General features: G+C 45.3%; 2 protein-coding genes and 1 long non-coding RNA gene across 3 annotated transcripts in view; 1 reads left to right on the forward strand and 2 right to left on the reverse strand.

Moving 5' to 3' along the window:
* The window catches only part of mocs1 (molybdenum cofactor synthesis 1), a 42,911-nt gene extending 17,542 nt beyond the window's left edge, over window positions 1-25,369 (forward strand). The window contains 7 exon segments of the mRNA XM_078542713.1: window positions 5,738-5,799; window positions 7,551-7,662; window positions 9,888-10,000; window positions 16,190-16,300; window positions 19,556-19,676; window positions 20,632-20,694; window positions 24,398-25,369. Coding sequence (XP_078398839.1) covers window positions 5,738-5,799; window positions 7,551-7,662; window positions 9,888-10,000; window positions 16,190-16,300; window positions 19,556-19,676; window positions 20,632-20,687 — 575 coding nt within the window. The 3' untranslated portion in view covers window positions 20,688-20,694; window positions 24,398-25,369.
* A 12,996-nt stretch (window positions 25,370-38,365) lies between these two features.
* Window positions 38,366-45,287, reverse strand: LOC144680378 (uncharacterized). The gene is made up of 3 exons (XR_013576556.1): window positions 45,254-45,287; window positions 39,764-39,913; window positions 38,366-39,575 (listed from the first exon to the last, which is right to left on the reverse strand). It is a non-coding gene; the product is annotated as an uncharacterized LOC144680378 (long non-coding RNA).
* Window positions 45,288-119,611: 74,324 nt separating this feature from the next.
* Window positions 119,612-467,974, reverse strand: daam2 (dishevelled associated activator of morphogenesis 2). The gene is made up of 25 exons (XM_078542715.1): window positions 467,734-467,974; window positions 342,884-343,089; window positions 307,198-307,287; window positions 289,775-289,849; window positions 283,701-283,795; window positions 256,519-256,852; window positions 250,705-250,815; window positions 247,987-248,090; window positions 245,706-245,772; window positions 241,712-241,829; window positions 238,090-238,228; window positions 236,376-236,434; window positions 234,279-234,469; window positions 228,976-229,278; window positions 214,202-214,309; window positions 210,608-210,714; window positions 206,931-207,015; window positions 204,244-204,350; window positions 201,075-201,163; window positions 196,381-196,549; window positions 189,644-189,751; window positions 187,566-187,626; window positions 181,276-181,407; window positions 139,362-139,532; window positions 119,612-125,956 (listed from the first exon to the last, which is right to left on the reverse strand). The coding sequence occupies exons 2-25, from the start codon at window positions 343,061-343,063 to the stop codon at window positions 125,741-125,743; spliced, it is 3,219 nt and encodes a 1,072-aa protein (XP_078398841.1). The 5' UTR covers window positions 343,064-343,089; window positions 467,734-467,974; the 3' UTR covers window positions 119,612-125,740.
* Window positions 467,975-476,293: the final 8,319 nt, after the last annotated feature.

Here is a 476,293-nt window from a genome sequence, read left to right on the forward strand (position 1 = left end):
CCCTCTTTCTCTCTCCCTCTTTCTCTCTCCCTCTTTCTCTCTCCCTCTTTCTCTCTCCCTCTTTCTCTCTCCCTCTTTCTCTCTCCCTCCCTCTTTCTTTCTGTCTCTCTCTCTCTTTCTGTCTCTTTCTCTGTCTCTCTCTTTCTCTGTCTCTCTCTCTCTTTCTCTGTCTCTCTCTTTCTCTGTCTCTCTCTCTCTTTCTCTGTCTCTCTCTCTGTGTGTCTCTCTCTCTGTGTCTCCCTCTCTCTCTCTCTCTGTCTCTCTCTCTCTCTCTATATCTCTCTGTCTGTCTCTCTGTATCTTTCTCTCTCTCTCTGTGTGTGTCTCTCTCTCTCTGTGTCTCTCTCGCTGTCTCTCTCTTTTCTCTCTCCCTCTCTGCCTAATGTGCCGTGTTCTCACTAGGCTTTGGACTATGGAGGTTTCCCCCAAATAATTGTCCCCAAGTGGCTGTTGTTTTTTTGTGACTGAGCCCAGACAGTGACCACAGGCCGGCAGTTCACCGTCACGAAGGAGGGAACCTGATTCTGCCGTCCTCCAGTGTGGGCTGGTCAGCCATGTGTCGCCGTCCAGAAACTCGAACCCCCGCCAGCCATTTATCCCCACTTGTGCTTCCCAGCTGCTTACAATTATCCAACTTGGCCCAGAATAGATGAGGGACCACCCTGCCGGTGCTTTTACTTTCTCAGATCATTTTATTTCCAAGCGAGCGCAAATGGATATCAATGCCGAAATATGAAATGGGATGGTTTTGGAAGATTTTTAAAAAATATTTAAAGACATTCCTCTTCCCTCCTGTTGATCACCGGCAGCTGGTTGGACAACCTGATCAAAGGACCCAAGCAATGCTCCTGTAGAGTATGTTGCTAGGAGATGATGTCCGCCTCTGATTTTCTTCCCCCGACACCCCCCCCCGGCTCCTCTTCCACCTCTAGTGGGAACCTGGTTCTTGCCGTGGCCCCATGTCCTCTCTTTTAAAAAAAATCATCCCCAGGATGTGGGCTTCGCTGGCTGGGCCAGCATTTATTGCCCATCCCTAGTTGCCTTTGAGAAGGTGGTGGTGAGCTGCCATCTTGAACCACTGCAGCCCATGTGGTGTAGGTACATCCATAGTGCTGTTAGGGAGGAAGTTCTAGGATTTTGACGCAGCGACAGTGAAGGAACGGCGATATATTTCCAAGTCAGGATGGTGTACAGATTTGAGGGGAACTTGCAGGTGGTGGTGACCCCAGGCATCTGCTGCCCTTGTTCTTCTGGGGCTCAGTGTGGGAGGGGTGAGTGGGTGAGGGGCCAGGCACATTCTTACTGGCTCCGATGTTGGGTTCCGACAAAGATTTTAACCAGTCTCCTGTCTCTGCTGAGTTAGTTGATCCTGTGTGGAATTCTTCAAATGACTATTGTGCCCTAGTGTTAGAGAGAGGGTTTCCACTCTTGATCTCTCCCCAGCGATCTTAAGTGTGTGCACTGGGTTGAAAGCACTGTTGGTCTGCTCAGCAGCCGATGGCATCTCGCACGATTGAGGTATTTATTGGGGCACGACAGCAGAACTGACCTCTAGGAAGGAGGAGAGAGAAGGGTCGTGGATATTGCCAGGGAAAGGTGCAGCCAGCACCTCGAGTCACAGATCCAGCCCTGGGCTTCATTATCACCACTCCTCCGACCTTGGCTTCAGCCGTGGCTCAGTTGGGTAGCACACTCAACTTCTGAGTCAGAAGGTTGTGGGTCCAAGTCCCAGCCCAGAGCCTGAGCACATAACTCAGCCGGGCATTACAATGCAGAACTGAGGAAGCTCTTCAATGTCGAATTTACTGCATGTAAAAGACACAGCACGATCCTGAAGAGGAGCAGGGCAGTTTCCCCCGACGTGTTGGCCAATATTTATCCCTCAGTTACTCGGACAAATTAGCTGGTCAATTCCTCGTTGCTGTTTATGGGATCTTGCTCTGCGCAAATTGCATTTCCTGCGCCACGGCTATGAATACACTTGCGAAAAGACTCTCGTGGCTGTGAAGTGCCCCGGGACTTCCTGAGATTGTGAAAAGCGCAGTGCCATCAGAAGCCCTTTTGTTGCTTTTGGATACACTAGCTACGCTCTCTGAGAGTAAGTTAGTGGCAAAACCAAAGCACCTCCGGCGTCAAAGCAAGGCTAAACGAGTGTAAACCGGGGAGGTAAGGCCCAAAGCTACTCGCAAAGTAAAAAAAGGGATGAAGCTGTTTCCTTCAGTGCGTCTTGAGTCCCTCTCCAGGCTGCACTCAACATCATAACTGGATAGGAAACACTTCACCCTGCCACGACACTGACTATTCCAGCCTGGCACTTTGGCACATTGTTTCTCGTATTATTCACTCCCTCGGTTAGGTTCCAGATTCGCAAGTTCCCATTATCCAATAGCTAAACTAGCCTTGCATTCATAAGTGGTTCGTGATGAATCATGTTGATGATTAAACTTGGTTATTTGCGTCATCCTTACTCCACAGCTTCGATTTGGCCTCCTCAATTTTTCACAGTTTTCCCGCAGCCCTTTTCCCAGCAACTGCCTTTTCCCACTGGGAAAAGGGCTGCGAAAAAGCTTTGAAAAATTGAAGGGACCAAATCGAGACTAGAGCAAGGATGACGCAAATAATCAAGTTGCAAGCAGTTCCAAGCTGAAGTTACAAGCAGCTGCCACATGATGGTGCTATAAACCCAACAATGACATTCTGAACAAAAACAGAATTACCTGGAAAAACTCAGCAAGTCTGGCAGCATCGGCGGAGAAGAAATCAGTTAACGTTTCGAGCCTTCATGGCCCTTCGGCAGAACTGGAGCATAGTTAGAAGAAGGGAGAAATATAAATTGGTTTAAGGTGGGTGGGGGGGGGGGAGAGAGACACATTGAGAGTGTGGTGTGGTGATTGTGGAGATGAGCAGATAATCAAAAGATGTCACAGACAAAAGGGTCAAAGAGGTGTTGAAGGTGGTGGTCTTTGTCTGAGAAAAGTGCTAATTAAGAATGCAAGACAGGATATTCAAAGTACAGCTCTAGTGGGGTTGGGGTGGAAAGACTAAAGGTTTTAGTTTTAGATTTAAAAATAATGGAAATAGGTGGGGAAAGAAGAATCTATATAAATTATTGAAAAAAAAAAGCGGGGGGGGGGGGAAGAAACGGGGTGGGGATGGGGGGAGGGGGAGTTTAAGATCTAAAGTTGTTGAATTCAATATTCAGCCCGGAGGGCTGTAAAGTGCCTAGTCGGAAGATGAGGTGCTGTTCCTCCAGTTTGCGTTGGGCTTCACTGGAACAATGCAGCAAGCCAAGGACAGACATGTGGGCAAGAGAGCAGGGTGGAGTGTTAAAATGGCAAGCGACAGGGAGGTTTGGGTCTTTCTTGCGGACAGACCGCAGGTGTTCCGCAAAACGGTCGCCCAGTTTGCGTTTGGTCTCTCCAATGTAGAGGAGACCGCATTGGGAGCAACGAATGCAGTAGACTAAGTTAGGGGAAATGCAAGTGAAATGCTGCTTCACTTGAAAGGAGTGTTTGGGCACTTGGACGGTGAGGAGAGAGGAAGTGAAGGGGCAGGTGTTGCATCTTCTGCGTGGGCATGGGGAGGTGCCATAAGTGGGGGTTGAGGAGTAGGGGGTGATGGAGGAGTGGACCAGGGTGTCCCGGAGGGAACGATCCCTACGGAATGCCGTCAGGGGGGGTGAAGGGAAGATGTGTTTGGTGGTGGCATCATGCTGGAGTTGGCGGAAATGGCGGAGGATGATCCTTTGGATGCGGAGGCTGGTGGGGTGATAAGTGAGGACAAGGGGGACCCTATCATGTTTCTGGGAGGGAGGAGAAGGCATGAGGGGGGATGCGCGGGATATGGGCCGGACACGGTTGAGGGCCCTGTCAACGACCGTGGATGGAAAACCTCGGTTAAGGAAGAAGGAGGACATGTCAGAGGAGCTGTTTTTGAAGGTAGTGTCATCAGAACAGATGTGACATTCTGAGTACAGCCGGCCTTCTCGGTGCCTGTAAAACTTGTACCGGCCCCTAACCCTCAGTCTGTTTCTTTTCTCCAATGTCTACCTCTCCCTTTTGACAGCGTAGGGTTAAAGCACAGCCTTTGTGTAAGTCGTGGTGCAGTTGGTAGTACTCTCATCTCTGGGATCAGGAGGTCGTTGGTTCAAGCCCCTCTGCAGTGATGTGAGGACATGATGCAGGCTTGACGCTCCCAGTGCAGTACCGAAGGAGTGCTGCACTGTCGGAGGGTGCCTTGTGTCGGATGAGATGTTAGGCTGTCCTCTCGGGGGTTTCACAGAGGAGCAGGAGATTTCTCCCGTCTCCCACTCGGACAGGTGTCCGTGCGGCCCTCCACCCCGGTGCCTGTTGCTCAGCTGAGCAGGGCTGGGCCTTCTATCGTTCCACATCTACTCAAACGCAACTGGCAAAGCTGTCATCAAGGGCTTCCCTTCCCTTTCTCTGCCACTCCCCCCCTCTCCCCACCAGCCCCTCATCACTGGGGTCCCTAAAACTGTGGGTTACCCTCAGCGACATTGCTTAGAGGGCTCTCAGTCTCCACCTCTCCACTACCTCCTGTGCAGTCAACTGCTCACCTGACACATGATTGAGCCTTGGCCAAGTCACAAAACCTCTTGCAGCTCGATGTCAGGGAGAGTGAAGCAAACCTGCCCCTTGCCACTGAACCCATTTCACTCTTGTCAGACTGGACCAGGTTGTGTTTGCATTTGTTGTGCCCTGTTGGACCCTGAATTTGTGCTTTGACGCTGCCCATTGCCGAGATGGCAGGTTTCCATCCGCTTCCAGCCTGACCTCTGCTCCTCTGCCACTGAGACCAAGACTCGACTACTCCAACTCTTCCCCTGCTTCCCCCTTGGCCTCCCAGCTTTCGTAAACTCTCAGCTTGTCCCAAACTCTCCCACATGGATTCATCAACCCTGTCTTACACTGTCTCCCTCCTCTCCTCTCAATCCACTTGTGTCCTCTCCTATCTTATACCCACGAGCTTCTCTCTCTTTCCCCTTCCTCTGGCTGTAGCCTTCTGTGCATCTGCCTCTGACTCTCCCACCTCACCACAAACGTGCAGCCTTCAGACTAACGTGCACCTTGGGTCTGGTCCCTGGAATTCCCACGCTAAACCCTTCTGCCAACCAGATTCTCTTTCCTCTTCTCGTTCTTTAAAATAGCACTTATTAATTTATTTGTAGGATGTGGGCGTCGCAGGCCAGGCCAGGCCAGGCCATCCCTGATTGCCCCTTGAGAAGGTGGTGATAGACATAACTGAGTCGCTTGCTCAGAGGGTGGTTGTGGCTCTGGAGTCTCAGGCAGGTGTGGACGCCCTTCCCTAAAGGGTGGTGGTGGTGAAGCAGGTGTTTTTATTTTTGACAGTCCAGTAGCTTCGTGGTCACTGATAGTAGATTTTCATTCCAGATTTATTTAATTAACTGTTATTTAAGTGCCACAGCCACCTTGGTGGGATTTGAACTCGTGTCTCTGTATCATTAGTCTAGGCCTCTGGGTTACAAGCCCAGTAACATAGCCACTGTGCCACCATGCTCCGTATCTCAAAGCCCATCTCTCGGAACAAACTTCTGGATAGCCCTCCTAATCGCTCGCTACCCCGTGTCAGTTGCCGCCCACCTAGGAGCACTCTACCCTGGGATCTCTCTTGCTGTTTAATGCACTGTGAAGATGCAAGTTGTCCTTGCTGGGTTCCATTAACTTCTTTGTTATCTCTTTTTTTTTTTAAAACTCAGGCTTTCACAAGGTGATGGAGGGTATTAACAAAGCTATCGACCTGGGCTACAATCCAGTTAAGGCAAGTGTTTCCAACTTTTACCTCACACGTTCCTGTTCTCTTATCAGCATTGATGGGGATGTGCACTATGGACTTTGCCCTTTCATTTCACTTGAAAGTATGCGATAAATTAATTGGCACGAATTCAGTTGCATGCACCACTGAGCTGGTAATTATCACCTTTGCTTTCCCAGTGTGAGGCCAAATGGGGCAGTACGGCTTTTCTTGCAGTTTGATATGAATGTTTGGTGTATGGATTGGACTTTGTGTAGCACACTCAATATTTATAGTTTACGCTAATTTCAGTACAATATAAGGATCCCAGACAAGGCAACAGGCGTTTTATTGCAGCAGCATCAATGATATCATCATGGTAAAGGTTATTTCGCTTTGTCGTTCTCTGGCCTCTCTTTTGACCTCCCATTTCTCAAAAGACCCAGGTTAATGCGTCCTTCTCCCAGTTTGATCGAGTTCCTTCTACCCTCACCAGCAAACCAACTCTCCCAGTGCCAAGTGATGATGACAGGCCATCGACCTGAAACAATAGCTTTGGTTCTCCCTCCACAGTTGCTGCTTCACCTGCTGAATGTTGCCCGATATTTGCTGTTTTCAGCTCAGGCCTCCAGCATCCGCAATATCTTTCTTTTTCTGCTAATCCTAACGTGTGACCGCCTAGGATCTCTCTCTCTTCTCTCCCCACCGGAGCCCCCGACGCGCCCTCGAGCTGTGGGCGGTGAAGGGCACTTGGGTACCTGAAAAAGGCATTTGTTTAAATCCTTATCTGACGTTCAGAGATTAGGCAAAGGGGGAGGTCACAGTGCCAGGGCCCAGTTAGAGTCCTTGGCCCAAAATCTGACCCAGGCATTCAGGCAGCCGATTGGATCAGTCCAGTTTGGGTAGACGTTCCCAATCTGCCAAGTCAAAACAACCAAAGCCAAGCCTTGGAGACGAGTTTGGGTTTTACTCTTCCAATTGGTTTGGATGTTGCTGTAGCCGCACGGCCTGCATTCCGGATTCAGTAGCTGATGATTAAGGCTCGGGATTATTTTAGCTAATGGACTGGGACCAACTTGAACCTGATCTCTGAAGCATGAGAGTCAGGCTACTTACCGGTTAAATAACCAATCTCGAGGTGTGCTCTGTCGTGGCATTAACCAAAAAAAAAACCTCGGTGCATCCCAAAACACCCAACACCAAAACACTCAGCTACAAGTAGGCCAGACCAAGTAAGGACAGCAGATTTCCTTCCCTAAAGGACATTAGTGAACCAGATGGGTTTTTACAACAATCGGCAATAGTTCGATGTTCATCGTTGGACTTAATTCCAGATTTTTATTGAATTCAGATTCCACCACCTGCCCTGGTGGGATTTGAACCCGGGCCCCCAGAGCATTACCCTGGGTCTCTAGCTCACTAGTCCAGCAACAATACCACTGCGCCATCGCTTAGCAATATTGGAGATACTGCATTCCACTTGTTGCACTAAGCTCCCAGTAATTGAAATGAGGTAGTGACCAGATAACCTGTGTTCAGTGACGTTGCCTGAGGGATAAATATTGGTCTAGACCCTGGAGAGAGCTCCCTCGCTCTTAGAATGGTGTCATGGGACTTGTTGCCACATGAGAGGGCAGACCAGGCCTCAGTTTATTGTTGCATCCAAAAACGGTGTTAAAAGCAAAGGCGGCCACCAAATGACCCTCTTTCCCCCTCACCCCCTATCCCGGCCACCCAACCAGCAACTAATGACCTCTCCTCTCTAACCTTTTGCTCAGGTAAACTGTGTAGTAATGAGAGGCCTGAACGAGGATGAGCTATTGGACTTTGTGAAGCTGACTGAGAAGAAGCCTTTGGACGTGCGGTTTATTGAGTACATGCCGTTTGATGGTATGTATATGTCAGATTGAATGTTATTGAAGAGTGGGTCAGAGCACTGAACCTTGACTAACCCTATCCACATTGCTGGGACTGGCGCAGCATTCCCGGTTAAAGTGCCACCCGTGCTGCGGCTGAGATTCATGATAGGGCAAGCCTCCCTAACCCTCTCCCGTGAACTATGAGCCTTAATTCTTCCCAGAGCCTGGGAAACGTTTGTTATCCCATTGTGACAAAAACGTTCTTGCCATTGTGTTTAGAGCTGTTCTTTGTTACTCTAAATTCTCAGCTCTTCCTCACCTTTCCCCCCCACCCCCCATCTCTCAAATTTGGAATTATACACGCTTCCCAACAGGAATAATTGATAAGTGAGTGGAGCCAAGGAACGTGTTTCCCTCCCTGGCATTGAGGCTTATTGAACACCTCAGGCTGCTGTCACTCTGGCCAGCCCAGACCTTCCAGGGAACTCCTGTAAGACTTGAGGGTCTCGGGCAATGCCTTGGCCACTAGACCACCCTAGGACGGCTAACATGTCTCCCCCAACTTTCTGAGGTAAGGCCACAGCTCCTCGCTGGCGTCTGAGTTCAGAGGGCACCTGGAGTCTAAGAATGCCTGCCAATTGCGAGGATGCTTCTACACACGCAGTCCCCCTACTCACTGGGTGGTACCACTTGATGGAGCTATACAACCTTGAATGGTGAACTTTTTATTAATGGTTTGTAAGTTTAATCATGCGGAAAGACTACCTCCCACCCCTTCCCCAATAAAGCCCACCAGATGGTAGTTGGCAGTAAAGTAAGCCATTGCCACGGGGTGTTGGGGAGCTGAGGCAGTGGGATGGGTGCACTCGGAGAAGCTGGTGCCCATCTAGGCCTGCTCGAGCCACCAGTTAGCGGAGAGGTTTAGGGAGGGAATTCCAGTGCTTGGGGCCTAGGCAAGCTTAAGGCTGAAACACCACAAGCCTTTGAAAGAGGCAGGATAAGCTGATGAGGCTTTTTGTTTTAATTATATATAAAGGAAAAGCATACATGATGTTTGGGTTTCGAAACAGATGCATAGAGTACACAAACAAGGAAGTTATACTAAACCTTTAAACCATGAGTTAGGCCCCAGCTCCCTTCCAAACCACATCCCTTCACACTCATGCACGTTGAATTTCATCCTCCATCCAAAGTGTAAGAATTATCCAGTTCTGTGCATCACACTTTGGGAAGGTCAGCATTTTTTACCCATCCCTAGTTGCCCTTGAGAAGGCGGGAGTGAGCTGCCTTCTTGAACCGCTGCACTCCCTGTGGTGTAGGAACACCCACAGTGCTGTTAGGGAGGGAGTTCCAGAATTTTGACCCAGCGACAGTGAAGGAACGGCGATATATTTCCAAGTCAGGATGGTGAGTGACTTGGAGGGGAAATTCCAGGTGGTGGTGTTCCCATGTATCTGCTGCCCTTGTCCTTCTAGATGGTAGAGGTCGAGGGTTTGGAAGGTGCTGTCTAAGGAAGCTTAACGAGTTACTGCAGTGCATCTTGTAAATGGTACACACTGCGGTTCGTGTGCCTGTGTGAGTGAACGTTGAAGGTGGTGGATGGGGTGCCAATTAAGTGGGCTATTTTTGTCCTGGTCGGTGTCGAGCTTCTTGGAGCTACAGTCATCCAGGCAAGCGAGGAGTATTCCATCACACTCCTGACTTGTGCCTTGTAGATGTGGACAGGCTTTGAGGAGTCAGGAGGTGAGATGCTCACTGCACAGTTTCCAGCCTTTGACCTGTTCCTGTGGCCACAGTATTTATATGGCCAGTCCAGTTCAGTTTCTGGTCAATGGTAACCCCATGGTGGGAGAATCCAGTGATGGTAATGCCATTGAACATCAAAGGGTGATGGTTAAATTCTCTCTTGTTGGAGATGGTCATTGCCTGGCACTTGTGTGTTGCGAATGTCACTTGTCAGCCCAAGCCTGGATATTGTCCAGGTCTCGCTGCATTTGGACATGGACTGCTTCAGTATCTGAGGAAGTTGCTGCCTGCAGAGCCCAGGACAAGGTAAAAGGCCAACATGACATGTACACAAACTGGTCAGGTGTGACCTGGGCCCTAACAGAGAGCCCCCACCACGAGCACCAGCTCTACCTCTAGGTTTCTCAGGTGTTTGCATTGTGGATTCTTGTGCATCTTGCTAAACCAAAAAATAGATTGCCTGGGATCATTGCCTTACTTTCCTGTCCTTTTTGACACACGTTGCGCTAGGTAACAAGTGGAATTTTAAGAAGCTCGTGAGCTACCAGGAGATGCTGGGCACCATTAAGCAGAGGTGGCCTGACGTGGAGAAGCTGCCTTCAGGAGCCTCCGACACTGCAAAGGTAATTCCTCAACTTCCGGGGGAAGCTGTTGGGAAGGCGGGTCAGCTGGTGCTCAAGTTGGGCAGGCCCTAAATTTTTATAAAATGACTGAGAGATCTGCAAGCTTGATTTCCTCCCTGCAATATCTAATTTGCATTAATTCCTTAATTAATCCCTCGTTCACTCATATATCACCATGCCTCAGTGGTAACCTTAGGGTAAGAGATGGTGGATTCAAGTCCGACTACTCGAGTGCAGCACTGAAGGAGTGCTGCAATGCCGGAGGAACAAACTTCTGGGCAGGATGTTAAGGCCTCTCGGGATGGACCAGATCCCATGGCATTAGTTTGAAGAGGTGCAGGTGGGGTTCTCCCTGACATCTTCACCGATATTTAGCCCTTAACCAGCTTAAATGACCAGATAATCTCTTTTTTCTTCGATCACATTGCTGTTTCTGGGATCTTGCTGTGCACAAATTTGCTGCCTTGTTTCCTAAATAATAGCTGCGCCTACACCCCCGAGGATAGACTCTGTAGAATCTCAGAGGGGTAACAGCACAGAAGGAAGCTATTCGGCCCGTTGTCAGTGCCAGCCCTCTGGAGGAGCAGTTCACCTCGTGCCACACACCCACCTTTTCCTGATACCCCTGCACATTCTTTCTTTTCAGATAATCCAATTTGAAAGCCGCAGTTGAACCTGCCTCCACCACACTGTCAGGCACTGCATTCCAGGCTCCAACCACTCACAGAAACGTAGAAACTAGGAGCAGGAGTAGGCCATTCGGCCCTTTGAGCCTGCTCCACCATTCATCATGATCATGGCAGATCATCCACCTCAATAGCCTGCTCCCGCTTTCTCCCCATACTCTTTGATCCCTTTCGCCCCAAGAGCTACATCTAACTCCTTGAAAACATACAATGTTTTGGCCTCAACTACTTTCTGTGGTAGCGAATTCCACAGGCTCATCACTCTCTGGTTGAAGAAATTTCTCCTCATCTCAGTCCTAAATGGTCTACCCCATATCCTCAGACTGTGACCCCTGGTTCTGGACTCCCCCACCATCGGGAACATCCTTCCTGCATCTACCCTGTCTAGTCCTGTTAGAATTTTATAGGTTTCTATGAGATCACCCCTCATTCTTCTGAACTCCAGCGAATATAATCCTAACCGACTCAATCTCTCCTCATATGTCAGTCCCGCCATCCCAGGAATCAGTCTAATAAACCTTCGCTGCACTCCCTCTATAGCAAGAACATCCTTCCTCAGGTAAGGAGACCAAAACTGCACACAATATTCCAGGTGTGGTCTCACCAAGGCCCTGTATAATTGCAGCAAGACATCCCTGCTCCTGTACTCGAATCCTCTGGCTATGAAGGCCAACATACCATTTGCCACCTTTACCGCCTGCTGCACCTGCATGCTTACCTTCAGCGACTGGTGTACAAGGACACCCAGGTCTCGTTGCACATTCCCCTCTCTCAATTTATAGCCATTCAGATAATAATCTGCCTTCCTGTTTTTGCTACCAAAGTGGATAACCTCACGTTTATCCACATTATACTGCATCTGCCATGCATTTGCCGACTCACTCAGCTTGTCTAAATTACACCGAAGCATCTTTGCATCCCGCTCACAGCTCACCCACCCACCCAGCTTTGTGACACTGGTTGCGTGAAAAATTCTTTCCTCCTGTCTCCAGTGCTTCTTTTGCCAATTACCTTAAACCTGCACCCTCCAGTTCTCGACCTTCCACCAGTGGAAACAGTTTCTCCCCATTCACTCTCTCCTGACCCCTCATGATTTTGAACACCTCTGTCAAATCTCCTCTCAACTGTCTCTTCTCCAAGGAAAAAGCCCCAACTTCTCCAGTCGACCTACATCACTGAAGGAAAAAGTAGTTAATTGGCTGGAAAGCATTTTGGGGCAGGAAAGGCACTATATAAATGCAACGCTCTCTTTTTCACTTTTCAATTTATTTAACATCAACTGAGAGTAAATAGTGTGAGCATATTAACTGGCAGGCAGTAACTGCTGTGCTGAGAATATTGCAGTGCACTCCTGAGAGGCAAGGCCCAACAGCCTGCCCCATCCTCGCATCCACGTTCGATTCTTCCACCCTCACCCTGTCAGCAGGCTGCGTGAAGACCCTGAGCCAGTTCCATACTCTCCATTCGACACCCGCCCACACTTGAGGCAGGACCAAGAACCAGTTCTGGCTTTTGAAATCCTCCCTGCAGAGCAGTGTTCTGATTCCACGCGTTTTCGAAAGAGGGTCACTCTAACCCATAAATGTGTCGAACGAATTTTCATCCCACTCTAATTTTTCTTTTAAACAAGTTAAGAGGCCCAATTATTATTAATGAGGGGAGACTTTATCTCAAGGACACCGGTAATTCATTTGTACAATAAAACTCTTATACAGAATCCTCTGGCGTCCACTTTCAGATTCAGAACAGGCTGATGGACCTGTAGTCCCAGAATTTCCTGAATCTATCAGTGCCTGAAAAGGGAAAAGATCCTTTATGCTCAATTAAAAGGTCTCTTGATGCCAAGACTTCAGCCTGTCTATTTTTGCTGGCCAAGGGCATAAAAGGATATGGAGCCAAGGATTTAAAGTACACATCAGCCGTGTTCACGTTGAATGGTAGAACAGGTTTGTAGGGCTGATTGGCCTGCTCCTGTTCCTGTGGTGTTTTTCTCTTGCGTGAGTCATAGTGCGCATTTCCAGAATTTTCTGCGTTAGCTACAAGAAAATTACTCCTTTAACCCCGGAGTAACCATCAGAAGACCCCTTTCCTTACATCCTTACAAATAATGACCAAAGTGACCTTGGGAAGATCCTAACCCCCTTCACTCCTCATCCAGTTGTGGTGGGCTTGACGTCAAGTCTGCCTTGATCAGATAGACTGTCCGGAGCTGTAGGAGTGCCAAATTAAATGCTGCTGCGCTTTCCTGAGATGGTTTTCCAGGTTGTTTCGGGGCCTGCTTCTGTTGCAGTAGTCTTGTGGCTATAGATTGCGAGTTCGAGTCCCACCATGGTATATTGTGAAATCGAATTCAATAAATGTAGTCACTCGTGGACTGACACGGGATAAACCGACCACAGGGGGGGAAAAAAAAAATACCCACCTGCTTCAAGGAAGGATCCCTGCCACCCCCTTCAGTCCCCAGACAATTTGCTTGAGTCTTCGTGTTCTCAGATATCTTAATATCTTCACTTAGAGGGTGGTGAACCTCTGGAATCCTCTACCCCAGACGGCTCTGGAAGTTCAATCACTGAGCATGTTCAAGACAGAAATCAGCAGATTTCTGGAGACCAATGACATAAAGGGGGATACGGGGATAGTGCGGGGGGGGACGTGGTTTTGAGGTAGAAGATCAGTCGCGATCAAATTGAATGGCAGAGCAGGCTCGACAGGCCGAATGGCCTCCTCCTGGTTCCTATGTTCTCAGGGCAACTAAGGGAAGGCAGTAAATACCAGCGGCTGCATCCCATCAACAAAATAAAGAGCTGCTTTTTTTTTTCTGTACTGCTAATGAAGTTCCTGATTTGGAAGCACACCTTACAGATATAATTATATCCAGTTCCCATACTGGTGTCATCGTATCCTGAAAAATATTTGTAAAAATAGCTTTTCCTGCTAGGTTTGCAGTTTTTTTCCCCACAGTTGAGTGGACGGGTGAAAACTGGATTGCTCCAGGCTCTCGCTGGAGATGTGTGTGGGCTGGCGATGTTGCCACTACCACTCGCACGTCAACACGCAGCGGGTACAGGGGGCCTGGTGATGTCACTGCACATTGCAGGCTCTCAATTCCAGCCAGCCAACAACTTGAGGTGATTATTTCAGCAGTTTGAAATGGAATTCATTGCATCCCATTGGACATCACAAAGCACTTCACAGCCCATGAGTAATTCAGTTCGGTGGACAGACAAACGTGGCGGTCAGTTTCCACACGGCAGTTAGATCTATTTTAGTGGGGTTTTTTTCAAATTTATGCTTTCATGGGATGTGGGTATCGCTGGCAAGGCCAGCATTGTTGCCCACCCCTAATTGCCCATGAACTGAGTGGGTTGCCAGGCCATTTCAGAGGGGAGTTAGGGGTCGATCACATTGCTGTGGGTCTGGAGTCACATGTAGGCCAGACCAGGTAAGGACAGCAGATTTCCTTCCCTAAAGAGCATTGGTGAACCAGATGGGTTTTTACGACAATCGATGATGGTTTAATGGTCATCATTAGACTTTTAATTCCACCTCCAATTTGAATTCAGTTTTCACCATCTGCCGTGATGGGATTTGAACCCAGGTTCCCAGAGCATTACCCTGGGTCTCTGGATTACGAATCCAGTGATAATACCACTACGTCACCACCTACCCTGAAGATTGAAAAGTATCAAATAAAAATTTGGGTTTTAAAATCTTCTTTTCATTAATCAAACTTAGAAATGTGCTGATCCCAGCTGATGTTACTACTGGGCAAGTCAGAATCCAGGGTAGAACCCAGCTTGAAAGAGCCTCACTTTTATTTTTAGTTTAGAAACATGGAGAGTGGCAACTGAACAGATTTACAGGAGTCAGCTGATGAACTTTTAATGAAAGAATAAAACATTTATTAAACAAGAAAAGACGAACTATACAACACTCCTTCACCCACAACTATACCTTTACATATGTACACTGATTTGTAAGGATAACGCAAGTTACATAAGCTATCTTATACTCTCGTGTTCACATAAGTACACAGTTCACCTAAAGCAGTAGGCGTGGTCAGACAGACCATACTTTGTAATGAAGTGAAAGATGCCACCCCAAACCAATGCTGTGAACCCCTCATCAACTCCCCCCGTGAGGCAACCAGTCTTACTGAACTCCGTTTTTCACACGAGGGTTTCCAATCTCCACTCTCGAAGAACCAGCTTTGGAATCTTCTCCCAACCTATGCTTTCTCTCAGCGTCCTTCCACAAGGGTCCAGGGTTTCAAACTCTCCTTCCGATGTTCCTCTCCCCTGGATCACCACGTGCATTCAAGCTTTGCCTTCCACACACCCTCTCTCAAATGCTCAGCGTGCCAACAGAATACCACTGCTTCACATGCTCATAGTAAGGAGGTACAGACCCTCACCTGTCTCCTTGGATCTTCTGGCTTCTCGAAGCCTATTTTGCTTAAAGTCTGTGTCCAGCAGTTTTCTCCCTTTTAAGCTTGGAGTCTTCCTCTGCTCATCACTCTTAATTTCACTTAACAGGACCTTTTCAAGATTCCTGTCCTTGTCCTTTGACTTAACTGTCCTCTTGAAACCTTTCCTGTTCCACTGCCTGGTTTTGGGGACTTTCTTCTTTAGTTTTTGGAACCTGCTTCCTGCAGTTCCCTCTCTCGTGTTCCACTTTTCCTGGCAGCTGCTTCCACCTGAACTAAAATTGCTTTCTGTTTCTCCCTGTCTTTGTGTGGACCTCTAGTTGCTAGACAACAGCCCAGTTTTTTCTACCTTGCGTTTGTTTTAATTCCCCTTCAAGAGTCGTAAAATCTCATTTGAATGCACGCATCTTTTAAAGTGAAACTAAAACTCAAGTCCCCCTTTCTTAACACGCAAATAAAGAAGTACAAATTAAACTCAAACTTAAAGCTAAAACTTATTCCTAACACCCACAAATACAAATATAACTTACCTAAACTATTTCTAGTTCCTAACAGAAATGAGGGTTTCCACTCTCATGTCACACTAGCCTGACATTGTACAGCTACTATACTGGGGTTTGAAGTCAGAACGCGGTAGATCATGCATGTGTGGGGGGGTTCCCAATTTTTAAAATTCCCATCCTTGCTTTCAAACCTGCCCCTGAACCCACCCCCCCCCCCTCCCCCCAATGGCCTCACCTCTCCTCCACCTCGATTTTTAATTGCTGCTGCTGATCCCGGTGCCTCGTGTCGGACGGTTTACATCGCCACTTGTTCAGGTAAGGGCAGGATAGGGCTCCTCTGTGAGACTCCCTGCCCCTGCCCTGTGGTGGAATAGCCCACTCTCCAGGCAATCAACCTGAAGCTGCCCTTCCATGACTCTGACCCACAACATACCTGGTGTGTTTTTTTACCCCTTCCCCAAGGGTGAACTGGAGGGAAGGACGAGCCTTGAAAGCAAAATAAAAGAGGGAAGCTGACACTCGGGAATGTTGTTGGATGTTCATTGAGAATTCACCTCCAGGTCTTTTCCTTTAGGCTTATAAGGTCCCTGACTTCCAGGGCCGGATCGGATTCATCACCTCTATGTCCGAACATTTCTGTGGCTCTTGCAATCGACTAAGGATCACCGCTGATGGCAATCTGAAGGTAAGGGGGCTGGACACACTGGGCCTTTTGAGTTTGGCCTCCCTTTGCAGGCCCATATCTGAGATGGATCTGCACCTACCACCACCTGCCCCCCTGCCATTCCCCATCTGGAGGTGTTGCTCCAAGTGAAGTGTTTTGATAATGAGGAATAGTGACCTCTCTACACAACAGGCATCAGGGGGGTTAATGGTAGTTATTCAGTCTGGAAATGGGTGGAATGTTGTGTTCCACTAGGATCGTTGCTGAGTCCAGTGTTGTTCAACATTTTTATAAATGTTAGCAAGCGTTCTTCCAGTCTCCAGACTCTAAGCCTGTAGCCAGTGAGGATTGGAAAATGACGGTCTAAGCCTCCACTATTTTACCCCCACCACACCCTCTAACCCCACCCCGCCTTCTCTTGCAGCCAGGGATGCATTTCTGGTCTGGCAATTTATCCACTTTCAAAGGTGCTAAACCCCTTTATATTACCTCCCACGCATTGTTCAGTCCACCCAATATTTCACACTCCTCCTCCTTAACGACAAGGCCTGCATTCTTCCCCCTCTTTTGTGAAGACTTACACAAAATATTCATTAAGAACCATACCCACGTCTTCCACCTCCAAAACCTTGAAAAGACCGTGCTGTGAATACTGTGAACAGTTCTGGTCTCTCATCTCGTAGAAAAGATATCAAGGCACTGGTCAAGGTGCAGATTTACTAGAACTGAGAGGTTATGCCTCTCTGAACAAAGTGAACAGGCTGGGACTCTCTACCCTGTCAGAGAAGGCTAAGGGGTGATAGCGGCTTCAAGGTAATGGTGAGGTAATGATAAGGTAGACATAAAGCTGTTTCCACATGCAGGTAAGAACAGAACCAGGAGTCATAAATATGAGTTAGTTACTAGTAAATCCAATACGGAACTCAGGAGAAACTTCCAGAGTAAATAGAAAGCGGAATTTGCTACAGTTTAGATAAATTGCATATATGTATTTAAGGCCACAGGAGGGAGAAAGGAACAGAAGGATTAGCAGAATTAGCACAAGAAGGGCTGGCGAAAGTTTGTGTCGAGCATAAACACCGGCATAGACCTGTTGGGCCAAATAGCCTTTTTCTGTAATATAATATAGATATTTAAATAAGAAAAAGAGTTAACAAAGTGAGTGTTGGTCCTGTAGAGAGTGCGTCTGGGGAATTGATAATTGAAAGTAGGGAGATGGTGGACAAATTAAATAGGTATTTTGCTTTGGTCTTGACTATAGAGAACACAAGTAACATCCTAGAAATAGCTGCAAATCAGGAAATGGAAGGGAGGGAGGAACTCGGGGAAAATTACAATCCCCAGGGAAGTGGTGCTGAGCAAATTGTCGGGCCTGTGGGTTGACTAATCTCTGGATGGGCTTCCCCCAAAGGTCTTGCCAGAAGTGGTTAGTGTGATAGTTGATGCACTGGTTTTAATTTTCCAAAATTCCCTAGATTTGGGGAAGGTTCCATTAGATTGGAAAATAGCAAATATAACTCCTTTATTCCAAAAGGGAGGGAGACAGAAAGCAGGAACCTAAAGGCCAGTTAGCCTAGCCTCTGTCATAGGGAAAATGTTAGAAGCTATTATTAAAGATGCTATAGCAGAGCACTTAGAAAAATTCAAGGCAAACAGACAGAGTCAACATGGTTTTGTAAAAGGGAAATCATGTTTAACCAAGTTATTGGAGTTCTTTGAAGGAGTTACATGTGCTGTCGATAAAGGGGAACCGGTAGATGTACTGTAATTAGATTTCCAAAAGGCATTTGATAAAGTGCCACACCAAAGGTTATTGCAGAAAATAAAAGCTCATGGTGTAGTGGGTAATATATTTACAGGAAGCAGAGTTGGCATAATTGGGTCTTTTTCTGGTTGGCAGGATGTGATGAGTGGTGTGCCACAGGGATCAGTGATGGGACTTCAACTTTTTACAATTTATATAAATAACTTGGATGAAGGGACCGAAGGAATGGTTGCTAAACTTGTTGACAAAAAGATAGGTAGGAAAATAAATTGTGAAGAGGACATAAGGAGGCTCCAACGTGACATGGATAGGTTAAGTGAGTGGGCAAAGATCTGGCAAATGGAGTATAATGTGGGCAAATGTGAAATTGTTCATTTTGGCTGGAAGAATAAAAAAGAAGCTTATTATCTAAATGGTGAGAGATTGCACAGCCCTGAGGTTCAGAGGGATCTGGGTGTCCTAGTGTATGAATCTCAAAAAGTTAGTATGCAGGTACAGCAGGTAATTAGGAAAGCGGATAGAATGCTATCATTTATTGTGAGGGGAATTGATTACAGAAATAGCTATGCTTCAGTTGTACAGGGCATTGGTGAGACCACATCTGGCGTATATGTACAGTACTGGTCTCGTTATATAAAGAAAAATGTAAATATGTTAGAAACAGTTCACAGAAGGTTACGAGACTAATACCAGGAATGGGCGGGTTGTCTCATGAGGAAACGCTGGACAGGTTAGGCTTGTATCCACTGAAATTTGGAAGAGCAAGAGGTAACTTAATTGGAACCTTTAAGATCCTGAGGGGTAATGACAGGCTGGATGTGGAGACGATGTTTCCTCTTGTGGGAGAATGTGGAACTAAGGGTCACTGTTTAAAAATAACGGGTTGCCCATTTAAGGCAGAGATGAGGAGAAATTCTTTCTCCGAGGGTTGAGTGTCTTTGGAACTCTCTTCCTCAAAAGGAGGTGGAGGCAGAGTCTTTGAATATTTTTAAGGCAGAGCTAGATAGATTTTTAATTAACAAGGGGGTGAAAGGTTATTGTGTAGATGGGAATGTGGAGTTGAGGTTCCAGTCACATCAGCCATGATCATATGGAACGGCAGAGCAGGCTCAAGGGGCCGAGTGGCCTACTCCTGCTCCTAATTCGTATGCTCGTAAACACTTTATAGCATTGCACTTGGTGAAGGCAGCCGTAAGTGTTTATTATTTGTGTGATATAATTATTTCCTTCTTTCCAAAGCTGTTGCATTTAATTTGAGGACCCTGAGCTTCCTGACTCCGGACTTCCCATTTCTGTTTTAACCGGAGTTTGTAGCTAGCTCCGTTTCTGCCATCCTTCCCGCCTCCCCCCCCCCACCCCCATCTCCGGAATTAGAATTTTTAAAAAGTCGGTCGTTCAGGAGAGGGAGACGACCCAAAACTGTAACGCCTCCTCCAACTGAGCCTCCGGGGAATTGTCTTGACTTCTGCAGTCACGCAAGTTCAGCTGCCGGTTCTGCTTTTAATGTGCAGGTTTGTCTCTTCGGGAATACTGAAGTGTCCCTGAGGGATGTGCTGCGGTCTGGAGCCACAGAGGAGGACGTACTGGAGATTATTGGTGCCGCAGTGGGCAGGAAGAAAAAGCAGCACGCGGGTAAGGTTACGAACACTATATTGTTCCAAAGGGAGAGATTTAAAAGAGGGGGTTCAAATTTATGGAGCGTAAATAAGGGAGAAACTATTTCCAGTGACAGGAAGTCAGTAACAAGAGGACACGGATTTGAGGCTATTGGCTAAAAGAACCAGTGGGAGGAGTTAAGTGGGGTTTTTTAACGCAGCTTGTTATGATCTGGAACGCATTGACTGAAAGGCTGATTGAATTAGAACAGGACTGGATTAACTTCTAAAGGAACTTGGATTAAATATTTGAAGAGGGGTGGCGGAGTTTGCAGGGCTTTGATGAAAGAGCAGAGCGTTGGGTTTGATTGGACAGCTCTGTCAGAGAGCTGGCGGAGGCATATAACCAATAGGGGACCATAATCGCCTATCTCCCACACGTCTGGCCACCAACCCAAGCTCACGGGGTGGGGGTGGTGGAGGGGTGGTGGGTGGGAGCAACGGAGCTGTTGTATCGAAAGAAACAATTGGCTGATCTGTCATTTCGGAGGTTTAGATCTGAGTGTTGAACTCTCGATAGGTGACCCTCAGGTTTTGGAAAACAGGACCAAGTGCAGGGAGTGGGCCTGTCGGCTGCTCCATACACGGCTGTTAGGGAAAAGGACACAATTGGGGCTGTCTCTGTGGTCATATAGCCCACCGACACTTTCCAGGCTTACTGTTGAAGACTTGGATGAGGAACTATGAGGGGAAAGGGCAGCAGTGTGGGACTAACTGGATAGCCCTTTCAACAAGCTAACACAGGCAGTACCGACCGAATGGTCTCTTGTCATGTATGATTCTTAAATGAGAAATGATGCACTCTCGTTTATAAACTGCTAATTTATGATAGTTTTTTCTATCGATAATTGAGCTGGTGGTAAGGATAAAAAATTTTCAGATCAATTACTGGAAGAGAGGCTATTTTAATTACTCTGCTGGTTCCTTTCCAGGGATGTTTAACATATCACAGATGAAGAACAGGCCCATGATCCTGATTGGTGGGTGACTGAGCAGTACGTACTATTGACATTTTCATTTGCGATTTAACACGGTCTCCCTCCTGGTGGTCCCTTCATTCTGTGCACGTTTCTTCACGTGAGAGGGTCTTCCTGAGCCTTTCTGATTTGGAAGCCACTTCCTGACTGTGATAAATCCTAGATAATTCGCATCCTTTCTCCCTCCCACTGCCAACCGCCGCCCAACACGCGAGGCAAAATCCCATTTGGGTTTATGTTAGCAGTTTGAATGTAAGAGTTTTACCTGGTCACTATCACATTGTTGTTTGTGGGAGCTTGCTTTGTGCGAATTGGCTGCTATGTTTCCTACTTTGCAATAGTGACTATACTTCAAATGTACTTCACTGGCTGTAAAGCACTTTGAGGCATCCTGTGGTCAGGAAAAGCGCTTATATAAATGCAAGTCACCGTCATCTTCTAGAACAAAACCCACTGCCCAACGCGTAACACAAACCACCTCCAAGCCAATAACAACTTCTGTTTATATTGTGCCTTAAAGCTATACCAACATGTGTTACCAGTCACAATTTGACCCCCGAACCATGTAAGGTGATGTGGGCAGATGACCAAAAGCTTGGTCAGAGATGGGTTTGCAGGAGCATCTTCAAGGAGGAGAGAGAGAGAGAGCTTTAGGGAGGAATTTGCAGGTTTAGGATGGGAATTCCAGAGCTTGGAGCCCAGGCAGCTGAAGGCACGGCCGCCAATGGCGGAGCAGTTAAACTCGGGGATGCTCAAGAGGCCAGAATTGGAGGAGCGCAGAGATCTGGGAGGGTTATAAGGCCGAAGGAAATTACTGAGACAAGGAGAGGTGAGGCCACGTAGGAATTTGGACGCAAAGAGGAGAATTATATTCTCCAGCCTGTTCCTAACCTCCCCAGTCACCAAAGGCTATGTTGCAGTCATAATTTTTAACCAGATTCACACAGAGCGGCGGCAAGATCTAATGAAGCTGAACACTAAGAACTGGGCAGATGAAACCTCTGGCAATGATCGCTTTTCGCAGGAGATAGCGGTGATATACAGAAGCCCGTAGCCAGATGAACGAGGAGGGGGTTGCAGCAATGGGGGGGTGGGCAAAGTCTGCTTGAGTATTATTAGGCGAGGACCAAGCTCCGAACCGAATGATTTTGGTGATATGGGGAGCCAGTGTAAGTCAGTGAGGACTGGGGTGATGAGCAAGAGGAGCTTAGTGCAAATGTACATACCACTCTTGCCCCCCGCCCCCCCCAACCCGGTACAATTGCTCTGAGGCAAAGATAGGGTAATGGAGTCAAGGCAAGGATCAGCCGTGATCTCGTGGGATGGCAGAGCAGCCCCCTGAGGAGCTGAATGGCCTCACTCCTGTCCCACCCGCCCCTCCATGGCCCTCCGTTAACAGCCGAGGCAGGCCCAAGGACTGAGTAGCCCCCCCCCCCCGAGAAAGGGATAAATGTAATTTGGAGTGAAATGGTGTGCAGCCGCCCATCGGGGAGCATGGTTGCTAATGCTTTTGGCGCTCCTCTCCGGCATCTCAGCAGGTGAACCTTGGCGCGGGTCCCGGGAATTTGCTGCCTGTTTGCTGAGGCAGTAAATAATTTTGGGATGTAACGCAAATTTGTCCATATGTCTAATTCCCAGGTGGATGCCCTGCTCCAGGCTCAGCAGTATCCGGCCAAGTGTTTTTATTTATTATTTTTACCTAAGAGGATGTGAGGAGGGAATGCGATGTACTGGCTTGGCTGGGTTATCATTTTTTAAAAAATTTTGTTTTCAAGTTTCTTTGCGCAAAAGGAAGAAAATGAACACACGTCTTCAATAGCATCTGCTCGTGCGGTTCTTTAACTTTACATCCAGTTGCTCCATCCCCCATGCTACCCCCACAACCTGTTTGGGCCGTGTTATAGGGGCAAGAGGCCTTGGAGAGCTTGAATCAGTAATCGTTCACTAATCCTACGGACGTCTGGCCCATCGCGCCTGTGCCGGCCCTTTAAAATCAGTTCAACTGCCTTTCGGAGGGACCTTATCAAAACCTGCCAAGTCCGGAAGGGACTCGACAGTGTGGAGGCTGAGAGATTGTTTCCGCTGGTTGGCGAGTCTAAAACAGCGGGGGGGGAGGGATGCGCAGTCTCGGGATAAGGGGCCGATTTGTTTAGAGCTGAGATGAGGCGAAATTTCTTCACCCAACGGGGTTGAGAGTCTTTTGGAGTCCTCCACGCCAGAGGGTTGTGGATGCTCCATGGTTGAACCGTTGAGGGCCGGGATAGACAGATTTTTCTCTCAGGGAATTAAGGGATATGGGGAGCGGGCAGGGAAATGGAGTTGAAGCCCAAGACCAGCCATGATCGTATTGAATGGCGGAGCAGGCTCGATGTGGTCTACACCTGCTCCTATTTCTTATGTTTTTGTGTTCAGGCAGTGTATTCAGGATTCGGAACCTAAAGGATAAACCCCCTCATCTCCTCCCTGGTTCTTTTGCCAATTATCTTTACTTATTGAGTGCCTGAGTGTGTTTGGTTTAGCTGGTAGCTTGCTCACTCACTCACTGAGTTAGAAAGTTGCGGATTCACATGGATTAGAAGCAGGAGTAGTCCACTCGGCCCCTCGAGCCTTCTCTACCATTCAAATACATCATGGCTGATCTAATTTGAACCTCAACCCCACATTCCCGCCTACCCCCGATAACCTATCACCCCTTTATCATAAATATCTACCTCTGCCTTAAAAATATTCAAAGATTTGCTTCCTCAAAGGGGGTCGAGACAGAGTTCCAAAGTGTCTCAACCCTCGGAGAGGAAAAAAAATTTCACCTCGTCTCTGTTTTAAACGGGCGATCCCATATTTTTGAACAGTGACCCCTAGTTCTAGATTCTCCCACAAGAGGAAACATCCTTTCCACATCCACACTGTCAAGACCTCTCAGGATCTTACACGTTTCAATTAAGTCACTTCTTACTCTTCTAAACTCCAGTGGATGCAAGCCTCACCTGTCCAGCCTTTCCTCATAGGGACAACCTCCCCATTCCTGGTATTAGTCTAGTAAACCTTCTCTGAACTGCTTAACACATTTATGTTCTTCCTTAAATAAGGAAACCAATACTGTACACAACTCATATCGGTTTCTCACCCTAATGTAGTTGTTAAAGCTACTTTTGTTTTGATACTACCACGATTGCATGTCATCTTCTGTTCCAAAAATTTATCTTGTTACTCTGCTGGCTGCCATTGTCTCCCTCAGTTGCATGTGATATTTGCTCCTGCTCTCCTGCGAGTGTGTAGAATGCCTTCTGCCTCGATCTAACTTGACTGTGCGCATTTGTCTTCTGGAGATGAGTGTAAGTTAAAGTGAGCAGGGGCCTCAAAAGAATAGAAAGAACTTTCATTTCTACAGCACCTAACCATTGAGGTACTTGCGAAGTGTAGTCACTGTGGGGGATTCACCCAGGCGGCTAGCACATAGCAAGTTCCTGCAGGCAGCAGCGAGTGTCTTGAGCACATGATGAGGCCTCGGTTTGAGGCCTGCTCTGAAAGACAGCACCTCCAACAACGCAGCACTCTCGAGGCTTCTTCGCACACCCCCTCAGCTGCTGAGGGTGACGGGAGGCCCCGAAGCCTTCCACTGCGCGGCGCAATCGAGATTGAGGGCGGTAAATGCTCTCTCCCAGTTAACGGTGCTTCACTTTGCTTTTCTGTTCTCCTCTCTCAATCCTGTTTCTCCTTTCAGGGGAAGATCCTGTTCCTTCCACTGCAGCTCAGGGAGTCGTAAATTTGATCCAACCGGACCGACGGCCAATTTGGAACAGCTCGCCGCCTGCTCCGATGGGAAGAACATTCTGGAATGATGTGTTTACAAGTGAGGGAGGCCTGCCAACTTTTCATGGAGGAGTGGGATCCACAGCCAACACTGCCTGGCCTATGCTAAGAACATACTGCACTGACAGTGGCAGACCGGCCAAGAGGGGCTCTGAGGGCCTCAGCACTGCTGCTGGGCCTGACACCCAGGGGATTGCGGCCCGCCAACACGCGCAGCCTTGCTCAGGCACGGAAAAGAGCGCGGCGGACTTGAAGGACTGTGGGCTGGGTCTGACTGCCGGTGGACCTGCCGGCGAAGGCAGGGCAAGAGACTACGAGGAGGCTGAGCACTTGACTCACACTGATGCACAGGGCCGGGCCGTCATGGTGGACGTCGGCGGCAAGCCCGACTCGCGGCGCACGGCCTCGGCGCAGGCCGTAGTCCGGCTGGGGGAGCGGGCCTACCGGCTGCTCCAGGCCAACCAGCTGCGGAAGGGCGACGCGCTGGTGACGGCCCAGCTCGCCGGCATCGGCGGGGCCAAGCTGACCGCCCAGCTCATCCCGCTGTGCCACGCCGTCCAGCTGCACCGCATCGACATCTCACTGGAGCTGGACGAGGGCCGGCTGGCGGCCGTCGTCACGGCGACCTGCGGCGCCGCCGGCAAGACGGGGGTGGAGATGGAGGCCCTGGTGGCGGCCAGCGTGGCGGCCTTGACCGTTTACGACATGTGCAAGGCGGTCACGCGTGACATCGTGATCGAGGAGGTGAAGCTGATCAGCAAGACTGGCGGGCAGCGGGGTGACTTCCATCGCGCTTAGGGCAACTCGTCGACATACCACATTCCAAAGCCCTGCCAAAATTCACATCTCTCACCTCTGAAATCCCGTTAAAGGGGTTGAATTGACGGTGCCGAGCCTCGTTGCTGTTTTTTTAAGTATTATGCAAAACTCAAAAGTCAACCCACCTGCCTTCTTCACCTGACCGTGTCTCTCGCTCGCCTCGGCAATGTTGTCACTCAGTGTTTGGGTGGGTGGGTGGGTGCGTGGGAGAAAAAAATGTGACCGGATGGCTCATCGGCCCAACGTATCCAGCAGTTGACAACCCGACAGCCCCCCTTTAAACACGCACACAATATCCTGAGGCGCTTTCAACAGAGGAATAGCAGAACAAATAGGCATCAAGCCAAGTGTGAGAACTGTCAGAAAGTAAAGTCAAACAGATGGTTTTTTGGAGAGGTTTTTAAAAAGGAAGAGAAGGAGAAAGATCACTGACGGAGAAAGACTTGTACCCCACCTTCCATGGCCGCAACATGTCCCAGAGCACTTAACAGCCAATAAAGTGCTTCTTTGAAGCATAGCCACTGGTTTAATCTCGGGAATGCTTACCCAAGGATTCCAGCACCTAGCGGAGAGGCAGCAGGAAAACCGGTTACTGGTAGTGAGGAAAAAGTGGACAGGGGCCTGCAGAAGAAGCTGGAGTTGGAGGACAGGTGTGGGAGGGGTTGCTGCGCTGAGAGGAAGAGTAGGGTGAGGAAGTGCAACTTGCAGGCCGGTGGGACGATGGTGATGACGTGTGGGATAGGAAACAAGGAACTGCCCATCCGGATGAGTTGAAAGTTTGGCAGGGTGGATAATGGAAGGAGTGTGTGGGAGTAATCGAGGTGAGAAAAGTCAGAGGTTCAGTGGAATGGAGTAGGGAGGTGGGGTGATGGGGGCAGTGAAATGGAAGAGCCGACCAACATTGTACAGATGAGTGAGCAGCCTTGGCAAGGAGCTGGGGATTTGAAGATCAATGGAATGATGATGCTGAGAATGTATGACCTCGGTGAATAGCTGGAGAGGAGAGTAGCAGGGGCAGCCCAGGGGAACTTTTGGTGTTACTGAATGGATTAATCCCAACTGCATAGTTTCTCTATACGTTGCTTCTCTCACCTCTAATTGTGCGTGCTATTTAAGTGTTGAGGGTCACAGTTTAAAAATAAGGGGTCGCTCATTTAAGACCGATGAGAATTTTTTTCTGAGGGCCGTGAGTCTGTGGGACACTCTTTCCTCAAAAGGCAGTGGAAGTAGGATGTTTGAATGTTTTTAAGACCGCGCTGGATAGATTCGTTCTTGATTAACAAGTGTGTGAAAGGTTATCGGGAGGCAGGCGGGAGGTTACAATCAGATCAGCCATGATCTTATGGAATGGCGGAGTAGGCTTGAGGGGCCGAGTGGCCTATACCTGCTCCATGTCTGCATGCTCGTTGCTGTTCCGCAAGTGCTTGGTCTCTTGAGTTTAGCGGAGTCACAAGATCACTTTAGCCTTGCCTTCACCAAGCCAATTCCACACCATTCAGTGAACCGTTGGAGCAGCCATTTTTCCCTTTAAGTCTGTCCACTTCCATATTGTACCCAATCACATTTGCAGTTTGTTTCATTTGGCTTGGGAAGGTCAACATATATCAGCGCATGATTGGGCACCTTGCAATTCGGCACTAATTTTGCACAGCCACGATTATCCTGAAAATCTGTTGGGGGTGGAGGGACAGGGTGGGGGGTGGGGAGAATCCCAACACGTGGATATTCCGGATCCCCACTATGACCCCATCCTGAGTGAAATTCGACTTCAATATTGAAAATGAAGAAGCTATATATCCACAATGAATTTCCGGATGGACAATAACGTTTGAATTGGATTGAATTGAGTATTGTTTGAGTTGTCTGTCAAACATGTAGGCGTGACCAGGATCGTAAATCCCCAATCAGCACGGAGCTGTCACTCATACGTCCAGAGCTTGACTGACAGCGTAGAAGCACAAAATGATCAGAATGGAATTGTACATTTAAGATCGGCTTTAATTAAATAAAAGTAATTTAAAGGCGATTGTCTTATTGTTTGGCCATAAGAATGAGGCCTCTAAGGAATTGCAGTGAAAATCAGGACTGAATAACAATCACATCTTTGGTTAAGTATTTTTTTTAAAACCTTTCCTTCATGTTCTCATTCTATTATCATTAGACACTTAAGCGAATTCCCGTTTGCCATCCTTCCATTCTGTTCTGAAAACATTGACCTACACAGGTAAAGGGCCCATGCAAAGCCTTTCCCCACCATATGCAATTGCCCATTTTACTTTGAGACAGGGGCGAGAGGCTATTTAACTTGGGAGCTATCTCTCAGCCAAGCCCCATCCTTGCCTGCAGCAGACCTCCACAGCAGTTAGTTTCTAACAGAGGGTTGGTTATTGTGGGAGTCCTTGCCCAGGCTGGTTTGTATGTAACTCCAGCCCCACACCAATGTTTATTGCTGAGAAGCCATTCAGTTGTGTCAAATTGCAGTGGTTTGGTGAAACAGCCCATCACCACTTCCTGAGAGCAACCAGGGAGGGGCGATAAATGCCATCAGCCCCTACATCCTAGAACCAGTTCTTGAAATGAGAAGGTTGGTTGTGTATTTTTAACTTGTGAATGTTGTGGGTCATGTGAGTGAGTGTCGTGGTTCTGATGTGGCACCAGTCAAGATGCTTTGGAGCCATCATCGGTCTCATCCGACCTTAATTACTCAGTCTTGCACGCTGCCAATGTAAAGGCAGCAAATTCAAATACTGGTGCAAGTGTGCCAATGTAAACTGTAATGTATCTGAAATACTGGTGCACATGCAGGCCAACGCTAGTCTGATCCGAGCTGAGAGATCTTCCGCTGTATGCCCAAGGCTTCTCTTATGTCAGGAACACAAACAGTATTTGAAAACAGCGGACCCTGTCCACACGAACCACTGAGGAAAACATTTGCATTGATATTTCCCTTATTCAAGAAACTATTCAATTCCCTCTCAAAAAATTACCATTCAGTACTCTGTGTCAATAGTGTGACAGAGAACACATTCTAACTCTGCTCTGTAGATTTTATCCTAACCACCCTTTAGTTCTTAACAGTTTGCAAGTTTTAAGTCGTGTAATTATTTTACCAACCTGTGGGAAAGAATCCACCGCTGTCGACCTCAACCCAAAACTTTGTAATCTTAGAAAGACCTCACTCAAATCAGGCTGCAACCCTCTCATTTCTAAGGAAGGATGTGCTAACTTCATAACTTTGATTCCTCAGTCCTGGTAGCCTCCTAGTGAAGCGACGTAGCCCCTCTTCCCTACCTACCTGAAAACTTTGACAGAATTCTGTGCGCAGCAGTGTTAACTTGCACTGGGCTGCAAAACTCCTATTCACCAGCGATTTTTAAATCATCATTTGATATCTGAAAGTAATCAAGTTGAAGAACTGACTTGAAATATCATCAGTTGCGATCATTCATTTGCTTGCAACAGTACAAACCACATCAACTGCAAACAGCAACTGTTCACCTGACATTGTTAAACCCTCATGGATCAGTGATCGGTTAGCTCCAAAGTGTGCTCCGAGCAATTCATTTCACACCCTTCCTGTAAAGGGGTGTCCACTGCTCCATCAAATTGCACATATATAAATTGCTGGAAATATGCAGCAGGTTGGGCAGCATCTGTGGAAAGAGAAACAGAGTTTGAGGTCGTTTCCGGTCAATCTTTCATCAGAACTGGGGATAGGTAGATTACAATAGGTTTTCAGCAAGTGGGGGTGGAATAAAGAACTGGGTTGAAGATGGAAGAGGTTAAATGGCAAAGGAGCTGATGATGAAAGGCCAAAGGGAGTGAAAGTGAGACAAGTAAAGAAACAAATTGTGTGTCCAGAGCATGTGTGAATGGCAGGATCACAAAGTGTTGCTGTCGGAAAGCGAAACCAAAAAAAAAAATCAAGGGGTAAAGTACGGATAGAGATTACAATCTGAATTCCGGAAGGCTGTGAAGTGCACAATCAATAAATTGAGCTTCTGATCCTCAGGCTTGTGTTAAACTTCATTGGAACATGGGTGGAATTTAAATCCAATTAATAAAACGTGGAATTGGAAGCTAGCATCAGTGATGGTGACCATGGTATCAGTGAATGTGATAAAAGCCCATCTGGCTCAGTAATGTCCTTTAGGGAAGGAAATCTGCTGTCCTTACCTGGTCTGGCCTACATCTCACAGACCCACAGCAATGTGGTCGACTCTTAACTGCCCTCTGAAATGGCCTAGCAAGCCACTCAGTTCAAGAGCAATTGGGGATGGGCAACAAATGCTGGCTTTGCCAGTGACGCCCACATCCCACGACAGAATAAATTTTTAATAAGGAGGAAAACCAGGAATCACTTTTACCCCAGAAATGCCTGTAGAAACCTAGACCTGTCTCCCCACAAGTCTGTGGATCCTGGAACAATAGGAGCTTCCAAAAATGCAATTGGTGAATCAACCATGATCTAATTGAATGACAGACCAGACCTAAGGGGCTGAATGGCCTATTCCAATGGCAACATGAGAGGAAACCTATAGGCAGCGAGTGGTTAGAATCTGAAATGTCCTGCTGGGCGCAGACTCAATCGTGGCTTTCAAAAGGAAACTGGATGAGCGCTTAAAGAGAAAATTTACAGGACTACTGGGAGCGGGCAGGGGAGTGAGTCTCGCTGGGTCGCTCATGCAGAGAGCTGGCACGGAAATGACAGGCCAAATGGTCTCCTTTGCTGCAACCATTCTACGATTCCTGTCTGTAATGTTCCTAAACATTGTTCCACTGGCTGGTGAATAAATAGTGAGGGACATAGACCGAGGAGCACATTGAGGAATGAGGGAGGAGGTTAGAAGAAATATCCTCACACACAATGTTATTAGAATATGGCATATTTTCGCAGTGACACTACTGAGGCAAAAAAGTTAACCTCTGAAAGGAAATTAGGTAAGCATTTGAAAGGAAGGATTATAAAAGGATATGAGGAAAGGATAAGATTAGAGCAGACAGCTCCAGTTGGAGCTAGGATTGGCTGGATGAAGCGAATAGCCTCCCTGTGCTACGAGTGGATCTAATTTGCAGTCTCCTATTTGGGATTGAAGTGGACTGGTATTGGTGGGTCAAACATCGGGACAGTTTGGAGGAATGCCAGAATCCTGCTGTCAGAAAGGACAAGGGATAGTTGCGTGCGGCAAAGTCTCTGAGGAGGTTCATTGGAAAATCTTGTAAAGGTCAACTAATTCAAAAATGTGCTTCACAATAGGAAGCATGAAAAATATGACACAAAGGATGGCATTTGTCGACTCCTTTGGTCATTAGTTAATTCATAAATTTTAACCGAATCTCCACTGGGAGAAACCCTGACAGCAGTGGTTTGGTCCAGTGTCTCTATAGCTTAGTGGATGCTCAGGTTTGATAGATGAGATGGGTTGGTGAGAAGGGTGGTGTGGAAAGGGGGAGGAGTGAGGAAACTAGATGAATGAGCATGAGCCTGGGATTGAGGTAGAGGAACTATTCTGGTAGCCATCTGCTGATTCCGTAGTCAACCCCATTTTGTCACTGAACAAAGGCTACCAGTTAGAAAAGAGTCATTTGTGAAAACGCCGAGTCTTTTTGAAAATCATCATTGGGGGAAGAAGGAACTAGCATTTATATAGCACCTACCATCATCTCAGGGCACCCAAAGCTCTCTACAGCCATTGAAGTATCTTTTGAAGTGCAGTCACTGTTGTAGTGAATCGTGACAGCCATATTGTGCATTGTAAACTCCCACAAATGGCAATCATAACTAGATAATGGCCAAGATTTTGTGGATGCAGGGCACCTCGCCTGTGCGTCTTTAATTAGGCGTTTAACCTCAGCCTAGGAGCCAGTTAGTTCATTTGGCTAAGAGTGCAGTGCAGAATAACAGCAATACCATGGGTTCAATCCCCATACTGTTTACGGTTTATTAGCTGTGGGAATGAGACTCCGTAGTTTAAATTGCTGCTTTGCTGTGCCAAAGAGGTTGAGTGACAGTGCTGGGCCTTTAATTATGTCATTAAAAAACAAGCTTGCGATGTTAAGTGGTAGCTTTCAGTGACAAGCTTAATTGACAATTAATGTGAAAATGCAGCAACTTCATAAAACTGCAGGAAGGTTAAAGGTGAGTTGCCATTTTGGGAGGCAAATGGTGGAAGGCACAATTTGTCCACCGACTTTTGGCACTTCATAGTTCACAGGATATCACCCCAAATTATTGGGCGAGAAGTAGAGAATTTCAATAGTGGCTTGTTGTCAAGTTTTGTCTGATTATGTTTTTTTTGGGAGGATTTGCTATGTTAAAGATGTTATTTATTATAGATCCAAGTTCTCTAATGTACCATGCCTTTCATGTTATAATGCGTCTGTAACTGGAAATCAGTCCATCCTTCAAATCTCCATCAGTATTTTCGGAGGACAGCCTCTGATAGACAAGTAAAGGCATTTCACAAGTCCTGTATAAGCCACACGGACAGCCAGCAGTGTAAGCTGCGCTTCACTAATATTCTAAATCTTTCATGTACATGTAGATCAAATGCTGTTACTCTGAATCAAGTCGACTTTAAACAGAGGGGTCAATGAGTTCAGGTTCCTTCGCTTCAATGTAAAGTAAAAAAAAGTAGGGAAATTCCCAAGATATTCTATAAGTATATCAATGGGAAGAGGATAACCAGGGAAAGAGTAGGGCCCATAAGGCAATCTATGGGTGGAGCCAGAGGACATCGCTAGAGTGTTGAATGAATACTTCACGTCCGTCTTCACCCAAGAGAATGAGGATGAAGGTATCGAAGTTGTGGAGAGAGACTGCGAGGTTCTTAAGCAAATTGATATAGGGAATGACAAGGTATTGGAGGTGTTGGCGGGCTTAAAAGTGGACAAATGTCCAGGTCCGGATGATTTGTGTCCCAGACTGCTGAGGGAGGCAAGGGAGGAGATCGCAGGGGCTCTGAGCCGAATTTTTAATTCCTCTCTGGCCACGGGGGAGGTGCCAGAGGACTGGAGAACAGCTAATGTGGTTCCGCTATTTAAGAAGCGTTGTAGAGATAAGCCAGGGAACTACAGGCCAGTGAGTCTCACGTCAGTGGTAGGGAAACTTGGAGAAATTTCTGAAGGAGAGTATCTATATCTGCTTGGACAGGCAAGGTTTGATCAGGGATAGTCAGCATGGCTTTGTCAGAGGGAGGTTGTGCCTAACAAATTTGATTGAATTTTTTGAGGAGGTGACCAGGTGTGTAGATGAGGATAGTGCAGTTGATGTAGTTTATATGGATTTCAGCAAAGCCTTTGACAAGGTCCCACATGGGAGACTTATAAAGAAGGCAAAGGCACATGGGATACAGGATAATTTGATAAGGTGGATTCAAAATTGGCTTAGCTGTAGGAGGCAAAGGGTGATGACAGAAGGATGCTTTATGACTGGTAGCCAGTGTCCAGTGGCGTACCACAGGGATCTGTGCTGGGTCCCCTATTATTTGTCATTTATATAAACGACATAGATGACTATGTGGGGGGTAGGATTAGTAAGTTTGTGGATGACACAAAGATTGGCCGGGTGGTTAACAGTGAGGTTGAGTGTCTTGGGCTACAGGAAATATAGACAGGATGGTCAAATGGGCAGTTAAGTGGCAGATGGAATTTAACCCTGAAAAGTGTGAGGTGATACACTTTGGAAGGAGTAATTTGACAAGGAAGTATTCAATGAACGGCATGGCACTAGGAAGTTCTGAGGAACAAAGGGACTTTGGCGTGTCCATAGATCTCTGAAGGCAGAGGGGCATGTTAGTGGGGTGGCGAAAAAGGCATATGGGACACTTGCCTTTATCAATCAAGGCATAGATTACAAAAGTAGGGAGGTCATGTTGGAGTTGTATAGAACCTTGGTGATGCCTCAGCCGGAGTACTGTGTGCAGTTCTGATCGCCACATTATAGGAAGGATGTGATTGCACTGGAGGGGGTACAGAGGAGATTCACCAGGATGTTGCCTGGGATGAAACATTTAAGTTATGAAGACAGGTTGGATAGACTTGGGTCGTTTTCGTTGGAGCAGAGAAGACTGAGGGGCGACCTGATCGAGGTGTACAAGATTATGAGGGGCATGGACAGGGTGGATAGGGAGCAGCTGTTCCCCTTAGTTGAAGGATCACTCACAAGGGGGCATAAGTTCAAGGTGAGGGGCGGGAGGTTTAGGGGGGATGTGAGGAAAAACTTTTTTACCCAGAGGGTGGTGACGGTCTGGAATGTGCTGCCTGGGAGGGTGGTGGAGGCGGGTTGCCTCACATCCTTTAAAAAGTACCTGGATGAGCACTTGGCACGTCATAACATTCAAGGCTATGGGCCAAGTGCTGGTAAATGGGCTTAGGTAGGTAGGTCAGATGTTTCTCACGTGTCGGTGCAGACTTGATGGGCTGAAGGACCTCTTCTGCACTGTGTGATTCTGTGATTCTGATTCTGTGAATGTAGTCCAGTGTTCACTATTTAAGTAAATGAGTAGCAGTGTTAACATGATTTTGTTTTGTCAGTTTTTTGTTATTGGAAATGACATGTCCAAAAGGAATAAGGCTTCCCACACATCTCATGCTTTGTGAATTAAGCCAAATAGAACCCTGACATTCTGAACACATTGCTGTGGAGGAGTTAGCTCTAGGGTAAATTACCAGAGCTTGCCAGGGCTGTGAGGCTCTTGTATCCTTCATAAGGATTATTTGCATGTGTATGAGCAGGAAAAGGTTAACTGAGGTGGTCTGCCACAGTATTAAGCTTTCCTGATCCTGCATTGGAACTGTCCTGAATGGTACTGGGTGTGCACAGTGCTTTAGTGGCTATGTCCGGTGCTATAGTGGCCCTGCCTGGTGCGATACTGTGTGTTTCAGTGCTGTAATGGCTCTGTCCTGTGCGGTACTCGGTCTGAACAGTGCTGTAATGGTTCTGTCTGGAGCAGCATTGGGTGTTTCTCAGTGCTGTAATGGCTTTGTCGAGTGTCAGGTTTGCTGGGTGCTGATTTGGGTCTGTGCAGTGCTGTCCTGGGATTGCAGGATGCAAGGCCTAAACCTGTGTGCTGGTATATTGAACCCTGCCTGGTCCCATTTTGCAGTTGTTCAGTATGTACCATACTCACTGCTTTAATGAGACTGCACTATTTCATCATGTGATGCCAGGGTCAGGTGTCTGGTTAAAAAACTGGGGCCTAAGCTTCCTCTCATTCTCCAAAATTGGACTGCATAGTTGGCACTCAATGCTATCATAACACTTACAACGGATATGAAAAGGCCTGTTCTGGGTTGTTTGCTTTTAGCATCTTGTCTCATTTTTCTTTTGCTTTTCTACATGTCCTGGAACAATTTAAAGAGCTGCTCTCATTGGAATTCAGGCAATGCTTTTTTGGAGTTGACCTAAATCTCTGAAGCAACCCTCATCACTTTGGGGATGAGTAGCTGTTGACCATCAGTTCCCATTGTCTCATCAAACTACTTACATATATTTCTGTCCTGTACTCTGGACAACCAATGGTCTAATGTGCGTCAAATGTTTTGTGTTTTTTTTTAATGATATAAAGGCACTCATAACGGATTAGGTAAACACATTGTGGATTCGTTTATTTAGACGAGGCACATGAGTACAAATATGTATGGATAGAAAGCTTGAATACATCAGAGCTGTGCTGTGTTCTGTTCATAGGTAAAAGTGAAATTGAAACTGGATTACATGACACATTTCCCTTCTACTAATGTCCTGCTGCTATCCCATAAAGGCATATTACAACATCACCCTTTCTTTTTTAAAGATACTTTTCCCCCTAAACTCTGAACTGTAGAGGTAATCTGCTGGTAGCCCAGATCTAACCTTGTCTGGAGGTGTCTTTAATTGCTCACAGTGGGGCTGTTATTCTTGGACATTGTTCCTGGTTGTATTTGGGATCTTGTCCTCGATGTAATAGGACTGCACAGTGGTTGAGGAGCTGGAATGGACCTGATTTGTCCTCAGTTACGCCTCACCATTGCACCATTGTTTGTTATGATTCACTGGACCTTGGCTCCCAAAAAACTCCTTGTCACTTCGGCTGGCTGCTGTGTACCTTCTGTGGGATCCTGGATGCAAACTTATTGCCCCAACTGTAAACTTAGCAATCCTGTACCTGCATTTTCATCGTGCACATTGGTCATCTTCTCTTGTAGTTTTAAAAGTTGCTCATTAGTTTCTGAGAGAGTAGAATGGGTAAGAGTAGGTAGATTGGTACGCACTGGTCTGCTTAACATGAGCTCTGCTGGTGATGGAATAGTTGCACTTGAAGGTGTCGCTCTCAGGTGTAGCATTGCAGTATGTGGATCTTGCTTGGTCCATCAACATTTGAGAATTAAGGATTTCACCATGTGAATTATTTGTCCAGCTAAGTCATGAGATCTAGGGTAATGAGGAGAAGAAGTAGTGTGATCAATATTCCACTTCTCACACATATTATGAAATAGCTTACCCATAAATTGCAGGCCCTTATCTTAATGGTCTCTCTAGGCACACCAAATAAAAGGAAAATAGCATTCAGAGTGAGCGCAACAGTTGTGCTTGATGTATTGTGCAATTGTCGAATAGTGGGGTACTTGGTAAAATAGTCCACGATAACAATGAAATCAATGCCATGGACATAAAAGAGGTTGGATGAGATTTTGGACCAAGGATAGGTAGGAACTTCATGTGGAATCAATGGTTCTTTGTGCTGACTTGGCATAGGCTCTTGGCATGCCTCGCACTTCTTGACGATGACATCAATGTCATTGTTCATATCCGGCCAATAAATTGTTCCTCTTGTGAGTCTTCTTGTCTGATCCTTGCCCACATGTGAGTGATGAAGTGGTTGAAGAATATCAGGTTGCAAAGATTCCGGTATGATGAACTGCCAGCCTTTAAAAATGACTCCCTGGGAGATGTCTAGCTGGTCCTGGTAAGGCCAAAATGGTCCACATTGTCATGGACATGCTAAATTGAATCAGGCCATCCTTCAGTGATGGTTTTCCACAGTTTCTGTAGTGTTGAATCTTCCATTGTTTCTTCTTGTAGCTGTTGGTAATTGCATTGCACAAAATATGCCAGATCAATTGACGAACTTGCATTCTCCTGCAAGTGTAATGTTGCAGCTCCCTTGAAACCACCAATTTGATCAAAACATTCTGGATATTTTGATGTTAGTTTGTGAACTTAGGTGATAGGAGTAGTTTCTGAGGTTAACCTGTGTGATGCCTGACTGATTCCAGGGATTGTCACTACTGCAACGTCGTGGCATGCTGGTAAATCCACAATCGCTGGGCCTTTATTCTCCATGATGTAGAATATCTCTGGCACCCAGGAGGATTGATTGTACTTGCAATCCAGGACTATGGATCCTGCACATAGAATTAGTGAACGATTATATGCTGAACATCTCGCAGTAGTAGGTTTCGTAATGGCCTTCCATGTCTGTGAATATATCTTTTAGAATTTGCAGGGGTAGTATGTTGGCACTTTCCCAGTAGTCAATCTTGGCCAATAACAAATAATTACCAACTTTTATAGGCCAGATAATTTGAACATTGGCAAACACTTCGGATGGTGAGATGGCATCTATGTTTTCCTCGGGATTGACGGTGTGAAACATGTTCGCTTCTCCGCATCTCATCGTGCACATCATTATCATTTCTGGTTTGTCAATCACGTTATCTATGTGTTTCTTATGGGACACCGGATGGTCATTCTTATTGCTTGAAGGTACCTGTTGTGTACGGTCTGTTTGGATCAGTGCACGGCTCTTTATGGCTGCATCAGCCTTTGCTCTAGTGAACTGTTACTTCCACTGGTCCTTCCAGCCACATGCCTTGCAGAATTGATGAAAAGCTGGGCATTTCCAAGGTGCATGCAGAAGGCCACACCCTCCACATATCTTGCTAGGTTCGGGTGCTCTAGTGAGTGCATCAACAAGCGGAGTTGTGTTCAGAACCTGGAGGCTTTGTCGACTTGTGAGGATTGCTTCACACTTATATCAATCCTTGTGCAGCTCTTCGATGCTATATGTTTTTGGCTTGTCTAGCAGACCTTTCTGGAATTTGGTGTGACCTCTCGATGCGGTCAGCAACTCAACAATTCTGTCTGCTAGCTCGGCATTTGAAAAATCACAGTACATACCCTTTTCTCTACATTTGCTGACAAAGTGGTCTCTGGATTCTGTAGGCTGTTGTCAAAATGACAAGAACTCTAATTGATGAATATGCAAGGTTAACTTGATGCTGACCTGGTCTTCCAATGTAGCCCATATCTTTTGAGGATCCCTTAGCTTTTCTGCTGTTAATCCTGACGTATTCAGCCTGTGTCGACCCTCATTCCCAATTGCTAAGAGAATTTTTATGGGCTACTTGTCTGGATCAGACACACCTGAATCAAGAAACTATGGCCAGGATGTTTCCTATGGCAGGCGGACTGGGCGGGAGCAGGCGGGGGGGCAGACGCAGAGCTGATCGCCGCCCGCGATCGGCTCCGCACCGCAATTTTACGTGGGTGGGCCTATTAAGGCCCACCCAGCATTATACACGGCCAGTAGCACTCAGCACTACCTGTACGGGCGGGGGGGAGGCGGGGAGAGTCAGGGCCAGCGCTCTTTCGCGTATGTACACCAAAGAGCACAGCAATCTTCCTGAGGCTTGGATCTGCCTCAGGGAGATTGAATGGATATTAAAATAATGAAAGAAATGACTTAAAAATGTATTTAAACATGTCCCCACTCATGTGACTGTGTCACATGAGTGGGGACATGTTTTTATATTTGTGGAAATTAATTCATTTAATAAAAGCTTCAGGAAACGTCATCCTGCTCGTGGATGAGGTTTCCCGAAAGACTTTAAGGTTGGACGGGCAGTGTTCTCAAGTGGCTCAATTGATTTCTTAATGGCCTTAAGAGGCCGTTTACATTTCTGCGGGCGCGCAGCCGACTCTGGTGCGCGCCCACCAAATAAAATATCGCAATGACGTCTGGACGCATGCCTGACATCATCGCGAGTCATTTTATACGTCGGCGTGTCGGGCCCGCCCCCTGCACGCCGACCGGAAAATTCTGCCCTGTAACTCTGTACGCTGTTTAAACATTTTGAATTTGTTTAGTAGGGCAGACGCATCCGAATTCAAACTGGGAAATTTCATGGACGTTTTGACGATATCCCTTTGACCTGCCTTCTCCTATAAGTGCCTGGGATGAGTGTCGATGTTGCCGCTTTCACGCACTTTTCTGAAGCTCCGCCCGTTATAATCGAACCTTCTCTGGCCTGGTTTTTATGATGGCTTTCTTTTGGTTTTTTTTTGTTTGGCTCTCCCTCGCTCGCTATTGATCCGGCCCACACCCTGGTCACTCACCTGTCCTGAATAAGCTAACCTGGTGGTGTTCCTCTCGATGCATTGTCCCACTCACGGAACTGACAGGTTAGGCGCTGCAATCTCACCACAAGGGACCAACCTGCATACCAGCTCTTTACATGAGTACTATCCTGGCACTGTGTCTTCAAAGCTCTGCTGTGCAGTCGCCACGCTGCGATTTCAACACTCTCTGATGCTGTGGTTTGTAGCAGTCTGAGAAAAACGCCGAGGGTCATCTCATGCCATGTAGCATGATCTCAGACTGTTCACCATATCGTACCTGTAACTAATCTTGCTGCCAGGCTGTTTGACCACTGCTGAACACCATGTTGTGTTTCTATCATGATATAAAGGCACCAATCACTGGTATACAGTTGGGAGGGAGTTGCCCTGGGAGTCCTCAACATCAACCTGGACCCCATGAAGACTTATGGCATCGGGTCAAACATGGGCAAGGAAACCTCCTGCTGGTTACCATGTATCGCCCCCCTCCGCTGATGAATCAGTAATATAAAGGCACCGATCATTCATAAGGGATTGGGTAAACATGTTGTGGGTTCATTTCTTTAGACTAGGCACATAAGAACACACGCACAAGGATAGAAAGCTTGAAGACACATCAGTAGCAGAGCTGTGTGCTGTGCTCACAGGCAAAAGTGAAACTGAGACTGGATCACATGACACACTTCCCTTCTAGTGATGGCATGCTGCTGCCCCTTAAAGGCATATTACAGCAAAACGAGGGGCATGGCCAAGCTGTTTCAACTGTTCCATCCATATATCGCGCTGTGTGAGGGAGACAGGAATTGAAGACAAACCGTGTTGAGAGATGGAGGAGAAAATGGTGACTGGGACCCTGCCCATTCCAGCATTTGAAACTTCCCAGTGCCTAAAAGAAAGAAATTTCATTTATTTAGCACCTTATCCTTGGGACATCTCACAGCTAAAATGAATTACGTTCGAGGCCTAGTCACTGTGCAGGTATAGGCAAACAATTTTCTCCACACCAAATAGGACCAGTGAATCTGTCATTGGTTGATTGATTTTTACTTTGTAAAGAAATTAGACTATACAAACCAGGACAAGCTGTCTCACTTTGTCCAGAACAGCAGAACCAGCTCCCGCGCGCCAAGGGGAGTTAGATTCAAAACTAAAGCGCGGAAACAATATTCCAGTCAGCAAGTGGTAAACCAATGGAAAAAGCAAAATTCTGTGGATACTGGAAACCTGAAATAAAAACAAAAAGAAAAAATGCTGGAAAGATTCAGCAGGTCGGGCAGCATCTGTGGAGAGAAACAGAGTTAATGTTTCAGGGTCGAGATGACCTTTCATCGGAGTTGAAGGAAGGTGGAAACATAAGAGTTTTTAAGCCAGTGGGAGCGGGGAGGGGGCAGGTAGAATAAATAGGAAGCTCTGTGATAGGGCGGGGGCTGGGGTAGATTAAATATTAAAGGTTTCATGATGCAACGGCCAAAGAGAGTGGTAATGGATATAGTAAAGAAACAAAGGTTGTGTCCAAATGAGGTGTGAATGGCTACATAGAAACATCTAAATGCGACATGAAAGGGATGAAGACAGAAAAAAGAGAAAACCAACCCAGCAAAACAAATAAAAGGAAAAAAAAAACACATAGAACTATAGAGGATACAAGTAACATCCAGGAAGCAGCTATAAACCAGGAATGGAAGGGGGAAGGAGGTCAGGAAAATTACAATCACCAGAGAAGTGGTACTGAGTAAATTGTTGGAGCTGCAGGTTGACAAGAGTCCGGATCCTAATGGACTTCATCCTCAGGTCTTAAAAGAAGTGGCTAGTGAGATAGTTGATGCACTGGTTTTAATTTTCCAAAACTCCCTAGATTTGGGGAAGGTCCCATTAGATTGGAAGAAAGCAAATGTAACTCCATTATTCAGAAAGAGAGGGAGGCAGAAAGCGGGAAACTAAAGACCAGTTAGCTTAACATCTGTCACAGGGAGAATATTAGAAGCTATTGTTAAATAAGTCATAGCAGGTCACTTGGATAAGCTCAAGGTCATCAGGCAGAGTCAACATAGTTTTGGAAAGGGAAATTGTGTTTAGCCAACTTATTGGAGTTGTTTGAAGAAGTAACGCGTTGTGGAAAAAAGGGGAAGCAGTAGATGTTCTGTACTTAGATTTCCAGAAGGCATTTGATAAAGTGCCACATTAAAGGTTATTGCAGAAAATAAGAGCTCATGGTATAGGGGGTAACATATTGGCATGGATAGAAAATTGGCTGGCTAACAGGAAGCAGAGGGTAGGCATAATGGGTCTTTTTCAGGTTGCCAAATGTAACAAGTGGTGTGCCACAGGGATCAGTGCTGGGACCACAACTGTTTGCAATTTATATAAATGACTCAGATGAAGGGATTGAAGGGATGGTTGCCAAATTTGCTGATGACACAAAGACAGGTAGGAAAGTAATGTGTGAAGAGGACAAAAGGAGGCTACAAAAAGATATAGATAGATTAAGTGAGTGGGCAAAGATCTGGCAGATGGAGTATAATGGTGGGAAAATGTGAAATTGTCCATTTTGGAAGGAAGAATAAAAGAGAAGCATATTATCTAAATGGTGAGAGATTGCAGAGCTCTGAGGTGCAGAGGGATCTGGGTGTCTTAGTGCATGAATCGCAAAAGGCTAGTATGCAAGTACTAATTAGGAAAACTAATAGAATGTTATTATTTATTGGGAGGGGAATTGAATACAAAAGTAGGGAGGTTATGCTTCAGTTATACAGGGCACTAGTGAGACCACATTTGGAGGACAGTGTACAGTATTGGTTACTTTATTTAAGGAAGGATGTAAATGCATCAGAAACAATTTAGAAAAGGTTTACCAGGCAAATACCTGGAATGGGTGGGTTGTTTTATGATGAAAGGTTGGATAGACTAGGCTTGTATTCGATGGAGTTTAGAAGAGTAAGAGGCAACTTGATTGAAACATATAAGATCCTGAGGAGTCTTGACAGGGTGGATGTGGAAAGGGTGTTTCCTCCTGTGGAAAAATCTAGACCAAGGGTTGTTGATTAAAAATAAGGAGTCGACCATTTAAAACTTTGGAACTCTCTTCCTGAAAAGGTGGAAGAAGCAGAGTCCTTGAATATTTTTAAGGCAGAGGTGGATAGATCCTTGGTAAGCAATGAGGTGATAGGTTATGGGGGATAGGTGTGATGCAGATTTGAAGTTACTATCAGATCAGCCATAATCTTATTAGCTGGCGGACCAGGCTCGAGGGGCTGAATGGCCTACTGTTCTTTGTTCGTATGTTATGATCTAAAGTTGTTGAACTCGCCATTGAGTCCAGAAGGCTGTAGAGTGCTGAGTCGAAAGACTAGGCGCTGTTCCCCAAACTTGCATTGAACTTCATTGGAACACTCAGCAGGCCGAGGATAGGAAGGTCAGAGTGGGAGCAAGATGGAGAATTAAAATGACAGGCAGCTGGAAGCTCGGGGTCATCCTTGCTGACTGAATGGAAGTGTTCTGCATTCGGTCACCCAGCCTGCATTTGGTCTCCATGATGTAGAGAAGACCACATCGTGAACAGCAAATACAGTATACCAAGTTTAAAGCAGCACAAATCAAGGCTCCTTCAACGGCACCTTCCAAACCCGGGAACCTCTACCTACTAGAAGGACAAGGGGAGCAGCTACATGGGAACACTGCTACCACCTGCAAGTTACCCTGCAAGTCACACACCATCCTGACTTGGAACTACATTTGCCATTCCTTCACTGTCGCTAGGTCAAAGTCCTGGGTCAGAAACCCTCTCTAACAGCACTGTGGGTGTACCTATACCACATAGACTGCAACAGTTCAAGAAGGCAGCTCACCACCACCTCCTCACAGGCAATTAGGGATGGGCAATAAATGCTGGCTTAACCAATGACACCCGCATCCCATGAAAGAATTTTTTTTAAATCGCTGTTTCATTTGGAAGGAGTGTTTGGGCCTCTTACAGTGAGAAGGAAGGAGGTGAAAGGACAAATGTTGCATCCCCTGCACTTGCACAGAAGATGTGGTAGGGAAGGGAGGGGGTGTTAGGGGTGATTGAGGAGTGGTCCAGGATGTTGCAGAGGGAACAGTCCCTTCGGGCTGCTGAAGAGGGAGAGCAGGGGAAGATGTATTTGGTGGTGGCATCACACTGGAGCTGGCAGTAGATGATCCATTGTACCCCAAGACAAGGTGGGGTAGAAGGTGAGGACAAGGGGAACTCTGTTGTGGTTCTGGGAGACAGGGGAAGGGGGAGAGAGAGCAGGAATGTGTGAGCTGGATCAGACACGGTGGAGGACCCTGTCAACCTGCTGAGATTTGGCAGGAATTTTTTTTCATTTCTGGTAAACCTATGGCGTGGGCTTTCCAGGCAGATGATGGGAACAGATAATGTTATTTTATTCAAATACAAGTTAGGCAAATTTCTTTCAGAAAATGGTATTTTGGGATACAGTATGTGAGTAATTTGAGAGATGACATGGTGAGTGTAAGATGCTTGGGAGGAACAGGTAACTTTGGAAAAATGGTTCCCAAAGCTTTCCACTACAAGTGCTTTACCTTGGCCCAAGTCTGTGTTTAGATTAGTAAGTAGCAATTGCTTACCATGAATTGCCAACATACAACTGGTTGTATCATGTGGTTATCAGATTGGTGGAAGCCAAGATAGCTGGACCTTGCTCCTTTTTTTTTGCCTATTGCCAATTCCTTTGTAGCAGCAACCCTTGTCAAAAAGCCTGACACTTCTTCAAATAATGCCCTGGCACCTTTCCTGTCACTAGAACAGGCAGTGAAGGCCAGAATCCAGCACTCCTTGTTATATAGGCTAAATTTATCAGCTTAGATTATGTGATTAAGTCCTGGAGTGAGGTTTGAACACATAATCTTTGGACTCAGGACTGCTAAGTGGTTATCAGGATGTCATTATCAGAAGTCTGGGAGCAGTCCATGCAATAATAGAAAATGAAAGTGCTGGAAAAACTCAGCAGGTCTGGCAGCATCTGGCCAGAGAGAAACAAAGTTAATGTTTTGAGTCCAACATGACTGTTCTTCGGAACCGAGTTGAGGACTGAATACGAGTCTTACAGATTCGAAACGTTTACTCTGTTTCTCTCTCACAAATGCTGCCAGACCTACTGAGTTTTTCCAGCACTTTCTGTTTCTATTTCAGGTTTGCAGCGTCTGTAGCATTTTGCTTTTATTTGAGCAGTCTATGCTGGTCCTCTTTACTGGGCACAATAGTGGGCAGACAGCTAGTCCTTGATCTTGTAATGGTAGGTAAAAGATTGAAAATATTTGCATTCATACAGTACCTTTCACAACCTCAGGACGTTCCAAAGCATTTGACAACCAACAAAAGATTTTATCAAGTGTGCTCGTTGCTGTAATGCAGGGAAACATGGCAGGCAGTTTGCACACAGCAAGCTCCCACAAACAGCAACCTGATTGCAGAGATTGTGTTTTGTTGTGATGTTGTCTGAGGGGTTGCCCAGCGCACCAGGGAATACTCACCTGTTCCTTTTCAAAATAATGCTATGGGACCTCTTACATATGCCGGCAAGTGAAGATGGTAGTTCATCCAAAATACAATCCCACACGAGCTCTGTGTGCATGTGTGTGTGTGTGTGTGTGTGTTTGTGTTTGTGTGTCTGTTTGAGCTCCGTGTGCATGTACCTGTGTGTGTGTGTGTGTGTGTGTATGTGTGTGTGTGAGTCTATGGGCAGAATATTGCGCTTGTAAGCCAGGCATGCACCCAACCCAAATGAGCGTAAAACGACACGCGCTGACATGGGGCGAGCCTCCCAATGTCATTGCGCACGCGTGCGATATTTCATCTGGCGGGCGCACGTGGGAGTTGGCAGCACGCCCGCCGACAATTAGCAGGCCTATTGAAGTTCTAATTACATGAAAACTTTCACTGCCTGTCCAACCTTTCACGGGCAGGTGAAAAGGCCAAACGGGCCTTTGGATATTTTTTTGCGAAACCACACCCACGGGCGGGATGAAGTTCCGATCAGCGATTTTTTAAAAATGAAAAAATTTTTCAAACTAATTTGTAACATGTCCCTGCTCGCATCAAGGGACGTTATTCAACATTTTTAAATTCTTTATTTCTTATGTTTCTAAAAGCTTCAGCTCCCTGACGCAGAGAGCTTCACGCACCCGCACGCATGCGCAAACTCCTGCGCTCACCCTCCTGCCACCCCCCCCCCAAACACAGGCAGCGCTGAGCGCTGTAGCATGCAATTCACGCTGGCTGGCCGTTAATTGGATAGCCAGTGTGAAATGGCGGCCGTGGCCCAATTGCGGGCGGTGGCACGATTCGCAGCTGCTCCTGCTCGCCCCTGCCGAGCCCGCCCAACTTGGGAAAACCCTGGCATGTGTGTGTGTGTTTGTGCTTGCGTGCGTCTGTACGTGTGTGTGTGTGCCCCTGTGCAAATGTGTGTGTGTGTCCGTGTATCTCAGTGTTAACTGAGGACAGGATTGATCTCAGCTCCGATGCTGCCACAGTCAAATAGCTTGCCAGCACTTGAGGATCACGCATGTAGAATAGCCACTTACCACTTTGCAGCAGCTGGTGCCCATAACTCTGTTTTTATTCATTCACGGAAAGTGGGCTTCACTGGCTGGGCCAGCATTTATTGCCCATCCCTAGTTGCCCTTGAGAAGGTGGTGGTGAGCTGCCTTCTTGAACCGTTGCAGTCCATGTGGTGTAGGTACACCCACAGTGCTGTGAGGGAGGGAGTTCCAGGAATTTGACCCAGCGACAGTGAAGGAACAGCGATATATTTCCAAGCTGGGATGGTAAGTGACTTGGAGGGAAACTTTCAGGTGGTGGTGTTCCCAGTGAGATATATCCCAGTATCAGTGCCTTTGAGAATGAGCGAGAAGGACAGAAATAGAAAGCAAAAAACAAAGCAACGGAAGCACATCAAGGAGCAGCCACCTCCAGTGTGGGACTCTGACCCTTGGCTGAGCTGATCGCAGACATACCACGCCCAAGCGGAGACAACAAAGGCAAAGGCATCAGGCTGGCTCACACCCAATGGTTTGGGCCAGAAGTTTGCGTTCCGAGGTTGGGCGTGTGGCCGACTCGAACGGGTGTAAGATTGCGTGAGATGAGGTGGGGGCGAGTGTCCCGACGTCATCGCACACACGCAACATTTCGCTCAGTCGGCGTGCGCACAAGTCGGAAGCGCGCCCACTGACAATTAAGCCCGTTGACGGCCTAACCAAACGCAATTTCCCATGACCCGTCCAACCTTCCGGTTGGTGGACGGGCCAATTGGCCAGGCGGCCTTTTCATTTTTGATGATCCGAGGGCTGGATGAAATCTGCGTTCGGATTTAAAATAAAAAAGAAATATCCGGGGACCGTTTTTTTTTGTGAGGTACGCTTTCGGGGGGCTTGATAGTGCCGCACGGACATTCTTTTCAGCATTTTTGTGCTTGCTTTTATTATTTGCAGGCCTGCAGGTCCCTGAGGTGGCTTGTCTGCCTGCAGGGAGCTCAGTGGAAGCGCCCACCAGCACCCGCGGTGATGTCGCCGCCCACCCTCTTCCCACCCCCACCCCGGCGGGTGCTGAGCCTTTCTCCAGGCACACCGATCTCGGGCGCGCCCTGGGGGTTAGAATCCAGGCCTCGGCGTCATTCCCAGGCTCAAAGGGCCGCAGGCACTGGGAGGAAACAGCGTCCCACGCTTGCCCAGCAAGTTCAGTCCGCGTGGTGCATTATCGCCTGAGCAGCTCAGCCTGCGGCAGGAGGGCTTATCCACTCCGGCAGCATGTTCAGCTCAGCTGGAGCGACTGACTGACTGACTGGTGCAAGCAGTCCTTTCAAATTCAGGGACCGTCCGTCAGTGCATACCTACGTTCAACCAGGAGGGGGCAGCAGCCTTCAACTGAACCAACAGCAGCACCAGATCTAAAATTACATTTAGCCCAACAGGAATACGTAGAACTTACAGCAGAAAACAGACCAACTGGAGCATGCCAGAGTTTATGTTCCACACAAGCCTCCTGCTACACCTCTGCATCTAACCCTGTCAACATAACATTCTATTTCTTTCTCCCTCATGTGTTTATCCAGCTTCCCGTATTGGGAGTAATTATTGTGTAAATCTTTTGTGTGTGTGTGTGTGTGTGTGTGAGTGAGAGAGAGAGAAGCGTGGGGTGTATTACATTAGCCCCGGGCTGCGTTTGATGTTGGCCACTGTCAGTTGAAGCACATTAAAGCTCCCTTTGCTCTGGTGCAACAATGTGCCGTTAAAGAGTTCTGCTGCCTGGTGGTTAAAAGCATCTTATGTGCTCTGTTCAGTCCACTAACAACAACTTGTATTTATATAGCACCTTTAATGTGGAAAAACATCCCAAGGTACTTCACAGGAGCATTATCAACCAAAATTTGCTACTGAGCCACACAAGGCGATATTGGGACACATGACCATTGGGTGAGTTATAAAGAACAATTTAAAGGAGAAAAGCAAGGCAGAGAGGCTCAGAGAGGTGGGACAATTGAAATCGGGGATGCTCAAGAGGCCCAGAATTGGATGAGTGCAGATATCTCGGAGGATTGTAGGGCTGAAGGAGGTTACAGAGATCATGCAGGGGTTTGAAAACAAGGATGAGGATTTTAAAGTTGAGGCATTGCTCAGCTGGGACCCAATGTTGGTCAGTTAAGGACAGGGGCGATAGGCGATTGGGACTTGGGACTGGGATACGGGTATCAGAGTTTTGGGGTAGTACCCATGATACTGGGCGAGTGAAGTACAGATGAAGGACCACTATGTGTTATTTTTCAAAGGCGTTAATATTTAACAAAAATAACCTCTGAGGCAGCACAACCCCCCACCGCAGCCAAAATTTAGGGCCCTCAATCGGATCACTGTTTAGTTGTTGGCTAATTGGTTGCTCTGCTCGTCCAGTTCCCTGATGATTGTCACCAGGGTGAGGTTGACACTGCGGAGCTTGTAATGCTGGGGCAGTGAGGAGCCTGGTCGAGGATGTGATCCAGGAATTGGCAGATGCTGATGAATGACAGCCGCATTCTTATAGAGCTACCCCCTAATACTGGACACCACCTAGAGCGAGCAAATCTCGGCTGTACCAACACATCCAGGAAAAGCAGTCCTCATTATCGATAGAGTGTCTATAGCCTTTAGCAGTGGTCCACTCCATATTTCCAGGATTCTTCGTGCAAAAGGTATCTTTTTCTGGAATCGCTTGATTTGTGTTAACTTTGTAAAAAAAAAACAAATTCTTTAAGGGAAAAGAACCCTTGTATACATCTTGTGAGAACGCTGCATGATTCAATACAGGGTGCATACAAGAGAATGTGTGAGCACATTTGGAGCTGTCTACTGTGGCTCAGTAGGTAGCACTCTTGACTCTGAGTCAGAACGTTTGTGGGATCAAATCCCACTTGAAGGCAAATCACAGTAGAATTCTCCCTCTTGGCTCAGCTGAGTGCAGACACTCCACATCACAAAGGTGGCAACATGGGCTTGGTCTCCTCTATGTAGTTATTGGGTTTGCCTGTAATCCGACGCCCTGCTGATCAGAATGAATTGTAGCCTTGGGACTGACTGTTCCCCTCCGTTCCCCCTCGAGGGTGCTAGAAGTCCAGCTGGGCTAGGCTGGGCAGCTTGCAGGCCGGTTCCCGCCTCATGAACATCGCAAGGGTTCCGGCGGACTTCCACCAGAGCTGCTATAGGACTGTCACCTTGGAGGAGCCAAGGGTAGGGATATGGCAGGATAGTGATTCTGATAATGAACTAGTAATCCAGAGGCTTGGTGTAATGACCCGCTGACAAGACTTCAAATCTCCCCCACGACAGCTGGGAAATTTCAAATTAAATAGGTGCCGGAATAAAAGGTTAGTGTCAATAATGGTGACCACGAAGCTGTGGATTCTTAAAAAAAAACCCATCTGGCTCGCTAATGCCCTTCAGAAAAGGAAATCTGCCGTCCTTATCCGGTCTGGCCTACATCTGACTCCAGATCCACAGCAATGCGTTTGACTCTTAAATGCCGTCTGAAGTGGTCTAGCAAGCCATTCAGTTGTATTCAAGGAGGCAGTTCCTCATCACCGCCTTCTCAGTGGCAACTAGGGATGGACAAATACATGCTGGCCCTACCTGCAATGCCCATTTCCTGTGAATGAATTGAAAATAGCGAAACAACTTTGAAGACAGGCTTTATAGGTTGCGAGGGTGTCAGCTGTGCCTCGGTTGGTCACTATCTTGGAGTCAGAAGGTCTGAATTCCTTTTTAATCGTAGGACATGAGCACAAAATCTAGACGAGCACTCCAGTACTGCGCTGTTGGCAGTGCCACCTTTCGAATGCGACGTTATAATGAGGTTTGTCTGCTCTCAGGTGAATGTAAAAGATCCCACAGTGCAATCCTGACAAAAGGCAATTGGCATGAAACTGTTTCTCAGTGTTTCCAGCATTTTCTGGTTTTTATTATGAGTTGATGATTGCGTGATAAATGAATTCAAGAGAATTATTGTTTCACTCAGTAAATTAATCATCCTGTATCATATTTGGCACTGGGCTCTGCACTGTCTTTTCATTGTAGCTCCTGCAATGTCAGTAGATCATTGATATAAAGTTGGCTGAATGGTTTCAATGTTCTTTAATGCAGGATTAAGGGAGCGGTGAAAGGGGAGGGGGGGAGGGGACTGGTAACAGGGGCTCTCTGTGACATTTCAAGAGAGGTGAAATGAACAGCTTAGCGAACGTGATATTCAAACAACTGATGTCTGTCCCTTCAGGCTGCATTGTAGTTAAGCTCTCCCTCATTCTGCTTCTCCTTCAGCTCTTTCTTCCTCATCAGAAGGTGACTCTTCCCATTGCCCTGACTCCTCAAACTGCAACCCTCCTTGGATTGCCATGTTGTGTAACATGCAGAGACTGGAGTGCAATATCTAGGCTGATACTCCCAATGCAGCACTGAGGGAGTGCTGCACTGTTGGAGGGCTGTCTTTCAGATGAGGCATTAAGTTAAGGCCCCGGCTGCCCTCTTAGATGTGAGTAAAAGATCCCATGGCACGGTTTTGAAGAGTAGGAAATTTCACTCCAGTGTCCTGATCTCTCATCAACAGCATTAAAACAGACAATCTGGTCATTATCACATTGTTGTTTATGGGAGCTTGCTGAGTGCAGATCATAAACACAGAATCATCAAAATTTATAGCATGGAAGGAGGCCATTTGGCCCATCCTGTCCATGCTGGCTGACAAGGAGGCATCCAGTTTAATCCCACTTTCCAGCTCTTGGTCTGTGGCCTTGTAGGTTCCAGCACGTCAAAGGCATATCCAAGTACTGTTTAAATACCCTGAGAGTTTTTGCCTCTACCACCCTTCCAGGCAGTGAGTGGTTTCCCCTCAAATTCCATCGAAATCTCGTACACCTTAACCTAAATCTTATACCACTCGTCATGAACCCCTCAATCAGGAAGATTGGGATTTCCTATCCTCGCTCATCATTTACACACTCCAATTAAGTTAGCCCTCAGCCTCCCCTGTTCCAAAGAATACATCCCTAGCCTATCCAACCTTTCCTCATAGCTAAATTCTCCAATTCAAGAAATATCCTTGCAATTCTCCTCAGTGTCCTCTCTAGTGTAATTACTTCTTTCCCACAGTATGGTGACCAGAACTGCACGCGGTACTCCAGCCATGGCCTAACTAGTATTTTATACAGTTCCAGTGTAACCTCCCAGGTTTATATTCTATGCCTCAGCTAACAAAGGCAAGTATCCCATATGCCTTCTTGATCATACAGACGTATATTCCTAGGCCCCTCTGTTCATCTACACTTCTCAGTATCCTACCATTTCTTGTGAATTCCTTTGCCTTGTTAGCCTTCCCCAAATGCAGTACCTCACACTCCCAGAATCACACAGTGCAGAAGAGGCCCTTGGGCCCATCGAGTCTGCACCAGATTGAACTCCACTTTCCACTCTTTCGTCCACGTGACTGGTCCATTATATGCAGTCTGCAGCTTTTTTCTTTTTCATTATCAACCACACGGCCAATTTTTGTATCATTGCAAACTCCTGAACCACATCCCCTACCTTCTAATCCAAATCATTCATACCACAAGAAGCAAGGGACCCAGTACTGAGCCTTGCGGAACCCCACTGGAGACAGCCTTCCTGTCACGAAAACAGCCATCGAAATTGGCTACCAGTAATATAACGTGTGTAAATGTGAGCTTGTTCACATAAGAATAGAAAATTGAAATAGAAAAACAGTATAGCATTTAAATGGAGAAAGATTGCAGAACCTGGTCATACAGAGAGTTCTAGGTGTCCTCATACATGAATCACATAAGGTTAGTGTGCAGGTACAGCAAGTGATTAGGAAGGCAAATGGGATGTAGGTGTTTATTGTAAGAGGAATGGAATATAAAAGTAGGGAAGTTTTGCTACAGCTGTGCTGGGCCTTGGTGAGACCACATTTTTTTTACTATTCATTCAAGGGATGTGGACTTCATTGTCCAGGCCAGCATTTATTGCCCTTCCCTAATTGCCCTTGAGAAGGTGGTGGTGCGCTGCCTTCTTGAACCGCTGCAGTCCATGTGTTGTAGGTATACCCACAGTGCTGTTAGGGAGGGAGTTCCAGTGACAGTGAAGGAGCGGCAGTATATTTCCAATTCAGGATGGTGAGTGGCTTGGAGGGGAACTTCCAGGTGGTGATGTTCCCTTCTATCTGCTGCCCTTGTCCTTCTAGATGGTAGTGCTCGTGGGTTTGGAAGGTGCTGTCTAAGGAGCCTTGCTGAGTCGCTGCACTTCATCTTGTAGATGGTACACACTGCTGCTACTGTGCATTGGTGGTGAAGGGAGTGAGTATTTATGAGTGAGTTGCTTTTTTCTGGATGGTGTTGCGCTCCTTTAGTGCTGTTGGAGTTGCACTCATCCAGGCAAGTGCGGAGTGTTCCATCACACTCCTGACTTGTGCCTTGTAGATGGTGGACAGGCTTTGGGGAGTCAGGAGGCGAGTTACTCGTTGCAGGATTCCTGGAGTACTGTGTGCAGATTTGGTCTGCCTATTTAAAAAAAAAACAATAATTGCTTTAGAAGCAGTTCAGAGAAGGTTCACTGGACTCATTCCTGGGATGAAGGGGTTGTCTAATGAAGAAAGGTTGAGCAGGTTAGGCCCATACCCATTGGAGTTTAGAAGAATGAGCGGTGATCTTATTGAAACATATAAGATCCTGAAGGGACTTGATAGGATAGATACCAGGAGGATGTTTCATCTTGTGGGGCGACTAAAACTAGGGGACATTGATTAAAACTAAGAGGTCTCTCTTTGAAGACAGAGATGAGGGGAAACTTTCTCTCCCAAAGGGCCATTTGTGTGTGGAATTCTCTTCCCCTGAAAGCAGTGGAAGCTGTGTCTTTGAATTTATTCAGGGCAGAATTAGACAGATTTTTGTTTTGTTAGGAGTTGAGGGTCATAGGAGGTACAGACAGGAAAGTGGAGCTAAGACCATAACCAGATCAGCCATGACCTTATTGAATAGTGGAGCTGGCTCAAAGGACCAAATGGCCTGCTCCTGCTCCTATGTTCCTATGCTCTTGGAAAGGTGGAAATAGTAAGGGGGTGGATGAGTGTCGTAGGACGAAGGCGTTGTCACAGATACTTCTGAAAGAGGTTGCGCACCACTTGGACATTAATTGAGTGAAGCTGCTTCCTGGTGATGAAGGAAGATGGAGGGAAGATGGCTACTGCTGCACATCCCAAAACACCCTTCTCTTGAGTGTTGGGGTCATTGGCCTTAGCTAAGAGAGCATTGGTGTGCTATCCAATGCAACTGGGGCACTGAAGACTGGGAGACCCAGGGAATGTCTTCTGTAACAGCTTAGAAGGAGCCTGAGGCCAATGAAGCTAAACATGATGGTGACTTTGGCAGCCATGAACACCTGCAACCTCCCTACCCTGACTTCCCACTCCCCACAATACCCTCTCACCCCCAGGTCCAGCAGTGGGTCCTTTTACAGGAGGCTGCATGAATGAGCGACAACCTAACTGGTGAAACATAGAATCTTGTCCAGTCCTCCTCAATGATTTCTAGTGAGTCCTGCCTCATTGACTCTGTAGACTGGATAATAGGAACATAGGAGCAGGAGTAGGCCATTCGGCATGTCGAGCCTGCTCTGCCATTCAAACAGATAATGGCTGATTATCTGCCTCAATGGCATTTTTCCCCACTATCCTCATATCTCTTGATGTCATTAGGATCCAGAAATCTATCGATTTCTATTTTGAACATGCTCAGTGATTGAGCTTCCACAGCCCCCGGGGTAGAGAATTCCAAAGATTCACCACCCACTGAGTGAAGAAATTCCTCCTCATCTCAGTCTTAAATGACCTGCCCCTTATTCTGAGACTGTGTCCCCTGGTTCTAGACTCACCAGTCGGGAAACATCCTATCCCCATCTACCCTCTCATTTAAATATTTCGTAGGTTTCAATTAAATCACTTCTCATTCTTCAAAAATCTAGAGAATACAGGCCCAGTTTCCTCAATAATATCCTCATAGGACATTCCCACCATCCCAGGGATTAACCTGGTGAACATCTGTTGCGCCCCCTCTATGACAAGTATATCCCTCCTTAGATAAGGAAACCAAAACTGTGCACAATATTCCAGGTGTGGTCTCACCAAGGCTCTATACAACTGCAGCAAGACATCTTTGATCCTGTACTCAAATCTCCTTGCGATGAAGGCCAACATAGCATTTGCCATCCTAATTGCTTGCTGTACCTGCCTGCTAGCTTTCAGTGACTCATGAACAAGGACACCCAGGTCCCATAGACCATAAGAGTAGAAGTAGGCATTTGGCCCATCAAGTCTATTCTGCCATTCAATGAGATCATAGCTGATCTGATAATCCTCAACTAAACTTTCCTGCCCTTTTCCCATAACCCTTGACTCCCTTACTGATCAAAAATCTGCTTATCTCAGCCTTGAATATACTTAACGTCCCAGCCACTACAGCCCCTTGCAGTAAAGAATTCCACCGATTCATTACCCCCGAGTGAAGAAATCCCTCCTTATCTCTGCCTTAAATGGGTGACCCCTTACTCTGAGGTTATGCCCTCTGGTCCTAGACTCTCCCATAAGGGGAAACACCCTCTCAGCATCTACCCTGTCAAGCCCCCTAAGAATCTTATATGTTTCAATAAGGTTGTCTCTCATTCTTCTAAACTCCAATGAGTACAGGCCCAACCTACCTAGCCTCTCCTCATAAGAAAATCCCTCCATACCTGGAATTAACCTCATGAACCTTCTCTTCCAATGCCAGTACATCTTTCCTTAGATAAGGGGACCAAAACTGTTCACAGTATTCTAGGTGTGGTCTAAGTAGTGCCTTGTGCAGTTTTAGCAAGACTTCCCTATTTTTATACTTCATTCCCTTTGAAATAAAGGCCAACATTCTATTTCTTCCCTATTACTTGCTGAACTTGTATGTTAGCTTTTTGTGATTCATGCACAAGGACCCCCAAATCCCTCTGTGCTGCAGCTTTCTGCAGTCTTTCTCCATTTAGATAATATTCAGCTCCTCTATTCTTCTTGCCAAAGTGCATAACCTCACATTTTCCCACATTATATTCTAGCTGCCACTTTTCTGCCCACTCACTTAACCTGTCTATATCCCTCTGTAGACCCCTTGTGTCATCCTCACCACTTGTCTTTCCACCAATTTTTATGTCATCCACAAATTTGGTGATAGCACATTCACTTCCCTCATCCAAGTCATTAATATATATTGTAAATAATTGTGGCCCCAGCACTAATTACTGTGATGTTCCACTAGTTACAGTTACCATCCTGAAAATCCCTTTGGACATCAACACCTCCCAACCTTTCACCATTTAAGAAATACACTGCCTTTCTGTTTCTTTTTTTTAACTAGACTAAAGGTTGTTTATACTGACACCCCACCACAACCCACCCACCCCCACCCCGCCCCACCCACCCACCACCCCCCGCCCCCCCTGAGTTGCTGTCTTGCAACAGGTTCACTGCGCTTGTCCTTCCTGCAGGGGCTGCTGCACCTCAGTATACCAACACCTACTTGTATTTAGATAGCGCATTTAAAGGAGTAAGCCATCCCAAGGCATATCACAGGCACTTTATGAGACAAAATTTGATACTGAGCCACTTAAGGTGATACTAAGTTGACCTAAAACTTTGTCGAAGAGGTAGGTTTCAAGGTGCATCTCATAGAAGGAGAGAGAGTTAGAGAGACGGAGAGGTTTAAGGAGGGAATTCCAGAGCTTAGGGCCTAGGCAGCTGAAGGTCACCAATTGTGGAGTGAATAAAGCCAAGGATACGCAAGAGGCCAGAATTGGAATCTTACAGCACAAAGGGAGGCCATTCAACTCATCATGCTTGTGCTGGCTCTTTGAAAGTGCTACCCCATTAGTTCCACTCTCCTGCCACTGTCTACCCTTCATGTGTTTATCCATTTCTCTTTTGAATCGATCGAATCTGCTTCCACTGCCCTTTCAGACGGTGCATTCCAGACCACAACAACTTGCTGCATTAAGAAATTCTCCTCTTCTCACTTCTGGCTCTTTTCCCAATCATCTTAATGATCCCCCCAACTGTTACTGCACTCAAAGCAGTGAAGTAAAAATGATCACGCTGTGCTTAATTAGCGTGAACGAGGATAGGGGAAAAAAACAGCAAAAATCAATCTCCAATTCAATTTTCTTAGTACCAAAGAAAACCCGACTGAATCATCAGCAGTTGGTGCTGACTGAAAGTGTTCAGATTTACATTCTCAATTCCATTAAGTATCTGAGTCACGATCAATTTGTAGTACAAACAAAAAGCACAGTGTCGAAAAGAAGATAAAGAAGCATTTCACAATGAAACAGGATCAGTCTCTCTCTGCGCTGATTGCTGTGTATTTGAGGAGGCTTTAGTACCTTCAACCATTAACAGTGAGCTAAATGTTTTATGGTGACAGCTTTGATGAGAAATTGACAATAATCTGCGTCAGTCTATGAAATGTTTGCGTGACAGGATAGACAAGAATTGACAGCAAACAGGAGGTGTTGAGTAGCAACAAGCACCACTGTTTGAGAACATGTTTGACTGGATAATGATTGACTGCTTTATTTGTTGGTGCCTCATATGTGAGTGGAAAATTCCATCTTCTTCCTTTGCACAGTGATGGCTGACTGCAAGGCACATGCGACAGATCAAAGGGACAATTTAAGGGATGAGAGCACCAGTACAAGCCATCACAAAAATCAGGGGCACTGAGGAAAAGCCCATGCAGTAAGTGACAAGGGAGGATCATGGGAAATCTCGGGGATTGATTAGAGAGAATCATGGGTAATCTCTCAGAGTACTGAGAGAGTGTCATGGGAAATCTCAGTGAGTGATGAGAGAGCATCATGGGAAATCTCAGTGAATGATGAGACAGCATCATGGGAAATCTCAGGGAGTGACAAGAGAGCATCATGGGAAGTCTCAGGGAGTGATGAGAGAGCATCATGGGAAGTCTCAGGGAGTGATGAGAGACCATCATGGGAAATTTCAAGGAGCGACGAGACAGCATTATGGGAAATCTCAGCGAGTGGTGATAACACCATGGGAGCATGAGGAAAGAAAAACCAGTCCATAAAGTGACTGCAATAGAGGCAGCATGCAAGGCAATGAGATGCTCAGAGGGAGACGGCGGTAAACCAGAAGCCACGGCAAATGGTGGAATATGAATTCAATAAAAATCTGGAATTAATGATGACCATGAAACCATTGTCAATTGTTGTAAAAACCCATCTGGTTCACTAATGCCCTTTAGGGGAGGAGATCTGTTGTCTTACCTGGTCTGGCTTACATGTGACTCCAGACCCACAACAACGTGGTTGACTCTTAAATGCCCTCTGAAATTACAGTTGTAACAAACCACTGCAATGAAACCGGACGGACCACCCGGCATCAACCTAGGCACCAGAAAAGATAACGGCAATCTCAGCCCTGTCGACCCTACAAAGCCCTTCTTACTAACATCTGGGGGCTAGTGCCCAAATTGGGAGAGCTGTCTCACAGACTAGTCAAGCAACAGCCTGACATAGTCATCCTCACGGAATCATACCTTACAGATAATGTCCCGACACCACCATCACCATCCCTGAGTATGTCCTGTCCCACCGGCAGGACAGACCCAGCAGAGGTGGTGGCACAGTGGTATACAGTTGGGAGGGAGTTGCCCTGAGAGTCCTCAACATCGACTCTGGACCTCGTGAAGTCTCATGGCATCGGGTCAACCATGGGCAAGGAAATCTCCTGCCGATTAGCACATACTACCCCCCCTCAGCTGGTGAATCCGTACTCCTTCATGTTGAATACCACTTGGAGGAAGCACTGAGGGTGGCAAGGGCACAGAATGTACTCTGGGTGGGGGACTCCAATGTCCATCACCAAGAGTGCCTCGGTAGCACCACTACTGACTGAGCTGGCCGAGTCCTAAAGGACATAGCTGTAGACTTGGTCTGCGGCAGGTGGTGAGGGAACCAACAAGAGGGAAAAACATACTGCAAGGATGGTCAAATTCATCAGTTTCTGAAGAGATAAGACCATTCCATGCCCATAAAACTGAGTTAAGTTGTCAAGATGAAATCTTGTTGTGGGGATCAAGAGTCGTCGTCCCTTTGCGAAGAAGAGAACTACTCTTGACAGAGCTTCACAGTGTGAAACCGGGCATATCAATGATGACGATGTTTGTGTGAAGCTATGTCTGGTAGCCAGGCATAGACAGTGACATTGAAAGCATCGTCAAGCACTGTCTCCATTGCCAGTAACAATAGAAGTTTCCCGTTTTACCTCCACTACATCCTTGAGAGTGGCCTGGTCGACCCTGGGTTAGATTACATATAGACTTTGTGGGTCCATTTTTAGGTGCCATGTTTTTACTGATCATCGATGCACATTCTAAGTGGATGGATGTGAATGAAGTTAGATCACTGACATCATGCACAACTATTGAAAAGCTGCACCAATGTTTTAGTGTGCATGGCCTACTGGAAATTATTGTTTCGGATGACGGTACTGTCTTCACTAGTGCAGAATTTCAGAGATTCATGAGTTTAAATGGAATTCAACATATTAAAACAGCACCATGTCATTCCTCATCAAATGGGTTAACAGAAAGAACAGTGCAAACTTTCAAATAAGGAATGAAGAGGTTATCCAAGTGTACTTTAGAAACTCAAATTTCGCGTTTTTTTCTCAATTATCGTCTGACTCCTCATGCAGCTATGGGTTCAACACCGTCTGAATTACTGATGAAATGTCGTCTTCATGCAAGGTTATGTCTGGTGTTTCCAAACTTAGAGGGGAAGGTAGAGAAGAACCAGATTAGTCAGAAAGTGAAACATAATATTCATAACAAAGCTCAAAGATTTACTGTGGGAGACATAGTTTTTGTGCAAAAATTTGGAAATGGACTTAGATGGGCTCCTGGCATAATTGTCTCTGAAACTGGGTCCTTGTCATTCCAAGTGGAAGTGGAAGACTGGATTGTTCGAAAACATGTGGATCATCTAAGGAGTGGAGAGACATTCCAACAACCAGCTATTCCTCCTGTAATTGATGTTGAACCTTGAATCCCTGAGGTACCAGATCGACCTAGAATAGAGATACCTGATGTCTCTGTTGAATTAGCTAATTCTGAACTGCCATTGCCTAAGAATGTCCCTGATGCTGCAGTTCCTGATCATGTCGATCCTGTGGGAGAAGCTCAATTCATAGAGCTACGTCGCTCTAACCGAATTAGAAAACCACCTCAGAGACTTAATCTATAATCGCATGACCTGTGTATATATGTATATGTTGTGGATTAAAGTATTCTTTGTAAATAAGAAATGTAAAAAAAAAAAATTTAAGGGGGAGGAATGTAGTGATTGTGGGTTAAAACATTTACTATTGCCTTTACGGGTCATGTGATTGTACAGACGAATCAGCTCCAAGCGCGGGTAATCTTAGGGGCGGAGCTTTTCTATTCGTGGACCTGTTTTGAGCAAGTAGCTTCTACACAAGCTCTGTAAATAAAGTTACCTGTTTCAGGTAAGAAACCTGCCCGGTACATCAACTTTATTACAACTATTTGGAAGAAGAGCATTGGGGTTTGCCCAGTGTCCTGGCCAATATTTATCTCTCAACCAACACCTGACAAAACCTGTGATTCAGTCATATATTCCATTGCTGTGTGAGGGAGCTTTCTGTGCTCAAATTCAACGCTGTGTGTGCAAATTGGCTACTGCGTTTCCTACATTACAGCAGAAATGACACTGAAAAGTACTTCATTGACTGTAAAGCGCTTTGGGAAGTCATGAAAGGTGCTGTTTAGATATAAATCTTGTTTTTAAATGATGTGAAACCCAAGGACTAATGCAGCATTCAAATGCACAAAAAACCAAGCCTTTCACAAACTCGGAACATCCCAAAGATCCTTCGCATCCAATGCAGTACTTTTGAAGTGTAATAACTGTAGTAGCACAGGAATTGGTTGCTGCTACTGTAACCAGCCATAACCAGCAACTATAATGGTGAAGTACAGCGACAAGGACATAATGGTCATATTGTGCTGCACTGAAGTTTTTTTTTATTCCCAGCACTTAGGAAATATTATAGTGATCTCCAGTTATGTGGCTGCGCTTTATTCAAAGTGTCTGGGCTTTCAGGTCTTGATTAAGAATATCCTTGGCTTTCTGTTATTTCTTTTAAGGCATCAGTGCGATCATAGTGCTCCTTTTGTGTGTCAGCTGTGGCTCAGTAGGTAGCAGTCTGGTCTCTACGTCACAAGGTTCTGGGCTCAGGTTCTACTGCTGGACTTGAGTGCAAAAGTTAAGGCTGAGCTCCAGTGGAGTGCTGAACTGTCAGGGATTCTCTCTGTTAAATGGGGTGTTAAAATGAAGCCCCATCTACCCAATCGAGTGGCTGTAAAATATCCCCATGGAGCTATTTTGAAGAAGGACGGGGAAGTTACCTCCAGAGTCCTGGCCCATATTTATCCCTCAATCAACATCACAGAAAAGATTATCTGATCATTATCTCATTGATGTTTGTGGGAGCTTGCCATGCACAGAATTTCCTGCCATGCTTTCTGCATTACAACAGTGACTACAGTTCAAAAGTTCTTCATTTGGTTGTAAGGTGCTTTAAGGCATCCTGTGGTTGTGAAAAGCGCTATATAAATGCAAGCCTTTGTTTTTTTCTTTTATTTGGGGTTGATAAGAATGCTGCTCACCTTATATTACTACTGCTGGTGTTATTGACCCAGAGGTGTTGCTCAGTGCTAACCAGAAGATATGCTGTGTTATAAGAAATGGGGTTACAATTTCCATGGTGCTCACTCCATCCCCAGACATTGCTTTGGAGAAACAGCAGAAGCTACTATTTTTACTGATTGGAATCCTTTATCCTGGTTTCTGGTGAAGTTACGCCAGGAGATCAGGAGAAAGCCGGCAGACATTTCAGCCGAGGAGCTTTATACAGAGTAATGTGCAATGTGCTGGTGAAGCGGATGCCCCTTTAAGGCTACAAGGTTGGTGTGTCAATCACAGGTTAAGGGTCAGAATTTTTAAATGTTTTAGTGACATCTAACAGGTATAAATTCAGTACAGTTCAAAGGACACTCGTTCTTTGGTCTGGGAATGGCACAGAGTGTGATGTGTCTGACACACAAAGGAAAATTCAGGAATTCTCACACTGGGAGCTGAGGGAAGGTGAGTCAGTTGAGATTTTCAAGAGTGAGAATAATAGATTTTTATGAGGTCGGGTATTAAGGTATATGGAGCACAGGTAGTAAAATGGATTTTAGGTACAGGTCAGTGTAGTAATTATGGTTTTATTTAGTGTGGAATGTACCTTTAAGAACAATACTTGCTAAGGAAGATCACATGATTTGTAGTAACGAATAGGAGAGCAGCATGGGCTGCCTCATTGGGCAATGCAGAGATGGAGCTGGAGTTGAAAGCACACGTGTAGTTGCCGCTGAGTATATTGTAAATAAACTTAATGTTTCCACCCAAGAAGTGTCTGTGGATCAACTCTATCATCAATTGTACAACTCAGCCACTCACAACAGTCAGCATGATCTGAATGAATGGCAGAACAGGCTCAGGGCCCATAGACCCTTACCCTGGTTCCTACAAAGTTCCTATGCTGCAGGAATGAGATGTGCTGATGGCACAGCCTTTACCTGAAGACACAGGAGGTGAAGTAAAACAAACTCAAGCCAGGGAGCATAAAAAAAGTAACATGATGTTCGAAAAGTAATCGTACAGTTTAGTCAGAAAAAAGAAGTTTGGTTCTTCTGTCTTCAATATGGTGCAGTCTTTAAACCCTTCTCCGCGTAGCTTCAGCTGAGATGTTAAAACAAGAACTGTTTGATGGAAAAGGCTCATCAACGTTATCTGACGTGGATCGGGGGGAGGTGCCCTGCTCAACATTTAGTCCCCAGCAGATAGCTTGGCATGGTAACACAATTGGGCCATCAATTGCAAAGCTGGTGGTTTTTTGCGTGAAGGTTTTCGTAGCATTTCGTGAAAAATATATTTCCAGCTAGATTGGCTGGATGGTTACATGAGTATTGGGAGCATGGCTTCCTTTCCTTTTTATTGGCAGGAAGATGCACGGAGAAACTTTTCCCAGAAAAATTCAAGATTAGATGGGCCCATGATAGAGCAAACTGTGCATGGTCTGTGGACAGAAGGAGCGTCTTGGGCTGGATGGCCTTTTATTGCTTTGTTGCGCTTTGTTAAAAATGAGTCCAGCATCCTGATCTCAAACACCCTCGCTGACGACACAACCAACTTTCCTAATGACATATGCAAGGCTTAAACCATTGAAGAGAGAGTAGTGATTCCATTGTACTCTTCAAAACAGAGGGCCAATCACAGAACAAAGTTAGACGATAGAATCATACAAAGATTCAGCACAGAAAGAGGCCATTTAGACTATCGCACCTCTGCCAGCACTTTAAAACAGCTTTCCAATTAGCACCATTCCCTTACTCCTTCCCCACAGCCCTGGAAATTGTGATTTTTTTTCAATTTGTTCATGGCTAGGCCAGCATTTATTACCCATCCCTAGTTGCCTTGAGAAGGTGGTAGTGACCTATCTTCTCAAACCGCTGCAGTCAATGTGCTGTAGGTACACCCACAGTGCTGTTAGGGAGGGAATTCCAGGATTTTGACCCAGCGACAGCAAAGGAACGGCGATATATTTCCATGTCAGGATGGTGAGTGACTTGGAGGGAAGCTTGCTGCTCTAATGAGTCTTGCTATCCTTGTTCCTTTTTATAGCAGACGGCATGCATTTGAAAGGTACTTGAGAAGAAGCCTTGATGAGTGCTGCAGTTTATCTTATCACTGCATGCCAGTGGTGCAGGGAGTGAATGCTGATCAAGCAGGCTTTTTGCCCCAAATTGGGTGGGTTTCTTGAGTATTGTTGGAGCTGCACTCATCTAGACAAGTGAGGGGTATTTAATCACACTCTTGACTTGTTCCTTGTGAATGATGAACAGGTACTGGGGCGACAGGAGGTGAGTTAATCGCTGCTGACTGCCAAGCCTCTGACCTGCTCTTGTAGCCACAGGATTTATACGGCTAGTCCAGTTCAGTTTCTGGTCAATGGTAACCTCCAGGATGTTGATAGAGGGGGATACAGTGATGGTAATGCCATTGAACATCAAGGGGAAATGGTTAGATTCTCTCTTGTTAGGGATGGTAATTACCTGGCACTTGTGTGGTGAGAATGTTACTTGGAGAAATAAAAGAGAAGCATATTATCTGAATGGCGAGAGACTGCAGAGCTCTGAGATGCAGAGGGATCTGGGTGTCCTAGTGCATGAATTGTAAAAGGCTAGTGTGCAGGTACAGCAAGTAATTAGGAAAGCCAAATTATCAAAAGAACATTATCAATTATTGTGAGAGGAATGGAACGCAAAAGTATGGAGGTTATGCTTCAGTTATACAGAGCACTAGTGAGACCACATCTGGAATATTGTGTGCAGAATTAGTCACCTTATTTAAGGATGGATGTAAATGCGATGGAATCAGTTCAGAGAAGATTTACCAGGCTGATACCTGGAATGGACTGTTGTCTTATGAGGAAAGATTGGACGGGCTAGGCTTATATCTGCTGGAGTTTAGAAGAGTGAGAGGTGATTTGATTGAAACATATCAGATTGGAGGGTTGGTTAGCTCAGTTGGCTGGATTTAGTTTTATTCGTTCATGGAATATGGGTGTCACTGGCTAGGCCAGCATTCATTGCCCATCCCTAATCGCCCTTGTTCAGAGGACATTTAAGAGTCAACCACATTTTTGTGGAACTGGAGTCACATGTAGGCCAGTCCATGTAAGGATTGCGTATTTCCTTCCCTAAAGGACATTAATAAACCAGATGGGTTTTTACAACAATTGGCAATGGTTTCATGGTCATTATCAGACTTTGAATTCCAGATTTTTTATTGGATTCAAATTCCATCATCTGCTCTGGTGGGATTCGAACCCTGGTCCCCAGATGGCTGGTTTGTGATGCAGAGTGACACCAACAGTAAAGGTTCAATTCCTGTACTGGCTGAGGTCATCCATGAAGGCCCTGCCTTCTCAGCCTTGCCCCTCACCTGAGGTGTGGTGACTCTCAGGTTAAACTCACCACCAGTTGCCTCTCTCTAATGAGAGAGCAGCCTCTGGAACTACACCAACTTTCTTTTTTCATTCATCAGATCCTGAAGGGTCTTAACAGGGTGGATGTGGAGAGGATGTTTCTTCTTGTGTGGATGAATCTAGAACTAGGGGTTGCTTTGTTTAAAAATAAGGGCCGCCCATCTAAAACGGAGATGAGGTGAATTTTTTTCTCTCAGGGGGTCAAGAGTCTTTGTTTAATCACACTCCTGACTTGTTCCTTGTGAATGATGAACAGGTACTGGGGCGACAGGAGGTGAGTTAATCGCTGCTGACTGCCAAGCCTCTGACCTGCTCTTGTAGCCACAGGATTTATACGGCTAGTCCAGTTCAGTTTCTGGTCAATGGTAACCTCCAGGATGTTGATAGAGGGGGATACATTGATGGTGATGCCATTGAACATCAAGGGGAAAGGGTTAGATTCTCTCTTGTTGGGGATGGTAATTACCTGGCACTTGTGTGGCGAGAACATTACTTGGAGAAATAAAAGAGAATCATATTATCTAAATGGTGAGAGACTGCAGGGCTCTGAGATGCAGAGGGATCTGGGTGTCCTAGTGCATGAATTGTAAAAGGCTAGTGTGCAGGTACAGCAAGTAATTAGGAAAGCTAAATGAACATTATCAATTATTGCAAGAGGAATGGAACACAAAAGTATGGAAGTTATGCTTCAGTTATACAGAGCACTAGTGAGACCACATCTGGAATATTGTGTGCAGAATTAGTCACCTTATTTAAGGATGGATGTAAATGCGATGGAATCAGTTCAGAGAAGATTTACCAGGCTGATACCTGGAATGGACTGTTGTCTTATGAGGAAAGATTGGACGGGCTAGGCTTATATCTGCTGGAGTTTAGAAGAGTGAGAGGTGATTTGATTGAAACATATCAGATTGGAAGGTTGGTTAGCTCAGTTGGCTGGATTTAGTTTTATTCGTTCATGGAATATGGGTGTCACTGGCTAGGCCAGCATTCATTGCCCATCCCTAATCGCCCTTGTTCAGAGGACATTTAAGAGTCAACCACATTGCTGTGGAACTGGAGTCGCATGTAGGCCAGTCCATGTAAGGATTGCATATTTCCTTCCCTAAAGGACATTAATAAACCAGATGGGTTTTTACGACAATTGGCAATGGTTTCATGGTCATTATCAGACTTTGAATTCCAGATTTTTTATTGGATTCAAATTCCATCATCTGCTCTGGTGGGATTCGAACCTGGGTCCCCAGATGGCTGGTTTGTGATGCAGAGTGACACCAACAGTGAAGGTTCAATTCCTGTACTGGCTGAGGTCATCCATGAAGGCCCTGTCTTCTCAGCCTTGCCCCTCGCATGAGGTGTGGTGACTCTCAGGTTAAACTCACCACCAGTTGCCTCTCTCTAATGAGAGAGCAGCCTCTGGAACTACACCAACTTTCTTTTTTCATTCATCAGATCCTGAAGGGTCTTGACAGGGTGGATGTGGAGAGGATGTTTCTTCTTGTGGATGAATCTAGAACTAGGGGTCGCTTTGTTTAAAAATAAGGGCCGCCCATCTAAAACGGAGATGAGGTGAAATTTTTTCTCTCACAGGGTCAAGAGTCTTTGGAACTGTCTTCCGGAAAAGGCGGTGGAAGCAGAGGCAGATAGATTCTTGATAAGCAAGGGGATGATAGATTATCGGGGGTAGGCGGGATGCAGATTTGAGGTTACTATCAGATCAGCCATGGACTTGACTCTTGCTGCATTCCCCTGAGAAACCATCTCCCCCAGCAGTAACTAAAATGGGAAATCTATTGGAGAGGGAGATGGACCCAAGGGACTCCTGCACTACCTGCCTAGTGCTTTTACTCTGTCTGGCGGTCACCCATTCCCTTTCTGTCTATGCACTCTTTACCTGCAGTGTGACCACAGATTCTATCCACGAACACCACAGCTCTGCAGATGCTCCACAGCGAATCCAGCCATTACTGCAGACCCGAAATGTGGATTTCAAGTAGCTGCAGCTGGAGACACTTCCTGCACATGTGGTTGCCATGGACACTGGAAGTGTCCCTTACTTCCCACATCGCACAGAAGGAGCATTCCACGTGACCGAGCTGCCCTCCCATGACTTACCCTTAAATTACTCCCTTTACTTTTACTCCCTCTAGTTTAGAGAATTTTAAGGACAGTAGAAATACTCACCAAGTCCTACTTACTAAGGCCACTGCTCTCCTTTCTGAGGAAAGGTAAAAAATGAAAAGATCACCTCCTTCCCTCTTGATCAACCTCCCTAACTCACCAAACTCCAACTGAAGCACTGAAATGCAGCTCAAGAAAGTACTGAGTGCAGACAAGGCAACACTGTAGATGGCCTGCTTTTATGCTCCCTGAATATAGCTTCTGAAAACCTCTTTAAGCCAGTTATCAAATTAACTAGCAGCAAGCAGAGCCTGAATGAGTCCTGTTTAAAGCTGGACTAAAACTCATCTTCTCCCAACCCAAAGAGCAAGTTTTAGTTAATTGCTTAATTGAAGAAAGGCTAGAATGTAGATAGAAATTAACCCTTAAAACTCTCTCACTCACCAAACTCCAACTGAAGCACTCAAATGCAGCTCAAGACAGCACTCAGTGCAGAAGGGGAAAGAAAATGACAAGCAAATAGATTTAGAAGGGAAAACAAACTGTTGACCTATAGCTAATAAGGATTTCAGAAGAACATACAACTTGCATTTATACAATGCCTTTCTCACCCTCAGACCATCCCAATGAATACCTTTGAAGTACAGTCACTGTTATAATGTAGGAGAATACAGCAACCAATTTATGCACATTAAGTTCCCACAAACAGCAAGGGGGTAAATGATCATCACATCTCTTTTAGCAGGACTGGTTGAGGGACGAATGTTGGTGAGGACACCTCCTCCCTATTCTTCTTCATAGGGTCTTTCATATCAAACGGTACCTCGATTTAATGTCTCCTCTGAAAGGCAGAGCCTCCAACAGTGCAACACAGGCTCACAACTGCACTAAAGCATCAGTCTAGATAGGGGTTGGCAACTTGCAGAGCTGGAGCCACTTATGGCTCATAAAGGACTCATGTGAGACCTTGATCGATTGTTGGAAGCTTCTTTGACGGACTCTTACAATAACTTGAAGAGATACACATATGACATAATGTGCTGTGTCAGCAAGTATTTTCAAGTTTGAATTTCGCCAAAAGCAAGTTGAGAAACCAATTTAACAATGTAAGTTTATACTCCTACTTGAAAATAAAAATGACAACACACTGTCCTACGCTTCGAACAATTCTCCAAAAAAATCCTACGGCAGAAATTGCATTAAAGTGGACTACTCTTGCATCTAGCTTCTTATCTGTGCAAATATAAATATGTCCATCCCCTGTTTTCGACATTCACCTCATTTTTTTAAACTGTTTTAGCTATCGTAAACCTTCAATTGTATTTATTTATTGCTTTATAAATGGTAAGATTCACAGTAATCCCCCAGATGTAGACAAAATAAATAGATAACAAGATATATGCAATAACATTTTTATTGAACAGAAAATGCATTCATAATTTGACTATATTCAATATTGGCAGTTGAATGACAGCCTTGTGGCTCTTAAGATATTGTGTTTTTTGACTCAATTTTAAAAATGTTTTGACTTGCTAGGAAGATTGCCAACTCCCCTGCCCCGGCCTAGATTTTGCGCTCACAATTTCCGCCTCACAGGTCAATGTGCTACCACTGAGCCAAGGCTGACACCACTGAAGTCAGTGCAAGTGAAACAAGACATAATAGTAGAATAGAAAAATAAATAGGGTATGGGAAAGCAAAACAAGGAAATATGGCCAAACAATGGCAATCCAAAATAATTTGTACATTAATACAAGAGTATAACAAACAGAATTGGTTGCGAGTTATTGATTAACGTGATAACAATGGGATAATGGCAAGAACTGAAGCATAAATCAGGTCAGGATTGGCAATTAACTATTGTCAGGTATAAGACATTCTGGAGGGACAGGGAGGGAAATAGAGGAGATGGGGTAGTGCTATTAATTAGGGAGAATATTATCACACTAGAGCATAAGGATTTGCATTGAGCTGAAGAATAGCAGGGGATTGGCCACATTACTGGTTATATCATAGACTGCAGAGCATTGACAAGGAAATTGAGAGGGACATTTCTATTCTAATTAGAGAGGTGAATATTTTGAGTAAAGTCAATAGCAAATGTAAGGTTTTACTTTAAAAAGAGACTGGATTAGATGGGAGGTGGTGTTGCGTTGTGTTCAGGACTGTTTTCTCAGTTAGTGTGTTGCTACTTGAACAAGGAAGGAAGGAAGCAAGTTACAGCCACATAAAAAAAAAGAGCCTTGCCAAGATTAAGTGGAAGGAGAAATTGGCACATAAAAGCATAGATCAGCAATGGGAAATGCTTAAACACAGGCTGGAAAGGTACAAACCCCAGTATATAAATTTAATGGGGAGGATATCCAAAGCAATGGCTTTGTGAATGAATTAGATCAAATTTGAAAATGGATATGCATTTAACACTACAGGGCAAATAATAAAGCCAGGAAGGAGTATAAATAATGTAGGAAAAGTTACGAAAAGAGAGATTAGAAAGGCTAAGAAGGAAGCGTGAGAGAAATTAGTCAAAACAGGACTGTAAAAGATTATCTAAGGCCACATTAATAGAAAGAGAATAGTCAAGATAGGATTAGGACCAACAAGAGATGAAGTTTGTAGTAAACCGTGAGGGAATAACAAAGGTATTAAATAAACAAATTGAAAACTGAAAATGAAATAAAAAAGAAGAAAATTCAGTGGGTCAGGCAGCATTCATGGAGAGATAGAGTTAACTTTTCAGATCAATGACCCTTTCATCTGTTCTGATGATAATTCCAGCATTCACAACATTTTGCTTTTTGTTTACATGAAATGAATGCTTTTTCACACAGGAGATGGATACTGAGATTTGTATAACCAGCAGATGTGGGTGTCGAATACTTTCTCAGACTGTCAAGTTGCAATTAGTGGTGTACTCCAGGAATCTGTGTTGGGCTGTTCTTATTTTATGCTCCATATTACGCAGAATACAGAAACAGCAGGCAGGAAAAGATCATCCGGTCTATTTAAGGCTGTCCTTATTAGCTGACCACTCAAGAAGTAGGGAGAAAGATTTAAGGTTTTGAGCGAGGGGGAATGTGAGGAAGGACTGAATGGTAATGACCTCAAACTCGTTGCCTATGAGGGTGATGGAAGTGGGGACAATTAATGATCTCAGAAGGTGATTGGATGCACACATGAGGAAAATAAAATTGCAGGACTACAGGGATAGGATGGGGGGATAGGACTGATTGAATGGCGCTAGAGAGCCAGCATGGAGTTAATGGGCTGAATAACCTCCTGTGGCGCAGTGGGTAGTGTCCCTACCTCTGAGCCAGAAGCTGTTGGTTCAAGTCCCACTCCAAGACTTGATGGCCAAGGGAGGTGTGTTTATAAAGTGGCCAAACAGGTTGAGTATCAACTTGTAAATCCTTCTAAAATATGGCAGGTGGTAAGAGTGGCTGCGAAAGCATGGGGCTTGATCCCCATTCCAGCTGGTGTGGATTCATGGCCTGCTTCCTTGCCCTACCTGTGGTGGAGGCTGTGGCACTGTGTGTTGGACCTGCCCTTGGGCAGAAAACTGAAGGACAGGAAGCCTCCTTAAGTGGCTTCATAACTATATGACTCCACAAATCTATGTAGTAGCCTGCCTCATATTCATGATGGCTCGTGGATTGTGATTAAACACTTCCATCTTTCCTTCTCTTCCGGTCTCCACATCCAACGATGTAATTTCCTGGGCGAGACAAAATGCCAGAAACCAGGGCCAGTAAGGGAAAATATACTTGCCAGCTTCCTCAGAAGATCAAAACCAGTGCAGAAATGTAAAATGACAAGATGTGTGTTTCCTTTTCATTCCCCTTACTTCTTCTTGTCACCACCTTCCATCATTTCAACATTTACCATTGTAAATGGCTATGTCGATATTTCCCATTCAGAATTCTATGTCAACTGTCACAAGGTAGTTGCAGGATCTGGCCACTAGATGGCTCTGTGGACTGAGTTCCTGAAGTTTCTCCGCTCCATTGCAATCTTATATGTTTAAAAAAAAAACCCTTATAATTCATGAATGATGCCACCCACAAATTTATTAATAATCCCAGCCCAGAACAAGATGAAAATTTGCCTATTACACCAAGTGGGAAATAGGGCGAATTGTGGCTCAGGTTGTGAAGGACACTGAGAGAAATAGATATACCAGTATGACAGGTAACAGATGGAGCTCAAAGATGCTACAACGTTTCGATACAAATGATGATTCTGCACGAGATCCTAGGCCACACTTGACGAATTTGTGTGTAGCTTTTGTCACTCCTTATAAGAACAATGGAAAAGCAATGGAATAGATGTAGTGTGGATTGCAAAGGATGAGGAATTACAGTTGTGAGATGCCTGAGAAATGATGACTGCACCTAAGAAATGGATGTCCCAACAAATCTCCAAGATAATCACGATTAGCGAAATAGAATGTCCTGCTGATTGGAGAGATGGTGATGAGAAGAGTTAATGAAAAAATTACAAAGAATTATAAAGAGAACCCTTTAGGTAGATTCTGATGGGAATGTGGAACACTGCTGTTAAAGGAATTAGATAGTTACTTGATAAAGACAAATATTTTGAGGTGTGAGGATGGGCATGCAAAGGAAAATGGGATCAGAACACATGGAATGCATGCGAAGGGAAAATTAGAGAGGCAAACCAAATTGCCAGTTTCAGTTACTTTGTCTTGACTTGTCAGCTCGACCCAGAGCGTCATAACCTCTACTGTGGGTAGGGCAAGGAGACAGTCCCAATTCCAACCCAGTCGGAACAGGGATTACCGGTCCAGGCCATCCAGCCAACTGCATCCTCCCACCCCCAAAAGTGGAGTGGAAGTTGATGTGGCAGCATGAACTTTTACATGCATGCTGTACCCAGAGCTATTGATAGCAATGGTAGAGGCTCCAAGTGTCTTTCCATCACATAGCTGACCAGGGATTGCTCCCACATTTACTGCCTGTCATTGGCATACATTGAAAGGGCTTGTAGATTGATACTGAACCTGTTTGGATACAGTATGAACACATTTTCTTTGGCCATCAAGTCCTAGAATGAGCCTTGAACCTAGAGCTTCTGGCTCAGAGGCAGGGACACTATCCACTGTGCCACAAGACCACCTCCTCCATTTTCTGTTACATGATCCTATTGGACTGCTCCATGGTCATTTTACATAGGAGTCCACTAACTGTCAATGAGAGGAGAGTCTGTCAGAAATTTGAAATAGCTGAGAATTTATTTGAGATCAAAGAACTAGATATACTTAGGTACATTTTCCAATAATCTGCATCTGGCAATGTGGAATTTATAGGTTGGCGCTTATTTATAGGTTATCACTTATCCCTTGTTCTCTCCTGCACCAGAATAATGCTTAAGGGTTAGGTTAAATTCAGGGAAGCGCGCCAAGATGCTAGATGGGCTGTAGCATTTGGATGGATGACTTAAGGATGAGCAATCAGGACCTTAAAAACTTTTGGGCTCACAGTGGTTGGTGTGAAGGAGCTTGCATTCTGGTGTTGGGTTTGATGCACTAGGGTTTGACTCGAAGCCCAAACCAATGTTGTCAATTGGAGGCCAGTGCACTCATCCACTGAAGACGATAGGGCTTTTAATCTGAAGCCTCATGTCATCCAGAAACCACTGTAATTCTTTGAGAATCTTCAGCAGCACTGCTCCATCCATCAAAGTCGAGCATGACTTCAGCCTAATGAGTAGGGAGGCCTTGCCAATTGGCTTTTTTTGTTGGAAGTGCGAGGTTTTTTTTTTAAGAGCCCTGTAAGGTATCTGGCACAAATAAATCTCCCTCGATCTGACACACTCCAGCTTTCCACGCAGGAAGCTGCTGATCCCATTAGTAAGTGGATCTGGGAATGATTGGCTTGGGTTGCTTTTTCAAGTATTTGACCAGCTGCTTCTTTCTAAACATTTCCTCCCCTCCTACGCTCTGCTAATTTTAGCTGATGTGGAAAAGGCATGGTCAGGATTATGGCAGATTCAGGTTCTCGCCGCTGTTTCATCTCACACAGAACTCCTTTGAGAAGTGAGAGCAGAGTCACACAGTTAAACCCCACAGTAAAACTGCCAGAAGCTATTTCCACACCCCCCGCCCCCCACCCCCCTCCCCCCGCACCCCACTTTACCCTCCATACCCCAGTGAGAGTATAAGAGGGCACAAGTGAAACATGCAATAACATTAAAGATGCAACCCAAGAAGGAGGCTTCATAAACATCCCCATCCTCAATGATGGGGTGGCCCAGCACGTCAGTGCAAAAATCAAGGCTGAAGCAATTGTAAACAATGTCGGCCAGAAGTACCAAGTGGATGATCCATCTTGGCCTCCTTTTGAGGTTCCTAGCATCACAGTTTTCAGTGTTCAGCCAATTCACATGATATTGAGAAATGGCAGAAGGCACTGGACACAATAAAGGCTATGGGCCCTGACAACATCCTGGCTGTAGTACTGAAGACGTGTGCTCCATAACCTTCTTTCCATCATAAAGTCAGAAGTGAGGATGTTCGCTGATAATTGTACACCGTTCAGTTCCATTCGCAACTCAGATAATGGAGCAGTCTGTGCCTCCATGCAGCAAGATCTGGACAACATTCAGGATCGGGCTCATAAGTGGCAAGATTTGTGTCACACAAGGGCCGGGGAATGACCGTCTTCAACAAGAGAGAATCTAACCTCCTTGACATTCAACAGCTTTACCATCACTGAATCCCCACCAACATCCTGAGGGATGCTGTCAGACCTGCTGAGTTCTTTCAGCATTTTTTGTTTTCGTTCCTGAGGGTTACCATTGACCAGGAACTTAACTGGACCAGTGACATAAATACTGTGGCTAAAGAGTAAGCCAGAGATTGAGAACAACTCACCTTCCGACTCCCTAAATCCGGTCTGCCATCTTACAAGGCACGAGTCAGGCGTATGATGGAATAATCTCTGCTTACCTGGATAAGTGCGCCTCCATCTAACATCACTCGGGAAGCTCGATACCATCCAGGACAAAGCAGCCTAATTGATCGGCACTCCATCCACCATATTAGACTCCACCGCTGGTGTGTAGTGGCAGCGCTGTGTACTATCTGCAAGATTCTCTGCAGCAACACACCAAGGCTTTTTTTATTACCTTCAAAAACCTTCCAAAGGACAACTTCCAAAGGATAGAGGAGGCAGGTGCATGGAAACACCACCATCTGCAAGTTCCCTCCAAGTCACACACCATGGCATATGGAACTGTATTGCCCCCCCTTCACTGTCGCAGTGCCTGAAACTTTCTGAACAACACTGTGGGATTGTAGCAGTTCAAGCAGGTAACTCAACATCACCTTGACAATTAGGGATCAGCAATAAATGCTGGCCTAGGCAGCGACGTTCACATCCCATGAACAAATACAAAAAAGTAATTTTTGCCATTAAGTTGTTTGTTCATGGATGTTTTGATGCTATTTAGACTGTGCAAATCTTCTAATTAGTGACAGCTATGAAAATCAGATAGACCCAGACACAGAGATAGACAACACATAAGGACACATGTCCTCATTACAGTAGCCGGCTGGCTACAGTCGTGACTTTAAACCCCGCCAAGGAAAGTTGTGAAACTGAATTGAATAAATCTGGTAAATTGTGGATTGGCACCAGAGAATGTCCATAAAATCTGTGGTTTCCCAAATCCCAAATGGTTCACTCCCATCATTTAGGCCAGAGAGCAGGACACCTACCATGTGGTTGTGGTGAGACAGTATGTAATTGATTCCTATGACCCTCAGGACAAGTAGTGACAGTCAGTAAACATTGCCTTGCCAGTGTCACACATATTCCAAGAACAAGGTGAAACATTATATTTCCCTGTCAGATCCGGGACTCTCCTGCAGCCTCCATGCCCACCAGCCCACCTCCTCTCCAATATGCAGTCAGCCCTGTGATCTTTTCCTCTCATCCCCATTGACCTCAAGAATCTTTAATGGTGCAAAACCCCACATTTCAAATTCTCTACCATCCCCACTTCTGCCAAGCTCCAGGTGCCCTCTCCACAGTATTATCATACTAAAGCACCACCTTCATGCTACCAACTCTACACTTGCACCTAATTTTGCTAACATTAGCTTGTATTTACATTTTTCTTTTTATTCTTTCATGAGATGTGGGCATCGCTGGCCAGACCAGCATTTATTGCCCATTACTAATTGCCTTGAGAAGGCGGTGGTGAATCAACTTAAGCTGCTGTAGTCCATCTGGCAGAGGAGGTACATCCACAATGTTGTTAGGAAGGGAGTTCCAGGGTTTTGGCCCAGTGAGGATGTTATGTGATTGAGAGGGGAACACACAGCTGATGGTGTACCCATGTACCCACTGCCCTTGTCCTTCTAGGTGGTAGAGGTCTTGGATTTGGAAGGTGCTGTCGAAGGAGCCTTGGCGGGTTTCTGCAGTGCATCTTGTAGATGGCACACACTGTTGCCACAGTGTGTCGGTGTTGGAGGGAGCGAATGTTGAAGGTGGTGGATGGGGTGCCAATCAAGCGGGCTGCTTTGTCCTGGATGGTGTCAAGCTTCTTGAGTGTTGTGGGAGCTGCACTCATCCAGGCAAGTGGAGAGTATTCCATCACACTCCTAACTTGTGTCTTGTAGATTGTGGGCAGACTTTGGGCAGTCAGGAGGTGAGCTACTCACCACAGAATCCCCAGCCTCTTTGATGCCCTTGTACCCATCGCATTTATTTGTCTAGTCCAGTTCAATTTCTGGTCAATGGTAACCCCAGGATGTTGATAGTGGGGGATTCAGTGATGGTAATGCCATTGCATGTCAAAGGGAGATGGTTAGATTCTCTCTTGTTGGAGATGGTCATTGTTTGGCACTTGCTTGGCACAGGTGTCATCTATCACATACCAGCCCAAGCCTGAATGTTGTCCTGATCTTGCTGCATGTGGGCACAGATTGCTTTCATATCTGAAGAATTGCAAATAGTACTGAATACTCCACAATCATCAGTGAACATTCCTACTTCTGGGGATCTACTCCATTGTCTTTCCCCATAGCCAGGCAAATTTCTTCTCTTCAGATAATGCTCCGATTCCCTTTTGAAAACCACGATTGAATCTGCTTTCACCACACTCTCAGGCAGTGCATGGCAGATCGTAACCACTCGCTGCATAAACAAGTTTTTCACTTCTTGTTCTTTTGCCAAGCACCTTAAATCAGTGTCCTCTGGATCTCAATCCTTCCACCAAAGGGAACAATTTCTCTCTATCTACTCCATCAATTCTACCGCTATCCAAACCTCCTCTCAGCCTTCTCTTCTCTAAGGCGAGCTAACTAAAGCTCCAACTTATCCCATCAACCCGAAGCCTCTCTTTCATCCCTGGAACCGTTCCCGTAAATCTTTTCTGCACCCTATCCAATGCGTACACACCCTTCCTAAAGTATGGTACCCTCAATTGGACAAAATGGTCAGGATTTTCCATGCCCGCTGGCGTCGGGCATGTTGAGCGGCTTGAGCGGGCAATATGGCAAGAAGGCCAAAAATCGGCTTCACGATGTCGTGCAACCAGTTTGCGATCGTCTGCTCCGCCCGCCAATGGCGCGCCGTGTTTCCTGCCATCGGACGTTGTAATAAATCAGCATATCATTAAAAGGCCAGCCCGCCAGGCTCACTCTCCCCACAACCCCCGGTGAATCATCTGCCCACATCGGCAGGAAAACACACCAGTGCACAACATGTCTTGTCAACTTGACCACCAGGGCCTTGCTCACATCGCAGGTATCCAAGGAGCAGAAGATGCTGGTACCTGACACCAACGGCACATTGGAAGAATGTCCATGGCATGCTGGGTGGATTCTCATGGACATGGCTCTGCTGCGAAGCAGCTCACGGAAGCTGGAAAATCACCGTTGATGCTCACAACGGATGATGGTCGAGGGGGTGGGAGAGGAAGGTCTAGGATTGACAGGGAGAAGAAGAGGTCTCTGAGGGGAGAGGTTGAGCAGGGGAGGATGAAGGTGTCAGGAGGGTGAGTTTGGGAAGGGGGAGGGAGTATGGAGGAGGACGGGGTAACAGGGGAGAAGATGGCAACTGGGGAGGTAGGTGTAAGGGGGGTGGAAGGTGTAAGGGAAGGAGTTAGGTGGGGGGAAGGAGGGCAGAGGGGGGAAGGAATCTGGCGGAGGAAGGAGTGCAGAGAGGGGAGGGAATCTGGGGCGGAGTTAGGAGTATGGAGAGGGGAGGGACTCTGGGGGAAGAAGGAGTGCAGAGAGGGGAGGGAATCTGGGGGGGGAGGTAGGAGTGTGGAGAGGGGAGGGAGTCTGGGGGAGGAAGGAGTGCAGAGAGGGGAGGGAATCTGGGGGGGAGGTAGGAGTGTGGAGAGGGGAGGGATTCTGGGGAAGGAAGGAATGCAGAGAGGAGAGGGAGTAAGGGTGAAGGAAGAAGTAAGGGGGGTCTGAGGGAGTCAGGAAAGGGGAAGGAGTAAGGCTGGAGGAACAAATGAGGCTGGAGGAGGAAGTCGAGGGGGAAGGACTAAGGGTGGTGGAAGAAGTAAGGATGTCTGAAAGGGTCAGGAAGAGGTAGGGCTAAGCAAGGAGGTAGTCTGGGACAATGGGAGGGGGTGGAAGGGATTCTGGGGGGAAGGGGGGTGGAGGGGGGAAGGGGATTACAGAAGGGGAAAGGGTCCGGAGGGAGGAAAGGGTTCTGGGGGGGATGAAGTCCGGGTGGGAGGTGGGGGGGGAATGTCCAGGTGAACGTGCAAGAGAGGGGCCTGATGGGTCCATAACTGCCTCCTGGGGAGCAAACTGAGGGTGGGTGTGGTATGAGGGAATGGTGAGAATGACCAAGGGCCAAGTAAGGCAGTAGGGTGGGAGGGTGAGCGTTCGACGGTAGTGGTAGAAGGGACCACAAGGGTGGTCTGGTGGGGTTGCTGAGGACTTGGAGGCAGACACGGACCCTGGGGGTGGGAAGGAGGAGGTCGGGGAGGTGAATGTGAATGGGAGTGGGATTTTCAGGGAGGAAGGGAACGTGAACGATCACCCGGACATCCCCGAAGGAAAAAGGGTTGTGCTGACAGGTTACTGGGGGGGAGGTGGAAAGTGATGCCGGGCGGATCAATTGTGACGGGGGAAAGGAAATGAGTGACTGGGGGAGGGGAAACGATAGGGGAGCGCACGGAAACCGAACCCAGACCATGCTGTCCAAACCAAAAGTGAAATGACAGACGCGGTGGGTGAGATCAGGTGCTGCATGGGAGTGTGAGCATTGAGTGGGCGGAGATGCAGCTCAGCTCAGATGGACAACTGAAAGCGAACCCCAGCAGCCAGCATTGAAAATGCGCAGGACTTTGAGGTGAGTTGGACAGTGCTTGCACGAGGCTCCGAAAGGCCCTGCCACACACACTTCTCCCTCTATAATCACTCGTTTACCGGATGCTCCCTCTGGGGTGACAGACGACGAGGTTGAGGGGCTCACAGGCAAAGGGGACTCGGAGGTAGAGGACAGCCTCTGAGATTCCTGAGTGAATGACCCAGGGGTATCCAGCTGCCACTCCTCATCGGTTTCCTTGGGACTCTGGCCTGACTCCTTCAAGGGAAGGAGCACTTGGAGGTATGTCAAGGTGGCCCATTTCCTTCTCGCGTTGCCACTGCAGGAACTCACCCATGGCTCACACAATGAAGTGCAGGTCTGTATATCTCCATGGCGCCCACCATCCTCCCCATGGAGACCTCCATACACACGCATGTGGGCACCACTTCATCAGACAGCAGATGGACGCGCTCCTCCAACTCGCATGCCACTCTGTTGAGGGCTTCCAACAGCTCTGCGTGTTGTTTCCTCGCTTTCTGCTAACTCTCCACAATGAGTTGGAAGGCCAAACCTAGAGGCTCGTCATCTGACTCGGACCTCATAGATGCCTCTTCCCCAGCAGTCTTCTAAGTGCCTGGGAGCTCGCATGAACCTGCCTCCTGCAACTTCAGACGTGTCTGTGTGGTGACCACCAGATTGCGAACTCCAGCCTGCACTAGATCTAAATCCCACCGAGGTGTGTGTCTCTGCGCTGGTGCAGGGTGTGGGTAAGCGCTGTGACAGGTCTTCCAGGCTGCTTATTTCCAGCTCTTCAATGGAGGTGTCCTCTTGGCTGGAGGTGGGCTGAGGGTGTTGGTCGCTTGGCAGAGCTCCCTGTGAACCAAAGTAGAGATGATTAGTACATGGCAGCAGAGTCAAAAGCATTAGAGAGAGCACTCATATTTGCGTTGAGAGAGGGATGATGAGGTGCATGATCCTTATGAGTAAGTTCGCTGCTGACCTCACCGTCACCGCAGGCATGGTCCATGTCCCCACCAGTCAGCGCGATGGCACACTCCTCATAGTGAGTGAGGGGCATCATGTGGGCCACTCCACCCCTGCCCCCGTCTGTGACCTCTCCCTGCTGCTGTGAGCCAGCTTCTCCTGCATGTAAACAGATGAAGAGAGTGTGAGCAGGACACATGGCACCGCTTGGAATGTTTGTGTGGTGAGTGCAGCCACGGACAGGATGAGGACCCGAGTTCGAGAGGGTATGAGCCTGATGAAGATGTGAGGGTGTGTGTGTGAATTAGTCATGTTGTCTCTTGAGGTGTGAAGTCCCTGTGGACGTGTGATGGATTTGTGAGTGATGAGAAAAGTGAGTTACTCTGGCGGGACGGATGAAACCATTCATCCTTTTTTGGCATTGGGTGGCGGTCCTCCTTTGAAGGGCGTTGGCACTGACCACCGCTGCCACCGCCTCCCAAGCCTGGTCGGTCATGCCACTGCCCACCCTGTGGCCACAGTGGGGGTAGAAGAGATGGTGGTGGACCCCCACGGCATCCAAATGACATTCCAAGACTGGGGGTTACAGTCTTTTTGCCTTTCGTGGACATCTTCCCTGTAGTAGTCCTGGACTGGGGCACTGAGGTGTGTGCACACCCTGCGTGATGAAGCGGCGGGGTGATGGCGTGGCAGGCAAATGAGAGCCCACCCGCCTTGGAAACGGCGTGTTTCCCGGAAATGCACAATTAATGCAGCGGGTCTGGGACAATATGGTGTGAAGAGCCACCATTGCAGTCGACAGGTTAAAAAGTCGCTTTACCCACCCGCTACTGCACTTTGTGCAAATCTGGGATGAGCTAGTTAGGTCACAGCTGGAGTACTGTGTGCAATTCTGGTCACCACACTATAGGAAGGATGTGATTGCACTGGAGAGGGTGCAGAGGAGATTCACCAGGATGTTCCCTGGGCTGGAGTGTTTCAGCTATGAAGAGAGACTGGATAGGCTGGGGTTGTTTTCCTTACAGCAGAGAAGGCTGAGGGGGGAACCTGATAGGGGTATACAAAATTATGAGGGACATAGGTAGGGTAGATAAGGAGAAACTTTTCCCCTTAGCGGAGGTGTCAACAACCAGGGGGCATAGATTTAAGGTAAGGGGCAGCAGGATTAGAGGGGATTTGAGGAAAGATTTTTTCACCCAGAGTCGTGGTTGGAATCTGGAACACACACTGCCTGAGGGGGTGGTAGAGGCAGGAACCCTCACAACATTTAAGAAGTATTTAGACGAGCACTTGAAATGCCATAGCACACAGGGCTACGGGGCCAAGTGCTGGAAAATGGGATTAGAATAGATAGGGGCTTGATGGCCGGCACAGTCATGATGGGCTGAAGGGCCTGTTTCTGTGCTGTTTAACTCTATGACTCTATGGCCGGGATTTTTCGGCCCCGTCGCAGATGGGACCCGCCGTGGGCAAGGCGGTGTCCCAGCCAGAAACCCATTGACTTGCATCGGGACCGGAAAATCCCACCCTCTGACTCTATGATTCCGCCCAATATCCTAGTTGAGGTCGCACCAGCATTTTATAAGTGTTCACCAAAGCCTGCTGAGAATTTCCAGCAAATTCTGTTTTTAATTCACCATAACATCTTTCCTTTTGTGCTTTATGGTTTTATTTATAAAGTCCAGGGTTCTATATGCCTTATTAACCACTTTCTCAGCCTGCCTGGCCAACTTCAATGATTTGTTCAAATACACCCTCAGGACCTTCTGCTTTTACCCTTAATTTTATGTGAACTTTCCTCCTTCTTCCTACCAAAATGCGGCGCTTCATGCTTCTCTGCATTAAATTCCATCTGTCACGTGTCTGCCCATTCCACCAGCTTGTCTATGTAACAGGGGTGGAAAATAAATTCCAACCTTGTTGGTGACATCGACCTCCTGAAGACTTTTTTTTTGAAGCATCCTCGATGTCCTGATTTACCCCCTGCATGACATGAACAGCCTTAATTGTATTAAAGTAACGAATCCCGTGACTCCTCTCATGTAATGCCTCAGGAGTCTTGTATTTGGTTTGAGTCTCTGTGTCTGTCAGAAATATTAAATGAATTTAAAAAGAAGGAAATGCAGCCACTTTCATTGACTTTTTTTTCCCCCCTGAACTTGCCAGGAGCTTGCAAGTAGTTACGATTGACTTCTAGTTGAACTCAAGTAGCTCCAGTTTCCTGCATTCACCTCTTTAGACCGCATTTCCTCAAAGGCCATGGTCTTAAAGGGACAGGCCACATTAAATCCTAGCAGTGCCTGGAATTTTGATGAGGGTTCTTTAGATCTCTAGCTGTATCATTGGTGGAAACTTCAGGCAGATGGCATGAAAGGCCATTAAAGGCATTTCTCCTGAATTTGCACCATTTCTTCCACTGAAGCTACAGTGTGAGATCGAAGGAAACCACCCACTGTAAAACATCTGACCTGCATAACTCCATAGCCAAAACCACCTGCAAGTAGAGTCATGGAGACCAGCTGGTTGTTATTACAAAGGTTTTACATTGAAACTTACACTTAACCTCTTTGTTAGTAGAAACTGACTTAGGTGCTATACTACCTCCGAGATGGCCAACATAGGGTGTTTTAATGCTGGTTTAGTGCAATATGTCATCATGGTAAAAGAGTCAAAGCTTGCACTTGGAGTGACTGTGCAGGGGCCACTATGGGTTTGACTGACAATTAAATTGCCTGCTATCGCTCATTAAGGAAGCTGCACATCGTTCTGGTGGCCTGTGTTTCAACCAACTCTCTCTCCTAACATCGACCAGCTGAACAGAAGTAAACAAGTCCTTGCTGAGGATTTTGAGAACTTCTTAAAGCATACTCAGCTATCAATGTTCAACTGCCCCTGACCGTTTGAACAGGACCAACAATCTGCTAATATTTATTCTGGAAATTCCCTGAGGAATTCACCTAAAAAGAGTAAGTGTTGTGCTTCTCTACTTATTGGACACCTGATAGGAGTTGATGTAGTGTATTGAAAATTGCAGTGTGCATTTTGTCCACTTGAGGCTACCATATACACATGTACCAACAGAGGGAGTATGTTAGGAAGATAGGTGTCCAATCTATTTTTAACAGTTCATGCAGTTATAATTCTAAACATTTCAGGTTGGAATATATAACTGTTCTAATCCAAGAACTTCACAGTTACCAGGAGAAAGGTTGGGCATGCTCATTATCATCTTGCTAGGGGTCCCCTTTCATATGCAGGAAGAATAGTTGGAGGACATGGGGCCAAGCAGAGCAGCACCAGCTGCTGTAAGAGAGAGGGACAAGAGGGTGAACTGGTGCCCTGCTTCCATGCGTATACAGGACATCCCTCCTCCTCTAGGCCTCCTCCACCAGAACCTCTGCTGCTCCACCTGACAACCTGGGCACCCTCCCACTTAGTCCCTGAGTCATCCTGCAATGTGCCTATGTGCCAGCCAGCGCACTACACACCTTCAGTGGAAGTGGGTGCGAGGGACACACATGTATTACTAATTAATGCTCATCAATGTCTAATTAGTGCCAAGTGCCAAACATGCAGGTGTGTTTTTTTTCCCAATAAGTTCAAGTTATGGTAATTAGTAACCAGGATCTAAACTGTGTGTTAATCCACATTTTTAAACAGGTTTGTTAGCCTTGCATTCATCTAGCACCTCTTTTTACCCTTCATCAAAATAAACCTCATGATGTTTTCATTGTTCCACCTGTCCAGGACTCATCATACTCCATGGAATCTGCCATCATCCCTTTGCAATGCTTAATTCCATCCCATTCCTAACTAGACACTTTATACAGCTCTTTATTCCAAGGGGACTGGAAAACTGCATGGCAAGAGAATGCCACCACCTGACTCCCAGGAGGACAGAGAGATGCCTTAGGGGTGTCCTCAAAGCATCCTTGAAGACGTCAAACATCCCTGATGACTCATGGGAGTGACTGGCTTGTGACCATTGTGAAATGGAGAGGGTTCATTCAGGAGGCCACCGAACACATGGAGAGACTTCGCTGGGAACATGCAGAGGCGATATCGAGGTGCGGAGAGAGCGCACAAATCCTCCCCCCCCCGCCCCCCAACAACTCACCCACCCGCCCCTCCAAGCAGGACCTGTCCCGCATGCGACAGTGTCTGCCGGACACGCATTGGACTTACCAGCCATCTCAGAATCCAGTGAACCGGAGCAGAAGCAAGTCATCCTCAATCCCGAGGGACTACCTGAGAAGAAGACGAAGAAAAAGACTGAAGTTGAGTCGTGGGGAGGAGGAAGAATTGCTTTGGTCATTACATGCAGTGAGATGTGTTTGTGAAGGCCTCTTCCCATTGTTATTTATAATGACACCTTAAATGTATTTTATGACTTGCTATAGGAATACTGACTAGAAGAAAACTGATTGAATACATTTACAGTGCTGCTACCTATAAGGGGCAGGACAGTTCATCCAGCGGGGCAACTAAGATGCCCACCTCTCATAGCAGAACCAGTGATGATACCATTTTATCCTTATACTGCCTTATCCTTCAATAAGAAATGTTACCAAAGCACTGTATTAGCTTTATTTTGAAGTGTAGTGGTTTTCCTATTTTTGTACTTTTCCCTTGGAGAATAGTGTGGAAGAATGGCAGGATTCACAGTTCCTTCTCCAGCCATAACAACCTGTATTCAACCACCAAGTTGGTTAGTCTCCTGCGGAACCACATCCCCATATATCACGAGTATTCCATTGGATGTCAACCCAGGATTCAGAGCCAGGGTGGGGTGCACACTCTCTGGGATTGTCTGGAGTGCTGTCCAAACCCTGCCCATGCTAACTTTGAAACAGGCCCTTTACCACAATAAAGGGCCACGCCATCATTGATGTTACGCAGGCACAAAGGGCAGCACAACAAAGTCCCACAGACAGCAAATGAACAAATTGCCATCTTTGTGGCTGGTTCATAAAGGAGTGTTAGCGAGGAACTCCAAGAGAATTTACCCTGCTCCTCTTGAAAAAAGACCACTAAGATCTTCAGTATCCAACCGAGAGACCAGGCAGGGTTTCAGTCTTATCTGACAGTGCAGCAGCCCCTTGGTGCTGGAGAGATGAGCCAGGCTAGATTGTGTGTTTTACGCAGTAGGAACCCACTGCCTTCTGAATGAGAGTGCTATTAACTGAGTTAAACTCGGACACACAATGAAGTCTACACGGTTACTGGCAAGAGGGAAAATATATGTGTAGCAGTGGAAGGGAAATAAAAGTGGTTAAAAACAAAGATTGTCTGACTGTGCTGGAAGGACAGCCTGAGTGACCTGATTGTTCAACATGTCCCTAGGTCCCTTGTAAATGGAACATGTTGTTTATTATCAAAATGTTGGGCACACAAGGCACTTGTGTTCAAATATTTTCTTGTAAAGTTTTGCTGACACAGATTGGACTTGCAGTTGTATGATTACTGCCAGACTTGTTGGCCCTCACTGTAAACTGTTATTTCATTCCTGTGCGTCTGATATTCAATATTGGAGATTTGTCAGCAGATGCACGTCAGTGCTAGCAACTCACTCTCAAACTTCCACGCATAAGGTCTGGTGACATTAGGGGAAATTTTAGCAGGGAGCAGGATTCATGGAGCAGGGTGGTGGCAGTGGGGGGGTTGTGGGGGGTGGGGTAAGGAATCAAAGGGCAATCACATCCAACTTCGGCACCCTGAGGTGATTTTTATTCCCAGGCCTTATCTGCATTCTGCCACTGATTGGATGACTGCCGGAATCAGTGGAAGTTCAGGAGTCAAGAGGCATCCTCCCAGGCACCAAAGAGCTGACCGCCAGCAAGGAGGTAAGTTGTAGGGAAGAGGCTTCCAGAAGGATTTATGGGAGGGAAGGAAGAAGGATAAGATCGTCAAGTCTGACTGGACGAATTCCTTGGAGCGATTCCTTTCGTCACATGACTGTCAGCCTCTCCAAGCTGACCCATTTTCACTATTGTTACCATAAGAGCATAGGAATGGGAGCAGGAGGGGTCCAAGCAGCCCTTCGAACCTGCTCCATCATTCAATAAGATTAAGGTTGATCTAATTGTTCACCATCGACAAGGCACAAGTCAGGAGTGGGATGGAATACTCTCCACTTGCCTGGATGAGTGCAGCTCCCACAACACTCAAGAAGCTTGACATTGTCCAGGACAAAGCAGCCCACTTGATTGGCACCGCACCCATAAACATTCACTCCCTCCGCTACTGACGCACAGTAGCAGCAGTGTGTACCAACTACAAGATTCACTGCAGGAATTCACCAAGGCTCCTTAGACAGCACTTTCCAAACCCATGGCCACTACCTCTAGAAGGACAAGGGCAGCAGATAGATGGGAACACCACCACCTGGAAGGTCCCCTCCAAGCCACTCACCATCCTGGCTTGGAAATATATCGCCGTTCCTTCATTGTCACTGGATCAAAATCCTGGAACTCCCTCCCTAACAGCACTGTGGGTGTACCTACACCACAAGGACTTCAGCATTTCAAGAAGGCCGCTCACCACCACCTTCTCAAGGGCAACTAGGGATGGGCAATAAATGCTGGCCCAGCCAGCGAAGCCCACATCCCGTGAATGAATTTATAAAAATTGTCGCCTTAACTCCACTTTCCTGCCTACTCCCCATAGCCCTTAACTCCCTTGTCAATCAAAAGTCTGTCGAACTCAGCTTTGAATATATTCAATGACCGAGCCTCCGTTGTTCTCTGGGGAACAGAATTCCAAAGACTAATGAGCCTCTGAGAGAAGAAATTCCTCCTCTTCCCTGTCTTAAATGGAAATGTTGGAAGGAAATTTAAAAATCACACAGTTCTTTTTATTGCGCCACTGATTAAGTTGCTCACACGAATGTCTTGGAGGTTAAGATTTAATTCTTGGAGATTTCGGGACAATCCTGGCGAGATGACAACCTTGAGGAGCCAGAGGGAGGAGAGGCCTAACCTTTCCTTGTGTGCAGGGCTCAGCATCTGCTGCTCCTGTGCCCACAAGGTAAGGAAAATATAGTTACCTTAAATGACGTCTTCTGGCCGGAGATCCTCTCTTCATCTGTCGAGGAAACCACAGTGACTTACTTCTCAGGCCTGAGATAAAATGGCAGTCGCTTTGCGATGCTTTCATCGCAACCAAATTTCCTCCTTAAAGAAAATTTGTGTTTCCTACACTGCAATGGTGATGACAGGTTAAATTAACTTCATTGGCTGTAAAGTGTCTGGAGACATCCTGAGGGCGATGTTAAAAAAAGGGTTTATATAAAAGTGAGTCTTTCTTTTTACAGCGATATGGGCCCAGTGAAACAGGCTCTGATAATCAGGTCTCTTCAAAAATGTTGTCCCCCATACTTAATCCAGGTTCTTCTCTTACGTAGGCCATCAAGGCTGAGCTTGGACATGTTCTTAAGCCGCTCGTCACTCTGTCACAGCGGGAAGTGGCTGCTGGATACCACTCAGAGCAGGGCTCCTGACTAAATTCTCACCCAGTACCATTGAGTAACTCATGCATATACTGGGGATCAAAAGATTGACAGATAAACTCACTGAACCATTTGATCATGCACACTGAGCTTTAATATCCCAGAAAAGAGAAGAGACATTGCTGGGACTTTTCATCTTGCACTCAACCGGACAATCAAAAGAACGTCAAGTTCTTCGGCAACATCTCCCTTTCCAGCAATATTCAAGTTCCGTATAACCAACGATACCGGGCTTTATTTATACCATAAGTCAGTCCAAAATATGAGCCACAGTTGTAGCCGAACCCCCCATAGTTTCTATATAATTTCGTATGTAACTTCTGGCCCAAACCCGAACCTGCTCTCACTGGGGAAATTGTGTTAAAATCAGGACGATAGGCTTCCAGAATCTCATAATGGAAACTGGTGGTTTTTCATGTTGATTGATTTTGCACATGTCTTTCTCATTAAAGTCAACAAAGGACACGATCACTTTGCTCGTCTTTTCTCCCTGGGCTACCTGCGAGCAGCCAACATCTGGGCTGACAGCAGTGCCAATTTGTAACAAGATGTTTTTCCCTCACGCAATGTACAGAAGCATTCGGCCTATGTTCACTTCCCATCCCTCCTCACCTCCTTCTTTTGATGTAACACAACGGAGGCATTCACCACAAAGGGGAAATCAATGGGGTGCCCTCATCCCCCAGCCAAATCACCACGTCGCCAGCACAGTGTGCCACTGAATTTTGGTCAGTGCAGAGCGTAAGGGTGGTGAAAGGCTGCATGTCTGGTGGGAGCAATGCGCCCTGGGATACATGGCCTACAGCTACAAACCCCAACAAAGTTAGCTCAGTCAGAGAAGACCCATGGCTTTGTAACCAAATAGTAAGCGCATAAAAGGTTACTGCACAAGATAGGAGCTCATGGTATTGGGAGTAATGTATTAGCATGGATTGAAGATTGGTTAACACACAGAAGACAGAGAGTCAGGATTAATGGGTCTTTTTCAGGTTGGAAAGATGTAACTAGTGGAGTGCCACAAGGATCAGTCCTAGGGCCTCAATTATTTTCTGCCTATATTAATGACTTGGAGGAGGGGGCAGAGCGTAATGTATCCAAATTTGCTGACAATACAAAAATAGGTGGGAGGACATGTTGTGATGAGGACATAAGGAATCTGCAAGGGGATTATAGATAGGTTGAGTGAACAAAGAACAAAGAACAAAGAAAAGTACAGCACAGGAACAGGCCCTTCGGCCCTCCAAGCCTGCGCCGATCATATTGCCCGTCAAACTAAAACATTTTGCACTTCCGGGGTCCGTATCCCTCTATTCCCATCCTATTCATGTATTTGTCAAGCTGCCTCTTAAACACCACTATCGTACCTGCTTCCACCACCTCCTCTGGCAGCGAATTCCAGACACTCACTACCCTCTGCATAAAAAACTTGCCCCGCACATCACCTTTATAGTTTTCTCCTCTCACCTTAAATCTATGTCCCCGAGTAATTGACTCTTCCACTCTGGGAAAAAGCTTCTGACTATCTACTCTGTCCATGCCACTCATAATTTTGTAAGCTTCTATCAAGTCGCCCCTCAATCTCCGTCGCTCTAGTGAGAACAATCCAAGTTTCTCCAACCTCTCCTCATAGCTAATAATCTCCAGACCAGGCAGCATCCTGGTAAACCTCCTCTGCACCCTCTCCAATGCCTCCATATCCTTCTGGTAATGTGGCGACCAGAATTGTATGCAATATTCCAAGTGTGGCCTAACCAAGGTTCTATACAGCTGCAGCATGACTTCCCAGCTTTTATACTCAATATCCCTGCCAATGAAGGCAAGCATGCCATATGCCTTCCTGACTACCTTATCCACCTGCGTTGCCACTTTCAGTGACCTGTGGACCTGTACACCCAGATTCCTCTGCCCTTCAATGCACTTAAGGGTTCTGCCATTTACTGTATAATTCCTGGCTGTATTAGACCTTCCAAAATGCATTACCTCGCATTTGTCCAGATTAAACTCCATCTGCCATTTCTCCGCCCAAGTCTCCAACCGATCTATATCCCGTTGTATCCTTTGACAATCCTCTTCACTATCTGCAACTCCTCCAACCTTAGTGTCGTCTGCAAACTTACTAATTAGCCCAGTTACATTTTCCTCCAAATCATTTATGTATACTACAAACAGCAAAGGTCCCAGCACTGATCCCTGCGGAACTCCACTAGTCACAGCTCTCCATTCAGAAAAGCACCCTTCCACTGCTACCCTCTGTCTTCTATAACTAAGCCAATTCTGTATCCATCTTGCCAGCTCACCTCTGATCCCGTGCGACTTTACCTTTTTTACCAATCTGCCATGAGGGACCTTGTCAAAGGCCTTACTGAAATCCATGTATATAACATCCACTGCCCTTCCATCGTCGATCATCTTTGTCACTTCCTCGAAGAACTCTATCAAGTTAGTAAGCCACGACTTCCCCTTCACAAAGCCATGCTGCCTCTCACTAATATGCCCATTTGCTTCCAAATGGTAGTAAATCCTGTCACGAAGAATCTTCTCCAATAATTTCCCTACCACTGACGTAAGGCTCACCAGCCTGTAGTTTCCTGGAGTGAGTGGGCAAAGACTTAATGTAGGAAAGTGTGAGGTCATGCACTTTGATAGGAAGAATCGAAAGGCAGGCTATTATTTGAATGGAGAGAGACTCCAAAAAAGTGCAGCAGAGAGGGATCTGGGTGTTCTTGTGCATGAAACACAATAAGTTAGTATGCAGGTGCAGCAAGTAATTAAGAAGGCAAATGGAGTTTGGCCTGTATTGCTAGAGGGTTGGAATTTAAAAATGGGGAAGCCTTATTACAACTGTAAAGGGAGTTGGTAAGGCCACACCTGGAGTCCTGTGTACAGTTTTTGTCCCCGTATTTAAGAAAGGATACACTGGCATTGTAGGCAGTTCAAAAGAGATTCACTAGACTGATAACGAAGGTAAGAGCCCATGGGATCCAAAGCAATTTGGCAAATTGGATCCAGAATTGGCTGAGTGGCAGGAAGCAGAGGATGATGTTCGAGGGATGTTTTTGTGACTGGATGCCTGTGTCCAGTGGGGTTCCACAGGGATCGGTGTTGGGTCCCTTGCTGTTTGTGGTATATATAAACGATTTAGACTTGAATGTAGGAGGGTTGATCAGTAAATTCACAGATGACACGAAAATTGGTGAGGTAGTAAATAGTGAGGAGGATAGCCTTAGATTACAGGAGGATATAGACGGGATGGTCAGATGGGCTGATCAGTGGCAAATGGAATTTAATCCAGATAAGTGTGAGATGATGCACTTGGGTAGGACAAACAAGGTACAGGAATACACGATGAATGGTAGGACCCTGGGAAGTATCAAGGAGCAGAGGGACCTTGATGTGCATGTCCACTTGCGTGCATGTACCTTAAGGTAGCGGGACAGGTAGATAAGGTGGTTAAGAAGGCATATGGGATACTTGCCTTTATTAGCCGAGGCATAGAATATAAGAGCAGGGAGGTTATGCTGGAACTGTATAAAACGCTGGTTAGGCTACAGCTAGAGTATTACGTGCAGTTCTGGAATCCACATTATAGGAAGGGTGTGATTGCACTAGAGAGAGTGCAGAGGAGATTTACCAGGATGTTGCCTGGGCTGGAGAGTTTTAGTTATGAGCAGAGATTGGATAGGCTGGGGTTATTTTCCCAGGAGCAGAGGAGATTGAGGGGGGACATGATTGAGGCGTATAAAATTATGAGGGACATAGATAGGGTAGACAGGAAGGAACTTTTCCCCTTGGTGGAGGGATCAATAGCCAGGGGACATAGATTTAAGGTAAGGGGCAGGAGGTTTAGAGGGGATGTGAGAAATAATTTTTTCACCCAGAGGGTGGTGGGAATCTGGAACTCACTGCCTGATAGAGTGGTAGAGGCAGAAACCCTCATAACATTTAAAAAGTGTTTGGATGTACACTTGCGATGCCATGACATACAAGGCAATGGGCCTAGTGCTGGAAAATGGTACTAGAACAGTTAAGTACTTGTTTGACCAGTGCAGACTCGATGGGCCGAAGGGCCTTTTTCTGTGCTGTAGACCTCTATGACTCTATGATTCCTGGGATGAAGGAGTTGACTTATCAAGAACAATTAAACAGGTTAGGCCATTATTCATTAGAGTTTAGAAGAATGAAACGTACAGGATTCTAAGGGGGCTTGACAGGATAGATGTTGAGAAGATGTGGGGGAATCTCGAGCTAGGGGTCATAGTTACAGAATAAGGGGACACTCATTTAAAATGGAGATGCAAAGGAATTTCTTCTCTCAGAGGGTAGTGAATGTCTGGAATTCTCTACCCCAGAGAGCTGAGGAGCTTAGATCACTGAAAGTATTTAAAGAGGAGGTAGATAGATTTTGAAATATTGGGGAGTCGAGGGCTATGAGGAGCTGGCAGGAAAGAGAAATTGAGGCCTGGGGCAGATGAGCCATGATCTTATTGAATGGCAGGACAGGCTTCAGGGGCCGAATGACCCATTCCAGTTCCGATTTCTTATGTTCTCATGTTCTCATGCATTTCGAGGGATATATCCAGGTCTACACCCCCTGCCTCCATAGACTGGAAAATCATCTGTCCTGGTGGAGCAAGGTCCATTCTGAAGGGTCTGTTTTTCCCATGATGGGCACCTCTCCCATCACTGCACTGCGCCCTTTGTAGATGATTGAATTTACAGCCAGGCAGGGATGCTACAATAAGGGGCAAGTTGTTGCCACCTGTGAGCCACGTTTCAGGCAAAGCCAAGTTGTCTTTGTAATCCTCTGTTGTAAGTGCTGGATAGAAAGAGCTTTGTTCACAAGTGAAGAGACATCCTGGAGGAACGAGTGGAGCCAAGGTACTGGGTGAGGCTGTCGAGATTACCAGGCCTGCAAGGGCAGCAAGAGAAGTGGGTGGGACAGTTGAGGGTTGCTGCACATTTGGAACCAGTGACAGGGTGTCTTGATGTTCCCTTCAGAGAATGCAAAGAGAGCTACAGAGAGAAGCTATGGGATTTCCCAGAAACTTACCTACATCAGGCAGGAACGTGCGGTGGTGGGTGCGGAGCTGATCACCACCCGCGATTGGTTACGCACCGCCGTTTTACGTGGGCTGGCCAATTAAGGCCCGCCCAGGGTGACTCATGGCCAGTAGCCCTCAGTGCGACCTGTGCGGGCGGTGGGGGGGGTGGTGGACGGAGTTTCGGGGCCTGCCCTCTTTCGCGCATGCGCGCATAAGAGCACAGTAATCTCCCTGGGGCACGGAACTGTCTCAGGGACATTAAGCACATGTTGAAATTTTTTAATAAAGAAAGGAAAAAATTATTTAGACATGTCCCCTCAGTGGCACATGAGCTGGGACATGTTCGTCAATGTAGCAACATTTATTAATTGATTTTATTAAACCTTCTGGAACCTCCCTGCCCATGGATGAGGTTTCCTGAAAAACGCGAAGGCCGCTTGGTCTCTTTGCCAGCACTATTTATTAGCTCAATTACTTTCCTAATGGCATTAATAGGCCTTTGACAGTTCGGTGGGAGTGCAGCCGCCTCCGGCGCGTGCCCGCTGAACAAAATATCTAAATGACGCGCGATGATGTCAGGACGCATTCCCGAGGTCACTGCACGTTATTTTGCGCGTCGGTGTGTCGGGCCCACCCCCGCAGGCCAACGTCAATATTCTGGCCCCAGTGACAGCTAAATGTGATGGATTGGTCTAAGGATTGGAATTGGGAGGGGGTATGAGATGTATCTGAGAGGGGGAAAAATGAAAGGTAGCATGACTGGGGATAGGTGAGAAGGGGCAACGGAGGAAAAAGGGAAGATGGAAATAATGGTCTCGGGTTTGGAGCAAAAGCCAACATGCAAATGGCCAACATGCAAATGGCTGAAAAGTCAGAGATATTGCTGGAACTTTTCGTCTTCCTCTCAACCGGACAAACGAAAGAATGTCAAGTTCTTCGGCAACATGTCTCCCTTTTTAGCAATGGTGTCTAATGAGGTAGTCGACGCATTGGTGTTATTTTTCCAAAATTCGCTAGATTCTGCAAAGGTTCCATCAGACTGGAAAGTAGCAGATATAACCCCTCTATTCAAGAAGGGAGGGAGGCACAAAACAGGAAACTTTAGGCCAGTTAGCTTGAGGTCTGTCATGGGGAGGTTTAAAATTGATCGTTAAGGAGGTTATAGCTGGGGACTTAAAGAAACTCAAGGTAAGTGAGAAAAGTCAGCATGATTTTGTGAAAGGGAAATCATGTTTAACCAATTTATTGGAGTTATTTGAAGGAGTAACATGTGCTGTGGATAAAGGGGAGCCTGTAGATGTGCTGTATTTGGATTCCCAGAAGGCGCTTGATAAGGTGCCGCATCAAAGGTTATTGCGGAAAATAAAAGCTCATGGAGTAGGGGGTAACATATTAACATGGATAGAGGATAGGGTGGCTGGCAGAAAACTGACAGTATGCATAAATGGGCCTTTTTCTGATTGGCAGGATATGATGAGTGGAGTCCCGCAGCGGGGCCTGAACATTTTACGATTTATATCATGACTTAGATGAGGGGAGTGAAGGTATGGTAGCTAAATTTGCAGATGACACAAAGATGAGTAGGAAATTATGTTGTGAAGAGAACATGAGGAGGTTACAGGCAGATATAGATAGGTTGAGTGTGTGGGCAAAAATCTGGCAGATGGAGTATAACGTGGAAAAATGTGAAGTTGTTAACTTTGGCAGAAAGAATAAAAAAGCAGAGTATTACTTAAATGGAGAACAGCTGCAGAATTCCAAGGTGCAGAGGGATCTAGGTGTTCTAGTGCATGAGTTGCAAAATGTTAGTATGCAGGTGCATCAAGTAATTTAGAAGGCTAATGGATGCTATCCTTTATTATGAGAGGAATTAAACGTAAAAGTAAGGATGTTATGCTTCAGTTATACAGGGAGTTGGTGAGACCGCACCTCGAATACTGTGTGCGGTTTTGGTCTCCTTATTTAAGGAAGGATGTAAATGCATTGGATGTGGTTCAGAGGAGGTTTACTAGGCTGGTATATGGAATGAACAGGTTGTCTTATGAGGAAAGTCAAGACGGACTGTGCTTGATTCTACTGGAGTTCAGAAGAGTGAGGGATGATTTGATTGAAGCATACAAGATCCTGAATGGCCTTGACAAGATTGACGTGAAAAAGGTTGATGTTTTCTCTTGTGGGTGAGTCCAGAACCAGGGGCACTGTTTTAAAATTAAGGGTCGCCCTTTTAGGACAGAGATGAGGAAAAAAAATTTCTCTCAGAGGATTGTGCTACTTTGGAACTCTCTGCCTCAGAAGGCAGTGGAGGTGGGGGTTATTGAATATTTTTAAGGCAGGGGTAGATAGATTCTCATTAGGAAAGGGAATCAAAGGTTATCGGGGTAGATGGGAATGTGAAATTCAAAGCACAAACTTATCAGCCATGATCTTATTGAATGACAGAGCAGGCTCGAGGGGCTGAATGGCCTACTTCTGCTTCTATTTTGTACGCTCGTAGATGGAATCCAGCTTGCATAAGCATATGGGAGTGATCAGGAGATAATGTCATAAATAGAGGACTGGGAGGAGACAATATGAGAGAGTCCAAAGTGAAAGTTTGAGATCAGTGGGGCAATTAAGTTGATTTGTAGATAGGGTAGAGCCAGCTTGGAGCATCAACAAAACAATGGCCAGCTTCAAGGACAGTGAATAGAGGGAGTGAACACAAGCAGAGTTCAAAGGGCAGAATATGTGGCAGAGTGGTGACAGACGAGGAAACTCATTCATTAGAAGGGTTCAAAATTGATAAAGAGGAACTGTTGAATAGACTGTCAGTACTTAAAGTTGACAAGGCACCGGGACCAGATGAGATACATCCAAGGATATTGAAGGAAGTGAGAGTAGAAATTGCAGGGGCACTGGCCATAATCTTTCAGTCTTCCCGAGATTTGGGGCTGGATCAGAGGACTGGAGAATTGCAAACATTACACCCTTGTTCAAAAAAAGGTTGTAAGGATAAGCCCAGCAATTACAGACCAGTCAGTTTAACTTCAGTGGTGGGTAAGACTCTAGAAACAATTATCTGGGATAGAATTAGTAATCACATGGAAAAACATGGGGTGATAAGGAAGAGCCAGCATGGATTTCTAAAGGGAAAATCGTGTTTAACTAACTTGCTGGAGTTTTTTGAAGAGGTAACAGAAAAGGTTGATGAGGGTAATGCTGTTGATGTGGTGTACATGAACTTTCAAAAGGCATTTGACACAGTGCCACAGAAAAGACTTGTGGGAAAAGTTATTGCTCATGGAATAAAAGGGACAGTAGCAATGTGGATACAAAATTAGCTGAAAAATAGAAAGCAGAGAGTAATGGTCAATGGATGTTTTTCGAGCTGGAAGAAGGTTTGTAGTGGAGTTCCCCAGGGGTCAGTATTGGGACCTTTGCTTTTTCTGATACATATTAATGATCTAGATCTTTGTGTGCAGGGGACAATTTCAAAGTTTGCGGATGATACAAAGCTTGGGAGTGTTGTAAACTGCGAGGAAGGCAGTGTGGAACTTCAAAAGGACACAGACAAGTTGGTGGAGTGGGCAGATAGGTGGTAGATGAAGTTCAATGTGGAGAAGTGTGAGGTGATGCATTTTGGTAGGAAGAACATGGACAGACAATATAAAATAAGTGGCGAAATTTTGAAAGAGCAGAAAGATTTGGGTGTATATGTGCATAGCTCATTGAAAGTGGCAGGACAGGTGGAGAGAGCAGTTAATAAAGCATATAGTATCCTGGGTTTTATTAATAGGGGCATAGAGAACAAGAGCAGGGAGGTTATGCTGAATTTATAAAAAAACACTCGTTAGACCTCAGCTGGATTATTGTGTACAGTTCGGGGCACCATGTTGTAGGAAAGATGTGAACACGTTGGAGATAGTGCAGAAGAGGTTTACAAGAATGGTTCCAGGGATGAGAAACTTCAGCTATGAGGCTAGATTGGAGAGGTTGGGACTGTTCTCCTTGGAGAGAGGAAGGCTGAGAGGAGATTTGATAAAGATGTTCAAAATCATGAGGGGGCTGGACAGAGTAGATAGGGAGAAGCTGTTCCCACCTGTAAAAGGATCAAGAACGAGAGGGTGCAGTTTTAAAGTGATTTGCAAAAGAAGCAAATGTGACGTGAGAAAAAATGTTTTCACACAACGAGTGGTTCGAGTCCGGAATGCACTGCCTGGAAGTGTGGTGGAGACAGGTTCAATCAAGGCATTCCAGAGGACATCAGGTGATTATTTGAATAGAAACAATGTGCAAGGGTACGGGGAAAAGGGCAGGGCAATGGCACTAGGTCATAATGCTCATTTGGAGAGCCGATGCAGACACGATGGGCTGAATGGCCTCCTTCTGTGTTGTTAAAATTCTGTGACTCTGAGTATTCATGGCCGCATTGCGGATTGGATCAGAGAACTTAAGCTTTGGAATTCCCTCCCTAAACCATTGAATCTTATAACCTCTCTCTCTTTCTTTAAGGCACTACATAAAACATAGATTGAGGGTCGGTTAACAGGCAGAAAACAGGGAGTATGAATAAACAGGTCATTTTTGGCCTGGCAGGGTCCAGGGTGCCGCAAGGATCAGTGCTTAGACTTCAGCTTTTTACAAACTACATCAATGACTTTGATGAGGGGAAAAGTGTGTTAATGACACAAAGTTAAATAGGAACATAATCTGTGAGGACGACTCAAAGAGACTGAAAAGAGATTTATGCAGGTTAAATGACTGGGCGAGAACATGGCAAATGGACTATAATATGGAAAATTGTGAAGGTATCCACTTTGATTGGAAAAATGGAAAAGCATAAAATGTCTGCAATGATGTAAGACCGGGAAATGTTTGTATTCAGTGGGACCTGGGTATCTTTGTACATGAACTACATGCAGGTGCCACAAGCAATAGGAAGGCAAATGGTATGTTAGCCTTTATTACAAAGGGATTGCACTGTAAGAGTAAAGCTGTCTTAATACAATTTTTGGTGAGACCAAACCTGGAGTGCTGTATACAGCTTTGGTTTCCTTATAAAAGGACATACTTGCCTTAGAGGGAGTGCACTGAGATTTTACTAGGCTGGTTCCTGGGATGAGGAGATGTCCTTTGAGGAGAGACTGAGGAGGCTGTATTCCTTAGAATTTAGAAAAATGAGAATTGAAACATATAATATTTTAAGACAGGGTAGATGCTGGAAGGATGTTTCCCTGACTGGGGAGTCCAGAACCAGGAGTCATAGCCTCAGAATAGCCTCAGTCATAGCCATCAGCCATTTAGCACTGAGATAAGGAGAAATTTCTTCCCTGAGAGAGTTGCAAATCTTTAGAATTCTCTGGCACAGAGCTGTGAATGCTCACTCACTAAGTATATTCAAGGAAGAGATCAGTAGATTTTGGGTACTGGGGGAATTAAGGAATATGGGAAGAGTGTGCAAAAATGGAGTTGAGGCAAAAGATCAGCCATGATTTTACTAAATGTGGGTGCAGGCTTAAAGGCCCAAACAGCCTGCCATGTTCTCACTTCTTTCGCAAAGTTTTTGATCACTTCAACTAACAACTCGGTGTCAAGTTTTGTTGAATAACCTTCCCGTGAGGTGCTTTAGAATGTTTTGCCCTGTTAAAAAACTCTGGCCAGGATCTTCCGGCCCTGTCGTGCTGGGACCCTCCGCGGGAAATTCGGCAGCCCAGCCAAATGTCCATTGACTTCCGGCGGGACCAGACAAACCCAGCAGTGGGCGGGGCCAGAATCCCACCCCAAGTTGTCATTGAGTTGATTGCCAGCCAGCAGAGATAAATCCAAAGGCCATCAGGGTTTCAGCAGGCTTGATTGTTTATTTCTTTCTCTCTCCCACTATTTCACTCTCTCATTCTCTCTCTCTCTCTCTCCATCTATCTCTATCACTCTCTTTCTGCTAAAGCGACGAAAGGACAGGTCGAAATTAGTGTGAAAGTTCTGAGGCTGGGAGGCACGGCTGAATGTGATGCTCTAGAACGGGGCCCTCTTGAGTGTTTCCCCAGATGTGGAGCTAGAATATTGAGTTTCAGTCAAGGGTATAAACTGCTTTGCCTTTGTGCACTACACTCGCCGGGCAAGAGTTAATGCTTGGCATACGTCTGTCGAAAGCAAGGCCCTTGTACTCCATTAATCCCAAACGCGGTGTAACATGCTGAGACTAGGGTTTTACCTGGCACAGCAGAGGAAACAATATTTGGAGAGTGGAATAAAGCATGTTGGCAGAGAGGGAGGGAAACCAACAGCACAGAGCATTCTCAGCAGGTCTCCATTTTATATTACAGTGTAAATGGTTTAGTCATGCACATTATCCCTCCCTATCCTCTTCCAATTTTCCAGGGCAATGATCAACCCCATCCCCCTCCATCGCCTCTCCTCTACCATCCTGCTCCACTGGGCTGCTCCTGTGCAATCCTATTCTCAACTGTCTGAAACCAGTTACCGTACCTCCAGCAATGAAGAAAGGTCAAAAAAACCTGCATTTCTATAGCGCCATTCATGGTCTCAGAATACTTTACCTCCAACAAATACCGTTTGGAGTGCAGCTGCTGCTGCAATGTAAGAAGTGCAGCAGCCAAATTAAACACAGCAAGCTCCCACCACCAGCAATGTGGTAAATCTGTTTTCGCTGTCGTGCCTGAAGTTGGTTTAGAAATTCCCATGGCCATCATTTTCTGTTCCTCTTTCTCATTCTCAGCCTCTTCTCTATCTTTCACGACACAAATCCTCCCCTATTGCCCTACTGTTATAGAGTTGATTTTCCAGGCAACTTTTCTTGGTGGACACATTTAGCTTTATTTACAAGACAGCAGCAGCAGCTACACATGTGCATCAAACTCCATAACTAAAGAAATCTCCCCTAGAGGTTCCCTGCGCTGCTAACCCATTGGTGACATAAATCATGTGATCTTACAACACTGGATTATTTTTAAAGCTACAGTCCTGCATTTATCAGAACTATGATTACTATATTCCTCCCCCTTCAATTTTTCTGTACATTTTGTATTTACAAGGATTTTTATCTCATGACATTACAATGTTTACACAGGTTATGAAATTACAAGTTCAGTTTTTCAGGTGGTTTCCTGATCCGTGTGGAAAGTCGCAGATCCACAAATTCAGATTCTTTTGTAGGAAGCACATCCTCTGGAACCGCATTAACGTCAGGTACTTCATTATGCACTTGCAGTTCTGTGTCTTCCACTCCAACAGAGACATCGGGCATGTCTGTCCTTGACTGAGCAACTTCAACAGGAAACACTGGTTCAGTAATGGTTACAAGTGGAACATCATTTTGTTGGGGTATCTCTCTATTTCCTAAATGATCCACATGTTTACGGGTGATCCGGCCCTCCACTTCCACATGGTACAACAATGGTCCGGTAACAGAACTCACTTTACCAGGTAACCACTTCAGTCCTCCACCAAAAATCTTTACACATTTTGCTTCTCCAACCGTAAATTGTCGCTCAAGACGATGCAAATCAAAAGTCGCCTTTTGGTTCCCTTGGCTTTTCTCCACTTTCCCCTCCAAATTGGGAAGTATTAGGCGTAGTTGTGTCTGAAGACGACGTCTCACCAGTAATGCAGCTCCTGTCATAGTGTGGGGGATTTGTTCTTAGTGAAATAGAAAACAAGCAAGTTTAGTTTCCAACGATTCACCTGTTAACTCTTTCATTCCTGCCTTAACAGTCTGTACTGCCCTTTCTGCCACTCCGTTTGATGATGGATGGTACGGTGCAGTCTTCATTTGGTTGATACCATTGATGCTGACAAATCGTTGAAACTCAGCACTCGTAAATGCCGTACCATTATCTGAGAAGATTACCTCTGGCGTAGATTTTCTAAAGCAGCGCCTGACTTTGTCGACTTTACCTCATAAACATCTAAACACTTGGAATGAGCATCTATAATCAGTAGACACATGGTTCCAAGGAGCGGACCGATGTAATCAATGTGTAGTCGCACCCAGGGTCTACCAGGATACTCCCATGGGTGTAATGGGGCTGCCACCAGCAACCTTTGTAGCCGTTGATGTTGTACTCAGTTTTTTTTTACCACCTTTTCAATATAGCCGTCCGTCCCAGGCCACCAAAGATAATTTTGCGTTAACATCTTCATTCGTCAGATCCCTGGATGGGCACTGTGTAGCTCTACTAAGATTGGTTCCCTTTCTTGAGAAGGAATTACTAGCCGTGTACCCCATAATAGAAAACCATCATGACTGCTCATCTTCTGTCTGCGGTTGAAAAACGGCTTCAATTCATCAGAGACTGGTTCCTGAGATGAACCATGTAACACTTGGTCTCTCACTCGAGACAGGGCTGGATCATGATTCATCCAGTTTCTCATCTGCCTGGCACAGACTGGTGAGGAATTCAGGAAATTCATCACTAATACGAACTCTTGGGGAATTGGGACGTGTTCCGTATTCTCTTGCAATAGGAGGCGACATAGGGCATTGGTATTTGCTTTATGAATCCCTGGTCTGTGTACAAAGGTGGGCTCATATGTCGCCAAAATTCGGACCCATCTTTGTATTCTTGCAGAGTCTGTGGGTGGTATAAGGTTTTCCTCGCTAAGCAGACCCAAAAGTGGTTTGTGTTCTGATGCTAAGGTCGCCCGTGCACATATTGGTGGAATTTTTTACACCAAAAATAATCGACAGATCTTCCTTTTCAATTTGAAAATATCCTTTTTCAGCTGTGGTAAGTGTTCTGGATATAAAGCCTATCAGCCTCTCTGTACCGTCCTCCATCTTGTAAGATAGTCCCGCTCCCACTCCATAGGGGATGCATCGTAGGTTAGCACTAATTCTTTTGTCAGATCATACACACATTCTCACCCTTTAAATGGCCCCACTGTTTCTCTCACGCTCTCTAGCTGTAAATGACCCCGCTGTTTCTCTCACATATTCTCGCTGTAAATCTCAAGATGTACTGACAACCGGATTCACAAGTTTGGTCTGGGCCAAATTTGGTCTATGATCAGGGACAGGAGGGTGTGACTGCATGGGAAGCAGGTTTGGCGACCCAGGGGGTAGCGTTCAAGGAGTCTCAGCCCCTGCAACTGTCCGACAGTTACAAGATTCTTGCAAGCTGTGCGGATGAGACCGGGGACTGCAGGGAGGGTGAGCAAACTGACCACGGCACCGTGGTACAAGGAGCCATTCAAATGCGGGGAGGAAATTGGAATGTAGTAGTGGTAGGGGACAATATTTTTAGGGGGTTAGATACTGTTCTCTTCAGCCATGAGCGTGACTCCCGAAGGCTGTGTTGCCTGCCCAGTGCCAGGGTTAAGGACATCTCCTCTGGGCTAGAGAGGGACTTGGAGTGGGAGGGGAGCGATCCAGTTGTCATCGTCCATGTTGGCACCAATGACATTGATAGGACTAGAAAGGAGGTTCTGCTGAAAGAATTTGAGCAGTTAGGAGCTAAATTAAAGAGCAGAACCTCCAAGGTAATAATCTTGGATTGCTAACTGAGCCACGGGCAAACTGGCATAGGGTAAATAAAGTCAAAGAGTTAAATGTGTGACTCAGAGATTGGTGTGGGAGGAATGGGTTTCAGTTCATGGAGCACTCACACCAGTACAAGGGTAGAAGAGAGCTGTTCTGGTGGGACGGGCTTCACTTGAACCATGTTGGGACCAGTGTCTTGGTGGACCAAATAACTAGGGCTGTAGGGAGGGTTTTAAACTAAATAGAGGGTGAGGAGTGTTCTGGAAAGGGGATACGTAGGCTTACAAAGCAAAAGGATATGACAGCATTGCAGGGCAGCTATTTAGGTGATGATACCCAGAGTATGACAGGAAGGAACGAATGTACAAACATAAAAAAAAGCAGCAAATAGGGTCAAAAGGGGAAAAAATAGTAAAAAGGCAAAAGTAATGCCTCTTTACTTAAATACATGTAGTATTCGGAACAAATAAATGAACTAACGGAATAAATAGAGGTTAATGGTTATGATCTTATAGCCATTACGAAATTGTGGTTACAGGGAGCTGGGAACTAAATATTCAGGGGTGTATGACTTTAGAAAGAACAGGCAGGAATGAAAGGGTGGTGGGGTAGCTTTGTTAGTATGAGATGGAATAAGTACGATAGCAAGAAAGGATGTTGGATCGGAAGATGTAAATGGGTGGAGGGAAGAAATAACAAGGGGAAGAAGACACTTCTGGGAGTAGTCTAAAGGCCCCCTGACAGTAGCTATACTGTAGGGCAGAGAATAAATAAGGAGATAATGAAGGCATGTAAAAAAGGCAGTACATTAATCATGGGTGACTTTAATCTTCATATAGATTGGGAAAATCAAATTGCCAGAGGTAGACACAGGCAAGAATTTATAGGCCTGAATTTTCCCGTTTGATAATTTGGGGGCGAGGCCCACTCGCCGACAGGAATATGACACGGGATGATGTCGGGAGGAACCCCTGACGTCATCCCGGTCCCTTTAAATTTTTAGGAAGGTGGGCGGACAGTGAAATCAGCTGTCCACCCGCTGACCTGTCAATGGCCCATTGACAGGCTAATTAAGATAATTAAAGACCCTGCCCGTCCAACCTTAAGGCTGGCGGGCAGGCCAGGAGCCCCAGTGGGCTCCTGATAAAGCATGAAACTTCATCCACTGGCGGGATGAAGTTTCATGTCCGTTTTTAAAAAGTCTAATAAAGTTTATGTCCTTTTTATTAACATGTCCCATTTCATGTGACATTGTCACATGAGGGGAACATGTTAATAAGATTTTAATTTTTCTATTTTTTGACTTTTCTTACCTGTCACCAGTCTCCCTGAGACAGGACTTTGCCTCAGGGAGCAGCGCACTTTGACAGATGGGGATTCCCCCCCCACCCACCCCCAGCACAGGAAGCGCATAGCGCTTCCCATCGAGCAGGCTGCTGGGAGGGCCTTAACCACTCAAAATGGCAGCAGGCCCCATTTCGGTGGCGGGGGTCGGCTGTCGGCCTGCCACCGAGCCAGTGAGGCCTGCCGGCCATCCGAGGGCAAAATTCTACCCTTAGTGTGTTTGGGACAGTTTCTTAGCACAATATGTTGTGGATCCAACCAGGAATCAGGCTATTTTGAATCTAGCAATGTGCAATGAGCCAGGTTTAATAAGTCATCTCAGCGTAAAGGATCCCCTAGGAAACAGTGGCCATCATATGGTAGAATTTAGCATTCAGTTTGAGAGTGCGAAACTTGGGTCAGAAGGGATGGGATGAAAAGGGATGGAAACTTGGGTCGGAATGGAGGCATTTTCTTATGAGGAGAGGCTGAGGATGTTGGGCCTGTACTCATTAGAGTTTAAAAGAATGAGAGGCGACCTTATTGAAACATATAAGATTCTTAGGGAACTTGACAGGGTAGATGCTGAGAGGTTGTTACCCCTTGTGGGAGAGTCTAGGACCAGAGGGCATAATCTCAGAGTAAGGGGACACCCATTTAAAACAGAGATGAGGAGGAATTTCTTCTCTCAGAGGGTCGTCAATCTGTGGAATTCTTTACTGAAGAGGACTGCAGAGGCAGGGTTGTTAAGTATATTCAAGGTTGAGATAGACAGATTTTTAATCAGTAAGGGAATCAAGGGCTATGGGGAAAAGGCAGGAAAGTGGAGTTGAGGATTATCAGATCAGCCATGATCTCATTGAATAGCAGAGCAAACTCAATGGGCCAAATGGCCCACTTCTGCTCCTACATCTTATGGTCTGATGGTCCAGATAGACCCCAACTTGATGTAGTCCTTGTAGCAAGCTCTCCATCATCCTCTGAAAAATGGCAGGGGCCGAGGAAACACCAAAGAGCAGGCGTGTATATTGGTATAACACTTTGTGGATATTTATGATCACAAATTCTCTGCAGGCATCATCCAGCTCCAGTCGCTGATATGTGTGACTCATGTCAAGCTTTGTATACGTTGTCCCTCCTGCTAGTTTGGCATAGAGGTCTTCAGTCTTGGGAATAGGGTAACTGTACAGTTTGGCTGTTTTGTTGGCCAGTAGTTTATAGTCCCCGCAGATTTGGCCTGGTTTAAGGACAGGAACTATGGGTGCTGCCCACTCTGAGAACTGAACCGCTTTTATGACACCCGGTCTCTCTAGTCGGTTCAATTCAGTGTTGACCTTCTCTCTCAGGGTGAATGGCACCAGTCTTGCTTTCAAGAACCGAGGGCTTCTTCTGGGTTCACGTATACTTGGCCTGTAGGCCTTAGGATTTTCCCAGTTCATCCTTGAAGACAGTGTCATTTTTTTTAGCAGCCCTGGCAGTCTCCCTGTTCGCAATTGGAAGATTTCAGACCAGTTTAATTTAATCTCTTTCAACCAATCATGACCTAGAAGGCTTGGTCCTTCACCTTCTATCAGCATCACTGGTAGCTGTGCTGCTTGGTGTCTATAACGAACAGTTACTCTGGTGATAGCTTCTACCTAGGTTTCTTCACCTGTGTACATTTTGAATTTGGCAGATGTTTGTTCCAATTTAATTGCTGATCACCTTTATTCAAATTCCTGAAAGTGTGTTCTCCTATTACAGGAGCACCCATGTCTACTTCCATTTTTAATGGTTTGCCATTCACTTTACAATGTGCAGGGTTACGAGGAAAAGGCAGGAGATTGGCACTAAGTTAAAATGCTCAGAGAGTCGGTGCAGACATGATGGGCCAAATGGCCTCCTTCTGCACTGTAACAATTCTGTGATTCTGTGACTTGCACTGTGACAATAATTGGCTCTGTCTTCCCAACTTTCATGTTGAATAATGAATAAATATCACAAGTGGTTGCTTCTGGCTCTTCCATACTGTAGATTTCATTGGATATCGTTTGTTGCCTGGAAGCATGTTTGAATCTTGTTTTGCGATGTTTCAATATGTGTCCATTTCTGTGAAAATAATAACACTCTACTTTTTCAAATTGCCAATCGTTAGGAGAATGATTGATTCCTCGATAAAAATTCGTTTTTGATTTTGCTGCTAAGCTGTTTCCTCGAAATTTTTGGTTAGTGGGGGCTGTTTCCCGCTTCGCGGTGGAATCCCGGCTTTTAGTGCCACTTTCGGCTGACTGTTCCCACCAATCAGGAGAGCGGCGCATTTTGCGCCCCTTAAACCGCTTGTGAATCCCTTACAGTGCTTTTCATCGCAAGCGCTATCTCTAACGCTTTCTTAAAATCAAGATCCACTTCAGCCAGCAAGCTTCACTGAATAGCATTCTCCTGCCACATACCAAACGATCCCTGAGCATGTCATTCAGGGTTTCACCGAAGTCACAATATTCCGTTAGTTGCTTTAGTTTCACCACGTAGGTAGCAATGGTCTCCATTCCAGGGCTCTATTCCATGAATTGAACATCAACCTCTGCATTGTGACTGAGGGCTTGGGTTGGAGATGTCCCTTAAGGAGGTATACTAATTTACTGAAGGTTTTCAAATCTGGGGCACTGGAGGGCCATCAAGCTTTGAATTAAACTGTAGGTCTTGCTCCCACAAATACTCAGGAGAATAACTCTCCTCTTTTCGTCCCCTGTGATTTCGTTGGCTTGAAAATAGAATGCAAGATGTTCTATATACTGAGACTAGTCATCTGTGGCTGGCTCAAGGGGATCAATTCTGCCAAACTGTGGCATCTCAGATGAGTATATCTTCTTTTCTTTTAAATTATCTTAGATACTCACAATCGCTGGGCGAGGTACAGCACCAGCCCTGATTTATCCTCATCGCCAGTTTGTTATAGAGTTGATTTTCCAGGCAAATTTTCTTGGTGGACATATTTAACTTTATTTACAAGACAGCAGCAGCAGCAACTACATGTGTGCATCAAACTCTATGGGTGGAATTTTACGTTCCGCGGGCAGGCGTGTGCCCGAAGCCGATCGGGCGTAAAATAGTGCGCGATGATGCAGGTGGACATCATCGAGCACTCGCACGATATTTCGGTCGGTGGGCGCGCGCGAGACTTGGCAGCTCGCCTGCCAACAAGTAAGGGGCCTATTAAGGCTCTTAATCAATTAATCAAAACCTAGTTTTCGCTGCCCGTCCAACCCTACGGTTGGCGGGTGGACGAATCGGCCAGGCGGCCTTTGGATTTTTTAGCAAACCTCATCCACGGGCGGGATGAGGTTTCCAGCAGTAATTATTTTTAAATTTAAAATGTTTGCACGTCATTTTTAATATGTCCCTGTTCGCATGACTGGGTCATATGTGGGGGCATGTTTTTCTCATTGTTAAAGTCTTTATTTTTGTATCCACAATTCTTCAGCCCCCTGAGGCAGCTCTGTGTGCCCTCAGGGAGCTTTCAGCGCACACTCCCCCGCGCATGCGCAGACTCTTACGCTCACACTCCTCCCACCCCCACCCCAGCAGCGCTGAGCTCCTCAATGCGCTTTTCACACTGGCTAGCCGTTAATTGGCCAGCCAGCGTGAAATCGCGGTCGGGGGCCGATTGCGAGCGGAGGATCGCTTCCCGGCCCACCCGCCCGATGACCCGAAAATCCCGCCCAATAACTAAAGAAAAACTCTCCCCTAGAGATTCCCCACGCTGCTAACTCATTGGTTTACACAGATCATGTGATCATACAGCACAGGACTATTCTTAAAGCTACAGTCCTATATTTATCAGAACTATAATTACTGCACCTACCCACGTGGAGGTGGTGGCCGAGTGGGGACATCACTAGATTAGTAATCCAGGTGATTGAATTTAAATTCAATTAATAAAAGCTCTGGAATTGAAATCTAGTCTCTGTCATGGTGACCATGAAACATCATTGATTGTAAAAATCCATCTGGTTCACTAATGTCCTATAGGGAAGGAAATCTGCCAAACTTACCTGGTCTGGCCTACATGTGACTCCAGGCCTACAGTAATGCAGTTGAGTTAACTGCCCCCTGAAATGGTCCAGCAAGCTCTTGCCAGCAATGCCCACATCCCATGAAAGAATAAGTAAATATCTGAAGCTGACCCACCAGATAATCCAAGAGTCACTGCCTGACTTGTTATTTGATCACTAACAGGGGCAGCAGCATGAGAACTACACAATATCGCTGAATGAGGGTGAGGGGAAAAAATAAAACAGCCTTCCAATCCTGGGTGCTGGGGTCACTTGGTATGATGCTTGAACTCATTGCTTTAACCTATACATGGATTGTCATTAAAATAGTGTGATCTGACCCTGGGGAATGCAGGGCCAAGAGATGGGGGTTAAATTTAACATTTAGCTTTATGGGTCTAAAATGCACACAAAGGCCAGAATTCTGCCAGAACGCCATAGGTCCCGCTGCCAGAACCAAATCTGATCATGTGACAGCACTGATGAATCACTGTACAGGGCAGGCAACTGGAAACTGTAAGTCTAGTTCTGGAGGTTTCTGGGTGAGCACGTATGATCTGGTGCTCTGCCTTATGCCTCAATAAACCATCACTGTTTATTCTTACACCAGTCTCTCTCCGTTATTGATTGCAAGCAGCAATTGATGAGTACATAGGAAGGTGTGCAGTTAGAGTTCGGTTGACAAGTGAACTCACTGACCCCAGACTTAAAAGTGGTGACGAGGATAAAAACATTGCAAGGCCCCTGAATGAGGGTCCACAAGACAAGTGAGCAAAGCATTGGAACGAGCATCTGTACTTACTTGTAAAATAGACGACAGCCGGCAAGCGGAGCAGAAAGCAGTGCTGCAGTTTAAAAATTTTTTTAAAAGCCCTTCAGAATCGCGATCACAGGGATCCCACCAAAAACTTGAAAAGAGCACAAAACCCAGCAGAGAAAAGCCAATAGATGCAGAGGCAGAGTTAAAAAAAAACGATGACTGCTCTTAAAGCGACAATACCACATGAAAAATGGCTATGGGCAGAAAATTATGAGACCCCAGAGAGAGGGTGACTCCTCGGTAAGCCAAACACCTAAATTCATCATTACCTGGAAAGCCTATCGGAAGTGCAGTCTCCTTGCAGTCGTTCACGATGCCGCAGTTCGGGTGTGTCGATCCATTCGACCCCATTTCAGATGACTAGTCTCAGTATGTTGAGCACCTAGCGTTCTTTTTTACCACTAACAACATTGTGGGGAGGAGAAGAAGAGGACGAACCTTTTGTCTACATGCGGGAGCAAAACATACGGGCTGATCCAAAGCCTTACGTCACTTAGTGCCCCAAACCCGGAGACTTTCGACGAGTTAATAAAAATTATACAGAGCCACCTGAGACCAAAGCCCTCAATTACTATGCAGCACTTCAAGTTCAGTTCAAGGAACAGGCTTCTGGAGGAGACAATAGCTGATTATGTGGCCATTTTAAAGGCATTAACTGAACATTGTGAATTTGGAAAGTCCATTAGTGATATGTTGAGAGACCGGCTGATATGCGGGATTGGAGATGATACTATCCAAAGGTGTTTGCTAGCTGAACTTAGTCTAGACTTCAATAAGTTACCATGATGGAGAGTGCTGTTAGAAATTCCGAAGTTATAAAAGATACACAAAATGGCACCATCCATCCAGTCGAACAGGACAATCCGGCAACAAAAGGCATGAAAACCTTGGACCACGGAAAGGCGGGAAATGTTCTCTAGCTCCAGGCCATTGAAAAACAACAATACTGCAGTGAAAACCCACAAAATGAATGAGAGAAATACATCCAGACCTCCAGTGAGTGAACGACAACTCAAACAAGTCAAATGCTTTTTCTGCCACCACTATAGCCACATAATGCGGCACTGCAGATAAAGGCTAAAACAACACTATAAAGGCAGAAGAAAAAATCGTGAAATATGCCTCAGGGAAGAGCCAGAAAGAATAGAATCAGACATCCATTCGTTATATATCCTCAAACCGTAGAACCGAGCCAATCCAAATAGCTATTACAGTTAACGGACAACCCATTAAGATGGAAGTTGATACGAGAGTGTTGAAGTCCATCATTGGAGAGCAAACATTTACATATCTGAGTAAAGGAAACCACCCTTTGAAGTTAGAAGTTTCGGACAGAAAGCTGAGGACATACAAAGGCGAAGAAATAAGACTGAAAGAGTTATGTCAAGCCTCGGTGACGTATGGAGGTCAATCTGAAAGGTTGCCCATGATAGTGGGAGCTGGAGAGGGGGGGGACCCCTGGGGCAGCTTAATAGACCACAACTGGCTCGAAAAGATTAAATTGAAATGGGCCAAAACTTTTCAAATTACAATGAAAGGCTTACAGGAATTGTTGCAAAAGTATTTTCAACAACAAGTTAGGGAGGATTCAAGGGCTACAGGCCAGGATCCATGTAGATCCAAAAGCAACCCCAAGATTTATAAGAGCCAGACTAGACTCTTATGGTCTATGGGACAAAGTTGAAACTGAACTGGACAGACTGGAAAAAATGGACATCCTACAACCAGTGCAGTTTTCTGAGTGGACGGCACCCGTCCTACCCATACTGAAGCCGGATCAAAGCATGTGTTTATGCGGTGACTATAAGCTAACTGTCAATAAGGTGGCCAAACTTGATTGATACCCGATACCCAAGATTGAGGAATTGTGTTTAAAGCTGGCAGGGGTCACCACATATTTGAAACTAGACATGAGCCATGCCTACCAGCAGGTAGAGTTGGAAAAGGACTCTAGGAAATTCATCAGAGGCTTGTATCAATACACACGTCTACCCTTTTGCCATCCCCTCAGCGTGTGTTGTTTTCCAAAGAATGATCGCAAACTTGCTCCAAGGGTCGCCCATGTTATCGTTTACTTGGATGATGAATTGGTCACAGGACTGACTGATGACAAACACTTAGCAAATCTAGAAGAGGTGCTCAAACGCTTCGCACAAGCAGGGATACATTTAAAATGAGAGGTGTCTGTTCCATGCTAAGGAGGTAGTTTTCTTGGGCGCAGGGCCTGCATCCTGTGGAAGGAAAAGTCCAGGCCATTCACGAGGCACCTGCCCCCAGAAACACCACAGAGCTTAAGGCCTTCTTAGGCATGGTGAACTACTACAGCCAACTCCTCCCAAACCTCTCGACTGTGCTGGCCCCATTGTATGGTCTGCTTAAGAAGAACCAGAAATGGAGTTGGCAAACCCCACACCAGGATGCATTCCTGAAAGTGAAGCGATTGTTTAGATCGTCGGCCTTGTTGATCCACTTTGACCCCAAGAAGGAATTAATTTTAACATGTGATGGATGGATGGATATTCCCCTTATGGAATAGGGGCTGAACTTTCACATTGGATGGCGGATGGCTCCGAACGACCCATTGGTTATACATCTCGCACGCTCAGTGTTGCAGAGCGATGATATTCCCAGATTGAGAAAGAGAGTTTATCTATTGTGTTCAGCGTCCGGAAGTTGCATCAAAATCTCCACAGTCACCATTTCCATATTATAACCAACCACAAGCCCCTACTGGGATTATTTGGAGAAGATTAAGTGATGCCACCTCATCGGCCCACATTCAGAGATGGACACTAATGTTAGCCACCCACGATTACACTTTTGTTCACCGTTCGGGAACTCAAATCGCACATGCCGACGCACTAAGCCGCCTTCCCCTGCCAGCTAATTACTGGGAGGCTCCGATCCCTGAGCGCCAGGTCTTAATGCTAAATTTTCTGGATTCCTCCCCTGTTCAGACCAGACAAATCCGTGAGTGGACAAGCTGGGACCCACTATTATCTAATGTCCAGGAGCAGGTCTTGAATGGCTGGTCAGGTGGATCTAAATCCGAGGAGATGAAGCCCTATTCTGATCGCAAATAAGAACACTCCTGCCAGGATGGCATATTACTCTGGGGAGCAAGGGTTATCGTGCCCCTGAGGGGACGAAGGCCGTTATTGGCTGAGCTACATTGCGCTCACCCGGGCAGAAGCAGAATGAAGATACTCACACACAGCTATTTGTGGTGGCCAGGCATGGACTTGGCTATAGAAACCCTGGTCAAGAGCTGTCCTCGATGCCAACAGGTGAGAAAGCTCCTGCCCCGGCCCCCCGCTTAGCTCCATTGCTCCCATGGGAATGGCTGGGGCGGCCATGGTTGCGCCTCTACATCAATTACATGGGACCCTTCTTGGGCACAATGTTCCTTTTACTGACTGACTCCCACTCCAAATGGATGGACATCTACGAAGTCCGGTCGCCCACGTCAGCTGTCACCATAGACCGTTTGCGGCAGAGTTTTGCAGTGCAAGAGTTGCTGGAGGTCCTTGTATCTAACAACGGGACTGCTCTTACTAGCAGGGATTTCCATAGGTTCATAATGGCGTTACCCGTATCAAAACCTCACCCTACCACCCAGCATTGAACAGCATGGCTGAGTGGGCAGTCCAAACCTTTAAATCTGGGATGAAAAAGATGGAAAGAGATTCCATCAGCACAAAGTTGTTCCAGTTCTTGTTCGCACACCGGACCACGCCACACACGACGACCGACATTGCCCCTGCAGAACTACTACTGAGGAGACGTCTCCACACCCACCTGACCCTTATCTAGTTGAATTTAGAGGGGACAGTGGAGAAAAGCCAAGAGACGCAGAAGACCAGGCATGATGGTCTTAGTTGCGAAAGAACTTTCACAGTGGGAAATGCGGTCCTTGCGAAGAACGTTGGAGATGGGCCCAATAGGCTGTTAGGCGAGGTGAGGGCAGTAACTGGACTCCTCTCCTATAATGTATCGGTAAAAGGACAAATAATTAGATGACACGTGGATCATCTCTGCAAGAGAACGCCAGTCCCACAAGAAGAAATGCAGCCTTCATCTACACTTGAGTTTGTGCTGCGTGTAGAGGACAGGTCACACGATTTGGAAGCACCGGTAGGGCCTGTGGGACCCGGGGGTGCATCGGGGAGACAAACCTGCCAATTTCCACTGAGGAATCCAGTGGACCACTGCCCCTGAAAAGGTCTCAGAAACGCCAGCCAAGGTTGTTAAACTGAGATGCTCAACATATCTGAGAAAGCCTCCTGACAGACTTGACCTGTAAATAGTTATTGTGTAAATAGTTAATGTGTTTTAAGGTTGTTAGCTGTACTTTTAGATAAAGGGGGAGGGATGTGGTAAAGTGAGGTACCCTGTGCCTTTAAGAGAATGCAAGTGTACTAATCAAGTGACAGCACTGACGAATCACTGTACAGCACGGGCAACTGGGAACCGTAAGTCTAGTTCTGGAGGTTTCTGAGGGAGCACCTATGATCTGGTGCTCTGCACTAAGTCTCAATAAACCATCGCTGTTTATTCTTACATCAGTCTCCCGTTAATGGATTGCAAGCAGCAACTGAAGAGAACATAGAAAGGCATGCAGTTAAAGTTCGGTTGACAAGCAAATTCACCGGGCCAAGACATAAAAGCCAGTGGTAAATTATTTGTCCTCTTCTTTTGGGTGGCTGTCAGAGCTACTGCCTGGAACAAGCATTTCAATATTGAGATGAGGCTCTCGTGCTCATTTTGGAGTCATGTTTCCTGAATTTGTTTGTCCTGGTCCGATCCTAATGACAAGCGCTCGCTAATTCGGATCTGCGAGGTGGGAAACCACACAGAGCACTTTATCTTCATGCCGCCTGACTGCTGACTCCATCTCCCAGCTGACACTGAATAATGCAGCCCTGCTGAGAGCCAGCTGCACTTCCTGCAATCTGATGAAACTGTTAAAATAGGACACCCTCGCACACATTCCACTTGACACGTAATAGAGCAGGGTCTCCTGCTTCTCACCATCCAACCCCCAGCATGACGACAGGAAAGGTCCAACTTCCCCCCACTGCGAGGACAGGAACAGTCCAATTCACCCTGAGTTCCTCAGGGTAGTGTCCTCAGCCTAACCACTTTCAGCTGTTTCAACTATGACCTTCCTTCCATCATAAGGTCAGAAGTGGGGATGTTCGCTGATGATTGCACAATGTTCAGCACCATTCACGACTCCTCAGATACTGAAGCAGTCCATGTCCAAATGCAGCAAGACCTGGACAATATCCAGGCTTGGGCTGACAAGTGGAAGGTAACATTGGTGCCACACAAGTGCCAGGCAATGATCATATCCAACAAGGAAGAATCTAACAATCGTCCCTTGACATTCAAGGGCATTACCATCACAGAATCTCCCACTATCAACATCCTGGGGGTTACCATTGACCAGAAACTGAACTAGACTAGCCATATAAATACTATGGCTACAAGAGCAGGTCAGAGGCTGGGAATTCTGCAGAGAGTAACTCACCTCCTGGCTCCCCAAAGTCTACCCACCATCTGTAAGGCACAAGTAAGGAGTGTAATGGAATATTCCCCACTTGCCTGGATGAGGGCAGCTCCAACAACACTCAAGAAGCTCGACATTTGTCCATCCAGGACAAACCCCATCCACCACCTTCAACATCTGCTCCCTCCACCACCAATGCATAGTGGCAGCAGTGTGTACCATCTACAAGATGCACTGCGGCAACTCACCAAGCCTCTTTCGACAGCATCTTCCAAACTCACGACCTCTACCACCTATAAGGACAAGGGCAGTAGATGCATGGGAACACCACCACCTGCAAGTTGCCCTCCAAGTCACTCACCATCCTAACTTGGAACTATATCGTTGTTCCTTCACTGTCGCCGGGCCAAAATCCTGGAACTCCCTTCCTAACAGCACTGTGGGTGTACCTACACCACATGGACTGCAACGGTTTAAGAAGGCAGCTCACCACCACCTTCTCCAGGGCAATAAATGCTGGCCTAGCCAGCAATGCCACCCCATGAATGAATTTAAAAAACCTCTCCCAATAGGAATAGTCCATTCCACACCCACTTTTCTAACCGGAATAGTCCATTTTGCACACCCTGCCCCATCACCGCCTGCAGAAATAGAAACAGTTTATCTCTCTGCCCTCCCTCTGTCCCCACCTCTGCTCCATCTGAGCAGGATAACTTCCATTACCTCCCAGTTCCTAACCCTAATCGCCCAAAGTGACTTAACGTGGAATGATTGCACAGCAACACATTTGACATTTGTCAATTTATGGTAAAGGGAAATGATCGAAGGTGCTATTCATTGTGGAACCTTGGTGATGGTCTGAATCCCATTGAGCAGAGCAGGACACCACCAAGCTTGACCAATGGAGAGATGTTGAGATGTGTCAGGAAGTAATGGTTAGATGATGCTAAACTTGGGTTTCTGAAGCCTCCAGTTTGTCAGTGGAAAGGAAGAATAAGGGACCTGAGAATAACACTCATTGGGCAAGTTTTTGTTTCCAGCTTATTCACAAACACAATTGCCAAATGTGAAAAATCCTCATCCCATCACTTTGGTGGGATATCATTTGAGTCAAACGTAATCGGTGGCAATGTAGCTTCACCTCACTCTCCAAGCAGCAGAAACATTTCTTCTTCAAGCTGGCAGTTCTTTTTGGAAATATAACTTTGCTCACACCCTATGAGCTGTTCAGCCTTCAGTGCCTCCTTCAAAATCACAAGGGGAAGCAGAGGATGAGAGAAAGGACGTTTGGGCCCTTGACAAAATTGAAGTGGTTCACTTTTTTTTGTGTCTCACTTTGGCTCAGCCGCTGCTCCTTAGGTTCCAGTCACAATATAGAAAGGCCCAGATTTTGCAAAGATTTATTACCAATTTTCCGAAAGTTTCAGCCGTCGTTCCATAGGCTCCTGACTCCATTCCGGGATTTCTCCACCTTCGGTGACCGCTGTGATGCTGTAAAGCCTGATCCTACTAGGGCCTCAGCATCGCCACATATTTGTGCTCATGAAGAGTTAGGATAAGTGTTGAAATCCGTGGGATGCAGCACCGATCCCTATCGCTGGCTTCACCCTCCACTGTTTCTGGATCAGCAAAGGGCGGACATAAACTGTACAACTATGAAACTGTCATAATAAGATCATAGGGAACAGGAGCAGGAGTAGGCCAGTGAGCCCACCAAGCCTGCTCTGCCGTTTAATAAGATCGTGTCTGATCTGATTGTGACCTCAATTCCACTTTCCTGCCTGTCGCCCCATAACGTTCTTTTTCCTTGCTGATCAAAAATCTGTCTAACTCAGTCTTGAATATATTCGATGACATAGCCTCCACTGCTCTCTGGGGAAGAAAATTCCAAGTATTTAATGACCCTCTGAGGGCAGAAATTCCGCCTCATCTCTGTCTTAAATGGGAGATCCATTATTTTGAAACTGCCCCCAGCAAGGGGAAACATCCTCCCAGCATCGACCCTGTCAAGCTGCTTCAGGATCTTATGTGTTTCAATAAGACCACCTCTCATTCTTCCAAACCCCAATGAGCATAGGCCCAACCTGCTCAACCTTCCCCCACAAGACAACCCCTTCATCCCAGGAATCAGTCTGGTTTACCTTCTCTAAACTGCTTCCAATGTGAATATATGCCTCCTTAATTAAGGGGACTTCCCTACTTCAATGCTCCATTCCTTTTGTAACAAAGGCCAACATTTATTTGCCTTCCAAATAACTTGCTGTCCCTGCATGCTAACTTTTTGTGATTCATGTACAAGAACACCTAGACCCTTCTGTGCTGCAGCATTCTGCAGTCTCTCTCCATTTAAATAATATTCTGCTTTTCTATTCTTCTCACCTAAATGAATGACCTCACATTTTTCCCACATTATACTCCATCTGCCAATTTTTGCCCATTCACTTACTTTGGTAGCAAAAACAGGAAGGCAGATTATTATCTGAATGGCTATAAATTGAGAGAGGGGAATGTACAATGAGACCTGGGTGTCCTCGTACACCAGTCGCTGAAGGTAAGCATGCAGGTGCAGCAGACGGTAAAGAAGGCAAATGGTATGTTGGCCTTCATAACCAGAGGATTTGAGTACAGGAACAGGGATGCCTTGCTGCAATTGTACAGGGCCTTGATGAGACCACACCTGGAATATTGTGTGCAGTTTTGGTCTCCTTATCTGAGGAAGGATGTACTTGCTATAGAGGGAGTGCAGTGAAGGTTTACCAGGCTGATTCCTGGGATGGAGGGACTGACATATGAGGAGAGATTAAGTTGGTTAGGATTATATCCGCTGGAGTTCAGAAGAATAAGGGGGGATCTCATGGAAACCTATAAAATTCTAACAGGACTAGACAGGGTAGATGCAGGAAGGATGTTCCCGATAGTGGGAGAGTCCAGAACGAGGGGTCAGAGTCTGAGGATACGGGGTATCACAGAATCACACAGTGCAGAAGAGGCCCTTCGACTCATTGAGTCTGCACCAACATGTGAGAAACACCTGACCTACCTACTTAATCCCATTTACCAGCTCTTGGCCCATAGCCTTGAATGTTATGACATGCCAAGTGCTCATCCAGGTACTTTTTAAAGGATGTGAGGCAACCTGCCTCCACCACCCTCCCAGGCAGTGCATTCCAGACCATCACCACCCTCTGGGTAAAAAAGGTTTTTCTCACATCCCCCCTAAACCATTTAGGACAGAGATGAGGAGAAATTTCTTCACCCAGAGAGTGGTGAGCCTGTGGAATTCATTACCACAGAAAGTAGTTAAGGCCAAAACATTGTATGTTTTCAAGAAGGAGTTAGATATAGCTCTCGGGGAGAAAGGGATCAAAGGGTATGGGGAGAAAGCGGGAGCAGGCTGTTGAGTTGGATGATCAGCCATGATCATAATGAATGGCGGAGCAGGATCGAAGGGCCGAATGGCCTATTCCTGCTCCTATTTTCTATGCTTCTATGTTTCTATCTATATCCCCTTGCAGACAACTTGTATCCTTCTCACAACTTGCTTTCCTACCTATCTTTCTATCATCAGCAAATTTGGCTCCAATACAGATAGTCTTTTCATGCAAATTGTTAATATATGTCATAAATATTTGACACCCCAGCACTGATCCCTGTGGCACTCACTCACTCCTTATGGTTTGCTAACCTGAAAATGATCCATTTATCCACATTCTGTTTCCTGTTTGTTAGCCAACCCTCTATCCATGCTAATATATCATCCCCACCCCACTACCCCACCCGTACCCCCCCAACCCCAACACCTTGAGCTTTTATCTTGTGCATTAGCTTATTAATGTGGCAGCTTATCAAATTCCTTTTGTTAATCCATTGCACTATATCTACTGGTTCTCCTTTATCCACCCTACTTGTTACACGCTTAAAAATCTCTAATAGATTTGTCAAACACTATTTCCCTTTCAGGAAACCATGCTGATATGCCTGATTGTATCAGGATTTTCCAAATGTCCTCCTACTACCTTCTTAATAACGAATCTTAGCATTTTCCCAATGACAGATGTTAGGCTAACTGGCCTATGGTATCCTGCTTTCCATCTCCTCCCTTTCTTGAGTAGTGGTGTTGCATGTACATGTGTGATTTTTGAATCTGCTAGGACCTTTCCAGAATGTAGGGAAATTTGGAAGATTAAACCAATGAATTCATTATCTATGCAGACAATTATTTTATGATCCTAGGATGCAGACCATCATGTCCAGGGGACTTGTTAGCCTTTAGTCCCATTAGTTTTCTGAGGGCAGATTTATACGGCCCTTTCACAGTGGGGGTGGGGCTGTAAAATTTAGCAAGCCTTTTGGAAGTCCGTTGACTTTGGAGGGACCATAATATCCTGATGGTGTAAAATTTCGTCCATTGTACTTCTTCTCTAGTATTGTTTTAAGTTCCTCCTTCCCTTTTGCCCCATGCTTTTCTGCTATTCTTGGGATGCTTTTTGTGTCTTCTACTGTGAACAGGTACAAAATACTTGTTTAAAATCTCTGCCATTTCCTTGTTTATTGCTGGAAAGAGAGACATGTTGCCAAATCTTCTTGACTTGCATTCATCAGGACAAATGCAAGAATGCAAAATTTCAAACAATCACAACAATTTATACTACAGGAGAAAAGGGCAGTGATTGGTTGACAAGGTGACTGATTGGCCCAGGCATTGCCATAGAGAAAGCATTGGGGAACTTGATAAGACCAAGTGACTATTTTCTTGTCCAGTCCCCAGTCTCATCCTCTGAGGAACCAACTCTCACTTTAGCTACTTATTTTCTTTTGTATATGCCTTTAGAAGCTCTTATTGTCTGTTTTTATATTTCTTGCTAGTTTTCTCTCATACTATAATATCTCCCTATTTATTATTTTAGTCACCCATTGCTGTTTTTTTTTGAATTGACCCAATCTTCTGGCCTACCACTGATCTTTTCAGCACTGTACATCTTTTCTTTCAATTTGATACCATCTAAACTCCTTAGTTGTCCATGAATGGTACATCCTTCTTGTAGAGTCTTTCTTTCTCAATGGAATATATCCTTGTTGAGAGTTATGAAATATCTTCTTAAATGTGTGCCACTGCCTCTCTACTGGCTTACCTTTTAACCGATTTTCCCATTCCACTTTAGCCAGCTCTGTCTTCTTCCCCTGTAATTATCTTCATTTAATTTTAAGACTCTAGTTTCTAACCCACATTCCTCACCCTCAAACTGAATGTGAAATTCCACCATGTTATGATTATTCCTGCCTGGAGAATTCTTTATTATGAGGTCATTAATTAATCCTGTCTCATTGCACATTGCCAGATCTAAAATAGCCGAATAACTAAAATATCCTACTGTGTGACTCAATGAAAGGAGCTCAAGAAAAAGACAGGGAGGACATGGTTTGTACATCTTAGAAGTAAAGGAGGAAATATTTATTTTTTTTTTTAAAAAAGCACAAAATATTACACAGAGGCCAGGGTTTTAGTACTGTACAGCATGTTTAATACACCAGTGACATTTCTACTAACTGAATTTACATAAAGGTAAAAGGATATATTTACCATTCTGTTTAATAGTTATTACTGGGGATACCCGTTGTGTTACATACACAACTCAAAATATTTATGTCAATTGGCAATATTTAACAAAAAAAAAAGACATATTCTTAAATACAATTTATTTTTCTTTAAAAAATGTGTTTATCTGAGTTATTTCTGGTGGCGTTTGTAGAAAAGCAAAAATATTGAAGGCACCTTCGCAGATGCAAGAATCCTTCCTTCCACTGCACTGGCCCTGTTCACCTTCAACTGGTTTCACTTCGGAAACTGGAATGGATACAATTGTTGGGGGCGGGGGTGGGGGGGGTGTGGTATTGGGGGGCAGGGATGGTGTGGACAGCAAGGTGATGTGCTGGGGAAGAGGCAGGAAGGGAATGAGGGAGGCCCAATTTCCTTCAGTCTTTGCCCATCGACAGTAAACGGATGACGGATGTTTCTCTTCAGCGCGCCAGAGTTTCTGGGGAAACTGCAAGCTCATTCTTTTCAAGAACGACTTGGAATTTATCCAGAAATAAGGGCTGCAGAGAGGCAGGTGACTTTTTTGGAATTTGGTTTGCGATGGCTCTTTGCAAAGGAGCTGGCAAGGGGCTGCCCCTTAGAGACCCAGGTGATCTTTGGAGAGCTCAATGTTCCCTATTGTTCTATAGGTCTCTTAAAACCAAAGGCGGAGGAGGTGGGGGGGTTGGTGGTTTGTGTTCAGCAGAACTGCCATATCGTTTAGAGATGATTGTAGGCAGAGAGCGCTCAGGCTCATGGCCCATCTCAAGTCCGAAATAAAATGGCAACTAATATTGCTTAGTTGATGCCATGAGATATGAAAGCTTGCAGATTGTAGGAGGGAGGGGAGGCTGAGGGAAGTGAGGAGTTCCATAGCTCGGAGGTGCCAGGAAAGGGTGAGCTCGAGTTAAGGTGAGGCGATGAGTGTTTTGACCTTGCTGCAAAATGGGAAATAGCCTTTGTGCTGACTCATGTCCCCTGACTCTCTCACTATAACCAGTTTTCATGGTGGCTCGAAGGTAATTGGGAGCCTATAATTTGTACAGAGTCGTGGAAGTGAGGATTAAGGTTTGCAGCACATTACCTAAAATTCATAGCCTCACTGAAGAACGGAATCTGCATGAAACGGGTTTCCTCCAGCCAGCAGCGTCAGTACAAGAAACTCTGACACCAATCGGCCAATGGAATACTGGCATTGCTTTTAGGATTATGCGACAATTGAAATAAACGTAAGAAGCACAGAGAGAGAAAATGAACTGAAGGGTAATTTTTTTTGTCTTTCCTGCCCCTCCACACAAAGATTTGCCTGCCAAGGATTTATATTTGTCCTCACGATGTGGGCATTGCTGGCAAGATCGGCATTTATTGCCCATCCCTAGCTAAGGGGGTCAAAGGCTTTCTTCTTAAACCACTGCAGATAGTGTGTTGAAGTTGCTTCCCCCTGGTGGCATACGTCCATGTTTTATGTAGAAGAGTAAATTTGAAAGGTTACCCTCATTTTCTTTTCCCTTCTGGTTACCTCAGCCTGATTTCCAGGGGCATGGAGTGGGGAGGGGGAATTACAGAAATCACACTATATAAGATTAGGAGCAAAAACATTCTGATTAAGGTCCACCCTTTCACAATTCTATCCTCACTTAAGGGGTTAACGATTGATATGTTGGACATTTGAATTTCACTCTGTCCAATGTTTTCATCACTGCAGTGCAATTGTCTGCAGTGCAGCCACACTTGTAAATCTTCCTTTTTGCCCCCACAGGTTTCACAGGCCTGGGAAAATCAGGTAGGCCGCTGGAACTCAACCCAGTGAGTCTCGGAGGAGGCAAAACTGGTCGTGGGTTTCAGTGCCAAAGAGGCAACAATGGGCAGTCCCATTGTACAGCTTTTTTCTTTCGTTGACCGGTTGGATGCAAAGCAGACAACCGACTCCCCATGGCCTAATTCTTGCTGCTGCCCAAAAAGCCATTTGACCTCCCCATCCACCTGACTTTGATCTCGGGCGTTTAGGAAATGCGCCAACGTCTGCCCTTGGCTTTTGAGGGCCTTGGTGCACCTTCGTACGACTATAAGAAACTGACAGACGGAAATAAAATAAACATACACAGGGAATGACTGGAGAGAAGGTCAGAGGGACGTTGACCGAAGACAGTTTTGGCACACTTTGTGCTGTATCGGTCAGTTCCAGTATTGCATGGGCAGGGCTCCTGAAGCAGACTTTTGTCTTTGTTTGACCTTCAGAAATGGTCTGTGGAGACCAGAAGAAAGAGAAAATAACACTCCCGATGATTGACCCTGAGTAAAGCACAGTTGAAACTCGTTCTTGGTGATACAACACAGGTGCTCATCAATACTTCCCACTTCCCACTCTACTTTTCAAGTCACCACTAAAGTTCATTTTGAGCGACCAGCCAGGACAAATTTCCACCCTACGTTTTACCCCACAGTCAGCCCATCATACAACCTACTTCTTACATCTGATAGCCCAGGTCCTAAAGACCACCATTACCCCGCCCACCCACTCCCTCCCCCACTGATTTCGAGGACTGTAATAAGACTTCAGCTTGCTCGCAAAATAGATAGAGGGTCACTTCTACTCCACAATTGAAATTCAGTTGCCTACTGATCAAACATAGTAGCCTGAACACCAGGCTGCAGTTAATGCCTGTTGAAATTTGGCCACTGCTATCAAACGAACTGAACATATCAGCCACAAGAGGAATTCGTACCTGGGTGTTGAGCCTATGCCACTGGGATATTTAACTCCAAACATAGCAATCATCTTTTTGCTGAAAAAATACATTTTGTTGAAGCTTTTCGTCTTGCACTCATCAGGACAATTGCAACACCTGACATTGGTATTTTCTTGTGATTGTCCTGATGAGTGCAAGACAAAAAACTTCGACAAAATGTCTTTTTCAGCAATACTCAAGTTCTATACTACCAAATGACTAATCATCAACTAATTTAACAGTTCTTCACACGTTCATTTCAATGTTGGAATCATGTGTCAATGGCTTTGTAAAGCATTGTCAAAGACAGGTTTTGATTTGCAGGCATAGCCCAAACAAGGAGACATCAGCCATGTCACATATCACGAAACAAGACAATTAAATTGAGCTCCAACTTAGCTCAAATGTTTGCTAATTAGTTTTGCTTCTTCGCTGTGTGCTTGTACACTGCTGAGGATCTGTTCTAAAAAAAGAAGATAACAAGGCTGAGAGGCGACTTAATCAAGGTCTTTACAACTTTGAAGGGCTTTGATAGCATAAATGGAGAGCAGATGTTTCCATTTGTGGAGGAGTCCCAAACTAGATGTCATAAATATAAGATTGTCACTAATAAATCCAAAAAGGAATTCGGGAGAAAATATTTTAACGGAGAGTGGTTTGAGTGTAAAATATAGAATAGCTGAGGGGAATAGCATAAGTGAGGAGCAACTTGGTTTGGGGGAAAAGAGTAGGATATGTTGATGGAGTTAGATGTAATACAGTGGGAGAAGATTCATGTGGAGTAAAATCACTAGCATGGACCAGGAAGGTTAAATGGCCTGTTACTATGCAGTAAATTCTCCGTAGTTGGAGAAGTCTTTTCTTCACCATCCTGCTGCTTTCTGGTAGATTATAGGCACAAATGCCAAGGAAACCCATCCCCCACTGCCCCATCTTTCCCGATCCTTTCCAGAATCACCCGTCCCCAAATGGGCACTTCACATCTGGTGGGCCGTCCCGTCATTCCCATCACATTGTGGGAAGGTCTCATACGTCGGCAGCCTTTGGAAAGCTTTTTTACTTATTGCGCAGCCTCCCAGCGTGCTGCACTCTGGCCATGACACATTAGGTGGCCTCAGAGTTCCAAGTCTGACCATGCAGGGGGTTGCCAACCAATGTGCATCAGTTCAATGGGCACCATGCAGGCAGTAGCGTATTGGCCACTGCATGAGCTAGCTTTAAATGCAACCACTATGTTAGGCATACATAGGGATCACTCATGGGAGTAAGGAAGAAAGCCTTTAGGCTCAAAGGCTGAAGTCAATGCATTCAGGCCTACAATTTGGGTTCAAGAAAGCAGAGTCAAATGGAGTGTGTGGGGTGGCTGGGGGTGGCATGGGGAGAGGGGTGCAGTTACAAAATGGGGACCTGGAGTTCACACCTGTATTTAACGCATATTAATCTTCAGTTGGATTCTTAAACAACCCTCTTCTCATAGTCTGAATACAAATTGACCACTCTGGCCAAAAAAAAAAATGTCCAGGTACCTCATCTGTTGCATCACTGGAAAGCAGGCTACATCCAAACGCAGTCTGAAGCTGGGCCGGCTGTGTAACTAGTCACTTTTTAAAGTGAAAGACAAGAGAGGCAGTTTAAAGGATTACAGCCAACAAATCAGCCATATCCAACTGAGGTCATTCAGTGGCAATTTATCTACAGCTCATCTATCCACAGCTCATCTATCCATCCGGCTTACTCGTTCTCTCCCTGGAGCTTCATTTCTGTGAGCATTCAATGTCCTTTGCAGCTTTCAAAATACATACAGGATTCGCAGATTACCACATCTGTCAAAATAATCTTCTGGTACCTTTGAGCGCTCAGCCTTTCTGCAGCATTTTGGAGAAAGGTTTCTATACTAAAAATATTTTTTACCCTAAAATCGAGGTCAGCCCTCTCCCCCTTTTTTTTCAAACACGTTTTATTTTGAGGCTGTATTTGTGAAATAGCTATGGGGCATTGGGAGCTGTTATTATGGTCTGGCTCACTGCTTGTTACAACCGATAAAATGTGGCTTGCTCCGGGCTGTTTTACTGTGTGCAGTGGTTTGTGGCTGGTGGGATCCTGACCTTCCGCTCCCCTTGTTTCGCCAGCGGTGCTCACCAATCAATTCGCCATGCCTTTTATGTGGAGCACTCGAGCATCGCCTGTGACCTTCATGCTATCGGGTCGGATTATGCAAATGGGGGAGCACCAGTGCAAAGATTTCACGCCATATTAACCGATGCTCAGTTAACCAGGTCCAGGACTGACTCACAGCCACTCTGATATACACAGCTGCCAGGCGGCAGGCGTTGAGAATTGCCAGGGTCGGCGTTTAGCTGGCCTGGGGTTTCTGTTTCCAATGGCAACATCCTGATTTCATGCCAGGCTTAAAGTGGGGATATAGGCCCTGAGGAGGGCGCAAAGGAGATTTACCAGAATAGTACCAGTGATGAGGGACTTCTGTTCCATGGGGGGACTGGAGACGCTGTGATTGTTCTCCTTACAGCAAAGAAGGTTAATGGAGATTTAAGAAAGGCTCAAAATTATGAGGGGTTTGGAGGGAAAAACTGATTCCATGTATAAGACATTTGGCTAAAGAGCCAGAGGAGAGTGTTGCTAAGGAATGCACCCCCTGAAGGAAGTAGATTCAACAGCAACTTTCAAAAGGGTATCAGATAAATACTTGGAAATGAAAATCTTCAGCAGGGTGGAGAAGGAGCAGGGGAGTGGATAGCTCTTTCATAGAGCAGGCACAAGCACGATGGGTTGAATGGCCTCCTATCAGTGCTGTATTATTCCATTCTATGAAATGCTCCTTGTCTGCAAAGCATACACCACAGCAAGTTATCATGGGCAGTAGGCCTTGGGAAGCCTTTCCTTTATGTCCCCCTTTTACAATTTTCTCCTCCCCTCCTCCAGTTGGCGACTTGTGCTGCCGATTAGTTTCACAGGCACTGCTAACCCTCAAGCACCTTACATAAGATGATATTCTTCATGTGCAGCATGGACACTCGAATCAATCACGGAAGGCATCATCTCGCCCAGTCCAGGCCTCACCGCATTTACATGGCCTGTAATCTGTGGCAGGGGTGGCAATTAGGGCTGGGAGCCAGGGTTTGCTTTGTACTCCCTCGCCACAAAGGTGTTGAGATTTGTAGCTTCCCTATTACTGTGTGACCAACTAACTCAGCACAGACCAGGGATTCAAACTAAGGATATGTTTGATCTGTGTGGTCCAGTGTCACACATGTAATAAACTTGCCCAGCGTATCAGCAATGGAGGGGCTGGACTTCCATTAGTTTAAACTGTGGCAAACTTCCTGCTGTCTAGACAGTTGTTCAGGCACTGGCTTACAGGGTCATTGAGATGCTGTAAAGGATACTAGCTTTCCTGGGGAGCTCCTCCAACATTGCCCTGGAGATTGTGAACCATCATGGCCCCCAGGTCGCTGAGTCTAATATAAAGCATTAACCTGGTTCCAATCTTCGATTGACGCTTGGCAGGCATGTCATCTTGGAGCTAACCTAACCTCACAGCACTGAGATCAAATACAGCAGGCCTCATGTGGTAGGCCATTAAATACACCTCACTCTAGGCCTCAGTGTGGTTGGCCAAAAAAGCAGTCTCGTTATCACTACAGGCCTCAGTCTAGTAGACTGGCTGCCTCACACATCGCAGGCCTCAGCTACAAGGAAGCTTTAGGCACTGCAGGTCATGACACAGTTGGGATACTAAGACTGGTTTGTTGAAAAATCTTGCCAAGAATCAAAAAAAATATGCTTGCCTATGGCCAAATGAACAGCCACACTGAAATGCTTCCCCTTGCCCCAAGGTATCATTTCTCAAAGAAACATGCCATTTTTGCAGTCGGTCAGCATAAATGTGAATGGACTGAGAGAAAAATCTCCCATATAAAAATTTCCGATGACTGATCAGCACCTACAGATGTACACATCTTGTCCTGCCTCTTTCTACTTTCATAAAACCCTTTCAAAATGGATGAAACAATGCTTCAGATCCATACTGCTGCTGCTGCATAATCTTCTATTCCTTCATTGTCCTTAACCTGGAATTATTCCACCTCATCTGCGCATAAAACTTATTACAACCTTAAAAACAAGTATGTCTATAATACACTGCTACATTTCTCAAACATGGCACGGGTTTGCTGCATTAACATAGTGTGGTCAATATCTGCTGCGTCTCCGTTTTGGGGATGGGGAAATGGGTCAAGAACTTGAAAAAATTCATTGGGTGGTAAACGCTAGAGAGAAATGTGGACCTGTTTCCCTCCTCCCCTACGAACGGTGTGCTACAGGTCTCAAAACAAGAAAGAAAAGCTGTCATTTCAGTTATGTGCATTTCACCTCCCCCCCCCAACTTTCTCCCTCTATGAGATCTACATGTGAGAAAAGGGACAGGAATTTGGAGCCCATTCTGATCCTGAGTCTCTGTGTGCCTATACTGGGTTCTACTGAACCATCTTTTAAAAAAAACTTTCCCTTGCTGGTATTCGATATGGTTCTCAACCATACACGTACCTTTAACCTTGCCGATTGCTTTCCCTGCATTGCCCTGAAAAGCATGAGAGGAAAAGCTTGGTTTATTTAGATGTTAAGGGGTTGTGGAGAGAGCAGGGTGAGTTTGGAGACAGGTGCTGGTGAGAAAAAGAACTGAAAGAATTGACCATGCTCGTTTTAGTCACATTGGATGTGACGAGTCTACTCTTTAAAAGAACTAACTTTCTTCTTTCAAAGTAAAACTTTAACATTATACATATATCTATATAAGCTTAAAAAAATTATTGCACAATAGAGGCCCAGTTATTTTGCTGTGGCTATCTAGTTTCTGGTAACAGGTATATGTGCTCGGGTGGTCATCAGTGCAGAGTCACTGACTGTATTTAATACTGTTTTTTTGACATAATATGCTTTTTTCTGACGTCCAAAGTGGTGGGAAGCTCATGTTTGGCACAGTCTGATTACACGATTCCCAATCGGCTCCACCCAATTCCCATTTTTTTTTTCCCAAGGCGTAGCTGGACTCAACCATCTCAGTTATGCTGGCGGCTTTGGGGTAGAGTTGCCAACTCTGGGAGGACACATTCCTGGAGGTTTCATCGGGTGGCTTCTTGTCTCACACCACTGACACACCACTTTGGCAAGCCAAGTGAGGAGCGAGTCTGCAGAAAATGTGGAAAAAATACCATACACTGTCTTGGACGTCCAGTGATTTTCCTCCAGGGTTGCTCACAACCTTCAATTCCTGGAGACTCCAGGGTGATCCTGGACAGTTAGCAACCCTAAAAATTAAGCAGAGGAACGCGGGAGAGGGAGGGGGTGCCACAGTAGGATGTAGTCGAGGTCCCACCACTTGCAGGACTGGAGTGAATCAATCCCTTTATGCTTTGGACGAGGAGAGTGGGCAAAAAACTAAAAATTAAAAAGTAATAGTAATAATAATGGCAAAGCATCATGGCTTCCTTATCAGTCCCGGAGGGCGACTCCCTCCAATCCCACAATGCTCTGCTCTGTTCCTTCGGTTGTTTCCAGAGTCAAGTGTCCTGCTTTCAAAAGGAAAGGCCCCAGCGGCTGGTGACAGGAGCACAGCGTACAGGCACTTTGGGCCCATTTTCCCCTCTCCATTCTCTTACGGTGGAGAGAAGGGAAGAGAGGGAGAGATAGGCAGAGCGAGAGAGAGAGAGAGAGAGAGAGAAAGGCAGTTTTGTTTCTGGTCGGTGGATGAACAAAAGGTCTCGTGTTTCATTTTTCTCATCCCCTGGGCCCACGGGCTCTTGCAGCTTGAGGGTAAGTAAAGAGCCCCCCCAACTGCGCCTGCCCACACAAACGGCGCCGAGCACCAGGGCATTTGTCCCGGGCCTCCTTGACGGGTGTAGCCAGTCCTTCAATAATTGAGCTTAGTCACCGCCCGCTCCCTGCCGCTCTCCACCACCTGGTTGCCGGAGCGTTTGCGGTTGCGCTTCAGCTTCGACAGGTCCTTGTCGAAGACCTCGCCGGACCGCAGGGCTGACACCAGGTCGTCGAACTCGCCAACCTCCTCCGAGACGCTGCCAGCGCGCGCTTTCTTCAGCCGACGCTCCTTCTCACGCTGCTCCTTCAGCTGGAGGGTGTTATGGGGGAGGAGAGGGTGGGGGAGAAACAAATAGAGCAGCATGAAGTTACACAACCAGTGATGAGTTTTACAAATCACAAAAAATTGAGAGGGTAATTGAAAAGGAGGGGTCAGCATGGCGGAATCTAATCGAGGGGTTCAGACGGTTTATATATAGATTAATGGATCCCTGGGAGTGATTACAGACTGGAATCTAATTGAGGGGTTCAGACGGTTTATATATAGATTAATGGATCCCTGGGAGTGATTACAGACTGGAATCTAATTGAGGGGTTCAGACGGTTTATATATAGATTAATGGATCCCTGGGAGTGATTACAGACTGGAATCTAATTGAGGGATTCAGATGGTTTATATATAGGATAATGAATCCCTGGGAGTGATTACAGACTGGAATCTAATTTAGGGGTTCAGATGGTTTATATATAGGATAATGAATCCCTGGGAGTGATTACAGACTGGAATCTAATTTAGGGGTTCAGATGGTTTATATATAGGATAATGAATCCCTGGGAGTGATTACAGACTGGAATCTAATTGAGGGGTTCAGATGGTTTATATATAGGATAATGAATCCCTGGGAGTGATTACAGACTGGAATCTAATCGAGGGGTTCAGATGGTTTATATATAGAATAATGGATGCCTGGGAGCGATTACAGACTGGAATCTAATCGAGCATTTCAGGTGGTTTATATATAGATTAATGGATACCTGGGATCGATTACAGGCTGGAATCTAATCGAGGATTTCAGATGTCTTATATATAGATTAATGGATACCTGGGAGTGATTACAGACTGAAATATAATCGAGGGGTTCAGGTGATTTATATATAGAATAATGGATACCTGGGAGTGATTACAAACTGGAATCTAATCGAGCATTTCAGGTGATTTATTTATAGATTAATGGATACCTGGGAGTGATTACAGACTGGAATTTAATCGAGGATTTCAGATGGTTTATATATAGATTAATGGATACCTGGGAGTGATTACAGATTGAAATATAATCGAGGGATTCAGGTGATTTATATATAGAATAATGGATACCTGGGAGTGATTACAGACTGGAATCTAATCGAGGGGTTCAGATGGTTTATATATAGAATAATGGATCCCTGGGAGTGATTGCAGACTGGAATCTAATCGAGCGGTTCAGATGGTTTATATATAGAATAACGGGTACCTGGGAATGATTACAGACTAGAATCTAATCGAGGATTTAAGATGGTTTATATATAGATTAATGGATACCTGGGATCGATTACAGACTGGAATCTAATCGAGGATTTCAGATGGTTTATATATAGATTAATGGATACCTGGGAGTGATTACAGACTGAAATATAATCGAGGGGTTCGGGTGATTTATATATAGAATAATGGATCCCTGAGAGTGGTTACAGACTGAAATATAATCGAGGGGTTCAGATGGTTTATATAGAGAATAATGGATAAATGGGAGTGATTACAGACAGGAATCTAATCAAGGGATTCATATATAGAATATTGGATAACTGGGAGTGGATAACCAAGCTGTTAACTTTCAAAGGACTCCTGCTCTCTCCATATCACTGTTGGCACAGTGCGTAACAGAAAGATATGGTTTGGTCCTGAGCCAAACAGACCAGGAACATCCCAAGTTTTATCCCCCATTCCTGATCAATCCCTGATCAACGCTCCTTGATGGTGTGTGCAGATGCGTGTGTTTGGACAGAATTGGGCTAGCCTGTGAGGCACTCCATTGCTGAATAACCTGACAACAACTGACAATCTGAATTGCCACTGGGTAAGAGGTATCCATGTATTCGTGCCCCAGGAGAAGGGAGTGCACGCAGACCCGGAAAGGAAAACATGCAGTACGGTCTGAGAAACGGAGATTATAATTAAGAAGAAAAGATTGCCAGAAGTCTGTCATGGAATGGTTTGAGGTCCTTGCCTGACATGACGCATATAAGGAGCCGTGCTTTTAATCAGTGCCCTGGGAGCAGTTCTGTTAAATGAATTAGCAGTTTATTACTCGTTGCTGGCAGAGGAGCTCGATTCTGTGTCAGCGTTTGTCTAAGTTTAACTCTTCACGTGCCCTCCACTCTCCAGTTTGCCTACACCAGATCAGGAGAGGGTGATTCTACAACCTGTCACTCCCAGAGAGACACACCAGGTTACCGAAAATGAGAGACGAAACAAAGGACCCCACACCCACAATCTCCCTGGGAGACAGATCATTGGGACTGCCCCTACTAGCTGCATTATAAAAAACTTCCATTGGGTCCGTTTCGTTTGTGCCCCATCCACCACCTTCAACTTTTACTCCCTCCACCACTGACGCACAGTAGCAGCAGTGTGTGCCATCTACAAGATGCACTGCAGGAATTCACCAAGGCTCTTTCGACAGCGCCGTCCAAATGCATGACATCTACCACCTAGAAGGTCAAGGGTAGCAGATAGATGGGAACACCACCACCTGCAAATTCCCCTCCAAGCCACTCAACACCCTGACTTGGAAATATATCGCCGTTCCTTCACTGTCGCTGGGTCAAAATCCTGGAACCCCCTCCCCAACAGCACTGTGGGCGTACCTACACCACATGGACTGCAGCGGTTCAAGAGGGCAGCTCACCACCACCTTCTCAAGGGCAAGTAGGGATGGCCAATAAATGCTGGCCCAGCCAGCGACACCAAACTTACAAGGAGGAATGAAAAATAATTGTCTTTGATATGTTTCTACATGCTTTGATAAACTTTGATATGTTTCTACAGGAGTGAGAGAAATGCAAGTGAAATTTGTTGAGTTTGTAGATCCTGTTGATAACAATTTAATTGGCCTGTTAAAATCCAAACAGTGTCAGCGAACCACTGCTCATTAATATAGATCACGTCCTCCTTCACACAGTCTGCACTCTTCTCCACAGGCTTCTCAGCAATAGCTAAAAAAAAAATTAAAATGCTGACTATCTTCAACCTATTTCTGCATTTTTTCAGATAATTATTTTGTTTTTAAAATATCGAACTTTTTGCTCTCACAAGGGTGAAGCCTGTTGGGTTTTTTTCCCCCCCCTCCCCATCCCATAATATTAAAACTGGTCGCAGGCTCATTTTCACTGCTTTTCAAGAATGGTGTTCCTGCGGCTCCCCGGGATGACAAGGGGAAGGAGCAGGTCAAAGGTCAGGAGAGGGATGAAACAATTTCATCCCATGGAATTCCGGGATAAAATGCAATCCTCTGCAGTTTGAACTAAAATAGAATGTCTGAATTCAGTGGAAGGCGAGGGGAAAACAAAACACTCAGAAAGGCCTAAGTAAAAATCAAAATCTGTTTATTGGCGGCTCGGGGTTTCAGACAAAAAAAAAACAATAAAAAGAAAAAGAAATCTTTAATCCTCGGTTCCCAGCAATTCCTGGGCATGAGAGGAGAGCTGACAGAATGTCTGGTATTAAAAAGGAGCATGTGGTTCCCATGCTTTCCGTGGTATGTGGAGGCTTCGGGAGCCAGTGGTTCACAGGAATCCTGGGGGAATGAGGTTGCGGCTGCACTACCCCATCCTTGCTGCAATTCTGTCCCCTGTCCAGAATGATTAACAAGCCCAGAGGGACGGGTAGGGGAGGAGTTACCAAAAGGACAGAGTGCAGTGGGGTTTTGCAGGCTCCCGAAACTTTGGCCAACGTCACAAACACTTGCCTGCCTCTTGTCTCGCAGTGTTCCTTTTTATGCTTTCTCAACACTCTTCGTCAAGGCCAGTGTCGAGTGGCTCTGGTGTTTGAGGGGGGGTGGGGGGGTGCAGTGGATAATGAGGGGCGTGTCACTAGGGTTGGCAGCCCTCCAGGATTGCCCTGGAGTCTCCAGGGATAGAAGGCCTATCTCCAGAACACCGCTGCAGGCAAAAACCCAGGAGAAGTGTCATGGGGGTGGGTGCGATAAAAAGAATTGTGTTTTTTTTCAAAATATAATTGAAAGCTTTATTAGTTCTGAAAATGTCTGACATGGGGGGAGAAAAGACTGTTCGACTGGCAACCAAGAACCATCCCCCAATCTGATATGATAAAGTGTTGATTCACTTCCTGACTGGCGTAGGAAGGTGGGGCACTATGGGGGTGGGCCTGTGGGGCAATAACTGGCCAGCGTGAGGGGACAGGGTGGTTGTGGAGGCTGTGTGATGAATCTGTCCAGAGTTGGCAACCCTGGCATCACTGTGTCACTGCCATTTTTTAAAAATTAATTCACGGGACGTGGGTTTCGCTGGCTGGGCCAGCATTTATTGCCCATCCCTAGTTGCCCTTGAGAAGGTGGTGGTGAGCTGCCTTCTTGAACCGCTGCAGTCCATGTGGTGTAGGTACACCCACAGTGCTGTTAGGGAGGGAGTTCCAGGATTTTGACCCAGTGGCAGTGAAGGGACGGCGATATATTTCCAATTCAGGATGGTGAGTGACTTGGAGGGGAACTTCCAAGCGGTGGTGTTCCCATGTGTCTGCTGCCCTTGCCCTTCTAGATGGTAGTGGTCGTGGCCCCTCCGCCTCTGTTTCCCTGAAAGTAGCTGAGTGCCAGACCCACAGACACTGTCTCCTTTTTGCTTGCTTCCCTCTTCCTTTCTGGAAGACACCCAGTTCACCTGGGCTAAAGTACCAAAGGTGGCAGCAGCCGTCTGCTGCTTCGCCATCTTCATATGTGAGATTACCGAGTGAGTCATTGGTGAGCTATTCCCCCAATGGTGGGGATGGGTAATCCTGGCTCAGATGGGCCCAGTTCTCATCCAACTTCCTCCGTCGACTCCTAGCTTCTAATAGGAGTAACCGAGTAGGAGCTGGAACCCCTTTCCCTGGCTGGTGTTTCTTACTTACCTAATGGGAATGAAGGCTGCCTGTGTTACACCTATTGCTCCCCGCCCGACCCCCAACAGACCAACTTATTCAGCACAGACCCGCAATCAAAACTGGGGGTGCACAAAGCTGGCTGTTAAACATTGGATTGAAAAATAAGGAAACTGGTTAATTGATTTGAACAGACCACTGATTTTTTTTTTTAACCATTTGTTGTCAGGGTGTAGGCAATGCTAACAAGGTCACACTTACACCACCCATAGTTGCTGTGAGGGGCTTTCTAATTGTGCTTCAGAATAGATATTTTCAAGGCTTTCAAGGGAACAGAGATGTCGTAGTTATGTTACTGGACTAGCAACCTAGCAGTACATGAGTTCAAATCTACCCCTCCCCACCATCCCCCACATACCCCCCACCCCCTCCATCCCCAAAACATAATGAGAAAAACATAGAAATAAAACGCTGGTACTGGTAAAAGTGACCATGTTGTAAAAACCCACTCAGTTCACCAATGACCATTAGGGAAGGAAACCAGTCATCCATATGCAACCCGGCCAACACCTGCATGTTTGATTCAACTGCCCCCACTCAGCTATATTGAAATGCTGGGCTGTGGTTTGAGAAGAAGGCCCATCACCTCCTTTACAGGACAGACTAGGAATGGGCAATAAATGCTGGCCTTGCCAGCGATGCCCACGTCCTGAGGTATCAGGCAGGAGCTTAGTGAATCGGGTGGGTTTTATCACAATCTGAAGATTTAAATGGGCTCCCCCCAACGTCATCCCACGTCATTTTGCGTGTCGGCGAGTGGGCCCCACCCCCTGCTTGCCGACGGCAAAATTCAGCCCACTGTGTCCAGTTCTGGGCCTCACACTTTGAAATAAAGGCCGACATTCCATTTATCTTCCCTATTACCTGCTGAACTTGTATGTTAGCTTTTTGGGATTCATGCACAAGGACTCCCAAATCCCTCTGTGCTGCAGCTTTCTACAGTCTTTCTCCAGTTAAATAATATGCAGCTCCTCTACTCTTCCTGCCAAAGTGCATAACCTCACATTTTCCCACATTATATTCCATCTGACACTTTTTTGCTCACTCACTTAACCTGTCTATATCCCTCTGTAGACTCCTTTCGTCATCCTCACCACTTGCCTTCCCACCTATTTTTGTATCATCCGTAAACTTGGCGATAGTACATTCACTTTCCTCATCTAAGTCATTAATATACATTGTAAATAATTGAGGCCCCAGCACTGATCCCTGTGGCACTCCACTAGTTACAGGTTGCCATCTTGAAAATGCCCTCCTTATCCCACCTCTGTCTTCTAATAGTTAATGAATCCTCTATCCATGCTAATATACTACCCCCAACACCATGGGCTCTTGCCTTATTAAGTAGCCTTACATGCGGTACCTTATCGAACACCTTTTGGAAATCCAAATATGTTACATCTTCTGGTTTCCCTTTATCTATCCTGCTTATTACCTCTTCAAAGAATTCTAATAAATTTGTTAAGCATGATTTCCCCTTCATGAAGCCATGCTGACTCTGCTTGATTAGATTATGTAATTCTAAATGCTCTGCTATTACATCCTTTATAATAGACTCTAACATTTTCCCAATGACAGATGTTAAGCTAACAGGCCTATAGTTACCTGTTTTTTTGTCTCCCTCCCTTTTTGAATAAAGGTGTTACATTGGCAATTTTCCAATCCTCTGGGACTATTCCAGAATCTAAGGGTTTTTGGAAGATTACGACCAGTGCCTCCATTATCTCTGTAGCTACTTCCTTTAATATCCTAGAATGCAACCCATCAGGTCCAGGGGACTTATTGGCCTTTAGCCCCATTAATGTCCCTAGCACTTTTCCTCTAATGATAGTTATTGCATTTATTTCCTCCCCATCTTTTGCCCCTTGATTATTTATATTGGAATACTCTTAGTGTCTTCTACCGTGCAGACTGAAGCAAAGTATTTATTCATCTCCTCTGCCATTTCCTGGTTCCCCATTATTATTTTCCCAGTGTCATTCTGTAAGGGGTCGACGTCCACTTTGGTCTCTCTCTTCCTTTTTATATATTTATAGAAGCTCTTACTGTCCATTTTTTTATTACTTGCTAGTTTGCCCTCAAAGTTTATTTTCTCCCTCTTTATTATTTTTTTGGTCATCCTTTGTTGGTTTTTAAAACTTTCCCAATCCTCTGGCTTACCACTAATATTTGCCACATTGAATGTCTTTTCTTTTAATTTGACACTACCCTTACTTCGTTGGTTAACCATGGTTGGTTTATCCCCTTCCTTGAATCCTTCTTCCTCACTAGGATATATCTTCGTTGAGAGTTATGAACTATTTTCTTAAATGTCTGCCATTGTTCATCAACTGTTTTTTCTGCTAAAATCCTATCCCAGTCCACTTCAACCAACTCTGCCCTCATTCTTTTGTAATTATCCTTATTTAAGTTTAGCACAATTCTTTCCAACCCAAGTTTCTCAATCTCAACTGAATGCTAAATTCTACCATATTATGGTCACTGTTTCCTAGGGGATCCTTTACTCTGAGATCATTTATTAAACCTGCCTCATTGCACATTACCAGATCCAAAATAGCCTGATCCCTGGTTGGATCCACAACATATTGTTCTAGGAAACTGTCCCGAATAAACTCTTGCTTGTGGCTACCTCTGCCAATTTGATTTTCCCAATCTATATGAAGATTAAAGTCACCCATGATTAATGTACTGCCTTTTTTACATGCCCTCATTATCTCCTGATTTATTCTCTGTCCTACAGTATAGCTACTGTTCGGGGGCCTATAGACTACTCCCTCCAGTGTCTCCTTCCCTTTGTTATTTCTTACCTCCACCCATATGGATTCTACATCTTCCAATCCAAGATCCTTTCTTGCTATCGTACTTATTCCATCTCATACTAACAGAGTCACACCTCCATCCTTTCCTTCCAGTCTGTCCTTTTGAAAAGTCACATACCCCTGAATATTTAGTTCCCAGTTTTGATCTCCTTGTAATCACGTCTCTGTAATGGCTATAAGATCATACCCATTAACCTCTATTTGTGCCATTAATTCATTTATTTTGTTCCAAATACTACGTGCATTTAAGTGAAGAGCCATTAATTTTGCCTTTTTACCATTTTTTGCCCCTTTGACCCGATTTGCTGGGTTTTTTTTATGTTTGTACACTCTATCCCTTCCTGTTACACTCTGGGTATCATTACCTAAGTAGCTGCCCTGCAATGCTGCCATATCCTTTTGCTTTGTAAGTTCACATATCCCCCTTCCAGAAGCCCTCCTATTTAGTTTAAAGCCCTCTCTACAGCCCTAGTTATTCGGTTCACCGGGACACTGGTCCCAGCACGGTTCATGTGAAGCCCATCCCACCGGAACAGCTCCCTTCCACCCCAATACTGATGCCAGTGCCCCATGAATTGAAACCCATTCTTCCCACACCAATCTTTGAGCCACACATTTAACTCCTTGACATTATTTACCATATGCCTATTTTTCCATAGCCCAGGTAGTAATCCCAAGGAGGTTCCGCTTTTTAATTTAGCTCCTAACTGTTCAAATTCCTTCAGCAAGACCTCCTTTCCAGTCCAATCAATGTCAGTGGTACCAACGTGGACGACGACAACATGGGCGACAACTGGGGTCAGAAGACCCCATTAAGTGCTCGTCCCTGAAATAAAATCCTTTTCAAACCACCCCAGTAATGGATATAGTACGCTTTCATTTAATGAGTATCCAAGTCATTCTCTGCCATTTGATGCCAAGACTACCCTTGGCTGGGAGAGAAAGGAAATAAATAACTCTTTCAAAAGATTTGCCACTTGGCTCCCACCCTAACTGTGTGCAAACCAAGATGGTTTAACTCTATAACCAGGGAGCTGAAGAGACCTCATCAGCTCAGGCTAAACTATTTTATATGGATGGGTTGGCTGGCATGGTGGGGGGCAGTGTGTAAAATATGTGGAAAAGACCATCCAGGGAGGGCAGTGGTGATGCAGGTAAATTCAAGAGGGAACCGGACAAATGTATGGCGATGAAAGGCATAGTGACTTCCCACTCCAGCATCCGGCCTCAGAGCTTGGGAAAGAAGTGTCGATCACAAATTAGGGAATGAACTGCAAGTGATTTTCCACCCATTAAAATGACATTAAACTGTTTTATGCCCAAATTTGCAATCAACTTCCCATCTCCCTATACAGGTTTTAACATCTGGGTACCAAAGGGAGCTCTCTGGTGGTACATGATCCCTCAACCGACTTCATTATTACAATGAGCACTGGTTTTAGTGTTTCCAGGAGCTTTCTGCGTACAAATTGATTGCCATGTTTCTTACGTTAGAACAGTGACTGCATTTCAAAATGAGTACTTCATTGACTGTAAAAGCTCTAAGACACCCCAAGGTTGTGAAAGGCGCTGTATAAATGTAAGTTCTTTCTTTACACCGAGCATTGCATCAGAGCCTTCAGTATTTCCCATTTGCATGGCTTAATGAGGCTGCCAGTTCTAGTTGGAAAGGACATCATGGAAGCAGGAATAGGGCAGGAAGTTCAGCTCCATGATATCAGAACATCACCACAGATCACGGAAAGAAAAAAGAGTTCAGTGAGGTAAGTAGTTCCATTGTTCTAAGGTCATAGGAAGGTTAAGAGCAGGAGATGAATGTAAAAAAGGGAAGATACAAGGGTGGGGGAAGGTGGGGTGAGGGTGTGGGGTTGTGCATTGGAGCTTAGGAGGGCAGTGCAGAGTTGAAGAAAGGTCAATCACACAGGCACAGATACAGAAAACCACACACACACACACACACACACCTGAATTTTGCACTTGGAGAGCACATGCGACCAGCAAGCCCGGGAGTGAATGGGAAACCGTCTCCTGTCTGCGATCAACCTCCGACCGCGATTTCACGCTGCTTGGCCAATCAATGGGCCAGCCAGTGTGAAACGCGCCCGGAGAAAGGCTCAGCACTGACGGTGGGGACGGGAAGAGGGTGGGCGGTGACATCACCGCGGCTGCTGGTGGGCGCTTCCACTGAGCTCCCTGCAGGCAGACAGCCACCTCAGGGACCTCCAAATAATAAAAGAAAGCACAAAAATCCTGAAAAGAATGTCAATGCAGCACTATCAAGCACCCGAAAGTGTACCTCACAAAAAAAATGTCCACAGATATTTCTTTTATTTTAAATCCTAATGGAGATTTCATCCCACCCTTGGATGAGGTTTCATCAAAAATGTAAAGCCACCTGTCCGATTGGTCCATCTGCCAACCATAAGGTTCTACAGGCCATGAAAGATCGCTTACAATTGGGCTACTAATGAGCTTAATTGCCCACTTAATTGTCGGTTGGTGCTCTTCCAACTTTTGCCAGGACACTTGCCCGACATCATCTCGCATGATTATACGCCCGTTCGGGCCAGGCACAAGCCTGCCCATGGGTCACAAAACTCTGGCCAGAGACACACTCACACATACACGCACAGTCACACTCACAGAGACACAGACACACAGAGAAACACACAGACACACTCACAGAGACACAGACACACAGAGAAACACACACAAACACTCAGAGACACAGGCACACAGAGAAACACACACACACACTCACAGAGACACAGGCACACAGAAAAACACACAGTCACACTCACAGAGACACAGACACACAGAGAAACACACACACACACTCACAGAGACACAGACACACAGAGAAACACACACACACACTCACAGAGACACAGGCACACAGAGAAACACACAGACACACTCACAGAGACACAGGCACACAGAGAAACACACAGACACACTCAGAGACACAGACTCACAGAGAAACACACACACACACTCTCCAGCTTCTGTTCCTTTGAATAGCTGCTCAGCAATTTTGAATAAGTTAATTATATAAATTCTCCACATCACCAACTGCTTTCTGTCAGTGACACATGGTAAAAAAAAATCCCCTGGTAAGATAGGAAAAGGAGATTTTCTCATAATTAGACTCTCATGGAATAAAAACATTTGGGGAATGCTGAAGGAGGAAAGGATTTGTCAGTAAGTTGTCAACTTTGGTTGGAGTTCCAGTTAAGTATCATTAGTTTGAATCCCATTTATATATAGAATTACTGACTGCTGGGATATTGAGACAGAGTTTACTCCAAGGAATCAGATAATGGATCACAGGAGTGAGAATACTGCAATTACTGGCTTGGAGTGCCTAAGGGTTTTTAAATATGCATCCCTTCCCGTCTCCTGAGTTATTTCTTCCAATATTTAAGGGAACGGGACTTTTTTTCCAAAACCTTGATTGGAACAGCCAATATTGTGAAGTGTGGGGGTGCAATATCAAGGAAAGCTGCCATTACTTGGGTTGATACTGAAGCTGAAGAGAAACGAGACAGGAAGCATCAAGAGGTACAATACCATAATAAGGAAAAAAAGGGGAATCGCATTCACAATCTCAGGACGTCCCAAAGCACTTTACAGCCTATGATGTGCTTTAGAACTGTTGTAATGTTGGAAACATGGTGACCAATTTGTGCACAGTCAGGCTCCAACAAACAGCAGTGAGATAACGATTAAATTAGCTGCTTTTTAATGATGTTGGTTGAGGGATGTGTATCAGAGCCGGACTTTGGCTACGGAGCTGACCAATACAGTCAGGCCTGTACGAGCCCTATGCTGCGTGATGGCCTAAGGTATCCAAGCAACAGGTGCAGCACCTCTGTATCTAGCTGTCTGCTGGGCCATACCCTGTGAAGAGTGCCTCCCTCCACCGCCCACCCGCACAAAAAAATAGGTCCCTCCTCTCAGATTGACACAAAACATCACGTGGTACGATTCCAAGAAGAACAAGTTCTTCTCAATGTTTATCCCTTGGCCTACATCACTAAATAGATGATCTCACTGCTGTTTGTGGGACCGCACTATGTGCTAATTGGTTTGGCAAATCAAGTTGATTTGTTTGAGGAAATCACCAATGTGGTGGACTGGTGAGGATATTTGGATACTGTTTACATGGACTGGAAGGAGACATTGGGTGATGTGCCACAGAAGAGATTATTGGCAAAAATTAGTTTTTTTTTTAAATACACTGTGACATAATTTATAACTTGGAGAAAAAGGTCCATGTACAGTGATGTCCCTCACAAAGCTTGTTATCTGATGGTTGACGCTACTCTCATTTGCAACATCGAATCTCTCTCACTATTTTAGCCCTTCTTGCCTTCTTTTTAACTCAGCTTGTCCTGCCCAATAATCCGCTAATGAAGATGGTGTCGTGGAGTTTCACCCTTCTTACAGTCACCTCATGGATCATTACTTCCTGCAGCAGTTACTACACAAATAGGCCAAATGGTTGGCAGCAACTTGCCTGGTGCCTGAACCTTGAGTTTTCTTTTCCTTCCATTTCTCCCACCCTTCCTTGCTAGACCTCTTCCCTTTCAGTCTGGGTGAAAATTTAGAATGGATTGAAATGCCTTGTGAGTCTTTTTAAAGCAGGAATAGACTGGATGTTAGGTGTCCCTGCTTTACCCAGAGAGGAGTGAGCCTCTGGAATACATTGTGGGCTGCTGTGATGGTGCTGGCTCTCTGTATGCCCGCAAGAGGGGGCTGGACCAGTTCATGCTGCAGCATATAGAAGGTCACATGACCTTCTGGACTGGTTGCAATGGTCTAAAGGGATTGGAAAGGAAATTTTTTCTTTTATCAATCCTGGGTTTTTCCTGTTACTTTTGTTTTTCCAAGAGATCACATGGCCGTGTGTGTGTGTGTGTGTATGTATGTATGTGTGCCTGTGTGTGCACATGCATGTGTGTATGTATGAGTGCCTGTGTGTGCTTGTATGTGTGCATGTATGTGCATGTGTGCATGTATGTGTGTGTGTATATGTGTATGTATGTATGTGTGTGTGCATGTGTGTATATGTGTGTGTGTGTGTGTATATGTATGTGTATTCATGTACGTCTGTGCATGTGCCTTCGTGCACATGTACATGTGTGGGCATGGATGTGGGCATGTGTTTCGGGGTCCGTGGAGCTGGGGAAATTTTAGGCAGTGTCTAGTCATCCAGGTATTATGAGTGTGGAGCAGGCTTCAAACAGCTACCTGTCATTTCCACATTTGTATGCAAAGGTTTTTATGCCCCTCTATTCCCTTCAATAGGCTGAATTTTCCTCTCTCACCCTTACATGTTCCTGCATATGCCCTGCCATCAGAGGTTTTGTTAGACTGTATCTGTTACTCTGGATGCACACTTGCTGTCTATGAAATAAAACTGATGAGTGATTCACATGGTAATGAGTCAAACACAAAGATTTGCATGTGAATTGCAACATTTCATGCCCTTGACGTGCACAAAACATCCCCTTAGCATCACTGGGGTTTGCACTAGTGTCAGATGCAGACCACAGAACAGGGTGCGACACTTCACCCCCGCTTGAGATTGGGATATTAGATCATGTGGCAAAGAATAGAAGGTTGAAAGCTGTCTGCACCTTTTAATGGAGTGGAGTTATACCAATGCGGCCTGTGACTCTCCCACAATGCCTTATCCTTACCATGGTTTCCATGCGAGCCCTTCGCTCCTCTTCCTCTTTCTTCCTCCTCATGTTCTCGAGGTCCTGTTTTGCTTCAGCGAACGACTGCAGGAATGTGTCAAATATGCCAAAGAACTCATCTGGCTGCATCTTTGTTTCGTCTTCGCTGAAGTGCTTCAGCATCTTGGAGTACTATCAGAGGAAAGGGGCAGAACACAGGGCTTTAAGTGGAAGTTCCCAATTAGTTTAAACACTTGGAAGCCAAGTATCCAGCGGCCCCAGCAACCTGCATTTATATTTCATCTTTTAACATGGATAAAACATCCCAAGGGGCTTTACGGGGGCGAAATCAGACAAAACAAGTGGATGCAGAATCAAATAAGGAGCAAAATTAGAATCAAATTAGGAGGTGTGATTAAAAACTGATTCCAAGGCCTGAATCTTGAGGAGGGTGTTAAAGAAACAGGGGGAGGGGGTGAGGCGGAGAGTTTTGTCAATTTAGTTTTATTGTCTAGTGTTAAGATGGTAGAAGACTCAGGTATCAATGGTAGGACGTCAGGGATGACCACACACACACACGCATACACAATGCAGTATGACACTGCCCTGATGGCAAAATGTATTGGTTAGAGGTTAAATGGTAACAGTTCAACTCCTTAACTATCAATGGCCAAGAAAAAACACACAAATCTCCACACAGACGCAACCTGTTTTGACCTCACGGAGGAAATTTTAACCCTGCCCCCACCCAAAACAGGTGGGCATGCACCAGGTGGGAGAGAGGGGTGTTCAAGGGTCTGAATCCCGATCCCAAACTGCCTTATCTAGTTCTAACGGAAGCAGGGTAAAGCAATGGGTGACCAACCTGGTCCAAGGACACGGGCTGGAAATTTAAATATTGTAATAAGGCTGTGCATCACATTCATATTTGCCATTTGAAATTTAACTCTGGCCGGCTGGTTTTACTGTGCAACAGGAAATCCGTTTGCTAAACCCAGGTGAGGGACTGCTGGATCAGGAGGTAGGTGCCTTTCCATCTACCTGCTTGCCTGGACAAAGCCCTGCTATCGAAGACTCCCATCTTCTAAGACTTCTACTCCGCCGCCCAACCTTCCCTAGGACGCTTCCGACCTCTCTCTCTTATCAGATGTCCGATCTTCCTGGCGAGGCCTCCAATCGCCCACCCTCACAAGCCTCTGATCTCACCTCCCACACCCCCACCCGATCTCTTGCCTTCCCCCAAAGCCTCTCACTTACACCCTGAGCTGATCCTGCAGCCTCCTCCGGGTTGTTCCACACCCAACGGGAGCCAAGCCTGCCAGTCAGGCTGACCCCCAGGGTAGGCAACCTAATTTCTAGGCTCCCTGTGCTCTCCCCGTCCCCATCGCTGCTCCTGGCGGGTCAGGTAAATTAAAATTACACCCCTCTCACCCCCGGCTCAATCGTCAGAGCCACTGGTAGTTCAAAACTAGAGCTCCCTACTCCATGCCCATTTCCTTGTGGGTCCTTTAATATTTCTGCTCTTTGCGTCTGACTGCTGTTAAACCTTGTGGTAATCTCAACTTCAATAAACACTTGAGTTAATGCAATCCACATTCTAATAACTCTTTTTAATATAAATAGAAGTTTAAAGTTTAACTTTCTCTCTTTCTTTTTCTAGCACTAATCCCAGATTTATGTCCTTTGTTGCAGATTAATGACCCAGTGGAAATGATCCTTCATTTAATATCCTCTCTCAAAAATTTTATTGTTTCGAACGTTCAAAGTCCTTTACTTTAAAAACATTGCAACAATGATATTTTCTTCAGTGTCAAATCTTGTGCCAGACATTGAAGATTTATCAAGCAGTTTTTGTGTACTGTTCTATTTCCACTGCACCATTTGCTGAGCAAATTCATGCCAATTTCTTTCCAAATGTTTCTTCCCCACCACCCCCCCACCCCGCCGCTTCTCTCCATCCCTTCTACCTGAGTGACCATTCACCCTGCTCAGTGAGTAGCAATCTTGCCTGTGAATCAACAGGTTATGGGTTGAAATCCCATTCCAGAGACTTGAACACAAAATCTAGACTGGCACCCTAGTCCATCCAGTCAGTGCTGTCTTTTCAATGAGACATTAAACCGATTGCCTTCTCCTTTTTCCCCAACTGACTCCTAGCCACTACACAGGGCCATCTGGCACTTGTTTTTTTCTGTTTTGCTTTCACAGGACACTGAACTTGTTCTGCTATTAAAACATTCTGCTTTCTTACCTTTATGCCACTAACAGCACCTTCTTTAGTCTTTAACACTACCATTAACACTCCCTTTCTCCTGTGTCCTTGACATCAATCTCAAATTTCTCCTTAGTTCTCACCTATCCCTGACCCTCTATTTTGCTCCACCTGCTCCACCCCCTCTTGAACAGCATAAAACCCATCACATTTCTACCTTTCTTCATATAGGTCATATAGGCTCAAAACGTAAACTCTGTTTCTCTCTCCACAGATGCGGCCAAACCTGCTGAGTTTTTCCAGAATTTTCTGTTTTTATTTCAGCTATTGCCAGGGCCCTGGCCAAACTTAGTCACTCAACAAACATCGTGAGAAAGATTATCTAGTGTGCAGGTTGGCTGCCAGGTTTCTTACAGTGACTACATTTCAAAAGCACTTCATTGGCTGCAAAGTACTTTCAGATGTCATGAAAGATGCCGTATGAACGGAAATGCTTCCTTTGCGTGTGAGGCAAGCCCGGTGCCTATTCACACACACGCAAGGCGGCAACTGGCAACTGTGACACTGAACCTCACCACAATTTGTACAGCACAAGGGAAAATGATGTGAGCACCGGGAGAAAGAATTTTACAAACAGATGCATCATCACCACACTTTGTGCAATAACCTTTTGGTGATTTTTTTTCCCAATATTTTTAAGCTTCTCTGGGGATGAGAAGGTGACATAGAGAGAGTATTGTAGCATTATTTAGAGGAGGAAGGAGGGCATTTTCTCTGATGCCCCTGTCAACATTCTTCTCTCACCAGCACCACTAGAAATAGATTAACTGGTCGTAAAAGGTTTGTGGGATCTTACCATGCGCAAATCAGTTGCAATGTTTGCCTGGATGCCTACTCTTCAACGTCCAATTCATCGGATATGAAAATCTTTGATGTGTCATGCAATCCAGATAAGGTGCTTTATAAATTCAAGTTCTTTCTGAGATTATGGACAAACTCCAAATGTTGAATCATCTCCCTACCTGCATTATACAACTCCTGTTCCCTGCACTCCACAGAAAAAATCTCCTCGTTCTAGATTCCAATAGCATAGGGACCTAAGCGTCCTTTAGAGAATGTCATTATCTTTTTATTTTACCGACGCCACATTAAGATCATTGAGAGCTTCCATCAGCGATGCTTGTGTCGAATCCTGGGGATGTAATTGGAGGACCGCTGGACTAAAGCGAGCATCCATGAAGCTGTGTCTACCAGTACTGAAGCCCCACGCCTGCGGAACCAACTCCGATGGATGGGCCATTGCATCCGGATTCCCAAAAACTGGCTCCCTCGGCGGGTTCTCTTCTCACAGCTCTCCGTTGGCCAACGCTCAAAGGGCGGCCAAAGGAAATGGTGTAAGGATACGCTCAAGGTCGCCCTAAACCACAGAGACATTAACACCGCTGACTGAGAGGAGAATGCTGCCAATCGCTCAGCATGGCACCACCTGGTCAGTCAAGGCACAAGCTCAATCGAGGTAGAACAGCAACAACAGAGGAAGAAGGAAGCCAAGCCAGTGCTGTGCTTTCCACTCTGCTGCGCAACAACATGCTCCTGCTGTGGAAGAACATGTGGATCCAGAATTGGGTTCCTCGGTCATCTGAAGTCTCACTAAACCTGACGGACATCATCCTTGATTCGTCATGCCGACGATTTTACAGCCTCCTCATAATCCCGTTCGATCATCTCTACCTGTATTTACCCTTCAATTCAATTCAATCATCTCTATCTGTCATGAGGATGGTGGGAGCAGATTCAATAGTAACTCTCAAAAGGAAACTGGATATATGCTTGGAGGTGAAACATTTACGGGGCTATGGGGAAGGGATTAATTGGATAGGATAATTTGGCACAATGGGCTGAATGCCTCCTTTTGCGCAGCATCATTCTATGAGTCTGCCTTTCCCTACTCTTGTAACCTTTAACACATTCATTTCTCTCTACCCTTATAAACCTCAACTCTAACTCTAGGGAGAAGTGGTGGTGGTATTGTCACTGGACGAGTATTCTAGAGACTCAGAGTAATGCTCTGGGGACCTGGGGGCTCGAATCCCACCGTGGCAGATGGTGAAATTTGAATTCAAAAGTCTGATGATAACCACAAAACCATTGCTGATTGTTAAAAAGACCCATCAGGTTCACTAATGCTCTTTAGGAAAGGAAATCTGCTGTCCTTACCTGGTCTGGCCCACATGTGACTCCAGGCCCTTAAAATGCCCACTAAACAAGGGCAATTAGGGATTGGCAATAAATGCTGGCCTAGGCAGCAATGCCCACATCCCATGAACAAATTTAAAAAACAAAAATCAATGTTCATCATGCTCTATTCCCTACAGTTGTTAAACACAGTGGCTTGGTGTTTCCAACTGATTGTGTAGGTTGTCTTGACACAATTTGGCTGAAATCAATAATGCAAACAGCACAAAATATTGCAGAATTTTTAAGTAAAATTTGCATTCAGTGCAACTCAGGTTTGTGCACGTTTTAAAACCATGGAGCTGGAAGCAGGCCGCACCCAGAAAGCTGGCCACACCCCCAGGGTGGAATGAATTACCATTGGGAGCTTGCAGGCCGTAAGGGAGGCTTTAAATATTTCTGAGTTCTTTTGGACATTAAATGGTGTATGTTTAACGCTTTTGATGTGATATCTATTTCGTTTTAATTTACTGAAAAATTGACGAATGCATTCCAACTTAATCAGAAAAGAGCTCTATATATGGGAAGGTTGCCATGGTGAAGTTAAAAAGCATTGAAAAGGTTTTTCCATGAAGATCCTCAACAAATGGGAGGTGCTGAAGCGAGCAGAGGCATATTCACAAGCAGTGGTTATGGAAGTTAACCCATTGGTCTTGTGGCCCAGTTTTAAAACATAGTTGGTCAAGCTTAAATGAGATGAATAAAAAGCCTCCAGTGAATGGTGAGGCAGGCACTGGTGCACTTCTCAATTCAATGTCTCTTCAGTTATGCGATGAAGAAGCAAAAAGCTAAGATGCATTTTTGGGCCAATTTGTTACTGTGATGATATTGTGGGTCTTATTACAGGTTCAATCAAATCTGGTTCAATTGAGGAAGAATGTGCAAGGTTAGGGAAGAAGGTGGGAGAATGGCACTAAGTGAATTGTTCATTCGGAGAGCCGGTGCAGACATAATGGACAGAATGGCCTCCCGTGCTGTATTCTGTGATTCTGTGATTTTTTTTAAAAAATTGTATTTCAAGAACAACAACAACAATTTGGATTCACATAGCATCAGTAATTTGAAACAGGGTTTGCTCCTGGGATGTGAGCATCACTGGCTAGGCCAGCATTTATTGCCCATCCCTAATTACCCTTGAGAAGGTGACGGGGTCGAGGCGCGATCAGGGATGCCAGTGCAAAAAAGCATCCAGAATTGCAATTTAAAATGTAATTTTTTTTAAAAAACTGCTTTAAAAATCTGAGCTGCTCATTGAGCTGCTGCAGCCTCTGTGTGTACCTACATCCACGGTGCTGTTGGGACGGGAGACCCAGCAGCAGTGAAACGACGTTGATATAGTTCCAAGACAGGATGGTGTGTGGCTTGGAGAGGATCTCACAGGTCATAGTGTTCCCATGTGTCTGCTGACCTTGTCCTTCTGGTGGCAGAGACTGCTGGTTTAGCAGGTACTGTTGAAGGAGCCTTGGCAGTTGCTGTATTGCATCTTGTACAGCATATCGTACACACTCCTATCATTGTGCGTCGATGATGGAGGGAATGAATGGGGTACCAATCACCTGGGGTACTTTGTCCTGGGTGATGTTGAGAGTTTTTGGAACTGCACTCATCCAGGCAAGTGGAGACTATTTCATCACACGCCTGGCTTGTGCCTTGTAGATAGTTGACAGGCTTTGGCAAGTGAGCAGGTGAGTTACTCTCTGCAGAATTCTCAGCCTCTGACCAGCTCTTGCAGCCATAATATTTATATGGCTTGTCCTGTTCAGTTTCTGGTCAAGGGAGTTGACGGTTCAGCGATGGTAATGCCATTGAATGTTGGAGATGGTTGGATTCTCTCTTGCTGGAGATAGCCACTGCCTGGCACTTGTGTGGCACAAATGTTACATGCCACTTATCAGCCCAAGCCTGAATATTGTCCAGGACCTATTGCATATGGACAGTATCTGAGGAGCCGTGAATGGTACTGAACATTGTGCAGTCATCAGCAGCCTTATGATGGAGGGAAGGTCACTACTGAAGCAGCAGAAGATGGTTGGGCTTAGGACACTACCCTGAGGAATTCCTGCAGTGATGTCCTAGGGCAGAGATCATTGACCTCCAACAATTACAACCAACCTCCTTTATGCCATGTATGACCTCAGCCACTGGAGATATTTCCCCCCGATTCTCATTGACTTCAATTTTGTTAGGGCTCCTTGATGCCACATTCAGTCAACAGTTGTCTAATAACACTCTCACCTTGATTCCCTGATAAACCTATTTTCATCTGTTTTAATCAAACGTCACTAATTTGGCACTTTTAAATACATAAAGGAAAAATTTTTAAAGCAGTTTTTAAAAAAAAAAATTACATTTTAAATTGCTGCCTGTTTTCGCTTGTTCACAGCAGGTTTTGCGTATAGCGGAATATGAACAGAAACCCAGGCTGGGGGGAGAGTGGGGCGGTGGGGGAAAGTTCTTTCCAGAATGGAGTGTAATTTTGGATGCTTTTTGCACTGGCATCACTGATTGCATCTCGACCCCAGTGACTGTGCTCCCGATTTTCCTTTCTATTAAAGGGAATGGGGGAAAATCCCTCAGTTTCAGATTAGCTGTCCTTTTCCAGACAATTTCTAACACAGCAGCAAAACAGACCGAGTGGCTATTAACAGGACACTGTCATGTGGAATTTCAGTCGTAGTACATCAAGAATTCCTTTCAGCTGCTTTAAAGTCAATCCTGTGTTTTTTTTTCCTTAGTAAATGGGAAAAACACCCTCCACAGCCAACTGGCCTCACTTTACAGAGGTCGTTTGATGGTTATGAAATTATGTCCTGGTGTAACAGTTGTCACCAATACAACCCCCTCCCCACTCCCCCACCCATATCAGCATAGCAAGTGACAGCTTATCAAACGCCAAAAGTGGAAGGAGACAAGCTTCAGTGCCATTGCTGGTCGGAACAGTGTGTCTGAACCATATCTTTCTTTAGTTTTTCATGCTGAGCTCATTGTACAGGAGATTCAATACCCGATCTCGTCCATATTCCCACTAAGTTGCTGACCCCACCAACAGTAAAGAAATCAAGGGTTATGGGGAAAAGGCAGGAAAGTGGAGTTGAGGATTATCAGATCAGCCATGATCTCATTGAATGGCAGAGTAGACTCAATGGGCCAAATGGCCTACTTCTCCTCCAACATCTTATGATCCCCTTCCTGACTTCCGTGCTAGCTGACACTGTAGATGGTTCCCTCTCCTCAAGTACCATCTCCTTCCCTTTCAACTGCCACCCTCTTCAAAAATGCAACTCTTGACCTCTCTCTCCTTAAGACGCAGATGGGGCTTGACAGGATAGACACTGAGAAGTTGTTTCCCCTGGCTGGGGAATCTAGAACTCGGGGGCACAACCTTAGGATAAGGGGTCGATCATTTAAGGCTGAGATGAGGAGAAATTTCTTCACTCAAAGGGTTGTGAATCTTTACAATTCTCTACCCCAGAGGATTGTGGATGCTCCGTTGTTGAGTATATTTAAGGCTGAAATAAACAGATTTTTGATCCCTCAGGGAATCATGGGATATGTGGAGGAGGTGGGCAAGCTGAGTTGAGGCAAATGATCAGCCAAAAATCGGATTGAATGGTGGAGCTGGCTCGAGGGGCTTGAGGATACACGGTGGTCTAGTGGTAATGTTGCTGGGCTAGCAATCCAGGCTAATGCCACGGGGACATGTGCCAGATTTTTACATCCTGCGGGTGGACACGCGCCCGACCTGAACGAGCGTAAAATTGCACGAGATGATGTCGGGCGAGCGTCATCGTGCACTCACGCCATATTTCGCTCGGCAGGCGTGCATAGCTGTCAGAAGAGCGCCTGCTGACAATTAAGCTGGCAATTAAGCTCACTAATGGCCCAATTGGCGGACAGGCCAATCGCCCAGGCGGCCTTTACATTTTTGATGAAACCTCATCCAAGGGCGGGATGAAATCTCCTTTAGGAAATAAAACAAAAAGAAATATCTGGGGCCGGCATTTTTATGAGGTATGCTTTCAGGTGCTCGATTGTGCTGCCTGGACATTTTTTGCAGAATTTTTGTGCTTTATCTTATTATTTGGAGGTCTGCAGCTTCCTGAGGCATCTGTCTGCCTTCAGGGAGCTCAGTGGAAGCGCTCGCCCGTGCCTGCAGTGACGTCAGTGCCCGCCCTCTTCCCGCCCCCACCGACAGTGCTGAGCCTTTCTCAGGGCGCATTTCACGCTGGCCGGCCGTTAATTGGCCAACCAGCGGGAAATCGCGGCCAGAGACCGATCGCGGCCAGGGGACAGTTTCCCGTCCACTCCCCAGCCCGCTGATCGCGCGCACCTGACCAACGCAAAATTCAGGCCATGGGTTCAAACCCCACTACAACAGCTGGTGGAATTTGAATTCTGTTAATAAATCTGGAATATAAAACTAGTCTCAGTAATGGTGAACATGGAACTATCATCAATTGTTATAAAATCCCATGTGGTTCACTAATGTCATTTAGGGAAGGAAATCTGCCATCTTTACCTGGTCTGGCCTACATGTGACTCCACATCCACAACAATGTGATTGACCCTTAACTGCCCTCTGAAATGGCCTGGCAAGCAACGCAATGCAAGTGCAATTACTGTTGGGCAACAAATGCTGGCCATGCCAGTAATGCCCACATCCCATGAAAGAATAAAGAATATGGTCTACTCCTGCTCCTATTTCTTATATTGCACATGATGGCTCAATCACCAAGCTTTTTTTTTCCACTAAAGTCTTTGAACAAGGTATTGCCTCTCCAATCCATGCATATTTGCACAACTCTCTGTTAGCATCTCTGCTAACTGAAACAGACTGTGATTGTGACGTTGATAAACTAGCCCCCCTAACTCCTCTCAACCTGTCTGCAGTTTTTGACAGTCGACCAGACCAGCCTCCTCCAAATCATCCCCTCCATCTTACATTTGTAGCCAGAAAGCTTCCTGCATTGGTCTATCTTCCCGCCACTCCAAACCATTAATTCTGCAGACACCCAGGGATCTACCCTGGGTTCCTTGCTATTCCTCGTCTGCATGTTGCTCTCTCAGCAACGTCCTCCAGATGTTTGATGTCAGGTTCCAAATCTATGCTGTCAACACCCAGCTCTTCCTCACCACCATGTCTGTCAAGCCCATCTGTGTTGCCAGCCCATGTGTCCAACATCCAGTACTGGAGGAGCCGTAAATCACTCAGATTAAACCTTTGGAAGACCAAAGCCACTATCTTCAGATCCCACCACAAGCGCCAATTCCTCTGGATCAGTTCCATCCTTTTCCCTGGCCCCTGAGGCTGTGCCAGATATTTTCCAACTCTGGCATTGTATTCGGCCCTGAGCTGAGCTTCCAACTCCATTCCCTCTCTATCACAAAATCTGCCTATTCCTATCACTGTAACATTGCCTTTTGTTCAGACCCGCTTCAAGCCAATTGCTGCTGAAATCTTCAGTCACACTTTGAACACCTCTAGATTTGACCATTCAAATATTGTTCTAGCCAGTCTTCCACCTTGCATCCACTGTAAACCTCAGCTCATCCAAAACCATTACCCTTATCTCAACCTGCACCAAGTCCCTTCACCCACCATCTCTGTGATCTCTAATCTATATTGATGCCTAGTCCATTAAGGTCTCAAAGAAAAAAATTCTTATCCTTCTATTCAAATCTTTCATTACCTCACCCCTCCCTATTTCTGTAGCTCTCTTCAGCCATACAACCTCCTGAGGACTCGGTGTTCCTCCAACTCCTGAACTCTGTTGCATTCCTGACTTACTTTGCCTCAGTTTGGTGGCCATGATTTCAGCCCTCTTGGCCCTAAGATCCGAAATTCCTTTTCTAAACCTCTCTTCCTCTCTCCTTCTTTAAAGCCTTCCTTAAAACCTACCTCTTTTAAGAAGGGTTTAGTCACTACCTCGTAATAACTCCTTCTTTAGCTCTGTCAATTTTGTGTCTGAAAAATGCATATTTTGGCACGCTTCTCCACCCTTGGTCTTAAAGACCTCCCTAAGGATAGGCACCATGGAGAAAAATCAGATGATCCCTTAAGGGAGTAAGAGAAAAATTAGCTGAAGAGAGAGAACCTTTCCCTCCAAAATTACTTCACTTTTGCAACTCCCATGTGTCAGGGCATCATTAGTCATGGCCTGGAAACAGGTTGCCTCTGTCCTTTCCCTGTGAAATGTGAGAGAAAAGTTTAAAAGTGAGGGGGAAAAAAGTAGGACAAAAAAAAAAACCAAAGCACCAGGGCACCAGAAAGCTCAAGGATAGAAACGCCAATCAGAAGTCAACCTGTTCCAGGAGCACAATGCTATTCCCATGAGAAGCAATGGGAGCAAGATGGGGAACTCACGCAAGTGAATTGTACCATTGTACCATGAAGCACCTTGGGACTTTCTATTTATGTTGAAGGTGCCAAATAAATGAAAGTTGTTGTGTCCTTGCCAGCAACCAAACTCACTCAATTTTTATTACCCTTTAATGGGCAAACATTTAATAAAACAATCACTTGTTGTGATAAATAATCAAAGCATGAAGCTTCTGAATGGTGTGTCTGATTTTTCTCCGCCGTGCCTATCCATAGGGAGGTGGTTAAGATCAAGGGTGGAGAAGCATGCCAAAATATGCCATGCATAGTTGCAGAAGCTGCTCCTGTGAGAAAAATCATCGGCTTCATCAGCTCCTTTAGGCAGCATTTGAACAGAGGTCATCATTGGAATCGACTCTGCTCAATGAACCATGGGATTTCTGTGGCCTCTTTAAATGATGATGAGTCAGTTTGTTGTAGTGGTTGCACACTTGTCTCTTGAGTTATACAGTTCTGGGTTCAAGCACCACTTCAGGATTTAAGCACAGCTTAAGGAATCACACGACAGTGCAGTGCTCAGTGCAGGCTACATTGTCGGAGATACCACCCCTTAGACTAAATGTGCCCAGGCAGAGTCTTAGTCCATCGGTTAACATTTTGGTATGCACTTCCTGATCTCCAAAACACTGAGCGCAGAACTTAAGAAAAGATTTCACAGCAGTCCTGAGAGAATGCTGCACTGTCAAAGGCATTGGATGAGAGATTAGGCTGAAGTCAGTTGCATGTAAAGGTCTTATGGCAGTTTTCTAAGAAAAGAGAGGAATTCTTTCTCTTTGTTTGAGGCAATATTTATCCCTCAGCCAACATCACTGAAACAAATGATTATAATACTTCTCTGATTTTTGTGTATGTCTGGGTCCTAGCTCTCCAGGAATTGTATGTATGCACTATGAATTTCTTTTAGCTATGCAACTACTCCAAGCTCAATTCAACCATTTTTAGATGTTTTTGACTAGACACGAACGACACAGTTGCGCTCGTGTAAGTTTGCGGCCTAAACAACATCAATGATTTGCCTTTAAAATAGACAAAATATCCCAAGGAAAGTAAATGCCACAGTGATGACACTTTAAAAGTAATTACAGAGATGTTGAACTGCCTGGGGACATTATGAAGATGTGAAATGTGCTATATGAATGCAAGTTTTTTTTCCTTCATTCCATCCTGTTGTCCACCCAGTAGCAAGTACAGGCTAGATTTCAACATAGAATTCCACACTTAATACTTCCCAGTGTCACAGCGACAATCAAATGTTATCTGAAAGGCTTCTCAGCCTCCACTGCTGCGGCTTCACCTTCAGGCCCACATTTCCTTGCTGATTTATTTCTGGCAGCACCAGCACAATCTGGTTACCATTAGCTGAGGTCATCACTCCATCTATCTGTGCATTGAGCCCAACCAGGAGGAATTCCTTTCAGCCATGTAACTACTTCAAGAACGGTTCAGCAATTTTCAGATTCTACAACTAGGCAACCAAGGACTGAAATAGTTGACTGTACCTCAACAGATGACTAAAAAAAACACACAAGCCTCTTCTATTTATAATGCAGTCTGGTGTGGGAACTGTGCTGATTTTTGCAGCTGATTTATATATAGCACTGCATAAGTGATGTCATTTTGACCTTTCACCTCTGAGAACTGAGATTCGACGCAGCCCAGACAGATGGGATGAAAGCCTCCATTGTCCCGCACAGGAAGAGTTCAGGCAGTTCCAACCAGTTTTTAGTGTGTATGAACCGCATCTCAAGCTCGCCCCAAATTGGTGTAGTAATGGTGGCGAGTTGGGGTGTCCTCTTGACATTGAGATCGCTGTTATATAGGAAGAGGAGCAAGCCATCCAGCACCTTGAGCCTGCAACAGCATTCAACATGTCTGATCTGCATCTTAATTCCATCTAACCACCTTGGTTCCATATTACTTACTCCTCTTATATATATATATAATATATCAGTCCCAGTTTTGAAATTTTCAATTGACTCTAGTCTCAACAGCCTTTTGTGGGGAGATTTCCAATATCCTTTGTGTGAGGAAGTGCTCCCTGATTTCATTCCTGAATTGCCAGCCCTAGTTTGTATGTTTGTATATTCATAGTTTTAAGGTTATGCCTCCTTGTTCTGGACTCGCTTAACAGTGAAATTGGTTGCTCTTTATCTACGATATCAAATCCTTTAAATATCTTAAACACCTCCCCTTTAGTCTTTCACACAATGTTAGCTTTCCCAATGGTTTAATGGATGGCTAATCCTCCATGATGTGGAACCCAACCTACAGAGAAACAAAGGTCCAAGATTTGGCTTCCTAGCTGGAGCTGAATTCATTGATCTCAAATGGTGCAGCTGCTGGGCTGCTATAACAAGTCTTACCACCCTGGATTAGAAAAAGATGGGGAACTAACCAGAATTCACTCACAAGATACATAATTGGTGACTCCCATCACAAAGAGCAAAGGTAAGCCAAGGACAGTGCCCATAATTAGCTGTGATATCCATTACAAGCAGCCCTCTGAAGTGGTCTGGTGGTCAAACGCAAGGGCAAGTAGGGGATGGGAAATGAGTGTCAGCCTCACCAATGACACCCAGAATGCCAGAACAAATAATATATATTTTTTTAATGAAATAATCACAGTCTAGTCCACTGAAGAATGGCTGGTATGGGCGAGGTGTCAGGAAGCACACAGGGTGCCTGCAGGTCCTCACTCAGAATGGGGCAGTCAGAACAGAGGGGGCAGAGAACTGCACAGAGAAGTGCATGGCCATGCAAACAGGTTAGAACCCAAAAAGAAGTCCCTTGGCTAATTGTCCTCTCAATCCAATCCAATCATGCTCTTTGAGCTAGCCAACCATTACTCGGTGTTAATCGAGTTTCCCAAGTACTGCAGAGACCAACAACTTTACAACTTATAGTTAAATAATGCCAAAAGCAAACTTGCATACATGATTTAATGTCCACAAACTAAAGAAACATTCTCTAGTTTGTAATGAAAACAACTTGTATTCATATAGCGCTTTTAACATAGTGAAACACTGCAAGATGCCTCACAGGAATGTTGTCGGACAAAATCTAAAACTGAGTCACATAAGGAGATATCAAAGCAAGTGACAAAAAGCTTGGTAAAAGAATTAGATTTTAAGGAGTGTTGTAAAGGAGGAGGGAGAGGTAGAAAGACAAAGAGGTTAAGGGAAGGAATTCCACAGCTTAAGACCAGGCGGTTGAAGGCATGGCCACCATTAGTGGCGAAGAAAATCAGGGATGTGCAGGAAACCAGAATTGGAGGAGTTCATTTGTACACTGGTTTCCTGATCATTGATTTTGCTCACACTGGGTTTAAGGCAAACTAATTGTCTCAGCTAAAGTACTGAGGCTGCCCAGATTCAATCTCCCACTGCGCTGAAGGTTGTTATAAAATTGTGCACTGTGCTGTGAGTAGTACTGACCTAATTTATCACCCTAGCAGAAAGTACTGACATGGCATTTTATGAAACAGAGGCCCTGACATACAGGGTAGCAGCAGACTACCAGTTATGGTCCTGGTCTAGCAATGAAAAGATCATGGGTTCAAAGCCCACCATTGCAAGTTGTGAAATTAAATTCAGTAAGTTTAGTGATTTGTAGACTGCCAACTCATAGCCTCAACATCTATCTAGGAAGAAAACAAAGAGTTAAACTGTTCTCTTGGCTGTTTCATTTTTGTTGTTTGCTTCTCTTCTGAACAATAGGCTGGATTTTCGCACTGAGGCAGGTAGTTCAAGTCAGGAAATTTCCTGCCTCAGCAGACTCACCGCGATTTTAAGGGCCCCGTTCCACCCAATTTTCACTACGGTGGGGATGGGATGGAATCAGCCCTGCCAACCCTGGAATCGGATCGTAGGCAGCCACGGAGGCAATTTAGAAGGCTTGCCCTGGTTCTCTTAGACTTGTTTCAGTTGAGTCAGATGCTATTAGGCCCTCTATCCCTCACGCCTCACAGCCCTTCACCCTCCACCCACCTCCCATGGCTCCTCCATGCCAACTCATACTCCCCCACCCACCCCCATGCCCTCTCATACTCCCATTGTCTCTCTATACCCCACGTCACCTTCATAGCCACTCACCCAGTATCCACCATGGGCAGACATCAGGAACCATGTGCAGATGAAAAAAATTAAACTTTTAACGCTCTAATATAGCTGTCACACATACACACTTGATAGTGAAAAAAAATCCCATTCATGAAACCTATTCAAAGCTTAAATCTCAAGTGTTCTATCTGTTATAAAAACAAATTCTATTTAGTACTTACATCAAAGACAACTAATCCTTTAACTACCTCTTTAAATTGTCGAATACACTGTGAACTCAGAACCCTTTAATGAGATAAGTGTTTGTAGATTTTGAAACCCAGCCAAGCATTCATAATTGCATCAATTCCAGTAACAGCCCTGGAGAAATATAACAAAGAACTCTACTGAAACTGTGGAACAGATGTTCATAGTTCTTTCTAAATACACCAGATGTCCTCTCACAGCAGTCTAGTAGAGTTTTTAACTCTAATTGATAGCTTACACCATTTTTTTTTCAATTTTAAAGATTTGGGGAGACTGCTCCCATTAGTTTCAGTGGCTCTAACTTGGGACAAATCAGCTATTCTTTCTTCTCTGTAGGGGTGCTGCGCTGTTGGTTGTCTGTACTTGTGAAGATGGATGTTATTTTTTAAAATATTTTTGGGAATATGGTGGTATTCTGTAAAGAAGACTGTGAGTGAGTTATCTGTGTGTATTATGTGTGTAATTAAACTGGGCGAAGGTTAGTAAAGACAGCTTGCCTGTGGAAACAGAGAGATGAAAGGTAAAGGTGCTAAATGCATGCATTTGTAATGAGAGGCCATGGTGAAGTTGAATGTAGAAGTAAATAGGTTGGATGTGAAATTTACATTATAAGATGTGACTTTTCAACTGTTAAATTTCAAAGGGAGTTTAGACATGACAAGGGACTTTACAGCTTAGAAAGGTTTCATAGGTAAACAAAGGAAGGTTATTTAATATTACTTGACCCAAAAGTGGAGGCAATAGGAAAACATGAAAGATTTTTATATTTTGGAAAAATTGAGTTCAAAGAGGTGCTTAGAACAATGGAATCTAAGATCAATGGGGGAGAGTATAACTAAGGAAATATGTTTAGCTGAGTTGAGTTGGCTGTGTGGGAGATATGTCCTGAGACCAGCTCTCTGCTGAGAGGAGTTGTGAATTTGAAGCAGCCACATAATTTCAAGCCAGAAAAATCTTTGTTTTTAGAAAGCAGTCTGTTTCTAGACTTCCTTTGGTTCCACAGCAGAATGGAAGAAGGTGAGAAGTTGTGTGGTTATACTTTATTAAAGTGGGAGCAGGTTTTTCCTTGGGTAATATTATTGGATTTTTATGGCTAAAATCTATAAGGGAGCTGTTGCCAAATAGTTTACCTGTGTGTTCTGACCAAAGTGGGGTTTTTGGGGATTGTTTTGTAAGACTGTTAAACTGTTTAATTTTAACCTTGTATGTTTGAGTTTTTCCCCTCTTGTTAATAAATCTTCTAATTTTAAAGTCCTAAAAGTGTTACTGGAGTTCTACGGTGCTGGGCTCAGTAGCATTCCCCTTGTTTTCAAAATACAAAAAAAAAGTTATGATCAGTAAGACAGGTTTCCCTCTGGGATTTGCCCTGCTCAATGAATAACATCAGCAGCGGCCATAACACACTTTTACCCAAGGCTTTAAACCAGGGGTCTCTCTGCCCTCTTAAGCGGACATAAAAGATCCCACCAACACTGTTTCAAAGAAGAGCAGGGGAGTTCCCACCGGTATCCTGACCAACATAAGATTCTTAGATTAAATGGCTGTTATCTATTTATTTAATTGCTGTTTCAGGACCTTGCTGTGCACAGGTGGCTGCCACATTTCCTGCATTACAGCAAGTGACAACACGTCAAAAAAGCAATACCCTTTCTGTAAAGCGCTTTGGGATATCGAGGTTGAGAAAGACACTATGTATAAATGCAAACCCTTTCTTTCTCCTGACCACTAATCCACCAATCACGCCCCCAACCTCCCCTTGCTAGTGGAAGCACTAATGGGTCGATATTGCGCAAGGGTGAGATTGAACTCCATTGTGAGGCATCTCATTGTGAGTAACCTAGCAACTGTGGAACAGTCAATTGGCAATAAGTCACCTTCAGCAAGGGATCATAATTTGACAGAGAGAAACAAAACAAGAGAAGAAAAGGAGTGACCAGCACTCTGTGAGAAAACTACACCACAAATATGTTTTTGCCTTGCATGCTGCCCCTCTTGGGGATAGGCGATTATACTATAGTGTAGGCACTTCCATAGGCTCAAGTGATAACTCAAGATTTCCTGTTTCAAGAAGCCAGTTGTACGGGGGAGTGGCAGAGGGAGGCGTAGCACAGCAAGAGGGAAATTACACAGTCAGAGACCATGACAGAGCCACCAGTGCAGAAGAATAATAAGCTTATAATTTAAAACTTCTCAAAGTAAAATTAAGGAAATTTGAGCAGTGTAAATATAATGAGATTACTCTTTGTACTCCAGTTTAAAGCCTGAAGATTTTCCCTCTAGAGTATCCATTCTTCCATTCTGAGACTTGCAATGTGTTTGCACTATACACAGCATAAAGGCTTTCCAATCCTCACTTTGGGTAATAATGTGATTGATCATAATGTAAAAGACGCTTCTGAGATTTCACAAACTTGCGCCCAATGTAAAAAGAGCAACAACAACAAAATAATGAATAAGACGATCATCATGCATTGGCTCAGATTACCTTTCATTAATTCCATCACCTGGGCCTAGTTAGTTTAAATTAAACTTGCAAGACAGCAGTCTGAACAGGGGTCCTAGACAAAACACAAAGGACCAATTTGTAAACTGAGTTTTGCCTTTATTAGTTCAGGCCCAACTCGCTTCCTTTTGTTCCATATTTCCCTCAGCTCCGCGATACACCATCCTCAAACTCTTTTCTTCTCACTCCTGCTTCCTATCAGAAGAGAAACCATTTGCAGAGCTTCAGGGAAAAGGCAGGTATGTGGAGCTAGGTGAGTTGCACACAGGGAGTGCCGGCATGGACACGACAGGGTGAATGGCCTTCTGTGCTGTAACCATTCTATGATTCTACGTGCCTATCCTTTGGTGCCTCTGTCTAGGTCCCACTTTCTGGAGTTTCTACCCGGAAGCATTGTCTCCTTAGCGTCATCACTTTTTGAGCTTTCTTCTAAAGAATAATGAAATAATGACCTGGATCTTCCAAGCAGCGGCAATCATGATCAGATTGGCGCTGCTTTCAAAAATTCCCCCAACTCAACACTACAGCACATTTCTTCCGGGATCTTCCAATCCCAGCTTTCACAGATATGTGCAGCGTCCCCTGGGGATCTCCATCAGCACAGAGAAGAACTAGGGGGAAGGCAGGGCATGCCCCCATTTTACGGCACCTAGCTACAGTATGGTAAGTTTAAAGGTCCAGTCTTTACCTTAGTGAATGGCTGAGTGGATGAATGGGTGAGTGGTGGGTGGGTCGCTGGGTGAGGTGGGTAGAGTGGGTAGGTAGGTGACTGGGTGGATGCGTGAGGTGGCAGGTGGGTCACGAGGGTGGTCAGGTCTGGTTAGGTCAGGTCGGGAAGGTAGTGGGGTATCAGGTCAAGGCAGCAGGTAGTCAGGTCTGTTTGCGGGGGGCCAGTAGGGTAGTAGGGAGGGGTACTCAGGTTGGGAGGGGTAGTCAGGTCGGGTTGGGGGTAGTCGGGTGGTCAGGTGTAGTCGGGTTGGAAGGTTAGTCAGTTGGTCGGGGGATGGTCGGCTTGGGGGGAGGGGTGAGTGGGTAGTTGGGTCAGGGTGGGTAGTCGGGTTCAGTTAGGTCAGGTCGGGGGAGCGGTTGGGTGGCCAAAGGGGTAGTTGGGGTGGGACTGGCGGGGTAGTTGGGTCAGCTTATAGGGGTAGTCAGTGATCGGGGTAGTCGGGTAGAGTCGGGAGGATTGTCAGTGGGTTGGGGGTGGCCAAGGAGGTAATTGGGGGGGTGGTCAGGGGTTGTTATTGGGTGGAGCGGGGGTTCGGTTGTGGCGTTAGCCAGGTGCTAGACTAAGTTTTAAGCAGATTAACATTTCCCGGGTGACTATTAAGATAAGTACCGCGGAACTGTCAAAAGTCTCTGATTCTAACTCAGAGCCGGAGACGTTTTTGGATGGGTCCCAGGGAGCAGGGGAATTGCCCATCGGAAGTTTACACTTCCCCAGAACTTCCCACAGGGTCCCAACGCGCGTCTTCAGACGTTCTGGAGACCAAAGATTTGGCCCATGATTCTTTGAAAAGAAGGTCAAAAGAAAAACGAAGCCAGCAGCTACAGCCCAGTGGTAGCACTTTCATCTCTTGAGTCAGAGGGTTTTGGGTTCAAGTCTCATTCAATGCTGACACCGCAGTTCAGGACTGAGTGAGTGCTGCTATGCCATTTGTAACATTTATTTGGATAAATTAAATGTTAACCTAAGGCCCCATTCGCCCTGGACGGGAAAGATTCCACGGCACTACTTCAAAGAAGAGCAGAGGAGTTCTCCTGTAAACAATGCCGCCATAAAAAAACAGATTATCTGTCTTTTTCCACATGGCTGGTTGTGGGAGCTTGCTTAAATTGGCTGCCACGTTTTCTACATTATGATGGTTCCTATACCTCTAAAAGTACTTCATTGGCTGTAAAGCACTTCAGGATGTCTTGAGGCCATGGAAGGTGCTATAGAAATCGAAGTCTTTCTCTCTACTGGAATCCTTTAGGGTTCTCTTGTGTCCTTAACTGAACCATGCTCTGACGCTGCTTCATAACCTTGCCAGTAAAACTCTCAGCTTTCCCAACTTTACTGTGTTCATGAAGGCAAACAGACCAGGGAGGTCCCAAGCTCTTTGATCAGGCTGTGCTGGGAATAGGGCAAAACATCAGCCAGGGATCATTTCTGGAAAGTGTGTGTGTGAACATCTGCCAAGGATAGGGTGAGGCTGTGCTGAGTTGTGGTCCAGGAACCAGCCTGGTGGCATTTATTGGCCAGGGTCCTGTATAAATGTAACAGCTTAACTAATTCGCTTGTCATTTGTGGGGAGTGGGTTGACCAGGTTCCTCATCTTCCAATTGCGGGATCTTGCTGTGCACAAAATATTTGCCGTGGAAACTCATGCAACACCAATGACTGAAGAGTAAACCATCGCTTACGAAGTGATTAGGGGTGTCTTGAGGAAGTGAAACAGCACTATATAAGTAGAAATGCTTTTTAATGGAAATGCTTTTTAAGCTCTTTCTTCGACTTTAAGACTCCATGCGGGTAATTATGAGACTGAGAATCTGGCTGAGCCAATCGCCTACCTGCGTATAACCTGCCCGCTTTTTATCCCAATGATTTTAATGAGGTGAAAATCAAGGGTCAGGGGGTCCTAATCCATAAATACAATTTCAAATTTTATGGTTAAAAGCAATAAAACCTATATGGTCTTGGAAAAATAAATTAGGGCTTAAACCCAGTGGAGGCAGCATGCAGCAGTCCTGGCATGCAGCCACACCACTGATTTGGTGCAGCGTGCTTTTCATTTCCTTTCTGTACAACCGGGCACCTTCCTGTGCCATCCGCACCCACAACAACTGAAACACCGACAGGCATCTGAAATACCTCTGAGGGAGGGTTAGGAGCCAAGGATGCAGCTATTGATGCACGTTAAGTCCTTTGTGCTTTGCAAACATTTGCAGGTACTTTGTTAATCGGCCCCGGCGTTCTTACCTTCCTTGCAAAGCGTTTCACCGATTTTAAACCCTGAATTCTTACCTATGTCCGTCTCTTTTAGAAGCATAAACTTTTCTGAATGAATTCATGGAAAATAAAAGACCTGAAGATCTAACTCCTACAAATAAGCAACGGCAGAGGATTTCCTCTGGACACTTTGTATAACAATAACAAAGCCGGTTAATCTGTTCTTGATAAAAGGGTTGACAACTATGTCACACACGCAGTACTCAGAGAAAACCTTCTTCCATTTGTGGGATCCTGATTTTCCACTGTGTATGATTTGAAAGCCAAATGCCATTTATAGTCAACAAATTCCTTCCTGTTGAAGTTAGAGAGAGAAGAAAAGAGGAGGATGTGGTAACACTTGGTGTTGTGTCAACAGGCCAATAAAGGAAGTATTTGAAACAGGACGATCTGAACAATGGGAAGCGCTCACCACAGAGCTGTTCTGGCAATCAGGGGCAGTTGTGATGAAAAATAGTCGGCAGAGACGAGCTCAGCATTGAACTTTGAGGCAAGATATTGTGTGAAAGTAGTGACCTGTATAAATCATGTGGTTTACCGCTGGTACGGGAAGCAGAACTGCGCAGACGGGCTTAACCTTAGCCTCTTTGCAGATAAGGCCTGGGATTTGGTGGGGCACAGCTCCCTGCAAATCTGGGCTGATCGCAGGACTGTCACTCGCTCACCACAATGCTGCATGAAAGGAAAGAAGGGACTTGTTTTTTATGCAGCGCCTTGAACAACCTGGGGACATCGCAAAGTGCTTTACAGCCAATGAAGCGCATTTGAAGCAGAGGCACTGTTTTAATGTAGGAAATGCGGCAGCCAATTTGCGCACGGCAAGATCCCACTTGGCACCGTGAAACAGCCGCGAAGAATAGAGAAACTTGAGCCAAGTTGCTAAGAGTGTAGTTCTGAGGCCCACATACAGTGCCACATGTTAAAAACAGGATTCAGTTCTGGACGTTGAGGCACAAGGGGAATAGAGAGTTGATTTATGAGAAAAAAATAGTAAAATCTTGGACTCCTCGGTCTAAAAGGGGGGCAAGGAATGTGCAGGGCTATGGGGGGAAGGCAGGACAGTGACAGGAGAATTGCTCCCAATGAGGGCCAGCACCGAGATCTTGGGCCAAATGGCCTCATCTCTGCTGTAACCATTCTATGATTCTAAGTAAGAGGGAACCTAATAGGTGTAGTAGAAGGGTCTGACACATACAGGGTTAAGGTGGAACTAAGTACAGTACCGGCTACACAGTGATTGAAAAAAGCACATGACCTGGACCTAGGGTCAGTGTGGTGTTGGCCAAAGATGTGTTAATGCCTAAGATAGAGATAGCTCCTTGCGTACCCTTTACTGTATATTTGTATATGGTTACAAAGACTTGCTGTTAACATACAGAAGACTATGAAGACTTCTTTAACAGACACGTTCTGCAATCAATACCAACCTAACAATAGGAACACAGGACTTAGGAGCAGGAGTAGGTAATTCAGCCCTTTAAGCCTGCTCCACCATTCAATAATATCATGACTGGTCTGGTTGTGGTCTCAAGTCCCCTTTCCTGTCTGCCTCCATAAATTTGACCCCCTTGTCTATCAAAAATCTATCGAACTCAGCCTTGAATACATTCAATGACCCAGCCTCCACTGCTTTCTAGAGAAGAGAATTCCACATATTAATGGCACTCAGAAAAAACATTCTCCTCATCTCCATCTTAAAAGGGAAACCTCTTATTCTTAAGCTGTGTCCCCCAGGTCTAGTATCCCCCCCTAAGTGAAAACATCTTCCTGGCATCCACTCTGTCAAGTCCCCTCAGGATCTTATATGTTTCAATAAGATCACCTCTCATTCTTCTAAACTCCAAAGGGTACAGGCCCAACCTGTTCAAACGTTCTTCATAGGATAAGCTGTTCATCCCAGGAATGAGTTGAGTGAACCTTCCCTGAACTGCTTCGATTGCAATTATATACTTTTGCAATTGTATACAATATTCCAGATGTGGTCTCACCAACCCCCTGTACAGCTGCAATAAAACTTGCCTACTTTCATATTTCATTTCTCTTTCAATAAATGCCAACATTCCATTTCCTTCCTAATCACTTGCTATACCTGCATGCCAACCATTTGTGATTCATGTACCAGGAGATCCAGATCCCTCCGTACCATTAAGTTTTGCAATCTCTCTATATTTAAATATTATACTGCTTTTCCATTCTTCCTGCCAAAGTGGACAAGTTCACATTTTTCCACATTATACTCCATCTGCCAATTTTTTCTCACTCACTTAACCTGTCTATATTCCTTTGCAGACTCTCTACCTCCTCTTGACAACTTACCTTCCTACCTATCTTGGTGTCATCGGCAAATTTGGCTGCCATATATTCGTCCAAATCATTGATGTAGATTGTAAATAGTTGATGCCCCAGCACTGATCCCTGTGGCACTGTACTAGTTACAGCTTGCCAAGCCAAAAAAGATCCATTTATCCATACTCTCTGCTTCCTGTTAGCTAACCAATCCTGTATCCACTCATATGTTACCCTCTACACCATGTAGTCTTATCTTGTGTAGTAACCTTTGATGTGGCACCTTATCAAATGTCTTCTGGAAGTCCAAATACACATCTACAGGTTCCCCTTTATCCATCTTGCTTGTTACTTCCTCAAAATAAATTAGTTAAACTTGATTTCCCCTTCACAAACCCATTTGACTCTGATCAAATTATGACTTTCTAAGTATCCTGCTATGGCCTCCTTAAATATGGATTCTAGCAATTTCCCCATGACAGATTTTAGGCTAACTGGCCTACAATTTCCTGATTTCTGTCTCCCTCCTTCCTTGAATAAAGGTGTTACATTAGTTATTTTTCAATCCACTGGGGCCCTTCCAAAATCTTAGAAATTTTGGAAGATTATAACTAATTCATCTACTATCTCTGCAGCCATTTCCTTTAAATCCTTAGAAGCTCTCTGGTCCTGGGGACTTGTCAGCCTTCAAGTCTAATAGTTCTCCCAGCATCCTTTTCCTCATGATGATGATTGTTTTAAGTTCCTCCCTCCCGTTCATCTCTAGATTCTAAAGTGCCTTTGGGAAGTTTTCTTAGTCTTCTACAGTGAAGACAAGCACAAAATTCCTGTTCAAAGCCTCTGCCATTCCTTTGTTTTCCTTTATCAATTCCCCAGACCCACTCTCTAAAGGACTAACATGAGCTTTAGTTACTCTTTTCCTATTTGAATACTTGATAGGGATAAACAAGATGTTAAAGCATAATGGAAGAGGCCAATCCTGAGCATTATTTCAAAAACAGTTCAATGGGACAGAGGTGAAACCTGGCTAAAGGCAAGTTTAAGACTAAGATCAGGAATCCTAAAGTGTTGATCTCTCCCTTCAATAGCCTTCTAGGTGGGTTAGTAGAAGCAAAACCTCATTCAATAGGATAGATATGAAGTGTCATGGGCAGGGTTGCCAACTATCCGGGAACCTCCAGGGATTGAAGAATAACCTCCAGGACACTGTGGCAAGGAACTGGGGAGAAAAGCTGTAGGCATCTAAAAGAAAAGATTGCATTTTTATCATTTTTTTTGAAAGTTTTCATTTATTAGTTGTGAAAATATTGGAGATAGGGGACAAAAGGGTTGTTTGACTAACAGTCAAGGTGAATCCAATTGGGTAACAAATTGTCTGCTTCCTTTCCAGTGGGTGTGGGATGGTGGTGCATCCAAAAAATGAGTATGGGGGTTGTGGGAGGGTGGGAGGATGGTGGTGACAGGTGGTCATGTGATCTTCTGGAATATACCCAACCGCAGTGTTTGCAACCCTTGTGATGGGTGAGCATTGCATTCTGGAATTTGCATAATTTGTTAAATACTTTAGCTCAGTCAAGTTTGGGGCACACAGGAGAATTTATCTCCTAGTCCTCACATGTCACCAGTCAGCTGCCTGCCTGAAACAGGTGGAAAGGACAGCTGACCAGAGGGTGGGCGGGGGGAGAGACAGCCAACCAGGGACTAAGGGGAGGAGTGTTTTAGGGAGGTTCCTGAACCTCCCAGACCTAAAAAGGAATGTTTTACCCCTACCGTGGAGGAAGGACTTCTTCTGCCTCCAGGTCAGCTGATGACCTGCTTCAGCCTCTTACCCTGCCCAGGCCCTGGTTAAATATCTGTCGGGGTCCTGTTCATGAAAAAGGGCTGCAATTTGCATAGATCCACAAGGTCTATGCCTGCCATAGGCCCACACCTGCTTCATCTGCCTGCAAAACCCTACAGGTTAAATTTGGAAAGTTTGGCAAGTAATTAAGAAGGCTAATGGAATGCTATGCTTTATTACGAGAGGGATTGAACATAAAAGTAAGGATGTGATGCTTCAGTTATACAGGGCCTTGGTGAGGCCTCACCTCAAATACTGTGTGCAGTTTTTGTCTCCTTATTTAAGGAAGGATGTAAATTCATTGGAGGCGGTTCAAAGGAGGTTTACTAGATTGACACCTGGAATGAGTGGGCTGACTTATGAGGAAAGGTTGGACAGACTGGGCTTGTTCCCACTGGAGTTTAGAAGAGTGAGGGGTGATTTGATTGAAGTATACAAGATCCTGAACGGCCTTGACAAGTTAGACGTCGAAAAGATGTTTCCTCTTGTGGGTGAGTCCAGAACTAGGGGGTACTGTTTTAAAAGTAGGGGGTCACCTTTATAGGACAGAGATGAGGAGAATTTTTTTCTCTCAGAGGGTTGTGCGACTTTGGAACTCTCTGCCTCAGAAGGTGGTGGAGGCGAGGTCATTGAATATTTTTAAGGCAGAGGTAGATTGATTCCCTTGCCTAACAAGAATCTAAGGTTATCGGGGTGAGATGGGAATGTGGAAATTGAAACACAAGAAGGTCAGCCATGATCTTATTGACTGGCGGAGCAGGCTCGAAGGGCCGAATGGTCTACTCCTGTTCCTATTTCTTACATTCTTATGTTATGTAAACGTTCCTCGAGGGTTGGGTTTCAAGTGGGTAAGTAACCTGGTGTTTTCTTAACTGCGTACTGGCTGTGTGGGGAGAGTTAAAATCAACTCCTATGTCATAGAGATATGTCGCTCCTGTATAATACCACGCTGTGTCAGGGAAAATATCACTCCTGTATATATTATACAACACACTGTCATAGGGAAAATATCCCTCCTGTATATATTATTCAACACAGTCATAGAGAAAATATCCCTCCTGTATATATTATTCAACACAGTCATAGAGAAAATATCCCTCCTGTATATATTATTCAACACAGTCATAGAGAAAATATCCCTCCTGTATATATTATTCAACACAGTCATAGAGAAAATATCCCTCCTGTATATATTATTCAACACAGACATGGAGAAAATATCCCTCCTGTATATTATTCAACACAGTCATAGAGAAAATATCCCTCCTGTATATATTATTCAACACAGTTATGGAGAAAATATCACTCCTGTATATATTATACAACACACTGTCATAGGGAAAATATCACACCTGTATATATTATACAACACAGACTGTTATGTAGATAGATGAATATATCATATAAATATACTAAAAACCTTGCATTTAGTATACTCTTCTACTGTCATACAAATAACATTCTCCAACTCGCCACAGGAGATCTGGTAATATTATCTAATAAGTTGGTTCAGTGCTGGAGGGAGGTTGAATCATGCATGGAGATAATAATTACACCTGAGTGAGACTTTAGAAACCTTTCCATTGACAGCCACAATGAAGGAAGTACTTTCAGACAACGACTACCCACCCACTCCCATTCCACCCTCACATTTTGATGTCAGAGTGGCAGCAACGCTGTTCCGTTCTGTGATATGCTGGTTGAACAGAAACAGGAAATAAATGTGACAGGGCAGGAGGGTGGGTGTGGAGGGTTCAGTTCCATTAAGAAGCGGTGACCACATAACACCAATTGGCGATAGTTGAGCAGGTTGGCCCTATACTCATGCTTGTTGGAGTTTAGAAGAATGAGAGGTAGCCTTAGCGAAACATATAGGCCAGGGTTTTCCAATCTGGGTCGAAGTCCCATGGCGGGGGCAGGAACTGGGAGTGTTTCCTGCCACGGAGGCTGGTGGCAATTTGCATCAAATCATGTAATGCTGCCCTAATTAATGATGTAGTTGGGGATTTCCTGACATATTGCACGGCTGGGCGGGCTGAATGACGTGTGCCCCACCGGCGTATCCGGGCGCCATATTTGAAAAGCGCCCAGACATCAACTACGTTGTCGTGAACCCAGTGCTCAAGGAGGAGATGGGACACTGATCCCAGGGAGCTCCCCTTGATGTGCTGCTCAATGCTGTGGAGGCCGGGGGGGTGGGGGCGTTGGGCGTTGGGAGGGGTGGGGGGCGTCCTCTACCCGGAGGGTGGAAGGAGGAGGCCAAGCCGTCTGACCAACCCTGCGTGACAGAAAGTGTTCAAGGTGGTCAGTGCCCACGGCCTCCACCAGGGGACTGCCCCGCAATACCGGAAACGGATGAATGACCTCATCCGCGTCGCCAGGGTAAGTGCACCCTCAACTGCTCACACTCACATGGGACAGGGGACATGGGCCTCAGTGGCAAGGGCACCATCCATGTGGCCCATACATAAAAGAGCCACTCAACATGATAAGGTGATGCCACATGGACCCACTGCAGTCCATCTAGCCTGCAGGTGGAGAGGCCTCTGTGAGTCCCTGACCCTTCCGCACAGAGAGCTCAGGTGCTATCTGAGAGTTGGTGGGTGCTGGTTAGGCGCTGAGGGGACCGCTAATGACATGCCTCTGTGAGCCTTATCTGCATGAGCTCTCCATCGGAGGGTGCTGTCCCAGAACCCTTTTGGACAACTTGCCATGCATCAATCACATGGCACACAATCCTGTGGGTTATTGGTAAGACTGGAATTATGAGAAAGATACATGAAACCCATCTCAAACTCATCTTCTCTCATTGCTCAGGAAAAGTTGAGGCACAACAGGAGATAGAGAGAAGACGGGAGAGGGCCAACCTTTCTTGACCACCTTGTCCACTTGTCCTACCACCTTCATGGACCTGTGGACATGCACTCCAAGGCCTTTCAGTTCCTCTACCCCCTCCCAATAATTTTACATTTATTGAATATTCCCTTGCATTGTTCCCCCCACTGCCCCAAATGCATTACTTCACACTTTTCCGGATTGAATTCCATTTGCCACTTCTCTGCCCACTCAACCAAACCATTGATATTATTCTGGAGTTGACAGCTATCCCCTTCACGATCAACTATACGGCCAATTTGTGTGTCATCTGCAAATTTCCCAATCATGCCTCCCACATTTAAGTCTACATGATTAATATATACAATTAACAGTAAGGGCCCCAACACTGAGCCCTGTGGAACACCACTGGAAACTGTTTTCCATCTGCAAAAACATCCATCGACCATCACCCTTTGTTTCCTGTCACTGAGCCAATTTTGTTTCCAACTTGCCACCTTCCTCTGTATCCAATGGGATCTCACTTTCCTGACCAGCCTGCCATGTGGGACCTTGTCAAATGCCTTACTAAAATCCATGTAGACAACGTCCACTGCACTACCCTCATCAATCCTCCTTGTTGCTTCCTCAAGTAGTTCTATTAAATTAGTAAGACACGATCTTCCCCTGACAAAACCATGCTGACTATCCATGATCGATCCATGCCTTTCTAAGTGACAGTTTGTCCTGTCTCCCAGAATTGTTTCCAATAATTTGCCCACCACTGAAGTCAGACTGACCGGCCTATAATTTTCTGGCCTATCCCTCACACTCTTTTTAAATAATGATACAACATTCGCAGATCTCCAGTCCTCTGGGACCTCATCTGCATCTGGTGAGAATCGGAAAATGAGCCTCAGATCATTCACTATTTCCTCCCTTCAACAGCCTGGGATACAATCCATCCAGCCCTGGTGATTTATCCACTTTCAAGGATGCCAGTCCCTCTGGCACTTCCTGTCTTACTATGCTTATTGTATCTAATATTTCACACTCCTCCTCTTTAACTGGAATGTCTGCATCATCCCTCTCCTTAGTGAAGACATAGACAAAGTACTCATTGAGAACCCTGCCCACATCTTCTGCATCAACCCACAAGTTACTATGTACAACTCTGATAGACCCTACCTTTTCCTTAGTTAGTCTCTTGCTTTTAATGTACTGGTAAAACATCTTAGGGTTTTCTTTGATTTAACATGCCAATATTTTTTCATGTTCTCTCTTTGCTTTCCTAATTTCCATTTTTCCTTCGCCCCTGTACTTCCTATAACCCTCTAGGCTTTCTACAGTATTTTTTGTGACTGTCATAAGCTTTCTTTTTCTGCTTTATCTTACCCTGCATGCTTCTGAATAACCAAGGGGCTCTAGATTTGGCAGTACCACCCTTTTTCTTTGTGGGGACATCTCTACACTGTGCCCATAGAATCTCGCCTTTGAATGCCTCCCAGTGATTTGCCACAGTTTTTCCTTCTAATAGCTGTATCCAGTCCACTCTCGCCAGCTCACCTCTCAACTTTGTAAAATTGTCTTCCCCCGATTTAGAACTTTTACTCCTGTTCTATCTTTGTCCTTTTCCATAATGATGCTAAATCTAACGATATTATGGTCACTATCTCCAAAATGGTCCCCCACTCTACTTAGTCCGCTTACCCAGCTTTATTTCCTAAAACTAAATCTAGAATTGCACCCCCTCTCATTGGGCTTGTTATGTGTTGGCTGAAAAAGTTCTCTTGAATGCAGTTCAAGAATTTTTCACCCTCTGTGTCCTTCACATGGTTCGTATCCCAATTAACATTAGGGTAGTTGAAGTCCCCAGCGATTACTGCCCTGGTATTTTTGCATTCAGAAATCTGTCTACATATTTGCTCTTCTAACTCCCTCCCACTATTTGGGGGTCTATAGTCCCCTCCCAGTAGTATGGTTGCCCCTTTTTCGCTTCTGAGCTTAACACATATGACTTCATTTGATGCTTCATTTAGTATGTCAGCCCTTCTCACAGCTGTAATTGATTCTTTAACCAATAATGCTACACCTTTTTTACCCCCTCTCCGTCCTGCCTGAAAACTCTATATCCAAGGATATTGATCTGCCATTTTTGCCCCTCCTTAAGCCAAGTTTCCATTACAGTGATGATATCATGCTGCCATGTGTCTACCTGTGCCCTCAGTTCATCGGCTTTATTTACTATGTTCCCTGCATTTACATGTGTACCTTTTAACACTGCCAAATTCCTGTGCTGCACGTTCTCTAACCTGTGCTGCTTCTGTCTTTCAGAGTCACTTACTAATCCTCCATCTCCCGTTCCCCGCTCTGAATTTGCCCCAGGTTCCCATCCCCCTGCCAATGTAGTTTAAATTCATCCCCCCCTCCCCTCCCCCAACCCCCCACCCCCACAACAACACCAGCAAATCTCCCTGTGAGGATATTCATCCCAGTCCTGAGCAGGTGTAGACTGTCCGGCTTGGAGAGGTCCCACCCACTTAGAACCAGTCCCAATGCCTCAGAAATCTGATGCCCTCCCTCCTACATCAGCTTTCCAGCAACGTGTTTATTCACTCAATACTCCTATTTCTATACTTGCTTGTATGTGGGACTGGAGGTAATCCTAAAATTACTGCTTTAAAGGTCCTGCTTTTCAATCTCCTTCCTAGCTTCTTAAAGTCTGCTTTTCTTTCCTACCTAAGTCATTGGTACCAACATGGACCACGGCCTCTGGCTGATCACCTTCCCCCAGAAGGATATCCTGCAGCCACTCTGTGACATCCTTGACCCTGGCACCAGGGAGGTAACATACCATCCTGGAGTCACGTCTATGGCCACAGAAACACCTGTCTGTTCCCCTAACTAATGACTCCCCTATCACTACTGCTCTTCCCCTCTTCCTTCTCCCCTCCTGTACAGCAGAGCCGTCTGTGGTGCCACAAACCTGGGCCTGACTGCACTCCTGCGAGGAACCAATGCTTTCACCGGTATCCAAAACAGAAAACCGATTGGTGAGTGGGACCCCAGGGGACTCCTGCACTACCTGCAAGGTTCTCTTGGACTCCCTGGTGGTCACCCATTCCTTTCTGCCTCCAGGCTCCTTAGCTGCAGTGTGACCACCTCTCTGAACGTGCTATCCACGTAGCTCCCAGCCTCACAGATGCGGCACAGTGACTCCAGCTGTCCTGCCATGGCTTCAATTTACTTCCCTTGCATTAACTTTATTTCACTTTGGTTTACTTACACAACTGTATTTTACCTCTACTTAACTTTATTTCCCTATTGCTTGTGTTTCTTACTTAAATGAAAGTAGGCCCTTCTTTTAAAAATAATGTATTTTTATAACTCTCAGCTACTTGATGACACTCCTAACAGCAGTTTCTCACCAACCAATGAACTTATGTTTCTCCTGTGATGTTAGGTGCTAGGCGCTGCTGACTGCCTGTCCCAGGGTCCTCCTCTCACACTCTCCTCTAGGTGCTGCTGACTGCCTGTCCCAGGGTCCTCCTCTCACACTCTCCTCTAGGTGCTGCTGACTGCCTGTCCCAGGGTCCTCCTCTCACACTCTCCTCTAGGTGCTGCTGACTGCCTGTCCCAGGGTCCTCCTCTCACACTCTCCTCTAGGTGCTGCTGACTGCCTGCCCCAGGGTCCTCCTCTCGCTCTCTCCTCTAGGTGCTGCTGACTGCCTGGGCTCAGGGTCCTCCCCTCTCACACTCCCCTCTCACACTCCCCTCTTATGTTGAGTCCAGTTGAGATGACCCAACCCCGATGACCCAATTCCCAAGCAGCATCTCTAGATCTCCATCAAGAGGCTCCAGATAGTTGCAAGCGGCCATGGTGCATTGACTTTTCAGGTTGAGCCCAATACCTTCCAAACTCCACCCATGACCCACACCCACCCCTCCCCATAACCATTGACCCTCCTGGTTTGACATTAGACCTCCCCACAGTCACCCTACAACCCTCCCCCATCACCCTGCAGGTGAATGTCCACATCCCCTAGCTTTCCGAGGAGCCAACCCACGATGACAAACATGTCCCCGTCTCATCCCGCTGCCCCCAGAATCCAATTTTACTTCCATGTCCCCTCCAACAACCCACAGCATCCCATCATGGCAGGACCCTCACCCTCCCACCCTACAGCTCCTACTGCCCTTTTTAAACCTCATCATTCCTTCCTATCAGCAGTTCCCCAGGACTCATCAGTTGACACCAGGGACCCCTCCCTCTGAGCCCCTTGCCCCTCTTCCCTCCCATGCCCATTCGCACCTGCACATCCCCCACCCAGCTCACACTCCACCACAGCCTTTCCCAGCCTCCCGCTCCATACCACCTCACACATCCATGACCCCCCACAGCAGCTCCCCAATTCCCCACCAACCCCCAGCCTCCTCTGCCACTCTCTAGGGCCCCACACCCGCCCCACCTCTTCATTCCTATAATTCTACCCCCCACCCACCCAGCACATACCATCACCGCCCAACATTACTTCATGCAGCCGACGACCTACAGTGCAAAGATTCATGTCCTGGAAGCTCCAGCCATGCAATGATCCACGCGGTTGAAGCTCCGCCCCCTCAGTGCTGCACGTGGTATCCCAGGGCCCACAGTCACTGGAGGCCTCCATCCTCCACACTCCGCTAGCTGCCGCAGGCCTTCTTGTTTGGGACCCGTTCCAGAGCAGTGTGATATCCCACTGGCGGTGCAGATAATTGGCTGGGAGGGAACAATTCCGGTCGGGCCTTCATCTGCATCCCATTATGGGGATACAAAACTGCTTCACGCTGGTCCCTGGGCGGGAATGGTGACCCACCATGACGGGCGGGAGCACACATTCCCACCGTCACTTCACACTGGCGGGAAACCGAGTTTTCAGCTCCCGCTGCATCCTTCACCACCCCAGCCCCCCACCCCTCCCACCCCCCCCCAATCCCCCCCACCCCTCGTGGGGGGAATTCCAAAACTAGGGGCCACAGTTTCAAAATAAGACGTCTCCCATTTAAGACGGAGATGAGGAGGAATTTCTTCTCCGAGAAGGTTTTTAGTCTTTGGAACTCTCTTCCACAGAGTAGTGGGGGCTGGGTCATTGAATATATTCAAGGCTGAGTTAGACAGGTTTTTGACCCACAAGGGAGTCAAAGGTTATGGGGGGGCGGTGGGGCAGGCAGAGAAATGGAGTTAAGGGCCACAATCGGATCAACCATGACCTTATTGAATAGCGAACATACAAACTAGGAGCAGGAGTAGGCCACTCGCACCCTCGAGCCTGCTCTGCCATTCAATAAGGTCATGGCTGACCTGATTGTAACCTCCACTCCTGCCTACCCCTGATAGCCTTTCACCCCCTTGTTTATCAAGAGTCTATCTAGCAGCAGGCTTGATGGGCTGAATGGCACATGCCTGCTCCTATTTCTTAAGTTCTTTCACTCTTATGGTGGCAGACTCAGTCCTGAGAAGAAGCTGCATAACAGTTCCAAATTACAACTCAATGAAGTTACAGAAAGCAAAGGGTGATTCACAGTGATTCGAGCTTTCAGCTACTGAGGCTCTTTGAAGATGAAACATAAGCCCAGCCACATTTGCCTAAAGCTGAGCTACATAAGGAATAGTATAGACACACACACACACATACATATATGTACAATATCATATATTGCATGTGTGTGTTTATATATTATATATATATATTATATCATCTGCACTGACTTAACAAAATTATCCTGGACTTGGAACAGGAAATGAGCAGATCAATGGTACCTTAGATTGGTCAGGAAATGTATCCTAGCAAACTGTGGTAAATGAAGCAGTTTTATGGTCAGGACCTATAAACGTGGCACTGAAAGATTTTCTATGGCACACAGAGACTGTCTTACATTCAAGGGCCTGCCACAGTAGGCTCTTTGAGAATAATGAAAAAAATAAAGGAGGGATCCCAGCACATCTGTTCCAGTCAGACTTTCCACGCGAGAGAGTTAACAGAGGATGTAATTTACTGCCACACACAAGGTTTGATCCTTGTTTTTTAATATCCCAACAGTGCTGAGTGCCAATTGAATAACAAACGGAAGCTCAGCTAAGGCATGGAAGAAATTAATTATTCTAACTGAGAGTTAAGGGTTTTCCAGTCAGGCGCATTTTGTGCAAAGCAGGGAGAATTATATATTTAAACTCACCATGTATGGGATTGGCCTTAAACCACGGGTCATCACTCTGTATTTTCTGCAAATGCTAGAAGTATTCGTCTAGGCCCTTCACTCCTGATTTAGCACTTGGCGTTAGTGAAAGCAAGCTGGGCTCATGACTGCAAACAGTGATGCCTGAATGACAGGCCAGCAGTACTAGCCATGGCATGTTGGGTAATGCTCTCGCCACTGAGTCAGAAGGTTGTGGGCTCAAATCCCACTCCAGAGACCTGAGCACAAAATCCAGGCTGACGCTCCAGTGCAGTAGTGAGGGAGTGCTATCTTTCAGATGTGATGATAAACTACAGCCCAGCCTATCATCTTAAGTGGATGTAATAGATCCCAAGGGACCCTTTTGAAGAGCAGTGGGGGAGTTCTCCCTGGTGTCCTCACCCAATATTTAACCTCTGACCAACATCACGAAAACTAAATTATCCGGTCATTATCACATTGCTGTTTCTGGGGCCTTGTTGTGCCAAATTATTTACCACATTTCCAGCATTTCAACAATGACTACACTTCAAAAGTTCTATATCAGCCTCAAAGCACTTTTGGATGCTCTGAAGCTGTGATAAGTGCTATATAAATTAAAATTTTGCTTTGAGTCAGAAATGTTGTTAGATTAGTGATGTCTTCATCGGTTCCCCCTCTCCCCTCTGACCACCCTGATGGTTCTGTGATTAAATGCACCACTGAGATTAAATGTTTTCTAAAGCTGGTTCATTAACAGAAGAGAAGCCAGCTTGAACCCCCTTCCTCTGTGACGGGCTGAGCTCAGTGATCTCATCCTGGGCAACAGCTGGTATTCTAGAAATACCAAGGGAAAAAACAGGGGAGATGGTGGCATAGCAGTAACGTCACTGGACTAGTAATCCAGAGACCCCCACACTGATGCTCTGGGGACATGGGTTCAATTCTCACCACGGCAGCTGGTGGGATTTAAATTCAATTAATAAAATCTGGAATTCAAAGTCTTTGTTGTAGTGACCAGACTTTAGGGAGCTAGGAAGGAGATTGAAAAGCAGGACCTCTAAACCATAACAACCATCATCGATTGATGTTTAAAACCCATCTGCTTTACAAATGCCTCTTTAGGGGAGGAAGTCTTCTGTCCTTATCTGGTCTAGCCGACATGTGACTTGTTGACTCTTAACTGCCCTCTGAAATGGCCTAGCACAGATCAAGGGTAATTAGGAATGGACAACAAATTCTGGCCTTGCCAGTGATGCCCACACCCTATGAAAGAATAAAGAAGAAGAAATGATGTCCATATCAAGGAAAGGAAGCAGAGTTTGACTCATCCTGGAAGGCATGGATTGACTAAGTTCCATTATTGGCCCTCCTTAAATCTGTTCCGGGGGCATGAGAGACAGTGGCATCTGACCCATTCAGCAATTCATTTTTAGCTCGGGGACTTCCAAAGGTAATGAGATTCAACCACAGTGTGGACAGGCATCATGTGTCAGCCAGACCAGGCAGAGGAGAAAGTCAATGAAAGTCAGTTGGATTTTTATGGCATTTTGACACATTTTTTTTTTAAATTAGTTGAGCTTGAGGACTGTGAGATTCTAACTCACAACCTCTTAGCTGTGACTTTAATTCGCCAATTCATGACACCACCGCACTCTTTTTGGCTCACATTAAAGTGTGCCAGATACTGGTTGGATGCTGGTGGTTTGGAATCGCACCCAAGTGAGTGTCAATATTGTACCTTCAATGGAAACAAAAGATGACCAAAAAACGAATTAAGAGGGAGAAAATAAACATTGAGGTAAACTAGCAAGTAATATAAAAATGGACAGTAAGAGCTTCTTTAAATATATAAAAAGGAAGAGAGAGGTCAAAGAGAATGAGGCTGGTGAAATAATAACGGGGAAGCAGGAAGTCTAGAACCAGGGGCCACTGTCTCACGGTACAGGGCAAGCTATTTAGGACTGAGATGAGGAAAGATTTCTTCACTCAGAAGGTGGATAACCTGTGGAATTCTCCACCACAGAAGGCTGTGGAGGTCGGTTCACTGAGTATATTCGAGAAACTGATACATTTTTGGATATTAGGGGCATCAAGGGATATGGAGAGAAAGCAGGAATATAGCGGTGAGATAGAGGACCAGCCTTGATCATATTGAATGGCAGAGCAGGCTCGAAGGGTCGAATGGCCTACTCCTGCTCCTAGGTTCTATGTTTCTAAACGGCAGAGGAGTTAAGTAAATACTTTACTTCAGTCTTCATGGTAGCAGTTCCAAAAATACTAAATAATCAAGGGGGAAAAAGCGGGGAAGAAATAAATACAATAACTATCACTAAAGAAAAAGTACTAGGGAAACTAATGGGGCTAAAGGCCGAGAAGTCCCCTGGGCCTGGTGGGTTGCATCCTAGGATATTAAAGGAAGTAGCTACAGAGATAGCGGATGCACTGGTAGTAACCTTCCAAGGTTCCTTAGATTCTGGAAAAGTCCCAGAGGATTGGAGAACGGCCAATGTAACACCCTTATTCAAAAAGAGAGGGAGACAAAAAAACAGGTAACTATAGGCCAGTTAGCTTAACATCTGTCACTGGGAAAATGTTAGAGTCTATTATAAAGGATGTAACAGCAGGGCATTTAGAAATGCATAATCTAATCAAGCAGAGTCAGCATGGCTTCATGAAGGGGAAATCATGCTTAACAAATTTATTAGAATTCTTTGAGGAGGTAACAAGCAGGATAGATAAAGGAGAACCAGTAGATGTAATATGTTTGGATTTCCAAAAGGCGTTCGATAAGGTACCGCACATAAGGCAACTTAATAATATAAAAGCCCATGGTGTTCGGGGTAGTATATTAACATGGATAGAGGATTGGCTAATTAATAGAAGACAGAGAGTTGGGATAAGGAGGGCATTTTCAGGATGGCAGCCTGTAACTAGTGGAGTGCCACAGGGATCAGTGCTGGGGCCACAATTATTTACAATATATATTAACGACTTAGATGAGGGAAGTGAATGTACTATCGCCAAGTTTGTGAATGACACAAAAATCGGCGGGAAGTCAAGTGGTGAGGATGACACAAGGAGTCTACAGAGGGATATGGACAGGTTAAGTGAATGGGCAAAAACTTGGCAGATGGAATATAATGTGGGAAAATGTGAGGTTACGCACTTTGGCAGGAAGAATAGAGGAGCTGAATATTATTTAAATGGAGAAAGACTGCAGAAGGTTGCAGCACAGAGGGATTTGGGAGTCCTTGTGCATGAATCCCAAAAAGCTAACATATAAGTTCAATAGGTAACAGGGAAGGCAAATGGAATATTGGCCTTTATTTCAAAGGGAGTGGAGTATAAAAATAGGGAACTCTTGCTAAAACTATACAAGGCACTAGTTAAACTACACCTAGAATACTGCGAACAATTTTGGTCCCCTTATCTGAGGAAGGATATACTGGCATTGGAGGCAGTCCAGAGAAGGTTCACTAGTTTGATCCCTGAAATGGAGAGATTTTCTTATGAGGAGAGGTTGAGTAGGTTGGGCCTGTACTCATTGGAGTTTAGAAGAATGAGAGGCAACCTTATTGAAACATATAAGATTCTTAGGGGGCTTGACAGGGTAGATGCTGAGAGGTTGTTTCCCCTCGTGGCAGAGTCTAGGACCAGAGGGCATAATCTCAGAGTAAGGGGGTGCCCATTTAAAACAGAGATGAGGAGGAATTTCTTCCCTCAGAGGGTAGTCAATCTGTGTAATTCTTTATCACAGAGGGCTGCAGAGGCTGGGTCGTTAAGTATATTTAAGGCTGAGATAGACAGATTTTTAATTTGTAAGGGAATCAAGGATTATGGGGACAAGGCAGGAAAGTGGAGTTGAGGATTATCAGATCAAGATAAGTTCACTGGACCTTATAGGTTGCATTCTATGATCTCATCAAATGGCAAAACAGACTCGATGGGCAGGGTGGCCTAATTCTGCTCCTACATCTTATGGTCTTAGAATAAAGGATAGGACAATAAAACAAGTTGTTTTAAAAATATATTTTTTTGTGACAGCTATTTGTCAAAACGATTTAATGGCCATGGTACTGGACGAATATCCCAAACTCTACACTTGAATTCAATAAACTGATCGTGTGGGCTGGTACCAGATAAAATAGCCACAAATACTGTCAAATTATTGTAAAAACCCAGCTGAATCAGCAATGCCCTTCAAGGAAGGGAACTTGACCCCATGTGGGTCTGGGCTACATGTAACTCCAATCCCACACTATGCGATTAACTCAAAATGCCCTCTGGGCAACTTGATGGATAATGAAATCTACCTTTCCAAGATCACCCACATCCCGAGAACAAATTTTAAAAATTCAGAGGCTTTCGATGTTTCTTCACCTAGGGAAGTGGAACTAGCTATCCATAATGGGAGCACTGCACCCACTTCTCCTACATTAGAAAGTGCTGGGCTAGAGTTTGCTCCCAAACTAATGGCACTTTCCATTATTAATGGATAATTCATCCAGCAATTAGTACCATGAATTAGAGAACCCGGGAATTGTGAAGCGCCACAAAATTGCTGCATGATTTGCGATACTCCCCCATTAGCCTCGCAAACAATATTCTGGCAATAGTACTAAAGACTTGTGCTCCAGATCTTGCCACGCCCCTAGCCAAGCTGTTCCAGTACAGCTACAACTCTGGAACCTACCCGAAAATGTGGAAAATTGCCCATGTATGTCCTGTACACAAAAAGCAGGACAAATCCAACCCGACCAGTTACCACTCTATCAGTCTACTGTCAATCATTAGTAAAGTGATGGAAGGGGTCATCAACAGTGCTATTAAGTGGCACTTGCTTAGCAATAACCTGCTCACTGACATCCAGTTTGGATTCTGCCAGGGGCACTTAGCTCCTGACCTCATTACAGTCTTGGTTAAAACGCGTACAAAAGAGCTGAACTCCCGAGGTGAGGTGAAAGTGACTGCTCTTGACTTCAAGGCCGCATTTGACCGAGCACAAATGAAGATGGCTGTGGTTGTTGGAGGTCAGTCATTTTAACTCCAGGACATCACAGTAGGAGTTCTTTAGGGTAATATCCTCAGCCCAACCATCTTCAGCTATTTCATCAATGACCTTCCCTCCATCATAACGTCCAAAGTGGGGATGTTCGCTGATGATTGCACAATGTTCACCACCATTCGTGACTCCTCAGATACGGAAGCAGTCCATGCCCAAATGCAGCACGACCTGGACCATATCCAGGCTTGGGCTGGCAAGTGGCACATAACGTTCACGCCACACAAGTGCCAGGCAATGACCATCTCCAACAAAAGGGCAGCTTCCACAACATTCAAGAAGCTTGAAACCGTCCAGGACAAAGCAGCCCGCTTGATTGGCACCACATCCACAAACATTCACTCCCTCCACCACCGACGCACAGTAGCAGCAGTGTGTACCTTCTACAAGATGCATTGTACGAATTCGCCAAGGCTCCTTAGACACCACCTTCCAGACCCACGACCACTACCATCTAGAAGGACAAGGGCAGCAGACACATGGGAACACCGCCACCTGGAAGCTCCCCTCTAAGTCGCTCACCATCCTGACTTGGAAATATATTGCCATTCCTTCACTGTCGCTGGGTCAAAATCCTGGAACTCCCTTCCGAACAGCACTGTGGGTGTACCTACACCACATGGACTGCAGTTGTTCAAGAAGGCAGCTCACCACTACCTACTCAAGGACAACTAGGGATGGGCAATAAATGCTGGCCCAGCCAGCGAAACCCAAATCACGTTAATGAATTTTTAAAAAGCATCACGTGATTAACCTCTTGTGTGAGCTTTCTGAAGTTGCCACATTTGCACACTAAATCGCACAGCACAGAAAGTTAGGGTTGGTGATTTACAGTGTACCTTTTTAATAACAAGGCTTAAGTCCCTGTGCTACCAGCCCAGAAAGGGAGTAATTGAGACTTTCGAGTCTCATTCTTATAGGTAACAAATTGTTCTTGAGGACTTGTACAATTTAAAACCTTCTTTTATTTCCTTTTTTTTTTACTTTTCCTATTTTGTCCTTATTATGCCTTTTCATCTGATTTTCTTTCCCTCTCTTTATTTCTCTTCCGGTATCTATTTTGATTCCAATTCACCCAATTTCCTTCTGCATTGTTCCTCAGTTTCTTTCTCAATCCTTAAATCTCATTGGTTAAAGGAAATAGATAGACTGTAGGTGCTGTCATTCACCAAGGTCCCAGATGCCCCATTGCCTTCACCAAGCTAGCAGCTTGCAACTTACAGGGTAAAACACCTTTGAGCTGAAGGGTGAGGGAAAAAGATTAACTCACAGGGCACATCATGAGGTGCCGCACTTCAGCAAATTCTACGCTATTATTATTGGCCTGCGGGATGAGCTCAAAAGTAGCCTTTTTTCTCAGGATGTGGTAAGGAAGCTGTATCAAAGCCCATATTCTCTGGTGGAGAATTTTTTCTTGTATCTACCCTTTGTACTGAGTAACGAGGGTTACTGGGGAGGCACAGTGAAGGTCAGCAAATACAAGAGACAGGGTTTGAGGAGAGGTACAATAATGTATGGGATTTCTGAGCTTTTAGCATTGTTAAATGGACCACAATTTTACCATCAGGTCCAGTATATCCTTCTGCTCCTTTGTACCTGATGGGCCATATAGCCTTTTTACGCTCCATAGTTTTTGTGTTCTTAAGTAATCTCACATGTAACATCTGCTGGCATCTGGAAAATGCAGAGTTCAATTCCTGAGCATTTTTTTTGAGCTACAAACAAACAATCTTCATGTGTGGCAAACGATCACCTTCTGACAAGCAATCAATGGCTATACAGGCCCAATTTGACTCATAGTTTCCACAGAAACAAGGTGGCCCAACAAATGTCATCGTTCAGAGTTTAGGCAGGATCCAAACCAAACTAAACTGAACCAGAAAACACTGGTGGGTCCTTGCAAAAAACGCACACCACCCAGTTTCTTGGAGTCACAGCACTTCCAAAATTGTGCGTGGTGCTTGCTGCCTATTATGCTTTGTGCCAGCCCATCTTATGCTGATCTTTTTCATATTGCACCCTCAATCATCTCAGTATAGTCTGTCATTACCCATTTCAAAGGCCATTCTGCAAAAGTATCTTACAATAGTAGTTGGACAGCTTCAAGACCCACTGACTGCTCAATATTAATAGGTTAGCTGTCCATGTAATTTGCCCGAAAAAAAAAACCCAACTTGCTCAACATTGATCCACTTGTTGTTGCGTTCTGCTTCTAGTAGAACCACCCAGTGCTAAAAAGAGGGATCTTTTCCTGGCCAAAAAAACATTGTGGAAACACAGTACAAAATCAAAAACATGGCAACCACAATCTCTGCGAGTTTTTTTTTATTTTTAGATTAAAATAGCCTGGTTTGTCAGCCTGTAAAAATCTGCAAAGCACAGTGGGTGGCTAACCAACAAATTGCACTCGCTTTATGCATTTTTATCTAAACATATGGTAGCATTTTATTTATTTTTGGGGGGAGGGGAATGGTTCACTATAGTCAATGCTGGCTGCTTTTAGTTTAGCTCAGGGGTATCCTCCCTTTTCTCTTTCCAGGTCTAATATAAAACTTCATACTAGTTCCTGCTAACATTTAACAAGGTCTGTCAGAATGTTTTTAAGAGACACACCCTTGAGGTAAAAAGTACTCAAACCATTAGATTAGCTAATCCTTCAATCCCCAATAATTAAGACACTTTGAACAAGCCCCGAAACTGGCAACAACACTAATTGCCCACATTGTTATCTCGACGTCTATATTCTTATTGAGAAAGCTCAATATGGACAGCTTCTAGACTATAATAGCAGGAGGGAAACAAGATAAAATAACCACTGGTTGTCACTAAACGCCAGTTAGAGAGGGAGTCTCACCATCAGGATTCCATTTAAAGAGGGAGTCTCACCATCAGGATTCCCCTTAACTGAGTGATCTCATTATCAGGACTCCAGTTGAAGAGAGAGTCTTACCATCAACAATGTACTTACAACTGGAAATAAGTGTAGGAGGTAAGTGTCCTCTGTGGGTGGAATAAATGTGGTTGAAGAGAAGTTGAAAAAGGAATATTTGATTCTTCACTCACCATGTGGTAATAAACAAAGGGAATCGGACTCTGGGTTGCCGTACCTTATCTTTAGCCTCGGCTAACAGATCCTCCATCTCTGAAAAGCTGAAGCTAGCGACTGTAATGAAGTCACTCATGACTGGAACAAACTTGTCCTCATAATCCCGTGCGCGGCGTTTCTGGTATTCCAGCTCCTGAAGGGAGGGGTGAGGAGGGAGAGGGGAACAAAACAATACAGTCAACTACCACTATTGGGACTCCTAATAATATGAGAGGTTAATCATCAGGACACTTTTAGAAAGCGTCTCACCATCAGAACTCTTCCCTCTCCACTGAATGAGGAGTCTCCCCAATGGAGCGCCTGTTAAATAATTATTAGGACCCCACTCGCCACCAGAACCTCATCATTAGCACCCTGCTAATGGAGTCACCTCAATCAGGATCCTTGTTATGGGACCTCACCATCAAGGCGTCAGTTGAAGAATGAACTTATGCCCCAGGATCCATGCTCTGCCTGGACATTCCCACTTTACCGCATTCATTTCCTAAATTAAATCAGGATGAGCCCTGGCATCCAGTGCTAATTTGAATCTGCTGCCTATCAGTCCTTATCAGGCCAAGCGATCAGCACAACACGTCTGCACACACACGCTCCATTCCGCCTACAGCCACATCCTGTATGCGTCTGGCCCATCTGCTTTGAGCTGATGGATTCGTAATATAATTACAGTTCAGTGGAAGGGTTATATGTACATTGCTGCATGTGCTGCCCCTGGCCTTGCTGATGACATGCTCTAATGTGAAGCAAGAAAAAGAAAAGCAGTGGCATCAGGCCGGGTTGGGAATTTTTTGGGCCAGTTGTGACTAATGTGAGAAGCCGAACACTGAACTTCCTGCTGTCCAGTGATAGTAGAGGTTAGTTCAGGTTAATCCTCTTGGCCTTAATTTAGCACAATGTGTACCTGGATTTTAATATCTGTGAAGGAATTTTTAATGGTGCAAAAGGTTTAATTGAATTTTAATCTGTGGTGAAAGGTTGTTATAAATGTTCCTTAGATATGTTTGAATTTGTTAAATGGGAAGGAAGCCACTGGGGAGTATCAATTCCTCCTCCTGATTGGTTCGGGGCATTACCCAATCAAGTGGCTGGCTGATTTGAAACCCAAAGAATCATACAGCAAACAATGAGGCCTTTCTGCCCATCGTATCTGTGCTAGTTCTTTGAAAGAGCTATCCCATCAGTCCCACGCCCCTGCTCCTTCCCTGTAGCCATGGAATCATTTCCTTTTCAAATAACCATTGCCTTTTGAAACTTACTGTTTCTACCAGCCTTTCAGACAGTGCATCCCAGATCATAACAGCTCAGTGTATACGTTGTGATTTGCACCTACACCGCAGCTTTTCCATAGCGAATGAGACCAATTGTCACTTCACAAAGGAAGGGGGACTGGATACCTCGCCCCCTAACCAGAGGTGGAGAAAGAGTTCGGGGAAGAGACTAAGGAGTGGTTGAGTATCCATTTATGAAGGTGGGAAGATATAAATTATGGTGGACAAGTTTGGAAAAGGAAATCCCAAATGTAGAACCAGAGGTAAGGTAAATGGCAAAAGAACCAAAGGTAACATGAGGAAAACCCTTTTTTTTTTTTACATAGCGAGTGGTTAGGATCTGAAATGCACTGCCTGAGAGTGTGATGAAGGCAGATTCAATCATGGCTTTCAAAAGGAAATTGGACAATTACATGAAGAGAAAATATTTGCAGAGCTCCGAAGAAGATCTAGCCAAGTTACCGCTGCAGAAAGCCAGCACAGACACGATGGGCAAAATGGCCTCCTTCTGTGCTGCAACCATTCTATAGTTCTCCGTATACGAAGCTTCCATTGACATTCAAAAGCAGCTCCAGGATGCTCCCAACATCTGTTACAGGGCTGTTATATAGGCAAGTGTACTGTTCATTTCCACACCCCACCCCCAAAAAAGTTAGTCAGAAACTGATGACGAAATAAAAGCCCAACGACAACAATAACAAGCTGTGTGCGGCAACAACAAAGAAAGTGTGGGACATCCACCCTTCATTCGGAGGAAATCCCGCCCTTGTGTGCTGCCAGCCAATCAGATTGGCCGGCGACTCTTGCAGTCCCAGCAGTGCCAGACCTCAGTAGTGGATGCTGCCAGGACTGCAAGCAGGCCCAGGACAAAGTCAATCAGACTCAGGAACGTCAGGGGTATTGGGAGGGGAGGGATCAGGCACCTTAGGGAGAGGGTGAGAGAGAAGGTGGGCATAGTGGATGTGGGTTTTGCAGTGCATGCGGGAGGAATCTGATTGGCTGGCAGCACACAAGGGCGGGATTTCCTCCGAATGAAGGGTGGATGTCCCACACTTTCTTTGTTGTTCAAAAGGATTAGTCAATCACAATCTGCCTTTTATTTGTTCTTATTTATTTTCCAGAGAGCAATTGGGGAAAAAGATGAAAGGAAGATCGGGAGAAATAAAGGCAAGAGAAAGGCAGAAAGAGAAAGAAAGGTGCGCAGAGAAACTAACATTAAAAGGAAGCCATTTGAGCCCATGTGCCTGAGATCAAAGCAAGACTTTGTCTAGAGTTGCCTATTCTAATCCCATGGCCCTCCCTGTATCCTACCAAATTCCAAATTAGAGAGGAGAGAAGAGAGAGGAACAAGTGAGAAAGGAAGAGGAATCAGAGTCATTATAGTACAGGAGGCCATTTGGCCCATTGACTTCATGCTGGTTTTCTGCAGAGCAATCCAATCAGTCCCATTTCCCTAGTTTATTGCTGTAGACCTGTAAGTTTATTTCCCTCAATTGACCATCCAACCTCCTTTTGAAATCATTCATCACCATCACTTCCACCACACTTGTAGGCAGCAAGCTCCAGGTTATTACCAATCACTGTGTAAAAAGTTCTTCCTCACATACCCCCGCATCTCTTGCCCAAAATCTTAATCTGTGTCCCCTAGTCCTTGTACCATCAGCTGATGGTGATAGCTTTTATTTTTGTCTACCTTATCTAAACCTGTCATAATCTTGTACACCTCTATCAGATCTCCCCTCAATCTCCTTTGTTCCAAGGAGGACAGGCCCAGCTTCTCCAACCTAATCTTTTAGATAAAATCCCCCGTCCCTGGAACTATTCTGGCAAATCTCCTCTGCACCCTCTCAAGGACCCTCACATCCTTCCTAAATGGTGGTGACCAGAGCTGGACGCAATTCTCTAGATGTGGCCTAAGCAGAGGAGAGAGAAGATGATAAGCAGAAAGAGTATTAGAGACGAAGGAGGGACAAATCTACCAATGTTGGTTTGCGCTACACCAAACAATGTATTGATTGTATCTTCCCAGTGATATGAGGGGAGCCCTGTTTTCACTGCACTGTCTAGTTGAAGAAGGCAGGGCTGCACACACAATAGTCAGATCACATTCGGAGCGCTACACTCCTGTCTCCCACTGCCAATGAAACTTTGGACCATTGGGTACAGCTGGTGGTGCCACAACAGGCCAACGAAACATGTTTCAATTTGAAAATCTTATCCTCTTTGGGAAAATCTCATACCTGGGTGGGCAAAGGAGTTGGATGTTCAAGAGGGAGGCGACAGATACTTGCCAAAAAAAGAAAAGAGATTGAGGATCCTGACTATTTCTATGGCAGGGTTGCAGGCAGACGTAGAGTTAAGGGCCGTGAGATGAGGTATGGTGACCACTGTGAGTTGGACCAAGTGGGTAGAGGACAGTTAATGTCAGTAGTGCTGATCGTCTATGACCTCAGGGACTTGCATCAGAGATTTCAGCAATTGGAGTCCTTTGAAATGCATAAGATCTTCAGTGAAGATTAGGGTTAAGGCTTAGTTCTCCCAATTTAAAGTCATTTGCGCCATAGCCCCTCCCATTCCACCTCCCCGCACCACCCCACCCCCCCACCCCTCCAAAAAACAAGCCATCAAGCTCAATAGAAATGGGAGCGGATCATACACATATCCACATTCTTCTCCCTCACATTCTGATAAACCCTCTTCACAAGCACTGATAGAACATCAGAAATGTAAACAGGACACATTCCACACTGCTGACTACAGCAGCTTCTAGATGCAGAAACAGATGCTTAAAGAGCTCCCTGGTTTAGGCACAAGCCAAATAAATAGAACTTAACTGCATACGAATTTTATCAGCTGTTATTTCCTCCCTGATATATTTTGTAAAACACGTGGGCTTTTGTTGCTGTAATTTTTTTCCTTAAAAAGTCCTCTGCACCCTGTCTGCTAAAAAAAAAACTAATCAAGATTTCTCATAGATAGTAAACAAGTTCAAAGGGCATTCCGGAATAGGCTTCAATCCAGGGCCCTCTGAACTAAAGTTAAAGGCCGTATTTTGATGAGTCATTGCATTGTTGAGTCAAATATTAATTGTAAAGAACAAAACAAGCCTCTTACTACAACAACTACAACTATAGGTCTCTTCATGTGTTCGGAGATTTCTCAAAGTGCATTAGCTTTAGGAGAAAAAGTTGGCAACAAGAACAGAAGAGGAAAAGGAAACAGAAAGGTTTAGGCTACAGAAATAGGGTTCGAGATTTGCGTAGGTTTCTGCAGCTGGGAAGGAAGGTGGCAAAATAGAGGGAACTAGGGAGGGAGTACCAACAACCAGGAGAGTGGCTGAACAAGCAGCCACTGTCGGGGGAAGTGAATGGGGTGGTGGGGGTGGGGGGGGGGGGGGGGGGGGGCGGTGGGGGTGGGGGGGGAGGCGGGGGGGGTGGAGGTGTGTGGGGTGAGGAACATTCATCATGCATGGGGATCTAAAGCAGGAGGAGATCGTTTAGGCAGGGAGGAGTGAGGCAGCAGGAGGAGATCGTTTAGGCAGGGAGGAGTGAGGCAGCAGGAGGAGATCACTTAGGCAGGGAGGAGTGAGGCAACAGGAGGAGATTGTTTAGGCAAAGAGGAGTGAGACAGCAGGAGGAGATCACTTAGGCAGGGAGGAGTGAGGCAGCAGGAGGAGATCGTTTAGGCAAAGAAGAGTGAGGCAGCAGGAGGAGATCACTTAGGCAGGGAGGAGTGAGGCAGCAGGAGGAGATCGTTTAGGCAGGGAGGAGTGAGGCAGCAGGAGGAGATCGTTTAGGCAGGGAGGAGTGAGGCAGCAGGAGGAGATCGTTTAGGCAGGGAGGAGTGAAGCCATGAATACAAGGTGGAGAATTTTGACATTACCCTTTTCTGAGTGAGACAGTGGGGTTTGGACAGGATGAGGTACTGAAGAGAATGTGAAATGGTAAATTTCTGATCTTTTGTAACCAAAGGATGGTGAAGACAAGGACTCAATCTGTTGAGTCTGGCAGTGATGAAGTCATGGCCTAGATACAGTTTTGGCAGTGCCACTAGGGTGGAGGCAAGTGACATTGCAGAGGTATTGGAGTAGAGAAAGCTCAGCTCAGGATCCACATGTCCTGACTCAGCAGACTATGGTGACAGCTTTGGCAAGTGATAGATTCAAAGTTAGAGGTTCACAGCTGCTAGTGCTAGTGTTAGGTGAAGGGGATGGTTTTAGTTTTGCCAACATTAAGCTGGAGGAAACTTTGGGTCATCTGGGATAAACTGATGGAGCGAGCAGAAGTGAAAGGTTTGGTGCCAGCAAACATGTAGAATTTAATACCATGCTTGCAGATCAAACATGCCAAGCACTGGCGTGTAAATCATGGAAGAGAAGGATCAAGGATTGACTCAAAACAAATCATTTCACATTTTTCCTTTTAATTTACATAGATCCACCCCTCAGAATGCCACACTCCCTAAAAGAAAGGGGCCGCCAGGCGATCCATATCCAGCCATGATCTTGTTTGAGGGTCCGAATGGCCTGCTCCTGCTCTTATTTCTTATGTTATGTTCTTCAGCTGACCAGTAGGAGATGCAAGACAGCAGTTTGAATCAACTTTCTCCAATTTTCATGCCCTCGTCACCCACCCCTGTAGTGAGCTGCAGGACGGGGTTGGAGAAGGCACCTGAGATCAATTAAGATTTAAAAATAGAAACTTGAGAGGATCCTGATAAGGCAAAACCTTTTCCTCTCTGCCATGCATGTTGGCATAATGATGGGCATTTCCTTACTCTATAGTGTTTCCTCTCCAGTTCTTACATGTGTACTACCGAGTGACTGGCCCTGAATTTCTGTGGAGTTCTCATGAACTCAGAGAGAGATTAGGGGAATCTATGGTGAAATGACACGAATGGATAAAAATTCACACCATTTCTCTCTGTCTGTTGCTGCCTCCCCTCTAATCTTATGGCAGGAGATTACTGTGGAAATTCAGGATCACTGCTCTCACTCAGTCATTCCTGGGTAGGTGATACTTACAGACTCCAAAGCCTTCAGTCCGTTCTTAAGATTGTTTATTTCTTTGTCCAGTTCTGCCAGGCTGCGTTAAAGTAAACACATTTTTTCCTTAATTAAGCTCAGGAGAAATAAATTCAGAATTTTCAGCTTTGCATTGCAAACATTTCCAAATATCCTACCAAAACCTCAACATTCCTTGGTATATTTTAACACTTTTCCCACAGAAGAAGTTTGTCTTCTGGAGCTACAAGGCCAAACTGCTAAAAAGGACTTCCTCAGGCCAAGCTATCTTATGAGATTGGCCTTCCACCATCCTTGGTGATGTTCGTTGAGGGGCTAAGTATTGGCCAGGTCACCAAGGAGAACTCGCCTGCTCTTCTTCAATATAGGAACATGGGAACTTTTGCATCAACCTGAGAGGGTAGCTGGGGGTTCCCAGTTCAACATCCAATCTGAAAGACAGCACCTCAAACGGTACATCACTCCCTCAGACCTGCGCTAAAACGATAACTTCGATTTTGTGCTCAAGACTCTTGAGTGAGACTTCAACCCATAATTGTCTGGCCCAGGGGTGAGAATAGTCATAACTGAGCCGTGGCTTGGTTCCTCCTGGCACTATACAGTGATTCTGAGCTCAGGCAAGTGAACAAAGAATGATAAACATGTCCCTCAGCTCCACACCGTTTGACCCTGCTTTACATTCCTGTCCTCAACAACCCTGCAGACTCCATGCATGTGAATGCCAATTTGGTTTCAAGTGGCATTCAGGTTATGGAAAATTCGGTGTTGAGGTTTTAGGGGAGGGTCTATTTATTTTTAATCATGGGATGTGAGCATCACTGGCCAAGGCCAGTATTTGTTGCCCAACCCTAAATGCCCTTGAGCTGAATGGCTTGCAAGGCCACTTCAGAGGGCAGGTAAGAATCAACCATATTGCAGTGGGTCAGGAGTCACATGTAGGCCAGATGGCAGATTTCCTTCCCTACAGGGCATTAATGAGCCAGATGGGTTTTTTTTTGGACAGTCAATGGTAGTTTCATGGTCACCATTACTGAGTCTAGCTTTACATTTCAGATTATCCTTAACTGAATTTAAAATTACACCAGCTGCCATGATGGGATTATGAACTCATACCCCCAGCGCATTAGCCTGGGCCCCTAGATTATTAGTTTAGTGGCATTACCACCAAGCTACCATCACCTCAGGTGTAAGGGACAAAAATACGCTCCTTAAATTCTGGAAATACAGAGCAGATCTGGTAGCATCTGATAAAGAATAAAGTGGACTCATCGGAGTAATTTTGACTTTGGATCATAATGTAAAACAATCAATATTGGATCAAGCATCTGTCATATATCCCTCCTGAAGTTAACAGAAATTAAAATTGAGAGAGACGTATAACAGGTCTGATAACCCCCTGTTTTACACTATTGTCCAAAGTCAAAACTACTGCCAACAACATTGCTGTTGAAGTATCTGTAAGGGAAATATTTAACGCCTGTACTCTTTCCAAATACTGAGGGGCCTGCTGTGTAGCTAAAACCCAATCATTTACAGCCTTTCCAACAAGAATTTGCATTTACATTATGTCTTTAATGTAGTAAAATGCCCCAGGAGGTTTCATACCCAGCAGGCAGAGACAGATGGGTTTTTTTATTGAAGTTTGTGCATGTGAATTTTTGTGCTCATGGTAATTCAAGTTCCCGCAGCGTCTGCACCACACGTTCTTCAATATCAGGCACTTCCAGGTCATGCGTAGCACAATTAGATGTAAGGCTTCCCTCCACTCGGTTCCACCATTCTGTCCCAGCCCCACCCCCACCCCCGCCCCTGCCAATCTCAGAAGAACAACTCCTCCCCTGCACTAGTGCAATATTTTTGTTTCTCATTACAGCCATCATTGTGTCCTGACTGAGCAAACTTTCCAATTTTATCGCAAATCAGTGTGAAATTATGGACAAGTTTACGCTGTGGACTCACGCTACCCAAACTCACATAGTGCAAGGCAGCTGGTGGTGTGTGTGAGGAGTAGGCAATAGAGAGAACCATAAAATAAAATGGCATGGCCGGAAGTTGTCAGGCTTTACGGCTCTACTTACTTGACTTTGGCTGCATCTGGTACATGAAGTAAGTCTAACTGAATGGTGAGGATCTCTGGGTAGCTCTTTTCGAATATCATGATCAGATAGTGCAACAGTGTGATATTCCTGGAATTGAGAGACAAATGTACCATAAAAATTCTGAATTACTCTGTGGGGTGAGGCGGGGTAGCGTTCAAGAAAATTATTATTTCCCACAATTTTGGCAACAATTTACATGCATAACATGGGTGAAATGACCCAAGGAGGCAGGAGGTCGAGAAGATGTGGGGAGGTAACTAAAGGCCAAATCAGTTGGCTAGAGAGATAGGTCTAACTTTTCACGCAGAAGGAGAGGGTTTCCGCCTTAGCCAGAATGGCACTGGAGGTCTGAGTCTGTAAGGTTGCGCCCACCATTTTCTCAGCAGGGGTGGGGGTGGAGAGAAGGGATGGGTTGCACTTTGCACACCCATGGCTCACAGAGGAAAATGCACATGCTGAAGTGAAGCTGCCTTCAGTCAGATCCAATTTTCACTAGTGGGATATCAAAAATGTGACCTGCAGACTTAGGACCTATCAAAGAGACCTAAAGTTAACAGGGTTCTTTGGGGAGGAAGAGTACCATTTTGGAAATGGTCCTGGGACACAATTGGGACAGGTGAGGTGCCCATTGGGAGAGGTCAAGTGCCTTTTGAGATTGTTAAAATTAGACTTGAAAGCGCGTAAAAAATTGTTAAAACTCAATCAACTGTCAAGCTCATTAGAACTGTCAAGGGAGCTGTCAAGGCATTTAAATCTCCTGCCCTTTAACTGTTTGAAGAAACTGTGGGAAGTGTTTTAAAAAAAAAAAATCAGTGCTTGCTATTTCAGTCTGTCTGTTGACATAAACCAGAGGGTTATTATTATAGAATTATTGCTGCCATTATAGGATTAGTGCTGAATGACTGATTTCACAACCTATCATTGTCACAGTGAGGTGACTGACAGTTCAGCTTGATTGACAGCTCTAAGTGCTTACAAAGTCTTTGAAGAGGGGCTATGAATACAAATAAAACAGAAAATGCTGGAAAAACTCAGCAGGTCTGACAGTATCTGTGGAGAAAGAAACGGAGTGAACACTTCGAGTCCGTATGACCCTTCTTCAGAGCTAAATAGAAGTAGAAATGTGATGACATTTATACTTTTTAAGGGGGTGGAACAGGTGAAGCTGGATAGAAGGCCAGCGATAGATGGAAGCTAAGGAGAGATTGACAAAGATGTCATGGACAAAAAAGACAAAAGGGAGTGTTAATGGTAGTGGTATGGGCTAAAGAAGGTGCTGATAGTGGCATAAAGGTAAGAAAACAGAATGTGTTAATAGCAGAACAAGGGTTACCACTCTGTGAAAGAACAACATGGAACAAGTAATAGATGGCCCTATTGGGGGTGGGGTGGGTGAAGGGAGTGGTTGTTTGGGAAAAAGGATAGAAAAGGGATAAAAAGGAGGGGTTAAAAAGGGGAGAAAACAATGAATAAATGAATAAAAATAAAAATAAGTGGATAAAAAATAAAAATAAATTTTTAAAAAGGGATTAAAAAGGGGGTAAAGATGAAGGAGAGAGTTAATGGTCTGAAGTTGTTGAACTCAGTGTTAAGTCTGGAAGGCTGTAAAGTGCCTAATTGGAAGATGGGGTGCAGTTCCTCCAGTTTGCATTGGGCTTCACTGGAATATTGCGCAGGCCAAGGTCAGACACGTGGGCATGATAGCAGGGTGGTGTGTTGAAATGGCAAGCGATAGGAAGGTCTGGGTCATGCTTGCGGACAGACCGAAGGTGTTCTGCAAAGCAGCTATCCAGTCTGCGCTGGGTCTCCCCAATGTAGAGGAGGCCACATTGGGAGCAGCGAATGCAGGAGTTCAAATTGAAGGAGGTGCAAGTGAAATGCTGCTTCGCCTGAAAGGAGTGTTTGGGCCCTTGGACAGTGAGAAGGGAGGAGATAAAGGAGCAAGTGTTGCACCTTCTGCGATTGCATGGGAAGGTGCTGTGGGATGAGGTGTTGGAAGTGATGGAGGAGTGGACCAGGGTGTCCCAGAGGGAACGGTACCTATGGAATGCCGTCGAGGAGAGGTGGGGGAGGGGGGAGCGGGTGAGGGGAAAATGTGTTTGGTGGTGGCATCATGCTGGAGTTGGCAGAAATGGCAGAGGAGATCCTTTGAATGCGGAGGCTGGTACAGTGAAAAGTGAGGACAAGGGGAACCCTATCATGGTTCTGGGTGGGAGGGGAACGTGTGAGGGCAGAGGCTTGGGAGATGGGTCAGACACGGTTGAGGGCCCTGTCAACCACAGTGGGTGCGAAACCTTGGTTAAGGAAGACATGTCAGAAGCACCGTTTTGGAAAGTGGCATCATCGGAACAGATGCGACGGAGATGAAGGAACTAAGAGAGTGGGATGGAGTCCGCATTCAGAGGATCATCCTCCGCGATTTCCAGCATGGGTTGGCATGAATTGATACTAAGTTGGCATTGGTGCCATAAAGGGCCATGGGGGGGTGGGTGGAGGGTCATAGGTTTGCATAGGGGCTATAAGAGGCTATGGGGCATGGGTGGAGAGGCATAGATTGGCATGGCATGGAGAGTCTGAGGGGCCTTGGAGGGTGGGGGGGCATGAAGTGGCATGAATAGGGAGTGTGTGAGGTGTGAGGGGTTGAAGGCTGTTTTTTGTTTTATTGTTTTTTTGCTCGGACAAAAGGCCAGATCACTGAAGTCAGCCTTTCACCCAGCCCGCACCCGACAGCCCCTGTGCTGTCTCCAAGCTGTTTCTAGGGTCGCTTGGCATGACTCCGGTTAACACCCACACCCACCAGAGCGAAAATCAGACCTTCCGGGGCACTTTCTCCTGAGTTGGGTTTGCAGTGCTTGGAATTGTCCCACCTCCACGCTCCCAACCCCAGAGTGAAAATTCAGCCAGCCAGAGTCTTTCAGGAGGCTTTTGAAGATTGGAGAAAGAGGTGACATCACAAAGAGGTTTGGCAAGAAAACTGCAGAGTGAAATGGTAAATTTTAAAGGGTCTGCCACTGACAGTGGGGTGGGGAGAGGGAAAGGATGCATGGCTAATCAGAGCTCTTACAGTGCCTTGCCTGCCATGATGGACATAAAGCTCACCCAGTTACAGCTATGGACACAAAAGTTGATACTGAGGCAAACACAGTAACAACTCCAACAGCTTGTATTTATGCAACATTTTGAATATAATGAAATATTTAAAAACATTTTGCAGAGGCACAAAGCAAAATAGATGTTGAGGAGTGGATTTGGATGTTAATCACAAAAACCAAAGAGAGAGATTTTGAACAGAGAGGTAACAAGGCAGAGGGGTTTTATGATCGCATTGCAGGTGAAATCTCTACAATCAAAAGTGGTGCAGAAAGAAGGAGGGATATGCAATGAACAGTTGGAAGAGTGGAGGAACATAGGCTTGAATGAGATTGGAAAGGTAGGGAGAGTTGAGGCCAGGCCCAGGTTGCCAGCTCTGGTTGGACATTTTCCTGGAGCTTTCCTCATGCCTCCAAGACCTCAACCAGTCGTTCAGCCTTTACTTCCCATCTCCAATATTTTTCTTTCTAATAAATGAAAGGGTACAAAGAAAATGATAAACACACAATTGTTTTAATGCCTCTGTGATTTTTTCAGCTGGAGGTGAATTTGTAATTTTTGGAGACTCCAGGTCAATCCTGGAGGATTGGCAACACTTGGGAAGACATGAGTGTGTTGTTCTTGTAACATGGCTGTACACAATGCAGACACGGTTTTTGTTCCCTCTCCTCACAGAAGGAAATGGCCTACACAACTGATATTTGGCCAACAAGGAGAGGCTACAGGGTTTGTTTGCACTGGAGATGAGCAAACTGAGGGATGAACTTTTTGAGGTATTCAACTCCCTTAAGGCCATCAGCCATTTTAGATCTTGTAATGTGCAATGAGGTAGGATTAATAAGAGATCTTGTAGTTAAGAATCATCTAGGGGTAGCGATCACAACATTGTAGAATTTCAAATTCAGTTTGAGGGAAAGCAACTCGGGTCTCAAACCAGTGTCCTCAACTTAAATAAAGGCAATTACAGAGGTATGAAGAAAGAGTTGTCTAAAGCAGGCTGGGAAAATAGACTAAGGGGAAGGTCAGTGGCAGACATTTAAGCAGATATTTCATGATGCTCAGCAAAAATTTATCACGGTCAAAAAGAAGGACTCGATAAAAAGGATGAACAAAGATGGTCAAGGAGAGTATCCAATCAGAAACTAAGGCATACAAAGCAGTGAAAACTAGTGGTAGGCCAGAGGATTGGGAATTTTTTAGGAATCAGCAGCGGATGACTAAAAAGCGAATAAAAAAGGAGAAAATTCATTATGAAAGTAAATCAGCAAGAAATATAAAAACAAACAGCAAGAGCTTCTACGTGTATATAAAAAGAAACAGAGTGGCCAAAGTGAGCGTGTGATCCTTGGAGGATGCAACTGGAGCATTGATAACAGGGAACAGGGAAATGGCAGATAATTTAAACCAATATTTTGCGCCGGTCTTCAGGTGGAGGACACCATAAACATTCCAAAGATATAAGATAAGCAAGGAGCTTATGGGAGGAAAGATCTTGTAACAGTCTCTATCACGAGGGACAAAGTATTTAACAAACTAATGGGATTAAAGGTAGACAAGTTGCCAGGACCTGATGGCCTGCATCCAAGGGTTTTAAAGGAAGTGGCTGCAGAGATAGTGGAGGCATTGGTCGAAATATTCCAGAACTCACTGGATTCCGGGGGGGTTCCCAGCGGATTGGAAAACTGCTAAAGTGACGCCCCTATTCAAGAAGGGAGGGAGACAAAAAGCAGGAAACTATAGGCCAGTCAGCCTAACATCTGTAGTTGGGGAAAATGCTAGACTCCATTATTAAGGAAGAAATAGCAGGACATTTAGAAAAGCTTAACCCAATCAAACAGAGTCAACATGGTTTTGTGAAAGGGAAATCATGTTTGACAAATTTGCTAGAGTTCTTTGAGGATATAACAGCACAGTTGATAAAGGGGAACCGGTAGATGTCGTGTATTTGGGTTTTCAGAAGGCAGTCGATAAGGTGCCACATAAAAGGTTTAATGCACAAGATAGGATCACGGTATTGGGGGAAATGTATTAGCATTGATTGAGGATTGGTTAACACACAGAAGACAGACAGTGGGGATTAATGGGTCTTTTTCAGGTTGGAAAGACGCAACTAGTGGAGTGCCACAAGAATCAGTCCGAGGGCCTCAATTATTTACTATCTATATTAATGACTTGGAGGAGGGGGCAGAGTGTGATGTATCCAAATTTGCTGATGATACAAAAATAGGTGGGAAAGTATGTTGTGATGAGGACATAAGGAATCTGCAAGGGGATATAGACAGGTTGAGTGAGTGGGCAAAAACATGGCAGATAGAATTTAATGTAGGAAAGCATGAAGTCATGCACTTTGGTAGGAAAAATCATAGGAAAAATCAAAAGGCAGACTATTATTTAAATGGAGAGAGACTCCAAAAAGTTCAACACAGAGGGATCTGGGTGTTCTTGTGCACAAAAAGATAGCATGCAGGTACAGTAAGTAATTAAGAAAGAATTTTGGCCTGTATTGCTAGGGGGTTGGAGTTTAAAATTAGGGAAGTCTTGTTACAACTGTACAGGGTGTTGGTGAGGCTGCACCTGGAGTACTGTGTACAATTTTGGTCCCCATGTTTAAGAAAGGATATTCTGGCATTGGAGGCAGTTTAAAAGAGATTCAATAGGCTGATTCCTGTGAATGAAGGGGTTGACTTATCAAGAACAGCTAAACAAGTTAGGCCTTTATTCATCAGAGTTTAGAAGAATGAGGGGTGATCTCATTGAAACGCACAAGATTCTGAGGGGGCTTGACAGGGTAGATGTTGAGAAGATGTTTCCACTAGTGGGGGAATCTCGAACTAAGGGACATAGTTACAGAATAAGGGGACACTGATTAAAACTGAGATGCAAAGAAATTTCTTCTCTCAGAGGGTAGTGAATGTCTGGAATTCTCTAACCCAGAGAGATGTGGAGGCTAGATCACTGAAAGTATTTAAAGAGGAGGTAGATATATTTTTGAAATACCAGGGAGTTGAGGGCTATGAGGAGCTGGCATGAAAGAGGAGTTGAGGCCTGGGGCAGAGCAGCCATGATCTTATTGAATGGTGGGGCAGGCTTGAGGGGCCGAATAGCCTACTCCTGCTCCTATTTCTTATGTTCTTATAACAAGCTGAACATTGTCTTGGCTCTAAGAAAGAAGGGAAGAGGATATGGGTATGAAGCTCAGAAGAGGTATGATGATTAGACAGATTAAACAGAAAGTGGTGAATGCTTGGAACAGACTGCTCAGAGAGGTTGATGGAGGCAGACAACATCAGTCACTTTATAGGGGGAATCTGTAAAGACATTTAAACAAGAGAATAAATTGCAGTATATACGTTACATAGAATACACAGCCATGCCACCCAGTTGGCCTATATTGATGTTCATGCTCTATTTGAATATCGTCCAACCCCTCCATCTTCAGTGTAACCTTCTATTCCTTTCACGTGAGTATCAGTCTTCCCTCTAAATTTATGCTTTTTACCTCATATACTTATTATGGTAGCAAGCTCTGAGTAAACATTTATCTCCTGAGTTTCCTATTGTATGTTCTATTTCCGATCACTGAACCAAATAGATCAAACTGTCTCTCTTCCCCATTTCTCTCATACCTGTCAATGCTTGATTTTGTATCTCCAATCTTGTTGAGGCTAGAAATTCTGAAGCCAAAAGCGTTCCCCCTCTGGCCTTTGTTCATATAGTTTCCAAAGGCAAGGACCACCTCCAGGAGCTGCTTCAGCCTCTTGCTTCTACATAGCTCTTTGGATGCCAGAAGGATCACTGAAATATGATGGGGTTAAAGAGAGACAATAAACAAGATTGCAGTCACCTCTTTAAGAACAAAATTCTTTGTGATTTCCAAGCAACCTTCACACTGTAACCAAATCATTGATACGGTACCTGGACCTGTCATTCACTACCTGACACCAGGAAGTAGATTTGCGAATGCAATTCAAACTACCTGTATATGTAGCTATCAAGCTCAGCTGTCTTTCCAGGGAGAGGTGCCAAGCACCTTCCATAGGAAGCAGAATCAGAGTGGCAGCTACTTAGGTGGTGCCTAGCTGTTCATTATAGGAATAACATTAACCAAGCCAGCAAAGGTACAGCATGTAGCAGAGCAGCAGACATTGTAAGAGTAACTCAGTGCCTTGATCTAACACATCATAAAGGGGAAACAAAAGTGCTGGTTGGCTGAACAAGTTGGGAAAGGAGGAGTGGACTGAGTAGCAGATGAGGCCCAAGGATGTCATAGGCCATAGATCCCCATGACCAGGATCCATGATTACCCTCCCCCAATTGGAAACATAATCACACTGTCACTCCAGAACAATAATGAGGGACTGCTGCATTGTTAGTGCGATTGTCTTTCATATGAACGGAGGCCCTGTTGTGATGGACTTTTATAGGTCCAGTGGGGCAATTTGATGAATGTTCTCCTGTTACGCTGGGCAACATCTCTCCTTCAACCAACATCGGCGATAGCGGACTGGCTGCTTTTCACCTCTTTTCTGCTCTGCGTTGTCTGATTACCTCATTATTGGGCTGTTCTGCAGCATGTGTTGGAGAAGCCGAGGATGTCAATAAGGGACCAAAGCTGAGCGGCAATGCAGGTAGAAGTATGGAGTCACCCAGCTCTGAGTGACCAGTGCTCCACAGATTGTTTTTTAAATATTAGAAACATTTTATTCTTGTCCTGCTGCTTTATATTCATTCCAAAGTAATGATAACTATAAGATGATACACATTTATTACTTAAAACTACCGAGATCCTGCTCCCCCTGCCCCACTGCACCCCTGTCCAATCTCTGAAATTCCCACCTTAAACCTCCTCTTTCACTCCTCTTTCCTCCTCTAAGGAGCTCCTTATAACCTACCTCCTTGAGCGAGTCTTTGGTCACCTGTCCCTTAGTGAAGTTTCGCTGTAATTATCTAGGCTAAAAATATAGTCCTCAGCATCAAATTATTGTCTAAAGGTGCTATATAAATGCAAGTTGTTGTTATCCATTTCGGAGGTGCAATGATTTTGTGCTACAGCTGCTCCTAGTGGCAAGGCATTCCATGCACCACCAACCTTCAGCATAAAGAATTTCTCCAACCTTTCTCCTCAGCTCTCCTAATTGATGATTGATGAGCCCCGCAACTGGAAAATATAATCCCTTATTCACCCTATTAAAGCAACTTGTTAATTTTAAAGCCCTTTGTTTATCAACAGAATCTTACAATGATAGAGAACAGAAGGAGGCCACTTGGCATAACATGCTTTTGTCAGCTCTTTGATCGAGTTGTCCAATTAATCCCACTCCCCTCCTCTTTCCCCATTCCCTTCAAGTATTTATCCATAGCTTTGAAAGTTACTCTTGAATCTGCCTCCACCAGCCTTTCAGGCAGTACATTCCAGATCACAACAACTGGCTGTGTAAAAACACTTTTCTCATGCCACATCTCTGGTCCTATTGCAAGTCATCTTAAATCGGTGTTGCCGGGTCACAAACCCTTCTGCCACTGGAAACAGTTTCCCTTTAAGTCTAGCCTCAAGCTTTTCCGTCCCCATGGAAATCATCCCAACATTTCAACTCATAACTCCAGTATCTCATCCCTGCTTTCAACTAAGGTGAATCAAGCTGCCTTAAGTATATGTGCAGGATTTAACTGAGAACCTGGTTGTGCATTCGCTGATCTCCACTTGTGCCAAGAAGACTCTCCTGTTGCAGCTGTGGTGGGCCTGATGTTTTTGAGGTGTTTCGCCTTTAAGTGATCCAGAAGTGGGCTGACAGCAAACAGGAGAGCTTCCTGTTGCTCCAAGAGGTTCTGGCTTCATGCCAGCACTTGCTTTGTTCAAACACAGAGCATTGTATTGTTGCATAGCCTCCAAATGCTTCACAAATGAGTCTGTTTGATCGGCACCCCATCCACTAGTTTAAGCTCACACTCCCTCCACCATTGGCTGCAGTCTGTACTATCTACACAACGCACTGCAGCAAGTCGTCATGGCTTCCTCATTTCACGTCTGGACGCCACATTGAAAATCTACCCCGATGTCTCAGTGACGTGAATGAGAGAAATACGCTTTACATCAGTAAATACGCCTGAGACTCCATTTACCCTCTCAGGTGGACATAAAAGATTCCACAGCACTACCTCAAAGTAAAGCAGGGGAGTTTTCCATATGAATTAGGAGCAGGAGTAGGCCACTCGGCCTTTCGAGCCTGCTCTGCCATTCAATAAGATCATGGCTGATCTGATTTCAACCTCAACTCTACATTCCTGCCTACCCCCGATAAGCTATCAACCCCTTGCTTATCAAGAATCTATCTACCTCTGTCTTAAAAATATTCAAAGGCTCTGCTTCCACCACCTTTTGAGGAAGAGAGTTCCAAAGATTCATGACCCTCTGAGAGAAAAAATTTCTCCTTAATGTCCTGAATGGGTTACCCCTTATTTTCAAAGAGTGGCCCCTGGTACTAGATTCTCCCACAAGAGGAAACATGCTCTCCATATTGACCCTGTCAAGACCCCTCAGGATCTTATATGCTTTAATCAAGTCGCCTCTTAATCTTCAAAACTGCAGCATATACAAGCCTAGCCTATCCTCATTAGACAATCCACCCATTCCAGGCATTCATCTAGTAAGCCTTCTCTGAACTGCTTCCAACACATTTTCATCCTTCCTTAAATAAGGAGATCAAGGCTGACAAGTGGAAAGTAACATTCGTGCCACACAAGCGTCAGGCAATGACCATCTCCAACGAGAGAGAATCCAACCATCGCCCCTTGATGTTCAATGGCATTACCATCATTGAATCCCCCACTATCAACATCCTGGGGGTTACCATTAACCAGAAGCTGAACTGGACTAGCCATATAAATACTGTGGCTACAAGAGCAGGCCAGAGGCTAGGAATCGTGCGATGAGTAACTCACCTCCTGACTCCCCAAAGCCTGTCCACTATCGACAAGGCACAAGTCAAGAATGTGATGGAATACTCCCCACTTGCCTGGATGAGTGCAGCTCCTACAACACTGAAGAAGCTTGACACCATCCAGGACAAAGCAGCCCACTTGATTGTTTGTGGATGTGGTGCCATTCACTCTCACCACCACCGACGCACAGTAGCAGCAGTGTATACCATCTACTAAATACACTGCAGGAATTCACCAAGGCAGGAGCACCTTCCAAACCCACGACCACTACCATCTGGAAGGACAAGGGCAGCAGGTAGTTGGGAACACACCACCTGGAAGTTCCTCTCCAAGTCACTCACCATCCTGACTTGGAAATATATCACCGTTCCTTCATTGTCACTGGGTCAAAATCCTGGAACTCCCTTCCTAACAGCACTGTGGGTGTACCTACACCACATGGACTACAGCGGTTCAAGAAGGCAGCTCACACCACCTTGTCAAGGGCAAATAGGGATGGGCAATAAGTGCTGCCACAGCCAGCGAAGCCCACATTCCGTGACTGAATAAAAAAAAATACTGTACACAGTACTCCAGATATGGCCTCACCAATGCTCTCCATAGAGCATAATCTCTCCACTCTTGTATTCAATTCTCCTTTCAATAAATGACAACATTCTATTAGCTTTCCTAATTACCTGCTGTACCTGTATACCTAGCCTTTTGCGATTTATGCACTAGGACACCCAGATCCCTCTGCATCTCAGAGCTCTGCAATCTCTCACCATTTAGATAATATACTTTTCTAAATTTTTCCTGCCAAAATGGACAGTTTCGCAATTTCCAACATTGTACTGCATTTGTCAGGTCTTAACCTATCTATCCTCCATCCTTCTCTCTCCACAGATGCTGCCAGACCTACTGAGTTTTTCCAGCACTTTCTGTTTTCATTATTAACATCTCTCACCTTGCTGAGCATAACTTATTTTTTTTCTTGAATTTGCAGACCGCCCCTCTGGAGATGTGCACACAAAGTCGGATCGGCTTCTGCAGTCAAAGAGCAGGACCAACATTGGGAAAAGCCAATGAAAGTTTCTGACAGCAGGTTCAGCCGTTTTGTTTCTCCTGACTAGTACTTCAACCATCTCTCCCTAATCCGCCCACCAGTCCACAAAGGCTGAAAGCTAGGACGGAGCCCCTTTAAGTGGCAGAGTGGAGAGCATTTATCCAATGATTTACTACTTGTTAAAAATGTGTATGCACTGGCCAGACCTTCTAGAAAAACAAATGACAAGTGAAGCTCCGCAGCTGCTCAAACTCGCGCCAGTTACATGTTATTCCACGAAAAAAAAAGTTTTAATGTGTAAATATTTATCCAGGCCAATCTCTTCGATGGACTTACCTTCGATCTTTGGCTTTGCTTCTGCGAGTCTCTCAGCAAACTTCTTCTTGAAGAATAAAGCCTGCAGGCGCTGTTGGTAATGGTCGATTCTGCAGAATTAATGAACAGAATGCGCTTAGATCTGTCAACTGGTTTTTAATTCTAGTTCAGGAACATCAGCTAGAGTGAGTGAAGCTCTCCCGTGAGTGCTGAGGATAACAGGATCGGAAGACTAGTCTATAGATAATGGGTTTACGTTTCCGCTACATATCACAGACAAGAGGAAATCATCCCTGAGATCTCACCTTCGCCATATTGCCCTCTTGTTGTGTTTATCGTCTTCAAGCCGTGGTTGCCTTTACTAGAGTCTCCCATGTCACTCTGCATCACTTGCTGAGTGATTTTGGAGGTGGTTCACACCCCTTTTTTGTTCTTCTGATGCCTTTACATAACACGGCTGAGATGACATCTTGCATATCATGCAGCACTTTATGACGTTTCCAGTTCTTTTTAATCAGTTCTCAGGCTATTAAACCCATTTGCAGTTGGTGCATTTGACTGACAACCTGCCTCTCTCATCCACCTCCCCCCCCTACCCCCCTTCAATTCTATTGGTCAATTCTGTAATGGGACTGGCCTATCTGTGCTTTCTGCTCAAATTGAAAAATTAACCTATTTTATAAAGAAAAGAAAAACCTGGATGTATAAAGCACTTTGCACAACCTTCAGATATCTCTAAGTGTTTAACGGTCAACCTTTTTTGTGTAGACACCCTTGTAATTTTCTTTTGGAAAATAAATTGTATTTTTATTTATTTTTATTTTCTTATTTCAAAGTGGAATAGTTTAAAAGAAAATTTCTACGTGTTGATGGACTTATGGTGCTTTCACTGCACTGAGCACCGTCTCATTTTAACGTAGCCTTGCTGTTGGAATGTTGCATTCACCGAAGAACAACAAGGGGTTGGGAGGTTTGGGCAGTGGGTTGGTGCTTGTGCCTTTAGATGCAGCTGGGCACAGATTCACGCTCGATATTGATTCATGCTCAATATTGAGCTCCCAATCTTTCCTATGCCATAATTTTGCGAGTGGAACATAGGAGCTGGGGTAGTTCCTTAAGCCTGCCACTCCAGTAGATCATGGCTTATCTATATCCGAATTCCATCCATCCATCTTGGTTCCGTAACCCTTAATGCCTCCATCTAACAAAAATCTAACCACCCCGCTTCAAAACTTTCAATTGACTCCCAGCTCAGCAGCTACTTTTTTTTTTGTGGGGGAGGGGGTGCAATGTTCCATTTTTTCACTACCAACTGTGTAAAGCAGTGTTTCCTGACAAGTGTTTTCTAGCTTTAAGACTTTTTTAATGAGATGTGGGCTAGGCCAGCAGTTATTGCCCATCCCTAAATGCCCTTGTTCAGAGGACATTTAAGAGCCAACCACATTCCTGTGGGTCTGGAGTCCTATGTAGGCCAGACCAGGTAAGGATGGCAGATTCCTTTCCCTGAGGGACATTAGTGAACTAGATGGATCGACAATGGTTTCATGGTCATCATTAGACTTTTTAATTCCAGATTTTTATTGAATTCAAATTCCACCATCTGCCATGGAGATGTTCGAACCCTGGTCTCCAGAGTATTACCCTGGGTTTCTGGAATACTAGTCCAGCGACAATATCACTAAGCCATCACCTCCCTCCTGAATATGCCTCCTTGTTCTGACTCTCCCTCACCAGATGTAATTGTTTCTCTCCATATCCTTACCTTCAATCATCTTAAATGGTTTAAGTAAATCACCCTTAATCTTTGATACTCAAGGGGCTACAAGCTTAGTCTACACAGGCTGTCCCCATAATTTACACCTTTTAGCCCTGGTGTCATTCCCTTGTACTTTTCACTAAGAAAGGTGAATAAACACTGGGGGCATTTCATCAGGCAGTGCATGAGCAGCAGGACCATAGATAGGGAGTTCTCAGCCATCTCATTCTCCTACAGCATATGTGTGGGATTGGAAGAAGAAAAATTAAAGAAAATGGGAGACAAAAATATAACCAAAAGAAAAATGTAGATGGAAGATAAGCACGGACCATTACCTGGACCTCTAGAATGAACCACTTAGCCCAACAACCTGGCTCCTTCCCTCATGCCATCTACCTTATTGCACTTGATCTGTTCTACTGTTCTCAGGTCCCAAAGGTCACCAAGCTAACCTTACCCATCGTATCGGGCAGGGGTTTTCAGATGCCGGGGTTTCCCGCCCCTTCACCCGAAGAGTTCACAGAGAACGCATCCCCACCCATCCCAACTGTCCCGCAGCCATTTAACACTACTCAGGGTATTCAGTGCCTAAGGGCGAGAGTACTATCCATCTGGAGAGGCTGCTCATGCACTGCCTGATGAAACGTTTCCAGTGTTTATTCACCTCCAGGCGGATCGTAGTTTTGCCCTTGGAGAGCTGCCAGCCAATCAGATGGAAGCTCTGTAGTCCCAGCAGCACCAGGTTTGCGCAATAGCCATTACTGAGATTACAGGCAGTCCCTGAAGAAGGGGAGGTTATGGATGCTGGAATTCAGTTAAGTCCGGGATATCGACAGGGCCTGGCTGGCAAGTCCCAGCGAGGGGGAGAGTTGGGGGGTGGTGGTTGGGAGAGGTGGGGGGGCCAGGTTTGAGATGCTGTGGGATAGGATTGAAGGGGTTTTATGACCTTGTGGCAGGTGCATCCAATGGGCACAGCAGACCCCCCCCCCAAAAGGAGGTCACCCCCTCCCCCTTGCCCCACATCAGCCTGCGCAGTAAAAGCTGTCGTGCTACCTGCTTGATATGGGCCTCCCCCTGCTGCAGGTAATATAGTGCCAGGGGCTGGGCCATTAATTGGCCCAAGGGAGGGTAGGCTGCCCAAACTCCCACCCAGTGAATCAATATCGAGTGTGAATCTGTGCCCAGCTGCATCTAAAGGCACAAGCACCAACCCACTGCCCAAACCTCCCAACCCCTTGCTGTTCTTCGGTAAATGCAGCATTCCAACAGCAAGGCTACGTTAAAATGAGACGGTGCTCAGTGCAGTGAAAGCACCATAAGTCCATCAACATGTAGAAATTTCACCCCAAATCTCCATTACTCAGCCCTTGGTCCGCAGCTCACTACAGACAGACAGCCTTCAAAGTCATGCGACATCTTGCACTATTGACAAACCTGCTCATCTCATAGAGGAAGCGATCAGCCCTGGCCATGCGGTCAATCTCATGTTTATGCTCCTCCAGAAGGTCGATATCACTCTTCTCGGGGACGAACTTGAGGAGCTGCGGAGGAAGTCATTACAGCGATTAAGTTCAAGGACCGAAGGACAACTGGTGAAGCATGACGTGTTCCTTGACCTCTTCAATTCTACCAGGGGAGCTGAAACAAAATAATCGATACCAGGAGCCAGCTAATTGCAGTTCCATTGACCAGAGATCAAGTTGGCCTGAGGCAGACAAGATGCAACCTAATGGCTATCCCTATATTGAAGGGGACAGGAAGCTTATTTCCTGCAACCGATATCAAATATCAGTTCCTTTTGTAATGAGGAAGCTGCTGAGCATCTTCCAAATTGCTGCATCTAATGGCATTTAAAGGACACGACACCAATTCCACTGTTTCAAATCATCACTCAGTGTTGATTAGTGTCACTGGGGATAGTGCGCTGTAGTATCAAGCCCCACTGCTCACCGAGCCCATGACAAATGTGATAAGTTTAATCGGACCACCAAATTTCCCCATTTCTACATAACTGTTTAACTTAGGTCAAAAGAATACGAGTGACAGATTTGTAAACTTAATGAGTAAATAACAGTTTATTAAATAAATTGTCTGTAACCAGTGGCAAAACATGAATTTTAAGTGTGAGATAAAACAGTTCATTAGCTTCAACCCAGAGTTTATGATTAGATGGGCTGACTTTGATTGCTTTCTTCCAAATTCCTTGCAGGTTGTTGTGGCTGACACGAGGTGGTCTCCCAGCATTTGCAGTCTGTGGTTCTCTGGTTGAAACTTGTTTTTAATGTCTCCGCTGGTGATTTTTCCCCTTTTCCTCCTGACAGGGGTTTCTCAAACAAAGCAGGATACAGCAATGTGAGGAATAGCCAGCTAGCTACTATGGCGGGATTACTGGAGTCTTACAAAATGCAGGAGAGAGCGGTTTCAGGCCTTTCCTCTTTTCAGGCTAGGAGCTGATCTACTGCACTATCCTCACACAGGACCTGGCCACTTAGTCAGGAGCCAATCAAAATACCATCACTAGGCAGTTCCCTCTAAAACCAGGTCTCCTTTCCAGCACCATTCTGTCCAACCTGGCACACACTGTTCCAGGAGATAGCAACATTGTAGATTTTCTTCTTCCTGCTCTAGTGAACACCTCTTTTAAACTGCAACCATGGTAGTCTTTAAAGCCACAGTCCAATCTTAAAGCCACAGTCCAAGAAAAAATAAAAATATGTTCTTTACATTAGTAACTAATATCCATGGCAACCATTTGTCAAACTATAGCAAATAATTCCATTTAGTCATGTTGAGATTAAATCATTGGAAGAGTTACAGTTCTTAACGACGCTTTCAGTTAGCGTGGTTTGACGGGTTAGGTTACCCTGGTACTAGGAGGGGAGGGATTTAGTTTGGTAATGATGATAGACTAATGTTATTCACAATTGTAAAGAGGATTCAATCAGAAGTAGCATACTTTACTTTGCACTGAAAGCTGAGAGGGAAAAATCATCTTCCAATCTCAGCCAGTTGCTCAGATCTAAGCTGAGTGACTAAATATCTGTTGTATTTAGAGCTAGATGCTGGCATGACTAGGCCAGTTATCGGGCTGAATCCTAGGGCCATAGTCTCGATGATGTGGGCTGGACAGGACCAGGGGCTGCTTCTGGGATAAGGAAGATGATTATATTTTATGATGCCAGGATTTTTGACCACAAAAATCACTATAATCACTGTCTCTGTATTGAAAGTGGAGCACTTTGTACAGTTTTGGCCTCCACACCTAAGGGAGGATAGACTTGTCTGTGAGGTGAAGTATTGGGGGTGGGGTTGGGCGTGGGGGGGTGCACTGAAGGTTCACAAGACTGATTCCTGGGAAGAAGGTGTTGTCCAATGAGGAGAGAGTAGAAGAATGAGAATGAAACATATAAGATTCCAAGAGGGTTTGACAGTGTAGGTGCAGAGAGGTTGTTTCCCCTGGCTGGGGAATCTAGAACTAGGAGTTATCATCTTAGGATAAGGGATCAACCATTCAAGACTGAGATGAGCAGGCATTTCTTCACTCAAATTGTTGTGAACCTTTACAATTCTCTACCCCAGAGGGATATGGATACTGAGTGGTTTACTGCATGCAAGGCTGAGATCGATAGATTTTTGGACTAAGGGAGTCGAAGCAAATGGGGATCGTGCAGGCAAGTTAAGTTGATGCCGATGGTTAGCAAAGATCTTGAGCAGCCAAATGTTCCTATTTCTTATGTTCCTATGTAAGACAATCACAGCTGAAACCAATTCATTCCTCCTCCGACATGCAAACACACTCCAGTAGGACAGTGATTAACAGATTGGCCAAATTTCTCCCCCTACGGGGAGAAGGTGGGAGAATGGGGTTGAGAAACTTATCAGCCATGATTGAATAGCGGAGCAGACTCGATGGGCCGATTGGCCTAATTTCTGCTCCTAGTCTTATGGTCTTATGGTCTTTGGGCGCTAAGGCGTACAGTTCTCAGGTTGAGACCAGTTCATTCAGTACACACCAGGAGAATTCCACTTCACGCGATATTCAACCTTGTGGTATTGTGTACCCAAGGGTGTTCCAGTCTATTCCATTTGGCATAATTTCACAGAAGGATTCATGTTCTTACCTGTTCCAGCATATCCTTGGCCAAGTCCTCTTGTTCATCCATTTGTAAGATTGCACGCTTGATTTCCTCATTGGACAACTTTAACCTAACAGGACATAAGAATATTTGGAATGAGGAACAACACCAACTAGATTTCAAACCCATCCCTTCTGACATTCGTGTTTCAGCATTAGGAACTCTAAATCAATTTTGTTTCCCCTCTTTAACACAGACCTTTTCAAATCTGCACTATTGCAGACATGCCTCACTTCATTCAATCTCCAGAATGACCAAAGACTAACTTTCCAGGGGTCAGCCATGGGTCAGTTGGTATCACTCTCACCTCCAAGTCAGAAAGCTGTGCAATGACTTAAGCACAAAGTCTAAGCTGGCACTCCAGTGGCAGTTCTAAGGAAGTATTGCATTGTTGGAGGTGCAATTGTTTGGTCAAGGTGTTAAACTAAGGCCCTCTGTGCCTTGACGGTTGGGTGTAAGAGATACCGCGCAACTATTCAAAGTTCAATATTTGCTCATTTCAATGGAGGTGAAAGTCGAACAAGTTCTGTAACAAGGTAGGAGATTCACTCCGCTAGTTTACTGCCCAGGAGGTAAGGGCAAAAATTACCCTCACTCAATGTGGGCACAGATATCACCCTGGAACCTCATCACAACCTGAATACAAACATGCCCTCCTCCAACATCTTCATGTGATGGTTGGTTTCCAGCACAAACTCAATGCATAGAATTCAGGAGTAGGAACTCTAATCTATTTTGTTTCCCCTCTCTAACCCAGATATCATCTAGATGTCCCACCTGGCACCTATGTGGCTCAGCAATGAGAATGGAGATTAAATCTTTGCTCACTGTTACCTAGAATATAGAGCACCCAAACAGGCCATTCAGCCCAACTGGTCCATGCCAGTGTTTAAGTTGCCCACGAGCTTCCTCACACCCCTCTTCATCTCACCCAATCAACATAACCTTCCTTCTCACTTATGTGGTTTTACCATCTTCCTCCCAAATTCACTGTTATCACCAGTTCTGAACTTCTAGATGATTGGGTTAATGTGCAGCTTAGTGTGCAGGGTGATGGGGATTCAACATTGGGCCATGGCACTCAGTAAGTTTATACGTGGTGAGTTCTGAAGCACTGAGCAAAGGCTTGACAAATAACCTCACTCTACATCTCCACCACCTGACAGGCAGAGACTGACCCTTCACCGCTTTATCTGCTGATGATAAAAAGCCAGCTGAAGTGGGATGGGGTCGGGTGGTGTTGGAGGGAAAAACAGGGACCGCTTGCAGACAAAAAGGATTTTACTCAGTTTTCCTCACCTGTACTCCTGAAGGTGCTGCCTCCTGCTGGACATACAGTTCCACAGCCCTCCATGAGTCAGTTTGGAGAGTTGAATGTCAGCAGGCTATCAACTGTGGAAGCCTGAGATGATCACGGCCTCAAAATGATGAACACACGTGCATTTTGCAACAGGGGTCAAAGGTAAGAGATCAGAAGCAAGGACTGTGGTTGATCTGTTTCCCTCACTCCAACCGAAGGCTCTGGGGTCAGAGGTCCTTACCAGCAGCCCAACTAAGGTTGGTGAACACAGCACCAAATGGTAAAGTGTATGATCAGGCTGGTCTATATAGCTTAGTACCACAGTGCGGAACTGTGTGTTAATTGAGGCATTGGAAAAGATCAAACAAAATGTTTTTAATTGGACTTTGAAATGATAGGTTAAGCATGCCTTTGACTTCTGCTGATATGTCACGTGAAATGAGAATAGAGAAACTTTTAAATTACAACTGTTTTTTGAGGCCAGATGATTATCGACATTGGCTATAGAATTTCCTGATGTATGTGCAGCAGAGCTCCAGCGCTATGTCACGGCCCACAACCAGATGGAGACACTGAACAGAATTCTGAATCTGAGCCTGCATCATTGAACCACCTCAGAAAAAGAATGGATTGTGTACATTTCTTTTTTTGCAATGAATTATTATGCTGTTGGGTTCTGACCCCTGGTTTCCTGAAGATTTCTTGTTCAAAGGATTTAAATTATTTTGCTCCACACTTGGAAGTACTGAGGCTTGTTGGGGTACAGTTGCGCAGGGACTGATGACCCTCCAACACCCGCAGTCAAATGGCCATTCCTAATGAGTGCGTGCTGGCAGGGTAGCCATCACATCCTGTCTTCACCAGAGACTTCACTAATGAGTGGTCATTAATGGTAACATGCTCACTTCTCTGTCAAAAGGGTTCAAGCCTCATACTGGGATTTGACACCTAGGCCGGCGGTTTACAGACCTCCCCACCACAGGAGTTGACTGGGAGCCGGGGGTGTGCAAAGTTGGGTGGGCTGGTGTTGGGGGGGAGGGGGTGCTGTGCCTGTTACTTTCCTGCCACCACCAGCTATTTACCAGTGGCCGACAGATGGCAGGCAGCCCATCCGCCCTTAGTACAATTGAGGTCATTTAGTGGTCAATTAATGGCCATTTTAGGGCCTCTTCCCACCACCGTTGGTATTTTTCCAGCAGATGGCAGATGGGCACTTCGCCATCTGAGGAGGCTGCCCAGTGAAGTGTGGCTACCTCCCTGGGGGATAGGGGCTTCTGATCCCCCAGAGAACCCCTCATTGGCAAGGGTCACCCCCATCGGAAGACCACCCGCTGCCCTTGCAATCAGCGCAAGCCCCCCCCACCACCCAACCACATCCCACGGCTGGGCCCTGCCTGATTGGCTGTGGGGAGGGGGCCCCAAACTCACTTACCTGCACTCCAGACCTGCTCGATGATGGCTGGTGCAGGGCTTTCTGTAGTCCTAGGAGTGGCCACTGCTCCTGGCCAGGAGCTCTTGGAAGGGTGGCATCCTGCCTTAGAGAGGCAGAATCCACGACTACAGGCAATTCATTTCCAGAGGACCATAAAATCCAGTCGTGGCTTCCAGGGCAGGTGGAGTCAGGGTTACCCCTGAATTTCCAGCCAGTGGGTGGAGCCACCGCCTCCATGTGAAATCCCAGCCATGATATAAGCTGATAGTTTAGTGCAAGAACGAGGTAGTGCTGTTTTGACATAGGTGGTGTTGTTCGGATGAGTCAATAACCCAAGGCCCCATTTTGCCTGTACGGCGGATGTTATAGATCCCTTGGTACAAATCTGGTGTGGGGGGTGGAGAGGTTGTGCAGAGGCCATCCAACTTTCATCCCTCAGCCAACTACGCTAAAAACAGATTAACTAGCCATTCACACCATACTTGTGGGATCTTACTGTCCATAAATTGGCTGCCATGTTTGACTGCGTAACAACATTATCTAAAATAACTAATTTGCCGTGCAGATTCTAAGGATGAGAAAGGTGCTCCATGAATGCAAGTTCCTTCTTTCTCAATGACATCTCAAATTCTGACTGCTTGCGTTCGTTCCCCTGCCCAAACACAGAAAGAAACGACAAAGGAACTTGCATTTAAAGAGCGCCTTTTACAACTTCAGAACTTCCCGAGGTGCTTTGCAACCAATGAAGTACAGTCACTATCCTATTGAGGTCAATCCCACAACCGCTATCCTGATTGAGATTGAATGGCTCAGTGTCGTGTGGGCGTCAACCTTTCCAACTCACTTCTACATGGGGTGGTTCACGGTCACACTAAAACCCCCAGAAGGGCAACAAATGGGCTTGGCAAACACTTTTAGCTTTGTGCTTACTTTGACAGCAGAATGACACAGTTCTGAGCCCTTCGTCCATCGATCACTGACAGCTCCTTCACCTTCCTCATCGTGAGGTACAAATCTTCGGTAGAGCCGAGCTCCTTCTGCAGATGCGGTTTGTTTAAGGAAAAGAAAAGTTAAGCACAGTTCACCGGCCAAAGTGTCCAAAAATCACCCGACAATCAACACAATGAAATTCAGTGGATAAAAAGCAGTGATTTCTCACTGGTAAATTGAATGCAATCGGCACTCACCTGTTCTGAGAGGTTATTGTTAGTGAACAGGTCCTGTGCAGAAAAGGTCGGCGATGAGCATAGAAAATTTAAACATGCCAAGGTGAGTTAGTATTCAGCAGAAAGCAACCACACAGGCAACGTGCTGTCAAGGTATGAACCAATGTCTATCAAATCTTTATCACTTGCTATTTTAGATGGTTCCTCAGTGGCCCACAACGTTATGTCAATACCACCAAAATACCATTCTTCTCCACCCACCTCCACATTCCTTCATCTATGGCTGATCTTCATTAGTCCAGCAGTGGAAGCTTGGCACCACCACCAGGGACTGAGCAATAAGTCCAATTTGCCTCCATAATAGGCACTGTACTTCAATATGGATTTCATCTTGCGGCAATTTAAGATAATAAGGCACTATATCAGTATAATGATGATCAGTCATCAGACTCTTTCTGGCAGCCCCACCTCAATCACAGCATTAAAGTAGGCTGGGAGCAGGCTGTCCCATTGGCGCATCAACCAGATAAGGACATAGTTTAGAAATTACTGTTGGTGACATCGGCAGATGAACATGTAACTTGCTTTTATGGCATTCACTTCTCTGCTATTCCAGCCAATAACCCATCTAAACAAACTGGCACCTCTGTCTCAATAATGGACCAAGGAATCAACTGCTAATGGACCCAACAGTAATCTTTCAGTTTTACTTTCTTTCAATGAAAGGCACTTGTTGCCTCATGCATTAAGGTGAAATCATTAACGGGAGACAGCCAGCCAGCCACTTGTCCTGTCACTGTCAGTTACCTGTTAGGAAGGGAGGGGGAAATCAGAGCAACACTGAAATTTCACAGCACTCTCAGCAAAGCTATGCAAAGTAAAGTTGAGGAATTAAAAGAGAAGGCAAGTAAAAGATGTCCTTTTGGGGCTGCAAGCTTATCTCCCTCTACACCCCAGTTGGATCAGCAAATTGCTTACTTTGAGGGTGAAACACGCTCTAAACACAGCTCTAAGTCAATGGTGCTAAGTCTGAGGCATTTATACCCACACAGTGGATTCCTTAGTTCATTATCCTGCTGCCCCTTTGTTCTCCTCTGGCACAACACAAAGGAAGTCCTCTGCATCCAAACACACCAACTGCTGTGGAACCAAGTGGAGGCCCAGCGACGCAGCCAACTGTGCCCACTTCCACAGCGGCGATGCAGAAATTCAAAAATGTTATATTATTCCAGTCCAGGATCAGCTCTCTGGCTGGGTGCCTCTTTTATTTTAATGGGCATCAATGAAAATGTTAACGTGGGCAACACACGAGCTGGTCACCACATGCATACAGCAAGGAGTGAATGGGGTAATGTGTGCCGTATGACTCTCGTACAGGCCGGCCTTGCGAGGAAGGGCAAAGTGCCACCTCTCCAACTCCGCCACATGATGTTGAGAGCACGGAGCAGTGCTGGCTGTTTTCAGAGTGGCAGATGCATCGGCACGTCCTTGAATATTTCTTGCCGTGGGATAACTGGACAGGAGTGATTCAGTGGCCTGCAGGGCCGTGTAAACGAGACCCCGTCAACACACAACCTTATATGGGGATTCGATAGTCAAAAGCAACACCAAAAAAAAAATCCTGGCATTTAATTGGCCATAAACACAGACCGAATGGATTTAATCTTTTAAAAGGTTCCCCTTTGAACAAGCGAATTTTAAATGATGCAGGAAGCGTAACCCTGCCGCCTCCCCCACTCAAAGGAGAAAAAGACATCTTGCCTTGAATGCCCTGTGCAATTGCTGAATGCTCACTATGTCAAAAATGGAGCAGGCAAGCCAAATGTTAGGGTTTGATAAACTATCTGCGTACATTTTACACTGGCACATAAACAATATGTAAAAATGCAATGACAGATTTAGATTAACAGGCGTCAAGCCACTTCAGCTTCACTCAAGGACCAGCACTCTCTATTTCTTTCTTTATTTATACAAAGGCACACACACCACACACATATATATGTATATATATATATATATATATAGATAGATAAATCGAGGAGAGAGGAGGAGGGAAGCAGTGGGAAATGGCTGCCTTATATGGATCTTTCTGCACGCACAGTAAGCGACACCTGAAAGTGTAAAACAACCAGTCAACTGGCTCTCAGTTGCTTCACTGAACAAGGGCTGCCATAATCTTTTATTTAACAGTCAGCTGCTGACAGATTCATAGAAACTGCATCCTCCCAGGATGGACAGATTCTCAGATTAGCTGTTGCAGCGCCAAGGAAGACGCAGTAATGACGCTTCCCAAATGTCAGGGATTTTTTAGTAATTTTAATATCAAATCAGAAAGTCCATGGTGGCAGCTACAAGCCAAGGCTTAGGATAGTGGAGGACAATTTTAGGGTGGGCGTTAGGGTATTTGCCATACCCAAAGGGTGATCACCAGCTAGAATGAGTCACCAGGTTGGGTGGTTGGAGCCAGGGCATTGGACTCCTTAAAGAAGCAGCTTGGTGCTAAAATAGGAACATGGTCTGTTTGGTATTCTGGAAAGGTGAGATCAAATGAGCTAAAGGCCTTCTTTACCCAAAGCCATCTTGTAAACCTGAATTAAAGGACAGTCATGACAAGAAGGGTCCATCTTTAGTTCACTGGCTTGGGGCTAGGAATGTAAATCTCCATTCTTTTTAGGCAGGACTTTCCAGCAACACTCAGACCCATTTAGCAATTGAGTATATTGGACCCTACTTAAAGTGAATCCCTGCTCAAGAGAATTACTCAGGGGCAAATTTTTGACAGTGAGGAGATTGAAACCAGGAGCCCTTTGATTAAAACCTAGTAATCAACTCCTGATCACATGAGCTCCAAACTTCAGCAGTCACTTTTAACTCCTGGAATCCAGACAACTCAACCACATTAAAAGGAAATCATAAAATAATGCAGCAAAGAAGACCATTCAGCCCACTGTGTCTGTGCCAGCTCTTTGAAAGAACTGCCCAAATATTCACCTCTGCCTGCAACTATTCTCCTTGAAGTATTAATTCAATTCCATTTTCAATGTTAGTTTTGAATCTGCTCCTACCAACCTTTCAGGCAGTGTATTCCTGATCTCAGCAATTCTCCATGAAAAGAATTCGCCTCATCTTGTTTCTAGTTCTTTTGCCAATTACCTTAATTCTGCATCCTTTGGTTAGTGATCCTTTCTGTCACTGGAAGCAGTTTCTCTTCAACTACTTTACCAAAACCTTCATGATTTGGTGAAGGCAATCTACTCTATATAAATTGCCTTCCAGTTGAATGAAACTCCTTATATCTACTGTATATACATTGCTCTATGTTGCTGGTTCGACGCAAATGGAGAAAGAGAAATCCTACCTGCTGCCTCTGATAGGCAGAGAACATCTTCTCGAAATCTTCCAGGTCAAGTGTGTTGAAGGCTCGGAGGTCGTCTATCTCATTCCAGACGGTGCCTCCAATTCTGTCCTGCAACAGTCCAGACCACAGAAATATCAATGAGATTGTTTACACCTGAGATCAGAGAACCTGAGCTATTGAAAGAATCATAAATGAGACAGCATTAAACATGCTAGGTCATTGCAATACAGCTCAAGGAGTGACACCGCTCAATATCCTAATATTACAATTCATTTCCAAATTTCGAAAGCCTGCAGCAGCATGGCCACATTGCCTCTCCAACACATTATAGGTTTAGGTCTCAATCTGTTTATTACCTCCGCCACTGAAGGTGGGCAGAGGTAATGTTTTTGCCCCATTAGTATATCTCAAAAACTAATGGACAGATTTCAACAAAATTTGGTAAACAGATCAGGTATGGTCCAAGGAAGAACTGATTGGTTTTTTGTGAAGATGTAGGTCTGGATCAGGATCCTGGAATTTTTTTTAAAGGACCCACTAACGTTGGGAGGTAGTGTGAATTGACTTTTGTTTTAGAATGTTGTGGGTTGTTTTATTTAGAAAGTTGTTGATTGTTTTTGAACATTGTGGATTGTCTCGGCCCAGTGTGGTGGAGTTTGACATAGCTGTCAAAATGTGAGCAGAGTTTTCGGAGCAGGTTGTTGGGTGTAGATTGAGCCAAAGCCTCTTCAGTGAAATAGAACCTCTTAACAAAAGAATTTTTTTATCAGTTTTGTACTTACAGAGCATCAACCTGGCAAGGAAAAGCCTCATATCTATGGGACAAAAGATCAGCTAGAAGTGGATAAATGTTATAATTTAGTTTTAGCATTCAGTTAATGCAGCATGACGAAGTTATGCATTCCATGTGTGCCCCCTTCACTTGTTCTAAATTAACCCACCAAAATAGTAGTAATCAGAATTTGGCATAATGATGCTAACTGTTCATAGTTACAACATCACCAACATCCACAATGGAAAGGGCAGTTGCAATTCAGTCATAAACATAAGGAATGTCCACCAGACAGAAGCCTGCGTCACAGTAGCCCAGTCTGGTTTCATCTAAAGAGGGGACAACATCCGTAAAAAGTAAAGAACAGCCTTTTTCTCACTACTTGTTATTAGCCCTGTTGACAGTGTCACAACTGGTTATTATCACGGATCAAACCACTGCGACTACTGCAGGAAACTATACCCTCAAATCCTGATAAATGCATAGCCACACAATGCCAAGACAAATGTTATGCTTGGAGCAGGCCAGCTAGGATTTGCAGACTAAAATAGCCCAGTTATAAATTCCTGTCCCCATAGCTCATTTAATCACTCATTCAGCAGTTCAATCTAAACAGAAAGAGTCGATTTTGAGAAAGAGATGGGGGTGGGGGGGAAGAGAAATAAGATTACACAATAGGGATGTGTTGTCTAAAAGGTGAAATCTGGCAGAAGGTCTGGGTGAGCCGAACAATCAGTATCTGAGATCCAGATTGTATTTCCAGTGTAGCATGTTAAAACAGGATTTAGTGCACTGCAGTTGTACACAAAGACATGGATGGGATATGGGAAGGCAGAACACTGAGAAGTTATACAGTGGGAGTTAATGGGAAGAAAGAAGGAGAGGTTAGCATTTTGAAAAGCACATCATTCAGCATCAGCTGTGGCTCAGTGCATAGCTCTCACCTCTGAGTCAGACGTTTGTGGGTTCAAGTCCCACGTCAGGAGCTTGAGTACATGACCAATGAGACACTCTGGTACAGAACGAAGCAGTGCTGCCGTGTGGGAGATGTTGATTTTTGGAAAAGGCACTATTTCAAAGAGGAGCAGTGCAGTTTTCCCTGCTCTCCTGGCCAATATTTGTCCATCAATCAATAGCACAAAAATCTGATCATTATCACATTGCTGCTTGCGGGATCTCACTTTGTGCAAATTCTTTGCTGCATTTCCTGTGTCACAACAGAGCTGCGTTTCAAAAAGTATTTCATTGGTTGTAAAGCGCTTTGGGGCATCCTGGAGTTATGGAAAGCACTATGTACGAATGAAAGTCCTGCCTATGGCCAAAATTTTGCATTCCGAGGCCGGGTACATGCCCGGCCCAAATGGGCGTAAGATCGCGTGAGATGACGTCGGGCGAGCGTCCCAACATCGTCGCGCACTCGCACGATATTTCGCTTGGCGGGCACACACAAAAGTCGGAAGCACGCCCGCCGACAATTAAGTGGGCAATTAAGCCCATTGACAGCCCAATTGAAAGTGACTTTTCTTGGCCTGTTCAACTTACGGTTGGCGGAAGGGCCAATCAGCCAGGTGACCTTTACATTTTTGCTCAAACTTCATCCAAGGGCGGGACGAAATCTCCATTAGGATTTAAAGTAAAAAGAAATATCAGGGGACTAATTTTTTTTATGAGGTATGCTGTCAGGTGCTTGATTGTGCTCCATGGGCGTTTTCTGCAGCGTTTTTGTGCTTTGCTTTGTTATTTGGAAGTCTGCAGCTCCCAGAGGCAGCTGTCTGCCTTCAGGGAGCTCAGTGGAATCGCTCACCAGCACCCACGGTGACATCAGTGCCCATCCACTTCCCGGCCCCAAAGGCAGTGCTGAGCCTTTCTCCGGGCGCGTTTCACGCTGGCCGGCCGTTCATTGGCCCACCAGCGTAAGATCGCGTTCACGGCGCAATCTCAGCCGGGGGAGGGCTTTACATCCGCTCCCGGCTGCGCCGACCTCGGGCACACCCTGAGGGTAAAAGTCAAGCCTATGTCTCTATGAATCCCCTTGGAGTGCCCATTTTCAGTCAATTAGCCAATGCCACAGCTGCTTTGTGCACAAGAAAGTCCCCTAAACTGCAACTGGATGAAAGATAAGTGAATCTATTTTTGGCTGCGTCGATCACTCTTTATGAGGACGCTGCAAGATCACCTTCTTGTCTGTAACCTCCCCAGCTGAACCACTGCAAATGGCCAATGGAAGAGGTGTCTCTGACTAATTTTTCATCCAACAGGCAACAACTCCCACATCCTAGATTATGTGCATGGAGGCCAAGTGTGGCTTGAATCCCAGCTTTCTGATCCAGAGGCTGGAGAACCCTGAACTGAGCTGAGTTGAGTTTAGTCCGCTTATATTCTACACGCTGGAAACAAATGGAATATGTGTCCAGCTTTGGCTTAGAACAATGATTAGGGCAAGTTTAACCAAAACCTCAGGAAGAATACCTCACCAGTGGTGGGTCCCTTGCTGTTTGTTGCATATATTAATGATCTGGATTTAAATGTGGGAGGCATGATTGGAAAATTTGCAGATGACACAAAAATCAGCCGTGTAGTTGATAGTAAAGAAGATAGCTGTTAACTCCAGAATGATGTCAATGGTTTGGTTGAGTGGGCAGAAAAATGGCAAATGGAATTCAATCCGGAGAAGTGTGAGGGTATTCACTTTAGGAGGGCAAACAAAGCAAGGGAATACTCAATAAACGGAGGATATTGAGAGGGTTAGAGAAAGTGAGACACCCTGGAGTGCATGTCCACAGGTCCCTGAAGGTGGCAGGACAGGTAGACAAGTGTTAAAGAAGGCATGGAACGCTTTCCTTTATTGCACGCGGTATAGGATACAAAATCAGGGATGTAATGCTGGAACTGTATAAAACACTGGTTAGGCCACAGCTGGAGTCTTGCATACAGTTCTGGTACCACATTACAGGAAGGACATAATTGCTCTGGAGACAGTGCAGAGGAGATTTACAAGAATGTTGCCAGGGCTGGAAAATTGCAACTATGAAGAAAAATTGGATTGGCTAGGGTTGTCCACACACTAACACTGTGTGCAATGGTGTGCTAAAGTAACAGGGTGCCAATATTCTGATCTGATAGTGTATGTAAGTGCCCCTACGTTACCCTGTGTCAATATGATAGTTCCCCAAAGTGACTGTTCTACTTCAGAATGCCAGGTGCTGAAGGCTAAAACTGGTGCCTAATCTTTACACATTTATACACTTATATTTACAGAGACATAGATTACAAACATGGCACTTCCCAAATCAACAGCCTCAGTTTCAGTCTGCTTGTATATATATGAGCCCATGAGATACCCCAGTTAACGCCCTCCACCTGAATACAATGAAATACTCAATTACTTGACAATTAACATGACTATTCTAAGTTCTGATACTATCCCAATAATGCAGTGAATGCACCATATTTTGCAATGGCTCAGCCCAGTTTTGATTCATGCGGGCAAAACAACATTGGCAATCACCCTGGTGGTATTGGGATAAAGTGGCTAGCAGTTATGTCTAGATAGGTGCTTGGACAATATCTCCGTCAAAGTCTCATGCATAACACCACTGAGGTAGTATAAATATTCAAACAGTGCACTGCAATTTCAAAGTATAAACACTTAACATAATCAATCTGTTCAAAAAAATCCAAAGCAAAGACTTGATTAAAATAATAGACAAATTCTTCATAGACAGTGCCTCAGGATCAAGGTGACTTTTTCCCATTCTGTTTCGATGGATTCTGAAACAGTTGATAAGTCCAATGTGCAACTGCTGCCTCTGCCATATGCAGGGTATGTGACATTTGAAGAGTCGGATAGATTAATTTTTTTTTGAGGTTTCTGCACTCTCTCTGACGCCTTGACTTCGCCTCTGCATTTTATCAACGCAGTTTCTTGATGTGCTCGGGTGCCTTCCCGGATGAACCTTCTCCATTTTGGTTGGTCACAAACCAGCGACTCCCATGAGTCGACGAAGATGTTTGACCTCCGCAGGGGCGCTTTAAGGACATCCCAAAAGCATTGCTGTTGTCCTCCTGGTTGCCACGGCCAAGTCCCGAGTAGAGTAGTTGCTTTGGGAGTCTGGTGTCAGGCATATGAACAGCATGTCCTGGCTAGACAAGCTGGTTTTGAGTGCTAAACACCTCAATGCTGGGCATGTTGGCTTGGCATAGGACGTTGCTGTTGGACCGCCTTCCTTGTCACCAGAATTGGAGGATCTTGTGAAGTCAGCACTGGTGGTACTTCTCCAGTCAACCATGGACAAAATAATGTCATACAAAAACCCAAGGGTTTTCACATGCAATGTACAATGTCATTTCTAGACTGCACAGATTGAGGGATAATCAAGCCAAGAATTTAAATCAGCATTTCAAGCATTAAGAGCGGTGCACAGTATCCCTTCTTGATATTAAATATTGCACTAAGAAACAGGATGACAGCCCAGACTTAACATATTTTAAGTAGTCCTTTCTTGAACATACTTATCAAGTGATAAGTATTTAAGCACATCAGAAGTGAGAGAGGGACCACTGGAATTCAATTGAATTCTCAGTTTATTTAATCTCTTGTCCACATAGCAGCCCACTGTGTAAACAGTCAGTGTGTTGGCTCCGCGGGCCTCAATCCATGTTAAAACCTCATTGTTTTCAGAGGCAGTTTGTGCATTCCTGCTGTAATCTGAATTTAATTTCCCTCCTGTAACTGGTGTTTCAGACATTGTGATAGACAATGACTTCTGCAGCCAGAATTCAATATAATGTGAAGCAATTTAATCTGAAAAACTGTGCATGTTCAGCTGCAATATATTACAGTACAAACTGTCACTCAGAAACTGAGATTAACTCTATAACTCTTTGCCCTTTTTACCTATTCCATATCCCCACACAGCCTTGCAACCTTCTTATCTCAAACAGGCTGTTTAAAGGTGACACAAGGGGAAGAGGGCAAAGCAATCCACTGAAGGTAGTAACCTCCCTTCAGGCATTTATTTATCAACCATCTGTACCCCTCGATTAGATTTGTCCGTAATCACTCCCAGGTGTCCAAGGCAAGAGTTCCTAGAGTATGTTCAGGAAAGTTTTCTACAGCATTATTTTTCCAGTCCAAAGAGGCACTGCTAAACTTGGTTCTTGGGAATGAAGTGGGTTAAGTGTCAGTAGGGGAACATTTAGGGGATAGTGATCATTGTATCATAAGGTTCAGGTTGGCTATGGAAAATAACAAGGAACAATCCAAAGTAAGAATAAGCAACGGGGGGAAAGCCAACTTCAGTGGGGTAAAAGCAAAATACTGCCGATGCTGGAAATCTGAAATAAAGGAGGACTCATACAGAATTGAACCGTGAACTCAGCTTCTCCCTCCACAGATGCTGCCAGACCTGCTGAGTTTTTCCAACATTTTCTGTTTCTATTTCGATGGGGTAGGAATGGTTCTGACCCAGATCAATTAGAATCAAAGGTTGACGGGCAAGACTATAGCTGAACAATGGGCTACCTTTAAAGAAAAGATAGTCTTGGCACAGTCAAGGTATATTCTCACAAAGGGGAAAGGTAAGGCAAACAAATCCAGAGCTCCCTGGATGGAAAACTAGACAGAGATTAAGCTTAAGAAGAAAACGTGTGCACATGACCGATGTCAGGTGGAAAATGCAACTGAGAACCAGGCTGAATATAAAAGTTTCAAATGGGAATTGAAAAGCCAAATAAAAGAGGCAAATGGAGGGCGTGAGTAGATACTGCCAGCTAACATAAAAGGTAATCCAAAAGTCTTCTACAGGCTTGTAAATAATAAAAGAGTGGTGAAAGGAGGAGTGGAGCCAATTAAGGACCAAAAAGGGGATTTATGCATGGTGGCAGGGGGCAAGGTAAAGATATTAAATGAGTACTTTGCATCTGTCTTTACCAATGAAGAAGATGCTGCCCACCTGATAAGATGCATCCAAGGATACTGAGGGAAGTGAGAATGGAAATAAAGGAGGTACTGGCAATAACTTTCCAGTTTTCCTTAGGCTCAGGGGTGGTTCCAGAAGACAGAATTGCAAATGTTGCACCTTTGTTCAAAAACGGGTATAAGGATAAGCCAGCAACTACAGGGCAGTCAGTTTAAACTCGGTGGTGGAAGCTTCAGAAACAATAACTCGGGACATAATTAATAGTTACTTGGGCTATTGTGGATTAATTAAGGGAAGCTAGCCAGATTTGTTAAGGGCAAATCATGCTTAACCAACTTTCTGGAGTTTTTTGTTGAAGTAACAGAGGAAGTTGATGAGGGTGCTGTTAATGTTGTGTACAAGGGCTTCCAAAAGGCATTTGATAATGTGCTGCACAACAGACCTGTGAGCAAAGTTTAAGCACTGGAATAAAAGGACCAGTAGCAACATGGATACAAAATTGGCTGGGTGACATAAACAGAGAGTAATGTTTAATGGATGTTTTTCAGACTGGAGGAAGATTTATAATGGAATATCCCAGGAGTTGGTGTTAGGACCCCTACTCTTCCTGATAAATATTAATGACCTAGACCTTGGTGTATAGGGCAGTTTCAAAATTTGCATGTGATAGAAAACTCCGAAGTATTGTGAATTGTGAGGAGAATAGTGCAAAACTTCAAAACCACATAGACAGGTTGGTAGAATGGGCAGACGAGTGGCAGATGAACTTAACTGCGGAGAAGTGTGAAGGGATTCATTTTGGTATGAAGAAAGCGGAGGGACAATTGAAAATAAAGGGTAAAATTCTAAAGGGGGTGCGAGAGCAGAGGGGCCTGGATATATATGTGCATAAATCACTGCATGAGGGAAGACAGATTAAGAGAGTGGTTAATAAATCATACAGCATCTTAGGGGCATAGAGTACAAATGCAAGGAAGTGATGATAAATTTGTACAGAACACTAGTTCAGCCTCAACTAGAGTGCTGCATCCAGTTCTGAGCTCCACATTTTACGAAGGATGGAAACGCATTAGAGAGGGGGCAGAAAAGATTTACAAGAATGGTTCTAGCGATGAGGATTTTTAGTTACATTGATAGATTGGAAGTGCTGGGAGTATTTGCCTTGGAGAAGAGAAGGTTGAGAGGGGATTTGATAGAGATATTCAAAATCATGAGCCGTCTGGACGGAGTAGCTAGGGAAATACCGTTCCTATTGGTGGAAGGATCGAGAACCAGAGGGCACAGATTAAAGGTAACTGGCAAAAAAATCAATTAAAAAAAGGAAAAAACATTTTCACGCAGCAAGTGGTTAAGTTGTGGAACGCATTGCCTGAGAGTTTGGTGGAAGTAGGTTCCATTAGAGCTTTTCAGAGGAAATTGCATTATTATCTGAAAGGAAAGAATGTGCAGGGCTAGGGGAAGAAAGCAGGGGAGTACACTGGGTGAATTGCTCATTCACAGAGCCAAACAGGCCAAATGGCCACCTTCGGTGTTGTTACCATTGTGCGATTCTGTGATATATAAACATAGGTACCCCTCTATTACATTCCAGTCTGCAATCACTTCCAGGTACCCATTATTCTATGTATAAACCATCTGAACCCCTTGATTAGATTCCAGTCTGTAATCACTCCCAGGTATCCAGTTTTCTATATATAAACTATCTGAACCCCTCTATTACATTCCAGTCTGCAATCACTACCAGGTATCCAGTTTTCTATATATAAACCATCTGAACCCCTTGATTATATTCCAGTCTGTAATCACTCCCAGGTATCCATTATTCTATAGATTAATCATCTGAACCCCTCGATTAGATTCCAGTCTGTAGTCACTCCCAGGTACCCGTTATTCTATAGATTAACCATCTGAACCCCTCGATTAGATTCCAGTCTGTAATCACTCCCAGGTACCCGTTATTCTATAGATTAACCATCTGAACCCCTCGATTAGATTCCAGTCTGAAATTACTCCCAGGTATCCATTATTCTATATATAAACCAGTTGAACCTCCCCTTGATTAGGTTCCAGTCTGTAATCACTCCCAGGTATCCAGTTTTCTATATATAAACCATCTGAACCCCTCGATTAGATTCCAGTCTGTAATCACTCCCAGGGATCCATTATTCTATATATAAACCATCTGAACCCCTCGATTAGATTCCAGTCTGTAATCACTCACAGGGATCCAGTATTCTATATAAGAACTGTCTAAACCCGTCGATTAGATTCCAGTCTGTAATCACTCCCAGGTATCCATTATTCTATATATAAACCATCTGACCCCCTCGATTAGATTCCAGTCTGTATTCACTGGAAGTTAAAACTGGAAGAACTGTAAAAGGGACTCCCAATTCATCATCATCAGTTTTAGACTAACAGCAAGAGTCAAAATGACTCCCAATGCTCTTTATTGGGAAAGGCTGGGGCAATTCAGCCAGAGATCCTGTTGATCAGCATCCAGTAACCCCAGGGTTAACTGCAGAGTGGATACATTTCAATGTAGAGTGCCATTCAGAGTGCACTCGTGCCGACTATAAATCTTTCCCTGCTCTTTTCCGAGAGCAGCAAGCCCATGAATGGATGGAGTTTATGACCACTGGCTGGACCTATTAATGGCAAGAAAATAGTGAGTGCCGGGGGAATGAAAAATGTTGGGTTTCCTCTCATTTTAAAGTGATGGGCCCAAAAGGGATACATCATCTATTACATTCAGACCACAGCCAGCAGCAAGTTGGACTGAGATCAGCTGGCTCTTGTTTAACTCAAGGCAAGGTGTAGACAGCCTTCCCGACCTTCCTGATTCCCATGAGGATTCTGCCGGTGCTGGAAAAGAGATTTTTTTTTTTCCCTTCCTGTCCAATCAACAGACAACTAACCCTTCGGTTAACTGTCCCATCCTTCACTACAGTTTCTACTTATTCCTTTGCTGTGTTTTATTTCCAATTTAGTTTCTTTTCTTGGGAGGTTAGCTGTTCCTCTATCAGGTTCTCAATTGCCTCCTCTCCATCCCTACTTTTAGCCCCAATATCCAGTGCTGATGACCTTGTCGCTGTTAGGATGCAGATTAAATCTCCCCCTACATTTCCCGTCACACGTTTCCTGGTCACTAACAGCTCAGGTCAGACAGATTGAGTCTACAGCACCATTCGCCAACTGGGCCGTGCTTCATGTGACTCTCCTCCCATCTTACTGCATCTCACCCAATTACACATCCCTCTAAGATAAAAGCAAAAAATTGCGGATGCTGGAAATCCAAAACAAAAACAAAAATATCTGGAAAAACTCAGCAGGTCTGGCAGCATCTGTGGAGAGGAGCACAGTTAATGTTTCAAGTCTGCATGACTCTTCAACAGAACTAAGGAAAAATAGAAAAGGGGTGAAATATAAGCTGGTTTAAGGGGGCGGGGTTGGGACAAGAAGAGCTGGATAGAGGGCCAGTGATAGGTGGAGATAACCAAAAGATGTCATAGACAAAAGGTCAAAGAGGTGTTGAAGTTGGTGATATTATCTAAAGGAATGTGCTAATTAAGGGTAGAAAGCAGGACGAGCAAGGTACAGATAGCCCTCGTTCGGGTGGGGGGAAGGAATCGAAAAAGGCTAAAAGGTAGAGATAAAACAATGGATGGAAATACATTTAAAAATAATGGAAATAGGTGGGAAAAGATAAAATCTATATAAATTATTGGAAAAAACAAAAAGGAGGAGGAAAATCGGAAAGGGGGTGGGGATGGAGGAGAGAGTTCATGATCTAAAATTGTTGAACTCAATATTCAGTCCAGAAGGTTGTAAAGTGCCTAGTCGGAAGATGAGGTGCTGTTCCTCCGGTTTGCGTTGAGCTTCACTGGAACAATGCAGCAAGCCAAGGACGGACATGTGGGCATGAGAGCAGGGTGGAGTGTTGAAATGGCAAGCGACAGGGAGGTCTGGGTAATGCTTGCGGACAGACCGAAGGTGTTCTACAAAGCGGTCACACAGTCTGCGTTTGGTCTCTCCAATGTAGAGGAAACCACATTGGGAGCAACGAATGCAGTAGACTAAGTTGAGGGAAGTGCAAGTGAAATGCTGCTTCACTTGAAATGAGTGTTTGGGCCCTTGGACAGTGAGGAGAGGGGAAGTGAAGGGGCAGGTGTTGCATCTTCTGCGGTTGCATGGGAAGGTGCCGTGGGAGGGGGTTGAGGAATAGGGGGTGATGGAGGAGTGGACCAGGGTGTCACGGAGGGAACGATCCCTATGGAATGCCGCCGGGGGGGTGAAGGGAAGATGTGTTTCATGGTGGCATCATGCTGGAGTTGGCGGAAATGGCGGAGGATGATCCTTTGAATGCGGAGGCTGGTGGGGTGATAAGTAAGGACAAGGGGGACCCTATCATGTTTCTGGGAGGGAGAAGAAGGTGTGAGGGCGGATGCGCGGGAGATGGGCCGGACACGGTTGAGGGCGCTGTCAACCACCGTGGGTGGAAAACCTCGGTTAAGGAAGAAGGAGGACATGTCAGAGGAACTGTTTTTGAAAGTGGCATCATCAGAACAGATATGACGGAGGCGAAGGAACTGAGAGAATGGGATGGAGTCCTTACAGGAAGCAGGATGTGAGGAGCTGTAGTCGAGGTAGCTGTGGGAGACAGTAGGCTTGTAATGGATATTGAATATTGAGTTAAACAATTTTAGATCATGAACTCTATCCTCCATCCCCACCTCCTTTCCGATTTTCCCCCTCCTTTTTGTTTTTTCCAATAATTCATATAGATTTTCTTTTCCCACCTATTTCCATTATTTTTAAATGTATTTCCATCCATTGTTTTATCTCTACCTTTTAGCCTATTTCAATTCCTTCACCCCACACCACCCCCACTAGGGCTATCTGTACCTTGCTCGTCCTGCTTTCTACCCTTAATTAGCACATTCCTTTAAATAATATCACCACCTTCAACACCTCTTTGACCTTTTGTCTGTGACATCATTTGGCTATCTCCACCTATCACTGGCCCTCTATCCAGCTCTTCTTGTTTCTTGTCCCAACCCCACCCCCCCCAAACCAGCTTATATTTCACACCTTTTCTATTTTTCCTTAGTTCTGTTGAAGAGTCATGCGGACTCGAAACGTTAACTGTGCTCCTCTCCACAGATGCTGCCAGACCTGCTGAGTTTTTCCAGGTATTTTTGTTTTTGTTTTACATATCCTTCTGTCCCTTTCTTCCTTATGAATTTACCTAGCTTGCCCTTCTATGCTGTTCTTCTCCTTGTGATAGCATGGTCCATATTCTTGCCATAGCAAAGTTCTTTTGATAAGAACGTCATCAACACATCATGGGTTATGTACACCACAGGTTAACAGTGGAGCGAATCTGCCTCTACATCACCCCCTTAGCAATCCCAGGCCATGTATTGTATGGGTGGGATGCAGAGTAAGACTCCCTCCACGACACCCATGACGTAACCCCAGTGCACACACGTTCAGGGAAGATGGCGACTACAACCCCCTGCCAGCTTTCGGACGAGGTGCTAAGCCCAGTCTCCACCTGCCCTCTGAGGTGGACTAGAAAGATCCCATGGCACTATTTCGAAGAAGAGCTGGGGAGTTCTCCTTGGTGCCCTAGCCAATATTTATCCCTCAATCAACATCACAAAAACAGTTCACCCGATCATTATCTTAACTGAACACCCCGACATGCAACATTTCTATTTCCCGCACCAGCCACCTCCTGGCCTCGCAGAGTGAGTGTGGACAGTTTTGGGACTGTGGGCCTTTTCTCTTTGGGGCACTAACTGGAGACTTGTTCGAGCCCATTTTATTTCGGACTCTTACTGTGGTCACCAAGAGGGCATTTCAACCATAACATCTGAAGCTGGATCATAAAGGTGGAAATCTTAACCTGTGGGTTCATTCCCTGGCTTCCAACAGGACAGTGCTTCCTGATTTCACTCTTGAGTTCGAATTTTAAAGATGTGTCAGCTCATTTTGGATTCCCTCCATCAGAGGAGATGGCTTCTCTCTATCTATCTGTTCAAATCCTTTTAACACTATCAACACCTCGATCAGATCACGGCCTCAACCTTCTGTACTCAAGGAATTACAAGCCATGTTTATGCAACCTGCCCTCATTATTTAACCATCCAGAAGGTGAATGGAAAGATGGAAGGGAAGAAAAAAGGTTCACTACATCACACAAGGCAAATGGTGCAAGCTCCCATTTATTCCACATATGGACAACACCCAGAAACTACTGTTCCAAAATAATTCTCTTTACTCCAGCCAATGAAAACAAATGATGGCAGAATACTGATTAATGGAAGGGTCCTGTTTACGAAGACAATTACTCCACATTCCATGTCGACTGCCAAGCACGCCATAAAACCGCACACTCACAACAACAAAGGAGTACAAGACATTGCAGAACTACATCAGGTTTCATTCTATTCTCACTTAGGAATTCTAAAGCATTCCTCTGGTCTCCAGGCTACCATTTAACCTCGACGTTCCTTCCTCGTGTGAGTTGCATTTGTTTTGGGAGGGAAAAGCTGGAGAAAAATGGCTGGGAATCCGGCCAGACCCAACTAAGAGAATATCGCTTGATGCCAAGCATGTCTTTGTCAGAGGCAATATTAAACACCCCTGTCCTAGCAACCTACGGATATGCGAACATGGCCTTTTATGCTCTCCTTCATTTGTACTTAGCACAAAATCACAAAAGGGCCAAGAGCAAATTATTTGCTGAGACGGGCCACTGTTGTCTGGAAGCTTTTAAGGCCCTACAAGGATAGGGAGCGCATTTCACTTCAGAGGCAGAAGGGTCTTGGGTCTTTTGGATTTGCAGTGAATGCTATTGAGATGTCTTTCTAGATGCAAGAGGTGCTGTAGACAGGGGTGCTGTTGGTGTTTAGCCAGGGTCACGGGATAATGATGAGGAACAGGTTCCTCATTTCCTAACTGAGGGACATTGAGACCAATTGCAAGTTGCCCATCACAGATAAGCTACCTCAGATCAACAATATTATTATAAAACCTCATAGTAGTAAGGCTTAAGGTACAATCCTTGGCTACCCAGTGCCGCAACTAATTTGATGCCAGCCTATCTGCGGTGGGGATTGGACCAGTAGAAACATCAGCCCGAATCATGGCCCACAAGTAAGCAGGCTGAACACACTAAATTTTTCTGCCCTCTGGAGACCTCTCAGTCAGATGGCTGGAGGTTCAAGTCCTACTTCAGAACCTTGAGCACAAAATCCAGGCTGACAGTCTGGTGGAGTACTGAGGGAGTGCTGCACTGTCGGAGGCACCATCTTTCACCTGGGAAGTTAAACTGAGACCACCCTCTATAATGGATGTAAAAGATCCCACAGCATTGGTGCAGAGGAGCAGGGTTGTTCGCCCCGATGCCCTGGCCAATATTTATCCTACAACCAACATCACTATGGGGAGATGGTGGTGGCATAGTGGTAATGTCACTGGACTAATAGTCCAGAAGCCCAGGCTAATACTCTGGGAACGTGGGTTCAAATTCCATCATAGCAGCAGGCAGGATTTGAATTCAAACAATAAATCTGTAATTATAAAGCTAGTCTCAGTAATGGTGTCCAATTAAATTATCATTGATTGTGGTAAAAACCCATCTTGTTCACTGATGCCCCTTTGGGGAAGGAAATCTGCTGTCCTTATCTGGTCTGGTCAACATGTGGCTCCAGGCCACAGCAATGTGGTTGACTCGTAACTGCCTTCCAAAATGGCCTAGTAAGCCACTCAGTTCAAGGGCAGTTAGGGATGGGAAACAAATGTTTGCCTTGCCAGTGACACGCACATCCTACGAAAGGATTAAAAAAAAACCAAAAGAAATTATCTGGTCATTATCACCTTCCTATTTGTGGAATCTTGCCGTGCACAAATCGATTGCTGCACTATCCTGTATTACAACAGTAACTGCAACTCAAAAGTGCTTCATTGGCTGTGAAGCACTTTGGGATGTCCTGAAAGTGTGAAAGACGCGATTTAAAATGCTATTCTTCCATTTCTACTCATTGCTGAGGCAAATACAAGTTCTTCCTTACCTCTGCCAACTTGTGCCAATTGAAGGACTTCAGCGGGTGCGATGGCTGCGGAATGGCTTTCTTCCTCATGCTTCCCACTGTGAGGGGGCAAGGGGGTGGTGGCATGGCGCAGTTGAAGAAGGGAGGGGCTCCAGGCGGCGGGGGCGGGCCGCCCGGAGGAGGGGGTGGGGGAGGAGGAGGTAGGAATTCGTACGGGAGGGGTGGGGGTGGTGGAGGCAGCTCACCCAGCATCAGAGGAGGAGGTAGAGGAAGGGGACCCCCGGGCGGGGGAGGGGGAAGGGGAAAGGAAAAGCCTCCTGCACTCTGAAACAGAAAAAGGAGAATGAAAACTGTGAGCAAAGATCAAATAGTATCAGCAAGATTTTCTTTAAAAAAATAGGCTAACAACATATCTGTTAAGGAGGTACTGTCATTCGGGGTACTGTTCAGTAAACCTTTTTTTTTAAGGAATCGGATGAGTCCATTCAGCACCTCTGGACCTGCTTTGCTTTATGGGAAGGAAAAATAATGGATTGGCAATTCCACAATAACATGGTTAAAGAGTATTTTCTCACATCCCACAGTCCCAGATGATTCACACATGGTTTGTCCTCTGACACCAGCATTCCAAGCAGTGAAGTCAGCCAAGCTACAGTAACTTTATGGTATTGTCGACCCATGGAAGGGGCTATTGTTGTGCCCTTGGTTACAGCTGCTGGATTCAATAATGCCAAGGGGCAAATCACCTTGATTCCAGGGCCCTGAGATTCCTTGGGCCAAAGGGTTGCATCTAGGCCTGGCGGGTGCTGGAATATGGGCAGATCTCAGCTTGGCCAGGGTTCTGGGTTGTGTGGACTGGATCTTTAAATAGCAGTCCAATGGATGTGGTCCCAGGGGCAGATTTTCCGCTTGCTTCCCCACATCACGGTGGCATGTTGGGGGTAAATTCCCAGGTTTCCCTGAGAAATTCCCTTCCTTTTTATCTTTGAACAGCCTCAGGTCAAGACCTGGCATCAGGCCCTTAAGCCCTTTGAAGGCCACAGCCCTTCACTAGAGTGAATAAGATGAGTAAATAGCCCTCCTGCATTCTCTTAACACCTTCTCTTAACAGTGGGAGTAGCTGCAAGGGGAGCTGAAGAGTTGAAACAAAAATTTTATCTCAGGCCATTTATAGAATCACAGAACGTTTACAACACAGAATCCTCCAGCTTGTCCGGTCTCTCTGCAAGCAGAGCAGTTACTCCCACTCTCCTGTCCTTTCCCCTAGCCCTCATATTTCTCTCTCTCTGGGTGCTTGTCCAATTCCCTTTGGGTCTTAGAAGGGTGGATCAAATCAAACTAGGGCAGCCATGGCTGGTGCATTCCCCCTGAATCCCGAGGGCCTCTCCTCAGATTTGCAAGTGATCTGACTGCCAGAATTTGAGGCGGGGTCTCCAGCCCTGGGTGAGGTGGAAGGGGGAGGGGAGGAGAGCATTGGGGTGGGGGTGGAATTCTGCTCCACTGCATTAGTGCTGGTGGAGTTGGGATTGGTGAATCTCTGTATTAGCAGTGAAGCCAAGGAACTGTTTCCTCCCCTCAGCAGTGTGTTAAAGAGAGAGAGAACTGTTGATGGACACTTTTCTGATTTACAAAATGGGGGAGGTAAAACATTTACGAAGCAGCAAATGCCCTTTAGAGATAATTCCTTAAATATAATATATAACAGCAACAATATTCTTCTTTAATATTCAGTTTTGGTAAATGCCTATATTAGCCCCTGTCAAATGACAAGGTCCAATGTTAAATTCTGTCGAACTAACTATTCTACAATAAAATGACTCTGTGTTGCATTGCATGGAGGAACGGAGCGCACTATCATTTCATCCCCAGCAACGGTATGGAGAACATCTCCTTTCTGCTCCATCATACCACCCGTGACCTCGGAACCGATAATCTGTTAGTCCTATTTGGGTGAGATTACCACAGTTAAGAACATAAGAACACAAAAAATAGGAGCAGCAGTAGACCATATGGCCCCTCGAGCCTGCTCTACTATTCAATATGATCATGGCTGATCTTCAGTTTCAAATTCCACTTCCTTGCCTATTCCCCATATCCCTTGATTCCCTGAGAGACCAAAAATCTGTCTATCTCAACCTTAAATATGTTCAAAGATGGAGCATCCACAACCCTCTGGGGTAGAGCATTCTAAAGATTCATAACCTTTGAGTGAAGGAATTTCTCTTCATCTCAGTCCGAAATGATTGGCCCCTTATCCCCAGTCTGTTCGAGATTCCCCAGCCAGGGCAAACAATCCCTCAGTGACTACCCTGCCAAGCCCCTTCAGAATCTTGTATGCTTCAATGAAATCACCTCTCATTTTCTAAACTCCAGAGAGTATAGACCCACTTTACTCAGTCTTACACCACAGGGCAACCCTCTCGCCCCAGGGACGAATCTAGTGAACCTCCACTGTACTGCCTTCAATGCAAGTGTATCCTTCCTTAAATATGGAGACCAAAAATTTGCCAGAAGCAGTTGGTCTCAGAGCACCCAAAGGGATCTCATATCAAATCCTTGTAAGCAGAGCCTGGGCTGGATTTGAAAGGACCCATGGCAAGTTGGCAGGGGTGGGGGCGGGGAGGAGGGGGGGGCGGTGCATAGTGTAAGGAATGTCTAACCACCATGGTGCAGCCATCATGAGTGTTGGCCAGGCTTAATGCACCAGTTGGTATTTACATGCCTTTCGCTTTGAAAAATAACAATAAAAGGGCACAATAAAGCTAACCCAGTGCAGCACTTGCTCCTTTAAGGACCATAAGTTGGGATATCAGTTCAAAGCAGCGTGCCTGAGGCTGAACCATTCCCTATTTGGACTCGGGGTGGGGGTGCAAGGGTTGGGGAGGGGTGGGGGTTAAAATTCAACTTCGGCCAGGTGGAGAAGTGTGATGGCGGATCAATCAACTGAAAATTGGACGGGACGGGACGATGAGCAGTTGACCTGACACAACCCATTTTGCACAACATCCCCCCTCCCCCTCCACCCTGTCAAAGTTGGATTTAGTGACAAAAAGCCACCAAGCTGATCCCAATACTTCAAACTTTCTTTCTTTAAGAGCAGCCAAAGGAAAAAAGAATTTGATTGCCAGGAAATACATGAAATTTCCAGCACAGACATAGGCCATTCAACCCAATTGGTTCAAGCCCAACTTCATCTAACCCTATTAGCATATACCTTTATCCCTCATGTGCTTATCTAGTTCCCCCTCAAACATGCCTGTGCTATTCGCCTCAGCTACTTCTTGTTGGTATTTTTATTAATGGTAATTCTTTCTGACCACTTCATTTCTGAAAGAGGTCCTGATGGGAAATTCCCTCTTCTTTAGCATTACGTTTTGTCAGACTAATCAAATTCCTCATCGACTTTGTAAACACAAAAACCGCTCTGTTTCCTGTCAGGGATCACAGGGCATCTGAAAATCTATATATTCTTTTTTCAAAATGAGGCAAACCTGGCACTGACTATAAAAGAATTGACGGAATAGAGGTCTGTTGTATAAATTATGTTTGTCGTATTGTGTCAAAACATTCCAATGCGCTTTGCATAAGTAAATGAATATGAAGTGCAGTGTCTGTTGTTATGGTTGTAGGGCAGCCATTTTTATATGTTATAGGGCAGCCATTTTTTCTCACCGTGGCTCCTGCCGATGCAAGATGGCTGCCGATACCCGACTGCGCACGTGCACCGGTCTGCACACACCCAGAAATCCAATCCAGTGACGTTCACGCCTGTTGGGCCAGCGGGACAATGTAACAGGGATCCAGAGCCCACATCAGTTTGGACACAAAATCGCCTCCCCTTGCCTAGGAAAACTCCCCCCAGAGGACTGGACTATGTGACGGGCAGGGAAGGTTTCGGCAAAGGCTGCAGCTGAGGAGCAGTGAGATTATGTGGTGCGGCTGTGGGGAAGAGCGCAGTCAGGTAGCAGATTGAGGCTGAGTCGGTGATGGGGAGCTCACAGGGGAGGGGGTTCACAGGTCTGATTTATAGCAATCAGGGTCAATCTCTTTTACAATTTTCTGGGCTATTTTGTGAAGCATGATTCTAAAAATCTACAAACATAAAATATAAATTTATTTAGCATTATACATTGAAGCTAAAACAATGGACTGTGTGAGGGTCGCATGTAGTTACTTTACTATAGATCATTCCTATAACAGTTAATATTACATTAAATGCCTAATTTATTATTTTCCTTTCTTAATTTTATACAAGAAGTTTCTCACTGGCAGGAGTTAAAACTCAAAGACGGACAAAGAAACCCATGCTTCCTGGTTTCCGGACCATAACCCTGCCCAATGCTCCTAAACCCCGCCCAGAATAAAACACTAGAATTGCGCAAACATGGCATTGATAACAAATGCAGTCATTTTTTTCTCAGGACATGAATAAAATGAATGACTGGTTTATCTTTGATTTAAGTGGTACTGGTCAATGGGGTACTGCTGACAATGACACCAGGAAAACACAGTTCTCTGCTTTGGATAGTATCTTGGGTTCTTTAACATCCACTTGAACCACAGGTTAAAAGCACTTAACGCTCTGCCGATGGGACAGCACCTCTGACAGTGCAGTACTCCCTCAGTCCTGGACTGGAGAATCAGGGCATATTATCTGTTCAGTCCTAGAGTACGGCCTGAACTCACAACCAGCACTACCAACTGAGCTATGGCAACACGAGCACAATGCTCACTTTACCGAAGTAAGTCAAATGGACAACAGTTTTAAAATGGATGTTTGACCGGGGCTCAGACCTCTGAGTCAGAAGGCTGTGGGTTTAAATCCCATCTTGGCTGAAATCTCATTGCAGTACGAGGGTGTGCCGCAACTGTTGGGGCTGTTGTCTATCGGGTGAGATTTTAAACCAAGTCTGCTCTTTCAAGTGGATATGAAAGATCCCATTGTACTATTCAAAGAAGAGCAGTGGAGTTCTACTGGTATCCTGGGAAACATTAATTCCTCAACCAACACTTAAAATGGATGACCTGGCCAGTATGGTTTGTGAGAGCTGCCATGTTACCTACTTTAGGAACAGTGAGTACACCTCACAAATACTTTATTGGGCATAAAGTGCTTTCGGACGTCCTGTGGTCATGCAAATATGTGTGCAAGTCTTTGTTTCATGAAGAATGGCAATTTAAAACTAGGTCACCTGAAATCTGTCTTGGCAACAATTTGTAATAACTCCCTTTGTAGCTCAGAGAAACACATTTCCCCTTTAAACAAGGTGCCTTTGTCATCTCGAAGTTGCCTGAGCTGATCATGGCAGGGGAGAGGGTCTTACCGAGTTTGCCAGCTCATTCAGACGAGTAGAGAGTTCTATCATTTGATCTCTCGTTTGGCGCAACTCAGCCGACTCCTTCTGGAGCTTGTCCTTCATCTTATTGAGCGTTTTCATCATGTCATCCTTCTCCTGGGTTTTGGTCTCGCACTCCCTTTCTTTCTTTTCGAGTCTCGCGAATAATTCCACGTGTTCTGTCCGTAACAAAAACAATCATATGTTTGTGGGCGAGGCAGTTCAAAATACAGGTGGAGGACTTATACAAGCCCAGTACTTGTATAAATTCAGACAGGGGATATGAGAGCGCTAGCAAAAATGTAGGACATGAAGAAACAGGAATCTCCTACATATCGGAATAGATTTTCACCCAATGGGGTGAATCACCCACCATTTATAGACCATCCAATTATCATTCCTTCGAAATGAATTGGGGTGAACATATAGTTGCCAGGCTGTCCTGGAGTCTCCAGGAATTAAAGATTAATCTCCAAGACCAGCACCCCAAGGAAAAAAAAATCACAGAGGCTTAAAAAATTGCTCTTGATTTTTCTTCTATTTCTATGAACCATGATGTGTCTGGTGTCATTGAGAACCCTCTGTTTGATGGCGCACATAAATTTTCACTCCACAACTAAAAATTGTTTCACTTTGCAAACTATCCCCATGTCAAATGCATTAGGCTTTGTTTTAGCTTTGCATAATGACTGTAATGACAACTATCATACAAGTCTGTGAGGCAAGTTCAAATGAAATCGATCCTTTGCTCCATTTGATCCCAATCTTCCAAGACCAACCCTACTGACTTCCCATTACATCCGCTCTGTGTCCACTGATAAGAGGATCAGTGACTAGAGGATGCAGGTTTAAGTTGATTAACAAAGGAGCCAGAGGAGTGTTGAGGGGAAGATTTTTTCAGTGAGTTGTTGTGATCTGGAATGCACTGTCTGTAAGGGAGGTGAAGCAAATTCAGTAATAACTGAATTTGATAAATACCTGCAAAGGAAAAAAAAATTGCAGGACTATGGTAAAAGGAGTGGGACTAAATGACTCACTCTTTTAAAGAGCTGACACAGGCATGTTAGGCTGAATGGCCTCCTCCTGTGCTGTATCATTCTAGAGATCTAGCTGTTTCTTTTGAGTAGTCCCACATTGTACAGCACATGTAGCCACAACAAAAACAAAAATAAAAATACCTGGAAAAACTCGGCAGGTCTGGCAGCATCTGCAGAGAGGAACACAGTTAACGTTTCGAGTCTGTATGACTCTTCAACAGAACTAAGGAAAAATTTTACATGTAGCCACCTTCGCAGCCAACTTCATCCAGCTTTCCACTGCTGTCTGCACAAAAGCAATACTCTCCAGACATACATGATTGTGAACCAGGGCCTTGTCATATTTTGCAGAACTAATACGGTTCACCAAAATGATGTGATATTCATTATCGTGAATGTTATCCCTTTCACAATAACAAATTATATCGATCTTATCAAATTTTGTCTGCTTATGCTCTTTTAGATGCTTTGAGATATTTACCTAGTTGTTGGATAGTACCTTTAATGTAGTACACCATCTCAAGGTGCTTCAAAAGTGGAGCTATAGTCACCCAAAGGTAGGCCCCTTACAAAATAGAGGTAGACCACATCCAAAGTGTTGAATAGGACAGCAAGGGTACCAGCCCACTTTGAGGCTGTTACTGTCCCATTAACACCAGATGAAGCCAGTGAAAATAGAGCATAGGCCTCATCTGTGCAAGGCCACTGCTCACTTAGCTCAGCCCAGAGAGTCTTAGAGGCGGTTTGAGGAAGCCAGAATTTAAAGACCTTAAAATCGGGGTAGCAGGAATTGAACCAGCCATAACCAAGTTGGGAATGTGGCTCTGCTGCCTGCTGCTTATTCAACTGGCATCACTCTATCCACTAAGGAGACCAGCATGCAAGGTGAGTAGGAAACAATCAGGAAGAAGCTCTTAAACAGGCCCTGGCTGAGTTAATCTAACTCGAATCATCGCAGCATGATCATCCTGGGGCCTTCAGGGCTGTGACATGGAACAACATTGTCAACAATATCTGTATGAAGTTTCTGTCTCTGTTGCAAACATACCTTTCCTGAACTTTTCTGCTTGATCCTTCCATTGTTTCACTTCGTTCTCATTCACCAGCCTGAAGACATTAAAAGATTTTCACATTCATTGGGTTGTTTAGTACATCACTCAAGAGTGCTATCATCCACTATAGTAAAAAACCGCATGTAACCAAACTGTTTGGTTAGCAGGAAGGAAGAGTACAAGGAGAGGGGAATGAAAATAAGTGGTCTGAACATCAAAAACAAAAACAGAATTACCTGGAAAAACTCAGCAGGCCTGGCAGCATCGGTGGAGAAGAAATCAGTTAACGTTTCGAGTCTTCATGACCCTTCGGCAGAACTGGCAGTTCTGCCGAAGGGTCATGAAGACTCGAAACGTTAACTGATTTCTTCTCCACCGATGCTGCCAGGCCTGCTGAGTTTTTCCAGGTAATTCTGTTTTTGTTTTGGATTTCCAGCATCTGCAGTAGCTTTTAGCTTTTTGTTTTTATTTGGGCTGAACATCAGTTTGGATGGGCAAGTTCCATCTGCACCAGGTATTAATTGTATCAATTGAGTTTAAGTATATTCAGGTGGAGGGCATTGATTGCATGCAGTTGAGCACATATAAAGAGACACTTACGGGTGCAGGGTGTGGGGGTTATGTGAGGAGGTATCTACCTGTAATGTTTCACTCTGTGAATGAATCTATTCCAGGTCTGGCTCTCTTTCCTTCTTCCACCAACTGGCTATCAGGACTATAATGCCAAGTTGTGGGTGAAGTGTGCAACCTCACTTAGAATGGAGGCTATGTATTGTCAAATCTTCAACACTCCCACTTGAATGGCACTCAATATGGGGAGAATACATTCCTTGTTTGTATGTCCCTGAAAGGGGAGAGGGTTAAGAGGATTTTTTTTTTGGAAGTTAGCTGATTTTCCAGCTGGTGAAACTTCCACTTTGCATTCTTTCCCTCGATCTTTCTGCCTTCTCTCCTTAAGGCGCTGGCTCTTGCTGACTATGGCACCGTAGGCGTGGGCCAATTAGAGGGAGAGGAGGAGGGGGATGGGGAGCGGGCCAGGCGTATGAGGCCATGCCAGCTGCCAACCTAGGCTGTGCCATGTTAGCAGGTTTATTAGCCATGGAGGCCATCACTGACAAACTCCGCCTTGTTCTCCCCCTGATCCACCTAGAGGGAGTTGTGGGCATCGATCAAGATGAAACCATTTCCGTAAAGTTTGACACCAAGCCACAAGGGAGATACCGGGGGGGGCGGGAGAGGTGCCCAAAAGCATTGTTGAAGAATTACGTTTTAAAGAGTACCCTCAAGGAGGAGAAAGATGCTGAAGGGGCAAAGAGGTTTAGGAAGGGGATTCCAGGGTTTCGGGCCTAGGCAGCTGAAAGAATGACTGAAAGTGGTGGAGAGATGGAAATCGTGGATGTGCAAGAGGGCAGAATTGAAGGAACACCGAGTTCACGGAGGAGTGGTGGAATTCCAGGAGAGGTGCCAGAGATTGGGAAAGGTGAGGCCATGGTGGGAATTGAACACAAGGATGAGATTTTTGAATTTGAGACATTTTTGGAACCAGAAGCCACTGTATGTCAGCGAGCACAGGGGTCCTGGGATATTCCTGGTTTGCTCGCCATAGGTAATGTTGTCTTTTTAATTGGTACCACGTACATATAGGAGGTCTCATGCAACCACAGCTACACACCCGCTCCTCAGTGTGAATGAGTCTCATGCAATGCTCACATCCGAATGATGTTCTTCACGTTGAAGTTCTCCAATGGTGCGACGTCGGGATCTTCCCCCTTCTCGTCCTGCAGCACTATTTGCTGTAGTATCCTGTCGAGGAGCTGCCAGTGCTGGCTGTTGGTTCCGTTCCTCTTCCCTGAAGGGCATTTCAGAATCAAGAAGGGTTAGAAATGTTTACCGATGAATATTCTTCAAGTGCTAAGACACAGCAACATCATAAGGAAGGGTTAATACAAATGCTTTGCTGAGCAACTCAGTTTCACATTGAGTGCTGGTACTACCAAGTAAGTCACTGGTGAGGGAGTTCAGAACAAGGGGGAGTAACCTTAAAATTAGAGCAGGGCCATTCCGGGGTGGGGGGGTGGGGGGGGTGGTGTTGGGGGGGATGTTAGGGAGCATTTCCTCATGCCAGGATTTGTGGAATTCTGGATTAATCTCCCAAAACGCTATTGAGGGTGGGCTGGCAGGGGGTGGGTGGCGGTGGGGGTAAGTGGCGGCAGGGGAAGTCATTTGACAATTTCAGAACAGATATTGAAAGAATTTTGTTAGGCAAGGGTGTTAGGGGATACGGAACCAAGGCAGGTAAATGGAGATAAGATAAAGGTCAGCATGAATGGCAAAACAGGCTGGAATGGCTGAATAGTTGATTTCTGTTCCACTGTTCCATGGAAACATCCTGTCAGTTCTCTGGCCTTCTGAAACCAATAATTCTTTAGTCTATCCTGTGCATAATCGGTGGATCCCTGTCCAGCCCCCAGCCAGCACCCTCATGCTTTACGTGTTCTGCAAATTGGCAGGCATGACCGCAAGCAATAACGGAGAGGGTGGGGGATGGCAAAAGATTCGTAACCTGAGGATAACACAGCGGCATTTGATACCCTTGGATGGAGAAAGTGAAGCCTGCGCTGGCCTTTAGGGTGAGGGCACTTTTCTGCTAAACATACATCTGTTGAATGCATTTTATGCTTATTGCAATTGGCAAGTGCACCCTAGGGAATTTCATCGAACAGAACTTGACTAGCACTGTGCAATCATTCATTCAGCAATCTAACGGAAATGGGAACCTGAAAATACTTCACAGAAAATAGAGACGGGTAACCTGGGAGGACTTACTGAATGTGGTCTGTGTGAGGATGTGAAACGAACACCAGCGGAGGTGAGGGGGTCAATAACCCATGGTCATTCTAACATCAGGTGCCTCAGGGCCTGATGGTAACAGTTAAAATGATTCTTCTTTATTTACTCCAATTCCCCCTGAACTCGGAATATTGGCAATAGGCGATGTGGCTGTAACTTGGATTCTTCACCAAGTCCCCCACTGACCCCCCTCAGCATCTCCCTGTTGGTGTTGTGGAGCTTACAGAATCACCTCTTCTATTTACCCTGGTGTAGTCACTTTGGAAGCCAGCTTCCTGTTGATTCTTGGGGTTAAATCCACTGAGATGAACTTTCCAGCTGTGCCTATAGTTCAAGGTCAGATAGCCAGGCATGGTCAAACAGCCAGCTGTCATACCCTGTCTATGTTTACATGTGAAGATTCGAGTGAGGCACTCGGGGAGGGGGGGGTGAATCCTGGCATCTGTGTAACTGAAATTTAGCAAGAGGCATCACCGCCAGGAATGGAGAGGTGCAAGCTGGATTGACAAACCACTCATCAGACGTCCACTGGTGTAGAGGTGGCTATCGTACTTCTGCGCTATGCATGACTGTCTGCCTTTCCTTCTGTCTGATCCTCTGTCCTCCATCTCTTTGTAGCCGTGGTTGTCTGTGTCTCTTTCTTTGCCTATCTGTCCTGACTTATAAGGTAGTTTTTCACACAGTGTAAGTGATGTTTCCACTTATGGGGAGACCAGGCTAGAAGCCATAAATATAATATGGTCATTAATAAATCCAATAGGGAATACAAGAGAAACTTTTTTATCCAGAGGTTGGTTAAAATGTGGAACTCGCTAACACATTTCTTTTTATTCAGGCATAGGATACGGATGTTATTGATAAGGCCAGCATTTATTACCCATCTCAAATTGCCCTCAGGAGGTTGTAGGTGAACTGCCTTCTCAAATACAACCACCTGGCTTGCTAGGCTAAATCAGAGGTCAGTTAGGAGTCAACCACATTGTTACATGTCTGAAGTCATATGGGCAGAACGAGTAAGGAAAGCAGATTTTCTTCCTTGAAGGACATTAGTCAAGAATATGGGTTTGGTACAACAATGGTTCAAAAAGCTTCATGCACTCCATTACTAATACTAGTAATGAATTAATTGAATTTAAATTCCCCAGCTGCTGTGGTGGGGTTTGAACTTGTGGCGCTGAATTATTAGCCCTAGTCTCAAATTACTAATCCAGTAACATGACTCCTATGCAATGGTACCCCTTGAACAATTGTGCTAAATAAGATTGGCACATTTAAAGGGAAGCCAGCTAACTACATCTTCCATGAGGGAGAAAGGACCTGTTGATAGGGTTAGATGATGGAAGAAGACACATGTGGAGCATAAATACTGGTATAGACCAAATGGGTGAATGGTTTGTTTCTGTGCTGTAAATACTATGTAATTCTATGGGACAGAAGAACCAATGGAAACCACTTGGACTTTACCAAGTGGTCCCCCTACTGAATGAATAGCTGAACCATATCATCGCGCAAGGTCCCACGTTCAAATTATTTCCTTTCCTGAGTTAACTAATATCATGCAAGTTAGCATTAAGTGCTTCAACATCTGTCTGTAAATCCCTCCTTGGCTTTACTCCACCCAATCTCCGCAATCTCCTCCAACATCATCTCCTCAATGCTTTGTGCCTCTGACCTCAGCTTTCCAACTGCTCATCCCCCACTCCATTGGTGACAGAGCTCCCAGCGGCCTCTCCATTGATGGAATTCATCTTAATATTCAGATATTCAGCTGAATATCGACACCTCTCTTTAAACCTTCTCAACACCCTCAGGCCATCCTCCCTAATCATCTTTCCTTCCTGAGTTGGCATCTGATTTTCTTCTGTCTATTCGTTAAGCGCACTGGAACAGTTCTTTCCATTAAAGGGGTCATTATGTAAATGGAGAAGTTGGTGTAGTGGTTATGTCACTGGACTAGTAATCCAGATACCCACGCTAGTGCTCTGAGGACATGGGTTCAAATCCCATCATGGCGGCTAGTGGAATTTAAATTCAAATTAATACATCTGGAATATAAAGCTATAACTATAATCAATTCTTGCAAAAACCCATCTGGTTCACTGATGTCCTTTATGGAAGGAAATCTGCCATCCTTACCTTGCCTACATGTGACTCCAGACCAACAGCAATGTAGTTGACTCATGACTGCCCTCTGAAATGGCCTAGCAAGCCACTCAGTTCAAGGGTAATTATGGATGGGCAACAAATGCTGGCTTTGCCAGTGAGACCCACATCCCATAATAGTATAAAGGAAACAAAATTAAGATTCAAACCATGTTGGTCCTGCAGCGGAAAAGCCAGTTGAATTGCTGTTCAGACATGGAGAGTGGGCAATGGGGTGAGGAATTGGAGATTGCTTGATGCTTAAGGAACCATGGCCTGGTTTGAGTCAACTCAAGCCCATCGCATGTCATTACAATGGAAGAATGAGAAATCTACTCACAGGGCATTTGGAGACAGTGCTGGAGGACAGACACTAAATGTGGGTAGGCTTCTGTGTGACTCAGTTTCTTCCGAATCAAGTCAAACATCTGGCTTGTGCTCCTGGTGTCAATATGCACCTGGAAAGTAGAGGGATTAAGTCACATTACAGTGTACATGGATTATCATCACATCTCATAGCAGCTATAAGAAGACAACCAGCATCTTAACAACATTAACTTGCATTTACATAGTGCCTTTAACATCATAAGATGTCCCAACAAGGTGTTATACAGGAATGTTGTCAAACAAAATCTGATGCTGAGTCACATTAGATATTAGACAGGTAACCAAGGGTTTGGCCAAAGAGGTAGGTTTTGAGGCTCATCTTAAAGGAGGAGAGAGAGGTAGCGAATGGAGAAGCTTAGGGAAGGAATGCTAGAGCTAAGGGCCCAGGTAGCTGAAGGCACAATCGCCAATGGTGGAGCGATTAAAACGGGTTGGTCAAGAGGCCAGAATTGGAGGAGAGCAGATATCCCAAGGGGTTGTGGGATTGGAGGAGATTACAGATAGGGCAGGGAGGAATGAAGCCAAGGAAGGATTTGAAAACAAGGTTGAAAATTTTAAGATAGAGGCATTGCAGAACCTGGAGCCAATGTAGAAAAAAGGAACACTGCATCCCCAACCATTTGGTAATAACCACACAGATAAGATATGACCCAGGTGCCATCCCAGGTCTGTGCTGACCTTACCAATCACAGTCACGATGCTGCAATTGGATCTGCAGCCAGGAATCAGGGAGAGGAGAATTGAACAGGATCCTCATTCATGGGTGTAATTCGGTAACATTTTCCAGAAGTGTACATGATGAGTGAGGACAACATCTGGGTGCATGGGAATGCCCCAAGCAGTCAAACAGCCTGCTGACTGAAATAAAAACAGAAAGTGCAGGAAAAATTCAGCAGGTCTGGCAACATCTGTGGAGAGAGAAAAATAGAGTTACGTTTTGAGTCCAATGTGCTTCTTCAGAACTCAACTCAGTTCCAAAGAAGAGTTATATTGGGCTCGAAACTCTGTTTCTCTCTCCAGAGATACTTTCTGTTTTTATTTCAGATCTCCTGCATTCACAGTATCTTGCTTTTATTTTAGCCTCCTAACTGAGACTCACTGGCAACCCTCAAATTCATGAACAATTGTCACATGTGTGAGGTGCCAAAGGATGGGCAATGATGGCACCCACAGAACGTTACCTTAGCAATGAGACAATGCCTTCAGGGGAGGACTCAAGAAAATTAATTGAGGGGTTCGGGTGATCATTAGTAACTGTAAAGAGTGTTTGGTTTTAGTGATGTGAACTGTCCCACCTAGCTCCCTATTTTTTATTTTTGATACAGAATGCTCTAATTGAAGAAAAATATGTAACAGGTCTTCCAGAGCAACTCTGAACAAATGCAATTGGTTTCCGTTCACTCCTAAAGCTGAAGTAACCAAGTATTGCACCTCCTCACAGGGTTGTCTGGAGAATGACTTCACACGACAGATGGGGCAGAATACGTGGCTGCCCTGATCAACCCAATTAGGTAAAGAGCATTGAAGTTATAACACTCCTCAGGGAAGGGAACCGATATTTGACTCGAGTCCCACTCCAACCTTGCTGACGGTTAACTCTCCTGGAAAGTGACCAAGTCATCGAGTCAGTTGTATCCTGTCCTGCGTGTAGCTGCTCCTGCCAGGAGATCTGCTGTCATAGTTTGTCACGCTCATCTGTTTTGCACCATCCTCATGCATCCACTGTAGCTCGTCTGCAACCACTCTGTGACACCCGTCATCCAACTATGCCAAGCTCGGTCCTGTTTTCTGCTGCCCCTCACATTTCCCTCAAGGGAGATCTCTGTAGTTTTTCAGCTCTGATCAAATGGACCATCTCCTTTACTGGATACCACTTTTTAAGAGTTCCTTTTGCTGTTTCAATTTCAAGCGCCTCTTCACAGGCTGGAGAAGTTAGGACAATTTTCCTCGGAGAAAAGAAGGCCGAGAGGAGATTTGGCTGAGGTTTCCAAACTCGTGGAGGAAGAAATTGTTCCCACTCGCGAAAGGATTGAGAACAAGAGGGCACAGATTTAAAATAATTGGCAAAAGAAACAAAAGCGGTTTGAGAATAAACTTTTTCGCACAGCGAGTGGATAAGTCTGGAAAGCACTGTCTGAGAGTAAGCTGGAGGCAGGTTCAATCGAAGCATTAAAAAGGGGATTAGACTGTTATTTGAAAAGGAAGAACGTGCAGGGTTACAGGGAGAAGGTGGGAGAATGGTACTAAGTGAAACACTCATACAGAGAGCCGGTGCAGGCATGATGGGCCAAATAGCCTCCTTCTGCACTGAAACATTTCTGTGATTCATTTTGTCTTATGGTCTCTATATGGAATTTTAAGCAAACATCTTTGTTTCCACATTTCAAAGGCTTCTATTTTCTTCCAGTGATCTCTAGTTATTGTCCAGGTTTCTGAGGCATACAGGAAAGCGGATAGAATGTAGCATGTTTTGAGCTTTTCCCTTGTTACAAGCTTGGGTTTTCTTGTTGTTAATCCATTCTTCAACTTCACAAAGCTACTTTTGGATATTTCTGTTCTTCTTCTGACCTGGGCATCTCCTCTACCATCTTCTTGTAGTACACTGACGACACAGTGCGACTTGCAGAAGCAGAAGAGGCCCTACAAAATATCGTAAATCAAGTAAAATCTAGAAGCTTAGAATATGAATTAAGTAGGAATATGAATTAAGTATGGCAACTTATGTTGCCATAGCCTCCAGGGCTATGGGCCAAACGCTGGAAAATGGGATTAGTGTAGTCAGATCCTTGTCGACCGGGGCGGACATGATGGGCCAAATGGCCTCCTGTGCTGTAGACATCTATGAGTATAAAAAGTCAGGAGGAATAAATTAGAAGAAACTAGAGTGAAGATTGAAGTGGATGGTGTCACACTGGAACAAGTAGATAAGTTTGTCGACTTTGGACAAATGATAACAGTTATATCAAACTGCTGCAAAGAATATCACACGGACTGCAGTGGTTCAGGAAAAATGCTCACCACCACTTACTCAGAGCAACTAGGGCTGTGCAATAAACGGCAGCCTTGCCAGAAATGTCCGCATCTTGAGAATGATTTTGTTTTCAAATACACTTTTAGCTAGCAGCGTGATCAGCTCACAATATTGGTGATTTTACCACTGAATGGCACTAGTTCAATTGCAGCGGTCATTTAGTAAGAAGCTGAGTTGATACTGGAATTCAGAGAAGGCACTATGTGACATGCAGTGATCTGAGAGATTACCATAGAACTGGCACAGACTACTGCCCCAATTGGAAAGGACCAAGGATGCATCGATTGTTTGGGCTTGTCAACGAGGCAACCTAGGAATCCTGAAAGAGCAAACCAAGTGTGTCTTGGCTCAAACTGGTGAATTTCCCTGTCATTCCAGAGATCATTGTTTCTTCAAAGTCTTGTAGAGAGGCAGCGGTGGAGACATAACTGAAAGACAGGCCTCACAGGCCTGCAAGCAAGCAGATAGATCTTTGCTGAGTATCAAGGAGGATAGTGTAAAGGTGGGTAAAGGGAGTTGTGATACAGAACAACCACGGTCTAACTGAATGGCGCGGTTGGCTCAAAGGACTGTAAGGCCTACTCCGGGGTCCTATGTCCCTGTAAGTTTTCCGTTTAGTTAGTAGAATTAGCACTTTCCTTTCCTAGTATTCAAGCTGACCAGTGATTCTACTTTGAGGGCACATTCAGAACCAGCCATCTCAAGCTGATACATGATGTCTGTTGCCTTTGAATTGGCTACTTTCTCCATTTCACCAAAGCTATTCATCATCAACTGTCAAAAATAGGCAGTTGTTGATATAATTGCAAAACTCCTGATGCCATGAAACTCTGTATAATGAAAACTTGTGACGACAGGTGACGTTTAACTTGTAGTTGGTTCCTCTTTGACTTACAGGTGCAGGATTGTCACTCACCATGTCAAGCCGCTTTGCAAGTTCATTTTCATCCTCATTTCTGACCATCTCAAAGAAGTCTAAGTGCCTGAATATAGAGAGAGAAAATATAAACTTGTCAGTACTCAAATCTATCCTGGCCAACTTTCCCGCTTCAACCAAAGTTTTCAGCTCATTGCTGCTTGTCAATTGTGGGCGATCTGACTGAGGTCGTTCACAGGATAGGCAGATGGAGAGCGAGTCCGCCCTCCAAAACAAACAGACGCACATCCTAGAATTCAAGCTAAGGTGGAATTCTTCTTCATGCAGAGTTGTGGGAATGTAGGACACACCACCCCAGAAGGCCACTGATGCTAAGTCAATTGAGCAGTTTAATAGTCATTAATATTTGGCAATAAGTTTATTAAAGGTTTTGAGGAGGAATTCCACAATTTTGTGCCAATCATGCACTTAATTGGACAGTGGTGAGCCTTCCCTGGGATCGAGGACCCCAAAGGCAAAAATCCTGCCCCCGAGAGCTGCCGACCAATCAGAGGCTGGCAGCTCCTCATTGCCATCAGCGCCACTGGGAGAGCAGTGATTGCTGCCGGCAATGCACCCACCAGAGATCAAGGATCAGTGAGGGACCCAGGCCACAGGTGAGTGAGAGTGGGATGGGGGTCACAGGGGAGGGGTGGTTGGCAGTAACAGCATGGGGAGGTGGGGTGTGGCTCTCAGCAGCACTGCCCCCTTCCCAATGCTGCCTCCCTCTGACAGCAAGGAACACCCTTCCACCCCAGGAGCTCGCAAGCAAACCCAACAGCACAGCGAGACCCCGCCTGCCTCTAGTTGAATAACAGCAGCGGCTGGATGAGGCCTTTTTCATGGCAGGAAGGCCAACCATAAGCCTTTGTGTTCCACTTTGCATTGGGGAAAAAGTGGGACAGTGGTGGGTTCCCCATCTGATACCCTCTCGACTGATTAAACACCCACCTGCCTCCAGACTCACTTCAGGGCAGAGCATTATCTTCCACCCGATGTGTGCGAGGGGCATGGGGGTTGGGGTGGATAGGAGGGTCCCTTCCTAATGGAACTGTTGTTGTACCTATACCAGGTGTACCACAGAGGTTCAAGAAGATGGCCACCGCCATCTTTTCAATGACAGTTAGGGAGAGACAATAAGTACTGGCCTTGCCAGTCACGCTCACATCCCATGAATATTAGGAAAAAAAGAAAATTACAGTTCTGGGTTATTTTGTGCTCTAGATTGTTACAGCACAGAAGGAGGCCACTTGGCCCGTTGTGTCTGCACTGAGATTTTGGAAGAACTATCTAATTTGTTCCACACCATTGCTCTTTCCCCATAACCCTGCAAATGTTTCCTTTGCAGGTAACTATCCAATTCCCTTTCGAAAGTTATTACTGAATCTGTGTCTGCCACCCTTTCAGGCAGCATATCCCAGACCATAATGACTGCTCATCTCCCCTTTGGTTCTTTAGCCAATTATCTTAAATCTGTGCCCTCTGGCCAGCATCAATGAAAACAATTTCTCATTATTTACTCTATCAAAATTCCTGATGATTTTGAACACCTGTAATAAATCTCCCCTTGGTCTAAGCAGAAAAGTGCTCACTCCACCAGGCTTCCTATGTAGCTGAAATGCTCTATCCCTTGTACCATTTTGATAAATCTCCTCTGCACCCTCTCTAAGGCCTTGACATCCTTCCTAAAGTGTGGTGCCCAGAATTGGGAATATACTCCCAGTTGGGGTCTAACCCATTAACTCATGGGGTAGATGGTGGTGTAATGGCAATGTCACTGAACTAGTAATCCAGAGGCCCAGGTGCATGCCCTGGGGACAAGGGCTTGAATCTCACTATGGCAGTTGTTGAAATTTAAGTTCAATTAATAGGAGTTAGTATCAGTAATAATAACCATATATTGTAAACAAAAATATCTGGTTCACTAATATCCTTTAAGGAAGGAAATCTGCCATCCTTACACAGCCTGGCCTACATGTGATTCCAGACCCACATCATGTGGCTAACTCTTAACTGGTCTCTGAAATGGTCACTCGGTTAGGCACTCGGTTAGGGATGGGCAACAAATGCTGACCTTACCAGCGACACCCTCAACCCATGAAACAATAAAGAGGGGAAAAAAACAGTGATTTATTGAGGCTCAACATAATTTCCTTGCTGTTGTCCTCTTTGGTCTCATTATATACTCTACATACTCTATTCTATCTTTACAATGCCCAGCTTTATAGAGCCTAGCTGCCAGCTGTGGATTATGTTTGTGGTTTTGCACATGACCAGTTACCTGTCTAACGTTGCGTTCTCATGGCTTCGTAACTTATCGATCACAGGTTGAATTCCTAACATGAGGAACTCATACCGGAGGTGCAGTCGGAATTCCAGATTGTCCTGTAAGGAAGTGAAGACATAATTAAACCCTGGGACACCACAGTATCTCAAAGCAGACTGCAAAACAGCGGCATTCCTTCCTCCCCCAGAACATAACACTTTTCATCCTTCTAACTTTTGATGAATGTTTTGTGCCCATCAAGGTGAGGGATGTCAGTGCACTTCCACTTTTTAATGTGGGACCCAGAATCGCATACAATACTCTTGCTAAGGTTGAACTCGTGATTTAGAGAAGTATCGTACAATTTCCTTGCTGCTGTATTCTTTGTTTATAATGACCAGGTTTATAAAGCATGATTTTCAGTTGTGGGTTACATTTATGCTTTGGCCCATGGCTAGTTATGTGTCTAATATTGTATCAAGGGCTTTTAAGTCAGGCTCTATTTATTCTGCCTCCACATTTCCTCAATGCCAACCTCAAACAGGCACCACTGCATGAAATTGCCATTTGAGATTGCTAATTTGTTCTGAAATTTGAGCAGCTAACTACATAACCATAAGGTCATAAGACGTAGGAGCCCATCAGCTCCGCCATTCAATGAGATCATGGCTGATCTGATAATCCTCAACTCCACTTTCCTGCCTTGTCCCCATAACCCTTGATTCCCTTACTGATTAAAAATCTGTCTATCTCAGCTTTGAATAGGCTTAACGACCCAGCCTCTACAGCCCTCTGCGGTAAAGAATTCCACAGATTCACTCTGAGAGAAGAAATTCCTCCTCACCTCTGCTTTAAATGGGTGACCCCTTACTCTGAGATTATGCCCTCTGGCCCTAGACTCTCCCACAAGGGGAAACAACCTCTCAGCATCTACCCTGTCAAGCCCCCTAAGAATCTTATATGTGTCAATAAGGTCACCTCTCGTTCTTCTAAACTCCAATGCGTACAGGCCCAACCTACTCAACCTCTGCTCATAAGAAAATACCTCCATACCCAGGATCAACCTAGTGAACCTTCTCTGGACTGCCTCCAATGCTAGTATATCTTTCCTTAGATATGGGGACCAAAATTGTTCATAGTATTCTAGGTGTGGTCTAACTAGTGCCTTGCAAAATTTTAGCAAGTCTTCCCTATTTTTTATAAGCCTTCCCTTTGAAATAAAGGCCAACCTTCCATTTGCCTTCTGTATTAACTGTTGAACTTTTTTGTTAGCTTTTTGGGATTCACACACAAGGACTCCCAAATCCCCTTGGGCTACAGCTTTCTGCAGTCTTTCTCCATTTAAATAATATTCAGCTCCTCAATTCTTCCTGCCAAAATACATAATCTCACATTTTCCCACATTATATTCCATCTGCCAAGTTTTTGCCAATTCATTTAACCTGTCTATATCCCTCTGTAGCTTCCTTGTGTCATCCTCACTATTTGCCTTCCCACCTATTTTTGTGTCATCCGCAACTGCATTGAGACTATCCCAAGCATATTTAATGTGGACTCTATACAGCTAGCAATACCAGGAGACCACCATACCACCTGAGGGGGTGTCAGCGCTGGCTCTGTTGGTAACACACTCTCAGCTCTGTTAAAAGGCTTTGGACTCAAGTCCCACCAGAGACTAGAGCACAAAATTTAGGTTGGCAGCACTGTGAAGTATTGAAGGAATATTTTTGGATAAGATGTTCAACAAAGGACCTGTCTGCCCTCTCCACCATCATCACTACAACAGATTATCTGGTCATTATCATATTGCAATTTGTGGGACCGTGTTGTGTGCAATTCACTGCATTGACTGTAAAGCACTTTGGGATGTCTTGAGGTCATGAAAGGCACTAAATAAATGCAAGTCTCTCCACTTCTTTTTAGTCAGGTGTGGATTCCATAGCAGTTTTCAGTAGCACTCTATACTGTACTTATATTTATTTTAGTAAGTCTCACTGCAGTCATGTGCCCCTACTATCAATCCACATGAAGTAATTGGAGTAGGTTATATTGAGTGCTTTAAATTAGTTTAAAAGGTGAGCCTCCCCTTTACAACTGGACCTGATATCCTTTTTAAAGGGCATCCTGATGATAAGATTTCACCTTTAAAAAGGGTAGTATTACTGAGGCGCTGTCTCGAGGAAGTGTTGATGCTGAGACTCTGTGCATAAGGTGTTGATGATGAGGCTGGCAGTTTAGAAGATGTTGATGGTGACAAAAGCAAAATACTGCAAATGCTGGAAATCTGAAATAAAAACAGAAAATTCTGGAAATACTCCGCAGGTCTACCAGCATCTGTGGAGTAAAACAGCGTTAACATCTCAGGTTGATGACATTTCTGGTGGAAGGTCATCGACCTGAAACGTTAACTCTGTTTTTCTGTCCACAAATGCTGCTAGACCTGCTGAGTGTTACTAGCATTATCTGCTTTTATGCCTGATAATCATTTTAAAATAGTGACACTTCGCATGTTAAAAAGAGTCCCAGTGATGAGGCATTGAATCCAAATTAATTATCAAAGTTCTGCCCTTGGTACTTGGTGCCCCCATTTCCCAACTCATGGAGCTTAAGTTTGTTCACAAGTCGTATGCTGCATTAGGACCATCAGGCACTTAAACTTTGAAGCATTGATGGCTGGTTAGACAAAGTGTGGCGGACAGTGCAGCATTTCCTGCAAGACTACCTTCTACTTACCTCTCCAGCACCAGCGTTTAACACGGCATTGATGAAGGACATTATTGCAGTTTTGAGGTGCACCTCATCCCTGTACTTTCCAGTACTTCTGTCCAGCTCATTAAGTAATGTCTGAAATAGAAAAAAAGCCATTGAATTTACACATCTTTCAGCATCATCCAAAGCTTCTTTCATAACCATATTCCATATCTGGGGAGGTTCCTCTTCCGCCCATCGTGTATTGGTGGGCAAAGTATGTCAATGTCTTACTGACCAGTAGACCTTTGGCTACAATACTAAACTAATAATCTAGGCTTTGCATTTACTCATATCTCTTTGACCAAGCTTCTGATCGCTTGTCCTAATATCTCCAGATGTGGCTCAGTGTCAAATTTTGTTTGAAAACACTCCTGTGAAACACGTTGAGACTCTGCTTATAAGAATGGATTAGAGAAGCTGGGGCTGTTTTCCTCAGAGAAGAGAAGGTTGAGAGGAGGTTTGATAGAGGTGTTCAAAAACCAGGAGGGGTCTGGACAGAGTAGCTAACGAGAAACTGTTCCAATTGGTGGAATGCTCAAGAACTGGAGGACAACAGATTTAAGGTGAATGGCAAAAGAATCAAAGGCAATGAGGAAGTTAGGGCCTGGAAAGCACTAACTGAGAGTGTGGTGGGGATAGATTCAATTGTACTGATCAAAAGGATGATTATTTGAAGAGGGAAAAAATGCAGGCCCAGAGGAAAAGGCAGGGGAGTGGCACCATGCTGCTCTTACAGGTGGCCGACATGGACACGATGGGCCGAATGGCCTTCTTCTGTCGTGTAACCATTCTATGATTCATTAATTTTATGATTTTATTATGGCAAAGGTGCTATAAGTTGTAGCAAATTCAAACCACAACTTGGAAAATTAGGAATGAATTTATTAAATCTCGCAATTTGTGATCAGGCACCAGACAAAATGGCCGTCAAAGCTGCTGGATTCTCATAAATGTCCAATGGGCTTCATTGCTGTTCTTCAGGGAAAGGAACCTGTCAACCACTACCCTGTCTGGTGGACAGAGGATTCCAGTCCCACACTCAAACCAATGAGGGTAGGGCATTAAATGGAGCCACCCACATCCTGAGAACAAAGATCTATTTTTTAAACCCCAATTCAAAAGAAGAAGCTTTCTCCCTGATAGATAATCCCTTCGTCATCACGAGCCATTAATATCTCAAATGATCAGTTTGGCCAAGTTTTCAGGACTCCTGCCTCCATAGCAGAAAGTTAAGGGTTCAAGCTTCACTGTAGTTCAGTAATGAAGGCTGCTGCAATTGAAGGTACTGTTTTTCCTAATAAAACATTAGGCTGAAGTCCTGTCTGTACCTGTTGTTCAGGTGGACATTAATGGTCCCTTGGCACTATTTCCAGGAGGGATAGCCCACATTCCTCCCTCAAAACAGATTGATTGGTCATTTTTGTGGAATCTTGCTATGCTTAAAATGGCTGCAACATTTGTCTGTGTAACAACATTCGTTGCATTTTATCAGCTGTTGGTCATGACTCAGTGATAGCATGCTTACCTTTGAGGCATTAGGCTGACCGAAAGAATGCTGAGCTATAGGACTGCCATCTTTCAGATAAGATGTTAAACAAGAGTGCTGCCTGCTCTCTCAGATGGATGTAAGAGATTCCATAGCATTAGATCGGAAAAGAGCAGGGGTGTTCTCCCCATTGTCCTGAGGTGTGTCTCACTCAGTATCACTAAAACAGATTATCTGGTGATAGATTATCGCATTGCTGTTTGTGGAACCTTGCTGTGTTCAAAACTGGCTGCCTCATCTTCTACATCACAACAGTGTCAGTGTCTACATTACAAGAAGTTTTCCTTGGAGAAAAGAAGGCTAAGAGGAGACTTGATAGAGGTATTCAAGATCCTGAGGGGTATGGACAGGGTAAATAGTGAGAAACTGTTCCCATTCAAGAGAGCATCAAGAACTAGAGGGCAAAAATTCAAAATAATTGGCAAAAGGAAAAGAAGTGATGTGAGGAAAACATTTTTCACCCAAAGCATGGTTGAATCTGGAACAAACTTCCTGAAAGGGTGGTGGAGGCAGGTTCAATCAAATTATTCAAAAGGGATTTGGATTGCTGCCTGAAAAGAAAATATGTGCAAGATTATGGGGATAACGCAGGGAAATGGGACTTGGTAGAATACTCTTTCAGAGAGCCAGTGCAAGCACAATGGGCCGAATAGCCTCCTTCTGCACTGTAAATATTCTACGATTCTGTGATTCTGTGAAGTGTCTCATTGGTTGTAAAGCACTTTGGGACATCTTGAGATGAGCATGTGACCTGACCTCAGCCCTCTGCCATAGCCTCTATGGAACCAAGCACACAGACTGAAGAAGGCAGGATCCAGTGAGTGAAGACAGATTCAATTAAGGGCAGGATCATGTGAGGACAAGTTCACATGAGAACAGGATCATGTGAGGACAGGTTCACAGGACAGAGTCATGTGGGGACAGGTTCACAGAAGGGCAGGATCATGTGAGGGCAGGTTTTAATGGGACGGGCTCAAAGGAAGACAGGATCTAATGGGACCAAGTTCTGCTGAGAACACGATTGGGATAGAGCATGATCTGGTTCAGACAGCATTAGTGAGACAGGGTGAAGTTAAAGACACAATCAGTGAGGATCCCCACAGTTGACTATACACAGTGAGTATATGTCAAGGCTCACTGTTGCCAATTGCTGAAGGGTCTCTGCTATCTGTGAAGTTGTATTTCAGTACTGGGGTCAAAACTTTTAGAAGAAGGGAGGGAACATGATTGGGAAATAAATATAAAAGAACAGCTGCTGGGTTAATATCAAACAGAAAACGCTAGAAAGAATTGGTAGGTTAATCAACAGGTTGGCCCCTTGAAACACGCCATCAGAGCTCACTCCAAACATTAACCTTTTTTCAGGTACTGCCTAACTTCTGCGCGCTTTCTATTTTTATGTCTGATTTTCAGTGGCGCAATCCATCTGAAATCCCGTGATTCACTGATGTAAAAGGGGCAAGTCGTGACCCATTAGTTTCCTGATCATCAGACTTCCAGTTCACCCAAGAGTCTCTATTGCAACGTATTAACCTCAGCACTGAGGGAGTGCTGTCTCCCGGAGTGCCATCTTTCAGAGGAGATGTTAAACCTAAAGTCCTGTCTGCCCAAGGCACTATTTCGAAGAAAAGGAGGAGAGTTATTCCCTGTGCCCGTCCAATATTTATCCCTCAACCAACATCATTGACCCAGATTTTCGCCACATGGTCCACTGAAGTGGGATTTTGGTAGCCCAGGAGTGTAGAATCTGGAGCGTGCAGATTAGAACAGGTAAGAGGAGGTCTGAACATGGTGGATCCATTTGGATAGCCAGGGGAGCCATTCATTTAGATAGCCCCTTTGGAGAGGTAAGGTATCCCTTTGGATAGGGTCCCGGGACACCTCTGGGAGAGGTAAGCACCCTTTGGGATAGATAGGGCACATTTTGAGAGCGGTTAGGCACCCTTGGGAATGTTAAAATCAAACATGATTATGCACAACCTCATTGGAACTGTCAAGCTGTAAAAGAACTTTCAAGCTGTCAAGGAACTGTCCAGGTGTCAAGGAACTGTCAAGCTATCAAAGAGCTATCAAGGAAATGTCCAGCTATCAAGGAACTGTCAAGCAATCATAGAACTGTCCAGCTGCCAAGGAATTGTGAATGAACTGTCAGGCTGTCAAGGAACTGTCCAGTTGTCAAGGAATTGTCAAGCTGTCAAGGAACTGTCCATTTGTCAAGGAACTGTCCAACTATCAAAGAACTATCAAGGAAATGTCAAAGCTTCAAAGCTGTCAAGGCAGTGTCAAAGCTGTCAAGGAAGTGTAAGGATGCAAGATCAGCTGGCATGGAGGAGGTAAGGACAAAGGGTGGTTGGTTGGGGATATGAGTTGGCATAGGGGCTATGAGGGGCTGTGGGTGGTGGGTGGGGAGCATGGATTGACATAGGTCAGCATGGATGGGGTATAAGGTGTTTGTGGGGAGTGAGGGCTATAGGGATGTATTTTGTTTTAATCTTTTCTTTATTTATTTAAACACAGTGCCGGTGCACAGAAACAGGTCTTCCGCCCTGCCAGCCTCTGCACTCATCCCTGGGTCGCTCGGCCCGGCTCCTCTTTCAGCCCGCCTCCCCACCCCGACCAAAAATCCGACCTGCAGGCGGACATTGTAAAAGGTCTGGATCACAGAGCCGGGAAATCTCCCGACTCTGTGCACCGGACCTGGGGACAAAATCCTGTGCCATTATCTGGGCATGATCACATTGCTGCTTGTGGGGACTTGCTGTGTAAAGACTGTAATGTTTCCCACATTACAACCATGACTACACTTCAAAGATTCTTCATTGACTGTGAAGTGCATTGGGACGCCCTAAAATTATGAAAGACACTGTATAAATGCAACACTTGCTGCTTTTTCTTAATCTCATGTCAAGAAGTGCTGGGGAAGCTTCCTCCTTTACCTTCACAATGTGGGTCCTCAATCAGAGAGAAGCTAAAAGTAATGGGTATTTACATTCCTCTTTCCCTAGTCTCTCCTCACCTCCTTTCCTAGTGACCTTATTATTTACGTTCTTACTTATATTACTTATATAGACCATAGGAGCAGAAATTAGGCCATTCGGCCCATCGAGTCTGATAGCACCTGTAACATGGTGAAAACTTCCCAAGTGTTTCACAGGAGCGATATATTCAAACAGTATTTAACACTCAGGCACAAAAGGAGATATGAGAGCAGGGGAGGTGGATTTTAAGGAGCATCTTTAAAGCAAGAGAGAGGCAAAGAGACGTAAGGGGGCAATTTCCAGAGCTAGGGGCCTAGAGAGCTGACAGCCCAGTTGCCAATGATGGAGCAATGAAAATCAAGAAAATACGAGAGGCCAGAATTAGAGGAGCAGAAATCCATGAGGGTGGGGGGTGGGGGTTTGCTGGGCAGGGGTTTCTGTTTAAAAAGCTGGAGGAGGTTATAGAGGAAGGGAGGGATATGGCCAGGGAGAGATTTGAAAACAAGAATGAGAATTTCAAAGGTTGAGGCATTGCCAGACCTTCCAGATGTCATTGGCTGGTAGTCAAGGTCAGGGACCCCATGGCTTTTCCCCCTCACTCCCAAGGGGGACAGGACAGGAGGTTGTCAGATTATCTTTATTTTTACAAATAGGATCAGATTTTGCTTCCGTCACAGTTGAATGATTCAACCATAGCCAGGGAGAGAAACCCACAACCGACAGTTTCTGAGGGAAGGCCTATATCTAACAGATCATCCATGACATGCTGATATTGCCATGGGGAATGAAGGGTGGAGGGTTGGATGGTTTGGATGGAGGGTTGGTTCACCGATGGGGATTTGAATTACAGCCTGGGTTGGCGCAATAAGAGGGGCACTGCGTTGAGTGAGCCTGACTTAGTAGGAACAAGGTTATCCACTGATTTAAGAAAAAAAAGATTGGAAGTTGCTAAACATTGGGAGCTTTGGGCAAGAGGAGCTTCAATGACAACACAAGGGCTCACGTTAGATTCCTGCCTTGTGATTATTTATGGGTATCCAAGAGCTACGAGCAAAATTGAGTCCGTCAGCTGTTAATCACACATGAGCATTTGCACGTATTGTGTGTGTGTTAGCGGGTGGCCATTTGTAGGTTTCCTCTGTTTTAGCCCAGCTTGAGAAATAGAGCCCACCTCCAAAAGGAGTTCCTTTCAAACCTGTCTGGACAGAACTCAAAGCTGTACAATCGGTTGTACTTGGGACACATATTCCCCTGGAGGAAGACCTGTCTTACCTGGAAGCGAGTCCTCTCTGCTGCGTAAATCTGGTAGTGCAACATTGCTTGCAGTACTTTCTTGTGCCCTCCGGGGACCAGGCAAACTGCGCCCAAAATCTCCAGCACTGCGATCTTGGTCTTGATGTTCTCCGTCCTGAGACTGTGGGAAATGATGTTGATACTCTCCGGGTGAGCCAGCACGTGGGCCCGGCCTTGGGAATTGTTCATCAGAGCCTTGATGCACCCTATAACGGATGTGTGAATGCGGCTCTCCGATGTGTCATAGTCCATGCTCCGGAGAAAGTTTAACAGGCACGTAAGCCCATCCAGTTCGATGAATCGCATCACAAACCTGTGGGTCCAAGCATCGCAAAGTTAGCGTTCCGTTCTGCTTCCCTGCCACTGACCCCCTCCCCCCCTCCCCCCGCCCCCCTCCCAGCTTTGCCCCATTTTTTCCCTCCTTTGGTGCTGGGGGTGCAGTCACGCCAGCCGCCCGCCTAACAGGCTCTTTCTCAGTCACAGGCTGTGTCAATGAGAACTGGCGGTCGACTGAACCTGGGAGGTAACAGAGTCCATCTCAATCCTGTCCTTCCCTGCCTTCCACAGGCACACACTGGTCAGCAACAAGGAGAGAAACCCTGGCTGATTCTTCCCCATCCCGAGCTGAGGGACGCCAAGGCCAATTATAATTCCCCCAACCCCAACCTAAACCCCACCTAACGAACTCAACAGAGTGAATGTGGGTGAACCTGGGCTGTGTGGGGTGGCAGCATACTACCTGATGCCCCTACATTTTCCAACATCATAAACTAGGTTTGGATGAACGAGGCTCTTCAGCCTATCTAATTGTTACTGTAATGATGCCGGTGTCTTGGCCTTAACCAACCTCCCGGGTAATCCATTCCAGTGGCTGGTTGCCCACCGGGTAAAGAAAAACTTCCCCAAATGTGACTTAAAGGTGCCTTAATTCTTACCACGGGGTACCTGAAAGTATTGTATTTTTTTTTACTCTTTCATGGTATGTGAGTTTCCATTGCTCATCCCTAATTGCCCCGAGAAGGTGGTGCTGGAGATTTATTTGCCCCGGCCTTATAAATTTCTAGCAAGTCCTCTCCGGGATGCCTCTTTTCACGGTTGAAGAACATTAGCTTAAGTTTAACTGCAAATCATTCAAATAAAACCCAGCACTCAGGTTCAAAGCCCATGGAATGGATCGGACTCCTGCCCTCGTTCACAAATCCACATGTAATAGCGCTGAAATGCTGTCCTGCCACGCTTCCCAGATGGGGAAAGGGGGGGAAAGAGATTTAACCAAGAAATGGGATACAGTCCCCTTTCCCAGATTGTCCCCCATAGAATTCCTGACGATCAGGTGCAAGAGGAACTGTCAGAGGCCCAAAGTGGGGGAAACATTGGCAGGAACAAGGCTGACAGGATGTGAGAAGGTTAACCACAGAAAGTAACGAAATAACTTAAATTAGAGAAAAGTCTTAAACTGTTATTCTGAATAATAACCTGATTTCTCATATTCAGCACTATGTTCACAGAGTAAGGCACGCACTGGTATTCTGAATACCATTTTTTAAAAATGTCGTTCTCTTTTAATTAAGTGTTTCACCTCAGCTTTTCTCTGTTCATCAGCAGAAGGGATAGTGTTCCTGTCTGGCTGTCTGCACACCAACCGTGCATTCTTCTTGCAGTCATCACTGGGAATTCCCTCAGTAGGGGCTCCTGATCTGCTGCTGTGGCATTATTGGAAGGTCAGTGGGAAACTGTATTTACATGGGGCATCCAGGATTTCCAACAATGTCATGCTGGCCAAGGGAGAGAACCCTACCACGACCAGAGCAAATTCTCAGCAGTACAGTAAAAATAGACAGCAACAATCTCGGAGTGAAGGGCATCAGGCAACAAGCCTAGGATAAGCCTTGCTTGACATGAATAGAAAGAACAGCCACAGCAGACATAGAGGTGTTCAGCAAGTGGCCACAGAGAGATAGGCTGTACGTGCAAATAGACAGAAACATCAGTGGCAGAAAACAGCAGCTATGATAGAGTAACCCCATCAGGGGAAAAGTAGGTGGGAGATGGATGAACCTGGAGACTGTACAGGAGAGTGAAGAGTTCTCAGGGTTACAGGAGGCCTTAACCAACAATATAAAGTGGCATGTAGACAGCAGTACCTTGCTCACTGATTCTCAGCTTTGGTTCCAACAGGGCCACTCAACTCCTGACCTCATTACAGCCATGGTCCAAACATGGACAAGAGAACTGAACTCCAGAGGTGAGGTGAGGCGAGAGGGACTGCCCTTGACAGCAAGGCAGCACTTGACCGAGTGTGGCATTAAGGAGCTCCAGCAAAACTGGAGTCAATGGGAATCAGGAGGAAAGCTCTCCACTGATTGGAGTCATACTTAGCACAAAGGAAGATGGTTGTGGTTGTTGGAGGTCAATCATCTCAACAGCAGGACATCACTGTAGGAGTTCCTCAGGGTAGTGTCCTCGGCCCAACTATCTTCAGCTTTTTCATCAATGACCTTCCCTTCATCATAAGGTCAGAAGTTGGGATGTTCGCTGATGATTGCACAATGTTCAGCACTATTTGTGACTACTCAGATCTGAAGCAGTCCATGTCCAAATGCAGCAAGACCTGGACAATATCCAGGCTTGGGCTGATAAGTGGCAAGTAACATTCGTGCCACACAAGTGCCAGGTAATGACCATCTCCAACAATTAACAGAGAATTTAACCATTCCCCCTTGACATTCAATGGCATTACCATCACTGAATCCCCCACTATCAACATCCTGTGGGTTACCATTGACCAGAAACTGAACTGCACCAGCCATGTAAATACTGTGGCTACAAGAGCAGGTCAGAGGATGGGAATCCTGCGGCAAGTAACTCACCTCCTGACTCCCCAAAGCTGATCCACCATCTACAAGGCACAAGTCAGGAGTGTGATGGAATACTCTCCACTTGCCTGAATGAGTACAGCTCCAACAACACTAAAGAAGCTCGACAGCATCCAGGACAAAGCAGCCCACTTGACTGGCACCTCATCCACTCCCTCCACCACCAATGCACAGTGGCAACAGTGTGTACCACCTACAGGTTGCACTGACACAATTCACCAAGGATCCTACAACAGCATCTTCCAAACCCATGACCACTACCATTTAGAATGACACCACCTGGAAGTTCCCCTCCAAATCACTCACTATCCTGACTTGGGAATATATCACCGTTCCTTCACTGTCACTAGGTCAAAATCCTGGAACTCCCTCCCTAACAGCACTGTGGGTGTCCCTGCACCACATGGACTAGCAGTTCAACAAGACAGCGCACCATCATCTTCTCAAGGGCAATTAGGGATGGGCAATAAATGCTGGCCCAGCCAGTGACGCCCACATCCCATGAATGAATAAAGAGAAATGCCTCTGCCGTATCCTCCAGATTCAATGGGAGGACTGTCGAACAAACGCTAGTGTCCTTCTTTGAAGCCAGCTTCACAAGCATTCAGGAAAACCCTCTGCAAAATCAACCACAATGGGCTGGACACGATGGCCTGAATTTTTGCAACAATGAAGAGGGTCCCCGGCTTATCCAAAATGGTGCAGGAGGTCGATTCCGGAAGTCATTTCCCCAAACTCGACACTCACCATTTTCGCTGGGGCTGTGGGGGGATTGGGGCTGGGCTGAAGTTTGCACATCCATGGTTCATGGAGGCAACTGCACATGTTAAAGTGCAGCTGGTATCAATCAGATTTTCACTAGTGGGATATCTAAAACATGATTTGCGCACTTTAGACCCATCAGGAGAAAGTCTAAAGTTAGCAGAGTTCTTTAGAGAAGTCGGGTACCCTTTTGGAGAGGTACTGTACCTTTTGGAAAGATCCAGGGGCACCCTTGAGAGAGATGAAGTGCCCTTTGCGATTGTTAAAAGTAGACATGAATATGTATTAGAAGTGGATAAACTCATTGGAATTGCCAACTCATTGGAACTGTCAAGCTGTCAAGGGAACTGTCAATGGAGCTATAAAGGAAGTTGTCAAAGGAGCTGTCGAACTGTCAAGAGAACTGTCAAAGCTAATTGGAACTGTCAGGTGTCAAGGGATTTTAATCTCCTGGCCTTCAAATTTAAAAAAAACAGTCTACATGTTTAAAAAAAAGGTGTTTGCAATTTCACTCTGTCTGTTCACATAAGCCTGAAGACTCTCATTATACGAGTTGACAATATTCTGGCAATAGTACTGAAGACTTGTGCTCCAGAAATTGCTGTGCCCCTAGCCAAGCTGTTCCATTAGAGCTACAACACTGGCATTTACCCGGCCATGTGGAAAATTGCCCAGACATGTCCTGTACACAAAAAGCAGGACAAAAGCAACCTGTCCAATTACCGCCCCATCAGTCTACTCTCTGTCATGAAGATATTAATGTTATTGGAAATTATTTTTTAATATAGAATTCTAGTGGAGGTCTGTGTCTAGGTGTGTGTCTGTGCGTGTCTTAATTGGATTAAAGCCAGCTGGTCTGGGTTTTTGATGTATAGTAGTTTTGATTGGTGAACAGTAAGGAGAACAGTAAGGTAAAGTGTTTATTTGCATTTGTTGAATAAACCGTTCAAGACTGCGGGTAAAATCTTGCACCTAGTTAGAAGAAGCCAATGTGTTTATTTTTTCAGCTTCCTAATAAAATTGGTGCTATGAAAGGGTTTTATTGTGAGAAGAGCTGAAGTTCAAAAGACCTAGTGATACAATGGAAAATTTACATTCAAAGGGAAAGCTAGGTATTTAAAGAAAGGAGTTTATGTATGTAAGGTAGAGGCATTTAAGACCTTACCAGCTTGTATGTCTCCAACCAACTTGCAAAGGAACCTCATTTGGAATTTGTCAGGTCAAATGTGCTTTGCCTCATGTCTATTTAAAGTCTATGGGTTACTGATTGCCTTAATGGAGATTTACCTGGGGGTGATTAAGTTGGGGATTTGTTAAAAAGTTATTACAATAGTAAATTGTAGCCATGTGTATGTGTTTAATTTGTTGTTAAATTAATAATGTTTAATTTAGTTTTATATAAAAACCACGAGACTAGGCGGTCTTATTCCTACTGAATTCAAAGTCTGCATCTCGAAATTACTAATTGCAAACATGGGTTATGACAGTTGTTTCAAGTTTCCCTCTGGGATTTGAACAACTCAGCCTCTACCATCGGCTGTGTCATAATCAATCATCAGTAAAATGATGGAAGGGATCATCAACAGTGCTATCAAGTAGCACTTGCTTAGCAATAACCTGCTCACTGATGCTCATTTTGAGTTCTGCAAGGGTCACTCAGCTTCTGACCTCATTACAGCCTTGGTTCAAAGATAGACGAAAGAGCTGAACTCCTGAAGTGAGGTGAGAGTGACTGCCCTTGCCATCAAGGCAGCATTAAACCAAGTTGGCACCAAGGAGCCCTTGCAAAATTAGAGTCAATGGGAATCAGGGGAAAACACTTCACGGGTTGGAGTCATACCTAGCACAAAGGAAGATGGCTGTGGTTGTTTAAGGTTAATCATCTCAGCTCCAGGACATCACTGCAGGAGTTTCTCAGGGGAGTGTCCTCGGCCCAACCATCTTCAGCTGCTTCATCAATGACCTTCCTTCCATCATAAGGTCAGAAGTGGGGATATTCGCTGATGAATGCACAAGGTTCAGCACCATTCATGACTCCTCAGATGTTGAAGCAGTCCATGTCCAAATTCAGCAAAACCTGGACAACATCCAGGCTTAGGCTGACAAGCAGCAAGTAACATTCGTGCCACACAAGTGCTAGGCAATGACCGCTCCAACAAGAGAGAATCTAACCATCGCCTCTTGACATTCAATGGCATTACCATTGCTGAATCCCCCACTACCAACATCCTGCAGGTTACCATTGACCAGAGACTGAACTGGACTAACCATGCAAATACTGTGGCCACAAGAGCAGGCCAGAGGCTGGGAATCCTGCGGCAAGTAACTCAGCTCCTGACTTCCCAAAGCCTATCCACCATCTACAAGGCACAAATCAAGAGTGTGATGGAACACTCTCTACTTGTCTGGATGAGTGCAGCTCCAACAACACTGGAGAAACTTGACACCATCAGGAAAAGCAGCCCACTTGATTAGCACACCATCCACAAACATTCACTCCCTCCACCACCAACACACAGTGGCAGCAGTGTGTACCATCTACAAAGTATAATGCAGGAACTCACCACAGCTCCTTAGGCAACACCTTCCAAATCCACAACCGCTACCATCTAGAAGGACATGGGCAGCAGATACATGGGAACACCACCATCTGGAAGTTCCCCTCCAAGCCACTCACCATCTTGACTTGGAAATATATTGTTGTTCCTTCACTATCACTGGGTCAAAATCCTGGAACTCCCTCCTTAACAACAATGTGGGTGTACCTACACCACAGGGACTGCAGCTGTTCAAGAAGGCAGCTCACCACCACCTTCTCAAGAGCAATTAGGGATGGGAAATAAATGCTGACCTAGCCAGCGATGCCTGCATCCTATAAATGAATTTTTAAAAGTACTGCATGGCTGATTTCACAATCTATCATTTCACTTTGAGTGCCTGTCAGTTCACAGTTTGATTTACAGCTCCAAGCGATTATAAAGTATTTGATGTGGGTTTGTGAATACAAATGCTTGTTGTTATAGGGGATTAAGTGGTTGAAGGAATTTAAATGTAGAAAATGTTTTTTTAATCAGAGTGTCTTTTAAATAGTGAATTCATCAATAGTCACTTAGAACTCTATTTTATTTCCTCACAGCATGGATCTTAAGGTCTGCCCATGGTGGATACTGGGTTGGGTTTGCAGAGCAGGGAATTTCTCTGACACTGCACTCCCAACCTGGGAGTGAAAATTCAGGCCTATAACAGGACAGCCAAAAAGCCTCTCCCCTGCCAGTTCCTATTTTTTCAACTCTCAAATGGCTAACATTCCAGGAGAGGACAAAGACAACACCTCAAGATACTCTGAAGCTCTCCTTGGAGTGCAGCAGTATTGACATTAATGACTGGGAGGAGCTTGGTAGCAATCGTTCAAAATGGCGACAACTTGTTCCGTCAAGTTACACCACGCTTTGAGCCTAAACACCTTAATGAGGAGGCAGAGGGCGGCAGAGAAGGGAAGTAAAGGAATAAAATCCTGGCATCCGGATCCCAATGCCTTGTGGGACATCCTGCCTCATGTGCCCAAAGATCTGTGGGTTGAGAGGCGGCCTGTTCAGTCACAGGAAGACCCATGGCTGAAAAACTCAGTCCGGAGCAGATGTCATTCTCAAGTCGAGGGAGAGCTAGTGACAGTGACGACCCTGGTAAATGTGGTGCTGATACATCAACCTGTGACAGGACAGGCCATGGGAGATGTGGTCACTTGCTCCACAAGTGGAACACGAGAACAGGTCAAATTGTGGCTGTGGCCATTCAAGTCAGACTATCGCCCGCATACTGAACTTCTGCCTTGAGAGATCCATTACCAGAGGCATCACAACCAATCACACTGTGCCAGCTGCAGCCAATGAATGAATTGTTAACCTTGACTTGAACTATAACTCCCCAACCATACAAATTTAAAATACATACGAGAGGCCACAAATATTGGAGCCACACTGAGTGTGGGCTGACTATTTTCCCACATAAAAGAGTCAAGGGTAAAGTCATGTCTGGTCAGTTGCCTGCAATTCTGAGCTGGTTGATTAAAAGTGGCATGGGCAGAGATCATCAAATAGCTAAGCCCTGGCCAATCTCCTTCAGAAGTGGTAAAGAGAGCAGAGAGGAATGAGTTCTTTTTGGGGTGGGTCGGGGGTCACAAGCATGTAATTAAGTAAAGCACATTCAAACTTAGAGCTGAGGTAACAACAACATGCATTTGTATATCATCTTTAAACAAGTAAAACATCCCAGGAGTGTAATCAGGCACAATTAGACACTGAGCCACGTGGAGATATTAGGATGGGTGACTAAAAGCTTAGTTAAAGAACTGGAATTTGAGGAGCATCTTAAAGGAGGAGGAAAGGTGGAGAGGAATTCCAGAGCAACTACCACGGGCGTGGTGAAGGAAGTGAGGGAACGCCCAAGATTTAACATTTACCACTCCTTAAATACAACTGCTAGAGACAACGGGCTGAATTTTCGGGGCCCCCTGTCCCCAACGACAAGAAAGGAGGCAGGGAGGCCCCGCAAAGATTTCAACGTGCCACTTGCAGCATTGGCAATAATGAGCAACAGAGGAGTAGGGCAGAAGAGGAATCTCACTCTCATCCCATTAAGGCCAATTAAAATAGCTGAAAAGCTCATGAAGAGTCTGTCCGCGTTGGAAGTCCCAATTTTTAAAGTGCCAGACCACTTACATGCGCCTTCAGAAACTGACCAACTGAAGGTAGGCGGGACCGTAGCAGGAAACCAGTCATGGCTGCCCCAGGACATCAACTTGGCCCCATACGAGGATCAATGCAACAAAAGCAGACTGGGCACTTGCTAAAGGCTGCTCTTGGTGCTGCAAAAGGAGCAGGGAGAGTGGGCACGCTTGAGATTTGAATGGGGTTGGCACCCGCCACCTCCCCACCATCTCAAGGGCGGAAGAGCAAGCGAGAACGCTGCCAAGGACAATTGGGCAGCCGTCTGCCCAGAAGCAAGGCTCCAGCTAGCAACAGTAGCATGACTGTCAGATTTTGGGCTATATTGGCGAGGAGGGGGCAACACCCTCTGCAGTAAGGGTGGAACCCGGGCATCAAGAGGGCATGAGAGGAAAGAGAGGGAGGAAGGCAACGGAGGTCAGGCCCTCAACACACTGAACACAGAACTACCGGGAGATGACCAAAACCCAGTGCCACTGCAACTTTCCAGGCAGACGGTCACAGATAGCTGTACCCTCGACGCTGAAGACCTCACACCTCGCAGCACTAGTCGTCATGCCCTGCCAAAGGCCATCAAAGTCACTGTGGCCTTGAACCTCTTTCCTTCTGGCTCCTTCCAAGGATCAGCTGCAAAACTTAGTGGCATCACAAAAATGGATGCACGTCACTGCATCCCATATGTCACTGATTCCCTGTTTGCAGAGCAGGGCAGCACATTATTTAATGACATATATGATCTTGCAGGGACTTTGCTTATAACACTGATTCTTAAACAGGCCAACAGCGCTGTTAAGTTAAACAGTCTCCATGCCAACAAATGGCCTTCATTTGGTATGCAGTTCCCAAGGGTCGATTAGAAAAGCACCAGAACTGGATTCAAGAGAGACGCTCTTCAACCTTGTGAGGTTTTGACCTTTTTAACTGTAATTCCACACTTGCAAATATGGTTTGCTTTGGACATGGTTTAAATAGCCAAAATTCCTCAGGATGTTTGGGAAGAAAAGGAGGTGAAGCTGGTGGATGCCGGGAAATCGGCACTTGTGATGATTGATCTCCATTGCCAACAGAATTTTTCTGCTCTGGCATTCTCTCTTTACCGCCCGCAGTCTGCCTGACACAAACATGCATTCACTTAAACAGGCAGAATCAGTGGTAAGTGGGCTGCAACAGCCCAGGCATCAAGAATAAAACTGGGACAGAGCCTCATCCTCAGGATTTTATGAAGTGGTGGAGACACAGAAAATAGCACCATATGAGTTGGCACACACCACCCTCCATGCCCACAGTGAACTTCCCCACAGATGTTAGTGCAGGATGGCGATGGCAGTGGTATTGTCACTGGACTAGTATTCCAGAGACCCAAGGTAAACCTCCAGGGACCCGGATTTGAATCCCAGTATGTCCAATGGTGAAACTTGAATCCAACAAAAATCTGCAGTTAAAAGTCTGATGATGACCATGAAGCCACTGCCGATTGTTGCAAAAACCCACCTGGTTCACTAATGTTCCTTTAGGGAAGGAAATCTGCTGCCCTTACCTGGTCTGGCCTACATGTGACTCCACGGCAATGTGGTTGACTCTTAAAAACGCCCTCTGAACAAGGGCAATTAGGGATGGGCAATAAATGCTGGCCCCCATCACATGAATGAATAAAAAAAAAAATGAAAAGGCATAGTTCATCCTCACCTGCCAGCAGCTGGTTTTGTCAGAACATTCCCCCCACCTCCCCTTTGCCACCCCACCACCCCAGCCCTCAGCTGACTCTGTCTGGTCCTGGGCAGCATGTGGCAAGGCAAAAATATCTTAAAGGCAATTCTACGTCATCCTAAGCAAAGTTACAGTTTTGCTTAAAGGGAAGGCGCTGTTGAAAGTGACACGGCCTTGTTAATGCAGGGAGTTGGAGCATTTCTTACATTGCAACAATGACACTTCAAAAGTATTTTGTTGGTTGCCAAGTGTTTTGGGGCATCCTGAGGGTGGGATAGGTGCTATATAAATACAATGATTGTCCTTAAACAGACAGCCTGCAGAGCCAACAGGTTCAAGGCAGCTCGACTGCACATGTTAACTCTGTCCCTTACAGTCGGGTTTGGTGATCGTTCTCCCAGTGACATCAGGATATCTGACAAAACGAATAGGAAATGAACCATGGGCACCAATAAAAATAAAACTCATTCTAAGGATCTTTGATTTTCACCCCTTCTCTGGTTTCCCCAATCTAATTCCACCCCCCCCAACCCCCGCCCTCAGATTTCCATCATCCCCCTCTCCTATTCCCACCACCCCCCCTCCTCAGTTTCCCGCACCTCTCAGATTTCCCACGCCCCTCTCTCGGATTTCCCTCTCCCCATTTCGGTTTCTCTCCACCCCTCTCAGATTCCCTTCCCTCCTGTCGGATTTCCCTCACACCTCTCGGATTTCCACTCAAACTGGGATTGTCCGCACCACCTCGAGTTTCCCTCACGTCTCTTGGATTTCCCTCGCCCCTCTCGGATTTCACGTTCCCCTCTCGGAATATCCCTCACCCCTCTCTCAGATTTCTCTCCCCCTCTCCGGTTTCTCTCCTCTCCCTTTCGTATTTCCCTCCCCACCTCCCGTCTCAGATTTCCCTCCCCCACTCTAGGATTTTCCTCCCCCACTCTAGGATTCCCCTCACCCCTCTCACAGATTTCCCTCCCCACTCGAATTTCTCTCCTCCCTGCCTGATTTCCCTGGCCCCACTTGCCAGGACTACTCCAAACTATTCACATTGGTAGAGTCCTGAAACCCTTATTTATTGTGGCTGAATTTAAAGAGACAGCCATGAGCCAGAACCACACAATAAAACATAATTTGTGGTATTTGGTACTTTTTTTTTATATTGGAAGTCCTGAGGCACTATTGGAAGCAGAGAAAGCACTTCACCTAGTGCCCTGGCCAATATTACTCCAATAAACTACATAATCAAAAATAAAAATAATAGTAATTAATTCCTTTTTTTATATTCACACATGGGGTAGGAGCGTCACTGGCTAGGCCAGCATTTGTTGCCCATCCTTAATTGCCCTTGAGAAGGTGATGGTGAGGTACATTCTTGAACCGCTACAGTCCATGTGGTGTAGGTACACCCACAGTGCTGTTAGTGAGGGTGTTCCAGGATTTTGGCCCAATGACAGTGAAGGAACGGCGATATAGTTCCAAGTCAGGATGGCTTGGATGTGTGAGTCGGAGGGGAGCTGTCTGCTGGTGGTGCACTATGCATCTGCTTCCCTTGTTTTTCCAGGTGGCAGAGGTTCCAGTCTGGGCAAGGATGTTCCATGAAGGAACGTAAGTGAACCAGATGGGTTTTTATGGCAATTTGGTAGTTTTATGACCGTTATTACTGACACTAGATTTTTTTTGTATTCCAGAATTGTTAATTAGTTGAATTTAAACTCCCCCAGCTGTCATTGTGGGGTTTGACCTCATGTCTCTGAAGCATTAGCCCAGGCCCCTGAATTACTAATCTAGTCATGATATCACTGTGCTACCATTCCCAATAATCGACTGTTGGATCTTTCTGTGCACAGAATGGTTACGGCCTTCACCGACAGAACAGTCATCACTGCACCTGAATGTACAGGAAAGGTTTTGAGAGAGAAGTTTCTGAGAGGTATAAGTGCAAAGAAGCTTTATCATGCAAACAGACCTGAAAGCAAAGGCCCCCTTGGGCTGTGTGGCTTATTACTTGATTTAATGCTTTATTTTTTAAGCACTTATCACAGCTTGCATCTAAGCCACTTTCTCTGCAAACTGCCCTGCGTTAAGAAGTCAGCACTTGTGGATCAGAGGAGAGAGAGTTGAAAAAGTCCAAAGGGAAAATAAACTCAGAAGCAAAAGCACAGATTCCTATTTGTAAATTATTGGGCATTTTGAGAATAAATCTTTCGGAACGGAGGAGTTTTTGGAATGAGAGGACATCTCTTGGGGAGGCGGGGGGTGGGGTTGGTGGAGGAATAATAAACAAATGTAGAGGTGGGACAAAGTGAAACAGATTCTGAGGAGTGAAGAAAACTAGTTGGAGGGTGAAAAATACAATTAAATGAAAGGGCCCGAGGAACAAAAGGCCGCCAAGCGAATACCCATTGACTGAAATAGAAATAAAATTGGGAGAGATATCGAAAGGGTTGCTGATTCATAATTGTCCTGCTTATACTATGGCACATCATCACAAGCTACCCTATTGTCTCAAAGGGCTGAGGGGTGTTCGGTGCCATAGGTTTCTACAAACATTACCACGTTTCACAGGCATGTCGATCACAGGCCAGCGCCATGTAGCTGAACTAATTTTATTCTGATTAATGTGCCCTGAACTCCACATTAATTCCGTTCTTTAATCAGAAGGCATTAGGGGACAGCAAGGGTGCACCAGGGCCTGGGATCCTTGTCACGTAGAAGCCTGGCCTAGCCCAGGCAGGGTTACTGAAGTAGTACAAGAGAATGTATTCCTGACAATTAACACCTGAATTTTATTTTCTCTGAAGATTCAAACTCTTCCAGGGCTGTCGTTTCACAGAGCATAAACATGGTCTGTTTCTGTGTTGTACATTCTCTAGAATTCTCAAGAGAGCTGCAAGGCTAGGCTACACAGATAGTGATCCCTGTTCTCCCGCGACGGTAAAAACTGAGTAATTCCATCTGTGACATGGCTCTCTGCTCACTATAGCATCTGTCCCATTCCGGCAATTTTTATTGCCACAATTCATAAACCCTTGCTTCCCACGCCGCGGCTGGTTTAATTAACTGCTTGCAATTTGAGCAGTACAAGAATCAACCTAATTTGTGCATGCAAAGCTTGCCTCCATTGACATCCATCACCTTTAAAAAAAAATTACCCTCAGGCGTCGATGGCAAGATTGGAATTTATTGCCCATCCTTAATTGCCCTTGAGAAGGTAATGATGGATCTTCTTGAACCACTGCAGTTCATATTTTTTTTTATTCATTCATGGGACGTGGGCATCGCTGGCTAGGCCAGCAATTATTGCCCATCCCTAATTGCCTTTGAGAAGGTGGTGGTGAGCTGCCTTCTTAAACTGCTGCAGTCCCTGTGGTGTAGGTGCTGTTAGGGAGGGAGTTCCAGGATTTTGACCCAGCGACAGTGAAGGTACGGTATATTTCCAAGTCAGGATGGTTAGTGACTTGGAGGGGAACTTGCAGGTGGTGGTGTTCCCATGTGTCTGCTGTCCTTGTCCTTCTAAATGGTAGTGGTCATGGATTTGAAAGGTGCTGTCTTAGGAACCTTGGTGAGTTCCTGCAATGCAGTGCTTGTAGATGGTACACACTGCTGCCACTGTGCGTCAATGGTGGAGGGAGTGAATGTTTGTGGATGTAGCTCCAATCAAGTGGACTGCTTTATCCTGGATGGTGTCGAGCTTCTTGACTGTTGTTGGAGCTGCACTCACCCAGGCAAGTGGAGAGTATTCCATTACGCTCCTGACTTGTGCTTTGTAGAAGGTGGACAGGCTTTGGGGAGTCAGGAGGTGAGTAACTTGTCAAAGGATTCCTAGCCTCTGACCTGTTCTTGTAACCACAATATTTATATGGCTAGTCCAGTTCAGTTTCTGGTCAACAGTAACCGCCAGGATGTTGATAGTGGGGGATTCAATGATGGTAATGCCATTGAATGTAAAGGGCAATAGTTAGATTCTCTCTTGTTGGAGATGGTCATTGCCTGGCACTTGTGTGGCACAATTGTTACGTGCCACTTGTCAGCCCAAGCCTGAATATTCTTTTTGCATTTGGACATGGACTACTTCAGTATCTGAGGAGTTGCTAATGGTGCTGAACATTGTGTAATCACCAGCGAACATCCCCCCTTCTGACCTAATGATGGAAGGAAGGTCATTGATGAAGCAGCTGAAGATGTTTGAGCCTAGGACATTACCCTGAGGAACTCCTGCAGTGATGTCCTGGAAATGAGATGATTGACTTCCAACAATCACAACCATCTTCCTTTGTGCTAGGTATGACTCCAACCAGTGGAGAGTTTTCCCCCTGATTCCCATTGACTCCAGTTTTACTAGGACTCCTTGATGCCACACTTGGTCAAATGCTGCCTTGATATCAAGGGCAGTCACTCTCACCTCACCTCACATGACGAAGGTGCTCCCACCTTGTCCGTTCCAGGTCTTTGGCTCAGCAACAATGAAGGCAATATATGCCCACGGAGGGAATGGTGCCTGATTGGCGGGGAATGTGGATGTGACAGTGTTCCCATAGATCTGTGGCCTTTGTTATTCTGAGAGGTGGTAGCTTGGATGGTCTATCACATGATGAACCAATGAAGTAATTCTGGTACTAAACATCTGACCATTGGTTTTTGGGAGTCACTATAAGTCTGAAAATGCAGGATAGTAACATAATGCACTACCTCAGTGGGGGAGGGGGAGGGATTACATTGCTCGCCGCAACCCCCCACCCCCGACTCCTTCACAGCTGTTTCGTATTCAAAGATAGCAGTGCTTTCTCATTGAGAGTCTAGTGAACTGATATAAAATGTCTGCTTCGAGAGAAACTGTCTCATGGCAGAGGTCACACGACTACGGTAAGCCAGATAAGAAATGTAGTACAGTTGCATTTCAAAACCCAAACATCCTGCTTTTCATATCGACCAAAATACACAAACATCCCCCTTTTCCTAACAAACAAAAGGCAAATTTGCATACATGATCATGTGTAACTGTTAGTTACCCAGTTACCCACTATACACACACTGTTCTCTTGCATTAACAATTATTTGCCCTACTAGTCAGTCTCTGCCTCTGCACTGCATGCGTAGTCTTTAAATTGTACAGTCCTCTTAGTGGTACACGTGCGCAATGTCATTGACTGATCATCTCGATGATGTTCCCTCTTTGGGGAGTGTCATTCGTGGGGCACTTGTTGCCATGGTAACTGTTGTTTTTCTATTTTCATAGCTGGGGATATGTGGACCTCTGGAATTGATGGTAGTTCTGTACTCAGCATAGCTAGTGAGTTCCCTTCTCCCTAACCGGCCGATTGCAGTGAAGGAATAGCCTTGCTAATTGTGCGTATATGCCTGTGGTTGTGCTGGTATATTTGGTCGTTCACTTCTACCACATATGATCGAGGTGATAACTTCTCTACGTATGTCCCAAGTTGCCACTTGGGCTGACTCCTGTTGAGAGCATTGAAGATTTGCACCCTGATTGGCTCGCCAGTGCTCAGCTCTGGAAATGGTTTGGCAGTCTTGTCAAAATGAAATTTGGCTTTCTGCTGTTTCACCTTGACTTTTATCACTCACGCCTGTTACTACTTCTGGCTTCAGTAGCTTTTTTGCTATTGGAAGAGTAGTTTGCATGAGGATTGCCTTGTGTACATCTGTGCTAGATTTGCTCGATTTCTTCATGATTCCTTTGTTGATTTTCACTGCCACCTCAGCCTTTCCACTCAACTGGGGATAGTGTGGAGATGATGTGTAATGTTGAATTTCCCAATCCTTTGTGAATCAGCTGAATTCTTTACTCATGAACTGAGGGCCATTCTCACTCATCACAAAATCTGGGATGCCCTAATGACTGAAGTGTGCTTTCAGGCATTCTACTATTCCCCCTATCACTGTTAAAGTCAGCGGGTCTAACTCCCAGTAGTCAGAACAGTACTCTACAGTGATAAGATAATCAGTTCCTGCTACAGTGAAGGGGTCTACTCCCAGCTGCATCCATGGTCTGTCTGGGATGTCATGTGTCATCAACGGCTCTCTAGCTTGTTTAGCTTAGTATTCGTTACAAGCACTGCACTGGCTGATGTGGTCTTTAATTATATTGCTCATGTTTGGCCAGTAGAGCACTTCTCTTGCCTTTCCTTGATGGCTTGCACAGATGGACTTTAGCATATCTCCTCTCATCTCCTTAGGGATGATGACTCTATTTCCTTAGTACAAGATGCCATCTTGGGCTGTCAATTAATCTTAGTATGCCCAGTATGTTCCTGTGACCAGAGATGCATCCTTGATGCTCTCAGGCCATCCTTTCATCAGTACTTGTTGTAGCGCTTGAAGAGTTGCATCATGTTGGGTAGTTTGCTTGATTTGAACAAGGCACTTGTCTGTCAGATTCAATGTTTCTGCTGGGCTGATCACTTCCAGATCATGTCGAGCTGCTGCTTCATGTTGAATCTGGAATGTTTCACATTCTGTTGTAGCATCAACTTTCTTCATGGGGACCGCTGCTCTCAGCAGCATGTCTACGATGCACTTTGCATGTATGTCATGTCCACATATCCAGATGATATCTCTGTAAATGAAATAACACTCATTGTAGATGCTTTAGAGCTGATAGTAGGGGTTTGAGGAAAATGCTTTGTAGTGGCTTGTGGTCGAATTCCACTGCTACTTTGTCTCTCCCAAGCAAGTATTGATGAAAATGCTCACAAGCGAAATCAATAGCCAGACATTCCTTCTCAATCTGAGCGTAGTGTAGTTCCATTTCCATTAGTGCCCTAGATGCAAATGCGACTTGTTGTCCTTGCCACATAAGGGCTACGCTTGCTGGTGTCACACTGCAAATTGACTTCCTCACAGTACTTCAGCACTAGTGTTGTTATCACTAGTTGTTTAATTTTAGTGAACGCTGCTTCTTGTTCCCCAATACCAATACACATCCTTGGCAGTGAGTTGGCATCATGGTTCACACTCCGACCAAAAATTTGGCAAAAACTTTGCTAAACAGTTCACGAATCCAATAAATTGTTTCACATCTGTTGGTTGCTGCATAGCTACTACAGCCCTCACCTTGTCAGGATCTGGGCAAAGACCTTTTGCTATCAATATATGTCTTATGTACTTGACTTCAGGCATCTTCAATTGCAATTTCTTTTTGTTCAGCTTCAGGTTCATCTAGCGAGCTCTCTCTAGCAGTCACATTAAATTCTGATCATGGTCAGCTATGGTTCCTTCCATTTTGTCTCCATATCCATAGACTAGCTGATCATCCATTGTGGCTTCCATTCGGGAAGATCACTGACTACCATGCTGTCTGAGTTGATACTTTTCCGGAGCTGTGGAAATGCCAAACGACATGTGCAACCATCCGTACCTCCCGAACAACATCCAGAGTGTCGTTAGAAAACTGCTGCTTTCATCCAGTTTCACTTACCAGTAACCATCCTTCACATCTAGGGTAGTAAAGATCTTTGCCTTGGCAAGTTGTGGCAAAATTCCTTCGATGGGCTAGTGGGATCTCTTCAGTGTTTTATTTAGGTTCTTTGGGTCTAGGCATACTGCAGCTTTCCCAGTTGTTTTATTTAGGTTCTTTGGGTCTAGGCATACTGCAGCTTTCCCAGTTGTTTTATTGCTCCCATGCTGTTAATCCAGTCTGTAGGGGTTGTCACTTCCTTCTTTTCTAGCTCCATCTTGTCTTTTAGGCTGGACTTGAGGGCAGCTGGAACTCATCTCAGCATATGCTGAATTGGTCTTACCTTCTCATCTCCTTTGAGATGATATTCACCAGGACATCCAAACTCTGTAAACACATCTTTGTACTCCTCTAAGATCTGTTTAGCAGTCAATTGTTTTGTGTGCTACATCACATTGTAAATCTTTGTTGACACGTTTAGGGTTACCAGTCCAAGCTTTAGACTTGCTTCAGCTGAGATGAGTAGCTGCTGTGTACCATCTGTGAACTGGAACTCTAGATTTTCCATCTTACCATTGGGCTCTCAGACTAATTGGTCCTCTCGGTATGAGTATCATCCCATCATATAGCCTCAACCTTACTTTTGAGGGCCTCACCTCTGGATTACCACATTGAGCCACTTTGCACAGGTCTGTGATGGTCATGATGTTGCATGATGCACCAGTGTTTTTCTGACACTTCTTGTTCACTTGATATTCTCCTTCTGCGGTCATCAACGTAACAGTCAAAAACCATTTATCACCTATAGACTTGGCAGAACCAACCTGTTGCATTGTCTATAGTGCTTTATCTGACTCTTCTGCTGATAACGCTCCAGTGGCCATCTGTATAGGCTTGTTTTGCTCCTTTCTCACCAAACACTTGTGTGCGAAATGATTCAGCTTCTTGCAGTTAAAACACTGCTTTCCCCACACTGGACAATCCTTCTATTCCCCTGCATATATCATCCGCAGTATTTGCATCCTTCCCTTTGTCTATGATTACTCTGCTCTTTCGGCCTGTTATGTCTCTCAGCATGGTTTATCTCCTGGTCTGCTCTGCCATGCATGTGCTCTAGCTGATGTTTTACAAGCTCTGCATTTCTACACACTCTCGCTTTCTTGAGCACACGTTTCTCCTCTTTCAGTAGATATGCTCTTACTGAGGGGTTTTGTAGGCCTAAGACTATTTGATCTTTAATCAGATCATCTTTCAACTGTCCGAATTCACATGATTTGACAGCTGTGTTACTGCAGTCACATACTGTTCAATGGGTTAGTTTGCACCTTGAGGTCTAGTGTTGAATACATCGCATTCATTTGTAACGAACATTCAGGGTTCAAAACATGTATTCAAGGCTTTCAAAGTCTCTGTCATTTGTTTCCTTTGCCTGTAAGATAGATTTAGGGTGGAATACAATTTGTAACCGTCCTTCCCCAGCAGTGTTAGAAGTATGGCTACTCTTATTGGCTCTGGCTTGTTAATTAAATCAGTTGCCAGCTTGTAGTTTTGCCATTGCAAGTGGAAGATCTGCCAGTTCTGCCACATATCACTTTTCATTTCTACTGGAGCTGGTTGGGGAATATTTCCAGCCATATTAACTCACACAGTATTTTACTTGTAGCCTTCGGTTTATGTTCACTTTTCCTTGCCCTTTTTCAGCATCTTTTAGCAGATTTGAATATTTCTGTATGCCTTTCTGAGCTATGGCTTCTCTGCAGCATTTTCAGGGTTTCAAAACTCTTCTGACAACATGTTTCATGTTCAAAGATAGCAGTACTTTCTCACTGAGAGTCTTTATTGAACTGATGTAAAATGTTTGCTTACAGACAGACTGCTTCATAGCAGAGGTCACATGACTACAGCAAGCCAGATACAACATATAGTACTGTTGCATTTAAAAATGCAAACACTAGCGTTCAATCAATGATGTCAACTGTGCTGGCTTGAATGGGAATGGCAAGTGGAGACCAGACAACCAGAAGTGAATTGTCAAACAATAATGGGTTCAAAAGGTTCTATTTATAGAAATAATACATGTATTAGTGATTCTTGCTGAACTTCAAATGCATGACTCAGCTGCATTTCAATCATGTACCTGACCACAACATAGGCATCCTCCTTCTTTGCCCAGGGACAGTGGATTCAAGTCCCAAACCAGGGCTTGAGCATATAATACAGGCTCCAAGGAAATTCTGCATTTACAAAGATATTCTACTTCATATCAAGCACTAATCAAAGGTCCCATCTATTTGTATCTGCAGGTGTTAACAGAGAACAAGAGGGAATGCCAACCAATGTTCCACCCTCAATCATTAACAGGTCACCAGGTTGTTCACCTGTTTGCCAGGGGATGGGAGGAGGCCAGGCCATGGGAAGAGGCCGGGCAATGGGAGGAGGCCAGGCGATGGGAGGGGGGTGGGTGATGGAAGCCGGCTTGGTGGTGAAAGGGTGAAGGGAGGAACGTGAGTGATGGGAAGAAGGTGGGTGATTGGAGGAGGCCGGGTGATGGGAAGCGGCCCTGTGATGGGATGATGGTGGGTGATGGGAGGAAGGTGCGTGAGGGGAGGAAGGTGGGCGATGGGAGTAGGCCAGGCAATGGGAGTAGGCCGGGCGATGGGAGTAGGCCGGGCGATGGGAGTAGGCTGGTTGATGGGAAGACGCCCTGTGATGGTAGGAGGGTGGGTGATGGGAGGAGGCCGGGTGTTGGGAGGATGGTGGATGATGGAAGGAGTCAGGCGATGCAAGGAGGTTGGGTGATAGGAGGAGGTTGAGTGATGGGAGGAAGCCTCATTGCTGGAAACTGAGTCATTCGGGTGTGCAGGTTAATCTCATGCACCTACTAATGTAACACTGAACAAACAATATTGGCAGCAGCCTGGGAACAGATGACACACTCTGAGCTAATAATGACTTGTTTCGTGGGAAGGCAGTAGAGGGGGAAAAGAGGATAAAGTTAATACATAAAAAAGCCTTTCAGAATTTTGCCACGTTGAAGAACAGATTTAGAAGTCTAATAAATGACTTTAGAGCATGTAAAAAATTAATCTGGCTTGTGGCCCTTCTTCAATTTTCTCTCAAATTTTTGCATGATCCAAAGCAAATCTAAATTGGGCTGCAATTTGTAGATTGGAAAAGGGTACGCGTGGATTCAGAAGGCTTGCCCCTTTAAAAAGGAATGCTATGCATTCTTCAATGGAGATTGGCACCTCATTTAATCACTGTGGCTGTGACAAAACTCCAATACACATTACCACAGGTGGCCGGTCAACTCTCCACCTCCCTCCAGCCCCTAATGTCCGCAGTCAATAATGCAGCACTAATCAGCTGCGCACAGGGTGTGTAACCTAGCACCAGTCTTGAGGGGCAGGGGATTATCATCTGAACTATACCAACAAGCTTGGCAGGAGGCTGTTGTGAAAGGAAAGGTTGCCAAGAAAAGCAGAAAGCGCTTTAATGGCAACACATGCAGATGGCACATGAACTTGGCAGCTCTGATGAAGCACACTTACAACAAGGGTCATCTTACTGCCATCAGCTAATGATTTATTTGATACCGGGGCTGAGGGGCTTCAGTCATGTGGAGAGACTAGAGAAACTGGGATTGTTCTCCTCTGAGCAGGGGGTAAGAGGATAATGCTGGGGTTCAAAGTCGTCAAAGCTTTTGATAGAGTAAATAAGAGAAAAGTGATTCCCATGGCAGATTCAGTAGTAAGGTTTGAGAGGATGCATACTTGAAAGGGAAAAAGTTTCAGCAGGGCTATGGGGAAAGAGTACTGGAGTGCAACTAATTGGGTAGCTCGTTCAAAGAGCCAGCATATTCACAATGGGCCAAATGGCCTCCTTCTGCCCTGTAAGATTCTATGATCTCAGAGATTGAAACAGCTGATACTGGGCATCAGCACTTTGATGGTTATTTTTTCACTGTTCCTCGCCTACATTGACTCACACTGGAGTGCAGTTCTATAGGTATCGGCCCCCGTTTTCACGTCTCAGCCTAGTGTCAGAGAACTGTTTGAACACAAGGGTCCAAGCTGTTGAGAGGGAAACAGGTCAGATCCTGATAATGTCTTCAGCCAATATCCACACAACGGACTATCTCATAGAGGTCACTGAAAAGTGGTTAAGAGGAATAGGAAAATTGGCTCTCATCTTACACTCTGTTGGCACAGGGCACTAAGGCTCACCATCACCTTTCAAAGCTGAACCAGTCTGGCTATTTCGGATCAGACGTTAAACCAAGTCTGCCCTCTCAGGTTGACATATTCGACAAAGAACAGCGGAAGTCCCCCTGATGTCCTGGTCAATATTTATCACTTGGCCAACACCACAAACAGATTGATCTCAGTAGTTGTTTGAGGGAATTTGTTTCAGGTGAATAGGCTGGCTTGTTTGCCTAGCATAAGTGTACAGTTCGCAGAACAAGTAACCAATTGGCAATGAAGCGCAATGGGACATGAGGATGGGAAAAGTGCTACATTAAGGCAGGTTTGTTTTTTCATCATATCAACGTCAGTTAATGGAGCATTGGGAGATTTGTCCACATCAACTTTTAGATATTGTCAAACACAAAAGCCACGGTCATGATTATCATGCCAGGCTAGTGTGATGTGGCTGTATTGTTTCCTCTCTCCTGCCTTCAGTGGGTAGCGGGTATTTTGTGGCTCGGTTGCACTCTTGCCTCTGAGTCAGAAGGTTGTGCGTTCAAGTCCAGCTCCAGAGACTGCATCATATAAATTGGGCTGACAATCTAGTGCAGCACTGAGGGAATCCTACGGTAGTTTCCAGATTATATATTAAACTGAGGATCAATCTGCCCTGTTAGGTAGATGATGAAGATTCTATGGTAGTATTTTAATGCAGATTTGGGGAGTTGTTAATCGTGTCCTGGCCAACATTTAAAACACAAGCAACTGAAACAGATACATTTTGGGATATTACTGCATCTACATTACAAACCACACTTCAAATGTAGCTTATTAAATGTAAACCACTTTGGGACAACCTGAGGCTGTGAAAGGTGCCATGTAAATGCAGGTTCTCTTTTTCTCTATCACTATGGAGAGACGCTGTATTTAAATGCTGCATTGATCTACATGCTACGTGCCAATTCTTTCTGGAGAAAGAGGCCTACCCCCTCACGAAGTAATCTGGAACAACTTCAGAATAATGGGGCTCCCATTTATGATGGAGATGAGAAGGAATTTCTTCTCTCAGCGGGTCATTAATCTTTGGAATTCTCTTCCCCGGAAACAGTGGAGGCAGGGTCATTGAATATGTTCAAGGCTCACTTAGACAGATTTTTGATTAACAAGGGAATCAATGGTTGTGGGGGGGGGGTGGGGGGGGGGCGGGGAAACCAGGCAGGAAAGCAAAGTTAAGACCACGATCAGATCAGGTATGATCATACTGAATGACAGAACAAGCTCATGGGACTGAATGGCCTACTCCTGCTCCTACTTCTTATGATCTTATGATCCTCTAAGGCATCATAGATGGAATAACCTCCAGAAGATTGACGGGTTTAGTCCAACCAGAAATATGTTCATTTCTGGTCAAAAATAGTATCTGAAATCCCAAGTGTACACAATATAATGACCAGGGTGGTAGTGCTATTACTAGCACCTAGCTTTAAATATAACACCTCCTAAAGTGAGTAAATAACCAGACATCACCAGAATATGCAGGACGGCACAACACATCAACTCCAGCAGCTATGCAGTCAGCAAGCACAAACCTGGTATAGTTGGATCATATTGACACAGTGAAACCATAAATTATGGACCCATGAGCTGCCCTTTTTTTGGCAAGTATCCTCATATTTAATAATTTTCAGCAGAATGCTGAGCTCTTTACCAAGTGTTTACAGCGTCAAAGCAAACATCCTATTCTTGGCAAGGGGCATTCTGAAGAGGGAGCCTCCCTAAATTGTAAACTGGATGATGCTGGAGCTAAAAGGGTGTAATATGAGGACAGACTGCAGAGACAAGGGTTATGTTCCCTTAAATACAGAGAATTAAGGGGTGCATTAATTGAGGTGCTTTGGTTGGTCAAAGGAGTTGATAGGGTAGACAGAGAGAAATTATTTCCTGCGGCAGGTGAGTCCAGAAGAAGGGAACATAACCTTAAAATAAGAGCTCAGCCATTCAAAGGCTGAACTTAATGTTGGCAAATGGAGCCTCGCCCATCAGTTGGAGGCTCTGCATCTCCCCACGTCACCTCTGTTGGGTAAGGCCAGCACTGGGCCTTCCCTGGGATTAAGGGAGATGATGGTGTTGTGGTATTGTCACTGGACTAGTAATACAGAGACCCAGAGTAATGCTTTGGGGTTCGAATCCAATAAATTCAATTAAAAAAAATTCTGGAAGTAAAAGTCTAATGATGACTATAAACCCATCTATTTCACTACTTCTCTTCAGGGAAGGAAATCTCGTGTCCTTACCTTACATTGTCTGGCCTACATGAGACCCACATCAATGTGGTTGGCTCTTAAATGCCCTCTGAGCAAAGGCAATTAGGGATGGGCAATATATTCTGGCCTACGCAGTGATGCCCACATCCCATGAATGAATAAAAAAAGGACCGCCCCCACCCCCAACCCCAAGAGCTGCTGGCCAATCAGAAGAGGCTGGGAGCTCTCCATTGCCACCTGTGGCAGTGGTAGCTGCTGGTATTTTACACCCACCAGAGGCCCAGGATTAATGAGAGACCCCAGGCCAAAGGTGAGCGAAGACAGGATGGGGGTATGGGGGGGATCGCAGGGTTAAGGTCATGGAGGGGGGTGTCGACAGAAAGGGCAGGAGGGTCTCTCAGTGGGTTCAGCCCACCACCCTTTCTCCAATGCTGAGTCCCTTTAAACAAGCTATCGCGCCACCTCCCCCTCCACCCCGGAAACCTGGCAGGTTTTGCTTTTTTGGACGTGCTACATGATGACTCCTTGTCCGCAGCAGGTTGAATACCAGCAGCGATGGGATGAGGCCCTTAAGTGGGCCTTAACTGTGTTTGGGCGGGAAGGCCATCCACAAGACTTCCTTGCTCCATATTTAATTGGACGGAGGCATGAAGGCGGCAGGGTCTCCATCTTGCAACCCCCCCGCCTCCAAACTCACCTCAGGGGAAGGCATTACATTCCACCCATTGTGTGAGAACAGTTCTTCACACAAAGAGTAATGGAACTCTACCCCAAAAAAGACTGGGAGTCAACTGAGATTTTCAAAACTCAAATGAAACATTTTTTTTGAGGATATTAAGGGTTACAGGATCAAGGCGGGTGGATAGAGTTAGGTACAGATCAGCCAGGATGTAACTGAGAGGAGGGACAGACTCAAGGGGCTGAATGGCCTTAATCCTACTCCTACGTTCCTTCCTATGTTCTTGTGCCAGTGGACTTTGCCTCTTTGAAGCGGCTGAAGCAATAAACAAGTTGAATCACTGCTCTCTCTGCAGCACTTTCCGCAGCCTGAACAAGTGTTTTGCCTGTGGGACCTATGGCTACAGGGATCTTTCAAACGTTAAAAATCAAAAACAACATCATGTGGAATCAACGTTATCCTGTTACCATGGCTCTCCCGTTTAATTAGCCACGGCAGAGTTTGGGCTTCACTTCTGTCTAAATTGGCAGTGGCAATGTTTTGTTTGCTCATTTTCAATTAAGTTCAGCGGGAATGCGATGAGTATTAAAAAGTTGTTTCCATTTCTGTGTGAGGTTTTCACTTGAACACAGCAAAGTGCTTTGACGCTGAAAGCTAATCTCCTCATGCCTTTCCTTTTCACTTAACATCAGAGGGAATATGACACATTCTCGGTGCTGCGCTCAGGTACTGGGTTCAATATGGAATCCATCCAAGTTCTCATTTAGTACAGTGCACTCCGACTCAACACAGATGGCTCAGTCAGCCGAAGGGAGGCACAGCGTGACCGTGTTAGCAAATTTGTCATCACAAATGGAGCCTGACCTGAGAAGCCTTTCCAGTGAGTTAAAGGTTGCCCGACGCTCTGAATTCAGCCTGACTACCATAGCGCGGTGGGCTCCAGAACATGAGTAGCAATGCTGAAAGACCAACATAGCACTGGTCAAACCGGAGTGCAGGAGGCCTTTTGGCCCATTTGATCTCTATCCTGAATACCAACCTTCTACCCGGCACAGCACTCAGCTGTTTCTGAAATGAGCTCAGTGTCTCATGGCTGTTGTTGTGTTCTGCATAAAGGACTGGCCCAACTCCTTCCCTGAACTTAACTTCCATGGTCCTCTGCCAGTACAGGCCTGTATTCCAGCTCTGGTGCACTTAAACCAGCTACAACCTAAGAACACCATCATTCCCCCAAATTTCCCTCAAGACGTGGTTATATATCACAGTCCTGCCATTGTCACAGGGTCAAAATCTATTAATTCCCTATCTAAAATCAGAATCCTACAGCACAGGAGGAGGCCATTCAATCCATCTTGTCTAGGCCGACTCTTTGAAAGAGCTATCTAATTAGTCTTGCACCCCTACTCTTCCCTAATAATAAGCCTGCAAATTTCTCTTCAAGAATTTATTGCCTCCCTTTGTTATCATTGAATCACAACTCTCCAAGTTATCTGCAGTCCTCTAATTCTGGCCTCTTGTGCGTCCCCGATTTTAATAGCTCCACCATTGGTGGCTGTGCCTTCACTTGTCAAGGCCCCAAGCTCTGGAATTCCCTCCCTACAACTCTCCGCCTCTCTACCTTGCTTTCTTCATTCAAGATGCTCCTCAAGACCTACCTCCTTGACCAAGCTTATGGTCACCTGACCTGAGTTTCCTTATGTGGCTCAGTGTCGTAATTTGTTTTATAATTATAATATGAAGCGCCTTGGGATATTTTATTACATTAAAGGTGCTATATAAATGTAAGTTATTGTTGTTGTTGAATCTGTTTCCAGCACTCTTTCAGGCAGTGCACTGCAGATCACAACAATGTCCTGTGTTAACACGTTTCCTCGTGCCCCCTCCAGTTCTTATGCCAATCATCTCAAATGAACCTATGGCACTATTTTTCTCTGGTGTCCTAGTCAATAGTTGTTGCTCAACCAACACCACTAAATCAGATGCAAAAACAAAAAATACCGGAAAAACTCAGCAGATCTGACAGCATCTGCGGAGAGAAAGGCAGAGTTTAAGTTTCAAGTCCGTATGACTCTTCTTCAAAGCTCTGATGAAGAATCATTCAGACTCCAAACATTAACTCTGTCTTTCTCTCCACAGATGCTGTCAGATCTGCTGAGATTTTCCAACATTTTTTGTTTTTGTTTCAGATTTCCAGTGTCCACAGTATTTTGCCTTTATCATTAAATCAGATGATCTGATCATTTATTGTTTTGCTGAACTGAACCCTTCTAGGCTCAATGTGGCTGTTCAGATTCCTTCATTACATCTTCAAAACTAATTAATAAGTGGGAGAGAAACTTTGGGGCATGCTGAGGATGTGAAAGGTGGTTCTTTGTTTATTAGCATTCTCCAGCAAAGTCAGCTCCTCATGTGGAGAGGAGGGTGGGAGGGGGAGGAGTGAGAGAGGGTGGAGTCTGCCAGAGGGATTGAAGAGCATGGAAAAAGAAAATTGCAGTGGCCAGAAGCAGGAAAAACTGAACATAAAATTGACAGGTTTGTCTCAGTGACACAGTACCTCATTGGCTGTGTTCTTAGAGCTGTTTTAAGGCCTTCGACGATTGTGTTTCTCATCTCCATTTCCTCTTCATCAAAGGCAAAAACTGTCTGCATCTGTAAAAGAAACCAAACATTAAACTGTCCAGCATCGAACTTGTTAAACAAAAACAAAAATGCTGGAAAAACGTAGCAGGTCTGACAGCATCTGTGGAGAGAAAGAGTTAACGTTTCAAGTAGATGACTTTTTAACTGTTGTTTATATCCACCTCTAAAATTTTTTATGTCCATATCCAAATGCTGCAAGACCTGGACAACATTCAGGCTTTGGGCTGACAAATAGCAAGTAACATTGGTGCCACACAAGTGCCAGGCAATGACCATCTCCAACAAGAGAGAATCTAACCTCGCCTCTTGATGTTCAATGGCTTGAACATCCAAAATCTCTACTACCAGTGGTGAAATGCCAGATTTAGAGGATAGAAGGGTTGGGATGAATCTGGGGAAAGTGGCTGGAGTAGGGAAATGGGAAGACGCAGTGAGATTTGGCCCTGAATTTTACGCTCCCCCGCTGGTAGGTTTTTAGGCCAGGAGGGGGGAGGCATGAAATTAAAGGAACATGATTCCCTCAGGTTCCCGCGTGCCCCGACCGCACAGCGATTTTACAGCTGGCAAGGCCTCGGGTGGGAAGCTGTCCTTGCCCCAGTTATTGGGCTCTTAAGGGCCATTTCCTGCCCAGCCTCAAATTTTAGGCTGGAGGAGGATTGACCCAGTGTGAGGGAAGCCTGAAAATCGACAGGCTTAGAACGAGGGTGGGAATGCGGGGGTGAGGTGGGGTGGGGGCACGCCTCCATCAGAAGGCCCCTTCTGAAGTCGGGCACCACCCCCTTAAGGTCTGTTGGCCTCCGGACATCCGTCCACCACCCGTGCTCTCCCCCAAGACCCCCAACGACCCCCAGGCCTTCCCTACCCTCCCCCACGCCCTCCCCCAGGACCCTAAAATTACCTGGGCCTCTGGTGCCCGGACTTACCACAGAATTTTCCCAGATTTGCGCTGTGCGGTAGCGGGCAAGTAAAACAATGTTTTACCCGTTGGCTGTGATGGCGGGCTTTCACACTGTATCATCCCAAAACCGCCTCATTATTTATGCATTCCCAGGAAACACGCCATTTCCATGGCAGGCGAGCTATCATTCACCCTCCCACCATCACCCCACCGTTGCATCACGCCGGCCGCCACGTTTAGAAAGGCAGCCGCCAGCAAAGAGCTCATCGCCACCAGCTCACCACCGCTGCCCGGGAGACATGGCCAGCAAAGGGAAAAAGACTGCAGCCCCCCAGCTTCAACCACGGGCCCCTCGAGCATCTGCTGGATGCCGTGGAGGCCCGTTGGGATGTCCTATACCCCCTCTCTGGCTGCAGGATGGGCAGCAACGTGACTAATCTGGCTTGGGAGGCGGTGGCAGTGGTGGTCAGCGCCAATGCTCTTCAAAAGAGGACAACCACCTGATGCTGCAAGAGGATGAATGACCTTCTCCGTTCTGACAGGGTGAGTCACTTTTCTCATCACTCTCAACTCACACACTCACAAACACATCACACATCCACAGGGCCAGTGCAAGGGACATCACCATTCACTCTCTCACACACACCGTCATTGTCCTCATCCCATTCATGGAACCACTCACCATCCATACATGCCAGGCATCCTTACCATCTGGTCTGGCAGGCATCCTGCTTACACTGTCTCCAGTTCTATCCATGTAGGACAAGCTGATACACAACAAGAGAGAGGTCGCAGACCGGTGGCGGAATGCCCGAAATCAAGGTCCTCACAAACTTTGAAAACAGAGTCATCCAGCTGGCCGGCGACAATCTGGACTGTTCCTGTGCTGCCGGTGAGGTTGGCGCTGCTCTACCAAGTGAGGTTTCACAGGCCACTGCCATGCACTAATTATCTCCCCTTGCTTTCACAGGCATACCCGCCAAACAGCCGACAGAGTCCATGACCCAGGGCCTCAAATCAAGCCCCAAAGAAACCTCTGTGAAGGAATCTGAAGGCACCCTCCCTGAAGTCCCATCACAGTGCTCACCCTCACCCTCCACCAGCACAGAGACACACACCTCAGTGGGACTTAGGTTTAGAGTAGCCTTGGGATCACAATCTGGTGAGCACATCGCACTGTCTGATCCACAGTAGGCGGAGGCAGGGACCTCACAGGCATCCAGCACTCAGAGGACTGCTGGAGGCCAGAACATTGCTGAGTCCCAGTCAGGTGATGAGCCTCTGGACTCGGTCATGTCACAGTTGCTGGAGCTGCAAAGGCAGGCTCGGGAACATCAGGAAGGGATGTCCACTGCACTCCGCAGTTTGTAAGGCATGATGGAGGAGTCCGTCTGAAGTGTCTCAGTTGCAGAGAAATGGTCAGTTTATACAGGTGTCCCTACTGCGTGGCCCCTTCCCTCGCCTACCCTGGCCCCCCACCTCGATTTCTTGTGCACGGGATCCAACGCCGGGGCAGCAGTCGCCTCCCCCAACCCGACAACAGTCACCCGGGGACTGGGCAGCAGTCGCCCCGGACACCCTCCCGATGACAGTTGCCTCCGTGGCCGGGCAGTAGTTGCCCCCGGGCACCCCTCTCCCCCCGACAATAGTCGCCTGCAGGGCAGGGCGGCGTTTCACCTCCGCTCCCTGCAAAGCAACGGGCGACCCTGGCGAGCTCTGCAGAACGGTGCTGTTCACTCACCTCCAGTGCCCCCAAAGCAAAGGCCGCCAAGTGCGCACAAGCAAAACACGTCAACGCACTTTCCCGCCGACGTGGACAGACGAACTGGCCGGGGGGGGCCCAAGAACTGGCGGGATGGCCTTTCAATGATATGCTGATGTATTGCAATGAGCTCCCCGATGACCGTTGGTGGGAAAGGAGGCGGGCTGAGCGGAAGATCGCAGCCTGCCTTCCCACCATCGTGAAACAGATTGCGCCATATTGTCCGTGCACGCCCGCTGCCGCCGGCAGGCACAAGAAATACCACCCTGGGTCTCAGACATCCTAACGCAATTCCTCTTCAGGCCACTGCAGCTCTTCTGGCTGTGGGGGCTGGAGTTGGCCGGCAGCTCTCTGAGGCAGGACTTCCTCCCGAGTGAAGGGTGGGAGTCCCGCCTGCAGCTGCATGACACTCAATCGAGCTCGAAATGGCTGCTGGGAGGCACTGGGAGTCGGCGGGGATGTGTTCTCCGCCGGTCCTTCGGATGGCGGGAAGCGAAACCCAGCCTTCTGAGAAATTCAGACCATGGAGATGATTTTAAATTGGATGTTTTTTTGGGGGGGAATGGGAAGCTACTGTGGATCAGACCAGAAGAGGGAGAGATGACAAGCCTAAAAAAAGTATCTCCTGAAAGACAGCTTTAAATCCCACCTTGTGTCAATAAACTGGTTCAGGTGATGGGTTCAGCAACAACAACAAATTGCATCCATATAGTATCTTCATTGTGGTGAAATGCCCCATGGAACTTCACAGAAGAGATTATCAAACAAAATCTGACACCATAGGCAGGATTTCGGTCGCGGGACAGCGGGGAGTGGGAGGGGGCTGGTGGGGAGGGGGTGGGTTAGGGAATTTCCCAACGCCAGTCGACGTCCCAGTTCGCCAGCCCCTTCCTGACTCCTGGCCATTTTCGAGGAGGCCGGGTTGGGTGCAAATCGGCCACCCGTCCGCAAGAGCGGGCAGCCAACAGAAACAACTAAAGGGCCTATTGAGGAAGGCTCCAGTCAGCAAGTGGGCCACCCGCAATGCCTGAGTCACAGCCAGGGAAAGGAGTCAGTCTCCTAGCAACAGACTGGGGACCCACCACTCCATAAAGATTTGACTGCCTCCCCTCAACGGCCAGTGAAGGACGTTGGCCACAGCAACTGCCACAGGCTGCCTGCAGGAAGAGTTCCCGCCTTCCACAAGGCTGGTCTGGTATCTCTGGCCATTTTTAGTTTTGTAAAATATTGTGAGTGCTGAGAGGGCATCTCCATCTTACCTGGAACTCCTTCCCTAAACCTCTCCACCTCGCTCCTCCTTTAAGACACTTCTTAAGACCCACCTCTTTGATCAAGCTTTTGGTCTCCTGTTTGAAAACCATGTGGCACGACATCAAATTTTATTTGATGATCACTCCACTGAAGTGCGTTGGGATGTTTTACTATGCTAAGCACACTATATAAATCCAATGTTGTCCCTGGGAGCGGGAAGATTGTTCCATATGTTGCGCCGTGGGCTGCAGATTCTCAAAACAGCAGATTTATGGAGGATTAAAATAGATGCAAGATGGGGAACAGGAATAAGCAAAGGAATATTTATTGCATTCTCACGCACAGTGCTGAACTCTCCGTGTGTGCTCAAGGCAGCATGTTGTTGGAACACAGCAGTCAACTTTCCATAACTTTGTACGGCAGATAAACAAGAATGCGGTAAGGAACAGAGGGATGCCTTCCGCAGGTTTGATGTATGGAGATATCGACAGTTGGGGAATTAACAATAGCCACACACGGTCTCTGTCCGGTTGGAATTTTGAGCAGCAGTTTTTTTTTAAATGTTTTATGGTGGAATGTATCGCTCACCCACACATGTGACCGTGCAGCTTGAGAGCATGATGCCTGGGGTGCGTGAAACCCTTTACTCAAACCGCTCTGATGAAGGACCCTCACACAAAGCATTAACAGGCCTTTTCGCAACTGCTGGTGCTGGTGTATTTTCTGCTCTTGTGTACCAGATATGCAGCTTGATATTTAATTGACATGGCAGAGGAAGAGAAAAACTACCGCTACTGCCTCTGGTGGGAGGTGTCCAGAACAAAGTGGTATAACCTGAAAATTAGAGCGAGGCCGTTCAGGGGCTGATGTCAGAAAACCTTTCTTCGTACAAAGGCTAGTGGGCATCCAGAACTCCCCTTCCCAAAAAGGCTGCTGAGACTGGGGGAGGTTGAATGGAAAAATTCAAAACTGTGATTGATGGATTTTTGTTCAACAAGTGTACTAAGGGAATCAAAGCGGGCAGATGGAGTTAAGATGCAAATCAGACATGATCGAATCGAATGGTGAAACAGGCTCGAGGGGCTGAATGACCCACTTCTGCTCCTACGCTCATAAAGAAATTTAGGCTGGGGGTCAAAAAGAAAGTCTGAAAAGCAACACACACATATTTAAGATAGCTGTAGGCACAAGTGGAGCAGATTTTGACTTCTGCAACAATGTAAAACAGGTGACAGCGAAGCAGTGTTCTGCTTTACACTATCCTGATTTTTTTTGACCTCAATGAAAATAAAATTCTGGAGGAACATAAAACGGTCACGATCGCCTGTTTTGAACTATCGTTCAAAGCCTAAATCACCGGTCGAGGGTTCCAGCATTATGAACGGGTTTTGCGGGTAGCTGAGGGGTTGGGAGTGGTTGAGGGATACGGTGAGAAGGCTGGAGGAAGGGCTTGAGGCTTGTTCCACCCAACAGCACTATCTGATCTCGAATTACAGCAAAGGGATTCATGTGACTAGATAGTCAGGTGCCAATTTTTTTTGTTGTTGTTTATTCATTTACAGGATATGGCCTTGCTGGCTAGGCCTGCGATATATTTCCAAATCAGGGTGGTGAGTGGCTTGGAGGGGACCTTCCAGGTGGCGGTGTTCCCATGTATCTGCTGCCCTTGTCCTTCTAGGCAGTGGTAGTCGAGGGTTTAGAAGGTGCTGTCTAAGGAGCCTTGGTGAGCTTCTGCAGTGCATCTTGTAGATGGTACACGCTGCTGCTACTGTGCATCGGTGGTGGAGAGAGTAAATGTTTGTGAAAGGGGTGCCAATCAAGCGGGCTGCTTTGTCCTGGATGGTGTTGAGCTTCTTGAGTGTTGTTGGAGCTGCACTCACCCAGGCAAGTGGGGAATATTCTGTCACAGTCCTGACTTGTGCCTTATAGATGGTGGACAGGCTTTGGGGAGTCAGGAGGTCAGTTACTCGCCACAGGATTCCTAACCACTGACCTGCCCTTGTAGCCACAGTATTTATGCATTTACAGATTAACAGAGCAGTAATGGTAGGGTTTGGGTAGAAAGCATATCACTTACTGCAGCCATGGAGTTGATGCGGTCAATGTAGTAATCAGGCCAACTGGTGGCCTGCTTGTTGGGGTCATCTTGTTCCTGGAAAGCAAGAAACGATATTCAGTTAAAATTTAGACTTTAACATTTTTCCACCCATCGACACACAAATGTCAAGTTACAATATTGCATAATGCAACATTGTACAGAGTGGTATTGTAGAATACACAGCAACAAGATGTTCCACTACAGCACGGCATAGCACAGCATAGAATCATAGAATGATTCAGCCCAGCAGGAGGCCTTTTAGCCCATTGTGTCCTTGCTGGCTCTCTACAAAAGTAATTCATCTAGTGTCCCTCCACCATTTTCCCATAGCTCTGCAAATTTTTCCGTTTCAGGTAATAATCTAATTCCCTTTGAAACGCCATGACTGAATCTGCCTCCTCATAGAAGGAGGCCATTCGGACCATCAAATCTGTACTGGCTCTTTCAAAGGGCAATCTAGTTAGTCCCACTCCTCTGCTCTTATCCCTCATATCACTGCAATTTTTCTCCTTCAAGTATTTATCCAATTTCCTTTTGAAAGCTACTATTGAATCTGTATCCACCAGCCTATCAGGCGGTGCCTTCCAAATCCAACCATTCGTTGTGTAAACACATTTTTCCTCATGTCGCCTCAGGCTCTTTGGCCAGTCACATTAAACCTGTGTCCTATCAAAACACTTCATGAATTCAAACACCTCCATCAAATCTCTTCTCTGCTCTAAGGTGAACAACCCCAGCTTTTCCAGCCTATCCACATTGAAACATTCAGCATGCATAGTCTCTTCTCATTCCCCCTATCAAAATTTATCACTTCATACTTTTCTGTGTTGAATTTCATCTCTCATATGTGTCCTGAAGTCTATCACTAACCTCTTTGATTACTAACTTGATTAAAGTGCAATACAGTGAAGAACAGTATGATACACTATGGTGTAATATAGCATAGTACAATACAGTCTCGTGGGGTATTGTGCAATATGGTACCGTACAGTGTTGTGTTGTGTTAAGCACAGTAAAGCATGGCATTGAAGAACACAGTATGGTGCAGCAGAGCTGAGGCTAGTACAGTACAGCATGGTACAGTACAGCATGGTACAGTGCAGCATGGTACAGTATGGGAACCAGGAAAACGAATAGCTTCTCATGCCCCTTCTGAAGTTCTGATTCAAAAACAGCCACTGAGATCAATATTAGGAAATTTCTGTCCTCATTACAACCCGCTGTTTAGCCATTAATTAGTACGCTAAACATGAAGGGATTTATCACATTTATACCTCTAGTTTTCCCTCTCCTGAAAGCACTAAGTCACACTGGATTGCAGGCCTTTCTGCCTCACCCAAGTGGCTCTTATCCATGTGTGAGTGTAGGTGATTAATGTTCACCAGCAAACAGGGCTGTCACCGGCCTCGCCTGTTGCTAGCCACACACCCAATATCCAGCAGAAATCGATGGATGGCATTTGGGAGTGGGAAGCCAAGCTGACTACCCTGACTCAGGGACACAGAGACGAATTGTACTGAGATCAATTAACTCAACACAGTCTAGATATCGGTGCAGGGACCTTACTGACCTGTCCACTTCTATAGCACACAGCACGAGGCATTTCTGCACTGAGCTTTTCATAACATTGAGGAAAGGAAAACTGGACCACACTATTAGTCACAGGTGAGTTCTTCATTCATCTCCTTACTGCTTGCAAGCTCCAGCCATGTGCAAAATAGCTTCATGCACTGTATTTCAAATTAATTCACCACGTGTGAGATGCTGCTGAGAGGTGTGATGTTTTATAAAGGCAAGTTCTTTTGAAAGTTAATGTCAACGATCGGAAATTGATGTACTGTGATATAGACTGTGGCAGCCCCAGGAACTCCAGAGGGAGAAGGAAGTCTTTCACTTCAGCCTCCAGTCTCTGACTGCAAACACATTATGAATTAAGAATGTTTCCCTACGTAACAAGAGTGACTACAGTTCATAAGTAATTCATTGACTGTGAAAAGCTGTGGGACATTCTACGGTCATGAAAAATGCAATATAAATTCCAGTTATTTGTTTCGTTCTTCTTTCCATCTTATTAAGTAACATTTTGCAAACGTATATGCAGCATTGGGGAGAATTGTCCTGCACGTCTACTACTGCTCCAACATATCGCCCACCTCTGCCCCTGCCTCAGCTCATCGACTGCTGAAACCCTCACCCATGTCTTTGTTGCCTCCAGGCTCAAATGTTCCAATGTGGTCCTGACTGCCCTCCTACTTTGCATCCTCCACAAACCTCAGCTCATTCAAACTTCTGCTGCCTATACCCTAATTCACACTGTTTAAGGATGAAATTGTAGAGATGCAGCTGTAGGCAGGTCTGCCAATGGTGGGGCGATAAAAGTCAGGGATGTACAAGAGGCCAGGATCGAGACCAGGAGCAAAGAGCCCTCGGAAGATGGTAAGGCTGGAGGAGTTTATAGGTAGCAGTGAAGGCATGCAGGGGTTCTTCTTAAAAAAGGTGATGATTTTACAATCAAGGTGTTGCCGGCTGGGTCAGGGAGAACAGGAGTGATGGGAGAATGGAAATTGGTGCAAGTTCGGATACAGGCAGAAGGGTTTTGGATTAGCTCAAGTTTATGGAGAATGAAAGGTGGGATACCATTGATATTATGCAGACTTGCATAGTAATGAAGGACCAAAGAAGTCTAATGTGATTAATGTTCAGAATGGACTGAAGGATTGTCTTGAATACTGTGCCCAAATTCTGGTCCTCCCTCATGGTTATGTAATTGGGAAACATTCAGAGGAGGGCCAGAAAATGTATTCCTGGTTTAAAGCACCTTTGTTACCCAGAGAGGAGGAGCTGGTTTTGTGGGTTTTTTTATTTATCCATGGGATGTGGGTGTCGTTGGCTGGGCCAGCATTTATTGCCCATCCTGGCTTGCCTTTGAGAAGGTGGAGGTGAGCTGCCTTCTTGAACTGCTGCAGTCCCTGTGGTGTAGGTACACTCACAGTGCTGTTAGGGAGGGAGTTCCAGGATTTTGACCTAGCGACAGTAAAGGGACGGTGATCGATCTCCAAGTCAGAGTCATGAGTGAGTTGGAGGGGAACTTCCAGGTGGTGGTGCTCTCATGTATTTGCTGCCCTTGTCCTTCTAGATGGTAGTGGTCATGGGTTTGGAAGGTGCCGTCTAAGGATCCTTGGTGAGTTCCTGCATTGCATCTTGTACACACTGCTGCTACTGTGCGGCGATGGTAGAGGGAGTGAATGTTTGTGGATGGGGCGCCAATCAATAGGGCTGCTTTGTCCTGGATGATGTCGTGCTTCTTGAGTGTTGTGGGTGCTGCACTCATCCAGGCAAGTGGAAATTATTCCATCACACTCTTGATTTGTGCCTTGTAGATGGTGGACAGGCTTTGGGGAGTCAGGAGGTGAGTTACTCACCAGGATTCCAAGCCTCTGACCTGCCTTGTAGCCACAGTATTTATATGGCTAGTCCAGTTCAGTTTCTGGTCAATGGTAACCTCCAGGATGTTGATAGTGGGGGATTCAGTGATGGTAATGCCATTGAACGTCAGGGGGCAATGGTTAGATTCTCTCTTCTTGGAGATGGTCATTGCCTAGCAAATGTTACGAATGTTACTTGTCACTTGTCAGCCCAAGTCTGGATATCGTCCAAGTCTTGCTGCATTTGGACATGGACTGCGTCAGTATCCGAGGAGTCGTGAATTGTGCTGAACATTGTGCAATCATCAACGAACATCCTCAATTTTGACCTTATGATGGAAGGAAGGTCATTGATGAAGCAGCTGAAGATGGTTGGTCCTAGGACACTACCCTGAACAGCTCCTGCAGTGATGTCCTGGAACTGAGATGATTGACCTCCAACAACCACAATCATCTTCCTTTGTGCTTGGGATGACTCCAACCAGTGGAGAGTTTTCTCCAATTCCCATTAACTCCAGTTTATCGAGGGCTTCTTGATGCCACACTCAGCGTTGCCTTGATGTCAAGGGCAGTCATGTTCACCTCACTTCTGGAATTCAGTTCTTTTGTCCATGTTTGACCAAGGCAATAATGAGGTCAGGAGCTGAGTGATCCTAGCGGAACCCAAACTGAGCATCAGTGAGCAGGTTATTGCTAAGCAAGTGCCACTTGATAGCACTGTTGATGACCCCTTCCATTACTTTAGTAATGAGTGAGAGTGGACTGATGGGACAGTAATTGGTTGGGTTGGATTTGTCCTGCTTTCTGTGTACAGGACACACATGGGCAATTTTCCACGTTGCTGGGTAGATGCCAATGTTGTAGATGTACTGGAACAGCTTGGCTAGGTGTGCAACAAGCTCTGGAGCACAAGTCTTCAGTACTATATTATACTACAAAGATAGATAGAGAGGAAACTTGATTGAGGTCCATAAAATAATAAAGGGACTAGATTGTGTGCACGCTGATAAATTATTTCAACCAGATGGGTTAGGCAGAACCAGGGGTCAAGCATATAAATTACACACGGGAAGAAAGGGGCTAGATATTCGGTGGTACTGCTTTGCTCAGAGAATAATGGATAGACAGCACGACGGGCTGTTGGCTTGTGCTGTGGCTGCTGATACACCGTGTATCATCACTAGACTGCTGGACTGATTCCTGGCTTGGAAGGAAATTGCATCATGCAATACAAGTACAATTAATATAAGCTGTGGTCAATGTGGTGGAGTTTCGATTGCCTAGAGGGAAGAGAGAGGAACTTGCCAGAATTATTTATCCCCTATAATTGGAACCCTTGCCAACTAAAATATGAGCAGGTTTATCTCACCATTCAGCACAAACGGCAAATATCCAGTACCATTTTGAAAGGGTGCTCACAGGGTTTGGTACTGAGGTGCGCAGATCAAGCAGATGTCCACCCCCAGTCTGTGCTGGAATGGGTTGGTATCAGGCAGGGGCAGCCAGGGTGGGGTGGTGGGCGGTGGCATCATTGGTGCAGGGCTAAAAATAACAGTCAGGATTCCCACTCCTGTTCATCATTCAGTGAGAAACACCTGTTCCCCATCAAAGTGACATTTCCCGTAGCTGAATAGCCAGCTCACTACATAAACTTATGCATGAAGAATGATTTAGATGCCTGAGGTCTCATTTCTCTGTAACTGGTTGGGCTTTGATAGGCTTCCTGAGAAACATTGTGTAACTTTATTACATGGAACAAGTTATTCCTCAGACACACAAGCTGGAAAGTCCATCAGGGAGCACTGGACGGCCAGAATATTCAGGCTGTTTCTTCCACCATGACTATCATCTGATTCAGATAAACCTTGGCTGTTAAACGATTAGTGAGGGACACAGTGCTTTCTATTAAACTCATTTGCTGTACTGTGTGATAATCTGTAACACTTTCCCATTGTCCGAGAAAAAGAGACCCTGGCCAACATAGTGAATGAACTGTGTTATAAACCGTGGTGCTATTGAGATCACGCGTTCCCACAATGCAGTTCACCAACATAGCACTGTGGCAGCAAAGGTCAGCAAGAGACTGTGAAGAAACCCACAAGATAAAGCCCTAAAACAATGTGATTTGGGAACAGCTCGGACTCCGAGCTCTTCTGTGACTCAAAGGGTAGCGCTCTCTGCTCTGATTCAGAAAGTTGTGGGTTCAAGCCCTATGTCAGAGACTTCAACACGTAGTCTAGGCTGACACTCCAGTTCACTCCATTGAGAGAGTGCTGCACTGTTGCCGCTGATGTCTTTTGTATGAGATATTAAACCGAGGCAAATAAACATAAGAGCCACAGTGCTATCTGAAGAAGAGCTGGGGAGTTCTTCCCCATATGCTTGCCAATAATTATCCCTTAACCAATATCACTGAAACAGATTAATTAATTATTGATGTTTGTAGGAGCACAAATTGGCTGCAGCATTTCCTTCTTTACAATGATGACACTTAAAAAATATATAATTGGCTGTAAAGTGCATTGGGATGTCGGAATTTACTGACTCATTTGAAAGATGGTGTCTCTGAAAACGCAGCACTGCCTCAATGCTGCATTGGATTGTCAACCTGGATTTCTTACTTGAATCTCTGAAATCGTACCAACAACATCAGAGACCTGCCAGTAAGCCATAGCTGACACAGGCATCCTCAGACTCATGAGGAAAAATTGTTCCCTCTGTTGAGCACCTCCTGCCTCCTGAGTTGCCGCAGTTGCCTTATGAGGAAAGTTTGACTAGGTTGGGCCCATACTCATTGAGGTTTAGAAGAATGAGAGATGATCTTATTGAAACCTATAAGATTTTGAGGAGGCCTGAGGGTTGCTCCTGAGAGGATGTTCCCCCTCGTGAGGAAATCTCGAACTATGGGACATAGTTTCAGAATAAGGGGTCTCACATTTAAGACGGAGATGAGGAGGAATTTCGTCTCTCAGAGGGTTGTTAGTCTTTGCAATTCTCTATCCTAGAGGGTAATGGAGGCTGGATCATTGAATATATCCAAGGCTAAGTTAGACAGATTTTTGATCTAGACGGGAGTTAAGGGTTATGGAGGGGGAGGCAGGAAAAAGGAGTCGAGGCCACGAACAGATCAGCCATGATCTTATTGAATGGCTCAGCAGACTCAAGGAACTGACTCTTATAATCTTATGCCTCTATTTTTTTTTGATTCGCATACAGTAATAGGTTACTAAGCTTTTGCATGCCAGTTGCCCTTTATCCTGCCTATAGCCTTTCCTGTATTTATTACACTCACTTTTTCTGAATTCAAGCACTAATGGATGAGATGGTTTCAAACCGTTAAAGTCCAGTCTTGCCTCTTGAGGATTTCTAATTCTTAGCTCCGTGCTTAAACTCACAGGGCTGCATTATGTATGTTACGGCCCTGTGGGGTAAGGCTATGACCTTCATATCACTTCCTCAGTATCTTGTTAAATGTTGTGGTGGATTTTCTTCCATGTCAGACAACAGTCTGACTAAAGAATAGTCCCAATGGATCCATATCATCTGCTTGACCCAACATAACAGCAGCCCATTAATATGAAGGTGCATAAACACAACCTTCTGATCTAGAGGAAAGATATTTCGCAATATAACTGTCACATTTACAAGCTGTGGTTAAAGCTTCCCTTAATACCTCCTGAGGGATAATGAGGCCCTTTAACTCAGAATTGATTCCTAGATTAAGTTATTTAAGTTTCTCAATGGGACGTGTTGCAAATTGATCTCTTTTTCAGCCTCTAGTCTCACTGTTGAGTTTAACCAGATTAGGCCTTAACTAAGGCTCCCACTTTCTCTTCAGTAATGCGGGATGGGTGTGTCAAGGCAGCAGCTGCTGAGTTAATGCTCGAGGTAGATCCTGTCCAACAGAACACTGTGCTGGTGAGGGATCACTGTCCCAGGACTCTGGGCCGCAAAAGCCTGCTCTGCTTTGGCAGATTTTCCTGCTTCCTTTTTCTCCCACCTGACCTCACGCCGCCTGAGCTGTTGGCACATCCTTGGTGTCTTTAATTAATGTATTTCGTTTCTCTCATTACGCCTTCTGCTATCGCATGCTAACTTTCCCCATCCAACAATCTCCTCTTTCCCATTTGTGCGCTGCACAGACCACGCTTCCAAAACGCTGGAACTCAGGGAAATGCTGGAAACTCTCAGCAGGGAGGCAGCATCTGCGGACAAAGTGAAGTAGAGGTAAGGGGCTTATTATCAACAGGGAGCCGGGGAGTGTGGGGGAGGCTGAAATCAGCACGGCCATGGACGTGAAGACCTGCCAATCTAATGGCAGGGCCTCATTGGAATATTGTTGGGTTGCATCCCTCCTGGATTTTCACTTGAAAATTTAAGGGAATGGAAATAGGGACAGTTTCCTGATGCTGATAGTTTAGCCTACCCCCGACACCCTGACCCTTTCTCACTCATTGTGGGGGTAGTTAAAATCAAAGTCTTTATTTGAACTTATGATGAAAGGTCATCAACTTGAACTGTGAATTTTGTTTCTTTCCCTATCAATACTAAAATTTTAAATGTATTCATCATGGGATTGATCTTCTGATATGTTTAATTTATTCATCATGGGATCTTGGCATCACTGGAAAAGCCAGCGTTTATTGCCCATCCCTCATTGCCCTTGAGAATGTGGTGGTGAGCTGCCTTCTTGAATCGCTGTAGTCCATGTGGTGTAGGTACATCCACAGTGCAGTTAGGAAGGGAGTTCCAGGATTTTGACCCAATGCTGATGAAGGACTGCAGATATATTTCCAAGTCAGGGTGGTGTATGACTTGGAGAGGAACTTACAGGTGGTGTGTTCCCATGAGGCTGCTGCCCTTGTTCTTCTAGGTGGTTGTGGTTGTGGGTTTGAAAGGTATTGCTGAAGGATCCTTGGTGAGTTGCTGCAGCGCATCTTGAACGGTACACATTGCTGACACCGTGTGTCGGTGGTGGAGGGAGTGTTTAAGGTGGAGTGCCGGATGATGTCGAGTTTGTTCTTGGAGATGCACTCATCCAGGCAAGTGGAGAGTATTCGATCACACTCTTGACTTAGCATTTTGTATTCTTATTTTATTTATTCTGTGTGCTTCTGTCTTTTTGTGTATGTACCTGGCTGTGTGCATGTCTATACGTGTATGTGTCTGTCTGTGCGCCTGCCTGTATGTGTATGTATCTGTCTGTATGTCTATCTTTGTGAGAATTTGGTTTCTCTCCTTGCTTCTCTTTGCTTCATTCCTTTGTAAAACCCGCTCACCTGTAATTGTTTCCATTTTTGGTGCATAACCTATACCTGAAGATTTTGCCTCTTTCCACAGGTGATTTAATGACCTCCTATGATATTTTCTGTTCTTGTTTCACATTCCCAACATTTACAATATTTGCCTGCTTCTTTTGCAAAAATATGTCCTGTTATTTTTCATTGCTCCTCTGCTCCTTGGACGTGACCTGGACACCGAGCGTCACGGGCACCTGGTAGAAAAAGCAGAGCAATACTAAGGCCTCTGTGACCTGCTTATTCAGGATGCTGTTTCCTCGTGTATTTGGAAAAAAGTGTCTAAAATAAACTAGGCTCAGTACTGGGCTCCTTGCTGTTCAATGGTATATATCAGTGATCGACACTTAAATGTAGTGGATATAATAAAGAAGTTTGCAGATGATATAAAAATTGGCCATGTGGTTGAGATCGAGGAAGAAAGTTGTAGACTGCAGGAAGATATTAATGGACTGGTCGGGTAGGCATGAAAGTGGCAAACAGAATTCAATCAGGAGAATGAGGTAAAATGCTTGGGAAGGGCAAATAAGGCAAGGGGATAGACAATAATTGGTAAGATGCTGAGAAGTGGAGAAGAAATAGAGGGACTTTGAAGTGCACTTTAACAGATTCCTGAAGGTAGCAGGACAGTTAAGGTAATTAAGAAGGCATCCTTTATCAGCCACAACACAGAGTATAAGAACAGGGAGGTTATGCTGAAACTGTATAAAACACTAGTTAGGCCAGAGATAGAGTACTGCATACAGTTCTGGTCACCACATTACAGGAAGGATGTGATTGCACAACAGAGGATACAGAGGAGATTTACAAGGATGTTGCCAGGAATGGAAAATTTGATCTATGAAGAAAGACTGGAAAAGCTGCGGCTGTTTTCTTTGGAACAGGGGAGGCTGAGGGGAAATTTAACTGAGGTGTATAAAATTACAAGGGGCTGAGACAGAGTGGATAGGAGGGATATATTTCCCTTAACAGAGAAATCAATAACCAGGGGTATAGGTTTAAAGTAATTGGCAGAAGGATTAGAACAGGGAGGGGGGGTGAAAGTTGAGGAGAAGTTTTTTCACCCAGCGGGTGGTGGGCATCTGAAACTCCCTGCCTGATAGTCTGCCTCATAACACTTAAAAAAAAACACTTGGGAATGCACTTGAACAGCCATAGCCAGCAGAGATATGGACCAAGAACCGGAATCCGGGATTAAGCTGGAAAATTCTTCTTCGGCTGGTACAGGCACAATGGACTGAATGGCCTCCTAAGCTGCCATTAATTTTCTATGTTTCATTTTTCTGTTTCTATAAGCAGTCACAAGTCCAAGAGAAACCAACTAGCATCTCCACCGATAGGAGTAAGCTTTGTTTTTAAAACATATACAGGGTAATTTTGACTTTGATAGGTTGTGTAGCACAGACAGTATCGGATCAGTCTCCCCTTAAACAACTCTCCAGATTTTAATTTCCAATGGCTCCAGTTGAAATGGGAGAAAATAGTATTTTACAGACGGCTGAGGGCTTTGCACTGAAATGCTCCCCTACTCAGGCAATACGTCGTCTGGATTGCTCCTTCTTTCTTCAGTTAACCCCAAGCTTTGCCACTTTGCTCTTAGCTACTCTGTCTAATTCCATCCAATGTTTCCTTCCCTGGTCACTCGGTTTAATCTGTGCAACACATTTCCGCAAGGGAGAAAGGTTTGACAAAGGGGTTGTTTGAATGCAGACAACTTAATCCTGGAAATCTGACTGACAGCTCGAAATGGGACTTCATGCCAACTCAAGCCCAGTCAGCGGCAGTTTTTTATTTAACAAAATACATATTCCCCTCCCCACGGGAGAAAACCCCTACAGATCATAGACCAAGAAATTTAAATAAATATTAATGGTAGCATATTATAATATATCTCCTGCCTATTTTATATTGTTATATTGGAGACGTTGGTTGGCTTCAGTATTTACAATATTCTTATTAAGAAAACACCTCTCTCAATCTCGCTCTGCAGTGCCAAGATTCTGAAATGGTTACAGATGTTGTGTGAGGCATGTCATGTGGTAGCGATTCTGTTTTGCATCTTAGCAAATGGCTGGTAATGTTTTATGAGCTCCATTTTCTTTTCTAAACGATTTTCCTATTTTGTCAGCACATTGATCAGGATGACGAATGCCAGTTACAGGGGAGCGGACTGAATGCTTTTCACATCAGGCATCAGCAGGTCACATTTGGTGAAGCGAGATGTAACAGAGTGCCACCCTCTCAACGCCCCATCGGAGAGGAGCACCAGTGTGAGAATTAGAAATGCCAGAAGACAGTTCATACGAACATATGAACACACGAACTAGGAGCAGGAGTAGGCCACTTGGCCCCTCAAGCCTGCTCCGTCACTCAATCAGATCATGGCTGATCTGATTGTAACCTCAACTCCACATTCCCGCCTATCCCCGATAACCTTTCAATCCTTGGCTTAACAAGAATCTATCCACCTCTGCTTTAAAAATATGTAAAGACCCTGGTTCCACCGCCTTTTGAGGAAGAGAGTTCCAAAGACTCACGACCCTCTGAGAAAAAAATTTTCTCTTCATGTCTGTCTTAAATGGGCAACACCTTATTTTTGTTATCATGGATAGAAGACTGGCTAGCTAACAGGAAGCAGAGAGTTGGCATAAGTGGGTCTTTTTCTGGTTGGCAAGATGTGACACAGGGATCAGTGCTGGGGAAGCCTCAGCTTTTTACAATTTATATAAATGACTTGGATGAAGGAACAGTTGCTAAAATTGCTGACGACACAAAGATAGGTAGGAAAGTAAATTGTGAAGAGGATGTAAGGAGGCTGCAAAGTGACATAGATAGGTTAAGTGAGTGAGAAAAGATCTGGCAAATGGAGTATAATTGTTCCCTTTGGCAGGAAGAATTAAAAAAATATATATTTTCTAAATGGTGAGAGGTTGCAGAGTTCTGAGATTCAGATGGATCTGGGCGTCCTAATGCATGAATCACAAAAGGTTAGTATGCAGGTACAGCAAGTAATTAGGAAAGCTAATAGAATGTTGTAATTTATTAAGAGGGGAACTGATTACAAAAGTAGGGAGGTTAGCTTCAGTTGTACAGGGCATTTGTGAGACCACATCTAGGGTATTGTGTACAGTACTGGTCTCCTTACTTAAAGAAAGATGTAAATGTGTTAGAAGAGAAGGCAGGAAACAATAGGCCAATACTATATCCTGTACAATACTGTAATTGGCCTATTGTTACCTGCGTTCAGAGAAGGTTTACTAGACTAATACCAGGAATGGGCGGGTTGTCTTATGAGGAAAGGTTGGACAGGTTAGGCTTGTATCCACTGGAATTTAGAAGAGTAAGAGGTGACTTAATTGAAACCTTTAAGATCCTGAGGGATCTTGACAGGGTGGATGTGGAGAGGATGTTTCCTCTTGTGGGAGAATCCAGAACTAGGGTCACTGTTTAAAAATAAAGGGTTGCTCATTTAAGATAGAGGTGAGGAGAGTTCCAAAGACTAACAACCCCCTAAGAGAATAATGCTTGACCTATATAATTCATATAACACAAGATATAATAAAATTCATATCATAGAATCATACAATACAGAAGGAGGCCATTCGGCCCATTATGCCTGTACTTTTCTGAAAGAGCTCTCCAATTAGTCCCACACCATTGAAAAGCATGGTATCCACTAAGATAATGGCACATGGGTTAAGGGAGAATGCAGTCATATTGACAGAGAGATGAATAGAAGGAGAAACAAAGGCAAAGGCTGAAGGTGAAAGGAGATTTGTCTGACTAAGAAAGATGTATTTAGTATTCTACTGGGAATAAATCCAAAATTTGCTGATGACATGAAATTAGGATGATTGGGAGAGTAAGGCAAATTCGTCACAGAACCCTAGAAGCGTACAGCACAGAAGGTGGCCATTCAGCCCATCGTGCCTGTGCTGGTTCTTTGAAAGATCTATTCAATTAGTCCCACGTCCCTGCTCTTTCCTCACAAGCCTGCAAAAGCTTCATTTCCAAGTAGTTTGAAAGTCATTGTTGAATCGGCTTCTGCCACCCTTTCACAGTACACTGCAGATCATAACAACTCACTGTGTATTATTTTTGCCCCCTCATGCCCCTTTTGCTTCTTTTACCAATCATTTTCAATCAGTGTCCCCTGGTTACTGACCCTTTCTGCCCCTGGAAATAGCCTCTCCTTATTTACACTTATCAAAGCCCTTCAAGATTCTGAAAACCTCAAACAAAATGCCCCTTAACTTTCGCTGCTCTAAGGAGAAAAACCTCACTCTCCACATAACTGAAAACTTTTATCCTTAGTAACATTCTAGCAAATCTTCCCTGTAGTCTCGCTAGGAGCTTGATGTCATAAACTGCCCAGAATGGGCCAGAGTACTCCAGTTGGGGCCTAACTAGCGTTTGCTAAAGGTTTAACATAATTTCCTTGCTTATGTACTCTATGGGCCAAATTTTCACTCCTGAGTCGGGAGCAGAGTGTCAGGATAATTCCTGACTTGTCAAACCTGACTCAGGGGGAAAGCGCCCTGGATCTTCAGTTTTTCGTTCCGGGAGTTGGGGGGAGGAGGTGGGGGCGGGGGCAGCGGGGTGTGTGTTAACGGCATTCAGGACCACTGCACTGCCCTTAGAAACAGTGCGGAGGCGACCACAGGAGCTGTTAGGTCCCATGGCGGGCTGAATAAAAGACCCACCCTGGTGCCCTGGGACTTTGTCCCAATTACAAGAAAAACAAGAAAACAAAACAGCCCTCTAGACCTCATCCATCACCCCCCACACACCCCCATGACCCCTCATCCCCTCGAAGCCAACCTATGCCCCTCTACCCACCCCCATGGCCCTTTATAACCCCATGCCAACTTAGTGCCAACTCATGCCAACCCTTGAGCCCCCCCCAAAACCTTGCCCTTGCACCCTCCATTCCAACTCACCCAGAATCCACCATGGGCAGACCTCAAGAGCCATAGTGAAAGGAAATAAAATGAAGTTCTGAGTGCCTATTGCAGACTTCACTATCAAAAAAACTCCCATTCATAAAACTCACTTAATGCATTTAAATTCCTTCAAGTAATTAATCTCTTATAGAAACAAGCATTTCCTTCAAACACTTAATACCTTTCAAAAACAAACATTTTATTGAAGTGCTTAATCCTTTATGAAAATATACATTTATATTCATAGCATTTGGAGCTGTCAATCAAACTATGAACTTCCAGGCACCGCACTGTGATAACGATAATGATAGGTTGTGGAATCAGTCATGCAGTACTAATGCTATAATGGTAGCCCTCGGGGTTATGCCAACAGACAGCTAGTGAAATTGTAAGCTGCCACAGCTAGCTGGTTATTTTCAGAAATTTAAAGGGCCTGGGAATTTAAATGACTTGACAGCTTGATAGTTCCTGACAGTTTCTGAACTTATCCGCTTTTTAAGCACATTCATGTCTAATCTTAACAATCCCAAAGGGTACCTGACCTCTCCCAAAGGGACACCTCACCTCTCCCAAAGGGGTACCTGGACCTCTCCCAAAGGGGTACCTGGACCTCTCCAAATAACTCCAGCAGCTTTAGGCCTTTTCCTTAAATGCCTAAAGCCCATGAGTCATGTTTTGGACATCCCAGTTATGAAAATTGCATCTGTTTAAGGGCAGCTGCACTTTTACATGCGCAGCTGCCTCTGCAAACCATAAATGTGCAAGGCACAACCCAACCCCATTCCTGCCACACCACAACACCAACCCCGCCAACCCCCCCCCCCCACCCCACCTCAACCACCCCACACCGGGCGAAAATGGCGGGTGCCTTGTTTGAGGGCAGGACTTCCAGATGCAGGGCTCTGATGCCATTTTGGCACGGAGCCCTTCCAGCTTTGTGAAAATTTATTTATAAATTTATAAAGCCTTTATTTATAAAGCCAAGAATCCCATTGGTCTTTTTAACAGCCTTCTCAACTTACAAGATTCTGAGAGAGTTTGAACTGGTGCATGCTGAGAGATTGTTTCCCCTGGCTGGAGAGTCTAGAACAAGGTGGCAGAGCCTCTGAATAAGGGGATGGCCATTTCAGACTGTGATGAGAAGGAATTTATTCACTCAGAAGGCTGTGAATCTTTGGAATCCTCGACCCCTGAGGGCTGTGGATGCTTCATTGCTGAGTGTATTAAAGTTGGTAGGTTTTTGAACTCCAAGGGAATTAAGGGATGAGGGGATCGGGTGGGAAAGTGGAGCTCAGGTTGAGGGTCAGCCATGATCCTATTAATTGGTGCAGTAGCCTCAAGGGGTTGTGAAGCCTAATCCTATTCTGATTTCTTACATTCTTATCTTCTTAACATGTCCTGTTACTGTCAAAGAATTCGGCACATATACCCCCAAGGTCTCTCTTTTCCTGAACCTTCTTTAAAATAAGGTTGTCTCTCCTCATTCTTTGTACCAAAATAGATCACTTCATACTTCTCTGCATTAAATTTCATCTGCCATGTGTTTTCCCATTTCGCCAGTCCGTCTCTGTCCCCCTGAATGAAGCCTTTGCTATACTTCCCACAGTAGGTATATTTCCTAATGTTGTGTCATCTGCAAATTTTAAAATCAGGCCCTGTATACCTAAGCCCAAGTCATTAATATATATCAAAAAGAGACGAGGTCCTACCGCTGCTCCATTTTCTCCAGTCTGAAAAACAACCATTCATCAGCATTATCATCTTTCCGTCCCTGAGCCAATTTTGTACGCATGCAGCTATTGGCCCTTTATTGTGCTTCCGTTTTGCTAACAAGTCTATTATGTGAGACTTTGTCAATCAGTTAACGAAAATCCGTATATACAACATTAACCACACTACTATCAGCTATCCTTCCCTTTATACTTCAAAGAAAATCAAGTTAGTCAAACATAATTTGCCTTTAACAAATCCATGCTGGTTTTCATTTAAAAAACCTGTATTTTTCCAGGGGCCAATTAATGCCTCTAAAAATTTCCTGACTATTAATATTAGACTAATTGGCCTATAATTGTTACAGCCATAGATAGACCAGTGGGGTGTGCATGTAGGAGGCAAGGCACTTAAGTTTAGAAAAATGTAAAGTGATACATTTTAGAAGTAAGAATAGGGAAAGGAAATGTGCCTTAATTGGAAAGAGTTTAAATTGAGTGGGGAAGCTGGGATACTTTGATATACAGATATATCGGTAGCCTGGAGGTGGTAGCATAAGTAAATCTAGTCATAAAAAGGCAAAAAGAACCTTAAATTTTGTATGCAGAGGTATTGGAGACAGAAGCAAAGGGATAACATTGAACATATTCAAGACTACAGTGTGACTACAGTTGGGGTCTTTAGAGTTTGGGCCACCTTATTATATAAAGAATATAAAAGGAATGATTAAGGAGGGTTTAATAGAGATGTTCAAAATTATGGAAGGTTCTGATCAAGTAAGTAATGAGAAACTCTTTCCCCTGGCAGCAGGGTAGCAGCCGATACAGATTAAGGTAATTCTTTAAGGATTAGAGAACCAGAGATGAAATGAGAAGAATTTTTTTTATGCAGCAACTTGTTACGATCTGGAATGTACTGCCAGGAAGAATGCAGATTCAATAATCGCTTTCAAAAGGGGATTGGATAAATTCTTGAAGGGAAAATATTTGCAGACCAATGGGGAAAGAATGGGGGAGTGGGACTAACTGTATAACCTCCCGAAAGAGTCGGCACAATCACGATGGGCTGAACGGCCTCCTTCTGAGCTTTATGATTCTTTGGTTGACTTATCAGGAATGAAATCGAAGAGAGAGATAAGAAGTGAGAGATTTTTCCACTGGTTATATCCATAAATCCCATATTTCTCCAGAATACTGAGTTGAACACAACGCCCTACTTGCATCCATTATACATGATTCAGAACTTTTGCTTGACACTCCAATGCTAAATTATGACCCAAGCAAATAAACACAACAGAACTGTCAGTGTGAAGACTATCCACTGCCACGATCATACCTGGAGGCATCACACATGGTGGAGGACTATTAACTGTTGTGAAAATAATAAGTCCAGCCTGTTCTGGCAATTCATTCTTGGAATGTGGGCACTGCAGGCAAGGCCAGCATTAATTGCTCATCCCTGGTTGCCTTGAGGAACTTAGTGTTCGGCCTTCTTAAACGGCTGCAGTCCATTCTTACTTGTAGCTTGATACAACTGCGTGGTTTGTTAGACCAATTCAGAGGGCAGTTAAGAGTCCTTCACTTTGGTGTGGAACTGGAGTCACACCTAGGCCACACCAGGTAAAGGCAGTAAGTTTGCTTCCCTAAAGGACATCAGTGGACCAGTTGGGTTTTTAAGACAATCCACCAGCTTCCTGGTCACTTTTACTGATATAAGCTTTTTATTTCTCAAGCTGAATTCAAATTCTCAAACTGGCACATTGGGAATTGAACTCACGTGCTCTGGATTATTCATCCAATAACATAACCAATGGATTAGTGATCCATACTGGCTGAATTGCTGAATGGGTGATTAAAAAAAACTGGGATGTAAAGATCTTCTCTTAATGTCATCATTTTACAAACCTCTTGATTCATGCACAACTTTGCTCCATGCAAGACTAAACACATGCACACACCTTCCCCCAACACCCCCAGCCCCACCCCTAACTATAGTTACCACATCTCAGCTACATTCCCATCGCATACCTTCTTCTTGCTGCAATAGATTTGCCATTTCTTCTCTGCGGGCAGTGCAAACATAGCATCTCGGTTCTTGTCTGTAAGATCCAACTCATCCTGAAAATACAGACAGAGAAAGGAATCAGTCACCTCACCAATCCCGTATGATATATCACATTGCCGTGCACCGCTGTGCACAGTCGAACAGTTTTCTTCCCCACTGTTAGCAAACCATTGTATTTACTGGGCTGAAAAATCACTGGTTGAGTTTTAAAAAGACTGAACAGCAGCATTCTTTTAAAAAGTGACTTAAGATAGCAGCTACTAAGATGGCCAAACATTTGCATCACTGTATCTTATAAATTCCAAAACCATTAAAATGGAACCAGCCTGTCTAGAAAACCTCATCAGAGACAATCACCTTGGAAGAGTGCGAATGGACCATCTCCCGGCCCATTCTCAAAACATCCAGACAACTTGTGTATTCAGTTGGGTATGGAGCAATCCATTAGATGAAATCACTTTGGATATTGGGACTCTGGCTGAGAAAGGAACATACCCAGCCATAATCTAATCATGTTTAAACCATGGACCTGGTATTAACTTGCTATTACCATACCCATAGGGGAAATGATGATGTAGTAATAATGTCACTTGACTAGTAACTCCAAGGCGCAAGCTAATGCCCTGGGGATCTGGGTTCAAATCCCACTGTGGCAGCTGGTGGAAGTTAAATTCAATTAATAAATCTGGAATTATAAAGCTAGCCCCGATGACCATGACAGCTATCACTGATGGTTGTAAAAACCCATCTGGTTCACCAAGGTCCCTTTAGAGAAGGGAACCTGCTATCCTTATCTGGTCTGGTCTACATGTGACTCCAGACCCACACTTGACTCTTAACCCCCCTCTGAAACAGCCTTGCAAGCCATTCAGTTCAAGGGCAATTAGGGATGGACAACAAATGCTGGCCTTGCCACTGATGCCCACATCCCATGAAAGAATAAAGAAAACAAATATTTGGGTAACGGGTCACTGTTGTTGAAAGGGCGATGTGACAAGCCAAAAGCTGTGTCTTTCGTGGTTAAGAAACTATTTTTTCTCCAGGCAATAGAACAGAAGAAAGAGAGATGACAAAGAAGCATGATCCCTGAGTATGTACTCTCTCTCTCTCTCTCTCCATCCATCCTGCAAGCTTGAGCCCTGCCTGTTGTTTGACCATACACATGCCGCAGGCAGTGGCCGGGATTCTCCAGCCCTGTCATGGCGGCCCAGTTGCGGCAGCCCAGCCAAACATCCAATGACTTTCTGCAGGACCAGACGATCCCAGCGACAGGCGGGGCCAGAAAATCCCGCCCAGTGTTTTTAAGAATCAACCCAGCAGCTGCTACCTTGAGAAGAAAGGATAAATTGTCCATTAACATCTTCTGATTATCTCGACGCCAAATCCAGAGACCATAGAGCCCAGTCTGAAACCATCCAAGTCATCAATCTACAGGATCTATATATCATTGGCTTTTATTGGACTTTTACAACCACTTTATCTGTCATCCCACTTTGTAACGCGTGTGTGTGGGCATGTGTGAACCCTTGAATGCATGTGTAAGAGAGTCGGAGCATTTTTATTACTTTTACTTAGATCAGGTGTTAAGTACACTAAGTATTACTCTCCTTTTAACAACTTACAAGGGAAGCTGTCTGTGTATGTCTTTTACAGTCACAGCACACAAACAGTTAAACACTCACTGAATTGGCAAGCATATCCTATCCAACAGCCTTGTTGTGGTCAAATGAGGAGTGGGAAAAGAGGGGAGCCAGACCACCCCTCCTCACCTGACCGTACCACTCACTTGCAATATTTTTACAACTCATCAACAAAAGTGTTCAAAGAAAATGAAAAAGAAACATTGTTTTTAAATTCCCCTGTCTATGATTTATCTTCTGGGTTGCTCGGAGCAGTGCTCGGGAGATTAATCATTAATTCCTGGAGATTGCAATACAATTCTGCAAGGTTTGAAAGCTATCACAGAACAAGCGCTCCTTAAAGTGCCCGATATGCCTGGTTAATAGTTCTCCCAGGTTGCTCACAGTAGTCTCTGGGAGATTAATCATTTGTTACTGGAGGCTCCAGGGAATTCTGGATGGTAAGGAAACTACCTTGGAGCGAATGCACCTCAATGCTCCTGACTCTTCCCACTAGAAGCACTGCCGCTGTACGAAGCACGATTTCCGGAATAAGCATCAGAGCTGCGGCATAACATAGACTTCAGCTCTAACACGTACCATGAAGTAGGGCACGGGCTTCCCTCCAATTCCCCACAATCTGATTCACTACCGTCAGCCAGGGCGGACAAGGGAAGGCATCATGCAGAGGTCAAGAAATGGCTAATCAGAGGGAGCCAGTTAATATCAAACTAACGGCAGATTTAAGCCTTGCAGCCATACCTGTGACTGCCTGGATTGAGAGTTCCCAGATTCACTCCTTGTGGAAAGTTTCCAACCAGTTTAGAGATAAGACTCTCACCCACAGACTGCACTGAACTTGAAACTTTAGATCAAGGGTGAAAATTTACTTAACTGCTTATTTAACAACAACTTGCATTTATTTTTTTATGGGATGTGGGTGGCGCTGGCAAGGCCAACATTTGGTGCCCATCCCTAATTTCCCTTGAACAGAGTGACTTGCTAGGCTGTTTCAGAGGGCATTTAAGAGTCAACCACATTGCTGTGGGTCTGGAGTCACATGTAGGCCAGACCAGGTCAGGATGGCAGATTTCCTTCCCAAAAGGGCATTAGTGAACCAGGTGGGTTTTTACAACAATTGATGGTAGCTGTCATGGTCACCATGACTAAGACTAACTTTATACTTAAATTCGACCAGCTGTTGTGGTGGGATTTGAACCCATGTCCCATTAGCCTCGGCTTCTGGATTACTAGTCCAGTGACATTACCATTACGCCACCTTCATCCCAAATCTTCCAAGCTGCTTCAAAGAAGCTTAATCAGACCCAAACTGACACCATGCCAAAGAAGGAGATAGTTGGAAGGATGTCTAAAAAATGGGTTTAAGGAAGACAGAGAGATGGAAAGATGGAGAGACTCATGAAAAGAATTCCACACCTCAAGGCTAATGGCACGACCGCTAATGGTAGGAGATGGAAGTGGAGGGATGCATAGCAGGCCAGAGGAATATCAAGGTCACAGGAAGTTACAGGGCTGGAGAAAGTAAACAGGTAGGGATGGGTGAGGCCTTGAAGAGATTACAAGGATGGCGATTTTCAATATGAAGCAATGGTGGAACAGAGTCAATGCGTGTTAGTGAGTGCAGGGTTGAAGGGTCAGTGGGATTAGAATACTGACAGCAGATTGATGGATGAGCTGAAGTTCATGAAGTTTGGAGGATGGGTGGTTTTTATTATTCTAAAATACAAAGACAACTTAAACCATCAAGCCTGCACTTTCCAAAGGCTCTAGTCAATCTTTTCCCTCATGGACTCCAATCCATTTAGTCATAGAGGAGAGATTTTGCAAAGCTTCCCCTTGCTGCAAGGGCAAACAGAGTCAAATTCCTGTATATTTACCTCACCTGCATTTTGGATCCTTATCCTTCTGTGGGGGCATTTTTTCACGGCACTGTAATCTCCCCCTGGAGAAAGTAAAGGACTTGACAAGTCTAGGAAAGGGCATCTGTCATGAGAGAGTTGGAAATTGGAAATGTGGTCAACCCAGAAAGTGATGGATGGTTCCACCCTCAAGGCTAGTGGGGAAAAAACTGGGGGAGGGCATGTTGTGGGGGGAGGCTGGGAATTGAAGCTACTTGGATAGTTCTTTCAAAGAGCCGGCAGTAGCATGCTGGGCTGAATGGCCTCCTGCGCTGTAAGACTCTAAGTTAGTTCTACACGGAGTTTGTTTGCTGCACTAACTTGAGCTTTGGAGACAGAAGATCCAACTGGCTGCTGGCACAAGCGGGAGTTTTTGGAAAACTCCCGCAACGAGATACTGAAAGGAAAGTCAGCCTGGTATGGAGCCTTCCAATCTTCACTTCCCCCAACCCATGCTGTTTTCAAAAACATGTGGCTTGACAATCAGTGCAACGGTGTGAAAAACAAGCTTCCTGTCTTTCTGCAACTGTGTGTAAGGTCACCTTTATTCAGGATGGTGACACCAGCTATAAAAACAAATATCCTCTCGATAGGTTTCATTAACATTTCTATGGACCTGACAGTGCACTGAAAACGCTGAGTGTGTTCTGTATAACACTAAGGAGAGGAGAGTGGAAGAATAAGCTGATCCCGTCATTTCAGAAGAGGATTAAACTTTTGTGAGCCATGGCTCTCACACCTCTGAGTCAAAAGGTTGTGGGTCCAAGCCCCACTCCAGAGATTGTACCGCATAATCTAAACTGACACTGCCATGCAGTACTGAGGGACTGCTGCATTGTCAGGGCTGCTGTTTTTCAGATGAGGCGTTAAACCGAGGTCTCATCTGCCCTCTCAGGCAGAGCTGAATGATTCAATCTCAAACAAAGGCGAGGGGGTGGGGGGGGCGGATCTTGCAGAGTTATGACCAATATTTATCCCTCAGTCAATATCACTAGAAACAAATTATCTGGTCATTATCACATTGCTGTATGTGGGAGCTTGCTGTGCGCAAACTGCCATGTTATCTGCCTTACAACAGTGATGACACTTCGAAAGTACTTCATTGGCTGGAAATCACTTTGAGAAATCCTGAGGTTGTGAATGGCGCTATATAAATGCAAATTTTTCTTTCTTTCTTTCTTTCTCTCATACACTGAGAACACGAGAGCACAGCATGCAGCCCTGCAAACATTTATACCAAGTGTGTTCAAATCCACATCTTCCTGTGAGGAGCACGCATTCTCTTCTTTGGAGGGAGAGTCGATAATTGGCCCTCGGCTCTTCCCAAAGGCTGGTTTCAAAGTGCCACTGCTGCAAAACAGAGTACAGTCTCAGCGATGTGGCGTGTAAGTTGAGGACAGATGGCAGGAAGTGTGTCTTTTCATCGAGGGTATTTAACAGCTAGAATGAATGCCAGGAGGGTCAGCTCTCTGGATTCATTTAAGGAACAGCTGGATACTGTAATGGGAAGATGGTAGGTTTTTTTCTTGAAAAGATTGAGGAGTTTTCTTCCTCCAAACCTGCACCTGCGGTCTTGCAATGTATACGTAAAAAAGATGATTCTCGGCATATCAGCCGCTTGTATTTATATTGCCTTTCCACGGTATAAACTAAGCTGAGTAAATGCCTCGGATATACCCCAGAGTAGTTTATATAAAGCGATGGTGAGGGGCGGGGGTGTAGCTCGCTCGCAGTGGCTCAGCAGGTAGAAATCTTGTCTCTGAGCCTGAAGGTTGTAGGTTCATAATCCTACTGCAGAGATCGGAGTAGGGAAAAATCTACACTGACACCCTAGTGCGGTACCGAGGGAGCTCTTCAGTGCTGGAGGTGCCCTCTTTCTGATGAGATGTTAAAACAGATGCCTTGCCTTGTGTTCTCTCTTAGGTGGGTGTAAAAGATACCATGGTGCAATTTTAGTTAAAAAAAAAACAAAGAGATTACCTTGTCAATTATCACATTACGGTTTATGGGAGCTTGCTGTGCATAAATTGCCTGCTGCATTTCTCTACATTACAAAGTGATTACACCTCAAAAGTATTTCATTGGCTGTAATGCGCTTTGGGCCATCCGGAGATGGTAAAAGGCACCAGATGAATGTAAGTTCTTTCTAACTAATAAGGTTAAGTCAGTTAGGTATCAGGTACAAATATGGCCAGAAGGGGGTGCCGAACAATCTTTTGGAGGCGGCGGGGTGCGGGGGTGGGGGGTGGGGTGCGGGGGTGGGGGGTGGGGGGCGGGGGGTGTACAGTTATTGGGCTAGGGGTGCAATACTAATCAATGGAAATTGGTTATGGTGAGAACCCAACTAGGCTGCGGGGAAACAGGTTAAGCCATCAGGAGAAACTCCTGACAATAAAGTCCGGCTGTTGTTAGTGTTAAGTCCATTTCAACGGGAACCACTTTTGTGCTGAGAGGATTTCTGTGACCCGAGGTGACACAGGTTGTAAAATGAGCATGGCACACCCTGATACTGCATCTCCACTGTCTTATCAGCTCCATTCCCGAGAGGAGTGCCTCAACCATTTCCCACAGAACAGGATATGCCAGGCCCATGGCTATAATCACACATTTAACATCCACCACCTCATCCCACCCCCAGTACACTTGCTGTGAGTATCATTGATTCCGCTGTCACATTCTGCTTCCTCCAAGGTTGGACGTGGGAACTTGGAGATTCCCGTGCTTTTTCTTTCACCCGAAAATGCGCATTTCCTGATGCGATCACCTGAGAACATCCCATAACGGAGAACATCCCACTGGCAAGTAACCTTCTGTATTTGTTCCGAGGAGCAGATCTTTGCTTAGCAATGGCCGGGCATTGGAGGATCTGCCACTTCAGGCACACCCAGTGTCAGCATCCAGCCCACTCAAGTCATACGTGGCAGGAGAGTGCTGAGCTTTCTCCTTTCAGGCACCTCCTCCCCTGCGCTGTGCCGCAGCCCAGACATCTGTGGAGAAGCTCGAGGGTCACTTTTTGACTAAGGCACTTTACTGCCTTATTTGACACAGAGTTCAACAATTGTAGGTCATAACCCTTTTCCCATTTTTTCAGACAGCAATTGTTGAGAATGATTCTGCTCTTGCCATTTACAGCTCCTCTAGACCCATCTTCTGTTTCTTTACTTATTCTCATCGCCCACTTTTGCCTGGGTGATCATCTCTTTTGTCATTTAACCTCTCCCGCCTTGCCTTTTGTTATTTCCACCACCGTCACTGCAACCCCCCACCCCGCCTCACTTTTTAAATTCATTTATGGGATGTGGGATTTGCTGGCTAGGTCAACATTTATTACCCATCCCTAATTGCCCTTGAGAAGGTGGTGGTGAGCTACCTTCTTGAACCACTGCAATGCATGTGAAGTAGGTACACCTACAGTGCTGCTAGAGAGGGACTTTCAGGGATTTGACCCAGCGACAGTGAAGGAACAGCGATATATTTCCAAGTCAGGGTGGTGAGTGACTTGGAGGAGAACTTCCAGGTGGTGGTGTTCCTATGCATCTGCTGCCCTTGTCCTTCTAGGTGGTAGTGGTCGTGGGTTTGGAAGGTGCTGTCGAAGGAGGCTTGATGAGTTCCTGCAGTACATCTTGTAGATGATACACACTGCTGCCACTGTGCGTCGGTGGTGGAGGGAATGAATGTTTGTGGATGTGGTGTCAATCAATCGGGCTGCTTTGTCCTGGATGGTATCCAGCTTCTTGAGTGTTGTGGGAGCTGCACTCATCCAGACAAGTGGGGTGTATTCCATCACACTCCTGACTTGTGCCTTGTAGATGGTGAAAAGGCTTTGGGGAGTCAGGAGGCGAGTTACTCATCACACAATTCCTAGCCTCTGACCTGCTCTTGTAGCCACAGTATTTATATGGCTAGTCCAGTTCAATTTCTGGTCAATACCCCAGGATGTTGATAGTGGAGGATTCAGTGATGGTAATGCCCTTGAATGTCAAGGGGCAATGGTTAGATTCTCTCTTGTTGCAGATTTTCATTGCCTGGCATTTCTGTGGTGTGAATATTACTTGCCACTTGTCAGCCCAAGCCTGGATATTGTCCAGGTCTTGCTGCATTTGGACATGGACTGCTTCAGTGTCTGAGGAGTCGAGAATGTATCCATGCCTCTGTACTTGCTTAAAATCTCTCTTCTAACCTCCCTTTGTCCAGTTCTAGACCTGAAACATTGGACAGAGTCATCCCACATTTTCACTAAGTGTGGTAGCGGGCGAGTAAAATGATTTTTTACCCGCTAGCTGCGATGGCGGGTTTTCTCGCCGTATCGAGCCAAACATTAATTAAGCATTCCTGGGAAACACACCGTTTCCGTGGCGGGCGGGCTCAAATTCACCTGCCACACCGTAACCTCGCTGCTTCATCACACCAGGCACCACATTTAAATTACACCCGCGCTTGGTGCTTCCAGCTCAGGACTGCAGCAAAGAGGACATGGCCCCGAAAGGCAAGAAAGGCAGCCCTCGAGCACCCATTGTATGCCGTGGGGGCCCCGCTGTGATGTCCTCTGTCCCTGCTCTGGCCGCAGGAGTGGCAGCAACATTACCACTCCAGCTTGGTAGGCAGTGGCAGTGGTGATCAGTGCCAATGTGCACAGAAGAGGTTGGCCATCCAGTGCAGATAGAGGATAAATGATCTCATCCCTGCAATCAGGGTATGGCAACCATCTCATCACTCTAAACTCACACCCTCAAGCCCATCACATGTTCACTGGCATCTCACTCACTGCCAGCTCAAGGAACATCATCACCCATTCTCACACACATACCTTCACATGTCCATCAGGCCTCATCTCCTCTGGAGACTGTGTCCTCAGCCGTCACCATCTTGAGGACACTTGCACAGATCAACATGTGTCTTCACACACACCCCGGGATACCCTCCTTCCCCAGTGCAGCTCTCATCCTGCAGCCTCTTCCCTTGCCTGAGGCCACTTCTCATCTTCCCCAAGCAAGCCCTAGCCCTGCAGCCATTGAAAAGATGGCTGATCTGGTGGGTAGAGACCTATCCGTGAGCCCTCCGAAAGTGATGTGGTGCTGTCTGTGAAGCCTGGCGCTGATGATTGCGAGTGCTGCCCGAAGCAAGGTAGGCAAACAAACCGCGAAGTCCTGAGCAAAGTGCAGGTCGCTTATGTGCTGTTGTGAAACACGTCGGCGCGTTTTCCCATCGACGTAGACGGACAATCCAGCCGGGGTGGTTGGGGGGGGGCTGCGGTGTGGGGGGATGAGTCCAACGGGCTAGCCTTACAAAGAGGTTCCCAATGTCTGATGGTGGGAAATGTGGCCATTCACTTGATTTCTCTCTCCACTGATACACCCTGTCCTGCTGAGTATTTCCAACATTTTACTCTTTCTATTACAGATATCCAGTACCCACAGTATTTTGTCTTTTAGTACAGCAGTGTGACTGATGTTACCCACTTTGGAAATCTCCTGACGTCCCTGGTGCTGTTGCCTTTTTGTGCCAAATTAGGTGCTGTTTTATTTTGCGGGTCCATAACCACTGGAATCGTCGGCTGAGACCAACCAGATTGCACATGGGATCATAACATTTACCACTGGGAAATTAAAAGATCCCGCTTTCCACAGACAACAGCTCTATGAGCCAGACTTCCTGATTAATAATGAACGATTCTTCCAAATGATAGTCTAAATTAACGAACGCAAATTTAATTTTGCATCTGGCACATGCCTTCTTCCTGTAACACTGGCCAGAATCTTCTGCCCCTGCAGGAGGTGAGGAAGGAGGTGGGAAGACCTGAAAATTTGGTGGCTTGGCGTCGGGACCGATACCTGACACCTTCCCACCCCGCCTCCATTTGAGTCCCTTAAGTGGACATGGTGCAGGTTGATGGTCACTGACAGCTATCCCCCTGCCCTTGCTGCCAGCCCCATGGCCCCCCTCTCCCACGACCCCCACACCAAGAGGCATCCCACCACCACCACCACTACCACCACCACCAGCACTTCCCTTTTTCCTGGGTTGCTCAGTAATCCTGGGACTCTGGGAGGGGGTATTGTTCCGGCAGCAGCCACGGTCACCTCCATGGCGCTGCCGAGTGCAAGAGTTGCCAGCCTCTAATTGGCTGGCAGCTCTTGGCGGGAGAGACATCATATCCCGGGGACCTCAGTCAGAGGGAAGGACCCGCTGTTGCCCTCTGAACTGCCTGGTGGGCAGAAGGTATGACAGGCCTTCCCCCTAAGGGTCAGCGCAGTCGTCTCACCACTTTTCAGGCAGTGCGTGAGACGCCCGCCGAAAGCGGAAGATTCTGACCGCCATCTCCATCTTTCTCGATCACGCTCTGTTGTTGTCAATTTTTCACTCTCAAACATCCTCAATGTAATTAAACAGCATGTATTCCGACTTACCAAGAACACAATGGCACAAGGGACTTGCTAATATAAATATTAAAGATTTGAAGATATCACATACTTTAAATGTCACCCTTCTGCAGTCACACTTTATTCAACACATATAATGGATGTCACACTTCAAGTTGCCAAAAGTATACCAAAAAAAGGAAAACAATTTCTTCCTTTTTTTTTGACTGGGAGCTAGAAATTTATAAGTTCCCATCAATCTATAAATTTGCCTCACGAACAGCAATGAACTTCTGACGAACCCCAGGATGCTCCCATTTTTAAAAAGAGACGGGCTACATTAAACATGAGGAGCAGAGCAGTGTGCCTGGCTTTCTAAAACTGCTGTAAACAATACTGTGGAAAATCTGCTCATGTTGTGATGAGTGAGTAAGAATGATTACAGCGAAAACAACTTCAATCTGGGTTCAATGAGAATAAATCTCTCGGGGTTTCCTCTTACACATTATAAAGTTGGCAGCTCCCCCACCCACCTCCCCACCGCCATCACCGCATCGCCCACCACAACCCCCGCCCCCCCACCCCCAAACCAACGCCACTCTCCTCCCATCCCACTGGGATTACTACAGTGTGCTTACCCATCCATTTTTAAAGGAACTTTCACTTGATCTCTCATTCCCTCCCCATTCAGCCTTCTTATTCTTCTCCTGAGGGGAGAGCTAGTGACTGGGCCAGTGTTTTCTGGTCACTAACACCTCCTCCAAGTGGGCATTCTGAATATATGAATACAAAGTATCGGTTAATGTGTGAGGGGAGGGGGGGTTGGGGGGGAGGGGGTCGTGGGGGGAGTGGTGTGGAGAAACTCCAGCCAAGCCTGTCCTGCCTCAGCTGGCATCAACATGCTTTCCACCAGGAGTCTTCGGTTTGTGGTCAGGAACAAGAATCCTAATTGGCTTACCCCTTCGCCCAGGCCTTAGGCCAACTTGATACCCTCTAATGTCTCCTGAGCCGGCATTCCAAGATGGAATACTCCAATACCCCCAGTGGCCTAAGGCAGCAATTGCTAGAGTGGAAAACCGTAGGGACAAGTAGGCCACGGTTTCGGTTTCTAGTTTATGTTGAGTTAGGTGTTCGATCAGGGCGAAAGTTAATGGAAGACGTGGCAGGGAGAGAGTGGCTCCAGGGTTAGACTTAGCACCCTTGGTCAGGGAGCAGGCAATCAGACAGGATTTCTCACGTGTCGGTGCAAATTCGATGGGCCGAAGGACCTCTTCTGCACTGTGTGATTCTGTGATTCTGCTCCTCCACAAACGTTGCTGGCTGACATATCTGTAAGGAGAGGCCAGGGGCAGGCTCGGCTGTGTTGCTTCCTCAAAAGCTTTCATTTATATAGCTTTAATTTCGTGACCTCAAGATGTCCCAAAGGACTTTGAAACCAACAAGGTCTTTTGGAAGCAGTGTTGTAACATAGGAAACATGACAGCCAATTTGCGCACAGCCAGCTCCCACAGGCAGCCATGATAACCTGTTTTAGCGCTGCATGTTGGCCAGGGCATCAGGGAGAACTCCCCTGCTCTTCTTCAAGGTAAGGCCATGTGATCTATTGAGGAACAAACCAATGGTTTAAAGGGGAACACAGCAGGGTTACAATTGCCCGGAAAGATAAGTGCAAATAGTGCGACAGGCCAGCACTCACTCAGTGCTGCACTGATGGTCAGCCTAGACTGTGCAGCCAAGTCCCTGGAGTGAGACTTGAACTCTCGACCATCTAACTCAGAGACAAGATATCTACCCAGTGAGCCACTGCAGACAGTCAGCAGCCAGAGGGCACTTCAGTGAATAAGAAGCATTGTATTGACGGGCACCCACACCCAAAGGGCCATGACCCTCAGCAGAGGAGAGAGATCAAACTGGTTAAAAATAGGACCATTGCTCGGGCCTCACAATGGAAATGAGGATGGAACGGCTACTCCACCGCAGCTAACAGGCAGCCCTGTGCTGGCAGTGTGATGGATCACTGCACAGTAATCCTACTGTTGGTGTGGTGACGGGCCAGTGGAATGAAGATTGGCTTAGGCTGCTGTGCCTGGCTCAATGCGAACAGGGGCCCAATTGTGCAGACTAAGTAGGAAACAGAATGGGCCACTTAAAGCCAGCAAGCAGCATGCCAAAACAGGGGAAGTCGCGGGATTAATCTGAAATGTTTAACTTTGCGTAATTAGTTCTTCCCTTAAATGTCAATGTTTCTGGATTGCTTGCAGGGAGGGAGAGGGCTGGGGGGCGGGGGTGGGATTTGCTAAGGGGCTTGCTTCTTCAGCTGCCTGTATCATTGAGGGCTGGGGAGGGTGTTGGGGGCCGGTTTGCACGGAAGTTGAATTTTGCAAAGTACAGCTGCTGAGGAAAGTAATTTCTTTATTCGACAGTGAAGTACTTCTTTTACTTAAAAAAAAAAGGACCTGATATCAATCAAAAGTGGTTTTTCCTTGGCTCACTCCTAACTGCACGGGAAGAGGTGCTGAGTGGAACTAAGGGCTGTTTCAAAGGGTGCGGTCAAATAGGGGTCACCTTAGTCACTCCTGCTCACATCCAAGGGCTGGGATGAGTTACCAGGAAAAGCAGTTGAGACTAGCTGGATGTCAAGAAACAACCTGATGCTGTAAACGGGAACACAGCAGGGTTAGAATTCTCCGGAAAGGTGAGATCAAAAATGAGCCTGCTTCATTTGAATCCACCTTTTGACCAAAGGGAATAGAAATTTCAGGCAGGCTGAGGAAATGAAAGGAAGATAAGGCCCCAGGACCTGATGAAGTTTATACAGGGGCACTTAAAGTAATAGTCAGCAAAATTAGTCATGTCCTTGTCACTATCTTTAGGCAAAATTGGAAGCAGCACCTGAGGGTTGGAGAGTAGATAACACAAAATGATGTCAAGGTAAATAAAAATTGGGAGAGAAAAGCAGGCCGTCCATTCGCTATAATCTGTTTTACGCTATTGCACAAAGTCAAGACTATCCCCAATCAACTTTTAAAACAGCGCAAAGATATTTAGGAGGTCACATGCCACCTACTGAGGGTAAGGTATGGAAGGTAGCCTGAAAATCAAGATAATGAAACACTTAGGGCTGGACGTTCGCCATCGAGGCAGGAGGTTCAAGTCCGGAAATTTCCCAAGTCAGCAGACCCGTCTCATTCAAAAAGACCCCCCCATCCCACCATATTTTCGCTCTGGGCAGAAAATAAGAACCTAAGGAGGATGCACCATCCGTGGGTAACTAAGGAATCAAATTGAAAGAAAACATGGATAAAGTTGCAAAGGTTAGTGGTAGGCCAGCAGATGGTGAAAAATTTAGAAACCAGCAAAAGATAACTAAAAAAATAAAGAGGTGAAATTGGAGTATGAGAGAAAACTAGCAAGATATATAAAAACAGACAGTAAAAGCTTCTACATGTATATAAAAAGGGAGTAGCTAAATTGAGCATTAGTCCCTTAGAGGGTGAGACTGGGGGAATTAATAATGGGAAACAAAGAAATGGCTGAGACTTCGAACAAGTATTTTGTACCTGTCTTCACAGTGGAAGACACAAAGAACATCCCAGGAATGGTGGAAAGGTATGGGGCAAAAGGGAGAGAGGAACTTCAAACAACCATGATCACTACTGAAAAAGTACCAGTAAAACTAATGGGACTACAGACTGACAAGTCTCCTGGACTTGAAGGTCTGCATCCTAGGGTCTTATAGAAAGTGGCCACAGAGATAGTGGATGCAGTGGTTGTGGTCTTCCAAACTCCCCAGTGGATTGGAAAACCACAAACGTAACACTACTATTCAAAGAAAGAAGGGAGACAGAAAGCAGGAAACTACAGGCCAGGTAGCCTAATGTCTGTCAGAGGGAAAATGCTAGAATCCATTATAAATGAGGTAGTAGCAGGATATTCAGAAAATCAGAATACAATCAAGCAAATTCAACATAGTTTTGTGAAAGGGAAATTGAGTTTGACAAATTTATTATAGAGTTCTTTGAAGATGTAACAAGCAGGATGGAGCAAGGGGAACCTGATGTGGTGAATTGGGATTTCCAAAAGGCATTCGATAAGGTGCCACATGAAAGGTTACTGCACAAGGTGAGAGCTCATAGTATTTTTTTTATGCAGTAGCCTTCGGTCCTTGCTATGGCATGGTGCAAAGGAGCCAACATAGACATATGGGCAAGTGGTCTTAGAATCTTACAGCACAAAATGAGGCCAATCAGCCCTTTGTGCCTGTGCCAGCTCTTTGAAAGAACTATCCCAGTTTGTATCATTTACCTATTCATTCCCCAGAGTCCTGCAATTGTTTCTTTTCCAGTTTTATATCTAACTCCCTTTTGAAAGTTCCTATTGAACCTGCTTCCACTACCCTTTCAGGCAATGCATTTCATATCATAGTAACTCGCTGTGTAATAAAAATTCTCCTCATCTCCCTTCAGGTTCTTTTACCAATTATCTCAGTGTCCACTGGTTACCAACTCTCCTGACAGTGGAAATAGTATCTCCTCATTTACTCTATCAAAACCCTTCATAACTGTGAACGTTACATTTCCCCTTGACCGTCTCTGTTCTAAAGAGAGCAAACACAGCATCCCTTCAATGTCCACATAAGTGAAGTCCCTCATCCCTGGAGCCATTCTTGTAAACCACCTCTGCACCCTCTCCAGGACTTTGATACACTTCCTAAAGTGTAGTGCCCAGAATGGGACATAATACTCTAGCAGAGGTCTAACCAGTGATTGCTGAAGGCTTGCACAACAGATTTACAGGAAATGCTGGGCCTTGATGACAGGAGACTCCGCTGGCGTTTATGCCGTACACAAGACTCCTTCCACCCTTCTTCAGCAGAATGTTTTATTCTTTTCCAACCCTGTACCTTCCTACAAAAATTATGGATTCTGCGCGTAATTTTTCAATGCACACCCTCAATAGGCAAGGCTCTGTACTGGGTGTGGGCAACTGAAAAATTTACTTTGTAAGTATGAGCTTTGTGGATTGCATTGTCAGGGCCTGCAGGCCAGTTGCGACTCAAGTAGAATCGTTTGGGCCTCCCCACTTTCTTGTCAGTGCATTGCTGACCCACTTCAGTGCCTGTCAGGCCCTCCTCTACCAAGTGTGAATATCTCACTTCAATTTTAGCTGTCAGCTCAGCTCGGCCTGGGCAAAGCTTCTGCGGTGAGCTTGAACCCAGGCTGAATTCAGCGCATCTAATGAGTCTGTAGAAGAGGCTCTTGGCGTTGGCATGATTTTCATGCCTGCCATACAGGGAACTACCAAAGAAGTGATGGGCCTGGAGAAGCTCTAATCTGATCATACATTTTAAACTGGGAATGGCAAAGCAGCAGGCAGGTGAAAATTGAGCTATCACACCACACGTGTGGGCCAACACTGAAGATAAACACCAGGTTGAATGGAATTCAGAAGTAGATTTCATTTTGTCCAAATTCAGACTATTTCAGGGTGCGTGTACAGCAATGTTTCCTTTTGGCTGTTTTAAAGTGTAAGCTGTAAAGTTCCTTTCTCCATCTTCCTTTCATTGTCTAACCATAGCTTACCTCTCTGCTCTTCATGTACATAGTGTGCGTTTCTTCTGTGTATTGCTGAAAAAAGAGACATATCAAAGCTTTTCGTCTTGCACTCATCAGGACACTTCGCAAGAATACTAATATAAGGGGAACACAATTTATATTGTATGTGAAGAGAGTGCTTATTGGTTGGCAAGTGAATTCTGATTGGTAGAGGTGTCCACTTGCCAACCAATCAGCATTCTCTTCACATACAATGTAAATTGTTGTTTTCCCCTTATTCTGATATTCTTGCAAAATGTCCTGTTGAGTGCAAGACAAAAAGCTTCAACGTGTCTCTTTTTTCAGCAATATTCAAGTTCTGTACTGCCAAATGACTATTTTTTTTGTATTTTTGTTTGGATTTCTCGGGGGAAGTGTCCCTCCAAAGGCTGATGGTCTCCTGCTCAGCCCATGCCAACATTGACATTTTTTACAACTCTTTTCGTAACTCCTCCAGCAAGGAAGAGGCCCATCCCAGGTGGCAACAGCAGTTGGACATCATTCAGGCTTAGGCTAACAAGTGACAAGTAGCCCTGGCACCACATTAGTACCAGGCAATGACTAAAATCCAACAAGAACGGACTCAATCATATCTCCCTCCCCCGACTAGCGCCACCATCACCATGCACCAGGCCATCAACGATTTGGGTCACCATCAATCAGGAGCTGAACTGAACCAACCCTAATCGATACCATGGCTATAAACGCAGGGCAGAGGTTGAAGACTCTGCGAAGATTGTGGGTTAAGTCAAACTCCAGGAACTTGAGCACAAAATCTAGGCTGACACTCAACTGCAGTACTGAAGAGAATGCTGCACTGTTGGAGCTGCTGTCTTTTGGATGAAATGTTAAATGAACATCTGCCACATCAGGTGCATCTAAAAGATCCCATGGCACTATTTTTAAAGAAAGGGAAGTTCTCCTTTGGGACCTGGTCAACATTTATCCCTTAACCAACACATAAAAGCGGATTATCTAGTTATGATCTCCTTGTTGCTTATGGGACCTTGCACAAATTGGCTCCCATGTTTCCTACATTACAACATGACTGTACTTCAAAAGTATTCCATTGACTGTAAAGTGCTTCAAGACATCTTGGGGTCTTGAAAGGCACTATTGAAATGCCAACGCTTTGTTTTTTTTATAAGCGACTCACCTTCTGACTCCTCAAAGCCTCTTCACTGAGTATAAGGCTCAAGTCAGAAATATAACAATAATCAATAGTCAATAAGCTTGACATGGCCTACGACACAGCGATCTGCTTGATCAGCGATCCTGCCACTGGACTCATTATCCATCTCCCCCATCCCTGGTGCACTATTGCTGCAGTGCCAACAGACTCCAGGACACACTGCAACAACTCACGAAGCTGACTTCAGCCTCTCAGTTCCACCAGTCCTACCACTGAGAGGAATGAGAGAAGCTAATTCCTCTGGCAGTGGGGGGTGGAATCTCTTGTCACCTGACCTTCTGCTCCTCTCCTCTGACCACCTGAGGAAAGCCTCTGCAGATAAGGCTCAGGAGACACTTGTTCTCCATGTGCCTCAGTCTCCCCACTAATCTCCACCCACCCACTCTTTGCTACAGCTCCCGCTCCGAATTAAAATCGTGGCTCTTCCGTGCCCTTTAATCTTGATGGTGTCCCGGACTTAATAGGCTCAGTTTCTGCACTTCCATAATTAAAATATGTTGTGCCTTCTTCTTTCAAAGCGAAATGAAAGGAGACCGGAGTGATTAATGTGGGGGTTGATCTCTCTCTTTCAGCTCATGGACATGTGTTCATGCTGTTGGCATGTGACTTAGAAGAAGGAGGATTCAGCCAGCAGTAAAAGCAGTACGACACTGGCAGTTTGGGCTGTGTGGTCTTTCTTCAGATGCGCCAGTGCGTGGGCGCCTAGTAATACGATTCTGTTCAATGGGGAGCCACACTCATGCTGTGGGAGGGCTGGAACAGGAGGCTGCTGTTGCTTTGAGACACATGTGCATGCCATCTGTCGATCCAGGACTATGAAACATCTGAGCTACCTGATGGGATTTTCCTCCTTTTTAAAATTTTTTTAATGACGGAATATTCTTCGAGCTGACTATGGCAAAGGCTGCCGAAGTTGGACACCCACAGGCAGTGAGAAGTGTGCTGAGGCTGGGATGAAAGACCAATGTGTTCCTGCTATAAGAGTGGTGGGAGACAGGGAGGGGGAGGTGGGGGGTAATTAAAATTGCTCCAACACAGCTTAATTTCACCTTCTTGCATCATGTAGGAATAGACTATTGAGGGCCAGAGTCTGGCCAATGCCTTATCTGAGGATCACTGCAACACTTCTCTTGCACCATGGATTAATGGAACATGGGCCTGTGCTACTATATTGCTACCCCACAGATTAATGGAACACAGACTTTGGCCAGAACTTCCACACATGGTGAATTCCATATTTCAATCATGTGGGCGTTTCCTGAAAGGAAAGCCAAGAAAGCAGGAAAAAAAAGATAAATTAAACCTCCAAGAACAATAGGTCTACTTCAAAAGGGATCTTCACCTGGTCCGTGGAATCAATACTAGGCCTGTATTCTTTGCCTTCAAGTTTCTGGACAGCAAGAAAAGGAGACAAGGGAACACTGGATCCCAGCTCAGTCAACACCGGCAGTGAAGCAGACCCCAAAATAGAAGTTCCGAGGCACAAGGAGGGTAACAGGCAAAGGGAGGTAGGCCATGGATGGTTTCCAGACCTATTTATTGAGGGGCAGTGCCATTGATTTTTAGGCCACCTGAATTCTGACTGTACACCTATGATGGCAGTGGTATGGCAAGATCCCTACTCAATGGCATTGTGGGTATACCTTCACCATATGGACTGGTGAAGAAGAAGGCTCACCATCACTATCTATAGGCCAACTAGGATGGCAAATAAATACTAGCCTTATCATACCAATTTTCCACCAGTACAGCTTACATTTTTTACAGACCATCTCCAGAGTAGCTACTGTAAGGCCTGCTTGTAGGCCCCTATATCCTCAAATGCTTCAGCTCCTTTGCAGTAATGTATTGTAACTGCTCTATGGTGCAGGTCGGGCTCCAGTATATCATGGGACTGCCCTCAATTTCCATTTTCAACTCACTCAAACTGAAACGATCCCCTCCCTGCCGCCAGCACTTTGAACTTGGAAGTCAGATCCAATCCAGCGAAATTAGTTGTAGAAGAAATTGTTGGTTCAGTCCTGTGGTTGGAATGCTGTCATGGTTTCCTGTTTATGCTCCAATTTTGTATAAGCAGTCACTACCCAACATTAAGCAAGAATATTAAAGAGGCGTTATCTGCAAGAAAATGGGTTTGATGTGCAATGCTTTTACCTTTGCCAAGCAGACAAACAGTGATTGGGGCCATGAAACTATCGAATTGTCGTAAAAGCCGATCTGGTTCACTTATGTCCTTTAGGGAAGGAAATCTGTTGTCCTTACCTAGTCTGGCCCACATGTAACTCCAGATCCACAGCAATGTGGTTGACAATTAACTGCCCTCTAAAGTGGCCTAGCAAGCCACTCAGTTGATTCAAACTGCTAAAAACAAGTCAATAGGGAATGAAACTGGACGGACCACCCGGCATTGACCTAGAGACCAGAAACAGCAACAACAAACTCAGCCCTGTTGACCCTGTAAAGTCCTCCTTGCTAACATCTGGGGGCTAGTGCCAAAATTGAGAGAGCTGTCCCACAGACTAGTCAAGCAACAGCCTGACATAGTCATCCTCACAGAATCATACCTTACAGATAAAGTCCCAGGCACTACTGTCACCATCCCTGGGTATGCCCTGTCCCACTGGCAGGGCAGACCCAGCAGAGGTGGCAACACAGTGGTATACAGTGGGGATGGAGTTACCCTGGGAATCCTCAACATTGACTCTGGACCCCATGAAATCTCATGACATCAGATCAAACATGGGCAAGGAAACCTCCTGATGATTACCACATACTGCCCCTACCACACACCACCCCCATTCCCTACCCTTCAGCTGATGAATCAGTACTCCTCCAGGTTGAACAACTGAGGGTGGCAAGGGCACAGAATGTACTCTGGGTGGGGGAGTTCAATGTCCATTACCAAGAGTGGCTCGGTAGCAACACTACTGACCAAGCTGGACAAGTCCTAAAGGACATAGCTGCTAGACTGGGTCTGCGGCAGGTGGTGGGGGAACCAATAAGAGGAAAAAACATACTTTGCCTAATCCTCAGCAACCTGCCTACCATAGATGGGTAGGAGCGACAACCACACAGTCCTTGCGGAGACGAATTCCCATCTTCACATTGAGCATAACCTCCATAGTGCTGTGTGGCACTACCACCATGCTAAATGGATTGATTTTGAACAGATCCAGCAACTCAAGACTAGGCAAACATGAGAAGCTGTGGGCAGCAGCAGAATTGTACTCAACCACAATCTGTAACCGCATGGCCTGACATATCCCCCACTCTACCATTACCACCAATCCAGGGGATCAACCCTGGTTCAATGAAGAGTTCAGGAGGGCATGCCAGGAGCAGCACCAGGCATACCTAAAAATGGGGCGTCAACCTGGTGAAGCAATAACACAGGACACTTGTGTGCGAAACAGTATAAGCAGCAAGTGCTGCTAAGCGATCCCACAACCAACAGATCAGATCTAAGCTCTGCAGTCCTGTCACATCCAATCGTGAATGGTGGGGACCAATTGAATAACTCACTGGAGGAGGAGGTTCCACAAATATCCCCATCCTCAATGATAGAGGAGCCCAGCACATCAGTGCAAAAGACAAGGCTGCAGCATTTGCAACAATCTTCAGCCAAGTGCCAAGCAGATGATCCATCTTGGCCTCCTCTAGAGGTCCCCAGCATCACAGATGCCAGTCTTCAGCCAATTTGATTCACTCCACCTGATATCAAGAAACGGCCACATCTGGAGTACTGTGTACAGTATTGGTCTCCTTATTTAAGGATGTAAATGCGTTGGAAGAAGTTCAGAGAAGGCTTACTAGACTAATACCTGGAATGGGCAGGTTGTCTTATGAGGAAAGGTTAGACAGGTGATGCTTGTATCTGCTGGAGTTTAGAAGAGGCGACTTGATTGAAACATATAAGATCTTGAGGGGTCTTGACAAGGTGGGTGTGAAGAGGATTTTTCTTCTTTGGGAGAATCTAGAATTAGGGGGGTCACTGTTTAAAAATAAAGCGTTGCCAATTTAAGACAGGAGTGAGCAGAATTTTTTTTCACTCAGAGGGTTGCGAATCTTTGGAACTCTTCCTCAAAAGGCATTGGAAGCAGAGTCTTTGAATATTTTTCAGACAGAGGTAGATACATTCTTGATAAGCAAGGGGGTGAAAGGTTATACGGGATAGGTGGGAATGTGGGAGTTGAGGTTACAATCAGGTCAGCCGAGTGGCCTACTCCTGCTGCTAACTCATATGGTCGGATGTTCAAATCATAGATGCCAGTCTTCAGCCAATTCGATTCACTCCACGTGATATCAAGGAATGGCTGAAGGAATGGCTACTGCAAAGGGTATGGGCCCTGACACCATTCTGGCAATAGTACTGAAGAATTGTGTTCCAGAAATAGCCACACCCCTGGCCAAACTATTCCAGTACAGCTACAACACTGGCATCTACCTGCAATGCGGAAAATTGTCCAGGTGTGTCCTGTTCACAAAAACCAGGAGAAATCCAATCCAGCCAATTGCCACCTCATTTACCACTTCTCGATCATCGAAGTGATTGAAGGTGTTGTCGACAGTGCTGTGAAACAGTATATACACAGCAATAACCTGCTCACCACTGTATATTTTGGGCCCCGCCAGGGCCACTCAGCTTCTGACCTCATTACAGCCTTCATGGAAACGTGGACAAAAGAGCAGAACTCAACAGAGTGACTGCCCTCGAAAACAAGGCAGCATTTGACCGAATGTGACATCAAGGAGCCATGGCAAAATAGAAGTCAATGGGAATCAGGTGGAAAACTCTCCACTGACTGGAGTCAGACCAAGCACATAGGAAGATAGTTGTGGTTCTTTGGGTCGAAACATCTCAGTTCCAGGACATCACTGCAGGAGTTCCTCAGGGTAGTGTCCTAGACACAACCATCTTCAGCTGCTTCACCAATGGCCTTGCCTCCAACATAAGGTCAGAAGTGGGGATGTTCACCTATGATTGCACAACGTTCAGCACCATTCGCGACTCCTCAGATACTGAAGCAGTCCCAGTCCACATGCAGCAAGACCTAGACAATATCCAGACTTGGGTGGATGTAGCAAGTAACATTCACACCACACAAGTGTCAGGCAATTACCATCTCCAAAAAGAGAGAAGCCAGCCATCGCCCCTTGACATTCCAGAGAACTATAGAAAAGTTATGGTGCAGAAAGAGGCCATTCAGCCCATCGTGTCTGCACCGGCCGAAAAAGAGAAGGAAAGAAACTAGCTGCTAATTTTAATTCCACCTTCAAGCGCCTGATCTGTAGCCTTGCAGGTGACTGCACTTCAGATGCAGATCCAGGTACCTTTCAAATGAGTTGAGCATTTCGGCCTCAACCACCAGCTTAGGCAGTGAATTCAGATGTCCACCACCCTCTGGGTGAAAACGTTTTTCCTCATGTCCCCTCCAATCCTTCTACCAATCACCTTAAATCTAGGCCCCCTATTAACTGACCCCTCAGCTAGGGGAAATGAGTTTTTCCTGTCTACACTAGCTCGGCCCCTCATAATTTTGTATACCTCAATTAGGTCACCCCTTAGCCTTCTCTGTTCTAAAGAAAACAAGCCTACTCTATCCAATCTCTCCTCATAGCTGCACTTTTCAAGCCCTGGCAAAATTCTTGTAAATCTCCTCTGCACTCCCTTCAGAGTAATTATGTCCTTCCCATAATGTGGTAACTAGAACTGTACACAAAATTCCAGCTGTGGCCTAACCAGCATTTTATACAGTTCCATCATTACATCCCTGCTTTAGTATTCAATACCGCGCCCAATAAAGGAAAGCATTCCATATGCTTTCTTGACCAGCTTGTCCACCTGTCCTGCCACCTTCAAGGACCTGTACTCCCAAGGTCTCTCATTTCCTCAACCCCTCTCAATAACTTCCCATTTATTGAGTATTCCCTTGCTTTGTATGCCCTCCTCAAATGCACTACCTCACACTTTTCCAGATTGAATTCCATTTGCTAATTCTCCATCCACTCAACCAAACCATTGATATTATTCTGGAGTTGACAGCTATCCCCTTCACGATCAACTACACGGCCAATTTTTGTGTCATCTGCAAATTTCCCAATCATACCTCCTACATTTAAGTCTAAATGATTAATATATACAATAAACAGTAAGGGCACCAACACTGAGCTCTGTGGAACACCACTGGAAACTGTTTCCATTCACAAAAACATCCATCCACCATTACCCTGTGTTTCCTGTCACTGAGCCGATTTTGGATCCAACCTGCCACCTTCCCCTGAATTCCATGAGATCTCACTTTCCTAGCTAGTCTGCCATGTGGGACCTTGTCAAATGCCTTACCGAAATCCATGTAGACAACATCCACTACACTAACCTCATCAATCCTCCTTGTTACTTCCTCAAAAAATTCTATTAAGTTAATAAGACACAACCTTCCCCTAACAAAACCATGATGGCTATCCCCAATCAATCTGTGCCTCTCTAAGTGACAGTTTATCTTGTCTCTCAGATCTGTTTCCAGTAATTTGCCCATCAACAAAGTCAGACAGACCAACCTATAATTTTCTGGCCTATCCCTTGCTCTCTTTTTAAATAATGGTACAACGTTCACAGACATCCAATTCTCTGGGACCTCACTTGTATCTCGTGAAGATTGGAAAATGATCCTCACAGCATCCACTACTTCCTCCCTGGCTTCCTTCAACAGCCTGGGAAACAATCCACCTGGCCCTCGTGATTTATCCACCTTCAAGGATGCCAGTCCCTCCAGTACTTCCTCTCACTCTATGCTTATTATATCTAATATTTCACACACCTCCTCTTTAACTAGATTGTCTGCATCATCCATCTCCTTAGTGAAGACAGAGACAATGTACACATTGAGAACCCTGCCCACATCTTCTGTATCAATGGCATTGCCATCACTGAATCCCCCACTATCAACATCCTGGGGGTTACCATCGACCAGAAACTGAAGTGGACTTGCTATATAAATACTGTGGCTACAAGAGCAGGTCAAAGGCTAGAAATTCTGCAGTGAATCACTCATCTCCTGACTCCCCAAAGCCTGTCCACTATCGATAAGGTATAAATCAGGGGTGTGATGGAATACTCTCCACTTGCCTGGATAAGTGCAGCTCCAACAACACTCAACAAGTTTGCTACCATTCAGAACCAAGCAGCCCACTTGACTGGCACCCCATGCACCACCTTCCACATTCACTCCCTCTACCATCAACACACAGTGGCAGCAGTGTGTACCATCTACGATATACACTGCAGCAATTCACCAAGGCTCCTTCGACAGCACCTGCCAAACCCGTGGCCTCTACCACCTAGAAGGACAAGGGCAGCAGATGCATGGGAACACCACCACCTGCAAGTTCCCCTCCAGGCAACACACAATCCTGACTTGGAAATATATCGCCATTCCTTCACTCTCGTTGAGTCAAAATCCTGAAACGCCCTCCCTAACAGCACTGTGGGTGTACCTACACCACAGGGGCTGCAGAGGTTCAAGAAGGTGGCTCACCACCACCTTCTCAAGGGCAACAAATGCTGGCCTAACCAGAGAAACTCGCATCACATGAATAAATAAAAAATGAATGGCACCAAGCCAAATCAGCAGGTTGCATACGTGTGAGTAAAATGTCAGACATGCCATTGAGACCTTTTCTCTCCCCAAACAATTAAAACATTTCCACAAGTTGGTCTTCATGAAGATGGTTCACATTTAGATCCAAGCAATGGTCTTAATGTTGAATTGACATAAAAATTATAATATGAAAGAGGCTGTTCTGCCCAACCACACTTTTCCTGTTCATTCTACGTCTGATTATCCAAATCCCATGGCCGATCTATATCACTTTCTTCCTCCCCCCCCAGCACCCCCAATACCTTCAACCACCTAGCTAACCTGTTCTCAGTTCTCATCACTAACTCCAGTAGCACAGCCTCACAGCCCTCTACGTAATGTAGGTCACCCTGCTTTCTGTCTAAATCTTTAATCATACATCTATATCGTCTTGTCCTCGGCCCATTAATAGCTGGGAACAGTCTGTTTCCATCTACTCTGTGCGATGATTATGATTTTAAACACCACTAGCAGATCCCCTTCCAGCTTCAGAATTGTGGAGCTAATGACACCTCATGGAGCCAGATTTTCACCACGACGGAGAGGCTCTCAGTTGTGACGAAAATCCGGCAAATGGCCCAAAATTCTAAGGTCCGCCCAAAAACCTGACGTTTTCCATTTCGTAAGGGACGGGACTGGAGTCAGGGCCGGGATTCGCACAGACGCAATTTGTGGAGGCATCTGTGGCCATCAAATCATCAGCTGCCTCTACTGAAGTGGGAATTTTGTTAAACAGGAGCGTGAAATCTGGAGAGCGCAAATTTGAACAGGTCAGAAGATCTTGGTGAATGTGTTTGGATAACCAAGGTAAGGTACCCCTTTGGATCGGGTCCCGAGACACCTTCAGGAGAGGTAAGGCACCGTTTGGGAGAGGTGAGGTACTCTTTGAGATTGTTAAAAATAAACATGATTGCACACCGTTTACATACAAAGTCACCTGAACTGTCAAGCTGTGAAAGAGCTGTCCTGCTGTCAATGAACTGTCCAGCTGTTAGTGAACAGTTAAGGAGCTGTCCAGCTATCCACAAAGTGTCAAATTTGTCAAAGCTTTCAAAGCTATATAGGAAGTGTCAAAGCTGTCAAGGAACTATCCAAGGATACTAGGTGAGTTGGCATGAAGGGGGTAAGGGCAAAGGATGGTGGGTTGGGGGCATGGGTTGGCATGCATTGGCAATAAGTTAGCATGGGGGTATGGGGCAACATGGGTGGATAGAGGGGCACTAAGTTGGCACAGTGGATGTGGAGGCCATGGGGGTTGGTGGGGGGGCGTGGGTTGGCATGAATGGAGCATAGGGAGAGTGTGAGGGGTGAGGGCTGGAGGAATTTGTTTTGTTTTATTATTAGGCGCCCAGCCTTCTCTGCACCTTGCTGCCTGAGCATTCATTCTGGGATGGCCTGCTCTGACTCCTGTTTCAACCACCACCTGCGCCCTCCCCCGCCCCAACCTGCCACACCCCTGACCAAAAATCCAACCTACAGGACATCTTTGAAGGTCAGGTTCGCTGAGCTGGGATCTTCCTTCCTCCTAGGTTTTCAAAACCCAAGCTTGGCAACGCCCAAAGTAATTTAACAATTACTTAGCTTCGCTCATATCCCTTTCACCCATGGCTTGTTGGTGTTTTGTATCATGGGCCTTGTGCCCTTCAAATTTTCTCAACCAATCTACAATGGACCATCAACCAAAATAATCAGTGCCGGGAAACCAATAATTGTGCACCCCCCTGGAGTCTCAACGATATTCCTGATATTCTACCGGTCCCACCCCCCTCTACCAGCTTATATTTCACCTCATTTCTCTATTTCCTTAGTTCTGATGAAGAGCCATACGGACTCGAAACGTCAACTGTGTTCCTCTCCGCAGATGCTGTCAGACCTGCTGAGTTTTTCCAGGTATTTTTGTTTTTGTTTCAGATTTCCAGCATCCGCAGTATTTTGCTTTTATGAAATTCATGACTGTTGGGATCTATAGATCTGAGAGATCTCTCAAATTTTCTTTGATGAGTGACTGATGCAGTAGGTGAATAGTTTGCACGTTCAACTCAAAGCATTGGTCCCGCAGTCTTTCAAAAGAAGCAGCCACTGCATGAGGCTCCAAACTACCAGAAGACTGTTCCCTTTAGCCCTGCCCCTGCGGGAAGTGCCATATATATTCCCTTTGGAAACTTCCATAGTTTGACTCCCTGCCTCTGGAGGCCAAGCGCCCAGAGGCAAATGAAAATAGCCAATGGCATTGGAAGTAGGACTGCCATTTTGTTCTGGCCATGGGTAAGCTGACTTGTCAGCCTGCCTGTACAGGCCTGAAACATGCTTTTTAATTTCCATGCCTGTATACGCTCACCTTTCATCAACAGTAAAAGAACATAAGAACAGGAGGAGGCCATTCCAGCGTTCAGTTATATCATGGCTGATCTGTAGTTCAACTCCATTGACCCACCTTTGTTCTATATATCTGTTGATAACAAAAATCTATCCATCTCATTCTTGCAAGCTCCAACTGACCACCCCCAGCATCCATAGCCTTCTGAGAACGAAAGTTCCAGATTTTCACTTCCCATTGTGCGAAATAATGATTTTGGGCTTTCCCTCTTGAATGGCCTGGCTCTAATTTTAACACGATGCCCTCTTATCCTAGATTCCCCAACCAGGGGAATTGCCGCATCAATTCCCTTTTAACATCGAATGGAGATTCAGAACCTACAAATAAAGGTCACAAACATGACCTGTAAGCAAGGATACTCAGAACCGGGGCCACCTGCGGGCGCTGCCAGGAAACTGGAAGTGAAGACTGGGAGCGAATACGCACGTTGCAGAACCCGCTTTCAATTAGAAGCCATTCTGTAATGTAAAGGGTGGTACCAGAGCTGGAAACACAGAACTCTGGGCAACTCTCGGGTCCGCAGGATTACACTTCTTGTTGGCCAGACGCTTCGCATTCCCGCATGCACACATTAGACGGCTGTTTCTGCAGAAACCTCTATTTAGAGAGCCTGTTATGCAGTGATCCTTATGGCTTCAAAATAAATGAGGCAAGAAATGCACTAAAAAAAAAAGGGAAGCCAAAGAAACCCATGGTAAAAGGAACTTCTGTTTGAGAAAACAAGCAGTCGGAACTTAATGTGCCATCACCTTTTTCCACATTGGCACAGTGGCACATCTCCCTGTAAAACTGCAGGAATTCTTATCTCACCTGCAGGATGTGGATTTAAGAACTCTTTGTTCCTTTGCGATGCTGCCAGATGTACGATGCCAAGATAAATCGTTACTTTTTTATTTTAAACACAGTCGGTCTAGCCGTCTGAGAAAGTGATGGTCAAGCAGGGGCCTAATGACCTGTAAACACTGCTCTCCTCTCATTGGCACCTCAGGGAAACTGGTGGCCCAATTGGCCAGGGCCAATGTCTTCCATGGGCATGTCTTCCGTGGACTATGACCAGTGTTACAAGGTGTTTCCACCCTGCTTTTTCTCTTTCGGGTGCAGTTCCAGCACCTTCTATTTATTGAATGAAGCTGCCTGATTTTACTAAATTAATGGAAACCTATCGCGAATGTTGAGGGTTGGCAGTAAACAATCTTTAAATATGTTTTCAACTACAAAACAAAAAAGGTCTGCTTCTATACTCCTGATGAAAGTCATATTTCATCCCAGGCTCCAATACTGAAGCCTCTTGTTGCTGGGTTGAGAGGTAGTGAGTTGGAGAGTGAGGCTATTTGAAGTCATGTTCCTATTGGGAATAACTATTGAGCATTTAATTGTCTCTAATTAGTTCTGCGAGGAGCAAGATTTAGAAACAATTTACATTTCCAGCGTAGTTGGGCCTATTCAAAATAAGAGTGAACAAACAGGTATGTACAAGAGCAGTTAGCAACTAGTTTGTCTCTTTTGTAGAGGCAAGTTGCCATTTTAATTTCTCTACCAAACAGGTTGGCTGCAGTCCAGAGTCACGAGACAGGAGTGTGATGGAATACTCTCCACTTGCCTGGATGAGTGCAACTCCAACAACACTCAACAAGCTCGACACCAAGACAAACCAGTCCGCTTGGTCAGCACCCCATCCACCACCTTAAACATTCACTCCATCCACCATCGACGCACAGTGATAACAGTGTGCACCATCCACAAGATTCACGGCAGCAACTCACCAAGGCTCCCTCGGCAGCACATTCCAAAACCAAGGCCTCTACCATCTAGAAGGACAAGGGCAGCAGATGCGTGGGAACACCACCACCTGGAAGTTTCCCTCCAAGCCACACACCATCCTGACTTGGAAATATATCGCTGTTCCTTCACTGTCGCTGGGTCAAAATCCTGGAACTCCCTCCTTAACAGCACTGTAGGTGTATCTACACTTAAAGGACTGCAGCGGTTCAAGAAGGAGGCCCACCACGAACTTCTCAAGGGCAATTAGGGGTGGGCAATAAATGTGGGCCCAGCCAGCGATGCCCACATCCCCGGAAAGAATTTTTAAAAAGGCATTACAGATATCAGCCTTAGGACTAGGAAGGGAAGATTAAGTTCAAAGATTGTGGATTGTAGGAGGAGAAAAATTGAGGTTATAGCCTTTATAGTTGCAAGGAAAGATGATTGAGGATATAGCCTCTAGATTATGAGGAAAGAAAAACTGAACTGAGTAAAAAGCAATGTTTCCTGCAAGCTACGCATGCGTTTGGTTGCATAGCAACCCTGAAGGTACGACGCACGCTACTCGCACAAGTACGTTGCTCCCTTTAAGATGCTGTGTATGCATGGCCACACAAAAAAATTGAAGTTATCGTGCATTCAAATGAACAGGCCCTGCACAATGAAAAAAATTAAGAGGGGATGTTGGTAAAATGGGGCAGAATTTTGCCCTCGTCGGGCAGGCTTGGCGGGGGTGGGCAGGAGCGGTTAGGGAGCCGACCACCGCCTGCGATCGGGACTGGACCGCGATTTCACGCTGGCGCGCCAATTAAGGCTCGCCCTGTGTGAAACGTGTGCTGCAGCGCTCAGTTTGCGGTTGGGGGGGGGAGGGCGAGTGCAAACTTCCACATGCGCAGGAGAAGCTCCCTGAGGCACAGAGCTGCCTCAGAGAGAAGAAGATATGAAAAATTAAAAATAAAGCATTGTAGGATGTTAACAAACGGACACGTTAGAAATTAGTATGAACATTTTTTTTTTAATGGTTGATCGAAACCTCACCCCGCCCGTGGATGAGGTTACACAGAAAATGCAAAGGCCGCATGGCCTTTCTGCCTGCCCTCCAACCGTAAGGTTGGCCGGGCAGCGCAAAATTTCAATCAGTTGGATTGTTAATGGCCTTTGGTCGACGGGTGTGCTGCCAACTCCCGTGCGCATCTGCCGACTGAAATACCGCGCGTCATTTTACGCTTGTTCGGCTCAGGCACGCACCTGCCTGACAAGCGAAAAACTCTGCCCGTGATTCCCTTTTTGAGAGTTTGAGGAAAAGTGGATTGGAGTAGGAAACAGAGTTGAGTTTTGATTTCAGTGAGGAGGAAGAGTGGAGGGGACAGTATTTAGGACAGGACGGCGGAGTTTGGAAAGAACAAGAGCTGTAAAACATCGCCATACATATGGCTGACAGATCAGAGTGCCCAACGGGACCGCTGACTATAGCGTTGTCAAGCATTCAGTCTATCTTGTTGTGGTAACAAGCTGCTGAGATGGGATTTGAGATAGAACAAGGTCACTTGAATCACTCTGTGTCTAAACCTCTCCCTCTTGCTATCACTTTCTTTAAACAGCTGCATAAACTAAAACCTAGAAAATGCAACACTTGACTCTAATTGGGCCCAAAGGTATTTCTTTTCATCCAGTGATCTTGTTATTGAACATCAGGCATTTCTAATATCACCAGGAGTAAAAGTTGCTGGGGTTCTTTGAGATAATGATGCATTATAATAGACATTACAGAGTTGAGGTTTTTAAGTATTGCAACTGCTAGAGAATCTCAGCCATGGGTTTTGTGCACCCAGAAGTTTGGGGCAATCTGCCCAGCAGGAAAACATGCATAAACTTGCAGTTATGCAGCACTCTTCATGCCTGACAGGGACTCGATGGGCTGAATGGTCTCCTTCTTTGGCATAAATAACTCTTTGACGCTAACTTCAAAATATCCCAAAGTGGTTTACAGCCAATAAAGTACTTTTCTAAACTGCAGTCACTTTTGTAATTTCGGTCCCACAAACAGCAATGTGATAACGTCCAGATCACGCATTTGGTACCTTCGGGGTTGCTATTCAGCCAAACACGCATGTAGCTTACACGATGGCCGAATAGCCTCCTTCTGTGCCGTTAAAATTCTGTGATGTTGCGATCTGTTTTAGTGCAAAGAATTTGCCAGAACACCTGGGAGAGTTCCTATGATCTGCTACCTGCACCGTTTAAATGTTTCTTACTGCCCAACATGTCTAAACTCTTGTAGAGTCATTAAGGCACAGAAGGAGGTCATTCAGCCCATCGAGTTCATGCCAGCTCCCTGCAGAGCAATCCAGTTGGTACCACTCCCCTGCTTGGTCCCTGTAATCCTGTAAATTTCTTTCTTTTGAGTGCTCATCTAGATTCCTTTTGAAATCATTGATTGTTTCCAGTTCCACCACATTTGTGATCAGAGAATTCCAGGTCATTACCACTCGCTGCGTACAAACGTTTTGCCTCATATTCCTGCATCCCTTGCCCAAAATCTTAAACCTATGTCCCCTAGTCTTTGTACCATCAGCCAATTGGAAAAGGTTTTCCATGTCTACCTTAAGCCTGTCATAATCTTGTACACCTCCATCAAATCTGCCTTTGCTCCAAAGAGAATGGCCCCTGCCTTTCTAGCCTTATCTTGTAACTAAAACCCCCATTCCTGGAACGATTCTGGTAAATCTGCTCAGGAGCCTCTCAAGGAGAGTCACATCTTCCCCAAAGCATGCTGAGCAGACCTGGATGCAATACTGTAGTTGTGGCATAACCAAAACTTTATAAATATTCAGCATAACTTCCCAGCTTTTGTACTCAATGCCTCTACTTCTGAAGTCCAAGATCCCATATGCTTTGCCAACCACTCTCTCAATATGTCCTGCCATCTTCAAGGATCCATGCACATGCACCCCCAGGTCCCTCTGTCCCTGCACACTTTTTAGAACTGTGTTATTAAGTCTATATTTGCCTCTCCCTATCCCTTCTGCCAAAATGCATCACCTCATGCTCCTTTGATTAAATTCCATTTGCCACTTGTCAGCCCACTCTGTAATTTCTATGTTCCTATGCACTGAATTAGCCTGTCTTGCAAGAGATACTATAGTTAGCTTTGGTGCTGCTAGTCCAGAGATGGGCTAAATCACTCAGGGTTTTAGGGTCTCAGTAAGTGCATGTGGGTATTGAGTGGGGACTGAACTGGGCTCAACAATGATGCCCACCATATGAAATACCAACAAGAACTTGCATTTATACATCGCCTTTAATGTAGTAAAAAAACCCACAACACTTCACAGGGGCAATATCAAACAAAATTTAACACTCAGCCATATGAAGAATACCAGGGCAGATAGGCAATCAAAGAGATAGATTTTAAGGTGTGCTCTGAAGATGGAAGAGGGATGGAAGAGGTGGATTGGTTTAGGGAGACAATTCCGGAGCTTAGGGCCTAGACAGCTAACAGCACGGACACCGTGGATGGAGTGATTAAAATTGAGGATTCGCGAGGGCTGAACTAGAGACGTGCAGTTATTTTGGAGCGTTGTAGGGCTGGAGGAGAGATAGGGAGGGGCTAGGCCATGGAGGGATTTGAAAACCAGGATAAGAATATTATAATTGAGGCTTTGTTCAAACAGGAGCCAATGCAAGTCAGCAAGTACAGATATCCTACAAAAGCTGCCTATCCAAATTCACAGGAGAGGAGAGAAGTGGTTCAGCTGGGGTCTGTCAATGCTCAGGGAACTGTGACCCAGTGAGTCACCATCTTCGGAAGAGATGTGGGGAATTTTCTCCTTTCTTTTCTCTTTAGAAAATTAATCTTCGACAGCGATGTGGTTGTGTCATCTGACAGCTTTGATTCTGAAAGAATGAGGCTTTTCTTTTTAGCAATCCACTGGAGGACTGACCTTCAACATTCAGCGCTGTCTGTTTCCATTTATTGTCGAGTTCTCGCATGTGGAGCTTCCAAACAGTGTCAACGTTCCAAACTCTTCTGCTCAATCAAGAATCAGCATAAACACACTGAATTAGAAAGGCAGCAGGATGTAGAGTGGCGGGGGGGAGGGGGGGTGCGTTGGGATAGTTTTGAGGGTAACTACATGTTTTGGCCTGGAAAACTCTGCTGCCCATATCTTAGCTCGCACCAAATCTCCCGTTCACCCATCACGCATGCTCACAGACTTACATTAGCTTGTGGTCCACCAACGCCTCAAATTTAAAATTCTCATCATCCTGTTCAAAATCCTCCATGGCTTCACCCCCTCTCCCCATCTCTGCAACCTGCAGCCCTGCAGCCCACTGAGAACTTTACATTCTTCCAATCTTGCACCCCGTGCAGCTCCAGTTTTCTTTGCTTCACCATTGACGGCCATGCCATCAGCTCTCTAAACCCTGGATTTCCTTCTCTAAATTGCCTCACCTCCATCCCTCTCTCTCTCCTCCTTTTCGATGTTCCTTGAAACCTATGTCTTTGACCAAGCTTTTGGTCAGCGGTCCTGTTGTTTCTTTCAATGTTTGTTCTATTACACTAAAGGCACCACATAAATACAAATTGTTGTTGTTGATGTTGTAGTGGGTTGATAACGCTGCTCCCCTTCACAACTGCCTTTGGGCAATACCTGGAGATAGGCCTCGTTGCATCAATTCCTCAGGCATGTGCCACTGACCTCCTTCTGTCCAACTCTGCTTCTAATGATTAAATTCTAAGCGTCATCACATTGCTCGATCTATTCTGGTAACCAATTTGATAAATGTGCTGACTGGGACGGTAATGAGCCCTACAAACCTAGATGTTGGAATCCCAAGTATGTGCACCTGAGTTACGGTGCAGTGGGAAAGTTACATTGGCCTTCGGATGCCGGAGTCATAGAGGGAGGAGATTCATCTACCTCATCGCTATCCAGTGATGACTGAGGCAAAGTGAATGTGTGTGGATATTGAGTGAGGGCAGGTTATGGCTCTTCTCGTATGTTCTCCCTGATCACCTAACCCATCTACACTCAATGGGTGGAATCATCCCAGCTTTGCACTAGGTGCAGTAGCAGGCTGGAAAAACAACATTTTACCCGTCAGCCTCAATAGCACCTTCTCAGGGGAGGTGCTGGCATCGTGGTATTGTCACAGGACCAGTATTCCAGACACCCAGGGTAATGCTCTGGGGACCTGGGTTCGAGTCCCACAACAGCAGATGGTGAAATTTGAATTCAGTAAAAATCTGGAATTAAAAAAGTTTAATGATGACCATGAAACTATTGCCGGTTGTTGTAAAAAACCATCTGTTGCACTGATTCCCTTCAGGGAAGAAAATCTGCTGTTCTTACCTGGTCTGGCCTACATGTGACTCCAGACCCACAGCAATGTGATTGACTCTTAAAAATGCCCTCTGAATGAGGGAAATTGGGGATGGGCAATAAATGCTGGACTAGCCAGCGCCGCCCACATCCCATGAACTAATTTTAAAAATCACGCCGTATCGTCCCAAACCCGCTGCGTTAATTATGCATTCCTGGGAAACACGCCGTTTTGATGATGGGCGGGCTCCACTTTGCCTGCCACACTGTCACCTCGCCGATTCATCATGCTGGGCACCACATTTAAAGTACAGCCACACACACATCTCTCAGTGCTTCCAGCCCAGGGCTGCTGCACAAAAGACATGGCCCTGAAGGGCAAGGAGACTGCCACCCCCAGGTTTAGTGACACTTACCTCGAGTGCCTTTTGGACACTGTGGATATGCACCGTGATGTCCTCTACCCCCTGTCTGGCTGCGGGAGGGGCAGCAACATTACCACTCCGATTTGGTAGGCGATGGCGGCAGTGATCAGTGCCAATGTTGCACACAGGAGGTTGGCCATCCAATGCAGATAGAGGATGAATGATCTCATCCGTGCAGCCAGGATATGGCAACCATCTCATCGCTCTAAACCCACACACTCACAAGGCCATATTCACTGGCATCTCACTCACTGCCAGCTCAAGGAACATCACCACTCACTCTCTCACACACACCCTCACATCTCCATCTGGCCTCATCTGCTCTGGAGATCGCCTCCTCAGCCCTCACCATCTTGAGGCCATTTGTACAGATCAACATGTGCCCCCACACACCCTGGGATACCCCCTTTCCCCAGTACAGCCCTCACCCTGCAGCCTCTTCCCTTGCCTGAGGCCACTTCTCCCCCTTCCCCAAGCAAGCCCTAGCCTTGCAGCCGTACAAAGCCACTCCTTATGGTTGATCTGGTAGGTAGAGATATACCTGTGAGCCCCCCTAAAAGTGATGTGGTGCTGTCTGTGAAGCCTGGCGCTGATGACTGCGAGTGCTGACCGAAGCAAGGTAGGCAAACACCTTGAAGTCCTGAGCAAAGTGCAGCTCACTAGGTGTATGTCACTCATGTGCGGTTATGAAACATGTCGGCATGCAATCACGCCAATGTGGGCGGACAATCCAGTGAGGGGTGATGAGTCTGGCGGGCTGGCCTTATAATGATATGCAGATGTATTACAATGAAGTTCCCGACATCCGATGGTGGGAAACGTGGCCTGCTATCGGGAATCGTAAACTGGTTTTACGACATCACGAAACTGATTTTTGGTTTTCTTTCCATTTTGCCCGCTCACACCGCCGAGCACGCCTGACGCCAGCGGACACAGAACATTCCGCCCAATGTCTAATTTCCCACATTTGAGGACTGCCACTTCCCATGGAATCCCCAACCATCAATAGTTTGTGGACTGTCATTGAACAGAAACTGAAACTGTACCAGCCACGTAAATGGTGTGGCTACTAGAGCAGGTGACAGGCTTGGCATTATCCAGTGAGTGGTTCACCTCCTGACTCCCCAGAACCTCTCCACCATCTATGGCACAAGTCAGGAGTGTGATGGAATATTTTCCTGCATAGGTGCAGTTCCAGCAACACTCAAGGAGCTCAACACCAACTAAGACAAAGCAGCCGGTTTGATCGGCATCCCATTCACCGCCTTAAACACTGACCCCTTCTATTACTTGCGCACAGTATACACTGCAAAAACTATCTACAGGAAGTAGTGCAAAAACTTATCAAGGCCTCTTCAACACCACCTCCCAAGCCTCGGACCTAGAAGGATAAACTTGGCAGCCGAGGTTGTTCCCTTACAAAACTCAGTTACACTTACAACGAGTTCTGCAAACCTGGCGTTGAGTTCATCAGCTGGTGGGATTGGAAGAGAGAATTCCAGAAGCTGTAGCGGCACACTGCTGTCCTTGAATGTGATCTCTGGATGGTCGCTGCTCTGGAAGCAACAAAGAAATCCCAATACATGCCTGTTCCGTTTCCGTGGCGCCATGGTCACCATCTGTTGTGCTAGCTATAGCTCATGGTCTGTAAAAGGATGGAAAACAGGAGCAGTGAATAAATGTCATGCACTTGACAATGTCTTCAGTCATCAGCACCAGGCTTTTAGATAAATTTACCTAAAGGGTGTTCCTAAGAGAAGACAATCTTAACTTAGCCGCATAAACTGATACGGTGACACTGTGGTTACATAACTGGACCACTGGTCCATGGAACATGAGTTCAAAATCCCACCCTCGGCAGTTTAAGAATCATAATTCAGTTTTAAAATCTAGAAATAAAAAACAGTATCAGTAAAGGTGAGCATGAAGATATTGGATGATCATGAAAAGGTAAATGGTTCCCTGAGGAGCAAAGTCTGCTGCCCTTAGCTGGGCTGGCCTATATGTGACTCCCGTCCCACACCGTTATGGTTGACTGACGCTGAAGTGATCTAACAAGCTATTTAAACTGATACCAATGGTGCAAAAGAGACAGTCCACCACTACTTCCTCAGGGCAACTCGGGATGAGTACTAAATGGCAGCCTTGCCAGTGATGCCCACATCCCAAGAATGAGCAAAAGTAAAAGTAACACCGCTATTGAAGGTTAAAGAGAAGGAACAGTAGGCACAAGGTACAAACAAAGGTCGCGTGCCAACTTCCCATCCCTCAGGAGTTCAAACATTTTACAGGAAAAGTGGCCTGTAAACAAATATACGGAAGACAAGCCTGTGACAATATGCTACAGTCTATGAAAGAGCATCTGAACGGTGCGAAAAAACAGGACAAGAGAAAGAAACAGGAAGTGAAAATGGGGGCAGTAACACAGCGTTTGTGTTACTCCACCAGTAACCCAGAGGCCTCGGCTAACCCGAAGGAAATAAGCTTAAATTCCATTGTGGCAACTTGTGAGTTTAAACTTAATCAAATACATTTGGAATTAAAAACTTAGTATCAGTGAAGATGACTGTGAAGCTATTGAATTGTTGTGAAAACTCAACTGGTTTACTGATGTCCTTTAAGGAAGAAAATCTACCATCCTTACCCAGCCTGGTCAACATGTGACTCCAGGCCACAGCAATGTCAGGAGATGGTGGCATAGTGGTAATGTCACTGGACTCCCAGAAGGGAAAAACAGTTCAGACCAGAGCTCTTATTTTCCGTTTTTATTGGTGTTCCATTTTAAGGTATACAATACCAGTTCAGACCAGTTTTCTTATTTCCCAGTTTTTATTGCTTTTTTCCTTCTAGACTAGTAATCCAGAGGCCCTCGTTAATGCTCTGGGGCATGCAGTCAAATCCCATTACGTCAGCTGGTGGAGTTTGAATTCAATCAATAAAATCTGGGAATTGTAAGCTAGCCTCAGTGATGTGACCATGAAGCTGTTTGTTTTTTTTAAAGAAAAAAACCCATCTGGTTCTCTAATGTCCTTTAAGGAAATAAATCTGCCATCCTTACCCAGTCTGGCCTCCAAGTGACTCCAGATCTACAGCAACATGGTTGACTCTGAACTGTCCTTTGAAATGGCCCAGCAAGCCACTCAGTTCAGGGACAATTACGGGTGCACGACAAATGCTGGCCATGTCAGTGATGTCCACATCCCATGAAAGAATAAAGAAAGAAAATGGTTCACTCTTATTAGCCCTTTGAAATGCTTCTGTAAGGCCTCAAACTGAGAGCTGGGATGAGTACCACCAAAGCTGCTTGAAGGGCCCAGAGCTTTAGGAGGAGTAAATTGTTTCCAAAGAGGTTCAGTTACCTTTCTAAGGTTGCAGAATACTGCTTGCTTCTTTAGCGGGTAAGACCTTGGGCTGCTTTGCCTTTCACGGACTATCCGGGGTGCTACAAAACCCCCTTCACAGGCACCAGTGAACTACCCGGCACTGCAGATGACCCTTTCCCTAAGTTGGGATGGGGTCAGTACCAAGGACTTGGGCACATTTAAGTCCTGCTGCCTCACTTCCACCAATGCACTGGAGCCACTTTCAGTGTCCAGCTTTCTGATATCAAGATAGGCAAGGCTAGGTCAAAATACCTTGGATTCGGCAGTCAGTACAAAGAAACTTCAAAATGTCCACCATTTTTGATTAATAATATGCTTAAAATAATTCACCTGCAATCAAAAACTTCTCTTCTGATTCCCATTGGCTGATTAATGTTGGGCTGTTCTACTCCATGACTTAATGTTTGGCTCCTGATCATTATGTACACTAAATAGGCTTTTTAAAAATAATTTTTTCAAATCTATTTTGTTTTTCTCTCATCCAGGTTTCCCTGGGACAATGGCACATTGCACTCGAACCACCAGACCACCAAACCAGCTGCTGGGAGGTACACACAACAGCCGGCATGAACTGCCAATCAGTTCACTCAGCGCGACGCTAACAGAGGGCTGTTTTCCCACATACCACCAATTACCTCACTCTGCACAGCCCTGGCAAAAGCTTTGGCAGCTTGTCCACTGTGCTGAATGGTGAGTGGCCTTGGAGGCAAAAGAAGAAATGAAATAACACGGAAAGAAATTCTGTTCGGAGCTGAAAGATGTGACGAGGTGGCATTCAGCCATTGCGAGCCAATGGGTCACGAAAGCAAGAAGCAACCTTGCGTTTCTCAAAAGCAAAATGATGATTTACAATTTACAACATTTTGTATTAGCATTTATTCTTTGGGATGATTTTCAACAGTCTGGGTATGGATACTCAACTCCCTCACTTTTTTTTTAAAATTGATGAACTAAAAGGGCTGAGGTCTAGCATGCAGGACACCCACAAATGGAATGCTGACCAGGAGGTCTAGAACACGAGGGGATCATGGCGGTCCTGCTTCAGCTATAGAAATCCCTACTTAGACCACACCTCTGGAGTACTGTGAGCAGTTCTGGGCACCACACCTTAGGGAAGATATATTACGCTTGGAGGGAGTACAGCACGGGGTTACTAGAGAGATACCTGGAGCCAGGTTTTCCCCTCTAAGAAAGGAATTGGGAGGCAGGTTAAGTTCCAGGGGCCAGGCCATATTAGCCCTATAGAGATGGTTCTGCCACCCAATTAGTGGGCGCAGGGGTGAGAATTGAGGTGAGACACCAGGGAAGCGGGACATGCTCTGGACTGAATCAGCAGCCATCACTGTAGCTGTTTGCAAATTAATGTTTTAGGAGTAAAGTTGCCAAAGTTCAAATTTCCCACATCTTGGAGGGCAGCAGGAGGCCTGGAAACCAGGACAGGGAAGACTGGTGACCCATTCTTTAAAATCAGTGATTTTTTTATACAATGGGGCAGGACACATCTGCCATGCTCAGGCGCTTCAGTTCTACCTTTAACTGCGTCTTCTCACATTAGATCACAGCGACACACCGAAAATTGAAAAACGTACTGGGGATGGGCTCTTAATGAGTTCACAATGATCTACCTGGAAAAACTCAGCAGGTCTGGCAGCATCGGTGGAGAAGAAAAGAGTTGACGTTTCGAGTCCAGTGACCCTTCAACAGAACTCTGAGTTCTGTTGAAGGGTCATTGGACTCGAAACGTCAACTCTTTTCTTCTCCACCGATGCTGCCAGACCTGCTGAGTTTTTCCAGGTAATTCTGTTTTTGTTTTTGTTTTGGATTTCCAGCATCCGCAGTAGTTTTTTGTTTTTATCACAATGATCTACGTTGTCTCGTCAATTGGAGCACAGCGGGGGCGGAGGTATTCCAAGGCCAGTACCCTCCCCCACCCTCAGGAAGGTGACAGATGGCGGAAAAGAGGGGGGGATCTCTGGCCGTACAGCTCAGCGGCCATTTTACTTGCTGCCCGCCTCCTTTTCCATCTGATTGGGAACGGGAAAACTCCAGCCCTTGACCCTCAAGCATTAAATTACAATGAGAGAAATGTCAAAATTTCTACACAAACTAGGGTTTCATCCTTTGGAAGTTGGAAGGTTAAGGGGTGATATGATCACAGTTTTCAATATAAAGGGAACAAACAGGGTGGGCAGAGAGGCATTATTTCCGCTAGTTGGCGAGTTTAGGATTTAAGGGCATAGTCTAAAAATTAGGGCCAGCCCTTTCAGGGTTGAAATTAGGAAACACCTCTACTGGCAAAAGTGGCAGGAATTTGGAACTCTCTTGCACAAATGCCAATTGATGCAAGATCAACTGTTAATTTTAAATCCAAAATTGATAGAATTTTATTAACCAAAGGGTATGAAGAGATATGAGGCAGAGTCAGGGATGTGGATAAAAGTAAAATACTGCGGATGCTGAAAATCTGAAACAAAAACAAAATTTGCTGGAAAAACTCAGCAGGTCTGACAACATCCGTGGAGAGAAGGACAGAGTTAACATTTCAAGTCTAGATGGCTCTTCTTCAGAACGTTCTGAAGGAGAGTCATCTGGACTCGAAACATTAACTCTGTCTTTCTCTCCACAGACAGGCATATGGAGTTAGGCCACAGATCAGCCATGATCTCATTGAATGGCAGAACAGGGTTGAGAGGCTGAATGGCCTCCTCCTGTTCCAGTTTTCTTATGTTCTTCCCACCATGGTTGAAAAGAGTTGGACAAAAGAGGAGACATGGTGGTTTGATGGTGTCAAGTATAGGTTTTAAAGGATCGCTGACTGGGGGAGGAAGTAGATAGATTTCCATTAGGCGATTGTGTGAAGGGCTGTGGAGCAAAGATGGGCAAGTTGAATTGAGATGTGGATCAGCCATGATCTATTTGAATGAAGGAGCATGTTTAAGGGGCAGAATGGCCTCCTCCAGTTCCTAATGTTCCTATGAAAATAAAAGACTAGGGTACATGAGGGGCTCCACAGTTGTACGGTGATGCAGTAGGATCTTCGATCAACCCTTCCTCACTAAGTGGCCTGAAGTGAAATAAGGAGCCGTTTTAGAGGCCGTGTATAATCACTGCTCTATAAACATCTTACACTTTGAAACAGAAAATGAACACCAAAAAGAATTATTGAAAGGGTAGTGAAATAGTAAATCACTCGCAGACTAGCGGCAGTGAAACTATAATCATGGATGTTGGAGGCACAGTTCCAACCATTATCATCTGCCTTTGTAACACACACAAACAAAGCTGCCAAGGAACCAGATGGTCACACTTCAGCTCTTCTAATCATCCAAAGGAATCAGGTGCGATAGTGCTGCTAAAATGCTTGCCAAGGCATCACTACAGCTGTCTCACACTGCCAAGCATAGGGACGTCACTCTTTCTTTTAAAGGGAAGTATCTTGATGTGTGGATAGGGGATGCTGCATAGAACACCAGGCCTCAATAGAGGATCTAGATTTTAAGGTGGGAATAGCATTGCAGGGATTACATGTGAATGCTATGTTGCCAGAACTTCAAAACATGGGGCTACACATTTGCTTGACTTCAAAACATGTGAATGACATGCTGCCTTGCCAGTGTAACTTCAAGCACTGTCCTAACTCCAGGTTGCTAGGTTGCATACTAAATATATTTTGAAGGTGGCGTGTCTCTGCTAGTACAGAAACAAGGGCAGCACAGTAGTGCTGAAGTGCTGCTCCAACAATAGATAAAGCTGAATCTGTTTCCTCGCTTCACAGCTGAAACAAAACCCCCATTGGTAGTGATCAAAGGCTGCCAGGAACTGTCCAGCGCCAAACAGCAAAGGCCGGAGCATCTCACAGCTGAGCTACACAAACAGTGGCCACAGTGCTGGTGGAGGTGGGAGCAGAGAGAGAACAACAATAATTTCACAAAGGCTTGTTCTGTTCTTGTTAACCCAGGTGATGCCAAATAGTTTGTGTCATCCACTGAGTGTGACAGACCACAATCCAGTTATCAGTGGGGACCTTCCCCACTTAACACTGCTGAAAGGCACTGGCTGCTGAGTTTTCAGATTGGGGTGACATTTTAGTCCCCAGACCCAAGTAATGCCCAGTCTTTCCTCGCCCCTATTGTCACTAATAAGATCCAAATAATCTCCCCAAGCAGCAATCGAGTCTGCTCCTCCAAACTTGTACCTGATCATGGTATTCATGGATTCCAACCCACACATTTAAGGACAAGTTCCAAAGATTAACGACCCCCTGAGGAAAGAAATTCCTCCGCATATCAGTCTTAAATGGGAGACCCCTTATTTTTAAACTGTGCCCCTTAATTCTAGATTCCCCCAGTATCTGAAGAAAAGTCACACGGACTCGAAACTTTAACTCTGTTTCTCTCTCCACAGATACTGCCAGACCTGCTGAATTTTTCCAGCATTTTCTGTTTTTATTTCGGATTTCCAGCATCCGCAGCATTTTGCTTTTATCCTCCCAGTATCTATCCTGTCAAGGCTCCTCAGAATCTACATGTTTCGATAAGATCACCTCTCATTCTTCCAAACTCCAGTGAGTATGGGTGCAACCTATTCAGCCCATCTTTGTAAGGCAATCTCTTCATCCCTGGAATCGTTCTGGTAAACCTCATCTGCACTCTCTCAAGGTCCCTCACATCCTTCCTAAAGTGCGATGACCAGAATTGGATGCAATACTCCCGTGGCCTAACCAGAGTTTTATAAAGGTCCAGCACAACTTCCCTGCTTTTGTATTCATTATCTCTATTTAATGAAGCCCAAGATCTCATACGCTTGGTGAACTACTCTCTCAACGTGTCCTGCCACCTTCAAAAATCTTTGTACCTGAACTTGGACATTTAAAGTGAAATAAGATTTAGAACTTAACTTACTAAGCAGGGACACTCCAATTTGCAAAGAGGAACTAAGTCTCCCTAGATTGCCCCACATCCCTGGCCAGAGACACAGGCTGGAAACACAGAGAAAGTAAAATGATGATTTTTTTTTTTAAAACATTGAGCTGAAGTGTATAGAATTTGATCTTTGTGTCTCTTTGACAGGGTTCTTATTGTATAAAAGTTATCGTGTGAGTGCTTTGCGCTTGATCGCACCTATCCACAGAAGCTAACTCCACTTTCTTTTCACTGACTGCACTGACGTTTGAAAAGAAACCTTCCGAGTGCAGATAGCACAGTATGATGAACAGGATTCGCAGCTGATGTGACCAGATTGGAAATATTTCCTTAAGTCAGCTCCTAGTGCGCCATAACTCTCTCAGCAATGCCTCCCATGACAATGTGTTTCATCGAGGATACTCCATCCAACAATTAGTTGTTTTGTGGGGAATTTTTATTTGCAAGGTTCCATGAGAATTTTGAGCCGCCTCATAAGGCCAGAAGACCATAAGACGTCATTCAGGAAACCACAGGCTAACTAGTCATAAGATATTAAGCAGTAAAGTCAGAGTCAGTGAATGCTCATTCATTTGAGGGCTGCTAGTTCTGAAGATGAGAGCACTCTTTTCACTTCCTGACAGCCACGGTTGGATTTTTGGCTCCTGCAGGGGCCAGGAATGGAGGCAGGAGGGAGCAGACAATAGCCCTCCCTGCTGGCATGCCAGTTCCCCAGCTCCATCCCACCTCCGGGCCATATATGAGAGTGGATCAGGGGAATAGCAGCACTACCCGCCTGCATGTGCAGAGCAGCTGATCAGGCTTTTTAAGGGCCACCAAAGGCCAACTGAAGGAGGCCCACTGGGACTTCCCATCCGGCTTCCAGGTTCCTGCAGGCGACAGGGGCCAGTTTAGGTGCCTAGAGGCAGCCTCACACAACGGATCAGGGGGAGGTGGGGGAAACACTCCCGCCATGCCCAGAGTGGGTGCAACCACAGGCCGCCCTGTAGAGGGGTTCCCCACCAGCCCAGGGTGTTGGCCTGCTCCTGAATCTATTTCTTAATTAAAGACCTTTTAAAAGTTGGAGAACAGGACACCTCTATCTTGAAGCCTCCTCTCTCTTACTTACCTTCCAATGCAGCCTGCTGTTCCTTTCAGGCTGCAAGGCCGATGACTGACCCACCAGTTTTGAGAGCCCATCCATGGCCCTTCACTGGATGGAAAACCTGCCCCCTGTCCATTAATTGGTGAGTAACTCTTTCCTCTCCGGGGATTGGTTTGGCACATGGAACCAGTCCTGATCTCTGTTTCTGTCTGCTGGAGGGAAAATCCAGCCCCCAATGTCAGCACCTTCCCATGCAGGTCCTCACAAAGTATTACAAGGTGTCTGCTGTAGACACCCAACAACTTCAGTGGCATCAGCCACATACCTAAGCAGCCTGAGCATCTTACTTTTATGGGGTTGGGGTGGTGGTGGGGGAGTGGGGGGAATGGGGGCAGTTTGGCTAATGCAGCTCAGTGTCTGTTTGTACAAATTGCATAATCTGGGATTGCAACCTGCGAGGTTGAGATTGTAACCATTTAACACAAAATATTGCATTGGATTTATATTTCATTGTTGTTTATTAACCACAACCCACCCCTCCCCATCCACCAATTACACTGGATTGGGAGGCGAGGGGTCTTCAGATACCCCCTGGTGTGGGTGTGGGGATTTTTCATACACCGAGGCAAGCTAACAAATTGCATACTGCTTACGGTCTTTGACAAGGAAAACTTCCATTGACATATTGATCACCTTTCATCCACATGCCTTTTTGTGATAAACAGTTGTGAGAATACTCTTTATTGAAAAGTGAACAATAAAAGTAGCTGTTTGTGCAAATGTTTTTGTTTGGAACAATCTCAAATATACTGTGCAGGGGATATAATGAAACCTCCTTTCCATCCTGCTCCAACCTTAGGAGAACATGGTGTATGTGAAACTTTCCATCTCCCACATCAGGTATGTAGCCTGACTGTACGACATTGTCCCTATCAGGCCAACTAATGCTCAATGATTGAAAAGGTAAGAAAGTATTACATTTATACAGTGCCTTTTGTGATGGACATCTCAACGATCTTTACAGTCGCTGAAGTGCATTTTGAAGTGTAGATACTGTTTTAATGTAGGAGCTGTGGCAGACCAACTTACACACAGCAAACCTCCACAAACAGCAATGTGATAATGACCAAAGAATCTGTTTTTGTGATGTTGGTTGAGGGATAAATATTGACCAGGACACTAGGGATAACTCCCCTGCCCTCTGCAAAATAGTGCCATGGGGTCTTTAATGCCCGCAACAAAGGGCAGGCCTCAGTTTAAGATTTCATCCTTCAGTATTGACTGGAGAGTCAGCCTAGATTTTGAGCTCAAGTCACTGGGGTGGGTCTCAACCTTCTTGTTCAAATAACCTTCTTGTTTATTACACGGATCAGTATCCGCCAGGGACTGAGCTGAGGCTCAATCAATCAGCCGATTCCAGCCTCCCATTCATCGTACATGTTGTATAAGCCACTTTAAATAACCAGTATATCAACCAGACCGAATCGACATGCATCAAATATTGGATAAGTATACTGGCATCATACACTCAAGGGCAGCTCACAAGACAACCAACCTGTAAGCTCTGCAAAATAATCAGACTCTTAAAAATAATATTTTCCCCACTCAGCACCAGCTCAGGAAGCAACAAGAACTGTCTGTTCTCAGATGCCATCTACAGCACTAAGTCCTTGGTAAGACCCGCACTGCAGCTGTCAAACCTGGAGCATGGATTCCATCCTGATCCATTCACTAATGGGATTACCATTATCTCCCAGCGCAAAGTATAGCATGTCACCACCCATACTCTATACAACCCTCACCTTGCACCACCTCCATCTTCCAAAACTACCGTCCACTCCTCACTCAGCCCATGTGGCAGTGGGGAAGATCAGAGCTGGCAGATAAGAATGTTAATTTGCAGCCACATTTGTATCTGATAAGTGAGAGATTAAGACCCTGGATGAGGTGTAGAGGAGAGTCAAGAGTAATGAGGAAAGGCTGTAAACAGCTTTCAGCTGTGAAAGGACAAGATGGCACCTCTCAAAAGTGTAGTAGTTAACAGCAATGAAAAGATAAACCCAGTGCATCACTTCAAGTTAAATGGTTGCAATAGAGCAAGGGACACAAATGAAGCATTTTTGGCCATGGTGCATTGTGTTATTGCCTTCTTTCAGCTAAGAAAGAACACATATTTACATACAACCTCAGAATGATCCAAAGACTTCACAGCGAATGAAATACTTTTGAAGTGTAGTGACTGTGGCAGCCAATTTGCATACAACAAGATCCCTCAAACAGCAACATTCAGACTACCTGTTTTAATGATGTTAAGGGATATGCACTGGGCAGGATATCAGAGAGAAATCTCCTACTCTTTTTCAAACAGGGCTATGGAGTTTTTTTTTAACACCCCTGAGAGGACAGACAGAACACTGCACTGTGACACCTTAAATTTACATACTAGAGTGGGAGCTGAACCCACAAATTTCACACTCAAAGGCAAGAGTGCTACTCATTGAGTGACAGTTGACACCATAGTTAGAAAGTGGGTAAAGACAGGTTCATTCACAGGAAATGGCTGCTATCTGAAACAAGTAGCCAAGGGAAACAACAACATATTCAAATACAAGCAACTTTTTGGCTTTGTTTGAATAAATGTTTGATTAGTGGCTCTCTGAGTTTAATCCAGGATATAAAATATACATTAAAGCGGCGACAAGGATGAGATGCAGAGATAATACCAGTTTTTATGTAACGATTTTATCCACAGCACTTTAAAATGTCTACTCCATGGTTCTAGTTCTAGCTTCCAGCTTTTTCTACAGTTTTGTTTAGCTTCCTCAGAGTCCATACCCACGCTTAACCAATCAAACACAGTGAGCATCAATAGTAAACAGAGTCACATAATCAAACACAGAAAAATTGAACCACTGAACATGGACAAAGTCTTCAGGTGTTCGATTCTTTGGACTGTTTGATTCTTCGAGTTACAATGTACGTCTTTCAGCATCCATGTGTAATACAATTTTTTTTGTAATTAATACAAAACTAGTCAAAGCCTGTTCAAAGGAGATGCAGGGTTATAGACTCCCTGTAGTATTGCACCAATATGCTTATTTTATGTATCCCCGTTCCTTGCCTTATCTTCCTACTGAATATTGCCAGCCCTCCACACCCTCAAACTAAGTGGCCACTCTTCATGTTCTGTGTCAGCAGACTATTTGACTGTGGAAGGCGTTGCAGCCAGGCCTAAACCCAATTTTCACCTGACATCCACACATATGATGCTTTACAGCAAGGGCCACTGGATAGCAATCAGGAGTGGGAACATTATCTGATTCACTAAGCCCCTATTTGCTGCTAGAACTGACACCAACGAACTTGGCACCAAATCTGAGCCAAATCTGCGACCTTGTGGTCTGTAGGCTGCAGTCCTGTATCTGGCAATGCTTGTACTTACTAGGCCAGTGGATGTGTTAATGCTGAAATGGTTTTCCAATACACACGACATCGGGGTTTATTCGCGGCTTCTCGAGTATTATTTGGCCAATGATTGTTACTGATCAGAATCATTTATCACCACCAGTAACGTCAGCTGCTGAGTTTACGGTTACTTCCCCTGCTCTTCTTTAAATCTCTACAGCTTAGAGGTCCCAATTCTGCATGGGCCACCACGGCCCCACGCAAAACATGTCTCAGAGGACGAATCCCAGAGTGAGCGGGGTTTTTCTGCTCAGTCACTTGAGATGAATTGTTAAAAAAACATTTGTGTTACACATTTAAATTTACCCTTGGCTGCTAGACAAGAATGAAACCCAGAATTGGTGCCTCAGTTTTGTGCCGGATGTGTGGTATTACTGGCAAAAGTAATATAGCAAATCCATGGCAAAGTCAGTCCTAGGGATTTAAAAATTAATCCCTATGTAAAACATTATTAGCACAGCTTCAACACTGGCTGATTTTGAACTCTGAAACTTGGAGTCCATTTAAAATCTCCTGGCTATATTTCACAAGTCCATTTTCCTTTGCCCCTTAATATCTATTTTACTCCCTCTCCTGAAGACGTGACCTTTAAATGGGGTTACAATTGCACTTCATTGAACACCCACTTCATACCTTACTCCAGTGGTCCTTTAAAACACATGCAGCAGACCTGGGAGGTAAAAAGTGACCTTGGACCCCGACGGTTCCCAAACCTCTTCACGGCTGGAGTTTCACTCACCTTGGGCGGAATTTTACGGCAGCGGGATTTAACGTTCCCGCCGAAGTCAATGGAGTTTAGAATGGCTCGCCGCATTTTACATCCCCGACCCCGCCACAATGAGGCCATAAAATTCCGGCCCTGAGGTCTGGTTCTGTCATAGACTAATTGATAAGATGATAAGAGACTGATTGCGATGATTAGTCAACAACTCCATTATCATTGTTATCATGCCACTACCAGGAATGTAGAAGGTGAACTAGGTGAGACCTTAATCTTTCTTTGTCCAGCAGTTCCAATGCTCCCACGTGTAAGTTCAGTCTATGAGTGTTAGAGAGGTGAAGTTGGAAAGATCGCATTGTTATGCTCTCTCTATCTGACATTCAATCCCATTGACTACGATGAAGATGAACATTGGATGGGGAGTCACTACTGCCCAGAATGAATTTCTGCCTTCATGAGCTCTAAACATGTAGAATTTTCACAGCATATAATGATCATTTTCAATGCCCCATATTTGCCTTGAAGCTCAAACTGTTTAATTTTAAATGCAAATCTGTCTTGCAGTAGAAAGACTAGAACAGCTGTGTCATTTTTAGCATGAGTATTTATCACCATTTACATCCCATCTGGTATGTTTATAGAGAGATTACACAAAGGCTGGCCAAACAGTGATTTTTCACTAAAACTGCGACCCTTTAAGAATATGTTTGAATAACCCATTTACAGGGCAGAATCTTCCATTCCTGCCAGCAGCAGGAATTGTGGCGGGCGGGGGCATTTAATTTGGTGAGAGGGAAAAAATCTGTTTCCTGACAGTGGGTAAACTGTTTGAATTTTGTTCTCCCGATTTTCAAGGTACACTAAAGGTGGGTCAAGCTTCCCGACGAGCAATCTCAGGAACCCCATTTGCATGCATCAGCATCTCATGCATACTCATTAAACATCACGTCCTGGATTATCAACACCCTGGGGGTTACCATTGACCAAAAGCTGAACTGGACTGGCCATATAAATACAATGGCTAAAAGAGCAGGTCAGAGGCTGTGGATCCTCCGGTGAGTAACTCTCCTCCTGACTCCCCAAAGCCTGTCCACCATCTACAAGGCACTAGTCAGGAGTGTGATGGAATACTCCCCACTTGCCTGGATGAGTGCAGCTCCCTCAACGCTCAAGAACTTGACACCGTCCAGGACAAAGCCTCCCATTTTATTGGCAACCCATCCACAAACATTCACTCCTTCCTTCACCGACACACAGTAGCAGCAGTGTTTACCACCTACAAGGTGCACTGCTGGAACTCTCCAATGCTCCTTAGCAGCACCTCCAAAACCCACGACTGCTACCATCTAGAAGGACAAGAACAGCAGACACATGGGAACACCACCACCTGGAAGTTCCCCTCCAAGTCACTTAGCGTCCTGACTTGGAAATATATCGCCGTTCCTTCACTGTCGCTGGGTCAAAATCCTGGAGCTCCCTTCCTAACAGCACTGTGGGTGTACCTACACCACAGGGACTGCAACGATTCCAGAAGGCAGCTCACCACCACCTTCTCAAGGGCAATTAGGGCAATAAGTGCTGGCCTAGCCAGCAACCCCCATATCCCATGAATGAATTAAAAAAAGGCCACGTCACAGGAATTAAGTTTGCCTTCCAAATTGAAATCCCCGCCAGTAAGAATCTTGAACATTCATTTTTACAACTCTACATAAGTGGCATACACCTGACGAGCTTCACTTCATCCATGACCTGAGGTCAGTAAATACTGATTTTGCCTTCTTGGGACCTTGCATAACTTTACTCATATCGAGTGACAGCCTTGGTGTACCAAGGCTGGACACAAGAGGCAGGCTAAGCATGGAAGGAGGTGGGGAGTGGAAAAGTCTGTCCAGGGAAGTTGTGGCGAGTGCCTTAGAGGGCTGAGTCAGTGGTGCCAATGGTGGGGTCCTGGGGGGTGAACGCAGGATACTGGCATAGGAGAGAACAGTCACAGTCAGAGGGGGAACTGAGATGCGCTAGGGTGGCAGGTCCAGGGTGAGAGACTTCGTAGATAAAGGTCTCAAGAGTTTGGGAGGTGGGGGGTCTCGAAGGGGCTAATGGGGGGGGGGGGACAGGGTCAGGGTAGGCATGGGGATGGTAACGGATGTCGGCTCTGAGGGGAGGGATGGCATGTGGAGCTGGATTGTGATCAGGTTCAGGGTAATGGGGGGGGTTCAAAGGTGACAAAGGGGCAGAGGAATGGTGATATTGGGTGGAGGGATAGGGGAAGGGTAGAACGTGATGGAGCGAGTCTGGAATTTGACACACACCATTTTTGAAATCTGACCTTGAGCACTCAGCTAACCAGTCAGTGAGATCTCTTGAGGTGGAAGGAGGGTCTTTTCAGATGGGTCGTGTTCAAGGTCAACACAAGTTGCCGACTAAAGGGACAACCTAATAATTATGAGGTAACTGGATGTTAAACATGCTCAGCTGTATTCTCCTCCCTATGGTGAAGCCCACACGGCAGCAGGTTTTGTTCCGGACTCATGGGTCTCATAACATTGAGACCCCAGCAAGGTGTGGAGCTGCTGTTCATTCTGTGGCATCTGCCATCTGCTGCAGTTAGAGGCAGGGATGAAGGGAGGTAGGGAGGTGGATGCCTCCAAGGAGCACAGCTGGTGGAGAGCAGCCAACTCGCAACTCCAAAACTCCATCCTCCTGAGTGAATGGTCAGGGCTGACAAGGGCTCGTGTGGTTAGTCTTTCTATGCTGCCAAGGCAATCGTCTCTCTAAAGAATTTCGAGGGTAGTGGAGGCAAGCGGAATGGTGTCCAAGAGAGGCTTCTTGCACACGGCTCTCATCACCTGGTCAAAGAGTAATGTATGCAGTCAAGTATGAACAGGAGGAACACCCATCTCTGATCCTCCAGGATGTCCTTCATCTGGAAGGGGTAGGTGGGGATGCCATGTCTAGATAGAGGCCAGGCTTAGCACTTGCCTGCTGACTTTATAAGGCGGGAAACTAATAAAGGACATGGTCACTAAATGAATCATTTCAATTCATTCACACATCCATTGAGGCATCGATGCAGATAACGCTGCCTTGGTAATGGATCTCATCCAGATGAGGAGAAGGAGAACCCATCGCAGGTTAGCACAGGGTCAGGAGGAACAAGGACCTAAACAACAAGGGGCAGTGGGGCCTCAGGAAGGGCAGGTTGCTAGTGAATAGGGTCACTGCAATGGCGAGATCATGGATGTATTGCAGGCAGTGTTCTTATCTAGAAAGGCAATAATGCTGGAGGTGCCTTCATATGTCCCGGGATGTGGTTGCGCACATCTGCTAGCTTCTCCAGTATGAGCTGTGGCCAGTAGGACACTAGGGGAGTAATGCGCAGATCCTGGTCCGCAATGAGTGAATGACTATGCAGGTGTCGTTTAAATATGGTGCCAGGACCTTCCATCCCATGAGGTAACAGCAGGCGGGAGACTTCCTGCCCGACCCGCCATGAGATTCACTATTAATTCTCACAGATGCATAATTGATGAGCTGAACAGTGGGAAATCGTGAGCATTCAGCATCCTGCGTCCAGCTGGAATCACGCCGGCTTTCCTGCCCGCTACCAGACATAGAGTCCAGAATGGAAGATTCCACCCACGGTATTGTACAATAAATAAAAGAGACATCTGTTTTGAAATGCCTCATTCTCCAAGGAGAACTGGGTTTTGTGCACTAAGTACCATTTCATTACTCTCTAAGGAATGTACAACTGATTCAGGACTACCTCCCTCATTTTCCAGTGTGTTGCTGTCCTGCACTGCTGTCTTTATGGGCCGTCTCAATAGAGGACCGACAACGTAATATCTATAAATTTAACCAGTAACTTTTCATGACTATCTGATACGTTTATGGGGCTCAGGAGAACAAAATGACCATTGAGAGCATATTTATTTCCATGGAAAGAGGTTCTTTCTGTAACAGAAGTGGATCAGAACCCTCAACTTCCATCCCCCAAGCTTCTTCATTATTCCACACTTAACCTGTGCTCTGGGTCACAGTGATACATGAGCTTTGCTTTCTGGAATTAACCCTTTACATTTTGTGAAAGTAAACTTTCCTTTCCCGCCAAAGCACATAAATCACAGGGACAGAACAACAGTTAAATGCTGCAGCACCCTGCCATTCCAAAGAAACCATTTCCTGCCCTTTTACCAGTGGATATTATTGGTCCCATTAAAAGAGGCAATCTGGAGTTTCCCTGGTGGTCTGATACTGGCGCGTTCATCTACTTTGGGGAAACCCGGGGCCCTCAAAGCCCAGGTAACTGTGTCCTATTTGGTTTTCACTTTCCTACTCACCAGTCTGCCCTGTTTCAATCTTGTGGGCCTGGAGGTTTGGGATGGGCTGCTCTTCGTAATGTAGGAAAGACAGCAGCAAGTAGTCTGGACTAATGCTTTGGAGACATGATTTCAAAACCTACCACTGCAGCTGGGGAATTTAAATTCAATTAAGTGATAAATTTGGAATAAAGTGCAAGGTTTTTTTTATTCTTCCATGGGATGTGGGCTTCGCTAGATTTTTATTGCCCATCCCTAGTTGCCCTTGAGAAGGTGGTGGTGAGTCACCTTCTTGAACCGTTGCAATCCGTGTGGTGTAAGTGCACCCTTAGTGCTGTTAGGGAGGGAGTTACAGGATTTTGACCCAGCAACAGTGAAGGAACGGCGATATATTTCCAAGTCAGGATGATGAGTGGCTTGGAAGGGAACTTGCAGATTGTGGTGTTCCCATCTATCTGCTGCCCTTGCTGTTAAAGGTGGTAGAGGTTGCACGTTTGGAAGGTGTTGCCTAAGGAGCTTTGGTGAACTCCTGCAGTGCATCTTGTAGATGGTACACACTGCTGCCACTGTGCGTCAGCGGTGGAGGGAGTGAATGTTTGTGGAAGGGGTGCCAATCAAGCGGGCTACTTTGTTCTGGATGGTGTCCAACTTCTTGACTGTTGTTGGAGCTGTTCTCATCCAGGCAATAATAATCATAAAACTATGTAAAAACCTTTATGGTTCATTAATCTTCTTCAGGGGAGAAGATCTGCCATCCTTGCCTGGTCTGGTCGACATGTGACCACAGATCTACAGTAATGTGATTAACCCTTAGCTGCCTTCTGAAATGGCCTAGCAAGCCAAAACTGTCACAGAAAAAAGTGCTGTGGTTGTCCCTACACCGTATGGACTGCAGCAGTTCGAACAAGGTGGCTCATCACCACCTTCTAAAGGGCAAGTAGGGATGGGCAATAAATGCTAGCCTTGCCTGTGATGCTCACATCCAAAAACAATTTTTTTTTAAAAATTCTCAATCAGTACATAGGGATCAATCAGTTTCAGTGACTTGAGATATGCTCAATTAATATAGCACAGCTGTAAGGTTTAAAGGTGATTTTTGTTTTATAATGCTCCTGCAAAGCGCCTATTACGTTAAAGGTGCCATAAAAATATAAGTTGTTGTTGTGGTCCTCTGTGTTTTGTCAGGCTTGGGTACCCCTCGTGGATAAATGTCACAGAAGCCTTACGCCGTGTAGAACCAAAGGCCCAAGGTTCGAAACTTAGGCTGGGATTTCCCGGCCCCACCCACCGCCAGGATCATCCGGTCACGCCGAGAGTCAATGGACCTTTGGCTGGCCTATCACATCCCCCCCGCGGCGGGTCCCGCCACAGTGGGGCCGGAAAATCCCGGCCCGAATCCGTGATGAAATGACATTCATTGCCCAAAAGACATCCACATTAAAACTCTGAGTTACACTGTTCCCAGAGATGAACTGGGTTTTGCTCATTGCTCACACAGTACCATTCCATTACTCTCCAACTGACACAATACTCTCCTCCCTCACTTTCCAGTGTGTTGCTGTCCTGCACTGCTGTCTTTATGGGTCCTCCCGGTAGAGGACTGACAACGTAATATCTATAAATTTAACCAGTAACTTTTCATGACCATCTGACACATTTATGGAGCTCAGGAGAACAAAATGACCATTGAGAGCATATTTATTTCCATGGAAAGAGGTTCTTTCTGTAACAGAAGTGGATCAGAACCCTCAACTTCCATCCCCCAAGCTTCTTCATTATTCCACACTTAACCTGTGCTCTGGGTCACTATGATACATGAGCTTTGCTTTCTGGAATTAACCCTTTACATTTTGTGAAAGCAAACTTTCCTTTCCCACTAAAGCACATAAATCACAGGGAGAGAACAACAGTTAAATGCTGCAGCACCCTGCCATTCCAAAGAAACCATTTCCTGCCCTTTTCCCAGTGGATATTATTGGTCCCATTAAGAGGGACAATCTGGAGTTTCCTTGGCGCGTTCGTCTACTTTGGGGAAACCCAGGCCCGGGGCGGGAGTGGGGTGGGGGAGTGTGGGGGGGAGGGGGGGGGGCGGGGTGGGTGGCCTCAAAGTCCAGGTAACTGTGTCCTATTTGGTTTTTGATTTCCTACTCACCAGTCTGTCCTGTTTCAATCTTGTGGGCCTGGAGGTTTGGGATGGGCTGTTCTTAGTGTTACTGCCTCATCACTGAATAAATCCTCAATCGGTACATCGGAGTCTATCAGTGTGAGTCACTTGAGATGTACATGAGTTAATAGCAGCACGGCCTTAAGTTTTATAGGTGGCTCTCAAGGTTTTGTGCTATGCAGAAGATAAAAGGCTCGGTCCGAGTAAATGGATTGGAACCCCTATGCCATGTAAAATAAGGCTCTGTGGTGAGATTCCTGCCATTGGCCTTTAGCACCTCTGGGTTGGAATGTAAAATGTGAGCCAAAGCTCCTGGTTGCTATCCAGTAGGGAACGCTCGTGCGAGGGTGGTGAGTGAGAATAGGATTGGGCTCAGTTATGATGTCTTGCGTGCCCAATTTGCCTGCTGTCTTGGTCCACACTGCAGAATGGACATGGGGGGGAGGCATCACATCCACTAGCAAGCGGAAGGATTGTGGTAAATCAGCAAAAAAAAACAAATAGGCAATCTGTTAACGTCAGCAACATGTCCAGTTCCACTGAGAAAACTAAAGAACTCCCAGCACAATACTCCTGGGAATAGTGTAAGGCCAGTGGCCTGGAGGAACCAGGCACTGAGAAGAATGTTTAATCTTTCTACTTTACTGGTCTAAATCCAAGTTATTCCAGGGCTGCAATAGGTTCACACTTGCACTGCCTAATCAAACTGAAGGCAAATATGGACAGCTGGATAATGACAACATGCTGGGGTCAGTCGGCAATTTTGTTTGATAGGAGTACACAAAACCAAGCATTGCAGTACAAGAAATTCAATAATCTCACGGGTACTTTAGGATCGTTTGCTGAGCATTACCTTATTTCTGTTAAATCTATGCATCTTATATAATTCTTATTTAACTGAATAATTCTGCTCAGCCCTGGGTCAGTTGGTAGCACTCTCATCTCTGAATCACAAGGTTCTGGGTTCAGGGTCCACGCCAGGGTGGGGCCTCCATTGGGCACCGGATGCCCGAACAAGACAGTCCAATCCTCCAACCCCGGGCCCAAAGCCAGGGTGCCAGGATTTACCTGATGGACTCCCCAAATGGCATGAGCACACCCCTCTGCTGATAAAATTCCAATAGCAGTGGGGAGGAGGCCCTTTAGTGGTCATTAATTGGCCACTTAAGGGCCTCAAGTGGCTCAAGGGTAAGTGGAACACTTTACACCTACCTACACCCTGCTGAAATACAAGCAGAGACGAGTAGGCAATGAGCACAATGCCCCATGCCATCCCACTCGATTTTACACCCGTACAAAGACTGCCAACCTGACCAATAAGTCAGAGAATGAGATGGAATTTGTGACTGGTGCACCACCAGCTCTTCACTCATGTTTCCCTCACTCCCTCTTTACTCACTGACTCCCTCATTCTCTTTATTCACTGTTTGTGCTACTCGCTTTTCTATTACTGACACCATCCTACTCTTTCACTGCGTCCCTCGTACTTCATTCTCACCTTTGCACTTCTGAGTCCTGTAACCACACTCCACACGACTGACTATATAACGCAGCCAAAGAGTAAGGGTGGGAACTGAAGGCAGGACAGCACATGACAGGGAACAAACAGAATGCAGCACTGAAATACTAAACAAATAAGGCAATCTCCCTGTAAATATTTGTTGATGTTGTCCAGCTTATAAAATATGCCTTTTTTTTTAAAATGTAGAAGATTGAAAGCCATTTAGCCGTTATCTCAGTTCACTGGTTACATCCTTACAAACACAATTTGAGCAACAAGGGGTCATTTTACAGAAATAAATCAGGCAAAAGGAGACAGGACAAGCGTTCTATGGATATATCGCAGTTCTCCTTAAAAGGAGTTTTTAGTTTCCTAACACGGGGGAAGGTTCGGTTGTGGAAGACATCAATTAAAGCAGACGGGTCTGGCCCCCAGACTATCTGTCTCTGCCGTAAGCTGCAAGTCACAGCTTTTTCTCCTCACTTTGTGGCTGCCTTGCCAAGATTCCCTCCGACGGGACACAAGTAAATGCGCTGCTTAGTGCTGGTACCGTGTAAAATATGCACTTAACAAGCAGGAGAATGGCTCCTTCTCTTCAGCTCTCTTCCCCGCACAGCATCCCACCCACACCCCACCACCCAACCCCCCCAGCCCCACCACCCAACCCCCCCACCCCCACCACCCAACCCCCACCACCCAACCCCCACCACCCCACCCCCACCACCCAACCCCCACCACCCCACCCCCACCACCCAACCCCCACCACCACCCCACACACAACTTCTGATCACCACTTTGTAACCCTGTGTCCGTGCCAACTGAGAGAGTAGCATTTCACAAACACGCTTCGGAGACAAGAAGACTGAGAGTCGCAACCTGCAGTGTTAAAGAGAGCCTTCTCTAATTGCACGGCAGATCTACTTACATCTGAAAAGGAGCAAGAATAGAGAGGTGGCCTCTGGTTTGGGGGGTCCAGAGGAAGAGGACACAGCCTGGCGGTTAGGGTGAGGCCTCTCAGGGATGACGTCAGGAAACACCCCTTCACGCAAAATTTGGCGGAAATCTGGAACCCTCCCCGTCAAAAAGCTGCTGAGGCTGGGAGTCGCTTGAAAATTCCTGAGATTGACAGGTTTCTCTTAAGCAAAGGGATTAAGGGGCATGGAACCAAGGTGGTAAATGGGTGTTAAGGTAAGGATCATCCATAATCTGTATGAATGGCAAACATTCATATGGTGGCTGTTTGGCTTGCTCTTTTTTATTTATTCTTTCACGGCGTCTTGCCCTCGCTGGCAGCATTTGTTGCCCTCCCCTAACTGACTGCCTCGCTAGGCCATTTCAGCGGGCAGTTAAGACTCAACCACATCATTGTGGATCTGTGGATCATGTAGCCAGGCCAAGTAAAGACAGCAGATTTCCTACCCTAAAGGACATTCGTGAGCAAGTCAGGTTTTTTTGCATTGATGATATTTTATGGTCACCATTACCGAGGCTAGCTTTCAATTTCACTTTCAATTTTTGCGAATTAAAATTAAATTCCACCAGCTGCCATGGTTAGATTTGAACCCATGTACCCAGAAGACTAGCCTGGGTCGCTGCATTACTAGTCCTGTGACATTACTATTACACCATGTCTTCCCCCAATTATTGCCCTTTGTTCCTACATAGGCTGACAGTTTAGATTGAGACTTTATTAAGATCTCTATCAAACAGTCTCAACCTAAGAGACTCAAATTTAGCTTTGTAAGCATTTTCTTATTTTAAAACAATAAACTTTATTAGCTTGTGAATATTTCTGTATTTAGATTGTATAACAATATAAATGTTCAACACAAGTGGTCTGTCAGTCTGTGCTACCAAACTTTGTAACAAGGTTTCTTCCTTAATGGCTGAGGTCAATCACACCTAGTTGATTCAATATTCACCCCCTCTCCATCATGGCTACTGTATGTTTCATCCATAGGATGTGGCAAGTGTTCAAATTAACTTCAAGGGCACCTCTCAAACATCGCCTCTGTCACCAGGGAGGAACAATATCATGGGAACACTGTCATTACCCCCACCACCACCCCACCCCCGCCCAACCCACTCCAAATCACACCCTGTGGATATGTATTACCAGTTTGTCCGTTGTCACTGGGCCAATATCCTGGACTTCCCCTACTCATTACCCTTGCGGGCATACCATCACCACAAGGATTGCAGTGACTCAGAGAGAAGTCTGATCATCACCTTCCCAGGACAACTAGGGCCAAGTGTGGTTTTTGTCAGCGCCAGCCACATCCGGAGAAGAAATGAAAAGAGGAGGCCTTGTGGTGCAATGCTGAGCCTTACAAATCAGATTTGATCCACAGCCTGCCCATGGTTAGCTAATCTCAGCCCGGGTGGTATGGTATTGGAAGCATTATCATTGGCTTCGGTACCTCTGGTTCACAGAGCGGGAAACTCAGAAAGGGCCCTCCCTCCAGAATAAAGAAAAATAAGCAAAGCCTTGCATTTATGTGGCTCCTTCCATGACCTCAGGGTCCCCCAAAGTGCTTTATAGCCAATGAATTACTTTTGAAGTTTAGACACTGTTGTAATGTAGAAAATGTGGCAGCTTATTTGCACACAGCAAGCTCCACAAACAGCAACGATAATGATTATATAATCTGTGTTTTTTAGTGATGTTTATTGAGGGATAAGTGTTGGCCGGCACAGCGGGGAGAACACTCCAGCTTTTCTTCAATATAGTGCCTTGGGATCATTTACAGCCACCTGAAAGGGCAGGCCGTAAATGTAAAAAAGGCTCAGTTATAATGTCTCATCCAAAAGTCAGAATCTCCAACAGTGCTGCACTCCATCAGTACTGCGCAGAAGTGCCAGCCTCGATTATTGTGCTCGAGTCTCTGGAGTGCGACTTGCACCCACAACCTTCGGACTCAGAGACAGACATCATTATCATCGACTTATACATTCTTGGGATGTGAGCCTTGCTTGCATGGTCACCGGCTTTTGCCCAGCCCAAGGTCCTGCGAGAAGATGATGGTGGGTCCTCTTTTGAACCGACGGCCGTGGACTTGATTCAACTGAGTGGCTTGCTAGGCCCCTTTAGAGAGCAGTTAAGTGTCAGCCACAGTGCGGGACTGGCTTCAGATCTATGTCAGAGCATCAGGTTTCCTTTGCTAAAAGATAGTCATGAACCATTTGGGCTTTTACAGCCATCTGACAGCTTCATGGTCACTTTTACTGATGCCAGCTTTTTATTTCCACAATTCCTTTAAAGAGAGTTGAAAGTCTTAAATTACCATGGTGCGACTTTCATTCTCTGGGTTATACATCTGCATATACAATGGAAACGGCCTATGTAAACTTGTCACGGTATAATTAAACCCTCCTGTCAGTGGTGGTGCTGCAGCACCTCAATTTTGTATCTCCCAACTCCTCAGCCTATACTGCAGAGAAACGCCAATGTAACATTATCAAACACAGTTCAACACGGAGACGCATAAGGAGATACGTGGACAGATGAACTGAAGGAGCAGAGAGAGGTAGAGAGAGACGGGGGGATTTATAGAGGGAATTCCAGAGCTTAAGGCTGAGTTGGTTGAAGGCACCAGTCACCAAGGGTATGGGACTGTGCAAGAGGTTAGATCTGGAGGATCGCAGATATCTCAGCAGGTTGAAGGGCTGGAGGGCATTACAGAGATAGGGAGGGGAAAGGTCATGGAGAGATTTTAAAAGAAAGATGAAAATGTTAAAATCAAGTCTTTGCCGGACTGGCAGTCAATGTAGCTCAGCCAGCTCAGGAATGATGGGAATATGAGACTTAGTGCAAGTCACCATTCAGAGATTTGGATGAAGTCAAACTTGCATAGAGCATGTTCAAAAAGTACTTCATTGGCTGTAAAGCACTTAGAGGCATCCTGAGATTGCGTAAAATGCAAGCACTTTCTTTATCTTTACTCCTGCGTGATCAGCATGAGTTAACCCTGTTTCGAGAGAGGCTTTTGCAGTGGGCCTTCTTACTGTGTTACACGTTAGTTAATCTTCTCTTACCCTCACAGTAACTGCATGTTTATAAAAACAGAGGCTTGTTTTGTCTAGGTACGAAGGAAAATATCCCACCAAGGGTGATCCATGACCCTGGGAAGTGCTGAGCTGAGACTGTGCCTGTGATCAGTGTTCCCAATGCTACAGGCAGTCTTGCATACCTTCACGAGCCAGTCATACCACCTTTCATCATCGCCGCAGCTTAAAGGCTGATGTGGAAATCACGCCAATGCCAGCAGGCCCACATAGTCTGCCAAACAGATTGCCTTTTAACAATGGGGTTATGATGCCGATACCCGGCCTCGAACCCAAAGACAGCAGCTGCTTCATTGGCATGGACACTGGGGTAGAATTCGAATCCAAACCCTGTGCCTCTGAGAAGGGTATCATGAGGAACGTTATCACTCATAGTGAGTGACGGGGTACGTTACCACTAGGGGTGAGACACGAGGGACGTTATCACTCGGACTGAGACACGAGCGACGTTATCACTCGGAGTGAGACACGAGGGACGTTATCACTCGGAGTGAGACACGAGGGACGTTATCACTCGGAGTGAGACACAAGCGACGTTATCACTCGGAGTGAGACACGAGCGAGGTTATTACTCGGACTGAGACACGTGCGACGTTATCACTCGGAGTGAGACACGAGGGACGTTATCACTCGGAGTGAGACACGAGCGACGTTATCACTCGGAGTGAGACACGAGGGACGTTATCACTCGGACTGAGACACGAGCGAGGTTATCACTCGGAGTGAGTCACGAGCGATGTTATCACTCGGAGTGAGACACGAGCGAGGTTATCACTCGGAGTGAGACACGAGCGACGTTATCACTCGGAGTGAGACACGAGCGACGTTATCACTCGGAGTGAGACACGAGCGACGTTATCACTCGGAGTGAGACACGAGCGATGTTATCACTCGGAGTGAGACACGAGGGACGTTATCACTCGGAGTGAGACACGAGGGACGTTATCACTCGGAGTGAGACACGAGCGACGTTATCACTCGGAGTAAGACACGAGGGACGTTATCACTCGGAGTGAGACACGAGGGACGTTATCACTCGGAGTGAGACACGAGGTACGTTATCACTCGGAGTGAGACACGAGCGAGGTTATCACTCGGAGTGAGACACGAGGGACGTTATCACTCGGAGTGAGACACGAGCGACGTTATCACTCGGAGTGAGACACGAGCGAGGTTATCACTCGGAGTGAGACACGAGCGACGTTATCACTCGGAGTGAGACACGAGCCACGTTATCACTCGGAGTGAGACACGAGCGAGGTTATCACTCGGAGTGAGACACGAGGGACGTTATCACTCGGAGTGAGACACGAGCGACGTTATCACTCGGAGTGAGACACGAGCGAGGTTATCACTCAGAGTGAGACACGAGCGATGTTATCACTCGGAGTGAGACACGAGGGATGTTATCACTCGGAGTGAGACACGAGGGACGTTATCACTCGGAGTGAGACACGAGGGACGTTATCACTCGGAGTGAGACACGAGGGACGTTATCACTCGGAGTGAGACACGAGGGACGTTATCACTCGGAGTGAGACACGAGGGACGTTATCACTCGGAGTGAGACACGAGCGAGGTTATCACTCGGAGTGAGACACGAGCGACGTTATCACTCGGAGTGAGACACGAGCGAGGTTATCACTCGGAGTGAGACGCGAGCGAGGTTATCACTCGGAGTGAGACACGAGCGACGTTATCACTCGGAGTGAGACACGAGCCACGTTATCACTCGGAGTGAGACACGAGCGAGGTTATCACTCGGAGTGAGACACGAGGGACGTTATCACTCGGAGTGAGACACGAGCGACGTTATCACTCGGAGTGAGACACGAGCGAGGTTATCACTCGGAGTGAGACACGAGCGATGTTATCACTCGGAGTGAGACACGAGGGATGTTATCACTCGGAGTGAGACACGAGGGACGTTATCACTCGGAGTGAGACACGAGCGATGTTATCACTCGGAGTGAGACACGAGGGATGTTATCACTCGGAGTGAGACACGAGCGAGGTTATCACTCGGAGTGAGACACGAGCGATGTTATCACTCGGAGTGAGACACGAGCGAGGTTATCACTCGGAGTGAGACACGAGGGACGTTATCACTCGGAGTGAGACACGAGGGACGTTATCACTCGGAGTGAGACACGAGCGAGGTTATCACTCGGAGTGAGACACGAGCGACGTTATCACTCGGAGTGAGACACGAGCGATGTTATCACTCGGAGTGAGACACGAGCGACGTTATCACTCGGAGTGAGACACGAGCGACGTTATCACTCGGAGTGAGACACGAGGGATGTTATCACTCGGAGTGAGACACGAGCGACGTTATCACTCGCAGTGAGACACGAGTGACGTTATCACTCGGAGTCAGACACGAGCGAGGTTATCACTCGGAGTGAGACACGAGGGACGTTATCACTCGGAGTGAGACACGAGCGGGATTATCACTCGGAGTGAGACACGAGGGACGTTATCACTCGGAGTGAGACACGAGCGATGTTATCACTCGGAGTGAGACACAAGCGACGTTATCACTCGCAGTGAGACACGAGTGACGTTATCACTCGGAGTCAGACACGAGCGAGGTTATCACTCGGAGTGAGACACGAGGGACGTTATCACTCGGAGTGAGACACGAGCGGGATTATCACTCGGAGTGAGACACGAGGGACGTTATCACTCGGAGTGAGACACGAGGGACGTTATCACTCGGAGTGAGACACGAGCGATGTTATCACTCTGGGTGAGTCACGTGGGCCTTCAGCTTGGAGTGAGTCATGCTGATAACATCACTATGGAGAGTCCTGTAGATGTTATCACTGGACTGTCTATTCTTCACGTCTGGTGCTAAACTGTGAAATTGGGAGACCTTCACACCCATACCCAATTCAATTCTAATGTAAGATTATTAAGAGAACAATGTGTGTGATGCAGCCTGTTATACAAAGGACAATAAGTGGTGTGGAGCATTCAGGAGGCATTGATCAATTTGTACGGCATTACATCGAGTTGGGCTCTAGCCTATAAGAAAGGCTAACACAATACCTCTGGGTCGCCTAAAGGCCAGGACACATCAAGGAGCTTAGAAAGTGTCTTAAAACTCAAATATTCCCCATGGGTTACTCTATACAGCAAAGAATCCGTAGGGATAGTTTATCTGATGTTCAGCCACTGAGCTGAGCTCTACCGAGCCACTGTCACTGCTGAAGGTGGTGTGAACTGTCAGCAAAGTCACAGTTTACAGAGGGACAGAATATTATCAAGTTATTTTTTTTCTCTTCCCTTCTCCTTCTTTAATAAAAGCATCTTAAAAGAAAGCACATGTATTTATATCGAACCTTTCATGATCACAAGATGTCCCAAAGCGCTTCACAGCCAATGCAGTACTTTTGATGTGTAGTTGCTGTTGCTATGCAACAGCCAATTTGCACACAGCTAGCTCCCATTAGTATCCAAATCCGACATTCCTTAGCACACAAGTGTGCTCTTCCTATTTTACCACGAACAGTGAATATCAGGGGAGATTTGATGGATGGAGACTCCCAGAACAGGCCCGACCTTATCCCTGTTTGATGTCGGAACAAGCGGCAAAAGTGGGGGGACGTTGGTTATGTGCAGGATGCCGGGCAGATCTCCTTCTCTCTAACCCAGGGATGCTGAGGCCAAAGGCACCATGTTTTGTCTGTCCAGCCCTTCACCACTCGCCCCACCCCACAACACAAGGATGGAACCTATATGTCCCCCGGCCGTGGTGTCACCAGGGAAAATGCAAGCAAACCTGCCGGCCCCGCCACCCACTGTGTTATAACTTAGTGTCTTTATTATGAAGGCGATTACATCCCTCAAAGTTGGCATCAGGAAAACGTGCTTCTGCTGCAATCCTCGGAGAACAAACAGATAGTTATCTGCCCGACCAACCCGAAAGAATGCAAATGGTTGTTCGGGGGAAGCGATGAGCTCACAGTTACTGACAGATAAAATTCCTTCTTGGCCCAGTGGGAGAGATCAGGCATGCGATTTAATATTTTACCAGCCACGTACAGTAAGTGCCTGTTACAAATGTCCCACTCAGCCTTGATCTCCAGCTGAGATCCATCAGATCCCCCCGTGACTCCAGCCTTGAGTGCCGCTGGCCATTACCTCATTGCTGGCTCTGTGGGAGCTTGCTGTGCACAAATTGGCTGCCAAGCTTCCCTAAGTGACAACAGTGGCTACACTTTAAAAAGCATTTCATTGACTATAAAGCACTCGAGGACATCCCGAGGACGTGAAACGTGTCACATTAATGCAGTTCCTCTCTTTTTCTTCTCCTCTTAACTAGCTGAGCCCACAGTGTTTCTAACTTTACAAAGTCTTGATTATGGTCATAGAAGAGCACATGTACACTGGCCACTGGGGGCAGCCTGAGCCCAGCTGTGTGTTTGAGTACATTATGCAATCGGTACCGGAAGCACCAGTAATCAGGTCAAACCCATGACAAGTGTATAAATCTTTGAATCCATGTGCCAGTAGAGAGATAAGGAACCCTTTACAATCCCACGGGTTTGGGTGAGATTGTAAGGGGAGTTTGGTTTATTTTTTATTCATTCATGGGAATGCTGGCTAGGCTGGTTTGGTTACTAGTTTGGATTGGGGGGGGGTGGTGGGTGTGGGGGCGAGGGGATCGTCCTTCAGGATGCGCTCAGCTTTGATGCTATTTAACCCAGGGAGTGCAGTCAGGACTCCCTGCAGCTTTTGAGAAACCGCCCGTGTTATTTCAACTTACCCACCACAAGAATTATTTCTCACATCTCAGCCCACTTGTGTGGTCTTCCCAGGGCTATGCCATTTGATCCGTGTGTGCACGTGACACTCCAGAAACCCTGGCAGCAGAATTACTGCCGGAGAGTGGGACTTTGACTCACCCAGCCTTTCCACAGCTAGTCAGCTTTTCTTTCTATTCCTGCATGACGCTAATCTTCTTCTTGAGCTCTCTGTCTGAAGGCAGGTCCTTGGCGATTATTCGCCAAGCCATGGCAAAGTGCTGTGATTTTTTTTTTTAACAACGTGTAGGACATAGAAGCAGGCCCCATGTCTGCCTCAGAGGAATGGGGATCAAACCCCATGCTGTTGGTGTTAATCTGATCTACTGGCTAGTTGGCTACCCAACTGAGCCAACCATCACCTCCACCCGCCCCCATGGCAGGAATGCAATAGTGGTTACAAATCAAACAGCAGCCTCGTGAGACAAGCCAAGATAATTGGGAACAGTTTGACTCACTCATTCCTCACCTCAAAAACCATCCCCCAACTCAATACTAAATTGGGCAATCGCCCTCTGAGCAGGTAGAGGTTGGCATGTGTGGGAAATGGAAGAACTTCTCGTGCAAAGAGGGTATAGGTTCTTCAGGGGTTGGTTGGCGTTGAAGCCCATTGTTGGGGGCTGGGGAGGGGGGAACATCACTCTGCCTCAAGCTTGTACTGGAGCCCACCCAGGAATGTTTGATGCTGATACCTGTGGCCCAAAATGGCGAAGCCTTCCAGTCTCCAGTATTCACATCCTTCACTCTGCTGAACGCAAAATTCACCACAAGTGCAAAGATTTAATTATCAACCTGAGATCGATGGATTTTTTTTTGCTAGAGAAGAGTATAAATGGACAAACAGCCCAGGAAGGCAGATGCTGCTACGATACACATCAGCCATGATCTCATAAAATAGCGGAACAGACTCTAAGGGCTGAATGGCCTCTCCCTGTTCCCATGTTCCTAAGAAAGAAACAGTTCATGGCATCTTAAAGAGGACATTCATTCCCTGGCTGACATTAATTTCCCCACATGGTGAATACACTCGCTCACTATAGTGAGGGGGGATGGGGGCACTCAGTGGAGGAGAGTGGGAACCAGGGCTGTGAATGGAGGTGAGTGGGGATGAGAGACAGGGATGAATAGGGGTGAGAGAAGCAAGTGGAGACAAGGAAAGTGGGTGGAGATCAGAAAAGAAATATGGGTCAGTATGGGAGGTGAGTGAGGGTGAGGGAGGAGACTGTACAGTGATGAGGGAGTGAGTGAGGATGAGGGAGGAGACTGTGGTGATGAGGGAGTGATTGAGGATGGAGTGAATGAGGATGAGAGAGGAAACTGTACAGTGATGAGGGAGTGAGTGAGGATGAAGGAGGAGACTGTACAGTGATGAGGGAGTGCGTGAGGATGAGGGAGTGAGTGGGGATGAGGGAGGAGACTGCACAGTGAAGAAGGAGTGAGGATGAGGGAGGAGACTGTGCGCTGATGAGGGAGTGAGTGAGGATGAGGGAGGAGACTGTCGGTGATGAGGGAGTGAGTAAGGATGAGGGAGGAGATTGTGTGATGATGAGGATTGAGTGAGGATGAGGGAGGAGACTGTGCAGTGATGAGGGAGTGAGTGATGATGAGGGAGGAGACTGTGGTGATGAGGGAGTGATTGAGGATGGAGTGAATGAGGATGAGGGAGGAAACTGTAGAGTGATGAGGGAGTGAGTGAGGATGAGGGAGTGAGTGCGGATGAGGGAGGAGACTGCACCGTGAAGAAGGAGTGAGGATGAGGGAGGAGACTGTGTGCTGATGAGGGAGTGAGTGAGGATGAGGGAGGAGACTGTCGGTGATGAGGGAGTGAGTGAGGATGAGGGAGGAGACTGTGTGATGATGAGGATTGAGTGAGGATGAGGGAGGAGACTGTCGGTGATGAGGGAGTGAGTGGGAATGAGGGAGGACACTGTCAGTGATGAGGGAGTGAGTGGGGATGAGGGAGGACACTGTCGGTGATGAGGGAGTGAGTGAGGATGAGGGAGGAGACTGTGTGATGATGAGGATTGAGTGAGGATGAGGGAGGAGACTGTGCAGTGATGAGGGAGGTGAGTAGAGACGAGGGGAATGTATGAAAAATGAAGCCTGCAGAACAATCCCGGCTGCAGTTGCTCGCCTCAGAGCAGCCAGTCTACAAGCGGCACTGTAGTGAATCAGGAGATGATGATCTACCCTCTCAACCCCTCATGATGCAGAGAAGGCAGAAGAGATGGGAGTAAAATTAATTTAAAATCTAACACCAGTCTTGCAAGCTAAAGAATCTAATAGTTAAATGGAATCTGAGCACAAGGTGTTGGCAGTCTTTGAAATCATTTCAAAATGGTTGGTTATGAAAAATGCCCAATTTGTCCAGCCTCTGCTGCTTTAATTTATAAGGTTTTATGTTACCCTTCTTTATATTATCCCTGGTTTCTTGGCAGTATTTAATGGCGACGGGGATCTCGCTCTACAGCTAGAGAGCCAGCAAGAGCTCTGCATCATCTCTTATAGGGATACCCGCCAAATTAAGTGCTACTCAAGCACTTGACAGGCCATGGGTGGACCATTACCTGGGGTTAAGGACCTCGAGGGCGGAAGCCCCACTCACCGTGCAGTACCACCGGAGAGGTGGTGCCTACTGCCAGTATGACACCCACCAGAGGCTGAGTATCGTGGATGGACCCAGGCCGCAGGTGAGCGGCGGCAGGAAGGGACATCGGCAACAGGAGCAAGGGAGGTGGCTCTTAACAGCCACCCTACTTCCCGATGCTGGGCCCTCAATCAGGCACTGTGCGCCTTTGAACAAAGGATTTCCCCTGGAACCTCGCAAGGAAACATGCCAGGGTTTGCTTGTCTTGCACCCCACGTGGAAAGCCCTCCCCCCGCCACCCCTCCCCCTCCCCCTCCCCGACGTGCCTTTGGGTTAATACCAGCGGCAGTGGGATAAGGCCCATAAGTTGGCATTAATTGCTCATTTAAGAGCCTCAATTGACAACAGGGCAGGAAGGCCATGCACAAGCCTTTTGGCCACAGGCTTAATAGGGGTCACCACCCATCACCCTCCCGCCTGATTAAATGCCTTCCCCACCACCAAGTGCCACAGCGGAGGGCATTAAACGCTGCCCTCTTGTCCTTCCTGCATTTCACTAATTCCAGTCTTCCGGATAACATAATGTAACAAAGGAAAACATGTTGAAAAGAAACATTACGTTCAAGTCCTGCCTTCCACCATACCACAGGCCTTCCTTTTTGTTCTGCCCTCCCTGCCCTATGCTGCTCCCTCCTTTCCCTGCCTCTACAGTTGCTTAAATCCGATGACGCGTTCCACTTCGAACGTTAGCTCACTGACCTGAAACATAGGGCGGTATTTTACCTGTCGTGCGCCGTTCCCAACAGCAGAACCAGAATTGGGGCGGCACTTCCGCTCTTGTGGCGAGAGCTGGCTCCCACGCAATTCGAATTAAAATCTAACGCGCCGGCAGTGCACGCGGGAGACACGTGTGATCACCTGACAATGCAGCAGGCACAGGCGGGTTATGAAAGAGTCTCCTGGACAAACAGGGGGGCCCTTCGTGACCCCCAACTTTCCTTCCAAGCTCCACTGCCTCAGTCATCTCGTTAATTTTTCAGTTCAACAGATCGTGATCCTCAGACCACCCACCGCCCCCACCCCACCCAGGGCACCAGGCATTGTCCACTTCACTTCTCCAAGCCCCCGACTCTACTCCGCACTTGCTCTGCCTCACCCTATCCGGTCCCAAGCCTCCATGCAAGCTGCCATTCTCCTGCTCCCCTCCCTTGTGCCTCAGATACAACAGCACAAAAGCCGACTGTTGCATGCCATCGTTAAACAAATGTACGCCACGTGCCAAGTGCACCGTTGACTTAATCTTGGATGTAGAACTTAATTTCAAAACGTTTTGATATAATAAGCATCCATGGCTTGCAAATGGGCTTACAAGTAGCAACCCACCGCGGGACATCCCGACTTGTTGCAAACGCCGCCGACTTAATCTCTGCATCTCAATCTGCCTTCGGGAAAGCAAATTTCAGCTCCCACCCAATTAAGCCATGTTTCCCGCTCTCACAGGCCTCATAAAAATACCGCCCCTTAACTCTTCTCCCGCTCCGCAGGGGCTGTCTGAGCTCACTGGTATTTACAGCATTTTATGCCTGTATTTTGCAGTCAGCTGTTCAACGTCTGCTTTCAAACTCCCATCTTGCAGACAAGATCAAACTTGTTGTTTAACTGAGATGCAGTGCTCACCAATGTCAAGGAAATGTCTCTAAATTGCCTAACTGACGTATTACAATTTCCGTATAGAAATTTTCAACTTGCAAGCCAAGAATTTTGGAATGACAGGGTTCCCTTTAAATCCTAGCATCCATGAGATAAAGGCAGGGGCAGGATCTTCAAGCTGGGCTAAGGCTTTTCAGTCAGTGGGAGCAGCAGCAATATTTTATCTTTTGTAGGAGTTTGATTGTTTAACGAGTTGTTACACCCAAGATATTTTCACATCTTGGGCGACACAGAGAATATGGACCAAGCTGGTGGGGGATGGGGAAGTGTTAGGGATGTGTCTCACTCCAGAGCTTCTGTGAACAGATACAGACCGAGGTCATGAAAATAGAAGAATAAATGTGTGTCAGTCAGCTCAATGATTACCACTTACAACTCTGAATCAAAAACAAACTATTACAGCGCTGAGGGTATAAAGGGACTAGCACTCCATTATAGTACTGAGCGTATCTCAAAGACTGGCGCTCCTGTATTGCACAGGGTGTATTGAAACTAACACTGTATGATAAACTGTAGGCAGAATCTATGCTGGCACAGCTACAACACTGGCCCTGTCTATACTGACACTTCATTACAGTGTTGACAGCATAATCTAGTGAGGCATTATTACAGTAGTGAGGGCATAATCTAGGATGGCTGTTCATTACAGTGTAAAGAACATCATCTACCCTGGAACTATGCTACCACACAGAGTACACAATCTCAGCTGGCACTCTATCAAGGTGTTGAACACATAACTTAGGCTAGCACCCTAATGCAGCATGAGGGAGTGGTACGTTATCCTTCTGATGTGGCCTTAAACTAAGAACCGACAGCCTGTGCCTGTGGCTAAAAGATCAAAAACAGCAGGGAGTTCTCCTTATCCTGGTGAACTTTTCTCCTTCAATTTACACAGTTCATGATGAATACCATCACTGGTTTGAGAATGAAGGCAATCAAATCAATGTGTTTGGCCTTATAACAGACAACATTGCAAAGAGCTTTTTGTGATGTTTCCAATATTGTAAAGTGGCACTCCGTAATCCAAAGGTTTCTCGGAATCCAATAGCTGATTGAGCAACTGATGGCTAATGCATTTAACCATCTGTTTACAGGGGAGAGGATTCCAGGTTATGATCCCAAGAGGGAGCTCCGGGGGCAGGAGAGGCAGCTATGTGAAGCTGAGTCCTGGCTCAGTTGGGAACACTCTCACTTCAGAAAAGTCAGAAGGGAGGGAGTTCGAGCATGTTCCAGAGATTTAAAGCAAAAAAATCCAGGCAGACACTTCAGTAAAATACTGAGAGAATGCAACACTGTCAGAGGAATCACAGAATGGTTACAGCACAGAATGAGTCCATTCAGCCCACCATGTTTGCGCTGCAAAAGCAACTCAGCTTTTCCCACTCCCCCCTGCTGGCACTATCTAACATTTTCTAGTTTGATTCCAACTGATGCAATTTTTCCCCTTTACCTCCAGCTTCACGCAGGGCCCCCAATTCCGACACGCCCTTCTCCTTCTAAACAAGACTCTGCCTTGTTTCAATAGATTGCTCCTCCACGAGTGGAACTGACTTGCTGCCCAGTATTTTTAGGTGGGTTGAGTTGAGGGTGGACAGCAATCACTCAAGAGTCATACCAAGAAATACTTGTAGGAGTAAGAGAGCAAAATATTGGCCAATGCATGCTCAGCCCGCAGGCAGCATTAGGCCCTAATTTACATACTTAAAGGGCCTAAACGCCAGTCTTAGGCATTTGACCTGGCTGCTGAAGACAATGGTCACATGAATTCATTGGTGGGCACAATACCTGTGCATGATTGGGGGCAGACAATCCCACTACAAAAGTAGCATGTTTTGAGCCCATTTTATGCTCAAGCATCATTGGCTGTCCCTCCATTTGGAGGATGACGTCTACTCAGGGTTGTGGGTTTCTGATTTGTGTCTTCATGTGACTGATCAGGCCAATTCTCAACCAGTAGTTTCATGGGCACATGGGGCAGGAGGGTGTCACGAAGTAGTGGGATCCAGAATTCAGGGTTTGCTTCCTTTTCTGCCACTGCTCTACCACATCGTTAAAATGGTTGGACTCGAAGCACGATGCAGCTTGATGGACAAGTTTTCAGCATTTTGAGCAATTAGTAGCAAGCTCCTCCCAGTCGTTAATGCTGCCGTGCCAAAAGGAGAGTTTCAGAATGTCTTTGAAGTGCTTTCTTTATCCTCTCCTGGAACGTTAGCCCTTTGAGAGTTGAGAAAACAGGACCTGGTGGGGGAGACGGTTTTGACCATCTGGACACAGTGTCCAGTCCATCAAAGTCAATTTTGCAGGAGTTTTGCCTGAATGCTTGCGGAGCGGGCTTCAAGGACACGAGCATAACAGGGGCGATGCATACCAATTTTTACCCTTCCATCTTTAGAAGGGACAGCCTAATAAATACAGTCAGAGCTTTTGGAGGAAATGCTCCCACTTAATAAATTGAACGCCAAGTAACTCACTCTATGTCAGAGTTTTTCCATAAATGCTGTAGCTCAGTTTAAAGAGTGGCGGTGAATCTGGGAGTCAGCAAGCATTTCCCCTGACACCTCAACGCCAACCCGAAACTCAGTGTACAATCCACTGCCAAACATGATGTAGTTTTATGTTTCTAAGTATTCACCTTTTGCCTTTTGGATTTGTGGTTGTGAAACCAGAGGCAGATTTTTGCTGTATTAATTAAAACTGAGAAAGACTGCCAGAGAACTCAGCCCACTCGCAACCCTGCATTAATAGAGGGGGCTGAAGGAGCTGGCCGAGCTGATAGGCCAAGGCACCAGAGACAAATACAGGATACAAGGATCAAAGGGCAGCTGGATAATACAAGATGCCTCATGTAGTTCCCTCAGCTGGGAATATTCTTCAACTCATCACTCTATTCCTTCCTCGCTTGGTAAGCCTTGTTCTTGGTAATGCGCTGCATAACTTTTGTGTTTAGTATTGCCAGATTTTAAAATCTTAAAAGTTTATTTCTTATAGATTCTGCCCAGTCTCGGAATGAACCTGCTCAGCGACTTGAAAGGTGTTCTGCAACCGAACATTGAATAATAAAGAATTAAAATGTAAACTCTTTTTAACATGTACGGTGGCGCTCAGCAACTCACTGTTAGGTAGGGAGTCAGGATGTGAGCCATTTAACTGCAGAACACCTGGCCTAGTAGCCTGCTCTAGTGGCCACGACATTTATGTGAAAAGTGTACGCCAGTACTAAAGTGCCGGTGCACTCATCCAACGCCATCCAGCAGGTAATTTGGCGGGACGTGGTGGTCAGGCGGGGTCGTGGTAGGGGGGGTGGTCTGTGGAATCGGCCGAATTGGCAGGAGGTGGCCACTCTTTCCTTTCAGGTTACCGCGGCAATTTCCACTCCTGAAATGGACAATGTGGGTTGGGAGTCCTACGTAGGTTTGGGAGATTCAGAATGTTTTTCGTACAACTGAATAAACATGACACACAGAGCAATGATGTGAACTTAGGTTCCTTCCTTTGGAAAGGAAGGAATTCCCAAAGAGGAAGGGTTAAAATTGTAGGGCAGTTCCAGGTCAATTTGCCTGCTGTAAAATCCCTGGCCTGCAGATAGATAGAGAGATAGATAGAAAGAGAGAGATAGATAGAGAGATAGATAGAGAGATAGATAGATAGAGAGAGAGAGAGAGAGAGAGAGAGAGATAGATAGATAGATAGATAGATAGATAGATAGATAGATAGACAGACAGACAGACAGACAGACAGACAGACAGACAGACAGACAGACAGACAGACAGATAGATAGATAGATAGATAGATAGATAGATAGATAGATAGATAGATAGATAGATAGATAGATAGATAGATAGAAAGATAGATAGATAGATAGATAGATAGGAGAGAGAGAGCATAATTCAGGCTGATACTCAGGGCAGGGAGATGGGACATTAAACAAAGGTCCCATTTGTCCTCTCAGTTGATATTAAAGTTCCCATGGCACTGTTCATAGAAGAGCAGGTGAGTTTTCCCTGGTGTCCTCGCCAATATTTATTCTTCAACCAACATCATTCAACCAGATTCACTGGTCATCATCACATTGATGTAACTAGTGGAGTGCCACAGACATCACTGATGGGGCCTTAACTATTTACAATCTATATTAATGATATGGGATCGAGTGTATGGTTGTTAAATTTGCCGATGACACAAAGATAGGTAGGAAAGTAAGTTGTGAAGAGGACGTAAGGAGTCTGCAAAAGGATATAGATAGGTTAAGTGAGTGGGCAAAAAATTGGCAGATGGAATATAATGTGGGAAAATGTGAACTTGTCCACTTTGGCAGAAAGAATAAAAGAGCAACATATTATTTAAATGGAGAGAGATTGCAGAACTCTGAGATACAGAAGAATCTGGGTGTCCTGGTACATGAGTCACAAAAAATTAGCATGCAGGTACAGCAAGTGATTAGGAAGGCAAATGGCATTTATTGCAACGGGAATGGAATCTAAAAGTAGGGATGTTTTGCTACAGCTGTATAGGGTATTGGCGAGACCACATCCGTGTACAGTTTTGGTCTCTTTATTTAAGAAAGTACATGACTGCATTAGAAGTGGTTCAGAATAGGTTCACTCGACTGATTCCTGGAATGAGGGCTTTATCTTATGAGGAAAGTTTGGACAGGCTGGGCCTGTATCCATTAGGAGAATAAGAGGTGATCTTATTGAAACATATAGGATTCTGAGGGAAGTTAACAGGGTGGACACTGAAAGGATGTTTTCCCTTGTGGGAGAGACTAGAACTAGGGGACGCAGTTTAAAAATAAGAGGTCTCCCATTGAAGATGAGGAAAAATTTCCCTCTCAGAGGGTGAGTCTATGGGACTGTCTTCCCCAAAGAGTGGTGGAGGCAGGGTCATTGAATATTTTGAAGTTAGTTTCTTGAGTTAGTTTCTTGATTGACAAAGGGTATAAGGGATAGGAAGGAAAGTGGAGTTGAGGCCACAAGAGGCCATTGGAGTTGAGTAGAGGGGATAATTCAAAATGAGAGACTCCCACTGATAAACAAAAAAGCCACAACATACCTGCCTCCTGTCCTCACAATGCTGCTCCATTCTTATAAAAAGTTACACCTGAGGCACGGACCCATCTGTTTTCTATTCAGATGCCATGCCCTTCTAGAACGTTCTATTTATATATTGTTTTCAAATTTCAGAGTTCCCAGTATTACCAGTTCTTTATTCCTCCTTCAGGGTAAATCTCCTTCCCAACATGGATATAGCACAAACCGCAGGGCTCTCCAGTGCCAACACCAGGTAAACAAGACAGCGCAGGTCTTCGGAAGCCTGGGCTAGGTCTTCTTCAGGTATATCGAGAAGGCGGAGTGTACCTGATTTTTCTCTGCGTGCGAGGTTATTCTGTCTCCCCTCACCTTGAAGGTTATTGACCAGAGCAGCAGTAACACAGCCTGAGAGCCTCTCATGAGCTTCAGACTTTCAGCACAGGCTCCGAGTCTTCTCATCAGCCTGAGCTGACGCAATGTTGGGGAAAAAGAATGAGAGAATCATCAAAGAGTTTGCAAGCCATTAATCTGAATCCACTGAAAGCTGCAGGACTTGCTTTTGCTGCCAATAGTAATTCATAAGGGAACTAAAGCCATAGCATGGCACTGCATACCATCCCCCTGCAACCTCCCCCAACCCTCCTCTGTAGAGTCAGGTCAGCTGGGTATTAATATTTATTAATGCTACTGTTATTGCCTTTGAATGAGAGGTCACTCTCTTTCTCTCTGTCACGGTCAAAGATTAAAAGAGTGAGAAAGAAAGGGAAAACATAAAAAATGCGATAATGAACCAAAACAAGTTGCGTGGGTATGTCAGCATAAATCTCATGTCATGCCAATAAACAGGACCAGCCTTGGCACAATAAATTAGCAGGCCACCTCCTCCCCAGCGACCCACTGCAGGACCCGTTAAAGTACTGTGTGGAAATATAACATATAATGTCATATATAGAGCAAATGCTGATAAAGTTGCTACCTCAAGGCCTGGTGCTGGGTGGCCCGAGTATATCTCAGGGTCGGTTTGCTTATAGTATGTTAACTAACCACAACATGCCATTTCAATGTCTCAGAATTAAAGGCTAGAAACTGGTGGATAGCGCATCTGTTTTATAGCGGTGCAATGGGGTATCAAAGCGTCCAACAAGGGTGGTGGGGGGGAGGTGGGGGTGGGGGGGTGGCATGAGTATGCACAAGCCTATCATGCATTGAAAGCCTGTGCTCACATCCTGTTAAAGACAGAAAATATATCGAGGGTCCATGCCTGAAATACGCTGCAAGTTCTTTGCATATTCATACAAGAAGGCCTAACACCTGCTTCACGATCCCTTCCTGAAATGGGCATGGCTCTGGCAGCTTTTGGGAATACCAGGCCTGCATGCAGCCTCCTTAAAGGACTACCACAGGTCGCCAACAAAAGGGCAAGTTTTAAAAAAGAAAATGGTCAGGCACCATGGACCAAATGGCTTCCTTTCTGTGAAAGGGGCCATTTGACCCCTCGAGTTTATATTGGCTCTGTCAGTTAGTCCCACATCTCCCCCATTCTTTCCCATATCCCAGCAATTCTTATCTCTTTAAAATAAGTATTCAATTCTCTTTTGAAAGCTACCAATGAACCTATTTCCACCACTCTAAATCCTAACCAACCACTGTGTAAAAAAACATTTACAGTGTTTCTCGGTCGGAAGGTGTATACGGGTGGTTGTGTGCTGAGAAGAGGCAAATTTCAATTGCAACGCTCTCTGTGAAAGGTGCTAGCTATCAAGACTAACAGGTTAGAATTGATCGTTTGAGCATGTCACAGTTGATAGAGCTAAGCGTAGGAAAATCTCTCCACATATTATCTGCCAATATTACAAGGCAGAGTCAGTCTCATGGGTCAATGAGTTGCCACTTAACGAGCTATTAAGTCACAGGGAAGTATGAGAAAAACTTCAGCAAATGCTTCCCGTCTGGTGGCTTAATCCCTGCACATTACAGAGGTCTACACAGCAGCCATTCGGAGGTAAGCTCAGGCCAGCCCCAGGCACTGGTCTTATTGGCACAGTGATCTTAAGCATTTACGTTAATGCACACCCTTAAGAAAGCGCGGCATCTTTCTAATGCTTTTTAAATCCTATTTCCTCTGAATTAATGTGTTTGGCCTGAGGACTAAGCAGCAAGAACATATCTCCATTCCAGAATGTAAATACACTCTGCTTTATGTGGTATCACACACATGCTGGCTTCACCCAACAAGAGACGGCAGTCAAACTGGTCAAGCCCAGTGCTTCTATATTAACCGAAACCTTTGACGGTTTGCTGTTCTGCAACACACTCTGACCTTTGTAGCAAGGCTCCAATTTTAACCACAGGCTGCCCGAGTTGGGAGGGGGTGCAGGAAGTCTCTCTGTGTCACAGCCAACATTCTTCCCCAAGTAGAGATCCAACATCAGATCAACTGACTATTCACCCCATTGCCATCTGTGGATACTTGTTCTTTAAAAGCTGCAGGCAGGGGAGGTTGGGGGTGGGTGGTGGATCTTGATGACCACATACCTGAGTTGGAAAGGTTGCAAATGGCAAGTTCATTCATCTTACCGCCCCCTTCTCTGGAAGGTGCTGACACCTGCTGGGATACAGTAGTTTCAGCAGCTGGTCTGCTTCACCTGTGGCCATCTTACATATGAGTCTGGACAGTGAGTGCTGGCAAATTAGTAAACCAGGAACCAGGGATTCTTAAGAGTGATATGTTTACTGTCCTTCAGGCTAGACATTAAACCCAAGGTCCAAATGTAGAGTCTTAAAAATGGAAAGGCAATAGCATTGATTTAATGACAAGCCCAAGTGCTTTCTTCACCCAAATCACACTAATTTAATGAAATTAAACGTGGCTAAAACTAAATCACAGCGGGTGGGGGTGGATTAGAGGGCTGAGGTATCTTCGCCCGATGTCCCCATATATTTTACTGCAGGTTTGTAGTGATCAAGAATTCCAGTCGATTCTTTCCCTCCCCAAACCCAGAGATGCCAAAACTGACATAGAGTAAAAGCAAAATGCTAGAAATCTGAAATAAAAACAGTTAAACACTGGGGATACTCAGCTGACAAAATACTGATGAAAGTGATGAAAGGTCATTGATATGAAACCTTAGCTCATGAACTGTGGCCTGAATTTTACACTCTGCTTTTAGGCAGGCGGGGGGAGTGTGAAATTGAGGGGACGAGATTCCCTCTGGGTTCCTGTACGCCCTGACCACACAGCGATTTTACACTGTGGGGGGCAAGGCCTCGGACGGGAAGCCCACCCTTGCACCAGTTGAGGCCATTAATGGCCACTTAAGCAGCGTTTCCCACCCAGCTTCAGTTTTTAGGCTGTAGGGAAGTTTGAACCTCCACAGGGGAAGCCCGAAAAAAAACAAAGTTACATCTCAGGCAGGAAGTGGATTTGGAGGGGGGGGTGGGGAGGCACCTCCATCAGAAGCTCCCTTTTGAAGCTGGGTGACCCCCATCCCCCTTAAGGTCCGGTGGCCTCCTGACCTCCCTCCCCGCCAGCCTCTCCCATGAGACCGCGATCACCCACCTGACGCCCCCATCCACCTCCCCCCCCCAGGCCTTCCCTACCCTCCCCACCCTGGGACCCCCTGAATTGACCTGGGCCTCCAGTTCCTGGACTTAGACTCTGATGTCATCTTGAACTTCCTTTTCTGTCCACTGCACCACTGCAGCGCTGTCGCTTCAGGGACTGGGTGGCCAATCAGATTGGCTGGCAGCTCTCGAAGGCAGGACTTCCCCCGAAGTGAGGAGCGAAAGTCCCGCCTGAAGCCAATTAACGCTCCTCGGAGTGTAAATTGGCCGCAGGGCAGCCGGAGTCGGCGGGGATGTGTTCCCCGCCAACTCTTTGGATGGCTAGAAACAAGACCCCGTCATCTGATAAATTCAGGCCTGTTTCTCTTTCCACAGAGTTGCTTGAGCTGCTGAGTATTTTCAGCGTTCTGTTTTCATTGCCTCCTGTAGTCTCCCTGCATCCCACTTCAGCCAAGCTGAGTTAGTTCAGCAAAGGCTTGGGACCAAGACGGTGCACATCCAACTAAGCAACAGAGGATGGAGACTATCGTAAAAACTCTAAGGATAAATTGGATGCTTTTTCACAAGTGATGGGGAGCAGAAGGAGAAAGGGGAAGGACTAAGAATAGAAAAGGAGGAAAGGGAGAGAAAGATGGGGAGGGGAGCAAGACAGAGAGAGAGAGAGGGAGAGAGAGAAAGACAGAGGAAAGAAGGGGGGAGATTTAGAAGGGGATAAGGGTGCCAATAGAGTGAGAGAGAATGGAGACAGGAGAGGATGAAGAGGCTGTGGGCGGGGGGGGAATGGGTGAGGATAGAGGGCGAGTGAAGAGGGAGGAAGACAGAGTAGGGGAGAATGGAGAGAGACAGGATAGGAGGGGGGTCGGAGAGGGGGAGGATGGAGAGGGGGAGGACGGAGAAGGGGAGGACGGAGAGATGGTTGATTTAGAAGGGAAGGATGGAGAGGGCAGAGAATAGAGAGGAACAAGAAGGTTTGGGGACAGAGAGCAAAGTTGAAGGCTGGAGAGGATGGAGAAGTGGAGGAGGAATTCATTCACCACTATACTTCCTTGGCTTCAATTTGATCATTTTACACATTATTTAGTCTATTTTCTTTCTTAGACTTATTATACTGTTACTCATTCTGTTGCATTCTCCCCTCCATTCTATTTCCTGACCTTTTATTCCTCATTTGTTCTCACTGGTGTTATCTGGAGATCAAGAGAGTAGATCTCACAATCTGCAGGCTCCAGCTTCAAACAAACCACTTTTTTTGTACATATACAAGTAGTAGGCTTGGAATCAGATTTCTTAAAAAAAAAATACATGCGAGCATTATACTTCTCTTAGGCAGTCCCTCAGGGTCAGGGATGACTTGCTTCCGCTCCAGTTCACGAAGTTCTGAGATGGGCTGATAAGTCCAATGCACGATCTGCAAACTCTGCCACATGCAGGGCAGGTGGTGCTTGGAGGGTTGGGCAGGTGGTTTGTTTGGAGGTTCGTGCGCTCCCTCCAGCGCCTCGACTTTGCTTCTGCACGCTCCCAATGAAGTGTCTCGATGTGTTTGGTTCCTTTCTGAATGAGCCTTCTCCATTCTCCTGGTATCTCATGTTGCAAAGGTGTTAACGCTTTAGCAGCTCAAGTCATTTTCAGGTGCATGCACCTGATGTATGGATTTGCACATTTGACCTCTGCTCTTTACCCACAGGTTTCTCTCTGAACGTTGGCAAGAGCTCAGGGCCAAAGGCTGGGAAGAAAGGTGAAAGGTACAGGTATGCTGAGCTGAACCGGGCCTGTACCATGACAACACCAATATCAATGGCAACACCGTTGCCTGGGGCCAAATACCACTCCAGAGATTTGAGCGCATAGCCCAGGTTGACAATCCCATTACTACGGGAATGCTGCACAGTTGGAGATGCTGTCTCTCAGAAGAGATGTTAAACCAAGGCTCTGCTTTCTCAGGTGAGTTTTAAAGACCCCATGAAGAAGAGCGGGGGCGTTTTCCCCGGTGTCCTGGCCAATATTTATCCCTCAAACTCCCTCACTAAAATAGATTATGCTTTAATCACAGAAAATGGTTCATCTTCAAGGACTAAGGACATTCTGGAAGAACTTGTGTTTCTTAAAAAGACACTGTCCCTTGAAGGGTTAATGCAAGAACCCTGGTTTCTGCTGCTCCTGGATAAGACAGCATTTTACAAGAAAAGGTAATTAAGCTAATTAAGGTAAAAGGTAAGAAGCTACAAAACCTCCCTGACCCTAATGGACTGTTTACAAAAGGGTCGCATGGTGGTTTATGGCTTTGAGGAAAAACATACTTTGAAAACTGTGTTTAAAAGCTAGTAGGCTGTTTTCGCTTTGGGGGAGAAAACAAGAAGGATCAACTGCTCCTGAAGCTCCAGGCCAAAGCAGAGAGTGAATGGAAGTTGCTCCGAAGTCACTCTACATTCTGAAATCAACTGACCGCAGATTTTCCTTGAAGTCCGCCTGTAAAGTAATACAAGGATTGTCGATTGTTTCCCAGGCCAGTGCTGAGAAACCAACCATGTAACCCAGACACCATTTCAAGGACTACACCATTTATCCTTTTCCCTTGAACCATTGACTTCTAGCCATTTGGCAGAATTCCTCTATTTCATTTTATTCTCTTTGGTGTGTGTGAGTCAGGGTATGTAGAGAGAGTAATTATTATACTTTCATATTTCATACTGTATGTTAATACGGTCTGGTCTTATAATAAGCTAATAATTTTGTTATTTATTGAAGAAACCTTGACATTGAGTGGTCATTCTGAGACGACCATTCCCCACCAGGGTAAACACATTCTCCCTATCTACAACTTTGGGAACTGGGCATTGTCATCATGCACAAAAACTTCTCATGATTTTTAACACCTCTCTTAAGCCTTCTCTGCTCTATGCAGAATGATCCCAGAACAATCCCATCTTCTCTAGTCCCTCTGCATAGTTGAAGTCTCTCTCCGTTGAGACAATGCACGGAGATGTTTCAATATGAGCTGGCTGGCTGGTAAGGTATTCAAGAATCCGTCACAATGGCGCTTACACATTCAGCTAGACACGGTTTTGTTCAGGTGAGGACTGGTAGAATGGTTCCCCTCCCTTTCCACTCCTCTGCAAAAGGTGTTTTTTTAAAGAATTTGCTTGCCAATTCAGTGAGTGATCAACTGTTTACATGCTGTGACCGTAAACGACACACAGAGACAGGTTTTCCCATAAGTTTATAAAAGAAAAGGAAAGCTGCCTCATTGATTTTTAAGATGCTGCCCATGGCATGTGGCTAGTCAAACAACAGGCAGGGCACAAGTTTGTAGGATGGCTGGAGAGAGAGAGAGCGAGAGAGAGAGAGAGACTGCCACTCTGGGTCCTTCTTCTTCTTCTTCTGTTGCTGGTTCTCTGATTGGCCTGGAGAAAAGCAGTTTCTTAAAACACAAAGAAGATGAGTTTGCTCATCACATGGTCAGCTTTTACTTGCCTCCTCCCTCACAAATTGACTAGTTATCCAAACATGGTCGTAGCAAGTCGACTCCAGGTCCATTGTTTAGAAATGGTTAGATTATGGCTGAGGAGCTCCATAAGACAAAGGAGCAGAAGTAGGCCATTCGGCCCATCGAGTCTGCTCCGCCATTCAATGAGATCATGGCTGATCTGATAATCCTCAACTCTACTTTCCTGCCTTTTCCCCATAACCCTTGATCCCCTCACTGATTAAAAATCTGTCTATCACAGCCTTGAATATACTTAACAACCCAGCCTCTACAGCCCTCTGCGGTAAAGAATTCCACAGATTCACTACCCTCTGAGAGAAGAAATTCCTCCTCATCTCTATTTTAAATGGGCACCCCCTTACCCTGAGATTATGCCCTCTGGTCCTAGACTCTCTCACAAGGGTAAACAACCTCTCACCATCCACCCTGTCAAGCCCCTTAAGAATCTTATATGTTTCAATAAGGTCACCTCTCATTCTTCTAAACTCCAATGAGTACAAGCCCAACCTACTCAACCTCCCCTCATAAGAAAATCCCTCCATATCTGGGATCAACCTAGTGAACCTTCTCTGGACTGCTTCCAATGCCAGTATATCTTTCCTTAGATAAGGGACCAAAACTGTTCACAGTAGTTCTCTACTTTGCCAGAGCCCGATATCCAAAGTGATTGCATCTAATGGCTTGGCCCACACCCAGCTGAATACACAGCTGTTTTATGAATGGTTCAGGAAATGGATCATTCACACTCATCTAAGTTGACTGTCTCTGGTAGGCTACTTCTAGACAGCCTCACTCCATTATAATGGCTTTGGAATTTGTAGGGTACAGTTATGCCAATGTTCGGCCATCTTAGAAACTGCTGTTTTAGTCATTTAATATGCTGTTGTTCGGTCTTTGGTATTTATTTTGTGGTTTCAGCCCACTCAATAAATAAAGTTGTTTTCGATATAAAACATGCATTTTATAACAGTTCCCACCCACTCATATTGAAGAACATAAAAATAGGAGCAGGAGAAAGCCACATGGTCCCTCAAGCCTGCTCCTTCATTCAATAAGATCAAGGCTAATCTGACCTTGGTCTCAACTCCACTTTCCTGCCTGTTCCCCATAACCCTGGACTCCCATATCGTTCACGGATCTGTCTATCTCAACCTTGAATGTATTCCATGGCCCAGCTTCCCCAACTCGCTGTGGTAGAGAATTCCAAAAATTCACCACCATCTGAAAGAAGAAATTCTTCCTCCTCTTCATCATAAATGGGGTTTTGAAACTATTCACCTTAATTCTAAATGTCCTCATAAGGGGGAAACATCCTCCCAGCATCTATCCTGTAAAGCCCCATGAGAATCTTACATGTTTCAAGAAGGTCACCTCTCATTCTTCTAAACTCTATTCCTTTGTCTACTGCACTGAGTGTGGAAGTCGGATGCGGACAGGATCAGCTTCGGCTATGATTCCCCCCTCCCCTGGTTCGTATCAATAATGATGTCTTGGGCAAGGTGCTATAAGGCTGCTGGCATGTTAGGCCTCCAGACCCAGTAAAAGGCAGTGCCACCAGGGCAGGAGGAACAGAAAAGCTGAGAAAGTTGGGCTGTGAGAAGAACTTTAAAAGTGCCATGGTGGTCAGAAGTGCCAACAAGCTGGAATAAGGTGGGAGGGAGGAGGGGAGCACAAACTCAAATATAGGAGGGAAAATGCACCATTTTCAACTTTAACTGCTTCACACAGAGGACGGTGACTGTGGAACAGATGACCGAGAGAGGCAGGAAAGGCAGACAGTGCTGAAAAATTCAAATGGAGACTGGGTAGGCCTTTGGCAGAAACACTGACTGAAGGGAATATGAGTGGCCAAGTGGCATATGGGATTCTTCAAAACTTGGGGACCAGCCAGATAGATTGCAATGGTCTTGTACGTTCCTATGTTTGAATTATTTGGAAAGAGGCCATTTCCAATCCAAAAATAACGTCAGTTTTAACATACAGTAGTAACTGTTAAACAACCATCAATGGGAAATTCCACATTCGGAGAACTTCCCACAAATGGAGAGGAGATGAAGCCAACTTTTGGAAAGCGTTCACAAGGTAGTCCGGAGAACAACTGAGCAAAATGGCAGAGGGAGCAGACTGCTTTATATTTCTACAGTAGAAGCTTTGTTCTGGGAAAATATTTTAATACTGGCTACCCATGGCATGAGAAAACAAATTCCGCACTGGGATAGGATGTCGAATGCTTGATATCCATGGAAAATTTGAAGACACAGCTACGAAAGGAAAGAAAAAAGAATCTGGAATGCTGTAGCACCTTTACTAACCTGAGCCTGTCCCAAAGTGCTGCACAACCAATGAAGTACCGTTTTGAAATGTAGTCCCTATTGTAATGTAAGAAAATACAGCAGCTAATTTCCATACAGCAAGGTCCAAGGCCGCCATGAAGCGACGGTGGGTTATAGAAAGATGGCAGAGGTGCCAGGTTCAGCGCCCCCCTCCTCCCTAGGAAAATATAAACCTCCCTGCATCCACCTCCACCCCCCCCGCAACCTGCTTCCCAAACAAGCACATATCAAAATATAACAGCACCACCTTCCCTCCATCCAGAGTTTATGCAAATGCAATAACCCACACCCCACAGCCAAGTAAATTCATGCTACCATTCAGTACTCATTCTCCGTGAAAAGGAAAAATGTGCATGGCTATGGGGGGGGGGGGAAACCTGGAGGATGGAGGCTAGTTGACTAGCCCTGTCAAAGAGCCTGCACAGGCACAATGGCCTTCTTCTATACTGTATATACATGCGATTCTATGGTTAAACGCATACAATATCCCAATCCTGATAGATACACGCCGGAATGAAGCACATTTCTTCCCTCTTTCCATCACCACCCTCTCAGGCAGAGACATGCCGGAATGCAACAGTTCATTCCTCTGGGCTCTGAAGCCCTTGACACAGTTTATCCGCATTCTAACATTTTTCAGCAGCGCATGAATATGTTCTTCAGAGGCTGGAAGAGTGACAAGCACAAGGTGGCTGGCTGGCAGTTAGGATTCCTTTCTGAGCTAGGCTGGCGATCGTGCTGGGGCAGCTTTTTGCGGTTCTTAACGCCCGTAGCGAACAGCCGGACAGCAATCAGTTCAATCTTCACGGTCTTTGGTTCCAGGATTCCACGTGACACCAGGGTAAGTGAAAGAGATTCATTCATTAGGCTCTGATATACAGACAAAAAAACACTCTCTAGCAAACAAGACTCACCGAGGATGAGTTGGCAGCATTCCCCGACATGAATTTGTAAAAAAAAGAAAACATACACGTACATACACACTGCACAAGCCAATTCAGCCCCATAAAGCTCAGAACCAGCCAAGCGTCCAAGAACCCACTGATAGTTAACACTCCATTTGAGTATTACAGAAAGGATCTGAGGGCATCCAAATGAGACAGTCTGTCAATATATTCGAATTAAAAGTAGATGAGCGTTGCTGCCATGCCAAGAGATGGCACCAGCAGGTTTTCATTCAGCACTGGGTCACATGGAACTCCATCGCAGTGGATTCGCGCATTGTTCTAACCCGGCCCAGGGTGAAAGCCTGCTTGGCTGTCCAAAGTGAAGTAAGCCTGGGTGGAGGCATTCAAAAACATGAAGGGTCTGGACAGAATAGCTGGTGTGATGGCTGTGTCAGGCCTGCAAGGGTGTCATATTCCTAACTTTCAAGATACTGACTTCAGCCAGTGTGGACTTTTGAAAATTGACTTTGTAAAGTGGTCAAAATGCTGTCCAAGATGGTCACCGAGAGTCATTTGGCTATTGTTTGTGATTTCTGCACAGACAAAGAATTCATCCATATCTGAACCTGCTTCTGGGATGTTCTCAAATAAAAATGGGTTTTCCAGGTGAAAATTAACCACCAGCTCAATGGAAAAGATTTAACAGGCTTTCCAGGCCCGTGAGGCGGGAATATCAAATAAAGCCTTTCAGTGAGCTAATCGTAGCTGGCATGTTGACGGGCTATCAATCATTGCTCCATTGAGTACCAATCACCCCAGATCCAACCCATTATTGTGGGCAATGAGAGGCACTGAAACTTGCCATCACATGACCAAAACTGGCTTAAGATAACCTATCTTATTCCTCCACAAGGGAACCCAGCAATTCAGCCTGCAAACCAACAGGACAAAAGGGACCATCCTCCAGCAAGAAGGACAGAATCCTGCCTAACAACCAGTCAACCCAGGGAGCTAGAGAGGGGGGACTAATTAATTTTCAAAGCTTCGCCTCTAAAAAACTTGGCCACGACTTCGTCTGGAGACCCAGAGGTTTCCATTAATCCAAACAACCCAAGAGAGAGAGCCCATCTGGGCCAGCTACATGTGCTTTTTTTAAAGGACTGAAATTTGGGCACATGTGGCAGGATTTTCGGGTCTTTGGGCGGGTGCAGCAGGCGGGCCCGGGAGCGACCGGGAAACGGTCAGCAGCTCGCGATCGCCGATTTCCGGCCAGCGTGAGAGGCGCACTGAGAAGCTCAGCACTGCTGGGGTGGGGTGGGGGGGCAGGAGGAGTGCGAGCGCAAAAGTCTGCGCATGAGCCGGGGAGCGCGCACTGAAAGCTCCCTGAAAGTAGGGAGCTGCCTCGGTGGGCGGGGGCGGGGGGGGGGGGTGGTGCCTGAAGAATTTTAAGGTCAAGAACAAAGATTTTGAAAATGTGAAGAACATTTCCCCACATAGGACTCACTCACACGGACAAAGACATAACAAAAATTCTGTCAAAATATTTTTTAAAAATTAAGGTTGGTTTCCTCAAAAATGCAAAGGCCGCCTGGCCAATTTGCCAGCCCGCTATCCATAAGGTTGGACGGGCAGTGAAAAATAGCTTTTAATTCATTGATTAATGATGGGCCTCTTAATTGTTGGCGGGAGCACTGCTGACTGTCGTGCATGCCCGCTAACCGAAATATCGCGTGAGTGCACGATGACATCGGGACACTCGCCCAACGTCATCGCGGGCTATTTTCCACCCGATTGGGTCGGGCACAAGCCCGCCCACGGGACGTAAACTTCTGCCCATGATTTACTTCTGGTCTTTTCTTCTGCTGATAACCTAAATACATGACATGTCTCTAGAATCCATCTTTACTTGTATGTGTGTGTGCATGAGCGAGTGAGCGTGTTTCACTGCGTCTACATTTCGGCCTGTTGTGGGAATAAAAATCATCCTTTCCTTTGATTGGGTCAAAATCCTGGGATCCCTTCCTAACAGCACTGTGGGTCTACCTACACTGCAGCGGTTCAAGAAGGCAGCTCACCACCACCTTCTCAAGGGCAATTAGGGATGGGCAATAAATGCTGGCCCAGCGAAATCCACATCCCGTGAATGATGTTTTAAAAATTTAAACTTACCCAAGAGCCTGCTTCGTGTTTTTAATGCAAGTCACAACACAAAAAGATTTAGAACACTCCCTCTAAAACACACCTTGTTGCAGGCAACTGAAAGGTGAGACGAAAGAGGAAAGGTTATCTCACCATCTCTCCCCGTCCGTAACAATTGGGAGAAACTGTTCCCATTGGTGGAAGGATAGACAACCAAAGGGCACAGGCTTAAGGTAATTGGCAGAAGAAGCAATGGCGACATATGGAAAAGCTTTTCCACAAAGCAAATGGTTAGGATCTAGAATGCACTGCCTGACAGTGTGGTGGAGGTATGTTCAATTGAGGCTTTCAAGAGGGAATTAGATCATTTTCTGAAAAGGAAGAATGTGCAGGGCTACGGGGAGAAGACAGGGGAGTGACACTAGGTGAATTGCTCCTGCAGAGAGCCCACACAGGCACGATGGGCCGAATGGCTTCCTTCTGTGCTGTAACCATTCTACAATTCTATGGGTGATCCCAACTTGTGCTCATGGGTCCACGTCCCGAGATTGCCATGTAACGGCCATCTCCCACCAAGGCGACTCAAAATAGCTGGTGTGGGTATCGCACAGCAGAGCAAACAGAGATGTTCTACACAAGGTTGTTATGAAGGCACATGGGGGTAAGGTAGAGAGATTTAATGTGCGGTTTGTGGGATCTTCCTGTACTACAGAATTGGCTGCCAGTACCGCATTTCCTACATGAGAACAGTGAGTACATTTCAAATAAAGGTGCTTCACTGGCTGTAAAGCACTTCACAAAATCCTGACATCATGAAAGGCGCAGTATAAATGCACTTTTTTTAAATGTGCTGTACTTGACCTGGGAGTGCTTAGTGCTAATACTACATTTATGAAGCATTGTGTAGATAAATAGCAGTGGAATAACATAATCACATCAGTGTCTCTCCAATTCAGCACCTTGGCCCATTCTCTCCCTGGGCTGCATGCAGCACACTCACTGAAGTGTTCCCATTAAATTCCTGTCTGCGTTATTTTGACCTGTCTGCCCTGCTTTAATACGGTCATTAGCCCGTTTATTTTAAGAGATTAAAGTATTTGTTAAAATAGCACAAGCACAAATTTAACATGAATACATTAGCCAGACTGCTAAAAATAGAAAAAAAAAATAAGCCCCCTTGAGTATAAAATTCAATCTAGGAATTCGAGCAGGCTCTGGTTTCAGCATCTGTAGGTCTCCAGTGTCTCACTGACTATAGGGAAGGTGACAGAGTGGTAGTGTTACTGGGCTAGTAATACTTTGGGGGCATGGCTTCAAATTCCACCAGCCGCTGGTGGGATTTAAATTCAATTAACTGAAAACTAGCCTCAATAATGGAAACTATTATCTATTGTTATAAAAACCCATCTGGTTCACCAATGTCCTTTAAGGAAGGAAATCTGCCGTCCTTACCTGGTCCGGCCTACAAGTGACTCCGGATCCACAGTAATGTGGTTGACCCTTAACTGCCCTCTTCAATGGCCTAGCAAGCCATTCAGTTCAAGGGCAATTAGGGATGGGCAACAAATGCTGGCCTCGCCAGTGCCAGCCACATCATACAAAATAAATAAAAAGCAATGAACACTAACACGACACACAATTTTTTTTTAAGATAACTGGCAAAAAAAATCTGGGATGTGCTGTCTGAGAGGCTGGTGAATGCCAATTTAATGCTATCTTTCAAAGGCGAATTAGATATATAACCAAAAAGGGAAAAAAAAAAATTCCAGGGCTATGGACAAAATGTCGTGGAATGGGACTTACTGAATGGCTCGTTCAAAGAATGTCACAATGGGCCGATTAATGGCCCTTTTCAGTGCTGTATGATCCTATGATTGCACAATTGGACTAATGCACCCTGCCAGCATTTCTTGCCAAAAGTCATATGAAGTTTCAACTTTAGACCCACTCACTCTACTTACTGCAGCAATAAAAATCTCAATCGAACTTGGAAGTCAGTGCTTAGACTCCAAACACATCCTCTCAGCAAGCAATTCAAATGCATGCAACAAAATTATATAAGTAGATGCTACTGAACGAGTGAACTGGCATTTGCTGAGGTGGGAAATGGTTGTGTTTTTTTTCCCCTCAGTTTTCTCCCCATCTTTGCTGAAGGCACTAAATTATGGTGGAGTTCAGTCCCAGGGTTGTCACCAGCTCTCCATGTACCTCACCCCAGTGATCACTCCTCATGCGTAAGCCTAGAAGATAGTATGCAAGATCCAAAACTGACCAGCCACAAGAGAGATGTGATGTTAGCAGGCATTTCTTCCTTAGAGTTAAAAAAAAATGAATAGTGGGCTCCAAATAAGGGTAGTTCAAGTTAATCACACGTGGACAAGAATGAGAAACATCCCAAGTGCGTCAAAGCAGGGACTTCTTTCCGGTGTCAAGGACAATAATTATCCCTCAACCAACATTGTGAAAACATATCACCTGGCTATTAATACAGTGCTGTTTCTGGGCGCTTGCTGTGCACATAATTGGTTGCTGCATTTCCTACATTGCAACAGTGGCATACTAAAATACTTTATTGACTGTAACGTGGGGCATCCTGAGGCTGTAAAAGTTGCTTTAGCAAGTCTTTCCTACTTTTATTTCATGTGGAAAGAACTTGCACATGCCCCATCACAGCAACCAACTGTCTCGCAATAGGATTATAGAATACCTTTATCTGCCTCCAGGAGTCCAATCCATTTGTCATCGCAAATATTAGGACTAAAAAAGACATTTTGTGTGAAGGAAAATTTCCTAACTTAGCCCCAAATTTGCCAGTTTTACCCTGTGCCCCATTGTCTGACCATGCATCATGGCTTAACTTGAAGCATCAATCTTCCCAATTTGCTTTTACCTACTGCTGACTATGACTTTATAAGGTCCTCTTCCAGTTGCTCCCTTTTAAAAATGAACAGCCTGAGTTTTTCCATTCTTCCCTCCCAACTCATTTTGTCTGACAATGATGAACATCTATTTTGAAAGGAGCTGGGTGATTATGTTGCTGTAAGAGGAACCACAGGGTTAAGAATCTGCATTTTCTGGCCAAACACCCTGGGGTAAATCCCATCCTGTTGAGACCATGGGAAGGTCATGGGTGGAATGCATCTGGTGAGAGTTGGCCAGTTAAGATTGGAATATGACATCAGCCTCTTGGAATTTTTAATGGATTGACTTTGGGGGTCAGGGAAACATCTTCCCAAGAGCTTTCCTTCTCTTGGAATGGATGCTGAGAGAACAGAAATGGCTTTTCAAGAAGCAGTGACTGGAATGACAGTGGTATAGTCTCAGGATAAGGGGTCAGTCACTTAGGACTGAGATCAGGAGAAACTTCTTCACTCGAAGGGTTGTGAATCTTTGCAATTCTCTACCCCAGAGGGTGTGGATACTCCATCATGGAGTATATTTAATCGAGGTAGACAGATATTTAGTCTCTCAGTGAATCAAGGGATATGGGGAGCGGCCAGGAAAGTGGAGCTGAGGCAGAAGATTAGCCTACAGCCTAACCAAAACACAAAGAGTCCACATTTCGGCTGCAGGCCTCCGTCAAACACTGGATGGACGGTGGATCATAGGATCCTTCAATTTTTTCCTATCTCTCCCGCCTCTCCTCAACAGCAAAGAAAATGGGTTGTTTGGAAGATTCTCATGATGTAAACAGTGCCCACTACATCCAGCTGTCACAACAGAAAACATAGCCTTCTTAACGCGACCCCCCCACCCCCCCCCACCCCCCCACCACCACCAATGAAACCTGGAATTCTCTCCCCAAAATGCAGTGGAAGCTGCGTGGGAGGAAATCTGGAGCTTTAAGGCCAATTTTGGGAGATTTTTCTTGGGTAAATGGAGTCCAGTATAAAGCAGCCATGATCTGGCTGCTGAATGACCTTGCCCCTGTTCATAATATTCCTCTCCTACTTCCAACCATTCTCTTTTGTAGCTGCTGGCTGGCCTGAAGTGTACTTCTAGTGTTTTCTCTTCTTTTAAAAAATAATCCAGAACTCAGCTTTTCCCTTGAGTGAATTTTGGAACCCAGAGAGTTGCTGAAATTTGCAGTTTTGTTTAATGGCTTATTCATCTTGTCTTATTGTTATAGTGTCGCAACTCAGCAAGATGGGAGCGAGAGATAGATATAGAGAAAGGCAAGGATATCGAGCGAGGCGGAGAGAAAGAGATAAGCTGAGAAAGAGATAATACCACCAAGGGGAGGGTTAGGCTGAGATTTTAACTCCCTTGAAATTCATCAGAGTTAAAATCTCTGAGAAACACAAAGAGAGAGAATATGCAACATACCAAGATGGCAGAGGGAGAAGCAAAGAGCAAAGAAAGAAAGAAAGACAGAGAAAAAAAAGAGAAATGTAATGTGCAACTCACCAAGATGCAAGAGAGAAACAATGTCATTAAGACTTTAGTTTTGGAAATGTTCAGCATGTATTGTAACAATTATGATGTCACGTTCACAGCATACTCATTGCTCAGCGTCTCTCTTATTTCTGTGTAAAGTTACTATTGGCTACACAGAGAATTCAACAGGTCTGAAATTCCTGGGTCTAGTCACACATTTCTGAAAGAGAAGCAAAGCCAAACTTCCTGTACCAGCTCCCAACCCCACTCCCCTACTGACATCAGAAGAGATGGCAAGTCTGGGAGGAGAACATCACATGCCAGGAATCTTGCCAATTCCACCTATTCTGCACCTGACAGTACATCCAACTGGGACAGGCGTACATGTGTTGGCCAGATGTCAGCCCAGTTGAAATAGGACTTAGGGGAAATGGCGACACAGTGGTAATGTCACTGAACTAGTCATTCAAAGGCCAGGTTAATATTTTGGAGGCATCTGTGCAAATTCTAGCATGGAAGCTGGTGGAATTTAAGTTCAACTAAGTAATAATTTAAATTAATTAATCTGGAATTGAAAGCTAGCTTCGGTAATGGTGACCAAGAAACTACCACTGATTTTCATAAAAACCCATCTGGTTCACTAATGTCCTTTCAGGAAGGAGATCTTCCATCCTTACCCGGTCTGGCCTACATGTGACTCCAGATCCACAGTAATGTGGCTGACTCTTAAATACCCTCTGAAATGGCCTGGCAAACCACTCCTCATGGTCCATTAAGGGTGGGAATAAATTCTGGCCTTGCCAGCGATGCCTACATCCCATGAAAAAATATTTTAAAAATCTGATTTCCTAATAGTAATTGATCTCAAAGAGGTTTAGGCAGGGAATTCCGGAACTTAGGACCCAGGACGCTGCAGACACAGATGTCAATGGTGGGGTGATGGAAACTGAGGATTCCCAGTGGGTCAGAATTGAAGGAGTGCAGAGATTTTGGAGGGGTGTCAGGTTGGAGGAAATTACAGAGATAGGGAGGGATCAATTACACTCAGTGGGCAGCACTGGCACAAACTGCACCGCACCACAATTGCCTTGCCTTATGTGATTGGGCACTCATCAGCCAGGGTTTTATGGGGCCTGCAGGAGTGGGCTGGGAGGAGGGGGAGCCAAAATACCAGGAAGGAGGGCAGGGGATGGAATCCGTGTCACCTTACCACTGTGGTGGCAATTTACTACCCAGAGGCCTATTGTACCAGCAGTGGGTGGGCCATCCAATATGTGGGGTAAACACTGGCAGCTTCCCTGCAGGCTCAGGGAGGCCCTCCTAATTGGGCGCTGTGTGGTCGGATGAGCCACCCAACAGCAATGGCCACCCGCATAGCAACACCGCCCCCTGCCTTCACCAACCACCAATTCCTCGCCAGCCCCTTGGCTGACTGGCATCAGCGACCCCTGACCACTTTTACCTTGCTGCTAGGCCAGCATCCATCACTGAGTCTCGCAGCTGGATGCAGTCCCAGCAGTGACACTGCCCCCAGTGGAGCCGAAGAGCTGCCAGCCCCCTGATTGGTCAGCAGCTCTTGGAGGCGGGATCTCACCCCATAAAGAGGCACGAGTCCCGCGACAGCTCCCTGACAGACATGAAATCAGGTCGGGGCTCCCCGAAACAATCAAGGCGGGGTTGCCCCCAGCTTTCTGGCCCGTCACTGGGGCCTCCACCATTCTGACAAAATCCCAGCCAACATGTGTAAACCTCCATATTGAATGTGAGCAGGATATTCATTCATACAAGAAGGTAGGGGAGGCAGCCCAGCTGAGCACAGTGTTCACATAGGTGCAGTTGTCACAGGGCAGTGATCAGGGAATGGAAACTTTAGCTGGTGTTCCTCTTTCCCAACCCCAGGTTGCTGGGAACAGCAGCAGCTCTCCCTCAGCTGAGATCAGCTAACTCAGAACAGACCCATGGGAATTGAACCTGGAAACTTCATGCTCTACATGGCTCTGGGCCAGAACACACCCTTTCCACCAGGAGGGGGAGAAAAGAGGAGAAACCGGAGATGGGATTTTCTGGCCCCTCCCACTGGCGGGATCTTCCAGCCTCGCCAAGGTCAATGGGTATTTGAATGGCCCACCGCATCTGCCGCCAGGAAATCCGCCACAGCAGTCCCTGGTCTTTTTGAACACCGTCAAATCAAAGAGGTTCCCAATCGGCAACAATGGACATAACTGTCTCACTGAAAGAGTAGCAAAGTATATCCACAAGTGCAAGAGGATTAATCCTTGTGACCTGAAATAGGATTACAATTTTGTCTACTTGTTATGTACCAGTCACATGCTCCTTGGAAAGAGAAGCATTGAAAGAAAGGAGCATTCTTTCCCCAGTCAGTTTTATGTCTGAGTGTTGACCTACTTAGCTGCAAAAAAGAGACTCACACGCTCCATTTCTTCGCCAGCACCTTCCAAACACTCGCCTTCTGCCACCTAGAAGGACAAGGGCAGCAGATACATGGGAACACCACTACCTGCAAGTTCCCCTCCAAGCCACACACCATCGTGACTTGGAACTATATCAACATCCCTTCCCTGTCGCTGGGTCAAAACCCTAGAACTCCCACCCTAAAAGCACTGTGGGAATGCCTACACTACATGGGCTGCAGCGGTCCAAGTGGCTCACCAGCCCCATCACGGGGAGATGGTGGTGTAGTGGTAATGTCACTGGACTAGTAATCCAGAGGCCCAGGCTAATGCTGTAGAGACATCAGTTCAAATCTTACCACGACAGCTAGTGGCGTTTATATTCAATGAATAAATCTGGAATGTAAGGCTACTTTAAAAACGGTGACCATGACAACTATCTTTAATTGTTGCAAAAACCCATCTGGTTCAGTAATGCCCTTTAGAGAAGAAAATCTGCCATACTTACTTTGTCTGGCCTACATGTGACCCCAGACCCAGCAATATGGTTGACTCTTAACTGTCCTCTGAAATGGACTTGCAAGCCATTCATTTCAAGGGCAATTAGGGGTGGACAACAAATGTTGGCCTTGTCAGCAATGTCCAAATCCCATAAAAGGATAAAGGACCTTCTCAAGGGAAATTAGGGATGGGCAACAAATGCTGGTCTTGCCAGTGACAATCACATCCCATGAATGAATTAAAACAAAGATGTGCAAGGTTGCAATGCAATGCATTACAATGGTGGATACATTTCAAAAGTACTTTATTGGTTGTAAAGCACATTGGGGCATCCTGTGGTCATAAAAGTCACTATATACATGCAAAATCTTGAAAAACACAGGGGAGTTACTCTACAGGGGAAGAGTAACAAGGGAAGCCCAATCTTTGGTTATCCCAGTTTTGTGAAGGTGAAGTAAAGTATGCACATGTCCTGACTGTAACTATGTACCAGATGAACAAAGTTGCTTCAATCATCAAGATGAGAGAGGCAATCGAAAGAGGCAAATGGAACAATGAACTTTTAGGAAGACGCAGAACAAATAATATTTCTTTACAAACACACAAACACCTAGGCTCATAATACCCCCACAAAGAAAAGGTGGATGGACAGTGTTTAGACTGCAGTCAGGTTTCCAAGGAGGTCATCCACAGCTGCCTTTTGAACCCAAACTGCTTGAAATGGCCTCACTTCAGCAAAGGGGCTCTTTTCATTTCCATCCACATTATTGGTAATCTCAAGGCCCAATTGGAACTCTTCTTTAGTGGTTTAAAGGCCACATACTGCTGGGAATTAGAGATTTTCGCCATCAACCTCACATGTTCAACCAATAATGCTAATGGGGAAGCATTAGCGTGTTTAAAATAAGTTCCTGTAGGAACGTAGGAAACAGCAGGCCATTCAGCCCATCCAGCCTGCTCCACCATTCAATTAGATCATGCCTGATCATCCATCTCAACACCACTTTCCTGCAATATCCCCATATCCCTTGATGTCATTAGTTTCCAGAAATCCATCGATTTCTATTTTGAACATGCTCAATGATTAAGCCCACTGGGATAGAGAATTCCAAAGATTCCCCCTGCTGTGAGTGAAGAAATTCCTCCTCATCTCAGTCTCAAATAGCCTGTCTCTCATTCTGTGACTGTGTCCCCTGATTCTAGACTCAGCAGCCAGGGGAAACATCCTATCCACATCTACCCTATCACGCCCTGTAACAATTAAGTGTCAATGGGGTCACCCCTCATTCTTCGAAACTCTCAGCAATACAGACCCAGACTCCGCAATCTCTTCCCATAAGACAATCCCACCATCCCAGGGATTAATCTTGTGAACCTCTGTTGTACTCCCTCTACGGCAAGCATATCCCTCCTTAGATAAGGGACCAAAATTTTATACAATACTCCAGGTGCGGCCTCACCAAGGCTCCATACAATTGTGGCAAGACATCTTTATTCCTGAACTCAAACTCCCTTGCGATAAAGGCCAACATACCATTTACCTTCCTAATTGCTTGCTGCATCTGCATGCTAGCTTTCAGCGGCTCGTGAACCAGAATATGCAGGTCCCTTTGAGCAGCTGCACTTCCCGATCTCTCACCGTTTAAGAAATATTATGCCTTTCATGTTTTTTTTCTCCCAAAGTGAATAACTTCACAGTTATTCACATTATATTCCATCTGCCTCGTTCTAGCCCATTCACTTAGCTTGCCAAGTCCTCTTGAAGCCTCATTGCATCCTCCTCGCAACTTGCATTCCCACCCAGTTTGGTGTCATCAGCAAATTTGGAAATATTACATTTGTCCCCACATTCAAATCATTTATATAGATTGTGAACAGCTGTGGACCCAGCACTGATCCTTCTGGTACTCAACGATTAAAAGCCTGCCATTCTGAGAATGATCCGTTTATTCCTACTCTCTGCTTTCTGCCTGTTAACCAATTCTCAATCCATACTAGTATACTTCCCCCAGTCCCATGCCCTCTGATTTTATCTACTAACCTTCTGTGTGGGATCCTATCAAAAGCCTTCTGAAAAGTCAAATACACCACATCCACTAGTTCTCCTTTATCAATGCTACAAGTAATATCTTCAAAAAACTCCAAGTTTGTCAAACATGATTTCCTTTTCATAAATCTGTTGACTCTGCTCAATTTTACCATTCTTATCTAAATGTCCAGTTATCACATCCTTCATAATAGATTCTAACATTTTCCCTTTTACTGACATCAAACTAACAGGTCTGAAGAAGAGTCATACGGACTCGAAACGTTAACTCTGTTTCTCTCTCCACAGATGCTGCCAGGCCTGAGTTTTTCCAGCATTTTCTGTTTTTTTTACAACAGGTCTGTAGTTCTCCATTCTCCCTCTTCCTCCCTTCTTAAATAGTGGGGTTACATTTGCTACTTTCCAGTCTCCAGGAACCTTTCCAGAATCTATGGAATTTTGAGAAATGACCACCAATGCATTCACTATCTCTCTAGCCACCTCCTTCAAAGTTCTGGGATGAAGCTCATCTGGTCCATGGGTTTTATCAACCTTCAATCCAGTTAACTTTTCAACTATTACCTCTTTCCTAACACTAATTTCTTTTAGTTCCTCAGTTTCACAAGTCCCTTGGTTCCCTGGTATTTCTGAGGGATTTTTTGTATCTTCTTTCTCTGCCATTTCCCTGTTCTCCACTATAAGGTCTCCTGTCCCCACCTGTAATGGGCCTACATTTGTCCCAGCTAATCTTTTCCTTTTCACATACCTAAAGAACCTTTTACAATCTGCCTTTATGTTCCTCACTAGTTTGCATTCATTTTTCTCTTTTCTCTTTCTTTATCAGTTTCTTGGTCCTCCTTTGCTGGATTCTAAATTGTTCCCAATCCTCGGGCTTGCCACTTTTTCTGGCATCCTTATAAACCACTTTCTCTGATTTAATGCAACCTTCAACTTCTTTTGTTTGGCACAATTGATTTATCTTTCCCTTTGAGTGTTTATGCCTCAGAAGAATGTGTATCTGTTGATGTAGTATTTCTTTAAATACTAGCCGTTGCCTGTCTACCATCAAATCTTTTAGTGTATTTTTACAATCCATCATAGCCAACTTGCCCCTCATACCTTCATAATTTCCTCTTCAGATTTAAGACCCTAGTTTCAGAATGAACTATAATCACATTCAAACTTAATGCAAAATTCTATCATATTCTGGTCACTGTTTCCCAAAGGCTCCTTCACAGCGAGGTTATTAATTAGCCCTTACTCATTGCACAACACTAAATCCAAAATAGCCTGATCCCTAGTTGGCGCCTCAACGTACTGCTCCAGAAACCCATCTCGTACACACTCCAGGAATTCCTCCCCCAGAGCATTAGTGCTGATTTGGTTAACCCAGTCTATGGTTAGGATATTTACCTTGTCAGGCGGACAGGCCCGGGAGTGGTCGTGAAGCTGACCACCGCCCACGATCAGGCCCCGACATCGATTTCATGCTGGCTGGCCAATTAACGGCCAGCCAGCATGAAACGCATGCAGCAGCACTCAGCGCTGCCAGGGTTGGGGCGGGAGGAGGGCGAGGGCAAATGTTCACGCAAGCGTGCGAGTGCATGGAATGAAAACTCCCTGAAGCACAGAGCTGCCTCAGGAAGCTGAAGATTTATAACATTAAAAATAAAAAAGTTAGCAATATTAAAAACATGTCCCCTCATACGACTCTGTCACATGAGCTGGAACTTGTTATGAATGCATTTTTAAAATTTTTATTAAATTTTTAATTGCTGTTGGAAACCTCATCCCACCCATGGATGAGGTTTCCTAAAAAATGCAAAGGCCGCTTGGCTTCTTCGCCCGCCCGCCAACCGTGAGGTTGGACGGACAGAGAAAAATTTAATTCAATTAGAATTTTAATGGCCTTAATAGGCTGATTCCCGCACGCACCCACCAACCAAAATATCGCACGAGTGCCCGATGACATGGGGGCGCTCGCCTGATGTCATCGCATATTGTTTTAGGCTCAAGCGGGTCAGGCATGCGCCCACCCGCTCAGCGCAAATTTCTGCCCTATGTGTAAATTGAATTTGCCCATTATTACTCTTATTACCCACATTACATGCATCTCTAATAATGCTGATTTATTCCATCCCAGCATTAGCACTACAGTTTGGTGGCCTATAAACAACTCCCACCAAAGTTTACTGCCCCCCGCCTTTTCTTAGCTCCACCCAAACTGAACCTACAATCCTTCAATCCAAGATTCTCTCTTATTAATGTACTGTTCTCATCCCTTTTTAAGAGGGCTACCCAACCTCCTCTTCTTTTTTGCCTATCCCTCTTAAATGCCAAATATCCTTGGACACTCAGTTCCCAATCTTGGTCACCCTGTCGCCAGCCACATCTCCATAATGGCAATTAAATCAGACACATTTAACTAAATTTGTGTATTCAAATCATCAACCTTTATGTGAATACTACATGCATTCAGATAAAGTGCCTTTAATTTTCCTTTTTTAACACTGTTCTCTATTCAGATCCTATTTGATGCTTGCCAGTGCTTTGTCTGTCTTCTATTTTTGCTTTCTACCTTTCTACTTTCTTTTACTAGTTTTGGTTCCCTCAAATCTGAGCTCTCTCTCAGGTGCCAATCTGTACTGTACAGAGGGCTATGAGGCAGGGGGTATTCAGAATAAAGGAGCAACGAGTCTCCAAACTAATTCATTCAGTTTAATAGGTGCCACATTAAATGCTGTACACCAAACCCAAAGAGTGGGGAGGTGAAAAAAAAAAGGAATCCTGGCCATTTATTATCCCTCAACCAACACCTAAAAGAAACAGATTGTCTAGTCATTATCTCATTGCAGTTTGTGGGTATTACCTTAAAAACCGATCTTACAAACTAGCTGCCACATTACAATATTGGCTACAGTTTAAAAAGTATTTAATTGGCTATAAAGTGCTTTGAGATATCCTAAGGTTGTGAGGAGTGCTATGTAAATGTAAGTCATTCTTTCCTTATTTTCCTATTCATGGGGCTGGCATGCTTATACTCTGAAGCACTGTCTTTGACGTACATCAGGAATTATTGCAATCAGGAGACAGAAATTCTTTTCAGAAATGGATATCTTCCATTTTAAAGGGCCATCCCATCCTGATGTAGTTACTGATGGTTGAGAAATCCACAACAGCTATGCAAACGTTGTCCCATTGCCATTTATATCTGCCCGTACAAATTCAGTGCAACTCTTCCAATGGTAAAACTGGCTCTAAATCAACAGCACAGTTCATTCCTGCAGCTAAATTCACAGGATCATGCAGAATGCAATTTCTGGAATTGCCTTTTGAGGGTACTGAATCTAAAAACTCTGAAAACTACAAACTGTGCCACCTTAAAAACCGATTAAGCAAACCATTGGTGTAATCCTCGATTGCCACCAGTACTCTGATAATGTTAGCCCTGTCACCATGTGTACACAATTCAACGCCTCTCTAGAATACCAGCACTGTGAGCAACTCCTAGATGATGGTAGCACCTAGCATACAACAGAGACAAGTAGCCTCCCTTCTTGTACTTACTCGTGTAGATCTAACGGTGACGGAAAGCCATGCCTCAGTGCCCTTTGTCCCTGCTGCAGCGTCCTTCCTTTTTTGCTGCTCCTCTTTATGGATTCTTGTCCTGGGCTTCGATTTGAGAAGAGCTGGGTGTAGGGAAGAGGGCAGGGGGGGAAAGAGAGCAGAGTCAGGGTGGCAATCGCCCAATTTGTGCCTTGTGTTCTTGGTCTTCCTTGCACGATTTAGTCTGCATTAGGTTTTCAACAGGAGGGGCACACACGATTAAAAAGTAGATTCAGATGGAAGATGTTGGTCGTTATAAGCCTTCACTGTGTTACTAATCCGTGAATGATCGGAAATCCGATGGTGAATGGTGAGCGGTGGGGGGGGTGGGTGGGTAACCTCACTGACAAATGCATGTCTACAGCAGGTCTTGCTTTTCTTCTTTCATCCCCAGGAGTTAAGCTGCTCTTGAAAGCTGGAGTGTTACAGTCTGACAGTGCCGCTGGACTGCCTTCCTCAGCTCGCTTCTCTGCAGTGAATGAATGTGCTTTGCATTTCAAGTCAGCCCAGCTGCAGTTTGTTTAGCTGCCTTCTGAGTAAGCTGTAAACAAGGGAGCGAAGCCAACAGAGGTCAATGCCAAGAGACAGGGAAAGGGGCACACACAGAGGCAGAGAGACAGAGGCAGAGAGAGCACCACATACACGGACAAAGGCAGACACAGAGAAAAAGATAGACTCAGGCACAGAGATATACACACAGAGACAAGGGTACATATAGTTAGACATAGATAGCATACCAGAGAGGGAGAAGGATACACACATACCGAGAGAGATACAGACAGGGGTATATATATGTGCGTATCCAGGAAGACATTTGAAATCCGTACTGACTATTCCTTATTATATTTTTGGTTTTTGAGATTTTTTCTATTCTCCCCTTTAGCAGGGATTCCATAATTTTTTCCTACCACCGATGTTAAGCTGACTGGTCTATAGCCCTCAGGGCATGTTATATCTCCCTTCTTAAATACAGCTATCACATTAATTATCCCTCAGTTGTCTGGCATGACACCTTTTTATAACAAACTATTACGTGTAATAGTGTCTCAGCAGAATCTACAAACAGCAGAAAGGCGCAGATGTGATTAATAGGCATGTAATTGGCTAATGAGTTTCAAAACTGATAACTTGTGAGGTATTACATTTTGGTATGAGAAATAAGGAGGCCACATATCACATGAAAAACGAGAATCTAAATGGGGTAGAGGAACAAAGGGATCTTGGAGCACCGACCACAAAAAGTAGCGGCTTAGGTTAATAAGGCCAAACATAAACAAACTAGGTTTTATTCTAGAGGTATAGAACTGAAAAGTAAAGAAGTTATGCTAAACTTGTATTGGTTACACCACATGTGGAGTGCTATGTACAATTCTGGTCGCCTAATATAAAAATGATGAAGAAGTGCTGGAGAGGGTGTCAAAATGATTTACAAGCATGGCCTCAGAAAAGGTTATACCTACCAGAAAAGGGTAAACAGGTTGGATCTCAGGTTACAAAATTGGCCGAGTGACAGCAGAGTATTGGCTAATGGCTGTTTTTCAGACTCAAGGAAGCTTTGTAGTGGAGTTCCCCAGGGGTCAATGTCAAAACCCTTGCTCTTCCTTATATATATTTATGACCTAGACCTTGGTGTACAGGGCACAATTTCAAAATCTGCAGATGATACAAAAACTTGGAAGCATTGTGAACGTGAGGAGAATAGTGTAGAACTTCAAAAGGACTTCGTTGGTGAAATGGGCGGAGAGTTGCAGATGAAGTTTAATGCAGAGAAGTTTGAGCTGATTCATTTTGAGTAGGAAGAACATAGAAAATAAAGGGTACAATTCTAAAGGGGGTGCAGGACAGAGGGTCCTGGGTGTATATGTGCATAATTCATTGAAGGTGGCAGGACAAGGTGAGAGTACAGTTAATAAACCACAGAACATGCTGAGTTTTTTCAATAGAGGCATAGAGTACAAAAGCAAGGAAGTTATGTTAAGCTTGTATAGACACTGGTTCGTTTATCAGCTGGAGTATTGCATCCAGTTCTGGGCACCACACTTCAGAAAAAATGTGAAGGCATTAGGCAGAGTGCAGAAAAGATTCATGAGAATGGTCCCAGGATGAGGAGCTTCAGTTACATGGATCAACTGGAGAAGTTGGGACTGTTTTCCATGCAGAAGAGAGAAGGTTGAGAGGAGATTTGATAGAAGTATTCAAATCATGAGGGGCCTGGACAGATTAGACAGGGAGAAACTGTTCCCATTGGTGGAAGGATCGAAAACCAGAGGGCACAGATTAAACATAATTGACAAAAGAATTGAGCAACTGCGACATTGAGGAAAAAATTTTCATGCAGCACGTGGTTGAGACCTAGAATGCACTTGCCTCAGAGTGCAGTGCAGTGAAGGCAGGTTCAATTGGGGCATTTAGAGGAAATTGGATTGTTATCCGAAAAGGAAGAATGGGGGGTGGTAGGCAGTCAGGCTAGGGCTTAACAGCTTTTGAAAAAACTGGGGCTGTGTCCGAGAGAACCGAGCCTGTCTTAGTACTCGCCCCACCCCACCACCCATCCCCCGCAACCCATAATGGCTGCCACCGATCTGCTTACAGGGTCAGCAGGCCCAACATGACCCCACCCCCTTCAAGCAAAAATTGCATGTGACAGGACCCTTTATATCGAGGCGGGCCTGCCAAGTCAGGAAATTTCTCTAACTCAAGCTACCTGCCTTGGTAGCGAATATCCAGCCCACACGCACAGGACTACACCACTGACAGAAACTGACACATACACCCACGGACAGAAATACACACAGACAGAAACATTCACCCACAGAGACACAGAAACACAGGGAGAGGCAGAAACTAAAGCAGAAAGATGGAGAAATTTTTAACTAGAGAACAGGCTCCAACATAATCCTGATGTTTCTGTGGGGAGTTTTTGATCAGATGGTTATCGCCACTGAAAGAACTTTGGAGAAAATGGTTCACAAGAGACAGGAATATCAGGTTTCAAAACATTTTAAAAAAGAATCCATATGTCAATTGGGGAAAGTTCAAAGGGCGAGATGGTAAAAGAGCCTCCACAAATATAGCTGACTAGAGAGGCCAGCCTATTTTTAAAACAAATCTGCCATTCTGCATTAAAATGAGTGCAGTTCCCAAATGAGCTGTAAATCTTGATTAAAATACTCACGTTAGTAATTTCTGCAGGGTTCTGCTGATTTCAACAGCAACACCTTGCATTTATAGGAGGGTTTAAGTAGTAAAATGTCCCAAGGCATTTCAAAGGAGCATAATTGGTCAAAAATTGACACCGACCCACATAAGGAGGCATGAGGAGAGTTGGGGTCAAAGGGGCAGGCTTTAAGAAGCATTTTAAAAGGAGGAGACAGGGGTAGGGAGGAGTGAGGTTTAGGGAGGGAATTCCAGAGCTCAGCTGAATTAAGGCACGGCCACCAATGGTGCAGCGGAGCAGGATGCATGAGGTCCAACTTAGAGGGATGCAGATATCTCAGAGGGCTGCAGGGTTGGAAGAGGTTAAAGAGATAGGGAGAGGTGAGGCCATATAGCGATTTGAACACGATGATTAGAATTTTAAAATTGAACCAGTGTAGGGCCAGGAGTCAATATAGGTCAGGAACACAGGAGGATGAATGAGATTTAGTGAGAGTTAAGATACAGCCAACAACAATTTATATTTATCACAGGACCTTCATTGTAAAACATCTTAAGGTGCTTCACTGAAGCAATATCAAACAAAATTTGGCACAAAGACCACATAAAGAGATATTTGTATAGGTAACTAAATGCTCTGCCAGAGATGCGTTTTGAGAAACAGCTTAGAAGAGGAAGACAGACAAGAGGTTTAGAGAGGGGACTCCAGAGCTCAGGCAGCTGAACAACGACTGAAGGAATTGGAGGAACACAGAGATCTCAGAGGATATTGTGGAGCTGGAGGAGTTTACAGAGACAGGGAAGGGCAAGGACATGGAGAGATTTGAAAATAATTTTAAAGGCATTGCTTAACCGGCAACCAGTGTAGGTGCAGATTGACATTCAGGGCCAATGTCCAGGACAAGTCCAACCAGGGCTATAAATGACACTAATGACAGGCTGCATGTCTCATTCTTATCAGAGTCTTAATGGAAAAATTAGATTGAGGAAAAACATGCAGCGTAATTAAATAAATTCCTTGCTGGAACTCAGGAATTAGCGAGTGAAATCCACTTCTATCCTTTAACCGTGCCAATGCCAGAAGGCTTTTCAAATTGGCATCAGATATTTTATTCATAGCACTTCACATCACCCTATGCATGGTGAAAGGCAGATCCCAAAGAGGGGGGATTATAATTACGAGGAAAGAATTGAAAGAGGGGGAGACGATATTCACTGAAATAGAGACGATTAATGGATGGAAGAACAAGTAAGTAAGCATTGAGCCCTTTCACAACAGCAGGCTGTCCCAAATCTATTGCCAGTGAGGTATTTTTGAAATGTAGCAGTTCACAGAATCACAAAATTGTTATGGTGCAGAAGGAGGCCATTCAGTCCATCATGTCTACACCAGCTCTCTGAATGAGCATTTGACTCAATGCCATTCTCCTACCTTTTCCTTGTAACCCTGCACATTGTTTCTATTTAAATGATCATCTAATGCCCTCTGGAATGCCTCAATTGGACCTGGCTCCACCACACTTCCAGGCAGTGCATTCCAGACCCGAACCACTCGCTGCATGAAAATGTTTTTTCTCACATTGCATTTGCTTCTTTTGCAAAGCACTTTAAATCTGTGCCCCCTCATTCTCAATCATTTTACAAGCAGGAAAGGTTTCTCCCTATCTACTCTATCCATCCCCCTCATGATTTTGAACACATCTAGCAAATTTCCTCTCCATTGCCGTCTCCACTCCAAGGAGAACAGTCCCACCTTCTCCAATCTATCTTCATATTTGAAGTTTCTCATCCCTGGAACCATTTTTGTAAACCTCTTCTGCATTCTCTCCAATGCACATGCACACCCAGGTCCCTTTGCTCCTGCACATCCTTTAGAGTTGCACCTCTTATTTTATATTGACTCTCCATTCTTCCTACCAAAATGAATCACTTCACACTTCTCTGCATTGAACTTCATCTGCCACCTATCTGCCCATTCCAGCAACTTGTTGATGTCCTTTTGAAGTTCTACTCCTCACAGTTTACAATGCTTCCAAGTTTTGTATCATCCACAGACTTTGAAATTGTCCCCTGCACACTAAGATCTCGATCATTTATATATATATATCAGGAAAAGCAAGAGTCCCAATACTGACTGCTGGGGAACTCCACTACAAACCTTCCTCCAGCCCAAAAAACATCCATTAACCACTACTCGCTGCTTCCTATTACTCAGTCAATTTTGTATCCACGTTGCTACTGTTCCTTTTATTCTATGAGCTATAACTTTCTCACAAGTCTGTTGTGTGGCACTGTATCAAATGCCTTTTGGAAGTCCATGTACACCACATCAACAGCATGACCCTCATGAACCCTCTCTGTTACCTCTTCAAAAAACGAGGAGGTTCAATAAGCGTAGTCTTCCCTTAAAAAATCCATGCTAACTCTTCCTAATCAACCCACATTTTTCCATGTGGCTATTAATTCTATCCCAAATAATTGTTTCTAGAAGCTTCTCCACCACTGAAGTTAAACTGAGTGGTCTGTAATTGCTGGGCTTATCCATACAACCTTTTTTGAACACGGGCGTAATGTTTGAAATTCTCCAGTCCTCTGGCACCTCCCCTAAGATTAGGGAAGACTGAAAGATTATGGTGACTGCCCCTGAAATTTCCATTCTCACTTCCTTTAATATCCTTGGATGCACCTCATCAGGTCCCGGTGCCTTGTCAACTTTAAGTACCAACAGTTTATCCAATACTTCCTCCTTATCAATTATGAATCCTTCTAGTGACAGAGTTCCCTCCTCTGTCACCGTGGCCTAGGTAGCATCTGCTTCCTTGGTAAAGACAGATGCTAAGTATTTAATTAACACCTCAGCCACCTGCCTCTATGTGTAAATCTTCTCTTTGTTCCCTATTTGACCCAACTCCTCCTTTTACCACCCTCTTACTATTTGTGTGCCAATAGAAGACTTTGGGATTCCCCTTTACGTTGGCTACCAGTCTTTTCTCATAATCCCTCTTTGCTTCTCTTATTTGCTTCTTCACCTCCCCTCTGAACTTTCTGTATTCCACTTAGTTCTCAATTGTCTTTTCTACCTGACACCTGTCATAAGCACACTTTATCTTAATTTCTTTCTCCTTTTTCATCTAGGGAGTTCTGGATTTGTTTGCCTTATCTTTCCCTTTTGAGGGAATATATCTTGACTGTGCCTGATTCATTTCTTCTTTGAAGGTAGCCCATTGTTCAGCTACAGTTTTTCCCGCCAACATTTGGTTCCAGTCTACTCAGCCCAACTCTGTCCTTGCCCCATTGAAGTTGGCTCTCCCCAAGTTAATGATTCTTATTCTGGATTGCTCATTGTCCTTTTCTACTGTTATCCTAAACCTTATGATACAATGGCCATTGTCTCCTAAATGTTCCCCCATTGACATTTGATCTTCTTAGTCCACCTCATTTCCAAGAACCAGGTCCAACAGTGCATCGTTTCTTGTTGGACTGGACACACACTGCTGTAGAAAATTCTCCTGAACACAATCTAGGAACTCTTGCCCCACTCTGCCCTTTACACTACCACTATCACAATCTATATTCGGGTAATTAAAATTCCCCCATTAAAACTACTCTATGTTTGCATCCCTGTAATTTCCGTGCAGATTTGTTCCTCTACATCCTTCCCACTAGTTGGCGGTCTATAGGCTACACTGAGCAATGTAATTGCACCCTTTATGTTCCTTATGTTCCTTCTAATCAAATTGATTCTGTCCTTGAACCTTCTGGAATACCCTCTTTCTCCAGCGCTGCAGTGCTTTCCTTAACCAATACCATCACCCCTCCCCCTTTTCTGCCTTTCCTATCTTTCCTGAGCACCTTGTACCCAGGGTAGACAGGAAGGAACTTTTCCCCTTGGTGGAGGGATCAATAACCAGGGGGCATAGATTTAAGGTAAGGAGCAGGATGTTTAGAGGGGAGGTGAGGAAGAATTTTTTCACCCAGAGGGTGGTGGGAATCTGGAACTCACTACCTGAAAGGGTGGTGGAGGCAGAAACCCTCATAACATTTAAGAAGTATTTGGATGTGCACTTGTGATGCCATGGCATACAAGGCTATGGGCCTAGTGCTGGAAAGTGGGATTAAAGTAGTTGGGTACTTGTTTGACCAGCGCAGACTCAATGGACCGAAGGGCCTTTTTCTGGGCTGTAGCCCTCTATGACTCTACGACTATGACTACCATACAGCATAAAATTAAGGTACAGAATCATTGAATTGTGGAGTCATACAGCACAGGAGGCCATTCCGCCCTTCATGCCCATGCTGGCTCTTAAACCGAGCTATCCAATTAGTCCCATTTCTCTGCTCTTTTCCTAGAGCCCAGCAAATGTTTCCTTTTCAAGTGTATACCACTGACTTTTTGAAAGGTGTTTCCAGGCCGGTTTAAAATTCACTGAGATTTGCAATTATTTTCAGTGCTGTGCGTGAGCAAAAACTACAAATTATTACAAAAAAGGTAAACTCTCCATCCTTCCCAATGAAGTGCCCCACCGCTCCCACCACCCCCCACCCCACCCCACAATCCCAGAAGAAAATCAGGAACATTTGCTATTACAATTCTGACCATCACAGCTCTCATGATTCTATTGAAAATAGAAAATGCTGAAAAAACCCAGCAGCTCCCATCAGCATCCAAATAGAGGAAAAGCAGCTTAACATAGAGCCTGTGGGTCCCTCGTCCTCCTCCATTGCAGAACAGAGGGTAAACACAATGGCAGGTTATAAAGTGAGAAGCGGTCTGCTTACCCCTGTCACAAAGGGGTACTTACTGACCTTAGTGGTCAAGCTTTCCCTTTGGAAAATTCCAATCCTTGTTTTCAAATTCCTCCATGGCCTTGCCCCTCCTTATCTCTGTAATCTCCCCACCCCCGCAACCCTCGAGATCTCTGCACACATCTTGAGCCGTCTGATTTTAATTGCTCTGCCACAGGTGGCCATGCCTTCAGCTGCCTGAGGCTCTAAGCTCTCGAACGCTCTCCCCAAAATTACACCGCTTCTCATCCTCTCTCTCTCTCTCTCTCCTTTTTTAAGGCGCTCCTTCAAGCCTCCTTGTTTGACCTAGCTTCTGACCATCTGCGTTAATATCGCTTTATGTGGCTCGGTGTCACAGATTGCTTTATAACGCTCCTGTGAAACACCTTGGGACATGTTATTATTTTAGAGACACGATATAAATTCTTGTGCGGTGCTGGGAGCACATCAGGAAACTGCGCAGACCCCAAGCTGTGCAATTTTCCAACAAATTAATTTTAATCATTGATACGTCACGGGCTGGTGGGGAGTTCATTGTCCTGACATGCTCTCAGCATGCATCAGGACCACTGCAACGCAACTTCCAGGCCTGTGAAAAAGTTATTTTAATCATCCAGGCCTTTTTTATTTAAGAAACATGTTCACAGTCCATTGAACCTAGTCACTGCTCATTTTACCTGTTGTTATTCTCCTCCCACCCACTCCTGAACCTCTTGTCCATTTAAACGACTGTGCACACCTTCAGTTTCCGGTTCAAGCAAAGGGACCCCTGCCAGAAACATTTTTTATTTATTCATTCATGGGATGTGGGTTTTGCTGGCTAGGCCAGCATTTATTACCCATCCCTAACTGCCCTTGAGAAGGTGGTGGTGAGCTGCCTTCTTGAACCGCTGTAGTCCATGGGGTGCGGGTACACTCACAGTGCTGTTGGGGAGGGAGTTCCAGGATTTTGACCCAGCAACAGCGAAGGAACAGTGATATAATTTAAAGTCAGGATGGTGAGTGGCTTGGAAGGGATCTTCCAGGTGGTGGTGTTCCCATCTATCTGCTGCCCTCGTCCTAAATGGCAGTGATCGTGGATTTGGAAGGCGCTGCCTAAGGAGGCTTGGTGAGTTCCTGCAGTGCATCTGGTACACACTGCTGCCACTGGCCATGGGTGGTGGGAGGAGTGAATGTTTGTGGATGTGGTGCCAATCAAGTGGGCTGCTTTGTCCTGGATGATCTCAAGCTTCTTGAGTGTTGTTGGAGTTGCATTCATCCAGGCAAGTGGAGTATTCCATCACACTCCTGACTTGTGCCTTGTGGACAGGCTTTTGGGAGTGAGGAGGCAAGTTAGTTGCCACAGGATTCCTAGCCTTTGATCTCTGACATTAACCCATTGCTCCTTTTTCCAGATGCTATGCGACCTGCTCTGTGGATTCTCAACATTTTCCGGTTCCAAACAATGGCAGTTTTCTGTCACTTGTTTTATCTCTTAGAGAGGTCCAAAAATACTTTAATTTTTAAAAAATTCTTTCATGGGATGTCGGCATCGCTGGCAATGCCAGCACTTGCTGCCTATCCTCAATTGCCATTGAGCTGAGTGTCTTGCCGCGCCATTTCAAGAGTCAGCCACACTGCTAAGGGTCTGGAGTCACATGTAGCCCAGACCAGGTAAGGATGGCAGGTTTCCTTCCCTGTAGGACACCAGTGAACCAGTGAATCCAGAGATCCAGGGTAATCCTCTGGGGACCTGAGTTTGAATCCCACCATGGCAGATGGTGGCATTTGAATTCAATAAATATCTGGAATTAAAAGTCTAATGATAACCATGTAGCGATTATCATTAAAAACCCATCTGGTTTACTAATGCCCTTTAGGGGAGGAAATCTGCTGGCCTACATGTGACTCCAGATCAACAGCAATGTGGTTGACTCTTAAAAATGTCCTCTGAACAAGGGCAATAAATGCTGGCCCAGCCAGCAACACCCACATCCCACAAATGAATATGAAAAAAAACAATCAACAATGCTTTCACGGTCGCCATTACTGAGATTAGCTTTTCAATTCCAGATTATTAATTAAATATAAATTCCACCAGCTGCCATGGTGGGATTTGAACCCCTGTGCCTAGGTCACTAGCCTGGGCCTCTGGATTACTAGTCTAGTGACATTACCACTATACCACTGTCTCCAACTCTGAAGTTGCTTGCCCAGCCGGAGTTTGTTTAAAAATTAAACATCCAATTTTTAAACATTTACTGACTTCAGATTTACTGACGCATCCTGAGTCCCATTTTAGTTTACTTAAAGGGGTGGTGTCTTCGCATAGTCAAATAGCTAATTGAATCTGAGACTGTAATGTTGCCTGGCTGCCAACTATGAGGCATGGAAGGCAACTTGTCAATCCTCCTCAAGTGGCTTTTGACACATTTTCACAGAAGAGGTAGTGGAAATCTGGAACTCTATCCTCCAATTTGATATGGAGGCTAGGGAACAACTGGAGCTTTCAAGACTGAGGTCATTAGATTATAAAGGGCATCAAGAGATACAGAGCAAAAGCCAGGAAATGGAGCTAGCATCTTCAAGAGAGGAGAGGGAAGACGGATAAGCAGAGAAAAATTATGAGATGAGAAAAATGAAAGTGTAATGTTGGGCAAAGTTCAAAAATAATTTTAAGCTCTTCCCGAATTTGAAGAGGAAGAAGCCACTAACTTCTGGACCATCCCACATTAGAGCTTTCTATTAAAGAAAATATTCTTCACATATGCCTGTGTCTTTGTCTGCCTCCCTAACCCTCCTGCCTTGATGTTTGTTTGTTAGAATGTTGGCCGGTCTGCAGCTATTAAATCATTGTCTCAGCCACTCAATCCGAATAAAACACACTTCAACTAACCAAATGACTGACCTTATCCAAGTCATCACTTCTGTGGCTGCCTGTCATTGAGGTGTGTTAAACATGTTTTGGTAAGTAGAGTGTTAAAAGTTCGATATAGCTATTCTCTAACAAAGCTGCTCTATTTAAATGTAATTCCATACAATTACAGTGACTAGGCCGTGTGGTTTGGTCCATTGGAATCCAGTGCCTGGATCGGAATTATTTTTGGATTGGGTGAGTGTTTATTTGGCCTCGGGAATGGAATTCATTTGGGTGGAACATATCCGAAAACTGCGTCTCTTCCTCAGCCCATGGCGAAAAGAATTTGAGCAGCTTCAGTCCAGCTCCAAGCTAGTGCTCATACCCAATCCACACTGTGGTGAAAGGCTCCTCTCTAGATCAGCTATAAAGGGTAAAAAATGAGTTGGGGCAGTCTCAGTGCAGCTGTCGTTGGAAGCAGATCCACAGCACAAAACTACTGGTAACAATTTCACTCTGAGAGCAGAAGGGTTTCCAAGGGCCAAAAGTCAAAACATTACGAAGTCAGTGGTAAGTTGGCAAGTGAGGCAGATGTTTTTCTTTACGCATTGGAACATAGGAATTGGGAGCGGGAGTCGGCCACTCAGCCCTTCGAGCCTGCTCTGCCATTCAATAAGGTCATGGCTGATCTGGCTGTGGTCTCAACCCCACCATCCTGTCTAACCCCCACCCCCACCCCCATAATCCTTGACTACTTTGTCTATCAACAATCTGTCTAATTCAGACTTGAATAAATTCAATGACCCAGCCTTTACTGCTTTCTGGGGAAGAGAATTCCACAGGCTAACGATGCTCTGGGATAAAAAAAAATCTCCTCATCTCCATCTTAAAAGGGAGCCCCCTTATTCTTAAATGGTGTCCCCTAGTTCTAGTCCCGTTCCCCCCCACAAGAAGAAACATCCTCCCGGTATCCACCCTATTATCACGATGACAGGAAATTGTGACTAAGTGAGATCTACCTTCACAGATATATTGTACTGTTAAAGACCTGTTTTTAAAAAAAAGGAACAAAAGACAGTGATCAAAAGATGGCTGCCACAAGTCATATTTGGTGTCTGATACTGTAAGTTGACCACTTCTCTGGAAAGCTTCCAGATGAATTGCACTGCAGACCTGTTGCATGGAATTTCATACCTGGAGGGTGTCAAGATCCACTTCAAACAGGGGCTCTCTTGAAAGAAAGGCATTAAAATGCATAGTGCTGGACTTTAATCAACGGTCCTTTCTATCAAGACAAGGGGAACTGTTAACCAGCCAAATGCTTATCAGGCATTCAAAACCTCCCGTGGAGGAGGAAATAACCCCATCTCCTATTGCATTCTATCTTGAGATGTGCTAAAAGTTTTGGAGATGAAAAGATCAAAAAATGGGATTCCTTGATCTGCAACAATGACTGCAGATATGCTAATTTAATTCCTTCCTGGGAATATACAAACAGGAGTTTTAAAAACTGGTTCTGCCAAGCAGAAGTAGGAAGAGAAAGAACAAAATATGACAATCAAACAAGAACACTGTTGGAAGATAGCTGTAAGGAACTCATTCTCTCCCTCTCTGAAGCTAAAAGAATATCTTCAACAATATGCGGACCTGAACCAAGTCAATACCAGAATTCTGCAGGAAACCAACCAACTTCAAATGGTCGCAACATTCAACAATCTGCACCTCAAAGACAAGCAAAGGAATTAATCATATACACTTAACTTTTTATTGGATTCTAAATTTCCTATTTCTAACATCTGTGTATGTGTCATATCATCTTTATTGTTTTTCTCTCGGGTTTAGTAACTCAAACTTGATCTTTCTTTGACTCAAGAAAACCTGGCTTGATTGGCTCTTCATTAACAAATAAATACATTTGGATTGGAAAAGGCATTTACAAGGAAAAGACATTTTAGAAACCTTTATTGCAACCAGCTGCGGGGCCTGAATAGAAGGGGAGCCAGCTTACTCCTCCTCACCCAGTCATAACACTATCAGTCCCCTCAGGATCTTATATGTTTCAATAAGATCACCTCTCATTCTTCTGAACTCCAGTTGATACAGGCCCCACCTTTCTTCATAAGATAAGCCTTACATCCCAGGGATGAGTCAATTGAATCTTCTTTGAACTGGTTCTTATGCAATTATACCTCTTTTCAAGTAAGGAGACTAAAACTGTACACACCAAGGTCCCCGACAGATGCAGTAAAACATTGCTATGTTTATATTCCATTCCCCTTGCAATAAAAACCAATATTCCACTTGCCTTCCGAACCACTTGCTGTACCTGCGCACTAACGTCTTGCTATTCATGCACCAGACCACCTAGATCCCTCTGTAAGACCAAATTCTGCAATCTCTCTCTATTTAAATAGTATACTGCTTTTCTATTTTTCCTGCCAAAGTGGACAAGCTCACATTTTCTCACATTATGCTCCATCTGCCAATTTTTTGCCCACTCACTTAACCTGGCTATATCCCTTTGTAGGCTCTTTTCCTCCTCTTGACAACTACTTTCCTATCTACCTTGATGTCAGCAGCAAATTTAGCTACCATACAATCAGTCCTTTCATCCAAGTCATCGATATAGGTTGTAAATAGTTGATGCCCCAGCACTGATCCCTTTGGAACTCCACTAGTTATAACTTGCCAACCCAAAAAAGACCAACTTATCCCTCCTCTCTGCTTCCTGTACTTTATCCATGCTAATATGTTACCCACTACACCATGTGCTCTTATTTTGTGTAATAACCTTTGATGTGGCATCTTATCAAATGCCTATTGGAAATCCAAGTACACCACATCCACAGGTTCCCCTTTATCCACCTTGCTTGTTACTTGCTCAGGGGACTTGAATAAATTAGTCAAACATGACTCCCCTTTCAGAAAACCATGCTGACTCTGTCTGATCCTGTTACGATTTTCTAAAATCTTGCTATAACCTCTTTAGTAGTGGATTCTAGCAATTTCCTTATAATAAATGTTAGGCTAACTGGCCTATAGTTGCCTGCCTTCTACCTCCCTCTTTCTTGAATAAAGGTATCACATTAGTTATTTTCCAATCTTTGGGACCCTTCCAGAAACTAAGGAATTTTAAAAGGTTACAACCAAAGCATCTACTATCTCCGCAGCTACTTCTTTTAATATCCTAGAATGCAGGTCATCTGGTCCTAGGGGCTTGTCAGCCTTTAGGTCTAATAGTTTTCCCTGCACCTTTTCTTTGGTGATGGTGATTGTTTTAAGTTCCTCCTTGCCTTTCACCATGTGATTGTCAAGTATATTTGGGAACTTTTCCAAGTCTTCTACAACAAAGACCGATACAAAATATTTGTTCAACACCTCTACCATATGTATGTTTTCCATTTTCAATTCCCCAAACTGACTCTCTAGTGGACCAGCACTAGCCTTAGCTACTCTTTTGCTATTTAAATACTTGCAGAAACTCTTACTATCTGTTTTTTATTACTAGCTAGCTTTCTCTCATATTTTAATTTCTCCCTCTTTATTATATTTTAGTCATTCTTTCCTGGTTCTTAAAATCTGTCCAATCCTCTGACCTACCACTAATCTTTGCAAATTTGTACAGTGTTTCTTTCAATCTGGAAATATCCTCAACTTCCTTATTTTGCCACAGATGATGCATCCTTCTCACTGAGGTAAATCTTTGATGAGAGCTATTAAATATCTCCTTAAAAGTCTGCCACCCTATCTCTACTGTCCTACATTTAACCAAGCTCCCCAGTTCACTTTAACTGGCTATGTCATCATACCCTTATAATTGTGTTTACTCAGGTTCAAAATATTAATCTTGGACCCACACTTCTCCCTTTCAAGCCAAACATGAAATTCTATCATGTTATGATTGCAGTCACCCAGAGCCTCCTTTACTATAAGGTTATTGATTAATCCTGTCTCATTGCAAATTATCTGGTCTAGATTAGCCTGTTCCCTGATTGGCTCTCGAACAAACTGCCTGAAGAAATTGTTCTGAATACACTTTAGATTGAAGAACATGGTGAGAAGGCAGATAGATAGCAGCATTGCCAAAATACACAATTTTCAAAGGGATTCTCAATTTCACCTGGAGTCTTATAGTAGCTGAGAGGTGGTGCAGAAGCAGTTGGCTTCAGCTCTGCTACCTTAAAACAATACCACTTCAGGGATCCCTTTGAGAATCACGATGTCCTGCCATAGTATACCGAGGGGCTGCAAACTTTGCAAAATCCCTTGGGCTGTATGTTTGACATGAAATGAATATTGTAAATATAACCTGTAATCATAAGTGTAGCGAGGCACCTCAAATTGCCACATACTGCACTGGAAGTAAGTGAACTGTTTTGCACTTTATGTAATGTTAAATTTGAATGTTGTGTAGGAGAAAGAAAACATTGAGGTGGGCCAATCAAGGAAGGGATGGATCTGTTGGGTCAACGTGCCTTTTCGTGACCTTTCCTGTATAAATTGCAAGGATATGGACTCCACACAATCAGAAGCTTGTGTGGTGTGAGTTTTCCTTACTAAAGCAAGTCATCCAGCATTGGTGATGTGTCCAATCCCTGTTTCTTTTTTTTTTATCACAAAATGACTGAAAAATGCAACAGCCTCAGACAGCAGTAAACAAAGTGCCCTGTGACACCCAAAGGTCTGCATACTTCTCATCGATACATCCTGGCCCAGTGAGAAGCCAGCAGTGCCATGTCCTTTGTCTCAAGGCTTCATTCCAATCATTCAACTTCTGCCAAACACACATATAAACACAAAACAAATGAGCGTGAGTGATAGAGAAACAAAATGACCTTCAAACCGGATTCCTCAACACATTGGGTGTTGGGTGGATTATGAAAATGAAGCACTCATTTCAACATCCACATGCTTACTTTTGGCCCAAGGGTGCTGATAATAATCCAATGTTGTACGATCCTTAGTCACAAACCTGAGCTACTGATACATATTTCTTCCTTGAACAGGGGCCTCATGGATATATTTAGACTGATTTAATTGCAACTCGTCAACAGAGGTATTTAAAGGAACATCCGGTGGAATCATCCCAGGTTTGTACTGAGTACGGTAACAACATTTTACCTGCCGGCCATGATGGCGGGTTTTCACGCCGTATCATCCCAAACCCACGTCATTACTTATGCGTTCCCAGGGAACACGCCGTTTCCATGGCAAGAGAGCTCTCATTCACCCACTACGGCATCACCTCGCCACTGCATTACGCCGGGCACCATATTTAAAGTCCAGCTGCGTGCACACATCAGTGTTTCCAGCCCACAACTACTGCAGTGAAGGTGTCCACGAAAGGGAAAAAGATTGCAGCGCCCAGGTTTAATGACGCATCACTGGAATGCCTTTTGGACACAGGACGAGCAGTGGCATCACCAATCCAGCAGGGCAGGTAATGGTAGTGGTGGTCAGTGCCAATGTGCACAGAAGAGGCTGGCCATCCAATGCAGACAGAGGATGAATCATCTCATCTGTGCAGCCAAGGTATGGCAACCATCTCATCACTCTAAACTCACACACTCAAGCCCATCACACATTCACTGGCATCTCACTCACTGCCAGCTCAAGGGACATCACCACCCATTCTCACACACAGACCCTCACATCTCCACCTGGCCTCATCTCCTCTGGAGACTGCCTCCTCAGCTCTCACCATCTTGAGGCCACTTGCAAGATCAACATGTGCCCCCAAACACACCCTGGGATACCCTCCTTCCCCAGTACAGCCCTCGTCCTGCGGCCTCTTCCCTTGTCCGAGGCCACCATACAGTGTTGAGGATTGATGAGAGGGGCTTTTACTCCCTAACTGTCTGTGCTGTGCCTGAACGATGAACGTGAAACAAATGCACCAAAAATGTTCCATTGCCCAGTGCTGACACTCTTTACCTAAAAAAGCACAGGGTTGACCAGAAATATGTTACGGCAGCTGTCAGCACTCCCTTCAACTCAGGGGCCACTCAGATAATTCTCGGCAACTGTTTTTAAAGGGTCCCCATGGGTGACACACACTCCCTAAATTACTTCCTGACAGCCTGGCAACTATGAGAGAGGGGAAGTGTTGCCATAGTGACATATCCTGGCAGAACTCCACCACAAAGGAGGAAAGCCCAGTGATAAGATCAGTAACATGGCAACACCATCCCATCATGAGCAGAATCTGCCACCAGGAATATACTCTTCATTTAAAAAGGAAAGAAATGAAAGGAGCACATACAACGAGAAAGAATGGCTGCAGATCTGAGATGTCACCTCCACATAGTGCAACACGTCTGAGCACTCTTCGCGGACTTCAGAATTTCTGGGTTAACCGGGCTTGAAATTCCCTCTTCTGCCTCAACACCATCTGTAAAACTCACGTGAATATCTCCTCTAATCCATTTTTGGTTAGATATTGAGAACCATTTTGCTTCAACAAAATTAGGGGCCGCAAAAAACCCTGCTCCAGGGAACTCAGTGCCAGCCAATAGCATGACTGGAATCAAATTTCTTCTTTTATTCTTATGAATGCCCTGTTTAAAAATAACATCTGTCAGGAGCATGGAAATAAAACACTGTTCAGAGCACAGAGCAGAAAAAAGACTTGAGGCCTTTCCTGGATAAGCATGGGGTTTGACTGATCGAACTAGGATAGGGGAGGGGAGAGCTGTCTAGCATGAACAGGAGAATATACGAGAAAGGAGTGATGGCCGAAGGTCATTTGGCCCATCAAAGCTCATTGTCCCCATACCCTAACTTTCCCACCCCTACATCTGACCGGATTTTGAATGAGTCAAAGATTTTGTCTCCATCACTGTTTGAGAAAGCGAGACAGACTTGCTTTTATTCAGTCTTTTATCACTTCCCTCAAAAACATCTCTGAGACACTTCAAACACAATGACTAACTTTGATGACATTTCAGGAAGAGTTCATTCCTGTTATTACATAAGCGAAAAAAGCAGATAATTGCACCTAGTAATAAGAGGAATTATTAGTTCTGTTTTTTGGGGGTGGATAGCGGATAGTGAAGGGTCTTCTGCCCTTCTTTGTAAATTGGTATCCTTGTACCTTTGTTTACTCAACAGGCAAATGATGCCTCAGTCTAACATTTCAACCAAAGGACAGCAATGCTAACGTTACAACATTTCCTCAGGGTTGCACTGGGCTGTCAGTTAATGACCACAAGTCCTGAAGCAAGACTTGAACCTATAATCTACCAATTCAGAGATGAGAGAACTAAAAGCTCATCCTACCGTCTGTTTTAGATCCATACCCACCAACTTAAATTTATGTCCTCGGTTCATATGTTAAACTATTTTCTCCTTTCATCAGTTATCCATGTTTCAGACAGTACAGCCCTCGTAGCCAGGCGCTGGGTGGTGTGTGAATTGCTCTCAGACTCTATAACCAGAAACTGGGCTACATGTGCCTCTTCAGTGTCTCTCCATCTTTCTTTTTCATTCACATCTCCCTCTCAGTGTCCTCTCTGAGTGAGAGGAGTGAGCTCTCTCTGGCAGCCCCATGTGAACGTGAATATCTCTCATCAGTAACACAGCATCAACACATGCCAGTATTCCAAAAGGCTTCTTTATTTTTCACAAAAGTAAGATGATGCTTCAACCCCCTCTGATATCAGAAACCCTGGCTGTCAATTTTAACTTAAGTCGCCTGTCATGCCTGATTATACTCTTCTTTGCAATCAATAGGTGGGGTGTAAAACTGGCATACCATCCAAGCCTGTAGGTTATGTAGAAATGATCCTCTTTTAAACTGCCACCCCACCTGTTAACCTTAAACCTATGTTTCCAAGCCCCAGGATTAAGGGTCCATGCTCACAGCTTCTACAGCTCCCAGTTTTGATGCATTCATCGATCGCAAGCTGGAAGACAACATGGTTTCAAACTTTGGTTCAGTGTGAAAAACTGTTTTTTAATCTGCATGCCTCAGTCAGCCAAAAATACAGATGTACAAAAATCTCTCTGTAGCTAGGAGATCAGCCCTCATTCAGCGGATGGTTAAATGGTAGGTCATGTTCCTTTTTGCTCCACACAGGCACTGGGGGGTTAATCAAAAGAAAAGAAGGACTTGCATAGAGCCTTCATGACCTTAAGATGTCCCAAAGTGTTTTACAGATCATGAGGTACTTATGAATTATGGTCACTGAAATGCAACAGCCAATTTGCACACAGCAAGATCCCACAAACAGGAATGTGATAATGACCAATTCATCTGTTTTAGTGACTATTGGTTGAGAGGTAAATGTTGGCCAGGAGACCGGCAAGAACTACCCTGCCCTTCTTCAAAATAGTACCTTTGGATCTTCAACGTCCACCCGAGAGGTCAGACGGGGCCTTGGGTTACCATCACATCTGAAAGATAGCATGTCCAACAGTGCAGTACTGAGGGAGTGTCAGACTATATTTAGTGCTCAAGTCTCTGGAGTGTGTCGTGAACCGACAACCTTCAGACTCAGAGACAAGCGAGCTCCCACTGAGACATTGTCTTAGCCATGGCCAATGGTTGTCCTTTATTCCTTCCTAGTCCTCCCCTTTTCTCTCCTGCCCCCCCACATTTCTTCTGGAAGGTCCTAACTAACTTCACCTCTGCAGGTTCCAGCAGCCATCCCATGGACGTGCCTGAGCGGCTGTTTTAGAAGCACCCGGCTTATTTGAGCTTAAAGCACACAAACAGAATGACCCAGGGCAAAATTTGCCTCTGTAACTACCCGCCTGCAGTGCAGTGTCAAGGCAGAACTAACTCCAAACAGTCCCAGATAAAGTATGCCAAAAGATTTCCTGTCCAGCGGCTTGTAAACTCCCAAAACATCTCGTAGGCGGTACGCTGCAGAGTGTAACCACAGAAAGCTGGCTTCCATTCTCTCACCCGGCCAATTGCCAAGTTTCCACAGGAGATTTTTTTTTTTTTTGTTAGACCTTGCAACTTAAAGACACACAGCCTGTTTCAAAATTCACGGTTCCAGAAGGTCATCAGCGATTGACCCCAAGAGGCAGGATTCGCACACCAAAAAAAAAGCTTCTAACATAGGAAAAGCGTGACTTTTGATCTAGGAAAGAGTGCAAAAAGATGCAAAAGCTTTTAAACAAATGGAGCTCTGTTGACTTTCAAAACTGTGACATTTCCAAATCAAAAGGCTGGCAGGGTAGGTGGAGAAATGCTCCCCCGAGAGGTCATCTAAACCATTTAAGTGACCAAACTAAGGGCCTCTTCCCACAGTCAGTGGGCCCTCCGGCCTATGGGCCGGGGAGGTCGCCTGGTGAGCCCTGGCAGCCTTCCTGCGGTCTGGTGGTGCCCTCCTATTTGGGCGCCCCATGGCTTATGGAGGAACAACCCCCACACCCAGCAACAATGGCTGCCCCCACAGCAACATTCCCTGCCCCTCCAATTTCACCAACTCCTCCCCCACCCTCACCTGGGCCTGGCTTTTTTTGTCAGTGTTTTTTTAAATTAAAAGAGCTGGATTCCAGAAGTGAGGTGAGAGTGACTGCCCTTGACGTCAAGGCAGCATTTGACCGAGTGTGGTGTCAAGGAGCCCTAGCAAGACTGGAGGCAATGGGAATCAGGGGGAAAACTCTCCAATGGTTGGAGTCATACCTAGCACAAAGGAAGATGGTTGTGGTTGTTGGAGGTCAATCATCTCAGCTCCAGGACATCAATGCAGGTGTTCCTCAGGGTAGTGTCCTAGGCCCAACCATCTTCAGCTGCTTCATCCATGACTTGCTTCCATCATAAGGTCAGAAGTGGGGATGTTCACTGATGATTGCACAATGTTCAGCACCATTCACGACTCCTCAGATACTGAAACAGTCCATGTCCCAATGCAGCAAGTCCTGGACAATATCCAGGCTTGGGCTGACAAATGGCAAGTAACATTCGTGCCACAAAAATGCCAGGCAATCACCATCTCCAACAAGGGAGAATCTAACCATCGCCTCTTGACATTCAATGGTGTTACCATTGGTGAATCCCCCACTATCAACACCCTGGGGTTGCCATTGACCAGAAATTGAACTGGGATAGTCATATAAATACTATGGCTACAAGAGCAGGTCAGAGGCTAGGAATCCTGCAGTGAGTAACTCACCTCCTGACTCCCCAAAACCTGTTCACCATCTACAATGCGCAGGTCAGGAGTGTGATGGAATACTCTCCACTTGCCTGGATGAGTGCAACTCCAACACCCAAGAAGCTTGACACCATCCAGGACAAAGCAGCCTGCTTGATTGGTGCTCCATCAACAAACATTCACTCCCTCTACCACACACACTGGCAACAGTGGGTACCATCTACAAGATGCACTGCAAGAACTCACCAAGGCTCCTTAGACAGCACCTTCCAAATCCACGGCCATTACCATCTAGAAAAACAAGGGCAGCAAACAAATAGGACCACCACCACCTGGAAGTTTCCCTCCAAGTCACTCACCATTCGGACTTGAAAACATATTGTTGTTCCTTCACTGTCACTGGTGTTATGATATGGCAGGTGGTATTTGCCAGGCTGACCAAATCCCAAAGGGCCACGCTATCACAATGATCTATGCAATTTGTATTTATTACAAGAAGATTTGTGCACTTAAGTCAGACGTAATGAGTCCACTACCACCTTTCGAGATTTTAAAGATTAAATTAAAACATTTATTAACAAAAGAAAAAAAAACTTAAACACACTAGACTGCAGTTACATAGTTTTATAACAGTCCTCACAAGCTTTCTATTTAACTAGACTCCCAACTACACACCACTTTCAGCCAACAGTCCAAATAGATTCTCAATCTATAAAACTTCCAGCAATATTACCACAAGCATCCACTGTTGCTATGAGGAAGGTATTTCACTTTCCTTCTCTCTCCCTCTCACTCGACAATGGCACTCCAAAGGCTTTTAACAAACCTTGGTTACAGGAGGGGCAAACTTCTCCAGGGTGCCAGGGCGCTAGAGGCTTTCTATCCACAGGGTCCATTTCATGCAGTGCACCTTTCAAGAGCTCATATGGCCACACCTCAAACAGCTTTCCATCCTTCTTTAAATATATTTTCTCCCTTTTGATCTGTAAATCCCATTGTTTCACCCTTGCTTTGGAAGTTACTTTTCCCAGATTATAAGAATCTTTCATGTTGTCATTCTTGCCAGCACTTTTGGGAAAACTAAACTTAATAACTTTGCCTTATTTATCTTGCCAGTTGTAAATATCTTACCATGTCCCTTTGCAAATCAAACAAACTCTGAACTTAGCCAAGAATACAAATTCCATTCACACTGTATCTGCTGAGACTTCATCCTAGTTTACCCATCGCTATTTCAAATGCCTGTTTTACAGATATTCCCTTTTGATGATTCAAACCTTGCAATCTGACTGTCTGCAGTTTATTTAAACTAGACACACACACGTACACAAACATACATACACACAGTCTCCATAAGCCTGCTTCATATCCCACAGTAATATTAGGGGGAAAAAATGACATTTCCTTTACGCTGTGTCAAAATCCTGGACCTCCCTAACAGCATGGTGGGTGTACCTACACCACATGGACTGCAGCGGTTCAAGAAGACAGCTCAGCACCATCTTCTCAAGGGCAACTAGGGATGGTCAATAAATGCCTACCCCATGAATGAATTTTTAAAAATTGATCAACTTTTTTTTCTAATTTCTTTCTCTAGACAACAATTGCTGATATCAAAATTAAGAGTACAAGTCTTTCAGAGCTACTGAGTCTGAGCTTGTGTAGAAAGTGGTTTGAGAGATCTGTAGTTTAATGGTGTGTCCTTGAGTCACCCGAGTTGGTGATCATATACAAAGATAATTCAACTTCGCTGCAAATGGAGAACATCCTCTTTATTTTTATCATGTAGTCTAAGTGAAGAGCTATGGCCAACAGACCAGGAAGGCCTCCAAAGCTGAATAAAATAGGAAGGAAAGAAAACTTGCATTGATATAGCATCTTAGGACAACCAAAACACTTTCAAGCCGATGGATTTATTTTTGCGGTGCAGTCAGGACATCAGATGAACTCCCCTGCTCTTTAAATTGGACCTCTTAAGTTTGCTTAAGCAGGAAGACTGGGTTTAACATGCCACCCAAAAGGCGTCACCTCTGATAATACAGCACCACTACCTGAATACAGCAGTGTCAGCCTAGATTACAGGTTTAGCTCCATTGTGATAACTCAGAGGTGAGAGTGCTAACTGAGATAACACAGCACATTAATGCTTAGGTAGTGACCACATCATTTGGATTGTAGAAGGAAGGGAAGGCTAAGGGTGCTAAGGAGATGCACAATTTTACAGCCTAGGAAAAGCGTGTGTTAGAGCAGGATATTACATGATGAGTCTTGATTGCCTGACAGGCAGTTTTCCCCAATAATATGATGGCAGCCACAAAAAAAATTCAGAATGCTCAATAGGACCATTTGTGGGGAGGTTGAAGCTTGTTAAAGCTAATAATCCTTTCAAATGGGTTGGTGTAGAAAGGGGTTAATTGATGGAGACATTCTCTTCCCATTCCAGGGCTCTGTGACACTGCAGTCTATGTAGCTCAAGTTGGAATGAAGTTTGCTGAGTCACGGCAGACTTGGGATGTCCGTCAGTCGTAGTGGTAAAACGAGGAGGACCTGATTCAGCACTTTCGAATCCATGTGGGAATTGAATGTGCAACCAAGCGGTGTCACACACAAGAGGATTGTGTTAATCCCATCCCTGTTTTTATTTCCTGAGTCTCACTGCAAGAGCATGAACCAGCAGACATAGCTACAAGGACAGATTCTGGGCAGTCAGGGGACTGGGACTGAAATTCATACCAACAGCCATGGTTCAGTGTCCCATCTGTTGGTGTGCACCTCTCTAGGCCATTGAATGACAGCCAGAAACTTAATTTAATTATAATATGAATCCAGTTCCTGCTAGTCACTGGTGTATCTAATTTTGGCATGAAGTCAGCATTAGTGTCTCAGTAAACAAAGTGACGAGATTACTGATCTATAGAAAATGGAAATATCACAATGGGGCCAAGTAGAGAAGCCTTTCCCCAGTATTTACTTCACTTGCATTTGCTTAATGTGAACAAGGTTATAAATATACAGGGTAAATGTTTAGATTTCCCCCACTTAATGATCTTGGAATGATTACAGAACAAAAGGAGGCCATTTAGCCTGTCATGTGTATGTTAGCTTTCTGCCAGATCAACTCACCTAGTCTCACTCCCCTGCCTTTTCCCCATAGCACTGCAAATTTGTTCTTTTTGGATAATTATCCAGTTCCCTTTCAAAAACCAAGATTGAATCTGCCTCCATTGCACTGTCAGGCAGCGCATTCCAGGTCCTAACCACTCGATACATAAAAAAGCTTTTCCTCATGTCACCAGTCACCTTAAACTGGCGTCCTCCGGTTTTCGATCCTTCCGCCAATGGGAATAATTTCTCCCTATCTGCTCTGTCCAGGGCCCTCCTGATTTTGAATACCTCCATCAAATCTCAACCTCACGAAAGGAGCAAAAAATTTTAAGCGATAGAAAAGGATCCATCCCTTCAGATTAGCAATAATTTGCTTGGCCAGTGGGTAAAATGCATAGCCATACAGTCCTGAAGCTCGCAGGTTCAATGACTGAGGCAGTGGGTAACAGGCTGGCAGTCACATTGCTACAAGTGGAGTAACAGCCTATGAACAGGGAGGAGTGGGGGAAGCAAAGAAGAAAGCTTGACTTTGCACACCTGATTGCTGTCCAATGATTCCCAGTGGAATATGTGGAGGATACACAATTCGTCTCAGCTGTGATGACCTTCATGGTGGAAAAGGCCAGCCAAATGTCTCACAAAGAAAAGTCATCAGGATGAGGTACGTCTTCTGCCCTGTTTAAACTTGACCTCATCCACAACTCTGCGACCCATCACCCCTGCACTCGTTGAGCTACATTAGTTCCCAGTTCAGCAATGTCTCGATTTTAAACTTCTCATCTTTGTTTTCAAATCCCGCCAAGCCCATGCCCCTCCTTATCATTGTTAGCTCCTTCAGCCCCCACAACCTCCCGAGATCTTTAGCCTCCTCCAATTCAGGTCCTTGCGCATCCCGAATTTTAACTGCTCCACCTTTGGCAGCTGTGCCTTCAGCTGCCTTGGCCCTAAGCTTTGGAATTCCCTCCCTAAACTGCTCTTTCATCCCTCAAGATGGTCCTTAAAACCTAACTCACCATCCTTACAACTCCTTATGTGGTGCTCCTGTTAAGCCTATATCAAAGGCGCTATACAAATGTAAGTTGCTGTTGTTAGCAGCTGTGAAACTTTACTCTAACAAGGTTTCCACCTTCAGGAGAGGACAGGGGGATTTTAGCGCAGAACATGTGGAGGCGGAAGGGGAGGTAGAGGGATCTTGTGGATAACGAAAAGAGGCAAAGAGGCAAAAGCAGAATAAAAGACAAACAAAACAAAACTTAAGAAAATAAATCCTCTGCTAACCAGTGGAATTGTTTGGTAAAACGTTTTTGAGGAATGTTCCCATAGAACCCAAGGACTTCAAGCTGTAATATATTATGGGAAGCAACTTTTTTTCCAGGGTTTTGATACAAACAGAAAGCAGATTGTTTTATTTACTCAAGATAAAGGTTGCAGGCCAAGTTATGTGAAAAATGTATCGTACGTAATTTGAAAAAACAACAAAAATTTAGATTTACTGTGCGGATAAGCACCCTTACGTCTCCAGTGTAAATTTGTGTTACTCTTTATTGGTGGGGAGGTCACGAGCCAGCAGTTCCTGATGTCACACTTACACTGCCAGACCCCCCACACACAAACATACACACGCACATACACACGCGCACATACACACACACACACACACACACGCTGTACAGGACATCTGTAAGCATTTGAGTTGCGAGCTCTACCTGGAGCACAGTGTAGAGCCACGCTCTTCACATCATCAGGGTCAGTCAGGTTATGCGGCAGTGCAAAGGAGAGCATTTGGGTTGGTGCTATGGGAGATATGAGCCATAAGAACAACTGAGAAAGCGGGGTTTAGAACTCGAAAAAAGAGGAATCGCAGGGAGAACCTTTTAGAAGTACACATGGCATCCAGTAGGACAACAACATCATGAACTAATATTCAGTTCGTGTCTTTAACATAATGGAGCGTCCCAAGGCACTTCACAGGAGCATTATAGAACAAAGTATGGCACCAAGCCACATAAGCAGATAAGAGGTCAGGTGGCCGAAGGCATGGTCAAAGGGATTAGTTTTAAGAAATGCCTTACAGAAGGAAAGCAAGGTAGAGAGGCGGAGCGGTGTGGGGAGGGGATTTCAGGTCTTCGGGCCTAGACAACTGAAGGCAAGAGAAAAAAATTTCTCCTCATCTCTGTCTTAAATGAATGACCCCTTATTTTTAAACAGTGACTCCTAGTTCTAGATTCTCCCACGAGAGGAAACATCCTCTCCACTTCCAATCTGTCAAGACCCCTCAGGATCTTAAAAGGTGTCAATCAAATAGCCTCTTACTCTTCTAAACTCCAGTGGATACAAGCCTGACCTGTCCAACCTTTCCCCATAAGGCAGCCTGTCCATTCCTGGTATTAGTCTAGTAAATTTTGTCTGAACTGCTTCTAATGCATTTATATCTTTCCTTAAAGGAGGGGGCCAGAATTGTACACAGATGTGGTCTCACCAGTGGCCTGTACAACTGAAGCATAATCTCCCTACAATGTATTCAATTCCCCTCACAACAGATGATAATATTCTATTAGCTTTCTTAATTACTTGCTGTACCTGCTGACAAGCCTTTTGCGATTCATGCACAAGGACACCTAGATCCTTCTGAATGTCAAGAGCTCTGCAATCTCTCACAATTTAGTTAATAAGCTTCTTTTTTACTCTTCCTGTCAAAATGGAGAATTTCACATTTGCCCACATTATACTCCATTTGCCAGATCTTTGCCCACTCACTTAACCTATCTATGTCCCTTTGTTGTCTCCTCGTTTCCTCTTCACAATTTACTTTCCTACCTATCTTAGTGTTATCAGCAAATTTACCAACCATTCCTTTGGTCCATTCAACCAAGTCATTTATATAAATTGTAAAAAGTTGATCCCTATGGCACACCACTCATCACATCTTGCAAACCACAACAAGACACATTTATGCCAACTCTCTACCTTCTGTTAGCTAGCCAATCTTCTGTCCATGCTGTCCATATTGTTGCTCCCTACCTAAAAACACTGTGGCGATCCCTTCACTTCATGGACTATAGTGGTCCAAGAAGGTGGCTCACCAACACCTTCTCAAGTGCTTCTAGGAGTGGGCAATAAATGCAGGCCTTGCTAGTGGCATTCAAGTTCCTGGAATCATTTCTTCTTTGCGACTATGATCATTTTTTCTCCTCCCTCCATTTTATAATGTTTCTCTTGCTCCCATCCTATTAATGAATTGAGTTCTCTCCTTTTCCTTTTTCTTGCTGATTTTCTTTCTCTTCTTTGGAAGAGACTGACCACCTGTCGGTGATCCAGTTCTATGTGTGGAAGGGAGTTCCAGGGTTTTGATCCAGGGACCATGAAGGAACGGCAATATATTTCCAAGTCAGGATGGTTAGTGGCTTGGAGGGGAACTTCCAGGTGGTGGTATTCCCTTCTATCTGCTGCCCTTGTCCTTCTAGATGATAGTGGTTGTGGGTTTGGAAGGTGCTACATAAGGAGCCTTGGTGAATTCCTGCAGTGCATCTTGTAGATGGTATTCACTGCTGCCACTGTTCGTCAGTGGTGGAGGAAGTGAATGTTTGTGGAAGTAGGCTGCTTTGTCCTAGATGGTGTCGAGCTTCTTGAGTGTTGTTGGAGCTGCACTCATCCATGCAAGTGGAGAGTATTCCATCACACTCCTGTCTTGTGCCTTATAGATGGTGGACAGGCTTTGGGGAGTCAGGAGGTGAGTTACTCATCGCAGGATTCCTAGCCTCTGACCTGCTCTTGTAGCCACAATATTTATATGGCTAGTCCAGTTCAGTTTCTGGTCAATGGTAACCCCAGGATGTTGATAGTGAGGGATTCAGCGATGGTAATGGCATTGAATGTCAAGAGGTGATGGTTAGATTCTCTTTTGTTGGAGATGGTCATTGCCTGGCATTTGTGTGGAACGAATGTTAAATGAGTAAAATGTTGTGGACTAAGCCACTGTGTACAGCTCCACTCAATTCGGTCCTCATCTGATATTCCCATACATGTAAAGGTCACCTGATACCCATCAGGACCAGGAACCATGGCCAATTTCCATATCAATAATTGAGGCACATCCTGTAGATGCCATCCTGTAGCAGCCGACTGATAAGACTGAACTCAAAGAAGACTTTGGTGACAAAATTTGGAATACTCTTGGCCTGGGTGGCCCAGCTAATCGCAAGGTAAACTTGGTGATAAACATGTTGAGGGTGTCCAAATTCATAAGTTGAACAAACCTAGCCTGGTAAAGTTGTGAAATTGTTCACTTTGGCAGGAAGAATAAAAAAGCAGAGTATTACTTAAAAGAAGAACGGCTGCAGAATTCCGAGGTGCAGAGGGATCTAGGTGTTCTAGTGCATGAGTCACAAAAAGTTAGTATACAGGTACAGCAAGTATTTAAGAAGGCTAATGGAATGCTATCCTTTATTACAGGAGGAATTGAACATAAAAGTAAGGATGTTATGCTTCAGTTATACAGGGCATTGGTGAGACTGCACCTTGAATATTGTGTGCAGTCTTGGTCTCCTAATTTAAGGAAGGATGTAAATGCGTTGCAGGCAGTTCAGAGGAGGTTTACTAGATTGATACCTGGAATGAGCGGGTTGTCTTATGAGGAAAGGCTGGACAGACTGTGCTTGTTTCCACTGGAGTTTTGAAGAGTGAGGGGTGACGTGATTGAAGTATACAAGATCCTGAACAGTCTTAACAAGGTGGACGTGAAACGGATGTTTCCTCTGGTGGGTAAGTCCAGAACTAGGGGGCACTGTTTTAAAATTAGGGGTTGCCCGTTTAGAACAGAGATGAGGAGAATTTTCTTCCCTCAGAGGGTTGTGCGACTTTGGAATTCTCTGCCTCCGAAGGCGGTGGAGGCGGGGTCATTCAATATTTTTAAGGCAGAGGGTGATAGATTCTTGCTAGGCGAGGGAGTCAAAGGTTATTGAGGGTAGATGGGAATGTGGAATTCAAAGCACAAACAGATCAGCAATAATCTTACTGAAATATCAGAGCAGGCTCAAGGGGCCGAATGGCCTATTTCCGCTATTTTGTTTGCTCGTATGTATGTTCTTATGTAACAGCACAATCATAGAAATAAACACATTTATAGTAAAGGGAACAGAAATACAAAATAGTAATGGGCTTTTCAATGTCAAATCACTGATTTCTTTTTTCTTTAGTCTGCGTATTAGAAACTACATCTCACAATTACATTACTGAATATTTTAATGATTTGGTAACTGGACCCTGTTTGAATAATTCCTTTTGGATTCAGACTCCATAAGAATTTAGGCTATCCCAGCATACAGTAGCTAGGGTGCCACAATAATCCATACTATTAAAGAACGATAGTTTAGAAAGTTGTTTTACAAAGGGTTAGTGTTGCAGCACCTTCATTTAAGGAAATGTTTAAATTAGCCCATATCTATTACTCTTTTGAAATGGGATGGTGTGTGTGAAATGGATTTTGTTCAGCTTATGCCACATTTTCATTAAGGAGAGCAATTACTTTGATTGGCAGATGGTGGCTGGACCTCCATGTTAAGAAGAACTACCTGCATCAACAATTAAAGCTCGCTGACTCTCTAAATGGAATGATTGTAGCTTAAACTACTTAACCCAATCAATGCTGAATGTGGGCTGATTACTCCACTGAGTATTTCAATGCAGTCACATACTTGTGTCATGGCATCTATTTATAGCATACTGCTGTTCAACAAGAATGTAAGTTTTGAGTTGATAAGTCCAAGCCAAACTTGAGATTGAATGGAATTATATTTTCCCTTCAGAGTGTTGGACATATAGATCAGACTCCTGGATAGAGCAGATTCATTCAACTTTAATTTTAAAAAAGCTGGTTATGAACAAGATCGAGGATTATAAGGATACGTAGAGGTAAAAATGATAAAATGGGATTGAGGGTGAGAAGGATAAGTTCTGATAGAGATAGAGATAGTACAGAGCATGGTGATTCCACTGGTCCTGGATCAATGAAACATCATTTCAGGAATAGCAATTTATTGGCATCCATTCACCCCTGGGGACAATGTACAGCGTCTAGGGCATATGTCATGTCTGGACTGAACATCTTCCGTTCTGGCTGCACAGGCCGATTTATGAGTGGCAGTTCCTTCCCAAATTGTGTCGTCGGTACCCACTCTTGCGTTGAAGCCCCCTAGAAAGTTCAGGCCCTCGGTGCTTGGAATTCTGTTGACAGCAGTGTCAGGTGCCTCGGAGAATTGATCCTTGACATCTGGGGTGGAGATGAGTATTGGGTCATAGATGCACATGAGGTTAACTGGGCCCGAGCTTGTTGACAAGCGAAGCGTAAGAGGTCTTTCTGAGCCTTCTGTGGGGCAAGTTCCATCATTACGAATGGAGTGTATTTTACTGCGAAACCCACTCCATGCTCACATGTTGCCTCTTGAGCTTTCCCCTGTAGTGTTTCTCTTTAAGGGATCCACTTTGAGTGAATCTAGTTTCTTGCAGCGCAGCAATGTCCAGATTGAGCCTAGTAAGTTCTTTGTCGATCACAGCGGTCTTGTGTGTGCCATCAACCTGCCATCAGCTTGCGATGTGAAAGATAGATGTCTTCTTTGTTGAGTTTGCCTTGGCTGGTGCATAGATTAGCAGCCCACCTGTTGAGAGAAGACTCTCTAAGCTCCAGGCACCCATTGAAGCAAACAGGCCATGGCAGGACAGAACCTAACTGACAGCAGGCTGCCCAGTTTGAGATGGGCGGTAGCTATCCAAAGAGTCGATGATTTCTCCCACCATCGGAAGTAACCCCCGGTGCTCGTGCTCTACGCCAATTAAACAAGAGCTTATAAGTGGTAACTGTTTCTTCCTGTGTTGTGCCAACGTAAACCACAAAGCTGGAGCCCTCTCCAGGGCTCAAGTCTGGGCAAAATAATATGGAGACCCTGAGCTGCCCAATCATCAGCCACCCCCACCACCCCCCAGCCACCCCCACCACCCTCCACCAACCCTCTCCCCTCAGCATTGATAGTATTGTCCATAGGCAAGGATAAAACCAGCTCTGCTGCAGGAGTTGCCAGAAAGCTGCCTGACAGACGACAGATTACCTCCTATGGCACTCCAACCTGGATTATCTGTTGAGGTTTACTCCTTTAGCCTTCTTCCCTACAGAGACACCCACAAAGCATTGGGGCTATTTACCCATTGCTGGGGGTCTGGTTTGTGGGCACCAGGGTGTAACCAAACAACGGTGGGCGTCTGGGGAGTCAGATCTCCTCCAAATCCCCCATAGTTTAGCCTGGGTCGGCAAGGTGCCTAATTTACTTATGTCGCCATGGGGAGACTCTACATAGGGTATGCTGTTGAAGGTGCTATGTACTGGCGGGAGAGGCTTACACACTGAACTCTCTTATTGCAATAGTTATACTGCTAGCCAGTGGTGAGAGCTGAAAGCAAGAAGTGACAAGCAGTCAAGCCAATACAAACCACCCGCAACACTAACACATTAATGCATCGCATCAACCCGAGACGTTTACTTATTCCATGCTTACCTTACCTTCTTACAAATAACCATGCCAATGTCACCATCTGAACTCAAGAGACACAATATTTGATTAACAGTTGTTCCTATAACAAGGTACTTGATACAACATTCTTTTTAAAGGTTTACTGGACACCATTATTAGGAGGGAAGAAATGAATGACAAAATCTAAATCCCATTCCAAAGTTTTATTAAGGGGTAAAGACTTCATTCAATGGTATTCTGATCCAACAAAAAACAGTCGTCCCCACTATGCGCACATTTTTTTTCTTGCTAAGCCAACGTCCTCTGGAGCCAGAGCTCATTTTATTCTTGTCCTCTCAGCTTATTGTGCTGTCCAATTAAGTAGAACAACTAAATGATTTACTGCATCAGTCAATGACCTTGTTTGCACTGGGTAAACAAGGTGTCAATCATACCTATAAATCAATGGAAGCTTTTTCAAACCTCATAAGAAAATTAAAAAGTCCTGGGACTTCTCATTTTCGGACACAGTGCACAGCGCCTCCTCTTGGGAGGTTGAGATTTAGCTTGTTATGATATTTATATTTCATAAAGACAGGAGAAACACATAAGGCTTTCAAGATTGGTGAACACTCCAAATTCATGGTCAGTTTTGGAAAAGTTTTCATCAATCCGTTGACTTGCGATAGAAGTGTTACAAGATAACATACAGGTAAGAAAGGCAATTTGCACAATTATAGCTCACATGTCCAGAAAAAACCTACAGTCCCTCCAATACAAGCACCCAACTGCCTGGAAAATTATTCTAAAACTTTTGTCTCCACAATCCTATGCAGAGTCTATTTGTGTGAAGAACTCCCAGACATCTGTCCTGATTTGGCAGTTTGACCCCGCACTCCCTTCTCCTGCTGTTATCGTTTAGGATGAGGAGTGTTCTGAATTTGCATTTTCTATTCTATATGACTCTTTATGCCCACAATGTGATTCAGGGTGGAAATAAATACTGACTTGCCTGCATTGCTCAAATCCCAAGAAGACATTAGCAGGAAGCATTGCTATCAGTGGAAGTGGCATAGTGGCATTATCACTGGGCTGGTAATCCAGAGAACCAGGGTAATGCTTTGGGACCTGGGTTCAAATCCCATCACAGTAGATGGTGGAATCCAATAAAAATCTGGAATTAAAAGTCTGATGAAGACCATGAAACCATTGTTGAAAAAACCCATCTGGTTCACTAGGGAAGGGAATCTGTTATCATTACCTGGTCTGGCCTACATGTGACTCCAGACTGACAGCAATGTGGTTGACTCTTAAATGCCCTCTAAACAAGGGCAATTATGGATGGGCAATAAATGCTGGTCCAGCCAGTGACACCCACACATCCCATGAGTGAATTTAAAAAAAGTAAATCTGTGAATCCTCCTGTTAGTAACCCACTCAAAACTGAAGAGCTCCAGTTTCTATAGTTGATTTCTATTCCCTGATATGATATGATTGGATTGTACAGCACATCCCTTTGGCCAAGTACTGACCATATTCAACTAACCTGTGCTTGCAAAACTTAGATCATAACATCTAACATTAGATGCGATTCCACAACACATGCTGAACATTCCCAAGTTTGCAAAGAATTACTCTAACAACCAACTTAAGATTGTCAGGCTCACTTATACTTGCTAGAAGTTACATATATTCATACAAAGGGTCCTGGCCTCTCAAGGCAAAAGGAACATGTCCAGGCATTGCACCTTTTTTGAATTAAACAAAAGCATAGGGGCAATAGTTCCCTGGCGCAATCTCCATGGCTATGCCTCGGCTAATCAGAGTCCACTTGCCAATGAATCAGCACCCTTTTCTCATGCAGTATAAATTGTTGCTCCCTTTAAAATTTGGTACTCTTGCATCTGTCCTGATGAGTGTAAGATGAAAAGTTTCAGCTTTTCTATTCAGTAGAATAGAAATAATCAATCTATTCATGACATTATTGGTGAATAAGTCTATTGAGAAAATAGTAACACTTAAATAAAATGAGTACAGTTTGAAACTTTTGAATATAACATTTTACCAATGGAAGTTATTTTCACCCATTTATTTTTTCCATTGCAATCATCTTGCTGATTAATTAAATAAAAACCCTAATTTAAATTTAGTTTAGGTAATAGTCCAGGCCACTGAATTTCTAATTTTATCTACATTGGTTTTGTGACCCTGCATTTTTTAGGAGTTAATTAATGAGAAGACCCTTTTTTTTCCCGTTTTGGACACAAATGCATTCCTTCTCACAGTATGGGCCAGTTACTTGAGAGCAAGTATAAAGCAACCAGCCAGGCCAGATACTCAGTGACAGAATTGCTAAGGGAATTCTAAAAGCCAGAAAAGTCCAAATTTCAATTACCATATCAAACAGCAATAAATCTACAAGAAACCTTTTTTGCCGACCAAGGCATTTCTTCAGAAAGTGTAAACATATAAAATGCTGAGGAAAACCACAACGCTTTCAAACACTTCCACGCTTTCAGAAATATTCGTACCATTTGCTCTCTTGTTTTTCCAAATTTTTTCTCTACTCTGGTTCTCATCTCTTCACTCCCTCCTCCACCGCTGCACTATAAATTAGCACAATGCTTGCCCAAGGGTATTGGTAAAAATGGACAATTGCTCCCAGGCCTCTTGGGCTCTTGCTATAGAATGGTTTTTGGAGGGTGCATGAACTCAGCTGGGATGACTCATCCTTCAATATATTATTTAAATTTTTCTCCTTCCTTACCTCAACTCATTAACAACACCCCCTCCCCGCGTTGCACATCTAATGGAGAAGATGGGAAAGATCGATTTGACACCGCATCAACAGCTGAGCCTGGTTTCCTATCATTATTGGCCAATGTTTCAGTAGTGTAGTGGTTATCACAGTCGCCTCACATGCGAAAGGACCCCAATTCGAAACTGCGCAGAAGCATTATCCCAGCACCATCAACAACCTCACTCCAATGTAATATGTCTCCATTGTCCTTGGATTAGAGGCTGAATAAGGAGCCAACGCTTCCAAGTCTCTCCCCCTTGTTTATTTTCTGCAATCTCCTGCAAGTGAGGTTTATGGATGTGTGTTAACTAGATTGGACTTTGAGCTAGAGGAGATTCTGCAGATAGTAGAGGTGTTCCGAGAGTCTCACTGAATAATTGTCCAGAGATCAGTTGGCTCCCATGGATATCCTTGCCAAATACTGTGCCTAAATGCCATTCAAATAAATTTGAAGTCAATTTTAAACTCAAGAAAAATGCACTCACTGGCCTGGCAATGCCAACTTTTTACTTATTCATTCATGGGATATGGGTGTCACTGGCCAGCATTTATTGCCCATCCCTAATTGTCCTTGTCAGAGGGCATTTAAGAGTCAACCACATTGCTATGGGTCTGGAGTCACATGTAGACCAGACCTTCCCCTAAGGAAATTAGTGAACCAGATGGGTTTTTAACAACAATCAACAATGGTTTCATGGTCTTCATTAGACTTTTAATTCCAGATTTGTATTGAATTTAAGTTCCACCATCTGCTGTGGCAGGATTCAAAGAGCTTTACCCTGGGTCACTGTATTACTATTCCAGCGACAATACCACTACGCCATCACCTCCCCTTGCAGCTAAGTGGCAAGTGGGGGAGGGGAGGTTGAATGATATTTAAATGGAAATGTGGGCTGTGATGGGGGTGGGGGAAGTAAAACAGCATAGTAATTTGATTTTTAAAAAAGATTTTAAAAATCATAGATGGTCCAAATGTAGATTATTTGCAGCCGCTTCTAAAAAGGCCCCCATGACTTCACTTCACATCACTCCACTTTCTACCAAGTTCAACTGAGGCAGAACAATCCAATATCCATTAACTAAAAATGTATATCAGCTGCTGGTACTTAAGTGCACACAAATCCACGAGGCAGAGAGAAAACTGAAACCATCGCCGGGATAAAATGGAAGCAGCTTAGTTTAGTTGCTGGAGGAATGTGTTGTTAATAAAAACTGGATCCTTCCTTCATTGCTGAGCAGTTCAGCTACACCATCCAAGGAAATTGGTACTTAGACCCTGATCTATGCTGATCTTTGATACATAGCAGTCAGCCTATAATAGGCCTTAAATGTTCCTAGTTAATGGGCGGAATCGTCCCAGGTTTGCGCTGTGCGGTAGTGGGCGGGAAAGAGAACGTTTTACCCACTGGCTGTAATGGAGGCTTTTCATGCCATATCATCCCAATCCCGCCCCATTAATCACACATTCCCAGGAAAAACGCCATTTCGGTGGCAGGCAAGCTCTCATTTGTCCGCCATGCCGTCACTTTGCCGCTTCCTCATGCCGGATGCCATATTTAAAGTGCAGCCACTCCCACACCTCTCAGTGCTTCCAGCCCAGGACTGCTGCACAGAAGACATGGTTCTGAAAGGCAAGAAGACTGCAGCCCCCCCAATTCAATGACATTTCCTTGGAATACCTTTTGGACACTGTGGAAGCCCGCCATGATTTCCTCTATCCTCGCTCTGGCCGCAAGAGGTCCAGAAATCGCACCACTCCGGCTTGGTAGGCAATGGCAGTGGTGATCAGTGCCAATGTTGCACAGAAGGGGTTGGCCATCCAATGCAGAAAGAGAATGAGTGATCTCATCAGCGCAGCCAGGGTAAGGCAACCATCTCATCACTCTAAACTCACAATCTCAAGCCTATCACACATTCATTGGTATCTCACTCACTGCCAGCTCAAGGGACATCACCACCCATTCTCACACACATACCCTCACATCTCCATCTGGCCTCATTTCCTTTGCAGACTGCCTCCTCAGCCCTCACTTTCTTGAGGCCACTTGCACAGATCAACTTGTGCCCCCACACACACCCTGAGATACCCACCTTCCCCAGTACAGCTCTCGCCCTGCAGCCCCCTCCCTCGCCTGAAGCTACTTCTCCCCCTGCCCCAAGCAAGCCCTGTGAGCCCTGCAGCCGTTGAAAAAGCACCCCCATCTTATGGCTGGTCTGGTAGGTAGAGATCTGCCCATGAGATCCCCTAAAAGTGATGTGGTGCTGTCTGTGAAGCCTGGCGCTGATGACTGCAAGTGCTGACTGAAGTAAGATAGGCAAACAAACCTCGGAGTCCTGAGCGAAGTGCAGCCCGCCAGGTGCATGCCGCTTATGTACAGTTGTGAATCACGTCGATGTGACTGTGCTCAGATGATCCAGCGTAGGGAATGATTCCAGCGAGCTAGGCTTATAATGATATGCAGATGTATTACAATCAGGCTCCTGACGTCCGATGGTGGGAAATGCAGCCCACCATTGACAGGCAGAGCGGACAATTGCAAACTGGTTTCACGAACGCCCAGAAACCGATTTCTGACCTTCTTGCCATAATTATCCGCTCACGGCGCCAAACACGCCTGCCGCCAACAGGCACGGAAAATTCTGCCCAATGGAGGGGAAAATTGCCATGGTAATCACTGCTGATTGCTATCTAGTAACACATGCTGCCAAAGTCTAAAGATGACCTTGACTTTCTGCGACGGTGTAAAAGGATGCTGACTTCAAATTTAATAAAGTTGGAAACTAATTTGCTTCACTACCTTAATGGCACTATAAAAGTGCAAGCTGTAGTTTCTAACCCAGCTTCAAATTATTTCTATGCACTGTTAAGAGCAATGTCCCCCACCCTGATCCCTGTGACCCCTGTGCACCAAGCCCTAACCCCATCACATTAATGCAACTCCATTCACATACATCCTTTGCTCTGTGCTTTAGCTAATTTTCAGTCATTTCCTTGTCTTTGTCTTGTTGAGAATGACCTGCATAGCACAGTGTCAAAGGCCTTGATAAAATCTAAATTCATCACACCCACATAATTCCAACTGTCAACAAAGCATGTTGTTTCTTCAAAGAACCTTGTCGGGCATAATCCCCATCCTCCATAAGTCATGCCGATTCCTTCTTACCATACCTTGTGACAGCTATCTGGTTGTTCAGGACTTTTTTTTATACTTTGCCCACAATGGATGTTAGGCTCACTGGCCTGTATCATTTTTACGTTCCTATTCGCTCCTTTTCAAAGATTAGGGGCAGGATCTCCCCCCCACCCAACCCCCCCCATCGGGGTAGGGAAGTTGAAGTGCGGGCGCGGGGAGGCGCACCTCCGATTGGGGGCGCGCTGCCATTTTGCGTGTGCGGGCCAATTAAGGCCCGCCCAGCGTGATGACTACATGGAAGCACTGTGCGCTCCCTATGCGGGCGGGGAGGGGGGGGGGGGGATCCCTAAACCCGAGAGTGTGCTCTATCGCATATGCACACAAAGGAGCGCTCTCATCTCCCTGAGGCTAAGTGCTGCCTCAGGGAGATCGTCTCTACTGTACAAATTATTAAAAATAGAAAAAAAAACCCCAACATGTCCCCTCATGTGACACTGCCACATGAGTTCGGACATGTCCATAACCTTTTAAAAAATTTGAATTAAATTTTTAAAAACCTACATGAAACCTCATCCCGCCCATGATTTTGCTGAGCGCCTACCTTCCTGAAAATTTAAATGAGGCATGGTGAGTCGGGAGTTCCTCCTGACGTCACCATGCATCATTTTATGCGTTGGCGAGCAGGCCCCGCCTCCCGCTCGCCGACGGGAAAATCCTGCCCTAGATCTATATTAACTCCTTTCTCATCTTTGGACAGCACTTCTGCTGCAAATGACATTCTAGCCTCTGGGTCTGAAGGTTGTGGACTCAAGGGTTACTCCAGCACTTGGGCACATAAACTGAGGCAGTACAATACAGAGAGAGTACTGCATTGTCAGAGGTACTGTGCTTGAAAAAATCACCCAAAGCCACAACTGGCTATTGAAGTGGTTCAGATGGACATTAAAGATCCCACATTATGATTCAAAGAAGGTCAGGGAGTTCTTCCAACTCACCCCTTGACCAACCTGATCATATTAACGGTCACTACTTCTTTGCTCTTTCTGGGATCTTGCTCTGTGCAAAATGGTTCTTGTGTTGCCTACATAATAGCAGTCACTGAACTTTGAAGTAATTCATTATAGCAGAGGTGCTTTAAGATCTCTCTGGGTCACAGGTTAATGTGCTGCAAAATTGCGAGATCTTATATAAAGTTCTATGGCTCACTATAGTTCAGGTCAACTTAACCATTATCATATCACTATACATCATATCACTACAAATCATATCATTTATGGGGAGACGATGCCGTAGTTGTAATGTCACTGGACTAGTAATCCAGAAGCCCAGGCTCTGGGGACATGGGTTCCAATCCCACCATGGCAGCTGGTGGGATTTAAATTCAATGAATATATCAGAAATATAAAGCTAAGATCAGTAATGGTGACCATGACAACTATCATCAATTGTTGTAAAAGTCCATCTGATTCACTAATGTCCTTTAGGGAAGAAAATCTGCCATCCTTACCTGGTCTGGCCTACATGTGACTCCAGACCCACAGCAATCTGATTGACTCTTATATGCCCTCTGAAATGGTCCAGCAAGCCACTCAGTTCAAGGCCAATTAGGGATGTGCAACAAATGCTGGCCTTGCCAATGATGTCCACATCTCATGAAAAAATAAAGGAAAAAAATATGTACTTTTACCAAATCAAATGTTATGACAGATATTGTATGAGAGACTGGCTGGGTTATCACACTTAGTTTTTTTACCTCTGGGACCTGGATTTGAATCTAGCTCAGACTGATGGAACGAAAGTTCATTTTTCAGTTGCTAAGTGTTTGAAATGAAGGTGGGGGGTCAATGCCACTCTAAGTGGGTGTGGGTCCACCAACAAAACCAAATATAACTCCTTGACAATTGGACAACCTTCCTCAGAGATTTCACAAAGATAGCTGATATAGGAGTGGACAAGTTCACACTAACTCAGAGCTGACATAAACAGAGACTTTTGATCTATAGCTGCCTTATCCTGGGTTTCCATTGCCTGGTGCCGACACTAATGTGACTTCGTACCGATATTCCTCATGCTTGGTGAGCATAAAATTCACCAAAAATATAGCCTTCCATTGCTTGCAACTTTCTAACCATCAGTTGAAAGATCTCTTTCCAACTTCTAACTGGAACGTTAACCAGCTCTGGCTGGGATGGGCAGGTGAGAAATTCTCTCCTCCAGTGTCAATAGTGTACATTGGCACAGGAGCCAAGAGAAAGACTTGTACAGCTGCTGGAATGCTCTAGTGTCAGGTGGCTCAACGTGGACATTTTATAAGATTGAGTTAACTCCATCAGTGCCACACGCACTGAGCAGCGTACTCTTCATTCTCTGCAGCTTTGCAGGAAGTTTCCATGCTCTGGGGTTACTTTTGGCTGTCTGCTCCATGCTGTTGTTTCTGAAACATTTAGGTGCACTCAGAACACAAAGTGGTAAATTAAATTCTGGGCCCTTTTCGGCTGTTTCACTGCAAAGTTAGTGTGTTTTACGACTGATAAAAAATGGCCGCAATGCATACCAATTTCTGCCAACAAATCTTTTGGGCTTTCTAATCCACATTATATATTCCCTTCCATGTAAGGTAGCTTAAGAGGTCGAGGTAAAAATCATTCACGGTTTAATGGCATAACAGGCTGAATGTCTATGTCATATTAAACATTAACACCTTAAACATTCACTCCCTCCAACACTGGTGCACCATAGCAGCAGTATGTCCCAATTACACAATACATTGCAGCAACTCACCAAGGCTTCTTTAGCAGCACATCGCAAACTTATAACTTCTACCGGCTAGAAGAAAAAAGGACATGACACATGGGAACACCAACTGCAAGTTCCCCTCCAAGTCACACATCACCCTGGATTGGAACTATATTGCCATTCCTTCATTGTCACTGAGTCAAAATCCTGGAATCCCTCCCTAACAGCACTGTGGGTGTGCCTACACCGCATGGACGGCAATGGTTCAAGAAGGCAATTCACCACCACCAGTTGCCATTTGTAATACACGTTGACCTTCCCAGCAACACCCAAATCCCATGGATGAATTTTTTAAACATAGAAACTAGGAGCAGGAGTAGGCCATTCAGCCCTTCGAGCCTGCTCCGTCATTCATTAAGATCATGGCTGATCATCCAACTCAATAGCCTGCTCCCGCTTTCTCCCCATACCCTTTGATCCCTTTCACCCCAAGAGCTATATCTAACTCCTTCTTGAAAGCATACAATGTTTTGGTCTCAACTACTTTCTGTGGTAACGAATTCCACAGGCTCACCACTCTCTGGGTGAAGAAATTTCTCCTTATCTCAGTTCTAAATGGTCTACCCCATATCCTCAGACTGTGACCCCTGGTTCTGGACTCCCCCACCATTGGGAACATCCTTCCTGCATCTACTCTGTCTAGTCCTGTTAGAATTTTATAGGTTTCTATGAGATCCCCCCTCATTCTTCTGAACTCCAGCGAATATAATCCTAACCGACTCAATCTCTCCTCATATGTCAGTCCCGCCATCCCAGGAATCAGTCGGGTAAACCTTCGCTGTACTCCCCCTATAGCAAGTACATCCTTCCTCAGATAAGGAGGCCAAAACTGCACACAATATTCCAGGTGTGGTCTCACCAAGGCCCTGTATAATTGCAGCAAGACATCCCTATTCCTGTACTCGAATCCTGCACCTGCATGCTTATCTTCAGCGACTGGTGTACGAGGACACCCAGGTCTCATTGCACATTCCCCTCTCTCAATTTATAGCCATTCAGATGATAATCTGCCTTCCTGTTTTTGCTACCGAAATGGATAACCTCACATTTATCCACATTATACTGCATCTGCCATGCATTTGCCCACTCACTCAGCTTGTCCAAATCACACTGAAGCATCTCTGCATCCTCCTCACAGTTCACCCTCCCACCCAGACCCACCCTCCCTCCAATCAGAAAATTTAGCAGTTGCGTCGCATAAACCAGAAAAATGCAAAATGTTCTGTGCTATGTTAACTGATCTCAGCCAGGATGACAATACAGGTACACAGCAGGCTTCAGCGTCGCTGGGTTAGGTAAGTGAAATTTGCTTATGGCTGAAAATCACCAGCAACCCTGGTTAGAAAATGCATGGATACCAGATGAGAACATGCTTTCAAGCTCACACGTAGCCATTTGAATAAGGCAGTAGAGGGATGGGGAACTGATGGGGATGGCAGGGGGGGGAGGTTCAGGTATCAGCTTAACTAAGTTGGTAGCACTATCACCCCATGAGTGAAAAAGTTGTAGGTTCAAACCCCATTTTCAGGACTTGAGCACCTAACCTATGCTGACAGTTGATTGCAGCACTGAGAAGATGCTGCATTGTCAGAGATGTTACCTTTTGGATGAGACATGAAACAGAGACCCCATGAGCTCTCTCAAGCATATGTAAAAGATTTTCTGGTGGTGTCGAAGGGTGAGCAGAGAGTTCTCCTGTCCAATGAGTATCCTGGAATCTTAAATGATCATTTGTCTTCTTCACTGCTTATGGGTCTTTGCTGCCTGCAAATTAGCACTGACAATAGTGACAAACCCTAAAACTAGCTCAAATGGTACTAAATGCTTTGAGTTGAAAGATTCTATATAATTGTAACTTCTTTCACTAAGAAAGGAGGGAGAAAAAATTAATTGGGAAAAATCACCTTTGCCTCACCATCCCCCAACCAGCCTTTGTGTCTCAACCAGCGTCCAAGTACATGATGGGTATCCGAACCATTGACATTGTTGTTCTTGGCTAATTATCAAGAGATGCATGAGAGCGGCTCAGTGGAGAACCTGCATTAAAAATTAAAATCCTTTGTCTTCTCTGCTGGGGCTAACTAGCTTCCATCTCTCCAAAACTACACAGCAGTGACTGGGAATGTTACAGAACAGTGGAATGAGCCCACACCCCTACAGTCTATAGGAGAGGGAGTGTGGGGGGGGGGGCGGGCAGACATGTGTAGCACAACTGCAGCACCCCAGAGTCCCACTTGCAAGTAAAAACAGGGATTTTGGAAGCCAGATGCCTGTGATTCCCCTACATGGGGAGTTTAATGGACCATATTCCAACCACTGTAGGGAGATGCCATGTTGGATATGAGGCAGTGCTCCATGCACACAAAGAGCTTGTATTTATATAGAGCCTTTCATGAATCAGGCCATCCCGAAGTGATTACTTGAAGTGCTGTGACTGTTGTAATGCAAGAAACAAGGCAGCCAATTTGTACACAGTGAGGTCCCAAGGATAGCAATGGGGTAATGGTCAGAGGCGAGAGTGCTATCTTCTGAGCCATGACTGACAGACAAAAGTTGGAGCTAAGCTGAAAAGTGGTGGTGGTTGTGGTGGGGGAAGAGAGAGAGGGAGCGAGAGCGAGAGCGAGAGCAAGCGAGACAGGGGGCTCATATATCAGGCAGCCTTTGCACATCTCCTGGCAGCTGGTTTCAGAATACCATTGATAGGAGACTTTGATTTGGTCACTGGGAAACTGCATTTGGCAATTTGAAGGGACAAGGATGATAAAAGCACAAGGATGGAGAAAATGAAATAACTGGAAAAAACAGAGGGGAGGGATTGGAGCATTGGAGGTGGTAGTTGGGGGGCATTGTGGTGCAGGGATGCGGCAAGTACTAATGTGTTTAAGTTTTAATTGCTTGCCAGCAGCAGTATGTGGGCTTGAAGCTTATCCAATCATCGTCATCCAATGTGTCACATTTCCATTCCCAAGACTTTCCACCTAAGTTATTCACAGCTGTAGCTGCCAAAACCTAACTTAAACAGAAGCCGTTTTGTTGAGACTCAAGCACCTCTGGGACTGGACCAAGGTTACAAAGGCTCAATTCATTTGTGATTAATAATTTTTTTAAAGGTTTTTATAAAAATATTTTCCCAGTTTCCCTTCTTTGGGCTGGATCCAAACCAGAGTCTCCAGAGGGAAGATGTGTTACACAATACTTGCCTCTGTACCACTATGCATTATATACAGTAGTGGGCATGATAAATACTAATAAAGTAGCCCCTCCACACACAGCCCACATATAGACTATTCAACCCTTTGAGCCAGTTCCATCATTCAATTGGATCATGTCTGATCTGTATCTTAATGCCATATTTTTCTTGTCCTTTCATGGGATGTGAGCATCACTATTTGTTGCCCATGCCTAATTGCCCTTAAGAAGGTAATGATGAGTGTTTATTTGAACTGTTACAGTTCATCTGCTGCAAGCACATGCACACACACGGATCTATTAACAAGGGAGTTCCAGGGTGATTTTGACCCAGCAACATTGACAGAACAGCAATATATTCCAAGTCAGTGTAGTGTGCGGCTTGGAGGAGAACTTGCAGGTGATGGTGTTCCCATGCAACTGATGCCCTTGTCCTTCTAGGTGATAGGGGTTGCGGGTTTGGAAGATCCTGTTGCAGGAGCCTCAGTTCCTGCAGTGCATCTTGTATCTCATACCCACTGCTGCCAATGTGCCAGTGATGGAGGGAGTGAATGTTTGTGGATGGGATGCCAATCAAGCGGGCTGCTTTATCCTGGATGATGTCAATCTTCTTGCGCATTGTTGGAACTGCACTCATCAAGGCAAGTGGAGAGTATTCCATCACACTCCTGATTTGTGCCTTGTAGATGGTGGACAGACTTTGGGGAGTCAAGAGATAAGCTACTCATCACAGAATTCCCAGCCTCTGACCTGCTTTTTCAGCCACAGTATTTATGTGGCTAGTCCAGTTCTGTTTCTGGTCAATGGTAATCCCCAGGAAGTCGATAATGGGGGATTCAGCGATGATAATGCCATTGAATGTCAAGAGGAGGTGATAAAATTTGCTCTTGTTGGAGATGGTCATTGCCTGGCACTTGTGTGGTGCGAAGGTTACTTGCAACTTGTCAGCCCAGGTCTGAATGTTGTCCAGGTCTTGCCGCATATGGACATGGACTGCTTCAGAATCTGAGTCATCGCAAATGGTGATGAACATTGTGCAATCATCAGCGAACATCCCTACTTCTGACCTTATAATGTAGGGAAGGTCATTGATGAAGGAGCTGAAGATGGCTGGGCCTAGGACACTATCCTGTGGAGTTCCTGGACTGAGATGATTGGCCTCAAACCATCTTCCTTTGTGTTAGGTATGACTCCAACTAGTGGAGAGTTTTCCCCTGATTCCCATTGACTCCAGTTTTGCTAGAGCTCCTTGATGCCACACTCAGTCAAATGCTGCCTTGATGTGAAGGGCAGTCACTCTCACCTCACCTCTTGAGTTCATCTCTTTTGTCCATGTTTGGACCAAGCTGTAATGAGGTCAGGAACTGCGTGCCCTGGAGGAACATCAGTGAATAGGTTATTACTGTATAAGTGTTGCTTGATAGCAGTGTCGATGACCCCTTCCATCACTTTGCTGATGGGGTGGTAATTGGCCGGATTGGATTTGTCCCCCCTTTTGTGGACAGGACATACCTGGGCAATTTTCCACATTGTCAGCTAAATGCCAGTGTTGCAGTTCATTTCCATAACCTTCAATACACTTGCCTGACAAAAATCTACCAATCCCAGTTTTGAATTTTTTCAATTGAAAATCAATTGAATTCAATTGAAGATCAGATATGATCTCATTGAATGGCGGAGTGGGCTCCAAGGGCTGAATGGCCTACTCCTGCTACTTATTCTTATGTTCTTATGTTGACATCCAGTCTCAACAGCTTTGTGGAGAATAGAGTTCCAGATTTCTACTACCCTTCGGATGAAGAGGTGTTTCCTGACATCTCCCCATGAATCGCCTCGTTTTAATTTTCAGATCATTTTCTGGGCCTCATCCATCAGCAGAAATAGTTTCTTTTGATCTACCATAGCAATTCCTTTAATCATCTTAACCACCTGAATTAGATACTGATTTACCTTATCTTTTAAACCTGCTTTGTCTCTTCAACTAGGATAAATATAAGAAACATATCTGAATGGTAAAAGCTACAGAACAAAAGTAAATCTGATGTTCATTTATCAATTTAATGAGGCATTTCGCTGAAGGGTTTCTGGCTTGCAATCTTGGAGTTCTTGCTTAGTAAATATTCAGATGTGACCTCATCCTAAGTCATTAAACTACTGCTTGAGTATTTAAAAAAAACAAAATTAAGAAACCAAGATCAAAGTTCAAGGCCCGTATTACCCTGACATCACCAGGGCTGAAAAGAAAAGATAACTCAGGAAGTGCTGATTAGGTGCAGCCAAGCTTAACTTTCAAATATTGATGGATTGCTGGGGGAAGGGAAGATTGAGGAGGTTAAATGTGCTCCAGAGTTATGAGGTTCTGCAGGGGATAAAATGAGGCCACTTGGTGAAAAGTGATTTTAGCCAATGTCAGCCGTGGCTCAGTTGATAGCACTCTCTGTGGGTTCAAGCCCCTCTCCAGAAACTTGAGCACCTAATTGAGGCTGAGTGCAGTGCTGAGACAATGCTGCTTTGCTGGAGGTGACTGAATCGGTGCAGCACAAGCACCCGAGAGGCTGGTGGCAGCAGCACGGCCAATTAGTTCAGCAGCTTCGTCTATTTATTACCAGCAAGCTGCAGCTAGGCGCCAGTTACCAGTTCTAGGAGGTACAAAGAGGAACATAAGGAGAATCTTGGGGGGGTGGTGAGTGGTGGCCAGCAGCATATACAGACGACCAAAAACTTGTGTCGTGTGTGCAGCTGGTTGTTCATTCAAGAGCCTTTTACAACGTTGTAGGCAACACACTTCATGAATAGATTGAGGGTCCGCACAATACCGATCATATTGGGCCCTTGGATACCCATTTTATCCCTATAAACAGGTGCAGTCCATTTTAGTCTGCAGTGTTAAACAACCACTCTGGCTGCCTAAACAGGCTGGAGTTCCATAACGCTATGTGAAGGGGAGCAGGGAGTTCTGCGATCTGATACATTCCTCAAGAACTCACCTCACTACTACACCCCTTGCTGTGTCCAAATTGGCTGCCACGTTTGCCAGCAAAACAATAGTGACCGCGCTTCCAATGTAATTCAAATAGCTGTAAAGTGCTTTGGGATATCCATGAAAAAGTCTTTCTTCAACACAATGGAGATGTAGAAGGCAGGAAATGTGGGATGAAGGACTTGCCTTGTTACCTCCTGCCAAACTGTAGAAAACACAAGAAAGATTGTGATTGAGGTGAAGAGATGGGAGACTGTGTGAGAGACGATTGTCTATTGAACAACGTTTTCCTTGAAGCCTAGCTATGAATGCAAAAGGAGCATTGGCAGATATAGAAACTTAAGTCAAATCTTGTACTGACATGATTTATACAGGGCAAAGAGCTGTTGAGGGGAAAGGAAGTGTCTGGCTCTCTGGGAGAGGAGACATGACTATATTAATTTGCTTATGTGTGAGGAGGAATATGTGTATACACACTAGAAAAGTACCCGCAGGGTCACTGTACTGCAGCACGTTCTGCTTCTCCAGCCCTGCTACAAGGATGTTTGCAGAAGCTACAGAATTAGTTATATTTCAGAAAAAAAGTGCATTCTGGCACACATTCTACAGGGAGCGGAAGTTACAGAAACAGGGGAGAAACGCTTCATTCAGCCAAGGATTCTGGACCCCAGGTTCCATAGTTTTTTTAAAAAACAAAAATATTTACTAACCATTCTGATATAAGATTCTACCTTCACAAACCCCAAATGCTATCATTGTAGGTTCTACAGAAGTAGTCACCTTCCTTGAATTGTGCTGGACCTTCTGAAAACAAACCAAAAACGCTGCCATATTCCAAAGCCACTCAAAGCACTAGACAGGGTAGTCATCTTAATTTGTTTCTATTACATGCAATCTACAGGACAGCACTGTGCACATAACATAAGCCATTCATGTCCCAAGTTCTTCTGACCACACTGGTGCCATTGAAACTCTTTAACAAAACAAGGGGTGCCCCTAAAGAATGGCATCACTCAAGTACCACAATGTATATACCACCATCACCACACCACATGTACCTCGGGCACTCATCAACTATAAGAATGGTTACTACAAGCATTGTTTTGTTGTGTGTTCTGGGTATAGACTGGATTCTTTGGGGCTTGTCTATTCTCCCAAAGTTAGTTGCGCAAGACTGTAGTTTGTTAAAACCATTACTCTTTATTTACAACTACTACGTACATATTGAGAACTCTGCATAAGGTTGGAACGTCTCCCTCCAGATCTCTGTTGCTCAATCATGTGATGTTACATCATCGTTAAATCAACATCATGTGCTTCTGATGTTAACCCTTTACTCTACAACCATTACCTTTGCCTTTTGTTCCATGACATCTTTTGTCATTTAATCTCTCCCATCCTCTACCCTACCCCAGGCTTTACCTTTTGTTCTTCCTCCCGGTGCCCCGGCTTTCAACGGCATAAAACCCATCACATTTCTACCCTCCTTCAGTTCTAAAGACGAGTCGTATTCAACTCGATATGTTAACTCTATTTCTCCCTCCACAGATGCTGCCAGACCTGCTCAGTGCTCAAAGCGCTTTTTTTTTGTTTCAGATTTCCAGCATCCACAATATTTTGGTCTTATAAAAGAAACTTATTAGATTGTGCACCAGAACTAAATCCAGCCGTGTAGAAAACCAGGTTTGTTTTATCTTGAGCCAGCATTTTCTTGTTATGCCTGCTTTCAATACATAGACCACTTACTAGGAACCAGCCCATAACATTACATCTGCCTAAATGCCCGATAATAAAGTAACAGGATTGATTACCTCTGGGGTTCCTGTGATAATCCAGTCATGGAGCCATTGCCATCATTCACGATGGACCTGTTTCGCACATCTTGCCAACTTGCTCATTTTCTAACAATGGACAAATTATTTAAAGCAGGAAGGCCTACAGCAAGTAATAAAGGTTATAACTGCTCCCACCAAGCTTTGTAAGTGTAAACACTGGCTGCAAAAGGCTGTTTAAAAAATGTTTGTAGAAAGCTTTACAGACCAGACAGGCTTTCCAAGGACTCTGAAGTAATTATCTGTCATAGAATATTATCTTTTAGAGGAAAACAGGCCAGGTATTCAGAGAATGTGGACCTGTATCCAAGATTCAGCAATGTCATCAGACCTTGCCCTACACCAGCCTCTTTCAAAGCACTGGACCCTGAAACTATGCACAAAGTTTGAATGAAAGATGCCAAAAAAGGGAATAAAGTGATCAAGTTTACAAACAAATGGAATTATATGACTTTAATTCCTTTTTGGGGTGAAACAAATAACAGATCCTTGGAATGATCTGAAGCAGGCTCATGAAGCGTTGGGTAGGGGCAATGCTGATGCACATATTCTCAAATTGAAAAAAACCCAACATCCAATGTGTTATGGAGAAATAGATGAATGTGCACACTTGCAGGTTGCCATCCAGGATTTTGCTCTGCTAGGCTTGGAAATCAAGGAATCTGGGCACCGCCTCTTGGGAAAGGGGCAGTCTGGACGCCGCCTCTTGGGAAAGGGGCAGTCTGGACGCCGCCTCTTGGGAAAGGGGCAGTCTGGACGCCGCCTCTTGGGAAAGGGGCAGTCTGGACGCCGCCTCTTGGGAAAGGGGCAGTCTGGACGCCGCCTCTTGGGAAAAGGGCAGTCTGGACACCGCCTCTTGGGAAAGGGGCAGTCTGGACGCTGCCTCTTGGGAAAGGGGCAGTCTGGACACCGCCTCTTGGGAAAGGGGCAGTCTGGACAGCTGTGTGTAAGTCCTAGGCAAAGATTACACAGAATCCTGGAAATGGATAAACATTTTGTATGCCTCAGGGTTCTTCCTGCTCATGGGGGACATTAGTAGCATGAGTTAGTTCGCAGTGTATAGCTGTACAAAGCAAATAACTGATACATTGTTTACGAGAGTAAATCAGTTCATCTCATTGATCATGAAAGCCAAAGCATAAGATGGTTGAGCATTATTTTCAGTTTTGATGTAATCTGAACATTTAGGGGAAGAAATTCATCCAAGTAGCACCGTTCATTTATATCATTGAAGAACGTCTCACGGACTGCACATGTAGTGACCCATGGTGCTGCCTGCCCCTGTGATTCAATGTTAGTGTGCATCCCTAGGAGCAGTGCTATGCAACAAATTTCTCACCCTTAGTGCCATATGTATTTGCCTAATATTTAGATTCCTTTCAATATCAATATGTGTACCAGAAATCTTAGGTTCTTTGGATCACCTACTGTAGGTATACATAGTGCTGTTAGAGTGGTAATTCCTTTCCAGAGTTCCAGTGACAATGAAGGTGATATATTTCCAAGCCAGGATGGTGCATGATGTGGAGGAGAACTTGCAGGTGGTTTCCATGCTGCCCTCTAGGTGGTAATGGTTGCAGGTTTGGAAGGTGCTGTCAAAGGAGCCTTGGCAAGTTGCTTCAGTTCACCTTGTACAGTATACATATTGCTGCCACTGCATGCTGGTCATGGAGGGAGTGAATGTTTAAGGTGGGGTGCCAATCAAGCTGGCTGCTTTGTCTTGGCTGATGTTGAGCTTCTTGAGTGTTAGTGGAGCTGCACTCATCTAGGTAAGCGGCAAGTATTCATTCCATCACACACTACTTTATTTTTATATTCGTTCATGGGCATCACTGGCCAGGCCAGCATTTATTACCCATTCCTAACTGCCCCCTTGTTCAGAAGGCATTTAAGAGTCACATGTAGGCCAGTCCAGGTAAGGCTGGCAGATTTCCTTCTGTACAGGGCATTAGCAGTCCTTACAAGAATTGACAATGTCTTCATGGTCATCATTAGACTTTTCATTCCAGATTTTTATTAAATCTGCCATGGCGGGATTCGAACCCGGGTCCCCAGAGCATTACCTGGGTCTCTGGATTACTAGTCCAGCAGCAATATCATTATGCCATCACCTCCCCATGTGCCTTGTAGATGGTGGACATCTTTGGGGAGTCAGGAGGTGAATTACTCGCTGCAGAATTCGCAGCCTCTGATTTGCAGCCACAATAATTATATGGCTGGTCCAGTTCAGTTTCTGGTCAATGGAAACCCACAGGATGCTGATGGTGGGGTATTCAGCAAAGGTAACACCATTGAATGTCAGGGGGGGGAGGGTATTAGCCTTGGCTCAGTGGTAGCACTCCCTTACTGCTGATTTAGAAAGTTCAAGCCCCACTCCAGAGATTTGAGCACATAATCCAAGGCTAATACTCCAGTGTAGGACTGAGGGGATGCTGCACTCTCAGAGGTGCTGTCTTTTAAATGAAATGTTAAACTGAGGCTTATCTGCCCTTGCAGATGGATGTAAAAATTTTCATGGCCGCCATTTAAAGAACAGCAGAGGAGTTCTCCCAGTGTCCTGGCAAATATATACCCCCAGCAAACATGCTAAAGCAAATGATCCGGGCATTTATTGCATTGCTTTTGTGGGTGCTTGCCTGCACAAATTGACTGCCACATTTGCTACATTACTAGAGTGTCCACACTTCAAAAGCTTCATTGGCTGTCAAGTGCTTTGGGACATTGTGAGGTAATAGAAGGTGCTATTTAAATGCAAGGCTCTGTTTTACAAAAAAACATGAAAGAGCATTTGTGTGGAGGAAAGATTTTCTTTCAGTGAAATCGTAGTTCTTTATAAACAGTGTTATGATACTGTATTCCAAAGTGCACAAAGGAAATCTCCCCCCTTTCCACATGGGCCATTAGTAAAGAAGTTCAACATAGCATCTGTGAAAATATCCTCAATATCGCAAGTGTCAACTAAACTGGAGACTCTGACGAAAGGTCATTGATCTTTCTCCACAGATGCTGCTGAGTATTTTCAGTATCTTCCATTTTTATTTCAGATTTCCGGCTTCTGTAGTATTTTGCTTTTGGAAAATTTCCCTATGCCTGCACAGGATCATACCATTTGGCTTTTCAACTGTTTCCTGGGAATTTCTTCAGTGAACCACTACATTTCCCAGGATACTTTACAAACTTCCCAAACATGTGCCTTGTTGGGCGGTGTTGAATTGGTGACAGTTCAAACCCAATGCAGTTCTTTATTTTCAACTGCTGCATCTTAGCCAATCAATCGGAAATGCCAAGAGGGAGGAAAACTTAAGGTTTGTCCAAGTGCAAAACATAGCCATTTAACCAGCCCAGTAAACATTTATGCTTTTACAAGTAACTTCTGTGGAACACCGTTATTAAAAATGAGTTCAAAAGTTAGGGGAGTAAGCAATAGAAAGGTACTCAGGTGGAGCTTTCTACTCAAAGGGTAATAGAATACAGGGTCAATTTTCCAAATGCATGTCCTTTACATGGGCCCTCAACCATTGGGATCTCAAATCAGGAAATTTCAGGCAAGCTCCCATTCATGTTAATGAACTTGAAATCATGGAAGCAAGCTCATGGTTTCTCAATTTGAGCTATTCATGTGTGAGGCTCTGCAACATAAGCACACTTTTGGAAAACTGGCTCTTAGATATTAGAAGAAGGAGGGATGATTGGTTCAGTTGGCTAGAAGGCTGGTGTGTGGATCAAAATAACACCAACAGTGTGGGCTTGATTCCTGTTCCAGCTGAGATAGACTAGGGGCCTGCCTCCTCATCTTGCCCCCAAGTATGGAAGACAATGGCAAACCACCACTGACAAAAAACTGCCAAGAAAACAGCTCAGGGCGAAACAGCAGCAGTCAAATGAGCTAAGGATCTGCCTTCGGGCAGGGCTCACATGAATGAATGAATATTAAAAGTATTCATCATACATGTAGTGCTTCAGAATATCCTGAGGATGTGATTTAAAAAATACATTTAAATGCATGTTCCTTTTTTGGACTGAATGAAGAAGTTACCAATAAAGACTATTAAAGTGAACAGGATCATGGTTTCAAGAGAAGATTAGACGTATTCCTGGAGAAGATGTAGTGAGGAATCTGGTAAGAAAACAGGTAGGTGGTTCTCATCTATCAATAAGTGACAGGCTAGTTAAACTTAATGGCATTTTGCTTTTCCTAAATGTTCCTCTGCTTTTAGGCTGTGAATCCTTTAAGCCATGGTTTAAATTTCAAACAGGAGTCTCACACATCTGCAGCCATCAGGTGTTCCACAGCTGGTAACTGGAGCTAGTTAAACAAAAATGTTTTGCTCAGTGACTCAACAGTAGCTGATTTTTTTTTAATCAAGCGTTGCTTGAAATGGAGGACAGGGCAGACCTTGTAAGCACTGGCATAGAGAACACTGGTTTAAATCCCCAGTTGGGTCACTTCCAACATGACTGCCAAAATGCCCTGAACAGCAATATAACCTATCTCACATTGCTGGGGGAAGTATTAGGAGTGTGTTCCTGTGTTCCTATAACACTCCCCAGTAATATTTAGAAGAAAAACATTTACAAAGTAGTAACCTTGATTTGCTTTTGAAAGTGTGGGCATTGGAGCCATAACACACAGTGGTCAATGGTAGGACTCTTCCTCATTCCTGGATAGCCTATGCAACAATTTCCAGATGCCCAGTCTAAGCCACTCTGTAGTGGGAAGGTATTGAGTGAGACTGACTTCATGGTGTGACCTACTGCACCTGCCAAAGTAAAGTTAAAGTAGTTTTGGATAAAGTCTAGAAGAAGGCTGTTCATCTCCCTTTCCTTCCTTCCTCTCATCTCTGCAGCCAACATGTAGCTCAGACGGGTAAAGAAATGGGTCAGAATGAGTACAATAACTAAAAAAAACCAGATAAACTGACAACAGGAACAAAACTCCAGATTCTAGAACAACAGCAAGTATTCAGCCTTGACTTAGTGTCAGTGTTCACTTGTCCCACTACAGAAACTTGAGCACATAATCTGGGTCCATACTTGTGCACAGTACTGAACTACAAGGGATGTTTTTCAGAAGAGATAATAAACTGGAGCCCCATCTGCTTTCTGAGGCAAATGTGAACTATCCAATAGCTATACTCAGAATAGAACAGGGTAGTACTTCCTGGCCAATATTTATCCCTCAACTAGCATCACTGAAAGCAAGTTATCTGGTTCCTAATTTCACTTTTCTTTCTAGTGTCCTAATGTGCACAGACTGATTGCTGCATTTCCCTACATTGTAACAGCAAATACACTTCAAAAGATACTTCTTTTGGCTGTAAAGCGTTTTGGGAAATCCTGTAATTGTGAAAGGTGCCTTATAAATGCAAGTTCATACTTTTTATTTCTTATAAAATGGAGCATATAAGACAAAGTGAGTCTACTTCGCCAGGTGAAGCCAAACTTGGCATTAGAAGCCTGTTAGTAAGAGGAGAACCAAAATGTTCTAATTCTGTAAACAAATTAATCAAAGTTGAAGATGGTGCATTTAACACAGCAAAAATTCAGAACAGAGGAAGAGCTGGTTGGACAAAAATAAAATTTATCATGCACATATTCACACAGGCGATATTCACAGCAGTAATAGGCAAATCATAGATAAGCACAGGTTACAATGATGACACTTGGTGGTGAAATTTTCACTGCTATAGTCTTCCTTATTTACGTAATAAAGACAGCATAAACCTCTACATCTGAACGATTAGATTCCAGCCTGTAATCACTCCCAGGTATCCATTATTCTATATATAAACCATCTGAACCCCTCGATTAGATTCCAGTCTGTAATCACTCCCAGGTATCCATTATTCTATATATAAACTATCTGAACCCCTCGATTAGTTTCCAGTCTGTAATCACTCCCAGGTATCCATTATTCTATATATAAACCATATCAACCCCTCAATTAGATTCCAGTCTATAATCACTCCCAGGTATCCATTATTCTATATATAAACCATCTGAACTCCTCGGTTAGATTCCAATCTGTAATCACTCCCAGGTATCCATTATTCTATATATAAACCATCTCAACCCCTCGATTAGATTCCAGTCTGTAATCACTCCCAGGTATCCATTATTCTATATATAAACCATCTGAACCCCTCGATTAGATTCCAGTCTGTAATCACTCCCAGGTATTCTTTATTCTATATACAAACCATCTGAACTCCTCAATTAGATTCCAGTATACAATCACTCCCAGGTATCCATTATTCTATATATAAACCATCTCAACCCCTCGATTAGATTCCAGTCTGTAATCACTCCCATGGATCCATTATTCTATATATAAACCATCTGAACCGCTCGATTAGATTCCAGTCTGTAATCACTCCCAGGTATCCATTATTCTATATATAAACCATCTGAACCCCTCGATTAGATTCCAGTCTGTAATCACTCCCAGGTATTCTTTATTCTATATACAAACCATCTGAACTCCTCAATTAGATTCCAGTATACAATCACTCCCAGGTATCTATTATTGTATATATAAACCATCTGAACCCTTCGATTAGATTCCAGTCTGTAATCACTCCCAGGTATCCATTATCCTATATATAAACCATCTGAACCCCTCGATTAGATTCCAGTCTGTAATCACTCCCAGGTATCCATTATTCTATATATAAACCATCTGAACCCCTCGATTAGATTCCAGTCTGTAATCACTCCCAGGTATCCATTATTCTATATATAAACCATCTGAACCCTTCGATTAGATTCCAGTCTGTAATCACTCCCAGGTATTCTTTATTCTATATATAAACCATCTGAGCCCCTTGATTAGATTCCAGTATACAATCGCTCCCAGGTATCTATTATTCTAGATATAAACCATCCGAACCCTTCGATTAGATTCCAGTCTGTAATCACTCCCAGGTATTCTTTATTCTATATATAAACCATCTGAACCCCTCGATTAGATTTCAGTCTGTAATCACTCCCAGGGATCCATTTCCCACAATAAATGCAAATATATCAAGAAGCAACGTAATTTTTCAGACGAATTGTTACAAGTTTTGTACGCAATGATGAGGCTCTCTTGTAACAAGGACATCTTTCTGCTCTGGCTTTAAACTCAGCAAAGAAAGAAATCCTCTATGCTCTTGAAAGGCGTCTCACACTGGGTCTCGCTACACAATGGAAAATGGGTTTGGAGTCCAGCTGAAACGCTGCCTAAAACATCCCTCGTGTCGGCGGGAGGGGGAGGGTGGGGGTGTTGGGGGCGGAAGGCAAGAGAGTGGAGCAGCTGCAAAGAAAATGAGAGCAGTCAAAGTCAAATTGGGAAAACACAGCGCCTCCCCCCCTCACTTCACCTCCGTCAGCCAACTCCACACAGTGACAGACACCCCCCTCTCCCTTGTCAAACACCGCTGCCAAGTTGTCTGAACAGGACACTGAATGGCAAGGGCCATCCAGGTCTGACCCCACAAAGCACTTGTCAACTGATGTGACGATCTAACCGGGAGGGCAAAAGAGGATGACATCATTTTCCTCATCTCCTGCCACTTGTTTACTTTTGCAGCTATTAAGTCATAAATTGCCCTGAAGGACACTGGAGCTGTAAGATTTGCAAGGTGCCCTTGCCAAGATGGGCCGCGCTTAAAACAAAAAAAAAGTATGTTGCATTGTATTTATTATTTCTCTGAAGCACGGCCTCGGGGCGGGATTGGATGCGATAGGAACTTCTGTTGGTGCAGAACAGGATAGAATCCAGCCCCCCGCCCCCCCGAGTTTCTCATACACGGATTCTGTGGGTGGAAAGATCGGGAGGATTGGGGGGGGGAGCGAAAAGCACCAGGACCATAATTGCTGTACCAGTGGGGTGAATGGGCTTCATGGAGCAAACTGCTGTGAAACCCACGCACTAACAAGGAGCAGGTTACTTACTGGCGGGCGATTGACTGATTGACTTCAACTATTCAATATCCTGGAATTCCCTATCTCACACCATTTCAACAGCACCGCGAGGAACTGCAGTAGTTCAAGGCGAAGGTCCACCATCTCATTCTTCGAGCACGTGGAGCAAATGTGGCCTTGCCAGAGTCGCCCATATCCTCAGAAGTTTTTTTTTTAAAAGTTCCCTTGTCTCTTAAAACATGAATCACAAAGCACGTACAATTGTTTGGGAAAATCTTACTTTTTTTTTTACTTAAAGTATTGAATCAGTCAGACCTCCCGTTGTAAGTAGCGAGCAAAAACGGAATAATACCCGATTCTGCACTATCTCCTAAAATCGGTTGTATTTTTGTGTGCCAATAGCACACAACATTAGTTCCCCATCCCCGTGATCACTTCTAATCACAGACACTGATTTGCACTGACTGAATAAGTCAAATTCCATTTACATTACGCAGGAGATTCCAGGATTAATATGGGAGTTTGGAGAATTACATTCTGTAATACTGACGGTTTTCTCCCCTCTGTAACAACAGAAACCAGCGATGCTGTCTATCCTGTACAGGAGGACTGCTTTTATCTGTTGTCAGGTTTTAATTGTATGGGATTTCAGGATTACTGTTCTCCGTGCACAGGGAATTGGCATCTCCATCAGTATGTCCTTTTTCTCTCTGTGATAGCACCAGTTCCCCTGGCGGTTGAATAACCCCTTTGTATTATGTTTGAGAGCGAGAGGGTGCAGGAAGACACTCCACTTGTCAACGCTTGAGAGAGCCGCGAGGATCAATTACCTCTTGTAGGCTTGGGGGCTGCTTTTTTTTTTGCTGAAAGGGCAAAAAGGCAGACACCAATCACCTCGACAAGAGAGACCTCACTGTCAGGCTGCATCACTTTCATATTGCACATACAATGCTGCCTATCATCCTTGGCAACCAAGGGGGTTGCTGGTTCAGACCCTGCCGTGGTAAATTTGGAAATCGTATTCAATAAAGCGAGTCATTCGTGGGCTGGCATCAGGAGAAATAAAGAATTAATGAAGGCTGTCGGGTTGTCATAAACAGCGAACAAATGTATTCAAAGCGATGAGATTTGCTTCATTGGAGGCCGCTTACTTCTCCCTGGGCTCTCCAGCCGGAGTTCGGTTGCCTTTTCTGTGCAGAGACACAATCTGTTTCGAATGATTCAATAACAGAAACTGGCGCGTCGCACAAAGGAAAATGCGGTCGGACCACATGGGTCTGAGAGAGGGGGGGGTGGTGGTGGTGGTTGGGGGGGAGGGGGGCTGCAGATGGTTGCAAATCTGTGGAGTTTCTGGGGTTGAAGCGGTTAATCGGATCAGCATTTTACATCAAAGTTCACTGTCTGGAAGGGAGGGAGGTGGGAGAGGAAACCATGTTACTAAACTGGCACACGCCAAGTGTAAAGCACGGTTCTGACGGAAATGGGCATTAATTAACCCTTTGTATCCTGGGTGGACAGGACTGTACTACACAGAATCAATGGGCCAATACCGGCTTAAATGACACAGGAGTCTTCCTTCGCCTGAACTGTGAGTCATTAACTCATGGTGGGCTGGGGACCACGTAATCCCAATTCCAACAGGATTGGAGTTAACCCTCTGTGTACTGGGTACTTTAGGAACAGAATCTCAAAATCAAACTGCAATTAACCCTGTGTACTAAATGCCTTAAACCTACAAAAATCACTGGGACTGGAATTAACTCTGCACTTTCCATCCTTTAAAAACGCAGAATCCCAAAATCAAACAGGATCGATTTCTCCATGCGCTGCCCGTTAGGAAGATACAGAATCCCAAATTCACAGCGGGAGGGATTCACCCTGGTGTACTGGCTATTTTAAAACGCAGGATCCCGAATTCAAAGGGGGTTGATGTTTAATAGCTCTCTGCATGCTGGCTACTTTTGAGTCGTAGAATTCAAATCGAAAGGGTCTGGGGGTTAACTCTCCGGCTAGTTTGAAAGCACGGTCTGTCGAACTGCGCTTCCACACAGCACCACCACACCCCCCACCCCGCGAGAGCTTGGGGAAGCTTTGACGTTGCGGCAAAATTGAAGGTGCCAAAGAAAATCATTGCGCACATCAGGACAATTCTGGCCGCAACTCAAGAGGCTACTGCAGTCTCCGCGCAAAGCTAAACAGAATATTTGGAACGGGACAAAAGAGGGGGCGGGGATGGGGGAGGAGGAGAAGCGTTTTGAAGGTGTTTATAAACACTAGTAACTGGAGACAATGTTCCCCTTAGAGATGGCCAGATGGATATCAGTTACATAGGCTGTACCGCCGCTGTTTAGACTGTACTCATAAATCAGGGTCCCATTATTGCTTTGCTTAATGACAGTAAAAAGACGGGGATATAATTTATCGCACTGGGACACTGCCCTTTCCGTGTCGCTTACTCACTGGGGATTCGTTTGGCTACACTCAAACACACACACACACACACACATATATATATATATATATTCTATATATAATTATTATTGGCCCCTTGGCGCTCGTTACACAGAAGCACACTCAGAATCGGAATGGAAATCTGGCGCGCACAGCGCCCCGCGTACAAAGAGTTAACATAAAGAAGTATCTGAGCAGTAAATCTACCTAACCCTGGAACTTCTGGCTAACTTCAAACGAATCAAAAACACTCTTATTTTTAAATGTCATCCCCCAATTGCCGAAAGCGTGCAGGCTGACTGGGGAAAGGGCATCGATGTGAGTGATCCGCTACCACCTCTCTCTCACCACTGTGTCCTTCTCCCTCATCCGATTCCTCAGTTTGCCCCATCTCCTCCACCCACCCCTCACCCTTGCGGGATGAGGACCGCTCGCTAATCCTTGCTGGAGAGGCAGAAAGCGGCAGCCAAGGCACTGGATTCAGGTCAAAGCCGGCAGAGGAGCAGCCCGTGTCTCTCTCTCCACGCCCTCTCCGCTACAGTGGCTTCTGCCCCGGACACCTGTCAGCTTCAGGCTCTGCGCACTCCTAACCCCCCCTCAACAACCCCATCCATACTGCAAAGCCGCAATACAACCCCCAACCTGATACTGGGACCTGCAATATGGTCCCCACCTTCCTCCTGTCCAATCCCCGTCAGCACTGGGACCTGTAAATACACCCCCTCCCTGAACTGGCTGGGACCGACATTACAACACCCCGTTCCCCCTCCCACCACACACATCTCCCCACCAGTACAGGGATCGCCAATGCATCCCGCCAGTCCACCCCTGCGCCGTTACTCATCTGCAACACAACACTCACCACCATCCCCACCCCCCCCCCAAATGTCCCCCTCCCACAGCCCTGGGACCAGCTCAACACCTGGAGGGGTGGGGGGTTATCATGAAGACAGCTCGGTTCATCCACTGCGTCTCCGACAAATAACTTCATTCAAAGCGTGATGTCCTTCCGGAGGGTTAGACTTTACATCTGGTCCCCCCCCCGGCATCGGTTGACATGAGCGCGATGGGGATGTATTGGCACCTTCTGGACGGCAGCCGAAGGGTCCTTTACCACCAGGGTGGATGGTAAGAGCACGGGGAAGACAAACCTTTTGATCTCCAAGGATCGGGCGCGCGGGTCACGCTCAGAAAAGCGAGTTCTTTACAATCAGGTCAAGTGTTAGGACAGATGGGATTTTTACCATGGGGGGGGTGGGAGGAGGTCAGGGATGGGGAGGCAAGTCCTTTGTAACCACAAGCGTTAAGACTTTCACTATTAGATTAAGGTTTAGGAGCAGATGACACCTTCACCATTACAGCGAGGCGACGGCTCCCCATGGGACCAGATAGGCCCATTCGTGAGGAGGGAAAGTGCAAAACTTTAAAGAGCAGTCCAGTGCTGCTACAACAACAACAACAGATCTTCATATAGCACCTTTAAGTTCATGAAACGCCCCAAGGTGCTCCACGGGGGGCATTATAAAACAAAGCACGACATCCAGCCACATAAGGAGACATTAGGTCAGATGACCAAAAGCTTAGTTTAAGGATCGTCTTAAAGGAGGAAAGCAGGTAACCTAGGCTTTCAGAAAGTTTATATTGCAGTGCGTAGATTTGCAAATCAGCACTGCTGAAATCAACAGCTAAAAAAAAACACAGGCAGTAAGCAAATGTTGCAAATTGAATAAAATATCTGTTAGACGCATGTCTTAATCTGTCAACACAAAGTACAAGTTAAAACAAATGCGTAATTTGATTTGTAACCACTCAGAATCTGATACAATCGAAGTGATACAAAGGCTTTGGAGTTACAGTTGGGTAGAAAGTAGCTTGCGCGTTGCAGCAGGAATGGGCAGAACTAGATGGGCTGATTTCAGCCTCCACACTAATGCCATGTTCTCATTTTCAAAAAGGGGTCTGTCTACAGAATAGACAGTGGATCTCGCTAGTACAGAATCCCTAGCTGCACATTAATAGATAGTAGCACCCTCAGCCACCCACCCAACACACACTTCGTTCTTCGCTCCTCGTACCCAGTTCCAGTTATTGTAAAGCCCGCCCCCCCTTGATTTGATTTACAGGGAGATGAAAAGGTTAACAAATGTCCCAAGTAGGAGAAAATCATTCTTAGGCCATCTTTCTTCTCAGAATCGTGGGAAATGAATAACCCATACGGAAGAGCAAAAACACTGCAACTCGAATGTGTTCTTTCTCCACATTATGTCTGAGAATGAGGCACATCTCTCACGCAAACGTTTTTAAGTTGCAAACCCGTGCCATTGGCTCTGAAATAAATGAATGGTTTCTCAGTACAGATACTTTAGATACAACGACCCCGCAACTTTGCCCTTCCTATAAGTGACCATTCAAAAGAAAAGAAGATTCTTACACAGGGAGTAAATACACTCTTTTGCAATCCCTCTCCAGCGGTCCGTTTGCCAGTAGGATCCGCGAAAAGCAAATCCGTATTGTCACAAACTTTTACATGAAAATGTTACCACGAGAGGGGTAGGCTCGCTGATGTCCCTTTTAAAAAGAAACACTGCAGGAGTTTGCATTTCATATAATGTAAGTACTTACACTCAAAGCATTTCTATTGATTTCTTTCCCTTTTCTGTCTGCAGGACAAGTCACCCAGATTTCCAAGAGGAGAGCAGAAGGAGAGGGGGGGATTTTTTTTTAAATTAGATAGATCCTTGGAAGTCTGTTAGAAGTAGTGAGAGGAAGAACACATTTTTGGTTGTAAAAGCTTCCACTCTTCAGATTGAGCCTGTGCGCCAGTTGCTACCACTCGCGTCCTCCCAGCTCACTCACTGACACTGATTTGTTTTCACTTTTTTTAGTCCCCTTCAAACAGGCTTCACACGTCACTCTACCATCGCAACCAAACACAAACCAAGATACTAAAGGGAGCTGAGTGGTGGTGCTGGCCAATTGGTTAGGAGGTTTCTGTTTCCAAGAGATGCAGCGAGGCATTTGGGGAGTCGTAGTTCTCTTCTGTTTATGTTACTGTTTCTGAAGCTGTCGTGTTAAAAGAAAAATGTTCAGAGAGTTTCATTGCCCTTTCCATTGATTTTGATTTAGTGTGGCGCCTTTCAATGGATGCGAGTTTAAAAAAAAAGGGTTTCACCATAAGACCATAAGACATAGGAGCAGAAATTCGGCCATTCGGCCCATCGAGTCTGCTCCGCCATTCAATCATGGCTGATAAGTTTCTCAACCCAATTCTCCCGCCTTCTCCCCGTAACCTTTGATCCCCTTACCAATCAAGAACCTATCTATCTCGGTCTTAAATACACTCAATGACCTGGCCTCCACAGCCTTCTGTGGCAATGAATTCCATAGATTCACCGCTCTCTGGCTAAAGAAGTTTCTCCTCATCTCTGTTCTAAAAGGTCTTCCCTTTACTCTGAGGGCGTGCCCTCGGGTCCTAGTGTCTCCTACTAATGGAAACATCTTCCCCACGTCCACTCTATCCAGGCCTTTCAGTATTCTGTAAGTTTCAGTCAGATCCCCCCTCATCCTTCTAAATTCCATCGAGTATAGACCCAGAGTCCTCACACGTTCCTCATATGTTAAGTCTTTCATTCCTGGGATCGTTCTTGTGAACCTCCTCTGGACCCTCTCCAGGGCCAGAACATCCTTCCTGAGATACAGGGCCCAAAATTGCTCACAATATTCTAAATGTGGTCTGACCAGAGCCTTATGAAACCTCAGCAGCACATCCCTGCTTTTATATTCTAGTCCTCTCGAAATAAATGCCAACATTGCATTTGCCTTCCTAACTACCGACTCATCCTGCAAATTAACCTTAAGAGAATCCTGGACTAGGACTCCCAAGTCCCTTTGCACTTCAGATTTCTGAATTCTCTCCCCATTTTGAAAATAGTCTATGCCTCTATTCTTCCTACCAAAGTGCATGACCTCACACTTGTCCACTTTGTATTCCATCTGCCACTTCTTTGCCCATTCTCCTCACCTGTCCAAATCCTTCTGCAGCCTCCCTGCCTCCTCAAAACTACCTGTCCCCACATCTATCTTTGTATCATCTGCAAACTTAGCCAAGATGCCCTCAGTTCCTTCATCTAGATCATTCATGTATAAAGTGAAAAGTTGTGGTCCAAACACTGACCCCTATGGAACTCCACTAGACACCAGCCGCCATCCTGAGAAGGACCCCCTTATCCCCACTCTCTGCCTCCTGCCAGACAGCCAATCTTCTAACTATGCTAGTACCTTGCCTCTAACACCATGGGCTCTTATCTTACTGAGCAGCCTCCTGTGCGGCACCTTGTCAAAGGCCTTCTGGAAGCCCAAGTAGATAACATCTATTGGCTCTCCTTTGTCTAAACGACTCGTTACCTTCTAACAGATTTGTCAGGCATGACCTCCCCTTGATGAAACCATGCTGACTTTGCCCTATTTTATAATGCACTTCCAAGTATTCTGAAATCTCATCCTTAATAATGGACTCTAAAATCTTACCAACGACCGAGGTCAGGCTAATCGGCCTGTAATTTCCCGTCTTTTGCCTCACTCCCTTCTTAAACATGGGGGTTACATTAGCGATTTTCCAGTCCTCTGAAACTCTCCCTGACTCCAATGATTCCTGAAAGATAACTAATGCCTCCACTATCTCTTCAGCTATCTCCTTCAGAATTCTGGGGTGTAATCCATCTGGCCCAGGTGATTTATCCACCTTCAGACCTTTCAGTTTTCCTAGCACCTTCTCCTTGGTAATGGCCACCATACTCACCTCTGCCCCCCCACCGACTCTCCTGAACTTTGGGAATGTCTTCACCGTGAAGACTGATGCAAAGTACCTATTCAGTTCCTCCGCCATTTCTTTGTTCCCCACTACTGCTTCTCCAGCGTCATTTTCCAGCGGCCCAATGTCCACTTTTGCCTCTCTCTTACCCATTATATATCTAAAAAACTCTTGCAATCTTCTTTTATATTACTGGCTAGTTTACCCTCATATTTAATCTTCTCCCTCATTTTTTTTTTAGTTGTCCTCTGTTGGTCTTTGTAGGCTTCCCAATCCCCTGGTTTCCCACTGCTCTTTGCCGCATTGTATGCTTTCTCCTTAGCTTTTATGCTGTACCTGATTTCCTTGTCAGCCATGGTTGCCTCATCCTCCCTTTAGTATGCTTCTTCTTCCTAGGGATGAATTTTTGCTGTGTCTCCCAAATTACTCCCAGAAACTCCTGCCATTGCTGTTCCACTGTCTTTCCTGCTAGGCTCATCTCTCAGTCTATTCTGGCCAGCTCCTCCCTCATGCCTCTGTATTTGCCTTTATTCAACTGTAATACCATTACACCTGATTCCAGCTTTTTCCTTTTTGCTTCTTGTGTTTGAGCTTTACTTCCTTAGTTACTGCTTATTGGTCAACTTACCTCTCGAAATTATGAAACATGGCTGGAAATACCAGACGTCAAGGACCACGGAAACAACGGGAACACTGAGTCACTGTCATTGTGGCCAGCTTGCCTAACCACACCAGGACCAGTGGAAGAAATAAAAGCCTAACCAATAATAAGGGGGTCCAACAGCATGCCATCATGACAAAGGACAAGCAGCAATACCCAACCGCACTCTGGAGGAAAAGGAGGAGTGGGCCTGGGGTACCTTGGGAATTTTATGGCCCTGTTGCGGGGTGGTGGGGGGACGGGCTGTAAAATGCAGCGAGCCGTTCAAAAGTCCATTGACTTTGGCGGGACTGTAAAATCCTGCCAGCGTAAAATTCCGCCCCTTGTGTGAGTCAGCATTCTCAGTTTTGAAGGCAAAGTACCACCTGCCACATTTAGACAAAACACAAAAAACTGAACTGAGGTGAGTTGTGTATAATAAAAGCGTGCCATAATTTTGTGAAATTTCACTGAATATTCAGCAAATATACACATGAAGTACACTTACCTGTAAGGTATTTTCTACCAAAGTTAGTGCATATGCTTTTTTACAATTCTTAATGGGATGTCAGTCTCTCTGGCAAGGCCAACATTTGTTGCTCATCTTTAATTTCCCTTCAGAGCTTCCTTTTTGAACCGCTGCAATCCACAGTTCTGTTAGGAAGGGAGTACAACGATTTTAACCCAGCGACAGTGAAGGAACGGCAATATAGTTCCAAGTCAGGGTTGTGTATGGCTTGGAAGAGAACATGCAGGTGGTGGTAGAGGTTGCAGGTTTGGAAGGTGCAGCCAAAGGAGGCTTGGCGAGTTGCTGCCGTGTATCTTGTATATGATACACAGTCGGTGGTGGAGGGACTGAATGTTTAAGGCAATGGATCAGGTGTCAAATCAAGCGAGCTGCTTCGTCTTGGATGGTTGAGTGTTGTTGGAACTGCACTCATCCAGGCAAATAGAGAATATTCCATCACACTCCTGAATTATGCCTTGATTATGGTGGTCAGGCTTTGGGGAGTCAGGACATGAGTTCCTCACTGCAAAATTACCATCCTTTGAGGTCCTCCTGTAGCCACAGTATTTATATGGCTGGTTTCCCCTTGATCCTTGCGGGGTCTAATGCCTGCTGAACAGATCATCAACTTGTTTGATCGGTGATGACCATCTTCCTACACCAAGACATTGGAAGCCCCAAAAATCCAAGAGGAAGATTAACGTCTCAGCCCTAACACAGTCCAACCAAAGGAAGGAATTCCGAGCACAGCTCACAACCAATCTGTAAAATCTTCACACATCCAACTCAGTTCCAGAAGAGTGGGATCAAATAAAGTCAGCTCCACTAGACATCTGTGCCCAGACCATTGGGTTCAAGCATTATCATCACCAGGACTTGTTCAGTGAAAATGAAATTCAAATACATGACCTCCTGGAACATAAATGAGCAGATCATTGCCTGGAAGAACAACTCAAGATCGCTACTCAAGAAGGCAGCATCCCATCAGCTCCAAGCTGACACCCAAAGACAAAGCTGGAAGATAAAGGACATGTGGTGGGAAGAGAAAGCCCGAGAGATCCAACAATATGCTGCCCATCATGACATTCAAAGTTTTTGAAACCACGAGGATCACCTATAGACTGAAGTCAAATTCTCTTCATTCGTAGGATGGTGGTTGTCTTCTTAAGGATGACAGTGCCACCCGTCAACGCCTGAAAGAGCATTTTCAAAATTCCTTGTCCGTGAATCCACAGTGGCACTTGATACTCTCCAGGCTAGCCCCCATACGCTGTGCTAGAATCCATGGGTGAACCATCATCGATGGGAGAGCTACAAAAAGGATTCAAATGGATGAAAAATAACAAAGCCCCTAAGCCTAATGGTATCCTAGCAGAGGTCTTCAAAGCTGGTGAACCTTTGCTTACATCAAGACTTCATGCAGTAACCCTACCAATTTGGGAAGAAAAGGAACTCCCCCCAACTTCAGAAATGTGACATTTGTAACTATCTTCAAGAAGGGGGATAAATCATGCTGTGGAAATTATCGAGGTGCTTCTCTCTTGTCCAAAGCAGGGGAAAACCTGACACCCATTCACCTGAATCGGTTATTTTCGGTGACTGAGGAAATCCTCCCAGTGACACAGTGTGGCTTCAGACCATCCAGAGAAACTTTTGACATGGTCTTCATTGCCAGACAAATTGAAGAAAAATGTTGAGAACAACACCAGAAACTCTTCATTGTATTCATTGACCTGACCAAAGTATTTGGCTCAGTAAATCACGAGGCTCTGTGGATTGTGTTCCATAGATTTGGATGTCATCACAATCCTGCAGATGCTTGATGATTTGATGCCTTGAGTGGGAGATCTGAAACTTATGCCTTCAAAACCCAGACTGGGGTCAAGCAAGGCTGTTTGATAGCCCATATTACTTACAATCTACCTGACAGTGATTATTCAAATCAACTGCCCTCTGGTGTCTGTGTTTTCGTTATTCATTCATGGGATGTGGGCTTCGCTGGCTGGGCCAACATTTATAGCCCATCTCTAATTACCCTTGAGTAGGTGGTGGTGAGCTGCCTTCTTGAACCGTTGCAGTCCATGTAGTGTAGGTACACCCACAGTGCTGTTAGAGAGGGAGTGCCAGGATTTTGACCCAGCGACAGTGAAGGAACGGCAATATATTTCCAAGTCAGGGTGGTGAGTGACTTGGAGAGGAGGTTCCAGGTGGTGGTGTTCCCATGTGCCTGGTGCCCTTATCCTTCTATATGGCTGCGGTCATGGGTTTGGAAGGTGCTGTCTAAGGAGGCTTAGTGAGTTCCTGCAGTGCATCTTGTAGATGCACACACTGCTGCCAATGTGTATTGGTGGTGGAGGGAGTGAATCTTTGTGGGTGGGGTGCCAATCAAGTGGGCTGCTTTGTCCTGGATGGTGTCCAGCTTCTTGAGTGGTGTGGGAGCTGCACTCATCTGGGCAAGTGGAGAGTATTCCATCTGACTTGAACCTTGTAGATGGTGGACAGGCTTTGGGGAGTCAAGAGGTGAGTTACCCGGCGTATAATTCTTAACCTCTGACCTGCTCTTGTAGCTATAGTATTTATATGGCTAGTCCAGTTCAGTTTCGGGTCAATGGTAATCCCCAGAATGTTGATAATGGGGGATTCAGTGATGGTAATACCATTGAATGTCAAGAGCTGATGGTTAGATTCTCTCTAGCTGGAGATGGTCATTGCCTGGCACTTGTGTGGCACAAATGTTACTTGCCACTTGTCAGCCCAAGCCTGGATATTGTCCAGGTCTTGCTGCATTTGGACATGGACTGCTTCAGCATCTGAGGAGTCGCTAATGGTGTCGAACATTGTGCAATCATCAGCGAATATCCCCACTTCTGACCTTACATTGGAGGGAAGGTCATTGATGAAGCAACTAAAGATGGTTGGGCCTAGGACACTATCCTGAGCAACCTCTGCAGTGATGTCCTGGAACTGAGAATATTGACCTCCACAACCACAACCACCTTCCTTCATGCTAGGGATAACTCCAACCAGTAGAGATTTCACCCCCTGACTCCCATTGACTTCAGTTTTTCTGGGGCTGTTTGATGCCTCACTCGGTCAAGTGGGGCCTTGGTGTCAAGGGCAGTCACTCTCACCTCACCTTGGGAGTTCAGCTCTTTTGTCCATGTTTGAACCAAGACTGTAATGAGGTCGAGCTGATTGCTACTGTTGGAACCCAAACTGAGCGTCAGTAACCATAAGAAGACCATAAGGCATAGGAGTAGAAGTAGGCCATTCGTCCCATCAAGTCTGCTCCACCATTCAATGAGATCATGGCTGATCTGATAATCCTCAATTCCACTTTCCTGCCTTTTCCCCATAACCCTTGATTCCCTTACTGATTAAAAATCTGTCTATCTCAGCCTTGAATATACTTATCATCCCAGCCTCCACAGCCCTCTGCGGTAAAGAATTCCATAGATTCACTACCCTCTGAGAGAAGAAATTCCTCCCCATCTTTGTCTTAAATGGATGGCCCCTTACTCTGAGATGATGCCCTCTGGTCCTAGACTCTACCACAAGGGGAAACAACCTCTCAACATCTACCCTGTCAAGCCCCCTAAGAATCTTATATGTTTCAATAAGGTCGCCTCTCATTCTTCTAAACTCCAATGTGTACAGGCCCAACCTACTCAAGCTCTCCTCACAAGAAAATTCCCCCATACTCAGAATCAACCTACTGAACCTTCCCTGGACTGCCTTCAATGCCATATATCCTTGCCTTAGCTCAGGGGATCAAAACTGTTCACAGTATTCTAGGTGTGATCTAACTCGTGCCTTGTATAGTTTTAGCAAGACTTCCCTATTTTTATACCCCATTCCCTTTGAAATAAAGTTCAACATTCCATTTGCCTTCTCTATTACCTGTTGAACTCGTATATTAGTTTTTTGTGATTCATGACTGGACCCCCAAATCCCTCTGCACTCCAGCTTTCTTCAGTCTTTCTCCATTTAAATAAAATTCAGCTCCTCTATTCTTCTTGCCAAAGTGCATAACCTCACATTTTCCCACATTATATTCCATCTTCCAAGTTTTTGCCCACTCACTTAACCTGTCTATATCCCTCTGTGGACTCTTTGTGTCATCCTCACCACTTTCCTTCCCACATATCTTCATGTCATCTGCAAAATTGGAAATAGTACAATTACTTCCCTCATCCAAGTCATTAATATATAATGTAAATAATTGTGACCCCAGCATTGATCCCACTAGTTACAGGTTGACATCCTGAAAATGCCCCCCATTATCCCAACTCTGTCTTATATTAGTTAGTCAATCCTCTATCCATGCTGGGCTCCTATGTTATTAAGTAGCCTTATGTGCAGTACCTTATCAAACACGTTTTGGAAATCCAAATTTATTACATCTACTGGTTCCCCTTTATCTATTCTGCTTGTTACCTTATTTTGCTTTGTGTGCCTACGTGTCCCCTCTCCAGATCCCTACCTCACTCTTTTTAGTTTAAAGCCCTCTCTACAGCCCTAGTTGTACGATTTGCCAGGACATTTGACCCAGCAGAGTTCAAGTGAAGCCCGTCCCATCAGAACAGCTCCCGTCTACCCTAGTACTGCTGCCAGTACCCCATGAACTGAAACCTATTCCTCCCACACCAATCTTTGAGCCACGCATTTAACTCCTTGACTTTATTTACCCTATACCAGTTTGCCCGTGGCTCAGGTAGTAATCCCAAGATTGTTACCCTTGAGGCTCTGTTTTTTAATTTAGCTCCCAACTGTTCAAATTCTTTCAGCAGAACTTCCTTTCTAGTCCTGTCAATGTCATTGGTCCCAACGTGGATGTCCACAACTGGATCCCTCCCCTCCCATTCCAAGTTCCTCTCAAGCCCTGAGGAGATGTCCTCAACCCTGGCACTGGGCAGGCAACACTGCCTTTGGGACTCATGCTCATGGCTGCACAGAACAATATCTATCCCCCTAATTATACTGTCCCCTATTACTACTACGTTTCTATTTCTGACCCCCACTTGAATGGCTCCCTGTATCGCGGTGCCGTGGTCAGCTCACTCATCTTCCCTGCAGTCCCCGCTCTCGTCCACACAGCTTGCAAGAACCTCATAACTAACTGTTGGACAGTTGCAGCGTACTGAGCAATAGGTAAAGCTAGCTGTTTTGTGCTGCTACTATGCAGTAGCAACACGACTGGTGTTCACCACTAACAGGGTGCTGA

This window comes from Cetorhinus maximus, chromosome 5, assembly GCF_964194155.1.
Source record: "Cetorhinus maximus chromosome 5, sCetMax3.hap1.1, whole genome shotgun sequence".
NCBI lineage: Eukaryota > Metazoa > Chordata > Chondrichthyes > Lamniformes > Cetorhinidae > Cetorhinus > Cetorhinus maximus.

Bases quoted from the DNA above. Each gene is read 5' to 3' on its own strand.
- daam2 (XM_078542715.1), bottom strand. From the start codon at position 343,063: ATGGTGACCATGGCGCCACGGAAACGGAACAGGCATGTATTGGGATTT. The intron at 245,773-247,986 runs GTAACTGGTCAT...CTCTATATTCAG, and splicing joins GAGAACGCAACGTTAGACAG to GCACTTAGACTTCTTTGAGA. The intron at 201,164-204,243 runs GTTTGTCAATAG...TTAATTCTGCAG, and splicing joins TTCCTCTATGAGATGAGCAG to AATCGACCATTACCAACAGC.